This window comes from Homalodisca vitripennis, chromosome 2, assembly GCF_021130785.1.
Source record: "Homalodisca vitripennis isolate AUS2020 chromosome 2, UT_GWSS_2.1, whole genome shotgun sequence".
NCBI classification, from domain to species: domain Eukaryota; kingdom Metazoa; phylum Arthropoda; class Insecta; order Hemiptera; family Cicadellidae; genus Homalodisca; species Homalodisca vitripennis.
In genome coordinates this window covers 28,410,271-28,933,554 of record NC_060208.1, presented here as the reverse complement: position 1 = coordinate 28,933,554, position 523,284 = coordinate 28,410,271, and the positions used below count along the sequence as shown (strand labels likewise).

The 523,284-nt window shown below is 35.6% G+C and overlaps 4 protein-coding genes across 11 annotated transcripts; 1 reads left to right on the top strand and 3 right to left on the bottom strand.

The window, feature by feature from the left end:
• Positions 1 to 18,960: 18,960 nt before the first annotated feature.
• On the bottom strand, positions 18,961 to 34,305 carry LOC124353735. Of its 2 annotated transcripts, none has more exons than XM_046803723.1 (6): positions 34,183 to 34,305; positions 31,180 to 31,348; positions 26,587 to 26,699; positions 23,828 to 23,905; positions 23,621 to 23,689; positions 18,961 to 20,354 (listed from the first exon to the last, which is right to left on the bottom strand). In XM_046803723.1, the coding sequence occupies exons 2-6, from the start codon at positions 31,328 to 31,330 to the stop codon at positions 19,272 to 19,274; spliced, it is 1,494 nt and encodes a 497-aa protein (XP_046659679.1). In that variant the 5' UTR covers positions 31,331 to 31,348; positions 34,183 to 34,305; the 3' UTR covers positions 18,961 to 19,271. The 2 variants fall into 2 exon arrangements, with proteins under 2 accessions (XP_046659679.1, XP_046659678.1); XM_046803722.1 differs by having other exon boundaries at positions 33,906 to 34,222.
• A 7,044-nt stretch (positions 34,306 to 41,349) lies between these two features.
• LOC124353732 (histone deacetylase complex subunit SAP18) lies at positions 41,350 to 48,401 on the top strand. Its single transcript, XM_046803715.1, has 2 exons — positions 41,350 to 41,627; positions 47,758 to 48,401. Exon 2 carries the CDS (start codon positions 47,805 to 47,807, stop codon positions 48,264 to 48,266), a length of 462 nt encoding a protein of 153 aa, XP_046659671.1. The 5' UTR covers positions 41,350 to 41,627; positions 47,758 to 47,804; the 3' UTR covers positions 48,267 to 48,401.
• Positions 48,402 to 50,546: 2,145 nt separating this feature from the next.
• Positions 50,547 to 91,286, bottom strand: LOC124353731 (cyclin-dependent kinase 14). Of its 3 annotated transcripts, none has more exons than XM_046803713.1 (8): positions 91,179 to 91,286; positions 79,398 to 79,489; positions 79,082 to 79,256; positions 76,786 to 76,972; positions 75,503 to 75,717; positions 74,466 to 74,627; positions 72,370 to 72,460; positions 50,547 to 56,014 (listed from the first exon to the last, which is right to left on the bottom strand). In XM_046803713.1, exons 1-8 carry the CDS (start codon positions 91,269 to 91,271, stop codon positions 55,944 to 55,946), a joined length of 1,086 nt encoding a protein of 361 aa, XP_046659669.1. In that variant the 5' UTR covers positions 91,272 to 91,286; the 3' UTR covers positions 50,547 to 55,943. The 3 variants fall into 3 exon arrangements, with proteins under 3 accessions (XP_046659669.1, XP_046659670.1, XP_046659668.1); XM_046803714.1 differs by lacking the exon at positions 91,179 to 91,286 and adding an exon at positions 88,306 to 88,425; XM_046803712.1 differs by lacking the exon at positions 91,179 to 91,286 and adding an exon at positions 87,542 to 87,745.
• A 42,820-nt stretch (positions 91,287 to 134,106) lies between these two features.
• LOC124353734 lies at positions 134,107 to 523,056 on the bottom strand. Of its 5 annotated transcripts, none has more exons than XM_046803716.1 (4): positions 522,648 to 522,905; positions 475,592 to 475,654; positions 338,224 to 338,310; positions 134,107 to 139,439 (listed from the first exon to the last, which is right to left on the bottom strand). In XM_046803716.1, exons 1-4 carry the CDS (start codon positions 522,706 to 522,708, stop codon positions 139,216 to 139,218), a joined length of 435 nt encoding a protein of 144 aa, XP_046659672.1. In that variant the 5' UTR covers positions 522,709 to 522,905; the 3' UTR covers positions 134,107 to 139,215. The 5 variants fall into 5 exon arrangements, with proteins under 5 accessions (XP_046659672.1, XP_046659674.1, XP_046659673.1 ...); XM_046803720.1 differs by lacking the exon at positions 134,107 to 139,439 and adding an exon at positions 166,546 to 169,769 and having other exon boundaries at positions 522,648 to 523,056; XM_046803719.1 differs by lacking the exon at positions 134,107 to 139,439 and adding an exon at positions 335,675 to 337,358 and having other exon boundaries at positions 522,648 to 523,056.
• Between the last annotated feature and the right edge of the window lie 228 nt (positions 523,057 to 523,284).

The window sequence follows — 523,284 nt, the reverse complement described above, 5'->3', positions numbered from 1 at the left end:
TAGCTGAAAGCACAATTTTCACACATGCTATTAACACCAGGACACAAATCACCCGTACCTTTAACACTGAAACTACACTTTACTGGCTAAGTTGAACAGATGTACTGATATAATAGAAACAAGTGCCTCTGATGAACAGCAAGGAACTCGCTCAGCCCATGTGACCTTGCCTGGACTCTCACCCCAATTGGTCACAACTCCATCCTCTCAACATTTGATGAATGGACTGTACATCATTTTTAAAGTTTCATGTCTAAAAGAGGTAACACATGACCCTGTGTATAGCAGCTACTGTCTATCAAGACCAAAAAAAGCTGAAACTTACTCGTATCGTAACAGTAAATATTTTCTGAAAGGCTTTTTAATTGATTGGTTAAAGTGACCGTGTTAGCAAATATCTTTACAAAATGCATTCAGACTAGTTCGATTACAGATTCATTTTACAGTACAACAACCTGCAAGGAATCATATTGTTTCTCATGGAGAAAATTATGGTACAGGAAATGGTCATACAATCATCATACTCCTTCACAGAGTTACAAATTTGTTTTAAAAACAGAAATAAATCAAATTTGAAGGACATGATTTGTCCTCTTTTTATAGACGAACTATTTTTTTAGTCCAGTATTTTCACCTCTGTCCAGATGACAGCTCTATCACCTAATGGCGTTGATTGCAAAAGCTCTCTGTCTTGAATTTTATATGCTATTCCAAAAACATTTTGTCAGTGACAAAAACAGGTGCTACTGGTCAAAAGTTAACAATCAGGCTAATAACATCTTATTGTAGTAACATGCTTTTGCCCCAAGTAATTTTTCAAAAACTGGTCTAGTTATAACTGAATTTCTTTTCCAGGCAAACATATGGTACATACAATTATGCTTGGCTTGTTATACAAATTTATACATTTACCATCTACATCAGGAGTGGTCTGGCACCATCAAAAGCTGTCAGCTAGAAACAAATGTAGGACGCTTATTTTTTTGTAATTGCTACTGGCTTCTTGTTTTCCACAGAATATGGAATCTCCCCTCCCCCCTGGCAAAAGGGGTCTGAGTTCTATTTATTAAAAAAATATTAACTATTGAAGATTACTTCTCAAAAGAAACTTGTCAATACTAGCTAGCAAGTTCCAATTACCAGATGTATTCTAGATTAAGTGATCTTTAATCTGTAGTTACCTGATTCTTTGCCATGTGGACTCTGTCCGACTCCTAGGAATGTTGCGGAAAAAGGTGGGTCTTAACTTTTGGATTAGGCATGGCTCATGGACCCAGATGAAATATTAATCCATTCAGTAGTATTTTAGACACCGGCCAAAATGTTCAACATAAATAATTAATTTTGGATGTAAGCACCAGTTCATACCACTAAGCAGGAGTATTTTAATAAGTGTGGTCGATGAAACTTAAGCAAAATCAGACCAAAACTGCCCAGTATGTATACGCTATATTGAACTCCAATCTCACAAAAAAAAAATTGAAAATTGCCCATAAATTTAATATGTGGATTTTAAATGAACAAAAACGTGGTGTTAACTTATTATTCTAATCCCTGATGAATTTGAATAATTCTGTCTCACTAGAAAATTAGTTTTTAAAAACAAGAAATTTTTGCATCGGTGTGTGAAATTTCACCCTAGTAAGACATTGGGAGGTTGGAAAACAAAAATATAGTTCTTCTAGGGGCTGCAGTCCTCTATCAGCCTCTATGGTAATTGATCATGAAAATTCTTTCATTTTCTATTCAAGTCATGAGGCATGGTGTGACAAATTTCAGTTCCCTAGGACATTGCCAAGTTGGAAAAAAAAAAATTGTAGTTCTAAGTTTTTGTGTTTGTGTAACAAGGCCTACACATACCAAATTTCAACTTTCGGAGATATTGGGAAGTTGCATAATTAGTTATGAGTGTGTGAGGGGTTTGCCTTTTATACATATGCAATACTTGAAATGCTAAATGTTTTAAACTAAAAAGTTTCAATGATACAATTTATCTGAACATTTTAAAACAGAAAACTAAAAAAACCGATACATTTATAAAATTAGAAGAATATCAAGTATGAAGATTTTGTAATTTTTTGAAAAAAATTGTTTGAATTATTCCAAAAATATTTAATCAGATCCCTAAGAAATTGCTAAACTATTTACAGTGTTAAGCCTTACATAATTAACTAACTGCTTATAATAAAAAACCATTAAGATTCTGCGTACGAACAAATAAATTACACAGTAATAAGTTGTGATAAAACTAGTTTACTATAGTTTTCGTCATCATATAAATTAGTATTGTAGTATATACTGTAAGTGTGTGTAGCATGTAAATGTATACCCTGTTGTAGACTACTGTGGATATTGCAAATCGTATCCACGAATTCTACATCACCGTAATTCATAACAATCTTTGTAATTGATTTATATGTAGTCTGGTTTTGTTTTTCCTCTATTAATTCATTTTTACAAGCACCCACAACAAAAGCGCGTTTCTAAAAGGACATTTGTGCTGCTTCTGGAGTGAAAGGATATTCTGGATGGGTAAGGTAGGGGTAGGAGACGCCTCCTGTCAAGATCCACGAGGAAGGATTTTGGGGATTCATCTCCCACAGTAAACTAGAGCTATCGATCTACCCTTGCACCTCAATATCTCAACAATTGCGGTTAGTGATATGCCGCTCCTAGACATCCATAAGATTGCTCAGATTTAAGTGACAACGGTTTTTGCAGTGCCCATTGAAGGTTCAACTGGAAATTATAAACCAGCGAGAAGTGAACCCCTGAGGAGTTTTGTAAGAATAGGAACCAAACGATAAATTATATACAATGTGTTGGAAACGCAGACCATAAAAAATGTGCATTGCTCATATTGTTCTTTATTTTTTAAATGTCTGGGAGAGTGGCCTATATAGCTTATATTGTTATAACTGAACTCATTTACTTTATATGTAAGACACCTTTGTAACTAATCACATTATTTGATATGTGAATTTAGGGTACTTCTTAAGAAATATTTCCACTATTTATGTTTCTTAAAATTTGTAGTATTACAGGTTTCCTGGTTTAATTTTAATACCAATATGTATATGAAATAACTTAACAAATCATAATTTATGATTTGACTTTGAGAACGTTGTAATAAGCTATTTAAACAAAAGTGTCATGATATTGACTTCCCCTTTGCCTGGTACAGGGACGGAAAGCTCTTTGCCAAAATGATCAAAGGTAACCCATAAAGAGAGAAGATCAGCTGTATCGAGGATATTGAAAACTCTTAAAAATGTAGTAATATAAGCTTTCTGTTTGAGTTGATAAAGAATATGATTTGGTTAGTTCTTGAGTAATTGTTTCGATTTTATTTTGTTCACAATATATTCTAAATAAGTTGCAAAGAGTGTTTATTTTTAACACTTTTAGCCCCAGGCATCTTATCTTACTCAACAGTAGTGCTAATATCACTAATATGAATCTTCACATGGGGTTTAGAGTGTTATCACTGTGTACTTTAGATAGTCCATTATTGCTTGATAACACTTTCAACCCTAGGCATCCATTACTCAACAGTAAGTGGTTTCATTAATACAAACCTCTACTTGGGGCTTACACTGTTAATGGCATATTATTCAAATTGTAAAGTAGTTTTTTGACAATCAGGAAAATACAAATTGTTATAACATCAGGGTTGCTACAGGAGTCCAATAATGAAATTCCCTGACTTTTCCCTGATTTCCAGACCAAATTTTTCACTTTTCCCTGACTTTTTTCGACGCAATCCCCAGGGTTTTTGGCAATTAATGGGTGGAAAAAAGCGGTGTTGAGGCTAACAGGGTGGTAAATATAAAAAAGCAAAAAATAAAGTGAACACAGTTTAATACGTACAAAAAGATTGACTTAAATGATCTTTTACAACACAGAAGTAAAATACTTTAGAACACTGCACCATAAGTAATTAGTAGCACATAGAAATTACAGAGTTTATTTGTGTAAAGGGATTTTATATTTTTCCCTGACCAATGTCGAAATTCCCTGACTTTTCCCTGATTTCCAGTCCTGTTTTTTTTTCCTGATTTCCAGTCCTGTTTTTTTTCCCTGACCTGTAGCATCTCTGAACATTGTTTATTCAAACATAAGGAGTATAAGGATGAATTTTGATAGTTTCATTATATAAATTAGCCAAATTAGAAAACCGATTAACATTATTGTTCTATGTGAAATCTGGATTAGTAGTGAAGTTGAATTTTATGAATTTCTAGGATACACTTAATTTCAACCGCTGTAATGATACATAGTTCTGGAGGATTTGTTATAATAGTTGTTGATAAATAACAATGATTATGACCATAACAAAATACCTAATGACCTAAACAAAATAATAATGATTATGACCTTGATATTCTTATAGACAATTCAGAGATTGAAAATGCATCAAAAATTAAATTTCTCGGATTGATCATTGATTGTAACTTGACCTGGGATGAGCACATTAAATTTGTGATTGGTAAAAATTAGTTCTGGCTTATATGCAATTAGGCAAATGTCTTGTTTATGTACTACTGAAGTGCTAAAACAGATTTATTACGCTCATATACATTCACACATTGCTTATGGCATAGCCATATTTGGTGCCACAACTAAGAAAAACCTAACTGACATTTTAAAGGTGCAAAAACAAGCCATTAGAAGTATACTTAAGCTTAAATTCTCAGAATCTGTTAGAAATTGCTTTAAAGAATTAAAAATAATAACAGTTTTTGGGACTTTATATATATGAAACCATCCTATATTTTAAATTCAATCATGGCCAACAAATTAACTTAGAAAATAATGTGCACAAATATAACACACGCCATAAGAATGAAATCATCAATGATCATCATAGACTTGAAATGTACACGAAAAAAACTATGTATATCGGGAAAAGATTTCTGAAAAATATTCCTCAAAGCATAAAGATGGAAAATAATATTAACAAATTTAAAAGAAAACTAAAAAACTATTTGATTGATTTAGTTTTGTATTCAATAGAGGAACTTGAGTATGTTTAGTACTTTTATATATATAAGTAATGTATGACACTATTCGATGTACCGTATTGTACAACTAATGAATAAAGAATTATTGATTGATTGGTTGGTTGAGAAGTCTGTTTAGCACCAATTTTTATATTAATTATAAATAGGTTAAGATAAGTATGAAATTGGTATATTGTTTAGTGCTTTTGTGTTGTGCAAGTTTGCTTAAATTTAGCGTGCTTTAAGGACAATGGAAAAGTTCCAGAGTGAAGATTTGTTAGTAATATCAACTAGGGGTAGTATTAGTTCATTATCACATAACTTCAACATATTTGATGACATTTCATCATACCAGTTAAAGATTTTTTTTTCAACTTACTGTACTTAATTATTATTGGTTGTTTATTGGTAAAAGCTAAGGAATGTTTTAGTTTTCTTTTAAAATTTTAAGTGTGTTGTGTTGGTTACCACTGTTTATTTATCAATCTTATGAAGTATTTTAATAGTTTGTCATTATGATTGTATTTGATGTCAATTACCCTCCAATGTATAGTATATTAATTAAATAAATAATATTATGTGGTGTAACAAGACAGTTGGTACCCTGTATGTCAGTACAATAATTTAGTTTTATGTTGTTTCACGTGTGGCAATATGTTTTGCAAGTTGTATGACGTAGAGGGTGAGCTGATTCTAATAAATGGCTCTGGTTGGTCGGCTGGCATCATACCACCTCACCTGATGCTCGTGTCCAATCCCACGCCTCAGCCCCTGCTACCTTTGTATCGCCCCAGTCCTCCCCAGACCATGAAAAGATGCGGTCGGTTCGGCCAGTGCGTTAACTTACAAACATGTGTTTAATTTACCAGCCCGGTTACCTCTAGGCTATGTTCCGACTACCACCGTAATGTCGAATCACGACATTACAAACTGGCGACGAGGCAGTTTAAAGAAACGCGCAGCAAGAAGACATTGATCATTCGGGAGTGCAAAGATGTCGGTGTAGACAGGTGCACGGACGCTTCAGTGTAGTAAGGTACACAAGTGCGGTGTAGGAAGGTACACACAACAATTGATTCGCATCAATTTCAGTGCAAACATTAATGTCGGATTGTGTTAGTGAAATCGCGCCTCTTTTCATAGACAGTTTATTTAACGAAGATCCTGAGTTCAACATGGCGACCGGAATAATAGGCTCGTTGGGACCCTATGACAGTGCGGAGGAATCTTGGTCATCTTATGTCGAAAGGTTCGAACTTTTCATAGATTGCAATGACATTAAAGCTGAAAAGAAAGTGAGTACCTTGTTAACAGTCATAGGTGTTAAAACGTATAATTTGTTAAAGGATTTGTGTACGCCGAACAAGCCCAGTTCTAAGACATTCAAGGACATTGTGCAAATTCTACAAGATCATGTCAGTCCTAAACCGTCGTTCATTGCGGAACGGTACAAATTTAGTTTACGCAACCAACATGAACATGAAACAGTTGGTGAATACGTTGTGCAACTAAAAAAACTATCAACATACTGTGAATTTCAAGACAAGTTGCCGGACTATTTGCGAGATCGCCTGGTAAGCGGTCTGCGGAGTGATACTATCAAGAAACGCCTGATTGGAGAAGTAGACTTAACCTTCGACAAAGCGATGCAGCTGGCCCTGTCCCTGGAGGCGGCGGAGCGGCAGACGACGTCCATGGCTTATACCAGCAACATGGCGGCAGGGATGAAGATGCAGCAGTTCAGACCATCTCCACATCAACATCAACATCAGAGGAAACGTTTCCAGCCTAGGAGGGAGGAGAATGTGTCAAGTGATAAAATGTGTTGGTGTTGTGGCAAAGGTGGCCACGTCACAAATGTGTGCAGGTATAGAAATTACAAATGTAATTTTTGTAGTAAGATGGGTCATCTGGAGAAAGTGTGTAAATCAAAATTAGGCCTAAATTCAGGTAAATCAACCACTTCAAATTTTAATAGTAATAAGAAGTTTCCCCAGCACAAAGGCAAAGGCAAAAAGCAGAATTTTCAATATAAGCAACATTATGTATCAGAAAGTACACCTAACCCTAGTCAAATTACTGCAAATGTAAACTATGCACAATGTAGGCCTAATGTAAATGATGAAGTTTATGATTTAAGTAACTTGTTTTCTATACAAGATAGGCATAACGAGTTTGTAAGCCTAGGAAGATTAAATCATGTGAGAGTTGATCCGATCAAGGTTAACCTCAAATTGGAACATAGGTTAGTAGTTTTCGAGGTTGATAGCGGAGCTTGTGTCAGTGTTGTCTCTGAGAATTTTTATAAGGCTAATCTTAATCACATTCCGCTAAAGAGTACCAGTCTAATTTTAAGTTCTTACACGAGTGAGCAAATTCAACCCTTGGGTAAGTTATTAGTAAATGTTGAGTACAACAATGTTAATAAAGCTCTAGAACTCTATGTAATTGCAAAAGGTGCAAACCTGCTTATGGGGAGAGATTGGATCAGGGATTTACAAGTATCAGTAACCATACCTCTTAATGTAAACAGTCTAGTAGGACAGTACAAGGAAAACAATGTACATGTAAACAAACCACCTATCGATAGGCCCAGTTCCGACAATGATATTGTCATGAGTTTGTATCAAGAATTTCCAAATGTGTTTACTGAAAGCTTAGGTTGTTATACAGGAGACCCAGTTAAGCTTAATCTTAACCCTTTGCACTCGAATGGCCACTGTCAGTGGCCGTGCCCTACACTTACATAAACTTGCATTATTTCTCGCTTGCACAGATCTCTCAGGTCGCATGGCCACCGTGAAGTGGCCGCTCACTCGTTCTGTCGCAACTCGGGCCGCCATATTGGCTGGCTGGTGTCATCAGCTCGCAATTATTTATCAACATTCACCTGAAATGGACGTACAAGGCATTTCAAGACAAGCAAAACACATTTGTTTGAAAACTTTGTTTTACTTATATCAATGAAGTTTATTTAAAATAAAGATGTTTTTTCTGGCTTAATAATAATTGTTATTTATAAAATTAAAATATACATGTTAATAATTAATTAAATGAAATTGATTAGAGCTTACATGAAATCTTTGTTGTATTGAAAACACTAAAAACTACAAACAACAAAGTATTGTTTTAGTTATATCAATGAAGTTTATTTAAAATAAAGATGTTTTTCTGGCTTAATAATAATTGTTATTTATAAAATTAAAATATACATGTTAATAATTAATTAAATGAAATTGATTAGAGCTTACATGAAATCTTTGTTGTATTGAAAACACTAAAACTACAAACAACAAAGTATTGTTTTAGTTATATCAATGAAGTTTATTTAAAATAAGATGTTTTTCTGGCTTAATAATAATTGTTATTTATAAAATTAAAATATACAGTTAATAATAATTAATTAAATGAAATTGATTAGAGCTTACATGAAATCTTTTGTTGTATAAAACACTAAAACAATAATAAACTATCTGGTGTATTTTTTTAAAACTTTGAGTTTTTTTTAGCTGTGTGGTATTGCTCAAAACATGGTCCAATGCACAAACCAGGCTGTACAGTGCACGTTTTGCATATGTACTTGGTACGCTTCCTTGATCCACCAGCACTTCGGTCACTGCACACAAAACAGTCCTTAGATTTACCAGGCCCCCATGGGCCAAATTATGTGCAACTTTCCGTTTAATCTCTCTTCATCCTGTATGTCCTGATGGTCTTCCACGTTTCTTGACATTTCTGACATCAGAAACAAGTCCTTTAATGAGCTCCTTTCGAAACTTTCTCTGTCTGACTTTTTTGTCTTGGTTCATGTTGAACAAACAAATACGCGTTTACGATGGCTGTTTCGACCAACCAGAAAAAAATTTTCCTCCACCACTTTAGTGATTTTCTGGTGAAACTGTATGACGAAATATATTGGTCGGCAATGTCTACACCTCCCATTGATTTCGTTGTATTTACATACAACAGTAGGCTTGTTCACCTCTTCTATTACCCCTCTTTTAACAACACGCCTCACAGTTTGTGTGCTACTATCATACAAAGTGCTCAACATTGTTACTTCATTTGAATCCTTCCATAGCAAAAGATTGTACTTGTCGTCTTTTCTGAAGGCTTTAATTTCGCCCTTCTTCAACTTTACTTGGGTTAACTTCTCTTCTATTACTCCCCTTCTTACTTCTTTTTGGTCTAACTTGCTCAGGTAAGCCTTTTCTATTTCTCATAATAGTGCCAGTTAAATGGATTTTCATTTCATAGAGTGCCTGAGCCAAATCCAAATTAGTGTAATACCTGTCGGTAAACACATGTAGGCCTTCAATGTTACCATAGGTTTCTTTAATCTTATTAACAAGATGTAAAACAACTCGACTGGTGACACCTAAGTCTTGCCGAATCATTTTGTCTGTAGTGCATTTTCCAAAGTATGGTTCCAGGGCACAAATGTAACCAGACTTGGATTCAGATAGAACAAACACCTTTATCCCCCATTTTGGTGGGTTTGTCTTTGTTTATAGACCTTGAAAGAAATTTTCCCCTTAAATCCAACAGTACTTTCGTCAAATGCTGACTTATTTTTTCTGGCACATAGTATTCCCTGTACTTTTTTTGTCTAAGTACAGCACCACATTGCGTACTTTCCCAAATCTTGTCAAGGTCCCGTGGATTGGGCCAGTTGGAGGAGGACTTATGTGGAGATTCCAAAATATTTGTAAAAATCTCTCTTTTGATAATACGTCTTTAAAAAAAGGCTGGTAGTCAATCCAATCCGTGGAGAAATAGTCACCGAGTTCTGGCTTAGGGTTCATTGCCATGTTTATTAGGACTCCTAGGAAAGCTTTCATTTCTATCAGATCTACATCTTTCCATGACCACCACATGGATCGTTTCTGCAATGGAGTGTTTTTTTTTTATTTTTTCATTCGCGTATCTAATAGTTTCTTTAACTATTTCAGATATGAGATTATCTGTAAAGAAAAGCTGGAAAATATTCAAGGGGCGAAGTTGGATTTTGCCCTAGTGGTGGTTTGTAACCTGAGTCATTTGACCACTGAAATTTAACAAAGTTTTGTATCACCTTCAGTCCATTCCCTCCACACCTCCTCTTCTTCTCTGATTTCGTTCTCCTCCTCTTCTCTAATTTCGTCCAACTGTTCTTCTTCAACTCTGTATCTTCTTGAGTTCCGTTTCCAACATAACCTAGTCCATCACTCAGTTCACTGTTAATCAATGCCTCGTACTCTTCACCTAAGTTTGAGTCAACATCACTTTCGTGATCTGAATCAACGTTTCCACAATCTGAATCTGATTCAAACACATGTCTGATGATTTCATCGGAATTTAAATTAAAGTCTTTATCCATATTGCTGCACTTATCAAACTTTACACACAGCGATTAGCACACGATAATTGAAACAGAAAGTCTCCTATTTCAATCACAAGGATCAGATGTTTAAATAAAAACAGCTGGTATAGAGTCAAAGTTGGCCCGCCAATAGAACAGAGATTATATAATAGGCAGAAAGTACCGCGCTTTTTTCTACCTAGTTCAAGAGATTCCCTATAGGTCGCAGCACAATTTAGTGTAACTAGTATAATTTAAAAACATCCAAAAAAATAGTTTTCCATGGATACAAAGTGCAATGGCCATTCCCAGTGGCCATGCGAGCGTTCAGCGGATTATGTATTGGGCCACTCACAGTGGCCGTACGAGCTAGGAAGAACAAGACTGTAATATGAAAGCGGAGCCGGTATAAACAGTAGCGCGGGCCATTCCCAGTGGACATACGACTTGTAAGGAATATTTCTAAAAACTCTATTCGAGTGCAAAGGGTTAAACCAGAGGTAAAACCAAAGTATTTTAAACCAAGACCAATGCCGTTTTCACTAAAATGTAAAGTGGACAAGGAACTAGATAGGCTAGTTGAGAATGAAATTTTGACACCTGTAGACAGTAGTGAATGGGGTACACCTATTGTCCCTATCTTAAAGAAAAATGGACAGTTACGCATATGTGGTGATTTTAAGGTATCTCTTAACCAATACTTGGAAATAGACAGATATCCAGTACCTAGAATAGAAGAGTTGTTCACCTCTTTACAGAAAGGAGTAACCTTTTCTAAATTAGATTTATCTAATGCTTATCAACAAGTCAGACTGGATGACAGTTCTAAGAGGTTATGTACCATCAGTACACACCGAGGTTTGTTTGTTTACAATCGTATTCCGTATGGAATATCTTCTGCACCTGGTATTTTTCAACGTATCATGGAACAGCTATTGGCAGGTATTGAAGGAATATCATGTTTTTTGGATGACATTCTGATAACTGGTAAAAATCAAGCTGAACACTTAGCCAGGTTAAAGGCTGTTTGTCAAAGGTTAAGTGAAAATGGTTTGACAGTGAGCAAAGATAAATGTCAATTTTTTTGTCCATCCATTGAATATCTTGGTCATGTGTTGAGCAAGGAAGGTCTTAGCACCTCTCCAGCTAAAGTTGAAGCAGTCTCAAAGGCACCTGTGCCTACTAATGTCACTCAGCTCAAGGGATTTTTAGGATTAGTTAGCTATTACTCCAAGTTTGTGCCTAACCTGGCAACCCTGGCAACTCCAATGTATCAGTTACTAAGGAAAGACACACCCTTTGCATGGAACGCAGCCTGTAAAAAATCTTTTGATGTAATTAAGCAAAAATTAATTTCAGCTCCTATATTAGCTCATTACAATCCTGATTTACCTTTAAAGTTGTACACAGACAGTAGTTCATATGGGTTGGGCTGTGTCCTAACTCAAATCCAAAGTGATAACAGTGAAAAACCTATTTGTTTTGCATCAAAGTCGTTAAACTCAGCAGAGCTCAAGTATTCTGTCATTGATAAGGAAGCACTCGCAATAGTGTTTGGAATTAAGAAGTTCAACCAATACTTGTTTTGCAGAAGGTTTACTCTCGTCACAGATCATAAGCCTTTGATATCAGTGTTTGGTCCCAAGAAAGGATTACCAGCGTATGCAGCTAGTAGGCTACAACGCTATGCCTTGTTTTTATCTGCTTATGACTTTGATATTGAATACATCCGTTCCAAAGCTAACGGACATGCGGACGGTTTGTCAAGGTTACCTTTAAATGTAAATGACTTAAGACAAAACCTAGAGGAACCAGATCAAGTAAGCTACATAGGTACTTATTTACAATATATTGAGGAAAGTGAAATACCCCTTAACTTTAAAGATGTTAAGCGAGAAACCCGTTTAGATCCTGAATTAAGTAAGGTTTTAAATTATGTTTGTCATGGTTGGCCAGAGAAGGTAATTAGTGAACTTAGTGCTTATGCGCAAAGACAAAATGAGTTAACTATAGAACAAGAAATATTGATGTATGGTCATAGAGTTATAGTACCGAAAGTGTTAAGAAAACAAATGTTGAATGAATTGCACACAGGTCATCTTGGTATTGTAAAGATGAAGTCCATAGCTCGTGGTTATATGTATTGGCCAGGAATAGATAAGGATATTGAGTGTCTAGCAAGCAGTTGTAAACCATGTCAAAGTGAAAGGCAAAATCCATCAAAAAGTGTATTGCATGTGTGGGAGTATCCCGAACATCCATGGCAACGGATCCATTTGGATTTTCTTGGTCCATTCAATTCTAAATTATATTTAGTAATAATTGATGCACACAGTAAATGGCTCGAAGTCGAGGAAGTCACTTCTACTTCCGCTAAACAAACAATAAACAAGTTGAGACCTATGTTTGCGAGGTACGGTTTACCTCAACATATTGTATCAGATAATGGCCCACCTTTCATTTCATTTGAATTTAGCCAATTTCTGAAGTCAAATGGAATTCGGCATACTTTCACACCACCTTACCACCCAGCCAGTAATGGTCAAGCGGAAAATTCAGTTAAGACAGTAAAGAAAAGATTGAAATGTGCTTTACTTAGCAACGACAATTCTGAATTAGCTTTATGTAAATTTTTACTAGCTTACAGAAATTGTGTACATAGTACAACCAATGAGTCACCAGCAAAACTTATGTTTAATCGTAATTTACGAACAAGACTAGATTTAATCAAACCTAATTTACTTGAAATTGTACACCGTAACCAAGAAAAACAAATTGTAAATTTTGGTGGAAGCAAAACTCGTGAATTATTGGTAGGACAGCCAGTACTAATCAGAGATTTTAGAAGTAAGGGTAAATGGACGGAAGGTAGAATTCATAAAAAACTAAGTCCTGTATCTTATTTAGTCATACTAGATAATGGTATTATCTGGAAACGTCATATCAATCAATTGCTAGGAATGCAGACACAGTTAGATTTAAATGACAATGAATTAAATCCTAGAGATATATATTTGCCAAGTACAGTGACTAGTAAGAATCATCTTGAAGCTGGTAGTCGACAGTCTATGTCACCCCCTGCGTTATTTTCGCCCAGACCAGGTAGTAGTTCCGAAATAGCTGGCACCCCTCCATCGAGTCGGAGTGTGACCTTGTCACCCCCGCACCGCCTGACCTTGTCTCCAGCTGAGGTACTACCAGCTGATCGGTCACAACAAACCACACCTGTCATACGCCGCTATCCGGCTAGGCAGAGAAAACCCGTAAGCAAACTAAACTTATAATTATTCAAAAATGATTTTTATGATATTATGTGAGTGTATATCTATTCTGATTTCTATGTATTCTTATCTTGATTAATTGATTGAAATGGGGTTTATTGAGGATACAATAATTATCCATGTTTTGATATTTTATTAGGTGTGCTATTATTACGTTATGTACTTGATTTCATTATCCGTATTCATTTCTACTTGTGTGTAAATTGTGTTTCATGACTTATCATATTTCTTTTATTACTTGTATTCATGTTGTATTATCTTTCAACTAGGGGGGAAGAGTTATAGTATATTAATTAAATAAATAATATTATGTGGTGTAACAAGACAGTTGGTACCCTGTATGTCAGTACAATAATTTAGTTTTATGTTGTTTCACGTGTGGCAATATGTTTTGCAAGTTGTATGACGTAGAGGGTGAGCTGATTCTAATAAATGGCTCTGGTTGGTCGGCTGGCATCATACCACCTCACCTGATGCTCGTGTCCAATCCCACGCCTCAGCCCCTGCTACCTTTGTATCGCCCCAGTCCTCCCCAGACCATGAAAAGATGCGGTCGGTTCGGCCAGTGCGTTAACTTACAAACATGTGTTTAATTTACCAGCCCGGTTACCTCTAGGCTATGTTCCGACTACCACCGTAATGTCGAATCACGACATTACACAATGTTCAGCCTTGAAGGCAATCTCTTCTCACTTGATATTTATTCAGAGTTTATACAAATCATGTTCTAGAGCGCCTTTGCTTTATAGTCAGTTTCAGCAAAGGCTTCATTTTCTTTTTCTGTATCTTGATTTGAACACCAGGCAAGTTAGATTAATAGTTTACTTTAGTATATTGTTAAAACTTGTAAACTTTGTTAATATTATCAGAGTAATGGACCCATTCCCATTCTTGTTTAAGTAAAAGTTGAGTAGATTCCTGTTGCTCATGTACCTTCTATCTGTAGTAATTTGGGGCAAAAGTGGGTTCGTTACTTTAGTATTGTACAAGTCGCCGCCCTTTATGGTCTGATAAACCAGTATTTATGGTTTAATGATCTCCGTTTTAATTTCAAGTTCATCTTTAACACAATGTCAGCAATGAATATCCTGAGTCTTGTGTTATTCATGATCTCTGTATTCTGTCCATGCTCTGTTAGGATTACAATGTCTGTTTTCAATGAGTCCAGAAGTGTGTTTTTAGTATTTGTCAGTATTTTCATAGAATATTGTCAGAGGAGATCGTGTAGGTCAGTTTTACCTAGATTCCAGTCTGGTTTTTGCTGTATAAACTTGGGTGTAGGTCTTTTGTCTCTTAATGATCTCTAAAAACCAGGTGTTTGTCTCGGGAGTTGATGTGCTGTTTGAAAGATGTTCGGCGCAATTGTTTTAAAGTAATAAAGTTTTGGCTGGGCTCTTAAATTAGTGACAGTCTTCATTTTCGTAACAAATTGTTGCAATAAGTGGTTTACAGTTTTGGCTACAGCTTTGACCAATTCATATTCATAATTTGGTTGATATTTCTTTCAGGGTTAGTCCACAAGCAGTTTAGTTTATGGTGAAGGCTGGGATCAAGTTTGAGGTAATACACTAGGATATTGGTGGTGTATTTTGATGAATAGTTCTGCAGAGTTTGGTGCTATATGCTATTTTATTTAGAAAGGATGAATCAATCTAAAACATGGGTTTTTCTTAATGTTTTGCAAATTTATGTGTGAATGATTCTAGTTCATATTGCATATTGAAAGTTACGATGTGTGCAATTTCAAGTCCTGTATCCACTGTATAAATGTTTTAGTATAGAAAAAATATTCTCTTCTAGCAGCTTTTTTAAGTAACAGGAATAGTTTTCGTCTATTTTTTTCTTTTACCGTATTTATTATTACTTGTGTGCAAAAAATTAGTAAAGTATATACATTGTCCAAAGAATAAAACAGATTGTGGGGCTAGCAACAGCATTTAATTTATCAGCAAAAATTTAATTTTGTGATAATTTTTTTACAGAGAACGAAATTTATTTATTCTAAAACTTAATTATTATCTCTTAAACCTTCAGGTTATAACACTAAAACACTTTGTTTTTACAATCACAACCTATGTGATGCAGTTTGGTTGAAAAGCACCAAAAACCAGTAACTTTTTTGGTTGCTATAGACATAAAAACTGGAATTTATTGTTTGTAAATCGTTTGCTTTATTCTACACTCAGAAATAGACAAGCTAAATTTTAATGTAATTCCCGTTATAACAGTCTACTAGTTAGTTTTGTGGTTAACTTTCACAAACTCGGATATCTAAACTTTTCGATCTGAGAGTAAGTTCCTTTAGATCCATAGAGTAATTCTATTGATTTTGGGGATCAACATGTCAAAGGGCAAAAAAATTTCAGTCCAGGAAGTCGCTAATCCATGAAAAATTTTAATCACATTATTAGAGACTTTGATTACGTTCTGCTGAGTCCTTCAATATTGTGCTGGGGGTTTTTTTACATAATTTTGAAAGAACCTTTTCATGTTTTCAACGGTAATATGCATTTTATAGATAACTAGCAGTTGCCCGCAGCTTCGCACGCAATTTCCCATTGAAAACAGTACACTATATTCACTATTCTTTTTCTATCACATTCTAAACATTGCTGAGATAATTAATAGTTGTTCCTTCGTGAGCCTCTTGGGTGCATTATGAAGGTATGTACCATATTACTGCCTCTATCTTTCGTGGTTTTTGCTAGGTGTTGATAAGTTATTCAGAACAATTAATGTATATGGACGAATCTCGGTAAACTAATTAGGTTATAAAGAATCAAATTCGGTCTGTTAAAATTAATTTTCTGTCCAAGATATTTCCAGTATTATTTAAGAGTGTGCCTTCAAGAAAATGTATCAAAGAAACCCAATTTCGATCATAAAGAGTGTCTTCTTTCGGCTCTTTTCATTTACCTTCGATGTAACCAAATTTGATTATCTTAAGTGCAAACATTCACGGATTTGTACAATGAGGTTTTTTCATAATAGCGTTTAATAGTATTTTCATTGCATTAGATAGTTTATTGATCATTGGTGCAATCTGAATTTAAAATTAGGCAATGACGTCTTCTATGCAACCTGCATTACACTACTGATGAAGCACTTTACAATAAAAATTTTCTAAATTTTAAATGTAAACAAATGTTTTTGCCTCTTTGATGAACTTCAGCTGAAAGTATTAACAGCTGTTAAGTATCAGTTCGCTTTGTATATTACGTGTCGTAGTGCAGTCTGTCGGATCCAATATAAAACACTCCAACATCAACAATAATTTATAACTAAAAAATTAATTAAATAAACTATTTAAATTAGACCAAATTGTGAATCTAAACCATTCTCGAATTCCACTGAAAACACACAAAAAATTTCATCAAAATCGGTCCAATAGTTTCTGAGTCTATAAAGGACATACACACAAACATTCATTTTTATATAGAGATATTATATCTCTATACATTTTAATCATATGTGGAAACATATAAAATATAGTTACATTATATCAAACAGTGGGTTAAAACTACTGTCCCATTCACTATTATATATAATAATTGGTAAATCACTACCATAAAAATAATTTTCAAAAACTCGTTATATTTTAATTTAAGGTTGATTCCAGATTTATCATCATGAAAAACCCACAATGTATTAAATTTTACAAAAAATCACTTAAATAAAAACAAGCTCATGATGGATATGTCTCAAACAGCTGACCCCATCATTGGTGAGTACATGACCGATCAGATGGTGGTTTAACCCTGGAAGAAATTCTAAAGTGTGTCTTTGTAAATTTCTAAACAAAATCTTATGTGTTATATATGTATAAAGTGTTATAAATCATTTTTATTGTTTTTACATAGTTTTTAAGTAAATATACAAATATATTTATTTTTACAGGAAATAATGTATTTAATATTTGACATGTAAAAAGAAATATATTAAATAAAATTATCTCGGTTATAATAAAGTACATGAAGTTTCAACAGTCCAAAATAGCCGAATTATAGGAAATTTAGTTGTGAACACAAAAATATAAAATGTTATGGGATTCAAGAATAAAAAAAGGAAATAATTATTTTGTTTACAGAAAAAGAGCAAATTAGCAAATTTTCAGTTGCCAAGGCAACACAATGCCGTAATTACAGTATAATAAAATTTACTTTCATGCAAATTAATGTGTTTTTTATACCTTCTTATGAAGTTAGTTGATATAGAACGGTGTGCAACTCAGATTTTTATTTCAAAATTAACAAAAAAGAAAACAAGATACAAAACTTTTATTTCAAACCCAACAATGTCGTCATTTCAGATTCCATTTTAATATAATATCACTTGATCTACAAGGATCACCCATTCTGAAGTATCAAACAGGGCGTAAAAGATGTCCTGCACGGGCTTGATAATCCCCAAACGATTACAGGTAAAACAATAGAACTTGGTACATAATTACTGTACCAATAAATCTACTTTTTGAAGTAACTACCATTTCTTTGTCATGTCAAGGGATGGCCCGCAAGGAGTCAGAGAGGTATCTTAAGTGAGGGTATCGGTCGATTAGTACATCAAATTTATTAAAGGTCTTTATTAGTAGAGTACAATGCCCCAAATCCAACCTTAAAAAATTACGCTGGTTTAAAGTTTGAAACATTTACAATGTAGGTCCTGTTCTAGATGGTTTTATATTCTTGTCTTGGCTCAAGTTGTGTAAGTTAAACTTAGTAAATGAATAGCCTACTGGACTTAATACTCCCTCCTCCCCCTTCTCTCTTTCTCTGTATATACATACATACATACATATATATATATATATATATATATAATTTCAATAAACGAATCACAAAAGTACTTGCTCCGCCGGGACTCGAACCCGGATCTCTCACTTGCCGGGTGAATGTGCTACCATTACACCACAGAGCCCTATTTTTTACTATTCAATTATTTTGTATTTTGCTGTATCAGTCACATATGCTTTAAATAAATAATATATGTTGGAAGACCAAATACCTGTCAATCGACTTTTATTTACATTAACAAACTTTGTATAAATGGCAATAGCCGAATTTAAGTTCAATAAACACTGAATCACAAAAAGTATACATACATATATATGTATATATACAAAGCTAGATAGTATATAGTAGCCAAACAGTAGGTCTTATTAACTTACAAAGATCCCCAAATTTTTATTTCAATTGGTCAAACTGTCTATTGAGGGTGGCTACCGACTTTTGGATGACCATATATAATAATGCATAAATTGTTTGACTTCCTGCCAAACCTCATCAATCCTCACTATATGCTAAATGAACTGTAGGAAGAGGTATTGAAAACAGGGTAGTATAAAATCTTTGTTTGATAATAAGTTAAACTGCTGAAACATTATAAAAATAGAGAAAATAAATTCATATACATATGTGAAAAATAACTATTTGCCTTTGAACTAAACAATTGACTACACAACAGAATTTATCATAACTAATATTTATACACTTAGAACAACAATACCATACGTTAAAGTAATGGATATATACATATCAAATTAAATGCCACCATTTTATGGATGATTCATATCCGCTATCAGTGGACATACGTTTAATTGTCACTATTATAAACACATGATGGATTCAAACCACCCGACTGAAACTTTTAGTGAAACAAATCGTCCACTTGCTCATGTAGAACTGTGGACAGAGAGTGAGGAGTCCAAATAGATGACTGGTCTGCAAAACTAAGTCTAGACTTATTTGGTTTTGGAGTTTTTAAAAGACCAGGATTTTCTGTTTTCAAATTATCTATCCATTTATTGTTTTGGTCCTTTGTAATATTCATAGAAATGTTTTCTTTATTTTCAACAACAGTATCGTTTTTAGACTGATGTCGATTTTTAAGAAAGCACTGAAGCTTCGTTTTAAGGGACCTCATCCGCCGTTCCATCCTGTTCATGTCTTCTAAACCTTGTTCAATTTCTTCAAGGATTTTCTCCAATTCTTCATCAGTTTCTGATGCATTTTTGCTGTCTGAAGAAAAAGAGCTGCTGTGATTACCATTTGCAATGAAAGTTGACAACTTGTTAGCATCAGTAGAACATTCTAAAGTCTGACACTGATCAAAAACCGTCTTTTCTGCCATTTCAAAGGAATCTGTGGAATCATCTTCCACGATAACACCGAGCTTTTTGTTTGACTTTGCTTTAATTGCGCTCATTACTCTTCTGTCTATTTTTTTGGCACTGTTGGAAACTCCATCATTGGTTGTACAAGTGAATAACGCCGCCTCTGTTGTTGATACATCGTCATTCTTTGCTGATGATTGTTTGATGCTAGTTGATGTGGCCAGACCCACAGCTGGTGGTGAAGCAGACAAATCGTCCTTGTCTTCCAGAGACAGAACGCTCAGCTGAAGATCCTCCTGCCTATCCACCGGGGGCTTGATGTCAGCCAATTCCTTCATGATCAATTGATGATATTGGGACGGTCCAGGAGACTTTGGCGGTTCCACTTTACTAAAGACGGAATACCTCTCTGCTGCTGACACCCTTGGAGAAGCCATGATGTAATCACGAGGGTTAAAAGAGAAAAGGTTTTGACCAGTTCGTTTTAAACTGCTTACTTGTTTAACTTCACTTTTACTGCTATGTTGAGTGTTATTAACAGTTCTCATACTTGAAGCATTTGATCCAGCAGACTTTACAGGACTGGGGGTTTTGATAATCTTGATTCCAGTCATATTCTGAAAAAAAGAAACCTGATTACTTATATGATGCCAAAAGAAATGACGGGATGCAACAAAATTGGATCTTTTCTTTTGTTCTATTACAGGATGAACAAAAAATTATATCTCGAAAAGATTAATCAAAATTATTAAAACAAATTTTTTTTTATTTGAAAATAGATTAATTCCAAGAATCCATTCTTCAAAGACATCTAGGAACTCACGATTCAAGAAGAACCATCAAAACTCTACCAGCTTCAATCTGGCTGAATTGGCTCATATGACAAAGACAAGACTGAAAATTTTCCTAAAAATACCAATAATTCTAGAGATTTCGCAGCTCAAGAAATGTATACACACATACCTGGTCCGAAAATAAATTAAACAAAACAGTTAGGCACATAGCGGAACAAACATATAGGTTCTGAGGAGAAAAAAACTTACTATAGTATCTCATTCTGAGCAGTTAAATACAAATATAAAATCAACATAGGTGGTTAGTTAAACCTAAATACAAATATAAAATCAACATAGGTGGTTAGTTAAACCATCAGATAAATTAAATTGTTCAACACCCCTTCCAGAACAACAATCTGATTTCTACTAAAATTAACATAATTGGACCAGAAAAACCACTATTACAAACTTATTCCTCAACGCCATTTTTGGAAAAACACCCAGACAGTTCTACTGAAATTGACATAGTTGGGAGTCAGAAAAAAATTGCTAGAAAGGATAAATTAGGATAAATACCTCATCCACTAGAGTAGGGGTTTCAAACCGGTGGTCTATGAAAATCTTGGAATGGTTAGCGGAGTACATATGGGTATAGAAAAATATCTGTTTAAAAAAAAATGCATTGACTTTATCCATAATTTTTTCCTTGTAGCATTTTATCATTCTATGCACTGACGTGAGTTGTAACAGGCAGTGCCCCATCACTTCCCTATGCCATAATAATTTTCTACTTGCAGCCTAGTTCCACAATTCACGCTGTACAGTCAGTACTTTTTGATAGTATAAGAAAAATTAATGCAGTACGATACATTTTGGTAGCTTATACTTAGTCTATAATCTATATTTATAACTTTTATGAATATTGTATGATGTTATGGTGCTGTATTGTGTTTTGGGCTGTAAAATACTAAAACATAAATATCACTGTCATTATATCAAGTTAAGATTTCCAGCTATTGAAATAAATATGATTAGACTCCAGTGCATACCTTCTGTTGCTGCTCTCAGTATTGCAATATTAAAATCTGCTAAATTAAATATCTTTTTAGTCCTTAAACTGGAATGCAACAAATATTCATTTTCAAACACCCATATGAATTTGTAAAAATGTCTCTTTTAAAAAAATGTATCTTTTTTAAATGTCTTAACAAATATAGTATGAAAGTGACCATGAAATGTAGTTATTTTTTGCCTCTTATTTTTGCTGTAAACACTTTGTTCTTTATGGAAACTATGACAATTCGGGATGAAAGACGGGTCGGCTATGTTTGTTGTTGTGCAATGTAAACAAACAAATGTATGTAACAAATGAGCTAGTTTTTGTGCATTACTGTATTGTACAATGTTTTCGACTTAGTTTTTATACTTTTTTAGTGAATAATTATAAGAATGAAAATATAAGAGACAACTCTAAAGCTGTTTGCATGTTTAACGGAAAAGTAACTGTGCAATTTTATAAAAATCCCTGTAAAAAAAAAACACAGAATTTTTCTATAAATGTTGTAATTTTTATATATTTTTGTAATCAGCATAAAATATATAACAAGTTATAAATTTATATATTTGGTGTACACCACTGGTAAGTTACGCAATATAATATTTACAATATACAGTCTACACTGGAAGGATGAAAAACATTTACTATCAATAGAGTGAGTGAACACAATAGAAGTATTGAGTTACAGAAAAATACATCATAGCAGAATACAGTTTCAAAACCAACATGCGTACTAGCAAAAAATCTCTGTTATCACAGATAATAAGAGAAACCTTATAAATAATCAAGAATAAAATAACTTTAACAAAGATAGCGTGAAGTTGTAGAAAACATGGCATCCTGATACAAAAGCCACATTGATCACAGTTGGTCTTTAGTTGGTTAAACTTCAACCAATCATGAAGCTCCACATTTTGGCAGTTTTGGTTTAACATTTATTAGCTGAAAATGACCCTAAACTACAAAAATGTAATTGTGTAAACCATGTTTCCACATAGAATGAACCAGAAACTTAGATTAGTCACGTGAGCCTTAAGACATAAGATTATACCTCTAATAGATAAATGTACGAGTAGTTTGAATGTGTATTTTATCAAAATGCCAAATTTGGCTGTTTACTCATATAAGTAATAAAAATTAACAAAATGTTGATCTCTTTCCACGAAGAACATTTTTGTACATACTTTTAATATTAAAATTTTATTTAATAACTTTTTCAGACTTTTTTTATTTGAAATATAAAAATTTATTCAACTATACACAAATGTCTCCTGAAATGTAATAAACAAGGAAAATTGTAACAGTGTATACTTTTCAATACTTGATGATTTACACAAATTTAAAAAGATTTACTCTTCAGATGAACATGACTCCAGATTCCAGGAGTCAAGTCTGTGACAGTACCAGATTCCAGATGCTTCGCTAATCACTAACGAGTCAAGCTGGCTGTTCCCAAAAGCATATTATTGTTATTGTTTACTATGACGCTAATACTCTTCTCAATGACAATGTTAATAAAGAATTTTGTCTATTGTCATACAGGGGGCCCAAATGATTTAAAAGTTAATTTCACAATGATACTCCTCCAAGATTATGACAGAACTTGTTAACCAGAAGAATAAGGGGTCAACTGATATAATATACATAAAAAAATGCTAATAATAACTTTCAAACAAAAGCAGGATTATTTTCTAAGTCTAACCTTTGAGCCTCTAAGTCAACTACTAAAGGTAGCTTACATGTTTTTCTACCACCCTCAAAAATTACTAACCTATTTTGGAATAATAAGCAGTGTGTGATTTTATTCATAAGGTAACATTTCATTTGATTTAATTTGTTATTTCTCATTGTCACAGGTTAAGTGTAAGAAAGTGCCATGTGGTCCTAACTTTGCCTGTTTAAATATAGCATTTTTTTTTAACTGTCAATACTTTAAATTCCACATAATGAATGTAAATAGCAGGTTTATAAACATCACATTAAAATAAACAAAAACAAACCAAATAAAAATAATAGGAGATACAGATATTGTGTCTTAGAACTTACGTACCAGTAAACCTGACATGTCTAGTAGGCTCGGGTCTTCATCAGGATTCTTGGAGTGGTTCTCAGGAGGTTCCTGAAGGCGAGAAAAAGTTTAATCGTTTAAAAAACAATTTAATAATCTACCTATTTATATACAATTGACAAACACATAGGAAGTAACAAGAATGTGGAGGAGGAAATTATACAATCAGATACTAAAGTAAAAACTTACCGAGAAATCGTTATGAGAGTGTGAAAATGGATCAGTTGGACTTCTGTCAAAAGCCAATCTTGTGCCCAAGTTTTGTTCCTGAAACAAGACTGGTGTTATAAGTGCAGTCAACAGCTTTAAAAAAAAAAATTATAATCTCCACTCTTGTATAGGTGAAGAAGGCATTACAATGGCTAAAGAATTACATTTTAGTATTGAGTGAAAATAAATGTTTTGAGACCCAACAAATTAGAATATTTTTGTGTAATTTCTGTGTTTTTTGTTAATAAAAGCATATTGTTCTTAAAATCAATCAACAATGTAAACTAAACAAATTAGATACTTAAAAAGTTAAAAATGCACACTTCTAAAACTTTTCATTCTATTGGACATTCTTCATTCTTATTCTTATTCTTACACCATGCAATTGAACCTGTGACAGAGTGTACAATATGATCATAAAATTCAGTATAATATGAATTTAATTTATGAATACTTTTAGAAAACTTTTTAACTTGTAACACTTAATTTTTAATACCTTACATAGAATAAATCATTATTCACTTTTGCTAAGTCTTGAATAGATAGGATGTTTTTTCCCAGTATTCTTGCTGACTGCATAACCTAATCGGATCACAAGTTTCCGAGTTATGAATTCTCAAAGTTACAGTTTGGTTGAAAAGCACCAAAAACCAGTACTCTTGTCATAATCAACATAAAAACTAGAAGGTGTTTATAAATTATTTGCTTTATAGTGAATGTCTAAAAACGGAAATAAACATGCTACACTGTAATGTAACTGTGGTTATTGTAGCTCTACTAATTATTTTGTGATCAACTTTCAAACTCAGATATTTAAACATTTTTTATCTGAGTACAAAATATGGGAGCACTTCCTCATCTGTGTTCACCATCTTGAATTTTTATCATATACCTAATATGTAAATAAGAAAATAAATTATTTCCCCAATAACCCCTAAAGTGGTTCAAACATTATTTCTCATAAAATAACATAGCCTACTGATGACTATTGAAAGTTTGTTAAAAAATATATAATAGCAATGTTTCTTCAAAATAACTTAAACCTGGCTGTACTGAGTACATTACTCTGGGTACACTTCTCCGTCTATTCCACCTATTGTTATTAATTAGAATATAATTCGTTTTTCTAAAAATAATACACAAGAAGAGTGAATCAATTGTGGAATGGTAAAATAAGATAGAAGTTAACTGCTGATAACTGATTGGTGATAAACATCAACATATTGACCCATGATGTTAAATGACCGCCATAACAATTTGATCTCCAACTCATTTTTGCCTGTGAGTGTAATTAATAGAAAAACAAAAAGAACTGTTTGTTTTTTTTCTTCCAGCAACCAGAACCATAACCAGAAAGAGGCAGAACAAGGAAAAAAATTAAAATATTATGTATTGTAAAGCCCCTGGATGTGAACATTTTAAAATTTATTTAAATAAATAAGGAAGTAACATAATAACAAGAAGGATACTGTTACCGACAATACTGATTCCTTTTAATTAATTCACCCACAGAATGAAGGGATGAACTATCTCATACACTCAGTGCTTTTGACTCTCAGTATCATCCTGTTGCACTTATTTGAACAAAATATACAAACAAACAAGGGAACAGGATTATATATTAAGTGCTGACCTACTTTATGTACCCTTTTTAACTTATGCAAATTCCACTCTGACCGTATAAACAGACTAACTGATCCCATAAAACTGTTGCTGTTATGGTAGTCATCTTAATCTTCCAATTACAATTTATAATACGGAACATACTACATCTACAGTGATGTGGTGGAAGGGAAATGCTTGATTGTTAGGACTAGTTATTTAAGAAAGATGTAAGATGAAGAGAGTGTGACTCAAGTGTCAAAATCAAAACCTATTAGTGAAAGAACACTGAATGTGGGCTGACCTGGAATGATCACATTGACACCATCTTTCTTCGAGTTGCCTCAGGAATTTGTGCTTTATGTAATCTACCAAAGAACTGTTCTTTGTTCTTAAAATGGTCAATTTAAATCTGGTATGTCCTTATTTTTCATCCAGTGTAAGAGTTTAGAAATGATGTTGTCACATAAAAATTCAATTTGAATCATATTCATACTAAATTTCAGAGAGTGATGCAGGGAAATTAAACTGTTCAAGTCTTTGAGGTAATTATGTACTGCTGGCTGACCAAAGTTTCCTTTGTACCACCTAGATAACCACATATGTGGACTGAGAGGCAGAAACAACCAGGGAAGACATTTCCTCATGTTTAAACTAGCAACAGCATTTAACACTGAGGTAGCTCCACTTACGCCAACAGACATTCTCTGCAGTAGACTAGACATATTGATCTACTCTTTTAAAACAATATCTTGATGTGCCCCTCCTGGACATCGATGAGGTTGCCCAGATGTATCTGACACATCAATTTTTGTTGTACCCAGTATAGATATGCAACTGGAAGGTATGAACCAACCAGAAGTGAACCACCCTGGAGATTTCACAACCAATATTTTTCTGTACTTATGACTAAGTTGTATTGGTCTACAGCTACTCAGATTTTACATTATTCTGAAATTTCAGCCAGTTATTGTACATTTTGTCGGTTCATTTTGTCATGAACCATGCTGATGTTTACTCCTAAAACAATTTGCTAACTACAATAAAGGTAGTTTTTATTAGCCTCGTAAAACTTGTAATGTTTTTATCATTTAGTTAAAAAAAGTTACATAGTTCAAATACTTATATTACAGTACCTGTAGGCCATTGCTAAGAATCACTTCAGTTTGTGGACTTCTTTGGAAGAGTTTTTTTTTAATGCCAGTAATATATTCTTTAGAAGCCTTGTCCATGAAGCAATTCTTTTTAGCTGCAAAAATGATAGGCATTCAACTGTTGTAAAACCAGCAATGATGCTGATAATTTGTAAAATGCTTCACTAAATAATATGGTATTACAAAGCCTTGATGTATTTTAAAACCCTTTAACATGTTTAGATATAACGGGAATAACTATCTTTTCTACTTTGTATGTGATGATCTACTAACTTTTGATCAAAAAGATTGAATTCTACTTAATGGTTTTCAAATAAAATTATTTTATACACAAATCATACAATGGTACTATTATAAGTAAATATTGCTTATTATTATTTCACTATCGCACAAAAAGATTACATTGCATAAAAAGTCTTGAATTGTGTAGTAGTTGATATTAAAATATCATTACAGTAATTTAGTTTTCATATTTGTAATCTATTTATATTGAAGGTATGTCAAATGTAATTTGTTTCGAGGGCTCTGCAATATTGTTATTAATGAAATAAAGACAAGTAATTTATACAAAGCATTTTTTACCTCCATTTCCATGTATGATACAATCTATTTGTTTTGTTAAATTTTCTCTTTTAATTCCATAAATAAATTGAAGCCCTAGCCCAGAACCGTTTATGAAATATTTGCTATAGCTCAGATAATTATTTGTTAGTATGCAAAAATGTTGTGTCCAGAGTAGGACTCAAACCTGAGTCACTGAGGTAACTAGCTGAGTTCCTAACCATCTGGCTAACAAGGGTAGTAAAGTTTATTCTTATGTTTGTTATGAATGTATGATTTAAAATATTAATTGATGTTGTTTTAGATCATATATAAGCTGTTGTATGAAGTGAGTTGAAGACCTACTTTAAGTGCAAATTAAACCAGGTGTCAGTACACCCTAACGCATGTGTACTCTATGTACATACCATATTTTATGTCTGTTATTAGTCAATGCTTCAGAAATGTTTCAAAATACAGTAATCTCTCAGTAATCCAGTAAATATCAGACCAGAATACCGGTAAAATACCATTTACATACAAAAACTTGATATTGTATGTATGATGTATAATTTAATATAGTACACAAAAATAAATAGACAAATACACAAAATAACTGGCATTCACGTTCTTCTTACAATTCTTCCACCCTGTAATCACTGATAAGCACAGAGGTTATCCACATAATAAAATAGTAAGTTTTAGTAAAATTATACTTTTAACTATATATTTTAGCATGTATTAAATATGCAGTGCTTGATCATTAAATATATTAATAATATATATATATATATATATATATATATATATATATATATATAATGATTTATTATATAACATATTAATACATGCAGATATTAAATACAACATTACTATCTAGCTTTTGTCACAGATTTAAAAACTAAATTAAATACCTCTTATTTGTTATTTGACTGAAGTACGATTTTAAGACAGACTCAACTACGAGAAATATCTTAGAACAAAATAAATTAGAATAGACATAGGTATACACTTTTTGACCGAAATAGGCTTTTCAGACCCACGTATATAAATATTCTTGATCAGGGCTTCAACGTAAAATCAACTCCATTTCAAAATTACAAAGAGCTCCATTATTCATTACATCATGAGTGTCTTAACTGAAAGCTAAGAACTTCGACTTTAGGTTCCCTCCACACTGGCCTCAAATAGTTTAATTGTTACTGAAATCATTTATAATGAAATATTTTAGAGAAATTCAAGTTATTTACGGTACTTATAACAAAACTGTTACTCTACGACTTGAGGGCCCCAAAACAACATTTTAGATTTAAACTTAAATCTAAAATGTATCACGGCCAGGATGTGAAGGAAGCAAAGCAGCCAGCTTTTTCAACATGCTAAGAATCCCCTTCCACACTGTTCAATAATAGACAACCTATCTTCACAAGCAACAAAAGCCAAGAGAGAATAGCTAAAATGACTGATGCTAATCTTAAGAGAAAAAGTAAATCAGGAAATATTAACTAACAAAATTAGAAGCTTTTCAAACAGAAATTAGCTTCGAGAACCAGCAGATGACCAGGAAGATGACTGAGTATAGTAATGCTGACCACCGGCAAAAAAGTGGTAGATGCCAAAACTAGTTGTTACCTTATTTGAAGCCCCTTAAAGGGTTCCAATTTGAAACTAACCATGACATAATGCAAAACATGAAAACTCAACTGAATTTCATTCCAAAAGAGGCCTTCTCAACTTGTTTTCCAATTTGGCAGGGGTACATGTTTAAATTTTTGAGCCTCAAGGAGACTATTTTGAGGAAGATCACTTGTAAAAATATATTGATAAATAAATAAGGTCAGAAGGTTGTTGAGTACACTTAGTATTTAGAATTCATGGTTGTTAATGGACCCTTTCTTTCCATTTCAATGTAATGTGTATTTGGACAGATGTAGTTCCTTTATTGGTCACTACAGCTGTCTTTGACATATACTGCTAACTGTAAATTGTTTCAGAACCATTTGAACACAGTATAATATATACTGGTATATAAATCTAAGAAACTTAAATGTTTATTGTATTGTTTCTTGGGAGAGACCTTTCCATTCTCATTAACTCCTCAATTAGTGCCTAGTTTTATGCTTAAATAGTAATGGTGTCTTCAGACACTTGCATATAATGTACCGTAAAGGAGTAATCATGTCTTGAGCATTGCGAGAAAAGGATTACTGCAGTGTGTTATGTATGCAGCAACACAAAACTCAAAGAAAAAACAGAAAAGATGCTGTCTATAAGAGCACAAAGTGTGTAGTGGCTTTATGTCTTCACCCATGTTTTGGAAACTCACATGAAAAAAGTGTTCTAGAAAGTGACTAAAATCAAGTCACGATTATCACTAATGTGTTTTTTTTTGCAATATTTTTGGTTTTGCATGTCATAAACACCACATTCAATAAATAAGGTTCTATTACACAATAGATTCTATTACACTCAGAGGCTTTTATTTACTTTGCTAAACCCACCTTAATTAACATTAATTTATGCTATAATGACATATAATGCAATGACAACTCAAACTTAACTGTTAACGACTTTTTTAACTTTTGAAGGTAAAATATGTATTTTAATGGTCCAATAAATATATAAAAGTGAATTTATAAAAATGGCATTTTTATAAATTCTCAATTTTCAGACTTATTTTAGTGTAGAATTAATTACTCCTACTAGTTAAACATAAAACTTCTTAACCCTTGATTACGCCTCAAAAGGTTAATGTTTGGCTTACTTCACAGTGGTTTATATATAGAGCTATTATTTATTCTATATAAAATATTCAGCAGCAAAATAGATTAAGATTCCAAAGAGGCAGTATAGAATTATATTGAGATCCTTAGAAGGGTGCAATACTAATTCATACTGAGACCCTTAGAATCTGTAAGGAAGTTTCTCCGTCTCTGTCAACTTTTCTCATATTGAAAACTGTTTCAGCAGACAGGATAACAGATTTCAGCAGCAGAATGGATTACAGTCCATAGGTAATTCCATATCAAATCACCTAATATTTTAATAAAATATTACCCACCATCTCTGATTTTCATGAAACTTTGCATGTTTGCTTATGCTTATACCCTTAGAAGACCTGTAAAGTTTTATTGTTCTAGGATTTATATTTTTTTAATAGAATTTTTAAAATATCAATATTATGGTAATTTGCTTCCACAGAATTGCTTGCAGGAAATGAGTAATATATACAAAAGTTATCATATTTCAGGTATTAATAAAGATTTTGATCTGACACTTGCCCCCCCCCCCAGTTTATTGGAAATGTTTACAGTTTACAAAAACGCATTCATTTAAGTATCCAAAGTTTAAAAAAAAATCTAAAAATCATATTGCATGACTTTATTATGATTTCTGTAACTAAAACCTTGTTTTAGAAAAACACTTGTAGCTTTTTTCTCCAAACAGCTGGGAAGCTGTTAAAGGTATTAAATCAAATCTAAGAGAATGTGCTTTTTATTGATATAAGAAACAAAGTGGCTTTTTTGTGTTCTATCTGAAGTAATGCCATTTGTAACAAAATTATAAAACTAGCTGTACCCGTCCGCTTCGATGGCCACAAATAAATTTTACTATTATGAATTTGAATATTATTTAAGTTTACTTTTTTTGCTGGTATACAGCAAGTATATATGTAAGTTAAACAAGTATCTTAAGACCTAATATTTAACTTTAATTAAGCTGTATTAATGATAACATTATTTAAAACTGAACACACAAAAAACCCATTTTGTTTTTTTGTATCAATAAAAAGCACACACTCTTATGTTTTATTTGATACCATTACCGGAATAGTGATTTGTATTGAGAGTATTATGAATTGTTAAGTTTTTGTTGACAAAGCAGCTGAAATATTTGATTAGATATTACTCGTACAATGTAATTGATATGCTAAGGGTCTAAGATGTTTTGTGTTTTGGACGCTCTTAGTATTACAGTTTAGTTAAGTTTTGGCCATTGTTTGTCGTAACAATAAGTCTGTGGTTTTAATCCTACCTGATCTTGAACGGCCCAAGCTTGTTAAAACTGTTTTAGGGATAACAGGCGCTACAAAATTCAGTTGTGGAGGTTTCTCCCCATTCCTGAACCTTTTACCAAGGTTACTTCTTCTGCGCTGTCTCATGTTGGGATTTACATTAAAATTCATTCTTCACAGTTGGTTTACCTGCAACAAATTTAAACTTTAAAAAAATGTTTATATCCTTATCAGTCTTATTCTTCCAGTCAAAGAACTATGAGCATTGTCATTTCATAATATCAAAAATACAGTTTAACTACATCTAAAACAATGCCTGATTTTAATTTTTAACTCATGATTAAGACATTGAATGTGTTCAAACGAAAGTGTGTTTGTCTACTGTCTAAAAGTCCTTATTTTCACCAAAAAAAATTATTTATTAGTAATGTATTCCCCAAACACTAAGGTATCTAGACATTAATTAAGTTATTCACTGATGTTACAATCTATTAGTTCAGTGGATGCTAATAACTAATTAAGATTAAAAGTGGAGCTACTTTACTAGATCAGGCATTTCAATAACAATTTATGAATATGCCAAGGCTCATGTTATCTGTATTTCATCTGAAGCCATTTGTTACCTGAGCATTCCGTCAGTTCTGCATAAAAAAGTACTTGATGTGATATTGTGGGTAACCGTAAACAAACTACTGTTTACTAATTACTCGGATGATAATCCAAATGATTTAAATGTGGTTGTATATATCTTATAGGATAAGTAACTATAAGATTTTCGAGAAATTAAACGAATGAGTTTCTAATACATAAATATTGTGTTTGAAGCCAATATGTCTAGGCACTTAAAGACACAATGACTGGTGACACCCAATATTACTACGAGGGTGACACACAAGGCAGCAATTTAAAACAATATTATTAAAATACATTTAAAACCACTAGCTTTAATTGTAAACAACTATAAGAATGAATTGTATTCTATAGTATCTACGTATTTCTAATTGATGATTTGGTTCACTGATTCGATTGTCATGGTGACCACTTATTTTACTGCAGCCAGTAGTGTTACTAATTCTTTTTATCACGGAGTTACGATTTTTTTTTCTTCTTACAGACACCTGTAACCATCTCAAATGATATTTAAAAACTTTCACTTTCTAAAATATTAAAAAAGACCATAACAAATGATATAGATGAAAATTACAGAAAACGTCTTGTTTTCTAAATGTGGCTGATATTTTTTTTTAATTTTTATTATAATTGTAACTGGAATTGTTATTGACATACATAAACATACAGGTTATTCTTTACAAATATTGTATCAACATAAATCATTCTTATACTGCAATATACTGGAAAATTTGATTGTAAAAAGAGGAAATCTTACTTTTTTGCTTTTCCCTTATTTTACATCACTGTCTTTTCTACTTAGGCCTACCTGTAAAAAGACCCACTAAAATGATTAAATTAAATTTTGGTTCCCTTATACACAAGGTTCACATTAAGTGAGAAATGTTCAACGTAACAATTTCTAAATCAACATAGTTAGATTCAAACCGTAGCAATGAAACTTTTGTATTCATTAATGACGGTAACAACAAGTTTATTCAAATATGAAGTATTTTCGTGTAGGGTATAATAAGTGGACCCGGTTTTTTACATCGAAGAATGTAATCATCGATACCTAATATTCGCATCTCAAATCCTAGACTATCAATCAATATAAAAGTATCTATAGTCCCCAATATAAAACATATGTTTTTAATTAAAATGTGAATTTAATATTAACAGTGATCAAACAAATTATTATAACCGAAATTAGGAAAACCGAAGACGACCATTTTTGCTCCTCTCACAGTTACATTTGTTTCTTTCCCACAAATTTCACATAAGGGGTTTTTCGGTACGAGTCCAACATGTTGAAGCCATGGAAAACATGTCATCTTTCAAAGCAATGTTGTGTAGTTTTCTAAAATTGACTGCCATTCTTAATAATCAAATGTTACTTATGTCAAATTGAAATATTACCTTACGTGTATTATTTAAAAGTGTTTACAGCTGTTGATATAGATCATTTAAGTTTATTGATAAAAATAATTAATTAGTATCGATTGATTATATCAATGGTTATGATGAAGTAATATCGGTTGCCAATTTCGATATAAAAATCCGGATCCGCTAATTGTTCAAAATAATTAATTTAGTATCGATGGTTATGATTAAGTAATATCGGTTGCCAATTTCGATATAAAAAACCGGGTCCGCTTATCGTACCCTACCCATATTTTCAGGTTATGCATCAAATTAAGCTGGGCAAGTTATAAATAAATATCGTAAGGTTTCTTTGATATCTAAGTCTACGCCATAGGGTTACGTTGGTTATGTTGTTTTATAATGTTAGTGTTAAATTTATGTTTTTAAAATTGTAATGTACGAGGTTCTCATTGTGTACAATTTTTAAATATCGAAGTTGAATAATATATTGAACAATTCGAGAAAAAAACCAAAGGTTGTTGGGTTGTCTTCCCAAGTAAAGAGCCATGTAATAAATGACAATACCTTCCTATAGGCCTATCAATATCAATTATACACTTATAAGATATCACAGCTACGAGGTGGCCTATATTTAATACTTTACACAGGCCTAGGCTATGTCAAAAAAATGCATAACTCTAACAACCAGATCATAAATGTACTACAATCCATGGAACTTATTTTGTAGTATTAACGCAAAATGATAACTTACCCGTTACAAGCAACAACTCTAAGCTTGTTTGACGAATATTTAGTATGTACTAATTTATTTAACGGTATTCTTATCAAATACAGTACATTAATTGCTTCCACAATGGGAAATAGATTTGCCAACTATTAACTTCAAAATATATATATGTCTTTTCATCTAAGTATTACTTAAACGCATTAAAAACTCAAGGAAAGTCACTGAATGTAACAAACGAATAAATCATCAATATTAATGTTGAATGAATAACGTTGTCTTAAACAAATTTTGTAATACATACTTTGCTTTGATACTTCTTCCCACCAAACTAAAATCAAAATTTACAACAGACAAACAGAGCAGCTGGTTAGCAGTGTGACCATCCACGGTCGACATGAAAACATCCCGTGAAACACCACAGTACCACAAATCATCTAATATATCAAACGGCCACATCAAGTAAAGAATAAAAATGAAATATCATACATAGGAAACTTCCATACAACACCAAATAAGTGAGTTAACTCCCTATGTATAGGGAAATCTCTACTCCCTTTGTGAAAACATGTATTTAAAAATAAATATGTATCTTAATTAACAACATCAACTAATTAGTTTAATTGGTTAATATATCAATTTTCACTTCAGTTTCAAATATTCTTTTTTGATGGATTCTAAGAACAATTTTAAGAGAGGAATTTTTTGTTTCGAAGACAAAACATGTACCGTACTATTCACTGTTGTTTCGTCGTTTAAATATGTGAAGAATTATCGTCCAAAATCCAGATGGCTATTTTAATGTTAATACTTTTCAAATTACAGTTCTCATTCAGTGCATTATTTTTGGCATACATTAAGTAAATAAAGCCATCGTAAGCACCTAAGAACTGACTGTGTTGTTTCGTATCAGGAGGTTGTGTCTAAGATGGTGTGTAGTCAGTGTCCTGATGCAGAAGATTCACGCGGCATTGAAGGGAATCAATGTGTTTCTCCTTGTGTTTTTCTATTCACACACAGTATGATAGTACCATGATAAAGTTGAGCAAACCGCACTCTGAATTTTAAGTCGTTTATACAACATGTTTTGTAATCTTCAACAATTAACTTTTTGAGTTAATTAATTTAATTACATTTGACTTAAAACGCTATTGGAATATCTTATAACATAAACACCTTGTTTTAATTTCATCTCGTATTATTAAAAAATAAATTCTTAATGATATTGTAGCAAATAGAAATATTAATCTAAAAATATTGGATTCTTGCCTTAAAAGATTAGTTTAAAAATATTACTAATTGTTATTATTTAATTACCTTGTAAGTGTACTGTTGGCGCCAAATCCTGACTCACTGTACTTAATAAAAGTCGAAGGGTAAAATTCCCGTGAAGTCATCATCGCACTGTCACAGATGTCAACAATAGATTCCTTGTCTTCATCACTGCCAAACACGCTGTTTAAACTTATTTTTTTATTTTTAGGTGTGTTTGTTTCCTCTTCCCTTTTCACAAAGAACATTACACATTGCTACACGTGTTTAACTGTGTATAACCTTTTTTTTCTCCCCTTGGGGCGGCCTACTGCCATGCACTTAAGCCTCAAGGGATTTTTGCCACCCCGGAAACACCATGAGGCCTACCAGTCTACAACTTCAGCAGTTCAACAAACCGCCGAAAACAACCTATCAAGTCCTCCTGGGAAAACTCACCACCCCTGTCCAAGCTACCAAAGATGGCATACCGCTCTCTTGCTATTGCAGGGCAATCAAAGAGCAGGTGCTCAGCAGTCTTCTCCTGCTCATTACACCTTCCACAGAGCGGATCCTCCTGAAGGATGCCAACTCTGTGTAGATGCTTCTTCAGGTGACCATGCCCCGTAATGAGACCAAATGACCTTAGAAGACATTGATCTGTTTAATGAGAGAAGGTCCGAAGCCACCTTGGAGGAAGGTGACTGTAATACCATTCTACTCACTCTCAAACCCGGATGCAACCTCCACCTTCTCCCATGCTCCGCGCGAATCCATTTCGAGACAACCCTAGAGGATTCACACCTTGGAACACCGCAGAACGGTTGAGGGCCCGTCATAATTGTTGCTGAGCCCTGGTTGGCCAGGGCATCAGCTCTTTCGTTCCCAAGAATCCCCTCATGACCAGGAACCCAACAAACGGTTACATTGTCGATTCTGGCAAGGGAGGAAACGGTCTGATAGCAATCCCAAACCAGTTTGGATTTGATTGCGCAAAAATCCAGCGCCATCAGCGCTGCCTGACTGTTTGTGAAAATGTTAATCGTCTTGCCCCTATATCGCAGACGAAGATTCTCACGAGGACATTCCATAATGGCTGCGACCTCCGCTTGAAAGACTGTCGGATACGGACCCATAGGAACCACCAGCTCCCTACATGGTCTCACTCCCAGAATTCCAGCGCCTGTGCCGCTTTTTGTTTTGGAGCCGTCTGTGTACCATTCGAGCTCCGCTGGTGGAAGAGGTTTCTTCCTCTCTGACCAATCATCCCTTGAGGGTAAAATAATCCTAAAGGGTTTGTCAAAGGAAAACTTTTGTGGCATCTGATCAGAGATCATGTGCAAAACATCCTCCTGTATCAGAGTGCTAATTCTGCAGTGCCCACCGCTGCAGCCCGACCGGAGTCCCATCTGCTGAAGACAGTAGGCACTCCTCCTGGCCATAGCTCAAATGACAATGTCCAGGGGGGCGAGATTAAGACAACAGTCCAGAGCCGCGCCTGGCGCACTAGGAAAAGCCACAGTGATAGCAAGGCAGGCCATCCCTTGGATACCCGCCAGACGTGCTACCACCGTCTTGGCTTCCGTTTTTGGCCATCATACGACAGCTCCGTACATTAGTGCAGGTCTGACCACGGAAACATAAAGCCAGTACAAGAGCCTCGGCTTCAGTCCCCAGGGCCCACCTATCACACGTCTGCATTGCATTAGAGACCACTTACCCCTGGCAATGACCCTTTCTAGATGAGGTCCCCAGTTGAGAACCCTATCTAGGATCACGCCCAGGTACTTGGCCTCAGGCTTCAGCTCGACGGGTGAGCCTTTAAATAGAAAGGGACCAATGCCCTCCATCTGTCGCCTCCTGGTAAAGGCAACCACGGCAGCCTTGGTGGGGTTGACGATGAGGCCAACCTTATCACACCGGTTTCCCACCATGTTCAGAGCAGCATTGGTCAGTTCCGTGATTGTTGTGTTGAACTTGCCACTCACAAGAATCACAATATCATCTGCGTACCCTTGTGCAAAGACACCGCTGCTATTCAAAGAATTTAGCAGGTCATTCACAACCAAGTTCCACAGAAGAGGAGAGAGGACGCCGCCTTGCGGACAGCCCCTCGTAGCCTTCGCACTAACACTTGCTCCCACGAGGGTTGTAACAACAACCCCGTCCGTGAGCAAGGCCCCTATCCAGTCACACACCTGACCATCAACGCCACGTCTTGAGACCGCATTGATAATCGCCTGAGTGGCTGTATTATCAAAGGCCCCTTCAATGTCTAAAAAGACTCATATGGCTACCTCTTTTGCCGCCAGAGTCTTCTCAATCCTGCATACCAATTGATGCAGGGCCGAGTCGCATGACTTTCCTGGAGTGTAGGCATGCTGGTTAGGATGCAAAGGTTGCTCCAGAAGAGCTCCCTCCCAAACAAACCTGGCAACCATTTTCTCCATGGTTTTGAGAAGGAAGGAGGACAGGCATATCGGCCTGAAAGACTTCGGCCGATCCATGCCCGCCCTCCCCTGGTTCGGTATGAACACCACTCTGGACACTCTCCAGGATAGTGGGATGTACCTGAGAGCCACGGAGGCTCTGAACAGTCTGCACAGTTGGGGAAGGAGAATGTCCAATCCCCGCTGCAAGCAAACCGGTCTCACCCCGTCGCCCCCAGGAGCCTTGTAAGGACTGAATGGGTTAATAGCCCACTCAATCCTACTGAAGGTAACAATACGGTGCGCCAGACTCCACTGCAAATGGGTGGCACGACCCGCATGTCTCCCCTCACTTTCGGGTGGTTGTTCACCCTCATGAACAATACAGTCTGGGAAGTGTGTTCTCATCATAACTTTCAGAACTCCTTCCGGCTCAGTAATGTAAACACCTTGATCGTCCTTGAGACTACCAAGCGGCGAGATGGGATTCTTTGCCAATAGCTTTTGCAGCCTTGCACAGCCTTGCACAGTGTCAATATCGGTGCAGAGCTTCTTCCAGGATAACCTCTTAGCCGTACGAACCTTGCGGTTGTACAGTGCAAGAGCCTCATGGTAGGTGTCCCAAGTGCCCCAAGTTTTGGCTGTCCTGAATAGAGCCCTGACCCTCTTCCTCAAAGAGGCCAGTTCAGAGCTCCACCAGGCTACCTTTGATCTATTTTTGTTGATAACCGGGCAGCTGAGATCGAAGGAGCCGACAATCGCAGAAGTTAGACCGTCGGCAGATTCGTCAAGCAGCGCCGCGCTGTGAATCCGTTTCCCATTAGTGGAATCAGAATCCAGCCGTGCCCTGAGGTTTTCCTTGTATGATACCCAGTTTGTGTTCCTCGGATTCCTATACTGAACTTTTTCCATCATCTGTTCACCGATCTTAAAACAGATGTGAGCATGATCAGAGAGGGAAGGCTCGTCAGACACATGCCAGCCATGCATCCGACCAGCCAAACCCTCCGACATCATGGTCACATCTAGCACCTCCCTTCTTGTCCTCGTGCGAAACGTGGGCACATTTCCCATATTTGCAATCATTAGACTACGGGACATTATATATTCTAGAAGTAACTTACCTCTGTTATTGGTGTTGGTGCTGCCCCACGCCTCGTTGTGCGAGTTGGCGTCGCATCCCACCACCAGTTCCGCTCCACTCCTCCCAACATGGTCCACCAAGGCAGCCAGTTCCCTGGAGGGCGTGGACTCCGCATCACCATACGGTAGATATGATGATGCAACTAGCAGGGCTCGTCCAGTACCAGCCACCATCAGCCTGACTGTGGCGAGATCCCTGCAACAAAATTCCAGAACAGGAATGCTGTCCACCTTGTTGCTTACAACAATACATGTCCTGGCATTTTCAACCTGGGCACTAACAATTTTCACCCCTGTCATTGAAAGCCCTGATATTTTTCCCTTGCTGATCCAAGGTTCCTGTATCAGAGCCACATGAAAAACTTCCGACAGGAAGCGTCTGCAGAATACAGCCGAGGCAGCCTTATTGTGCTGCAGGTTGATCTGAAGAACCTTGATCCCCATGATCAGCCGCCCCATCCCGCGCCCTCAGCTGGACCTGCTCCACACCAATGAACACCCTCCAGCCCCTCCCCTTAAGTGTGGCTGAAGATTGTTCATCTATTAAAATTACGAGTGTTCTGGAATCTCCCTAGTGGACATCTCCAACAACCCTCCAGTCCGACACAGAGATCCCAGCATTCTGTTTATTTATGGCCTTAAGAATGGTCGCAGAGTCCTTCTCGGCCATGGGACCATCAACCCTTAGGAAGACCTTGGTAGATCTTATGAGGTCTTTGTAGTCCCCACAGATCACCCCTATTCCCCCAGGGCCACCGATCCCCAGCCCCGGAGCCAGACCCCGCAGCCAATCCCTGGTCTCGTCACTGCCAAACAGCATGACGAGAGCCCCCCTATCCGGGAAACACCTCTTGAACTGCAGGCACACACCCTCTGCTGAGAGTACCTCGTCGAGAATGCGCCCCCGAAGCTCCATAGCCTCCTCCTTTGAGAGGCGCCTCTCAGGAAAGTTCGCAGGGACCAAGACTAGCTTATGTCCCGTCAGAATCTCCCCGAATGTTTCTCCCAATCCCTCCTCCGTTGAGGGATTGGTACTCCTCGCACGCTCTGCTTGCTCAGGAGGTGCGGTCGGGCGCCTCTTCGGCAGGGATTTTCCGCCGAAGAACCGCCCGAGCGCCCTCTCTTCCCACTAGGAGTAGAGACCGCACCTGCAGTTGCCTCCGGTGCTGCCTCCCTCTGTTTCCTCATCTTCCTTCTTTCGTTGGCCGACATCTTGCCCGTTTGCCTCCTCCATTGACTGTCCGGAAGCCAGGTGCCGTCGGCCTTCTTCTGCTCCATCGCCAACGCTTGCGCAGTTTAAAGGGGAGCTTAAGGTTGTAGTCCATTACACATGCTCCAGTGTCTGTGTCCATGGACTCAACCCTTCCGCTTGCATCATCGAGTACTACATCGTCGTCGATGGTGGTAGCGCTAGAGGAACAGGCAGATACATCCAAGGCCTGGGTGCCGGATGCAACTGCCCGTTGCAGTTCTTCCAGATCTAAATCTGTTGGTGTTTTTTTGTTTTTATTGAAAGAATCCATATAAGGTCCCACGAGTACCGAGGAAATAACGATCCACCCAGCCAGAGCCCCGCATGACCAGGTAAGGCTATTTACGCTTGGGGGGGCGCCCAACTCCCAAGGGCTCCGTTTACGACGCACAACTCTACCTCCTATTTTGCTCTTTATACTACCTTCCAATATAAACATTTTACATAACAACGTTATACGCACAAAACAACGAAAACGATTAACACACAATTTAGTATATTTGCACAAGCCAATGTTTTTAGGGCGGCTTGTACAAGGTTACATGCCGATGATCGATGTACACCAGACACAGTAGTAGGGCAACAGACTAAACAGTGAGCCTGAGCCGCTCCACTTTATTCCACCCCTTGCCTTGGGCGCATCTCTAAGTCACCGGTCATGCTACATCTGATGCACAGTACTACCAGCATAAATGCATTGATAAATTACAAAATCATCAAAAGCTGCAATAAACAATGGCAACGAGGTAACAAACATGTATAATTCGCATGCAGGTTTCAAGGCCTACCAACGCAACGAATATGCCGTTGTAAATAAAAAGTAGAACAACTGTTACAAAAAGCAAATTGGTATAAAAAATAAACACTCGAAACATAATCATATAATGTCCATCCAATTAATTCCCATGAGATCCATGTTTCAAGATAATAAAAAGTACATTTTCATCACATAACATAATTGAAAAACGTCCATTAAAACGCAAATATATACAGGTATAGAAGGAATCAATTACATTTGTATTAAAATTAAACACAATGAAAAAATCATTGCCGCTGAACAATAATAAATAATAACAATAATAAATGACTCTGGTGTCGAGTTCTAGATCCATGGCAAATATTTTTGATTAGGAAATTCCTGAAGAGCCCGTAGCTATAAGACATTCCATCTCGACACCTACTGCAGTCGCAGTATACCACAACTACCGTTACAGTTCTAAAAACCCCACTACACACAGACAGTGTAGGTATTTAAACCATCTACCAACATTTATACATATAATATTATTAACACTCATCTCAACATAAGTTTTACTTTACAGAGAACTGCGAGGTTGCATGATACTGCTCCTAAGCCAATAATAAAGAAAGGAAAAACATCAGAGGGTTGTGGTAGAGAATTTTATTGAATTGTGTCGTGTGGTAGTGTTCACGATTGACGCCGTAGGTAAATGTTTTGATTATAATCTGAAGAAAGGTTTTGGTTAAAGAAAAATTTTGTATTGTAGTTTTTGACATGTGCAATATAATTTGTTAGATTAATGTGTGTTTACACGATTCAAACTTTCGATTTTAGAGTATCTAGAATAAGTCCACTGTGGTGTGAGTTGTGAATGGTTTTAACCCAACTTTGAAGAACGTTACTGGATATACCAAATAGGCTATACAAATTTGGTGAGTTCTGACCTTTATTTTAGTTTGGTTTTTAAATATTAGAGTATATATTATGTAGTACAGGTATCTACTGTTGTAGCTATTTTTTACATGTCAGTTACTTTTATTCTACTATTGGGAATTAACCTATTAAAATTTCAGGGTACGGTCCAATAAGCGGACCCGGTTTTTTATATCGAAATTGGCAAACGATATTACTTAATCATAACCATCGATATAATCAATCGATACTGATGAATTATTTTTAACAACTTAAATAATCTATATGAACAGCTGTAAACACTTTCAAATAATACAAAGTAATATTTTAAATTTCATTTAACATTGTGTATTAAAATGGCCGTCAATCTTAGGAAGCTTCACGAAATTGCTTTAAAAGACGATAAAATATGTTTTTTATGGCTTCAGGATGTTGGGTTAGTACCTAAGAATCCATTATGTGATATTTATGGAAAGGTAACAAATGTAACTGTCAGAGGAGCTAACATGGTCGTCTTCAGATGCAAAAAAAGAAGGTAATGGTGGACACAACTTTAGTAAAAACGTTTTCATTCTGTTTCATTTAGTTAAAGTTATGAGTTTCCCTGATTTTGGTTATGTTCATTTATTATTTGTTATCATTAAATTCACATTTTAATTTAAACATAATTATGATTGTTATTACTTTTATATCGATTGATAGTCTATGATTCGATATGCGAATATTAGGTATCGATGATTATATTCTTCGATATAAAAAAACCGGGTCCGCTTATTGGACCCTACCCAAATTTCACTCATCTAGAGGGAAAAATGTTTACATTAGCCACTTAATAAGCGGCATACACTCCGTTATTCAAGTGCTATTATTGAACAATTCTATTTATTATCTAACTTTGTAAAAATCATATAGGCTACAATAAGAGTTATAATGAATTACCGTAACAAAAAGAATCTTTTACATTACAGTTTTTAAAACATAAATTTTTAAATAACATTACACAACAATAAAACCAACTATGGCCTCACAAGAAACTTCACAATATTTATAATTTGCCCAGCTTGATATCAATAAGTAACCACTTTTGTGAATCGGAGGAAAGAATTCTCCCCATGTGTTATCAGAAGCCAAACCCACATGTGAAGCCACTTAAACTAATCTCGTCACTTGTGAGAAATATCTTACAGATTTTCCTCATATTCATTGCCAATTACTATTACTAATACCTTGAAATCATATGCTAAGTTAAATAAATTGTTGCTAAGGTAAATAATTAGTTTTGAAAGTTATTTGTGTGTTTTATTGCGGATTATGTGAGCAGTCAAATATTAGGAAATTTATTCCTTTTTAATTGGTCACCGTGTTTTCTCAGAGTGAAAGTATAAGTTCATTGTGTAATCATGTGTTATTTTTAAATCAAGAAAAGCCATTTTTATGTGATAGGAAGTTAGTGGTATATAAGTACATACTACATACATACAAAGTTATGGTTACATTAATTTGATTTATTTATTAATTCCATATTATTTCTTTTTTACATGTTTTTTGGTTTGGTGAACGTTTAATTCCATTTGTATGCATTATTTTCAAATTTATGTTTGTCCGGGAAACAAGATTCACGTTATTAATCTATTGCTATCGTTGTAATAAACAAAAGAATATAGGGTTTTAGGGTATGAAAATGACAAATAATGAATTTTAGGCCATAAAAGTGGAACTACTTTTCTTGCACGGTTAGGTAGTAGGAAGTTATGTTTAGGTGAATTTACAATATTTTTTTGTTTTTTCAAGTAATCGCCAGATGGCATTCGTGATCAGACTATTTCGAATTTTATTTTTATTGGTAGGTACGGTACTACCTCGATGGGGTAGGGTACGATAAGCGGACTCGGCTTTTTATATCGAAGAATGTAGTCATTGATATCTAATATTCGCATCTCAAATCCTAGACTATCAATCAATATAAAAGTACCTATAGTCCTCAATAACAATCATATGTTTTAAATTACAATATAACTTTAGTATTTACAGTGATCAAACAAATTATTATAACCAAACTTAGGAAAACTGAAGACGACCATATTTGCTCCTCTCACAGTTACATTTGTTTCTTTCCCTCAAATTTCACATAATGGTTTTTCGGAACGAGTCCAACATGAAGCCACGAAGAACATGTCTTATTATCTTTCAAAGCAATGTCGTGTAGTTTTCTAAAATTTACTGCCATTTTTAATAATCAAAATTACTTGTGTAAAACTGAAATATTACCCTATGTGTATTATTTTAAAATTGTTTACAGCTGTTGATATAGATTATTTAAGTTAATAGTTCAAAATAATTAATCAGTATCGATTGGTTATGATTAAGTAATAAAAACTTAGACAGCATGACATCTTTGGAAGAAACAAGGATCAAGTAACAATCCCAGCTGACACACAAATCTCTCATTCAACAAAACACCTTGGCCTTGATGATTGTCTCTCCTGGAATATCCATATGGACAGTTTGTGTGGTCAGCTCTGTACTGCACTGTTTGCATTGAGAAGAATCAAACTCATCAGTACCCCAGAAGCCACAAAAGTTGCCTACCATACACTCTTTGAAAGCAGAATTAGGTATAGGATCATACTTTGGGAAGCGTCCTCAAACAACAACCTTCAACTTGTTATGGTCGTTCAGAAGCGGGCGATAAGAGTAATGACTGGCATTGCACCATGGGACAGCTGTAGAGAAACCTACAAAGACCTAAAGATACTCACTGTGACAGCTCTCTACATTCTTGAGGTCATCCTACATGCTCATAGTCAACTTGACTTGAAACAACCGCCATGGAAGGGAAACCAGACATGGGCATAACTTCAATTTACCAGCTCACAGAACTGCGCTATTTGCCAAAAAACCATCTTATGCTGGAGCTAAGCTGTTCAACGCTCTCCCAACCCAGCTCAAGCAACTGGAGGAAAGCGATTTTTGTTCAGGAAGACGATGGAAATAGGTTAATAACGGGAAATTCATATTTTGCTGTTCTGGCCATTAACTTCACAACAAATATGTTTTCATTAACAGAAAGAATTTTCAAATTAATATTGACTTGACCCGTACTTTAGATTATTTGTTGTCTTTATGAAAGGGAAATGCTTATAAGTTAATTAAATAAAACATAGAAAACAATCTTTTTAATTTCAGCAATTTTTTCTACAGGCTAGGTCTATGTGAACTGCCAAGGCCTTTTTTAAAAATAAATTAGGTCTTATCCAGGGTTCCAAACGTCCCAGTGAACTTCAGTAAGGAATGACAATAAGTCCCATATTTAGCTTAAATAATACATAATGACTGATAATCCCCAATTTTTTTATGAGTCATTATCTGCCCATCAAGATCTATCCCGGCAGAAGACAGCTGTTGAGCCATTGTAGTCTCCCCAGTTGTCTTATGAGCATCTGTAAGTGTTCATAATTAAGTGGTGAAAACTCAGAACTCTTATAATGTAACCATCACAGTTTACATAACCTCTTTGATCTCCCCGCAGTGTAATCATGAATAGAAATTTAAATAATAATGAATAAAAAATGTGTTTATTTTTCTCATTGAAATACAGTATACAACAACAATATACAGCCTAAAGAAAAATGTATACCAACCCAAAAAGAAAATCGGTACTTTGGTATTATCCTGAGACTACTAACTTATTTTTGGAAGAGTTTTTCTTACCAGGGACCTAAAAGAACAACATTGTTAGGAAATATATATTTTATTTTACTGACTATGAAAATTGCATATCGTTATGACGATTGTTTGTTTTCTACCTGTCAAAAGGAATCAATCTCGGTGAGAAGGCCACTTTGTCCCCATCTATTATTTGGTTTCAACCTATATAAAAGGGTTTAGATTAGGTTATCATAAATATGTTACTAGTAGTGCTAAAGTTACAAGCCTCTGAAGAATGATCTACGCTTGAATTTGGTTACTATCTCGAGGGATGTTTCTCTTTTTTCGTTGGACGATCTGAGGATGGTAAAGTACTGATCGGAAATGCCCTTGGCCATCAGTGTGGGCTTTCGTTGCCACCCTGCACTTCTTGTGAAAAAAAAAAAAACACCCATTTAGATGAATAGTACCTAAATTCAAGCTCGGAATGTGAGTGCTCATTAACTTTTTATATTTATTTTATGTACATATGTATTTAACTATTTATTTAGTCTAATAATAAGTAGTTAATGGGGACAGTGGCCTCCTGGCTGACCTTTCTAACTTTTGGGAGGAACTTTTTTAACTGACACTTTTTGTCCCCATTTAGTAATGTTTTCTAGTCACCAATATTTTATTTAATAACTTGTAACAGATACATTACTTGTAGCAAATATATACTGACATTATTTCTAATATCTTTACTATTTATTTCTAATTATCTATCTCTAACCAAGAACATTAAGCAGTGTGCGACCACTGTGTTGGGGCATCAGATCCTGAATCAGTGACAAAAACAGAACAGTCTTAGTGTACCTGAGTACATTGATGATACACTCGTTAGCAATATATTTTTGAATTGACAACGGAAGAATTAAAAAAGATTTTTTAGAAACAGAACGAAACAATATGTCTGAGTTAGGAGCTGGAGCCGTGTATGGCTCACAAGGGCTAAAGAGTTGCACTCAACCATAGGAGTATTGCGCAGATGGAACAACAAAATATGATTTTGAGTTGTATAATATAATGTAAGAAGTATTCATAACAAACTTTCAGAGTTTACTGTATTTATAAATTCACTCGCCAATACTCTTGATGTCATATGCTTACAAGAAACTTGGATACATAGATGAAGTACGTGAAGCATTACTTCATACTATTCACAGATTATACCGTCGATGCATGAGAAATAATAGAGTGGGAGATTACTGTACTTGTAAAAAGTAATCCTTTAAAATCGGTGTACTATCTCCTACACAACTCTGGTGATTTTTTAATGTTCTGTTAGTGGAGTACAAAAAGAGCATGTAACTTTTTTTGTAATCTGTTTATAGAAAACCAGGCGATTAATTTTCAATGTGATCATCACAAACTTGTTAAGCCGGCCGTGTAAAAAGGGAAAGTTTATTAAACAAAATATAGCTGGGTATTTAATTCATTTTAGAAAGGCAGGAATAAGCTCTGATGAATTTTTTACAAATTCCAGGTACTAACAACTATAATAATTTATAGTGCTTTTTAAATTCATTTTTACTCAATTTGTTTTAATAATTCCTGTTTTCTTCATTAGAGCAAGGTCCCAATCTGTTCTTACATCTTAGATGACATCTGACATTAGGAACCCTTGTAAATGCAAGTGATCTCCTTTAAGACACATGCTTATGCATCTTTAATTACTTTCCTATAGTTTATTGTAATTTTTGGAAAAAAGATAAACTCTTCATTCAGAGAAAAAAATTAAGTTTTTCTCTTGACACTATGATTCTTTTAATAATTTGTTTTTCACCTTGATGGTTTACATTTTATCGTTTTGACTGGGCAGCAAAAGTTCAAGTGAAAGTTAAGTAATAATTAAATTTGTGAAATTGCTGCTGAATTGAAAGTCCATAATTATAAAACTCCAGTTTTCTCTGTCTAAATGAGAGTTTAGGAGATATATTTGGGAGAGATATTTTGGAGGGTTTTGTGTCTGATCTTATTTTTGTGTATCCTTTTGACATTGCTGACCACTAATAATAACCTCTTGGCCATAGTGATCCACTGGTGTGTTGACTGCAGTTTTAGATGTTGAGATCACTCCTGTGAGACTTTTTAACCAATGATTCCAGGTCGAAGGACTGTAGCAGATCGACGAAATGATTCGTTTTCCAAAACGTTGATGTTAAATACCAACTTACAAAAGAAATATATATATAGAAACAAACATTTTTAGAGCGAGTGAAGTTGTGGATAATAGCTTGATGCAAAGTAATTGTCCCTAAACATTAAATTGCTATCGCCAAGTGATCAAAATCCTCTTTATCCCCAATATAAGAAAAATACTAAAATCTTAACATTTTTTACATTGGTCACTTACTAGTGTTGATAGTTATTTAAATGTACTAATATACTATACAGCTCAAATGTTTTTCTGTAAATGATTGGTTCTGTTATTGTGACTTTGAATCATTGTTTTGATTTCAGGTTGTGATCTCATCAGATTGTGTACAAGTACTTCACTAGTTACAAAAATGGCATCTACCCTGGAATCCATGGTTAGAATTGAAGAGCCAGAGAAACCTGTTGACAGGGAGAAGACATGTCCTCTTCTGCTGAGGGTGTTCTGTTGTACTGGACGGCACAACAACATCATGGAATATAGGAACGGAAGTGTGCCAGCTAATGAATTGCAAATATATACATGGATGGATGCGACTCTCAGAGAGATCACCAGTTTAGTGAAAGAAGTAAACCCAGAAGCCCGCAGGAAAGGGACTATGTTTGAGTTCTCCCTGGTTTATCCTAACCCTGCAACTCCAGGCTACAGGTTCCGTGATGTCGGCAGCACGATTTCCGGCCAGAAAGGACCGGATGACTCGAAAACATTGTCTCAGTTGAGATTCAATATTGGGGATTTCATGGATGTTTGCATTACACCACCCACCCGTATGAATCCACCCATGATGAGACGTGGGGGTTTAAGACCATACTGAGTAGGAATCAATATATGAATTCCAAATACATTTTGTGTTCAAAAACCTTTTGTAACCATTTATGAAACATGTTTATCAATAATTTTAAGGTGATATTAAGGTACCATTTTGAATAAAGAGTAAGTAAGTGTTCCAGACTTGTAACTTTATTTCAGTTTTTAACCCATATCTTTATCTCAAAAGTAGTAGCTAAACACGTAATTGATTTTGCATTATTTATACATCTCAGAAAAGTTACAAACTCCTGAATGCGTAACTCGCAACGATGCATCTGGACAAGTCTAAAAAGGAACTTACCATCCATTACAAATAATTCCTGCCACACTGACTGAACCGCAACCAAATAAAAAATTACATTAGCACCTTCAAAAACACAGTTTATAAAAACTAGAAAACGTTTTATTTCTCTCGTTCAGGTATAACTTCACCATGTACTTTCGTGATTTGTTTCGATTGTGGAAATGAGTGAGATTGACCTCTAGTTCTCTATCATTGTACTTGAGCCCTTTTTATATTCATTGTAAATTTTGCAAGCCCCATTGTGTGATAATGCTTCACAAACGCTCAACCAAAATAAACAAATGTTTTTCAAAACACTCAAATTTCAGTATGTTTCTACAACTGGAATTGTCACTGACACTGTTTTATCAGAATCCAAATGCAACAATCTTCTTAATGTCATTTGAAAACACTCAAACAGATTTTAAGTCCCAGTCATGTTCACTAACACTTGAATAGTAAATATTTGTTTACAGTCGGAATTGCATACTGTGCAAGGTAGGAGTATACCACACCACAAGCCATGTAACAGGTTTTGTTAAGGTTGCACTTAAAAATTTCAAGCCTATAGCTCATTCCATTTTTGAGATATCCAGCAATTAAATAGACAGATAAACATGATACAGAAAAGAAATGTTTACATCCCTCTGGGCAGAAAAAATATATTGTGACAAATGATGGGTTTCAATAACTGATACCAAACTAATATTTTTTTAGTTATTTTAATTAAACATGTGTGATTTTTTATTTGCGAATATTTGTTTTATACATTAATTTTTTATTATTACTTTTTTGTTAGTTAAAAATACTACTGTGATTTATTTACGAACAAAGTATTGTTTAAGCCTTTATATTTCAATTACAAACATTTTTTTAGATTTAAATATAATACTGTTGTGATACTCGATTTCTACTACTAGAGGTGATGGAACTATAATCTATTGGAGATAAGAGTAACTCCTAGATGAAAGGGGAATCCGGGAACATTATATAAATATCTGGTCTTAAAACTATGATTTTATGCATTTCTGAGTTGCAGGAGATGGTGCAAACCAAAAATACTAATTTTTTCAAAGAGATACTGAATGCTGGCTATAAGCATGTCGGTGATTTTTAATATTGTGAACTTGGTTTGGTTGCAATCAGTTGAAGACTGAACGGTTTCCTCTGGTGGTACGCCGGGTCTATTACACAGATGTGATTTGCGGCTGACAGTTGCAGATGAACTTGTTGAGTGCTGTAGGCGTATATCTATGTCTACGGCCGAGAATGGTGTAAGTGCTGACAATGTATTGATATATTCCTCTTGTTTTCCTAGTAAAATAAAGATCGTATCACCGTGCTTGATGTATTAAGTGATTCTGACATCTTTGTCTATTAGCTTCCCTCCAACTAGCCCTTTGTTATTGGTCAGGGTAGAGGTGCAGAGGAAGAGACGAGTCCGCTGTCAACCTCCCTGTGGTGGGTCACTTGTTCTGTTACTGCATTGTGAACAAGTGTTGTCATTAGCCCTTGAATTTATTATCTGCTGTTTTCATAGTTAGCTGTTTCTGTGTGTTACCATTTTCATTATATTATTACATTGTTGGCCAGCTAGTGTTAGAATACCTTCCTCACTACACTTTATCAAAGAAATTTGTGCAAATATAGAAGTTTAAGTTAAAAAATTATATTGTACATGAGGATATTTGGAACAAAAAACAGCCAGACCAGAGTGCAGGGTCTGAAATAAGCCAGCACTTAAATGGTAAAATAATTAATTTTTTTTTATTTTTCACCTTTAAGAAAAAATAACTTACCAAAATTTAATGCACGTTAACTGTGTACAACAGCGTTTCAGAGGTTAATATAATTGACTTGAATTTCACCATGCCGCCCATTTTGCTGTGAAAAATGTTTGAATAAATCTCAGCTGGTGGTGTGAAACTACTCCCAGTACATGTGATTCTCTAGCATATATAAAATTGTCTGAGGAAAAAAGGAAATTAAGTAAATACCAACTACAAACTCACATTAAAATTTAATATCATTTCTAATCTGGTTTCATGTAATATAAATTACCACAGAATATATACATTTACATCACAAACCTATGTTAAACTTCAGTGTGCATTTTGAAAGTAAAAAATTATATATTACAAAAGAACGAGTAATTATGTATGATTACTACAGACTAATTCAAAATGATGGAAAGGTTTCCATGTATACAAACTCGACAATGATATTGAGTTTCATATAATAAATCAAGCACAATAAAAATCTACATAAATTATGCCATCTATACAAACTACATTATTGTATGAAAACGATAACAGGGTATAATGTAAAAAAGTGATGGTCCTCCATACTATAACATGTTATGTAAACAATAGGCAACTTTGTTCAGTGCCATGTTTTAACTAGTAATTGCATCTAAAAATACATACAGTTGAGTTTCTAAACTTCACTAATCAATTCGTCTTCATTTAGAAAATGTCGCAAATAAGTTAATGTTCATGAATTAAATAAATGTAAATAAAAAAATATACTATACTTGAGATATTAATTTTGATTAATTGTTATACAAAATTAGATGAATAGAACTGACTAAATGAATGACAGTTACACAAAAAGTGATTAATGCTTCAATCATGGGATGGTGAAGTCAGCCATTCCGTAAAGTACAACAAAAATGTTTCTGCATCTCTTCTCGGATTCTAAATTTTAATTCAATCAATTTAGTTATCCCGATAGATTTAGATTTATTTGAATTATTACTCCCGTCACAACATTCCAATTTGTGGCTTTCTACTTTCTTGTTTCTGCTATTTAACCCATTGGCTTGGTGCGGCAGAATGTGTTATTCACACCTATATCATGCAACTCCATTCCTGGACAGTCCATTATACATCATTGCTAATTATTTTGTTTTTCCATTAAATTGTAGTACTTCCTGGTATTCTTGTGTTATATACATGCAAGAAACTGCCAAATGAACACTTGTGTCATCAGTATTGATGAAGCTCAATAATGATTATGATTATACTGATACTGATACAGACATGACTCTTAACCTAGTAGTCTCTAGCCCTTGTCAATTTCACTACTATCAACGTTTTTGAATTTTTTTCCTACATGTAGCTCCTTAGTACCATTTGACTTCTCATAAACTTTGCTATTAAGTCACGTATATGCGAGGATGCTCTGTTGTCCTCTTCACCCTGGAAATACATCATTCTAAATTTTTCCGTACAAATACTGAATTGTTTTCAGATGATTGATACAAGTATCATATTTATGAATGTACTGTTTCATGTGTATGTATGTGTACATGATTTTTATAATCACAAAATTGCAATCCATCCACAATATTCATGGAAGCAAATTGAGCCCACTATGAACTGTTTTGTAAATAAATTAAACTTATTCAAAACAAATTAAAATTGTTAAAATTATTGCGTACGCCATTATTTAATTAGATTAATTGTAAACTATATATTGTACAAACTGAATTTATAGCAAAATTTTATATTTCTTATTTTGCAATATTTTATTTTTATGATACTGTGCACATGTAAATAATTTTGAAACAAATTGTGGTTCAGTTAAAATCTTGACAATGTACATTATCGTTTCCTATTTTATTCTATAAGATATGAATTATGGCAAGTGGTTCCACTTTAAAGCAGATCAGTCTAAAACTACTAGAGATCGCACAATCTCATGTTTGCTTTGATTATGTTGGCACTTCTGTTGTCCAATGTGCCAGGAGTAATGGAGTCTGTGCAAAATACTATAAAGAGGCTTAATGTTAGATAAATGGATGGAGGAGTTGTCCAAGATGTGTGAAAACCAGAAGCAAGGATGCCAGGCTTTATGCATTCATGAGCATGAGCAGTTCTGTGAGTTTAGATACACAAAATGCAGAGTTAATGTTGAGTGCAAGGGAGAAGGCTCTCTTAACCAACTAGTTTCCCATTTAGAGACTCATCACCACAAAATACTTGACAGAAATAAAGGTGACAACAATGAGTTTGAAAAATTGAGCTATATACAATTTGTTTTATTACGGTTTGCACTTGAGTGAAATATGTGATTCTTTTCATGACTGGATGATAAAATATCATCTTGTGAGTCAGAAATTGAGACCATTTAGTGTATTGAGTAATATGAATAACGATGTAAAGATAAAAAATTAGGCTCAGAGAAAGTTGGAACTACAAGAAGTGCACATGGTTATTAGGCCTAGACCGGAAAATAACTGACCAGCAAGTCACATTTATCTGTTCAGTAAATTAAGGTGGATTGTAGGTGTATGACAATCTAGCACTATGACTTAATATTTGTATATAATGTATTAGTGTATATCATTTGTGGCGATTATGTAATATACATGATCGTAAGTACATATTTTATCTTTATTAAGAAATATCTATTAATATATATTTTAATTGATTTGGTAAATACATGTTATGAAAAAACCCATAAGTTTAAAAGTTGTTTTTCAAAGTTTACAAAATAATACAAATTTCTGATGACATTTGGGCATTAGAGAACTTTAGGCCAATGGATTAAATAAATAAGAAATGTACCTTGTAAATTTAAATGTAGACATGGTTAACAAATTGCTTTCCTATATTACAGAAATAAAAATAAGTTTGGGTTAAAATTTATTGTAGCCTGGTTTAAAACAAATGTAATAAAACCATCAGTCACTCATAGTGTCTTTAATGAATATAAATCTAATGAGGTCATTAATAAGTCTTTACGATTTAATAACATATTTATGAGCTCTTGTTGCCTAAAAATTTCCACATGATTTCTCGAATCTATAGTTTTTACAATCTTTGCTGTAACTAACTTTTCACAGAATAAGATATCATATTGAACAATTCCTACGGATTCGTTACATCTAACATTATGATTAATTATATTTAATTAGCAATAATAAAAGTACGAAAACTATAAAAATCATTGACAATTAAGATTTGCATTTTAAATGGTTAAAACTTTAATTACAGTTAAATACATGATATCTAATATTAATCAAAACTATTATCTTCACTGTTGTATCAGTTATAACACAAAATGCTCAATCACTACCAGCACACAGTTAAAACACTCATTCGCCAGATTCTTCTGCTTCACCATGAAGACTTAGGTTTCACTTAAATATCAAATTAAGCTCAAATTAAATCCACAGTTCAGTTTCATAGTCTGTAAGTTTGATTTTTATTTCAACTATACTACACTTAATTATAGTTGTAAAAATACTAGAATACAATTTCCGCTACACTAACGTATAAATTAAGCTTTTGATTTTTAATGAGTATAACGATGTTCAATATAAATTAAGATATGATTTAGTTCTCTAATTAAAATTTGTATGATAAGAAATACATGAAAATGGGAGAAAAATAACGAAGACATTGCACAATTTATACATTTTACAAGTATTTACAAAAGGAATGACGTAGTGGAAGACTGTTCAAAATGCACACTCAACGCAAGGCGGAACTAAACAGCCAATGAGAAGGTCGAGGGCTTGGCGTGACGTTTGCGCGGAGCAGGGACGGTGCAGAGAAGCATGTGTCAGTCACGTTACCACCTCCTTACCAAAGATAACATTCGATTGTCATCGACTAGCCGTATTCAGTATGTGATAACTACAGTACTATAGCACTAATACATAATTTGGCAATACTAAAACTTTAATCAATTTTGACAACAATCACTATTAATTCATTTACCATACAATTTCTGTTGAAATAAGATCCAGGAATATTTTGGTTTCAAAGTTAAAATTATTTAATTTTTTTATCGAGTCCTTCCAAAGAATTTGTAAATAATTCATCCAAACTACATAAAACATTGAGCATATAGGCTAATTTTTATTGTGACAGCAATAAAACAGTAAATTATATTATTACATACAAATATTGATGTTTTATCATAAACTGGTATTCACAGCTAAAACATTTAAAGACATATAAATTGAGGTGAACAGTATATTTATTTTAAAACCTGGTTCATTACACATATTACTCTCTTATAGTAGTGCCAAAAAAAATAAGATTTTAAAATCTAATTAACCTATGCAATTTTTAATACTTAGTTGAAAAACACAATCTCAATAATGACTATAATTGGGCCAATTTTGTCTATGCTTTAATAATAATTTAGCTGTTGACTCCATAAACAATCCTGTTATCTCTTTGTTTCTATTTAAACACTTTGATGCAGTTATTTCTATTACTCCAATTCGAAATTAAAATAAACATACTAATTAAAATACATTCTAGAGAGTTTTAATCAATGGTTCTGTTTTGGGTCGCACGAAAAGGAGAAAAACCACTATCAAAGTAAACAAACGTTTTATTTGTTACTAAATATTAAATGTTACTTTTGTCAAGAAATGTGATCCGATACTTATCCGAACCTTATCCTAGTAGATAAACTACAAAGCCCTTGACTTTTCTCTCAATTCCCTGTGAAATCAAAATAATTTTAGTGCATATATGGACAAACATGTTTTATAATTTTGTTACAATACTTAATGCTATCTCTGCGGTTTTCAACCTAAAATTAATACATCACAGGCAAATTTGTTTGGAAAAAATACTTTACAAACTCGTAAACCTGATCAACATACTTGTTTGTAAGAAGGCTGGTAAACTTCTTTTGGTGTACAATTAGGAATCCACAAAACAATTAAAACATAGTGGATAAAAAATTATAAAAATCAAGTAATTAACTAAGCAAAGATAAGTTTGGCACATTGTTACAAGGCAAGCCGTACGAGGTACTTAGAAATGCAACATTGAAACTTTACAGAATGCACGCAAACAAAATCAGACTATTCTGATGTGGTAAACATAGAAAACCATACAACAATGCGTTGTCCAATTAATATTGAGCACCATCAGAGGAATGATGTCTTCAAACGGAGCCTAACCTACACTCCGTCACTAGTACACACCCTACTCTATCTCTACTCGGCTAAACAGTTGGCAAGTCATTCCTCGTCGGATGGTTCGTCTGGGTACCATCCGACACTCAAATGCATACTCAGTCACGTATTATACAAGTTACATCGTAGACTCCCAACTAATAACGGAACGGCTAAGATACATCCCTAACAATTTAAAAATATAGATCGCCTTAATGTTTCTTTTAACTCTATTAGGATTGTTCCAACAGTGTTTTAATACTTAGAGACTGTAGTGACTAACTATCGTAAATATATTATAGAAAAATCCTTTTATTAGTCTTTGTTTTGGTGGGAACTATTCCCGTAATTGTCATGTTCATCTGCAGCTCGTAACCCTGTTTACAGTCCGACACTTACAGTAGAAAACACAGTTATAAAAGACAACGTAGAGCTATGTAACAGTTTGAGCTAGTGTCGAGTCGTGCGGCTCAGGTCTTCAGGCCGGGAGCTCTGCCCTCTTGCAGTAAGTAGACACCGTCCACGCTGAAGATGGAGACCTCTGCAACAGTAACATATGACGTGAATCACACTCCAAATCCGTTATAAGTTATAATTCTTCTTTGGTATATCAATAAAATTGAGCAATTAATTTGATACAAACAGTGGTTTCTTTGTAATGTTGAAGATGTTCAGCAGATAATTATAAACTTCCTGTATCATAAACTAAACCAATGCAGAGAGTAACCATTCAAATTGATCTGGAGGCATGTTAACATGATTACTGTGATTGATCTGGAGACATGTTAACATGGTTTTGATGGCAAAAAAATCAAAAATGGCTGACTGACTACAGTCTTAGTGAAAGTGACTCCAGATATATGTGTATTTTAGGTGGTAATTATCCAACTAATATTATTAACCTTGTGCACAAACTTACCTGGAATAACCGTAAGTCTACTCACTAATTAATTTTTACCAAGAAACAATACTGCACCACTATATTTTGACAACCTATATATGTGACACTCCATAAGCACTTTTAGTGGTAAAGGAAGGTCAAAGTTAAAACACCAAAGATTCAACAAAACTAAAAGAAAAGAAGATTTCAACATCATAACTTTGACATTATATAGAGAACAAAAACTTTATACTAAACTCTATAACTACTATTATATTAGAAGCAATAAATTCCAATCATATGACGTCACAGTCAAGAGCCAACTCAACCTATCAGTGACGTAGATATATTCACCACTCATTAATCAAGCTGTGTAAGAGCAACAACTTGTGTCAACACATCAAGACCGCTGACCTGCTGCTGCTGACAGTGCAACCAGACACCTGCCTTACATCAGCCTCTTGTATTAACAACATTGAATACTTGGTCTAGAGCAACCATCACATTTTCCCACCACTGACTACAAATTGATTTCTTTGCAAATTTAAAATGTTTACTTTACACTTGGTTACACTTATATCAAACATATTTTAACCAAGCACACATATATTTTTTCTGCTTTTTCAAATTCTAAACCATCTGACCTCAAGAGTTTTTTGACAGACAACCAGCCAAAGTCGTTTTTTAAAACTGATTTCATTTTGATTTTAAGCCTCTGACTTGAAGAATTTTGACAGACAACCAGCCAAAGTCATTAAAACTGATTTCATTTTTATTCTAAGCTATCTGACTACAAGAATTTTTGACAGACAACCAGCCAAAGTCATTAAAACTGATTTCATTTTTATTCTAAAGCTATCTGACTACAAGAATTTTGACAGACAACCAGCCAAAGTCATTAAAACTGATTTCATTTTTATTTAAGCCATCTGACTTCAAGAATTTTGACAGACAACCAGCCAAAGTCATTAAAACTGATTTCATTTTTATTTTAAGCCATCTGACTTGAAGAATTTTGACAGACAACCAGCCAAAGTCATTAAAACTGATTTTCATTTCTATTTTAAGCCATCTAACTTCAAGAATTTTGACAGACAACCAGCCAAAGTCATTAAAACTTATTTAATTTTCATTACCAGATAATGCCAAACACCAAAACAAAGGTACGAAATTACCCCTGTGGGGAATGTGGTATTGGGTAAAATACTCCAGCATTCTATGCACAGGCACCTGCAACCGCTGGTACCATGGTGGTTGTGTGAATCTGACAGAAAAAAAAAATTACAAAACTTACAAAAGAAGAGATATCAAACTGGAAATTGCAGAAACTGCGATATCTCTCCTCCATCTCTAACCAAAACCCTCCTCTCGGACTCTAATCAAGGTATGAATAATCTCCCAATACTAAAACAACCCTAAATCAACCATTATACTTCACCATAGACTGTGTACCACCATCAGGAGCAGAGGAAGTCTTCCAAGGCACCGGTGAAGAACTTTTCCAACCTACTACTGATATAAATGAAAAACTTCGCTGCTCCACCCCAAAACACAAAAGCTAATGTGAGCAGTACTGGTCTAGTAAATAATTCATTAAAAGAAAAATTAGAGCACAGTCTCACTCAAAACAACTTGTTTGCAAACACAGGACATGCTCACACTTGCTGCAGAAGCTGGAAATGCTTTACTGTTAGAAAATGATAAATTAAAGCAAGAACTACATGATATGAAAGCAACAATTCTCTTCCTTAAAATGCCAAGATTTCAGAGACAATAATTTTGCTGAGGTGAACCTTGCTGAAGCAAAAATTGAAGAACTTGAAAATGACAAGGAAATCTTGCTCTCCCCGAAATGCTTCACTGGTTGAAAACACTAAATGAAGTAGAACTCCAATTAGAGAAGGAAAGACAGTTAAGAATTGAAATGATGCGAACTTTTGAAGAACAAGATAATGAAAGAGAAAAACTATTACGTGACTCAGCAAATAAAATCAAAGCAATTAGGTGGAATGATAAATAAGCTGAAACTAAACCAAGATGACAAAACGGACCTAGCTCAGACACCAAAACCTACTAGCACTTCAGAAACACAAAAACAAATGACTCCGAATTTTACGTTCCCAACTACTGTGCCTCTCTAATTACTGAGCTGGCTCAGCTTAAAACTCGACAAGACCAACTAGAACGCTCTGTGGAAACTTTGCAAGAAGAACTGCACAAACAAGGTGAACAAACAAACCCTGCTACACCACCACCCAGTCACACAAAGTACACCCGTTGCAGAGAGTTTTCCTCGTTCTAAGAACTACAACCTAAGCAAGAAAAAAAAAACCAACTGGGAAGGAAAGGAACCATTTCAGTGTATCTCTCCAAGTAACCAAAAACAAAGCTCGGCTTGCAGAACCCCCAATGTAGAAATAGGCTTACAGGTAGATGATGTAAAAACAGAAATGTGATGCTGACATCTTGACACAAGAAACTACAAGGAGAGACAGCCAAACTCCTTTTAAAAAAATGACTCAAAAAGCGAGACTTCCACCTATGACAGCAAGAATACGAGGCGACCAGGAATACCTTGGATGACTTTTTCATGAAGCATATAGATTACTTCAAAGATATAAATATCCAACACAAGGAAAGATTATCAGCCTCGATTAGTCACTCTGAAACCCCAAACCTTTAAAAGTACCTTGATCTCACCCCAAGCAGATATACCACCAACCCAAGTACAGATACCAGCAACACCCAAACTCTTTTTTTAGGACCCTCAACCAAACCACTGGCAAAAACATAACAAAATCTAAGAAAAAGCCCTTAACTCTGCCAGCCAAGATCACAATTTTCCACCAAAATATCAATGGCCTTGGGAGTAAAATTGATAGGCTAAACCCACGAACTCAAACTCACTGATCCCACCATAGTTGTACTAACAGAAACATGGTCTTTCTAAGGAAAAACTTATAAACAACCCGACTTGATAATTATGACTATATTGGGGGATTCTCAAGACTTGAGCATAGAAAAGGTGGAGTTGCTATCTATGCCAATAAAAACCTAGGCAATGAAATTTCCTGCATCGACATCACAGGAAAACAAATAGAACTTGTTTGTGAAACGCAACTCATAAAAATCAAAACCAAACACTCAGAACTATATATCCTAGGTATATACAGACCTCCTATTTACCATAATCTCGAGACGGCCCTTGATAACCTGTACAATATACTTGACGACATCCCTACCTGGAAAAGTCCAATTATCATAACTGGGGACATAAATGTGGACTGCCTGGTTGACGGAGACGACAATAAACTCCTGAATGAAGTTCTCATGAGCCATGGTATCGTCAGGATTCCTTTACCACCCAACAAGGATCACCTCTCACTCAGAAACATCAATAGATATAATCGCAACAAACCTGATGCCAACAGAGGAGATTGACACTGCAGTTCTTCACACAAGCCTATCAGACCACACGGGGCAGATATGCAAAATAAACCTGGAACCTAATAAAGCTGTAATACCAAGAAACATCTCGAAGGTACTTCAATGCTCGAAACCTACAAAAAACTAAAAAGAATTCTAGCACGTGAAACTTGGGAAGCTGTCTTAAACAAGCAGGATGCAGACCAGGCATATACAGAAATTTAACAAGGACCATAAGTGAAGCACTCGATACAGCTTGTCCCATTGTAAACTCAAGAAGATCAAAGAGAAAAAAATATCAATACAAACCAAGAACAAGAGCTTGAGCTGATGAGGTTAAAAGGAGCATATACTGCAGCTCTAAATAAATCAATCCTGATGAGCACAGTGGAAAATAAAAAACAAGCCAACGACAGGAAAAAGGAATATGATCTCCTACTGAAGAACCTTAAAAAGGAAAACTGCAATCCACTACATTGCCAATGCAGAGAACCAAACCAGAGCAGTCTGGCAAATAATAAACCAATAACCGCTACAGCAATAAATCTCAAAAAAATTATATAAAATCTATTGACATAGAAGGCTCAACAATAACAGACCCCCAAAAAATAGCTGAACACATGAATCACTTCTTTGCTAATGCTGCAGAACAAGTTCTATCAAACTCCCAACAAGCACCTTTGAAAATACCCCCCACAATCCATGAGAGTGAGTTTGTGTCTCTTGAAGAGGGCTTTAGACCAACAAATAGAATGGAGATAGACAAAACAATATCATTTTTAAAATCAAAACCATCTTCTGGGATAGATGAGGGGTCTCGTCAACGATCCTGAAACACTGCAAAACTGAAGTGATAACCCCGATAATTGACGTAATAAACAAATCTTTCCAACAAGGCATTTTTCCCTCTCAGCTTAAACACTCTTTAGTTTATCCAAAGTACAAGAAAGGACCCACCTCTCTGGCCAGCAACTACAGACCTATATCTCTCATATGTTACCCTATCCAAAATTTTTGAAAAAATAGTACTCAGTAGGTTGCTCACTCATCTAGAAAACAACAGTCTTCTAAACCAAACCGCCAACATGGCTTTAGGAAGAGGCAAAGTCTGTGGCGTTTGCCACTTTATTTTTGTTGGTCTTTGGACGGACCGGGGAGCTGTTTCCTTACAGCTGGTCGAGCCATCTGTTTTTACCAGATGGTTGTTCTCTTTCTAGTTGTTTCTGTGGCTTTCTGGCTTTTTGATTGGTTCTAGTATTTTCAGGTTTTCTAGATATCTGGAATTAGGTTTCTTGTCCTCTTCTCTTCTGACTTCGAAAGGGCAAGGACATCTTGGAGTTTTCTGTGGTCGGAGTTACAAAATCAAAGCTGGCTGCCCGCTCCCTCTACGAACCGGCACGGTGTTTTTTGGTGTTAATATCGTATGCCTACCTTCCAATCAACGTTTTCACGACCTCGTTTAATATTTAGGACCCAGTCTTTCCAAATTCAGTTTTTCGAATATCGTCGCATATTGGTTAGCAGATCGTGGTTTGAAATGGAAGGCTAGGCTTGCCGGTGGGAGCGGAGGAATTCTACACAGCTATGAGAGCTAAGTCCTAGTTTTAAGTTTTTTAAAGGGGTAGACGTTTTTCTAAATTTTTTTTAGTTTTCTAAATTTTCCTTACACTGCCTTTTTTACTCAAAATGTTAAACTTTTTCGAAGTTGCTTGTTTTTAATGTGCAAGTCTGAGCCAAGCAGTTCTTGCAACCAACTGCTACCTAAGCCTAGTTGTGTAATAATTGAACATGTGAGTGGCAGTATTTCTTAAACTTAGTAACTTATTCTCACTATTTATTTAGGCATAGGTATTTGGTTGATTTTTTCTAGCTTAAAATTTTTACTGTTAAACCAATTTTAATAAATTTTTTTTTCTCTCACCAAGTTAACTCTTAACCTAACTTTTACTTTCACCTACAGTGTAGCCTGTTGCCTTAAAACATTACCTGGTACTTAATTACTTGTGCTTTCTAAACTTTAATTAGCACCTTTTAGTAATTTAATTTAAACTTTGGCTCAGATCTGTGCAAGTAAAGTCGAAGGATTTCATAGATGCTGTTGGTGACTGCGTATTGTACTGCCGCCTATGTATAGCCTACCTTTTGTTTTTAAAGTTCTTAGCTTTCTGGTTAATATTTGAAACCCCCATTCAGTTTCACCAGATTATTTACTTTGGGTTGGCTTATAATTAAAAGTGTTCTTTTTTATATAACTTGCTTTCCTTCTGATATTTCATCTCTACTTCTGATTAATTAAAATTTTTTTAACCTTTCCACACCTACCCTTAGTTGCAAATGCAATTAATTGTTTTTATTCTAGGATTTAATTAATTATTTAGTTATTTATTTATTCTTCCAGCGATTTACTCCACTTGTACTTGTTTTAAGTTGATAAGAGTTTAAATTTTTAATAGCACTAATTTGATGATTTTGTCTACTGCGTTGAATTTATTCGAGTCTTACACAATTTTGTTAATTAATCTTAGTCTATACACAAGGTAAGTGAAGTGTTACTGTTAAATTTATCTGATAATTTTTCTACTTAGAAAACATGGTCAAAAAACTTTTATGTAGGCCTATGCTATTTGATTGTTCGGGGCTCAGTTCAAGCTTAAGGGGTTGATTTAGTCTAACAGTTTGCAATTTTTTTTCTAAAACCTTCTTCAAAACTTTAATGTTATTGTAAAAAATAATAATTCTTTCATAGTCTATTATTAAAAGCCCTTTGATTCTTTTGACTAGTGCCTGTTTAAATTAAAACAGTTAAAGTTAATATGGAGTACACCTTTAGTTTCAACTAGTTTTGAAAGTAACATAGGCCTAGGCTTGTTTTGTAATTTTTATGAAGTTGCAGCTTGGGGTTGGATTTGACGTGCTGACATACATATAAGTGATTTAATTACTTACAAAACTAAACTTTCTTTCCAAAATGTTGAAACATCCTTTCTTTTTACAAACTTTTAAAAACTATAGTTTGCCACCTTGAGGGTTCACTATTTTTATAATATACCAAACCCTAGTGGACTCTTTGGATTGATTGATATGTCAGCTTGCTTGATTCAGCTTCGGGTGTTTAACTTACCTAAATTTCAGTTTAGCCTAATTTAAGCCTTAAGTGGTTAAATATTTTTTTTCCCTTTGGTCTTTAATTTCTTAATTTTTAATTTTTCACTGGGTTTTTTTTTTTTTGGATTCTTGGCCTCAAAAGAATTTTTTTTTGGGGGTGTTCTAAATTATTTACAGTTTAAAGGGAGAGTTTACTATTTGGGCTTGTGTCTTATTCACTTGGGACTTGTTGAACTTTATGTAGTAGTTACCTGTAGCGCTACTTTACGACTTGCTCCACATATTTTTTGCTCTTCTACGGTACAGTTGCTCTTGCTTTTGATTAATTCTTTTGTTTACTTTGTTTCCCTCTCTTATTCTTTTTAGGTTTTGAAAGGTTTTGTTAGTTTTTTTTGAATACTTTGAACTTTCTCAACCTTTTGAGAGGAAACAATTTGAGTCTACCCCCGACTGATGGCAGCCGACATTTTTTGCTCTGAAAGCCAAACTTTTGATTTTTTTTTTCTGCCTACACCTGTTAGTGATACTGGAAGTTGGTTTCATTGGTAATAATAAGGCAATGTACTTTATGCTTTTATTTATTTGTAATACTATAAATTTATAATAGTTTTTTTTACAACTTGTACTTTTTCACACACCACAGTAAAATTGCCCTAATGTTTTTCTGAATTTTTTTTTACTGCTCTCTAGTTTGTGTGGAATATCTGTCCACGCTCTCATGTGTCTTTGATTAATTTATTGTTTAACTTGTTTGTTGTGATTTGTGTTTATTTATTGTTGATTTATTGAACCTTTTACGAGATGAAGTTCTTCGATTTTAAATAATGTTCCAAAGACTGTGTCTTGGATTAAAAGGTTGACTATTGAGGAAGCCCGCGAACAATGCAAGCTATGGGGAATTAAACCCAAGGATAAGCTTGAGGCCATGCGTGTGCAGCTAAGTGAATTTGTGGCTCGGTCTAGCGAAGGGGTCGTGAGTGACTTGGAGGAATCTGCGGATGAACCAAGGGTACCCGTAACGGATGATTTAGTGGATAATCCCAGTTTAAAAAACAGGACGAAGTAGGAACTTGTACTGTGCTGCCCCCTGTAGTGCCGGTGGATCTTGGTGGTTTAGTGAAGAGTCTGCATACAATGACCTTAAATGCTATTGAAGCGACTGCTAAGACGGTAGCCCAAAGAAATTGCAACCCAAAATAGGCCATATAACAGGGACGATGTCTCATTCCCTAACATTTTGCGGGATATGCTTAGAGAGGTTACCCATTACTTCTGGTACAGATTTATTTCAGCTAACAGAATTTCTCGTAAAAATCCAAAAAATATAGTAGAGTTAAATTTAGGTTCAGATAAAAACTATTCTATTAAACGCTGTGGCACGCACTGAAGGCAGACTTCGTGATGTGTGGATGGGTCTCGTGAGTGCTGACTCTACCTGGCCGAATGCTCTGCAGACAATTAGGTTTACCTTTTTCTCATCTAGGGCCATTAAGAGACATTCAGTCTAAACTCATGTATAGACAACAACGACTGTCAGAACCTTATGCTGATTATCTTACTGACATTGTTAGCATTTTCCAAATTCTTGGACCAGAAATAAGTGATGGCGAGATTTTTACAACTATTTTTACCGGTCTCAACCCTCATACTAGGGCAGCTTTTGCAGGTCTTCAACCCCCTACCACAGTACAACAACTGAAAAACATGGTTTCCATGATTGAGAGTTTTGACGGTCAACACTGTTCAAGCTCCGTTAGGGTATGGCAATTCTGAATCTCAGGAAGCTGCAATAGATTCTAATAAAAATGTCACTTATGATAATACTAATTTACAATACGCTGGACATCTTATCCAAAATAATCGTTATAATAACAGAACATTTTTTACCGTGGTTCGGGTACAAAACTTCGACCGAGACGCCGCTAAGAGAACCCCCTATAGCACATTTTATCCAAATCCATTCATTTGGAGGTAACCAAAGGCAAGGAGGAAGCGGGCCTTACAATAATAGTAGACCTTACCAGAACTTTCATTCTCAACCCAATAATTCTAGGCAGGGCCAAGTAAGGGCAAATAGCTATGATAATGCTTTCAATCAGCGGCTGAACCCCCAAGTTTGTAATTCTAATCAATTGCAAGATAATATGCTACCAGGGAACAATAGTAGGCCAAACCAGGAACGGAGGTTTTCCTATAATAGGAAATAATCAAAACCATAATTATAGTTCCGCTAATCCTGCGGTTAATTTAAACTCCAAAAGGGGAATTCGCTGAAAGGGCCGGCATTCCCCAAGAAGACTAGGCCCATTAATCCTTTAGCTCTGGCTTTGCCCAAGGTCAAACCCCTAGAAAATTCCTATTGCTTTTTCTAACATTAAGTCCTTCTGCTGTGATTGATACTGGTTCTACCAGATCTATCGTAGCTAAAAGCGTATTTGATACTCTCTCTAAACTCAAGGGTGTCGTGAAGAAAGTTGAAGAAGAAACTTCATTGACGGCTACAGCTGCAAATGGTTCAGATGTCTCCTTTCAATTTTTGGCCCATATTCATTTCAAATTAGCTTGTTTCTCTTGGACTTTCCCATTTCTTGTTACTAACAAACTTACCGGTTCCTGTTTTGATTGGACTCGACTTCATTCAGGCCTCTGAATGATGAGCATTAATGCGGCTCAACGCCAGGTGTCTTTTCCCTTTGACACTTCACTAGTTGTAGCCGAAAAAACCAAGAGGATGAACAGGCAGAGGATGTTAGTTTGGGACCTATCTTTGGAGAGAGGCTTTGATAATTCCCAAGTTCAGACATTTAAAAATATTCTGCGGTGTTTTTTCCCGAAACTGTGACCAAACAGCTGGGTAAAAACTAACCTTTTTGGACTTATTCTATCACTGTCAAGTCAGACAAGCCGTTCAGGTGCCGTCCGTATCATTATGCTCCCCCGAAAATGGCTTTAATTCGTGAGCATATCGAAGGCCTTCTGGAGAAAGGCGTTATTAGACCTTCAACTTCCCCTTACTCCAGTCCAGCATTTTTTAGTACCTAAAAAGGGAGGTTTCTTCACGCCTGGTGGTTGACTTCCGCGCCTTAAACAATGTCTTGGAGCTCGATTCAACTCCGATGCCTACGGTAGATAGGAGTCTTCTTTTCAATTTCTAGGCAAGGCTAAGATCTTTTCTATGTTAGACTTGGTGTCCGCTTACAACCAGATACCACTTGATGAGGCTTCCAAGAAGTACACTTCATTTGTCACAAGCACTGGCCAATGGGAATACAATTACCTCCCTTTTGGTCTAGCTAGTGGTAGCATGATACTGACTCAGTTGATAAATAAAATCTTTGGTGATGTGAAATTTGATTTCTTGTTCTGCTATTTCGACGACCTTGTTATTTTTTCTGAAAATCTGGAAGATCACCAAAGACATCTCGATTTAGTCCTTGACCGACTTAGTAGGGCAGGGTTAACAGTTAACCCAGAAAAGATGGTCATTGCCTCTCATAAAATAGAATTTCTAGGCCACGTCTTCGAAGATGGGAAAGGAAAGTTACCATCAACCCCAAATAGAACTCGCCCCTATCGACAACTACCCTCAACCCAAAAATACTAAGCAGCTTAGCAGGTTTCTTGGAATGTGTGCCTTTTATTCTAAATTTATTCCCAATTTCGCTTCAATCTGTGAGCCGTTTGAATAGGTTAAAGAGAAAGGATGTAAATTTTCATATGGGGTGAGGAGCAACAGAATGCTTTTCACAAACTTAAACGGTCTTTAGTCTCTGCTCCGGTCCTACGCTTACCAAATTTTGATGCCCCATTTATTCTGTCAACTGATGCTTCAGGTTACTGCTGTAGGTGCAGTGCTGTCTCAGGAAATCCAGGGCCAAATATACCCTATAGCTTTTGCGAGCCGTCCTTTAAATGTACACGAGAGGAACTATTCAACTTTTCCATTTAGAAGCTTTGGCAGTAGTCTATGCCTTTACAAAAATTTAGGCAATATTTAGAGCATCGTTCCTTCACGCTTGAGACTGACAATTCCTCACTCTCATGGTTACTTAACAATCCTCGCCAGGTAGGAAAAATAGCACGTTGGACCACTCTCATCAATGCCTTTCAATTTACTGTCAAGCATGTTAGGGGCAAAGACAATGTTGTGGCCGACTGCCTCTCGCGCGTTTATTTGAGCCCCAAACCGAATCATCACAGAGTTCTACTATTCAAAAATAAAACCGACCACACACAGGCTTTTATTCTTTTTTCTGTACCGGAAGCCTTCAAAGACATCAAAGGCCACCAAGAGCAAGATGCTCAAATTCGCAATATTGTGGAAATCTTTGAAGGGTTCTAATCCCAATCAAAAATTATTCTGTAATTCAAGGCATTTTAGTTCACCAATTGCCTAATCAATCCAAACCTAGAGTAGTGGTACCTAACAAAACTCTACGACCTATTGTTTAAAGTTTACCATGAGTCACCTCTCGGAGCTCATCTGGGATTCAAGAAAACTTGGGATCGGATTAGTCAAATTTTCTTTTCTACCGACCTGAAGCAGGCTATCCAAGAGAGGGTAAAGGCTTGTCCTTTCTGTCAGAGATTGCAAACAGGCTCAAAATACTAAGGTAGGCCCTTTGGCTTCTCAATTAGCAACCAGGCCTTTTTCAACGGGGTGTTTGTTGATTACGTGGGACCTCTTCCTAGAACAAAAAAAGGCACAAATGGCTTCTTACAATCGTTGACGCCTTTTCAAAATATACAGTGATTTTGCCTGCTAAAAATGCTACCGCTCCTACTACGGTGAATCTTTTGCATAAGGGCTTGTTCGCGTATTTTGGCTTCCCCTCACAACTCGTCACCGACCGTGGTGGTTGTTTCAAATCCAGACAGTTCGATAACATGTGTCTGGAACTTGGTATCAAACACGTTATGACCTCGCCATATTATCCGAAGCCGTCAATTGCTGAAAGAGTTAATAAAAACCTCGGCGTTGCCTTGAGAATTTTCCATTCTCAAAATCATACTGACTGGGACACTAATCTCCATTTATTCCAAGTCGCTTTTAATTCGGCCTAAGCATGAGTCAATTGGCACCTCTCCTGCTGAAATTTTCCTTGGCTACAAAATTACTTTCTCCCCTGGAAAACAATTGGAATTTGGATGATCTCCTCCAAACACAAGATTCCAGAGACATGCAGAGGAGATGGTCTCAGGCCTTGGATCGGTTGGAGGTTGCACACCGAAAAGTTGCTCGGCAGTACAACCAAGGTCGTTTACCAGTTAATTTTCGTATCGGTGATTTGGCAATGTTTCGACGAGTAAATTTTGAGTAATGCGGCTAATCAAATTTCAGCCAAACTGCAACCTCTGTGGTCACGCCCTCTGGTTATTCATGATTTTACATCTCCAGTCACCGTGACACCGTGACTTGAGGTGTCCCAAGTCAGGGAAACTTATTAGGTCGCCCATGTTTCCCATGTTTCCTAAAGAAATATATTTTGGGCCTATCTAAGACCAAAGCACCGCTGCCGGGACGTTTATAGGGATGGTTTAGGGCATAGTGATGTTAGTTTAGTTTTTTCCCTCCTCCTTCTTCTTCTTCTTCTCTTCCTTACACCACATTAACACTCTGATACTTTTTACTCCTCTTCTTTTACAGTACATATACACGGGGGGATCAGGATTAGCATTGGCTGTTTAGAGAATTTTTTTTGCTTCGGCAATTTTTCTAGGCTGTACATTGGGAGCGAATTTTATGTTATTTATTTTTAACATTCCCTAATGCAGTCGCGCAGCCTGCTATCCTTGGTTCGGCCAACCCATTACATTTTACAACACAAGCTTACATTTTCTTTCCCTTTTCCTTTTCTTTGTCTTTTCTCTTGCTTAGTAGGGTCAGTCTTTTGGCAGTAGGTGGAATTCGTCTTTGTTATTCAGCTAAGTTAAGCAGCGATGGATAGGTTTAGTTTTTATTGTTGAAAAATTTTGTTGAAGATTGTAGTTTGTAGTTTGTCTATATATTTTTTGTAGTAAGTTGTTGTTGTTATCTCTTTGTGTCTTTAAGACTTTATAATTTTGTCTCTGAAGCTGCTAAATGTTTTCCAGCAGCTATCTTATTTATTTGCTGTTTAGTGTTTTATATTGGAAGTGTTTTTTTTTTACTGTTGTTACTGTTATTCCTTTGAAGGCTTTTTATTTTATTGTTTTAGAGGTTATTGTTTTTTTGTTGGGTTTATTGAGTTTTAACCTAATTTTTTGGGTTTTTGGCCCGTTATTTTTTTGGGTCTCTTTTCCGTAGGTTTCAGGGTTTTTTTTGCCTTTCCTGGCCAACACTTAGAAACTAGTTGTTTTTTTTTGTTTTTAAAGTTCCTAATTTAAACCACTTTACCACGACCAAATGATTTCCTTACTCCGTTAAGCTCTTCCCGTAGCTCTACAGTTTTTCTTTCACGCCTTTTTAGAGCCTGAATTTAAAAAACTAGTATGGAAAAATAAAAACTTTATTTTGTCTTTTCCCACTGGCCACCAATTTTTTTTTTTCTCAGCCGTCCCGTAGGGGGAGGAGAGTACTGGCCCACTTTTGCTAAATTTTTGCCAGTACCAGGTTTTTTACCTAATTAGCCTTTACAACACGAACTTGGGTCTGTTGATATTATGATGGGTGTAATTTTCTCATATTTTTAATTTTCGCTTTGGAATGGTCTCTTCATCCCTTCTGTTTCCTCCCATCTTTGAAGAAAAAAAATACAGACCTTATGTCTGGAGTAATACTCTCCCGGCGGTCCAAGGAGTTCCGCCAGCCGTTCGGGGTTTCCATTCGGGTGCTTAAGTGGCCCTTGGGTTCCGGGGTGGAGATACCCGGAGGGTGGAGACTTTAGGAAGTGCTTTGGCTAATAAGCTTTGGCTAATAAGTGTACACTTATTTAATTTCCTTCCCAACCTTACTGGAACACCCTCTTGTAGCCTTTTGACCACCAAGCGTATTAGTGATGTAGAAACAAACGAAAAAACCCATCCTTGTGTCAACACTTCAGACCTTTATTTATTGGTAGCTACCACAGAAAGTAGTTAATTTTGTTCAAGTTTTTTTTACTACTACTAGGCTTTTCCTCAAGCCTCTTTAAACTAAAAAGATTTAATCTTGAGTAGTGTGGTCAGTCGGAATGGATTTCTAGCCGTTACGCTTTTGGAGCGCCTCGCGAGCGTGCAGGATATCCAATACTAGAGCTATTTCTAGCTGTTTGCTAACGACAGTTGTAGTCTCTAATCTTTCCGTCCTTGTCTTCCTACCTTATCCTTTTGAGTTTTTTTCTTTTCTCTCCTGGGGTAGAGGGGAGGATGTGGCGTTTGCCACTTTATTTTTGTTGGTCTTTGGACGGACCGGAGCTGTTTCCTTACAGCTGGTCGTCGAGCCATCTGTTTTACCAGATGGTTGTTCTCTTTCTAGTTGTTTCTGTGGCTTTCTGGCTTTTTGATTGGTTCTAGTATTTTCAGGTTTTCTAGATATCTGGAATTAGGTTTCTTGTCCTCTTCTCTTCTGACTTCGAAAGGGCAAGGACATCTTGGGAGTTTTCTGTGGTCGGAAGTTACAAAATCAAAGCTGGCTGCCCGCTCCCTCTACGAACCGGCACGGTGTTTTTTGGTGTTAATATCGTATGCCTACCTTCCAATCAACGTTTCACGACCTCGTTTAATATTTAGGACCCAGTCTTTCCAAATTCAGTTTTCGAATATCGTCGCAAGTCCACCATTACAGCCATAATTGATTTAGTGGAAACTATCATTGATGCATCTGAAGAAGGGGCCACAACAACTGGTATCTTACTTGACTTTAGTAAAGCTTTTGACAGCCTGAGCCACAAACATCTCCTAGAAAAACTGAAAGCTCTAGGAATAGAGGAGTAGCACATCAGTGGTTCCAGAGCTACCTCAGTGGAAGAACACAAATGACTGAAATAACTCAAGTAGTCAACAATAGGTGTCAAAAATTTAGATCCACACAAGCACAGATAACAAGAGGAGTCCCACAGGGATCTGTGCTTGGCCCTGTACTATTTATTTTATACACTAATGACATCGTATCCACGCTACAGGACAAACTGTGAAATATTCCTCTATGCTGACGACACTGCCCTCATTGTGTCGCACAAGAATGTTAAAGAGCTGGAAATTAAAGCCTACATTGCTGCCTGTATAGCCAAACATATAGTCAGGAAAATGACCTTGTTCTGAACGAAGAGAAGACACAGCAGCTTTTCTTTGGCCCACAAAGAAGAGTGCCCTCGAGCTACCCAATGTCTCAACATATAAAGAGGCTAAATACCTTGGGATAACCCTAGACGGTGACCTCAATTGGAAACCCCACGTAGACCAACTGTGCAAAAAACTTAGCACTGCCCTATATGTAATTAAGCGACTCAAACAAATCAGCAAACACAGAAACCTCAAGAACAGCTTACTTTGCACTATTTGAGTCCCAAAATGCGCTATGGGCTGACTGTATGGGGGTTTTCATCTCTGCAAAATCTACACAGGGTACTGCTCCTTCAGAAAAAGGCAATAAGAATAATGGCTGAATTGGGTTTTCGGGACTCTTGTAGAGGGATGTTTAAGAGACTGAAACTGCAGACAGTTGCCAACCTGTACATTGGTGAGGTAATAACCTATGCAGTTAACAAAGGACTCGTCCAATTCTTGGATACACATCCTTATAACACTAGGAACAGAGCTAACTACCAGACTCCCAGCACATCACCTGACTGCCTATGAAAAAAAAACCGTCCTATATCGGGGCTAGACTCTTCAACATCCTTCCACCAACGCTGAAAGAACAAAAAAGCAACAGGAACTTTGAAGAAGCTCTTCTTGACTGGCTGTTGGACAAGGAGTTCTACTCTGTTGAAGAATGCCTGCAGATAGGAAGACCTTCTCACTGATGACCACACAACTCAAATTTAAAAACTCTTGACGCCATGACTGTACTCCATGTTTATGTCAATAAAGATCATTTGTATTGTATTGTATTGTATTGTATTGTATTGTTACTATGATTGATCTGGAGACATGTTAACATGGTTACTATGATTGATCTGGAGACATGTTAACATGGTTACTATGATTGATTCTTCTGCCAATTGCATATTACAAAAGTGATATACAGTTCTCTAAAGCAGAAGAGCTTAGCACAGCAGAAATTCATCAAAGAATGACAATTATGCAGTGAAAGTTTCATGATTGATGGTGTAGGAAATTAAAGTCGGAGAGATTGATAATTATGATAAAGAGGCCGCAACTGTCTGTCATCAACATTATACACCTGTTGCAATCAGACGATTGTTGGATAAATTGATTGGTATGATAAATTCTAAGCTCACCTTTTACATATTGTAATGGAATACCTAGAGTAAAAAAAACACTTATATACTATGAAAGATTTAAGTTAGAAAATGTTTGTAACAAAGTTTCCTCTGATTAACATATTTGTTTGTTCCACTAACCATCAGGCAACTCGTAGAGTTTCTTGGGGAGGTTGGAGAAGTATCGATGTCTGAGAGCTGTCTCAGCTTCTATCCTCTTGTCTGGATTCAGCTGAAACACAATTTATCACCTTCAGTATCTCTCCCAGAATTGAGTAAAACCACCTATTCTACTGGTCTGAACTATCTTATAATTTTATATTGTGAATGGATAAACATAGTTTATAATATTTATATGTACCTACTCATAAAGAAATCTTTGACCAGGCCTTGTCAGGTTTGTTCAAGATTTGGTGAAAAGTATCAAACTTGATAAAGTGGCTAGGTTGATGGAGTTTCATAATTTTATTGTATAATTGAACACGTAGGCATGGCCAAGGAAATTCCTATAACTGTTATCAAAATGGAATCAAACTTAACCATACATGATTGAAATTACGATTGTTTCTTGCGAACGGAGAGAATTAAGAGATATGCGATCGAGGAGGCCTGCAATGGTCAGAAATCAAACAATCGAAAATCATCAATTGACTGTACGTATGTTACAAGGAGATCTTGGTGTCTCTAAATCTCCAGCTCCAAAAAGTCACGACAGTCAACAAGAATATTATCTTTATGTCATAAGGCAGCTGCAACATATAGTGCGAAGGAAACGGTCTGATCTGTTTTGATCAGAACCTGTCACGTTGTGATAGGATGCAGTAGCACGACAACGTGCCAGCTTATTTTAAAAATCTTATTCAACACTTTTCAGTAAAATAAAATATCAAAGGCTTTAAAAGCCTTCCTACAGTCCTGACATAGTTCCTTTCTGGCCATTCCTAAAATTGAATTCTGTAAGAGAAATGATTTGAAGACATAGAATATATATGAGAAAATGCAATGAGAGGTCTTCCATTCCAAAAAATGACTTCAAGGAATGTTTCTGGAAGGGGGAAGACCGTTGAATAAGAATAGTGGCTTGTGGAGGGGAGAATGGGTTACCGCTGTTGCAGAGTGACTCATACTCTTGCCAAAAGTCAAGGTCGGATATTCTAGGGACTGAATTATATAAGATATTCATCCTTTCCATGTACATGGTTCATCATTGTTGTCTGTAACATGGCCCTAACTGCTCAATCTCGTTCATCCCCCCCCGATCCTTTATTTCAAAGAAATAACAAGAAATTCAATGTCAACTATAAGGAAAAAGGAGGGTATCTTAGTTGCTTTCATACAAATCTACTTTCAGGACATCTGATCTGAAAGGTGTTATTAACTAACTGGGACATATTTTTCTGGCTGGTTTATACCTTCCAGTTGAACCCACCACTGGGCACAGCAAAAATCGATGTGTCACTTTGGGCGTAAACCTGGGCAACCTTATGGATGTCCAGGAGCGGCACATCACTAACCGCAGATGTTGAGATTCTGGGGTTCACGGGCAATTTGAGAGGTCTAGTCTACTATGGGAGATGACTTTTGGAGTTTGCGGGGTTTGTTCCCTAACTATCAGAGGTTTTTGCTAACCTCAACAAGGGTATGCCACCCCCGCCTGCTTTGACTGGAGAGGCTGGTTCAGAGCTCGCCTCTTCTTCTTCTGGGAAGACATGACTTTGAGATGTAGTGCCCTAATTCATCCTCATGGATCTCGATAGAAGGCGGCCCCTACTCCTTAACCTTACCCATCCTGAATATCCTGTCACTCCGGAAGCAGCGCAAAGGTTCTTACTAAGTGCAATTTATAAGCTTATTGTCCTAAGAGAAAAAAAAAAACTAGGTAATTTACTTCGGTCTTAAATGAGTCACAGTCCTCTCTGGGAAAACCTCCAAATCAGGTTGATTAAAAATGTTGAATCCCTAAGTAATACTAGTTTTATATATGCCAAGCAGTGGTTAAAAGGACAGTTTTTCTTATTGTAAAATTATATTCCAATATTTATTTTGATTTAAGTTTATAAAACGGATAATTCGTGAAAAATACAATTTGCGTCTACAATAAAGTTATTAGTTCCACAGTAACAAAAATATCTACAATTAAAATACATACAGGATATACTAACCAAGAAGACAATGGATTAAAATAAAATTTTTTATCCAGACAGCCTGAGAGTTATACAATGCTGGTGATGACTGACCTGAAGTAGCGCAGTGGCCATGCTCTCTCCCTCCAGGATGTCATACAGTCGGGGGAAGGAGAGGCCTAGCTTCTGTCCTCGGTAGAAACCCAGCTTGTGAGGTTTATATCCTGGCAATTGGCTGACACCTTCCCAGTCCTCCTCGCAGGGCGTACCCAGGATCTGTAGAGCAAAGGTACTTTTAATCAGGATAAAACAAATTGTTTATTTATAAATTGCACAATGTGTGTATTTTGAAACAAAGCATCCATTACTGGATAACATTAGGAAGTTCTCATCAAGAAATAATCTACAGCGTCATAATATTGCAAGCATGCTTGCAAATTATGGTTGATTTTCTGCCTTGTGACAGCTGCAGGTGACATTAAAGAATTCAGGGATTCTCATGGTTGTGTCCATACTTACTGCTGACGTTGAGAAGGTCAGTACCCTGCCAAGAATTGGGGGACTGCCTCATGAACTTTACATGAGGTATGGCAATAAACTAATCTAACAGTGCACTCACCATATTGGTATATTTTCTTTTACTCTATGAATAATAACCACATGTTAAAATATCTTATAAGTACCTGAGTTTGTTTAAAAATGTATTTATTGTACTATTTTCTCGTTGCCACCATAGTTATCCATATGACTCATGAAAAAATGTTCCCTAATACTCAGTGAAATTTTATGGAATTATTTCATAAAACTATCATCAAACTCAGTGAATTGCAAAACGAAAGTTCATGTAAAATTAAAATAGGTCAAATTGGTCTCGAGATAATGTGTAAATAAACAGAAATAAAATTTTTCCAGCCCCTCAAATGATGGGTTTTACTAATACCCAGCCAATTATTTTCTTCACAAGTTTCTGTTTATCATATTAGCATTCAAGTGCCTCACTAATATCTCCCACAGCACATCATAATCAAGGTGTACACCATTAAATGACAGGATACAGATGATTTGGTTTTAGGTAAAAAAATGTAGTGTACAACCTAAAATCAAGAAAGGTGTAGTAAATGTGAAAACCGAAATCATTTGTAGGAACTCACCTTAAATATTTTGTCGAGCTGGTCATAAGTTTCACGCACGCCAGGGAATGTGGGAACACCAGTGATCATTTCCACGAAGATGCAGCCAACACCCCACATGTCGAGGGAGCAGGAGTAGTGGGTGGAGCCTAGCAACACGTCTGGTGGCCGATACCAAAGTGTCACCACCTCGTGGCTGTATGTGTGGGACGGCACAGACTTGGCACGGGCTAGCCCTACACACCAACATAACAACATGAGAAGGTACAAGTTCAAAGATACCAAAGTGTCACCACCTCGTGGCTGTATGTGTGGGACGGCACAGACTTGGCACGGGCTAGCCCTACACACCAACATAACAACATGAGAAGGTACAAGTTCAAAGATACCAAAGTGTCACCACCTCGTGGCTGTATGTGTGGGACGGCACAGACTTGGCACGGGCTAGCCCTACACACCAACATAACAACATGAGAAGGTACAAGTTCAAAGATACCAAAGCGTGTACCACCTCATGATTGTACCAGTGAGTACTAATAAAATGTACAAATTTCTCAATAAAATATACAACATTCCATAATATTTGAATAAATAGCTCCGACTTGAACTATTTTAGGCCAGAGTGGAGGAATACTAAGTCTGTAATAATCTTAGTCAAAGCAGAATTTAATATTATTGATGCCTGTAATAATTTTGAATTGGAAGTAGAAATGTTTAAAGAAAATATTACTTCAATGTACATTGTTAAAAGGTTAAATGTTAAAAAAATTACCACTGTCTCTTATTATTTGAAGAGTGCATGAAGAAGCATTTCTGGTTTTGAATAAATTATATTTCACATGCCAAGTAGAGTTTAACGTGTTGCATCAATAATGCACATGCGTGTCAAAATTTATTTTTCTAAGACAGCTGAAAGTTGAAGAACGAAATATAATTCTTCATGAGTTGCAACCCCATTTAAATCCCTATGGATGGCTGACCTGAAAAATGTTTAATTTGTCTGCTGAGAGCATAAGACACATGTGTCAAATTTAATTGTAGTAGGACATCAGGAAGTTAGGGAAAAATATAGTTCTTCTAGGGGTTGCAACTCCATTTCAATCCACTACGGGTGGTTAATCTTCATGAAAATGCTTGTTTTCTATTAAAGTCATGTGGTATGCGTGTTCCAAATTTCAACTTTCTGAGATATCAGGAAGAGTTAGTGATGAATGAGTGAGTGAAGTCTTCGCCTTTGATATATAACGATTATTTTCTCCAATTATGTCTTATGTAGTTAATAAATGATTGTGCACACAACTCACCAAAGTCGGCCAACTTAAGCTCGCCCATCTCACTGATAAGCAGGTTCTGCGGCTTGACATCGCGGTGGAGCACTCGCCGTCGGTGGCAGTATGCCAGTCCGCGCAGTAGCTGGAACAGGAACAGTCGTACGTTGGCGTAGTGGAGGCCGCCTGGGTGTCGCTCCATGTACTGTGACAGATCTGTGTGCTACAACATAAAAACACAAGAGTGCACTTAGAGTGGAGTTTTGTGATTTTAATTGATTTACTACAGATGTTACTATATTTACTACATCTTAACTTATAAATAAAGAAAAAAAGATTTAGGGGGATGTTCAACAGATTCCTTGACACCGATTTTAAGAAGTTGTAATTTTGCAAGCTTTCCCACAAGATGGTGAGGGATATATATTTTTAGTCAACAGCTTTTTGGAAACTAGATGGAATATTTATGTAAGTGACGTTTGATTTAGTTTGAACTTTTCTTTAATCTAATGTAATAGATCATAAAAAAAGAATAAAATAGAAAAATAATACAAAATATAGGTACTTAAAGTTAAGTAGTAGACATATTTCAAATCTAAATAGTTTTGTTGTATTTTCACTGATATAATAGTTAAAATAAAGAAGAAATATTTTTCTATTTACAAATGTCCATCTTGCAAAAATGTGTATTATATGGTGGAGTCAGCTCTGCCTACATACTACAGAAATGAATTAATTATTGATGTTGAGATTAGTTTCCATTGTGAATCATGCTGAAAAGTCTAGTTTATCGTGCATGGGTGGTGAGTGTACATAATATTTACAATTAAGAAGGAGTAGTCTTGTGACTATTCCAAAAATATACAGCTGGAATTTCTTTTACCTTTATTCCTGTCTTTTAAACATACAAGATAGTGAAATCAGCACAGAAGCATTCTCGACAAATAGAATAAAAAGTATAGGACAGTAAGATGACATAATGAGACCATAACAAAACCCATGGTAACATATGCAGCTTTTATGTGGTGGCCAAAATCATTACACTGCACAAAAGTAAAGAAGCTTCAGAAATTTATGATGTTAGTATATGTAAGTATCAGTGAAGTAGTTCCTGTCGAACAGTGGTACAAGAAGATTACCTTGTACGTTTATCTCTGGGAAAGAAAGTGAAAACAACAGTTGTGCTAAGTACAATAAATCTATTAAGCAGAAAGGTAATAAAGCCTAGAATCCATGAAGAACACATGTCAATTATAAAGGAATTTCCTGACGATGAAATGATATAAAACATATCATAGTGCATGGTAATAAAATACTCCTTATATAAACCATACAGGGTCCTCTTATATAGGGGAATATAAATTACATGAATATGCATGACAATGAAAGGCAACCCAACAAGTATGTCTTGAAGTTTTATGAGAGCCATACTCAAGTTAGATGTTATTCTAAAAATGCTACTAATGACACCGGCCGGTCGGCTACATAAGCCTAGGAGCACAAATGCTGTAATGTCCTGCTTTATGTGCAACACAAGAAAGATGTCTATGGATACTGAGTACAAAGATCAGAGACCAGAAACCCACAAATTTGTTGGGTAAAAAGAAGGGAGGCTCAGAAGAGTTGTTAGGATTAAGTTTAAAGTTTTTACTTTATATCTCTCAGAAGAAATAAAAACCGTCACATCACTATGGCAAGAAAAACAAGGAAACTATTTAGACCTACATTTCTGCCTTTCCTCCACTTAGATAAAGGATTCCAATATAAAATATTCCCTGATCTGTCAATCCCATTGTTCTTTTTTCTTTCAACGCGAATATATTAAACAAACAGCCTTTAAATACCCCAATGATCATCTCTTAAACCTTTAAATTTTATTTTAATTGTTAAAAAGTTAATTCAGGAAGGCTTTAATGTAGTTACATGACTGCATCTTGCAAATACTATAATAAAAGGTGTTTCTTAAATTCCTCACAATAATGACTATAAACAAAAAAAGACAAACAACAATGTATGTCTCCAAAACTTATAATATAACTTACATATTATGTAAGTTCACTTTCTGCAGAGTACCAACTCATTTTATTCATTAAAAATTGTATGGTACTGTACATCACCATGTTAGTAATGTAAGCTGAAAAACTTAACGAGCATAAACTGGCATTATGTGTACATTAATACAGGATTTCTAGAAGTAGTTATTGCTTAACTGGAATTTTACTTTCTTTTAACATAAAAAAACTTTAGTTTGTTTGATAATTTAATATACACAGGTACTTCTATTAGAAGAAGGTACTTCTATAGCTATTAGAAGATTTGGTCGGATACTCACAACATACTCGAACACAAATGTGAGCGTTTCCCTGGTGTGTACAATGTCGTGCAGTGTGACTATGTTGCAGTGTTTCAGCTCCTTGAGCAGGGACGCCTCCCGTATGGCGGTGAACGGAGCACCCTCCTCCTCCTGTAGTCTTATCTCCTTTAAGGCCACCACTTGGTTTGTCAGGCTGCACAGAGAATCGTCATCAGTGACATGAGAGGACACTATGCTGCAAGTTTCAATCTCTAGGACCTTTCTATCAAGAGTTGTGATTTTAAGAATGCACTATCGGATCCTTAACATAGTAAAGCAGATTCCCATCACTTACTTGCTGTATCCTTTGAAAACAGTCGCATAGGAACCCTCACCCAGTTGCTCCAACTTAATATAGGCTTCTGACTTGCCGAACGGGGAGTCACCCTGGAACATAATAAGAAGTTTGTGAAAAACCTGATATGGAACAGAGATAAACACTGGAAAGATGCAATATGAATAAACAAAGACTTTAACGTATAGTGACAAAAATCTTTTCATATATAAACAACAGCGATTCTTAGAAGAATTTTTTCATTTGATACACTTACATCCTCCAGAAGGAAAAAACCTGGTCTTATGTTTATTTACAACATTATTCATGGTTCAATAAACAGTTAGGTTCTTTGAAGTAAGATTCCGTTGTTTGTTCCTAGAAGCAACTTGTGTCCACCAATAGTTTATTCTTGTCCCCAGATATAACAGTCCAAACCTATAATTTTTCATTTTTTAAAGCCTTAAGACTTTTAAATTTATTTAAGCAGGAGGTAGATGTGTTCAATGACATTGGTCAAATCTGAAGTTGACAAAGTTTGTTGAATTATTATAAAGCAAACCATCAATTAATCAAATGAATTTATTTTAAAAATTTATTATCATTAATTAATTATTATAGCAATTTTTATAATAGTACTACAGCTTTTTGTACTGCTTATTGTAAATAAAAGCTTAATACGAGCTCGTAATTCTAAAACACGTTATTTGTACTCTAAAATGATTGATCAATACATAAGTATCATTATAAATTGTTTACTAGAATGTCCTAATTTTTAAGCCCACGATTAGAAAAATATTTACAAATATCATAATAGAAAAAGATATCATAAATATTTTATAAAAAAGAAAGAGGTCACAAGATTGACTCAGTGCAGTTTTGCCGAAACTTTGGTTAAACTTGATTAAGGCCCTGGAAAGTGTGTTTCTGAAAATCCAATCTCAAGTTAAGAAATTATTGGCTATCTCCCGACATGGGAGTTACAAGCTACTGTATAGCCTCTCAGGGTTCCAGAATAATTGACCTGTTTTGAGCTGGAAGTTGTCGGAATGGGCAAAGTTTGGGAACACCACTCTGGGTTCCATCATTTTATATCTGTGGGTAGCAGTGCCCTACTTTCAGCTGACAGAAACAAACAATATTTAGGAGAATAGTTACAAAAGAGATACAGAACAATTTTGTATACAACACTATGGTACTTTTCCCAATTTAACTCTAACAAACTCTTAGTGTTTCATACAGAAGCATTGAACCTACGAGAAATTACATAACAAAGAAAAAGATATACTAGTACAAAATTCTAATACTGTAAGTTGCTGATATTAATTTGTAACCTCAAACCTGAGATGTTAAAAAAATGTATAAAAGGAAAGGACTTAAAGTACAACACTAATACAATACTAATATGAATATACAAATAATACTTAATATTTTGCATTCAAGCACAACCAAAAATGGAGTTATGGAATCCATAATTTATTGTTGTAATTTGAGATTTATATAGATGTCTCAATCACATAATACAGACAGTTAAAATTTGTAAATCAACAAATAATGCTAAAACAAAACACTGAACTTAAAACATTTTATGCTGACTTTTTATTTTTTTTGCATTAAAAATAAAGCTCCCCAAACAATACATTAATATTAACATTTTACATATTGGAATCTGAATTGATATAGAATCATAGTTTATATAAAAAAGTATCAAATTTAGTATCATAATAGTACATTTGAATTAAGAAAAAAAGGTAATGTCTTAAATGGTTTCTCCATTATTTGTATCACAAAAATTACTATGTGACTAAATGTAACAGTGGTAATTAATAGGCCTATAGTAATTTATTTATATCTATTATCTATTTTGTTTCAAAGTAAATTTTGATTTCAACTGGTTGTTGTGTTATTATTAATAAATGATATTGGAAAGAAACTTTCTAGATTACCACAAGCGAGGCTACTACACCTTAATCACTCATCATAGTGTTCATTCATAGTTACCTCTTCAAAATTTATATGTATTTCTCATGTTAAATGATAATGTTGGCTAATATAGGATGTAGCATGTTAATACTTACATGTTTTATGAACCAAGATGATCCTATTTCAAAACTTACTAAACCAAACTAACTCTGTGGAATTCTACTCTGTGAGTGGTTATTAATTTATGTTCAAAACCATTTAAGTTAAGGCGTTAGGAATTAATGCTTATTTTGGCTGTTTATTGTACTTATACTGACAATTGTCATGCAATGTTTTATATTGTTACTTGACAAATAAACACTTTGATTTGATTTGACTCCATTTAAGGCTTACTAAACCCACACAAACCCCATTCTTGGAGATTACTAAATCATGGTAAACCTATTGAAAGCTTACTAAACCATGCAAACCCCGGTTTGAAGCTTACTAAATAAAGCTAACCACATTTTGTTGCTTCCTTACTCAATGTAACCCCATTGAAGGCTTACTGAACCACTCAAATCCCATTTTGAGACGTACCTTATTTAATTAACCCCATTCTAGGCTCACTTAACCAAACTAACATAATTTAGGACACTAAACCAAGCAAACTCCATTTTTGAGTTTACTAAATAAAACTAACAGGTTTAGGGCTTACTAAATCCAGATAACCCCATTGAAGGATTACTACACAACACAAACCCTATTTTGAGACATACTTAACTCAATTAACCCCATTCTAGGCCCACTCAATCAAGCTGAGCTAATTCAGTTTTCAAGCTTTAGTACTACAAAACAATACAATGTTTCAAGTAAAGTGCAAGAGTTAGTAGCATTATGTGTTTGAAGCTGAAGAGTGAGAAAATGTGCTTGTGTACTAAGCTGATTGTCTGGCAAAGTGAGCAGGCATTATTTTACTTGTCACAGAATTTCACTTCAAGTCTTTTCTCAATAAGCACTAAGTAAATATACTGGATAAGTTCAAGGAAAGTGTTATTCAACTCATTCATTCCAAGTGATATGCCTACTCCCCAGTCCACCAGTCTACTGTTATCTCCAGTGGAGGACAGTGAGTAAAGAGCCCATCATCAGCTTATCAGATAAAAGCAATGAGTATGTGGCCATTCACACTGGAGTGGGGTTCTTAATATTTCTGACAAAAGAGCTCTCTTTATCTCACCAGTTTGCTTTAGTGATAAAAATATTTGTTATAAATGACATAGGCAACATGAATGGAGAATGAATGTAACTAGCTAACATTGACTCATTCATAGTAAGTGTCATTCATTAACAGTCTAATAACCAACTGCAACAAAGATATTTTTTCAGTTTTACATGGATTCCGATACATACAGAGTTTGGTCTTCCTTATATATCAGTGGGATGCTGGAATCAAGCTTATAACACCAAAACCTATCGTTTGTGCCTATGTGACTGAACTCCTAAACGACTGGACCGATTTTGATAAAATTTTGTCTGTGTGTTGAAGGGGATTCGAGAATGGTTTAGATTCATGATTTGGTCCAATTTAAATAGTTTATTTAATTAATTTTTTATTTATAAACTTTTGTTGATGTTAGAGTGTTTTATATTGGATCCGGCAGATTGCGCTACGACACGTAATACAAAGTGAACTGATACTTTCAGCTGTTAACACTTTCAGCTGAAGTTCATCAAAGAGGCAGAAACATTAGTTTACATTGAAATTTTAGTAACTATTAAATTACTGTAAACTGCTTGATCAGTAGTATAATGCAGATTGCAAAGACGAAGTTATTATCTAATTTTAAATTTTAATTGTGCCAATGATCAATAATCCGTCTAATGCCATGGAAATGCTATTTATATGCTGTTATAAAAACTACATTAAATAAAGCTTGAATGTTTGCACATAAAGTAATCGAATCTGGTTAGCTCTTTTAACATTGTGTCTGGCATTTTTACTGTAGTTATTGAAAAGCAAATGGGGATAACACACTCTTGTCCTTATACTAGAAGCACATACCCCTTATACATATTTATTGATCGGTAAAAATATCAAAATCACTTAATCACCAAAATTTAATCTAAGTTGAATTCCGAAACCAACATATGAGACCATTGTTTTGGTTAGTGCAACAGTATAAATCAATTATGGAACTGTAAATAGATTAGACCGGAGGTGAATTTAAACGACCAGAACAGACTCATATTGACCGCAGCAACTTTTTAGTTGGACGATACACTTTCGTCATTGGGATAAAAAGGCTAACTCTTACTGTTACTGAAATCGTCGGAGCACTTCAATAAATTATCATGGAATGTTGGAGGGAATACGAATCTTATAAAAACTGTTTCACTTTACGACTTCAGGACCCTAAAACACTGTTCTTTAAACTTAAATCTAAAATGGATCAGGAGATTGGAATAGCTTTGAGTGACTATCAATTATCTCAGGAGTGTTTATTATGTCATAGACAATACATGTCATAGACATACTCGGACAATACATGAATATATTGTCCGAGTTTTCAACAGGTAAATGCGTACGAAGCCGCGGGTAACTGCTAGAATATATATATATTATTTGTCTAATTTAAAATTATTTTATAAACATAAACAGAGTGCTGCTCTCGATTGTTTTTATTTTCTTTGTAATGGTTCAGGATAGATGAAAACTAATAAATATATTTAGAAAACAGATGAAATACCTTGCTCATTTGACACACTGTTATACCATATATTGCACATGTGAACTGAAATATTGTGTATATTTTCAACTGTGTAAGTGTAAAAGTTACGATGTGGTTGCAGGGTAGTGTTTTATTACAATGCTGGAAGGTTTTATTAGAATGTTTTGTTACGGTTGTTGGATGGATATTTTAGAATTCAAAGTCATGAAAAAATACATAAATATAACGTTTAAAGTACTTAGTTTTTAATGTGATTTATCAGTTTTTGTTATAAACCCTTTACACATCATAAAAGGTTTAATATCGTATGTTCACTGACTTTTGCCTTGACTATTAGCTACTAATTACTAATATTTCATTTAGTTTAAAAAAAACGACTGTTTACAAACATAACAGAGAATTTAAAAAAAAGTGACATAACAACAAAAAATATAACAAGATAAATAGTCCAAGACAAAAGTTTGCTACTTAACTTGATCAAATGCAAAATAAGTAAAAAGAGAATTCTGACTAACCACATAGATACAAAGAACTTTACACAGATGAAGTAAACAGTTTAATCTAATAGTAAAATGTCACCTTCTCAATTATTTTATATCAAATTTTATCCATTTAAGTACCAAAGGCAGTTTTTCTGTTGCTATTAACAGATTCTCTACCGGTTTTTTGGCAGACATGGGCTATTGTGTTATCGCGGCAATTACAGAAACCTAAAGAAATAAGCTTCCTTATACGAAATTACTATACTGTCGAATATATTGTTTTCAATCAATATAGGCTATTCTTTATGAATTTAAAAACCAAACAATTATAAACAAAATGTAAATAATTAGTTGTTTGTTGAATACTGTATAATAAACAAATAAACATTCTTCAATTTAAAAAATGTTATATTATTATTTAATTTATTATCATCACTGGTAAATGAATAAAAAATGTCCAATATTAATTTTATTATAGCGCAAGGCCTTTCGGGATGAATGATTCAGTCTTCAGGCACTTCACAAATGAAAAAAAAAAAAATTACCAGTGATATTAAATTAAAACCGTTTTTCCAATGCTCCAAGATTCTTCATATTTTTTATTTAATTTTATAAATGTATTCTCCCAATCCCTGACGGAACGGCACTTCCTGAATTCCTCTCAAATAGTATGTAGACAGGTACAAGAACAAGACAAATAAGGGTTTCCTGTAGTCTGAACCAAATACAGCAACGCAGTTCTGAATTCCGCCGACATGAGTCAACAACGGCCAGAAAAGATAAGACAATCAGCATAACTACGAGATTATGAGATGGCACAAACTAAACAATGCTCTGTCTGAGATTACTCACAATGAGAGCGGGGAACTAGATGAGCGCGTTTTCTACAAACCGACACAAACAATCAACACGGAAATGTTTACACTCAAAGTCCTAACTGGTACGTGATCTTCTGTTGTTGCCCACAAGTTTGTACACGTTACGCCGTCACTTACGCCGTCACCACCTAGTCGCTAGTCTATCGTCGCTTCTAATTAAAAAAAAAATTGCATATCCGTTAACAATTAAAAAAAAGTAATGGATCTATTCTATTCAACTTCTATAACAATATTGCTTGCGAATAAACTAGAAAAACAAAACTTGACGAACTTGTGTTATTAGGAGAACAATAGTAACAAATAACACAATATTTTCTTCAGATTCAATCAGAGAGTAAACATTTTACTTTAAATACTTGAAATCTGAATACAACGTTAGGCCCACACATAAGGGCCTGTACAAGTGTTCATTTTCGGTTTATATAAGTTTGACTCATGATCTGTAGGGTTGTATTTAATTATAAAATTTCATAACTGAATTTTGTCATTACAAGGTAGGATGTCACACACAAAATTTCAAATCTAGCTGATTTCATTCTCGAGATGTAGTGGAGACAAATTTACAGAAAGACAATCATACGAAACAGAAATTGACACGAAAATGAAAATGACGCCTCATAGAACTCATTCTTGTAGAAATAAAATTCTAAGAATTGTGGAAAATTTTAAGTCTATGTTTGAAATCTTTCTCGGCATACCTTGCCACTTAATAATACATTCCGATTTTGTTCATTAAATTGGGTTTCACATCAGGGTTCAAATAATAAACTTCTACACATCAAGTCACTGTACAATGATGTTGTACGTATTGGAATTGGTAGGCTATATGTCTTAGTTACTGTCACAAGTTTGAATCTCTTATATGTGTATTGAGTTTTCTCGTTGCCATCATGGTCAGCCATAAGGGCAATGTAACAAAAATTCGCTAACGCTCAGCCAAATCCCATGTAATGACATGCATCATCATAGTTATCAGTGTTCCTCATACAGAACGATAAAGGTCAGTTCGTTTTCGAGATATCATATGGACAGACAGACAGATAGACAGATATAAATGGAATTTTTCCAGCCCCACGAAGATTAGGCTCCGCTAAAGTTTAACAATAAGTTTTACAACGCAAACGTAAATCTTATTTTTCTTCTTTTCCAATTTCGTGATGAATGTTTTTACTGCCATCAGATGAACACAGACAGCACATATAAAATGACAACATAATATTTTATAACAGGATGTCGGTGTATAATGATCCCCGGTTTGTTATACAAAGCTGATTATAACAGGATTTAGAGGCGTATTCACTGTAAGCCTATAAACGTATACTAAACATGTAGTGCAGTATTAAGCTACTGCAATGGGGAATCGATCCCACAGGTAATCCGCGAGGTTAAAACGTCATCACCTTACGTAGACTTTGGGCATGCGTTAGAGGGATGTTTGATAGGCAAGGGAAGTAAGACCACAGCAAGGAATAATTATTAGGTTGGTTGGAAGAGAAAGAGAATAAAAGTTGCGTAATTTAAATTAAATTTTAACTAAAAAGCTAACGTTCCTATTTCAACATGTACAGCTAACGTATAGAAAATGTAAACAAACATACACACACCTAACAGTACCGTGCAATCTTTAAATTAACACGACAGTTAGGAAAATACATTATCCACAGTTTAGAGTTTTGAAGGATACCGCAATGTAAAATAAATTTCACATTATACTACATTCTATCCAGTGGTTTAGCAGTATTAATTAGTAGGCTACGGTCCAGAGACAAGGGACGATAAGCTCGTTTCCGGCATTTTTCGAAGAATTGTTTCCCGCGATCGTAATTTATTAATAAACATCGATCTTTTTTAAATGGCAAACAATGTTGAGCAGTTATTACTAACTTCACATTTGTTTGTTTTCTGTGGTTTTGATAACATTGACGAAAACTAATTATCACTCCTTTTGATAATTAACATTTTAGACGGAGCGTACAAGTCATATTGTTATTTTAACTGCGCTATAATGAACCATTACTCGCTTGGTGACACGTATTTCGTGCCCCCTGGGTTTCGTGTGCCAATGGTCTTGCTTATCCAGACCACCGTGCTGAGTCGTAACGTTAACTCACTAATAAACCGTCTCAGCACGAGCCTTATCGGTTATGTATTCCTAACAAGAACGTGCCTACCTTCATGTTTCGACCCGCTCTGGCCTTGAAAGACTGGCGACGCGTACATGCTCCGCTCCACGCCACACACATGCACAGCCACACCATGTCTTGTCCCGCGGCCTGCCTAATGTAGACTGATAACACCCGCACTGCGCTGATAACAGCTAATTCGTCCGGCTCGAGACTTAGGGAATAGCCCTGTGCCATTGCACGATGAGATTATTTATTGCAGCATTCTTCCTGAGCGGGCAATTTTCCATTACATGTTCGCAAATTTTGGAATTTTTTCGTTTCTAATTTACTATTTCTAATTTTGTTTTACAAGCTTACACAAAAATTAAATTTGTTTTGATATTTGACTTTTTAAATAATTTATTATTCCGCATACAGCTCACCAACTCTGTATTAATGTTACGTTAGGCACTTAGAGAAAACAATATAGAATTTGGCCTAATAGTTTTGGGGAAAGTGTACCAAAAGTCGAGAAAGTGCATTTTCCATTTACCCTATAATTCTTTACATTTGCAGGACATTCTCATAAAAATATTTAAACAGTAGGAAAAATTTCTTAACGTACTAATGTATTTAATATCGTTTTCTAAAAAAAGACTAAAGAATCAAAAGAAATTAAATCAACCTATATTAGTTTATGACATTGATGTCCCCTACACAACCTCGATATACTAGCCTCTTATTCAGCTTACATTGGGTGGGACAGGCATTTTGCTAAATTTCCATGTGTTTTGTAATACATTGCTGATATAATAACACGCTGTACTTACGTGGCTTATTTTTCTGACGGGGAAAGAACGCATACTGCAAAATAAACTGAAAATTTAAAGATGTTTGAATCGTAACATGAAAACACGTTTTCTTGAAAATATTATCGCTCGTCGCTGAGAAACAAAAAATATTAACAATTTTATGAAAAGGCCAGCCTAACATTTTTTTGATAGTAGTTTTTAAGGCGGTATAAATGTGGTTGGTTAATGGTTTTCCATTGTTTGTTCATTGACATTAGCAGTATTAAAGCAAAGTCATACAATATTTAAAAATTTGAATTTTTTAGCAAACAATAATATATCTTGACTCTATACACGTGATTCCTAATAATGGTAAACCGCTCACTAGGCAACAATTTACCTAGTGCATTATAAGCGTGCTCATAATTAATTTACAAGCTTGAACGAATATACTTTAGTTATCGTTTGGAGTGGAAAGCAAAACAATCTGTTCAATCTCGACAAGGAATATCGTCTATGAGAAATTACAACTACTTTGGTTATCGTTTTACAGGCCGAGAGATTCCATGTGGTCTTGAAGATGCGCGAGAGGGGAACCACGGCTGGCAAGGGGGGGGAGCGATGGTGGGGAGGCTCACAGACTGAGCTCGCGACTCCCCTCCACTCCACATGACCAGTAGGCTACTGCGCATCGGTGGGCCGAGGACCACATCAAATTTTTCGGTCTGTAACTGCCTACAAAACTTGGCCTATAAGTTAGTAGAGAAGTTGAAAGTTGAATTTCAAAGGCGAGCTTCTGTCATAACTACTTCATGACAGGATATCAGCAGGACTGAACTCACATCCCATACCTGCAAGATCAGACGCCTAAAAGTGTACGATTCCACTAACATACACAAAACTCTAATGTAACACTTATTTATTCAACTGATTCATTTTCTAACTTATAATTGCTGAACCATAACCCAAAATATTGCAGGGTAAAACACTACATAAAAAGATAAATTAGCAGTTTTATTTATATTACGGGTATATAAACTACGCCCTTTCTCATTGCTGAATAAAATATTCAACATATTTCCACACGTTTGAATGTGACAAGATGATTAAAAAGGTTCAAATTACAATGTTCACTACGCTTAGTTGGAATAACAGTGTTAGCAGAAACCATGCAATAACTCGATTATTGTACAAATTGAATACTAAATTAGTAATTTATTAATGATAACATAAATCGGACACATACACAATTAATTGCCAGTCTCCAATTTGATTCAATACCCTGACCTGGCAATTCTGGGAATGCAATATGGTCTGATAATTTAAATCCGTTATCCAATAATCATATTGAGCTGCAAAACCACCGTGTGGGCATCAAAGGGCAGTGTGCACTTAGGTACTGATCACGTTAGGACACATAGTGCATGTGCATTGTTCGTAATCTAATAATGTTATGACTAACACTACTGTCAGCGTGTGTCACAATACAACTGGTGCGCCGTGGGAAGTCCGTTTTTAAACGACGTTTCCAGTACTCATAAGACAACTGGTGATCACCACATCATGAACCACTTCCGAACTTAGCATGCCTACGTTAATTTTAATGCGTTGGGAGCTCAGAAGGTCAAGAGTGTAATCTTATAAATAGTGAACACCTATGACGCAACATCAATGTATTTTTAAAATTGTTTGGCTTATATTGAAATATTTAAAAAAAATCATGATACCTTCATAGAATTAACGTATAAAATATTTTAATTCACCACTGCCACGGTCTATCGTAGCAAAACACTGTATAAACGCAATGTTTGATTCTATACTTCCCAATCTTCAGCACTATTATTTTTTCAAAAACATTAAAACATGACTAAAGTCTCACGAAGTGAATTCTTTTTAATGTGAGAAAAAAAAAACATCCGATCAATCATGAAATTAATAGCAATAAATGGCAGTAATTCCTTAAAATTAAGTAAATACACATCGTAAAATAATATTCACAAATTATTTGAGCAAATCCCGGTATTTTCAGAATTTTAAAACTTTTATTGAGTTTTTTTAAGGCCAGAAGGGTGAAATCTGATGATAGATAGCAAAGCATCATGAAATATATTTACTTGCGGAATTTTATGTTTACTGGTGATTTAATAATTTGCTCTGTAGGCAAATTTTTCATTTTCGAAAGGCATTTTAAAATAACGTGAGTTAATAATTAAGAAATGAAATTTTAAGAAATTAGTAAATTAATTTATGTGCTAAAATTTGGACGGTTTTCATTCAAAATATTTAAGAATTTAATATTTGACATAGTCGTGTTTTCACAAAAATCAACTAACGCACCCCACAGAGATAGACTTTTCTTTCGTATTCGTGGCGTATTTTTTGTAAATTGCGTTGGCCGAGTGTGACTAAATGATTCAGAACACAATCGTAGAACGCGGGCTTGTTTCCCCAGGGCCCGACAAGCTTTCCATCACTCCAGCGATACCAGACGTCTTCCGGCCCCTGCAGGAGGTTACGGTACATGGCATGGAACAAATCGACAAGGGGTGGGTTTAAATAGTTCATCTCAATAACAGAAGAAGGAACGTGTGTGTATATTTACATGAAAGGGAACGTTGAATGCCCGTTTTACGGCATAAAATATTTACTTAGGAGGTGAGAACAATGCTAATGAGTTCTTAATTTTAAAAGTACGCTAGCATATAATCCTCAATACAAAATCCTTTACAGGCTTCTATAATTATATAGGTACTTGAAGTTATACAACCTTTACTAGGTCTAACATATTTTATTTATTCAGTTTTAAGTGAACATACATTCATATTCTGAATTAAAACAAAAACACAGGTGAAAAGTGCTGACGGAGAATAACATCGAGCCCAAGAGTGTACCCTGAGGAACTTCCGAGTTACCTGGTGTTGTGGGGGATCAGGGTTCGGTGCACGCCGAGGCCCGGGGGTGAGGCAGCGGTGGAAGCACGAAGGCACAGCGGTCGCCAGGTCCATGGGACTCGGTCGGACTAGGACTGAAGCCAAGGTGTAGGCGCCACACAGATCGATCCTGGGTCGCGTGTAGACTGTCGACCTGGGCTAGCAACAAGTCTGTGCCACACGCCACCGAGCCATTGTATCATAATCGCGGTAAACTCGGCATTGTTAGGCCGGCAGTTATAGAAAAAATCTGTAATGTTCGCGTTTTTGTAGGATTAAAAAAATGTTTAAATCAAGGAAATTACAAAGTTGATATTATCAATTGATAAACTAGGTTACTTTTTTATGTTAGTTAAAAATCCATTCGTATGAGGCGCTCTCTCAGGATCCTTTGTTCCAGTAAATGCACTAAAATCTAACCTCTTCCCCGCGGTTTATACAACTAGGACGTGTGGTATTGCTTGGGTCAAATTCCCAGGGATTTCTACCACCGTGGGAAATACGGCATTATAAGGGTGAATACTTGGGAGAAGCGGTCGGGTACATTTTCACTGAAACAGTATCGCTGTCGAAACCACCACAGTGTAAACAATACTTAGTTTCCAGGGATCTAAAATCTGATCGGATCTAAAAATGCACTGTGCAAAGGGATATAATATTGCTACTTATCTTCCAACACTAAATGGAATTCACAATTCAAGTTTAAAATTTTATTTTTATTATGTTTCAAGCCACCATTGAACAATACTCAACTTAAAATAGTAGTCACTCTAGAATACACATATAATGAAATTTATATTTATTCAAGATTATTAAAAACTAACCTTAGTAAACATAATTGTTTTGTTCCTGGTTTAAAGTTTGTTGTTGACGATGGAAGGTTCAACAGAATAACTGGATTTCGTACATTCGCCATCGTAATGGTTACAAATGATATAACACAACGTTTGGGGTGGGGGGGGGGGGGGGTGGGGGGGGGGGGGGGTGGGGGGGGGGGGGGGTGGGGGGGGGGGGGGGTGGGGGGGGGGGGGGGTGGGGGGGGGGGGGGGTTTTTAGTTTACGAAGTAGGTATGGATTATAATAAAAATGTGATTTTTAACAATATTTCCAGTGAATGGCAGATTTGGTGATGATTCATAGATTCAGATTTTAAAATTAAATGTAGTTTAAGAAAATTACATGTATTTTAATAAAATATTGCTTAATAAAATTGAAATCTTGGGAAATGAAATATATGTTGACATATGTGACACCTCAGTCATACAGTATGTCACAAATAATTAAGGTGTTTCCAGGCATTTTACAAACCCAGTATAACAAGGTGGTTCGCCACACAGTACATGTCGCGTAAACCGACTTCACGGAAGTAGCATGAAAATTTTGAAGTTTACAATTAATTTAATTCTCGAATGTCCTACAGACACTCCGTACAATCATACAAAAAGGACTTTTTCCGGCTCAGCAGACACAAGAGCAATTTGTCCAGCCTACTAAGTGATAGGTTTCAATGACATTCACCTATCATTGATCTCATTCTTATCACAAATGAGCCTACGGTTAGTTAATCTGCGTAAACCTCATTTCACACGGTGATATATTACATGTTTAAAACGTCATATTGCTGTTCTGTTTGTTTAAAAATGTATTTATTTTGCGAATTTCCTATGATGATGTTTCTATCATCAGTACACACAAGACCATTTAAAAAATACTCACTAACGCTCAGCCAAATCCCATAGAGTGACACGCATCATGGAACTCGGATGTTGCCTAAATAGGAATGACCTTCATGTAAATTGTGACGTCTATAGGTAAAGCTCTTCGAGTGATAGGCTATACTAACTCTCAGCCAATAATTTATCTGAAGTTAGGAGATCAATTAAAATGTACCGAAAATTAGCTCAGCTCCTGTTTAGAAAATTGTTATTGTCTTACATGATAGAAAAGAAAAAGAGTAAACAAATTGGAAACTGTCGTAAATATTGAACTCATAACCGCTCAGTAATATCTTTGTAAAATGTCAATGTCCGCAAAATATTTCAACTTAAAAATATTTTTTTTAGTTTTAGTAGGTACACTAACATAATTGCCCATCTTTATGTAGATGTCGTATAAAGTATGAAATGGTTTACGTTAAAAGCTGGCTGTACCGGATTATAGCCCAAAAAAGGCAATGTTAAATTCAAATATGTTTACAGCCTTATTTTTTATAATCGTAGGTTAATTTTAAAGATATGGATACACAATCTCATTTTAGTTTTTGTTTTATTTTTCTAAAATGTGATATGTTTTAGAAAATACTAAAATGTCCAAATGTTTAGTGCTTTGTCCTTTATATGCAAAAAAGTATAGCCTACATTTTTAAAGAAAATGTGTGTATAGCGTTTGGATGCATATTGATTATATCTTTAAAATGATACATCCAATAATTCTAAAAAATAAAACCGTATAAGTGTTTTAATGGGGTCAAACCAAAGGTCGTTTTTATAAAGCCGTTTTTAAATATTCAAATTAGACTGTTGGTGAGCAAATATATCACCGATTGTATGCAAGAAATACTTTCATGTTCACTTGAAATGTAAACAGTGTGTTGTATTACAATGTAGAAGGATATCACTTGTTCAAAGTTCACGAGTATTAGTTTGTGACGTCAAGCTGCCGTAATTACAGTAATTAATTACCGATAGTTTTGCTGAGTCGTGTGCTGAACAGCTGGCATGGCGTGATGACGTTTCATTTAAAAACTTCTCTCAGTTTCAGTTTTAGCAATCACAGTTTTAATCGTGTCCTTTCCTCAAGGGCAACAACAGTTGTGATTTGTCCGCTTACCCATCTCTGTTATTCTTCTCTTATTGTTTTCTTTTTATTAAAAAAATAATACTGAGTTTGCTCATCTGAATTTTTAAGATGGATTAACGTTGAGTAGGAAAATTATCATCCTCATTGATATGTGTGATACTTGTATAATTGTGCAATTATTTCATAATTATATGATCAAAAATGAGGGCGTAAAATTGAGGTTGAAAATCGTTCTTAGGGGTAAACATCAAGGTCGTTTCTCTACAGCTGACCTTTAAGTGAAGTGCTATACGGTTTGTCTCTACCATATTGAGATGCCAAAGTGTCTGAAGACTATCCCCTTGCCGACTCTCCGGTGTCTCCGCCACCCTCCTGCAGCCATCCCTGAGTTATTGCCTTCGTATTGGCGACTCTTATAGGTCACAATTGGTAATCAAGTCATCTTTCAGAAGAGGGCACAGACCAGTATTCCTTTTAATATTGTTCAGGAGAGAGCCACCTGGGCAACTCCAGAAAAATATGCAAGAATGCAAGTTGCTCAGTTCTATTAATTATTCAATTCTATTTTACAAGGAGTACGCCACACTCCGCCACGTGCCGCGTAACACGTTTCGCTAAGGTTTCATGCACAACGTCAAGTCTACAGCTCATTTCTTGTGTTAGTATGTTATATGATTGTATTCAGTTTGTTTATCGCGCAATTTATCGTTCTCATCAGGTTACGTATAATACCAATGTTCGCTAATGCATATCCAAATCGCATGTTGTGACATGTCATTTTCTGATATCTATATGAAGCTTTATGTAGAGTTTTATATTTATAGGTTAATTCGTTCTCGGGATGTCGCGCGGACAGATTATAAATCAAGAAATATCACATGGTATTCTTTAGTCGCTGGGACAGACAGACAGACAGTTTGAAATCATTTTTTCCAGCCCTTCGACTGACAGGTTTCTCCAACACAGCAAATAGGTCAAAACATCACTGAAACTTACTTCATTACATGTTTTTGCTCTCAGCATGAAAATTGTTTATATTTAAATATTAAATAAGGCTAAACATGGTACAAAAACAAAATGTATCTGCTGAATGGTTTTTGATACGAAATTTACGTTTCTGTTTTTGTTTCTAATTTGTAACAGTTTTAGTTTTGAAAATTTATTTGTAAACTATATATACTCATATATAAATAGTTCATACTCATTGTGAAAGTAGAACACTTGTTTTATTATTTATAAGAAAACTATGGTAGGTACAAGATGTATATTTTAAATTTGAAAATGAAAATTTGCAGGTAGTCATTTTGAGGGCGATACATTCTTATGAATTTTGTACTGTTTGCTTTTAAAATAGGTTGAATAGTTTGATCAGAACTTTTTTCGTTATTTCTGGAATCTATCATTCCAAGTATGCGTCAAGTCATTCACTTTGGTTCTTACGATCTCTCTCCTCCCCCTCCCTCAACAACCAACAACCCTTGCCAGGTAGGATATTAAAGCGCTTTAGGCGTTACAACCTTATACAATATTCATTTCATCTTGTCATATTATTTCAATTATTCCAGTTAGATGTTTATTGTATATAATCATGTAAATTAATGAACATGGAAAATGTGCATCGTACATGGATAAAAAAGTACTCAGATTAACTTGACAACAAATATATTTATTAATTGCACCAACTTTATAGTTAGTTTGTATTGTGGCTGTGACAGTGAGATGACTGTCTCTCTAATAAGCATACTATGGCATATTCTAGGATCGCCAGTTCTGGTAAAAGAGCGTAATAATTTTAAAAATTACAGCTTCTTTTCCATTCTTTCTGGCCAAAACTAATCATCTTTTTCAATCTGTTCTACATGCAGGTATTTTTTCACATATTCTTTTCTAATTCACGTTGTAAACTTTATGTGTAGTTTAAGTATAAATTAGCCGTATTCTTCTATTTTTACAAATTTCTTTAATCCTTAAAAATTAATTCAGTGAGACTAATGAGAAAAGTGAGATTATAGTAAATTACTTTATTTATTTATAAACCCAACTGATTATTTGTTATTGTAAATACCGGAAATAATGAAAAAATAATTCTGACTGTTTCTGTTTCAAAATTCATAAACAAATATTTTCCACTAAACGACTACCTGCAAATTAGTATTTTAAAATCGTAAATAAACCTTTAATTCATTAGTTTTTGTCATTACAAATAAAATTATTGTTCTGCTTGTACACATAACATTCTATTATTATCTAGTTTACAAATCAGTTTTCAAAATGAAATAAATCAGTTGAAAATTAAAGGTGAAAGAGAAAACTAAATTTGTTTCATTTTGGTGCTGCTCCGTGGTGGCTCAGTTTGGAACTAATTCCGGCACAAATAACGCTGTAAGCATGCCATCCTCACTGGTGGCAAAAGGCCCGGCTTGACTATAATTATTTCACTTCCGGTCAACGGAAGGAAAGGTCCATTTCCGGGCGAACAAGGGGACACAACTTTGTGCCGAAGTTCTGATAAATAAAACCACTATACAGGACCCTTTGCTTCACTGCAGGAAGCACAGCATAATTATTTTTCTTTTGTGTATTTAAACATTGTCAAAATTATTATTGGATTAGTATTAGTTTTTTTTTTTTTTTTTTTTTTTTTTTTTTTTTTTTTTTTTTTTTTTTTTTTTTTTTTTTTTTGTAACGTCCTTCGACTTGGACATATAACATAAAACAATAGGCTGCTTTGTTCTTCCCCTCCTGGCTGAGGCATTCCATAAGAATTTGGTGGAAGGAAACCCTTGTTACGAAGTTCAAGTCAAGTTGCGTATTGCTTTAAAAATCTTTTGGATCCGAGTATAAAGGTAAATTTCTTTTACTTTTGCTCAAAATTGTAACCAGTTGATGTTTTGGAATACTGATTTTTTTATGATACTAAATAGGCCATAATACACTATGTTTGTCAGGAAATTATCTCCAAAAGAAGTTTGAGATACTCACAAAGAATATTGCCTTAAATAGTAGTACCTATTTACCTAGAGCTCCCATCAAAATTGTGAAAATATGTTTCTAGTCAATCGCCGCAAAAAGCATCATGAATGATAATGTCTGTATACATTATTCAAACACTTCAGAGATGTCCAAATTTCAGATTTCTTAAATGGTTGTACTAGACGCTGCCAGAGCCTTAAAGTGATACATTACTTGACCTGAGATTTCACTAAAACTACCTTCGATTAATGAATACTAAATATATAGGTTTTGTTTTAGTATTTATTGATGGGATACAGATGAAAGGGGTAGCGACGATTAAAACGATGTAGTTAATAAAATTCCATATATTGATATTGATGTCTAAAATTCCAATTTCTATCTTGTGCCAAAAGTATAAACCTGTTATTCTAATTTTAACATCCGCTAAATTTATAACAGTTTAAAGTGATAATGTTTCGTCTTTTAGGTTTTATAAAGAACAGACGTATGCTTTATTTAGCCTTGTATAATGCGTAGTTCATATAAGTTAATTTGAAAATATTATAACGTTATTGTTTTGTTCCGGAAGTCCGACCATTATACTGAAGTACAAAAATATGTTTTTTATGTTCATTAAATAGAGGAATACCCATTTAAAGTGGTTCGATTGTACTTAAAAAGTTAATGGATTCTTACGGAAACTGCTATTCTTTTATTTAATCATTGGTACACCTATTTACATGGACTCATCTTTTCATTAGTGTGTTGTGTAAAAAACACGATGAAGCCATTTAACATACGCTATGTTCAAGCCATATTTTCAGGTTAATTTATTACATGTAAGTTGTTAGGAACCGACGTTAATTCTTCCTAATATATTATACTAATATTCTCAAACACCATACATTTCTAGATCTCTAATTCATCATTAAAAAATTATATGAAATGAAAGATTTTATTGCAGACTGAGTGAAACTGTCAAAGTTCAAACCATTGTTAACCAAACAGTGAAGATCAAAGTATGAAACGGGAGCAGTTCGGCAAAAGAGAAGTTTTTCTTTGCGAAGACAGGCAGCGATCTTCCTTTGATTTATTAAAGTACATTGTGTTACCGAATATTGTCTTTAGAGTTTAAATTCATTTAATTGGTAACAGTTTAAAATTGCAATTGTCATATTCTACAGCAGAAGATGGCCCATTACCACATAGAAAGTTACAAACGTTCCCAAAATCCTTTACTGATACCAAATGTGTAAGTAATATACAGACCGCGAGATTCCATGTGATTTGGAGAGGAGCGGGAAGTCACGAGCCAGTCTCCTCCATCTCCGCTGGCACGGTTCCCTTCTCGCCGCCCTTCTCCATCTGTATCCATCAAACACTGAACAGTGTATCCTTACTTTTCACTCACACTGTATAGAAGAAACTGCGACCTACATAGATTATTCATTTTTTTCATTATTTGTCTTTAGTTATTTTTTACATTTTTTTTATTTTCATTTATTTATTTGTTTACAATATTAAAAATCCCAGAAATCTATTTGGTGTGGAGGAGGAGGTGCTGAGCATAAAAAACTACGTAATGTCTTACCAGCAGAAAGTACTTCATACAGTGTCGGTGTTTATCATGAAACTACAAGACAGTTCAATGTTATTGTGCGCAGGACAAACTAGGATGATTGAAGAGCCCTTCGGCCAGTGTCAGCAAGGGAAGTCCCCTAGAGAACAGCAAGTATGAAATCATGTCGTAATAATTAGAGACGGGATTAATATCAAGAGGGAGAAACAACGGGCAGGACAATGTTGGCATGTCCTCGGCTACAGATAATGATCACTTGTCCGTAAATAAGGATGTAATCGTCTATATTCGTGAATCTACAAGACAGTTCAATGTTATTGTGCGCCGGACAAACTGGATGATTGAAGAGCCCTTCGGCCAGTTTCAGGGAGGGAAGTCCCCTCGAGAACAGCAAGTATTAAATCATGTCGTAATAATTGGAGGCGGGATTAATATCAAGAGGGAGTAACTACGGGCAAGACAATGTTGGCATGTCCTCGGCTACAGATAATGATCACTTGCCCGTAAATAAGGATGTAATCGTCTATATTCGTGAATTTACAAGACAGTTCAATGTTATTGTGCGCCGGACAAACTGGATGATTGAAGAGCCCCTTCGGCCAGTTTCAGGGAGGGAAGTCCCCTCAAGAACAGCAAGTATTAAATCATGTCGTAATAATTAGAGGCGGGATTAAATATCAAGAGGGAGTAACTACGGGCAGACAATGTTGGCATGTCCTCTGAAACAGATAATGATCACTCGGCCGTAATTACGTAAGGATGAAATCGTCTATATTCATACAGTGTCGGTGTTTATCATGAATCTTCAAGGCAGTTCAATGTTATTGTGCGCCGGACAAACTGGGATGATTGAAGAGCCCTTCGGCCAGTGTCAGCAAGGGAAGTCCCCTAGAGAACAGCAAGTATTAAATCATGTCGTAATAATTGGAGGCGGGATTAATATCAAGAGGGAGTAACAACGGGCAGACAATGTTGGCATGTCCTCGGCTACAGATAATGATCACTTGTCCGTAAATAAGGATGTAATCGTCTATATTCGTGAATCTACAAGACAGTTCAATGTTATTGTGCGCCGGACAAACTGAGGATGATTGAAGAGCCCTTCGGCCAGTTTCAGGGAGGGAAGTCCCCTCGAGAACAGCAAGTATTAAATCATGTCGTAATAATTGGAGGCGGGATTAATATCAAGAGGGAGTAACTACGGGCAGACAATGTTGGCATGTCCTCGGCTACAGATAATGATCACTTGCCCGTAAATAAGGATGTAATCGTCCTATATTCGTGAATTTACAAGACAGTTCAATGTTATTGTGCGCCGAACAAACTGGATGATTGAAGAGCCCTTCGGCCAGTGTCAGCGAGGGAAGTCCCCTCGAGAACAGCAAGTATTAAATCATGTCGTAATAATTTTAGGCGGGATTAATATCAAGAGGGTTGTAATAATAACAACTGGCTGACAACGTTGGCATATCCTCGGCTATAGATAGTGATCACTCGCCTGTAATTACATAAGGATGAAATCGTCTATATTCGTGAATCTACAAGACAGTTCAATGTTATTGTGCGCCGGACAAAACTAGGATGATTGAAGAGCCCTTCGGCCAGTGTCAGCGAGGGAAGTCCCCTCGAGAACAGCAAGTATTAAATCATGCCGTAATAATTGGAGGCGGGATTAATATCAAGAGGGAGTAACTACGGGCAGACACTGTTGGCATGTCCTCGGCTACAGATAATGATCACTTGTTACTCAAACTAATAGAAAGTATATAGAACTCCAGGGCCGCCCACTTTTAGAGAATAAGGGATGAAATTTATTGGTGTATCAACAAAGATGTCAGTATTTGGACTTCCAAGAATTAAAATGTATTGGGAAAAATCCACTAAAATTGAGTCAGTTGCTTCCATAATGACAAAAAACAAATATTTTTCTATTAGACACAACCTAAAGCTGGTTTACGATAATGAGGTTTCAAATGAAGAGAAGACCTCATCTAAGTTTTGGAAAGTTAATCCATATAGTTAAATCAGTGAGAACAGGTTGCCTTCTCAATTCCCGACCTAAGAACGTAGCCATAGACGAGCAGATGGTTCCCTTTTGGGGCAATGTGCCAGCTAGGCAGGTAATTAAATCAAAAACCCTTGTGGTCTGAAAATATTTGTAGCTGCTGCTCCTGATGGTCTTCCCCTAAACTTCTTCTTATACAATGGAAAGGGTGATTTGATAGTTGATAGAGAAGAGATGTTCCAGGGTTTAGATATAGGTGGCAAGGCTGTTGTAAAGTTGATTAGCACTTTTCCCCCCCCAGGAGTTTCTGTTTATATGGACAGATTTTTTTAACTCACAGCTTCTTCTTGATATTCTTCACTCTGAACGAGAAGCAACAGGAACAGGAACAATTCAGAATCAGAGAATTCCAAAAAATTCAAAACTAAAAGAAGATTTAGAGCTAAAAAGGATTGGCAGAGGGTCTGTTGATCAAAGTGTACGTTCGGATGGCCAAATATGTATTGTTAAATGGTTCGACAACAAGGGTGTTGTTCTGATGTCTAACAAAGAAGGCATTGCACCAATAGAGAAATTTAGAAGATGGTGTAGGGTTCAAAAGCAGTACATTGACATTGACAGGCCTTTTCATTGTAAAAATGTATAACCAAAATATGGGAGGCGTCGATTTTCTAGACCGCCTAATTACTTATTACAGAACGTCAGCTAGAACACGTAAATGGACCATAAGGGTTATTATGCATTTTATTGATTTTTCAATTGCAGCTAGCTGGATTGAATACAGAAGAGACCAGAATGCCCTTGGAACTACAAAGAGGGATATTATGGATTTGATGACGTTTAAATTGTCTTACAGTGACTTTTTAGTACATGGTTCAAATCATGCTGAAGCAGAAGATAGTGACAATGACTTCGAATGTTCAATTCCCCCACCACGAAAACAGCCTAGAGTTGCTCACCCACCTGACGTATTGAGGACGAAACATGTTTTACACCTTCCAGAAATACCATCTCCATCAACAAAAAACCGTTGGCAGATTTCCAGGATGTACGTCCAAATGGAGCTCGTGTGAAGTGTACGACATGTGGTGTATTCTTGTGTATTCAAGAAAAAAGAAACTGCTTCAGTTTGTATCATCAGTTATAAATTCTTAAAACATTTAGTAATGGCTTTGAGTTAATCGGAACTCCCAATAATTTCTAAATTTTGTTGGTATTAATTTCCCTTGTAACAGAAATATTTTGTAAGTATATTTTTCATATGCTGTAATAAAAAAAAAATGCTTTTTATGGCAAATCTTACTTGAGAATGTTTTATTTTAACCTCAATCTGTGGTTTTGGTTTGAATTTAGTGAAAGATATTCAATTGTAAAAGACTTTGGTAAACTTGTAAAAACATATTTTGTTCACATTTATAGTCCCAATGTCTACAATAGTCGACATCAGCGTACAGGGTAAAATATAGGGGATTGATTTTTTTTAAATATTTTTTTTAAGTTAATCTAACAATATTTAATTGTAAACAAGCAAAGTTTTGATATTAAATACAATTTTTTTTTCCTAGGACTGAGGAGGTTAATTGGAGGCGGGATTAAATATCAAGAGGGTTGTAATAATAACAACTGGCTGACAACGTTGGCATATCCTCGGCTATAGATAGTGATCACTCGCTTGTTATTAAATAAGGATGAAATCGTCTATATTCGTGAATCTACAAGACAGTTCAATGTTATTGTGCGCCGGACAAACTGGGTGATTGAAGAGCCCTTCGGCCAGTGTCAGCGAGGGAAGTCCCCTCGAGAACAGCAAGTATTAAATCATGACGTAATAATTGGAGGCGGGATTAATATCAAGAGGGTTGTAATAATAACAACTGGCTGACAACGTTGGCATATCCTCGGCTATAGATAATGATCACTCGCTTGTTATTACATAAGGATGAAATCGTCTATATTCGTGAATCTACAAGACAGTTCAATGTTATTGTGCGCCGGACAAACTGGGTGATTGAAGAGCCCTTCGGCCTAGTGTCAGGGAGGGAAGTCCCCTCGAGAACAGCAAGTATTAAATCATGACGTAATAATTGGAGGCGGGATTAATATCAAGAGGGTTGTAATAATAACAACTGGCTGACAACGTTGGCATATTCTCGGCTATAGATAGTGATCACTCGCCTGTAATTACATAAGGATGAAATCGTCTATATTCGTGAATCTACAAGGCAGTCCAATGTTATTGTGCGCCGGACAAACTAGGATGATTGAAGAGCCCTTCGGCCAGTGTTCAGCGAGGGAAGTCCCCTCGAGAACAGCAAGTATTAAATCATGACGTAATAATTGGAGGCGGGATTAATATCAAGAGGGTTGTAATAATAACAACTGGCTGACAACGTTGGCATATCCTCGGCTATAGATAATGATCACTCGCTTGTTATTACATAAGGATGAAATCGTCTATATTCGTGAATCTACAAGACAGTTCAATGTTATTGTGCGCCGGACAAACTGGGTGATTGAAGAGCCCTTCGGCCAGTGTCAGGGAGGGAAGTCCCCTCGAGAACAGCAAGTATTAAATCATGACGTAATAATTGGAGGCGGGATTAATATCAAGAGGGTTGTAATAATAACAACTGGCTGACAACGTTGGCATATCCTCGGCTATAGATAATGATCACTCGCTTGTTATTACATAAGGATGAAATCGTCTATATTCGTGAATCTACAAGACAGTTCAATGTTATTGTGCGCCGGACAAACTGGGTGATTGAAGAGCCCTTCGGCCAGTGTCAGGGAGGGAAGTCCCCTCGAGAACAGCAAGTATTAAATCATGTCGTAATAATAGGAGGCGGGATTAATATCAAGAGGGTTGTAATAATAACAACTGGCTGACAACGTTGGCATATTCTCGGCTATAGATAGTGATCACTCGCTTGTAATTACATAAGGATGAAATCGTCTATATTCGTGAATCTACAAGGCAGTTCAATGTTATTGTGCGCCGGACAAACTGGATGATTGAAGAGCCCTTCGGCCAGTGTCAGCGAGGGAAGTCCCCTCGAGAACAGCAAGTATTAAATCATGACGTAATAATTGGAGGCGGGATTAATATCAAGAGGGTTGTAATAATAACAACTGGCTGACAACGTTGGCATATCCTCGGCTATAGATAGTGATCACTCGCTTGTTATTACATAAGGATGAAATCGTCTATATTCGTGAATCTACAAGACAGTTCAATGTTATTGTGCGCCGGACAAACTGGGTGATTGAAGAGCCCTTCGGCCAGTGTCAGGGAGGGAAGTCCCCTCGAGAACAGCAAGTATTAAATCATGTCGTAATAACTGGAGGCGGGATTAATATCAAGAGGGTTGTAATAATAACAACTGGCTGACAACGTTGGCATGTCCTCGGCTATAGATAGTGATCACTCGCTTGTTATTACATAAGGATGAAATCGTCTATATTCGTGAATCTACAAGACAGTTCAATGTTATTGTGCGCCGGACAAACTGGGTGATTGAAGAGCCCTTCGGCCAGTGTCAGGGAGGGAAGTCCCCTCGAGAACAGCAAGTATTAAATCATGTCGTAATAATAGGAGGCGGGATTAATATCAAGAGGGTTGTAATAATAACAACTGGCTGACAACGTTGGCATATTCTCGGCTATAGATAGTGATCACTCGCTTGTAATTACATAAGGATGAAATCGTCTATATTCGTGAATCTACAAGGCAGTTCAATGTTATTGTGCGCCGGACAAACTAGGATGATTGAAGAGCCCTTCGGCCAGTGTCAGCGAGGGAAGTCCCCTCGAGAACAGCAAGTATTAAATCATGTCGTAATAATCGGAGGCGGGATTAATATCAAGAGGGAGTAACAACGGGCAGACATTGTTGGCATGTCCTCGGCTACAGATAATGATCACTTGTCCGTAAATAAGGATGTAATCGTCTATATTCGTGAATCTACAAGGCAGTTCAATGTTATTGTGCGCCGGACAAACTGGGTGATTGAAGAGCCCTTCGGCCAGTGTCAGGGAGGGAAGTCCCCTCGAGAACAGCAAGTATTAAATCATGACGTAATAATTGGAGGCGGGATTAATATCAAGAGGGTTGTAATAATAACAACTGGCTGACAACGTTGGCATATCCTCGGCTATAGATAGTGATCACTCGCTTGTTATTACATAAGGATGAAATCGTCTATATTCGTGAATCTACAAGACAGTTCAATGTTATTGTGCGCCGGACAAACTGGATGATTGAAGAGCCCTTCGGCCAGTGTCAGGGAGGGAAGTCCCCTCGAGAACAGCAAGTATTAAATCATGACGTAATAATTGGAGGCGGGATTAATATCAAGAGGGTTGTAATAATAACAACTGGCTGACAACGTTGGCATATCCTCGGCTATAGATAGTGATCACTCGCCTGTAATTACATAAGGATGAAATCGTCTATATTCGTGAATCTACAAGACAGTTCAATGTTATTGTGCGCCGGACAAACTGGGATGATTGAAGAGCCCTTCGGCCAGTGTCAGGGAGGGAAGTCCCCTCGAGAACAGCAAGTATTAAATCATGTCGTAATAATTGGAGGCGGGATTAATATCAAGAGGGTTGTAATAATAACAACTGGCTGAAAACGTTGGCATATCCTCGGCTATAGATAGTGATCACTCGCCTGAAATTACATAAGGATGAAATCGTCTCTATATTCGTTAAACTACAAGACAGTTCAATGTTATTGTGCGCCGGACAAACTGGATGATTGAAGAGCCCTTCGGCCAGTGTCAGGGAGGGAAGTCCCCTCGAGAACAGCAAGTATTAAATCATGTCGTAATAATTGGAGGCGGGATTAATATCAAGAGGGAGTAACAACGGGCAGACATTGTTGGCATGTCCTCGGCTACAGATAATTATCACTCGCCCGTAAATAAGGATGTAATCGTCTGTGTTCGTGAACGTTTCATGTTGTACGTGACAATTCCAGATTTCAAAATTTGTTTGAATGTCATTTATGAGGAACTCATATATTTGATTATAAACTAGAATTCTATCCATTGGAATTAGAAATCAGCATCCTGCCAGTCCAATTACAGTTGTACAACTAGCCGTGGCTACATCCTTGAAACAACAGTTGTAATTTGTATTGCTGCCCCACTCAGCGCTCCCATACAAACTCATGTATTCAGCTCTGTTTTATTTTTCAGAAAGCTTTTAATTTTATTTCCATTCTCATGTATAGTTTTTAAACTTGTATTTTCTTTGTTATTCAGTAAATTTAAGAAGAAAAATATTTATTAGCAACCGCAGTGTACTTAAAAGAATAACTTAACATTGAAATAACCTTGACAGTTGTTTCTAATTTCCTTATCTTCAAGTTTAGCTTTTTTTTATTTTCAAGCCTATTTACTAAGAACCTGTTAGGTTATTCAGCTACTTTATCTATGGTTGGCCTTCATTAGTGAAGTTAGCAATGTTCTTGAAAATATTGTATTACTACCTAATAAACACGTGTAAATTTCAAGAACAATATTCTTTACGTGACTAGTTTTTGACTCAGTTGCTGAATCGTTGGTTATCTGTGTTAGCCGTAAAGGCTTTGTACCCGCCTGGTCACGTCAGTGTCGTAAGAAAATAATATCGTTCTGCCAACCACGTGAGTAAGAAGAACGAGGTCTTTACCCTACTATACGATATTTACTCGCATAAACCATGTCACGGTTACGAACAGAGTACATAATTTATTTATAACCCTAATATTCTTTTCTTAAGATAAGTGTATTAATTAGCATTGACATTTGCATTTCACTGACAACTACATTTTTAAATTGTACTCCTCTTTCCGTCATGGTCTTGACAATATTGTTAGTGGCTGAGCGTTAGCGAAGCTTTTTACTAGTGGGGCTGAAAAAATTTCATTTGTGTCTGTCCGCACGATATCTTTAAACCAAAACGACTCATATACTTGACATTTTGCTTGAAGCCGCATTCTATATGGGGAACTCTTGAGTTTTGAGAACAACTGTAGTATCGACATCGTCTAACGGGACACAACCGTAGTAGATAGTTGTATGAACACCCTGTGTATGTAATCGTGGACACATTTATCATTTGGCACATCGTAACACAACCGTAGTAGATAGTTGTATGAACACCCCGTGTATGTAATCGTGGACACATTTATCATTTGGCACATCGTAACACAACCGTAGTAGATAGTTGTATGAACACCCCGTGTATGTAATCGTGGACACATTTATCATTTGGCACATCGTAACACAACCGTAGTAGATAGTTGTATGAACACCCCGTGTATGTAATCGTGGACACATTTATCATTTGGCACATCGTAACACAACCGTAGTAGATAGTTGTATGAACACCCTGTGTATGTAATCGTGGACACATTTATCATTTGGCACATCGTAACACAACCGTAGTAGATAGTTGTATGAACACCCCGTGTATGTAATCGTGGACACATTTATCATTTGGCACATCGTAACACAACCGTAGTAGATAGTTGTATGAACACCCCGTGTATGTAATCGTGGACACATTTATCATTTGGCACATCGTAACACAACCGTAGTAGATAGTTGTATGAACACCCCGTGTATGTAATCGTGGACACATTTATCATTTGGCACATCGTAACACAACCGTAGTAGATAGTTGTATGAGCACCCCGTGTATGTAATCGTGGACACATTTATCATATGGCACATCGTAACACAACCGTAGTAGATAGTTGTATGAACACCCCGTGTATGTAATCGTGGACACATTTATCATATGGCACATCGTAACACAACCGTAGTAGATAGTTGTATGAACACCCTGTGTATGTAATCGTGGACACATTTATCATATGGCACATCGTAACACAACCGTAGTAGATAGTTGTATGAACACCCCGTGTATGTATGTAATCGTGGACACATTTATCATATGGCACATCGTAACACAACCGTAGTAGATAGTTGTATGAACACCCCGTGTATGTATGTAATCGTGGACACATTTATCATATGGCACATCGTAACACAACCGTAGTAGATAGTTGTATGAACACCCTGTGTATGTAATCGTGGACACATTTATCATATGGCACATCGTAACACAACCGTAGTAGATAGTTGTATGAACACCCCGTGTATGTAATCGTGGACACATTTATCATATGGCACATCGTAACACAACCGTAGTAGATAGTTGTATGAACACCCCGTGTATGTAATCGTGGACACATTTATCATATGGCACATCGTAACACAACCGTAGTAGATAGTTGTATGAACACCCCGTGTATGTAATCGTGGACACATTTATCATATGGCACATCGTAACACAACCGTAGTAGATAGTTGTATGAACACCCTGTGTATGTAATCGTGGACACATTTATCATTTGGCACATCGTAACACAACTGGATCAAAGTGTTTATTTCTCGTCAAAGCTTGTACCGTAATTCACTTTAACGTGTGCGACAAATAATAATTAGTATTATTTTAAATTATGCAACTGAATACCTTTTAAAGGCAACGATTACTTTCCTTGATTAGGTTTAAATGCCGCCAGTTAAAGAATGAGTTGTTCTTGTACATGTTGTTTTTCTGACAGAACAAAGATTAAACAAGTGATGTTACAAAAAAATGCAAAACCAATTAAATTTTGTTAAAATTGTAGGTGACTGGTATTCATTTTAGTTTAACAAGAATTCTTTATTTAATTTCCAAAAAAAGATAATCTATAACAGGCATTACAGTGTGACATGGTTACACGATAAAATGATTAACGCATATAGCTAGGTGTTGTAGGAATTAATGGGGTTTCAATGCAGAATATGAATATGTATTATTGTAAATTTAAATGAATCTAAATATGCAACCGTGTTTATTTAAGTATAACGTGTAAATACTTTGAACCAACAATACTCGTTTGTAATTAATTGGGCGTAGTGGTTCTACGAATTCTCGGGATTTGTTTTGTTTGATTGAGATGAAAACTAAACCACTAGTCAGACTATCTGGCTTGAATTAGAAGGATTAGTCGATATTCAATCGACTAATATAACCGATTAATGAGAGATATGAACTGATTGGTTGGACGGTTATAAAAACTACAGTGTCATCATTATCCCATCTACCTATAACATTCCGCAATAAATTGCAGTTATCTACCATGTCATCCTTTCCCCTAATATCCCAACATTTGCGGGTAGTGTATAAAAACTACAGTGTCATCATTATCCTACCTATCTATAACATTCCGCAATAAATTGCAGTTATCTACCATGTTATCCTTTCCCTTAATATCATAGGCGGTGCCACTCATGGACACTCATATGGTTGCCCAGCTGTAAGTATTAACATTGGCTTTTGATATACATAACAAAACGGGTTCTATCGGTAGGTTCCCGAGGGCGATGTTTACTCAGTAAATACAACATTATTTTACTTAACCAAAATCCCCCAAAAAATCTAGGTTTCTCTTGAACTGTGCACCAATCTTGGTAAATTGCCACTCCTATATAGTTAGTTACATTCCACAGACAATCGTACAGAAAAGACATTGTCATAGCCCCTTCCTCTCCCTCCGCCGGCAGACAAAAGAGAAATTGCGGCAACCTATTGAGTTGTAGGTTTTAGTAACGTTCAGCCAAATCCTATGGATACACCATTATAGAACTTATTCTGTTATATGTAGCATACAAAAGTTAAAGTCTAACGGTTAAATCTTTCTCGACCTATCTTGCTACACTTATATAATCACAGTTTTATTTATTGGGTAACGTTTTATAGGAAATTTATTTAATAATAAAGGTATACACACCAAGTTACAATGTGATGATGTTTGTGTGTGTGTGTGTTGAGGAAGTTGGGTTGCATAAAAACGCTGATCCTATTTTCTCCCCGTGACATTCATGATGCAGAACAACTGATTTTATTTTAAATTTAGAACCGAAAATGCATGAAAAGTACAGTGGGATTTAGAATTAAAGTCAATAATAGACCCTTTTTAAATATAACGTTATTATTATTTTATTTCAACATCTTGAGGAGGTTATCACCACTGCCAAGTGCTAAAAAACAAATCCTACGTTGTTGCCGTTGTTTGTTACCACAGCTCCACTGTTTACTACGCCTCGCAGGATTTTAAAGTCCTAGATGCTTGCGCAACATCACTGAGATACCTGAATGTTCATAAATCTATACTAGAATAATTGTGATATCATTGCCTCAAATGTGCATATATTTTTTGTCAATCATCACCATGTCCTATGTAAAATTACATGTAAAATAGGTACCTGTATAGGGATCCGCAAACCCTTTCTTGAGAAAATACATTATTTATTTCACCTATATTTGGACATCACTAAATAAGTTCTAAAATATTTACGTATATAATTTCTCCCATAAATATTTAATAAATAAATTTTAAATTGACCATGTAGCGATTGCTACAGTAATGATAACAATTATCATCTACCCACCAATTGAGTCGTTTTCCCTCCAGTCTGTCGGGTAATTCAAAGAAATTACCGTCCCACGGGTAAGGTCACAGGGGAAGCCACTTTATATGCAAGTCGACCCCGTCAACTTTAACCTGACTTTTACTTACAGGGAAGTTCTCTCTGTAGCGAAACGGCGTGGTATTACTTCAGTGTTATTTTAAAACTTCTAGAAAACTCCTTAATTTGCTTTGTTTACTTATAGTCTAAGAATTCACGTTGAAGTTTTATTTTTGAACCCAGTGCCAACAGTACTTTGGGTTCTGTTGTACCGAATGGGTCGGTACTTTGGTATCACTCGGAGGTCATTCTGTCCCTATCTACTACTTGTTATTACGCGATAAAAGTAGGTTTAGATTGGGTTATCTTATATATGTTACTAGCAGTACAAAATTTTAAATTAGCCTTTACGAATGCTCACGTGATCTGGGCTTGATACCCGTAGTTGATATTGCAGTGTAGGTGTTTCCGATACAGAAACCGTAAACTTTGTTATGCTGTAATTTCACATCTCAAATATTCGTCACAGTAAAATGAATACCAGTTACCTATAATATTAACAAAATTTAATTGGTCCTGCATATTTTAATTATCACTTGTTTGGTATTTGTTCTGTCAGACAACTATGTGCACAAGAATAAATAATTCTTTAATTATCGACATTGAAACCTAATCAAGGAAGGTAATCGGTTCCTTTAAAAGGTCTTCAACTGTAGAAATTAAAATAATACTCATTGTGATTTGTAGCATAGGTTAAAGTGAATCACGGTACAAGCTTTGGCGAGAGAAAAAAACTGTCATCCAGTTGTGGTACGATGTGCAAAGTGATAGAAGTATCCACGATTGTATATACAGGATGTTCCCAAAACTATGTTGATGTCGATATTATAGTTGGGTAAAACGGCCAACCAATTCCAACGGTGTTGGTGCTATTAGTATCGTCCTCAGGACACACAATTGGGAAATCCTTAAATCTCCAACTCAGTTGCAATGAGCATTAAAAGTAAATTTAGGTCCATCCTCATAAGAACAATGTAAACATAATACTTCAGCCAAATCCCATGGAGTAACATGCACCATCATCGAACTCAGAATTCCTCATATAGAACAAGGTTTCATGCAAAATTTCAAGACTATGAGTCATTTTTGTTTTAAGACATCGTGCGGACAGACACAAACGAAATGTTTCATCCCTACTAGTAATAAGCTTCGCTGACGCTCAGCCACTGAAAACATTGTCAAGACCATGACGGAAGGAGGAGATAAATGTTAAGAGTTAAAATTAATTGTGTACTCTGTTCTTAACCGTAAATTCAGAGGCTGGGTTTGTGCGAGTAAATATAGTAGGGTAAAAGACTCGTTCTTCTTGCTCACGTGATTGGCAGAACGCTACTATTTTTTTAAGATACTAACGTTACTAGGCGGGTACAAAGCCTTTACGGCTAACGGACATAACCAACGATTCAGTAATTGAGTCAAAACCTAAACACGAAAAGAATACTTCTATTCTTGAAATTCTCATTCGTTTATCAGGTAGTGAATCAATATATTCAACAATGAAATTTTCCATCCCCACTAGTAATGAGCTTCGCTAACGCTCAGCCACTGAAAACATTGTCAAGGCCATGAAGGAAGTAGAAGTACACATTTGAAACTGTAGTTGAGAGTGAAATTCAAATTTTGTACACATCCCGTTGGTGCAATGAGAAATTGCAGCTAATAATACTATTCTACTACTTCCACCTCACCCGACCAATGTCTAGTACAAGAAGCCCATGGGCATGTCTGATAATCCTTCCAATACCTTCCTATCCCATGTTCTAACTGTTCACAGATTACAATTCCAACTAACCTGCCAAAGGCGACTGAAGCCCAGTTCTCTATTACTCTGAAACTACTGCAGTGAACACATTTGGCAAAGTCTATGAATAATTACGAAGGTCAGACAGTCTTAGCTGTCACTGTCAGATAATGTACAACACATAACTTCTACACTAACTGCTATTTATTTAACAAGCAACTTCTTACTTAACTCGGTTGAACAAACACCAGTGTTGTATTAATTACGCACGGTGTAAAATGCGCTTGAATATAACGCACTATCTGACGTACATAACTTACATAATATTGGAAACTTTAAAAGATGAATACAAGATTTATCTTCTTTTCGTTTAGCGAATAAATATGCTAAACCAAATTCATACATTTAGTAATCTATGTAAACCTTTATGGGGTTTTAATTTTTCCACATTTTGGTTTTCAATGTTACACAAATTTACAGCATTACTAATATTACAATGTCTTTATATTTAATGTCATACTGATTTTAAAATAAGAAATAAGAAAATTTCATAACCGTATATTAAATGTATCTTTATATGACTTATCTTTATTTCCAATTATTATTTGTCAATATTTATGTAGGTCCTTAATTAAAATGATAATTTATCAAACCTATTATTAATTCCTTTCGTTCATAAACTTTGAAGATTCCGAAGAATATAGGCCATTCTCTAATATTAAGAACAATCTTTATAAGAGCATTTATGACCTTCCATAAAACGTTGTACTAAAGTATCGGCATCTTAGGTCAAAATTTCCCATTTATATTAGAAGAACTTAAACTGGGTTGGTCGGACAATAGAAAGTAGTACTAAATATATAGTATAACTGTACCCTGTGGAAGGATTTTGTTATTTCTGTCATACTCTTGAGGAAAGGTGGAGGCAGCCTTTGTTTATTACCCCGCTTTATAAAACTAATTTCGCTAGGATTGCTTTTATAAACATTTAGATGAATTGGTTCTGCAACGGAACATGTGAGAATGCTGGCCTGATTCGACTTTTTTTATTCGAGTAGATTTTCATTTTATACAAACCGCCAACGTCTCAAGGATTAGTATGATGATAAGTGGGTAGAGAATAAACAGTCGCCAACTTCGCAACTCGCTTCCTTTTCTCAGTAACTTAGTTGCGGTTTGTAATCTTGCAGAGTTTTACACGGTCGCGACTGAGATGGAATCAACTTTACACTATTGTTGAAATTACAGACTGTGAGATGTTTGGATATTATGGATTAGTATGATGATAAGTGGATAAAGAATAAACAGTCGCCAACTTCGCAACTCGCTTCCGTTCTCAGTAACTTAGTTACGGTTTGTAATCTTGCAGAGTTTTACACGGTCGCGACTGAGATGGAGTCAACTTTTACACTATTGTTGAAATTACAGACCTTGTGAGATGTTTGGATATTATGGATTAGTATGATGATAAGTGGGTAGAGAATAAACAGTCGCCAACTTCGCAACTCGCTTCCGTTCTCAGTAACTTAGTTGCGGTTTGTAATCTTGCAGAGTTTTACACGGTCGCGACTGAGATGGAGTCAACTTTACACTATTGTTGAAATTACAGACTGTGAGATGTTTGGATATTATGGATTAGTATGATGATAAGTGGGTAGAGAATAAACAGTCGCCAACTTCGCAACTCGCTTCCGTTCTCAGTAACTTAGTTGCGGTTTGTAATCTTGCAGAGTTTTACACGGTCGCGACTGAGATGGAGTCAACTTTACACTATTGTTGAAATTACAGACTGTGAGATGTTTGGATATTATGGATTAGTATGATGATAAGTGGGTAGAGAATAAACAGTCGCCAACTTCGCAACTCGCTTCCGTTCTCAGTAACTTAGTTGCGGTTTGTAATCTTGCAGAGTTTTACACGGTCGCGACTGAGATGGAGTCAACTTTACACTATTGTTGAAATTACAACCTGTGAGATGTTTGGATATTATGGATTAGTATGATGATAAGTGGGTAGAGAATAAACAGTCGCCAACTTCGCAACTCGCTTCCGTTCTCAGTAACTTAGTTGCGGTTTGTAATCTTGCAGAGTTTTACACGGTCGCGACTGAGATGGAGTCAACTTTACACTATTGTTGAAATTACAGACTGTGAGATGTTTGGATATTATGGATTAGTATGATGATAAGTGGATAAAGAATAAACAGTCGCCAACTTCGCAACTCGCTTCCGTTCTCAGTAACTTAGTTGCGGTTTGTTATCTTGCAGACTTTTACACGGTCGCGACTGAGATGGAGTCAACTTTACACTATTGTTGAAATTATAGACCTTGTGAGATGTTTGGATATTGTAGCCTACCTGGAGATGAAATAATTGTGTTATTTTATGCTGTACTTGTATTAGCGCACATCAGTCCATCGCGTGGCAAATTGTATACTCTTAGATATGCTAGGTTTTATTCCAATATTCCTACTCATAATATCTGCATTATGAGTAGGAATATTGGAATAAAAACCTGCATCTGCATTAAATGATGGTTAACAACCTCATTTAACGATTATTTTTACGCAAATTTATAGATTTATCATCACACTTGTATTTCAATTTACATATTATTATAGAACTAGAATTTCAAGCAATAACACCACTGAATTGTAAAATTAATTATTTAATTAATAATTAATTATTTTTTTTAGGGTAACCGCTGTTGTTTAAACTGTCAGCCGTTCACTTGCCTCGACTATGGAACTATTTCCATAATTTGTTAGAAGTATTCTTCAAAGATTTTAAGTTATGAAAGTTGCCATAAACATTGGTTAAACTGCTGGTATAATGCAAAAAAAACTTTTTTACTTCAATTGTTTTATTTTTATCAAGAAAATATATAAAAAAATACATATTTATGGCCATTGTAATTTACTCTGGTTTTTGTACTTTTTATTCCTTAGTCCAATTTTCCTTGTTTCCCCAATCAAGAAAAAGATACACACAAGTGTGTGTGGAAAGGCTATTTTGTCAAATAATATGGGTTTAATTAATTTAAGACGCGTCTATAAATTTATAGTAAAATTTAGATGGTAACTATGTCTTTGATATCTGCATTACAGTACACACCAAGCACTGCAACCTAATATTAAAACCTAATGGTAAATAGTTAAAAGTATATTTTAAATACAACTTTTAATTTTATATCTGGATCGGATATTTTCTGGCTGTGTGCTCAACAGTGGTTGCAGAGAAGGTAGAAATAAGAAGTGTTGGTACAATAAAACTTTCAATGTTTTAGTGACTATAAATGTAAAAAAATTGAAAATTGCTGTTAATTCAATTAAGCATGGCTATTCTGTCATAAAGCAATGTTTATACAGAACAGTTGATTACATTTAACAGACTCTTTCAATTAAGAATTAATTAATTGTTTGTTGTAATGCAATTTTAGAGACCAAGATGGGGGATTTTCTATATATATATATATATATATATATATATATATATATATATATATATATATATATAGAAAATCCCCCATCTTGGTCTCTAAAATTGCATTACAACAAAGATGGGGGATTTTCTATATGTATTATAATATATATATATATATATATATATATATATATATATATATATATAATCCCCCATCTTGGTTTTAAGTTATATAATTGCGTTCATACATAAAACAGGACAAAATCGCATGACACAATGTTATATATTGTCAATGGTATAATTTATATAAAATTTATTTTATTTTCTGTTACCACCATACACAACACATATTCCATGTTTACATTTGACTTAAATAAAAAGCTCAAATATAAAACAGTTGTTGTAGAAGTAATTTTTAACGAATCTCTCACATTATGGGATATTAAAAAAGAACTATTTGTTATGGTGAATATTTAATACATCCTAGAGGTGTCTGTTTGTGCCAGTGAACACTTTTGCGGAAACAACGACACGGGCATACTAGCTCATTTTAATTAACGCTCCACCCTGGCTTTGTCGTGCTGTGTTAATTTTGAGACTCAGATACAAATATGCGGTTGGATTATGGAATATGAAAGATGATAATTTATATGGAGGTTTTAAAAAACTAATTTTGAACAAAAGCTGATACAATGTCCCTATAAAGACACCTGGTAGAAGAAGGCTAACTCCGTTGTTAGAATTCTGGGAACGTTTTATAAATCAGCGTTGATTTTAAATAATTTTCTATAATTCTTCAAATTGCAAAAATCAAATTTGTTTACTAAGTACTTTTTCCAGTGGCAAAGATTAAAGACGTTCTTTAATCATATTTTGTCAGTTACGAAAACTAATAATTAGTTAAACTTTAATTGTATTTCGTTACAATGTATTATTCAAATAGAATATTACGTGTACGTTACGGAGACTATCCGTAATAAACTCTGATAGCTACAATATTATATTGCTAACACCTTCACTGCGGCACTAGATGCGTCCGCCACAGTGTGCTTGTCTTTCAGTTCAGAAGACAAAAGTTTGCTTCTGATGTCGGGAATTTGGTATTTTAGCAGACATTTTATGGTAACATAAGAGAAGCATTGTGTTTACAATCTCGGGGGTAGTGAAAGACATTTTAAGAAATAAACCAAGTAAGGAGAAGGTGGGAATTGTACGATCAGGGGGAGTTTGTGGTTCCATCTTCAGAGAGGAAGTTCACACTTATACAGTGGATACCCTTGTTTTTCTTATTCATAAGACGGTTGTTAGGGCGTATATTCCATTCACATAATTCATAAAAATCTCGCTATTGTGACCTCCTGACAATCGTAATCAAAATAAAAAAATATGAATATGCGTTTCGTACTTATATAGATGACAATTTTACACACTTATACTTATGTGATTTATATACGATAAAAATTTATAAAAAAAGTTATATTTTAAGCAATTTCCTAAAACTGTAATTAATAGGAGGGAAATAATGTTTCTTCAGGAAAAGAATTTTATATTCTTTGTAAAACCTGTTGTTATGAATCTAAAAATATAATACATATTGTTTTGTCTTTAGGTGAGAAATCCTCTTGTATAATTAATTGTGAACCATCTTAAACTGTGACCCGCGTGTCTGGTGTAAGCGCACACTAGATACTCACAAGTCGTATAGTCACAGATCAATACATAGATATTTGTTAACATAGCTTCGTATTGACACGACGCTAGGCTATGTTAGTTTGGAGCAACAACACACCACGCTGAGCAGATAGTGCACAAATATACTCGTACATACTCGCGCCCCCTCCCACTGTACCTGCACACAACTGGGAGAGTTGGGGTGGGTGGGTTTTAGGAGTGGGTGGAGGTTGTCACTGACGTCAACCCGCCACCCCGCCATTAATTTAAATGGTAATGGAGCCAATGGTACCATTAACATGACTACTCTAGATTCCACCTCGTACCGCTCATTTTGTCTGCGATTCACTTTTAAACACCGTGACAAACTAGTGTCTCTTTATCAATGGCTCTATTGGTGATTCTGATTATTTAGTGTATTGAATAGTTACTTTATTAGTGGTTTCTCCTTTTAACGGATAGTGAAATAAATTCTTGACGATTATAGCCATTACTGTCATGAGTTCGATGAAGTTTTGTGATTAATAATAATCAATGGAAGTACGTAAAGGTGACCAACTCACCATCTGTTACCCTACCTAATCACAACGAAGCCTAATATATTTTTAGTCTAATTTGAATATTCAAGAACAGAACGAAAATTGAATCGTCTCTCGTAGATGTACCTGCCTCGCTTTGATGACGTCACACCACTGATAGGAGTTCTCCGTTTTATTCCATCTTGTATCTCGTACGTAGGTCTCGTGCATTCGTGCCCTTCATGGTCTGTTGGTTTTAAACACAAATTATGTAGTCCCCTAGTTCAAAAAGTAAATTGTCTGTGTAAATTAGATGACACTATTGTACGAGACATATCATGGCAAGCCTGGTCATTGTACTTTATTATTTATTAATCATTTAAATGGACCTCAATTAATAATTTATTTCAATACTAGTCTTATCGCCAGAACATAATCTTCTATACTCGTGGAAAGATTAAAAAAATATATCTCAGCCCTAAGTACATTAAACAACAGTTTATTTGCCACAACCCAGGCTTGCAACTCCTACTATAGTAAAATTGTCCGTTAAGAATGGAAACTGTTATAAATTATATGACTGTTCACATCTAAAGTTATTGTTATGCTAATTTTAACTGAACGGTGTAGCGGTTACATCGATGTTACGGCAAGGCTACAGTAGGCTATATATGATCAGACACCGCATCAGCACTAACAAATTCGGTCAGTGCCAAGTGCTTTCCGAGGTTTCCTGAATGTCTAAAGTGCATTAAACAAGTATTGTAATTCAAACTCGAATGAAAGGTAATTTGGATGGCAGGATGAATGTTCTCAGTGGGATATTTCCAACGTAACAATAGGTGATGTACGTGTTAATGATTTTAGTATAGAAATGTGTCTATTGTGTGTAATCTGTCTTGTCCGGAATTTCCTAAAGATTGTTTGTATTTTTAACGATCATCACCCCAGAATCCAAAACCACAATAGTAAAGAGAATGTACTCGTATATGGATTTTGGCAATAAAACATGTCCTTGTGAGTATGACAACTACCGTAATTTTTAATCCGATTAAACTACATTTTTGGTATATAGATAAAGGCCGGTATCGACAGTGCGAGGCTGCTCGCTGCAAATGCCTCGTGGCGAATGCTCGGCTTTGCCTCGGACTGTGGATACCGGGGTCGCTCGCTATGAGGCATTCGCGTCGCACAATGTGAGGTGAGCCGGGTGCTTGTCGGTTTTAGAGCAGTGCTCAAAGGTGCCTCGCTCCGAGCTGTGCGTCAAGTGGATACCTGCGCTGTCTGCCTCGTACAAGACACAATTCTGCACTGCAAAACAAACAAACCTCCACAACGAAACTGTCATCATGGATAACCATTAAATGATCAGACAATTAGTGAAGTGTTATGAAACCAAACGTTTACTATCGGACTCGAAACATGTTCAAATGTTCAAAATCTTGCTTGGCATGGCAAGAAATCTTTTACGTCTTCTAGGAGTCTGTTCCCATATTCGAACCGATTTCGATAATTTTTTTGACCCACCAACGGGGTTTACGTCGCTTTTTCTGTTGTTTTTTCCAAATAATCGTCGCCATCACAATAAAAGCAGTGGCAGCAACTTGCGCATTTCCAGAAAGAAAAAAATCATTGTCCCGACTATCTAAACTACGAATGCGGGTGGTTCGCGTGCTCGCAGTGAGCATTCGTGGTTACAAACTAGCTGCTAGCTGAAGAGCTCACCCTGAGGCAGATGGCACGAGGCGTTCGCAACGAGCAGCCTCGCACTGTCGATACCGGCCTTAATAATTCACAGTACGATACAACAACAAGATTAAATATGGTGACCGTTCATGTTTTTTCTGCTAAATTTCATGTCGACTGTAGAAAAATGTGTAGATTTTAAGAAATTTGGAATAATTTCCAACTCTAATAATTATACTAATGCGATTTAAATAGTGCATACGGTTTCAAGATGTCTGTCAGTAAATATTATGAAAAAGTGTTGTTATATATCAGCCATTGTAAGTACGAGACCTATAATGGCAAGCCTGGCCGTGTGGCTTTATCATTTATTATTAACTTAAAGAGTGCTATAGCCAGAAACTAAACTTCTATACTTATGCGGAGATACCTGTATAATATACCTCAGGCCTAAGTGCATTAAACAACAGTATATTTGGCACAAGTCTTGCAGTGATGTTTCATACAATAGGCAAAACCAAAAAAACACTGTTAATGTCTTCGATCATTTTCAAAAATGATTGTTGTTTAATATAGTTTTGTATAATGTTTCACATTATCGACCACATGCAATTTTGAGAAGTATAAAATACATACTTGAGGGAAATATGAGTAAACACATTAATTAACGTGAATTTAAAATGGATTAATACAACCTGTTATACACATGCACTAGTTAACATGTTATGAACAAATTAGTTTGCCAGTATCAATAACAAACACTGTATTACGGTATTTTGCTCTATTGCGGTATTCTTTATTTTACTGATTGATCATTACAAATTACATCGGTTGTTGTTACAAAAATCGATATTTATCAAGAATTGTAACTGTATTATCGATGGTTTCGGTTGTCTTAGGACGGTTCATAATTATGTTGGAAACTAGTGCTCTTATAAACTATACTACTTTCATTATACGAAATGTTATCATTAAAAATATTTCTTTCGATTTGACACCAAAGGGAAGACCTTTTTCGGAAGTGCCTGTCGCTTTGGTAAAAAGTGATTTTTCTCGGAAAACCCGGTACGAAAGTGGTTAAAACTTTGGTGAGTTTCAGTATGCATTCCTATCGGTTTTGAAAGAAATGTCAAGAGATAGTCGTTGGATTACGGTAAAAGTTTACCTATCGCAAAGACCCTCAATGCTTATTGGGCCTTACTGTTTTTCGGGTTTCCATTCATTTATTTAAAGTGCTGATCTTATCGAATATAGAAAAACACAAAATTTCAGGTTCATCTCTGAGATTATTTTATCAGCTGATGCTGTGAGGCCGGTGACTTGCTTGTTTCTATTTATTCGTTGTTGCATAAAGTGTTTATCAATCGATTAGACGAAGTTGAGAAAATTTTCCAACTGAAGTAGACGTATAAGCAAGGTTCCACCAATTGTTTGGTGCACTATCGTGTGAAATTCCTTCGCAAAATATGACTAGCCCTGATCTGGTTGATTCTTATCGTGAGAATTGGACTTTGAAGTTAGGTTAGTTTAAACATTAGTCAGGCTCCATTGTGAGTGCCTTGTTGTCGCAGTGGACTTCAGTTGCCGCGGGCGCAAGCTGTATGGAAAACGTGTTCTCGTCCGGTTCTCCGGTTTTCGGGGTGGAAATTGGTGTTGAAGTTGTACCTGACGACGGCTACCGTAAGACTGAAAAGGGCGTCCATGTCCACACTTTTGGAATCTAGTATCCGTCATACGTGTGAAGGTCTGTAAATTCTTTTGTGGTGAAATACATTCATCACTGCAGTTATTCTCAATTCCGTAGTTTGGATAGCATATCTATATTTGCGTAAATTGCATTAGTGTTTATTTCCAACTGCGACTGGTGGTGTTTACGTTGCTCTACAAATCTCCCTGGTAGAAATATCTATAATATCCTCAGAGTGTACAGTTTATGTAGCGCTTATTCTTGTACGATTTTGAATTTTAAATAGACATTTTATGGACACAGTTAATTTCTCTCCAAAAGCCACGTCTATTGGACAGTTCGCACTGACCTCTCGAAAAAGCATTAGTATTTTTTAATGATTCGCTAAGACAAATTGCAAATTATTTCTCTCTCAGACATACAAATTAAAAAGATCAAATAACGGTATCTGTGACTCGCTTATTATCCAGCCACATATTGCCACTTACAACGTTTTCAATTTGGGTTTGCCTACTTCGATTATTCAAATGCACCTTTCTCAATCTCCCTCTCTCTCTAATCCGCTTTGAGTTCTTTCAGCTGGATAGAATAGTCATGCGTATTTTGTGACCTAATTATTAATTTTCTGAAAAATGCCTTTTCAAATGCCTTATTTACAAAATTTACTTTAAATATCGAAACAAAATAGTAGGTTCCAGATAAGTAAATAATTTTTAAAATGGGAAACTTCGATTGCTTTCTTGTGATTTCTGATAAAACGTTGAACTAGTGAAAGCTCTGATAGTGAGTGGAAAAAGCCAACGAAGTGTTCAAATAGGCACAGAGAGAAGCATTCTCGTTGCTATGTTACAATTTTTGTTAAATTTTCAGTTTTATTTTATAATTTTTTTACTGAAAAGTTGTATTAAATGATATTTAATTAGTTATTCGTTGGTTTTTAAATATTTAGTTATCAAATAAATACACAGAAGGAACATGAATAGAATTTTCATATGCCTTACACAACTACTTATTTGTTTACATATAGGAAATGAAAACATAGATTTGACACTTCACAAATTAAACATTCAAACACACCTGATTATCAAACTTGAAAGATAGTACACACCCACACTAATTTATCAGTTTCAAATTATGATCCAATTAGTTACTTCTTATTACTAGATATTATATTACTTGATTTAAAATGTTGGACTGTAAGAATTGTAACAAGGAACCACTTTCTTTAAGTTGATCAAAATGTACCTTCTACAAACATTAAATGTATTATATATCGTTCTGAAGAACAATATCCTACATTCATAACATGTATATTCCGTGGAATCTTTCAAGTGAAATATTCCACTGAAGATCTATAACAGCGAAACGAATTATTAATATTTTACTTTACTTTTCCCCTGACACAATTTTAAGCCTAAGGTTTATAAATATCAAACCACAAATTCAATAGTAAAAATCAATAACTACAAACATACAATAATCATAATTTCATCTGGTTTGAGAATATCAGTCAGGAGGGAAAAATAAATTATGGAATCCTTATTTAATATCCAACTTTATTTTATACAAGGGAGTGTCAACTCAGACCATCTAAAGACAGATATCGCAGAAGCTTCTAATCGAAAGGACATCGCCCAAAATAATTTCCTAAAACCAAATTGAAAAGAAAGCCACATGTTATATTGCATGTTAACTTGTTAATATATACAAAAATATTATCAATATAAACCAAATTATTGTGCGTATAGATATTTAGATATTTTTGATGCTACGCAGTAATTGAAGTGTGTCAGATTATCTATCGGCAATGGACAACAACAGGCGAACTTCCATTGTTTCAGAGTTAAACATAATAAAATGTAAGGGCAAAGACAAATAAATATTGTTGCTGTTAGATTCAGTTTAGAATAAAATACTCCAAACAGTTATTAGATATAATGAATACCGGTTTTGGATGTCATAAACTCTGTTTCAAAGCAGCAACGCGGGGCGGCAAAATCATCGCGTGTGTTTCTCGCACATTTCTTTGGTGGCGATAAAATTTTCGTTTGGGGCTTAAAATTTTTTTAAATTAATTGAAGAAAATCGCTTCCTGACACACTTGCAAACTTACTCCCCCCTAGTTAATATGATTGGAAAAAATTCAAAGTAATTTATAGAGTGAAAATAGTGACCAGTGAAGGAATTATCAGCGATCATTGAAAGCCAATTTAATACACAGTTATGAGAAACATCTCTGCTATAAACTGTAGGTCAGTAAGGGACAGTGTGGGTGAAAGAAAGGCTACAAATTCGATATCTATAGGGTGACAGGATAGTAGGGAATAGTAGGGCTGGCCTAGTGGGTTAATTAGTACTAGAGTAATTGGCGCCAATCGACGACTATTTCAACTTTAAATTAAACTAGTGATTGTGACCAGGTCCATTCAATCTCCCATCATTAGTCTGATCCTGCTTTAAATTTTTACTGCACCGGTGTAGTTATCGGTGACATAATAGTAGGGAGTAAGGAAGCTAGCTAGCCTAGTCGGTTAATTAGTACTAGAGTAATTGGCGCCAATCGACGACTATTTCCGAACTCAATTAAACTGTGATTGTGACCAGATCCATTCAATCTCCCATCATTATGCTCAGTCATTGAGAGGGCACGTGGATGATATCAGTACTATATTTCGGCAGCAAACTTTTGACATTATTTTAATATCAGAGTCGTGGCTAAAGCCGAGTATTCCCAGTAGTGAGGTATCAATAAGTGGATACGTTCTCCACAGAAACGACAGAATCAATAAAGGGGGTGGAGGTGTTGCGGTATACACCAAACAAACTTTAAGGGTTAAATTACTGGATGCTTCACCTCAGGAGTACTCGGCTAGACCTGAATATCTGTTCTTAGAAATTGGATTGTCTGGTTCAGATGCCCTACTTCTGGGAGTTTGTTTACCGCCCTCCTAAGATTGGACATCTGACTGACTTTGAGGATGTTCTATTGCGCCTGATGCCGTGCTACAGTCGTGTCCTAATCATGGGTGACATGAACACTGATTTACTCATGAAAACACAGAACAATGATTACAAACAACTGACTACTATGTTTAATTGTTGCAACATGACTATTGTACCACTGGACGCTACACACCACACTGCTGAATCCCACACCCTATTAGACATTATAGCAGTTAGCGATCTTAATGATATTGTTCACAAAGGGCAACTTCCAATCCCTGCAGTTTCAAAACACGATCTTATTTTCTGTGTGCTTTCCTATAAAACGCCTAAGCCTTTTGAAAGATTCTTGAAATATAGGGATTTTAGGCATTTGAATGAGGATGTCTTCCTAGAAGATGTACTTCAAGCACCATGGCACTCTGTAGAAACTCAGTCGACCGTTAATGAAATGGTTGCCACATTAAACTCATTGATTATGTCACTCTTCAACAAGCATGCTCCAATTGTTAAAAAACGAGTGAATAAAAGGCGCCCAGTGCCTTGGTTCACTCAAGACATTTTAAATTTAATGGCTCAACGAGACGCAGTCTATCGGAAAGCCAGGAGGACTGGTGATGCGGTGGCCATGGATCAGTATCGCCGACTCCGAAACAGGGTTAAGCAGAGCCTTCGAAATTCTAGATTGAGATACATCAACACGTTATTTGCTAATAAGAAACAGTCTTCAACGATCATGTGGCGTAATGTGAAAAAGCTGGGCTTTGGCAAGCAGCCCTCTTCAGTCCCAGTCCAAGTTCCCTTAAATGATTTAAAATGATTACTTTCTATTAATTTCTCGACCAAATAATAATGTTGCTCTGCAAAATTACATCAACCAATTACAAAGTCTGCCCCCCACGGAGCATGCATATCCTCTATTCAAATTTAAGCCAGTGATGCAGTTGGATGTCCTGCATGTAATCAACAGAATCAGTACCAATGCAACTGGTGCTGATGACATATCAATTCGACTGGTGAAACGTGTCTTGTTCGCTATACTTCCATCTCTTACTTTAATTTTTAATGAATCTTTGCGAACTGGTATTTTCCCTGATATATGGAAGATTGCCCAAATCCGTCCACTAAACAAGATCCCATCACCTGCTTTTCCGCAAGACTACAGGCCTATCAGCATCTTGCCTGCTTTAATCTAAAGGTCTTGAACGAATAGTGCATTGTCAAATTACTCAATTTCTACAATCGCAAAATATTCTTAACATTTATCAGTCTGGATTTCGACAGTATCACAGTACTGAAACTGCGTTATTGAGAATTACAGATGACATCCGGTTTGCCATGGATCAAAGGCAGTGCACTGTATTAGTACAGTTTGACTATTCTAAAGCTTTCGATACTGTTAATCACACTTTATTAGTAGAAAAATTGAGACATATAGGATTTTCCACCGAGGTTCTTACATGGATGGGATCTTATCTAGGTGGAAGACAGCAGTGTGTTATGGTTGATGATATTAGATCTGACTGGAAGCCTGTTACGTGTGGTGTTCCACAAGGATCCATTCTTGGCCCTTTACTTTTTTCACTATATGTTAAACGATATAAGCAAGGTACTGACACATACGAAGTTTCACTCTTATGCTGATGACTTACAGATATATGCTCACTGCAGTGTTAGTAACATTAACCAAACTATTGAAAACATTAACTTGGACATTCAACAGATTGTACTTTGGACTGAAAAGCACGGACTGAAACTCAACTCGGACAAAACTAAACCCATAATAATTGGGCATTTTAGACTTTTGAATACAATTTACTTTAACAATGTACGTGAAATATTGGTAAACGGAGAGGCTGTAGCATACTGTAGTATTGTCAGAAGTTTGGGATTGACAATTACGAAAACGCTGGACTGGACCGACTACGTTGTAGATACCTGTAAAAAGGTATTTGCAGCAGTGCATACGCTGAAAAGAATGCAACGATTTCTACCGCACCACATAAAGCTTTTACTAATTAAATCACTCGTATTTCCCCACTTCCTTTACTGTTGTGCCGTGGTTAATGACATGTCTGTGGTTTTGAATAATAGATTGCAGAAAATCCAAAATTATTGTTTAAGATTTTTGTTTAATTTAAAGCGAGATGAGCATATCTCACCTTATTATTTACTAATGTCAACGTTAAAATTGCAAGATCTAAGAGCTTTCCGAATCCTAATTTTACTTTTTTTTATCCTTAAAACCGGGTTTCCAAAATACTTTACAAACGATTTTAAGTTCATTGCTATTGAAGAAGGCGTAAGGAACACCCGCACTGGCTCGTCGACGTTGCGAATCCCCCACCACAGAACGACTGTCTTTAATAAATCATTTGTAGTGTCTGCTTGCCGTTTGTGGAATTCTCTTCCAGATCCTTTAAAATCCTTGGAGAGCCGGGATCGGTTTGCTTCGGCTGTTAAGTTGTATTTTTTGCAGCGGATGTCCGCGGCCGTGGTGCCCGAGGATTGCTAGTCATGATTTGTTGCAGACCAGAATGAATGAATGTGTGAGTGTAAGTAAATAATTTTAATAAAAATATAATGTTTTAATATTGTAATGTTGTATATTTTGACTAAATTTTTGTTTAAAAGTATCATGGGGGGGTGGGGGGGGGGGGGGGTGGGGGGGGGGGGGGGTGGGGGGGGGGGGGGGTGGGGGGGGGGGGGGGTGGGGGGGGGGGGGGGTGGGGGGGGGGGGCCCCATATTGGAAGTCCATAAGCAAGATGTGGGTAAATGCAACCCATAATAGCCAGCCAGAAGAATTTCAGTACTAGAAAAACTGGAGAGTCTACGTAATAAAAAATATGCCGCTGCATAATTTTCCCCACACACCTTGTCCCATGTGAAGGTGAAAGTTCAGGCTTGAGTCCAAAAATCACACCCAAGAAGTTTGTAAATTGTGACGAGTTAATAACGGAATCGCCTAAAATAATGGATGAACTTCCACTATCACCATTCATGGGTGCTCTAATATTAAAATCCAGGAATGTCGTCCTTTGCAGTGTTCACAGTAAGGTGATTTTCTTCCATCCATTGAAGAAGACAGCTGCCTTGTACAAAAATTATCATATTTCCAGGTTTTTTCCCTATTTTTATGTGACATATTGAAAGATGTGTCGTCAGCAAATAAGCACAGATTTCCTCCGCCCACACTAGATGAGATGTTCATTAACAAATAATAGGAATAAGACTGGGCCAAGGACAGAGCCTTGGGGTACCCCTGACTTCACTGTTTTTCACAGAGGATACTCGGATGACCTCAAGCAAACCAGAGTGGTCAAACAAAGGGAATTTCAACCACCTGGCTACGCCCCATCAAATATGAAGACACCCAGTCCAAATGCGGCACCCCTAATTCCAAGGTTTTGTAGTTTGCATAACAAGAGCCCATGATTGACAACATCGAACGCTTTTCGGAGATCCAAGAAAACACCAAACGAATGCTGACGTTCCATCCAAGGCAATAGAAAACATGATTGATGAAGTCAAAGACGGCATCAAGTGTCGAGAAGCCACGTCTGAAGCCAAATTGCTTTTCAAAAATGACAATTATTATGCGATAAAAAAACGACAGTAAAACGAACAAGATACAGCTTTCCCAAGACTTTTGAAAACGTTGATAGGATAGATATGGGCCTATAGTTTTCCGATGTCATATGGGCTTCCCTCCCTTTTTCAGTAGTGGTTTAACTATTGCTTGCTTTTAGAATACATGGAAATACACCACTTTCGAAGGTAGCATTCGCAATGTGGGCCAAAGGCCAAGCCAGCTGCTCGTCAGCAACATCCTTCAGAAGGCTAGAAGACATCCCATCAGCCCCTGAGGTGTGGCCGGGCTTTAAGGATTTTACTACTGCGATTACTTTCCCGAACATCTGTTGGCCACAGGAAAAGTGAAGGTACAACTTGTCCGCATCGCATGACACACTCGTTGTGGGTCGTCAACATTCCAAGAATCGCCTCCAAGACGTTCGCCCCCCATCTGGGTGACAGAAAGAATTAAAACTGACATGAGATAAACAGTCGGATCGACCACTAAGGAACCACTTTCATTCTTAATGGAGTAACAGGTAAAAATCCTTAGACTTTTTGTTGGGCTGAATGTCCTTAATGATGTTCCAAACGGCCCTGTTTTTTGTTCTTGGCCTTTGTGATGTGTTTATAAACCAACCCAGCAGCCTTAGCAGAGCGAACTCTAGTCCCGAAACTGTTTCTTAAGATCACGGTAAAGATTTTCGCAAGGGATGTTCCAGAACCAAGGTGTTTCGTCAGAGAAAACATAGTGATCACCCTTCTCTTGGAGCTGAAGCAAATCTTTATTGAAAACCACCTTCGTAAAAGATTTGGTTTTCTGGTATTTTACCTTCTTTATATAGGAGCAATTAAATTAAAATAATATGAAAAAGTAGATAGGAAATAGTGAGAACTTGGAGTTCACATCTTGTGCACCAAGAACATTAGCCCACATTTCATTTGCCAACAAGTGGTCTTAAAACATGGATGCTGTTATCTGAAATTTGACGTTTGAGTTTGAACTTAGGAGTATTTATCATAGGAGACACATTAACCTTGAGATCAACCAACCTGAGCATGGTGGTCCGATACTGCCGTTATGGACAACTTGAGTGACCCAGCTCACTTGGATTGATGTTCGTAAAGATGTTTGTCAATTAGTGACGTAGACCCATTAAACTCCCCGGTATACGATTTTACTGTATCTCTAAGCCCAAAAGAAGTAATGAGATGAGACAGTTTGTCCTGGGCAGTTTCATTATCAGAACACATGTCAATATTAAAATCACCAGCAATAAGAACCCTTACGCCAGATTTCAAAATAGAACTAAGACAATCAGTTTAAAGAATTAAAGAACAATTCAATGTTACTGAAATCTGAATGTGGAGGTCTGTAAACGGAGATAACTAAATATTGAGAACCGCTTAAATCCCACTGAAACACTGGCCAGCTCATAAGAACCCTCCTTGCAAAATCTCGAAACGTCAACAGCAAGCATGACAATGCCTCAGACCCTCGTGAACCAAGATGCAACACGCCACCTCGCCCCTTAACGGACCGACAATAAACTGGACACGAACCCCTAAACCCAGACAAAACAAAAATATTCATCTCTGATTCTCTCAGAAAGTGTTCTGAGAAACATAGGATTTGAGGCGAGAGCAGATCCAACCATAAACCTCAATCTGGGCCCAGTTTAGGCATAATACCCTGGACATTTTGATGTACCAGCCTAAGAGTGTCTAGGTGATCGCCTTCATCACCCCGTACGACCCCGTTTCCCGAAGAAGCTATAGAACGCACAGGAGAGGGCTCACGGGAAATCTCTGGTGAAGGATCACGGGGAAACCCAGTAGTGGGCCCACAGGAAGGCACAAAACAAAAGGATTAGGAGCGACAGGGAAGGGCTGCAGGGCATTGCTAGAGAGGATGGGAGCCACCGAATCGGAAAGTGAGGCGTTTAGAAGTAGATTTTAGTAACGTTGGAGAGCATAATGTGGCCCAATTCAAAGTTGCCACTCCTATTTAGGTGCCTTCCGTCTATAGCAAGGTGGTGCCTACGAATACAATTGTACAGATCAATAAATTCAACATTAAAGTTGTTACACATCAAAAACAACTGCTCGTTAAGATAATCTAGAGCTATGTAATTGATATCCCGACGCCTTAAGATGCTATTTAAAATTATCTTAGCATTAGGAAATTCAGTCTTACAAGTATACAACAGCTCAGCCATCATGTTGCAAAACCTCTTTCTTGCCACAACCACCATCATATCCAGCCCCACCATTATAACCCATAGCCACATCATTTGTGCCGACATGAATATAAATAACCGGTTGGCTGGACTTGAACATAATCTTTAAGTTTTTCTCTTTTATGTTTAAAATTTTTGCACCAGGATTTACATCAACAGTAGCTCCCCTATATACAACATTGTTTACTTGAAAATCTTAGTAACGAATCCCCAATAACCAGGCAACTTTTCAAGGTGGACGTATACATATTATTATTATTTACAACATTGGGACTACTCTTTTTATGTATAGAATCTCTATTACTATTTAAACTATTTACATTTTTTTTCTTAGGCTAAGGTGGCTGTCCGTGAGTTCAGGGTCCTTACTTGACTTACAATTACGACACCGTTGTCGTTTTGCTACTATTAGATTCCCTAATGACAGACATCCGTTTCACGTTTCACGCTCGCTCTCCACATTCCCTGACTTTCTTTACACCTCTTAGACTTAATACATTGAGTCATGGCATCCTCTCGCTGGCTCGTCCTCCACACTCCAGAGACACTTTTCACACGCCCAGTGTCATGGACATCCTCCGACTCAAACGACGCTAGTTCTCCGTATTTGTTCTTTGTCTCAACGATGGGGACGGCTGACACCCTGTTAAGTTTATTTTTTTGCCTTCCTTGTCCGATTGTGTTTTACAATTGACCATTTTTATCGCCATCATCAATGGCTTTGAGGAATTTCCTTAATGTTAGACTCGATCACAACCGGTTCAGTTGTTTCTCCGATTGACAGATTACTTTGTGTTCTCCGTAAACAGCTTGTACCACTCATGGAAACGAAATGCCACCTGTCGTAGTTTTTTTTGCAGAAACCATCATTAATGAACTTTGTGTTTACTAGTACACTCAAGCCACACTCAAAAGAGTTATTTTGTTGTTGACAGCAGTTCAATTCACACAAGTTACTCTCACTGAACCCAAGATTGCCTGTTACTAAGTTTTTGCGGCAGGCATGTTACTGCCGTGGAGTGAGTCCAAGTGATACAGCTTTTCTGGCCAGTAATGTCGACAAACAACAGGGTCCAATGCGAACCAGTATCCGACTTGAAAAACTAGAGGATTGTCACTAATGCATAGAAATGCATAATCCGAATTAAAGAAATTTAACTCTCCTTTAGGTGGGCATTCACATCAGCAGAGCTGGCCATGCTTTATTAGTTGAGTCAGTGTTGGACCCAAAAAAACAACTTTAGATAAGCTGTCCCTTGTTGTTTTGCTCAAAAGACAGAAAGTAGGAATCAAGAATTGAGTCATCAATCCATCTACAATTCAGCCAGGATTTTTGTTCTAACTCAGCAATAGAAGATCTCAGCTCCGTCACAATACCTGTCAGCTCTGAGTTTTGCAGATTGGAAGCAATTAGATCTGATTTTAGCTTATCAAGAACACTATTCCTGTCAGTGACCAAAGATTTCAATGACAAGCAGTCATGTGTCAGATTCTCTAACTTGGTTTTAGCATTAGTTAAGCTGGAAGACAAGGTGCTATTTTTCTCTTAAAATACGGTCCTTTTCTTCTCGGATAACGTCCTAGCTCATTAAATGATTCATTTAAGTCAGATCGCCTCCGTTGTTTTTCTTTTTCAAGTCTGGACTCAAGAGTTTAAAAATATTACCTTGAAGTTCCTTAATTACAACTTCAGAATGTGATGTAGTACTCAGTGATTCATCCAATCGCTTAAGTAAGTTGGATATATTTAGCACAAGATCAGATAAAGTAATGTGAGGATGATTCGCTTCTAACTTTTTTAAATTCGTATACAGGCTCCGTGACAAGGGACTCGGTATCATCGTTAAGATTGTTTGAATCTGTAAATATTTCTTTCTATTACAGGCATTGCGACATTTGACATGCCACGAGTAATCACCATTTTAAAGAATATGGTACAAGAATAAATGGCAAATGAAATTTAGTAAGTTATGAAATGATAATACATGCTTAATTGGTAAAATAATAATTTACAAAGATAAAAACAAACATGCAACAATAAAACTTAGAACAAGAAACATAAAAGGCACTCCAATTTTTGTGGACAGACAGTTCAAGTCCAAACTGATGGAACAGCAACAGTCACAGAACTTCTCAGCCGGCGTTTGAAGAACAGCAAACCGCAGTACAGGTGAGCAGCAATGTAGTGGTGAGGGAATTGAAGGCGCAATCAGCAACACTCACAGCGGGTAGGTAGGCCAGGACCCTCGTGACAGTGATTAGTGACAGAGCAGGGATATTTCGGCGGCGGGCAGCGACTGGCTGTGTTGGCAGCGGCGCACGGTGGCAGCGTTCGAGACTCGAAACTGCTCACGGTCGTGTAGTCCCGCTGCTGCACGTGTCCTTGAGTTTGGTTAGCCACTACAACCACATTCAGCTACTTACAATTGTCCGTCAAACCACAGCATGCAAATGTTGTTCTAACCGAAGCACAATTAAGCCTTCCGACATATTAAAAACTATGTAACATGCAAATAATTATGTAATTTGAATAAAAATAACAGAGCTTTAAAACACCCGTCAATCTTCTGCAGACCAGGTCTGCCAAGGTCTGCAAAACGTCGTATACTTGTATTCCTACAGCTTGGGACAAAAGGGTGTAGAGCTAGACCGCAACCCTCTTCTGATTTATGAACGATAACTGGAAAAATGTCTAGGTCAACTGTTCTATAATGTAAGAGTGATTCCTTGAATGGGAGGGGGTTTGAAACGAACTTGAAACTGTTATTTTGCAATTTCCTCTTACATTTCATTGAGTAGAAACAATTAATCAAAATACTAAAATAAAATAAAATAAATTAGCACTAACACAGTTATATTTTTTATAATTAAAATGAAATAAATATAAAATATAATTAATCATAGTCTAAAACAAAAATAAATAATAATAAGTTTATTTAAATATTTTTCCACTTTATTATTATATGCTTTCTTTAATCTTGTATACAAAAAAATTAAGGTCCACACTCTAAAGTCGCATCCGCTACACCCCCAAACACCCCCCCCCCAAACTCGAAATCCCTGACCTTCTATTGGGGAGAAAGCAGAAACCACAGCTTTTTAGAGCAACCCAGACGTTTTTCTAGATATTCGTCCAACACTGAAATTAGAGACAAATGTGAAATAAAATCGGAAGTTGCAAACATTCGGAAAAGTTAACTATAACTGAAAAACATTTAGCGTTGTTAGCGTAAGGAATATAAATACAGAACGAACCGTCCCTGTGAACGATAGTATTGTTTCTTTGGCAAAAATATCCAGTTGAGAAGTTTTATATATCAATAAATGTTTACAGCAATCAATAATGTTCCAATACAATTAAACGCGCTTATCTTGTTTGAGTAGGACACCGAACTAAGACACCGACACTCGAAGGAAACGTTATTCCACTCGCAATAAAATTGGGAAAAGTGTTAAACATGTTCATACTATTAAGAAGTTGAAACAATTATTTGAGTCGTGTTTTAAAATAATTTAAATTTTTACATGAATATGTTCTCGATTTAAAGCTTTTGGTACACAAAAATCAAATTATCTTAAAAATTTTAACAGTTTCTTTAGATATATTTTGGAGATATTCTTTATTTACATATGTTTGTTCTTAATAAGTAGGCTTTGGAGTTTTTTTTATATGACATTCTGACCCACATTAATTTATACAATTAAAGTCATAGTATAAGTAGGTTTCTTTTTTTAATATAAATCTAATTCATTCTCAAAATACCTAAAATGAAGTAACTTAATTGTAATAAAAAAACATACTGATGTCTTATTTCAGAAAAGTTTTCCATGGTTAAATCAGAATTTTTCATCCATCTTTCAAACAAATAGTGTAACAACAATCAGACCGAAAACTATCATTGTCGTTCAAAAAGTCATTCATATAATACATTGCTCATTCTTGTTGTTATTATACAGCGTGTATCAAAATGAATGACCTGATTATAAAACTCAATATCTATTGCTATAAATGTAGGTACTACAAAAATAATATTTATTGCAAAATACTCACAAAATCTTAGAGTTTTAGGTTCATTTTCCAACAGGATGGAGCTCCGCCTCACTGGCACAACAATGTTCGGCAGCTTCTCAACAACACTCTGCCCCACCGCTGGATAGGGCGCACGGGACCTCGAGACAATGCCCTTCATTCTTGGCCTCCAAGATCACCAGACTTGACCCCATGCGACTTTTTCTTGTGGGGATATGTGAAGGAAAAAGTGTTTGTTCCCCCTCTAACTCATGACATCGAAGAACTAAAGAATAGAATAACTGTCGCAATAAGGTCTGTGAACGCAGATACGTTGTGTAAGGTTTATGCGGAATTTAGCTATCGTCTGGATGTTGTTCGTGCTGCTGCTGGTGGACATATAGAACATTTGTAATAACATACCTAAAACTTTAAGATTTTGTGAGTATTTTGCAATAAATATTATTTTTGTAGTACATTTTTAGCAATAGATATTGAGTTTTAAAATCAGGTCATTCATTTTGATACACGCTGTATTACAAACATCTAGTTCTATCTTCAACAGATTCGTATTGTACTCGGCACAGAAATAAAGAAGTAACTTAACGTATACAGACATAATATATCTTTCGTAAACAGCCAGTTCCCAGCCTGTGGCACAACATCCAATTACCAGTAATAGTAAATCATTTCAATTTTAAAAGCTAGAAATTCGGATATTCCATCTGCGCAAATGGTTTATTTCCTCCCTTTGAGCAGCTTAAGTAAGAGCAAAATTATTAATAACTCAATAAAATTATTTGACTTGTACAGGAAAACTGTACAGATAAAAATACAATAATAATTGGTTTATTAATGACCAGTGTGTTGCAAGGAAGCGGCATTGACTGTTGTGAACGTTAACTAGTGACTCAACACGACATTTGTCCCAACAAACTGTGGACGAGCAGAAGCGACAGGATGAGTGTCAACAAACATTTACCCAACATTTGCCCCTAATGTTCCTTTAAACTATGTAAACATTCCGCAAACCCTTCCTTTACTCCTGCTGTCTCTCGACTTTCCACATTCCATCTCTTTACATAATAGGCGTGGGAAGAGTTTATAGGCGCGACCTGAACGCTGCGTTCAGCACATTGCCTTCTGCGTAAGCGCAAATTTCAGAGCAATCCCAAGTGGTTTTGCCGAGGTAAATCCGTATGTTTCATCAACATTTATTTGATTACAGTCGAAATACAGCAAGTAGGATTGATTCTCAGGAAAGGAATAGGGCACTAAGCGCCTGCGGGATATACGTTGCATTTGTTGGTGTAGGAGAGGACCTAGGGGTTGCGCAAGGGGAACTGCTAGGTGTGGTGTATGACACAGTGTGGTGCCCCCACAGGATCCTGGTAGAGAGGGCAAGCGTTTGACCGCGTGTGGAAGAGGAAAAAAGACATTTCAGAAATGAGGAAACGTCATATCAGTCAGAAGGAGTGACAGAATAAATGGAGAAGCTCAAAACAAAAGGACAGAAACGTTTCACTGTGAGGAGAAATGGTGATATGAAAGTAGTATATGAGCTTTTCTATTAATAAAACATAAAATTACTAATTTTTAATTTATTCCCTCTTATTATTCTTATCTAGTTCCCCCTAACACAGATTAATCCATAAAATACTCCGTTTACCATATCCCTAGGCAAGTTTATGTTCCTTTGTACCAGTGGCGTAACTACGACTGAGCATTGGGGGGAGCATGAATCTGACTGAAGATCACTACACTTTTCGGATGAATCTAAAGAAAACATTCCTAATAAGGCAAATTCAAAGGAAACAATTAACTGCTAAATTTTAAGCAAGTTAGATTGCTGTCATGCAAGTATTCTTTTAAAACTATCATTTCCAGGGCTCTGTGGGAGATAAGTTTTTATATTCTGATTCTCACCGTCCATAGGGGGGGGGGCACTATTTAAGAATAGTTAAAAATTCATATTTAAGACTATTAAGAACTGTAACTTGAAAAATTAACAATAAAATTAAGAAAATTGCAAAATATTACTAAATGCAAGAAAGAAGTGACTTCCTGGCTTTAAAGAGAAGCATAGCATTGGTAACGCCTACATGTATCAAACATACACGGGACAGTGTACGTACGCCTACAAGCATTACAGGTACCGACACGCCTGCCAATACTCGCAATATCCCCACACCCCTCCCCAAACCCATGTACAAGTGCAAGACTATGTACACGCCATGCCCATGTTGGATTATCGTGCACGCGACACTGTAGCAAATAATCCATCATGGTAGACCCTACCCTTTAGTTCCTTCCGTTAAAAAGGAAAACTCAAAACTCATCTTTGTTAGATCAGTATCGCAGTAAGACTTTTAATGTCTGGACAACTCTCTCTCCTGTAGCACCAGAATTAATTCCTCCCTCAAAATACAAACGGGCCACAAATTACTTGTTATTTTATCATACAGCTTCATTTAATTAAACCCAGAAATTTGTGGGGTCGAGTACAATAATAAAATTGGTAGTAAACAAACGTGAACATGCATATGTTCAATGATCACCTATAAGTATACAACATTTTCACTCAGAATACAATAATAAAATTAGTACTGAACAAACTTGAACATGTATATATGTTCAATGATCACATATCAGTATACAACAACAATATTTTCACTCAGAATACAATAATAAAATTGGTACTGAACAAACTTGAACATGCATATGTTCAATGATCACCTATCAGGATACAACAATATTTTCACTCAGAATACTTGGAACGCAAATTAGTTATTAAAAGTACATATATCGCCAAAGAAATTCTGAATGTGTGTTATCTGATTTTACCATGCAAAAAATCGAAACAAATTAGGCTTATCCGTAAAGTTTTTATCCTAAAAATAAATAGGTATCTCTTAAAAAATAAAATCTAAATGTGGATTGTAGTTCAATAAAAACTGACTACACAGTGAATAAATAAAACAATAATATAATTATTTATTATTAATTTTTATAATTTATGAACAAGATTTTTATACCCTCTTTATGTTACGTTTTGGGAACTGATGCATTAATAGATATAACATGATTTTAGATAAATAGATTTCACCTATTCATACTAACAGTAGAAACTACGAATAAAAAGAAAGTAACATAAGTAAAAGGATGGATCAAGAATAGTGACAATTTAATCGCGTACCTACTTTATACCTTACTTTATCATTATACTTGTAAAACACGATTACAAAATTAAAACAAAACAAACAACAGTTACAACAGCTATTGTAATTTTAAACGATAAAAAACGCAATAAAAACTGTTATTAGAAGAATGTGTCGAATGAAACGTCAGTAGGCCTAATATTTACAGTGATGGTTAAAGCTCCAAAGCTCGCGCGGCCATTACCCTTGGTCATGTTGACGTTACGCCTCCACCCGGTAATAACCGGTGACAACCTTGTCCAATTATAACGGCAAATGTGTTGTCATCCGATACATGGAATATAACACGGCAATACACTATATGTGTGAACACAACACAAAGTTGTTTCTGGCTGTTGATGTTATAATGCTAAATGAAAATTCCAGACGCCAAATGGTCACATTAAACAGCATGTTATATGGTATTTAGCAGAAGTGATTGTTATAAAAAATTCTCTTCTCAGTGTAAATTTCTAAATTTATTGCGTCAAGGGCTAAGTGATTGCTCCACAAGTGCACCACCCTCCTGACTTGGATCACACCAAACACAGCCCCATATCCCAAGAGGGTTCACTTCTGGCTGGTTTATACCTTCCAATTGAATCCAAACTGGGCACAGCAAAATTCTATGTGTCAAAACCTTATGGATGTCCACGAGCGGCACATTACTAACAGCAAATGTTGAGATTTTGGGGTCCAAGGGCTGTTATAGGTCTAGCCTACTGCGGGAGATGACTGTTGGAGTCGGTGGGGTTCCCTAAGAGTCAAAGGTTCTTGCTAGCCTAGACATAAGGGTGTGCCACCCCGTGCCTGTTTTGACTAGATAGTCTGGTTCAGAGCTGGCCCCTACTTCCTAGGAGACGGCACCTACCCCTAACCTTACCCATCCAAAATATCCTGTCACTCCGGAAGAAGGGCAACAGTCGTTTTAGGACTAGGTGCAATGTCTAAGCATTTTTAAGAAAGAGAAAAAAACAGCCCCAAGCCATTCTTTCTTGAACTTTAAGGCCCATAATATCCGGAATTCTAAAACTGCAAAGACGTTATTGTTCAGGGACGATCAAATTTGATTTTGTCATATAGGTTTTGGTCTAATCAATAAAAATATTTAAAATTAATGACACACTCATTCTTTGTGTAAAATGATGAACGTTGTCTCCAGCAACTCCCTTGGGATTAACCAAGCGGTCTAAATGTTGACCTTGATGTTCGGACGCTGGATTGAAGTTAGAGATAGCTCAGCATCAAATCCTGTCTGTAACAGTTGCATTTTTATCCTTACCATCTACCTTATAGTGTATTGACTGATACCCTTATTCTGTTTGATAAGATCCTCGCATAGGCCAGTGGCCGATAAGGATGGACAGAATAAGGCTTAAAAGGGGACCAACATCCTAACATCCTAAAAAACAAAAACAAAACCCAAGAGAGATAGTGAAATTCAATGACTCTAAATCGATAACACTTTTGTTAAAGAATAAACAATTTTTTACATGTCATTGTATTTTTTTTCTTTAAGACAGAAATAATATCTTTTGGATATCCCAGTTTCACCTTTTCCATATGAAAGTTATCATATAATTAAACATTGTGAGTGAATATAGTGAAGTTGTATTTCACGGTTGCCAATTTTATAATTTACGTACATACGATACAAGGTCCGTGGTCAGAAGGTCCATAAAATACGAGGCTATGGTCATGTGCATTTAGCCCAATAGTATTCTCCCGTACAGTGAAACACATTAAAATGTAACTGTTGCATGTCACACATTAAATGTACGTCCTTTTACGTGCGGTACAGTATTTCTACTGCCGTTGGCTATTGAAGTGAGCAATAATTTCATACATGTCATGCTAAGGGCAATACTAATAGTTTCAGATCTAGTTAATGTGATTCATATAAACATAGCAACTAAAAAACCAACAGTTCATTATCCTTTTCATACAATGTTTTCAATAGTAACAGATTCAGTATAATAATCTAAATGCAATTACAAACTGGACACATATCCCACAATTCTAAAATTTAAAGGTAAGAAATCTCAAGGTGATGCGGATCATTGCTCTATGACGTATACAAGATGAGGAGTTGACTCGGGGTACATAAGACGCGAGGGTTGACGCGACACGAAAAAAAACCTGTGGAAATTGACACATTCGAGCAACGTTTGACCGGTAGATATTTCATTGCAACAGTGGAGTCCTGTCGATAATATATCGTCATCGTTTAACGTCATAACTCAAGAGTAGATTCTGAAGAATGGATTCTCCTCACAGAACACAAAAGACCAACAGCTTCTACGTTTAAAGGAATCAGCATATATCATTTTAGGTTAATGAATGATTTGTCACTGTAGCAAGACATTCAATGTTTTCCAGCATGTAAACTGTCACATATGCAAATCACGTTGATGTAGACTAAACTGTAACTATGGACCGCTGGAGAAGAAAACCTACAGAGGTATTACAGTTTCCCCACCCAACCAAAAAGACTAGAACAAGCGACTCACCGTATCGGAGATCCTTGTCGGCCGGGATGTTGCCATTGGGCTCCAAGCGATCCAGGAATTCGTCCGAGTACCCGTTGAACGGCAGCTTCGTCACTCTGTTCCGCGCGTCCTCGGGCTCGTCCTTGGAGATCGCTGGAACATCACAACAAGGTTGATCAGTATCACAAACCTAATGTACAGTGTGCTCTGGTGCTAGCCATACCAACAGATTGTATTTGTTCATCACAACAAGGTTGATCAGTATCACAAACCTAATGTACAGTGCTCTGGTGCTAGCCATACCAACAGATTGTATTTGTTCATCACAACAAGGTTGATCAGTATCACAAACCTAATGTACAGTGCTCTGGTGCTAGCCATACCAACAGATTGTATTTGTTCATCACAACAAGGTTGATCAGTATCACAAACCTAATGTACAGTGCTCTGGTGCTAGCCATACCAACAGATTGTATTTGTTCATCACAACAAGGTTGATCAGTATCACAAACCTAATGTACAGTGCTCTGGTGCTAGCCATACCAACAGATTGTATTTGTTCATCACAACAAGGTTGATCAGTATCACAAACCTAATGTACAGTGCTCTGGTGCTAGCCATACCAACAGATTGTATTTGTTCATCACAACAAGGTTGATCAGTATCACAAACCTAATGTACAGTGCTCTGGTGCTAGCCATACCAACAGATTGTATTTGTTCATCACAACAAGGTTGAACAGGATCACAAACCTAATGTACAGTGCTCTGGTGCTAGCCATACCAACAGATTGTATTTGTTCATCACAACAAGGTTGATCAGTATCACAAACCTAATGTACAGTGCTCTGGTGCTAGCCATACCAACAGATTGTATTTGTTCATCACAACAAGGTTGATCAGTATCACAAACCTAATGTACAGTGCTCTGGTGCTAGCCATACCAACAGATTGTATTTGTTCATCACAACAAGGTTGATCAGTATCACAAACCTAATGTACAGTGCTCTGGTGCTAGCCATAACAACAGATTGTATTTGTTCATCACATCAAAATCGCCAGATGAAACATCCGGTTACGGTACTGCATTGACCCATTGTGTAGTATATTTATAACTTGATTTTTAAGAGAATACCATAATACTTAAAGTTATATATGTATTTACTAATTTAATACATATTTCGAATATCAAAGCACAGACATTTTTGACATTTTTTAAACATTTCTATTTATAGCGACACGTCATGTGACTAATGAAACACCACTGCAGTGACACAGACGGGGCAGAGCTTACGTACAAGAGCACCACCAAGCGCTGCCGGGCTGGCTCATGGGCAAGTTGGAGCGTGCTGAACAGTCTTTTGAGCTAATGAGATCCTTTGAATTATATACTGGTACACTTCGGCTAATGGAGGTAACTCAACAAACCGCTTTGTGTTGGTTTCTAACACAGAGAGTTGATATTTTAACTAATCTGAAACTCATACAGCTCCTTGAAGAGAATGAAAAATTGCAATTTATTTCAGTTGAAGTTTTCAAGAATTGTTCGTACTTCACTCAATCCATGAGGTTTTTCCTAAAACAAAGAGATTATCCTCGTGTTCGAAACAACTAAATGTACGACTCCGAAATTGTGCACTCTCCGCGATAATTAAAGCAGTAATTCGTAATCTCTGTTCTAACAGAGTTTAGGAGATTCGGATTCACGAAGTTTCAAAGGCACTTTGACAACAGAGGGCTTACAAGTACAATAAATTTGGGATAAACGGATTATCTGTGGGAGACTTGACAGTACAGCAACCACTCAAATTGTGCACTCTCCGCGATAATTAAAGCAGTAATTCGTAATCTCTGTTCTAACAGAGTTTAGGAGATTCGGATTCACGAAGTTCAAAGGCACTTTGACAACAGAGGCTTACAAGTACAATAAATTTGGGATAAACGGATTATCTGTGGGAGACTTGACAGTACAGCAACCACTCAAATTGTGCACTCTCCGCGATAATTAAAGCAGTAATTCGTAATCTCTGTTCTAACAGAGTTTAGGAGATTCGGATTCACGAAGTTCAAAGGCACTTTGACAACAGAGGCTTACAAGTACAATAAATTTGGGATAAACGGATTATCTGTGGGAGACTTGACAGTACAGCAACCACTCAAATTGCTCGAGGGTGCTCAACCCTTGATTTGCTAAACGAGCACTTTTTATCATTTAACAACTGAGTGTTCGGTGTAGTTTAACAGACATTTGTAACAACACAGTACAACAACACATTTGTAACAACACAGTAACGCTCGTGTCAGAAGTTAGATAAAATGTCCTATATACTCATATTCGCCGATCATGAGTTATCATTTTTTTAACTACATTAACAAACAATGTAGATACCGATAAGTGTACTTAATCAATCACCCGACAGTCATTGGGGACGAATGATTGTCTAGCATGTGTTAATTAAATGTTTACTCGACATTATCATTATAAACAACTAAAGTCTATTTTTGTAAAAGATCTTGATGTTAGAAACTCTGAAGTGATAAGTTGAGTGCAAGTAGAATGCCTTCTGGAATGTTCATACTAAAAGTACCAACTTTTGAAATTAAAATTTTCGTAAAAACGGTGCCCATTCCACGTTCCTACAAAACATGCTTTTAACTGTTATCAAATGTACGTGGAAAATATTGTAAGTGAATAAGAAACTATTCTGTTAATAAATATACGATTTTATATGGTTATTAGGATTTAAAAACCTTTAAATAAAATTATTTTAAGGCCAAAACGGGCAAGAACCTCAAAGAGTTGTACAAAAAGTATGGTGTTTTACATTGTGATGTGTGCCCTTTCGTGTAAAAATATACTCATACAAATAATGCTTTGTAGACGACCTTTGGATTTTCGTATACAAACTTTTCAATACACGCCTAATTGAGCCCCGTATAAACAGTTGTTTGATCCTATTCGAGCCCGAGGTCTTTGATTAGCCCTCTCAAAGGGGTTGACACAAAGTCAGAAAAAAGGCGCAGGGGATGAAGAGTTTAACCTTCTAATTAAAGTACTGTACAGCGGTAATACAAGGGGGATTAGTTTTCCTCCACAAAGAGGACATTTCCCTCTGTAGCGAAGAAGAATGTAAATTTAAAGTTTTAATTAGACTTGACCTTCTTAGCCAGCTTCGCGTTCTCGTACCAAGAGACGAAGATCGTGGATTCGGATTCACTGGAAATTAGGTCTGAAATATCGGCACAAATACTTTGTTTGTTGAATATTGTTTACTGAAAAATAGCATAACATACAATGTTTTGCTAACCATAGGAAAATATAGGTTGTGAGTTAATCAATGTAGATTTCAAACTCTGAAAACCTACACGAAACCAAATATTGTTACATTCTATAAATATTATATTAATTCACACGGAATATTGGTATTCTCTAATATCAAGTACCACATTAGTAGACTATGTAAACAAACTGCCTTAGGAGATTATAAAGACAAATGTGTTAAAACTACAGAATTCCAACTTAAGAAATTATGAATCGGCAATAAAATATTGATTGTAAATTATCAATAAATGGATATAAACTAGTATACTGTAAAAACTGTCGCACAATCTTTTAATTATTCATAAACGAATATAAGTATTAAAATATAAACGGTTGTAGGAGGATTAGTTTTAAATGGAGCCGACAAAATATGTAAATTTTAATCCGATTTTAATAGCAATAAATACATTGATTACACTTAAAATGGGAAATATATTTAAAGTGTAATGTATGTATGAATTATTGTATGATACATTGATACTTGATCATAAATGCGTTTAAAGCTGCTTAACATATGATATTTTATCCTTAAATAACAGTGACAAATTAAACAATAATTTATTTTTGAATATTTCCTGATGTAAAAAATAGGTACTAAAACGATTATAAAAACATGTGTTCTTCTTTTACTGTAGTTAATACAATCTAATAACATACAATTTTAGCGGTAATTGTATTACTTTACTTGTATATAATAATTCGTTGAAATTTATTCTAATCCAGAATATACTTCATACAAAAATGCAAACATAGATGGAAAAATTAAAAATTGAGGTAAAAATGAGCGGTTGTTTACGACTGTGGCCATACCGGCAGGCGGGTGCGGAAGGGTTGTATTGGGAGACTTTACTGTTGTCATCGGTGTAAAAACGCGCAGTAAACTGTGTTGGTACTGTCGGTGCCAGTAGCGGTAGCGGTAGCGATAGCCTGCAGTTCTGGCACCGCTATAACAGCTCTGGCATCTTGGTCGGACAATTATGTTTTTTTTTTAAGAATCTCTCCAGTTTTTACCACAAATGTACCATACCTATAGAGGGTCGGTCAATAATTCGTAGATCGCGTATCAAATCGAAGGTTTTCATAATTAATATTTTTTTGTAATAACTTTACTACTAGGGAGTATACAATCCGAATTACTATACAACCTGGAAAACTAAGTATACAATCTGAAAAATCTATTTTGTTTAAAATTATCGAAGTTGTTCGGCTCAAAACATGTAAGTCGAAACAATATACTGGGTGTCTTAAAAGTCCTCCCCTCCTCTATTAACTTTCTTAAGAATAGAGATGGAGTTATTTACTTTGGGGAATGTTTATATAACCAACTGAGGAGATTTTCACGTATGAAAATGTTTGATTCCCCCCAAATTTGACTTTAATTGCCCAGCAAATTTGATAGAGTAATATTAGAGTTAATAGACCTCTGGTTTGTGCCAGATCTTCTAATAATGATTTTAAAATGAGGCGTCACTTGCTAGCGGTTTCTACTTAAGATTTTTAACTTACCCTCAAAATACAAAATTTGAGAGACGGGAGGTGTCAAAAATTTGCATACATCCAAAAATCCCTCAGTTGGTCATATAAACATCCCCTAAAGTAAATTACTCCATCTATATTCATAAGAAAGTTAATAGACAGGGAACTTTTAAGACACTCGGTAGTAAACTCATCATATAATACTAGGTTGGGAGTTTCATTAATTTGTTAATTTGAAAAACAAGTCAGTCCAAAGTACCAACAAGTTCAAACATTTATGATAACAATGTAATTTTAATATCTAAAATAAGGTGTAACAGTTGACATTCCCTTGGTTTGCCGAGAATCAGCACTAAAAATGATATCCAAAACAGCTATTTTCAGTAGGAACGCACATATTTTCTCCGATTTTGCATAGGCTACCTTAATGAAGATGGAACAATAAGAATTACAAGAAATGAAAATGAATTCGCACAAACCGTACCTGGCTAGCAATACTTCAACAGACAATACGTTACCGTACATTATCATCTTTACCGAAGTCGTTGAAGGAAATATTAACTCAACTATGACTAAAGCCGACACAAGACTTTCATTTCATTCCGGTCTAAAAGAACATTTCAAAAAGGTATTAGAGAAACCAGTTTTGTAAATAGAAACTCAGTACATTGACAAAGCTGCTGTTGAACAAACTATGTTGCTGTACCAGAAGCAGTAACAATCAGCATGACTTACTAGAGGCATGTGTCAGCCCCTCACAGAGTAAACACGCATTAAAACCGAAACCTAAATGCAAACTATAATTTATATTTAAACGAAAATAGATTAAAAAGCATTGGTAAAGTTTGGCACAAGTTTGCATCTATTAACATAAATAACAAGCATAACGTTACCAGTTGGTAATGTTTCATATACCGTACAGTTAAAATGCTCGTTAGCTCTTAACCGACAAGTACTTCAAGGTTACAAAAGTAACGAAAAGAAGATGTTATACTTTCAAAACAGCTTGTTAAAAACATCAAGTTCGCTATTCCATGTTACTTTGACGATCGTTAAAATGTCCAAGACATCACAAATACCGCAAAATACAACTTTATTCACTTGAAGGCACAAACAAACCAGTGCAGCATTAGTACAGAGAAACTTCCCACAATGTAATGCACAGTTACGCCAGCACAGCCGTTCTCCAACAGTTCCTTACCTTCGCCAAGGAAACTGTAATTCACGTTCTATGAAAAAATAAAACACAAATACTTATTTCTTATACGATTTGTTTCTAGAGCAAAAATCTTATTATTGCATTATTGGCCTTTAGCAAATTGGACTGCTCGAGGGTAGTAAACATGTATTTATTCAGTTATTTATCGTCCGTTTCTAACAAACAAGGTCGAACAATCTTTTATTTATACGTGATATTTTTATTCAACTTGTGAAAATTTTTCTGTTTTTATCAGTTCTCATAAATATTTCCTTTTAAATTTGTAAAACGGCGCCATTTTGAAACTATGAACTATAGAATTATTTAATTTCAGTAAAAGTAATATACTAATAAAAAATTACAGACATGCAAAATTACAATGCCGTATCTAAATCAGTTTATGGGTTTATGATTGCTTTTATCAAAAATACAGACAGACCGGCTCTGAACGAAACGAAACAGAACTGAGGTGGCTATTATAGGAAATGTTTAGTTTACTTCCACACACTCAATCGTATGCGAAAATATTACACCACTTTTTTGGAAACCTGCAATGATTGTATAAAACCATAAATATTTATCAAAGTGGAAGTATTATACGGAAGTTATAGAGGACCGGATTTACGTTGGCTAAAATAATCTGAAAAACATTTCAAAATTAGGTTCGGCAATAAGGACACATTGTATTGGCGTTTTGCGCAAGTACTGATTCAAACATACATTTCAATCCGTCACTTACATTACACTCGCGAACGAATGAAGGATATATACTAAAAAGTGATGTCACACTCAAAATCATACAGAAAACACGATTAAAATGTAGGTATCTAAATAAACTGATATCAAAAAACACAGCTGAGCTTCCGTTTTGTGAGCACAAGAAAGGTTATGCTATTATGAAATTCTAGCATGTGTATATTACCCCTCGACACAGCGTTACTGTACTTTTGTTCTTAACCTCTCGCTGCTTAATTAATCAATCTTCTCAGCCCAAGTGTTCCATGACGTTAATAAAGTACAATAGACTTTATGTATCAAAGGTTTACATATTTTGAGGAGCATTGATTACTGGCTAGAACCAATACACAGTCCAAACCATCTCTCAGACCTCTGAATCCTTGATACATACAATGTAAAACTACCGCCGGGTGTATTTACAGGTACGGGTGACAGTTACGAGACCACCGCCCACATGTGCACAGTTTACCTCCGTTCTACCCCTGGGAAGGAAAGGGTTGCGTCTTTGCATTCATAGATCCCACAAAGGCGATGAAAAACAAGTATTATTTAACGCCGTATTTAACCTTCTTTTACCGTCATTACACGGTTACTTAGGAAGAGAGAAGTGAATCTTCACCACATCCACGTGACATGAAGGCGGAGATTACATGTGAAGTGCACTTTTCACAAAATCCCTTATGAAAAAGATGTGCTTTTGTAACCCTGTTAGTTCGCTACTGTATACAGGCCGGTCTCTATGAGCGCTCTAGACTCTTGCGCTTTTAGTCCGTTCTTTATGGCAGTAATGAAAGAGCTTTTGACTGTTCAACCCCTCTCTCGTCGCCACTCCGACCATAAATTACACTCGATTATAAACGTTGCCTTCCCCATGTGAACTGACTCGTATCCGTCGCTCGCTCGGTGACGCAAACAAGTGCTAATTCGCTTACAAACCTTTCAACAAACGGCCATAATACTGTTGGAACATGTCGAGTAAAATGTGAAACTCGAATTACACTAGTCGAAATAAAAATAATATCGCTCGATGATAACATAACATCATTAGATCCACAAACATTGTAATTAAATATTATCTACGGTCTACCGCATTATAGATACATTTGGACTTAAAATTTAAGTTTATGTAATTCTGTAAATTTGAAGTGTTAGCACGGATTAACACTTTTTGGAACTCTCTAAATATGTAACTACTACTTTTTGGGAGGATGAGGAAATGTATTATAATGTTTACAAGTGTAAAAGTGAAATAATGATAAATAATAATTTTGACTTAAAACAATGATTTTTGACTCCTAGCATTTGGACACCACTATGCATTTTATCTTTGTTAGTAGTACACTGCAGGAAATAATTTAACAAAAAACCAGTAAAGTGGACCTTTTTATTTTATTAATTGCAATTAAATTGCATTAATAAATAACTATGGAAGAAAATATACAACACAAAACACATTTTAGAATATAATTAGAGTTATTAAAGCGGAGATAAATTAAAAATGTGATTTTTAAAGAAAGGATACGTGAAGGTATAATGGGACAGACAGACAGACAGACAGCTGATTCCCTGCACGTCGACTACAATAACTGACTACAGTAGAATAATCAGATGACAATTAATTTCTTCATCTTTGTTATTGGATCGTCTGAGACCATTCAGAAGGATCGGTGATGATGTAATATAAGATAGGGAAGGGGGGATTTAGGGCTACTACTCGCGGCATTGCGTCATTTTTCATTCCTGGCGTATTATTATGTTGTGTCCAAAAACCTTTCTACGTGGGATTTAGCATGTCGAAATTTTATATTCGAATTAAGATTGTCGTAGGTGAAATTACCGTGATCTTATAAGTTTTCTTATACGCATTACGTATGCGTAATACAATTTGGATAGAAAACGTTTGGAAATTAACAGAATTATTAAAGGAAGATTTATATTTTAGAAAAAAAGTAAAAATTTAATTAGATTATTAATTTAGAGTCAAGGAGTTCTGAATTTAATTTTAATTTATTTGAAGATCTTTCTTAAAAAAGCTTTTTGAAGACAAGTGGTCCTGTAATCAATTGGTGGATTTTATATCTAAATATTTGGAATATTGGATAAAGATTATTTTATTGAATATCAATTTTGAATTTTTCACTTTAAATGAATTGTGGTTTCAAATAATATGAGAAAGTATTCACCTGTCTATCTTCACAAATAGTCAATACAAAACAATTTTGAAACTAGTAACAGAAGTGCAGAAAAAAAATTTGAATTGATAGAAGGTGTTGGTTGGATTACTGCTTAAATGCGGCCAGTTGCATTTTATACGAAGTATCGGAACTTGAACTGTTTATTTGGTAATTAAAATTAACTGAATATAAATTTGGCGTGATGAAAGGAGTGTTTTAACTTAGCTTATTTCAAAATCTTTCTCTAGAAAAATATAAAACTGCGGACCGTTTGAATTTTACTGGTACAACTTATGTGCAAATGTTAAATTTAAGTAGAAACAAGCAAAATTGGTGTATTTTTTTTAAACTTTATTCTCTTTTAGAATAAAATTAAAATTAAATATAGGTACATATATTCGTGGCATACAAAACAGAGGCACCCAAGTGAATAATGTTATAAGGAGGTTATATAACATGTTTAGGAATTAATAAAAGTAGAACTACATAAAACGTTATATTTAAAACAGGATCAAAGGAACATTGCCGAAGCTATTTGAAGTAAAAGCTGTAATTTACTACCTGTCAAGAATGGTAACTCTAGTCATCTTTTGGTTTGATCAAATAATTTAAAGTTAGTTTTTATCTACCTTTAATTATATGAATAAATAAAAATGTCAACGACCTGGACACATTGAGATATATAATATTGATTATATACGTCCTAAATCAGAGTTGACAGTGTTGATTCATTTTTTGTCAGAGATTGTGTGATCCTATTACTATTTGCAACGTGAATTGCGATCAGCATGCTACTTTACTTTTTTTTGCAAATATTGAGTTTGAATTTTTGTGACAGTTTTACAAAGCTGTTTTGTAACAATTAACCACACAAATATACTATGAACCAAGTGTTGGAGTGTGGCAATGTTAAAGCCAATCCTTATTACAAATAATTACGTACAAAGAATTACAAATAATTTAATTTGAAATGGACCTTATCAGATACACCAATTTGGAGTTTAAGATATAAAAAAAATAAGGATTCATGACACGTTTGTTATTGTAAAATCCCTATCTCCACATTTCATCCTATCTGTTGAATTCTACCTGATCCCCTCAGGAATGCCAAAGAGATCCCTTACCTGGACGTCAAATAGTCTCCAGGCATCAGTGAGGCGATGTTGGTCTTTAAGCAATCTCCACGTTCCATCCTGCCTTCCAGGCAGAAATGTATTTTATGTTATTTATGATTTGTCTTTATGGCCTGTCGCGTGTCTTGGAACAAGTACTTTTTTGGAACAAGCCCCATTACTTGAATTTGGGCCTGTATTTTGGACCACTTTCTCTTGAATTATTATTGGTCACGGTCGGTATAACGTATTATTCAATCAATTCTGGTAATAGTGATGTTACTTTAATGCTATACGGAGGCTACTCAGTCCCTATCTACTACTTGTTACTATGCGATATAAATAGGTTTATATTAGGTTATCATAAATATGTTACTAGTAGCACCAAAGTTAAACCTTTCCTAGCGTTTACGTGATCTGAGCTTGAATTGGGGTACTATCTCGAGGGACGTTTCTCTTAATTTCGACAGAAGTAAGGGGTGGCGTCGTGATGTATTATGATTGCTTCATCCCTATTCATACGATGGTCTTAGGAACAACAATGATGTTCAAGTTTGACGTAGTCAAATCCAATTTTAATCTCTCAAACGAGTTTTATGCACTACACACAATGTATAATAACAACAATATATTAGAAGTACCAAACCCAGGAAAATCTGGTATTGTTTTCCTGTATTTTACTAAAGCCAATAGCAGACCAATATATTACAGCAATCGGGAACACACCCAGCTGACAAATTGCTGCTTGTGTTCTACTGTTTGTATTAGGTAATAAACCAGGTATTAATTACCCTTTAGAAAGCAACTGAACTGAAAACATAACTATCCAACCCGAATAAGCAATTATTGTTAGTTAATTTTACATAAGAAATTTAAATGTTAACAAAAAAATTGTATTTAAAGTTAATTGATATGGTTTTTCTACTAGCACAAATTAATGTATTTTGTTTTTAATTTATCTCTAGGTGAAACTGGTACCCGACATGGTGTACTTGTTGTCTTTAGACGTGACAGTTTCAATACAATACAGACAGATGTGGCTTGTAATAGTGCATGTTGCATCATTTATATGAAAACAATGATAAATCATTATTTTATAAAAATGTTCGATATCACCGACAGTAAGAATATGGCAGCCACTCAAAACCAAAAATCACTGTGTCAGCACATAAAACGGCCACCGAATGCGCTGTATATTCAGTACCTAATGCACGTACATGTATTGTAAAACCGGCAAAACTGGCGAGTACAGAAAGTTTGTATTTGATATCTAAGGCGTAAACATGCAATACGAATACACGAATGCTAAGCAGGTTGCATATAGTCTTGAAGTGACAATACCGTTATACACCCACTGTGTAGCTATTCGGATAGATCTCTATTAGTTCTTAAATGTGTTACTGAAATTAAGGTTTACAAATAAATTATATCTTTACGTGATATTATCATCTGTCCAGATTAGACAGCCCTATTTCAAATCAAATCCAAAGAATCATTTCCTCAGAACTATGATCCATCAGTTTACTTTTTTCGTGTTTAAACTAAACTTTTAGTATTTGATTATTGAAGACGACATACAGCCCAGTCCTCGCTGCAATAATGAACTTTAAATAAAACGATGGACCGTGTAAGTCATCAGTTTATACAAAATGTGAAGTTTATTAGTTATTTGTTTACAGCTGGTTAATCTTTATTTACAGATAATATACTTGTTACTCCACGACAATTCAGTAGTTACCTAATTAATTGCGGTCAACATATTTAGTTAAAAACCCACATTTTATAGAATACAAATGTTGAAGACAATCTTGTTATAACATTATGACAAGTGTGCCCTAGAAAACATCTAGTATGCCTTACATCTGATAGTTTTAAGTTGACTTTCATTAACCTTGTACCATACTTCTTTTTGTTGTTCTGTTAATTTCTGCTTATTGTTATTATATTGTTTCTGTTGCTTTGTATTATTATCAATCTGTTTAATAACGATTTATTTATTTTTCTAAAGCAATTATTAATATATGTATTATTGATATTGTTATTTATTGTTTTCATGTATTTACAAGTATCTAAAACTCTTAACTAATCCATCTATTTAAGTGCATGCAGTTTAAAATTAAGCTGTTATGTTATCATAGTTTGCAAGCCGTATTGCTATTATGAATAATGGCTGTGTTGTAAATTGGTTCTTTGTCATTGGAATAAAACTAAATAAATAAGCGACTGTATGAATCACTTAAATGTTATAACAGCAAGATCAGTGTGCCCTGAGTAACGTATTTCTGTTATATGTCTAGTTAAGTATCATGGTCATACGCTATTGTATGAAGCACCTAAATGTTATAACAGCAAGATCAGTGTGCCCTGAGTAACGTATTTCTGTTATATGTCTAGTTAAGTATCATGGTCATACGCTATTGTATGAAGCACCTAAATGTTATAACAGCAAGATCAGTGTGCCCTGAGTAACGTATTTCTGTTATATGTCTAGTTAAGTATCATGGTCATACGCTATTGTATGAAGCACCTAAATGTTATAACAGCAAGATCAGTGTGCCCTGAGTAACGTATTTCTGTTATATGTCTAGTTAAGTATCATGGTCATACGCTATTGTATGAAGCACCTAAATGTTATAACAGCAAGATCAGTGTACCCTGAGTAACGTATTTCTGATATATGTCTAGTTAGGTATCATGGTCATACGCTATTGTATGAAGCACCTAAATGTTATAACAACAAGATCAGTGTGCCCTGAGTAACGTATTTCTGTTATATGTCTAGTTAAGTATCATGGTCATACGCTATTGTATGAAGCACCTAAATGTTATAACAGCAAGATCAGTGTGCTCTGACTTGGTTACAGAATTAATTTTTTCATAAGCAATTTTCTGATAATGAGGACGAAGAAAGTCCCAGAAGGATTGTAAAAACTAAAGCACTAATAGTCTCGTAACAATAAAACCCACTTTCTGAATAACACAAATGTAATATGGAGAAACAGTTAAAATTCAGTTTCTGTACGTCAAAGACAGAACACTTCAACAAGCATCATTTCGTAAAGTAGTACAAAAGTAGACGTTATCTGACTTGTAATAAAGCAACGAGAGCAAAACAGTACATTAGTTTCCTTAAAAAAAGATTAAAATGACATTGAAACCCTCCCCCAACACACTTCTTCACTGAGACCAGAGTTGAACACAGCATCAGTTTCCTGTAGTGTCCATGTATATGGATGTAGTAACGTAACGTCATTGTTTCTGTCGACTAGTATGTAGGCATATAGCTCTCCAACTACGGTGATTACACTGAACCTGATGTGAAATTTGTGCAACAAAGATCTTGTTATTTAGAAAAAAAAAAAAAACACTTGTGAACTTTTTTAGAGACTATTTTTATATTTTAATACTTAACAAAGCTACAAAGAACACCATATGACTCCATTCAATGTAATAATACAGGGTACTATTACGACACAACCAACCCTAATATAACGAACCACTGACTGACACGCTAAATTTAGAAACCGCGGTGTGGGCGTTGCAAGGGAAGCGGAAAGCACACAAATTAATTAAGTTGTGTTGTTTGGGTGCGACTTGTACACATCAAAGGTGAGTTTATTTTCAGATACAGGAATGTTCACTAAATAGTTATCAAGTGTCAGTACTTGTTACATCACTAATCAAATAATTTAAACCAATCCTATTTTATGATAACTAATCCGAATTCGCTAGTTTCATTAGTTTTCCTGTTAGAGCGCAGGAAACCTGTAGCTCTGGGTTCTCAAAAGGTATCTATCTACATAAGCTTTCCTTTCCTTGGCACGGTAATTATTAAGTAAGCATTAAGTGAACTCACTAAACGTTTTACTTTTTATTACGTTTACTTACTTAGTTAAACTTACGTATTAGTTACCACTTTACGTATTGAATGTTTAGTAAATAAAGGTACAAACATTAATACATATTGACACATTAATTACACATTTATCTCAACGGTAACAAGAAGTTTGATTTGTTGAAAGTTAGAGTGTTTCGTCACATCAAAACAGTTTTTATTCCACTATAAGCAGAAGAAACTAATAAATATTTCGCAGTTCCGGAGCGTATCCCCGTACGGAAAGAGCTAGCAACTGTTCTCTTCCCACTCCATGCTAGAGCAGGTGGCATGTGGTATAGTCCGTGCAACACAAACAGTTCTTTTTTTTTTCACTCGTGATACAAAAAAATACCCAACTGTTTATCAAAACTTAACGGGCCACCATTTCTTATAGAGAGAGACCTGCTATAGAGTTTCGATGACAGGACAGGAAGAAATACTACGGAACTTGCTTGACTGTACGTCATTGCACGTCGAGAGGAGCGTTGGTAGGTGTAGGGGGACGGTGCTGCAGACACGAATACTCCCCTCTCCACGGTTCACGCTAGATGGCTCGCTCAGTACTCCAAATTCCCAATTTGCGAAATTAATTGAAAAATGCACAACTCTCCAGAGCTTTCTTACAAAATTATAAAATCGAAGTTTAATGTTTTTTTAGTAGTTATAAGTCCTTAATGGAGATCGACTTTCACTTTTAGTCTTGAAATTGATTACAACCATCAGCAAGCAATTATTTATAATAAATGAATGTGTTGTGTCAAATTAAAGTTTTAATTTTGAAATGTCCAGAAAGTGCGTAATGATTAACAATTCCAGCTAGAATTATAGACTAATAGAAACCCCTTCTTAATAGTTAAACGCAAAAAAGTTGTAATTTTAATTTTTTGAGTTTGGAAAACGTGCACTTTGCAGTGCACACCATCAAAGTGTTTAATACTATGAAAAATCGTCTGATTGCTCGGAGAGTAATTTGGACCATACGTACATGCCCAAATTTTAGAACGCTATCATCACAACAAATAAAATACGTCTAAACTACCTGATCGAAGGTACTGTTAACTATTAACTTATCTCCTAACCATATTGTTTTACTCGAGCCGGTACACCCATCCGTAGATTTGCCTCCTCTGTACGTGTCTCCCCCCCCCTGCACCCACCCGCGACACGCACCATCCAGACGGCGGGCGTCGCGACGCCTCGGCACCCCGTGTTATTCACAGTTCCCCAGCACCAAAAGCAAATTAGCCCAGTGTTGTTGGGGCGCAGTCTACCGCTAGCACAAAACAGGGGAGAATAACCCGACTTTGGCTTTTAAGAGCAAACAAGACTAATATGTTAATGGCAGCATAAATTAATATTGTCATTACCGTACAATTGGTAGAGAAGTAAGACAATATATAAACTATTTTAATGGATAATAAATTTATGAAACCATACAGTACTATTGAAGCTAGATGAAAATAATCAAACATCGTAGGATTCAGGTAAAATTAGAATTAAATTAAAACGTAAAATTAAATTTGTTGTTTTTATAACACGGAAAACAAATATTTTATAATAAAACTAACACGACAAGGAATTAAGAATTGATAATATAACTTCATATGCGTAACTCTGTCACCGTTTTTAAGTTCCAAATTTTTCAATTCACAACTAAAACAAAACATTAATATTTTCTCCTTAAAGTGCAAAAAGACGAGATTCTGATAACAAAAAACGGATATAATAATAACAATGTTTAATTATCGGTGCTTACAATGTCTTCTGTCATAAACCAGATTGTTTTATAAACCATAATTTTATGTACGTGCGTCCTGTAAAATGGTTTAAACACAGTCACAGTAGAATAAGTTAAAACCGTTTCAACTTTAGGTCTGACTTCAACTACCGAGTATTTAATTACATCTAGATTGGGATTTTATAGCAAAATTACGTACACAAACTTAGTTTTTTTTATGATCAACATTTATTTAATACGATTTAGTAATAGGGCAGGTAAATACTTTCCGAACACATAAAAAAATACAAGTATTATAAATGTTACGTTACAGAAAATCCATGACATTGGAATTTTTAGAAAATATTATTTAAGTCTTAATATAAACTAATACTAATAAAATTCCTAGTTATAATAAGAAATACTGGCGTATTTAATTGTTCATCGAGGAGGTCCTGCATAAAATCCCCTTGGTCTATCAAACGCATCTATACTCAATCATATAGTAGCAAGGTAATTAAGTTCATATGGTCACTAATTGAGCAGTCTTGGACCGTAACAACATACACTGCTTAAATTTAAAAAGTATGAGTTCGTCAACACTACTGTTTATAATTTTCAAAAGTGTGACTTACAACACTATACCATATTTCATGTCGTGGAAATGCCTTCCCTAAGAAACAGAAGGCCCTATACTACTATAAGCACTCAACTTTAAGCAAACTTTTCAAATATAAAGGATCACGGGATCGTGTGAAAATAATACAGTAACCCCAGTAGGGACACAATCGACCCTAGTGGGCCTCAACACACCCTGAAAGGTAGCACACTATCGTCCTTTGTATTTCTAACACTCAGATAAGTGTGTGGCAGTTACCCCAGGAGGATTCACTTCTGGCTGGTTTATACCTTCCAGTTGAACCCACACTGGGCACAACAAAAACCGATGTGTCACTTAAATGTAGGCCACCTTATGAATTTCCAGGAGCGGTACATCACAAAAAGCAAATGTCGAGATTCTGGGTGCAAGGGTAGATCGATAGGTCTAGTCTACTGCGGGAGATGACTGTTGGAGTTGGTGGGGTTCCCTAAGAGTCAAAGGTTCTTTCTAGCCCATACATAAGGGGCATGGCACTCCATACATACAGTTGGAGGAATTTAGCTGTGCTCGTAAGGCCCAAATACTACCCTTTCAACAAATAAACGCTATCTGTGTGGCGGGTTGCGTTTACGTGCTAGGCGCTGAGATGAAGGCGCAAAAAAATCTCTTTAACGACTTTAAACTCACGATTTCGATTTGCAGATTAGTATTGACAAATACGTTATTTTCAAAAACACGTTAAAAAAACACAATAACAACTAAAAAAACCAGGATAAGTCGTATTATTGCTATTATTTGGTATTCTCTTATTATTTCATTCCACCACAATCAGAACTGTCAAAAACAGACTGATTGTAGCGTGTGTGATGAGTTATTTGGGCCAATACGATTCCTGAAAGGAGGTTTTACCCATGACTTACAGGAAATGTTTTCGGGACGCAGCGCATAATGCTACCCCGCCACCCCTCCCGCCAATCACCACACACCCAAGGTCACGCGCTCAGCTAAAGTCCTCAAACTGTACTTCGAGTGGAAAGGCTGGTTCAGAACTGGCTTCCCAATCTTTCAAGGGGACATGAGTAGAGATTAATAACCAAAACACTTCCTCGTGGATCTCGACAGGAGGCGGCCCCTACCTCCAACCTTATCCACTCAGAGTATTCCGCCATTCCTGAATCAGCGCAAAGGTCCTTTTAGGACGAGGTGCTAACCTCGGTTTATTCTTAAGCTCTTGTCCTAAGAGAAACAAGTGAACGTGTGTAGTTACTCCGTTAAGTAGTTTTTACGCCACGAAAGATAATTACATCACTTGTTATCGTGAACGATGATCACTAGGAAATAATTTGGTATTACAACTGAGTTCGAATGTTGATTGTCTGGTGAATCGCGACAAGAATTCTCCCAGGCATCACCACAGCTACGGGAGCTGCGCGAGATTATATCGTTGTGTGGGTGTGAGAATCGTCGCTCGTAAGACAACTAGCTATCTAACGATAATATTTTTCTTAGTTTGATCTCATTTCTGTTCGCTGCAACGAGTAAACAGGTTCGAAGTACGTAATACTGTAGGAGTAATGTCTGCCGGATACCTTTCAGATAAGGATAGTGGAGAGGGGGGGGGGGAGGTAGGGCCGGCTCCCATAACTGTACATTACCATCACTGTCTGTGGATGCCGTATAAAGTCTCCAAGTTGCCTCGTAACTCTGTATTAGCACATTGGTCTCTATTACTTACATTTTGTACGGTCTGCAAGCGCTTAACGATTCAGAACTAATATATTCTAAAATTAATAAACCTACGTTTACGTGTAAGGTACAGTACACTATTTAGTAGAGAGGTAATTAGTTTGTTTCGTGTTCGTTAATAGAAGCACGACCTAAACATCTCTCTTACTGAAAACAAATCTAAAACGTTGAAGAAATATCTTCTAAAACAGCGAAGAGTTCAAAACCGAATCCAAGCAGTTTTCCCCAATTACATCAGTGCCAGCAAGTATTCTCAGCTGGCTAACTCAATATCAAAATATACAAAATACTTCTTTATCCAAAACTGTTTTCAGTAGAACTATTTTCAGACCAGATAGCATCTCTTAATTATCAAAGTAGGACCTTATCCAACACTAGACCACATGTCGCGTTAATTCGTTCGTTGAAGTCTACACCACTCCATTCTCGAGATGTTCTGCGGACAAAAGAGGCAGACGGACAATAAACATAAGGGAAATCTTATCAGCTACCAAGAGACAAGCTTGAACGACGCCTATCGTTCGCAGTCACAAACGACGTTGCCAATGCAGAAATAAAGATACACGTAACATTTCAGGTTGATAGCTCAAATATATCTTGAAATATCCAGCAGAAAAAAGACACAAAGGGTAGAGGAAGATGATTTTGCCCAACACCTTAGTATAAGCCATGCAAAATATATGAAATATTTAAAGTTTGATTCCATTTAGAGATGTCACACGAGTTATAAGATTTCCAAACGCTCAGCCAAATCCCACTGAGGGACATGCACCATTATCAAACTTTATATTGTTTAAGGTACATACTAATAAACCGATACAATGGAGTAACAAAGGATCCGGGAGAATATTGCGAAAGTCTCAGCGTCCAACTCAACAAAGTAACCTCATTACGTGTGTTACTATATATTGACTGTAGTCACATTGTTCACAATTTGTTTATTCTACAATTTTCTTGTTGCAATCAAGGTTACCCTTACGACCAGTGTAAAAAGTTTCGCTAACGCTCAGCCAAATCCCATAAAGTAACATGCATCATCATAAAGTATAAGAAAAATTATCACGGAAGTAAAGTTTATACAACTTTAAATTAAAACACAAATTAACTTGACTTCTCTACTTTACAACATAATTTATCTTATTTTCAAAGGTTACTGTCATCAAACCCGTTTTAATATTACACGGATATCGCTATACAATTTTTGACCAATATAAGCGAAATTCCTCTTACCGACATCCAGCTACTCTGGGTAATTGATGACGTATGTCCTGTGCTAGGAATTTCTCTGACGTGTAGGTCTCTCGCACAGTACTCTGAACCACATGGATTTTGTACACAGATTACATTGAAGCTCGATAGGAAGACAAACGATAATTTTTTATCAAGTTCAAAAATCATTTCTGTGAGTATTGAACGCCCTTCAATTCCTAGTGTGTTTTATTCGAGATGGGCCGTGTAATATGGTAGTGAAAAACCATAAAAACTAGAAACTGATCAATTGCGGTCTATCGGACTCCTTTAATAAGCTTTTAAATTTGTACAAACCTCCTCATAAAGCAAGGTGAGTAGGCGTTGGTAACATGATGCCGAGAATCTTTCCCTGGAACTTTCACGGCCAAGCAGGCTCTACACTACCTGTGCGCATCACAGGGTGCTGGAACTGGATTTTGCAGCGCAAAGTCAGCTTTTGCTGCGCAATGTGAGGATTTGTAGCGCAAGGTGAGGTTTTGTAGCGCAAGGATAATAGTAGTGTCAGATGTTACCATTAAAGTGAATGCTGGCCCGATACTGGTATTCTTCAGGTATCTTCAGCTTTCTTGTTCACTCATGACTGAAGATAGTTTAAAGTATAAATAAATAATTGTCTATATCAGGTTTCCAAGAAAAATGCATCGTATACAAATTTTATCAAATAAATATTGAGGATAGATCATACATTGGTTTTCTGTTATAATTATTTTCAAAATACAAAACAACTACTATTTAAAAAACCACTTCATTATTTTGTTTTGAAGGCCTTTTCGATACCAAGGCTATCTTCGTAACAGGGATGTGTCAATATCCAATTTTTGTAACCTCTTCCAATATCCCAGACATAGTTCTACCATATAATTTTCTACCAATATAAATGAATTTATGTCAAACCTTAGTAATGCATTCTATCACGCAACATTTTATCACTTATCAAGTCATTTACTTGTATAATTGAATGTTTTGCTTTGTGTTAACAAAACGTTAATCCAAACTCATATTACTGAAATAATATCATAAACAACTGGTTAATTCCAAGACATCAGAGCATATTTTAGCATATCCGAATACTTATTGTTAAAATTTTACTACATTACTGACTACATGTAGGATGAATTCACTGCTACTCGACAACAAGTGAGGTAGAGGACTGAATCTCATACATATTACAAAAGGTATACATCAGAAAACTCCATTGTACGTTGAAGAATACATGCTTACTTTGCTAGTCAATTTGTATCACATTGGATATCAATAAACGTCTATTCTATATACAGTGCATTTGTTTTCTATAACATTCAATTTATATTACCGGTACATAAATGATTGTCTACTTCCAATAAAAACATATGCATTACGTAAAGATTCAATTTTAAGATCTGGGATAAATATAATTCAAAAGGATATGGATTATATCCTGGCAATATATAGCATATTCAGAATCCTAGCTTAATATTTGTTTTTATTCTTCCCGTACAAGGCTGAGCGTCCTTTCCTGTACTTGCGTTGTATTGCCGTTACACCGTAATAAAACTAATGAGTCCAGATGGCATATTCAAGTGGTGCAGGATGCATAAAAATCCTGCATGTCGCGATTATAAAGACAACGTATAATTTAATCGAATATTCGAGAAGCCCAAAATTTCATCAAAGGGAAGGTAAAACCAGGATCCCATTAAAACAACTTTAAATGAGCGTAGCTTTTAAAACAAAATGTACCCTTCCTCTTATCTCATCAAGTTTCTTCTCATTGAAAAGTGTTAAGTTCCGTGTCAAAAATCTTTTAAACAATTCGTATTTGTGCAATAATTTGATTAGTAAATACATTATAAATATTTTTCAGTAAAGAAAATTGGTTTGAGTACTCTTTGCAAATATTAAATTTATATTAAAATCACTAGAAATTTAGGATACAAGAGAAGACAATAATTTCAGTCGTAATAGATGACATTGAGGTGTAGTTGACATTAGAATCCAAGAAAACGAAAGGAGATCTCTTAAATTTAGTTTTATACGAGATTACCGTAATGTTTATGATAGCAATTTTCAGCCAAAACGTTGCTTGAATAAAAGTACTGATAACGATTCCGCCAATTCTAAATCCAAAATACGTATTTCACATAGGAAATTCCTTAGTTGGTAATTTTGTCAGTCATTAATATTAAGACTTGATTACGTGTAGATGAGTGGTCTAATTCTCTATACCTTGTATTATTTACAGTGAGGGCTCCAAGCAGCGTTGTGATGACTCGTTAAAACAACTCCAAAATACAGCACTATATGTAGTAAGTTATATGTGTGTTATTCATCAAACTTTGAATAATTTAAGTTATTATTTATAATATAGAGGCAGCGTTCTCAGATGCTCACATCGTAGTACATATAATTAGCGGAGGATGCCTTCTACATAGGGTTTTGGCAAAAGGACGAATCGCAGTGACATGATCAGCAGATACGTACTTTACTAATATTCGAAGGGTAACAATATCAAGATGTCTAGATTATGAACAAACACCGTTTGAAAATCTGATCAATTGTTTTTCAATAAAGTGTTTAGTAAAATAAATCTAATGTTTATTCATATAAAAAATGTTTCTTGAATTGTTTCTTTAGTGGTTTTTCCAAGTTCAAACAATAAAGTCGTAGCAGAAAATGTATTGTTGTCCAGATACATATTAACGCAACCAAGACTAAAAATAAGTATCATATTATTGTGTGGACCAGATTTTAAAATTCGCATTGTATTTTTAAGAATAAAAGCATCGGATAGTGTACTTTTGTTTCTAAATGAGCCTTTTGGCAGCATTACAATTTCGATATTTTCCAGTACAGAGTTTGGAACATAAAATACCTCCTACTTGTTCTCTTTGCGCTGCGATACAACGCCTTTACTTACCTTTTTTTTTTTTTTTTTTTAATGCACATTTAAATGTATTGTTCACAAAGTCCAAAACCAGGGAAACAGTAAAGACAGCTAGGTTGTTAATTTTATTGCAATGACTATGTGGAGTGTGCAATAACCCTGAAATACATTGCAAACATATAATTGAAGACGAATTTGAGCATAGAAATTATTTTTCTATATTATATATGGTAATAGGTTACTTTCCAATACAGTTGAGATATGCGAAAGTAATAGTTTTCCTTGTGACTAAGTCAGCTGATTTTCCTCTTACAAACATTACTTTCCCTATTTAAACATCTCTTTCCCTGACAAAACCATTGTAATTACCGGTTTGGCAGTCCTATGTTCAAACAGCTGATTTTAACAACAAAATGAATTATAAAATAGTGTTGCGTGCGTTTCCTTATCAAAGAACAATATTACTAGGCTATGAAAAATTAAATAATTTATTAAAAGATTTCGTGTGCTTTTTTTGTATCGTGGTTAAAATTATCGTTCATACTAGTCTCCAAACTTTTGACGATGCAAAGCAGACTTGCACTTGATGCAGCACTGCGGCACGGCGCTACGCGGCAATATACATGCATCCGTGTACAGCGGGTATTGCAGGCGAGCGTCACGTACACTTGTTGAGGCACATACTACTGTAGGTAGCCAAAGCAGTCTCACGAGGAATAAGTCAAGGCACATTTCAAGTTCCACTAAAGGGAAACAAATTAATGTGATCACAAATCCTCGCCTTAAATGTGTAGTATTTGAAACAGTATAAGAAATAAAATTAGATAGCTCTGAATCTGAAAGTGTTTGAATTATTGCGCGAAAACACAAATACATTTTACTAGGCAGCATAATTCTAATCAAAATAATTCGTTAGTAAGGTTTTTTGCGATTTATTATCAGCTGTATTCATAACAATACGAAACTTACACACAATAGTTTATGATGACGTATATACTTAACACAATATAGTATGATATTTTGTGATTGAGGGCGTTTCTTTGCGTAGTAGTAAAAAGGTTAAATTTTAAAACCATGCAACTTTCACATATTAGAATGTTTTTAGTAAAAATACTTGACGCGCGACCGACCACAACCATCTCAAACGGCCTTTTCTGATTGTACATATCAGAGCAGCTATTTAAAACACCACTTAGTTTGACAGACAGTGGGTGAACTCTGGTTAACATGGAATTCCGAATCAGTTCGTTAACGTGTGATCAACAACCTACTAACACGGCTACAAATGACCAGAGTTCGTCACATTTGGGTGTGGAGTGCTGAGCCATATAATATAGAGAGCTTGCAGCTCACTTGACACTAAGTTCCCAATATCGTGCTATCGTGCACGATTTTTTGTCACGGAATACAACTCTCTCAGATTGCAAAGTTAACTTCATCAGTTTGGATCTAATTTCTGCACTTCAGCTGAGAAATATCTTAGCCTAGATATTTTGAAACAGCCATGTGAACTTAAATCGGCAACAACACTATATGTAGGCAGTTAGAGGCTACTTTGAGTCCGTAAATCTCACACATGTGGGATACAAGCGAATTGAACAGGAGTCGGGATTATTGGTACCAGTACGCATTCAAAATAAGAAAAACGGGAGTTAGTAATGCAAATTTATCTATCAATTCTAATTTACAATGAAACCTAAAAATACGAAAAAATACTTAAAAGTATAATTTATTTTCATAGTGAAATTAGTATTTTAAATTACTCTTAATTATTTTTGTCTATGGTTATGGATAAGGTACCCGAATATACGGATTGGCTGAGTAATAGCGCAGCAATGCAACATTGGAGAAGTACTGTCTTCTGAAAGTGCTACGGAATATGACATGATTAAAAAGTAAATGATATATTTTAAATTGTTGAGAAACGATGCAACCAAAGGCCTAATTTATTGCAAAAGTATTACTTTAAAACCTTCTACACGTTTGGTCTCAATTCAGACAGACTCGGTAAATGGTTTGTTTAATAACCTTAAAATATTAGTCAGAAAAAAAGCACCGATGATTAATACCTAGCAAGATTTGAAGAAACAGACAAAATAACGTTAAAATGAATAAACTGTGTAAAATCCTCGACGGATTTGTGTATAAATTATAAAATAGTACACTTCACAAACAAAAGTCTAATACAATCCTGTTTCTTGCTCGTGAAAGCGGGGCCCACGGAGAGGAAAGTTGGCGACAATAAATCCAAGTTCGGCACCTGTGGAGAATTGGACCGGCGTAATTTACAGGCGACTAATGCCCGCACTTTATCCAACCTTTTGTTCGGCGTCGAGAATTACCAGCCGGGTTATCTGAACCGGGGAAAATGCGCTTCTTTCTTCGGAGAAAACGGCGCGGTGGTTGTTTTCGTTGTAAATATTGAAATACTGGTTCCTTTTACTTGTAATTACTGAAACCATCCATTTTAAAAACATCACGGTGTGTAAATGTCAACTGTTCTTTATCGTTAAACTGACAGAGCTACGGTTAGGTGCTGTGAATAAAAGAGTTTCAGACAAAATGTTCAAATCCAATACCTATTTATGTGCTATACCTATGGCTTAGATATGCATAAGGTAAAGGTTCAGAGTTCTTAGAGGAGTATGTAAAGGGAGTATAAAAATAATAACTTTTGAGAACAAATCAAAGTAAGATCTACATTTATTTTTTTCACTGATGTCTTTTTAGTTGCTAAAGTCGGCTGTAACAGGGTCACTGGACAAGTTCAAATGTAAGCATGAATCAACATGTCTAATACAATAAAAAAGGATCTGATGAGACATAGTATGGGTTCAAAATACATCAAAAGAAAAAAAATCTGTATTAATTTGAATATGAAACTTATTTAATTAATTAAATACGGACAAAAAAAGTAAAACTCAATAGTTTTATGCCCGATTCTTGTAGAATTGTGCGCTAGTTTAAATTTTCAAGAAGTGCAAATTGACTCCATAACGACATACAAGGTTATTTTTGTCTTACTCAACAAATGCCTCCAGTGAGTAAAAATATTTCGTTCTAGCAGGTTGTAAATTGGCACCTGGAAATTACTCTTTGCATCTCAATGGAAACTGTTTTAGAAAACAAAGCTAAATATTATATATATTTTTTATATGTAGCGAGGTATAATACTACCAGCCGCACTTAGAAATATTTACAACCAAGAAATACAAATCAGACATATAATTTTTATATCACCAGAATTATTCCAATAGAAATTTAAATTCACACAGAGACACATATACATATATATATATATATATATATACACACAGTCATTTAAAATTTTTTAAACTACTTAGTAAATTATAAATTTGGAAACTCTCCTTAAATATTGAGTGTTCAACTCAAGTCCAAATAATAAAAAAAAAAATATTTGTCGATTTGAAAATGTACATATATGATTATAATTGAAATCTTGAAGAAGTATATGGATTATAAATTTTGCTTTACGTAATATGGACAATTAGAAACAGCTCATCGTTTATTTAGACCAAAAGGTCATATTTTTATATCCTTGTCAAAAACGAATTTAATTAACCAACAAAACGACAATATAAAAGAGCGTAAAGAAGCTTTTTCTTTTAAAAACATATTATGCCCACTTAAGAAAACACACATGCCTAAAAACTGCCTAAAAATAATGACCAACATTACATAAATAGGTTAACTCTGAGTCTTTGAATTTTATACGATAACATTAAGTCTATGGCTATACCATGTATACGTCTTGTTCACTCAATTTTCCTTTCTGAGAGGGAAAAATAATAATGATAATATTTGGTGAACAATGTTAAATATTTATTGCAGCTTATAGAAGTGTGCTCTAAAAGATAAGAGAACCGTGGTGGTATCAATAAACCGTAAACTTTTTATCTTCTTCGTCAAGTGTTCTTGGTTATTAATTAAAAAGTACAGTACACCATTTTGAGCAGAGAAAAGTAACTAAGAGCGCCTTTGAGTTTAAGATGCCTTTGATCTAAATATTAACAGAAGTGCTTTCTACGGCCTCTTTGAGATCTCCCGGAGTCGAGTCATGAAACTGACCCCTACCTTCCACTTGTCGGCGGGGAGGAAGTTCACAGTGATTAGCACTCGCGCAATCTCTACCTGGACAGGTTATATTTAGCATAGCGCGTCTGTGTGTAGGGAAAAGTGAAAAGACCACTACTGGAGTGCTAGTAAGAAATGTGAGGCCCGGTGCCAGAATCACTATCATCAAACATCCGCAAATCACAGAGGCCGAGACACTACAGACTTCGAGAGATTCCAGTGCCCAAAACGGGCTAAGGGAAGTTTTAGAGACTACAATCTTTTTTTAGGAGTTACGGAGCTTCTAGATACTAGGAACTCCTATTGATTGTTTATCAGCAATTCGTGCTAACACTGGTTCCAGCATCACACGAGCCTCATACCTGTACCATACACAATAGCAAAAAAATACAGTTTAAACAATAAGTGTTAAAACCGACGATTGACGTATAGAAATGATTGGCTGAGCGTTAGCGAAGCCTATTACTTGAGCGGCTGAAAACATTTCATTTCTGTCTCTCTGTGTATCTGTCTGTCTGTCTGCACGTTTTTTCGAAAACGAAATGACTGGGAGGTTTGCTTAAAGGTTTATTTTTATATGAGCAGCACCGAGTTCGATGATTACCCAGTGGGATTTGGCTGAGCGTTAGCGAATATTTTCACAATGGTCTTATGGGTAACCACGATGGCTGCGATACAATAGCAGAGGAAATCATTTTGTAAACAAACTGAGTACAATTATATCGGAATTCAACATGTAACAGTCTTATTCATACAGCCTAAATAAAAAACGAATAGTGGAAGTCAATGTTCTGTCTGACGGAGGAAAGAAACAAAATTGTATCCAGTATGTTTATCTGTCTTTCTACTAGACAGGATATCACGGGAATAAAATGAGCTAGACTTGAAATTCTGAAAGCAACATCAGCGAAGTCTGATACGCGCGACACGTGGTGTGACAGTATCCCACTTCCATCCGTGCCGGTGTGATGTGTGATTGTGTTTCTCGTACTCGTGACTTGTGCTCGGGACTTGTATTCTCTGCAGTGACAACGACAGGACTAGACTCCAAGCAGCTTTTGGGTATGTTTGAACCCTTTTCTTTCCCTTTTATTCTTTCTGTTCTTTATTTTTGTATGTACCTTCCCACCTGATGAAGAGGATATATACCAATCTTCGAAACGTTCTGTTATAACTTTTGTAACAACACATAACGATGGCTTCGTCAACAGCAAACTAAACAAAAAATTACGCCTCTGTTTTAAGAGTATTGGCTTGAATGAATCTACCTACAGTTTATGATTTTGCTCTAATGAGATTAAAGATAAAAAGACAGAAATATGGGGCAATACTGTCACACTCGTGGAGGCCGTTAATTTGAGTTATATTAATTACTAGCATCAATTTGAATATTTTCCACGTATGGTGCTTGAAATCTAAACAGTGTTCTCTGTTCCGTCGCTCGCGGCGTACGCTTACACTAGTTACTAAACCATACCATGAATAATAGCGGACATCTCAGCTCGGTTTTCGCAATGTCAGCTCTTGCATTTCTTGGTTTTCAATTAGCTCCATAATTGTAAGAAACAAAAAGAATACAAGTTCAATAAATTCAACTACTGCATTCCTAAATCGACGAAAAACTACAACAATCCATGTTGAACAGTTATCATCACTTATGTATATAAATATATTAATAAAATTCCCCACTGTATGTATACTTTATTAATAAAATAATCTAATTATACGTAATAAGTAATCAAACCAAGCAAGTAATCAACGTACAAATACGTGTGAAGGTGTGTATTCGTGTTGAGGATTTCAAATTTAAATAATTTAGATACATAAACGTTTGTCTTTAACTCTAAATATTACTAAATGTGACAAACAATATAGTGAGATCCAATGCTGTATTTGGTACTTGTAAAAAGTTCTCTTGAGCCTATTAGTCAGCAAAGCCGTGTGAACCTACACCTGCAGCTACTACCCCACACCCATAACACATATCGACGTCGCTTGACATAAAACGTTCGCAAAAAACTATGTAATCAGTTCAATCAGATTGGAATTAGTATCGAAATTAAAGCAGAAATAGTGTTTTGTCATTGGCCACCTAGGTCTGGTATTGGAATGCAAGGTAACAAGTTTAGAATGCTACAACCAGCCTCTGGCTACGTTATAACAGCACCAGTTAGCGTCATGTTTAACGTTCGGTATGGATGCATCTGACACACATTTCAGCTTATACCCTACTGTGCATGGCTACTGGACTGTTCTCTCTACTGCAATAATAACTGGATACAATTTTTACCTTAGTGATAGTTTTCGTATACTGAGCATCCCAAAAGTTTTCCCCTCACACAGTAATATTTTAACAGTTAAGAGTGTTCAAACTTGCTTTGAAGATACGCAATACAATCTCCTTAAGACGTTATTTAAGTCCAAAACCACTCCGGTATGCTCCATAATGAGGCGTGGGAGAATCAGGAGATAGAACTTTAAGGTGATATTTCTGCAATAAATGTGATCTACTCTTAAAGCTCTCCCCCTCCCTATTTTTGAATAAAGGGTGAACATTAACTGAATAAATTTCTATATGATCTTACTCTCTAGTTCTGGAAATGGAACAAATACAGTATTTATACTTTATACCTGCTATAGCAATTATGCTACCAGTCGGAAACGTTAAAATCTACTTAGAAAATGGAACAAATACAGTATTTATACTTTATACCTGCTATAGCAATTATGCTACCATTCGGAAACGTTAAAATCTACTTAGAAAATGGAACAAATACAGTATTTATACTTTATACCTGCTATAGCAATTATGCTACCATTCGGAAACGTTAAAATCTACTTAGAAAATGGAACAAATGCAGTATTTATACTTTATACTTGCTATAGCAATTATGCTACCATTCGGAAACGTTAAAATCTACTTAGAAAATGGAACAAATACAGTATTTATACTTTATACCTGCTACAGCAATTATGCTACCATTCGGAAACGGTAAAATCTACAGCATATCTATTGCAATGCTGTGAATGTGTTTTGTTAACATAATTTATCACATATAATATTTAATGCAGCCGGAACAGTGACTAAGTTTTAGTACGAACTTGCTAACTGATATACCCTTGAAACTTACTCAAATGTTAAAGTAATTTGTGTGAGCCAATAATATAGCAAGGAGTAGAGCAAAGATGTACTGCTACACCGCGATAACCTGTTTTATGTGACACCGACTGTCTAGAATGTGACATCATCTAAAACAAGAAACGTGACGCAGTGTAGCATTAGGTGTGAAAATGAACAGAATTCATTCCCTCTCCTGCTGAATTATTTTCGCAACATTTAACATGAGTTATGGTCTCGTAATATTGAGTAATATACCGCTTGCTTCGTGTAACGTTCTAGTTTTTGCCACTTCTTTTATAAAAAAAAATCAGTCTTTTGATCCATTCCAGTATTGTTGTTACTGTTATCGCCAATCAATAATTTACTAACACTTTATTAATAAAAAACCCTTAGTGACAACATTCATAAAAATAATAAATGAATTATATCTGAGTTTGATTTAACCTATACATGTCTTATATATAAATACTTAAATTTCATTTTGTAACTCTAAGCGGGAAATTTTGTAACTCACGGATATGTATAATTATATGATTTACGAGTTATAAAACTACTACCATTCTCTCGGTTTTGTATAAAACACGCATACTACAGTAAATCTTCTTATATTGGAATCTAAGAACAGCGCCGCGCCGCCTCCGCCAGACTAAACTACACACAAGCACGTGAACAAAATCAGGAATTGCATTCATAAATATTGAAGGCACCGTTAAACTGGCAGTTTCTTTAGGTGTCGACGAAAAACATATCGACTAGCTACGTCATATTTATCCGATACACTGAACATTCGTAACAGCGATATAATGCCACATAACAAGGAGTGATTGTGAACGAAAGGTGGTTTAAGTTGAGGATTACATACGCCACATACATGGAACCCGGCCATTACGTGACACCTCACGTGGTATCGCAAACCGGAGGCAACCCGGATCGTAAGGGTCGATAACATAAACCGGGAGGGGGGGGGGTGAGGTGAGGGGAAGCGTTGACCTCATTACACAATGACCTCATTATACCCCTGCCGCGGCCATCCCGTCAAAAACGTGATCGGCGATCCAACACCGGATTATAATTTATTAAGTGTAAAATCTCGCATCAGAAGACGGGTAGGTTCCAAACAGCATATGTGACATAATAATCGTGCCATACATAAATCACTCACCCGAAAGCTGTAACAAGAGCCTGATACATACCTGAAACAATATAAGACAAAAATTAGCACAGCAGAAGATAAAACAAAATACTAGCGACACAATACAAGCCTCGTATTTTATACTCTTTGAATCAGCAACAACAAGGTATATAAATCACTGGAAGAGTTGTAGAAATCCCAACCAAATTTGATTCGATGCTTTACCAATAACCTTAAAATTTGCTAATATATTTAGTATATTGCTTTTAGTACTACTAAATTAACACATTTACACTTTTAAAATGCTCTTTGAATCAAGTTAGTGTCAAAAAATACATAAAAGCGTACGTTCGGGGTATAATGTTAAAAAAACAACCCAACTTTTCTGCAGTATGTAGGCTTCACTTAAACAATGCTAATGGTCCTACAGAAGTACATAAAGTTCAAATTGAGGCGTTATATTTCTGTTTGTTCTACATTTCATTTTATATTAATATTTTATTTTATTTCATTTATGTGAGACTCAGTCTTCAGGTATGAAAGGTATACATGTGTGTGATTATGCACCCTCAAATGTCGCCTCGTGCTAAGTTAAAACTTCCACATGAAAAGAGAAACTACAATATATTTTGTTCCTGAAGTGAAGGAAACAGGATTTCTCCGGACATTTGCCATCGGTCAATGATACGGTACAATTAGTAACACTACGTTTCGAGATCTGTAATTCCGATCTCTTCTTCAGGTAAATGACTAAACTGATACATGACTAAAATCTAGGTTAAAGTAAACAAAACATACCATAGCGTTGTGACACGCATAAGTCAGGAATAACAACAGCAATTTTGTGTATCTAACCATGCACACAAACTCTAAAACATGCACTTATATAAAAACTAAACGCTACTTATTAAAACTGTACTACAAACTACAGGTCACAATAGGTCTGCACTCTCCAGCCAACCAAATAGCTCAGTAGTGTTACTGATTGTATTGTATCACTGAACGATGACAAATGCCCAGAAAAATCCTGTTTTCTTCACAATCCTTCTATCGTCAAAAACAAACTTCAAACAAAGAGTTCCTGAAGGATTTCTAAATGCTCCAAGTAAATTCTGTAATGGCCATTTTCAAGTATTTTACAAAAATCAGTCTATAAACATCGTAAATAACATAAGTTTTTTTATAGTATCTACTTTCAATCCGAATGTTCGCTTTTTAGAAATAAATAAACTATTTTGCGTAAACTTCCTTGTCTATTAATTTATTTTATAGTTTTGATTTCAAAATGGCATGTAGTTCATTAAAGTTCCATATGTAATTTGGTTTTAAAACACTTCTTACAAAATATAGACTGTACATTACAAATAACTGACACTAAAAGGAAAATATAAAATACTCAATTTTGAAATCTACTCTATTGACTTAAACAAATTCTGGATAAAAACGAACAAGTTTGTATATTATGACATTTAAAACAGAGAAAATGGGGAAGAGTTTTCAACGTTACTATCAAGTAAAATTTATACAAGTAATATTATAATATGTGTAGAACTTTTATACTCTCATAAAACAACTTACAAGCTTAACTAGTGGAATTAGTAAACATCCCATACCTAACACACAGCTACATGAATGACTAGAGGATCCGACAAGAATAGATCCCCAAGGCGTTGTTAACGCGCAAATCAATTAACAATCACAAGGAGCCATTACCGGACTACGATACAAGGCAGATAATTACATCAGCAAAGTTGGGAGCCGATTGTGCAAACCGTTACCGCTTCCAACTTACTTTGTAGTTATCTAAAACACAGATCCTTTTCGGCTTTCATGCTAGATTTGAGATTCAGACAACAATAGATGCCCAAGCGTTGTTAATGCGCAAATCAATTAACAATCACAAGGAGCCATTACCGGACTACGATACAGGTAGCTAATTATATCAGCAAAGTTGAGAGCCGATTGTGCAAACCGTTACCGATTCACACTTAATTTTGTAGATCCTCTAAAACACAAATCCACTTCGGCTTTCATGCTAGATTTGAGATTCAGACAACAATAGATGCCCAAGCGTTGTTAACGCGCAAATCAATTAACAATCACAAGGAGCCATTACCGGACTACGATACAAGGCAGCTAATTACATCAGCAAAGTTGGGAGCCGATTGTGCAAACCGTTACCGCTTCAACTTACTTTGTAGATCCTCTAAAACACAAATCCACTTTTCGGCTTTCATGCTAGATTTGAGGGTCAGACAACAATAGATGCCCAAGGCGTTGTTAATGCGCAAATCAATTAACAATCACAAGGAGCCATTACCGGACTACGATACAGGCAGCTAATTACATCAGCAAAGTTGAGAGCCGATTGTGCAAACCGTTACCGATTCACACTTAGTTTGTAGATCCTCTAAAACACAAATCCACTTCGGCTTTCATGCTAGATTTGAGATTCAGAAACAATAGATGCCCAAGCGTTGTTAATGCGCAAATCAATTAACAATCACAAGGAGCCATTTACCGGACTACGATACAGGCAGCTAATTACATCAGCAAAGTTGGGAGCCGATTGTGCAAACCGTTACCGATTCACACTTAGTTTGTAGATCCTCTAAAACACAGCTCCACTTCGGCTTTCATGCTAGATTTGAGATTCAGACAACAATAGATGCCCAAGGCGTTGTTAACGCGCAAATCAATTAACAATCACAAGGAGCCATTACCGGACTACGATACAGGCAGCTAATTACATCAGCAAAGTTGGGAGCCGATTGTGCAAACCGTTACCGATTCACACTTAGTTTGTAGATCCTCTAAAACACAAATCCACTTCGGCTTTCATGCTAGATTTGAGATTCAGACAACAATAGATGCCCAAGGCGTTGTTAACGCGCAAATCAATTAACAATCACAAGGAGCCATTACCGGACTACGATACAGGCAGCTAATTACATCAGCAAAGTTGGGAGCCAATTGTGCAAACCGTTACCGATTCACACTTAGTTTGTAGATCCTCTAAAACACAAATCCACTTCGGCTTTCATGCTAGATTTGAGATTCAGACAACAATAGATGCCCAAGGCGTTGTTAACGCGCAAATCAATTAACAATCACAAGGAGCCATTACCGGACTACGATACAGGCAGCTAATTACATCAGCAAAGTTGGGAGCCGATTGTGCAAACCGTTACCGATTCACACTTAGTTTGTAGATCCTCTAAAACACAAATCCACTTCGGCTTTCATGCTAGATTTGAGGGTCAGACAACAATAGATGCCCAAGGCGTTGTTAACGCGCAAATCAATTAACAATCACAAGGAGCCATTACCGGACTACGATACAGGCAGCTAATTACATCAGCAAAGTTGGGAGCCGATTGTGCAAACCGTTACCGATTCACACTTAGTTTGTAGATCCTCTAAAACACAAATCCACTTCGGCTTTCATGCTAGATTTGAGGGTCAGACAACAATAGATGCCCAAGGCGTTGTTAACGCGCAAATCAATTAACAATCACAAGGAGCCATTACCGGACTACGATACAGGCAGCTAATTACATCAGCAAAGTTGGGAGCCAATTGTGCAAACCGTTACCGATTCACACTTAGTTTGTAGATCCTCTAAAACACAAATCCACTTCGGCTTTCATGCTAGATTTGAGGGTCAGACAACAATAGATGCCCAAGGCGTTGTTAACGCGCAAATCAATTAACAATCACAAGGAGCCATTACCGGACTACGATACAGGCAGCTAATTACATCAGCAAAGTTGGGAGCCGATTGTGCAAACCGTTACCGCTTCAAACTTAGTTTGTAGTTCTATCTCGCCGCGCCAACTTTCCACTCGGTTTTCATTTGTCTTTTCGCTAACGAAGGTTTGCGTTTCACCTTGTTTGCGTTTTACTAACTCGGAATCCTTACTCCCAACTTACACTAACCACACTACGCGCTCACTGTCAGTGTTCATGTTTGTCAGCGTTGTGTTTGTTGGTGATAAACTCCACGATAATAGATTTACATACAGAACTCTCTCTCTCTTGATATCCTGTAGTTAATACTCTAAGATTCACCTTCAGACGTATGTTGACTCCAAATTCCAGGAGTTAAGTCTGGGACAGTGTCAGATTTCAGACGCTAAACTAAGCGGAAAGTAAAATGGAGTTCGAGAAATTCGTATCAAATCTACGCTTCCCATCATACCTACATTATATGTAAATTAGACGGATTTCACTCGAAGAAGAGTTAACCTCCCTTGGCGTTGAGTTCAAGTACTTTAAAGTAATAAATACCACTAAATACTAGCCTTAATTGTGTACACGAGCTTCTTAATACTAAAAGCTCAAGCAACAATAAGTTTACAAGCTGTGTTCATGGTTAAGTAAAAAGAAAGGTAAATAACAACATCGGTTGGGGGTAGTTGGCGTATTCTTGCCCAACATTTAACACCAACTTTGACACACGCAAAACACTGCAGTGACAATGACTTGTAGGTTTTGGAATGCCCTTCCCAAAACAATTACTTCTATCGAAAGCCGTTCCCGGTTTGTGGCGAAACTGAAAGATATGTATCTTAAGAGGTTAACCGAGGCAGGTTCGGTCTGAAATGCTGTGGGCGTGACACTCGCAGAGGGATGAATGTGAGATTGTGTGTAATAAAAGTTAAAACTTATTAGCAATAACTAGTTATAATAATTAATTTAGTTTTATTTGCATATTAAAAGTATAATTTTATTTAATACGTTTTTAAGAATTATAGAAGTAGTCAATTCATTACTTTGTTAAATTTTCATTTTCATGTTAAAAATATATTATTAATTTCTCCTCGTTGTTTTAATGCAATTATTTCTTTAATCATTATTCTTAAGGTAATATTTAATTAATTTTAATTTAATTTTACGTTGTCGCAGGTTAAGTGTAAGAAAGGGCCATGCGGCCCTAACTTTGCCTGTATAAAGAATTTTTATTTAATTTTAGCTTTAAAGGTCACCAAATCTTTCAAATCTCTAGCCTGTATTACGAGCGCCACTTACTAAAATTGTTCACATTATTTACGAGTATCTACTTAATTATGAAAGTTGTGTCTGTGAAGGACAACCGTCTCGTCCAGTCCTGTCCTCCCCGCCCTCCTTGGCCATCAACCTGAAGCAGCAGCTAATCACCCTCGACTGACCGCCCCTGATCAACTTGTCCTCCTTGTTTACTCTGCTCGCAATCAGTGTCCACGTGGACTTGATTAAAAGGGGCAGCGACGTCTACGGAAACTGTACGACAGACCTTGTCACTTCCACTCCGCCAGGAGGACCTCGTGGCCGGTTATAAACACGTTAAATTAAACTTCACGTAGATCTGAGGCACTTACAACTTTACACTGGAAATACAATATTGATGCTTCAGTTGACTGTTATCAAACCTAATCAATTTTCAGACAATGATAAAAAATCCTATTACTCAATTGAAACTCATACAAAAATCTATCCCTTAAGTTTCAATAGAAAATGTTCGTATCTATAGAAAAACTATTCAGTTGAAAATACTGATATAATACTGCACGAAGTAATAAGGATTTTCACATACACATACACGTTCAATCAGATTTAGAAGAAAGAAAGAAAGAAAAAGAAGAAAGAAAATATTTATTTCCCAAAAATAAAACATAGTTAATACATAATAAACAATAACAGATATGTATACAATAAAGTCCTTGACCTGCCAGGGTGTCGACCAGAAAAATATGCTATAAGATTTACACTAAGATAATTGAAGCTCACAAAATTAAAATATTAATATTTACATAGACATCAATATAATCTAAAAGTTTAAACTTAACTGTTTTCCTAGAATGTACTAAAATTAAAATAAAAAATAAAAAACACGTTTTGGTTAACTAACATACTTAAAATACTCTCCCTCAGCTCTAAATAATTCATCTTTTTTTTATATTTTGGGAAATATAATATACCTCTAAAGGCAAGCCTGTGCAGAGGTACATCTTCTACATTGACAAAATATTATAAGTCGAGCATAATAATTAAATAAATAATATAGTAGCTTACTCATTACGTTTGGTGATTAATAATATTCGTTATACTTTGCAAGTAGCTGGCAAACGAAAACATATAATTAATTATCTGTATTAATGATGAACCCTAGCTTACAATATGGCTCAAGCGGATTTGAAAAAACTACTTTAGTTACTGTTTAGTGCATCACAAGTAACTAATGCACTACAAAGAAAAATTGAACCAATAAGGTATTGAAATAATACTGCATTCGAAAAATTATTGCATCACAAGTAACTAATGCACTAAAAAGAAAAATTGAACCAATAAGGTAATGAAATAATATTGTATTCGAAAAAATATTATTTAATTCAAAAACATATTGGATTTAAAAGATTTTATACTCGGCATGAAAACTGGCAAAAATACTAAACTAAAATAAATGGAGAAATCCATATTGGACCAAAAAGTAAGTAAGAAATATTTAAAAAACTAACTGTCGTACATTATTTTCGTTACAAAAAAATACTGATTTAAAAAATAAATTATTTTTGACTTGATCCTGCATGACCAATGTTTTATATTGAATGGTGTTGTACCACCGCATAGGTGTAACTTAATAATTATTTAAGTGCAACACTAAGAACATGTGATTGTACAGAACTGATCAGCCTACAACCACTTCTAAGGATCAGCTCGAAAGGTGAAGAGTGCGTGGTGGGTGGAGGAGAATCAACATCCGCTCCGCTAATTGGTACAAACAGTTGAAAGGTGAAAGTTCCGTGCAAGGTTTGCCTTTCCCAGGCCGCTTATCATCCCTCTCGACCTGTCCTCACACTGTATTTATGGCCTATTATAGTCTAGCTAACAACGCAACAAGCAGCCCGGTGATTCATGCAAGGTAGCCAACTTGTTGACTTTTGAGGCAAGTCTCAAACAATTATAATTCAATGTATTACCTAATTAGTTGATACTTCATTCATATAAACATATCTATTACAAAACAAACTTTATAACACAAACTGACAGTGTACAAGCATACCTAATCCATATAAACCTAAGATATACAGATATTTACGACGTAAGCTGACAGTGCAATTATGAATTCATATAAACATAACAACAAAAGGAATAAACTAACCCACACAAACCAGATATCTAGAGAACTTTTCGATATACACTGAACCAGTACACATCCAAGATATACAGAATTTTAAGATATAAAACAGACACAATTAATCCAAACTAACCTAACAATAAGAATGTATCAAAATATGTGATTGTGATTCTCGTACTCGTGATTTGTGCTCGGGACTTGCATTGTGTTCAGTGGCAACGCCTGGACTGGACTCCAAGCAGCTTTCGGGTATTTTTGAACACATTTCTTTCCCTTCTTTTCTTTTTTTTTTTTATTGTTGTATGTATTAATACCTCCCCTCACCTGACAAAGAGGATAGATTCCAATCCTAGAAACGTTGTGTTATACCTTTTATAACGTATAACGATAGCAAATGTCCTGAAATCCTGTAATCTTAACAGCTACAGTACATTGCGACACAACCTGACAGTGTACTGACACAGTTAAGAAGGACGTATTAATTTTCATCTATAAAAGTGAGAATTTTAAACGCAAATAAAAGGACAAATTAAATGAATTAAAGAGTACAGAGAGTGTGGGGAAAAGTGTGTCTGAGAATAAAATTCTTATGGGCTCTAACACAAAATATCGAAGAAAACAACAGAAGTACGCAGTTGTTTGCTTATAACAGATATATTCCCATGCGTTGGAGAACACCTAATGTGGGTAGCACGAGGCATCGCCTCATTTTTTCACCATATCGGTCTTATAGTATAATTTAGCCTCTACTTTAGCCTTTAGTATAAGCTCACCGTGTAGCAGACACCAGGGCTCCCGCCAAAGCAATCGAGGCTAGGAAATACCCATATATACTGTATGTAAGAATTCCCGTTAAATCGAGAATACCCAAATTCTGCTATCCTTTTGTCGTTGTGGGTGCGAAAGAGAATCACAATATCTTGAATGAAGATTCATGCAGAAACAGAGTCTACAGATAGTATTGAGAAGTATCTTTATATATTGGCGTGTCCTCTAGCCGAAGCTGTTCACCATAAACAATATACTACAGTACACGTAGTTTCTGAATGACAGGCTAAGGATGCCGTCTCCAACCTACGATGCAATCGACTCAAGATTTTAATTAATGAATAGTAATCATTACGAAGTGAAAAGATTATATACATTTTATGTTTTTCGCTAAAGGGTTGAAGTTACAAGAGAGAGTAAGGGAGAAGGGCTAAATAAATTACTGAACTGAAGTTCACCAAGAATAGATTATACAAACGACCTGCTTAACAGATTAACTTATAATATATTGGACTTCTTTTACGTGCGGTAAAAGTTCTTTAAAAGACACTCTAGAAAAATTATGACCCGTTCGTTAATGTGCTCATGTATAAACTTTTGATTTGTCATTTTATACTCTACTGTAGAGTTATAATTTACAAATAGTTACTACGTTTTGTAATTTGATGTAATTCTGAACATAATAATTTTACATATACCGATAATGGAGTAATGTGAACACGGAGTGTAATTAATGTGTGTACAGGACCGTGACAAGCCGCCGTCGATGATTTATTACTGCGAGTTTGGCAGCAATGGTCCATTCACGAATAGAATAGCTGGGACTGAATTCCGGCTGATTGTCCTCGTCAGCCAATGTTTTGTCTCATTCACCGGATTACGGGGTTGTCCAACTTATCGTAATACTACAGCTTACATTTAATCGCCTTTATGTAGTAATTAAAAGTGATATGGCAATCACTGGAGCTTAAATCCGACTGATTGTCAACGTCAGCCAATGGCTTGTTTCATTCGCCAGATTACGGAGTTGTCCAACTGATCGTAATACTGCAGCTTACAGTTAATCACATTTATACAGATATTAATGCGATATGGCAACCATTGGAACTGAGATCCGACTGATTGCCAACATCAGCCAATGGCTTGTTTCATTCGCCAGATTACGGGGTTGTCCAACTGATCGTAATACAACTGATCGTAATAACTTGACTGATTGTTAACATCAGCCAATGGCTTGTTTCATTCGCCAGATTACTGCATCTTGCAGTCCAACTGATCGTAATTGCCAACATCTAGCCAATGGCTTGTTTAATTCGCCAGATTACGGGGTTGGTCCAACTGATCGTAATACTGCATAGAGTTATTATATAGATATTAATGCGATATGGCAACCATTGGAACTGAGATCCGACTGATTGTCAACGTCAGCCAATGGCTTGTTTCATTCGCCAGATTACGGGGTTGTCCAACTGATCGTAATACTGCATCTTGCAGTTAATCTTCATTTATATAGATATTAATGCGATATGGCAACCATTGGAACTGAGATCCGACTGATTGCCAACATCAGCCAATGGCTTGTTTCATTCGCCAGATTACGGGGTTGTCCAACTGATCGTAATTACTGCAGCTTGCAGTTAATCTCCTTTATATAGATATTAATGCGATATGGCAACCATTGGAACTGAGATCCGACTGATTGCCAACATCAGCCAATGGCTTGTTTAATTCGCCAGATTACGGGGTTGTCCAACTGATCGTAATACTGCAGCTTACAGTTAATCTTCATTTATATAGATATTAATGCGATATGGCAACCATTGGAACTGAGATCCGACTGATTGCCAACATCAGCCAATGGCTTGTTTCATTCGCCAGATTACGGGGTTGTCCAACTGATCGTAATACTGCATCTTGCAGTTAATCTTCATTATATAGATATTAATGCGATATGGCAACCATTGGAACTGAGATCTGACTGATTGCCAACGTCAGCCAATGGCTTGTTTAATTCGCCAGATTACGGGGTTGTCCAACTGATCGTAATACTGCATCTTACAGTTAATCTTCATTATATAGATATTAATGCGATATGGCAACCATTGGAACTGAGATCCGACTGATTGCCAACATCAGCCAATGGCTTGTTTAATTCGCCAGATTACGGGGTTGTCCAACTGATCGTAATACTGCATCTTGCAGTTAATCTTCATTATATAGATATTAATGCGATATGGCAACCATTGGAACTGAGATCCGACTGATTGCCAACATCAGCCAATGGCTTGTTTCATTCGCCAGATTACGGGGTTGTCCAACTGATCGTAATACTGCATCTTGCAGTTAATCTTCATTATATAGATATTAATGCGATATGGCAACCATTGGAACTGAGATCCGACTGATTGCCAACATCAGCCAATGGCTTGTTTCATTCGCCAGATTACGGGGTTGTCCAACTGATCGTAATACTGCATCTTGCAGTTAATCTTCATTATATAGATATTAATGCGATATGGCAACCATTGGAACTGAGATCCGACTGATTGCCAACATCAGCCAATGGCTTGTTTCATTCGCCAGATTACGGGGTTGTCCAACTGATCGTAATACTGCAGCTTACAGTTAATCTCCTTATATAGATATTAATGCGATATGGCAACCATTGGAACTGAGATCTGACTGATTGCCAACATCAGCCAATGGCTTGTTTCATTCGCCAGATTACGGGGTTGTCCAACTGATCGTAAATACTGCAGCTTACAGTTATATATATATAAGATTAATGTGAAATGGCAACCATTGGTCCAATCTAAATATATCTCTAATCAATGTGCACTTTAAGTATGTCAAGACTAAAAATAAATACGAAATTAATAATCTTGCATGCAACGTTTAAAACACCAAGTTTTAATATTATAAAAATTATTATATTCATATAAACATAACAAATGAAGAAATACATATAAAATGACAGTATACAGATAGGCCAACCAATATAAACCCATCAAATAGTACGCAACGTTGCAACAAAAATAATATACCACGCGAAACTAACCCAAATAAACCCGATATATAAAAAAAGGTTAATGATATGAACTTAACCAATATACTATCAACAAATACGGACAATTTAAATTTCTATGGGTTCTCTAGGCTGAATTCTAACAGTCTCAAATTTATGTTTTAAATTATACGACACTTGGTCCAAAATTGTCACGATGTAACAACTATTGATTTTTCTTGAAAATAATGTTATTAATATTCATAAAATTAAACATTACAGTTTTACATTTTAGAACCTTCTATCTTATTGGACTTTATTAATTAATTTAAAAACACAAATAAAATGTAATTATCATTTGAATATTTTGTTTTTAGACTAATCTGAATATATTCAAATAATAATGAATTTAACATTATTACAGAATCATTTCCCTCCAGTAAAGTGTATTACCTTACAACTACAACAAGATATATGCAACTATACAAATCACCAAGGGCTAAAAATTGCGCTTAAAACTGCGTGATAAATTCCACTTAATCACATAAAATCAAATAACTCGACAGCAAACCTAATAGAGCTGGGGTAGGTACAGCCGGGAGGTACGTACGCACAGCAATGTCAAGGGAAAGATTAAAATGAGTGGGGATGGAAGGTGGTGTTGACGCTCCGCCTCCTGTTTGGCGCTTCTAATTTCAATTAATTACTGTAAGTGGCAGGTCTGATGAGTTTATAATTGATGACAAACTCTCGGGAGAAAACAGTTCTCGAGAGGGAAGTGGGAGAGGTGTTAAGGGTCGCTCCAAACAGGGTGGACGGGTGGGTATAATATAAGGAAGGTAGAGCAACGAGTGCGGCTGATGGCATTCTATTTGGCGCTTGAGTTCTTCTTAAGATATTAATAACGATTGCCCACTTTTAATATGAAGATATTTTTAGGAGCTAAACTAATTTTATAGCAGAGGTTATCTTGACCTTCCTCGATACAAAAGTAGCATACATAAAACTCAGCATACGTGCAGAGAAGAACAGACATTACACAATCGAATTTAGATTTTCCAACTTAAAATTTTTCAAACCACCAGTAAAAACAAAATATTTTGGGAAATGTAAATTATAATAATAATAAAGTATATTACTTAAAGGAATATTAATTAACTAAAGAAAGACATGTAAAATTCATGATGCTAAACAGAAACTTGCCAAATGTGTTTTGTAGAACAAAGGGAAAACTTAAAAAATAAAGTTTTAACCAACATAAAAGAATACTCTTAATCAAAATGAAATTATGTTATCTTAGTTTGAACATTGATTATGAAATATTAGAAGGTTCCGCAATCCAGGTTTTGGGTTGCAAAATAATTGTTTTGAAATTATTTAAAACGTTTTTCTGTACTCCTATGGTAAAGCGAAATTAATCATACGCCAAGTTCAAATCAGATCCAATAAAGTAGGGTGTTAACTGGAAGCTTACGTCGACACTAAGGGTACGTTATGTTGGCAATATAAGGGCCTTGTGGAAGCCCCAAAATTGGAGAAGGCTTAGAAAGACCTTTTATTAACCGCAGTACAAATTGGAATCCACCTTCGAATTCTTTAATACAAACTTGTTAGTGAAAACTGACTGAAACACAACAAGATATTATAAAAATCTATACAAATACAAGACGATATAAAATATTTAACTAGTGAATGTATATATCAATATTCCGGGTAAGACATTCCAAAAACATTTCAAAAAGTAAGTTCCCGCACAATTCAGCTACAAGGTTAAAAGAAAAATGCTTAGCATTGTTAACAATCATAACCTACACCGCTATACATATGCATTTACAATGTGGATCAAAAATATGCAAGTTCTGGTTCAAAATAAAAAGTAATTCTCTGTACAAAATACAATTAGTTTGTACAACAATTTTAAAATAAAAATGTAACTTTATAAAGTAATATAATGCCTTCGCGATTTGAAAATAAATTCAAACCAAAAACACAACGACGGCACCAAAAAAACTAGTATGCGTTATTTCCTTTTAAGCCTATAAAGCTACTAGCCTATTTTATTAGAATTCTAAACTATAAAGGATTCGAACAAACCGTTTACTATATTTGATGTAATATTAATATTCTCAGTTGTCAGAAATAATACAAGGCATAGCAGAGTTACTATTAGAACAATTTTATACGCACATGATCACTGAATGTAACAACTCCTTCACTGTACAAAATGTGAATATTTATGGATTTTCAATTACAGAAATAATTCTTACCACCTTGAATACTTCAAGTGACTCGTAAGTATTTGAAAACTCTGAATATACAAAAAAACCCAGGAATTCTATTTAAGAAGTATAATATTATTATAATGTAATACTTATCATTTGGGACTTTGGACATTATAATTTTACAACAAATCAAAACGCCTCGTCACAAATAAATACATATAGTATTGGATTTTTTATTTCTTATTTATGAACAATACATATAGCAATTAGAAGAAACACGTCATCGTAATATTGATAAAGAGTATTTATTTATAAATCAACAGTTGCCTATGATTTTCAGCAACGTCAATAAAACGTTACATTCATTAGGTGATGAGTTTTCAATACCACGCTAGAAACACGGCAATATACCAGAACGGAATTGAATAAAATACCTAACCAAGCTACAATTGCTTAGTAGCAATACTAGTTTACATCATAGGAACAAAAAAGGCATTCACGAGTCCCTGCATTATAACAAGAAGGATGTCTCAGTGATCTTTGCAACCCCTAAAAACGTACACGGAAATCTCATTTCCGGCGGTGGAGAGTTAAAATACTCGAGCAGTCTCTACAAAGTAAAATATTCTGTGGCCCCGGCCGAGTTAATCCCTTAAGTACCGTGTCTTGGCGTCCTGCACTCACTCGTACACCACTGTGAGTGCGCATTCTTATTGAACACATCCATCCCTAATTGTTCCTGGTCGTTATATTAATTCTATTGTCATATATGATCTCGGCAATAAATCTGCTAGTTGTAATATACATTTTGGCTCTTTAAAACCTGATTGATACCTTCTCCATGAACCAACATCGTACTGGCGTTCCACACTGAGACTGACAAACTAATATCCGGAACAATTGTTGTTGATTAAGTAATCGATAATGATTGATTAGATCCATGGTTTTTCTAATTGTACAATTAACGATATTAACCATTTAAATGGCAGGTGGGAACATGTGCAGTCTAATTTCTCATCTTAACGTTTAGAGCGTCATATAGTTGCTGCTTAAATTTGAATTAGAACTCATTAATTATCAAAAACTAGCAGTTACCCACGGCTCCACACGAAATTTTCAAAATCGAAGGCCATAGCTTACTTAGTGATGCATTTATTATGTAATATGATGGAGCCCAACGAGTTTTTAAGTATACATATGAGGTAAATAATATTTCAGTATCCATGATTAAAAAGTCGGACTGATTTTTTATGTTTTATTGTATACATAAATATGTACATAAACGTCTAATTTGGGAATCTTTTAAACCTTCCATGGGCTTCCACAAATATTTCAAATCCAAAATTAGCTAAATCAGTCCAGCTGTTCTCGAGTTTTAGTGAGACTAACAAACGTAAACTTTATTTATATACATATACAGATGGAAACTATATTTTCTAAACTCTTATTTCCTTTTCTTTTTCTATGTTTCTAAGAAACTGCACTTCTTTTCAGAAGTAATCACTATTTTCTGTTTAGCTTAGTCTATTTATACTATTTTTACTTACCGCTTAAGAAATTCTATTAGTGCTAATGACCGTGATTAGTGTTAATGATGTATGCAAATTATGGGAAAATATATGTGTATGTAATAGGAAAACAAGAAAATCAGTATACTATATATATATATATATATATATATATATATATATATATATATATATATATCTTTGAAAACAAACAGTTTTAGCTCAAACAGAATGTTATTTTTTATGTTTATAAAGTAGTATTGGGAGTTATAAAATATATTATGAAAGAATGTAACATGTATTGAAATATATTCACACCGGTCCTAAAGGTTTATGGAGCAAAACACAACGGCTGCTCGGCACGGCAGTAGGGTACGAATATACGCGCTTGAGGCGTTGAACAGTACAACCAAACTGCCGCCCCAAAGACCAGCCTAGCATAGATGGATAAGTCCAGAAGCAGTTACGTGGTATGCAGTACATTTATAAACTGCTGAAACATATTTCCGGCACCCTCTATAGGACTAACTCAGAATTACAAACCCAAAAACAAGACAAAAAAATCGATTTCCGTGTATACGCGTTTACGGCGCTGCAAGGAGTAAAGATTTGCGAAGTCGCTACCTGATACTCGCAAGGAGTCGGTACCTGATACTCGCAAGGAGTCGGTACCTGATGCTCGCAAGGAGTCGGTACTTGATACTCTCAAGGAATCGGTACCTGATGCTCGCAAGGAGTCGGTACCTGATACTCGCAAGGAGTCGGTACCTGATGCTCGCAAGGAGTCGGTACTTGATACTCTCAAGGAATCGGTACCTGATACTCGCAAGGAGTCGGTACCTGATACTCGCAAGGAGTCGGTATCTGATGCTCGCAAGGAGTCGGTACCTGATACTCGCAAGGAGTCGGTATTTGATACTCGCAAGGAATCGGTATTTGATACTCGCAAGGAGTCGGTACCTGATGCTCACAAGGAGTCGGTATTTGATACTCGCAAGGAGTCGGTACCTGATGCTCGCAAAGAGGTGGTAACTAATGCTCACAAGGAGCCGGTATCTGATACTCGCAAGGAGTAGGCACCTGATGATACTCGCAAAACTTAGCAAGAGATATTACAGCAATACTAGAGAAAAAGAAGCACGGGTATAATTTATTTACCAATAAAGTGGTGGTTAAAACACATTCCACGTACAGCGATACGAGTGGTGAAATATCTGGCCCAAAGTTATAGACGCTCCACCGCTCCCACACGGGCGGTTCCCAACTTATAATGAGAGAAGTCTCGGAATCCACCGATCTTGGCGACACAATTAACGGATTTGACTTGCTAATTGGACGTTGAATTCAAACCTGTCCGTTGTCATGATTAATTAATTGGCCGTGTTTTAGAGCTTCTTAAGACAAACAGTTTGTACAACCAAGGGCGTAATGGTTATTGTTAGAACAGGTCTCACTATTATTTTATTTATTATATAAATAATTTTTTCTGCCAGTCTCCGTTAAAATTTACTCGACACTCTAGGACCAAATATGTTTCAACCTATCAGATGGATTGAAAATAAAGTTGAAACAACTTAAACCGAGAAGTATTTGGAAATGGAAAAAAATGTTTTTTAAGTAGAGGCCGTTCTCATTGGCCACTGGCCTGTGCCAGAATCTCATCAAAGAGATAAAGGAAGAGAGTCGATATTATATAGAGTGAATGGTACTGATAGGTTGTTCACAGACTGTTCGCGACCGATGTCGGACAGTGTTGTTTGCGACAATTGAGGAGTAGCGCCGAACATTAAAATTTCAATTTGTAAACCATTGCCGAGATACTTTTGTCACTACACATCTATGTCAGGAAGGACTGATTTAATGTGGGTGTTGAATTTAGCTCCATTTCATACACCGCTTAGTACAAAGTCTGAAATCTGGCTCCATAACAGACTTCACACTTTGAATCTGAAAAATCCAAATTTGATGACTGTCTAAAGAGGTCCAGTAACGCCGGTACAACAAAGTACCCAAGCAATACTACTTAGCCTTGATATCGGTACCTTTGAATGCACAAGCTTTACCAAGGTACTGCAACTAAAACCTCAGTCGGCGACAAAGACGGTCAAAACGCAGTTGATTGTGCATCTGATGAGACACAGAACACTTCTTCATCAGACCACACTGGATAGACGTTGGGTAATGAGACTAAGCTCCTTTTCAGCCTGGGTGTATCTCAAGTAGAAACGATGGAACACAAAAACAACTACAAAGTCATTGCTTTGAGGAGATAACTTTTTGAAGGTATAGCTTGTACTTAACCAAATCTCTTGTAGCGTTTCTTATATTAAAGGTAAACCAACAAAAACACAGTTATCCATAACACAATTAATTATTAAAAGTGGTTAAAGAATACGTATAGTGACTTAAAAAAGCTATAAGAACAATAAATAAGGAAATTTTTTAACTAGTTTTTTTTTGTGTCACTGAACGATCTGAAAAAAATCCTCTTCCTTTGCAATCCTTCCATCGTCAGAAATAATCTTCAAACAAATGATATATCTAGGTTGTATTGAATCAAATAAAAGACAAAATCTATATTATTTTACAAAATACTTCCGATTGTCGTGTTTGTGAAATGACAGAGACAGGAACTAAAGTCATTAAAACTGAAGCCACGTGCTTTGTGATTACACAGTTATCCATAACACAATTAATTATTAAAAGTGGTTAAAGAACACGTATAGTGACTTAAAAAAGCTATAAGAACAATAAATAAAGGAAATTTTTTAACTATTTTTTTTTGTCACTGAACGATCTGAAAAAATCCTCTTCCTTTGCAATCCTTCCATCGTCAGAAATAATCTTCAAACAAATGATATATCTAGGTTGTATTGAATCAAATAAAAGACAAAATCTATATTATTTTACAAAATACTTTTACGATTGTCGTGTTTGTGAAATGACAGAGACAGGAATTAAAATCATTAAAACTGAAGCCACGTGCTTTGTGATTTTCCTGTCAAAGCACTTCCACTTGGAGTACGCCTAATGAGTCAGAGCGAAGCGAATAAAATACAGACAACAGCTCTCAAATCGTGCTTGACTTTGGCTCCAACTTGGGGTTGTGAGATTGTTTTTGCCACTTCCCGCCAACAGAGTCTGCCCCTGAACGCTGTCGAAGTTCGTCCTTAATTACAACCCAGTTGGGAGTGAACACAAGGGAGCGACAATGAGGAGGGTCCAGCTTAAGAGGACTTCACAGCGACATTTACAGGATTGACAATAGACTTTCCTCAAGAAGGTATTACTGAAGATTATTAATATGAGGCCCAATTATTACTTTGAAACAATGGCAACGGTTTTTTGATTAGTAATAACGGCCACATAATCAAGATCATATATTGTACATTTATGTTTATTGAATGGAGACTATACCTAGAGTGTACATAATTATTGTGCAGTGCGCCTATATCGCGCTTTGGTAAGCCTATGAACTGTTTCTGTTCTCATGATGGACTTTGTCGAGTTTATTACTATTACTAGATTTGTTTTATCATTCTGTACTCACTATACCTTCCATATTAAGTTTTTTTTTTCATCTGAAGGATATATTCGAGTTCTCAAAATTTTGTGTTACATTTTGTAACACGTAACGACTACAAATGTACTAAATCATATTCTCCTTTCGAATTACGCATCGTCAATAATGTAAAATAAACAACATTTTTTCGAAGCCCACATTTATATGCCATTCGTCACCTTCCTACTAATTTCCATATGACTTTGAAACTATAGAGTGTGCCTATTGGTTCCTTGAAAACGTACTAATGATGTAGGGAAAATTCGGGAGGAAATTATTCAACCAGTTATTTTATTTACACTAACAATACAATGTAAACCATATTTTGCTCCCGAACAATGAATGTTCTTTGTATACTAAATTGCATTATACGACATTCAGTATACACGGTGAGTGTTGTACAAAAGCTGTAGTGTACAAGGTTGCACAACTAAAGCTGCAGTATGCCGTATAACAATGCCCGCATTACAACAATGCCAGGTAACCCGGCGGCACAGCGGCAGCGCGGCGCACTCTTGAGTTCGTCATCAATGTTGCAGCAAGCGCGGTCGATACTTATGCTGCTCCATGCAGCGCTCCCTCACCATCATGGTCTGACTGTACAATCCTGGCAGAAGAATTATAACAGTTATATATAACTTAAAATAAATAACGTAGTTGAGATAAATATTCATCTCAGCGCAAGGAGTGTTACGGACTGACAGGAGTGGAATCTTGTCGATCCCAACAAGGTGCCTTTGCCTTGATAAAGATATGGTCCTAGATACAAATGAAGTCAATAGTAGTTATTGGAATAAATAAATAAATCTCACGTCCAACTCCACCTCAAATACTCGGCTCGGAATTTTGGGACATCCAACAGCAATATCATCTGTCAGCCTTACAAGGTCTTCGAAGTGGTTCTAAGTACCACTGAGATTGGCTATGAAGACACAGGAGAACCACCACATCTGCAAACCATCATGTTTCGTTCCACTTAGCTTGTAAATTTCGGACGTCCAACACGAATTTCTTCTATTACCCTCATATGCTCTGCGAGATGATTCTAAGAATCACTGAGGTTGGTTCAGACCACCATATCTGCAACTCATCATATCTCGTTCCACTTAGCCTGTAAATTTCGGACGTCCAACACGAATTTGTTCTATTACCCTCATATGCACTGCGAGATGATTCTAAGAATCACTGAGGTTGCTTCAGGCAATCATATCTGCAACTCATAGTATCTTGTTCCATTTGGCCCGTAAGTTCCTGACGTCTAACAGTAACGTTATCTGGCACTCTCAATTCTATGCATCACTGAGGTTGGTTATAACAATAAGAAGACCACCTTATCTGCAACTTATTATGTTTCGCTACACTTGGCTCGTAAGTTCCGGAGTCAGCCGCACCAGATCCGAAATCTTTTACAGAAAAAGATTGCCTTTTGATAAACAACAAAAAACATCATTATTATATTAAGAGCATTCATCAAATTAAAGTTCCCTGATATAAGGTTAAATTCTGTTAATGTACAATAAAAGCTTATTTTTTATCAATCTTAGTTGTCTTGTCTCAATAGCCAGAAAATACTGAGAGAGTCACAGGTTTAGGTGGTATCCGAACCATGGTAATTCTGGCAGTATTGGTAAGTGGAGACATTTAATCCATTGCCGTTCTCAACCGAACATTGATTAGTGGAGAAATGAGGTCGTACAAGTACCCCCAGATCTGTCGGTGTCACGAATAGCTACGCCGCCGCCGCCTGACCAACACAAACGGGACATACCTTTGTTTCATGATTGTAGTAATCTGTCATTGTAATAATCTGGCAACCCTTAGATCAACGTTAGAACTTTTTAATAAACGCTCCAATTCGCAATAAAAAACACATTCCACAGCTAAAGCCCAGTTAATCCTTTAAGACACCGCCTTGGCATATTGCCTCACATAAACTCCACTTCCGGCCCCTCTCTCCTTCTACATCACATTTTTCATTACTCCTCTCATTTTCTTGCACGGATCAAATCCCGTAGTAAATGTAGAGTAGTTTTTCATTCCTTCATTGTAATAGATTGAAATGATACTATATTTTATACAAACATCAATGCACATTAGAAATGATTTTAAAATGCGGCTATATCACATTCTAAGTACATTAATGAATCAGTAACACTTTAATTATATCATAACGAGAGCAAATTACCTCACGGTCCGCATCAAGCAAACAGTTCCCCCTTCGCAAGTTTAGCTGTAGTTTTTCCCTGTCAATCATATATAAATTTGCACTAGACTTGTCACACTTTCTATGGTAACGTTTTTTCTTGATGCTGGTGATAAGCCATAGAGAGGATCGTCTTCAATTTCTGTTCGACACCCAGGAAACATTTGTGCCACGCACAAACTTCCACGTGCGAGGTAGGAATGCCTCGTTAAACATCAGAGAAGCATCTTCTCCAAGTTTTAGGGAAAATTAATTTAATGGCGTTTATCAATATTTTTTATTCTATTATCCAGACATACCCTAGTAACCTCACTGAACGCACAACTATGGTGTTTTCGTCCTAATCGTTTCACAAGGTCGTGCTGTAAGGTGGTGGAAGGGGAGGGATAAAGGTCAAACTTATGAGTTTGGTAACTTTAAAAACTAACAATAGTTAGCGTTGAAAACATGTTTTATTAAATTATTTTCAATGCTCCAATCTCAGAATACGTAGTTAATGGACTGAAACATTGGACGGGATGTAGAATTAAATTGATATTTAAATAAGAACAAACTTTTACAATCTAAAAACATAATTTTCAGAGAAAAAAATGGCTGAAAGTTCTACATAAACTTCTTGTGTAGCCATCATACTGTACGTGAATTGTAATAAAAAGATGCATTAAGTAACAAGACATAATAGTTGAATTTCTTTCCAATACTATCATAGAAATACATACCGTAACATTAACTTATAATTCATAAACCAATAGAAATACAGAATGGGCCTTTACTTGTTTCATAAGAAAAATTAAAGCATTCTAATTTCTTTGAATTAAAGTATGCGGACGAGTAATTCTATCCATTTGTTGGTTGTTGTAATAATATTATTGACAATATTGTTGACAAAGCGAGCCTACTATTAGCTGTACTAAGTATTATTAGTAGTAACCGATCCCGAGGGATAACAACGTCCCTGCCCGAGGCCCTAAGTGATTGGCCAGGTTCCAATACCGCATCGAGGTCCTTAGTTACAAAACCACTGTGCCACCCTTGCAATGGCGTGAACAAATCTACATTTTCTTATTCTGTACTATAGAAACCTGAAGCCAGTACTGAACAATTTATAGTTGTATAACAGTGTAAGTAATAGTGAAATTAACATCTGAAACATCATTTTCATTATTCTGTACTATAGAAACCTGAAGCTAGTACTGAACAATTTATGTTCTATAACAGTGTAAGTAATATACATCTGTGAAACATCATTTTTTTATTCTGTACTTAGAAACCTGAAGCCAGTACTGAACAATTTTATGTTGTATAAGTAATAGTGAAATTAACATCTGAAACATCATTTTCTTATTCTGTACTAATAGAAACCTGAAGCCAGTACTGAACAATTTATGTTGTATAACAGTCTAAGTAATAGTGAAATTAACATCTGAAACATCATTTTCTTATTCTGTACTATAGAAACCTGAAGCCAGTACTGAACAATTTATGTTTGTATAACAGTCTAAGTAATAGTGAAATTAACATCTGAAACATCATTTTCTTATTCTGTACTATAGAAACCTGAAGCCAGTACTGAACAATTTATGTTGTATAACAGTCTAAGTAATAGTGAAATTAACATCTGAAACATCATTTTCTTATTCTGTAATATAGAAACCTGAAGCCAGTACTGAACAATTTAGGTTGTATAACAGTGTAAATAATAGTGAAATTAAACATCTGAAACTCGGTTTACATCATACATTCCGATTATTATCGTTCTCGACACATCGTTCTTCCCGGACGAATTGGTAATCAATGACTGAGGCAAGACAAGGGCGAGAAACTCACATTAGAAAATGCTTACTGTACTATTTTATTTTATAAAAACCACGAAATAACAAGTATTATTTAAGAATTCAATGCACCCAACTAATAATAATCACATATTTCCCTACATATATTGTAGCCATACACAATGTTTAAATTGTGCTAACTATAAAATGGAATATTTCATGTAAAATGAATAACATTTTAATATCAAGTTTATTACTACTAAAAATAATAATTGAAACGTAAAGGTTCACCTTTAATGAGCAGCACCACTTTACTTAAATTGCACTATCGAGTCATTAGTATTATTTAAATTATTGATAATCAGCTGTTAGTACCATTCAACAAATGAGATTACCAGTACATTGTTGTCATTTCGTACACTTATGAAAGATTTTGGATGTAGTGCAACATTAAACTTGGTCTATTTGTTTTTGCACTGTAACCAAACACCAGTTACTAAATATGGAATTAATTTGCTTACACAATTACTTACACTACAAAAATGATCTAGTAATTTCAGTACTTAAATACAATAATCAGCTAAACTTTCATTAATACAAGTTTAACTTAATCGATTTTCTTAGGTAAATTCAGTAAATTAACTCATTTAAAGTAGTAAAAATAGTGTAACTGAACTATTGTATATTTAAAAAGTTATTATTGGTTATAATAAACAGTTAAAACAAAATTTAAAGCTGATTTCGGTAAAATAACATGTATATTAAATCCAAACAAATTCCTTACAAAGTGTTCAAAATGACAAAAATGAGCTAATAATTTTATATGTTGAATGCAACAATCAGCGAATTGTTAATTAGCATTTAAATATCACTAATAACTCGATTGAAACATTTTAAGTAAGTGATAGCGCTTTTTAAATGCTTTACTATTCAGTTATTATTTTTCGCAGCGAAACAAATGTTCAAGTAATCCATATTTCACTATTCTCATACAATTTGCCTAACATCCCATTTTTCTGTTATCAATGTTTCAAACTTCTGTATGGCAATTTGAAACCTGATATAACTGTTTCTGCGCCATTTTCTTAAACAAGGCATAATTAAACTTAACATTATGGTACGTTTTAAACTTATTCTATTTAAATATATAATTTTTTCAATAAGAGAAAAACAAAGATAAACAGAGAACTAAGCAAGATGCGACTATACTTTATATAACATTTCTTATTCAAACGTTTATAAATATCCGTTTCAAATCTTCAACCATATCACTTGACGAGAAAAATATAAAGAGCGGGATACGTCTAAAATACGGGACAAATGAGAGGTGTGCATCTTATACTTGCACTGAAAATCACTGTAACAAGAAGTTCTTGCTAACACAAAGTAGGGTATCTGCATACCAGCAGTTTAACGATACCAGCAGATAACGATACCTAGCCTGCTAACGAAAGTGAGCAGCTGACGTGAACGAGTCAAAAGTCTGGAGCAGTTTAAAAGTTCCAGGCATCTCATTCCGCGCCGCTGGAATAATTGAAGTGCTTTACTCATAATGAACCGAGTCCCGTCTATTCACCGGTGCCGCAAATCGAGGTTACAGACTGAGGCTTGGAAGTTAATGAACGGGTTGTGCGCGTCACAGAACAATACCAAATATAATGGCCTCCACTCACTCACACAGCAAAACATCTTTATATGTTTATAATTCATGTCTGGTATAATCTAAAACTGTCATTACCGCATTACATATGCATTCATTGCTTAATAATGTACTTCATGCAATGTTTAGCCACCTAAATAGAACCTAAACTAAAACTGTATATCAACGACCACTAGTGTCTCCACAACACGCAGAGTTGTTAATATTGTACGTTTTACTAAACTACCAACTATTCTCAACTACACTAAAACTGTATATCAACGACCACTAGTGTCTCCACAACACGCAGAGTTGTTAATATTGTACGTTTTACTAAACTACCAACTATTCTCAACTACACTAAAACTGTATATCAACGACCACTAGTGTCTCCACAACACGCAGAGTTGTTAATATTGTACGTTTTACTAAACTACCAACTATTCTCAACTACACTAAAACTGTATATCAACGACCACTAGTGTCTCCACAACACGCAGAGTTGTTAATATTGTACGTTTTACTAAACTACCAACTATTCTCAACTACACTAAAACTGTATATCAACGACCACTAGTGTCTCCACAACACGCAGAGTTGTTAATATTGTACGTTTTACTAAACTACCAACTATTCTCAACTACACTAAAACTGTATATCAACGACCACTAGTGTCTCCACAACACGCAGAGTTGTTAATATTGTACGTTTTACTAAACTACCAACTATTCTCAACTACACTAAAACTGTATATCAACGACCACTAGTGTCTCCACAACACGCAGAGTTGTTAATATTGTACGTTTTACTAAACTACCAACTATTCTCAACTACACTAAAACTGTATATCAACGACCACTAGTGTCTCCACAACACGCAGAATTGTTAATATTGTACGTTTTACTAAACTACCAACTATTCTCAACTACACTAAAACTGTATATCACGACCACTAGTGCCTCCACAACACGCAGAATTGTTAATATTGTACGTTTTATTAAACTACCAACTATTCTCAACTACACTAAAACTGTATATCACGACCACTAGTGTCTCCACAACACGCAGAATTTTTAATATTGTACGTTTTACTAAACTACCAACTATTCTCAACTACACTAAAACTGTATATCAACGACCACTAGTGTCTCCACAACACGCAGAATTGTTAATATTGTACGTTTTACTATAACTACCAACTATTCTCAACTACACTAAAACTGTATATCACGACCACTAGTGTCTCCACAACACGCAGAATTGTTAATATTGTACGTTTTACTAAACTACCAACTATTCTCAACTACACTAAAACTGTATATCACGACCACTAGTGTCTCCACAACACGCAGAATTGTTAATATTGTACGTTTTACTAAACTACCAACTATTCTCAACTACACTAAAACTGTATATCAACGACCACTAGTGTCTCCACAACACGCAGAATTGTTAATATTGTACGTTTTACTAAACTACCAACTATTCTCAACTACACTAAAACTGTATATCAACGACCACTAGTGTCTCCACAACACGCAGAGTTGTTAATATTGTACGTTTTACTAAACTACCAACTATTCTCAACTACACTAAAACTGTATATCAACGACCACTAGTGTCTCCACAACACGCAGAGTTGTTAATATTGTACGTTTTACTAAACTACCAACTATTCTCAACTACACTAAAACTGTATATCAACGACCACTAGTGTCTCCACAACACGCAGAATTGTTAATATTGTACGTTTTACTAAACTACCAAGTATTCTCAACTACACTAAAACTGTATATCACGACCACTAGTGTCTCCACAACACGCAGAATTGTTAATATTGTACGTTTTACTAAACTACCAACTATTCTCAACTACACTAAAACTGTATATCACGACCACTAGTGTCTCCACAACACGCAGAATTGTTAATATTGTACGTTTTACTAAACTACCAACTATTCTCAACTACACTAAAACTGTATATCAACGACCACTAGTGTCTCCACAACACGCAGAATTGTTAATATTGTACGTTTTACTAAACTACCAACTATTCTCAACTACACTAAAACTGTATATCAACGACCACTAGTGTCTCCACAACACGCAGAATTGTTAATATTGTACGTTTTACTAAACTACCAACTATTCTCAACTACACTAAAACTGTATATCAACGACCACTAGTGTCTCCACAACACGCAGAATTGTTAATATTGTACGTTTTACTAAACTACCAACTATTCTCAACTACACTAAAACTGTATATCAACGACCACTAGTGTCTCCACAACACGCAGAGTTGTTAATATTGTACGTTTTACTAAACTACCAACTATTCTCAACTACACTAAAACTGTATATCAACGACCACTAGTGTCTCCACAACACGCAGAGTTGTTAATATTGTACGTTTTACTAAACTACCAACTATTCTCAACTACACTAAAACTGTATATCAACGACCACTAGTGTCTCCACAACACGCAGAGTTGTTAATATTGTACGTTTTACTAAACTACCAACTATTCTCAACTACACTAAAACTGTATATCAACGACCACTAGTGTCTCCACAACACGCAGAATTGTTAATATTGTACGTTTTACTTAACTACCAACTATTCTCAACTACACTAAAACTGTATATCACGACTAGTATGCCTCCACAACACGCAAATATTGTTTGTACGTTTACTAAACTACCAACTATTCTCAACTACACTAAAACTGTATATCAACGACCACTAGTGTCTCCACAACACGCAGAATTGTTAATATTGTACGTTTTACTTAACTACCAACTATTCTCAACTACACTAAAACTGTATATCAACGACCACTAGTGTCTCCACAACACGCAGAATTGTTAATATTGTACGTTTTACTAAACTACCAACTATTCTCAACTACACTAAAAACTGTATATCACGACCACTAGTGCCTCCACAACACGCAGAATTGTTAATATTGTACGTTTTACTAAACTACCAACTATTCTCAATTTACTCTAAAACTGTATATCAACGACCACTAGTGTTTCTCCCAACACGCAGAGTTGTTAATATTGTACGTTTTACTAAACTACCAACTATTCTCAACTACACTAAAACTGTATATCAACGACCACTAGTGTCTCCACAACGCGAAGTTGCAAATATTGTTTGTTTTACTAATCTAAGAACTATTCTCAATTACACTAAATATGTATATCGACGACCACTAGTGTCTCCCCAACACGCAGAGTTTGTTAATATTGTATGTTTCTATATTTCTTTAATTGTAATTGTGTTTAGATGAAAATTACAAAGAAACCTCGCTTGTTGTGAAATGAACCATTCTAGTCACAAGCCTTGTTGTTGAAAGAAATTGCAATAAATGATACAAAGGATTTCTGCAACTACTTCAGAATGGGCAAAACATCCTTTGATCTATTATTCACTCCTGTACGTGAGGGTAATCCAAAACCATTTTTATAAATTTTATTTTTATCGGAATAAATTAATAATGTCGTCTGGGAATTACATTTCTCATTATGAACTACCGCTACACACTCATTTTTTATATTAGTAGAATTCTCGTTTCTGCGCACATCCCTTGAAGAAATGATTCAGCTCTTTAATTCGTGTTTCTAGATCTGGACAATCGCCTTCCTACTTTGCAATTACAAAAATAATGAAACACGGATGTGGCCATAAAACCATAAAAAGTCTTTGTAATGTAAATTATATTTTCTTCATTTTCCCTCTGCAAATTTCAGCATTTAAGGTGGTAAGTGTCAACTCTACAAGCCACGTTTTTTACACATTTTTCAAAAAATAAAACCCTTTAAAAGTTTTCACAGATCAGTTTGTTAAATTGTGAAACAAAGTGTTATTATTATTTATATATAAGTTCCAATATCGGAATAGGTTTTTAGGTAATATATTTAAATTCTCTTACATTACACAAGTACATTAAGGTGCATTGTTTTAAAACTAAACCATCTTCCTAGTTTAAATATTTCTAAAAAGATATATGGCCTTTAATTTCAAAAGTAGGTAAGAGTACACCACATCACGTGATGCGGAACAGGATTCGCTGAGGTTGCATTAAAAATGTTAAGTCTGTAACTAATTTCATTATCGAGACGACCTGCAAGCAGATGGACACACAGACAATCATACAAAAAAGAAATTTATACAAAAATTTACGCTGTGCTAAAATTCTTAATTGGACATGGACCACCATAGAACATATTCATTTCTATGTAGAAATAGAGGTTTGATGGCAAGAAATTTTCTCAAGATATCTTGCTTAACGAAGCATTCAAATTTTTGTTAATTAAGTGAGGCTCATAGCAGTGTTCAAATACAAGAATTTCCGTCCAGCTATGGAGGTTACTACTACAGGTATGCAAGAGTGCGCTGAAATAAATCTTGTCAATGAATTTTAACATTGTCTTTCCACCGTATTTTTTTCTGTCTAAAACGTGGATAAAGATGTTATATGATCAAATCTTATATAATTGTGCACTGTTTGTTTAAAAATTGATTTATTCTATTACTTTTTGGTTGTCAACATGGTTAACCATATGTAAAACTAGTCGCTGACGCTCAGCCAAAGGGTGACATGCACCATTATCGAATTTAGCGTTACTTACGTAGAAATGAAGTTTCATGCAAAATTTAAAACCGAAAAGTAATTTAGTTTTTGAGATATTGTGCAGAACAGACGGGCAGAAATTACATTCTTTTCCAACCTCCCGACGAGTGATAGGCTTCACTAAAGTTCAGCCAATAACGTAAATGCTGGAATTTATTAGTGAATACGAAGCTATACATCTATATCGCAGTCAGTAAAGCACCCGCAAGCATTTACAACATTTAGTGCTTTTACTGCAGAACAATTATTTTATTTTATCCTTATTAGTATGCACTCAGCGTTAATTAAATTACCAATTGACACAGTAAAAAAGTGCATTTTAACATTTGTTCCATAATAAACATACACAAATCTAAGCACTATAATTTCAAATTTATTGTAATATTTTGCACAATTTATAAACTCTTGAGTGAACTTTTTTCAGAAATCACAACAACTTAAACAATAAATTAAGTGCTAACTTTAAATTTATACATAGATTTATAATCGAATGAGCAATCAGAATCTTTTAAATTAATTAGCACTGTAACGACAATATTTGCCATAGAACTTTTTTCATTTGTTACTATGAAACCGTTTTCTAATATCTTAATATTAAACGTTAAACGTATAAAATGAATTAGTTTCTATTACAGATTCCTCCACAATTACACAAGTATTCAACGGCTGTATAACGTTCTCCTTTTTTAACATAATTAATTTCAAAGATTTCAAAGAGGTCAAATGAGTGGAAAATTAGTTCATCAAATATTTAGAAGGAAATATACTCCAGAAGAGGCGTTCAGGTTTAGACAGTTGGCAGCCTGTGTAACAACATAAACAAACACAACCTGAGACAGTTCCGCTCATAACACTTGACTTCTCAAAGCTTGTTTACTTACCCAGCATCCTTGTCCCAATATCATTCTAAATTACCGACAGCTTTCGTCCTTTTGTTTTACATTTAGTTTCTCAACGTCTTTATTGTGTAAATGGAAGCGTTTCGATTTATTTTATAACGCAGGTTTAAATCCTATCTGTGACCGTAGAATTTTTATCAGCACTATAAACCTCGTACTGTATCGACTCTCACCGTTAATATGTTTGATAAGATCCTCAGGGGCCGGTGGCCCATGTGCTTAAAAGTGGATCGGTCTCTTCTTAAAATAGTACTAGATTATGATAATGTTAATTTTTAATATCTTATAATTAATAACAAGACTAAATATTATTTTAACTAAAAGAGATATTCTTATTTAGTATAATTCTACGATTTTGATGGAGTCCTGCTAATAAACTGTCACTTCATTTCCTGCTCATTCCATTCGTATTACAACATAAACTATCATATATATATATATATATATATATATATATATTTATTCATTTATTAGTTATATATATATAACTAATAAAACCTAATTGTCAGTGGCCTTGAAATCTGTACAATAACAAAAATTCAAGCAGAGTAAATACCTGAAGTTAGAGGTAGAAAGATGAAACAGAAACTTACCTAAAACAGAATAAATACACTTATTATTGTACGCTGTAAAATTTGCAAATTAAATCCTACAGTTTGCCTAAAATGTAAATGAGTGAAATATTGAGATAGGACATTAAACACTGATATTCACACAAATCACGATAATATCGCCTGCAGAAACAGGCAAGGTAGGTTGTTAAGTACCACCCATTATTTCGTAATAAGGGAATTCCCAATGAACGAAAATACGAAGAGGCTGATTAAAATATTATTGGAATAAATTGAACATTATTTATCAATATCAATAATTTGTACATAGGTTTTAGAACAACTTTTAAATATCAAAAGGACAAAATAACAAAACTGAAGAATCCGAGTTTTAGGATGTCCAGGAATAACAACCAGTCAGCATATCGAAGAAAACATCGAGTTTACTCCTCTCGAGGAAAACTGATACCAAGAAATCGGAGAGTCTGTATCCTTAGAGGGATTTAAGTATTGGGTTGATGTAGTTTCAATCCCGATTCATGCGAGTAAAGTGATATTGATATTGATTAAGTACAGAAGATCGGTGAGGTCAGGTGGAGAAGTTGGATTCGGCAAGTTGAGAATGGGATATCGAGAGTCGATGATAATAATCGATTTATACTTGTGACCTACAAGACGTGGCTGCGAAGTGAGAGTTATAAAACAGATGAGGGAAAAGAGGACAACATTATTAAGTGTAGTGACACAAGCAAATGTCGGAAATCCATGCGTTCACACGATAAAACAAGGGTCATGGCCGGATACGATATCGGAGGGTGAGCAACAAGGGAGAGATGACAGAGTACAGTAGACATGAGAGGCTGAAGGAGTATTAGCAGATGTGGAGCACATGACCAAAGGAAGGTAAAATTGGTGTACCGGATGTAAAGGATACATTGGGGAAAGAATCGAGAATGTACCACTACGTGACAAAGTATTTCACTGACCAAGCGGACTTCGCTACGAAGTCGGCGGCAATTTAGACTTAGACAATAAGCAGGATATCAGGAATGAGAGGAATAGATTTTTGCTGGCCGTGGTGATAGAAAGCACAAAATATCACCCAGAAGACAGCTAAGAGAGATTTGAGAAGAACGACACGGAATGGAAAAAGAGAGAACGATGTAGCATGTGAATCATCTTATCACTAGAATTAAGGTGGCAGACAAAAGCAGGTAGCCATTTGGTGAGAGGTTACATCATCGTAACAAATTAGAGACCATCGTTCTATCTGCTGCGGAGGACGCTTTAAAGCTGCCAAAAATCAGGAATGGTCGATGGGTCCTCTGGTATACCCTCTAGCTTTGTATTGAATGAAGTTGTGAGTGGCTGATCTGTAAACTGAGTACCTGTGGGCTTCATATGGGCGCCTTTTCTTCGGTGTTGGGAATGGCATGGTCGGGCATTATTATCCTCATCAATGAACCCAAGGTGTTTTCTGGTTGGTCTCAACCTTCACTTGTTAGTGATTCAGGTCAGTAGGCTTGGACACAAAATGCTAGCGATTAGAAACCTCATTTGTACTTCAGAATCAGTTCTCATTGTAAAAACCTTGCAAAGTCTGATACCACTTTTCATGAAAGTAATGAAAAACAGAACGGCCACCCATCTCCCTACGAGAAGAATGAAAGCACTAATAGCAAATAGTATTATATAGCTTATAACATTGCATATAGTTCTTGTAAATAGGAAAATGAAAAACTATCGCAGTTAATATGATACTCGCAGTAACAAGGCACGAGTGGAGCTCAATTACGTATCATCACAGACAACTATCGTTTACAACAAGTGTATAATTGTGACAAAGTTATGTGGCAAATGTACTAATGAGGATCGCCTCATTACTGACGGGCCCAATTACAATTGGAATTGATGTAAGCCATGTAATAATGTAACCTGATAATATGACACATCAAAACACAGAGATTGTAAAATTAGCTGTTTATTAAATTTATGATGCAAAATATATACAAAAGTAAGCATACTACAGTACAAAATGAGGATTAAAAAATGATTTCTGCAAGTATAAGAAAAAAGGTTTGATGACTTTTTATTCATAATGTAAATATTAAAAATACCAATACACAAATACCAATAAAATGTTTGTGTTATTAATAAATGGATACTAAAAACATATTTAAAAAGAAACACCAATAATTAAAAAAATGCAAAATAGGAAAAAATAAAAAATGTGATCGATAGAAAACACAGAACAATTTTTATGTTTATGTTACGTATTTGTAGCTATTTTAAACCGAATCCGGATTCACCTAGAGTTTATTCGGAGAAAAAAGTCATTTTTACTATCTCAATATTATTACTCAATCTTAACATACAAACAGAAAAAAATTATTTTCTTTACTTGAAATTCTGTTAAAAAGTACCGTATCTTAAAGTTTTATAAGCTTTATAGACCATTATTTTAAAATCAACATTAATATGTTGAGAAGTAATCTTATAGTTTTGACAGTACCGTGTTTGACAAGGCAATATTGTTCGCAAATAGTTCGACTGTCTTAGTGAGAAAAAAGAGATTTACATTATTAGCCTTAATACGCATAACCAGAAAATAAACAGCGTGCCAGTCAGATATTTTTTACTGCTCGCCATTTGCAAGTGTGATTGACTTATGCAGAGTAGGATTGGATGAATCAATTTTGGTGTAATTCCAGTTGACAAATGGGCCACAGCAGAGTTGGCGCCTTGCCAGCGTATCTGCAGTACGTAGGTCTCTTTACTATCTTTTATCTGACCGTACTGCAGTGGCCAGCAGAGTTGAAGGCCGTACTCGATACGTGTTCAAGTCTCGTTCAGAAACTGCAGTAGTTAGTTATGTTATCTACAAATTAATCATCCTTCGTCGACTTTTCAAACTTAGTAAATTTTTTATCAGTCACCTCTTTAAATGTAATAAACGGCATTTCAAATTAGAGATTTTGTAACTTTTTAAATACAATCTTATTCTGAAAATCCGGATCGGACTTTTAATTTGAATTTATTTATAAAATGTACATTATCTGGAGTCCATGTGTTTCTGATACGCATATAATTTCGCAGTAAACGGAACTGCAATGTTTTACCATTCGTTTTCTTTTTAATAAAGATATAATGTTAAGTAATTGCAATGCCAATGTTGCTAGTTCCTGGTCTGGTCCAGTGATGTTTTAATGTGTGAAGAGAGTTGCTTTTATCCTGATATTGTCAATCGACTTTGCTAAAGGATTGCAATGAGCTCAACTGGAAGCTACTAAGATGGAAAGAGAAGGAAAGTAGTTTAAATGTAGTAATACCTGTCAATCCCCTACTACAACTGACCTCACGTTTACTACTAAACAGTATGATGAACCCAACTGGAGACCACTTAGGTAGGAAGAGAAGGAAAGTAGTTTAAATGTAGTAATACCTGTCAATCCCCTACTACAACTGACCTCACGTTTACTACTAAAATAGTGTGATGAACCCAACTGGAGACCACTTAGGTAGGAAGAGAAGGAAAGTAGTTTAAATGTAGTAATACCTGTCAATCCCCTACTACAACTGACCTCACGTTTACTACTAAAATAGTGTGATGAACCCAACTGGAGACCACTTAGGTGGGAAGAGAAGGAAAGTAGTTTAAATGTAGTAATACCTGTCAATCCCCTACTACAACTGACCTCACATTTACTACTAAAATAGTGTGATGAACCCAACTGGAGACCACTTAGGTGGGAAGAGAAGGAAAGTAGTTTAAATGTAGTAATACCTGTCAATCCCCTACTACAACTGACCTCACGTTTACTACTAAAATAGTGTGATGAACCCAACTGGAGACCACTTAGGTGGGAAGAGAAGGAAAGTAGTTTAAATGTAGTAATACCTGTCAATCCCCTACTACAACTGACCTCACGTTTTACTACTAAAATAGTATGATGAACCCAACTGGAGACCACTTAGGTGGGAAGAGAAGGAAAGTAGTTTAACTGGATGTAGTAAATACCTGTTCAATCTCCTACTACAACTTGACCTCACGTTTACTACTAAAATAGTATGATGAACCCAACTGGAGACCACTTAGGTAGGAAGAGAAGGAAAGTAGACTGGAAATGTAGTAATACCTGTCAATCCCCTACTACAATTGACCTCACGTTTACTACTAAAATAGTATGATGAACCCAACTGGAGACCACTTAGGTGGGAAGAGAAGGAAAGTAGACTGGATGTAGTAAAATATGCTCAATCTCCTACTACAATTGACCTCACGTAAGCGTAAGATACAATATTGTATACCCGATTAGGTTGACTTCAAATGTTAATGTTATTAACTTTCATGTAACGAAGTAATCCTAATTACCGCTACTGATCAATATATGTGTTTTATATATATATATATATATATATATATATATATATATATATACACATCTCAACACCTTAAAAATGGTTCCAGTGCACTTAAACCTCTGTCACAAGCCACATAGTTCCCAAAACTGGTGCAACTAAACGGGGTTCCGTCACCAGGAGGGCTTACTTCTGGCTGGCTTATACCTTTCAATTGAACCTACACTGGGCACAGCAAAGACCGCCGTGTCACTTAAATCTGGGCATCTGCACTGGCCAAGACTTTCAGCACGTATCCTTGTACAGTTCAGTTGGTAATTACAATGAGTAACGTCCATGCCTGGAATACATCGTGGATATCGCTAGGGTCGCTTCACCATGAATTCCGTAGCTACCATGATTTGTGTTTTCGGTTTTACTCCACCTGGAAGTCACGATATGTAATAAGATTAACAATTATATTTCAAGGAGGAGTTACTTCATGAAGCCTCGGAAAATTAAAACAAAACAAGCAACTTTATATTCGGTATGAATGAATATCTATCGAAGACACTTGCCAATATCTCACGATTCATGAGTGCTTAAACGTCTCGTGCGTTCACTCAAGAAAAGAATCGTGAAAATATTCTCTTAGTTACCGAAATAAACTAAGATATAAACAATTTATTACAAAGAACGAATTTCAATTAATTAAAAGCAAACAAGATAAATATTTATTTGAAGCAAAACGTCAACGGTTTGATTACAAATCCGGCGTTATACTTGTAATTAATGTTCGAACAATGTTACCTGGAAACACGAGAAGCACGAATAATACAGGTCGTCGCTGAATAAATAAACGGGGATTTGTTGATTGAAATACTTCGCAAACAAAACAGGGCGTTGATGAGTCCCGTGGTGTTTACAGATTCGATATCTGTTAATTTCCCCGAGGATATCTTTGAGACATTAAATAAACAAAAGCTCACCTTCCGCTGTACCTTGGTCCCGCCAATATTTCTGCAGTACGCAAAGACGTAAAGAAAAATTCATACGGTATAGTTTTTTATTATGTAAAAGGTATGTATCCAATGATAATAGTTGTTTTATACTCACAATTAATCTTGATTAAGCACTAAAACAAATTATTAATTAAAAGGTTGAATTAATATTAAAAATATCGATTGGTACGTAACGACACATAACCCTGGAATATAAAGAATTTTGCAACGCATATACACTATAATGTACACATTTATTAGAAATTGTTCAGTGAACTGGTATTCTTTGGAACAGCCAAGAATTAAAATACAATTGAGTAATCTTTTACTGTTGTTCTACTCAGTGATAGTGAAAAATAAATATGATAACTATGAAAAGGAAAGTTTATTTGTGGCTCGTTACAAGTAAAAGTTTCACTTAGTGTCTTTGATTAAACTAAAGTTTTCGCGAACATTTCCCAAAGACCTTTGTCGAGAATTCCCCATTAGTCAATAAAACAAATCGTTGAAAAATTATGAATCAATTGTTCTTTGTAAACAATGTTTTATGACAGCACAAACATATGTTTAATTAATTAAACCACTGTTTTTAAATTCGTTTACATTTATTTATGTAAATGTTCTAAGGAGTAACCATTAGTTTTCACTCAGTTTTTTTTATTTCAATGATTAGGTAAGTATCTACCTTAGAAAACGTCTTAAAATGAAGACCGGTAGGAATTTGACTAATCAAACATGTAAATAGTGTCCTTGTTAATGTACTTTTAACAGTACATGTTAAGGAAATATTAAGTGTTAGACATAAAAGACAAAGTTACTATGAAATCGAAGACTTTTATAAAACCCATCTTGGTTATCTTTTGAAAGAAGTAGTCTTTTCAGATCTGTGATATATATTTTCTTGATCGGGAAAACGGAACAATCAACTATGAAACAAAAATACTAAAAAAGAAGTAAATATAAATATACTGGCGTCAGAGGCATAATTCACTCGAACCACAAGTGCTCATACAGGTGCAGAACCTACGAAATTTCGAGCGAAACCGCGGGTAACTGCTAGTATGTTAATATTTTCGATATGTAGAGAACTCAAAAATGGGTTTCATAAACCGGTCAGAAAATAATACCACGTGCTCCATTGGTACTAAAATGCACTATTCGAACTTTGGTCAACTCCGGACTGTAACTCTGCAAAAATACCAGAATCCCTTGAATCTGAAGATCGCGTCTTTTGTTTTCCATCGCAATCGGGTAAAACATATAAAAACGGGCTGTATACAATTTAAGAGTTTTATTTGCAAATGCCTGTCAAATATTCCAAGACTTCTCAGGTTAACTCGGAAATTATAGTCTAAGAACATTTTTATTTTGACCAGGTAAAGCATGATATTGAATTTACTAAAATTATTTATTATGTTATTAAAATAATCTGTCATGTTAATGTGAAATATTACTAGAGCGACATGTACTCACCATACAGTTAAAAAAAAACTGTCTTTTAATACACATAATTTTGCATATTTACACATTCTCACACACGACGACCACACTAGCCAAGTCCAATCGACTCTGAACGTCAAGATCAACATTCTCAACCTGGGACCCACCTGCAAACATCTTTGGGGGATGCTAAAACCGACGTTCAAATACAGGGGGGCATAGCGAAATTCAGTCCGTTACTTCGTGTTTCCGGTGCCCTTAAGCATTGTCGTGTGACAAAATGATTAGTACAACATTAATTACTTGTTGTTGCATTATTAAAATTATGGACAGTATTTATTAATCAAAGCTACTAAACAATAATCGGTTTGGTTGAAATGCGTCAACACTAATTTGTACCTAAGAGTCTTATTTTAAATCCCTAATGCAGTACTAATAAACATACATATGCTTCTAAATACCACGCAATTATAAACTTAAGTGTCCTTCAAATACCCATACATAATATAAAAGACATCCTACCACTCTTGATATAAACACCATATAATGAATATAGGGCAGCTCGATTTAAAAAACTCACTACGAACAAAAGACCGCGAACAAAACAAGTACTGATAACAAAGAGGTATTCCTGAGTGCGAAGAGCTAAAACATAATTTCCATGTAGAACAAGCACGACTCGTGTAGAGATATTCTATTACAACGCCGCAGACGGCGGGTGTTGGCTCAAAATTATCATATGAATAGCCAACTCCCCGACCGGCGAATTTGTTACCCTTTGTTGTCGACTTACCTGTCGTGAATTGACGGGGAAAAGAGTAATATTATTAAGCATAGAGCGAACACACGTCTACAACAATGGCAGGTCTTTTCTTCCCATGTTAGCACCTATCAGTCTCAACTTTATCCTTGATTCGTTCAATGAATTTATTTTTCTAATCTCAGTAAGAGAGTCCGGCGACTTCTTTTGAGAGTTTGATTCTGTACATTTTCATATTCTCATTGACAAAATAAGGTTATATAGAGTATCGGAAAGAAATCAGAGTTGGATTATGTATTTTTTTAACCAACAGCAACAAAAAATTATGTTGGATGGCGTTGAAAGTAGCTGTTTGGAGTCCCACAAGGCTCGATGAAGGCCCACTTCTCTTTATCGCGTATCTTAACGACCCTCCTTCCTTTGTCTCTGATGTAAATTTATTAATGTACACAGATGACACCACAGTCTTTGCTTCACAATATAAACCCTGATCAACTATCCACTTCCCCTGTACAACATTTGGATTTTATAAACAAACGGTGTAGTGTCAATGGGCTCAAAATTAATCCTGAAAAGTCGAGTTTCAGAAACTTTCATGAAAATTATCACAATTCCCCACAAAACATTGTACATATCCCCAGTCTGATTTGAATACCATTCCCTCAACTAGTATATAATATAAAAGTTACCTATAACTTATATTTTCAATATTAGTAAATTGTTCAAGTAATTTAACCGTGACATAAATTACTGCCGGTAATTTAAAGCCTCCTTGATGTATGTTTACACCGATTACTTAAATTACGATTATGGGGTTGAGGTTCCAACGTCGAGGATACAGTGATGGGATTTAAAATAATATTGCTATTTTAGCCAATGTATTAATGGAGTTTTGTCCAATTATTAATTTGTAAAATGTTATCAAATCTGCTCCGTTCTGGCAAAAGATTTAAGTAAATTTAATTTTCTTGGTCGCGCCACGAACTACATATTGTCAATACTAAAAACATTAATTATTAAGTAATTAATTATTTTTTGTTATTTTGTGTATTTAAGGTCAGGGCTGGCAAGGACTATTTATTTATCTAAATATTAATGTATTTAACGAAGGTTCTAAAGAATTTTGCAAATTCAGAAAATAAAGAATTTATTTAGTTATTACGAACTTCTTATTCTGAAGATTAGTAATTTATAAAAATTACTATTACATAGAACCCTGTTTGTGATTCAATTAATTTGGATGTTTCCTTCACATGAGCTAAAATTAGTAAACGAGTTTGTCAGAAGATGAGATACATAGAAAACTACAACTCTCCTTGGGGGACGGACAAAAATTATGTCCTAAAACATATTTAGGGCTAAAGAATAATGGCAAAATTATTAAACGAGTAACTAATAAGACACAAAGTATTAAATTACGTTATACATGTGTATGTCTTTACATATATATTACATATTACTGATAACTTCGGTGCTCAATAAACATATTTAGCACGATAAAACAACTGGCGTAAAAATATGTTTTGCACCCTTTGCGATATTCAGAGAAACAATCACAAAGCAAAGGGGGGAATTCTCGTTAATGGTACATACACAATCACCGCCAAGTCTACAGAGGGTATTGAGAATCAACCCTCTAACGCCTTTGTGTCCCAATGCGTGGCGAACTTTGTTGTTCAAAGTTCAGCGACAGGCTCACATCCTGCTTTATCTGTCACAATGGTACAACATGTAGTATTAGTAATAGTATACAGCACGTGCTCATATCCTGCTTTATCTGTACAAGTAGTATTAGTAATAGTATACAGCACGTGCTCATAATCTGTCACAATGGTATACAGCACGTGCTCATATCCTGCTTTATCTGTCACAATGGTACAACATGTAGTATTAGTAATAGTATACAGCACGTGCTCATATCCTGCTTTATCTGTCACAATGGTACAACATGTAGTATTAGTAATAGTATACAGCACGTGCTCATATCCTGCTTTATCTGTCACAATGGTACAACATGTAGTATTAGTAATAGTATACAGCACGTGCTCATATCCTGCTTTATCTGTCACAATGGTACAACATGTAGTATTAGTAATAGTATACAGCACGTGCTCATATCCTGCTTTATCTGTCACAATGGTACAACATGTAGTATTAGTAATAGTATACAGCACGTGCTCATATCCTGCTTTATCTGTCACAATGGTACAACAACATGTAGTATTAGTAATAGTAGTATACAGCACGTGCTCATATCCTGCTTTATCTGTCACAATGGTACAACATGTAGTATTAGTAATAGTATACAGCACGTGCTCATATCCTGCTTTATCTGTCACAATGGTACAACATGTAGTATTAGTAATAGTATACAGCACGTGCTCATATCCTGCTTTATCTGTCACAATGGTACAACATGTAGTATTAGTAATAGTATACAGCACGTGCTCATATCCTGCTTTATCTGTCACAATGGTACAACATGTAGTATTAGTAATAGTATACAGCACGTGCTCATATCCTGCTTTATCTGTCACAATGGTACAACATGTAGTATTAGTAATAGTATACAGCACGTGCTCATATCCTGCTTTATCTGTCACAATGGTACAACATGTAGTATTAGTAATAGTATACAGCACGTGCTCATATCCTGCTTTATCTGTCACAATGGTACAACATGTAGTATTAGTAATAGTATACAGCACGTGCTCATATCCTGCTTTATCTGTCACAATGGTACAACATGTAGTATTAGTAATAGTATACAGCACGTGCTCACATCCTGCTTTAAGTACAGCACGTGCTCATATCATCTGTAGTATTAGTAATAGTATACAGCACGTGCTCACATCCTGCGTTATCTGTCACAATGGTACAACATGTAGTATTAGTAATAGTATACAGCACGTGCTCATATCCTGCTTTATCTGTCACAATGGTACAACATGTAGTATTAGTAATAGTATACAGCACGTGCTCATATCCTGCTTTATCTGTCACAATGGTACAACATGTAGTATTAGTAATAGTATACAGCACGTGCTCATATCCTGCTTTATCTGTCACAATGGTACAACATGTAGTATTAGTAATAGTATACAGTAAGTGCTCATATCCTGCTTTATCTGTCACAATGGTACAACATGAGGTATTAGTAATAGTATACAGTAAGTGCTCATATCCTGCTTTATCTGTCACAATGGTACAACATGTAGTATTAGTAATAGTACACAGGACGATTTTTGTTAGAAAAGTACAGTTGGAATTGTAATGAAATTTCTCAAATAGTTGATGTCTAGTGTATTTTTATAACCATATACGGATTTTTTTGGTTTTATTTGACTTAAAATATCTTTCTCTGATCTATTCAACTCTATGAGCCAAATTTGGTTTCCTTAGCTTGAATAGTTTTAAAGATAATAATTTGTATTAAAAATACAAAATGGCAGCTAGCGTCTAAAAGAAACATTTCTCTACCCATATTTATGTTACATTTTTTCCTTGAAATAATGAATGCTACCTCCTACAGAAGTTGGTGATACCCTTTTGTGAATACTCTGTATATAAAGATTATACGTTTGTTGTTTTCAGATTACATAGGCTACATACTTTAATAGGAATATTTATTCTTGAGTAAGTTTAAGTGTACCTGCTACAAAAAAATTTTAATATTACATCCATATCCATATCCCTTGCAATGAACTCAGTCTTTCTGATTTTAATAGCAAACACTATTAATACCTGAGCATAAAGTGATTACTATAAGTGACATTAAACCTCGTTAGTATAGTCAACCGGATTTGAAAGCCAACAATAATTTAATTACTTACAATTGAAGATAATAAAATTGGAGTGTATCTAAAAACCTCAAACCTTACACTATAAATGTCGATGACAATGATAATGATGATGGTTAGAACGGCAACGAAAAGAGGTGTTGACATTATAGATACAGACGTAATACAACAATCGCATACATTTTGTTCACATACTAAGAGTTTTTAAATACATTTCAATTTACGAAATGATAAAAAAGGACTACTTAACTAAATTCCGAAAATTGTAAACTTTACTTCTAAGGCTATTATAGCGATAACGAGTTAGTTTAATACTAACCCATATGTCTTCCTTTCCTTTCATTTCCAATACACCGCTCACTTTATTCTTATTCTATTGTCTTTTAAACGATTAAATAAAATGTAATTATAGCAAAATTGAGGCAAGCCCCTATTGTACATCTATTAAGTGTGCAAAAATGAATGAAACAATAGTGGTTTAAATTCTGTGTGTGGCGGTCTAAAAAACCCCAAATCCATATAGGCTACAATTGAGATTCAAAATATTTTCAAAGGTTTTCAATGAGTAAAATCTTAAAAATTTCATTTCAAAAAGATTTTATTTCACAGTATTTACAAACTTTACAATATATTTATACAAAACAAAAACAACAAAGAATATAAAACCATTGATCTTGAAATATTTACAAACTTAAAAATAATCACATAATAACATAATCTTCAAACAAACTAAAAGTAAACTTAACAATCAAAAGAACTTAAAAAAAAACAAACTCGATAATTGTGAAATAAAATAGAGCATCCAATAGCCAAAAGCCCGATGAAGGATGCACATCAGATTAAAATAACATAATAAAACTAAACTCAAAGAAGGAATGAATAAAATACCTTAGCTTATGTCACTGAGAGAATTAACGGAATGTATTCAGTAAATAATCTAGCAGAACACGGTTATCCTAACATAACATTCAACAGTAACGAGAAAACAGAATTTATTACATTGTAAACAAAACTCGTGTCCTGAGAAAACCAGCCGGGTTAACCAAAGCAATGTTTTGTGATTTGGCAATGTCAACACGTGCGCCACGTGTACTCATCAATGGTCACTAAACGTGGTTCCCGATAATTAACCTGGATTCAATCCACCGCTGGACGATTGAATCGACTAATTAAAGTCGTGAAAGTACCCGGGGAAACAGCCAATTAAATCCGTTACAGGAATAGTACTACTTGTGTAAGACGAGGCTTACGTACAAGTGAGGCCAAACTAAAGTTTGCACGCGGGGCTAAAGCACGATATCCGGTGAGCCGAGCACTCGAGTTAATTGAAGCTAATGCAATTACCTAATGGCCCTTTCTTTCTTCGACTTTTAAAGAGTCCGTTAAAAAAAGGCGACTTTCAAAATAGAAACCAAATTAATCATGGAATTTAATTCAAGCAAACTAGCTTTGAAGAGAACGTCAGTCAATGAAACTCTGTAATCAAAGTCTTTGTAATATTTGAAAAATTCTGCATACTAACCAATTAAATTATGTACGGTATCGATAATTAAAACGTTTGGTAATACCTTTGTAATTCAATCCCTATTGACGATTTAACTTTATGAAAATGCTTTTATTTTTCTATGTAAGCCACGCTATATAATAAGAGTCTATCATCATGCCAATACACTTTTGTACAAGAGTACAATTCAGAATTTTATTGTAACTGTAAGTATGTTTTACGGCAGTGTTAATGGCGCACGATGAATTAAAACTGAGTTTCAGTTTGGACATTGGTTACATAGTTTTACCAATAAGTTACATTCATTCGGCATTACCTACTGAGTGGCCTTTATGAAATTACCTAGTCTACTCATAACGCACTCAATTGTGTACCTCATAAAACAATGAGAAAAACTATTCACCTAGATTGTACTACATTTTGTAATCAAGGTGTCCCTGATGTCGAAGCGATGAAAATAGTTCATTTTTGAGCTTCTTCATCGCCGATTATTTTTGGAAACCTTCAGATGAATATGTCTCCAGATTTCAGGAGTCAGGTCTGCGATATCATCTGATTTCAGATGCTGCACGTAAGAGGAACGTGGACTGGAGCTAAACTCGACATTTGCATACCTAGTCTATTACTCTTTTGGTCTATAATTTTATTCAGGGAATGATAGCCGATTTAACTTGTCAGATTAGACATAAAGATATTGAAGACGAATCGAAACGTCCAGCTCTGACCTCGCTGAGACTGCTAAGAAGGAAGAAAACTCTTGTAGCGAGGCCCGTAAGTGTCCACTCGATCCCACAGTCACTGTCTTGAAGAGAGCGAAACGATTTAGCACACATGTAACGTCAACCAATAAATCCTATCGGGTATTTATGCAGCAACTCCGTATTAAAAATTTCGGCCTTTCCTTCAGGTAAGTAGGTGATACTTAGTTTCTTGCAGAACAAGAGTTTTATACAAATATAAGAAGGAAGAAAACTCTTGTAGTGAGGCCCGTAAGTGTCCACTCGATCCCACAGTCACTGTCTTGAAGAGAGCGAAACGATTTAGCACACATGTAACGTCAACCAATAAATCCTATCGGGTATTTATGCGGCAACTCCGTATTAAAAATTTCGGCCTTTCCTTCAGGTAAGTAGGTGATACTTAGTTTCTTGCAGAACAAGAGTTTTATACAAATATAAGAAGGAAGAAAACTCTTGTAGTGAGGCCCGTAAGTGTCCACTCGATCCCACAGTCACTGTCTTGAAGAGAGCGAAACGATTTAGCACACATGTAACGTCAACCAATAAATCCTATCGGGTATTTATGCGGCAACTCCGTATTAAAAATTTCGGCCTTTCCTTCAGGTAAGTAGGTGATACTTAGTTTCTTGCAGAACAAGAGTTTTATACAAATATAAGAAGGAAGAAAACTCTTGTAGTGAGGCCCGTAAGTGTCCACTCGATCCCACAGTCACTGTCTTGAAGAGAGCGAAACGATTTAGCACACATGTAACGTCAACCAATAAATCCTATCGGGTATTTATGCGGCAACTCCGTATTAAAAATTTCGGCCTTTCCTTCAGGTAAGTAGGTGATACTTAGTTTCTTGCAGAACAAGAGTTTTATACAAATATAAGAAGGAAGAAAACTCTTGTAGTGAGGCCCGTAAGTGTCCCACTCGATCCCACAGTCACTGTCTTGAAGAGAGCGAAACGATTTAGCACACATGTAACGTCAACCAATAAATCCTATCGGGTATTTATGCGGCAACTCCGTATTAAAAATTTCGGCCTTTCCTTCAGGTAAGTAGGTGATACTTAGTTTCTTGCAGAACAAGAGTTTTATACAAATATAAGAAGGAAGAAAACTCTTGTAGTGAGGCCCGTAAGTGTCCACTCGATCCCACAGTCACTGTCTTGAAGAGAGAGCGAAACGATTTAGCACACATGTAACGTCAACCAATAAATCCTATCGGGTATTTATGCGGCAACTCCGTATTAAAAATTTCGGCCTTTCCTTCAGGTAAGTAGGTGATACTTAGTTTCTTGCAGAACAAGAGTTTTATACAAATATAAGAAGGAAGAAAACTCTTGTAGTGAGGCCCGTAAGTGTCCACTCGATCCCACAGTCACTGTCTTGAAGAGAGCGAAACGATTTAGCACACATTTAACGTCAACCAATAAATTCTATCGGGTATTTATGCGGCAACTCCGTATTAAAAATGTCGGCCTTTCCTTCAGGTAAGTAGGTGATACTTAGTTTCTTGCAGAACAAGAGTTTTATCCAAAGGTAAGAAGAGTTGAAGTGCCTCATTTTAATCCATCGTGGAAGATTTACAGAACCCTCTCACACAAAACCAGTCCAATTCTTAGGGCAAACTATTCACGACTCCATACAACTTTTATGTTCCCGTACAATTACCAATATTTATCTTCTTGATGAATCATCACAACTGAATTGAATAGTAAAACAACCTCTATTATTGGTTACAACAAGGGAGCGTTGACTAATGCACTACTAACATGTAACAGACTGCACGATCCATCAAGAGAGGGGGAGGGGGAGGCGATAAAAATTACAGCTCCGACAAAGGTGCGGCGCCGCGCGACAGACATGGAAATGAAGAACAATATTACAAATTGCCGGGAACAAAAATGTAACAAATGACTTGTCATTGTCGCCCACTCCCTGTCACGACACGTCTAAATATGACAGGTATTGTCTCCCTCATTACACGTGCACTTGGCGCGGTATTTCTAGATCTGGAGTTCTATTTCAGAACAGTGGAGATTAAGCAGTTGTGTTATAACATCAACGTTTTAAAGCAATGAACGAAGCAACAAACGTTTTATATAAGTGATGTGCATTTAATTCCGCTTTATATCTGGAGGGAACACATTTTACACTCTTATTTGCGAGGTGGGTTTGATTCAATAGCAATAAAAAAGTTAAGTTAAGTTATCTTATTTTACCAGCCAAAGTTAGGGCTAAGAAGCCCTCTCCAACACTTAAACTGGGGACCAACGGCTTGAAGGTAACTTTCGAATCACCACCAACGGCCGGGAAGGCGGGCTGCTTGCTTGCAAGGACAGGATCGCTCAGCGGTCACCCATCCAAACAGCAGCCACGATCAACTTACGATAACCACTGTACCCGCTACACTGCGCCATTGGCGCAATAGGAACATTGTATATTTCACTATTTGAATTTTAATTGTTTCCGTTATTAGTCTGAGTTACAAGTTTCATTCACGAAAATACTTCCTGAGAGTATTTAACCCTAGAATATCGTGCAAGTTATAGTTTTATCTAACAAAATAATTATGTCCTTTAAATTCATCTAAATATATTATATTTGGGGTAAATAAATATAAAAACTATTATAACGCAACGATAATGCTAAAATACCGACTGTTATTTAGTTCTTCAGATCGCCGATAATACGCAATCATATGCTAAAACCAGAGTGAAGGGTATGCAAATTATTTTCTTTCAACACTTCAATTAAGTCACTTAAGGCCTCAGAAATCAAGACAAAATTGGATGGAATAAATTTTGGTAAAATTGTGTTTCAATATTCCCAGATATAACACGTATTTGACGTTTAATGAAAACTGTAATTTAAGTAAATGCTGAGTCTTAAACTCAAAGATAAATTATAATTATCAGTAACAAAGCAGTAAAGTTTGTTTCACAGAGATATTTCTTAGCGAAATACTGCTACGGCAGAGAGAACCTTTCGCAAAGGTTTTTGATTAAAACAATTTGTATTCAATGTTTACTCCAAAGAAACTTCGGCTCATCCGAAGCTGCATAATTAGTATTTCAAAAACAAGTTCTGACAGAAAACGTTCCGTTACCGATTTCAAACAATTGTTTTTCTCCGCTTTACTTAACAACTTCAAAATAAGTTTAACTTTGTACAAACAAAATAGGCAGATTTCTATTAAATATACATAAAAAGACTTTATTCAAGTTTTCTAAATGGATCAGCATTTGATAAGGTTTTACTGAAACTAACACCTTTAATGGACATTACGATATAAACCATTTTTATGTATTGTAACGAATTCAAGTGGTTAATATAAATTTATAATAACTCTAAGAGGTAAACATGATTTATAATTTCACATACAATATTTATGAGCATTATAAAAAATATGACAAAATTAAGAAACCATCTGGAAATGGTTTTCAAAACTCTTACAATTATAAAAAATACTTTTTTGTGTTCAATTTTTACAGTTTTTGATCTATAAATGTTTAATGTTGATTCTAAAAAACATCATCTTTTTACTACTTGAAATAATGTGATTGGTGAAATAGTAAATGTTCACAGAAAAATATTACGTCAGAGAATTGTTTATTATTTGCTTTAGAGGTTAGTGTATACGAAAGATGTCAAGTAACATGTTTGAAACAAGGGTTTTAGTTGCTTATACTTGATATTAAGTCAGAGAAAAATGATACAGAGAAATTAATATTTACCGTACCACTAAACAAATGTTCTGATTTTAATTCTAATTACTTATTTTTTTAACAGCAAAGTAAAGTTACACATAGAACAATAAAAGAATAGCACTGTGGTTCTTGGAGGTTAGCCATAAAAAACGTATACAAAAAAACAGTTACACTTTCCGTTCATTCCACTCCCACATACTGAATATATGGGCCGGGTACCGAACTACAAAAAAGAGCCATGGTCTTTTTCAGCCCCATACTGTTTGTCAACATGGATTAGAGTGCAGTACAAGGCAACAGTAGGTTACTGTGCAACCGACTTCATCTAGATTACAGTGGATGGATGCTGGGTAAATCAAACAAGCCTCCCTTTACTGTAGGCGTCTCTACTCTAGTATTGAAACTATGCAGAGAGTTCGTTTTGAACTTCTTCGTCACCGACTCTTTTGGGTCTCTTCAGACGGAGGTGGATTCAAGATTTGTCTCAGATTTGTGACGTTGCAGTCTGAGGAATTTGACATGGAGCAAAACGCAACATTCACAATAGAATGCTAATAAAACACCCACAACCAGGTAAGAAATGAACTTGCTGTATCTCTTATCTTAAATTCAAAATTTGACGTCGTCCACACAATTTTGTTCACGCCGTATTGTTCGTGGACGTTTAAATTCCGTGACCAACCTGTTATTTTCGGACATTGAATACTCAAACATATACAACTTAAATGCCATGCAAGTCTATAATCAAATTCCAACCAAAGAAAAACTACCTGTAGGAATGGTATTCAAACCAGATTGGAGATATGTAAAATTTTTTATGGGAAATTGTGATAATTGGTATAAAAGTAGCTGAGTTGACTTTAGCCTACTGATACTAAACCGCTTGTTTATAAAATCCAAATGTTCTACAAGGGAAGTGGATAATCGATCTGAGTGTAGTGTGAAGCAAAGACTGTGCTGTCATCTGTGTACATTAATAAATTTACATCAGAGACAACGGAAGGGGGATCGTTAACAAACACAACAAAGAGAAGTGGGCCTTCATTGAGCCTTGTAGGACGCCAAACAACTACTTTCAACACCATCCGGTATAACTTTCTTTGCCTTTAGTAAAAAGGGCATTGTCCAACTCTGAGTTCTTCGCGATACTCTATATATACTCATGTTGACAATAAGAATGTTAACACCTATGCCCAAAAAATTTGGGTTAACTCGCCCGTTTAACAATATGCCGACCTTAGATGTAACTATAGTATGGTAGCCGCCAATACAGATTTTTTTATTATCTCCCTCTTCGTATGATTACAGCCAAAAATGCGATTTATAAATTGGAATACCGTAATATTCTATTTTTTTACAGACGCAACCACCACTTTTCTGACAAAATAATACAACCATCACATTGGAACAGAGACTAAATATCAGTGGCAGTAGCAGTTTATAATAGATATCACGGCGGTATGAGAGATGGATGGCAGTGGTAGTGTGTGGTATACATCAATTTAACTTAGTTGAAGTGACAGTGATAGGATAGAGGGTGGAACCAGAGCAAGCGAGCGGGAACGAGAGAGGGGAGGCAGGGTACGTCACAAGAAAGATAGATACAACTGATTCCCAGGCGAGAAAGCACAAAGATGTGAATAAAGGTCATGTCCTCCTCCATTATTGGCCTCCATGAAAGTTTTCATTAAACCAATTTAAAGAGATGAACTAAAGAACTTGATCATTTTATACGTACATGAATTTACGTAGAAACAACAATTCAACAACTCCGTCCAACGTGCTACCCTTACCATAGAGGTCATTCTCGTCTTCTGAGAATTGGGAGTGGCTCATGTTGACTTCTTCAACGAAAATTAAAAGTATTTAAAATATACGATTAAATCGCATATTAAATTTCCAGTATTATTGAGGAGTGTGCCTTCAAGAAAATGTATCAACGAAAACCAATTTCGATCATAAAGCGTCTTCTTTCGGCTCTTTTCATTTACCTTCGATCTAACCAAATTCGATTACCTTATGTGCAAACATTCAAGGATTTGTACAATGAGGTTTTTTCATAATGGCGTTTAATAGTATTTTCATTGCATTAGATAGTTTATTGATCATTGGTGCAATCTAAATTTAAAATTAAGCAATGACGTCTTCTATGCAACCTGCATTACTAACACTACTGATCAAGCACTTTACAATAACAATTTTCTAAATTTTAAATGTAAACAAATGTTTCTGCCTCTTTGATAAACTTCAGCTGGAAGTATTAACAGCTGTTAAGTATCAGTTCACTTTGTATTGTTTCGTAGCGCAGTCTGCCGGATCCAATATAAAACACACTAACATCAACAACAATCTATAAATAAAAAAATAATTAAAAAAAAACTATTTAAATCGGACCAAATCATGAATCTAAACCATTTCGAATCCCCTTCAACACACTCACAAAATTTCATCAAAATCGGTCCAGTCGTTTAGGAGGAGTTCAGTCACAAACACACGATTTATATTTAATATTTAATTTAAATATTTATCATCAGTTTTGTTATATTTGAGTTATTATACTTATTATCTATATTGTTATGTTATATCACTACATTTATATTTGATATTGCTCATTAATTAGTTCCAGTCTTCAGTTTGTTATTGTTATATATATCATTTAGCTTTTCCATTCACTGCCTTATTAAACTGAGTTTGCTTTGTGCTGTGACATCTTGAACTTAATTGGTGTAATTTGTTGGTAGTAATAATAATAATTAATAAATAAAAAAACTATTCCAGCCAAGTACAGGGGCATGTACTTGTTGGTTGTCTTGCAAAGAGAAATTTTGCAAAATAATATATAATTTTTCCTCTTAAAATTGTATTTACTTACAAATTAATGAATTATATATATATATATAATATATATATATATATATATATACAGGGTGTCAATTAAGTCTGGAACCTCTTTTTTAATTTTTGAACCAAAATAGAAAGAAATACCAAAGTTCACACGTTCTTACTGGTGATAGTAACGCACACATCTGCCTAATTACCGACCGGATAATCCCTTTGGGGGATGGTCCACAAGGAGTCGGACAAATTTCTTAAATAGCAAGCATAGGTCAAGTTTGGTATCAAATTAAAGGTCTTACCTAGCAGAGTACAATGCCGCAAACCGGACTTCAAAAGGTGGATTCATTCAGTAGTTATAGCTATTTGAATTTTAAAACAATTGAAAAATGTAAATTATTAAGTATTACAAGTAAACACCAATTTTTAAGTACCTGTGATCAAAGTAAGTGTTCAAAATGTTCCCCTCCCATCATCTGACAATGTAGTAATCGAAGCCAGGAATCAATAGTTATTACCAATAACACAACTACTGTTAGAATGTGAAAGTGGCAGATTGAGTCATACACAGCATCCACAGAAACTTAACGTTTGGGCAGGTATTATAGGAAATCAAATTATGGGCCCATTTTTTATCAATGGTAATTTAAATGCTGACTCGTATCTAGCAATGATCCAAAATGAGATAATTCCTGCACTACAAGCTGCTCTTGGTCGATAATTTCAAAGAATTTATTTCCAACAAGATGGCGCGCCACCAAACTTTGCTCTCCTTGTTAGAGAATACTTGGATACAATATTCCTTCACAGATGGATTGGAAGACGTGGTGCAGTAGAGTGGCCTGCTCGTTCCCCTGATTTATCTCCGCTGGATTTTTTTCTTTGGGGATACCTCAAAGATAAAGTTTATCGTACTAAGCCTCGAGATTTGGTGCACATAAGAAATCTCATAGTCCAAGAAGCTCAAGATATTCCTCGTGACTACCTTCAAAATGCAGTGGATGGCTTTTACAACCGCCTAGGACATTGCCAGACGATGGTAGGGGAATATTTTGAACACTTACTTTGATCACAGGTACTTAAAAATTGGTGTTTACTTGTAATACTTAATAATTTACATTTTTCAATTGTTTTAAAATTCAAATAGCTATAACTACTGAATGAATCCACCTTTTGAAGTCCGGTTTGCGGCATTGTACTCTGCTAAGTAAGACCTTTAATTTGATACCAAACTTGACCTATGCTGCTATTTAAGAATTTTGTCCGACTCCTTGTGGACCGTCCCCCAAAGGGATTATCTGGTCGGTAATTGGGCAGATATGTGCGTTACTATCACCAGTAAGCACGTGTGAACTTTGGTATTTTTTGATATTGTGGTTTAAAAATTAAAAAAGAGGTTTCAGACTTAATTGACACCCTGTATATATATATATATATATATATATATATATATATATATATATATATATATATATAAAAGCATATTTTTTTTTCAATAAGATTAACCACAAAAAGTACATGCTCCTAGCTCCGTCGGGACTCGAACCCCGATCTCTCACTTGCCAGGCGAGCATGCTACCACTACACTAAGGAGCCCTTACTTTTAGAATTACATTTTTTGTATTTAACCGTATCTTTCGTATTTGGATCCGAAATTTGGTCCGATGATATGTTAGCTTGGTTATTCGAACACATATGTGACAGAAACGGTAAAATACAAAACAATTGAATAGCAAAAAGTAAGGGCATTGTGGTGTAGTGGTAGCACACTCGCCGGGCAAACGAGAGATCCGAGTTCGAGTGTGATTCATTCTTTATTATTTCAACTGGAAGATTTTACTATAAGATGAATATAATTTGATTCCTATAACTCAAATGAACAAATTCTGTTAAATTTGCTTTACTCTCATGTTTAAAGATTCGTTTAGAGGCACGTAATGAAGAATGTTTGCCGATACAAAATTCCAACACGTCAAATGCACAAGGTAAACTGTACAGATAGTGGTGCTTACTAACTACAATATTGTAAAATACAATGACTGAAAACACGAAGTCGTTCTGAACAGAACTGAACAAACTTAGTTATGCTGAAACACTTGATACTTGAGCGGTTGATTCCAGTTTAACTCGGTGTTCTGACTCGGTAATCAAACTACTTCAGCTGAAGCGATTGAAACTGGTTAAAACTACAATTCAACCACAATCTACAACTTTCAACAGTTATAGATGTAACAAACCACCAAGTATCAAACACTCTTTACAAGTACTAAGAGAGATTATATTATCACTATAACGAAGATTACTGGAAGAGAGTTTTTGCAAATCGTACGTCATAACCATTATGTACATCTCAAAAGAAACTTTGGTATCCATTGAGAAAGACTTATCTGGGGTGCGAGTAGAATCACAGTTTTAAAAGCAAGAAAGTTTTCACTCTAAGAAATTGGTGAACTGGGATCTGCCTTTACTCAGGTTTAATACCAAAACTTCCAATACAGTTCAAAGATAAGATGATCAAAATATACGTCAGAGGTTTATTCTGTGGCAGTTGATGTTACAAATGATCTGTGTACAGAAATTCGAATAGTATTTTTCGAAACTTTGTACCCTGTTTAGGTATACTACTATCCTGCCCTTGTTGAAATGTAATGTCCTACACTGTTACTTTCGTTACGCATACACATATGTGTCATAGTTTACATAGCCTACCTAGAGATTAGCCAATACGAACATACTTTTTATAAATAAAAATTAAGTTCAACATCAGTTTCCTTGATATTCTTCAGCATTATTGAAGTGTAAAATCAACGCTTTTAACAATGCACACACTTGAACGAACATAGCATGTTTACTTTTAAGATACCCGAATTCCAAAGACTGAAAGCAATAACTCTGATAATTTTCTAATTTTAATGTACTTTTATAACAACTTTCATAATTATGCGTGATACACATACAGTAAATATTTTATTTTTAATTAGTAACCTGATTAGTTATAATATAATTAGATAACAGACCGATACAACATTGTATCAAAGGACCCAATGGAACGTAACGACAGTTTTGCCAACCAATCCACTAAAGTAACTTCATGAAATGAGTTATATGTCATACTATAAAATGTAATATGATCATACTCAGTTTCTTTTTTTTACATATTTGATTATTCAGCAATTTTTGACGTGACAACGTCTTAAATTAGGTTGCGGCTCGGAGTCACTCATGAAAAAGTGTAACGCCCGGTAACGTTACGATGCCCGTCCAGTGGGTCCGCCGCACGGGATCCGCACGGGATAAAGCAGATAACTGTGGGTCCGCCGCACGGGATAAAGCAGATAACTATGTTTATTCGTGAAAATGTGGAGTGCTTAGATTCGTCATTTACAACAACTACAACAATAAAGGTAAATAATTGTACACTGATATTTCATTATCGTAAACTATGATTGATTGATTAATTGTTAGATTGACACAAAAGTTGAGAAACTGAGTTTATAGGTTATGTCATACTATTGACAAATGGTGATAGTGTTAAGTAAATTATTAGTTTAAATCACTCTGCAATCAATCGTAATTCAGTCGATTGAGAAGAAACAGCGCGTATTGCTAGTCAAACATTTAAAATAACAAATTATAACCTCTAACCTGTCATAACAGTGCGACCAAACAAACGAACTAAACCGACCAATCACCACGCGCGGAGTTAGAATTTAACTGTGTTTAGCAAGAATTTCAAATTCCAATTTTAGTAAATGTTTTATTCAACTTTACCATTTACAATAACAAATTTTAATTAATTTCAAATTATGTACAATGTTTTAGTAAACAAAATATATTTCTATAGTTAAAATTTGTGCAATTCTTATTTTCATTCAATTCCTTGTTCCTATTGTGCAATTTAATAATATTCATATCAATAAATATTCTACCGAGAAAAAGACGTTGTCACGTAAAATCTTCGCCCGTAAAACCGACTTTACAGGCAACCATAATTTTTTTCGTTGCAATTTCTGTTACCCATATTAAGACCACTGTAAACCAGTATAATTCAATTAGTTAATTTGACCTTTTGACCCAAATATCAATAGAGTTCTTTATAGACACACGATACCCCTATTCAAGTACCTTATACGTTATATCAAGGGTTATCGCTCCAAAAGATGGACAACGACAAGCAATTACGGCTCTGTCTGGCTCTTGATTGGTTCCGTGCAGCTGATTGTCATTATTTGAGAAATTTTTGAATTTTACCGTTAAAGGTTCAATACTACATTTTTCATGTAAAGAATTGTTAATTTTTAAATACTAAGTTAAGAAGTTTGAAAAATGTAACGTTTGAACGATCGTGGGATCGTTGGGATGTACGTTATTTAGATCTTGGGAACTAGTATAGATAAAGGAGGTCAATTATTAATTATTTCAGACAAAATCAAGTGATATAAAATTGGATAACAGAGAATTAAACACCAAATTTGAATATTTTTGTTAAGGTATAGTGTACAATATAAAGCATATAGATCGACATACAGACGTATGAATATGGCCAATCATTTTGTACAATCAACTCAAAAGTTAACATACGGTATTTTATGTTAGTTAGTTAAAAACTTATACCAAATTAAAAACAAAAACGACATAAAAAGCCTTACGGACATTTAGTTTCTTACTCTACAAAATAATATGTTGGTTGATTAATTTTTTTATTTAATAAATTGTAAATAATATGCTTTATTACCAATAAAAACTTATTGTGGAAAATAAAATTTTCAATATGAAATATCAGAATAGCCCAAATGGTTTGTAAGTTAGTTTTATGAATTTCCGTTCTGACCTACAAGAGGAATTGTTTGTATGTAGTTGGGTGTATTTGATCTCTTAATAGTGTTATATAGTGACCCAGAATACAACAATAAGGAAGCGCCACTCAAACCAGATCACGTGACCGGAGAGTTAACCCTGGGAGCGTGTAGCGGTGGTCACGTGTGAATATTTATACACACCAGATACCGTACCACCATGGTGTGTGCTGTGAGCAGGGTGAAGGGGGGAGGGGGGTTGGTACACCGAGCCGAACACGGTGACGGTGATATATCTCCCGTCCTCCGGAAATGTTTGAACAGCGGTCTGTATTATTTGCAACATCACCGTAAATCCAGTGTTCTCTCCGGTCTGTTTTATTACCTTTCTTGTACGATTGGTCTGTATTTCAAATACGCCAATGCCTGACTAAGTGTGATATGGTTCGATTTGCTAGTCTGGAATCATTACGTATCGGTCCAGTAATTTTTGCAGAGCTAGGGATCAAGCAATATCTGGCCGTATCTAGGTGTTGTTTGCGAGGCGAATAGTTTTAATGAATTTACCAGTACGCGCTTCTGTAAAATTTTGTTCTACATACCTGTACAACTGACACTACCTTCTTTCGTAGATGTCCAATACAAAGCATTAGAGATACCTTCTTTTCTTAAGACCTAATACCGGATGGGTTAACTTCCTTCCTTTTACCTTAAATTATTTGTAACACCGGTTAACTCATTAGGGTTACCGCGTAAAGGCTCTATTGTAAGCGCTACTTAGGTACAATACAGAAAGGAGCGTTGCAGATCACGGTTTCTAGATTTTTACCGATCTCAATGAATCTTTTACTCGTATATCTAAATCGATAGGATTATTCTTTAGCTATATACTCACAGATTTTGTTTCCAGAGTCCTATGATACATTTACTGAAATACTACTTAAAATATTCAATCATTTATCCTTCGAGTATACAATATTTATTGTTCCAAAGAAACAATATAGTGAAACCAACTCTTATTAAGAATTGAGTAGATTTGGAATGTGCTTGAACTACATGACGCCAATAGAAAGGTCCAGTACGTCTGTGTTATTTACATTTGAGAACATGTTAAACAAAGTGGTCCAGTAAAATCATTTTCGTAAGACTACGTAAAAAATCGCTGTTTAAATTAATATTTTGTTTAAACACAATATATATAGCCTAACCAATGGTGCCGTTTCTAAAACGTTGTTTCGTTACTTAACATTTGAGAATAACAAGGAAAAAATATATTTAAAACAATATTTACCAACAAGAAATTACACTAAGTTGTAAGAAATGTATGTTACTAAAAACCAACAAAATTCAGAATTTTTTAAATCAACCGTCGACTAATGTAGGCATGTTTTTGTAGGGGTTTAAAATTCTACGACAAATTTAATTAAAACTGTAGATATTTTAATGAATATAAATATAAGGTATTGTTTATGTCTTTTTGAATGTCGGGGTATACATTTTATACACAAGGTAAACATACGAAGAAATTTTAAAAATACATATATTTTTAATTGTATTTTGTCAATTTTGTATATTATTGAAAATCAATGAGATTTCCACATAAAACCGATAAAATAAAAAATGGATCGGGACAGACATTTTAATAATGTAAAGTCGACAATAAGGTACAGTATATCATTCATAATATTTCACACATCAAACTGGCCCTTGCAAAATTTACATAAGTATAAAAAATACATTTACCTCGTGAACGCAAATGAAATGAAACACTCTTTAACTTATGTAATTTAAACTCAAGTTCTCAAACCGTCATTTAATTTCACGCTCGAACGCCAACGCAGTCTCTAATCTATCAGCATTATAATTCTATAATCGACCAAGAGAGTAAGTCGGCTTACAGTTAAAAGGAAATGGGTCCACAATAATTGGTTCTCAGACTGAGCTTCTTGCTAGTAACTGTAGATCTTAATTGGTTGGAGATGGAATTATTGACGGCGGTGAACGATTCAAGAATTAAAACTTTCTACAGGACTTCCCGTGTGAAATAAAGACATCTTAAACGTTTAAAGATTAAAAAATACATGTTTAGATGTGGACTACAAAAATAAATTTGTATACTTGTGTAAACCTCCCGCATTTAATAAAACACCTTATCTGGTTGCATAAGGTGGGAAGGGAAAAGAAGAGCATTGTCCAACTCGCAACGGACAATGGAAGGTGACAGGCTCGGTTTTTCTGAGCATGATGCACCCAGAAAGAGAACGGTAATGAGACAACGGTGTCCAGGTATATAGCAAAATGCAGTGGAAGTTTTGTTGCCACCTGCTTGAAGTATTGCGGAAAGCGGTCCCAAGAATTAATGATGCCTAGGTCGTTGGTTTTCAAAGAGGAACTATATATACACTAACAGTTAACCGCGGCTTCGCACACAATTTCCAATTGAAAACAGGACACATTATATTAACGTATGATTTTTCTCTGACATTTCTAACGCTCCTGAGGTAATTGATAGTCACTCAAACCTATTCCAATCTCCTGATCTATTTTAGATTTTAGAGATTTAGACTCTAGTCCCTGAAGTCGTAGAGTGAAACAGTTTTTATTTGAATTTCCCTCCAACATTCCATGATAATTTATTAAATTGCTCCGACGATTTGAGTAACAATTAAACTATTTTAGGCCAGTGTGGAGGAATCCATAAATAGAAGACAATAGCAATTAAGGGTATAATACATTGTAATGGTGATATAGTGCATAATGGCACACAACATTCTGTGCAGTTTATATATATATATATATATATATATATATATATATATATATATATATATATATATATATATATATATAATATACATAATATATTATGTAGATCTATTATAAAAGTCATGAAACTGACTCAGAACTAAAACTCGGAGTCTCAGCAAAATGATGATGAGGGAGGAGCACGCCACACCACGTGTCGCGTGACAGGCTCTGCTGAGGTTGATTGCAAAATGTCAAATTTATAGCTCATTTTATTCTTGAAATGTCCTGGGGCAGATAAAAAGATATACGGCAATTCAACAGAAACGATCTTTTACATTTCCCGACAGACAAAAGAGAAATTGTGTCAGCCTCCTAAGTACTAGGATTTAGCTCAGACAAAGCCCATGCTTAGACATGCACCATAATAGAACTCTTCTTACCTATGCCTAAACAATGTTTCGAGCAAAATTAAAAGATTACAGATTTTCGATATACCTTGCCACATAATAGATTCACATGATTTTTCAAGTTCGGATTCATAACAGTGTTCCTGTCATTAATTTATAACATTAACTTTCCGCTCTATTATTATTTTCTTTTACCTCTATGAACAAACATCTCAAATGTTAAAACATCATATGATTGTACCAGTTTGTTTACAAATTATTTATTCTGACGTTTTCTCGTTGCCACCATGGTTACCCATACGATCATTGTAAAGCTATTTGCTATGTCTCAACCATATCCCATGGAACTCGTTGCCACCATGGTTACCCATACGATCATTGTAAAGCTATTCGCATGTCTCAACCAAATCCCATGGAACTCGTTGCCACCATGGTTACCCATACAATCATTGTAAAGCTATTCGCTATGTCTCAACTAAATCCCATGGAACTCGTAGCCACCATGGTTACTCATACAATCATTGTAAAGCTATTCGCTATGTCTCAACCAAATCCCATGGAACTCGTTGCCACCATGGTTACCCATACAATCATTGTAAAGCTATTCGCTATGTCTCAACTAAATCCCATGGAACTCGTAGCCACCATGGTTACCCATACAATCATTGTAAAGCTATTCGCTATGTCTCAACCAAATCCCATGGAACTCGTAGCCACCATGGTTACCCATACAATCATTGTAAAGCTATTCGCTATGTCTCAACCAAATCCCATGGAACTCGTTGCCACCATGGTTACCCATACAATCATTGTAAAGCTATTCGCTATGTCTCAACTAAATCCCATGGAACTCGTAGCCACCATGGTTACCCATACAATCATTGTAAAGCTATTCGCTATGTCTCAACTAAATCCCATGGAACTCGTAGCCACCATGGTTACTCATACAATCATTGTAAAGCTATTCGCTATGTCTCAACCAAATCCCATGGAACTCGTTGCCACCATGGTTACCCATACGATCATTGTAAAGCTATTTGCTATGTCTCAACCAAATCCCATGGAACTCGTTGCCACCATGGTTACCCATACGATCATTGTAAAGCTATTCGCATGTCGCAACCAAATCCCATGGAACTCGTTGCCACCATGGTTACCCATACAATCATTGTAAAGCTATTCGCTATGTCTCAACTAAATCCCATGGAACTCGTAGCCACCATGGTTACTCATACAATCATTGTAAAGCTATTCGCTATGTCTCAACTAAATCCCATGGAACTCGTAGCCACCATGGTTACTCATACAATCATTGTAAAGCTATTCGCTATGTCTCAACCAAATCCCATGGAACTCGTTGCCACCATGGTTTACCCATACAATCATTGTAAAGCTATTCGCTATGTCTCAACTAAATCCCATGGAACTCGTAGCCACCATGGTTACTCATACAATCATTGTAAAGCTATTCGCTATGTCTCAACCAAATCACATGGAACTCGTTGCCACCATGGTTACCCATACAATCATTGTAAAGCTATTCGCTATGTCTCAACTAAATCCCATGGAACTCGTAGCCACCATACCCATACAATCATTGTAAAGCTATTCGCTATGTCTCAACCAAATCCCATGGAACTCGTTGCCACCATGGTTACCCATACGATCATTGTAAAGCTATTTGCTATGTCTCAACCAAATCCCATGGAACTCGTTGCCACCATGGTTACCCATACAATCATTGTAAAGCTATTCGCTATGTCTCAACTAAATCCCATGGAACTCGTAGCCACCATGGTTACTCATACAATCATTGTAAAGCTATTCGCTATGTCTCAACCAAATCCCATGGAACTCGTTGCCACCATGGTTACCCATACAATCATTGTAAAGCTATTCGCTTTGTCTCTACCAAATCCCATGGAACTCGTTGCCACCATGGTTACCCATACAATCATTGTAAAGCTATTCGCTATGTCTCAACCAATCCCATGAAATGAATGAAATACACCATGAACTAATTCAGTGTTGCTCATATAAAAATGAAGATTCATGCAAACTTTCAGGCCTATAAGTCAGTTCGTTTCCGAGATATCGTTTGGACAGACGGACAAAAATGAAAATTGTTCAGTCTCTCGACGTATAGGCTTTACTAACGCTCCTAGAACGCTTTAGAAACGTAAGTATTCCTTGAGTACATAAAATATTCCGAAACCTTTATGTGATTCTAAACACTTTCAGTTAAGGAAAATTAAATATAACATACCTTACGTTAACTTAGTTTTATTTTAATACTCATGGTTTTTCAAGCAACCATGTTTGCTTTGCCTTTTATCGCATCGCCAAGGCGTGTTATGTACATCACCATTTCTATGGCCAAACCCCTCCTCCACCGAAAAATGCTGTGTCCAAATATGTAATACTAAATAGGACAGGCTAACTTGCAACTGTGAAAAGAGAACATTGAAAAACCATAACTAATCAATATATTTTTCCATTTATTGCAGAAATGATTTATTGTGTGTATTAGGAATTAATTCCAAAAGCAAAACTATGAAATCATTTTAATGCTCTTACGTTTGAAATAAAAACAATAATAATAAAAAAAGTTAAGAATTAGGTTCAGTAAAACGGATGAATTATTTTTTTTAATCTGGATATTTTAAGGCATTCAAACAATTAAAAACGATTTTCTATTATTTTATAAAAGAAAACTCACAATTCACCAATAATTTCTATATTTTAACACGAGACCTTTCGACATCGAAGATGCCATCATCAGGTGTGAATCAACCATTTAAAACAATTATCAGCTGAGTAAAACTTAATACAAAATTTATATGGTTAAAAGTAAAATAAAATAAATATTAGTATATGTATAAAAGTTTTGGTCAAAAAAGAATTTAGTTATATTTTAAAGGAATGGTGAATTTTTAAAATATTAATGATATTTCCAATAAGAAGAACTCCTCCTCCTTCAATAATTAAAAACGATCTTAATTAGAAAAAAGTAATTTCCCTTTTGATAAAATGGGACTAATACTTAATTTGATGTTAAAAAATGCTGTACGTTCGTTTTATCTTCTTATTTCAAAATATAAATGTGTTATATTAAAAATATAATAAATTTCGAAACAAAAGCAAAGAAAGGGAGAACAATTGTTAGGTATGATGAAAATGTGATTGAAAGAAATCTGATTGTATTTTAATTGGTAAGAAACTTTTAACATTTAAAGTTTTAATTGCAATCTAAACAAAGGATTGTAAAGATCAAGGTATAAAGGATAACTGCTATTGTTGGACACACTCTTTTGTTGGGATACAGAAATTCGTTCAGTTTTACTTCTGGCAATGTCTGCACTATTTCCTATAATCTTAAGTCCTTTGAATACTGGTCATAAATATATACATTTGAGAATATTTCTATACTCGTTACTATATTTGAACCTCTGTTATATTTGAACAGGTTTGTTATACGAGTTCATGGAAAAAAAAAAAAAAAAATAAATGTTTTTATTTTAACAATTTTTATTTATTTTTAGTGACTTTTATTTTATAAACATTTCGTGATTAATAATAGCAGTTACCAGCGGTTTCGCACGTATTTCGTAGGTTTTACACATTAATGAGTTAGTTTTACACACTTCTAGTTGGTGTGAATTATATTTCCGAAGCCAATGTTCAGTTTGCCTCGTTTCCCGATCAAGAAAAAACGTTCAAAAAGTGCATATATATGGCCATTGTAATTTACTTTGTTCTTAGTGATTTTTGTTCCATAGTTGATTTCGCGCTATTTTCTATCAGGAAAAGATATCACAGCTGAAACAAGCCTACTTCTGTAAAAAGACAACTAAGATAAGTTTTATTAACAGTCTTAAAAATGTACCTATATTAAAAGTTAGATAGTAACTTTGCCTTTTATATATAATAAATATTTGCTAAAATTTACAGTTAAAAGTACACTAACAAAGTTACGGGTTTGTTTCTTTATACAGTAAAAAATAATTTTAATTATTTTAGAACATTTAGTGCTAGAATTGGTACATTAGTCCTAAAGCAAGGTCCGACGTTTTTCATGTAGGATAGTTCTTGTCGACTTCTTGAAAGGAGTCTTTGGAGTTAGATTCTCATCATCTTACGTTTTGGGACATTGTCTACTGTAGATGAGTACTCACCTAATCGCTGAAATCTAAAAACGGCGTGAAAACTAAATGCTTACTCCTTAGAGAATTTGCAGACTATAAATAATGTAACCAAATTGAACATAGAGGTTAAATTAATTAAACATATGGTTATGCTACCATAAATCAAAGATTACCCAAAACAGTTGATTACATCTGACAGGCTTTGTCAATTAATATTTCGCAACTTTTGAGACCAATATCCGGGTTTTTTCTAAATTAAAGACCAGTGGGCCGTAGCCCGGAGGGATGTTCGAAATGAGAATAGTGCTATATATTCATACCAAGGACCGTAAGTATATCCAGATACAATTTCAGCACAATCGATCGAATAGTTTACGCGTGAAAGGAAATCAAACAAACAAAAGCACTTTTGCATTTACAATAATATTAGGATGATGTTCATATTATCTCAGAAATTCACTGTTTGATGTAATGTTACCTTAAAACTTACTCATTACTTTAAAATGCAATGGTTACTCAGATGATGCGAAATGGAACCAAACTGGTGAAACATCGATTATCACTTCTATATCCAGTATTCATCAAGTCTTGCCTCTACGTTTTGAATGGATGAACACTCAGAATCGCCTTTGGGGGGATATATGATAACATAATCTGAGAGTTACTTTGATTTAGATTCCAATATGAAATCTCCTCGACTCAAAACGAAGGGTGGAAGATTCGGCGCTATTCAAACCCTTTTATTGGGATTACTATACATTTTATGAGAAACATCTTATACAATCGAGTAACCTTACTTTAATCGCTTCTCTTCAATATTTCAGTTTTTTTTTTTTTTTTTTTAAATTGACATTGCATATTAATGTAAGAAATATTACAGTAATTTCATTTACGGAGGCAAATTAGATATTTACAATATTTACATGTATGTATGCTCTAAAAGTGTTATAAAAACAGTTGTTAAAAACAGACAACAATAATTCATTTACGGAATGTGACAGGCTCTCTCCTTATTTGGTATGTACAGCATATGGCTGTGCAGTGCGGTTGTTTTGTGCAATTACATGGTTTGAGCTTATACTGGCCACTTTAAACTTATAACCTTATAAACTTTTGACTCCTGAAGAAGAGACTAGATTTGAATCCTCGAAACGTAGGTTTATTTCTTGAAACTTATGATGATGACTGGATGGGTAATGTCCGAAATACTCATTTCCTTTCATACCATCCACCGCCAATAACGAACTTCAAACTAAAAACATTACAAATGTTAGCAGGTCTCAACTGAAAAACAAGCGCCTCAATGCAATTTGTTTTTCATCTTTTAGAACTACGTAATTGTCGTAAGCCAAGTTGTCTGGAGTACAACCACCTAGCTCGTAAGCAGTTACATTTTAGTTCCTTTCCGCTCGTAAGCAAGCAGCTTTAAAGTCTCAGCATTGCCTTTGAACACAACGAAGTTTAGTATTCTCAGCAAAAAGGTTTCAGTTACTTTTTGTTTCCTCAGAGGTGCATATAAATTGTTGGCATTTTCCTGCAAGGAGTAGCAAAAATTAAAATGTGTGCTGCTCTGCTGACAAATTTGACCGATTTTTCCCTTTCAACTACGATCACTATAATGCGTTACAATATTTTGCACCTTTGATGTTTTCCTACATTACATGCATAAATCTATTTTGTGTGTGTGATATTAATACACTACGGATCATTTCTATGTAATACTATACTGTACATAATACTAGTTCTTCAGGTAAATTAAATTGTATTTCCATAGTGTTCTACTATAATTTATTATATACCGATATCTCTTTTCTTCTACTGCTAAAATGGAATTTTTAATGTCCAGGATATTTGAATTAGCAACTTTCAGGTCCTAAGCAAAAAAATGTTTATTTCAATGTTCAAAAATCTAAGGCACGGCACATTTAAATTTAATTTCCTAATTGTTAATAGTCTCGCTATATTGAAAAACTAAAAGATAAAAACGCTGATACACTAAAAAGTGTTTCTATTAAAATGATACTTAAAATATACATATATCTTTTAAATTAGAAACGAAAAAACCAATTTTGGAACATAATGACGTTGGAGAAACACATTAGAGTTCACCATTTTAAGTACGATAATTGTAATAACCAATTACAGAGTTTTTAAACTTTTAATAAACAGGCATTCGATAGAAAGTTACAGATAAACTGGATGTACTGATTATTAATAATGATCTCAACAAGAAAGCTGGATATAATGTCGACATGAAACTAATAATGACGGGATAAATTAAATAAATAAATAACTCTTCTCAATGCGACACAATACAGTTATGACGAATTTAGAAGTCAGGCAAGAATTGGCTTCATTAAAACTTCGATTCTCAGGAGTTGTTTATTGGCGTTTATAGGAACTTTTCAGGGATTACCAATTATAAAGCAATTCTTGTAGCATAAATAATTTTTGAATTGTATTTCCCGTATTGTTATCTAAAGTATTAATTGCAAGTGTTATAAATGATCAGTTCATGACATTTCGACCTTTTGCGAGAAGGAAATATTGTCGTTTTATAAAAAACTAAGAGCAAAAGTTTTTAACCAATTAAAATAGAAGTTTACTCCGAATATTTCGTAATTAGATAGGATGATATTACAATTCACAACAATTTGCCAAAACATAAGTTCGTTGTAGACGAGAATTATCAAGAGTAGTAATGGAATTCTAAGAATGCATTGTTTACTTAACTTACATTTTGTTTCATACATATGATTAAAATCAAATTTCTCAAAAAGAAAGGTTAGTTGTACAAAAACACTATTTCATTTATAGTATATAAGAATACAACAAGAAGGGGTGCTGTGTTACTAATAGTAGCAATTTACTATACGTCTTTTTGCTTACACCACCCCTCAGTATAACGGGGTATTCATAGCTACTTTTATTATTTTAAAATGGCATCCTTCAAGTCAATTACGGTCCTTCTATTCCGTGTTGCTATACAGCCTCGAACTCATCCGCTGTATTGGTGTCCATCTTACTTACACATGGTGGGGACCAAAAGACGTAAGTCTACAAATTGAATAATTTATGATTACATTTATGATAAATACATAACAATTTTAAAATTATATTTTGTATCAATTCAAATTTATATTTTCCATTAAATAATTCAGCAATAGCAATTTACAAATTAAAATTATTAACTGCTGTTCCCTTATTGTCTTTCCTAAATAAAAAATGGTACATGTAAAATGCATATGGTGTATTTAATTATTTTTTAGATAATTTAAAATTGTTCATGAAAATGTCCAGCAACAGTCAGTCAAAAATATTACGTTAGATGAACTTTTTACGAAAAAGGCTTTTCCAATGTTTGAAACACATTTCAACAAGTTAATATAAACAAACTGAAAGAAACTTTATCAAAATAATTTCTTTTCTAATAGTAACGAAAGCTCGTTAATTTGAGATGAGCGATATCTCCTTAAACACAAGAACACGTAAAAATCACAAAATGAAAAACAAAACATCAATGCTACGTGTCACTGGAAGTATGTTATTTATGTGCATGAGAGCGTCAAAAATGTGTTGTGTATAAATGAGTGTATGTTATAAATGTGTTATGAGAGCGTTGTACATTGTCATTGGAAGTATGTTGCGTTTGTAAAACGTACTGCGGAAGTAAACAAATAATTTATGTGTTGTGTATAAATGAATTTATGTTATAAATGTGTTATGAAAGCGTTGTACATTGTCATTGGAAGTGTGTTGCGTTTGTAAAACGTACTGCGGAAGTAAACACTTAAATGTGGGTGAAGAAGTTTGGAGAGAGAAGTATGGGTAGTGATAAGTAAGAGTGGAGAGGTGTAAAATGGTGGTGGGGAGATGAAGGGCAAAACAAAAGTACAATTGATTCCGAGAGCTAGGGGGTGACAAAGTGGTCAGATTTAGATAAGGGGGCGAAATGTGCAGACATCGCTCCCCCGCCTGCTCGAGGCCTGAGGCTGAACACTTTCTGGGGTGTCCGTCCGACGCCACGTCGACTGTAGCGCCCGGTGTTGTTTGTACCTTCACATACCCTGCAAAACTGCAATTTATTGAGGTTGCAGAATGTACAAATGCGAACCAAATGTTCCACTGGTGAAACGACGTAATGAACAAACAATTTCTTCTTCTAAACAAAAACTTCACGGCTACTTCACCCAGCAACATAACTAATCGAACAGGGAAATAGCTTAATTAACTTCAAATAAAAATATGAGAAAAAAACGAAGGGAAGTTTCTATCAAATTTCTTACAGCAATTTAACACCATTTAGCAATTGTGTACTAATTAATTTAGTAAAATACTAGATGTGTAAATTATTTAAAAAAATCTATCACGATTGGTGAAACGCACGTAACAAATACTTTTAGCAGTGAAACAATATTTGCTGGTATTAGTAAAACTTATGTGTTACTAATTGGCAGTAATTGGACTCCTAATAAGTAACTATCGCTTTTAGTGACGAAGTATGTGTAAGTTCCACAAACATGTGTTTACTTACGACATTGTTTGAAGAATAATACACGAACACGTACCTGTAACAGACGCAAGAAACGTATTAAAGTTCTTTACATAATGAGAAACGAAATCGTACCAATAACTTGAATGAGAATCTAAGAAACAGTATTACTTGAGGATGAAAAGTAATAAAATATTAGTGAATTTCTCGAGTAGAGAAATTGTACCATTACCATTATGCAGAGAACCATTGTGTTCATACTCAAAGACAAATACCAAGTGGCTTTTAATGTAATCCTTCCAACAGAACAATCCAACTGTAATATTAGGAGACAAAGAGTGTCAAGACACTGAAAACAATGCTGGATATGCGACTTTTATTTCGGAAACTTCTGGGTGTCGTCTTTTACGTTTCTTACCCCTCGTAAAACATTTTCTCTGCGCGTTTATTGATAAGTTTCCATAGGAGATACTAGCAGCTAACGTAACTTTCTAACTGGTAACATACAATAAATGTACTGTTGTGCATGGTAATTCCAATGTACTAGACAATATCTTTACTTCAGTTGACAATAATATCCATTGCATTACAAAGTCAGGGATAAGCAAAAGTCATTTTAACATGCTCCTTCAGTTTTCTCCATGCAAACATAAAAAATTTGCATTCACTCGTCAATATTATTTATTTGCACATTCACACTGGAAACTGGGAAATGAAACCTGGCCAACAAATTGAAACTGACTGACACGTTTGGACCTATTACGTTATTACTACTAATTCGGAAAAGAACAAAAAAAGGTATTGTGTGCTTAATGCCGGACAAAAATAACGTGTGTGTTGCTATCGGATGTCTTAACACAGGTATAAATACATGCCATATCGGATATTCACAAATATTGATATCCAGGGTTGGGAAATGGTAAAAACCAAAAACTATCCACACATTATTGACATTATAAACATAACTGACACGCTTAATCGGATAAATAATGCTATGGGTCAACCAAGTGGGTCCTTAATGAAAAAGTTATTAAATAGTGCCATTATAAATTGTCTACTGGATAATTATAGTACAACTTATGGAATCACTTTTGACGCAACATTTTTAGAGTTAAAAAATGAATGGAACTGAGATAGTTTCCCCACTATCAAGTAGTACTATAATTAGCAAATTAAATTACACTCTGTAAGTAAACATCTTCTAATACTTGTAATCCCGAGGTATAGTACTAGTTTTAATCGCAAAAACGTTCCCAAGATAATACAAACAGAAATTACGTTTAGAGATACAATATCTGTACACTTTTGGCACAGAGCGTAGCTGTTTTTAATCTCCAATAATCAATACCAAAAAGGATATAAATCAAGCAATAGTAAACTATTTGAATAAATTACACACTTTACTAAAACTAAAGAAGTACATTTGAAGCTATCTTTAAAATATCGGAGTGTGGACTTAAGGTTATTTATTGCACCACAAGAATTTAAATATCAAAGAAACGAAAATGAGAAGGAATTATGCGGCACCCGTAGGGTACTGAGGATCCCTAGTACACTGTAGGGAATGGATCCGATTGTGGATAATCCCGCATCAAAAGGGCTCGGAGCGGAGTTCCCTTCCGAGGGAGCCGGGCCCTCCAAGGCTTGCAATTTAGAGATAATAATACAACAGTAAGACCATCCACAGGAGTGACTGGATGAATTTGCTGGCTTCACACCTTTTATGTCATAAAATATAATTGTTACCTGCTTCGATATAACAGCGTATAAGCAAAATGTTGTAGGCAAAGTCAGTAGTTTGGTTTGGTGCGCCATCCTAAAAATGAATGAACTAGACGAAAGGTAAAAATAAGATACTTATTTATTAAAACAAAAGAAAAATTTGACGATAACCGGTATCTATTGTCAATACTATTAGCAATACTTCAAATACGACTTCCGTATAGTATAATTAAAAATAAAGCAGCTATCGGATGCAGTAAAGTAGGGTACAATACTCTATATTGTCTGGTACGAAGGAATTGAACGAACAAGCCTACATGTGTGACATTACATAAATCATTCATCTCTCATTTACCATAAATATACAAAACACAAAGAAATATAATAATATAAACAACACTTAGATCATTTCTTGTGTTCAGGTCATTTTATTGTTAGTTAATTTTCTTTATGTTCATTTACTTTTGTGCTCATCAACCACATCATCACATTCTTAATTTTATTCAGCTTAATTTAAAATGCAATATTTATTTAAACCTGAATTTATATCCCTCCCTGCAGTTTTAAAAGTTGTTCAAACAAAACTAATTGTTTATTTTCAATATTTCACTATCAAAATTCTCTTCAACCAATATAGTGATGGGTGTTAAGAAAACAAGAAGACTACAGGCAAGAAGGCTGTGAACAACATTGTTGAGAACTATTACTTGTGTTGCCTGCCATCTCATCCTTTTCCAATCGACTGAACTAGTGGAGAGACTTAAATTTGGGCACTGGTCCAAAATTTGTTTTATCCTCCTTAAAACTAGTATTTGGGCACCAAAAGTCAAACTTTTATTATGCTGCAAGATATACAGAGTCAGTATTTTTCTATTTTTAAAGCCCTTTTGTAAAATCTCAGCTGAAATTCATTTCTGGTGCAGAATTTCACACCTATACGATTTAAACTTTTATAATTATAATTCTTAAAGAAGCTTACCAGAATAAAAAATTGACTTTTGAATTACACATATCCTCCTATGAACATAGTAGAAATACGATATACCAAACATTAAAAAAAAAAACCATCGTATGCGTTCCTCAGAGAAACGTTGATTCTGATTTCAAAAATTAGGAGCTAGTTCATTAAACACTATGAAGCCGGTACATTATTGTTGTTAAATTTATTTTTTGTTATGCTGGCAATGAGAAAACAGTACAACAAAAAAGTGATGGTAATACATGTAGTGGTTAATACATTTTGTGTTTATAACTACAGCTTGGTAGATTGATTTAAATTTAGAAAAAACACAGGTAAAGATTCAATTTTAGATAATTTAAAATATTTAGATACATCTGAAACCACTGATATTCCGAAACTCCAGACCCTAAGATAAGAGTAGATCTAAGCTTAATAGACAAGGTTTAATAATCCGTTATCTTCCTAAATTTTGTAGGCGGACGAAAACTGTTGCCATAACCTTCTCGTGTTTGTTTTAGACAGACATCAATATAGCACTTCCAGCGATGGGAATACACTGGCGGGAAAATTCTTACTTTACAGTTAAAGAGGTTTAAAAAAAAACCATCATGAGTCATTCCAGTCACTCACTGGGCTTATGTATGTATAAAAATAAGTGGTCTGCCACTTGTTCTATTGAAACTGCAGAATATCTAAATTTACCATAACTTGTATTTAGAAGGAGAAACGAACTTCCTAATTTGTATACTTTAGTATAGTTTAATAATCAAAGAAACTTTGTCACCTGGTGCGAGGTAGTATAGCGTTGCAGAGAACTTCACAACCTGGTATTTCAATAAAACATGGTATTTCCCAATAATTTACAGTAAAATCCCACAATACCGGTCCTTGACTTAGCGATCGATGGAATTAATTTGGTGCCGGCACAAAACAATGCCAAATTAACAAAGATGAAACGTTTAACTAAAACAATGAGAATAAACAGGCGACCGGTGGAACAAAGGCGGCGATAGACAATAACCTTGATCGCTTTGTCTGTTTACCGACCCTTCTGCCACTCGTCCAGGTGAATAATACAGCAACTGGACTACGGCAAAAATTGAAAATCCTCGTTGTGCATTGTTAAAACGTGACGACAAAGGTTACATAACACGATGATTAGTACGTAAAATGAATTTTATACAATCTGAGATATGCTTCAAAAACGTAATACACATACGTACACGTATGCTGTGTATCTATTTATGTATAACTCTATTTAGTACTACGTAAAATATGACTCAAATCTAAACATGACTAAAAGTTTAGGTGGATTTTTATTCTTTGTGACACCCTGGATTTACAAATCAGTTAATTTAAAAATAAAAATAAATGATAACAGGATTTTAATCAGCGAAATATAGTTACACACGTCATACTATCATTGACTAACTGAATATCAAACTCATGTTTTGCCATTCATCAACCCAAACAATTGTATATAGCATTGTAATTACGGAAATACAGCGGATGTATTGACTGACGTGTAACAATATCGTGTTTGTAATAACCTAAATACAGCCGATGTATTGACTGACGTGTAACAATCTCGTGTTCTATAACCTAAATACAGCCTATGTATTGACTGACGTGTAACAATCTCGTGTTTGTTATAACCTAAATACAGACGATGTATTGACTGACGTGTAACAATCTCGTGTTTGTAATAAGCGAAATACAGCCGATGTATTGACTGACGTGTAACAAGCTCGTGTTTGTAATAACCTAAATACAGACGATGTATTGACTGACGTGTAACAAGCTCGTGTTTGTAATAACCTAAATACAGACGATGTATTGACTGACGTGTAACAATCTCGTGTTTGTAATAAGCGAAATACAGCCGATGTATTGACTGACGTGTAACAAGCTCGTGTTTGTAATAACCTAAATACAGACGATGTATTGACTGACATGTAACAATCTCGTGTTTGTAATAAGCGAAATACAGCCTATGTATTGACTGACGTGTAACAATCTCGTGTTTGTAATAAGCTAAATACAGCCGATGTATTGACTGACGTTTAACAATCTCGTGTTCGTAATATCCGAAATACAGACGATGTATTGACTGACGTGTAACAATCTCGTGTTTGTAATAACCTAAATACAGACGATTTATTGACTGACGTGTAACAATCTCGTGTTTGTAATAAGCGAAATACAGCCGATGTATTGACTGACGTGTAACAATCTCGTGTGTGTAATAACCGAAATACAGACGATGTATTGACTGACGTGTAACAATCTCGTGTTTTTAATAACCTAAATACAGACGATGTATTTATTGACGTGTAACAATATCGTGTTTGTAATAACCGAAATACAGACGATGTATTGACTGACGTGTGATAAATCTCGTGTTTTACCATTCATCACACCAAAATATTGTATATAGGATTGGAATCACTGAACTAGAGCCGATGTATTGACGGATTGTGTGGCGTCCTCACGTATTACATTATAATCAACAAGTTCAAATCTAGGACGTTTCCATACGATATTTTTATTAACATGATGTTAAAAATAATGTTTTAGTACCTTAGAGTCAAATATTTAAAAAATATTAAGTTTATAATGGTCATCATTTTACATTTTGTTGTAAAAATATTATATGGTAAAAATTCTGGAATTTTCAACTTCAACAGGTCTATTGTTTATAACCTTCGTTTTTGACACAATTACGTCTTCTTGAAATAACCATTTATTTGCTATTTTAACCTACGTCTCGTGTTGTGGGGAATTTACTCTTTTTCCAGCTAACACTTTTTCAATTCCTTTTCATTTTCTTTTAATAGTTACAGGTCTTTACAACACACGTGACTAGATATGTCTTTGAAATTCGCGGTACTCTTTGTATTCGCATGATAAACACACTTCGGAAAACATTTGTTATAGTTTTGTAATCAGTAAAAATAACACGATGAACATCATTAGCATAAACCCAATTTGCGCTCTCTAACTCATGATGGAATGCTGAATATTTTACTCCAACTGAACCAGATTTTAAGTAAATAGCAATAAATTTGTGTATCTGTGCTTCTATTTGCCACATTAACAATAGCATTTAAATTTCGGGACACGTTGAAATCCGTTTATCGTGCGTAATTTCATTTCCAAGTACAAAACTGCGGAAAAGGCAAGAATACACGCCTGAGCCGCTGTTCAATCATATTATAAGGACTGCCAGTGAATGGTTGACGTGGACGGTTGACATGCAAAGTCTGTGAGATGGATGGATCCCGGTTTAAAGCCGGGAGTGCTCTTGAAACGTCAGAGTCACGTGGTATATCGGGGATTTATGATGTCTTGCGACGTATTCAGTCCACATTCTATTTGTCAATACTGTCTTACTAGCAAATTTTAAAACACGCACTTCTAGTATGTGTTCTTTCCCTCCACTATTTCATATTTTCAGACATACGTGTTAAATTTATAAAAGTGGCTTTTATTTCAAAACTCAATCCTTGTTTAGACCTCTTAAGGTAATTTGATTTCACTCATGAAACTTCTATGAGTTATGATTACAACAAATTCGCTTTTTTTCTTAGAAAATTTCATAAAATTGATCCAGCCAATTATTTAGTTCGAAATATGATTATTTATTTTTAGAAATATTTTATACAACCACCAGTAGGTTATATGTAAAAATATTTGGCCATGTACCGATATACTTTAACATATACTACATAAGCAATCATAGTTTTGTAAATAGCTTACATCTCTAAGAAGAAAACCAAAAGTATCAAACGGATCAGATATTTGTAATAGACCAATACATACAGTGATTGATATAGTGTGCGGAGTCACAATGGTTTTAAGAAGTTCATCTAGCATGAACCAATAATAATAATAATTCCATATCATTCCTGTCCACGTTCCTTTTTATTTCTGCCGTGACGATTGCCATTTGCTATTGGCCTCTGGTCAGTCGTAGGTGGTAGGTAGACGAATGCAGACGTATGACCTGTATTCTGTAGTTCAGTTTTAATGGTTAGTGTTGTGTATAGTTTTTATTAAGGGCATGTTTTAGAGTTAGTGAAGTTGACACACAACATGGTGGTTGTGAGTCCTGACTTAGCCGTGCCACAACGCTTTGGTATGATTTGTTTATTTTAACCTAGTTTGTAAATTATGTATTAGGTTAGTTATTTACCTGAAGAAGAGATCAGATTGCAGATCTCGAAACGTAGTGTTACTGATTTTTTCAATGAACGATAGCAAATGTCCGGAAAAATCCTGTTTCCTTTTATCATCACTAGATCCTAAAACCTCTTGCCTAAATAGTAAAAAAAGAGATAATTGCAAACAAGCCAATAGCGAAATGTCGTGGAGGGTATTATTTAGAATACTCAGAGTATTTACTGAGAGTATTAAAAAGTCCTGGGGTCGATTAGAGACAATAACTGTGAACACGCAATACGCACTGTGCCATAAATAACACACAGGATCTTCGCCACTATAAATGTATTACTCACAGCATCAATCACAAGTATGTGTAAACATGAACAGATGACAATAATTACAGTCTAAACCCCCAGCCTGATCCCCTCCCCCATTACGCCCACTTTGTCATGTTGTCAATAACGGATTTGTCACTCCGGGTGAGCGATGGTCTACAGGTAATAGATGGTACTTATTAACATGGATATTGTCACGAGTGTCGATTGAGGAATGGGGTTTTAGTAGAAACTGCTGCTACATCTGTGCCTCTAGTAAATTGAAAGGTTTACAAGATTTCCCCTTGCGTTTTTCACTCCATGAAAGTAAAAGTCCTTTTTTACTCCACGCAAAAGCTTGACGTCCGATGTTATTAAAAATATTTCTTGATTTATCTTACATATTTCAATCCGGAAAAATAAACAAGGCCTTTTTTACTCAACCAAAAATCATGGCATGTATATTTTAAAAGTATTTCTTGATTTCCCTTGCAATTTTCACTCCGGGAAAGTAAAAACATTTTTTTACTCTGCATAAAATCTATATTATTAAAAGGATTTCTTGATTACCTTTAAGGGTTTAACTCCAAGGAAGTAAAAAACGCCCATTTTTACTACATGCAAAAGCATGAAATCTATATTACTAAAAGGATATCTTGGTGTCGCTCTTCTTTTTCAATACAGGCAAGTAATAACGTCCTTACTATACTCCATGCAAGAGCATGACATCAATATTATTAAAAGGATTTCTTGATTTCCCTTGCGTTTTTCACTCTAGGGAAATAAAAACGTACTGTTTAACTCTACGCAGTAACATGAAATTAATATAATTTAAAAAAATATTAACAATTGTATGGGGATTTTCGGTTAAATTATAACCCTAAACTATTATTTATAGAAATATATTTAGTACCAATCATAAGCTCTTACACTCTAGGTGTACCTTTGTGGATTTGAATTACATCTAAGTATTAATAGTTCTAATATAGTACTGACAATAGAAATGTGGAATAATGCGGGAGAGGGTCAGTGAATTTTTAAACGGAGACGTCACACAGGAAACAAGTGACACAGCTTGTTTGTAAGTAATTATGCTCCATCGTTATGACTGTAGATTACACATTACCTGGCGTAATGGAATTGCTGAACGGTCGAGGCAGCACGATGTTGTTACCAGTCGAGTAAACTTGACTACTGTGTTACTAATGTTGCGTAACTCTCTATCTTGTTAGGTCTGGGATATATGCGGGAGAGAGTCAGTGAATTTTAAACGGTGACGTCACACAGGAGACAAGTGACACAGCTTGTTTGTATGTAATTATGCTCCAACGTTATGACTTTAGATTACACATCACCTGACGTAATGGAATTGCTGAACGGTCGAGGCAGCACGATGTTGTTACCAGTCGAGGCAACTTGACTACTGTGTCACTAATGTTGCGTACTCGTCTATCGTTGTTTAGTCTGGGATATATGCGGGAGAGGGTCAGTGAATGTTTAAACGGTGACGTCACACAGGAGACACTTGACACAGCTTGTTGTGTAATTATTATGCTCTATCTTTATGACTGTAGATTACGCATTACCTGGCGTAATGGAATTGCTGACGGTCGAGGCAGCACGATCTTGTTACCAGTCGAGTCAACTTGACTATGTCACTAATGTTGCGTACTCGTCTATCGTGTTTAGTCTGGGATATATGCGGGAGAGGGTCAGTGAATGTTTAAACGGTGACGTCACACAGGAGACACGTGACACAGCTTGTTGTGTAAGTAATTATTACATTCAGAGTAATGATGATACTCTTTCTGTTATATTTATTTTTTTCTTCCTTCCTCCGCACACTATTTCTTGTTCAATGTTAATGTCTTGGCTATGTGAATAAAACAGTTGCGATTTAATTTAAATATTGACATGCAAAAAATTCCAATTCCGTGGTACCATAACGAATTTCCCCGGCTAAGCTAATGGGAACTTCTCTACACTCTCCAAAAATGAGCCATATCTCGAGGTGACTATAATGCCACTGTAACGCGAAGAAATGATGTTAAGGATGTGTTTGCCGGCAACAGTATCCACGCGTACACTACTTGACAAGCCCCACACGCGGTTCCAAACTAACGAACCGTGTGTGGACAATCTTCCGCGACTTTAGATTCTGTTCCGTGTGGGGGATCCTGAAAATCAAGCTATCGCCCACGTCCGCCCCCTCCCTGCAGCCAGAGTGTCGGTCATAGCTCTACCGTACTGTTCATGTTATCTTCGATTACAAACGATGAAAACAATCTACCTACAAAATAAACTAAATATCTGGCTCAATATCTCTATTTACCTATGTTGATACTGTTGACGGTAAAATACCATAGAGACATTTCGCATGTTGTGTTGACTTACATTTTCGCAATATTATTGTGTACCGTACTTCTCGAACTTTTGTACGCCACCTATTTATAACCTTTCGATAAATGGAAAAAAAAAAAAAAAAAAAAAAAAAAAAAAAAAAAAAACATGAACAGGCTTTGCTGTAAATGATGATCGTAAAACACTTTTGTTTTGCTCGTTTAATTTCTTCTTTCCAAACTATGAACGACCAGCATATTGAAACCTCAAGAGATATTAAAATATGAGTTAAGAATAGAATTTGCTTCATCGTTTTACGAACACGTCTTGTTGCTTGTTTACGAGAAATATGCGAGATACAAAATTTTTCACAAATAGCAACAGGCGCCATTTTGACTCTTCATATTGAATTATGAATAAAAAACTTTCTAGTAAGTACTACCGCTGTAACAAGTTTATTTTGAATTGAATCACTATAATCTTGCCAGAACATTAATATCGAGTGTAAACCAAAAGAAGGAAAACAATGCAAGAGCAACACGCTGTGATTTATCAATCAGCCGTTTTAAATAAAATAAAAATAGTGCCATACAGTTAATACTGGAACTTCGGAAGTCCATGGGCCCAAGCCCAATGGTCGGATGTATTTCAAATCTACAAAAGGTATCTCTAGAGCTCTCAATAACCAAATATGTATATAATCAGCGTAAAAAAATCAAGAAATTCTTTTAAGAATATAACTAGGTATTCCAGTATGGAATCGTCTACTTAACAATTCAATATACCGCCATTCTGAACAAGGGGTGGGAGAGGTCAGTCGAGTTATAAGATGTAGATTCACTTCCCCTCGCCGCCTACTCCCCCATAGCCAGACGTTGTCTGTAGTGGAGGGGGTGTGGAGGGGTCCACCTGAGGGCAGCTAGAGTCCACTCAAGTGGCTAAGTACATTGTGCTGTAACAACCCGAGCACAATGACCCGTCACTCATGCAATTACTAGTGTACTAAGCCACTAGTTAGACACTGATGACGCCTACGGTGTCCAAGCGAATAATGTTAGCACGCGACTTCTGCACTGAGCTGTACACACATAAGGTTTACTGTACGTACAGGGTGATTAGTAAAAGTATTCCAATACTTTAAGATTTTGTTCTACACATCAAAATTAGAAAAAAAGTTCATATAAAGGTATGTCCTAAAACCTTTAGTTTTCCCGTCTATCTGCCTTTATGTGTTGTTTATCAAAAACATATGTTTTGAACCAGTTAAGATGAAGTTATGAAACTTGTGAATTGCATTAAACCTTTGGTAGAACTGTTTGAAACTTAAACATTAAGAAAATCTTATTACCTGTTTCAAAATAGCGGACGTTTAAATTATTCCATATAAATAATTCAAAACCGACTAACGTCCGCCATTTTGAAACGGGTAAAAGTATTTAGTTAATATTTTATTTTCAAAAAGGCCTACATAAGGTTGATAGATATCTCAAGTTTCATAACTTTATCTGACTGGTTCAATAGACATAATTTTGTTGATATACAAATATATACAGACAGAAAGATAAGAAAGTAAAGGTTTTAGAACATACCTTAATATAAACTTCTTTGATGAGTTGAAAAGAAGTAATGAAACACTTTTACTGAACACCCTGATTATTATCAGGCAACAGCATTTATTTTTTTTAAACTCTCCACTCTAGCTAATAACTTTACATCGACATTTTTACTTAAAGCGTTAATTGGAAATCTCAGAAATTTTATTTTACTACCTTTTTACTTTGTAATACACGTAAAGAATTATGGAAAATTAAGTTCTCACTACCGAATAATGTGATTCCACGAGTGTACATATTTACACATATCAGAACAAACTACGACTTCTGTAGTGTAATAGTTACAATTCTCACCTGAAAAGCAGTGGTCTTGACAGAAAGAGTACATTATTTGTGTATAAATACAAATAATAATTAATACACTGTGTATAAATTATTTGTGTACCAGTGTAATGTGTCACTTACATGTAAAGTCACTATCATTTAGAGTGCATCTCATTAGTTCTTCCCTTCGTTCATGCAAACCTCTATAAAAAAGACCTAAGAAATTGTACAGCAAAATATAAAATTAAAATAAACTACTTCTGGATTTTATAAACCGTTACAGCGGAGTGTCGATGGAACAAACCAAACGTAACGAAAGAGCTGTCTTTTGGAACGATAGACAGTCGGACAGACTTTTTACTTTCTGACCCAAAGTCGATAGGGGTTTTCTTGGACCTAGAGGAATCTATTTACTACTAAGTTTCAAGACTCTTTCAGGGCATTTGTAACAAGAGTGTCTTATCTATGCAGAGTAATATTGGTCGTAAACAAATCTAAGGTAAGAGTTGAAGAGTAGTGGAAAGGAACGGCGCTGACACACTCCTTGGCCCACTTTAAGGTGGGAATTCCACCATTTGGTGTGGTGCAGCACCTGCGGTTCTGCTAGATAACTTATCGCATCTGCGATGCTGAAGCGACTGTGTATAACTGAAAAAAACAGAGTTATGAATAACAACCAACACCAACGTGCCAAAATAAATCTCAGAGCCTGATCAGCGACGTGGGTGGTTCCTATGTTAGCAACTGTTTACCAGTACGGTAACAAACAACCGGGCATTGGAACGTTAAATTCAACAACCACTGCCTATTTGATCCCTCTAATGTTTGTGCACAAACAATAGTAATACGTCTTAGTACTAATTGATTTTACATCTTAGTAGAACATTTTTACACTTTTAATGTATGTAATATACTTATAATTTTATTCTACATTTATAATAATATTTCACATTACAAGTGTTGGGATCGACATGTTTTCAAACCCACTTTACAAAGGCTACTTCAGAAAAATATTTGGGAGACTTTCAGCTTCTCAGTATTGTGTTGCACAATACTTGTGTAAGTTCCGGTTGTTTGATGAAAAATAATAGTAATTAAACTCGTGAGTTCAGCATAGTAAAGAAGCCTTCATATACGTTTCTGTAGTATAGAATTCTATTCCTTAATGAGTTTTAAGTCGACAACACTTAACTCGCTACGTAGTAATGAATTGTCATTCAATAAGTAGGATATCTGAGTGTCATGCAGTACTATTATAAATCAACAAATTTCTAAGTTTTCCATTGTTATATATCCATTAATCATAGTCTCGTATAATTATCCATTGTAAGTAATTTTTTATAATTATAAATTCGTAATATACTGTACATGAATCAAACGGGCTTTGAATTTTATACAGTCGGTTTCATAAAACCATAAATAATTCGCAACAATTGACGTGTACAGTCCTGGTGCATGGGAGTATTGGAATCAAACAGGAGGTTACTTTGTAGTCTAACTGTACTACGAATATTATTTAAAAATGTATACGTTCCTCTTAACAAACTGCATAAACTAATATTGACTTACTATTTTAAAAGAGTTAATGTATACGAAATCATTCACTAGTATGATGCTTCATTACTCAGATAACAATATACTGTTGTTTTCAGTTTGTTTAAAAAATTAATAATAATTAATTAATACGGCAAAATCGAGGAATCATGCTTTTACGTCAAATACTTTTTTTCCATTTTGCTATTTTTTGCCAAGTACACAACCTTTTATAGGAGCTCGAGAAACTGTTAAATTTTCCGTTCCTGAGTTTCCTAAAAAGACAAATCTTGGCGCTTTAACGAATATTAGGACATCTAGCGTAAAATAAAATTCAATAATTCCAATTTCAATACAAATAGAAAATAATGTATTAAATCATAATTAGTACAAGTGTTATAACATACATCCATACACTGATCATTCTATACCTATTATTTTTGTTGTTCGAAATATATATGCTTTAATACAATATTTCTCGTTCATGAAGTTTTCACCGAATGAAATATTATTTTGATCAAACTACGAAGCTAGATTCTTGGATTTGAATAAAATAAAATATAAATACAATAATTTATAAATATACATTTCAATCATTTCAACTAGGTTTCAAGGGAATTAAACATGATTTTTTTTACGAATAATACAATAATCTTGTAAACACTAAAATATACAGCTACGTTATCGTGTCAATATTTGTTTTTAATAACAGTTTTCCAATACAGTTCTTGTTCACTGAACTACGCATCAAATCCAAGCGTTACTGAAATTGTCTATTTCTTGAAATTTTCCAGAGTCATGCAATTAGTATGCAGCAAGATTGCAGTACCTTTTCACTTCTCTAAATATCACTAGCTTACATCCCTGCCTATGCATTTTTATTTTCCGTTGTATAAGACGTTTTCACAGAAGATATTTGGTGATATTTTATGTTTGACAGAACATTTAGGTTGAAGTGAATTGTTGTTGATATTTACAACCTTAACAAGAGTGAAGTGAAAGCATCACTAAGAGTAAGGAGTGTTTAGGTAGAAACACTAGAGCCCAGCCAGGTCAGCCTTGGAAAGTAGGATCTGCAGTCCACGTGTGTCGACATGGACTCACTGTTCCACCATGGGGAAACGTGAAGTCAAACACCATTGTCAAAATTAGGCGTGGATCTAGGGCGAGCATAGAACAAATGAGTAGTGGTCGTTGTGTAGGTCGCGGTCAAGGTCGACATCCATGTACATTGTTATCTACGAAGATGGAAAAGACGCGTAAGTCGCCGTGGAGGTTCATCACGAAGCCCTCCTGGATGTTTACAGCGATGCTTTTAAAATGGAACTCGTCTGAGTTTACATGGATGCTTACCACGCAACTAATTCGCTGTGATTGGTCCGTTCAAAGCCATCCCATCCAACCCTTACGAGGGAAAACATCCACTGCACTGACAAATGTCAACTACAGTACTATCGTTGTCATTCCAGTTTCGTTGTAATGTGACAGTTATAATGGAGGCTTTCTGCCGTTCGGAGCGCACCAGTCATGGGGGATAAGAACCACAACCGACTCGATAAAAAGCTGATGGTAATCACCTATAAAACGGATTTTTTTATATACATTTTTTTAGTGGATGCACTTAAAATCGTCTAATATAACTGTATACCTTTGATATAGCGTCACTATCTTCACTCAAAAACAGCCTCAGCTTGACGAACCAGACCAGGTAACATCCTCACTACGTGCTGTCGATATTGACCTCGACCTCAATTTGTTCATTCCCCTGCAGGCTTATAAAAAAATCAATCCCATTTTATTTCCTCATGTATCGTTAGTCATAATCACTTGATGGCATAAGAAATAATTATTTATTGATGATTACTGATTTGAAATTTAAATATTTATTGATTTTAAAATAAACTAACTAAGACTTATTGGTTATTGAAGTCACAGAGATATAAGGACGCGATGTCGCTGAGCCAAGCAGCTATGACGCAGGTACACGGTGAAGCTAGTTACTGCCTAATCCGTGCACAATAGATCACACTGGAGACAATACAGCGCATAATTGCATACAGACGTGCGGTTAACCTCGTACGTTACACAGCACCGCCTCTCTACTCGGGCAACAAACCCTACTGATTGACTTGCAGAGAGATGCTCGCAGGCTTCTACGTCAGAATACCGTCACACACTGGGCGTCTCTTGCTTGGGTATTCCTATTTAGTTTAATTAATAAAAAATCTGAGTACATAATTTCAATTCTGAATTACACTACTTACTTTTAAATCTTTCACGCACCCATGACCTAAAGTTCAAAACCATAAAAATCAAATCCTAACAAGATTTGTGACTGTTGAGTTTTGCTCCAGTTCTCCTTCCCCATAGTGCAGTGTCTGGAATCTGACTAGCGTCACTAGAAGAAAATTAAGCGTCCACCTACTCAACTAAAGCAAAGACCGACATTTTTAACACGGGTTTGCCACATATACACCATATAGAATTTGGGCTTGTGTGTTAAATCGTTACTCTCTATTCAAGACAGTGAAGGCGACTGGAAGTGACTTGGAATACATTGGAACTGTGGGATCGAGTGGACACTTATGTTCCTCACTACTTATTTCCTTCTTAACAGTCTCACCAAGGTCAGAGCCGGATGTTCCGATTCTACTTCAATATCTTTACGTCCAATCGGACATGTTAAATAAATTGGCTTCCACTCTGTAAAAGAATATAAACCACGGACCAAAAATAGTAATAGACTAGGTATGCGAATCTCTAGATTAGTTCCAGTTCACCTTCCTCTTACGTGAAGCATCTGAAATCCGACGCTGTCACCAACTTAACTCTTGGAATCTGGAGTCATGTTCAACTGAAGTTGGCGACGAAGAAGCTCAAACTCTTTACATCGTTTCAAAATCAGACTACAAAATATAGTATTATGTAGATAAAGATGTTAGAATACCTCACCAGGTGTACAATTTAGTGGACTACGAAAACCTTAATCACGTTAGAGCAACAAAGATTACACATAACGTAGAAAAAGGTTACTACCTCAAGAATAACAACAACTCTTTCAATTACCAGTGTGCGACTACACTAAACTACCACGACCAATCAAACAGTGCGATTTGAAATTTCAATATTACAGCATAATCTAAAATGATGAACACTACAACCATAACAATTAATCAAATTGTGACTTGAGTAATCATCATCACAAACGCAGAGCTGGAGTAATAGCCGGATACAGGACGTGCAACACGTTAAGGTTATAGTCTACGTGTATAGAGCTACCATACAGTTTCACACTACCATGCAGTGTATTCGCGTTACTACCAGCCGGTCTTTGTGCTCACAGCACAAGTGGCCAGTGCAATAATAGTCACAACGGCGCGGCGGAAACACAAAGCTCACCAAAAAGCATGCAAGCTGCAGAGAGTAATGACATCGTATTGTCTTCAGTGTCGCGGCGCGACTTGATGGATATCATTTGTCTTAACACCCCTTACCCTCCCTCCCCCGCAACCCCCTCCCGCACAACATTCACGGCACAACCGCACGTTCCGCGCCCTCTGCCACCGGCAAACCGCCGCCTGTCGGGCCCACGTGAAATATGATGCCTGTCTCTGATTTACAACTTCGTCAGGCTCGTTTCACCCAGAGAACTTCCCGAGCTCCCTGGCACAACACACTGGGACATTTACGTTCCTAAAAACGTCGTTTTGCGGGTAACATGGTAACATTTGTACATAGACATCCAGGATAAGTGAATATCGGAGGTTTTATATCACGCTATTTAGAAGAAAAAACGGAAATTTTTCATTCCTCTAAGAATAACTGTTTAACATGTATTATATAAGCTAGACAGTTATTGTACAATAGTTTACCACGTTGACTGCGACAGCTGCCTTACGGCGCACAGAGGAGTCAATTAATGTTTATTGCGAAGGCACGATTTACATGAATAAATAAAGTCAATTCAAGTTCAGAACTAAAAGTTTGTACATTCTTACCACATGAGGACCACACTCAAACGTACAATTCAACAGTCATGCATCCTTCATCCATTTGCCAATTTTCCACCTACAGCACCGAAGTCACTCCTGATTGGGTGATCTCCCAGTCAAATGCCAAAAACTTGGTAACATTATAAAATGCTTGTGACGCTAAAAAGAGTTTCTAAAGAGCTTTTTTAGGACATTGGTTGTCGCGGCATTCTTTATCAAATTGGGCACCCTGTTGATGAAAGGGAGTTAGAGAGTATCCTGTCTCACTCAGTATAAACCAGCAGCGAAGGAGTCTTCGTGTTAATAAAGAATAGTCTCTACAAACAAATACAATCCTTATACAAACCATATTACCAATTATGCGTCAGAAGTTAAATGAACAAGATGAGATGCCTATTGTTACACAATTATAAAATAATAAAAATATTGGCTGAAAATAACAACAAAAAACCAAAATAGGACAAAAATATCAAAAATGTATAACTGAGTTGTTTTGAATGTCACTGGTTAGCAAATATAATTTAAATTTGTACTAATTCAAGTAATCTAAATAAAATTACATATTAATGGTCTAAAATAATTAATTATCAAATAAAAAATGTATCGTTCGTTAGTTTAAATAATCCACACAATCCGGAAAAAAATATATGGATCATGTAATATATTTCATAATGTTACATTAATATAGACTATTACATAGCCCATAAGCAATTGTTTGGAGTCATTTTTGATTATTTATTACACGAATGAAGATTGTATTTCAATGATAATGATTTCCATTCCGTGAAAGAAATAACCGTGCAAAAATAATCCAATAATATCACTCAAAAACATCTACGCACTGTGGGATAAAACAATTTTATGTGGGACAATGACATGAGATATGTAATGGTCAAGCAGTAGTATATTTCCAGTAAGATTTTTATTTGGCTAATTATAACCGCAAATGAGGTAAGCATATGCCAACAATAATATTCTGAAAAGTGTAATACAAGAATTAAAGGTCCTATAATAGAATAAATATGTACACAAAACGGCAATAACTTGTGTAATTGTGTGAGAAAAAATAAATAAAAAGCCATTTAACCCGCTAACCCATTCGGACTATAAGCAGAACATAATATTCATGTAGTTGACGGACCAATATTGAGATATTTACAAATTCTTTCTTTAAGTGTTCTTTTGGCAAAACTTGGATTTGAATTGACGCATCTCGCGTATGACATAACATAACATAATAAGACATAATTTAATTAAACTTCCGACATTTTCCACTAACTTTTAGCAAACATGACTTATTACACAAACGATAAGGTTGGAAATGCTTACTAAATGAAGACTCACAACAAGTTTCCTATCCCGTAATGTACCCAGTTTCATACGTGATTGACTAAAACAAAGAAACAGACATGCGATCTCGAACGTACGCAAACGATGGAAACCTAAGTTAGTCGTGGGAGGGGGAGAGCGCATGGGCCGGATTTCTGGGGGTGAATTAATTAACTGTTAAATACGACAGTTTAATCCTGTTAATAGTGATGAGCCGGCGGTGGATGGGGGAGGGGGGATGAAGACACCACAATCTTAGTTCATACCGTACCGAGTTGTTCTTCGTCCTTAATTGGATATGCAATAAGGACACGCATATTCTTATTTCCGGCAGTTAAAATTTAGTCTAATACAAAAAAATAAAAATAAATGCAGCTTTCTCATGCACATATTGTCTTGTCAGATTTATTTAGCATTGTAATAAAAATTCTTATAAAATGGAGTTATTTTTTATATGCAACGAATTTACAGTAATTTGATTTCTTATGAATGTAAAAATAAACATACTTTTTCAACTATAAAATAATTATCAAACTGTGCGTTTAAAATATATTGATTTTTCCCTAACAATACACTAAGTCCTATGATCATTTGACACCTTAAAATCAAGTGGTATAATTTTTAAATTGAACCTCCAATTTTTGATGCAACCTTTTCTGAAAGTACTATTACTCTTTTATGAATAATTTACATCCCATTAGCATACTTCACAGATTATTGATGTTACAAATAGTATTTTTTTAACATACAGCCCAGTCATAGGCGGTTTTTATTTTGATAAAATTTAACTTAAAATAAACTGTAGATCTTTTGATTTTTACGAAAAAACAAACGCAAACACATATTTTTTTAAATTATATCCAACGACCCCCACAACTTCATCTTCGCTACCAACAGCGTAATCTAAATTAAAATCACAATAAATACAAGACGGTCATAAATAAATAAAAGCGGCGAAACAAAGCGAAGTATAAACCCGCGATAAGGAGGAATAACTCTCCCTTAAGGACGTCTGTCTGCGTAATTCTCCCGCTGGAGGACGGCTCGGCGCGGGGACACGTCCAATGATTTATACGTTTCCAAAGCCAGACGTTATCTCTGGATCTGTTAAATATTCTCTTCAGGAAGTACTCGCATTAATACTGCACAATTCCGAGCGCTGTATTATGTATTAGTTAATTATTTTCCAGTAAAATAATAAAATTATACGTACTGTTTGTTATTCCAATTGAATATTGATGATAATGTTAATGGAATTTTTTGTTTTATATTACATATTTTAAGAATTTTGACACGAGTTATTGTGTAAAGCAGACCATGTACTGAGAAGCGCTCGTAAATAAAGTAATTTTCATTTATTTATTAGACTTTCTAAAGTAATAGTTTTTACCTATAGGCAGACAAACAAAGATGCAGACATAGTCCACTTCTTAACCTTAACACCCTGTCATAAATTAAATAATCAGCCAATGTAAAAATAAAACTGAATCGAATAACTGTTTTTAAACTTCACTTTGAGGTTTCTTAAAATTATCAGACTAATCAAATTAGCATATCAACACTGTTTTCTATTTTTTTTTAACAGACCAAATTAATTAAAATTCTTATTTTAGTTTTCAAAAATCTACAAAAAGCCAAGTTTTACATAGTTTATACAAACATGTCCCCAACCCCATCACGAAGTCCTTGTTTGTCTTTCTTATGATTCATCTTTCCATTATTTTGTTACACTGATTTTGTGTCATGAAACTCTTACTCAATAAGATACATAGAAATTTAAGTATTAATGATTTTCCTAGAATTACGACTACACAACCATAAATCAAAGCTAGACTGTTAACAGAGTTTTAATAAACGTTACATTAACTCGTATTTTACAAATACGAATGATTAACTAAAAGGGCGAAGAAATAAATACACGTGTATTGGGTTGATTTAAAGCATGATATCTGATAAAACTTATACATTTTATATCATTATACATTATGTAAAATATAACTTTTACAACGGATAAACAATAATTATTATGGTTCTTGTTTCCCTCCTCCAAGATAGAACGTTTCGTACACGAGGAACAGTATTTTACTGCACCTAATAATAGTGTGTTTCCGCCATCACTGTTATGTGAATACGGAAAAAAAATGCATATTATTGAGACGAAGTAATCTGTTTTCCGTAAGGAAAATTCGTTTTAAATTTCTGGGCTGCAGAATATAAAAGATAACTTACTCGAAGAAAACAAAAACATTTTTATTAATCCAAAAATTATACACATTTAAATTAGGAATTCTCACAATGTTTAACCAGTTCCCGATAAAAACGGCTGAAGAACATGTGAAAGTTTTACAGCGCGTGTATGGAATACACCTTCACGGATTAACTTTATTTAGTGTTGAAGATGGTTCTCATGAAATAACTAAATTTAAATATCACAATACCAATATTTAAGACTTCATTTAATGAGGTCTACGTGTCACTCGCACACGAACCGATCTCGAACAACAAACACCCCCAATTTTATTTCCGTGTCCACAATAGACAGGGCGGTGACGTCACGCCACAGGTACAGTCCGGTCAACAGTTGTAATATGCCGAGAGTGTACACACAGGCTGACGTCATTCCTACCGCCTCTGTTATACATCAACTGATCCCAACCTCCACAGCTTTTGTGTTGGAAATGTATTTACTACTATAGTGCAGTCATTGAAGCAAAAAATACGGTCTTACCTCCGAATTTTTTTACTGTGAACCGATTTGCATGAAATTTTGGAATTAGGCTCATCTTACCCTTAACTTCAAAAGTGAAAAATGATCTGAACTCCGCCTATTATTTTTTAAGGGGTGGAAACAACCCCTTAATGGAAAAATCGACATTGAGGCCCATTTTATCGCTAGAAAAACATGTTTAATAGTAAGTGGTGGAAATTTTTAAAGTGTTTTCTAACACAATTTACCTCATATTAAAATCATTTTCAACCCCTTGAAAATCTTACAAACGCCTTGCAAACAACACCTAAATTGAAAAAAATCACAAAAAAATACTTTGGTATGATATAAAAAGATGTAAGTATAGAGTTAATAATATTTTATATTTTATATAATAATTATCAAATTTTAACCCCCTTTCAACCCTAGAAAACTACCCCTTCATGAAAAAATTGTTAAAATTTGTTTTGATAAAATGAAAAGGATTTAAATATTATTCCACAATCTCGAAAATGATTATCATATTCTTAAGCTTTTCTACCCTTAAAACTACCCCTAAATTAAAACAGTAAATATATATGATTACATATTATTTAAAATTAATTTAATTTAGAGTAAAAAATTGCCATTTATTGGATAAAATATTTACAAATTATACAAAATTCACTCAAATGTGTTATATATACATATAAGAAAGTTGGTATGTATTCATGGCCTATGTTTCCAAAATATATGAGCCATATTATGTATATATATACACATTACAATAGTTTTGGGTCACTATTATACTGTGTACTTTCACATTGCTCCAAATATTCACAGTCCGAAATTTTCAGTTACTAAGTAGAAAAAAATATGATAAGTTTTTTGACCATAACTCCTTCAATTTTCATGCTATCACAATTTATAAAAAAACCATTGAAAAGGTACTTAAGAGAGCTACAACATCCTTCATTGCAATATATATTAAAAAACCTTTTTCTCAAACGGTGAAGGGTTAAAGGGCTTAAAAGAGGCTGTGATTGCGCTGCCACGCGCTCTTTAAACAATCATATTTTCCGTCAATTTTTGTTTTACAGAACAATAAAAAAAAACCAAATTGTTTGTCAGAAAAATATCTACATCTTTTTATCCCTACACTTTTATATTATCTGTCGTCATTTTTGAGTTATTATGAAAAAAGGGGGTTTTTCAAAAAAATTGAAATTATTTTTAATCATGACTTTTTTGAAAAATATGTGTCCTGAAGCAGCCAAACTGATACAATCTATCAAAAATCTTCATAATAAAGTTAATTCTAGGCGGAATACGATTAATTTAATTTTTGTGGAAATGGCACTTAAGAAACCCATTGATTTTAAAAGAAAAAAAATTAGATGCTCCTCTTATTTGCAATACAGCTCACTTATTTTACGTGCAAATGACTTTTAATAGTGCTCCATTTTAAAGCTTATTTCAAGCCCTATAAAACTCTTTTTTTATTAGAATGCCTAAAATGCATCTGCTCGCCGCTAGATGGCATTGACCACATCGATTAAAATTTCAGACAAAATAAAAAACTGCTTTGATTTTTAATATCTAGCTTAAATTGGCACTTAGAATATTTTATAAAAACAAAATTGTTCATTGTTTTACCTGCTACAATTGTGTTCTTTATAAAATTTTCGATAAAACGTATATTTTTGGAGATATTTGCAAAAAAACCGATGAAAAAACGTGAAACAATTGCGAATTTTCAATTGCAAATAACTTGAAAAGTATTGGGATTTTTCGAAAAACGTAATAGATGGTTTTGTGCTTAAAATTAGGCCTTCTATCGATATCCGAGGTTATTTTTGAAAAAAATAAATTCACTCCCGAGAAGGGGTGGCAACCACCCCCTGGGTGGTTGCGGAGTTCAAATCATTTTCACTTTTGAAGTTAAGGGTAAGATGAATACCTAATTCCAAAATTTTATGCAATTCGGTTCACAGTAAAAAAATTCGGACCAACAATGCTTCAATGACTGCACTACTAAAGAATCAGCTAACGGCGTATCGCATTAATGTTAATCCGTCAACTGACTACCTCTGACTGTCATTGATAAAACATAGAAAACTACAATTTTAGTAATTTACTAATTTTTTTAGATACAATTTAAAATAATTAATACGAAAAACGCGTAAGGGTACCTACAACGTAATATTTCTGCTTTTACTACATCCTACGCCCTTTACAAAGCAATGCAATCTTTGCCCTCAGAAACAATGCACGATGAATTAGAACCGCTTCTCTGAATACTTATTTAACGTGGACTTTCAGTCCCGTTATTTGAATATTTAAATAATGATAATTGGATAGATTTATGCATCTTCAAAAATGTAGTTTTGAAGGTGTAGTAGGTGTAGTTAGGTGTAGTTACTCAAATATTCGGATTGATGGAGTTGGACACTAACGAAGTAAATTGTTATACATTTCCTGTTTTGATTTAAAAAATGTCATACATTCAAGCTTATTTAAATAAACCCATACAATGAATTATCACCGAAGGACCCAACAAATGTAACGAAATATGCAGCGCACACACAGATGGACGTATTGTATGTACTGTACCTAGTTTCAAGCCTTTAAGTACATTCTGTCAAGTTAACGCAGAGTGGACAGACATAAAGACGGACTGTCTTTGACCTTACGACCTGCCGGGTCCTTAATAGAAGAGAACCCCATAGTATGACCCACTTTTACACTGTTAATCAAAGACATGTTAGGAGATAATGCTTTAATGCTGTTCAAATGTTTACAACGGATACCAAAAATATAGAACATATAAAAATAAAATTTATGAATTTACGAAACGTGTGAAATATAAGTTAGTGAAAGAATTGTACTTTTAAGTTAACTGTAGGTACGTTATTATTAGGATAACATTCAAAACTTAGCATTTTGTTGTGTAATCAGTAACCCATGTTCTAGAACGAATTGAGATAGATTTATAAACAGCTGATTATTGTTGGACAACTGAGCGTATATGGGCAGAACTTGCGATTTCAATCTTTTGTAATGTGTGTCAAGAAGTGTTGTTTTTCGAAGTTATATTAATAAATATCATTACAAATTGATATTTTGGTTTATTGAAGTCTTTGATTTAGGTACGACGATAAAAAAGATATTAATTACATTATATAAATGTGGTTTTGTAAAACAAGTAATTTTTTGTTTCATTATAATGTGACATGATTTTTTATTGATTGTACATTATAGTTGTACAGAGTTTTGTCTTGAAAATGTTTATTTTAGTGAAAATCTATATATTTTTACATTTTATTATTATTATTTTAGTATTACATTTTTTTATCCCACGATTGATATAATATTAATTTTTAATTGATGTCTCATCGGAGATAGATATTTGTATCATTATCATTTTGCTGCTATATAATATAACTTCAGCAGGATCAGCTGAAGAGTTACTTTGTCATGTACGTTTAAAGGGATCCAAAAAAAGTCAGCGACGAAGAACAAAGAAGCTGAAAACGAACTCCTTGCATCTGAGAGGCCTAGACTACAAAACGTAGTGCAATCTAGGTGAAGAGGTATTCTCATTGTCTCATCAGGGGCATAAATGAGTGCACTACGATGGTAACTGATAACGATTCCAAAGCACGGTGGAGCAACTGGCCCTTTTACACATAATGCGGCTACGGTAGGAAGGGTTGATTCAATGCGAATGTTGAGTTTAGCTACAGTTTGTAAGAGGAAGGTGAAATGGAGCTAAACTCAACATTCGGATTGATGGAGTTGGACAATAACGGAGTAAAGGTTTGGTAAATTTCATTATAGAAAAGAATCAACTAACGAGCATTTCAAAATTATTGCTGATCAGTATAACTGTATATACTTGCATCACTAGTATCACTGAAGTGAAAGAAATAAAACAATTGCTTTTCTTAAATACCAATTTAATTTTCAATTTTGCAGAGGAATACCACTATCTTTATGTCTAACAAATAAATCCACAACGAGAGCTAAACCCGTGTTCAGTGAAAGGCACGGGATCGGCAATAAATCACAATACAGTGTTGCCAGATATCGTGAAGCGCTGCTGCCACATCTCCATATACGATTAATGGTTCCGCGATAGACGACATCTTGCCCGTATAATGCAGCCCTCTGTTGTAGCGCCGACATTGACAGACGCCTTAATGACGAGTTCCGTTCTTCCGTATCGTTAAAATGCGGCTGTTGTTTCCCCATTGATCGACTATTCTTTATCAATATTTTTAATTTTTCTTTTTTATTTCTAATTGCAAAGGCCTCGGAATTTTTTGTACTTTAAATATCATCACTATTCTAGATACAGTATAAAATGTTAATACTTTGACTACCGAGCGACGTAACGTAGAATACATGGTTATGTCTTTTAAACCCTATGTAAGCATTTACATTAACAAAAAGGACACTTTTTCAGGAATTACAGTTGTTGATTTTTCATTCTGGTCTCATCTTGCCAATGCCTTTAAAATAAACGAAGAATTTTACGTAATTTGTTTTTATGTAGATAAAGTGTCACGCTTGTTTTTAGACTTTCACTACACGCATATTATTTTATAACTTTAGTATACATTTGTGTTAAAATTTTTAATTTTAGAAATATTGTTCATACCATTCAATATTCATCATAACTCCTAATTATTTCTTTTTTAGGACACCTCGAGACCTTGTGCTGGTGGTTATAATATTATATACGCAGGTACCACTAAAGTTGTCTCGAAGCGTAGAGCACATGTGCATTCTATACTGTAAGCAAAAAACCTTTTTTCCTTGAATTCGATAGAGAAATTTTCACTTTTGGTGAAATTGGACGATTGTATTCTTGAGCTTAACACACCCCTAAATTTCTGTCATATACATAAATAATAATAATCGTATCACCATCATACAACTAAATAAAGAGACTGAAATTCGTAATTCCAAAATATAGTCGGTAGGCTATCGCTTACTTAGTTTTTATTTACCTGCCAAACGATTGGTTTTAAATGTGTTAAACTAAAAAAATTACGATTTGAGAAAAATTTTCTTTCAATGTTTTAACCCTTTTGTAACCTTCCGTAACGACTTCCACCAAAATCATCGCTGCTGACGATACTTACTATCATAGGAAAGAACCTTGAATCGATATCGTAGAACCAGAAACCAAGAAAGCCAAGAAACGCATAACCAAGAAAAGCCAGGTTATGTGTCAAATTACAAATTGTCAAATTGTCTCCCAGTTCCTGGATTGTATCGTGGCAAGTAGTAGCGGCAGTTGTCCTGTTCGTTAATATTCCAGACCAACCTATATTTTTGGTCTGTCGCAACAATAAACAATGGAGGAAGAAAATTCGCTATTTAAGTTTTACGTCACATCCTTTCAGTCTGTAAGTCGTAATCGACACGAAGGTCGAATAAAAACCAATCAAGGCAGGTAACGAATCTTGCCGCCTGCTGACCTCACACAGAACAGAGAGTCTCGTCACGCGTCTAGAGACCAGAGACAATCAGAGACCGTCACAAAGCGGCCGACCCGAGACAAAGATTCCCTTCTTATCAACTACTATTGTTTTCCCTCCTCCCTTTTAGCACCACTTCAGGTATTAAGCGGCACAGGAAACTAATGACTACATTTTCTTTATATGAGATTACAAAAATATTCTTATCAATATAATTGGTACATTTGAATTCCATGAAGATAAATTTAGTAAATTATGTAGAAATAAAATGTCACTTACGAAAAACTTCCATTTAAAATTTAATAAAGTGAATAGTAAAGACCCTCTCTATGTTTGTGATTTCCACGCTGATTAGTTAGCTCATGGGAGTCTCCTCCTGTCGAGATTCCGTAACTGGGGTAGCGGTCTTTACACCTATCATGTCAAATGGAAAGAAGGGAAAGCTAACTCTGTTTCAGCCTATTCCAGTCAAAACGGGAAGGGAAAGTTTATCACTCATGTTTCGGCTAGCCTTTAACTCTCAGGAATTTCCACCCAATCCAACAGTCATCTTCCGTAGCAGAATTGACTTATCGATCCACCCTTTCAATCCAATATCTCATTTCCCATATCTGCTTCCCAAATCTCACTTCCCAATCTAACCCATATCTGCAGTTAGTGATGTCCTGGATATCCGCGCTGTTGCCCAGATGTAAGTGACACATCGGTTTCTCTTGCTTGACATTTGGGGTTAGGTGATGTTCTAGATATCCACGCTGTTGCCCAGATGTAAGTAACTCATCGGTTTCTCCTGCCTGAAATTTGGGGTTAGTGATATTCTAGATATCCACGCTGTTGCCCAGATGTAAGTGACACATCGGTTACTCTGCTCGACATTTAGGGGTTAGTAATGTTCTAGATATCCACGCTGTTGCCCAGATGTAAGTGACACATCGGTTTCTCCTGCTCGACATTTGGGGTTAGTGATGTTCTAGATATCCACGCTGTTGCCCAGATGTAAGTGGACATCGGTTTCTCCTGCTCGACATTTGGGGTTAGTGATGTTCTAGATATCCACGCTGTTGCCCAGATGTAAGTGGACTCATCGGTTTCTCCTGCTCGACATTTGGGGTTAGTGATGTTCTAGATATCCACGCTGTTTCCCAGATGTAAGTGGACATCGGTTTCCCCTGCTCGACATTTGGGGTTAGTGATGTTCTAGATATCCACGCTGTTGCCCAGATGTAAGTGACACAACATCGGTTTCTCCTGCTCGACATTTGGGGTTAGTGATATTCTAGATATCCACGCTGTTGCCCAGATGTAAGTGACACATCGGTTACTCTTGCTTGACATTTGGGGTTAGGTGATGTTCTAGATATCCACGCTGTTGCCCAGATGTAAGTGACACATCGGTTTCTCCTGCTCGACATTTGGGGTTAGTGATGTTCAAGATATCCACGCTGTTGACCAGATGGTAAGTGGACATCGGTTTTCCCTGCTCGACATTTGGGGTTAGTGATGTTCTAGATATCCACGCTGTTGCCCAGATGTAAGTGACACATCGGTTTCTCCTGCTCGACATTTGGGGTTAGTGATGTTCTAGATATCCACGCTGTTGCCCAGATGTAAGTGACACATCGGTTACTCTTGCTCGACATTTGGGGTTAGTGATGTTCTAGATATCCACGCTGTTGCCCAGATGTAAGTGGACACATCGGTTTCTCCTGCTCGACATTTGGGGTTAGTGATGTTCTAAGATATCCACGCTGTTGACCAGTGGTAAGTGGACATCGGTTTCTCCTGCTCGACATTTGGGGTTAGTGATATTCTAGATATCCACGCTGTTGCCCAGATGTAAGTGACACATCGGTTTCTCCTGCTCGACATTTGGGGTTAGTGATGTTCAAGATATCCACGCTGTTGACCAGATGTAAGTGGACATCGGTTTCTCCTGCTCGACATTTGGGGTTAGTGATGTTCTAGATATCCACGCTGTTGACCAGATGTAAGTGACACATCGGTTTCTCCTGCTCGACATTTGGGGTTAGTGATGTTCTAGATATCCACGCTGTTGACCAGATGTAAGTGGACATCGGTTTCTCCTGCTCGACATTTGGGGTTAGTGATGTTCTAGATATCCACGCTGTTGCCCAAATGTAAGTGACACAACGGTTTCTCCTGCTCGACATTTGGGGTTAGTGATATTCTAGATATCCACGCTGTTGCCCAGATGTAAGTGACACATCGGTTTCTCCTGCTCGACATTTGGGGTTAGTGATGTTCAAGATATCCACGCTGTTGCCCAGATGTAAGTGGACATCGGTTTCTCCTGCTCGACATTTGGGGTTAGTGATATTCTAGATATCCACGCTGTTGACCAGTGTAAGTGGACATCGGTTTCTCCTGCTCGACATTTGGGGTTAGTGATGTTCTAGATATCCACGCTGTTGCCCAGATGTAAGTGGACACATCGGTTTCTCCTGCTCGACATTTGGGGTTAGTGATGTTCTAGATATCCACGCTGTTGACCAGATGTAAGTGGACATCGGTTTCTCCTGCTCGACATTTGGGGTTAGTGATATTCTAGATATCCACGCTGTTGCCCAGATGTAAGTGAAACATCGGTTTCTCCTGCTCGACATTTGGGGTTAGTGATGTTCAAGATATCCACGCTGTTGACCAGATGTAAGTGGACATCGGTTTCTCCTGCTCGACATTTGGGGTTAGTGATATTCTAGATATCCACGCTGTTGCCAGATGTAAGTGACACATCGGTTTCTCCTGCTCGACATTTGGGGTTAGTGATGTTCAAGATATCCACGCTGTTGACCAGTGGTAAGTGGACATCGGTTTCTCCTGTACCCTGTGCGTAGTTTGAACTGAAAGGCATAACTCAGCTAAAACTGCACTCTCCTCGTGTAGTAGGATACACAGTATGGAATAAAAACTAAAAAGCGCTTCGATGAGTATCTTTAAAATAAGGCATATAATTCGTTTTCTACAACTAAATTAAAGGCTTAAAAGTTGTCTAGTCCCGGATTTGGAGATACTTGGTATACTTTGGATTTAATTGAATTTAAAACAATCGTTTATCGAGGAAGCGTTACAGGACCGGAATGTCCTGCAGGTGAGTAATAAATGCGAGTCGTAAAGCAGTTGAATGTCGTACAACTAGACATAGGGATTGACCTCACAAAGGCGGAATATTGCCGTCATATTAGAATATGAAGCCGAGCATCCAAGCCCAGATGGAATATTAAATCAGTCGGCACGGCACAATACGGCACAGGGGCGCGGAGGGTCAAAGGCTGGAGGCCGGGCACAATACTATTCTTTGACTACAAAGAGCACAGAGTTTAGGTTGTCTGTGACAAACAGAGCTGCTCTGTAAGTGAGGTCACTGGCTTGACTTATTGTTAACATTGTATTTAAATATATTAGAAAACAATGAGTCTATTTTGATTTTAAACCATGAAAACTTTAGATATCTAACATTCAATGATTAGGACATAATATATGAATATACAGAACACACCAAAGTCAAAAGGATTTTCCGGATCGACTTTTACGGGTAAATTCAGAATGTCCCTATCATGAAAATGTCCTAAAATAAACTCTGTTTCAGTTACAACAGCCTAAATGTTATTAGCATCCTCCGATTTTGTCGGCCTTCCATCCGTTTCGACTCCCAACACTTATAATTAGCAAAATTTTTCAATTTTATTAAAACATGTGTAGAGTGGCAATTTTTTATAGTTCATAAATTTATATTTATACTTAAACTAATTAAATTATTTTCAGGAACAAACTACTAAAGGTTTAAACATAAAATTCAATGCATGTAGTTAATATCATACTGCATGAGAATACAACTAACTTAGTTGATCACAGGAAAATGATCAAGTTTATAATTTACCAATTACCAAGTAAACTCGCATATAGACAGCTCAATGATGGGAGTAACTATCAGTTAATTTGCCCGCATATAATACTTAGACCTCTTCTACAGAACCTTCGATACACTTTCCGCTTATAGAAGACAAAAATAAATCTCGATTTGGTTCTAATCACCCAAATGATTATGATGGCAGAACGATATTGTAATTTATAATCGTAAACGACTTATTATGATTTCTTAACAAATTTTAATTTTTACAACACCTATTCGTTTATTCATAACGTACAGCGAAATATGCTACAGTTTTGATTATGAATCAGTAATTTTCAGAATGTTGAGTAAAATTTTGTACACTATGATTGCCATATTTTGGGGAAGAATTCTACTGTACAAGAATCAATACTTTTTTTGGAATAAGCAAAAACAAGGAAAAACCAGATAAATATTCAAATGACACGTAAGTATTTACATTATTTTACCTATAGCTGTTAAGTATCGGCCAAAATTGAACATTTTTTTAAAGACTTACCTGCTACATTTCCCTTATTTTACTCATTGCCATGACCACCAGAGAACGATATGTCAGTATTACGCGTCAACATTAATTTTTCTGAACTTTGTAAGTCTATAAGTTAATTACGTTTTACATAAGTGTATACTCACTAATGTTCTTGGGCCACTATGTAAGCCACATACCTGAAACATAAAAAGAAATAACTTAGTGAGGTAATAATTAATCATATCGTTAAACAATAGATTTATTGATATAGGAATACTGAAATAAATAGTTGATGCTAAATAATGTTTTTCAGTTTTATTTTAAGAAACATATAGTATTAATTGCATTTAAGGTTTTAATTACGACATGTTTTCTATTAATAAAGGCCATGCACGTAAAGTATTATCAAGAGGAGAAAAATATAATTACAATAACACAGTTTCTTTAGAACTTTTAACTTGGTACTTACTATACACCTTTAATCAATTAGAAGGGAAAGGTTTAATTGCCGTATGGAGGTGTGAACACTAGATTTTAATTTACAAGAAATCATAGATAAGACAAGACTGATTCTGTGCTAGATAAAAAACAATGAATTATACAACTGCAAGATTGTATAATATGCCGTGAATGTTTCTTAAAATATACACTTTGTTTAAAGTTATTCAATTGTACCCGAAATTTATATATTATATTGATGCACTATAAACAATCGTTGACTATACATAAAGAAAACATTTCGATACACTGAACCACAAAAAAAGATCATCTCTAAGAGAAGAGAGAGACGTTTTTCCAACTGACATGTTGAAGGCAACGCCTTCAATGTACATGACGTGATCTGACAACACAACTGTATTGTGGCAATAGTATTCGGAGGTTGTCAGGCAATTTGAGATGTCGTATAGAGCAATTGGTTGGAAAGTGACATGTATGTATTTCTGGTTGAATTATTTTACCCTCTTAATATGTAATGATTTAACATATTTTATTAAGATAAAAAATACTATTTAAAAAAATTGAAAACTCACTTCTAGTTTATGATTTTTAAATTAAAAGAATAAAAACTAATAATACTTTACTACAAATACTTTATAATAATAAAGAATACGTAATAATTTATAATGAAATTAAATGTGAGAACTTTAGTAGTTGCCACTAAAGCATAATTTTTAACGGCGATTGAACAGCATTTCATTAACTGATTATTAGTTTTCAATTAATATTTGCACTGCAATGGCACGTATTTTTCATAATCATTCATTCCAAAAATGCTATTGTGATACTCATTGGATTTGGAAAGCTGTATTCTATTTACCAGTTAACACTCACGACGCATGTCTTTTTGCAATGTTATCAGTGAATGTGTACCATTGTTTTATTTTAAAATTCTCATATTTTTGTTATACAAAACTTGTAAGTACTGTGGTGAATAAATAAATAAATTCATTCATATGCTGGCAGACCACCATGACTTTGGTGAGATCTTGTAGTTACATACAGCGAGATATAGATGATAACTAAGGGTTAAATACAAAATTGCTAAGGTCTGAAAGGTTAACCTTCACTAACCTAAAATTAGTACAGTATCTTTAACGCTGATGCATTACATTTACGCTATTAGCCAATACACGCTAATGATTATCTGGAGATCTACATGAAAAAATTAATTAGAGATGAATTTAAACATAAAGGTCGTATTAAAGCGTTTCGCTACAAAGAGAACACGCTTCTATAAATACTTTGCTCAAGACGAGTCTGTTTTACATTAAACTCTGCAGTTTCACTCGAACAATGGACATCTTCAAAGAGGTCAGCACTCTGTCTGAAAGCTAATATTAAACTGGAGAGCCTCGTGATCACCAATCCTTTATAAAAACGTAATTTCGTCATCAAGTTGGGGAATGTCCCCGTGTACTCGCTTTTATTGATTTCCAGAAGTGTTACACCCTGTAACGACTGCCATTGTAACACCAGCGTAATTCGCCTAATATAAAAGTGTTTCCCGAGAATGTGTAATTTGCACATCTTTCTTTTTGAAAACACTATTAACAGATTGACCTATTCTGACAGACTATAACTGTATGCTTTTCCACCAATTAAAAGTGGAAATGTGATTTATCAACACAATAGAGCACTTCTCCACCACGACAAACATTATTAGTGATTTTTTAAACAAACAATTTCCTGGAAGGTGGATAGGTGGAAGGCTTGCTTCTATCAAAAGTTACGTTGTAGTCGAAACATTGACACTTAAAGCGACGAATCAGAGCTGCGATTGAATCAGTTACCCTAGAAATCCTGATTAAGCTATGAGAGGAGATCAAAGTTTCCTTGGACGTCTCCAGGGCAATTCATGGTACTCTTTCAAGCTCAGATAACTGACATAAAACTGTTTAATCCTAAGTAAAAGATTTTCTTGCGCTGCATATACTTTTGTAAATTAAATTATGGAAAAAGTGTATCATAAGTTTGTGGACACGAGCAATTGTTTAATTTATATAACTATATAGTCCCTTTATGTAGTTTTCTTCAATCCCTTTATGCCATTTTTTATCAAAAGCATACATTTCATTGGTCAAACGAAGGTATTCGACAAAACAAAGTTCTCAACCAATGAAAATCGACATGAAGGAAGGTCTTGGCTGTCCCAATGAATACCTTAGTTGTGTAATGATCTGATTGCCAAATTCATTTTCCCCCCAGTTCTGGGAGTGTTACCGGATATAGCCTTGGATTTACCGGACCGCGTCCCTTACTACAGTAGTAGAGACCTTCCTCAGTTCCAGTGTTGTATACACAAGTGTACCGCAATATTATATACAAGAGTTTTAGACAACTAACAGTTTAAAGACGTCATTCACTTTTTGAAATTCTATTACAACTTTTCAGATACATGAATACTACACTATTTATACTCGTACATAATGAAACGAGTTACCCGTGCGACAATAACAAGTGTTTTCACTGATTCCTGTAACGCTGTAACACTGTATAACAATGCCACGGACCGTATTATATCACAGCCTGGAGTCTGGAGAACACCTGTACTAGGTGTCGGTTATTATTAGCGACGCCGCGGTGTGGTACACCCGCCCGCCTTCCTGTAACGCCGTAACACTCTGTATAACAATGCCACGGACCGTATTATATCACAGCCAGTCTGGAGAACACCTGTACTAAGTGTCGGTTATTATTAGCGACGCCGCGGTGTGGTACACCCGCCCGCCTTCCTGTAACGCTGTAACACTCTGTATAACAATGCCACGGACCGTATTATATCACAGCCAGTCTGGAGAACACCTGTACTAGGTGTCGGTTATTATTAGCGACGCCGCGGTGTGGTACACCCGCCCGCCTTCCTGTAACGCCGTAACACTCTGTATAACAATGCCACGGACCGTATTATATCACAGCCAGTCTGGAGAACACCTGTACTAGGTGTCAGTTATTATTAGCGACGCCGCGGTGTGGTACACCCGCCCGCCTTCCTGTAACGCTGTAACACTCTGTATAACAATGCCACGGACCGTATTATATCACAGCCTGGAGTCTGGAGAACACCTGTACTAGGTGTCGGTTATTATTAGCGACGCCGCGGTGTGGTACACCCGCCCGCCTTCCTGTAACGCTGTAACACTCTGTATAACAATGCCACGGACCGTATTATATCACAGCCTGGAGTCTGGAGAACACCTGTACTAGGTGTCAGTTATTATTAGCGACGCCGCGGTGTGGTACACCCGCCCGCCTTCCTGTAACGCTGTAACACTCTGTATAACAATGCCACGGACCGTATTATATCACAGCCAGTCTGGAGAACACCTGTACTAGGTGTCAGTTATTATTAGCGATGCCGCGGTGTGGTACACCCGCCCGCCTTCCTGTAACGCTGTAACACTCTGTATAACAATGCCACGGACCGTATTATATCACAGCCAGTCTGGAGAACACCTGTACTAGGTGTCAGTTATTATTAGCGACGCCGCGGTGTGGTACACCCGCCCGCCTTCCTGTAACGCTGTAACACTCTGTATAACAATGCCACGGACCGTATTATATCACAGCCAGTCTGGAGAACACCTGTACTAGGTGTCAGTTATTATTAGCGACGCCGCGGTGTGGTACACCCGCCCGCCTTCCTGTAACGCTGTAACACTCTGTATAACAATGCCACGGACCGTATTATATCACAGCCTGGAGTCTGGAGAACACCTGTACTAGGTGTCGGTTATTATTAGCGACGCCGCGGTGTGGTACACCCGCCCGCCTTCCTGTAACGCTGTAACACTCTGTATAACAATGCCACGGACCGTATTATATCACAGCCAGTCTGGAGAACACCTGTACTAAGTGTCAGTTATTATTAGCGACGCCGCGGTGTGGTACACCCGCCCGCCTTCCTGTAACGCCGTAACACTCTGTATAACAATGCCACGGACCGTATTATATCACAGCCTGGAGTCTGGAGAACACCTGTACTAGGTGTCGGTTATTATTAGCGACGCCGCGGTGTGGTACACCCGCCCGCCTTTCCTGTAACGCTGTAACACTCTGTATAACAATGCCACGGACCGTATTATATCACAGCCTGGAGTCTGGAGAACACCTGTACTAGGTGTCGGTTATTATTAGCGACGCCGCGGTGTGGTACACCCGCCCGCCTTCCTGTAACGCTGTAACACTCTGTATAACAATGCCACGGACCGTATTATATCACAGCCAGTCTGGAGAACACCTGTACTAGGTGTCGGTTATTATTAGCGACGCCGCGGTGTGGTACACCCGCCCGCCTTCCTGTAACGCTGTAACACTCTGTATAACAATGCCACGGACCGTATTATATCACAGCCAGTCTGGAGAACACCTGTACTAGGTGTCGGTTATTATTAGCGACGCCGCGGTGTGGTACACCCGCCCGCCTTCCTGTAACGCCGTAACACACTGTATAACAATGCCACGGACCGTATTATATCACAGCCAGTCTGGAGAACACCTGTACTAGGTGTCAGTTATTATTAGCGACGCCGCGGTGTGGTACACCCGCCCGCCTTCCTGTAACGCTGTAACACTCTGTATAACAATGCCACGGACCGTATTATATCACAGCCTGGAGTCTGGAGAACACCTGTACTAGGTGTCGGTTATTATTAGCGACGCCGCGGTGTGGTACACCCGCCCGCCTTCCTGTAACGCTGTAACACTCTGTATAACAATGCCACGGACCGTATTATATCACAGCCTGGAGTCTGGAGAACACCTGTACTAGGTGTCGGTTATTATTAGCGACGCCGCGGTGTGGTACACCCGCCCGCCTTCCTGTAACGCTGTAACACTCTGTATAACAATGCCACGGACCGTATTATATCACAGCCTGGAGTCTGGAGAACACCTGTACTAGGTGTCGGTTATTATTAGCGACGCCGCGGTGTGGTACACCCGCCCGCCTTCCTGTAACGCTGTAACACTCTGTATAACAATGCCACGGACCGTATTATATCACAGCCAGTCTGGAGAACACCTGTACTAGGTGTCGGTTATTATTAGCGATGCCGCGGTGTGGTACACCCGCCCGCCTTCCTGTAACGCTGTAACACTCTGTATAACAATGCCACGGACCGTATTATATCACAGCCAGTCTGGAGAACACCTGTACTAGGTGTCGGTTATTATTAGCGACGCCGCGGTGTGGTACACCCGCCCGCCTTCCTGTAACGCTGTAACACTCTGTATAACAATGCCACGGACCGTATTATATCACAGCCAGTCTGGAGAACACCTGTACTAGGTGTCGGTTATTATTAGCGACGCCGCGGTGTGGTACACCCGCCCGCCTTCCTGTAACGCTGTAACACTCTGTATAACAATGCCACGGACCGTATTATATCACAGCCAGTCTGGAGAACACCTGTACTAGGTGTCGGTTATTATTAGCGATGCCGCGGTGTGGTACACCCGCCCGCCTTCCTGTAACGCTGTAACACTCTGTATAACAATGCCACGGACCGTATTATATCACAGCCTGGAGTCTGGAGAACACCTGTACTAGGTGTCGGTTATTATTAGCGACGCCGCGGTGTGGTACACCCGCCCGCCTTCCTGTAACGCTGTAACACTCTGTATAACAATGCCACGGACCGTATTATATCACAGCCTGGAGTCTGGAGAACACCTGTACTAGGTGTCGGTTATTATTAGCGACGCCGCGGTGTGGTACACCCGCCCGCCTTCCTGTAACGCTGTAACACTCTGTATAACAATGCCACGGACCGTATTATATCACAGCCAGTCTGGAGAACACCTGTACTAGGTGTCGGTTATTATTAGCGACGCCGCGGTGTGGTACACCCGCCCGCCTTCCTGTAACGCTGTAACACTCTGTATAACAATGCCACGGACCGTATTATATCACAGCCAGTCTGGAGAACACCTGTACTAGGTGTCGGTTATTATTAGCGATGCCGCGGTGTGGTACACCCGCCCGCCTTCCTGTAACGCTGTAACACTCTGTATAACAATGCCACGGACCGTATTATATCACAGCCAGTCTGGAGAACACCTGTACTAAGTGTCGGTTATTATTAGCGATGCCGCGGTGTGGTACACCCGCCCGCCTTCCTGTAACGCTGTAACACTCTGTATAACAATGCCACGGACCGTATTATATCACAGCCTGGAGTCTGGAGAACACCTGTACTAGGTGTCGGTTATTATTAGCGACGCCGCGGTGTGGTACACCCGCCCGCCTTCCTGTAACGCTGTAACACTCTGTATAACAATGCCACGGACCGTATTATATCACAGCCTGGAGTCTGGAGAACACCTGTACTAGGTGTCGGTTATTATTAGCGACGCCGCGGTGTGGTACACCCGCCCGCCTTCCTGTAACGCTGTAACACTCTGTATAACAATGCCACGGACCGTATTATATCACAGCCTGGAGTCTGGAGAACACCTGTACTAGGTGTCGGTTATAATTAGCGACGCCGCGGTGTGGTACACCCGCCCGCCTTCCTGTTCACGCCTTCACTACTTCCCGCTCTCACTTTCTATCCTCTCGTAGAGTCGATTATGGGAGGATGCGGCGCCAACACAATTGTCAGTAATAGAAAACAGTTAGTTATGTAAATTAAATACTCGGAAAAGCGTATAACAAAAATGATTATAATAGTTTATTGTTCATAGACACATTACAATGTTTCAAACACAAGCATAACTTATAATAAATACTATTTCTTAAACTACTGTTAACAAAACTACTAATACTACGTGAGACTATGAACACCATTTAAAAAAAAAATCAGATAAGTTGTAAAAGTCCCCATTCATTAGAAAGGATCCAAACATGAGTTGAAAAGGACGAATGTCAGGCCAGTTCTTTTGTGTCAGACAAAAAATTAATACTTATGGTCCCAAACGTGGTAATTGTTTTTGGAATTATGTTTAAGTATTATGTTTTTTCTTGTAGCCTATTAGAATGGTGGGAATATTGAAGAAATGTGTTATTATTATTATATAAACCAAAAATAGAAAAAATAATAAATAGATTACACAAAAATAAAGGTAAAAAGTTAAGATTCCCTCTCGATGAAAATATCCTCTACAACTTTCTCTTTGTCTTTGTCTGAGGTCGCAGATAATCCTAAGCGCCCTTTTAAGCACAACAACTCTCGCCAGAGAATTCAGAACCCCTCCCCCCCACAACGTGACTCCATGAATGAGAACAGGGTAAATTTGTCCGATATATAAAATTTTTAACGTTTCTTTGTTTAAGAAAATTAGACAGATACCGCAGGCAATACAGCGCTCTGGCAAGCCGAATGCAAACTTTATCAATTTGAAGTGTTCCACTTAAGGTCAGAATAAACTTTAATACCCAAGAACGAGACATGATCTAAAATGGTCATAGGAACCTTCCTTTCCTCTTATACAAATGTTCTAATGAAGAAATAATTTTACCATAGAATAAAATTCCATAATCACTTATATTACAAAATATTACGTTATGAGTAATAAATTTGCATTCGTTATTTCCATCACTCTACGGATAAAAGAGCATCGCCACTCAGAAGTTTAAAAAAATAAAAGCTATTTATCGCGAAAGTAGATAGAGGTATAGGCTACTTCACGTGAATTATTGAATAAAGCAGATGACGAGGAAGTCTTACGCTATGCGGATAGAAGAAACGTATTTGAATGGTAATTAAATTACATCAAGTTACCTAAAAGTATTAAAATACGATAACACACTAAGATATATGAATGCAGGGAATCCTATTCCATTAATCATACAAACACAGAAGATTTCATTAAATCAAGATCAATGCGAAATGCTATATTACTTTTACGAAGATTAGAAAAATTACTTCCGCAATGTACATAGTATAATTCAAAGTAATGGTTTTTGTTTATTTTACACACTAAGCCACACAGGACTTATTAAAATCACATATGTCTAACTGTTATAAACAAACAAACTTAACTTTTTGTGATTATTTTTTTGATGTGCCTGAAGAAGATAACCTTGCTATCAAAAAATCTCACAGAATAAAAGTCATACATATTGATTCTTGTAAATTTCAATACAAGCTCCATCTTTAACATGAATACGCAATTTACAACATAAATGAGGTCATGTAAAGAATAGCTACAAACACCGACAACCTGTGGCACACATTGAAAATGGCATTTTAAAGTGAAATAAGTTCTATATAGGATATTTAATGCGTACACGAGGAATTTTACATTCACCTTTCAAGCCGTAATTTGATATGCAAAAACATTCTTTGTTGGTAAAATGAAATAAAAAATTGCTACAGTGACAAGTACACAAAAGGTGATATACTGAATAGAACTAATCTATATTAAGTAAACAATCACAAATTAGAACCACCAAAGTGATAGTTCTACGAAACAAATCATTTTCCGATCTACATAATGTCATTCCTATTAAGTAACATTTTAGCCCTTCAAGGGCGCTAAGAAAGTAAGACGATCGGTGTAAATACGTGTACTAGAGGGATAAACTAGAGAAGGGGACCGGTAGGCTGCCGTTACTTGCCCTAGTGGACTGGAAGGATGCACGGGTACTCTCATCCATCACCTGCATACAAACATGCAGAGTAACAGGCGCGCCACATCTATCAATAGCGTCGAGTGCGACTGTGCCAAGGTCACCTGAGTACCGGACATGCAGTCGGGGCTTCTAGCCTCGCGCAGGAGGAACTTACAGTGATAGCTACAGGTAACACTAGTTACTTGACACAGTGGACTGGAATGATGCACGGGTACTCTCATCCATCACCTGCATACAAACATGCAGAGTAACAGGCGCGCCACATCTATCAATAGCGTCGAGTGCGACTGTGCCAAGGTCACCTGAGTACCGGACATGCAGTCGGGGCTTCTAGCCTCGCGCAGGAGGAACTTACAGTGATAGCTACAGGTAACACTAGTTACTTGCCCCAGTGGACTGGAAGGATGCACGGGCACTCTCATCCATCACCTGCATACAAACATGCAGAGTAACAGGCGCGCCACATCTATCAATAGCGTCGAGTGCGACTGTGCCAAGGTCACCTGAGTACCGGACATGCAGTCGGGGCTTCTAGCGTCGCGCAGGAGGAACTTACAGTGATAGCTACAGGTAACACTAGTTACTTGACACAGTGGACTGGAAGGATGCACGGGTACTCTCATCCATCACCTGCATACAAACATGCAGAGTAACAGGCGCGCCACATCTATCAATAGCGTCGAGTGCGACTGTGCCAAGGTCACCTGAGTACCGGACATGCAGTCGGGGCTTCTAGCCTCGCGCAGGAGGAACTTACAGTGATAGCTACAGGTAACACTAGTTACTTGCCCCAGTGGGCTGGAAGGATGCACGGGCACTCTCATCCATCACCTGCATACAAACATGCAGAGTAACAGGCGCGCCACATCTATCAATAGCGTCGAGTGCGACTGTGCCAAGGTCACCTGAGTACCGGACATGCAGTCGGGGCTTCTAGCCTCGCGCAGGAGGAACTTACAGTGATAGCTACAGGTAACACTAGTTACTTGCCCCAGTGGGCTGGAAGGATGCACGGGCACTCTCATCCATCACCTGCATACAAACATGCAGAGTAACAGGCGCGCCACATCTATCAATAGCGTCGAGTGCGCCTGTGCCAAGGTCACCTGAGTACCGGACATGCAGTCGGGGCTTCTAGCATTACAAAGGGGACACATTCCTTGATAGTAATGCTGGTAATACAAGTAATAAAAAATGTATAAAAATTCTTTTTAGGGAAGATATTGAAAATTTCACCAAATATAAATTGGAAAATCCCTTTATCCATATGGAAATATATATATATATATATATATATATATATATATATATATAATAATATTATATATATATACCGGGTGATTCATGAAGTTCTCCCCCAACTTCTACAGCACATTGTACTAGTAAAAATAATGAAAAAATGTTATATAAACATAGGTCCGAAAACGCTTCGTTAGCGAGTTACAGCTAGCGAAAGATTTCGCCTGAATTCCTGGGTAAAGAGTAAAATAAAGCCATACTGAACTTTTGGAAAGGTTAATTTAGTAAGAAAATATCGTGGATTATTATGTATTTTTACCTGATAAAGCTAATAAAATAGAACTGTGTATTAGTGGTGTTTTGCAAGCTACAGCAGGAGATCGGGTTCTGTGAATCGTGTCGTGTTATTAAATGCAATTTTTTCTGTGAGTTATAATTCGATTGTTTATTCAGCGAAAAAATTCCTTACTTATTTACATCAGAGGAATACGCTGATATGGGTTTTTATTTTGGGTTACTGTAATGGTAATGCTAGAGCTGCTGTAGAAGAATATGAACTACGTTACCCTAATAGGAGGATTCCAGATACCAAAACAATTTCAGGAACTTTTCGTACTCTTCGGGAACAGGATCACTACCAAGTACTAGAACCAATTATGAACGAGCTGTCCAACTTGATAATGATATTGTATATTAATGCTGTTCATCGCAGTCCAGGTGTAAGTACACGACGTATTTCTAGGCGGATAGGAGTTTCGCAGTCAACGGTGTGGAGGTCACTTAATTGAAACAAATTGTATCCGTTTCATAAACAAAAGGTTCAACATCTACAGCTAGGGGATGGTCCGCTTCGCTTGGAGTTTTGCAAACTTTTTGAATATTAATAATCAACTCTACAAGCGTATTTTGTTTACGGATGAGGCACAATTCACTCGGGATGGTGTCAATAACTTGCACAATGAACACTCATGGCAGAAGAAAATCCATATGAGGTAGTGGAACAGAACTTTCAACACCGATTTAGCGTCAATGTCTGGTGTGGCCTTTTGCACAATCGGCTGATTGGACCTTTCATATTACCTGGACGCCTAAATGCTGAGTTTCTATTTTGCATTTCCTTCAAGAAGAGTTGCCGCAGCTGTTAGAGAATGTTCCTTTACATCTCAGACAAAATTTGTACTTCCAGCATGACGGAGGCACCTCCCCACTTTTCACGTGCCGTTTCTGCTTACTTAAATCATCAATTTCCTGGACACTGGATTGGTCGTGGAGGGCCTCACCCTTGGCCACCAAGATCACCATGATCTGTCTCCATTGGATTATTGCATCTGGGGATGGATGAAAGACATTGTATACAAGACAAAAGTGAATTCTCGTGATGAATTAAATTGCCCGTATTATGGATTCGGCCTGTGCAGATACAGGGAAGTCCTGAAAAATTAAGAAACGCAACAAAAGCAATACACAAACGTGCTGCAAAATGTATTGATAATGATGGCCTAATTTTTCGAACATCTATTATAAAAAGGTGCGTACGGTTGGCCCAACCTGATTAATTTGCTTAAAACTAGTAATGTATTATACTGAATAAAATCGATTTTTTTGGGTACTTATTTCTGTTTAATTTTAGACTTTGATTATATAAATTTTCTCAGAATTAAATTCTCTACAATTAATGTTTGTTGATTTTTATGTATTTATTACCAATTTAACAAGTTATTGTACATCAAATTTAAAAAAACATTGCTTCGTGCCCCAATTTTTTGCATTTAACCCTGAATCCCTCAAAAAACTACTACATGTACAGTTCTGAAACCTATTTTATTAGCTTTATCAGGTAAAAATACATAAGAATCCACGATATTTCTTACTAAATTAACCTTTCCAAAAGTTCATTATGGCTTTATTTTACTCGTTACCCAGGAATTCAGGCGAAATCTTTCGCTAGCTGTAACTCGCTAACGAAGCGTTTTCGGACCTATGTTTATATAACATTTTTTCATTATTTTTACTAGTACAATGTGCTGTAGAAGTGGGGGGAGAACTTCATGAATCACCCTGTATATATATATAAATATATATATATATTTATATATATATATATATATATATATATATATATATATATATATATATATATATATAATATATCTGGAGTTGACAATTTTTCGGTTTAAGAGCTCGACGTTCACCTTGAGACAAACGTCGAAATAACAGAATCCGTAAGAAAAACCAGAAGGTATGGTATTGGATTCAATCCTGAACAATGAGGTGGTATTCTTACTGGGTCTTCACGTTTTGGGTACAAATGAACCACCCTCCCGTTCCCACTGTCTCTCCATAAATGGAGGTTGGAACCAAAAAGTGAGAGATTGCAAGTTAAAATAAAAATAAAACTCCTTCCCCAAGAAGACTGTCAGAGGAGCTTAAACAGTTAGCAGGAGAAAAATGGGACTAGCCACTGCACAAATACATGATTGCAATCAGGACAACAGTCATCAGCTTTACATTAAACAATTTCTCTATCGTTAAATTGTAACGTCTTATGTCTTTGCTTTAGTTGGAATAAATAACCACTCAGACATTCTAAGAATGTTTGGTTTCATTTCACGTTTTGTGACATTCTAACTAATGTCAATGGTTTTATATTGTTTGTTGTTTTTGTTTTGTATAAATATATTGTAAAGTTTGTAAATACTGTGAAATAAAATCTTTTTGAAATGAAATGTTTAGGTTTTCTATACTACCAGACAGATCCGCAGTTCTAAACTTAAGCGTATTGGCATTAATATGCTCTATTAGCAGCACATTAGTCTTTCTTTTCTGGACAACGGATTTGTATTGTCTCGTTTGTGCTTTGTGTCCTTCAGAACCATAAAAATCCAAAATTGAAAACCGATTTACAAAACTACGGATTGGTGCAGTCTTCTGACACCTCAATCGTTAAAATCTGTTGGTAAAAAACGGAGGAGTTGTGGTTACGAAAATCACCTTATCGATTTACATACATGGATGGAAGAACGTATAGGCTACTTGACGGTTTGCCGTCTATTTGTACTCTGTCGCACATACAAGAACATGAAGAATCAAATATTTAAGAAAGTTGTGCGTGTGTTGGGCATAAAACCATCAAGCCATACGTAAATTATCGTGTTTTATTTACAAATTGTATAGAATAATGAGTTGAGCTTACTATTGATTATCAAAACTAATTAAAAACGACGTAAAAAAATACGTAAATACAGATCATACAATAAAAATAAACAGGATTTTAGGATAACACATTTTTAGTAAATATGATGATCGGATGGAACTATTCATTCTCGGCTTGGGTAAGAATCCCGTTTTTTGAAGTGGAATTTTTTAGTTACACTGAGAAACGGCAAGATTATATTATAAACTGTAAAATATTATCTCTGTACTTTTTTTGAGTCTGTTTAAACCTTGCCACCCCGTGGCTCCAAGAACGTTTATTTTAATTAAAATGTCTGCAAAGGGAATTGCCAATCTAAGCGATTAGTAAGAGCAATAAATTTCAATGAAATTAACACTTCACTTACACGTCTCATTTACAACGGTCAAGTAGCGCCGCGATAAGCTATATTATGCAAGTAGGCCGGCTTACGTATTCACAAATTTGCATAGATATTGCTTACAGCCCTTATACAACGAGGACGCCGAGTCTTGGCCTGGAATGATATAGCCTACACGTAAGGACCGGCTTACATCTTGTAGGCCGACCCCTCAATAAGTGGATGACGCCGCGCCGCGCCGGTAGGATGAACACCGCCTGAGCGATTGTCTGAGACATGATAAGGCGACCGCGGATAACTAATTATATAGCGTTTATTAATCTGTTTTATAAATACATGCGTTTCAAAGGAATACAAATGCTAATAGGTAACATAAATTTGTACCAGAGTTCTATTGAATACGAGTATAAGGAAATTTATTGATCGTAATTATCCAACAACCTTAGAAAAAGTGTTTTTCTAGAGTATACGAAGGGGGTGTATTATTCTAATACATTGAAACGTCGTTGTCCGAACCGGATGTGCAATGAAACAAGTCGAGAAGAACATAGAGGATCCTTGTCCAATCTTAACAGTCTGTTACAGTAAATGCACCAAGCTAGGTATTTAAAACATCAACAGTTAAAAAAAAAGAAAATGTGTAATAATCTCAATATTAAGGTACAGTAAACTAAAGATTTCTTATTTTACCAGGCAAAGTTAGAGCTAAGAAGCCCTCTCTGACACTCAACCTGGGAACCAACGGCTTAAAGGTGACTTCCAAACCTTCGGCAATGGCCGGACAGGCGGGCTGCTTGCAAGGACAGGATCGCTCAGCGGTCACCCATCCAAGAAGCAGCCACGCTCCACGTTGCTTTATCCGGTTATCTTGCGACAACTGTTGTACCCGCTACACTGCGCCATTGACCAATATTGAAATGTTCTATTTCTAACTTAACTTAAAGTGATAAAATTCAACAAATGTGAAGTCTAACTAACTCATTTGTTGTATAATTGTTCAGTTATATAATACTATTTAAGTAGATTTCATAGAAATCTGTCTATTGCTATCGCCCTTATAACGGAATTTCCGGGAGATATTTTGCATTTTCTCCGATCACGAATCCCAGGATCCAAAACTAACATAATCAGAGTATATACATAAAGCAACTTTTCCTCAAACCCGTTTGTTATTCATCATCACTGTCTGTAAATCTTCAAGAATTTAGGGATGTACAGGCGGTAGTCGCCATGTACACTAGTGCTCGTAAAGTAAAGGTCCAGACGAGAGTGTAAATTATACTTGACTCAAGGATCTCAAGTCCTCTCTGAGATTGTCAATAGTTCTGATTCATTTACACCCCAACCCACTTGAATAAATGTTAAACCACTTAAATGGGTTTTGGATGATAATTCATAGCAAAGTGGCTGACTCCAGATGGCCTACTCAAATGGATAACAACAGAAATTCCATAAATTAATGTAAAGAAATTTAGAGAAACGGGTTTACGGATTAATCACCATTATGCCCTTTCGAGATTACAAGCAGGTGAATCAACGAAAAAACCAGTGAGTCACGCGTACATGCGAGACGCTCCCCTCGGTGAACCAATCACGCATTGCAGGTAGCAGTGACCAAGTAACAGTGACTCAGCGGTAGCGGTGACAGGTCACGTGACCAAGATAAGTCCAATCCAAGTGCAAATAATTCCAACTTGGCACGTGTATTTACCCCCTATTCTTGGATCTTTTTAATTTCACAAACTCAAAAACCACTGTTATTGTTGGTACTGTTAAACATTTAATTCTCGAGATGTCCTGCTGACAGGAGATAGACAGACGATACACATATACAAAAAGATTTTACATCCCCCGGCAGAAAAACTCATGTCAGCGCCTACGGAGTGAACCCAAATTCCAGCGTTTAACATACAATATAATAAAACTATTGTCTATGTAGAAATGTAGGTTCGTGCAAAATTTGAAATCTACAGATTACATCTTTCTAGATATTCCTTATAGTTCTTAAGTTGGGTTTCATAGCAGCACTTAAGGATTAAAGGACTATACACTTAATCGCTAAAAGATGATCTTTTTATCTGTTGGGTTAGTTACGATATGTGTTAATGTGTAACATCTTAAAATCTCATCATGGTTACCCATAAAAGATCAGTGTAAAAATATACGCTAACGCTCGGAAAAATCCCATGGATTGATATGCAGCATATTAGATGGACAAAAATGAAAATTTTCCAACTCCTCTAGTTATAGGATTCGATGACGGACTTGATTTAAACACTCCGAGTCAGAAGTACAAATTTAATAAGAAATGCCAATGTGCACTTAAGTCTGCTTGCCATGACTCTCATCTGCCGGTAGGGCTCAACTTATACAAGCATTTATTTCCAAGTTTATACAGAAAGGAAAAAGAGAAGGATATAAAGGATTAGGGCTGGAGAACAAATAAGACTCAATCCCAAGATGTATAATGTAGTTGAATGAATCCCCCTTCCCAAAATAAAACTAGATTCAAGGCCTAACTCTGTAAACCTTCTCTCGTACCACCCTTTTTGTTGTCTCGCATATTTTCCTATATATGAATATACAAGCTGATCCTGAAATTAATATTCCACGGCACTGCTACACGGCGCGCTCACGTTTCTGGTCATATGTGTACAGTTATTATTAAACGGATCACCATTTGCGAGGCTTCCAACTAGTGTAGTTGACAAAATCGTGTTCATATGTTTGCAATAACGATATCTGATCACGCGTTCATCAGTTTTAGATCGGTATTAAACACAGGCTGCCTGCCTGTATGGCGCAACCAAAAAATACTTCCAAACGAGCAGCTAGCGATTCTGCTACACCTCACGGGTAAGAATACTAGAATTATGTAATTAAATGGAAAAGGACTTACATATTTGTCTACAGTTGTGTACCATTGTTTATGAGGTTATACCAATTTCAAGTGGCTAATTTAAAAAATTGAATTCTCGAAAGTTGTATGAGCCGAAAGGTGTTTCGGATATTTTACAAAGTTAGCTCTCAGAGTTTTCGGGTAGAATGGGCGAATTCCTACCATACATAACTACAATCACACTAATAGGATATGCAAGTCCTGGAATGTATGTGGTGCCCCAATGATACGAAACAATACGCGTGAGAGCGACACAGACTTAAAGCCCGTGTGCCAGCGTTCCGCTGTCCAGAGACTGCTGGAACTGGAACTTGTAACTGGACAGGAACCGGTCCTGGAGGACTGCAGATTTCTTCCTGTGCCACGTGACTTACAACCTTATTTCGACCCAGATGCTGCCACCCCCTCCTTCTAGCTCTCAAACTCAGGGCCATATCAGCTCTCAAGCAGTTTCAGTTGCGCCTTGATTTATAAGTGTCCACGACTTACATAATCGCATAATAGATGCTGAACAAATTACGATAGGGGTCAAAATATACAATTCTCGAAGGAATAACTATATATAATAATAATAATAATATGTATCTATATAATAATATTATATATATATATAATTATAATATAATATATTTTTATAATATAATTATGTAAATATTATAGCTTTTATTAATAAATTATCTTACAAAATACTATTGACAAAATGAGTTTTAGAATAATCAAGAAAATAAAAAGAAGTTAGAACATGATTGATGCTGAAAAGTAAGGGTATATTAATTAATACTATAACACACGAAATTAGATTCTTCCAAAAGCTGAAAAATACCTAAATCATATACGTAAGTGTACTCAATTACTCATTTGATTATTAAATGATTTTTACATTTTGTGTATAATATTTTGAATTGAGTGGATGGGAAACACTAGGAAACCCCATAATTTATAATTTCCGACACTCTGCAATAATAAAACAAACCGATTAACCAATTAAAATTAGCTCTTAAGCTTAAAACCGTTTTCGATACACTGTTTCTTTTATGTCGTTTCAAGTATCCAGTTTCTGAAAAATGGTCTTATTATAACTGAATATGTTGAACGTTATTTTCGATGTTTGTGTAAACAATGCCCATCTTGTAATACGGTGCTGGAGCTAACCGTGCCACTAAGCGATGCCGCGGAGTACAACAGTTTCTGATTGGACGCAGAAAAGGGAAAGGTAGGGAGCGAACAACGTTTTTGCTTAATTGGCGACATCCTCTGAATTTATGATAATTAAAACTGAGGCCAGTCGAGAGGGATTCAGCGACCCACTGCTCGCCGCACAACCTCATTGTACACAACCTACCTCTCATTGATGGTCGGTCGTCTACCATTGTGATGATTGAATCACTCTAATTTGTTCTTTCACTTCTCTTCTGACACAATCGAAGGAAAGGTAGATCATTATGCAATTTTTCATTTCAGATTGAACATTAATCTATAACACTTAGTACCACTTTTTAAGCTCCAAACTTGAAAAATTCATATAAATTGTTTAAGAATTTCTAAATACATCTATGATTTACTCCATATCTCAAATATAATCACACAATTGTTGACAGTGCCAATTAAAAATCTCGTTAGATATAGAAAATCTATAAGAAGAAACGGTTGCAAGTGCCACTTAGGTTTAATTTCAATATTAGACAGACCTGAAATAAGAGAATTTGACCGATTTCATGAATCCATTCTTTTTATTATACTTTCCCCAAGCTATACCACAAAGACAAATTGTAACATACATTTTACACTATGTATATCTACAGAAATAAAAAAAAAATGACTAACATGTAATTCACACAAATCTTGAAACTGGATCTACACTTAATTAAATTGTGATTTCATAGTTAAAGCTCCTCTTTACGTGTTTTTAAAGACAAACATGAATGATTTTCAGAAAGAACCCTTCAATTATGCCAATACATAAAATGTACAATTATCAAACCCATGGTTGCTTTGATGAGGAAAGATAAATTGTAACATAAATGTTATATTATGCACAAAAATAAAAAAATAATTGGACTTCCATAAAATTCAGGAAACCAGAGCTACAAATTTTAGTTAATTTGTGATTTCATAGTTAAAGTTCCTCAATGCTTTTACGTGTTTTTGAAAGACAACACATGAATTATTTCCAGAAAGAACACTTCAATTATGCCAACACAATAAAATGTACAATTATCAAACCGCGATGGTTGCTTTTATGAGGAACTCATATAGTTGGAATATAACTTTTGACAAGGTCAAAGTCATGTCATATAGCTGGCTTATGAAAGGACTCCATTACATGGCCACATTTCATTGGCTGAGGTATTGTCTCTTACAAAAGGCTTTTGTTACAGAACAAAGAACTTGATGTGAAATGTGATAGCATAATGGAGGTCCAACACCGGCGTTTACTCGAAATCTTCTCTTGTTCAAACTGTTATCAGTGAAGAAGATACGATTCTCAACGTGATCCCCTTTCTGTTACTGTCGCCATTAAAATACAAGCCGCGATGCAATTAATTACGGTGTACTCAATTTACGCCGATGGTCAGAATTTCGTCTACAACATGATAAGATTGCACCGATGGCTACTTTCGGGGATGGTCGACATACTCAGATCATCACTTTTCGAAGATGACCACGTACGCCGGTCTTCAATTATTCTCAGTCCCATTTTTGTTTTTTCTTTCTAATCGGTCCACAATTTGTAAAAATTCATATATTTATTTGAACAGACTATTACATTTTATTTTAAGCCTAATGATACTAACTGCTCTAAATTTTAGAAGTTTAAAGAAAGTTTAAATCCATGCACGAAAAATGTTTGTCCTATATTTAAAATTCTGTATTTAGTTACTTTTATACTTTGACTTTCTAGTAAAAATAAACAAATTGTGTGCAATATTTATTTTTTAAACTACTAAAATTCTGGATCAAATTTATACTGTCCATAACCTCATAGATTTCATTAAATTAACTATATTCCTTATTTATTTCCTGTTTTTTGTAAGGCCAGAAAATGCGACCGATCGTTAATATTATGCTCAACAGCGCTGCAGCATTAACAAAGTCTGTACCCGTGATCCAAGCAACTTCAGTGATCAGACCTGCTCGCAGCTGAGTCAAGGACTCGGTCGGGAAAAGCAAGTGGTCTCAACAACACTCAGCCTGTTGCAACAACAAAACTGACCATCGGCACAGATTGCCCTTTCGGATGGGTTAGCCATAAACCTATGTAATTATAATTCTGACCGCTGGCGCAGACAGTAATCACGGCCGTGTTTCGTCGTGAAACAAAGGAACATTGCGCTACTAGAGATAACTGAAAGTACGGCGTCCACCAAACACCAGCTGTACGGTAACGAAACTTTGTGGATATTCTAACCATAATAATTTTAGATTATACAATTACTTAATTGTTTAGCCGAGTTATACAAATCAAGTCGTATCAAGTGGTACAACTCACTTTTTTTCGGGCTTACACCAAAGTGGAATGCTTCCTATAAATTTGATTTTCGAATTAAAAAAGTATCACTCGATCCTGAATCCCAACTAACATAATATGATAAATGCGAATAAACGTATGTTTGTTACGATTTCAAGTGAAAATTACTTAACCGATTGTACTGAAGTTTTACGTGGACATTCTTGCGGTTCCTGGAATGAATATAGGCCTACTCTTATTTCAAGAATACCTCCGGGCTATGCCCCACTGGTCTTTAAAAAAATTAAAAATCCAATCCTAATTTCTACAGTTGTGTAATATTAACTGAATTAGCCTGTAAAATGAATCAACTGTTCTGTGTAAGTATTATTTATTATTTTCAAGTTTTGCACCATATGTTATAACGCCGATTTAGATTTCAGCAATTATGTAAGTACTAATCTACCTTAGAAACTGTCCTATCAAATAAGAAAGTCAAGCTTTGACTCCCTTTGAAGCAGTTTACAAAATGAAATTCTGCTGGACTATTCTTTTGAACTAATGCACCAATGCCAGCTTTAAATGTTCTATAATATGTAATAACTTTTACTATAAATTTGAAGACTGATATAAAACCCTTCTTAGTTCTGTTTTGATAGAAGTAAGCTTCTCTGATCTGTGTTATATATTTTCTTGATCAGGAATCAAAACAAAACCAACTATGGAACAAAACATAGGACGAAGGAGAAAATTACAATGGCCATAACTATACAATTTTAGACGTACCTTATTTATTGTGGCAACAAAGCAAACTCAAAATTGGTGAAATATAATTCACTTGAACTAGCAGTACGTGCAACACCTACTAAATTGCGCGCAAAACAGCGGATAACTGCTAGCAGTGGAGATATAAGAGACAGTGTAGTCTGACTTTTACTATACACAATTAAAGACTGTTATAAAACCTATCTAAGTTGTCTTTTGACAAAAATAGGCTTCTCAGAGCTGGTATGTACGTATATTTTGTTTGACGTGAAAGGGTAAAATCAGCTTTAGAACAAAAAATAATTGGACTAGCGTAAATTAAAATGACCATAAATATACACGTGTCACCTTATTTTCTTGATTAAACTCAACATTGTCGTCGGAAATAAAGTTCACTTGAACCAGAAGTGCTCATGCAGGTGCATAACCTGTGAAATTGCGTGCGAGGCCGCGGGTAACTGCTAGTATGGTATATTGTAAGCTACATATTCCGCTCCACTTCTAATCGTTCAGCACAAAATCAACGGAAACTTTAACTATTAAATTTAAATTTACATTTTGATCTGTAGCATTCTAATTGACAAACTCCGACCTCCATTATAAGCATTTGTTGTTTTTAAACTAAGATTCAACAAAGGAAAACTGTTTTCCCTTTAGAACGTGTTTGAAATGAACCGGAGTTTATAAACAAAACCCGCCTCTCGCTGCTACTCTATTAAGCCATATCGCGAATCATAAGGATACATTAAGGTATCGCGGGCTTACTTACCTTACTAACTCCCCGCTCCCCACAACCTTCCCCCCCCCACCATTACACAATTCAATTGTCTCCCTTCACAGAAGGATATGTCGGGGCCACTTCTCCCCTCCCCCATTTTCTCAGACGTCCGCCGTGATTCCACGTGGGAATCAATTGGATAAAAACTTCCGCCGTTCTGAGCGGGTTCCAGATTGGAGTGCACCTCAATCGCTATTTTCTGACCTTCCTTTCAGTCAGGTTAGCACAAAGTTGGATCGTTGGAAATGAATAATTTATCAGCTTTTAGCAATTTTTCATCTGTTCGTAGATGGAACTTAATTCGTTAATTAAAATACTTCGGTCGCATATGAAAGGGGTTACTGTTTGTGTATTTCAACACGTACAGGTGAATTCCATAACTGACTTTGATTACGTAAGTGGGAAAATGTAATTAACATAATTATGTAGATCGTTGTTTTAAAAACAACGATAAATTATCTTTAAGTATCTTACAACACCATCAGCGTTTAAAGAACAGTACTTTGAGGGGATAAAAATAATGTATACTGTAGTATATCCCAAACTCTCGTTCTTGACAAATTTGAGCATAAACACAAAGGACAGGTGTATGGCATACTCGCAACCCCTCGTTCTTGACAGATTTGAGCACAACTAGAAAGGCGTGGTACATGGTATATTGGAAACCTCTCATTCTTGACAAATTTTAGCACAACGAGAAAGGCGTGGTGTATAGCATATTCTAACCTCTCGTTCTTGATAAATTTGAAAAGGACTGGTGTATGACAAAATTCACAATCTCTCACTCTTGACAAATTTGAGCATATCAACAAAGGACTGGTGTATGGCATATTCGCAACCCCTCGTTCTTGACAAATTTGAGCACAACTAGAAAGGCGTGGTGTATAGAATATTCATAACCTCTCGTTCTTGATAAATTTGAAAAGGACTAGTGTATGGCAAAATTCAAAATCTCTCACTCTTGACAAATTTGAGCATATCTACAAAGGACTGGTGTATGCGCATATTCGCAACCTGTCGTGTTCTTCACTAATTTGAGCACGACTGGAAAGGCGTGGTGTATGGTATATTGCCAAACTCTCGTTCTTGACAAATTTGAGCACATCCACAAAGGCCAGGTATATGGTACATATGCAATCTTTCATTCTAGAAAAACATGAGCGCAACTTGAAAGACCTTATATATGGTATATTCAAATCAAATCGGTTTTATTGCAGCGACAATAGTACATTGTATAGCAAACGTCACAGATTTTAGTCTGAAATTTCTTACATTCATACCACAAAATTTTTATTCACACATACAATTTTACAACTACTCAACTTTCATTCTTCGCCAATATAACACACTTTAAAAAGCAGAATCAGTCGTGTAATTGGGCGGTCTCCCTCTCGTTCATGACAAATTTGAGCGCAACTTGAAAGGCCTGGCGTATGTATATTCACAATTTCTCAGTCTTGAAAAGTCTGAGGATAAACAGTAAAGCCTGGGTTATGGTATATACACAACCCCTGAATCATGAAGTTATTTTATGTTTACTCACAACCGATCTTAAGGCAGTCCTCACAATACCATACAACTATCTAGTACGAAGAATGAGAATCATATTCATTCAAGAAATTATAAAAATTATAAAGAAACAATGAGTTTGAAACTGGGACAAAATTTGGTTCACCTTTCATAATAGCAACAACTTGGAGGTTGGATGATTGTGAAGTAGCTTTAATCACTTTATCTGCAAATAAGTCCATAACTAAATGTGTTTAATCCACCGACAGAGAGGTTGCCATCACTAACAACTCGCCGCTACAGCCAATTATTGCCAACGATACCGCCCAGCTTTAACAGTGTTTATGTTGGTACTCACCGCTCTTCATAGTGTCTAATTTTAAAATTTCTATTTTCAAACAGAAAATCTGCAGCTAGTTCATCACCGGTGAATGAGTTGAGTGCCGTGTGGTACACAGCTAGGTGTGAGGTAGGGGAGTGGCGGCAGGAAACGCTTAATGAACCTACATTTATGAGCTAATTTGTGACATTGTTTCTAGTGAGTGACACATACCGACAATGGGGAGAGGAGGGGGGGGGAAGATGAGGTGTGGGAAGCGACTGATACACACATAGTGATTGATACTTTTATATTGACAATAAGTGAAACACTTAAAAAATTAAAACTAGTTATTCAAAAGTATGAGGCAACTTTAAATAGATAGGCATTTTTCGAGTTTATGAAAGTTATGAAGAGAAACATTTTCTTCTTATAATCTTAGCTAGCGATAAGGCTTTTTCAGAGAATTTTTGATTTCGGGTTTTTTATCAAATTAAACAATACTACATAAAGTCTTCTTTTTTATTATATATCTAACACTGATTACAACAAAGACTAGCAACAGAATTTGTTACAAAGGTTGTAATATTATTCTATTACACTTTTCTCATAGTTTAAATTGATAGAATTATTTATTTACAGGAAGATAATGTTTCTTTTCTTACTACGGTGAACCAAAATAAACGAACTTCATCAACCCAAACTACAAAAGATTATATTGTCTGGAAAAACATGAACCTGCAATACTTTCAATTAAACGTTGCATTACAACCATCAATATACATAAAAATTCTAAAACTAATGTAAAAAGAGAACGATTAACAAAAACAGAAGATAACAAACAAACTTTAAGAAATAACACAATAAATATAACTTAACAAAGAAAAATTGTCATTAAAAAAACACAATTGACAAACGCAGCTATTATCAATTCGGTCGGCAAAAACATCTCCACCGAGTAAAAGCAGTCACCAATCAGGCGCTCTCTCAGCTTTAATTAAGGTCCTGTGGCAACTTCCACTTTCGACTAATGTGGGGTATGTCGCGGGTCAAGTCTAAAGCTTGTGTTGTGGTCGTATGGAATCCTTTCATCAAGAACAGTTGTAATATAAAACAGACCAAAAATCACTATTTCGAACATGTACGATGATGGTAGTAAAAGAATATTGTTGTCCTTTGAAAGCACGTCTACAGGACTAAGTCCCACAAGGACACGAACTGCGCGCTGTTTAAGGACGAGAATCCTTTTGAAAAACTGTCGAAGTTGTCGAAATCCGTAGCAAAAACCCATATATCAGCCGAGATTCGAACATGGGAAAATAAACAGTTTTTAATATTTACATGTTGAGAAACCTTTGCAAACTGGCATATAAAAAAATTACTGAAACAAAGATTGACAAATCATATGATAACCAGCTAAGATAACATTCGAAGGTATGTTCTATTATATTTGTTTTATATTGTCATTACCAGTCACAATGGTGGGACGGTCATTATGGTTCATTTTTGTAAAATAAATACATGTAAACGAAGTTGTTTTTATTATTTAGGTTGTAAATTGAAATTTTTTCAATATTGAAAACTTTGAGTAAGAATAACAAAAGAGTTTAATTCAAGATTATTCAGGAATCTTTAGTAATTATTAATAATAATCATATTTTTTCATTTATATAATTCAGACAGACAAGAATCCTCAAAATGAGTACTTTTCATCCAAGTAACTAAAGCAAGGTGACGACAGAATTTGTTAAGTAAGACAACTAATCTTTCCGTCCGATTAAATAACAACCGGATTAGACAACTAATCTAAACACGCTTGCGCGCTCTGAGACGCACAAATACAATAGAAGTACAATGAGGCGTACAAATACAGAATACTCCATTGTTCAAGGCATGGTTTGCGTGTATAAGAGCAGTCAATCGCTATACGAACATCGCACTCACATGTATTCAACACTTCAAACATAATACTCCCTTGTTACTGTGATTTTCACACAAGCACTTGCCAGATAGGGAAGAAAATAACAATAAGAAGCAAATAGTTTAAGTGGACACCACTTGAAAATGAGGGCGTAATCTAAGACCGGAGTAACGAGGACAAACTCTGCGTTACAACGAGCGCACCGCCATGCAAGGTTAGAGAAGAGAACCTCTAAAGCTGACCAATGCGGCCCAGGTCAGCCGGTGACCCGCGCAGGAAGACATAAAGATGACACCGACACAAAAGACAATTAAAAGGCAAGCGCCAAAACATTACACAGAACAACAGATGGCACCAACACAATGAACCATTGACCGCGTGGGAAGCGGAAACCCCTGCCCACTGCACGTTATGTTCTCGGTCAGAACTGATAGGAGACTTGCTAGCTAAGATAATTATTTGGTAATATAATTCATGATACAGGCGAGATACCATTCGTCTGACATCTCAATCATCCTGTTAAAAAAGTTATGGAACACATAAAGAGGTATGGAATTAGAGATGAGTTACTTTTACAATAGATTAACATTCATAAAAAGTACATAATTAGGTCCTATAGCGTACTCTAAAACTGTTTAACAGGTAACCCGCCAAGCCAAATGTATCATGTTGCACTTATATATGAGTCTTGCGTTATTTATTGTACAGAATCTATTTTATATATAATCATTATTGAAGTACTATATACTCACACTAATCAAACTACGGGTGCTTAGTATACTGCTAGTTCTTAAAATCTGATAATGTTTAGCAACTCAAAATTGGTCCTTCATCGAGCCTTGGTAGCTCATTGCGTTTGTGAGAAATCAATTGAGGCCCATTGAAAGCTCAATAACACTGGTTTTATTTATGAGAGTCTATCGAAAACTAGGTTCGAGAATCTTTGTCACATTTATCATACCTTGTTCTCAGCATTTATGTCCAGTTTAGGTATATACACATACAAACACACACAGCTTGAATCTTCAAAATAAGAAATAAGAAGATATTAATAAACAATTCCTATATTTGGGTTTAAACCGTATTCAAGAAATTAAACAAAATATTAGAAGTAGTGCTAATTTTTTAGGGCTTTTGTGTTTCAATATTTATTTAAAATAAATTAATATATTACCAATTATACAAATTTAATAAATGTTAAAGATCCTTTGACAGGTATTTGGTATTCCGATACTATATTAGTTTGGTTATTTAAACATATACCGCATGTGATAGAGACAATCAAATACAAATGACTGAATTGTAAGAAGAAGGGCACTGTGGTGTAATGGTGGCATGCTCGTCGGGCAAGTGAGAGATCCTGGTTCGAGTCCCGGCGGAGTAAGAACTTTTTTGTGATTCAATGTTTATCGTAGAACAAAGCGTTTTTGAAACGTTTTTGTTTTGTTTAAGTAGTTATTGACATGTTTAGGGAAAACATAACAAAATATAAAGAGTTCAGTACACATCTTACATTAAACTATTTAGTTTTTCCGTGTGTATAATATTGCTAAAATTTACACAAACTTTGCACTTTGCTTTTAAATAATTTTTTTAAATAAAATTACTGTTTTTATTTGTACATTACGTAAAAAATGTTAGTATTTTAAAAACTAGAACTTTCTAAGAATTCTGTTTTATTAAACATTAATATATAATGTTTCCTGTTACTCCATATTTTACAAATGAACAGAAAGACTAACTAAATACTGGCTAACATCAATTACTCTGCTATCGATTACATTTTTAAATAAAATCCTTGATTTTTATGGGATTTTGAAACAGCAGTTTTCCGTAAAAAAACTAAATACTCCAATGAAATGGGATTGTACATCACACAGACACATTTAAAACGTGACAGATAAAACGCACCTAAGCAACTAACTGTTAATTGTCAGTTCTAAGAGTTCTAAGAGGAAGAGTTACTGTTTGTCAACAAACCGTGTTGCACAACACTGTTACTTCTGCTTGGGAAGGAAACAACACCGACATTCTGTAAAACTCACTTTGGACAAACGAAAGCAACGACACACAACAACAACGGAAAACAGGTTGATGACGAATTTACCGGAATACAGAAGGAGACGAGACACCGTGAAACTGATATGTAGCATTCTAGAGAAGACAGACGCCACGAGAGAGACAGAGACAGAGAACTTGTGTGGCGGGGGCGGGTGGGTAGGAAGGGGTATGTTAACGAGAGCTGCTTGCCAACTACTGCCACCAGCACCGTGATGGACAACGGCTGCCATCTTGAGTTGGCCGACTGTGTTCGGTGCTCCCACGCGTCAGGCGCGGTCCCACGTGCCTCCGTGGACATGAGCAGGGAGGTTTACAGACGTATTAAACTATGACGTAGTACTAAACCATTACGATTGCAGTACCTTTGGAGAAGCATCTAAGAGAAGTTCTAAAAAGAGAATGGGTTCTGACACGACGAGAGAAAGCAACGCTGCAGCATAACCCTGTTTGGCTTTACACGTCTGTTTACGAATCCTTTGGGCTTTCAAGTAATACGATGTACATAAAAGTTGAAAAGGATTATTGGAAGTACGCAGCTACTATCAACAAACTCAATTGAATATACCCATGTGAATACACGTGGGATGGGAGTAGGGAATATCATCTGACCATGCATCCCACTTACAGGTCTGGTTGTCATCTTCTTCGACTTGGTGAAGTTGATATGGTTACCTCCAGGAATGGCTGCTAACAGATCCGCACCAAACGATGGTGCCAGTAAAACAGAAAATCTGACTCCGCGAATCATCAGCTCTGGTGGTTATCTTCTTTGGCCTGGTGAAGATGATATGGGCGTTTCGGTGAATTCTTCTACAACCAAATTCCGCACCACGTGACCGTGCAGGAAGAACAGAATATCCGCTTCCGCGTAGCAATAGCTCTGGCCTGGTGAAGAGTATATGTGTGTCTCAGTGAATTCTGATACAACCAAATCCCACACAATATGATCGTGCAGGGAGAACTGATATATGATCCCGAGTAGAATCAGCTAAGGTGGTCATCTTGTTTGAACTGGTGAAGTTAAAAAGGCTGTCTCGGAAAATTCTACTACAATCTGATTCCGCACCACACGATCGTGCAAGGAGAACTGATATCTGATCCCGAGTATCGTCAGCTCTGGTGGTCATCTTGTTTGAACTGGTGAAGTTAAAAAGGCTGCCTCGGAAAATTCTACTACAATCAGATTCCGCATTACACGATCGTGCAAGGAGAACGGAATATCTGATCCCGAGTAGAATCAGCTATGGTGGTCATCTTGTTTGAACTGGTGAAGTTAAGAAGGCTGCCTCGGAGAACAGAATATCTGATCCCGAGTATCGTCAGCTCTGATGGTCATCTTGTTCGAACTGGTGAAGTTAAAAAGGCTGTCTCGGAAAATTCTACTACAATCTGATTCCGCACCACACGATCGTGCAAGGAGAACTGATATCTGATCCCGAGTATCGTCAGCTCTGGTGGTCATCTTGTTTGAACTGGTGAAGTTAAAAAGGCTGCCTCGGAAAATTCTACTACAATCAGATTCCGCATTACACGATCGTGCAAGGAGAACGGAATATCTGATCCCGAGTAGAATCAGCTATGGTGGTCATCTTGTTTGAACTGGTGAAGTTAAAAAGGCTGCCTCGGAGAACAGAATATCTGATCCCGAGTATCGTCAGCTCTGATGGTCATCTTGTTCGAACTGGTGAAGTTAAAAAGGCTGCCTCGGAGAATTCTACTACAATCAGATTCAGCACCACACGATCGTGCAAGGAGAACTGATATCTGATCCCGAGTATCGTCAGCTCTGGTGGTCATCTTGTTTGAACTGGTGAAGTTAAAAAGGCTGCCTCGGAAAATTCTACTACAATCAGATTCCGCATTACACGATCGTGCAAGGAGAACGGAATATCTGATCCCGAGTAGAATCAGCTATGGTGGTCATCTTGTTTGAACTGGTGAAGTTAAAAAGGCTGCCTCGGAGAACAGAATATCTGATCCCGAGTATCGTCAGCTCTGATGGTCATCTTGTTCGAACTGGTGAAGTTAAAAAGGCTGCCTCGGAGAATTCTACTACAATCAGATTCAGCACCACACGATCGTGCAGGGAGAACAGAATATCTGACCCCGCATAGCATCATCTGGTGCTCATCTGGTTACATGCTCTGGTGATCAGCATGTGATCCGGGGAAGGGTATATGAGGGAATTCTGCTACAAACAGACTCGGCAAAACATGATTGTGCACGTCGACTGGACAGATTATTAGCGTTAATATTCTGCTTGTGAACAAAGTCATATTACATGCTTTTGCCATTCCCATAGCATGATTACGGTAATCCCACTCACTAGCACTAACTCTATGACAATAACACATAAACTACTTCGCCTTTGCTGATCCCGTCGGATTTTCGACGTTCATTATCAACATAAAGGACTACTACTAAATCATATCATAAGTAGCATAGGTATACATGAAATATCGAGGAAACAGGAGATTAAACTAAAACTAATATTATATAACGGTGACTTTTAAAACATAACGTGAGCCAAAGATAAATACGTGCTATTTACTATAAAGTTTTCATGATATTCCAGGGGTATCTTAACTTGAGACACTAGGCTTTAAACAATATAATTCGTTTAACACCCACAGAATTAATGTTAAAGACTAACTTCTTCAGAAGGAATTACATCTCACTGTAGACTTGGTGCAATCAGTCCAGCTACTTTTACAATTTGCCATGTGCGGGGTTTTACCAAAGTTGTTACGATGTGCAGACAATCCCTAAAGGTCGTTTTCTAGCTGTAATGCATGGACTTGTAAATGGTCTTGTAAACACAAGACGGTCACATGTTTTATAGTGTGCATAGACAAACGAGTGAGAAAGCTAGAGGGTCATCCAGTAATAACGATACAATATATGGTAATTGCAAAAAATACGATGACATCAGCACGTTACACGTCATTCACAGGGTTGAGTCTTGGGGCCACTTTTATTTTCACTGTACATCAATGACATTACTACTCAAATTACTCATTCCAATTTTCACTTATATGCAGATGACTTACAAATATACCGCCACTTTTCAATAAGGGATATACATACAAACTTGTGTGACTCTCATGAATTCCGATATTGACGCTGTTACTCACTGGACTTGGAAACATGGACTAAAATTAAAGGTAGACAAAACTAAGTGTATTATGATATGTCATTCAAAGCTTGTTCGTAAAATTGACTTTACTACGGCTCCCAAATTAATAACTAAATGACCAAGAGCTAGAATACTCTGAGAAAGTAAAAAATCTAGGACTTATTATTGACAAACCCTTAAGATGGACTGAACAGGCTTCTTTGATATGTAATAGGATCTTTGCCGGTGTTCACAGCCTCAAGCGGCTGGCTTCATATCTACCACAGCAAGTTAAAGTAATGCTGATAAAGACTCTTGTACTGCCTCACTTCAACTACTGTGACATAGTCATTAATGGCATGGACTGTGGAGCTTTCAAATAGACTCCAGCGTGCTCAGAACTTTTGCATTAGGTTCATTTTCAATCTCACGGAGTGATGATCACGTAACGCCCTTCTTCAAACAATTATCTATATTAAAATTACAAGATCTTCGAGACTACCACTCACTCAATCTGTTGCACGCTCTTTTAAATACAAATTGTCCCAGTTATCTTTCAAACAAGTTTCAATTTATGTCTGAAATAAGCGAACGAAGTACAAGGAGGGGTAAATCCTTATTATCTATACCAATTCATCGAACAACTACCTTTAGTAAGTCGTTTACAGTTTCTGCCTGCCGATTATGGAATGCCTTACCTATAAACATCAGAGCCATTAATAAGCGCGCTCGCTTTGGGGCGGAGGTCAGGGCCTTGATGCTGGGGGCTCAGGGGGTATAGCGGTTGGCGGCTTTGGAATGTGTTACTTAGGGCAACTGAATGCAAGTTGAATGAATGCGGTATGTCTTATTATAGTTTTGTAAATATTTATAAAGTTACATTAATTATAGATGTTGTTTTTATTATTTTAAAGCTAAGATTCTTTTAACGTAAAAGGTAAATAAATATATTTATTTTTAGTAATACATGTGTTTAGTAATTTCATTCATTTCATTTCATTCATTTCATTTCATTCATTTCATTTCATTCATTTCATTTCATTCATTTCATTCATTTCATTCATTTCATTCATTTCATTTCATTTCATTTCATTTCATTCATTTCATTTCATTCATTTCATTCATTTCATTCATTTCATTTCATTCATTTCATTTCATTCATTTCATTTCATTCATTTCATTTCATTCATTTCATTTCATTCATTTCATTTCATTCATTTCATTTCATTCATTTCATTTCATTCATTTCATTTCATTCATTTCATTTCATTCATTTCATTTCATTCATTTCATTCATTTCATTCATTTCATTCATTTCATTTCATTTCATTCATTTCATTCATTTCATTTCATTTCATTCATTTCATTCATTTCATTCATTTCATTCATTTCATTCATTTCATTCATTTCATTCATTTCATTCATTTCATTCATTTCATTCATTTCATTCATTTCATTCATTTCATTCATTTCATTCATTTCATTCATTTCATTCATTTCATTCATTTCATTCATTTCATTCATTTCATTCATTTCATTCATTTCATTCATTTCATTCATTTCATTCATTTCATTCATTTCATTCATTTCATTCATTTCATTCATTTCATTCATTTCATTCATTTCATTCATTTCATTCATTTCATTCATTTCATTCATTTCATTCATTTCATTCATTTCATTCATTTCATTCATTTCATTCATTTCATTCATTTCATTCATTTCATTCATTTCATTCATTTCATTCATTTCATTCATTTCATTCATTTCATTCATTTCATTCATTTCATTCATTTCATTCATTTCATTCATTTCATTCATTTCATTCATTTCATTCATTTCATTCATTTCATTCATTTCATTCATTTCATTCATTTCATTCATTTCATTCATTTCATTCATTTCATTCATTTCATTCATTTCATTTCATTCACACGGTGTGCACTGTGCTTATCAAGTTTTGAGGAAAGTCACACCTTAACCACAAGTATAGTTGTTCATTCACGATTCACGCTGATAGAAGAAAATACAGTGATAATAACTAGCTGTGCGAACTTCTCCATTTAAAATTACACATTGTATATTAGTTGTTTAAGAGTTTTTTTTTGTGTGAAAAAATTCATCAGAACTTCAAAACTTATCCAAAAGCTCTCCAATTCCGGTAACAGGAATCTTGGAATCTTCAATTGTATCTAAGTACAAGAGGTCTATGATGAAAGTTCATAGTGTTAGTTCTTGAACTCCAATTGGCTAGACATGATCTCTTTGAGAGTATGCAGTGCACTTTCGCAGAGAGTTTTCTTGAGCAAGAGTTGGTGCTGCATGTGTTATTTCTTTTTTGGACATTCCTAAAGCCATACAAAAAGCGATAAAAACCAAACATACTTCAACACTTGAACCTCAACTTATAATGACTTTTACGAAATGTGGGCGAAACGTAACACAAGAACAAAATTTCATACAACAACTAATTTATAAGGAAAGTTGAATCGCCTGGTTGTAGAAGAAATTCCGAGAAGAAAAATCGTCTTTTTGAAAATCTTTAATAGTATATGAAGCTTACCATTATGTGCAGACGTTTTTTAAGTAGTATCTTGACAATTTCAATCGGAATACATTTTTTATTTTGGAGAGCGGTTGACGAAACTCAGCAATATTAAAAGAAACCTTTCCAAGATTGCTTCTCCTTTGATTGTATTGTAATGCTAAAATATACAAACGTTTGACAATATAGTGGAATTGTTTTAATTTCAACATAATGGTTCAAACGTCGAGGTACGAGATGTGAAATTTAATTAACACATGGACTGGAGCAATAATAAGAACACGCTAAGATATGAATGAGCCTTGACAAATAGCACTATTTATAGTTAGCATCGGCATGTCGCCGGCTGCAACACATCCATCATCAGCAGACGTCCACCACAACAAGCAAGACACCTTATTTTTTGATTAGGTTAGTGCTAATGTATAAACACTTATATTCTTAATGTAGACCCGTGTTCACATCGGTGCGATTTTATAGGTGTAGAGCATTACTATAACAATTTTTGTTTTCTGTTTGACAAAAATTAAGATCTGTATGATCTCATTGGTCTGAGATATTATTTGAATATAGTAAAGCGACTTATATTACATTAAGATTTTTTCAAGACACTCGTGCAAAAATTCAGCAAATTGTAATATTAAATACCCCAAATTGACTTTGACAAACTTTGACACGTAATTTGCAATGACAAGTAGAATTTGCAGAACCATCTTCGTGGCAAAAGCATTTTTTTTTTGATAAAGAGAAAATGAATTACTGGAAATGAGCGTTGTGCGTGGCCACGTACAAAATTTCATAAAGTTTTATATAAATTGGAGCAACGAAAAAGGCATACAGTTTTTTTACGAACAACAAATATTCACTACAAACAGAATATGGACCAGTTTGCAAAAGCAATCGCGTTTGGTGTTTACACAATGGAAATCTTATCAAAGGAAGTAAAGTTATAATACTTAAAAAATACTGTGTATAAGTGTAATACAGTATCCGAGAAGAAGTTTCAAGATAACGCAGATTCGATTATAATCATTTGGAAAGTGGTATGTTTAAAAAGCACGCCCGCAACATAAAATTTCCAAAACCACAAAGTGTAATGATAGTGATTTCCACGCAAGTCCTATGTTGATTATATTATATTAGATCCGGAACTATCCTCTAACATACAAACAATAATTCAGCGGTTAATATGTCTATGCTCTATGCTGAATATGCACAGTGTATCAACACTTTGCGAGTACCGTATATAGGAAATTCGAATTATTGTTGTCTAAGTTTTCGTAACTAAGTCATAATCAAGTAATGATATTCATTACTACAATGATGATCACGCTTCAAACAACACAATGTTTTATCACTATAAATAGGGTATTGTTACTTCTGATCAAAATATCACGTAATTTGAATATTGCGTTGACGCTCCAGTTCACCTTCCTCTTAGTGCAGCGTCTGGAATCTGACACTGTCACAGATATGACTCCTGGAGCCTAGAGTCATGTTCGTCTGAAGAGATGTCTGATTTCGAAACGATATAAAGAGGACCTAAGACGCTGTACTAAGAGGAAGGTGAACTGGAGCTAAACTTTACAATCTCATTGATTTATCATCCCTTCCAACCATAGCTACGTTATGTTTAGAAACGTAATATTCTTCATTATCACATCAATATCAATGGCACCAAATTGTACGATTACACAACGCTTCAAACAGCGTAAAAGTATTTTATCACTGTAAAAAGGTTTTGAGATTATTGCTATAAACATTAATTTAACTAAACCCGCAATTACATAATGATCTGCATTAGTACTGTATTGCGGTAATGAGATCATAAAGAACGAGTACACAACGTTTCGAACATCTGGCTCGATTAGATAATTATCAATTGAAGAAAGTTGAGTACCTTTAATGTAAATTCCTTTGTAATTAAATTAAATGTTATTAAAACTATTGGAAGGTGAAATCTCGTTCTTCTCGTAATAATCTGAGTGAATATATTAAAAATCACAAAATAATAATCTATAATATTACATTATAAGCTGTCATGTCACTGTGCCGTTACTTAAACCATATAGAAATGTATTATGTAAGTGAATTAGGATGTCATGAATCCGAATGAAGAATACAGCCATAAAAAAAGATTTTAAATTAACTTTTATTCCCGTTCGGGTCGTAGAACTGGAAAATTTCAATGTTTGATTTTATTTAATTTTAATAATATGGTGGAAGAAAATAATTTTAAGGCGAAGAACATATTATCAAAATTTAATCTCAAAACTTCTATTATTCATCTACGTTATTTAAGTGAATACATCCTATTAAATTATTAACTCAATATTACTTATGTTAGAAAATGACCTAATATTTTCATGTGTAAATCTGCACTTCATATCAACTGTTTGGTCAAGGTGTCTTCTTGTATCACTAAGGTAAATCGTAGTCATTTGCAGAATTGTCATTTTACAATTATACCAAGTCACAAACCTCCTGAACCGGCTAAAGATTTTCCTTCAATCACTATCGAACTATATCCTTTGGAAGAAATTATTACCAAATTAACCATCCTGTGTGTGTGTTTTTTTCTTTTTTGCTTTGAAAAATTATAAGAACGTATCATAAACTTTAAGAACTGAGTTGCAATGTGGAACGTTCTTTGGCATCCGCGGGATAAATGACGTAGATTGGAAGAAACATTATCTCAGCACTCCAGATAAACCCAGTGCTCCAGAAACTACTACAATAGCCGACCTCCAAATGGAGGTCACCCAGAACCAAAACATAAACAGTGAACCATTCTTTACTATTCCGGAGCTAATTTAGGAACTTCTAACCCCACTCCAGTATTCTGTCCCATGTCGGATAACACTTTGCCTCCAAGAGAGAGGTCTGCTGGAATCGTAACAGAGATTGAGAATTGTTCTCTATTAAACCTAAGGCAAGTGTATAAGGATTTTGAGGATCTCTATGCCAAGATCTAATATTCAAATTTAAAAAATTTAGCTTTTTGTTACACATTGTTATTTCTCTTAAATGTTCACATACAAAAAAAAAATACATATACACCCGATTTACTCACCTGATGATTTGATTATTTTACTACGTTACTCAACATGTAATAATTATCTACCAGTTAATTATAAATGTATATGTATTCCTTGTAACATTATTTAATATATTTTAAAGCTCATTTCACTACTCTTTGATTTATCGAAAGAACATTAAAATTATAATAAACAATAACCCGCTTAACTGTTTAATACGTGAATGCTCTATAGACTTCACTGCACACAACATACGTCAAAAAAGGGTTGACATCAATATTTCCTCGTATACTCACAAAGATGAAAGAATCGTATGACGGATGAATGAGAAATCAGTGGATTTATTGAATCTCTCTCCCCGACATATGTATCATGGGAGGAGTGATATTTCACTGGCTTTCAATGGAAAAAAGATAATACCGGGTTTTTAAAAAAATACTCATTTAACTGTTTGGATGTTTATCACAAAAACCGTCTAAATGTAGCTTACTCAATATAGTTTGGCACAAAAGTTAATACTTTTATTTACTATGTGTCACATTTACTCGCTAGATTTAACTGTATTTACCACATTCACGTTGGTACCGATGGTTTGTTTAGTTGACAATAATATTGTATACTAGATGTAAGAGTCCATATAGGCTACGTCAATAACGCTGATGGTTATAATACTATAAGAAATACTACGGTCTTATTGCTATGGTATTAATAGCGCACAAATTACGTGTGTGACGCTGTTGGACAAAGATACAGATTAACAAAACCTCCTAGTAAACATATTTTTGTTCGAAACTCAGGCTGCAACGTTGCCGATTGCAACCTTGACGGCTCTACCCAGCGGCTGATCAGTCTGATGAGTGCGACCATATCAAGAAGTAGGTTCCCTGGAGGATGCCCCACCCCGGAAACTGCAGAGACAAGGGCAATTTTGGACGACGCAAGAGCTCGGATAGAGTCAAGGGGTAAAAAAGTCTGTTCTCTCGAACCACAACGTGTGAAGATGGTTGCTTCAATGACGTTTCTGAGTACCTGCAGACGCATGACATTACAGTGTCGTAGGAAAACTGTTTGGATCCTTGACAACTGTACATAAAGTTTTTGCGATGTTTACTTTATCATTTTCGCCGCAAACGCTCCCATCTCCTATTTGAAGAAGTAAAACTCTGCCTCAAGGCGGCCTTGTGTTGACTCGCAAAGATCAGACTTGGACAGGCATGATGACATAAATTTTAAACCCAGCAAAATAGGACGACCAACAAATAGTAAACCAAACATCCACTTTGAAATCAATGTAACACAATGAAATTAAACAGTGTTGCATAATAGGATTTGGAACAATTTGCCATCATTATATGTCATAAAATGCATAACACTACATTTGGAGGATTGAAATCCACTCTCATCCTCTGATGTAAAAATATGCAATACACTTTTGAGTGGCAGTCTACTGCCGCGCTTTTCAGATTTAAAGAGCATGTTTATGTATAAATCTTTCTTTAGAGCTGAGGAAAAAGGTAGATTCCAATCCTGAAAACGTATTGTGATACATGTATACATCTAAAAGGGCAGGCCTTCATAGATATGCCCTTTAGGCTTGAAACTTCGTACACGGATTTCACTTGGTCAAGGCAAAATCATAATGATTTTAGGATCTAAAAGGACAGTCCGTCGTACTAAAGTCCTAGAGACTTCATCTTCGTACATGGATTTCTTTTGGTCTAGGCAAAACTTTATTGATTTGAAGGTCTAAAAAGGCAGTCCGTCTATATGTCTGTCCGTCTGTGCATTTCCTCTTTTGTTACGTTCTGTTTGGTCCTTCGACTTTCTGGTGTTTCGATTTTTTAATATAATGTTTTTTTATTACTTAGGAGTTTTAAATGAAACCTTTAGTACGATTAGGAAATAAATAAATCGTGTTTAGATTGGTTAGGCTTAAAATCCATGTAGAAATCACCGATAATAGAAAATAGAATTGGAAGCATGACAACATCATAAGAAGAGCATTGCAGTTTGCCATCATGTTTATATTTAATTTGAACTTTTGTGGACCGAATTTTAATTTGAATTTAACCCATTTATATACTTATATCATTAGCTTCCATTTAACAGAAGAAATTATAATATAAACACTTTCAAGTTTTCTGTTAGCATCATAGAAAAAAATGTAAGCATTTTTGTGCTTTATTATCGAGTATAATTTCTTTTCAAAGTCCAACATTTTTACTAGTTCTTTCAATATTTTTGCAATGCCTTGCCTTATAAAAGTCAGGATTATGCTTCTGACTGAATACAGATAAGGGTAAGGTGGATATTGTAAGCCGTCGGCATAGAAAGAGTCGATGAAAGAGACCAAGATGTAGGTCAAATCCTTTATACGTCAGCCGAAGCACGTCAAGCAACGTGCCCGAAAGGGCTGTGACAGACTGGAGGGAGAGGTTCTTACCGCCCTACCCAAATCCTAATCCTTGCTTAGGTACAGTGCGAAGTTTGACAGGTACGTAATAATATCCCTGACTTTTCCGCAGAGAATTGCCATTACTCAAGGTAACAGCAGTGAATTAGCTTCAGAAAGTACAAATTATTTGAGAAATTCGTTTCACCTAACTATATATTGAATATCTCAATTGTTGTACTCAGATCATTTATGTCAAAATAATACAACGATCACGTATGTACTTCAGTGTGAATTTATTAATAATGATTGTATGAACTATAAATAATTCTTACATTAGTATGTTAATATTAATTAATATTACCGATACCTGGATTGCTTCCACTCGTTTATAAAGTAACTATAATTATTTTATATGCATAATCATTTCAAGAACGCGTCTTAAAGAAACTATTAAACATGATATTCCTGTTCGAAAATGATTACTATTCGTTTTACTTATTTTTTTAAAATACAAGTAAGTGCTTCTTAGGGAACAATATGTGGTGAAAGTATAAGACAATTTTGGAACTGTTAGTTCCCGATAAGTGCACCTCAGACAGTACAGTCAATAGAAAATGGATATGAAAAAAATTGACAACCTTAAAACAATGAATGTTTAAAAATAGTATACACTTGAAATTAAATATAATTATTATTTCCAATAACAATATATTTATATGATTCTGACTTTTGCATGTCAGGTACGGGTACACCACAGCACGTGTCGCGAAACAGGCATCTATGAGGCACAGCATTTTACATCTTTCTAGCAGATAAAAGAGGCAATTTGCCAGCATACTGAGTAATAGGCTTCTGTGGCGCTCAGCCAAATCACATGGAAGAACTTGTACCATCATATAACAGATTCTGGCCTGTGTGGAAATGAAGCATGCAGCATGTAATGCACATATAGTAATATTATTCCTATTAATAATATTTTAAAATATCTACTTTTTGATAATGGTCATTAAATTTCGGTAGATTATTAGTGGACATAATACCAAATACTCTAGGTACACAACATTGTCATTAAGAAGAAAAATTAGAAAACATTCCCTGTTTCTATATAAACATTAACGGCATAATTGGGAACACATTTTTTGATATTGTAAAAGGGACGATACTTGTTTGAAAGATTTATTGATACTAATGAATGCGTCTACCGCATTACGTCCGCTACTTCAGATGTTAGTGATTCTATCTGCAGGAGAGGAGACCCGGCACGCCGGCACGTCGTAGTGTAACGCACAGGTGTCAAGGCTGCCGCACACGTGTCGGTCTCACATTAACATTCAATACAACACCCGTGTCACTGCCTGTCGGACCAACGCCTACGGGGTTCAAAACACCATCGTACAAACACAGGTGTCAAGGCTGCCGCACACGTGTCGGTATCACATTAACATTCAATACAACACCCGTGTCACTGCCTGTCGGACCAACGCCTACGGGGTTCAAAACACCATCGTACAAACACAGGTGTCAAGGTTGCCGCACACGTGTCTGTCTCACATTAACATTCAATACAACACCCGTGTCACTGCCTGTCGGACCAACGCCTACGGGGTTCAAAACACCATCGTACAAACACAGGTGTCAAGGTTGCCGCACACGTGTCGGTCTCACATTAACATTCAATACAACACCCGTGTCACTGCCTGTCGGACCAACGCCTACGGGGTTCAAAACACCATCGTACAAACACAGGTGTCAAGGTTGCCGCACACGTGTCTGTATCACATTAACATTTAACACGACACCCGTGTCACTGCCTGTCGGACCAACGCCTACGGGGTTCAAAACACCATCGTACAAACACAGGTGTCAAGGTTGCCGCACACGTGTCTGTATCACATTAACATTTAACACGACACCCGTGTCACTGCCTGTCGGACCAACGCCTACGGGGTTCAAAACACCATCGTACAAACACAGGTGTCAAGGTTGCCGCACACGTGTCTGTATCACATTAACATTTAACACGACACCCGTGTCACTGCCTGTCGGACCAACGCCTACGGGGTTCAAAACACCATCGTACAAACACAGGTGTCAAGGTTGCCGCACACGTGTCTGTATCACATTAACATTTAACACGACACCCGTGTCACTGCCTGTCGGACCAACGCCTACGGGGTTCAAAACACCATCGTACAAACACAGGTGTCAAGGCTGCCGCACACGTGTCTGTATCACATTAAACATTCAACACGACACCCGTGTCACTGCCTGTCGGACCAACGCCTACGGGGTTCGCAAAACACATCGTACAACACAGGTGTCAAGGGCGGCCGCACACGTGTCGGTCTCACATTAACATTCAATAGAACACCCGTGTCACTGCCTGTCGAACCAACGCTTACGGGGTTGATAAACACGATCGTACAAACACAGGTGTCAAGGCTGCCGCACACGGGTCGATATCACATTAACATTTAACACGACACCCGTGTCACTGCCTGTCGGACCAACGCCTACGGGGTTCAAAACACCATCGTACAAACACAGGTGTCAAGGCGGCCGCACACGTGTCGGTCTCACATTAACATTCAATACAACACCCGTGTCACTGCCTGTCGGACCAACGCCTACGGGGTTCAAAACACCATCGTACAAACACAGGTGTCAAGGCGGCCGCACACGTGTCGGTCTCACATTAACATTCAATACAACACCCGTGTCACTGCCTGTCGGACCAACGCCTACGGGGTTCAAAACACCATCGTACAAACACAGGTGTCAAGGCTGCCGCACACGTGTAGGCTTCACTTTAATATTCAATTACAAGAAAACATATTTTATGATTTTTAATGAATTATTTATGAAGCAGTAAAACATTACCAATACTATGATTAAAGTAAATCATGCACAGCGCGGAACCGTAAAAAGCTTTTACAGTAAAAGTATTGATAAATATGGTAAAAAACGACAGCCGAGATGGAATGGCATGATGGATAGAAGATATATCGGGGGATTTATTAAATCCTTTCCTGGCGAAGCCGAATGTCACCGTTACCTTATTTTACACAACGAGGTCCACCGTTTTTAACATTAACATTTATATCTTACCCTTGTTTTATTTAACCGTTTTTTAACATTAACATTTATATGCTACCATTGTTTTATTTAATCTATGCGAATAATTTTGTAATATAATTCCATTGTTTTATTACATGATTCATTATGTGTGCACACACTTGCTAAGAAACTAAAATAAATAAGGACCGTCATTTAACTTTGTATATGCAAAGTTTTCTTTGAATTAAAGTATTGATACAAATGATGAAAGAATTGATTAGAACAAATTATTTAAACAAAATATGATGAAAACGAAGCTTAGAAAAAATAAGTTTAGAAGTTAATAATAAAAAGTAATTTGTTATTTCCTATTGTCTTACTGTGTTAGGAAGATCCACTCCATGATCTACAGGATAAAAACAACAATCAACTATTATTTTCCTAATAATTTTTAGGAAGTGTAATTCTTTTGTAAAATACCTTAAGAAACAAGTAGACCAACACTACAACTTTCTAAAATCACCTTAATTATGTACCATTATAACTTTAAACAATTTTCATCCTTATTATACGTTCCTAGACGTCTGGTTTTAATGCTGTTTAACGTTAATATTTTTCAACTAAAACCCTCAATTATAATAATCTATAAAACCGCAAAAACTAGCAAAATCAGTTGAACGGGTACGTGTACGTATTACGTTGTAGGAAACGTGTTTAAAAGCTGTTTAAAGATTCAAAGTTTTTTACTGTTTTAAGAGGCAAAACTCGATGTTCTTTTCAGTACTGAAAAGTTTAACTTTGTTCTGGCTGTATAGTTTGAAAAAATATGGTTGCGTTTCTGTCATATCTACCCTATATAGTGTATTAATTAAATATTTGCACAATATATTAAATTTAAGATTTTATGTGTAAATTGATGATTGTAGTGCAGTAATACGTTTAACCGAAAAGGGTTAACTATTTCGTCTACATGTATACAAAAATACGTTTTTCTGAAATAGTAAACATAGCAACTTCAGACGTTCAATATTTATCAATAACTCAAGGCGTGGTTAAAGTACACAAGAAAAACTAGTAAATAATTCCAATAAGGCTTACTATATTTAAAATAAAATGAGTGATATTTTCACACTCAGTGTTCCTTACTACAACATTTAATTGATTGAAGTAGTCTAAAATGTGTACTGGAAATGAGTGATATTATCACACTCACTCGTTTTAAACTTACTGGTACTGATAAATGAGTGATATTATCACACTCAGTGTTTCCTTACTGTACCAATATGATTGAAGTAGTCTTTAAAAATGTACTATTGATATTAACACAACTCAGTGTTCCTTAACTCGTTTTTACTATTTTTAAATTGATTTGAGTCTTTAAAATGTACTGAAATGTACTTGAGTTATATTATCACACTCAGTACCCCGACAAACATTTAATTGATTGAATATAAAAATGTAACTGAAACATGAGTGCATATTTATCACACTCAGTGTTCCTTACTCGTTTTAAAACAATAATAAATTGATTGAAGTAGTCTTTAAAAATGTACTGAAAATGAGTAACACTCAAGTGTTTCCTTACTCGTTTTAACAACATTTAATTGATTGATAAAAATTAAAAGTACTGAAACTATGAATAGATTATTATCACACTCAGTGTTCCTTATCGTTTTAAAATCAAATTGATTGAAGTATATTTAAAATGTAATGAAGAGTGATATTATCACACTCCAGTTTTCCTTACTCAACAATATTCAAATTATCACACACTCAGTATACAGATGAACATACCATGAGTGACTGAAATATCACACACAGTGTTCCTATACCCTTACACAATAGTTAATGTATTTGATACCCGAAAATGACACTCTCGTTTTACAACTTTACTCGAAATCATTTAATTGATCGAAGTATACTTAATATGATTGGCGAGTTTCACTTACTACGTTCATCATGTTCTATTCACAATATTTAAATTGATTGAAGTAGTCTTTAATGTACTGATTGAGTGATAATTATCATGACAGTGTTCCTTAGAACACATATTTTAAATTGATTGAAGTAGTCTAGAATGTACTGAAAATGAGTGATATATCACACTCCTTATCGTTAACAAGATTGAAGGTAGTCTATTAAAATGTACTGAAATGAGTGATTATCACAATCAGTGTTCCTTATACCCCCCACTACACGTTTTAAAACCTATTTGTGATATTATCACTCAGTTTGTCCTATTTTAACAATATTTTAATAGATTGAGTTCATTAAATATGTCTTGTTACAGTTTAAATATAAGAATATATTTGAAAATATGGCCGTCGTTGTAGCACTGTAATCTTTGGATAAAATATATTAAGTTTATATTTTTTTAAATTTGTCCGAATGGATGGTAACATACACAAAAATCACGCAGTTTTACCACTTTAAGTGGGCGGCAAACCGGTACTTAATCATTCTGTTTTCGGCATCGCATGATGTTGAAAACTACTCTTCGATAACAATATCCGGTAACAAGTTGTTTGTCCGGGGGATCACTACTACGTTAGTATTAGGAAAAATGTTAGGGGTCAGTTGTTTTATCTCTACTGTAATATAAATTATTATAAAAAGGATACCAAATCGATATCCCAAGTTTCCGCTTGTATAACTTCTAGTCGTTTATCTGACTTCAAGCTATGTATATCTTACGGTACAATATTATGTTTCAATTATCGGATTAAGTCCAGCACGACCGATATTACTTACTATACTAAAATGCAAAAATCTTAAAAAATAGAAATATTGTTGAGCAACAATTTGCAGTGCTTCAGAACTAGTACGGTACAGTGGCTTGACAGCCAACGACTATCCCGTCTTTTGGTCAGCAAACCAGTCAATCAGCCCTTTGTGCTACCAATGAATGTAACGTGACACAGTTTGATTGCTAACGAACATCAAACATCAAATTTACACAGTGGCTGGATGAGTCACCCGTCGTCCACGACTTCACTACTCTTTTCACGTGTTTTCACTAGGTCAGCAAACCAGTCAATCAGCCTTTGTGCTAACTGTGCAGCCACTGAATGTAACGTGACACAGTTTGATTGCTAAACGAACATCAAATTACAGAGATCCACTAACAATGACCGGCCTTGTACGCCACCCTGTCCAGCGGACTGTTCGACGTATAAGGAAGGAAGAGCTCTATGAGTCACGGTCACTTGTCCCGTGTTTTGGGCACCAAACAAGTCAATCAGCCTTTGTGCTATCACTGTGCAGCCACTGTGAATGTAACGTGACACAGTTTGATTGCTGCTACCGACATCAAATTACAGAGATCCACTAAACAATGACCCGGCCTTGAACGCCACCCTGTTCACAGCGACTGTCGACGTATAAGGAAGGAGCTCTATGAGTCACGGGCCTCACTTGTCCGTGTTTGGGCACCAAACAAGTCAATCAGCCTTTGTGCTAACTGTGCAGCCACTGAATGTAACGTGACACAGTTTGATTGCTAACGAACATCAAAGTACAGAGATCCACTAACAATGAACCGGCCTTGTACGCCACCCTGTCCAGCGACTGTCGCGACGTACGAGGAAGGAGCTCTATGAGTTCACGGTCACTTGTCCCGTGTTTGGGCACCAAACAAGTCAATCAGCCTTTGTGCTAAACTGTGCAGCCACTGAATTGTAACGTGACACAGTTTGATTGCTAACGACATCAAATTACAGAGATCCACTAACAATGACCGGCCTTGTACGCCACCCTGTCCAGCGACTGTCGACGTATTAAGGAAGGAGCTCTTATGAGTCATCGGTCACTTGTCCCGTGTTTGGGCACCAAACAAGTCAATCAGCCTTTGTGCTAACTGTGCAGCTACTGAATTTAACGTGAATGACACAGTTTGATTGCTAACGAACATCAAATTACAGAGATCCACTAACAATGACCGGCCTTGTACGCCACCCTGTCCAGCGATCTGTCGACGTATTAAGGAAGGAGCTCTATGAGTCACGGGTCACTTGTCCGTGTTTGGGCACCAAACAAGTCAATCAGCCTTTGTGCTAACTGTGCAGCCACTGAATGTAACGTGACACAGTTTGATTGCTATAACGAACTTCAAATTTACAGAGATCCACTAACAATGACCAGCCTTGTACGCCACCTCTGATCCAGCGACTGTCGACGTACGAGGAAGGAGCTCTATGAGTCACGGACCACTTCATCCGTGTTTGGGCACCAAACAAGTCAATCAGCCTTTGTGCTAACTGTGCAAGCCACTGAATGTAAACGTGACACAGTTTTGATTGCTAACGAACATCAAAATTACAGAGATCCACTAACAATGACCGGCCTTGTACGCCACCCTGTCCAGCGACTGTCGACGTATAAGGAAGGAGCTCTATGAGTCACGGGCCACTTATCGTTAAATGGGAAAAGCAAAATTTTTAAGTCTTTTAAGTGTCTTTCTGATTATAAAATATCTAGAGAAAATTGAAGCTCTTTATATACTAATATAGCTTATTGCTTGCTGTATTTATGCACGTAATAAAACTAAAACTTGCAATATAAAACTTTCGTTGTATTTTAAATGAGGTTGCTGCTTTTGTTCTATGTTAGGATATTTCAGAAATAGGTCACCTATTATAGAACGCAAATAAAGAAATAAGAACGAGCTAATTAATTACAATAAACAGAAAAATTGCAATGTAAACTCTTATTAAAGGACTGATGAGTAAAAGTTTTTTGATATTTTTCGTTTGTATAAAAGATATCCTTTGCCGATATTTTTGTTCTAAACAAATCATTGTGTTATTATAATTACGAATTACAGGTTCAATTCGTTAAAAATCTGGGTTCTAATTTCCTCAGGGACTTGGCTGAAACACTAAGAAATTCCTATTGTGAAAGTCTACTCATAAAAACTAATTGATTGATCTACATTTTCAAGTTGCTATAAAGTAACAATGAACTCGGATCAATCTCCACATTACACGCAAATTCACCTCATATTATTGACAAAGTAGAAGTGTACGCCATAAACACATAATATAACAGGCTTCGTTGAAAGTAGCATGGAAAGTGTCAAATCTATAGCTTATTTCATTCTCGAGGTGTTATAGCGGACAATCAAACAGATAGGCGATCACACAAAAAAGGAGTTGACACCAAAAATGAAGCATCGTGTAACTCCACTCAAAATGTTAAAGTCTGCAAATGAAATCTTTCCAACGTATCTTGCCACATGATAGATTCAAATTTTTGTTAATTAAACCGTGTTTCCTATCGGTTACACACACACCATGCCACTATAAAATGATGCTGTACTGTAATTTTATTGAGATAGTTAGGCTACATGTCACATCTTTGAGTCGCTCAATAGTGTATGAGCTTGTTTAAAAATGTATTTATTTATTCACTATAGATAGCGACACTATGCCATCATGGTTACCCATAAGGCCAATGTAAAACTATCCCCTCGGCCAAATCCCATGGAGTGCAATATACCATCATCGAATTTAGTGATTAGTGTTGCTCGTGGTACAAAGAAAGCAGTACCAGACCGAAAACCCAGTCAGTACCGGGAAGGGGTTAACCTACCATTAATGAACGACCAATCTACATCGCACGTAAATTCACCAGAAATGATATAATCGGGCACTCTAACAAGGGCCGTAGGTAGATATCATTGAAAACAACCAACTTCAATGATATATAAACCGGATTCAATGATACTTCCCGGAGCTTAGGTCTAACCGGATCCTCCCTCCGCTCCGTTATGGAACCAAGTTGTGGGTTGTATTGTAACAAGTACCGAGTCTATTCTTGTCTTAGCTCGAGTCGGGCTGTGCCATTTTCTCATAACTCGAGTCGCAGTAAATGAGTTTTCTTGGAATTTCAGCTCGATTCCAGGCGCTTTTATCTTTTCAATTACACTCCTCCAACACTCGAGCGGTCTCTACTGTGTCTTTTATTGATTATCCAACGGTTTTGCGTCATGCCTCATCAAAATGCATAATTTTATATTTCATGTTAATCTTATGTAACGCCAGAAAATTGCACGAAAACACCTACGGTTCATTGTAAATTACGTATAACAAGTTTTAAAATAAGTTTCCTCGACATATAAAGCAAAATGATTTGAAACTGTAAAACACTTTATTAGATTAGTCCTACCACGTTACAAACGTCGTTCAAAAATTCATTATAAAAACTAAATGTGGTTGAAACACAAGATTATCGATACAATTGAAAGATAAATTTAAATTTATTCAGTAAAGTAATAATTTATTTTTATTCCTAATCAGCCATTATCCTCGTGGACTTACAAACAGTGACGTTTATGCTTACTGCTTTCTCCATACATCAGTGTAGTAATGGCAAAATAACAAAATAACAACATTATAATTCAGAAATAATACATTTCAATGGCACACGTTAGCACCATGTTAGCGCATAAAGCAAAGGTGTAATAATTTTTTACACAACTTGTTAAACTAGCTTGAAATAACAATTACCGTACGGTCAAGACTGTGAATTATGACGGTGACAATAACAAATAACACTAAACCACAGTAGTATCGGAAAGTTGAGTGTATGCAGGACTGAGCTGTGTCATCTGTTTCCCGGCAAACAGGTGCGCCACACATGCCACAAACTTTGTCATTTGTTTTTGTACCACCATATTCAATACACCGGTACAACCTGTTGTGTCTTTCTCGCTGTGAAACTGCATGCGTTTTTCCGGGCGAATGTAAAAACTTATAAACATGATTGCAGAAACACATTTCAAATGTTTTTGAAAATTACAGCAGTAAATTATATTTTCCAATTACAAATAAAAACGGATTTGTTAGAATTAAGAAATTTTATAAAGAAAATTAAGTTCTACAGTTTTTTGTGAGTAACAAATTAACTGAAAAGGGGTTTTCACTACATTACGGATTAATTTAGGAGTAATTAATTGTTATAGAATTATTACTCAATTTTATTAACCTTGTTAAAAGTACAGCTGATTCAAATTATATACTTACATACACATGTATCTGATATTTTGTTCCCCTTTACCTGAAAAAAATTAATTAAATAATTAATTTTACAAAAAAGTTCAAATCATATATACAATGTAAATTTTTTTAAATTTATTGTTGAGAGCAGCTTCACATTTATGATTTTCAACATAGCTAAAGAATAAACGTGTATGTAAGTTGTTAATATTTGAAACTAATAGCTTAATAACCAAATAACCAATATCTACATAATAAAACTAATAACCACTAGAATTTGTTATTTTCAACGTGTGAGGTGTACATATAGTTAGGTTTTTAGTTTTTTTTTATATATATATTATAATATATATATATAAAATTTCAATACATACTGCATAAAAAGAAGAATAAATACGCTTAAAATTGTAATATCAGACACAACGGTCTCAAACACTATTTAGACTAAGTTCTCAACCCTCAGTCGGAGAGAAAGTTTGGAGTCATCAATTACGGAGTGTAAACTCGTGAAAGACAATGCTAGAGTGTGCTCTTAAACCCTCGAACACCTTGGATAACTTACAGTATACTATATACTCTGGTTTTATACAATTTATACTGTATGTATATCGAATTATATAACACTATATCGGTTAAATAACAGGTTTTGAAGATCACTTAGCATAACACTTGAGAATAAAATACTTGAGATGTGCTCTTAACCCTCGACCACCTCACTTAACTTACAGTTACTCAAAACTCGGGTTTTCCAATTTACACTAGTTAGGCGCTAGTTTCTCAACATTGAACCCACAGTCGGGAGAAAGTGACAGGTTGAAGATCAATTAGAGCCTGTAAACTCGAGAAAGACAATACTTGAGATGTGCTTCTTAACCTCTCGACACCTCACTAATTACAGTTACTAAACTCTGGTTTCAATTTACTACTGTGTGAATCTGAATCTCAAACATTAAACCTCGGTCAAGAGACAGTTGAAGATCAAATTAGGCCTGTTACACTTGAGAATTAAAATACTTGAGATGTGCTCTTAAACCTCGACACCTCACTAACTTACAGTTACTAAACTCTGGTTTTACAATTTAATCTACTGTGGTGAATCTGAATCTCAACACTAAACCTCGGTCAAGAGACAGTTGAAGATCAATTAGGCCTGTACACTTGAGAATAAAATACTTGAGATGTGCCTCTTAACCTCGAACCTCACTAACTTACAGTTACTAAACTCTGGGTTTTACAATTTATCTACTGTGTGAATCTGAATCTCAACACTAAACCTCTCGGTCAAGAGACAGTTGAAGATCAATTAGGCCTGTACACTTGAGAATAAAAATACTTGAGATGTGCTTTAACCCTCGAAACCTCACTAACTTACAGTTACTAAACTCTGGTTTTCCAATTTAATGTACTACTGTTGTGAAACTGAATCTCAACACTAAAACCTCGGTCAAGCGAGACAGTTGAAGATCAATTAGGCCTGTACACTTGAGAATAATAAAAATACTTGAGATGTGCTCTTAAAAACCCTCGACACCTCACTAACTTTCAGTTACTAAACTCCTGGTTTTACAATTTACTACTGTGTGAATCTGAAATCTCAACACTAAAACCTCGGTCAAGAGACAGTTGAAGATCAATTAGGCCTGTACACTTGAGAATAAAATACTTGAGATGTGCCTCTTAACCCTCGAAACCTCACTAACTTACAGTTACTAAACTCTGGTTTTACAATTTACTACTGTGTGAATCTGAATCTCAACACTAAACCTCGGTCAAGAGACAGTTTGAAGATCAATTAGGCCTGTTACACTTTGAGAATAAAATACTTGAGATGTGCTCTTAACCCTCGACAGACCTCACTAACTTACAGTTACTAACTCTGGTTTTAACAATTTAGTAACAGTGTGAATCTGAATCTCAACACTAAACCCTCGGTTCAAGAGACAGTTGAAGATCAATTAGGCCTGTACCCACTTTAGAATAAAATACTTGAGATGTGCTCTTAACCTCGACACCTCACTAACTTACAGTTACTAAACTCTGGTTTTACAATTTACTACTGCGTATGAATCTGAATCTCAACACTAAAAGCCTCGGTCAAGAGACAGTTGAAGATCAATTAGGCCTGTACACTTGAGAATAAAATACTTGAGATGTGCTCTTAACACCTAGACACCTCACTAACTTACAGTTTACTAAACTCTTGTTTTCCAATTTATTCCTTACCGAGTCTCATACACTAAACTTAGGTCAAGAGATATTTGAGGATCAATTAAGGACTGTACACTCGGGAAGACAATGCTCGAGATGTCCTCTTTAATTCACCTCCCTGACCTCGCCTGTTTTCCCTTTTTATTTCTGTCTTGGGTACGAAGACGAAAAAAAAGATATTGCGAGATATCAGCATTCTTTAGCTTACACACAGGCAACGACAGAATCCTCTTCTGATACGATAAACATGTAAAATGTTGGTACGCAGCGCCATAAAAGAAATGCCACGAGGTGTAATTTGATGATGTTTAATAATATATAGCAAAGAAAATTGGTTCCAAAATGTCGTACAAGACCGATTAGTTCAGCAAATAAATTTTCTTAAGTGTTGTGAACGTGACGTATATAACATACAAACAATTTAGTTCGCCATAGTACTTGGTCACTCTAAATGTAACTACATTTTCCACTAAAATGCCATACAAAAAACTGCTCAACAAAACCACAAAAGTGACCGTGGCCGAACTTTTTTAGTCTGCGGTTTATCACTTATACTCACATCAGGGTTAGGATAATGCGCCACGTGACAAGGTTGTCAGTGGGGAGATAAACCTCAAACCACTTGAGAGATCCTTCAGCATGGCTTTAGTAGTTTTGCTTCTAATATAGTAGTGATGGAGCAAAAATTAAGGTATGATCGATGGGTTTATTCACCGCTCTTTTTTTTTGCCAGCACCGAATATAAATTTCTTACGGAGCTAGCCTTACGGTTAATTTACCCAATAATATGACCATAGTGTCCCAATTTTTAGGTTTTTTCGTCAAATGGAATTGCGTGCGAAGCCGCGGGTAACTGCTAGTAATACACAAGTATGTTACTAATGTATGGGGAATACAAAGCGAATATTACATAGCGTCAATACAGCGACGCAGTAAGTTCCGGGGTGTCTAGGGTCGACTGTATTCAAAACCCACGTCACGTGGTGTCCACAAGTAATTAAGCGCTCTTTCAGCTTATTGCAATTACTTTTTTTTTACCATGGTTTATTTATAATTTTAAATTATTTAATGATTTTTAAAGTGGTTTAGAGTGATCAATTTATTATACTATTCCAGTGATCTCACTTCTTTAATTTGAGTAAAGTTAATTAACAATACTATTATAAGGTACTATTGATTACGTTTAGATTTTTCTTATATTAATAGTAGAAAATGAAACTAAATTACTATCGTAAACGATATGTCTGAACATGTCCATTTACTAGACAAAAATTATAACTGATAGTTTATTTTTTTTAACGTAAAACGTTTCTTCACAGTCAATTAAGACCTGAATAGTACTGAATGTAGTGTTAATCTCTTTTAACATACACAGTTCATAAAGTCAACACATAAGTTTTCCGTGTTGAAAAGTCGCTTAAAAAAAAATAAATTCTGCGAATAGTTCGGTTTTCGCTTTGGGCAACCACATTCCAAATAAAACTGAACTTACACAAAAAATTGTAATATTTTCTGATGTTCAGGTGAGATGAAAGAAGGTAGAGCTATGTTGTTTGTTAAATTTAAGTTTGACTAACCAACAACCAAGTCGAAATAAAAACAAGAGAAAAATCAAGTAACAATAAAGAAATTTAAGTATAACTTTTAAAGTCAATCCAATAAAAAAAACTTTAAATGTTTCTAATTTTGTTTAAAAAAGTGTCTTTTCATGAATAGTGTACAATATGGCTTCTTTATCATACAAATATGGTTACTAACTAATTCGATAATTTGATACTATCTTCTATGACGATTTTATTTATTTTCAAGATCTTTTTGGGCAGTACCAGTTTAAACATCTGATAAATGGTTCTTCAAAGGTAGGGCCGAAATATTTCTAGAATTTTTATTGTGTTTTAAGCAATGTTTTTTCGACGCGGTATGAACAAGAAAATTTAGAATTCAGTTAAGACACTGCATGCTTAAGTACCAATAAGATAATACAAATATTATTTATAATAATAATAAAGCTACTTTAAAACTTCTTAAAACAAATCTTTCATGACATTTTCAAATATTACAATACATATTTACCTGCTAGGTTCTGTTCTTTGAATTTGACCCGTAAAGTTTCAAAAAAAATAAAGACAAAAACATTTGACTTACATCAGAATGGCACAACATAACTTTGTGGAAGTTGGCTAAAAGTCTGATTAGTTTTACGGGTAGAACGGGATGATAACAGAGATGGAAGAGATGTTTCCATCAAACAACAAGAATTGACGTCTGACGTGAGTTGACTGATAGGGCCGGTTCCGTGGAATTACTTTCTAACAGATAAAAACATTTTCAGGCACGTCGGCATCGCTCGTTCATCCCCATCAGTTGTGATATATTGCTTCACATTGCGATAAAATTTGGACACCGCATTACTTAGACAAAATGGAAACCTTATATAAACATGGGTGAACTTTCCTGACGGTATAAAAGCTGCAATACGCCATTGTTAAGACGGGGGAATGAATGTGTTTACCCCTCCATCCACCAAATTTACTGATGGGCAGGATTCACTCAAAAAACCTCCATAATTTTATAAGTTTTGTAATTTGTCACATTTTAAAGGGTAACTTTAGTAATACATACTACTTGTTATTACGCGATGTTAAGTATGTAAATACATACGTAACGTATTTATAACAAAATATAGAAAAATAAAGTTTAACTTTAACGAACGCTTACGTGATCTTAGCTTGAGGAATTTAGGTAGGAAGATCTGGGCACGTGATCTGAGGTCGGGAGAGTACCTGATCGGAAATGGCCCTGGCCATCAGTGCGGACTCCAGTGGGCGCCTTCGGCGTCAAGCTCAGATCACGTGAGCGCTCAGTAAAAGTTAACTTTAAACTTTGCCACTACTAGTAACATTTTTTAACTAATCTACACCTACTTATATGACGTAATATAACAAATAGTAGATAGAGAACAAAGTGGCATCCGTATCAAAGAACCCTTTACAGATATTTTTAACTTTGTCTTTAGTAAATTATACCTACAAACCAAATGGAGATATGTACGCTTGTACAAGTGTACAGGAACCTCCCAGGGAGACGTTAGAGAGTAACGAACATACCCGGCGCTTAAAAATGGTATTCACGCCACCTAGTTGTGAACCAAGGAGGGACGCCTCAACTAAATGGACAATTAGTAGACTCACAGCAACAAACAGTTAAGTACGTAAGAGATTACAAATTTTGTAGAACAGAGGAGGGCCCGAGTGGGAATGCTCAATAGAAGTGGTTCCCAGACGATTGGGTGATGACGTCATGACTGCAGTACTGATCTCGGCCTGATGCTGTCGTTCACAATTACATCCCACTGCCCGGCGGTTATTTATACACTGTGAGAAAACGGCTAATTAACGAGCTGCTCCCCCGCAACCAACCGTTACGTTGCTGGTTACGCATTTCACTGTTTAGTAATCGTCCAATCTAGATTCATAAGTTAGCTACGATTGAAGTTTTCTTCTGCGGTCCAGGAATTTGGTGTACGGGTTCAGTGGATTTGAATGTTCATTTATGTTTTTTACAGTAAGTCTGGGGTCTTCCACTACTGCAGTGATTGTTTCGGAATTAAGAATGCACATTTTGTTGCGGTTCAATATTATTTTTGCATTTCCACGTTGCAACTAAGGGAACATTAAAGGAACACTGTGCAAACTGTACGATCGTTATTCCGGCCAAGCCGTAGGCCCCAGGGTCACTGTAATTCTCATTATTGGTTAGTAGGATCGCTAAATTCATATACTGCGCAATCGTTTCCCAGCCTAGCCAATGCGTAGCGGCAAGCCCCCGGGTCGCCTACATTGTTATTGTTTGGCGCCTAAATGATGGTACATAAAACATTTTCATGAACTATATATCGATTAGTTTCCTGTAGTGCGAATCGTTAATCTAGCCAAGGTTCAATGCAGTAGTCTAGCCCCGCAGGGTCACTGCATTGTATTGTTGGTGTAGACAGCAAAACGCGGGAATCAACAACAGTTTTCATGAGCTATAATCCGATTGTTCCTGTAACAAAATGTGCAATCGTTAATCTAGCCAAGTCACTGCAGTAGTAGCCCCCTGGGTCACTGCATTGTATTGTTGGTGTAGACAGCAAAACGCAGGGGTGGGATCAACAAACATTTTCATGAGCTATAATCCGATTATTCCTGTACAAAATGTGCAATCGTTAATCTAGCCAAGTCACTGCAGTAGTAACCCCACCTCCCAGGGTCACTGCATTGTATTGTTGGTGTAGACAGCAAAACGCGGGATCAACAACATTTTCATGAGCTATAATCCGATTATTCCTGTACAAAATGTGCAATCGTTAATCTAGCCAAGTCCAAGTCACTGCAGTAGTAGCCCCCAGGGTCACTGCTATTGTATTGTTGGTGTAGACAGCAAAAAAACGCGGGATCAACAACATTTTCATGAGCTATAATCCGATTGTCCCTGTACTCAAAATGTGCAATCGTTAATTTCTAGCCAAGTCACTTTGCAGTAGTAACCCCCAAGGGTCACTGCATTGTATTGTTGGTGTTGTAGACAGCATTAAAATGCGCGGTACAAAAAAACATTTTCATGAGCTATAATCCGATTGTTCCCCACCCACGGGTGTTCCTGTACAAAATGTGCAATCGTTATTCTAGCCAAGTCACTGCAGTAGTAACCCCCAGGTTTCACTGCATTGTATTGTTGGTGTACTGTAGACGTCTAATGCTGGTACCAAAAAACATTTTCATGACCTATAATCCAGATTGTTCCTGTACAAAATGTTGCAATCGTTATTCTAGCCAAGTCACAGCAGTAGTAAACCCCCAGGGTCTGACTGCATTGTTATTGTTGGTGTAGACGGCTAAATGCTTCACTGCCCTTTGTAGCGACAAAACATTTCATGAGCTTGTGAAACAAATAGAAAAACCGAAGAATTGTTGTGTACAAAACTGTTTTTGGAGTTGACACTTCAAGTCACTGCTTTTTAGTAGTACAGTCATGTATGTTTCATGCATTGTTATATTTAAAATGGTGTAGAAGGCCAAATGCATCACTGCCTATATTTATGGCGACAAATCCAAGTTTCTATACATTGCTTGTGAAATGAAATAGAAAAAAACAAATAATTTTGTATAAATAAAACTATTTTTTGGGAGTTGAACTTTCAGAACTATTAATAGAAAAGCTTTTTGCCAGAACGTAAGACTGTCATGTATGTTTATACTTAATGCGTGTACTATATTAAATTAATGCAGTGAATATAGAACTCTACTATATCTGTGATTCATATACTATAATTATAACAACACGTTTTCTTTCACGAATAACTAGAAATCAACTAGAAAGAAAATAACTCACAGTTTGGTGGAATTCACTAGATGAAAACTATTGATCCCTTCCTCTGTTTTGTGAGGTAAGTGATTAATTTCTATCTATGAACTCATAGAATTCAATGCGCAACAAACAAGCACCATTAAATAGTCAGTTTTTCCATTTTCGAAAGTTTAAAAAACATAAGTGATATACTACTTGTGTCCCAACCATACTAACAGCCAGTTATTTTTTTCTAGTTGCTAACAGCATATATTTCCCCATAACGCAGTGAAAACGAAGTATTTTGGTGTGACTTTCAATTACTTTAAGATGATCAAACACATTTATCTTTCGAAGTTATACTTTTTTTGTGATATTAACAGGGTGTTTGGAGGAAACACCTGTTTCCAAAATTTGAAACATTAAAAGGTTCCTATTTTTGAAACAGATGATTTTAATACAAAAGTAATGTCCAATCATCTTAATAATTTGTTTTCACTGATGTTTTAACAATAAGATATGAGAAGTTAAATCTGCTGTTAGTATAGGCGACACTTTAGAAAACTTTCTAAATAAACCGATAACATAATTTATGATCCTCAATTTGTTGATGAAACTAAGATGCGTGCGCATCAATTAGTTCCCTTCCTGCTGTTTTGTGAGGAACATAGCTGGTGTGCGTGGCAAATTGCCTACCACCTCTCATAGTTCCGCTGACAAACTTAAAAAGCCATACACCAAAATTGTCCAGTTTTTATATTGAGGTCCGAAAAAAATAATAAAAATAATGATGTAGAACTTTGGGATGCGATCACCAAACTGATGAGTCGTATACTTTTTCTTTGTAAGTGTAACTGTCGGTGTTCCTACACAATTATCATTCTTGTTGGGAGGCGGCTCATTGAAAAATGCCTACGTTAGAACAAAAACTAATCTGACAAGTGATGGCTGACCGCGATGGTTGTGTGTGCCAGTGTAACTGTGGTGTGTTCCTACACAATTACCATTCTTGTTGGGAGGCGGCTCATTGACCTCCCGATTAGACAACAAACTATTGTAAGTGATGGCTGACCGCGATGGTTGTGTGTCAGTGTAACTGTGGTGTTTCCTACACAATTGCCATTCTTGTTGGGAGCGGCTCATTGACCGTCTCTGATTAGACAACAAACTATTGTAAGTGATGGCTGACCGCGATGGTTGTGTGTCAGTGTAACTGTGGTGTTCCTACACAATTACCATTCTTGTTGGGAGGCGGCCTCATTGACCTCCGATTAGACAACAAACTATTGTAAGTGATGGCTGACCGAGATGGTTGTGTGTCAGTGTCAGTGTAAACTGTGGTGTTTCCTAAACAATTACCATTCTTGTTGGAGGCGGCTCATTGACCTCCGATTAGACAACAAACTATTGTAAGTGATGGCTGACCGAGAAATAGTTGTGTGTCAGTGTAAATTAAAAAACAAAAAAAAATGTGGTGTGTTCCTACACAATTGCCATTCTTGTTGGGAGGCGGCTCATTGACCTCCGATTAGACAAATGCAAACTATTGTAAGTGATAGCTGACCGCGATGGTTGTGTGTCAGTGTAACTGTGGTGTTCCTACAACAATTGCCCATTCTTGTTGGGAGGCGGCTCATTGACCTCACGATTAGACAACAATACTATTGTAAGTGATGGCTGACCGCGATGGTTGTGTGTCAGTGTAACTGTGGTGTTCCTACACAATTGCCATTCTTGTTGGGAGGCGGCTCATTGACCTCCGATTAGACAACAAACTATTGTAAGTGATAGCTGACCGAGATGGTTGTGTGTCAGTGTAACTGTGGTGTTCCTACACAATTACCATTCTTGTTGGGAGGCGGCTCATTGACCATCCGATTAGACAACAAACTATTGTAAGTGATGGCTGACCGCGATGGTTGTGTGTCAGTGTAACTGTGGTGTTCCTACACAATTACATTCTTGTTGGGAGGCGGCTCATTGACCTCCGATTAGACAACAAAACTATTGTAAGTGATGGCTGACCGCGATGGTTGTGTGTCCAGTGTAACTGTGGTGTTCCTACACAATTACCATTCTTGTTGGAGGTGGCGGCTCATTGACCTCCGATTTAGACAACAAACTATTGGTAAGTGATGGCTGACCGCGATGGTTGTGTTGTCAGTGTAACTGTGGTGTTCCTACACAATTACCATTTTTGTTAGGAGGCGGCTCATTGACCTCCGATTAGAATAAAAAACAACTATTGTATGTGATGGATGAACCGCGATAGGTTGTGTGTCAGTGTAACTGTGGTGTTTCCTACACAATTGCCCATTCTTGGTAGGGAGGCGGCTCATTGACCTCCGATTAGACCAAAAAAACTATTGTATGTGATGGCTGACCGCGATGGTTGTGTGTCAGTGTAACTGTGGTGTTCCTACACAATTACCATTCTTGTTGGGAGGCGGCTCATTGACCTCCGAATTAGACAACAAACTATTGTAAGTGATGGTTGACCGGAGATGGTTGTGTGTCAGTGGTAACTGTGGTGTTCCTACACAATTACCATTCTTGTTGGGAGGCGTCATTGACCTCGATTAGACAACAAACTATTGTAAGTGATGGCTGACCGCGATGGTTGTGTGTCAGTGTAACTGTGTGTTCCTACACAATTACCATTCTTGTTGGGGAGGCGGCTCATTGACCTCCGATTAGACAACAAACTATTGTAAGTGATGGCTGACCGCGATGGTTGTGTGTCAGTGTAAACTGTGGTGTTTCCTACAACAATTACCATTCTGTTGGGAGGCGGCTCATTGACCTCCCGATTAGACAACAAACTATTGTAAGTGATGGCTGACCGCGTGATGGTTGTGTGTCAGTGTAACTGTGGTGTTCCTACACAATTGCCATTTTTCTTGTTAGGAGGCGGCTCATTGACCTCCGATTAGGATAAAAAACTATTGTATGTGATGGCTGACCGCGATGGTTGTGTGTCAGTGTAACTGTGGTGTTCCTACACAATTGCCATTCTTGTTGGGAAGCGGCTTATTGACCTCCGATTAGACAACAAAGACTATTGTAAGTGATGGCTGACCGCGATGGTTGTGTGTCAGTGTAACTGTGGTGTTCCTACACAATTTACCATTTCTTGTTGGGAGGCGGCTCATTGACCTCCGATTAAGACAACCAAATATTGTATAATGATGGTTGACCAAGATGGTTGTGTGTCAGTGGTAACTGTGGTTTTCCTACACAATTACCATTCTTGTTGGGAGGCGGCTCATTGACCTCCGATTAGACAAAAAAACTATTGTATATGATAGCTGACCAAGATGGTTGTGTGTCAGTGTAACTGTGGGTGTTCCTACACAATTACCATTCTTGTTGGGAGGCGGCCATTACATAACGCCGCACGAGGCCGTAAAAGGCGCGAGCCGCTGTGACTCATGAATGGCTCCGGTTATTCAATCAACACTTCCCAGTTCATAGAGGTAGAGCCAGCTGTCCATTTTAGTGTTCAACGAGAAATTAGCACTTTTCATTCCTGAGGTCGGATTGCAATGCAAAACAACATGCGTGCAACAACATTACAATGTGTAGTTACAGATAAGAAACAAGAAATCACTTCCAGGACTTCAAATTAAGACAAAGATATTATAAGGCAGTCATCTTGAAAAATCAGCATTGAAGATGCATTTTTAGTTTTGAAGGTTGACTTATCACAAAAATAAAAAAAGTACTATTTTCAATCAAAAATAATTTGATTGTATCTTTCACACTGTAATAAGTCTACATAAAAATTTGATGTGAAAAACATATTACTATTTTCAAATATAAATTTTATTATGATTATTGTGAAGTAATTTGAGAAACGATTAAAAATATACGACTCGCAATCTGCATAAAGTACAGGGTGTTGATGTTTAGCTGCGTGTTAATTTTATAACTCTTAAAGCTATTACGTTGGGTCCTTCTAATGATAGTTTAATAAAATTTTAAAAGACAACAATTGATTACAATTGTGAAGTCCCCCACCCCCAAAGAATTGAGAACAAAACGTAAAAATATGGCGACGAATATGTTTGATAGTATATAAGCCTTAAAATGTCTTTAATAGGCAAGACAGTGTGCTGGTTTAAACACTTTTATAGTGCTTTTGTTATTGAAGAGGTTGGAAACTAACTCTGAAAACCTACAGCTTTTAGCTGAATACTGTCTTCATTGATATTTAAATAGCTATAAAAGTATTAAGGGACAATATCTTACTTCTGAATGATTTATTTATTTGTAAATGAAAACCAATATGGACAATTTTCACAAAATGCAAACCACTCATCGCCTAAAAATATTATAATTTCCCAGAGGAAGTCTTAAAGTACTAAATCCATAACTAGCAGTATAAGTGGAAAAGCGAATTTATAGTAATACGACTGAAAGAAATTGATATTATATTATATGAAGGGAAAAATCTATTTCATTCTCATCATCATATATACTACTAAAATACTGTATTTCCAGTCTTCCGACGTTTTCAATGACTCCTATATACGAAATGGTCAAAATTGGTCTACTTGAAATGTAAAAAAGCATTATATTTAAGGCAAAATATCTGTATCCACTTATCCTATCTAACAAGAGGGGAAGAGAGGGATGAATGAACCGTGATAGTGAAGTGCAGAAATTCAATGATTGCCATAGTTATAACGATAAAACAAATCGAGTTGCTCACTGCTAAGTACACTGCTAAGTAGATGTAAAGTTCGAATGTATTATAAAATGGAAACATTCTAGTTGGAGGAGAACAGATTGCTCAGGAAACCAAAAGGTAATCCAAGCTTACACTCCCAATACTGTTGCAAAATAGTTCTGTGACGGATATCTGACTGTAGGAGCGTCATTTGTACATCAGTCGACAGTTGTTTGTTACAGCATCCGTGTCAGATTGTTAACGCCTACACACTATCAATCTTCCGCTGGATTGATAGCTCTTATCCTGTGATAAATACTCGTGGCCGCCTTCGCAGTGTTTGGATCGTGTTGATTGTTAACGCGTTTTCAAACTCATCAAAAGCAATTGTTTAGAAAAGTATTCCCGGAAACGGTAATACAATCCTTCAGGCTAGACTCAGGGATCGTTAGTTGAAAATTCTTGCCCTAACAGGAATTCGAAACTGTAATCTGGAGCAATCAGCAGAAGTGCATAGTACTCAGTTATCGAAAACAAATAGTATCTGAACCAGGATACACAAAAAATAAAAGAAAAGGAATCACCTGCGTTGAGAGACATCATCATCTGTGCAACTCTGGTGAGGAAATGTACGACAACTGTGTATACTTGTAAGGAAGGCTTACACAGCCAAATATCGGGATAACCTTGTCTATGAACCATAGAACATCGGCTTGTATCGTCGAGACACACGAAAACATAATGCGATGTCTTGCTTGGGAACTTAATCAGGTCGCTTCAGAGAGCAGAGTCTAATTTTAATACCAATTAAGACACTAGAGACATTCAAGGTAGAAACACAGCAGAAATTCTCAAGGAGGAACCTTATAGCCCATAGAGTTGCGTTTAGCTTTAGTGGGTAGTTAGTTTAATCAAGTAGGAGTACCTCTTCATCGTCAAAAATTCATTTCTCTCCCATTTCCAAGGTAGCACAAAATTCCATTCGCTATAAAGATAAACGCGGCATTTGCAGTGTTTGGTTTGGTATTTGTACGAAAAAAGGTTTCTTACTTTTCCAATTTTGTTCAATGTTTTAAATTTACTCAGATCGGCAAATCCGCGTATTTCAATTGTACTAAATAGTCTTTTAACGTACATGGTACCAATCGTGTCGTTCTTGAGAGTAATAATTAACTAATAAAAAAATATTAGTTTTTATGCAATTTTACAAGCTGGAAAGACATGTTTTTATTTAATTACAATCTAATTAAACAAATATTTGTCCAAATTACTGTGCTTGGGCGCATAGTCTTTTATCATAATTTGTGTTTACGAGTTCTAAAATGACAACAAAGCTAAACACCAAACGAAGCCAAATAATCATCTTTATTTGAACTTTTATGTTTCCAAAGAACAGTCTCAGAAAGTTTCTGTGGAGAGTTCGCAAACACAAAGTAGAAAAACACTGGAAACTTCTTGAGGAGTTCAATAGCCTCACAGTCACACGAAAAACAATTTCACTACATCAGTGTATGACGTTATCGTAGTGGATCAACCATCTACATGGGATTACGGTGATGACGTCACCCACCCCCTCTTTCCCCCACACTACCCACTTGCCCTGACAGTTGCCAGACGTGTCTGTTGTCACAGGCTCCAGGAGCACAGATGATGCGGGCTTCAGTCCATTTTGTTACAGCTTAACTGTACTGTTAATAACTAAATTAATGACAGAAGTTTCATTAATATAAAACATATTCACAGTTTGAAAAACGTCAGGTATTTTATCATGTATTAAATTAATACACAATGTGAATATGATTATCTCTCTTTAAATTTTAGAGAAATTATGGAATAAATGAATGACATTTTTTATTAGTCACAAACAATACATATGACGTAACATACATAACTAGGGGTGTTAAGACCAATAAAGTCCGCGCCCCGAGGTTATAAACCTGTGCGGAATGGTACACATGAAACTTAAAACAAACAAAAAAGAAACTCATGGGGCTAAGGGAAACTTACTATTTTATTCTTTTAGTAAATTTTTTTAATAATGTGTTAAACATGTTTATGAACTTAATTATTTTCAGATTTTAGTTTTGCGTTGTCATTTTTAGGTACATATTTTATACCTACCAACAAATAATATGTGAATTAATAGTTATACTGACATTTAAGATAAGTGCAAAACATCATAAGTTGTATACATCGTTATCGTTAACGAGTTCTTCATTATGGTTAAAAATGGTACGAGCAATCTAAAAATGTTACATTTTTGTATTCTTATTTCATTATAAATACTTTTAAATATATGTAGTCTACTATTATTATTGATTGTATTAATAGCCTGTAGTAGTAAAATTTCAAGTCTATGTTTTCGTGAAGATTAAAATCGATCAAATGTATTGTACTCATCAGAGAAATACACGAAGAACAAACATATGTTTGCTGGAAAAAATATTAATAATGGCATCGACAAATCTTTGATTATAATAATACAAAATTGATGTACTTATTCCACAATTTATCTATTGCAAAAACGTTTACTAAAGAAATACTCATATTATAATAAAATATGTAGCAATTGCTGTTTTTATAAGCGTAAATCTTAAAATTTGAAATGCTCTCCTATAAGAATAAGGGTGCTTTTAAAACTGTATTGAAATTTTAGGTGCAATCAAAAAAACTAGGTGTAATCGGTTTTTGGTTGGGTTAGTTTTTGTAATTTTGATTAAAAATTGTAAGTAATCTAAAAGGTATTATGACACTGAAGAAATTGCACGATTTATATATAAACAATGGATTTCCTTCAATAATCTTTAGTAAACATACGTGTAATAACAGTTACCGCCAAACATTCAAACTTCTAGGTTAACCTAGAAATCTAGGTTACTTCAAATTGTTATCCTAAAATAAAAAGTTTTCCTGTCTTTAGGGCTGTGACTAATAAAGGGTTAGTAATTTGGAGGTTAATAAATTACCCGAAAACCCAGATTTTACAATTGTAATCTACCAAAATAATAATAATAATCTCTTAATTGCATTATTTTAACAACTTTTGCATCGTATAACAATCGTCAATAATTTTAGTCAATTTAGAGGGATTTATTTACACATTCACACACCTTCATGCTCACAATTCATACAATTTTTCAAGACACAAACGCATTGACCTTAGACACAGCACCCTCAAATATCCCAGCGGCTTTTCATGTATTCATCAACAGAGTAGGGAGCCTTGGATACCAAAAGGAGTTTGTGATGCGTTTAAATTCATTTTGATTTTTGGAAATTTTGATTTCTTCAGAGAGCCTATTGATTAAAAATGTGAGAAGACCTAAGAAGGACAAATACCCATAAAAAACATCAGTGCACAAGTTTTCAGTGGACTATTTATTGTATTTTCGTGATCCCTAATTCGTGATCCATGATTGTCATAATGCCCGATACACACGAGCATTTTGCAGACTCATTTTGCCATCAAACGGAGCTGCGCACACGTGCGGTGTCGAGCAGCTGCAGCTGTCGGGGTCCCCATTTATGCCTCATCACAGACGCAACACTACTTTATGGCGTTGAGGCATTGTTACCGTACATACGAGCGGTTGGCGTACACACCGCGTCCCAGCAAGTGGAAGTTTGTTTTTATTTATTAGGAGGGAGAACGTACATCCTTCATTTCTAATCTTACCTCCTGGGTTCATTACTGATCTGATTTGATGATATAGAGATTATAAATTTAGAAACTTACGCGTTATTACATTCATTTCAATTAGAGGCACTGAAGATCGTAGCACTGTCTCCATGACTTTGAACAAATCCACTAGTCTCTGACGTAGCACTCGTACAAAAATAGTTGTAAAACTTTTTCCAGCGTTTCTCAAGTCTGTAAATGGAGTAACAAACGTTCCCTTTAAAGTTTTGCACTAACCAAAGGGTAAGTCTAATACTTTCTTTATCGATGTTTCAGCAATGAGTTCATAAACAAAAAAGGCAAAATCGCGCGCTTAAAGAAAAATTTCTATTGACTTTCATTGCCATCTGAGAGCTGAGTGAAAGTACACGTATAACGCTGCATCGACGCTGGAATTACCGCTACTAGTCCAGTTAATGACCATTTCCCGCGTGTTTATCCCATACAGCACCGATTTTCATATACATATATGGGGTGGAACAGAGGGTGAGGTTTTCACTATTGTGTTCCAACAAAAGAATAGGAATCATCAATACCATCTTCATAACTAGCTTAGTTTTGATGTTAGAATTTTTTATATAAATAAAGGGTTAATATAGGACTTTAAAAAAGATATCTAGAGTTTTGTTCCGAAAAATGCCGTGGTTTTTTTGTTATTGCACGTCAAAACTTTCCATTTTGGCGTTTGAAAATATTAATCAACTTTCAAAAACCAGTAGGCTAATTCCGTTTGTTTACGGTCTGTATAAATAATACATATACGATTTTTTTACAAGCTATAATTTTGCTCTCTACAGATATTTCGACTAAATGCATATTTCTCCAGTTATTCGCGAAAATCCGTCTAAAAACGTAACTTTTTTGCCTGAAAACCGACAATTTCGCTCGCGAATAAGTCGAAATGTATTGACTTTCAAAACAAACTTCATAAAACAAAAGTTGCTTAGAATTTGCCAGTTTAGCAATTTCCGCCTTGATTTTCAATGAAAAACTGCTTAGCCTCAAGAATCCAATCCCAGGGAAAAAGCAACCCCCGGCACAGGGTAACTTTAAACTAGAGGTAAAGTAGAATCTAAATGGAAATTTTTATAAAAAATCAGGTACTGTACGCGATAAATACACAGTTTACACTTTTTTTTACCGTCAATGTAGTATAAAACGGTAACCGAAAGGGATAGATACAAAGAAAATGTTCTAATTAGCAATTAAAAAAACACAAATGTAGTTGACGTGGAGTTTGAAACAAACAGATAGCCCCAACTTTGCGTGCAACTAACTTTTAATTACAGTTTCCCATCAGACTCGGTTTCATCTGCGTGTATCGCTCGCCAAATGGACGGAGCGAAATAATGAAAAACTCCAATTCAATTAATGAAACCAAGCCCTGTCGACGCCCAACCCGTGTCTTGGTGATCGTGGGCGCAAATAACCGACCCTGTGTGGCAAGTCGTACTCCCTGTACCCGACGATCGAGTTCTATTGTTCTCAACCCCGTCCCTAGATATGCGTTTGTTCGTAAGGTGAGTGTATTAACAGTTTTAAAAAAGACTGAAAAACAGATCTTTATAGTGTATACATAAATAAATGAGAATGGTTTTATCAATAGTAACTCAATAATATATTTACATTTACTTTTTTTGTATTAACTATTACTTTCAACTTGAAATAAACAGCCATTTCATAGGTTCTATATTTTAAGACTCTAAAACCCCCTACAATTTATTTTGGGAAATTTAAATACATAAGCTTACACATTCTAGAAGCTCTTTTCTTATTGGAATTATTTATAAATTAAAACAAACACTCCAATAATATACTTTTTTATTTCCGTCCAGAGTACCAAGAAAAATATGGTCAGGTAATAAAAGCTAGGCACGAAATTGACGAAAGAACACAGGTCACACTACAACAACTAGACACAACAAGATCCAACCGACTGGCCTAGTATTACAATTGATGGGAACTACCGCATCACTAATAAATACTGTTAATCGGTCTAAAAGTAATAGCTTAGTTTAACTGCAACCGAAATTTTTAACGTCCACCAAACGGTTTGTGTATTATATCGCTCTTACAGAGACTTTGCTGCTTTGTATTTCAACAAACATTTAACAGAGAAAATACGTGTTATAAAATATCTCAGACATATTAAAAACTTTTACAAAATACGTAAACGGTGGTAATGTTTAATACAACAGTTGGGCCTAGTGTGATTGGCTCGATCTGTTTAACCATGCCCAATTACGTTTACAGATCACCGCGCCGGATTGGCAACTGATTGTTTGATTGAAATGATCACGTTTGCACCAAACAGAGCATGATTGCAATCTATGTTTGTGATCTGAGCAAACACTGATCAAAGCGATCAAACTTGTTACAAACAGCACGCCGTCTCAGAGACACGACACGCATTTATTTTTATCTTCATTACAAATTTATATAAAAGTCGTCACTAATTAAAATAAATATAATACACAAATTATATATTAATTGGTCTACACGAAAACAAAAATAACTACACACTTTATAATATCATTATAGATCTTAGTACATCAATTAAAATAAGTTTTTAAAAAATATATAAAAATAGATATTTTTACGTGTATAAATAAACGTCAGCAATAACAATGAACTTAAACTATGGTTGAAAAACTAACATTATCACATTGTCTGCCATGCATTTATATGTTCTAATTCGGATTCACAATCCATTGATTATGGACCCACATCATCGTCCCAGAGTCAATAGAGATTAAATATTCGTGACCCTATTAAAAACCCAATTGAAATGCATGCTGCCACACACAGTACTTATATTGACATAAACTTATATTGACATATAGATGTATTCATATCTAAGCACTGCGTTCGAGTCGAGTTGAACCTCAGACGGACGTGTGCTTGTAAAAAAGTTTGTATTTGTAATGTTCTACTTGTAAAAACAAGAGCACCTTTTGGTCTCAGTATATGTTAAGAAATTCTACTATAAAAAATTACTAACCGTAAGCTTTGTAACATTATTATTGATATTTATTCTTAGTTCCCTAGCTCGATAGTTTGATGAGATACGGGAGTGTCCTCATTGTTGAAGACGACATGATAATCTTTTTCAATATCACGATATTTATATGAATATTATTATAAAAGAAATATTATATTATTACGCGTCACAACTGGTAATCTGATGTTAAGTTTAGTTTTCAAACACTCAGTATTCTGTGATTCCGTTAGAACCTTCATTCTATAAATACTCGTAGAAAACATGAAGCAAAGTGTCATTAATATATTTACCAGCTGCTTGTATGAATTTTATTTTTATTTCTTTACAATTAAAAAGTACTGTATACGAGCATTACTAAGTCACAAGAATTTATTTCCCACATTTTATTTGGCAATTTTATAAACTTGGTGAAATGTATATTTGTAAATTTTACAAGCTTTCATTACTGAAGACAGCAATTAAAGTATGTCATATCCTGTATTTTCCTTAATAATTACTCCAAGAATTTGTAAGATCTTGCGAAAAACATACAAGGACAAAAAATAAAAGGACAAGTTCTAAAATTCGTGTGCTGGTGATTTATTTAATACAAAACTGTAATAAGTAACTCATTTATATGTGTGATTTGAAATTACGTAATACTTTATTTTTTGGATCTCATCTATTTTAATACGATGCGAAAATAATAATTTAATCAAGAAAACATGATACTGTGTAATGTAAAACATTTTTCGGTGTTGATTCCTTCTGAAATAGATCAAACAATTAGTTCATCTTTGTTAAAATAGCGCTTTATAACAATACATTTTAACAAAAGTGTAAAAACTTGATTTAACATAATGTAATTCAAAATAAATAAATATGTGTGTGAATAGACAATTCAACAGGAATTTAATAACATAGGATTAAAATCTAAGAGTTATGATTAATATAGAATACAGAAAGAAATACTAATACATTATCTTAATACAGTGCTTTACATATTACACTGTTTGAATGATTGTGTAGTCAATATAGATAGTATAAGTTTTTACAAAACGGTTTCAGGCACAAACATAATTTTAAAATAAAATATAATGCTAAAACATAATTCAAAACTAATACATTTGAAATTTTGTGCCAGTTTTATCATACACGTGAGCATGATTTCTTAAGATCCCAGTACTTACTGAACGGTGTTGGAAGTGTCAGGAAAAAAGTCCTAGACGTGTTGAAACACTTCCAAATCTTTGTTATGATTCACTTTCATATTATAAAATACAATGCCATGCTGTGTAAGACAAGGTGCAATAAGATCTAGATTTAGTTGCTAAGTTGGCAGCGGGAAACAACATTGATCAAAAGACAATAATTAACTGCAAAAAGACTGCCTAATAGCCTTCCTCTGTGATCAACAACGATGATTAATAAGCATTTTGTGACTTTTTATATAAAATTTAATCTAAAGGATTTTAGACTTTCGGTGCTAAAAGTTATATTCGATACCGAGCCGTTTTTTGCTAACACCAGTTTTTCTACAGAGTGATAAAAGTGCTCACATTTGTAGAATAAATACAATAATGAGTGGAACAGTTATTGTTGATATAGCATGCTTGTTATCTTCAATTAATCTTTATCGAGAGAATAATATCGATTGGCTGGCATAAACTCGTGTCTATGCATCATGTTTTGTATGTTACGTTTTTGCCTGATTCTCTGTTCTGTTTTGTTTCTACAAAATTCTGGTTCCATATTTTCCTATCCCACTTCCCGTGTTTAAATACTGATGTGTCTATGCATACAAATGCGATACGACAATTTCCTCGATCCAAGACGATGGATTGGGAGACATCCCTGATCCTACCCTGCATGGAGTACGAGACTCAGTAGACAGTGTATAAACACCCAAAGCGTGTATTGCCACAGCTGGAACAGCAGTGGAGGATAGCCCCAAATGTAAATGCTGGATAATCAATGTTACAATGTTTAAGGGCTCTGCTTTAAACGGAAGGAATTGTACGAGGGAAACTCTGCAGCTGTGTAGTGGTATTGCCAAGACGGGAGTAGACCACAGAAAGACCGAAGGAGTAACAACTGTTCCGGGTAAATTTTGTTGTAGCGAGACTAATCTTCGTCAGTGCGCACGGAACACGCGTTAACTCAGTCTGGAGCGGATGTGAGTGCTCGTGTTAACGTGGGAACTGTACCAGAGAGCACGTGGCGAGCCTGCGCTGTTAGTCTTTTCTGTCGCATTTGACCACGCAATACTACTATACAACATTCACCAAGGTAAAAAATGACTCAATAACAATCCAGAGTAAATGTCAGAAAAAACCAGTTACTTTATTTTGGGTTAGTTATTATTCTGATTCTACTTTAGTTTCCATGAAAATTTTAATATTCATCTTGTTCCTCACACAGAAAAGGTGCGCCTGTGCCTGATTACTCCTTATACAGCCATAGGATAATGAATGGTTACAGTGATACTTTTTTATTAACAAGTTATTGTTATAAAACACAAAGTTAGCGGAGTTTCTTCGGTGCTAAACAACTGAATTTTCGCCTATAACTGAATAAAGTCGTCGTCACCGTGTTGTTCTTGCAGCGGCGTCAGTATAACGCACACAGCAGTGCTGGTACAGCACATGGCAACTAGTACCACTGCACAAGTGGCACAGACACCGTTGTCAGCTCGACCCCAATCCGCCTCCCCTGCGCCAGTTTAAAATCAGTTCATTTTATAAGTCTAACAAAACATTTAAAGTTAAATTTTTTAGCTTTATGAATATCTGAGATAGAAATATTAATGTTTTAAGATAGTGAATTCCGTTTCAGATGTTCAAATAAATGCTTTTTTGACAGCAGTTTGAACAAATATAACCCCATAATTCGAAATACAAACTTATTTAGTGAGCCATTAGACACTTTACCACATAACATTTGCGTATATATCGATAGGCTTTAATATGTATAGTATTCTTCAGTGCTACATTCTCAAAGCACAACTCCCTCACATTTTTAAACATTTATTCGAGAAATGTATCAACAACATTATATATTAAATTCGTACAAAAAAAATAATAATAATAATATCACAAATAATAATATAACAACGAATAAAGATTGAATCACGAAAAGTATTTTCTCCACCGGGGCTCGAACCCGTATTGTATCGTAAAATGTAACGGCTCTGTGCTGTAGTGGTAGCATACTCGCCCGACAAGTGAGAGATCCAGGTACGATTCCCGGCGGAGCAAATATTTTTTGTAGTTCATTCTTTATGAAGGGAATAATTGTAATCTGCCAATAAGACTACCAGAAAGAGAGTTAAATGTATTATTTAATACTACTTAAAGTTGCTATAATGTTATTAAATTGTTTTCAAGACATCTAAAGGTGGCAACAATTATACAATGTTACTACAAATATCACAGTTATTATATTGGTGTTATGGAGTTCCCTATTGTTTACATATATCCCAAGGTTGAATCACAACATACTTCTGTGGAGTCTTATAACGTGACTTCGGATAAATTATTAACACATTTTATAGCCCTCTAAAGCGAACTTTACTCACCTAATCTGCCGAAACTGTGGCTAAGTCTCTTCTTGATCTTCTGCACCCTGCTCAATGCCCCGCTCTTCTTCTCCCGCATGTTAACTCCTGGAACAAGGACACTAACATTAGTACAGGCTAGTGACTCCTTTTCTCAGAATGTTCACATCAACCTTCTCGAATCGTGGATTTCTGAAAACAGTGCTGGAAGTTCAATGGAAAAGTAGATCTAAATTGCATATTTTTAGAGTGAAAATGTATTAAAGACGCCTAAGGAAAATTTAACGCGCTCTGTACCATACGAGGAATCGTACACAAGTAGAATATTTAGTGTAGCTACGTTTCTGTTGCATCAGAACGTGTTGATGAACTGTATTAGAATATATTATGTGGCACTTACTGTGTAATTTTACAACCTTGTAATGTGTCAAAGACCACCACTATATTAAAATTATGCCTCTAGATTAATAATGTATGAAATAAGAACTAAGCTAAAATGATAAAGTCTAGCATTCACAAAAGGCGAAAAGTAATTGATATGACTGTACAAAATTACTACATTTTCATATGCGCCCGGAATGATGTATACATAGTTAAAGGTTCTTTTCTGCCGGAGACATTATGTACAGAAATCGTCACCACCAGTAAATGGTGTTATATCCCAGACATTCCTGCCAATACTTCCACTTTCAGCGTCTGTTTTCAGTCTACCATTGTGCGTTCACACATTCGTATGCCATAAACACGTCGTCAGCACCATAAAATGCTTGGGACACTAAAAAGCATTTCAAACGTGTTTTTAACGCCTCAGTCGTCAGAACATTCCTTATTGATTTGGCGACTTGTTGATAAAACGAACCCCTGCCTGTGAGAGTAAGGGTTTGTAAGCCCCCGTCCTGGTTCTCCCAGTTCGGTCTCCTCTTGTCTCATATCAATGTATGTCTCAGCACCTTGTCAGGGTATACAAAATACCGCTGTCTCCAAAATGTATAGACTAGGCAGAGTCAACGGTTATAAATTCTAGAAGGCTTCCTTGCAAGATTATATGAACCGACTCGCTGCCTTTTGCATTTAAAAAACTCTTTTAGGGACTGGCCATTTGCGTTGGCTCCCCACAATACCAAACTGTACGTAAGGTGAGGATAAATCAAGCCGTAACGATCGTCATCAGAACCTGAATGGGCAGTATTTGGCCAAAGACCTCAAAACATAAATTTCTGTGGACACTCTGGAGCGAGATAGTCAATATAAGCATGACAAGTCAATGTCGAAAACGTTTTGATGTACCAAATTTTTTTATTTATTGGTGAAAAAGAGGGGCATGCTATCAGCATACTGTACCAGCCTTCCCTTCAGTAATGATGACCCTATGCCATTGACATAAATAAGAAAAATAATAGGGCGGAGTATCGATCACTGGGGAATTCCAAAGCTCAGATGAAACGGTTCAGAGAATGAATTTGAGCCTTATATATATTTTAAACTTGGGTTATATATATTGCATTGGAATATATATATATATATATATATATATATATATGAGAAATTTTAATTCAACTGTCGTTGAAAAATGTCAAAAGATAATCAACTGAGAAATAACCACAGAGAAGCCTCCGATAGGTATAAACACATTTTTAAAATTTATTAATTAAGTAGTATCATAGTTACCAATTCTTCTATTTTTACTCCGAATCCAATACTGCTTTAATTTAATTAATAAGTGTAGGTGAACATTTTATACGTATCATTTTAATACACCATTATGGAATCGTTGGTTGCTTTGTACCAATAGCGTTGTTGAAATGTATGTAGCAATACAACTTCTAAGCCAACGACGGTTTGATATTACATATAAGTTAAACTTTATAAATTAGTACCCACATGCGTACTATAAATGTATAAATACAATTAAATGTAATTAAACATGGCTTTAATAAGAGAGACATTCAGATAACGAAGTTCTCTCTTCCACTTAATCTCGACAACGTGCATACAGTGCAAATCACCGTATAAACCTAAATACTAACTTATTATAATTAAGTTTATAAACTACAAAATGGAATTGGGATATATTAGATACCAACTCCTAGTAAACCTCTACTCCTCCAATGAGTGATTCTTTAAAAACTCCCTAGAAGATTGAAAGTGCAAAATTGTTTAGTACTTAGTTTCTATAAATGTAATAATCAATTAGGTATTAAAGTTGTCGATTTACACTGCCCACAAAGAAGAAACAACTAGGCCACCAAGCAGGTCTGGAAAATTCCTCTGAGCAAAATGAACCGTAGTTGCAATCTGGAACTGCAATCTCGCGTTTCCCGTGAGCTAGGGAGATGCCCATATGCGAGAATGCCTGGCGGCTAATGCTTCCAACATTGAGTTAACTTTCTAAACTCAATTCCACGATGTTCCTTGTACATGCACAACCGCGACGTTACAGGTTTATCCAACAAAGTAAAAACCGTTGTTGCCTGTCAGGGTTTGAAAAGTGTTTTGTCTGGGTAAAATAAAGCTCGTTCAATACTGTAACGGAGACACATTGTTCGCCTTTCCGAGGAAGGGGAAAAATACAAGACTGTTTATTCAGAAACCCATACAAATATAACTCAATTTCACGCTCTTTTAGCAATTATCACCTTTTCGCAGAATACAAAATTAGTATTACTCCTTCATGACCTTTCTCCTCATTAAAGAATCAGTTAAAATACTAATTCCTTCACAATTAGATGACGTATTCACTGAATTTGATCATGTGTATTTTTACTGAACCGATTCGAGATTCACTTCCTAATCTACATTAGACACGGAGTGACAAATTGAGTATTTTAATTCAAAGTTCAAACCTCAAAACATGGCCTGTGCCGTTTCAAGCAGTTCTTTGTTTGGAAACAACCTCATCAGTATTCTCAGTACACAGAGAATAATATTCTGTTGGTCCAACTTGAGCATTTAATTAAGTTCGCTCTAACCGCAAACGTAATTAAATGCGGTCCTAGATTGCTCAGTCTATCTCAAACAATTGTAGAAAAATTGCACCATTATAAATGAAAGGTAAACAACTATTTTACGCTGAACCAAATTGAAAGTCTAGTTACAAACTATTAATAAATTGTTTTTTTACGGTTCCTTTCATTTGCAACTCTTATTGATAATTATAAAAGAGTGATTGCATTTAAGTTGTTTTAAGTTACATTAATACGATAAAAATTTGTCAGTTTTCAGAGGATTTCCCGAAGTTATCTCTTCTTCTTTTGATTTCACAAAGATATACTACCTTTAAGAATTCGTGATGAATCCCAGAAACGATTAAAAGATTGGATCGAACATACATATAAGAAAAATTGGTTTCAAATTCTTTTTTTCTGTTTTTTTTTTTTTTTTTTATTTAGGAAAGTGTACAATCAGTTTTAGAAGCATGGAACGTGCTGTTTATGCTGTAGTAAATAAAATTTCAATGCTCTCGATAAAAACTTATGCTAGGAATGTATATTAAATATCCATCGAAAGGTTTAAAACTATGTTTTTAAGTAGCCAGAAATATAGGAAACGTGAGGAAATGCAAAGCTGGAATTTTCAAAAATTTTCCCTTCCGTAGCCCGTATACACGCAAGGGTACGTTACTACAACGATCACAATAGCTTATTTGTCTTGTAACAAGTCGAACTGTTTTAATCATTACTTTAGTTCTGATGATTGTATCACACGATGACTTGCTCATGAAGCGGTGATATACGGGATTGAATAGGATAGGGATAGAGGAGCCAAGTAGCCTTGACGGAAGCGCGGACGGGTACGGTGGCAATGGCCGAGGTCAAGAGGTTAACTGGCAGAGGCTGGTCGGCACTGACACTGTAACTACAATGGCAGGGTCACCGGTCACGTGACAGACGGGACTACAAAGCCAACTTCCAACTTTAGACCTATCGTATTGTTCCACTGTTTCGATAATAGTATGAAAACAGGATAAAAATAGAATCTTCTCAATCCGTTCCTATCAATATGAGTTATAATTTACATAAAAACTGCTGTATTGATTGTAACAATAATGGGAAATCACAAATGTTTTTAAATTGATTTATTTAATCTATTGTCTCATCCCTTCTACATGCAGTACAGCCCTTATAATAATTAAAGTAAGATCTACTGCATGTTTAGTAAAATATGAATACGTTGATACAATATGTGACTGACTTAAGATAGTCAGTTGATACCATCAGTGTCACTTAGAAAGTTGGCGATTTAAGCAACACCATTCATTGCTTCCGATTTTTCTTACAATTTCCACAAATTCAATTAGTTTTTTTTTTTAATTTTTTGCCAATTTTTCTATCCGTGTACGATTTACTGTGTCACAAAACATTGTACAGCTCTATGACTACGTACAATGTATGTGGAAAACTTATAGCAGAAATATCATTTGTTTAATTTATAATCACACAATACAGATTATAATGTCAATTATAACAAGTAGCATTTCTTTATAACCTCTCATGGCCTTCTACAGAAGTGTTTATATAATATGTAGCTCCAAAAGCTTTTAGATAAAAGAAAAAAATCAAAAGAATTAATAATACCTGTATCATATCTTGAGTAAATATCTACACACCATTATGAAGTAATATGACACTAATCTTCTGATAGATTTATAAAAGAGCATATTGACAAACACATTAAGGCAGTGGCGATGAAATGCTGCTTCCATAAACATGGAACAGTTAAACACCAAATAGCGGAGGGAGAGCAACCGCGGAACGTCATAGTCTATTTATAGTCACGCACTTATTATTGGCCACATCTGCATAATGGCGTAATAGATATTCAACGGTCTTCCAGAGCTTCCGGTACGGTTAGGCCGGGCGTGCTCCAACTGCTTGCTAGGTCGGGCCTTTCTCTTCCTGACCCGCTCAACAGACTGCCCGTCTTGTCGGACGAGGGTTTGCTTTCAGGGATCTGTCATCCGGTGGTCAAAACACACAGAGAAAGATTCTAAACTTGCTGTTCACAGGTTTTCTTTCTCAATTTTATTGAGGTCTACCGGACAAAATTAATCTTCCCTATGAGAAAAAGGAGTAAGCTAGTGAAATCAGTTCTTAGTTGAGGGTTTTTGTAAACTTCCGAGTCTAACCCCATTAAATTAAGCGAGACATGAGAAATAGTAATGTTTCGATTTCACTATTAGTTATTTTAAGTTCGGGCAATTTTGTAACCAGATCTGTAAAAAACTAAAAATAAGTTTGATAATATTCAGGTGTTCACATCTTTTTCAATAGTTTATAACTAAGGGAAATTTTAAACAAAATATTACTAACGTAAATATGTATAACGAAAACAAAATTTTCGCTCTCTTTAATAATTTTTCTTTCATAATATATCTAATGTAAAAACATTTCATTGAGTGATCGAACTGTTGAACATCCTGTCTTTTCAGAATAGAAACGTTAAAGGGCTGTGACTAAAAAATCAAAAAAACAAATCAACACAAGAATCACATACAGACATCACCGGAACGACTTATCCGTAATACACAGACGACACATTGCAAAATGTTACCTACACCTCACAGTTAAGCCACACACGCATTCTTAATTTTTAAAACTATTATTTCATTGTAATTGCCTTATTGTAGATAATTTTCTTCAGTATTAAATTTTGTAAAAGTTTATCTGCAAAAATGTATGTTTTTATTACCTATTTAACAAATTAATTGTACATTAAAATCGTTTTTTCGAATGCTCTTTTTTGTTTTACACAGTACCGTACCGTACATCTTAAACAATAAGACAGGTATAGTTATGAAACAAACTTTATTCAATTTATCATGTCAAAAACCAATAGAAAAAATTGCATTCGTCTCTAAACCCCTCTCCCCAAACTCCCAGCAAATGATTATTTAACCTCGGGTACTAAATTGTGGGCGCAATCTTTTCTTGGCCGTTATTTAGTAACAAAGCCTTTCCGGACCTATGTTTATATGAACTTTTGCATGATTTATTACGGTAAAATAAGCTCAGAAAGTGTCGGCAACAATACCCAAATCACCCTGTATAGGGATAGGGATATACTTTTAGCCGCCCATACCCTCGCCGATGTAATCGCATCAACGACATCAGGACGCGTGCAGCCCGTGGCAACTCCCTGTTTGTCGGTGAAAGTTCGTTTCTAGACGGCCGCTCGCTATTCTCGCCAATAGTCACTCACTGCCGCTGTTAAAATACGATTCTGTATTGGCATCAACCCATTTGGCCGCATGTTTCGCCGTATTACGAATTGTGTCACAAACCTGGTGACACGTTTCATTGTATTGACGTCAAATCGAACGAGAGCTGAAGTGACGCAAAGGAGTCTGCATTAAGCAGGTCGTATATTTCATTTAACAACGCGGAAATAAGCAGTTCATGAGCGTGCCAACTATATTCCTGTTATAGGTGGACTGACAGTTGCATACTAGATTTCGTTTTGAATAACAGGCATGTCCTTTACAAATACTATAATAAACACTCTTGAAAATAAGTAGTCACTGGAAGATATTTCATTCTCCTGATCCATTTCAGAACAATTGGACTTTAAGTTAAAGAGCAAAAGTCTGGGAGTAAAACAGTTTTTATGAGGACCAATGAAATACCCAGATTTTTCTGCAACATTCTATAATAGTTGAATAGCTACAACAAATTCAGTACCACTTGAACTATTTAAGGCTACAATGGATAAGTACTAAGTCCGTAGTAATCTTAGCCAAAGTACTTATTATGTAATAGGATTAATCCTAAGATAATTTTAAAACGAAAATATGCATGCTTCAAGCTGGTATTTGTCGCCAAAACTCTTCACTTTGTTTCTTGAGCACATGAAGACCGAATATTTCAAATTTCATCTTTCTAGGCCATTGGGACGTTGAAAAACAAAAATGCTAATCTTTTTGGAATTACACGCCATTTAAACCCCTCTATGTGTGGTCGATATCCATGAAAATGCTTTCGTCTTTATACTAAAATGATGGGATTTATGTATGTGAAATTTCAATTTTCAGACATATTGGAAAGTCGGAGAATCAGTGAAGAGTGAGTGAGTGAGTGAGGTTTTACAGTCTAGTTTTATATGCAATTACGTTTTTGGTTTGGAAAACTTCGTTAGTAAATTACTTTTAAAAACACAAAAATACACTTTAAACCGTAACTTAAAAATTAAAAACATTGTCATCAATGAATTATATAATTAGTTTTCTATGATAACTAATATGGCATTACTTGGTAGCATTGTATGATATCAGTTACTGAAGTGAATCACCTGAACGTTAACCACTTGGGCCAGCCGTGACGGAGGAACTTGGTCGAATTCCTATTCCGTTCACCCCACCTACCTCTATAACTTTTAATTTTACGGCTTCTTTGGGCATTTCTTTCATTCTCGTCAGTCAGGATTTGTAACGTTCCTATTTTGGATTCCGATCAACGGGGGCTATGGACAATAATTGAGAACAACTCTAATTTTCAAAGATCGACCTCACAAGATTGTGCAGGCGTTAAAACACAGCTCGAACATAATCCACAGCATGGTTGGTTTTAATTCGTGGTATTCCAAAATAACCACACCCGCATATGATTCGTGTACGTTAAATGTATCACAGTTCCACCGCTCGTATGGGGAAAAATTAATCATTTTTTCATCCTTTAAAATGTTAAAATTTTTAAGGACAATTTAATAATTCATAAAATTATACTGTTGATGGTATACATAACCAAGCTTATCCTTACACAACAATGCCACTTTCTCAGTAGATCTAAATAAATGAAATTTGATGAAAATTTCATAAATGAACATTTTGAACACGTAAGATACTCAGTTATACATGCACATACATCACGTATTATTCAGACGCATTTTGAAATATCGCTGATCTAAATTCGTGTAGATGATATATCAATGGGAACAAACACAATAAATCCTGGCCAACAGTAAACAGTATTGTCATTCCACGGCGTAAAATCCCCATTACACCGAAACCGATGGAGGTTAAGTTACACAAAACTTAACTATTTTGCAAATAAATCTATATTCGTATTATTTATTTGTTTTATTTGTAAATAATTTCTATGTTTCTATTGAAGCAAACCAAACATAGAAAATATTTTTATTAAATACCTTACCGATTCAAAGTTTAACTCTCGTTGCAAGGAAACGTACATTCTACGTCCAAAACAAACGCCATTCATAAAACTTTCAGCGGTTTCTCCTAAAAACTTAATAAAGTATTCTGTGACTTTCTTCACTTTACACCGTCATTTTTTTCTCTCGGCACGACATGTCCACAATGTTGATTAAAGTCTCATTAAAAATATGATTTTTAGCTATTTATATGCTTTTCGGGGTTTTGTATCATAATCACAATAAGGTAAAAGAGAAGAATGTATTAGGCATGTAATTGGTGACGTCACGCGGACTAAAGTTGGTATTTATGCGATACAGTGTTCTGTAGCGTAAACTGAACAGCCGTATGTTAGCTGCCAGTATGGCAGCAACAGCTGTTTACACTTCCACGACCGGAGAGCGACAAACACCTGCTGTTGTCTCGCAGTCGTAATACGGTTTACCTTTGCTCCACCTCACGTCTCAATAACCGTTGAGCAACAACTCGACAGTTACAGCTGTTTACACTTCCACGACCGGAGAGCGACAATCACCTGCTGTTGTCTCGCACTCGTAATACGGTTTACAACTGCTCCACCTCACGTCTCAATAACCGTTGAGCAACAACTCGACAGTTACAGCTGTTTACACTTCCACGACCGGAGAGCGACAATCACCTGCTGTTGTCTCGCACTCGTAATACGGTTTACAACTGCTCCACCTCACGTCTCAATAACCGTTGAGCAACAACTCGACAGTTACAGCTGTTTACACTTCCACGACCGGAGAGCTACAAACACCTGCTCGTTCTCGTATCCGTAATTACGGTTTACCTCCACCTCACGTCTCAATAACCGTTGAGCATCAACTCGACAGTTACAGCTGTTTACACTTCCACGACCGGAGAGCTACAATCACCTGCTGTTGTCTCGCACTCGTAATACGGTTTACAACTGCTCCACCTCACGTCTCAATAACCGTTGAGCAACAACTCGACAGTTACAGTTGTTTACACTTCCACGACCGGAGAGCGACAAACATCTGCTGTTGTCTCGCACTCGTAATACGGTTTACAACTGCTCCACCTCACGTCTCAATAACCGTTGAGCAACAACTCGACAGTTACAGCTGTTTACACTTCCACGACCGGAGAGCGACAAACACCTGCTGTTGTCCCGCACTCGTAATACGGTTTACAACTGCTCCACCTCACGTCTCAATAAACCGTTGAGCAACAACTCGACAGTTACAGCTGTTTACACTTCCACGACCGGAGAGCTACAAACACCTGCTGTTGTCTCGTACCCGTAATACGGTTTACCTTTGCTCCACCTCACGTCTCAATAACCGTTGAGCAACAACTCGACAGTTACAGCTGTTTACACTTCCACGACCGGAGAGCGACAAACACCTGCTGTTGTCTCGCACTCGTAATACGGTTTACAACTGCTCCACCTCACGTCTCAATAACCGTTGAGCAACAACTCGACAGTTACAGCTGTTTACACTTCCACGACCTGAGAGCGACAAACACCTGCTGTTGTCTCGCACTCGTAATACGGTTTACCTTTGCTCCACCTCACGTCTCAATAACCGTTGAGCAACAACTCGATAGTTACAGCTGTTTACACTTCCACGACCGGAGAGCTACAAACACCTGCTGTTGTCTCGCACTCGTAATACGGTTTACCTTTGCTCCACCTCACGTCTCAATAACCGTTGAGCAACAACTCGACAGTTACAGCTGTTTACACTTCCACGACCGGAGAGCTACAAACACCTGCTGTTGTCTCGTACCCGTAATACGGTTTACCTTTGCTCCACCTCACGTCTCAATAACCGTTGAGCAACAACTCGACAGTTACAGCTGTTTACACTTCCACGACCGGAGAGCGACAAACACCTGCTGTTGTCTCGCACTCGTAATACGGTTTACAACTGCTCCACCTCACGTCTCAATAACCGTTGAGCAACAACTCGACAGTTACAGCTGTTTACACTTCCACGACCGGAGAGCGACAAACACCTGCTGTTGTCTCGCACTCGTAATACGGTTTACCTTTGCTCCACCTCACGTCTCAATAACCGTTGAGCAACAACTCGATAGTTACAGCTTTTTACACTTCCACGACCCAAGAGCGACAAACACCTGCTGATGTCTCGCACCCGTAGGCACGTAGGTGGCACACCCTTATGTCTAGGCTAGCAACAGCCCTTAACTTTAAGGAAGCCCCTCCAACTCCAACAGTCTCCCGCAGTAGACTAGAGCTATTGATCGATCTACCCTTCCATCCCAATATCTCGACATTTGCGGTTAGTGATGTGCCGCTCCTGGACATCCGTAAGGTTGCCCAGATGTAAGGGACATATCGGTTTTTGCTGTACCCATTGTAGGTTCAACTGGAAGGTATAAACCAGCCAGTAGTGAGCCCTTCTGGGGAAGGTGTTTTATCAGGATATATATATAGGTTTGATTGTCCTCCTCTAATTAATTAAAATTATTAATTATATCTTCACTTCTGAAACGTTGTTTCATTTTAATTTCTTATATTTAGTCTTTAAATTGAAGTGCCATTCATCTAATTTTCTGTTGAAATAGCTATTAGAAGCATTACATATTTTATAGAACAATTTAATAGTTGGAAAGGCTTATTGCCAACGAACCTGGATAACCTATCAGCAATACAAAGGAAATTCCATACTGAAATGTCTAGTGTTAGATGCGAGGAACGTAGTGTTGGTTATATTGTATTTTGTATCTGTGTAATATTGATCAAAGAACCACCCCGGAATGGTTCTGTTAGGTTATGTCGTGCCAAGCATAACGGCCAGGAAGTTGTTAACCAACCAGAGACTGCATTAATGGAGTTTCAATATGGACTCACCGGAGGAGTTTGATTATATAGAGATTAGTATAACAAGGAAGGCGACATCTACCGTTCAGGGTCTATAATAGTGATGACCTCTAGCAGCAACCGCTGAACGCTATAATTTACCGCTATTACCGTGAATCACCCCCGGAAAATATTATGGTCTAATAGAGCCCCTGAGAAGTCCCCCACTCAGTTCCAATCAACGACGTTTTAAGCACAGCTGAACTCATGCAATGGAGGATAAAGTCTTGTAGACATAAGAAAGCAGGTTAACCCGTTTTATCTGTGACGCTTTTTGTACGGCTGTGGCTTTTACAACACAGCAAAGGCAACAAACAGCTGCCATGAACTTTGCAATAACCTAGGTTTTATTGAGATCGTTATTTGTGTCGTTACCAAACTAATGTGTCGTGTTATAATCGTTCGCCAAGTTCCGTGCTATTAAAAGAGAGTTGAATCTATTGCGTTATGTCAACCATAACAAGGGAGTTAAATAACATACCTGAACATCGTACTTTTTGGATATCAGTTCTACAGTCACAGTTGTATGAATACACTCAGTATAGTTTTTGCTGGATAATGGAAGGATGGAACTCGGGACACCTTTCTAGGAAATAAGTGAACTTTTTGGGCACTTACAATTTTGCCCATTTCCCCAGAATGGGATTTGGGGGGCGGCGGCTCAAGAGTTTTAAAATTAAAGAACCGTAAAATGTAGGTGAAAGGTCTCATTTGAAATTTCTTGATAAAAGAAGAAAACAATGAAAATTAGAGCTTTCTATCTCAACCCAGTACAAAATGGTAGCTCATTGAAATAAATTGAAGCAACACATGAACAAAGACAACTACTTTCTTACAAACTCAAACCTGCTTTACAGTTAATACATCCCTTATCTTATCAGTTTTTAGGAAGTTTAGCATCATGTAAGGTTTTTGGTTGGATTTAACAAAGGTGTTTTTTGATACTTTACGTTGAAAATGGAGCGAACAAGAGCGTATTATAATCCTAATATACTCAAAAATCCCATTTTAGGGAAACGTGCAAATTTCTACCAGTAGTAACTAAAAAGTTTACTTCTAGTTCCTAGAAAGGTGTCCCGAGTTCCATCCTTCCATCTTTGTCCATCAACAACTAAACAGGGTGTTTGCATACTTTTAACTCACACTGTATATAACTTGCAACAATCGAGTAATAAAAGTAAGCATTTGATTTTGCGTGAGTTTTGCAATAATGGATACTTACAAAAAAGACTTGCATGTAGGACTGGCTATATACACTTGCAGAGGAGCGACACAAAAACAATTACAGATTTTACAAATGTTTGTTCACTGCCTTTTTTGTCTCTCCATATCATCGTTAACCGACGTTGGTTATAGACCGAGCATCAGAAAAACCTATCACTCGAGATGCAGGAAATGTTCCTTTGTGTCTGTCCGAACGATATCTCGAAAACACACACATACGCAATATCTACAAAAGGGCAATGTACCTTGGTCTGATAGGTACCCAGCTGGTAGGTCCTTTATCTATAGACGTGAATTTAAATGCAGCATTATACCATCATTTGTTCCAAAATGATATTATGCCAGCACTTCATGTGGACATGTTTGGAGATACTTTTCAGAATATACTAGTATTTCAACAGGACGAAATGACACCTCACTATAGCGTACAAGTAAGAGAATATTTAAACACTGTTATTCTACAAGGGTGGATCTTTAGGCGGATGGGTGTAGAGTGTCTACCGCCTTCTTTGACTAGATTAGACTACTTTGCTTGAGGATACCTCAAAGACAAAGTCTATAAAACAAAGTCTAAACACGATTTAAGAAGAACTGAAACAAAAAATATTTTAAAAATTTCAATTGATTCCTCCAGTTATCTTTAAAAATTCTGTAAATAGTTTTTAAGTTACCTTTCCAACTGTCAATAAACCAGAAACCAGAAGTAAACAATTCGAAAATTCAAACATGTGGTATGTAAACATAACTTTTTCAGTAAAGTTTTGAACATATGCGATATTCGTACTAAATTAACCTTTCCAAGTGTTGTCCATAGTAATTGTCTCTCCTGACGAACCCTTGAAAATTATGTAAATCTTGACCTATGCTAAATTTAAAATTATTGTATATAAGACGGATATAATAAAACCATAAAATCTAACAACTATTTGATTCAAAATAATAACAACTAAACTGAAACAGAACGTAAACGTTAGGAATCCACTTTTACATGTACATTAAATATTAGTTGTTACACTTACGCTACCGATGTGATAACTGCAGTACGGGACATATACCACTGCAAGTCTGGGCTGTGGCAAATAAACTGTCATTTAATGTACTTATGTCTAAGATATATTGTGTAACTCTGTATGAGTATAGAAGATTACTTACTTGTGATAATACTAGTATTAAGATAATTAATAGAGAACCCTTTACATCATCAATACATAGTAAATATTATAGTTGCTTTTTGTGTTGGTCTGTTTGGGCATCGATATTTTCTAAATTACTCAACGGATTTTAATACGGTCTTCACTGTTGGGTTCGTCATGAACTAGGGCAAGTTCCTAGGATTAATAAATTAATATTATAATCATAAAAAATTGAAAAAATTAATGCGAAAAGTGACATTTTTCAGCGCTTTTATTGTTAATACTGACTAAATCTTATGAACGGGTGGACCGATTTGGTTAAATAAGCGTTGGAAATATTTGTAAAAGTCCAAGGAAGGTTTAAAAGATGAGAAACATTGGATAAGTTTCTCAGAATATTTAATAATTCTGGGAAATAATTATAATACTTACGACACGTAGTTCAAAGGTAACTGACCTTAAAAGCTGTTGACAATTTTTAGCCTAAGTTCACTAAAGTAGCAAAAATTTAAAGTTTAGAAAATATTCAATAATTATACAGTGCTTGATCAGTAGTGGTAGGCAGGTTGCAAAGACAAAGTTACTATCAAATTTTTAGTTTAGATTGCACCAATGACAAATAAACCATGTAATACATTAAAAATAATATTTAAACGGTGTTTTAAAACCCACCTTGATGAATGATTGCACATAGCGTTATCGAAACAGGTTGTCTCCCTTTAAAATTGTACTGACGTTAAAGAAAAAAACAAAGGGATAGCATACTCTTCCCCGTATATCAGAAGTGGAATAAAAGCGACTGAAGTAGATGTATTTTGATTAAAGTAGTCTTTTTGAGCTTACGTATGAACATATTTTCTTGATCGGGGTGTAAATAAATATTACTTATAACACCAGAAACATCGAAGACCGTGCATAAACGCATTAAAATCTAAGTTGGATTCCAAAACCCACATATGTGTTTATTTTATTGGTCAGTGCAACAACATAAAACTCAAGTGAGTAACCGTAACTAAATTAGAGCGGAAGTGAATTTAATCGATCCTATTCAATCTTTTTGACTGCAGTAACCTTTAAGTTAAAAATTATATATTTATTTATCAGGGTAAAAAGTAAATTATCACCATGGCACTTGAAAAAGCTTAGACAGTTAGTAAAATTAAAAGAGTACTTTCGGTTCTTTTCGACGGTTTTTAATCGAACTTTGTATTTGTTGATAACGTATTTTCTTGATCGGGGTACAATTTAAACTCAACTATGGCACTTGAAATGCCTTGGAAACAAAACTAATCTAAACAGACGGAAGTTGACACTGTTTGACAAAATTAGGGATATTTATAATATATTTATTCATACAACGAAACCTAAAATAGAAGTAAAATTTTTATTTATGTTTTGAATCTCCTAACCATGTATAATAAAATCATATTATGTACCTGATAAGTCTACTTATCTTTAAAGGAAAAGTAGGGATCCATCGTATTAGATTATAAAGGATTTCACTAGGAAATTTATGGTCTTCGATTTTGGAAATTGCATGTGAAGCCGCGCGTAACTACTAGTCATTAATAAACAATCAAACCAAACAGTCAGGCTTTCAATTATATAAATTGCACTCTAACATTTTAGCGGATCACGCCGCGTTACAACACTGCTTACTTACTCAATTACATTCTCAGCCCAAAGACATTCACAAGAAATTATGGGTAATAATTACTTTTTGCAGTGACACTTTAATACTGTTTCCTTCTTGAGAAAATATCTTGAATGGATGTGGTTCAAGATTTTTTAAATAAAAAAATTGACAACCGAAAACCGAATGCACCACCTTAAAATTAGTACTATAACATAAAATACGAAGTCTTAAGTAAGTTACTGGAATATTTGGTGTCCACAGATACACCACACAGCCTTGCACCAAGAGTAAGGTCAGTGCTTGAAGACTTCCTTGACTCCACGGTCTGGAGGACGCCTCTCAGTCACCGTGACCGCAGTGAAAGTCGCGAGGAGCCAGTCATGGTCCAGGATCAAGCTGAATATCATCAGCTTGCGTGCTTCCTGTCGTCTGCAACTGGTCTTCCTCACAATATTTGGTGTCCACAGATACACCACACAGCCTTGCACCAAGAGTAAGATCAGTGCTTGAAGACTTCCTTGACTCCCACGGTCTGGAGGACAGCCTCTCAGTCATCAGCTTGCGTGACCGCAGTGAAAGTCGCGAGGAGCCAGTCACGGTCCAGGATCAAGCTGAAATATCATCAGCTTGCGTGCTTCCTGTCGTCTACTGGTCTTCCTCACAATATTTGGTGTTCGGTCACAAATATTTAAAGGTACAAAACTGTTGTCAGTCACGGTCCAGGATCAAGTGAATATCATCAGCTTGCGTGCTTCCTGTCGTCTGCAACTGGTTCTTCCTCACAATATTTGGTGTTCGGTCACAAATATTTAAGGTACAAAAACTGTTGTCAGTCACGGTCCAGGATCAAGCTGAATATCATCAGCTTGCGTGCTTCCTGTCGTCTGCAACTGGTCTTCCTCACAATATTTGGTGTTCGGTCACAAATATTTAAGGTACAAAACTGTTGTCAGTCCACGGTCCAGGATCAAGCTGAATATCATCAGCTTGCGTGCTTCCTGTCGTCTGCAACTGGTCTTCCTCACAATATTTGGTGTTCGGTCACAAATATTTAAGGTACAAAACTGTTGTCAGTCACGGTCCAGGATCAAGCTGAATATCATCAGCTTGCGTGCTTCCTGTCGTCTGCTACTGGTCTTCCTCACAATATTTGGTGTTCGGTCACAAATATTTAAGGTACAAAACTGTAGTCAGTTCACGGTCCAGGATCAAGCTGAATATCATCAGCTTGCGTGCTTCCTGTCGTCTGCTACTGGTCTTCCTCACAATATTTGTGTTCGGTCACAAATATTTTAAGGTACAAAACTGTTGTCAGTTCACGGTCCAGGATCAAGCTGAATATCATCAGCTTGCGTGCTTCCTGTCGTCTGCAACTGGTCTTCCTCACAATATTTGTGTTCGGTCACAAATATTTAAGGTACAAAACTGTTGTCAGTCACGGTCCAGGGATCAAGCTGAATATCATCAGCTTGCTTGCATGCTTCCTGTCGTCTGCACTGGTCTTCCTCACAATATTTGGTGTTCGGTCACAAATATTTAAGGTACAAAAACTGTTGTCAGTTCACGGTCCAGGATCAAGCTGAATATCATCAGCTTGCGTGTCTTCCTGTCGTCTGCAACTGGTCTTCCTCACAATATTTGGTGTTCGGTCACAAATATATAAGGTACACTGTTTGTCAGTCACGGTCCAGGATCAAGATGAATATCATCAGCTTGCGTGCTTCCTGTCGTCTGCTACTGGTCTTCCTCACAATATTTCGTGTTTGGTCACAAATATATAAGGTGCACCACAGATTTATTCACTGTCCAGGTTCAAGCCGAATATCATCAGCTTTGCGTTCTTCCTGTCATCTGCTACTGGTCTTCCTCACAATATTTCGTGTTTGGTCACAAATATATAAGGTGCACCACAGATTTTATTCACTGTCCAGGTTCAAGCCGAATATCATCAGATTGCGTGCTTCCTGTCGTCTGCTGCTGGTCTTCCTCACAATATTTCGTGTTTGGTCACAAATATATAAGGTGCACCACAGATTTATTCACTGTCCAGGTTCAAGCCGAATATCATCAGCTTGCGTCTTCCTGTCGTCTGCTACTGGTCTTCCTCACAATACTTCGTGTTTGGTCACAAATATATAAGGTGCACCACAGATTTATTCGCTGTCCAGGTTCAAGCCGAATATCATCAGCTTGTGTGCTTCCTGTCGTTTGCTACTGGTCTTCCTCACAATATTTCGTGTTTGGTCACAAATATATAAGGTGCACCACAGATTTATTCACTGTCCAGGTTCAAGCCGAATATCATCAGCTTGCGTGCTTCCTGTCGTCTGCTACTGGTCTTCCTCACAATATTTCGGTGTTTGGTCACAAATATATAAGGTGGCACCACAGATTTATTCCACTGTCCAGGTTCAAGCGAATATCATCAGATTGCGTGCTTCCTGTCGTCTGCTACTGGTCTTCCTCACAATATTTCGTGTTTGGTCACAAATATATATAGGTACACCACAGATTTATTCACTGTCCAGGTTCAAGCCGAATATCATCAGCTTGCGTGCTTCCTGTCGTCTGCTACTGGTCTTCCTCACATATACTTTCGTGTTTGGTCACAAATATATAAGGTGCACCACAGATTTATTCGCTGTCCAGGTTCAAGCCGAATATCATCAGCTTGTGTGCTTCCTGTCGTTTGCTACTGGTCTTCCTCACAATATTTCGTGTTTGGTCACAAGTATATAAGGTTCACCACAGATTTATTCACTGTCCAGGTTCAAGCCGAATATCATCAGCTTGCGTTCTTCCTGTCATCTGCTACTGGTCTTCCTCACAATATTCGTGTTTGGTCACAAATATATAAGGTGCACCCACAGATTTATTTCACTGTCCAGGTTCAAGCCGAATATCATCAGCTTGTGTGCTTCCTGTCGTTTGCTACTGGTCTTCCTCACAATATTTCGTGTTTGGTCACAAATATATAAGGTGCACCACAGATTTATTCACTGTCCAGGATTCAAGCCGAATATCATCAGCTTGCGTTCTTCCTGTCGTCTGTACTGGTCTTCCTCACAATATTTCGTGTTTGGTCACAAATATATAAGGTACAAAACTGTTGTCAGTCACGGTCCAGGATCAAGCTGAATATCATCAGCTTGCGTGCTTTCCTGTCGTCTGCAACTGGTCTTCCTCACAATATTTGGTTGTTCGGTCACAAATATTTAAGGTACAACCACTGTTGTCAGTCACGGTCCAGGATCAAGCTGAATATCATCAGCTTGCGTGCTTCCTGTCGTCTGCAACTGGTCTTCCTCACAATATTTGGTGTTTGGTCACAAATATTTAAGGTACTGCACCAACTGTTGTCAGTCACGTCCAGGATTCAAGGTGAATATCATCAGCTTGCGTTCTTCCTGTCATCTGCTACTGGTCTTCCTCACAATATTTCGTGTTTGGTCACAAATATATAAGGTGCACCACAGATTTATTCACTGTCCAGGTTTCAAGCCGAATATCATCAGCTTGCGTGCTTCCTGTCGTCCTGCTACTGGTCTTCCTCACAATATTCGTGTTTGGTCACAAGTATATAAGTTCACCACAGATTTATTCACTGTCCAGGTTCAAGCCGAATATCATCAGATTGCGTTCTTCCCTGTCATCTGCTACTGGTCTTCCTCACAATATTTCGTGTTTGGTCACAAATATATAAGGTGCACCACAGATTTATTCACTGTCCAGTTCAAGCCGAATATCATCAGCTTGTGTGCTTCCTGTCGTTTGCTACTGGTCTTCCTCACAATATTTCGTGTTTGGTTACAAATATATAAGGTGCACCACAGATTTATTCACTGTCCAGCTTCAAGCCGAATATCATCAGCTTGCGTTCTTCCTGTCGTCTGCTAACTGGTCTTCCTCACAATATTTCGTGTTTGGTCACAAATATATAAGGTACAAAACTGTTGTCAGTCACGGTCCAGGATCAAGCTGAATATCATCAGCTTGCGTGCTTCCTGTCGTCTGCAACTGGTCTTCCTCCACAATATTTGGTGTTCGGTCACAAATATTTAAGGTACAAAAACTGTTGGTCAGTCACGGTCCAGGATCAAGCTGAATATCATCAGCTTGCGTGCTTCCTGTCGTCTACTGGTCTTCCTCACAATATTTGGTGTTCGGTCACAAATAATTAAGGTACAAAACTGTTGTCAGTCACGGTCCAGGATCAAGCTGAATATCATCAGCTTGCGTGCTTCCTGTCGTCTGCAACTGGTCTTCCTCACAATATTTGGTGTTCGGTCACAAATATTTAAGGTACAAAAACTGTTGTCAGTCACGGTCCAGGATCAAGCTGAATATCATCAGCTTGCGTGCTTCCTGTCGTCTGCAACTGGTCTTCCTCACAATATTTGGTGTTCGGTCACAAATATTTAAGGTACAAAACTGTTGTTCAGTCACGGTCCAGGATCAAGCTGAATATCATCAGCTTGCGTGCTTCCTGTCGTCTGCAACTGGTCTTCCTCACAATATTTGGTGTTCGGTCACAAATTTTTAAGGTACAAAACTTGTTGTCAGTCACGGTCCAGGATCAAGCTGAATATCATCAGCTTGCGTGCTTCCTGTAGTCTGCTACTGGTCTTCCTTACAATATTTGTGTTCGGTCACAAATATTTAAGGTACAAAACTGTTGTCAGTCACGGTCCAGGATCAAGCTGAATATCATCAGCTTGCGTGCTTCCTGTCGTCTGCAACTGGTCTTCCTCACAATATTTGTGTTCGGTCACAAATATTTAAGGTACAAAACTGTTGTCAGTCACGGTCCAGGATCAAGCTGAATATCACAGCTTGCGTGCTTCCTGTCGTCTGCAACTGGTCTTCCTCACAATATTTGGTGTTCGGTCACAAATATTTAAGGTACAAAAACTGTTGTCAGTCACGGTCCAGGATCAAGCCGAATATCATCAGATTGCGTTCTTCCTGTCATCTGCTACTGGTCTTCCTCACAATATTTCGTGTTTGGTCACAAATATATAAGGTGCACACAGATTTATTCACTGTCCAGGTTCAAGCCGAATATCATCAGCTTGTGTGCTTCCTGTCGTTTGCTACTGGTCTTCCTCACAATATTTCGTGTTTGGTCACAAGTATATAAGGTTCACCACAGATTTATTCACTGTCCAGGTTCAAGCCGAATATCATCAGATTGCGTTCTTCCCTGTCATCTGCTACTGGTCTTCCTCACAATATTTCGTGTTTGGTCACAAATATATAAGGTGCACCACAGATTTATTCACTGTCCAGGTTTCAAGCCGAATATCATCAGCTTGTGTGCTTCCTGTCGTTTGCTACTGGTCTTCCTCACAATATTTCGTGTTTGGTTACAAATATATAAGGTGCACCACAGATTTTATTCACTGTCCAGCTTCAAGCCGAATATCATCAGCTTGCGTTCTTCCTGTCGTCTGCTACTGGTCTTCCTCACAATATTTCGTGTTTGGTCACAAATAATATAAGGTACAAAACTGTTGTCAGTCACGGTCCAGGATCAAGCTGAATATCATCAGCTTGCGTGCTTCCTGTCGTCTGCAACTGGTCTTCCTCACAATATTTGGTGTTCGGTCACAAATATTTAAGGTACCAAAACTGTTGTCAGTCACGGTCCAGGATCAAGCTGAATATCATCAGCTTGCGTGCTTCCTGTCGTCTGCAACTGGTCTTCCCTCACAATATTTGGTGTTCGGTCACAAATATATAAGGTGCACCACAGATTTATATTCGCTGTCCAGGTTCAAGCCGAATATCATCAGCTTGTGTGCTTCCTGTCGTTTGCTACTGGTCTTTCCTCACAATATTTCGTGTTTGGTCACAAGTATATAAGGTTCACCACAGATTTATTCACTGTCCAGGGTTCAAGCCGAATATCATCAGATTGCGTTCTTCCTGTCATCTGCTACTGGTCTTCCTCACAATATTTCGTGTTTGGTCACAAAATATATAAGGTGCACCACAGATTTATTCACTGTCCAGGTTCAAGCCGAATATCATCAGCTTGTGTGCTTCCTGTCGTTTGCTACTGGTCTTCCTCACAATATTTCGTGTTTGGTTACAAATATATAAGGTGCACCACAGATTTATTCACTGTCCAGCTTCAAGCCGAATATCATCAGCTTGCGTTCTTCCTGTCGTCTGCTACTGGTCTTCCTCACAATATTTCGTGTTTGGTCACAAATATATTAAGGTACAAAACTGTTTGTCAGTCACGGTCCAGGATCAAGCTGAATATCATCAGCTTGCGTGCTTCCTGTCGTCTGCAACTGGTCTTCCTCACAATATTTGGTGTTCGGTCACAAATATTTAAGGTACAAAACTGTTGTCAGTCACGGTCCAGGATCAAGCTGAATATCATCAGCTTGCGTGCTTCCTGTCGTCTACTGGTCTTCCTCACAATATTTGGTGTTCGGTCACAAATATTTAAGGTACAAAAACTGTTGTCAGTCACGGTCCAGGATCAAGCTGAATATCATCAGCTTGCGTGCTTCCTGTCGTCTGCAACTGGTTTTCCTCACAATATTTGGTGTTCGGTCACAAATATTTAAGGTACAAAACTGTTGTCAGTCACGGTCCAGGATCAAGCTGAATATCATCAGCATGCGTGCTTCCTGTCGTCTGCAACTGGTCTTCCTCACAATATTTGGTGTTCGGTCACAAAATATTTAAGGTACAAAACTGTTGTCAGTCACGGTCCAGGATCAAGCTGAATATCATCAGCTTGCGTGCTTCCTGTCGTCTGCAACTGGTCTTCCTCACAATATTTGGTGTTCGGTCACAAATATTTAAGGTACAAAACTGTTGTCAGTCACGGTCCAGGATCAAGCTGAATATCATCAGCTTGCGTGCTTCCTGTAGTCTGCTACTGGTCTTCCTCACAATATTTGTGTTCGGTCACAAATATTTAAGGTACAAAAACTGTTGTCAGTCACGGTCCAGGATCAAGCTGAATATCATCAGCTTGCGTGCTTCCTGTCGTCTGCAACTGGTCTTCCTCACAATATTTGTGTTCGGTCACAAATATTTAAGGTACAAAACTGTTGTCAGTCACGGTCCAGGATCAAGCTGAATATCATCAGCTTGCGTGCTTCCTGTCGTCTGCATCTGGTCTTCCTCACAATATTTGGTGTTCGGTCACAAATATTTAAGGTACAAAACTGTTGTCAGTCACGGTCCAGGATCAAGCCGAATATCATCAGATTGCGTTCTTCCTGTCATCTGCTACTGGTCTTCCTCACAATATTTCGTGTTTGGTCACAAATATATAAGGTGCACCACAGATTTATTCACTGTCCAGGTTCAAGCCGAATATCATCAGCTTGCGTTCTTCCTGTCGTCTGCTACTGGTCTTCCTCACAATATTTCGTGTTTGGTCACAAATATATAAGGTGCACCACAGATTTATTCACTGTCCAGGTTCAAGCCGAATATCATCAGCTTGCGTTCTTCCTGTCGTCTGCTATTGGTCATTTAAAGTACACCACAAAGTCTTGCTCCCAATCTTGCCTGAGTGAAAACTTTTAATCTACATGAAATTTATCTACTCTAATCAAACTTTTCTTTTTATGATAACAATTGTTTTATTTGGTTTTAAATAAAACTCTGTCCGTATATTTTGAGAGTGATCAATCAGCGTTATCACAGAACAGTGTCTATGTCCTTACACGTCATTTTTGGGAATATCACTCTTGAATACAACCTCGCAAATTTACTTTTCTTCCAGATAAAATATTTCATTATAGGCTAATTATTTCTGTTAGCGTAAACTTCTGCACTATCTTTGTATCTACTTCACTTCAGATTGAGATATTGAAGAATGTGTTCAGATTGGCTAATTTCTGCTAAGATAACAAAGATAAGGAACAAAAATATTCAGGGTGAGGAAATAGTTTCATACACTTATTAGCTGCGAGTTTCTTAGTTCTCATGAAATTAAACTTCACTTGATGCACAGAGTAAATCGAAGATTATTGAACCACTCACTTTGCACAATGTTGTGACTGCAGAGAGAGCACAAATAAATGTTACAATCCAGAAAACTGAGTTTCTAAAAGGCAACAATAAAGTTAAATGTACAGACCTTCATAAATAACGCAGTGAGCAGCGTGTCACGCGAGCTAATCCAATTACCTTTGCATTCCCATTAATCTCTGAGCACGCTTTCGTGACGTCATTCAATAATTAATCCTTGTTTCGTTGTTTGATGATCATAACATCCTTCAGCTTCTACACAGTTTGGTAGTTACTGCTCCCAACGAAAATGTGTAATACGATCTACCGCTAATAAGTATGTCTCCGGTAGAAGGACGAGAAAAAAATAGCTTCAAGTTCCGAGTTCACTTTTATAAAACAGTTTTTCATTTTACTATTTATAGTAACAAACTTATTTGATCTAATCTCAATTCCACGGTCACGCAGCTGTCAAACATATAATTTGTACCCAGAAGTAAATTTTTTTTAAACTAATGCGAGGAAAAGGATATAGACAGGACGTAAGATACAAAGGGTATTGCTGGTATTCAGAATTTTTAATTCGGACACCTTCCATAAGGTAAGAGATAACGAATAATCCGTCGCAAAGCAAATCCCTTAGGTATGGTAGTACTTCTAAATGTCTATTTCCTCTGAATAAACCGTAGCTGTAATTATTTTTCCAAGGCGACCGAGAGTAATTAATACGCTGAAATCTTCGGGTTCAAGATGTGATTACTAACTCCTACATTTTCCGCTTCACACCGCATCATCATTATGTTACAATTACATGAGAGTTATGCCCTCAATAGCTCTCAACATCTCCAGTCAAAGAGATGTGGAACTGAAATTGGCTGAGCCAGTGATGCATATCTGCTTGTAAAGATAGTGGTTGATTCAATGTGAATGTTGTGTATAGCTCCAGTTCACCTTCATCTCACAGTGGAGTGTCTGGAATGTGACGCTATCACAGACTTGACTCCTGAATCCCCGAGTCATGTTCGTCTGAAGAAATCCAAATAAAAGTCAGCAGCTAAGAAGCTCAAGATTAAATCTGTACATCGTTCCGACATCAGAAATGCCTAGACTAGAAATCCTTCATGGTGACACTGTCATTGTCACTCAAACGTGCACCTGATGGGAATAAGAATACCTCTTCACCTAGGTTACACTATATTGTTTTGTCTGGGTGTCTCTGGTGTCGAAACGATGAAAAGTCAATTTGTAGCTTATTCATAACTAACTGTTTATAGATCTCCTCAGAGGAACATGACTCCAGATTCCAGGAGTCTTAGCCTGTGACAGCGTCAGATAATACGATAATTAGATTGTCAAAAAGTTGGCAGTCTGTGCTAATGGAGTAATACTGATCGCTGATTGGTTCAGTTTCACCCAATCATGAGCTCTTCCCACTCCGCCTTTAGAAACGGGCACGGCTAAATGGCTCAGCCATTTTCAGTTCAATATCTCTTGATCGGATATGACTCTCTAGACGACCTGAAAATTACTCAAGATGCTCTGTAAGCAGAAAAAGAACATTGTCTCACATCGGCTAACACGCTTAGAAACTAAAATGTTATTAGTTTTGACACTTTCCTCATTTATAGCACATAACTATATTTAATAATCTTCTGATATAAAGGATAACAGAAAATATTTCCCACAATAAGAATAAATCGGATTATCTTAAAACTATGCTAACGCAACCTATAATATATGTAGTTACATACGCTTTTTCTCATGTAGATAGGGTAGTTGTAATCTGAGTTATACAGGGTGACTGCAGGGAACCGGACGTATTTTAAATGAATAGTACAACCTTATTTTATATAGTAAAATTATTTAATTGTGGAATATATATTGGTGAAAACATACCATTTCAAAAAACATATGTTTTATGGAACCTTTTATCCTAGTTTGGGTTTATTTCTTAAAGATGATATCATGCATGTGATGGCCGTTAACCTGGATACAGGTTTCCAACCTCTGGAGAAAATCATTACGCACTCTCATCAACATGTCTTGTCCAATCAAATTCACCTCTTCGGTGATTGCATCTTTTAGCTGCAATAATGTTCGTGGTTTTTGAACATAGACACGAGCTTTCAAATAACCCCATAAGAAATAGTCACAGGGCGACAAATCTGGTGACCTCGGCGGCCACGGCACGTCACCAAAACGTGAAATCAACTTGCCAGGGAACATCTTCACAACTCGCATCGATGCAGCGGCAGTATGCGCTGTAGCCCCATCTTGTTGGAAGTAAACAATTTTCACGTTTATTCCTCGCCTCCGAAGTTGTAGCTTGAGATATGTTTCCAACATGTGAACATAGCGTGCAGAATTCACTGTCACTGTGACTCCATTTTCCTCAAAAAAATACGGACCAATTATCCCAAAGTGGCCTACAGCACACCAAACCGTTACTTTTGGAGAGTGGAGTGGTTTTTCATGAAAGTTACATGGATTTTCAGGAACCCAATATCGTAAGTTTTGTTTGTTCACTGAACCGTTTAAGTGGAAGTGAGCTTCGTCGCTCATTAACATCATTACATCAGGATTATCAGTAAACAACACCTGCATACGTACTGCGAAATCTTCTCTTTGTCCATAGTCCCTCTCTTTCAGTTGCTGTACCACCTGTATTTTATAGGGATGAAATTTCAAATCTGATTTTAAAATTATTTTGACAGAATCGCGCTTTATGCGTAGCTCTTGTGCGTGTCTTCGTGCAGAGCGACCCGGGCTCCTCATCAAAGCAGTTCTCACTCTAGCGATGTTGTCTGGTGTTCTCACTGTTCTTGCTGGACCGGGTGGCTTTTTCTTTGATACTGTTCCTGTTGTTCTGAACTTGTGCACCCATCTTAGCAATGTATTCCGGCTTGGAACCGTGTCATTTCGCGCAATATTAAAGTGGCGTCGGAAGATACGCTGTGTTTTGATAACGGATTCGCCATTTTTAATAAATGTGTCATATGCAAAAACACGATGCTGAACTGACCACTGATCCATCGTGACTAAAATGGTAAAGCTCACTCAAAACAATGACATAACCTCAATCTCCCTAGAACGTGTAACAACAATGTAACAGCTGTTGCAAATTCGTCCGGTTCCCGGTAGTCACCCTGTACAAATGTCACATAACAGCGAAAAGATGATAACACAATCGTACTCGCAGGCGTTGGTGAACCGCAATGACGTCAGTTAGGCAAAACGCGCACTCGTTTTCTGCGAAGTGAGAACTCTTTCTCATTGTTGATATCTCGACTTCCTTCTCATAACTTAACACCTACTGAATCTCCGATTCCGTTTGAAGGAATGGAATTCAAACAATCCGAATTAAGGATTTCGACAAATTGTTATTATGAGTTGAGATAAATTTTAGTACGAGCCACACACAAAATGTATTAAAAACTCAAAACTCGGTAATCTACAAAAAACTTAACTAGAAGTTATTCTTGTTCAACTAAATTGTTACCGGAAGGTATGTGTTCCTTGTTACAACTTTTACTTCTACAAGAACATGTTCCAACCATCTCGTACTGACCAATTATATACTAAATTTTACCTAAATAGACAAATCTGTGTTACGTTTTATACAAAATTCAGAGCAATTTAAAGTTCAAGGTGTACATACACATTTTGAAGAAAGTAGAATTTCTTTAGAAAGGAATAAATTAATATTTTAAGAATAAAACAGATCATTAATACAAACTTATTAAAAAAAAAAAAACGCTCGGTATTGCAAAGATTATATTTTAAAGAACAACACAATGTTTACTTTCATATTAATTCAAAAGTTGTAAGAATCATGAAAAATGTGAATCCAAGAGGGTCCTTCATAGAGCTTCATTGAGCTTATTGAAATATCTATGAAATAATCATATTATGCAGGTTTAAAGGCGCTTTAGACCAGGACAAACCTGCACAATGTGCACAGAAGTGGAGGACTAGCTATTTAAGATTTAGAGCACAAAATTTCAACAATCGAATTAACAAAAAAGGTGCTGGTTTGTATAGTTAAAAGTTTGTATATAAGCTAGCTCGAAACATATTTTAGTTTAAAATTTTCTGTTGAAGAATGTGAATGACAACTGGAATGGACCATTAGGCAAAACATTCTTGAAACTAAAAAACCCTCCCTTGAGAATGTGGATAAGTTAATTGTACGAATTCATGAGCGATTAAATGTTTGTGTGTGCTAAGTTTTTTTTTGTTCTCTTAGGACAAGATGCTTATAAATTGCACTTAGTCCTGTAAGAACAGCGCTGCTTCCGGAATGACAGGATATTCTGGATGGGTAAGGTTAGGGGGTAGGGGCCGCCTCCTATCGAGATCTAGAGAAAGAATTAGAGCAATAATCTCAAAGTCATGTCCCCCCGGAAGAAGGGTAGGCCAGCTCTGAACCAGCCTCTCCAGTCAAGGCAGGCAGGGGTGGCATACCCTTGTTGAAGCTAGCAAGAATCTCTGATACTTAGGGAACGAACCCTACAAACTCCAATAGCCATCTCCCGCAGTAGACTAGACCTATCGAACCATCCTTGGACCCCAGAATATCGAAATTTGCGGTTAGTGATGTGCTGCTCCTGGACATCCATAAGGTTGCCAAGATTTAAATGACACATAAGTTTTTGCAGTGCCCAGTGGTAGATTCAACTGGAAGGTATAAACCAGCCAGAAGTGATCCCTGCTGAGTAGAGTGTGCTAAGTTAGTATTTGTATTAGCTTGCATTGACCTTTGCAGTACTGAACATCTAAAAATCTAATAACAAAATTTAACAATGAACTAATCGTCTATTAGTCTTGTTTCTTTGTCGTGATGTAGTGCTGAGGCGGATCACTTTGCTCTGTCCTCCACAACGGTTCACAGGTGCAGCACCGCAGATTGCGGCAAGTTCTATGCGCTATTGCTCAACAGTGCGGTATGAAGCCTGAAGCCACTTTCTCCCAATCCCAGTGCCGGTTGTTGCTCCGGCACAGTACTGCGTCCACGGCCTGCACTACCATGCCGTACCGCGTCATATCGTTTCTGCACGGTTACTATATTAACAAATATAATTATAATTATTTTTGCTCAAATGAGAATGGTATAGTAACCTTAACATTTTTTAAACATGTTCCCCAACAATGATCAACACTTGTTTTAAATCTACGTGGTAAATAGGAGTAAAGTCGATACCTTCGAACATCGGATATCTTTACTTTAAATTAGCTAATTTTAAACGCTTTCCCACAAAATAGGAAACAGGATATGGATTTATATGGAAGGCGTACATAAAACCAGAACCATAATTTACTTCATCCGACAGCTTCAAGCTTAGAATTGTTCCACGGAGTACAATTATTGTAAGTTAATATCAGTTAGAATATGTGGATTATTCCTTGCATTCCTCCAGGCTATAGACTGGATCTTTCAGTAGCCCTCTCTTCACTTCTGCCGGAAGAATGTTGGCTCTGCACCGGCAAAGGATTAGTTGTCGATATTTCTCACTGAGGGCAGCTTGGTGGCGTGCAAAAACTGACCGAATACGAAAGATTTTAAATCAATGAACGATTACAGGAATTTAGGTGAAAGTCGCGGAGACCAATCAAAGATTGTTCCTATAGCTTGCCTCTTCTTTGATTTCGCACACTCAGTTGTTGAATATTAATCCAAGCCTTTGACCCGTTACTTAATTTCTCTGTATACTTATTGTAGAGTGCTTCTTACGTTTTCTATAATTAATACTGAAATGTCTACCCCACATCAATCCCAGTAGGGGTGTAACTGACAAAATGATTTCCAGTTCACAAGGCCTTGAAACATTGCTTACACAACTAATTACATTCTTCAAGTATTTTGATCTCGCTAAGGAAAACAATCTTCAGTCGACATAAGTTAAACAGCAACAACTCTAATCATAATAATCTCTTTATTGCATTTAAATATTTCTGACATTGTATCACAATCGTCAACTTTAATAAATTTTGTAAAAAAAAACAAGCTCACCTTTTTTTAGCAGTCAGACATACATTTTATAAATTCATACAGATACATCCATTCCGACATCAGTCTTGGTTTCTAAATTTTCCAGCGGCTCATCATGAATTCTTCAACAGAGTAAAATGTTTAGATACCAACAGGCGCTTGAGACGAGTTTTAAATTGATTTCTGTTTGAATTTTCTACACTTTCAGGGAGCCTGTTGATTAGTCAAACACTAATTTTGTTACGGGAAATTTGTTGAGAGAACGTCAGCCTGTGTTACAGTACTGTCTTCTAAGTTGTCTCTGCCTCTGGTTAAATGGCGAACTTCCCTGCCAAAAGCCAAGACACACTTGGACAAGCAGTATATAATCACCTCAGAAATATAAAAGCAGGGTTTTCAGTTTCAACGCCACGTGTGGAGTCCGCACCTAACCCAAGGCTACTGCAGACTCGAGTCTGGATGCACCCACGCACTGGTTGACACGGCACGTATAAGGGCTTCCTACTCCAGACCTGTTATACAGGCTCCCCGCAGTCTGTTCTCCGTATTACTGAATGGAAAAATCACCATCGTCATATGGATCAAACTCCTGCAGTGTACATACTGATCGGCTAACGTATATTCTGTAATTAAATAAGAAATTAATTGTGATGATACCCCAGTTGTTTATTAAGACATTGTCGGCTATCAACTGTTGGATAGATATGATATGAGTTATGGGTGGAATGAGAGAGATAAGTGTAGTCTTGTTACTATCCACGCTCGACTGCTACTTTAGAGAAGCTATTATACAGAGTGAGGCAGACCAAACGTCCGCTATGAACTATAAAAAAAATGGAAACGCACAGAAAAGTGACAACTTTAATATATTTTTAGAAATAGCACTTCTTTGGCAACCTTGAATAAGGATTCAGATTTATAGTAAAAAAAAAAAAAAAAAAAAAAAACATTTTTTTTCAACATGATCAGTGAATAAAAGAGACCTTTTTAAATGAGGTGGCTCAACCTGCCTTATATTTGAATATCTTACAAAAGTGGCTCCTACCCAAGTGTCATTTTGGTTTATTTTTGGGTGTTAAAAATTATTATCCGAATTCTTTGGGATCGAAATATTGGGATTTTCAGTTCAGCCGCTATAAATATAAGTCAACTCTGAACCAGTTAAGTAAAGAATCTGATTGTACACTTTGATTGACACGGTCGACTTTCTATGTACACCGATGTTGTACTGGACATAATGGACAACCGACCTATCATCGTCCTAAATCTCCCGAAAACCTGGCAAATTGGCAACCATATGTAACTGGATGACAGGAGTAGACCATTAGCCCAAACTAACCTCTGATACAAGTAAAACCTTTATATATTCTAGTATTAGCTGTAACACATATGTAAGGATTCATCGTACACTACAAAGTAGCTTCACAAGACCAAGTGTCTCAAACTACATAACACAAAATCCGAGATTTCTTCAAATTTATTACTATAAGCCTGTGTACGAAGTATTACAAATAAAGATTGACCATAAAAATTACAGTTGGTATCTGGAACCTTCTTTAGACTTTACTATGCCATTAAATTAAGTGAATAAGAATTCATAAACACTCGAAATTGTGAAAAAAGTTTCATTTATTGACGGTACTAGGAAATTGAAACAAACAATTTCATTCCCTTGTACGAAAGATCTTAACCAATAAGCTGTTCTTAAGTGTATATCTGTACATGGGCCAAAGAACAGAGTCGTATATGTACATTTGTAATGTACACAAATACATTCGTACATTACATATTACATAAAATACTAACTGTTTTACCAACACTGTATTTAACTGTGGTAACATGTGTATATTTCTTCAAATTCCACAACAATATTTACATATTTTAGTGACATGTATTGTTATTACAGCCAGTTTCATATTACTACTGACATTAACTAAATGTACTGTATTCACCCAAAATTATGACTCCTTACCTAAAAAAGTTGGTTATTCAAAATAACTTTATGTATAAACAACAGGACTTATGACAATACAATGTTGTACTAGCGCATATTTTGATTACTCTAATGGTTAGTACTTGTTGACAGCGTACATCTTGTATGTACAATGTATATCTTGAAAATTATCTGACCTAAAGACTGTTTGATGCCGGGCATTTGGCTGAGCCTCTGCATAACCTAACTTTTTTCTTATCTCTTTAAAGCCTCAGCTCTCGACTGTGCTGACTTGTTTAATTCACTATGGCTGCTATTCCTGTATGATAGGACCTCCCCGGGATTTGAACCCGTGATCTCTCAGTTATAGAGCCGTGACTATATCCACTAGTCTACGTACGAGGACCTGCATAACCTAAATACCCGCAGGACATTTCGAGAACGAAATCACCTTTAGTAAGTATATAACATGAATACATGTGATATAGCGTCACGTGTAATAAGGTTACTTTATTGGATCGGTTGGTAGGACTTTCGTTCCGTTTAGTCACGCTTCACAACAAACAGTTGTATCGATTTATTTGTACAAAGACCAGATACAGTTTGATTACAGTGATGTGCCTTAATGAGATTTGGTTAAGGGTTTCCAAAGCCAATAAGGTAGAGTTATATCTCGAAAATGGGCTCACCGTGAACTTGAAATTTTGTATAATATGTTCAGATATCACTGAGAATTCAAATAAATTCCTCTCCTAACTGCCTGTGGTTGTACATTTATTTTTATCTGATTATTCATCTGTTAACGGGACATCTCGAGAATAAAATGAGCCAAATACTTGAAATTATGCATAGTTTCAGCGAAACCTGTTACGCGACTTGTGATCTGGCGTAATATACCTTGTAGACTTAACCTTAATGTACTCAAATTATGCAATGCATTTCCATTTCTCCATCTTAGTTTCCACGAAAATATTCAGAGATTAAAGATTAAATACTAGTACTTAACTTGCACCCATGATGAATTTTACCGCTTATGTATTTACTAACGGCATAACATAGTTTGAAATTAATCGGTCAGAAAAAAATGTGAGAGGGGAGAGAGAGAAAGATTAAATAAACACAAGAAAATGAGAATAATACGGAATTGGCACTTGTCCCAAACCATTCAGCTAGAACAAACCACTCCTGAAGTCAAGCTGAAGGCGATGCGGGCTTAGACAACATTGTGACACTTATCGATGCCGATCCGGTAAAATCCCTCGATGTTGCCGAGGTCTCTCCCTTCTCCCATACTCTTGTTCGGATCCCAATTAGAAGTCAACAGATTGCAACTTGTGTAAATCCATTACAGCCTAATCTCCAAATCCCCCCACCCCAACCACCCACTTCTACCCCTCCCACCCCAATAATCTCTCATACAGAAACGCGGCGATCTACTTTGCACCACGTCCACATTTTCCTCATCAAACGCGAATCAACGAGCGCCATTATTGTATTATAGAAATCCCTACCTTTAACAGATCACTCGTTCCGTGCTTAATGAATGCTTACAGACACCCTTCCTTCCGCCTTACTTAACGGTATTATTTTTCTAATCATCCCCAATTCAAAAACGCCAATTATCTAGTGTCCTATTTACATAGTTCAGGTGAACAAGAACACTGTGTGATTAAGCCTTTACTTTTGTTAGATAAAGCCGTAATATACTAAATTCGCCCATCAAGAAATTAAAGATTTACAGCTTTTACTGATTTAAAACCAAAAAGATACATGCTACATGTTTGTAGGATGGTTTCGCTCTTGGCTGAGTGATTCTGGCTGACTACAGAAGTGCAGATTTAACCCTGAACGCGATTCCCTCATCAGCCAACAGTGACACGGTCTCCTGTGAGGTCTGAAGATATGAGTACGTATATGTCAGATGACACATTATGACGTAATCAACCCAACAGGGCAAACCTATCTATTTCTAAATACTGACAGTGTTCCGGGAAGTGACAGTTCGCCCGACATCAGTCCCACAATGTTGGGAAAGACCTGAGTCAGAGTGGCCGATAATAGTTATTACATGAGATGTTTAGTTCAAACTTTAATGCGGCAGAAAATGTGAATTATAACATTGTAAACGTGGAACGAATCTAAAGGAAAGTTGTACTAAATTTTTAGAAACTGGCCTTAAAATCGAAACAGCGTACGTCTTACGGCCTGTTTAAAAGGTGCATAAATAATAAATTACCAAAAACCTATCTAGAGGAAATAATACTGGTTGTGTACGAAATACAAGGTAGAGTTGTCTGTTAAACTGAGATTATCAGTACAGGGCATTCCTAACTTCATACTGATCCGCTCTAAGACGTCTCCATTGACCACAATCTTGAGATCTGTTCCATAACAAGAGCACTACACGTAACTTTCCTATAGTAGTTTTGAGTTGTGTGTATCATTTTAAAAATACAACGTAAGCGTCCAAACGTTTATATTTTAGTTTTCTTAAATAATAAACGGTAAGAAATATAATATTTCCTCCTTACGATATCACTGTACACTACACAAAACACCAGTTAATTACGGTTATAGTTTTACATAAGTCTATTAAATTGCATTATTAGGCATCTCACAAAATAGATTGGAAATTTTATTGGGCTAACCTTTAATTGGTTTTAGTATAGCAGCAGAATCCTTTACTCAAAATATTGCTATATCAAAAATTTACTAAAATACTATACCGAGTAGAAACATAAATTAAAATATGTAACTTAACTAACAACAGAATATTTGGTGCACTACCAAAATTTAAAGATTACGAAAAAAGGAAAATAATCAAACGAAGCCTATATACAACTGAACGGTTCATACACATACATATTATATTGTACTAGCTGCTGTGCATATGCGTTATACAACTTAATTTAGGGATACTTTGGAAACTAAATAGATATTCTGTATTTTTAGAAATATCTGCGTATTTTATACTCCTTATATTCAAAATGACAGAAAAATAGAAATGATTATAAGTTTTAGCTGTCACTAAAATTTAGATTTTGTAAATAACTTTAAATAGCTTGCTCAAACTCAGTTTAAATGATTTATTTGTCAATTACACGAAATGTTTTTACAAGTTATTGGAAGGTACATTTAGAATTAAGTAAATATGGAAAATATATTGCACATCACTGCATATTACCTACAATGGCTGAACTGTATCGTTTGTTTCGTAATATCCGTTAACAAAATATTAAAAAGTGACATATGCTAATAATTGTGACATAGATTATGAGTTATCGATGACAAACCTCGACTCGAGCTATAGTTTCCAATCCTCATTGGACATCGTTTCCTCTGGGCCCAAATCACCCAATTGAGTTTGGTGCCAAAAGATCAAATGGCAGACTGTCCGCCTGTGAGATAACGCTTTCGTTACATTTTGCCGGGTCCTTCGATACTCCGCTGTATCGGTGTAGTATATTCATTATTCTACTCTTTTCGTAATTTAAGATTATTTTCAGACTTTTACGTAATTCGTGTTGATCTTTAAAAGATTTAACTTAAAAAAAAAACCGAGAAGAAACCTAGATTTGAGGACCACGCCAACATTTAGAACGCGAATTTAAGGAATTCGTTTCGTTAAGACGAACAGGGTTGATCCAGAAAAAAATTTAGGTGATGCAGAAGACAAACAAGATGATCCAGAAAACGAAAAAGGTGATGCAGAAAACAAACAAGGTGATTCAGGAAACGAACAGGGTGATGAAGAAGACGAACAATGTGATTCAGAAAACGAACTGGGTGATGAAGAAGACGAACAATGTGATTCAGGAAAACGAACTGGGTGATGAAGAAGACGAACAATGTGATTCAGAAAACGAACTGGGTGATGAAGAAGACGAACAGGGTGATGGAAGAGATGGGACAAGGTGAAACAGTGGACGATCCGGGTGAAGCAGAAGACGAACAGTATGAAGCAGAGGACGATCAGGGTGAAGCAGAAGACGAACAGTATGAATCTAGTTTATCCTACTGTTATCTTAGATTCTTTACTGATGTTAGTCCTTCTTATATAGTTTATTTACTGTTTTTCCTTTATAGTATTTAATTAATTGTTGTTATTTCTTATTTAAATAGCCCTCATTAGGCTCTATGTTCTATGTCCTATTGCTATACAGTGTTTACTAGCCTTACAATTTCCAGTCTTGTACAGTTGTTACCTGTGTTGTTTGCTGGTCATGCCTCCTTGTTGTATGTTACTATTTACTCTCTGTCTTATTAGCTCCTAAGTAAACTTTAGTACATCTTGTCCGTAATTATTTTTTTGTTACTTTGTATAAAATTGGCGATTGCCGTTGAAATAAATAAATAAATATAAATATAAATCAGAGGACGATCAGGGTGAAGCAGAAGACGAACAGTATGAAGCAGATGACGATCAGGGTAAAGCAGAAGATGAACAGTATGAAGCAGAAGACGATCAGGGTGAAGCAAAAGACGATCAGGGTGAAGCAAAAGATGAACAGTATGAAGCAGAAGACGATCAGGGTGAAGCAGAAGATGAACAGTATGAAGCAGAAGACGATCAGGGTGAAGCAGAAGATGAACAGTATGAAGCAGAAGACGATCAGGGTGAAGCAGAAGATGAACAGTATGAAGCAGAAGACGAACCGAATAAGTATAACAGAGTTTTAGAAAACAGAATATTGTACAAGAAAATGAATATGTCTATGAACTCACTTTAAATGTGTTATTACTGTCATGAATTTCAAGATATCGTAAAAGATTTATTGGCAGTAAAATTCCACTTTTTACTGCACCACCAACCGTAAATTTAAACATAACAAGCTATAAAAACTCATCATTAAAACATCAGTGTTGCCTTCAAACCATTACTACGAGTATTGAAGGTGTATTGACGCCAATAGAGAAGCTTTTATGAAAGGCGGCCATTAATCGAGAAGCAAAGATCAAATGAAAAACTGTAAGCCATCGATCCACCAATAAATGTTGGACGAAAGGATCTGAAAAGAATAAAAGGGCAAACAGAGCGCCAATAAGAGGACCAAGTCGCCATCGTCTCCGCACTTTATAGCCGCTTATTTCCTTCTGGCAACCTTTTTCTTCGGTTATTTTAGGAACGTCACCTTCAAAGTCGTATTCGATATTTTGCACCAGCCCCTTAGAATTTAAAGAATTCAACCTTGTCTTTAAACATTACATATCGTTGTAAAAACAACCTACTACTGGCACGCTTAGTATTACGGTGAACATCTTTAACTCTGCCTCATTTTTGTTGTGTGTTCGTTTATGATTAAAGAGGCAACTTTAAATTGTGATAGTTTATTAAATTATACACAACAGAGTTTTATTATTATTATTATTATTTGTCGCATGACTGGGAAGATAAGATTGTAAGCCGCCCAGTTAAATATTGAGCATGCTTGGTTTTCCTGTTGGGACCGTCTATAAAAACGTTAATTGCCTCATTTCAAGTACCTTTCAGTTATCAGTAAAGTTCCTCGTGTCAGCTAATACCATGTGAGCCGATAACGAAATTCACAATAATTGACTGAGCATTAGCAAAGTCCAACTCAAGGAGCTGGCAAAATGTATTTTCTGTCTGACCGTCCTCAGGATACCGTAAGAACAAAGTGAGCTAAAGACTTGAAAACTGTCAAGCGGTTTTATTCCTGTATAGGCTAGGAAACAGGATTTTTTCGTGCAGTAGGCTATATTATAAAAATTCAGTAACACCTACGTGTTGTTCATATTTTGTAAACTGAACGATGGGGAAATGTCCGAAAAACTCTGTTTCCTTCACCAAAAATAAACTTCAAACAATTTATTATATAGGCTATATTTGATGGTGGTGCATGTAACCTATGAAATTTGGCTGAGCGTTAGCGAAGCTTAGTTGTCCGCAGGATATCTTGAGAACGAGTTGAAGACTCTTGAATCTCAATCTACATTAATCTACATCTCTACTAATTGTTGCAACATTGTTGGAGTACACTTCACGCGTTTACTGGGCGAGACCCTCCCTCTATGAACATGAGAGTTGACGAATTATTGCGCGTTACTTCAACATGTAAAGGCGATGTATGATCAGGGAGTCAGTCTGTTACAAACCTTACCGGGACTAGTAATAGTGTGTTTCGAGTGCGGCGACTAAATACCTACGAGTAGAACGGTTTAATGATGAGTCTTGTTCTTACGGGACAGAATACAAGGTTGTCACCGTACATCCGGCTTTTAAGTAAATTGATTCCTAACAACAAAACCATGTACACGCCATCAGGTACACGCCGAGTGGGACAGATTGCAACGTTTTATGACCAACCGTGAGGACGCAAGTTGACATTTTATAATTCTAAATTAAACTCGCAAATACATCCAGACTTTTCCATTGAATGTGATAAGACTGAGGGTATTATTAGGCCCCGGCTGAACCTCCTGTGGAAGTCTAAATTTTCTCCGCCTATGGAGGCATAACATCCTATGACTAAATCCTTCATAGTGTACATATCAACCAAGACGTGGAGTCTGGGCAACCCCCACCTGGGTCGCAGTAATAGAAGCTAGTGCTGGGTCTCGTAAAAACTCTAGGGCCAAACGTTCTCCTGTTTTATTTGTTTTCATTATCCACTCGAAATAAAAGGATATGATACATTGATCTGAATCCGACTGTAATATACCCTTTTCTGGACCATATATTTAATTTCCCGATATTCCAGATTTGTGAAATTTGGGCACTGTATTCAGGTACAAACAGAATAAAAATACGTAAATATATAATATTATATATACAGTATGTTCACTCAATTAGGTTACAAATTTTAAACCGAGTAACTATTCCTTTTCCTAAATTAGAAGTTTACAAACGTTTTTATACATTCATAGCTCCGAAGCTCTATAACAAATTACCTTTCGATGTGTCCTCGTCGAAAACATTGGGTACATTCATACGAAGTTTGAAATGCTGGCTTTTTACAATTGTTGATGTAGAGCGACTCATAAATTAGATATTTTGTTGAAGACTTGTTTTATTGTATGAGTGTGTAATGGTTACATCTTTATCTATTGTGTCTAAGTATCTTTGTAGTGTGTTTGAATGTGTGTTATATGTTTCAGTAATGTATGTGTTTGTAAATTTATGTTTATGTGTGTGTATTTTTATGTATGTGTGAATGTGTATAAATGTATATGTATGTGTGTATGTGTATGTGTGTGGATTTATGTATATGTATGTATGTGTATGTGAATTTATGTAGTAATTTAATTATTTTTTATATGTTGTGGTAATGTAATGTATTGCATTTCATTATGAAGTACAACTTAATTGTGTGCTTTGTTTTAAATATTGGTATGGTTTATTCATTACTCTAATTATGTATATTTTACTCTGAAAGAGGAGCTGCCAGGCCCATCTGCCTTAAATTAATTAGTGATGGCAAACTCAACTCAGCAATAGTTCAGAGGTGCCTATCCATTGTACTTTTATATACTTTTTGATGTAATTTTTGTGTGAACAAATTATTGTAATGTACTTTGGAAATAAAGATTCTTGATTCTTTTATATATAATTCGCGGATTGTAAAAACGACAACTGTTCAAAAGAAACTCAAACAAGTTGGAATTTGGCTCAAATGTTGATCTCGGTTGCATTCGTTAGCTTGGTACACCATTTCGTTTCAATACGGCGCCGTTAAAAGTTTAAAAAATGCAAAGCTTAGTTATTTATTAATCTAGAGAAAAAACAAAAAGTGCTCTGAATTCCTTGTAACATTTACTAAAAATTTTGTAGTTAACAACTTTTTTGTATGTCTACAAATTTTTCGATTTTCGAATAAGTGCAAATCCCATAATAATTTTTCTACTGGCAAGACCTAGCGATAAGTACGGTGAAGTTTTTTTGTTTATTTCTTTAGGTCATATGAGAATAAATCATTAATATTTCAGTTTGAAGTTAATGAATCAAAACCAAATAATTACCCTTTCATACTGATAAATCATTCATTCTATGTCATTTAACAATGCTTTTTTCAATTAAACTCTTGATAATGAAAAACAACATTAGTCAAATCAAATTCACCCCATACAAAACCTGAATTCAATCCATAAACACCTCACCCTATCCACAATTTAAATCACCGTTATTACACGTGAAAGTAGTCGGATTACTGCAAATATATACCTTTAAAATAATAAATCCCTAAAAAGTCGACTAGTGAGATGGTTTTCTATTCAGCACATATATTTTAAGACAGAACTCTATGTTGTTCCAAAATAGCCTGCACTCAGTGGTGTAGTAGGTTATACAGTATTGGAAATGCATAACACTTCCATCTTATTGTTATCTCTGGCCGGCTCACATGAATAACAAAGAGATGGTCGGCCTTGAAAACATAAGAATCAATCCATACTAAGTCTGAGTGGTTCAAATTATAAAGTAAATTTAATCAAAATACATTTAAAAAGACATCTGCGCATTTAATAAGCATTAATTATTTGACTATGTACAATTTTTAATAATTTGAGAAAATTTTAAAAACATTGCTAAATGTTAGATTTTATTCCAACCAATATCGTCAGCACATCTAATCCAATGGTTACGTTAAAAGTTCATAATCTAAATCACTATGCGAATTATTTTGCCACGAGAGCTGCCTATTCATAACCTAAACAGGGTAAAAAGTGTTATTGATAACAAAAATTACTCGTCATTTATAAGCGAGCGATAACTAGAGGGGTTATTGATTGCATTATTACTTACATCGTTATAAGAGACAGCACGGGCTGAGGTTATCCGCGAATACAAACAGCTCAGATAGCTATTTTGATACCAACAAAAGCCGACTTGCTCAACAAAGATAGTAAATTGCAAAGAAAGCAAGAGGCCAAACACTGCGGCAGCAGACGTTCCACCTTGTTATCTATTTTCTTAGAGATAAGTGAACCATAACAGAGATCAGCTGGTGCACTGACCTCCCGACGCCACCGCGCTCCTCGCAGCGCCCTGTCACCTTGCCATACAACATCACGGTTTAACAATATACAAATATTAAACATTCTTCACAAACTCTTAATTTAGAGTATTTGATAAACTTCAATAAATAATCATTCAACGACTAGATCTATACATAACGTAGCTATCTACGGTAGGCATAGTTGATTCAATGAGAATATTCAGTTTAGCTCTTCACAAACTCTTAATTTAGAGTATTTGATAAACTTCAATAAATAATCATTCAACGACTAGATCTATACATAACGTAGCTATCTATGGTAGGCATAGTTGATTCAATGAGAATATTCAGTTTAGCTCTTCACAAACTCTTAATTTAGAGTATTTGATAAACTTCAATAAATAATCATTCAACGACTAGATCTATACATAACGTAGCTATCTATGGTAGGCATAGTTGATTCAATGAGAATATTCAGTTTAGCTCTTCACAAACTCTTAATTTAGAGTATTTGATAAACTTCAATAAATAATCATTCAACGACTAGATCTATACATAACGTAGCTATCTATGGTAGGCATAGTTGATTCAATGAGAATATTCAGTTTAGCTCTTCACAAACTCTTAATTTAGAGTATTTGATAAACTTCAATAAATAATCATTCAACGACTAGATCTATACATAACGCAGCTATCTATGGTAGGCATAGTTGATTCAATGAGAATATTCAGTTTAGCTCTTCACAAACTCTTAATTTAGAGTATTTGATAAACTTCAATAAATAATCATTCAACGACTAGATCTATACATAACGTAGCTATCTATGGTAGGCATAGTTGATTCAATGAGAATATTCAGTTTAGCTCTTCACAAACTCTTAATTTAGAGTATTTGATAAACTTCAATAAATAATCATTCAACGACTAGATCTATACATAACGTAGCTATCTATGGTAGGCATAGTTGATTCAATGAGAATATTCAGTTTAGCTCTTCACAAACTCTTAATTTAGAATATTTGATAAACTTCAATAAATAATCATTCAACGACTAGATCTATACATAACGTAGCTATCTATGGTAGGCATAGTTGATTCAATGAGAATATTCAGTTTAGCTCTTCACAAACTCTTAATTTAGAGTATTTGATAAACTTCAATAAATAATCATTCAACGACTAGATCTATACATAACGTAGCTATCTATGGTAGGCATAGTTGATTCAATGAGAATATTCAGTTTAGCTCTTCACAAACTCTTAATTTAGAGTATTTGATAAACTTCAATAAATAATCATTCAACGACTAGATCTATACATAACGTAGCTATCTATGGTAGGCATAGTTGATTCAATGAGAATATTCAGTTTAGCTCTTCACAAACTCTTAATTTAGAGTATTTGATAAACTTCAATAAATAATCATTCAACGACTAGATCTATACATAACGTAGCTATCTATGGTAGGCATAGTTGATTCAATGAGAATATTCAGTTTAGCTCTTCACAAACTCTTAATTTAGAGTATTTGATAAACTTCAATAAATAATCATTCAACGACTAGATCTATACATAACGTAGCTATCTATGGTAGGCATAGTTGATTCAATGAGAATATTCAGTTTAGCTCTTCACAAACTCTTAATTTAGAGTATTTGATAAACTTCAATAAATAATCATTCAACGACTAGATCTATACATAACGTAGCTATCTATGGTAGGCATAGTTGATTCAATGAGAATATTCAGTTTAGCTCTTCACAAACTCTTAATTTAGAGTATTTGATAAACTTCAATAAATAATCATTCAACGACTAGATCTATACATAACGTAGCTATCTATGGTAGGCATAGTTGATTCAATGAGAATATTCAGTTTAGCTCTTCACAAACTCTTAATTTAGAGTATTTGATAAACTTCAATAAATAATCATTCAACGACTAGATCTATACATAACGTAGCTATCTATGGTAGGCATAGTTGATTCAATGAGAATATTCAGTTTAGCTCTTCACAAACTCTTAATTTAGAGTATTTGATAAACTTCAATAAATAATCATTCAACGACTAGATCTATACATAACGTAGCTATCTATGGTAGGCATAGTTGATTCAATGAGAATATTCAGTTTAGCTCTTCACAAACTCTTAATTTAGAGTATTTGATAAACTTCAATAAATAATCATTCAACGACTAGATCTATACATAACGTAGCTATCTATGGTAGGCATAGTTGATTCAATGAGAATATTCAGTTTAGCTCTTCACAAACTCTTAATTTAGAGTATTTGATAAACTTCAATAAATAATCATTCAACGACTAGATCTATACATAACGTAGCTATCTATGGTAGGCATAGTTGATTCAATGAGAATATTCAGTTTAGCTCTTCACAAACTCTTAATTTAGAGTATTTGATAAACTTCAATAAATAATCATTCAACGACTAGATCTATACATAACGTAGCTATCTATGGTAGGCATAGTTGATTCAATGAGAATATTCAGTTTAGCTCTTCACAAACTCTTAATTTAGAGTATTTGATAAACTTCAATAAATAATCATTCAACGACTAGATCTATACATAACGTAGCTATCTATGGTAGGCATAGTTGATTCAATGAGAATATTCAGTTTAGCTCTTCACAAACTCTTAATTTAGAGTATTTGATAAACTTCAATAAATAATCATTCAACGACTAGATCTATACATAACGTAGCTATCTATGGTAGGCATAGTTGATTCAATGAGAATATTCAGTTTAGCTCCAGTTCATCTTTTTCTTAGAAAATCGCGATTCGATATAAAAAATGTTAACGTTCCTAGCAAAGAGCTTAATGTGATATAAAAAAAGTAAAATATGTTAGGTTATACAGGAAAGGGAGGGAAGTAATGTAAATGGAGTCATATGCTACCAATAATGCCGATTCTTCACGTTCGCTAAATTGGTCCTGCTCCTTATGGATTCCATTTTTCCCTCGCTGCTCGGAACGTGTTTTTCTTACGCGTAAACACTCAATAACTCACCTTTGCCTACTAATAAATTTATCAATTATTTACTCGCAAAATATAAATTTGATAATTTTTCATTCACGTTAAACACATTAAATCCTATAACCTGAAAATGAAACTGAAACAATAAATCCTATCTGAACCTTTTATGATAGTGAATTGATAATGAGTTGGTTAGATCCTAAATATAATCTAAAGAGACGTATTGATCCTCTTTTATTACCTCAACAAGTGCCACCATAAAACGTACTTTAAGCCAAGTATTCCCTCAACTTAAATTTAAACGCATTGAAAGTATATATTTCTTACGTGCTCTGAAAGTATGTTAGAAAATTTAGTATCATAATAAAAAACTAAATTTCTGTACAGCTAAAGTTTTTAAATTTTTCAGGAAAATTTGTTTATTTTGTTTCTGGCACTATTAGTTTAATTCAAAACAGGAAAGTAATATCGAATTTTAAACATAAAATAAACGTGTGACAACAAATTAAAAGGTTAGTTAACGTAAAGAAAACACTGGTCCAGTATAGCTATCTACAACTGTCTTACCATTTTATACCCCAGACTCAAGGCTTTCTTTTGCAGAAGAAAAAGTCTTTGAAAGTGTATAGTAATACAATAAACCCCGAAAATCAATCTACACATTGTGAAAACCCTGTTAACTATCTTAAGAACATCATGATCAGCGGAAGAAGACAAATCTCAAAGCATATATAGATGAATAGTTTTTAATGAAAGCTTTCAATTAAGTCCATAAAATGTAAAGGGTTTTTAAAAGTGATAAGTTAGTTTATATTAAAATCCCAAATAGTACATACGTCTACTGAACACTGGGACTTGCACATTACACACATATTTCAACTGGGTGAGAAAAGAGAACGAAAACACAAATTTGATTTGGTTTTAAGACTATAAATTAAAGCTTTTTAGTTGATTTCATCTGTTTTTTTTTAACAAAATTTTATCCAGTGCCAAATAGCTAACATACGACAGACACAGCCAATAACTTGACCTCTCCAAGGCGCCTTGTAAACACTGTTGTGGGCCTTGCCAACTTCACAATGCTGCCAACTTGAAATGGAGATCACGAATAGAAATCGATAAGGCGATAGCTCAGTCTGCACAAACAAACAAAAAATTTTGGCTAACATCTAGTCCTAGTGTATTGACAACCAATTGATGAATTCACGATCAAGATAACCATTGAAACTAAATGGTTTTAATTTTAAAATATTAATTAAGTGACAAACTCGCCAACAAAAGGACACGGTCCACTTGCATAGCAGTCGTGTTAATTCTGACGAACATGACCTAAAAGTGAAACAGTGTTGGCGTCGAATCACTCCATCAGCTGATTACTACCACACTGCCAACTGTGCAATGGTGCCAACCACGCGGCCCGTATTACAGCAGAAGCCGAGAATAGACGTTATAAATGGATTGGGACATAAACAAACAAGAAAACGCTTTTATGTAGCAAAGAGTTCGACGGCCCATTAACTTCTCTATCGACCTTCCCCATTGTCTCGGTGGGATCCAGGATAATACAACATTATGATGGAAAGAACAAAATGCACTTTGCGCTAGTTGGTAAGAGGTTGCAGTGAATTATAGATCCCTACTAACCCATAGCTCAACGTCAATTTACTTATATATCTTCATTCAAATTCGTTACGAACTGTATACCAAAATACCTTGAATGAAAAAAATGAAATAAATACATCTTTGAGTTCAGTGCCGACACGGCCTGGAAGTTTCATATAAATAATGGTTTACACATCATATAATTTCCCATTTGATTAATTAATACTTTCCCATACATTGGTACTTTCTCTTCCTGTTTGGATACCCTTAGATAAATACTGATTCATCGTATCAGCATGTGTTCAGTAAAGTAGTTGAATCGCATACAGGTATTTCCACTTGTTATATTCACAATCTTATCACACACACTTCTTAGTATTAAATTAACATATATTCGTTATGTAAAACTGCACATTTAATTAATAACCCCTGAGAAACTCTTAGATTGTTATTAAAATTGTTATGATAAATAAATATTTTTTCACTCAAAGTGTTCACACCTGCATGATTATTGTTTGTAAAAGTGTCAGACTACGCAAGATTTTATTTTCTCCAAAAATCTGCAACGATGGAGGTCAATTCGCGTCACAGGTGCCTTATTGGGGAAATGAAGTTTTAAAACAACCTGCCTCTTTGAAGTTCTTTAAGGAAACGTTGGTCAAAAGGATTTAGAAAGAAACAGTGAAGAAAGCGCCAATAAGCCGCCTAAGTCGTAGCTTTTCGCACCCCAGTTATTTTGACTCGTCTACTTTTTGCGTATCTGACAGTAAAATCAATCGCCTCTTCCTCTTTTGTTCATTTTAATACACGATTTAACAGTGAGAATGTAAATTACTAACAAGAAAAACATTGTTGTAATTGCTTAACTCTAGTTTTCTTAAATGTGCTATAAAGAAGTGTGCGAGGTTTACTTTAAAATTTATGTACAATTAAAAACACAAAAAACTAATTGATCATGATTTAAATGATATCAATTAGAATATACTGATATCCTGATTTTTATCCTGACCTGAATAAATACTATAAAATAAATACCTACAAGAATTTTGTCATTAAAAAGTTTCAGCGCTATAACACAACGAAAATGCGAATTAGCTTCATATTCTTGGATGATCAACTTCACGACACAAGTGAATAAGACGTGTACTTTTTACCAAGAATACGAACCTTACAGATCAAAAAACTAATCGACAGTGGTATCCAGCATTTACAGCTCATCTTTCTATCGCCTTGTACAGCGAGTGTTTCTAACATGTATTTATAAATTCTAATAAATGTTCAAATTCAAATGTTCTTTATTGGTATCGCGTCAATACAAGTAAATATAAATACAATCAATAATACAGCATAATTAGTACTACAATATTGCGATTCGCTCCCCCTTTCATTCCACAGGATTTTATCCACACAACTACCTTGCGGTCAACCCAGTACTACAATTCCTCAGCAACAGAGTCAGAGTTCAATTTACTGGTCCCAACGGTTAGCTACCAACTCATCGATAGAATAAAAGGATCTCAACACTAGAATATCTCTTAGTCGAGCCTTCAAATTATTTTTACTTGTCAATTCTTTAATGCATACCGGGAGTTTATTTACTAACTTGACACCAACATAAGTTGGCCGAAAGCAGAAGTTCTGTGAGATTGATTTCTCAGGTTTTCCCAGCCCCTAATATTGTATAAGTGGATACCACACCCCTGAGTCAACGCATATTTGTATCGACAATACAGGGCCACTTCTAGAATATAGAGGCAGGGTAAAGTCAACAATCCCAAAATCATAAAGGCATTTCTACACGACTCTCTGAAAATTAGTTTGGCAACGATTCTGACTGCCTTTTTTTTGGAGCCCAAAATCCTTATTTCAATCAAACCTTATTCTATAAGAAATATTGACGCCCACCATTTTTAAGTCGATTTTCATTCCTCGGTCTGTGGGTAGAACTAGCGGTGTTACGGCCGAGTGGGCACGGCGAGGCTAGGCCGTGACGTCACGATGACCAGGAAGTGAACTCAGTGAGACAGGCACACCTGAGCTGAGTGGACAGATAGCAACGCGGCTGTGTCTTGCCAGCTATGACACAGTGAGTCATGTGACCGTATACCGACAACTCGGATGTGCCAAGGTCAGGACAGTCCATCTAGCTGACGCGAAGGACATGTGGAATCCAGGAACATTAAAGTGGGCCAGTATATCATTCCTTACCTCAACTGTTCAATCCTATAATGGGATGTAGGTTTCGTTTATAATATAATACCTCTTTATAGTGCATAAACTACATAAACGTGATGGAATTTCATACTTCAACAAAGAACATACGAAAATCACCCATATGCATTCCATTCGTATAGGCAGCAGTGACATAGCCAATGGCGTAGTGTAGCGGGTGTGGCGGTTATCGCGAAATAACCGAATCAAGCAATGTCGAGCGTGGCCGCTGCTTGCATGGGTGATCGTTGGGCGATTCTGTCCTTGCAAGCAGCCCGCCTGACTGGCCATTTGGGGTGGTTCGGAAGTCACCTTTAAACCGTTAGTTCCCAGTTTGTGTTAGAGAGGGCTTCTTAGCTCTAACTTTGCCTGTTAAAATAAGTAATTCTTCACTTTACTTTTTTAAATTCACATAAAAACAGAGCTGAGTGAATGCATCTTTGCACGACTCTGAAGTTATATTCTTTATGTCACCCTCTTGTTTTAACAGCTTTTTTTTGAAGCGTATCGAGTGTACCGTGTTTATTATTTGACGTAACCACACCAAAGCCATTATACACAATCGCACACGTGACAACACATACTGCCAAAATATGCCAGACTTAACGGAAAATAATGCCTGGTAAGATTACGCGTTGCACAATTACCTGCGGCAACACTAGAACAGACACTCAAGAAACGGCGGTGCGGCAGTTTACTACTCCACTAAAACTGTGTTGTTCCAACTGTACACACAACACGGCTCGAAGACAGTTCGTAAACTTGTTTACGACACAATGGTGCGAGAACTGAAACTATTTGTACGATCTCCCAAGGTTCCTCGGCATTCCTAGCAGCTGAACTAATGTTTACCGTACTACAAACGTACGTACATACGTACGCTGCAGCGCATCGTATTTCTAGCGTTCGCCAGCGTGTGTCACTGTGTCAGCTGCTTGCCACGAATCCTCCGTGTTTTACGATTATTTGTTTCTTAACAAACCTTGGGAAAGTAGGATTTGGAATCATAGAATTTCGATTCAATCCACAACCACGTACAGTTTTGCTCACAATATTATAAGCACCTCCTAATTCAATGCCACTGATGAAATAAATGACATATTTTATAATATGTATCCATTGCCAGAAAGAAACCACTTATGGTAAGAATAGTTTAATAGGTAAGCAAATCCGTATCTGTGCCTTAGTAAGCACAGGAACAAGCCAGTGGGGCGAAGGCCTGTATTCAGTATGAAGGGCTCTTTTGTAGGTGATGATTGACGTTTTTACTATGAACTAAGCCTAAATATGCTTACAAGAGATTGGGTACACCTTGAATAAACTACCAGGAGGTCACCGTAATGGCGGACAATGTTCCCATGTGCGGTCACGGTCGGATGGCCGCCTTGTCCGGCAGTTGAATGTCCGGGCCCCGGGTTTACGTGCAGGACCGTGTGCTGAAAAAAGAGGAGACCGGGTCGACCATTGGTCCTACGAGGTAGTAGATCCAAGTTAATACGAGTTTTAACTTGTTTCCAATGAGAAAATTCTCTAGGTTCTATCAGTTCCCATCCTCATGATAATACTAGTATCTCTACACGCAAAGCAACTATGGTACGAAGGGCTGATTCGAGGGCGAATGTTGAGTTTAGCTCCAGTTTACCTTCCTCTTACTTGCAACATCTGAAAGCTGTTTCAGACTACTAATTTTTGCATCACTTCAAACGAACATGACTCCAGATTTCAGGAGTCACGTATGAAACAGTATCAGATTTCAGATGCTGCACGTAAGAGGTAGGTGAACTGGAGCTAAACTCAACGAGTACCTCTGTGTCGCTATATTTAAAAGATTAGAATAATTGAACATTCTCAATGCTCAGTTGAGTCGAGACTTCAGTTTGTACTTAAAATCCGTCCACCAGGCAGGATTGAAATTCCGACGAAGATTATACAAAATTAAGTCCTGGATTTTGGTTTGGTTTGATTACGATGCAAAGTTTTGTACATACACGAGTCACAAACACACAACGATACAACAATAGTTCGCAGTTTTGCACATTTGAGAGTTAATAATAAATCCTAAACGTCATTAAAACTCTGAACATTGAATCTATTTTTGATGTTTAGAACTTAACACATGTGTCACTCTTGAGTCAGTAAATCCCTGACTTGTAGAATAATTGAATAATTATAATAAAAGAATGTAATGGTGTAAACACCAGAATTGGTACTAAACCAATCTAGAAGTTCCCTGTTTTCTCACTTTGTACAAAAAGCAATTATAGTTTGTTTAAATAATTCTTATTGAATTTCTACTGTGATTTATGAAAATTACCATCAAAGCCCTTTCTACGTAAGAGGTTCTCAATGCAAAATCACTTATTCGAATAATCCTGACATCGAAAACTAATGTAGTTTCACAGCAAGTACATCTATAGTATATTATCTAAACATGAATCGCTGCGTAAGATTGTTTACTACAAGTTTTAATATCAAGACCAGTGAGGAAAAACCTCAAGGGAATTCTGTAAACAGAACAGTTTCTTCAGGAACGCTCTGAAAATATAAGTACACAATTTTCTTATACATTCGGTTCAGTAATTTTGTTTTTTTTTAATTCTTAATCAGCACGTTGGTACGGTTTTTGTAATGCAATCGTATTTGGAAAAAGGTAATAAATTTCCACATAAGAGGCAGGTAAAACTAGTCGACATAGTATAAAAGTTAGCGCTTGGATTCCTGACCTACCTTACTTAAGACGAAACTATTCACATGGGAACTTCCAACTATTCCATCTAAGTTGAAAACAGTTCTCTCTCTCGGTAGGTCTATGTTCTAGCACTGGCATCGCTCACCTCATTTTTTTGTCACAACCGTTTCCTATTCTTATCTACGCAAACAACGGGCGACGACCCACTTTTCACTGGTTAGAGTGTCGATGTGTGCAGTACACCTTATACCGCTCCGTCAACAGCTACTCACGTGTCGTTTTCCCCTTCATTAGTTGTTAGTATTCACAAAACAGAATACTAAAACTGAACAGATTTTAAACATTGAGATATTACAAATTATAAATTCGTTCCAGTCCGATATTGCGAACACAGTGGCAAAGAATTCAGAATAAACTAATTTTAATCTCTGCAAAAAACAGATTTTCCAATATTTTCTTTATTTAAGACATAACAACCATAGTCGATAGTAAAAAAACGTTTATACCAGACTATACCCTATTTTGCTCCGAATTGTGCTGTAATAACTAGTGATAATTGGAGAACCTCCCAACGTTCACAGCAACTAATTGTATCAAAATATATAACAGTTCAAAAAATCTTTATTTGGTTATAATTTTACATACATTTACAATTTTAATTCCCATGTGCCTCAAATAGCGGGTTCAAACAGTTACGATGGTATATAAATAAACAAAGCTTTTGCACATATCCATGAGTCATGCCATACACAAGATATACATTACTTTATCATTCTACGAGTATTCTTTACAATATCTCGTTGATTATCCTCTTTGATTCAATAATTCAATACTAGCCAAACGAAAGTCTTAGGCACTCGCACTACTAGAATTCTACTTGATGTTTAAGAATACTAAACCTTATTAAAAATAAAATTTTCTAAGCAGAACTGTTGACATTACATAAAGCATTTTCGAAACTAAGATTCCTTATTTACTAGAAATATTAAAAATACCCATACTGGAATTATTTGACAAGTACCGTACACTAAACCATGTTATGTGAGGGAAAAAGGCAGTTGTTGACCAAAGCCATTGGGGAACTGCCAACGGTTGAAGACAAGAAATATGGGATATTAATGACCACACCTCTATTAATCGATTCAATCTTGAATTATAAATGAATTATAAACTTCTCACAGTTCAATATAGATTTCTGTTTTTAGTTTGTTCGTCCACAAGAAAACGTACATATACGTCTGAAATGTTTCTTTCGTGTTGAATTATCACATCATAATTAATGGTGAACCAGCACTAAATCTCCGAGGGCCTAGAGCGCACTCTTAGCAATTCCTCTAAGAGTGTTGAGCCGCAGAAATTTCTCTCACACTCTGCAAGGTTAGGTCAGAGCAGTGTAGATTGTTGATGCGCCTGCGCCGTGTACTCTTCAGACGTCACTCGGAGACCGGTACAGACTAGAGCGCTGGCGCAATGCAGCTAGCTACACACATCACTGGAGCTTGCGTCATCTGGACCAAGGGTTATCTGGAGATATGACAACTGTATCCCGCCCAGACTATTTATTCTACACTGATCAATAAATTCCGCTCAGCGAACACTCAATTGACAATCTCAATTGATACTAGAGGGCCAATGACCTCAGGGGAAGGTACTTATAAATAACGAATTGCAAAATGCAACTTGCAATAAAATGTCAAGGGCTTTCCTTGCCGTTGACTAACCTGCAGGCAATAATGCTCAATGCACTAACGACGGGTCTTACGCAACACAGCCAGCGACTGAAGGTCGCAATGCCTTCCTATGCCCTCGATTACTCGGGAAATGGATTGGCAATGCTGTATTTCCTTTGAGTTGAGTTTCGTACTGTGCAATACATAGCTACCAGAATGTATGTGTGAGAATCAAATCGAAAAAAAAATGCTCGTAGGAAAGTTGCATAAAATAATTGTCAACGAACAATATTCCGAATGATTTTGAGTATTATCATACCGTATTACCTCAACATCTTGTTCCTTATTGGTCCACGAAAATAAAAGTGACAGAATTAAGTGACAGTTTGTTATTCGTAAGGAAAATGTCGCATCAAACGTAGAGATGAATTTTATGTTCAGCAATGAAAGATCTTTCGCAGTTTAAAGGCAACTCGAATAAAATCACAATATTCTTAATATATAAATATTATGAAGGTATTACATTCCATATACAGAATTTCCATTCTGAAAGAGTAATAATATTAACTCGAACGAGGAAAATTAATTGTATTTATTTTGTGACATTATAACCGGTGAAATATAATTTTTGATGACAGCATCAATTGAAATGACTATATAATTATGAACATCGGTCATATATGACTGTACGTATTTGATACTAAATACAGATGAACGATATTTAATATTAAAGGGATGATGTCGAATTTAAATAGCACATTAAAAAAATAGATAAAGGGAAACTACAGGGGTAAAACAAAAAAATATATATATACATAAAACTAGGTAGAAATAATATATTTTACGAAATAACTTTCAGTTACTGTTATTTATATTAATAGGATAAACTTGCAAACCCAATAGGAAAAATTTGAACAAATACATATTTACCCTACAACTACAAAAATAACGATACAGTCACAAAAATACATATTGTTACCAATTGTCCGTGAATATGAACAAGCCTCTTAGTTCTAAAGTTATATATATATATATATATATATATATATATATATATATATATATATATATATATATATATATATAATTTACATGATGGGAGCTGGGAAAACCTTACTGCATGCCTAAGATAAATGTACAAATATTAAATATTTATTTTTTTATATATATTTATTCCTATCTAATGTATGTATTTTTTTAAATAATTGTATTTCAAACATGTAGCAATTACGTCTAATTTTTTAAAGCCTAATGTTTGTTTATTTTTAAAAGACATACATTTCTGTACTTTTATATGATATAATACGAGTACATATATAGTACATACAATTTTCGGTACTTTGGTATATTATACGGAGGCCACTATGTCCCTATAGTATATAATACTTGTTGTTACGCGATTCAAGTACGTAAATAAATATTTTCGTATATATTATAACTAGAAAAATGTAAAATTAAAATTTACGAGCGCCGACGTGATCTGAAGTTGAATTTGGGTTCTATCTCGAGGGATGCTTTTTCTGTCACCGAAGTACGCACTGAAGGCCAGGTGCATTTCGGATCAGTACTTTTCCGACGTCAGATCACGTTGGACGACCTGGCACGTGATCTGAGGTCGGGAAAGTACCGATCGGAAATGCCCCTGGCCTCCAATGCGAGCCTAGGTGGCCCACACATCTAGCTAAAAAAGAAAATCATCCCTCAAGATACTGCCCCAATTCAAGCTGGTATAACTTGAGCGCTCAACTTTAACTTTGGTACTACTAGTAACATATTTATGGTAACCTATTTTAACCTACTTATATTGCGCGACAACGAGTAGTAAATCAGGACAGAATGGCGTCCGTATAATACCAAAATACCACATGTTCCGTAAAGATAAATTAAAACCCCTTTCTTGTTTTTAGTACATAATCACAGTATTCAAATAATCGTTACGTAGCAAAGCGCACATAAATGATTCGCTAAACATCGACTACAAGTTGTATGTGCTAGGTTTCCAGTGCAGGCAGGCAGGGTGAGAGTTGTCAGTCACGAAGATGACTACGGTTCGGTATCTCAGTAAAACTGTGAGTCGACAATACACACCCGTGTGCGCGGACACCCATCGCGGTGACTAACGCGGGAACACGCGCCTCTGACACCCAAGGCTGGGAAAGCTAGGGCCGAGTAAGTATTCCACCATTGGAAAGCCAAGGAGACAACAGTGACGTAGCTAGCCTGGGCGCTGAGAGGAGTTTGAAACTCCTCTTAAAAAACCTGCTTAAACATATGAAATCCAGGATCCATAAGTTACAGACATGCTGATTTACTAAGGAACAAATACATTTTTTTGTATCTAGGTCAGAAGCAGTTTATTTATTACTTTTCAAGAAAACAGTTCAAAATCTCTGCAGAACAAAGTTAACGTGTTTGATCTTTTATAGCTAAACTATAACATAGTATAGAATCACTACAATTGAATAATATCCAATAGTGACATAAAAAACCTCGTTCGGTACAGACATTAGTGGCAAAACATTTACAACACATTTTTTAATAGATCATACACAGTAGGAACACCTCAGCAGCTGAAACAGCATACTGCTCAGACCAACTGTGCACATCCCTAGCATTCTTGTGTACAATTAATAAACACGGCATTGAACGCGCTGGAGTTAATACAATCAAGGGCGTAGAATGGAATAATTTTTAGGGGGTCAATGCGAAATTGGGGGGCTTCCCCCCGTTAAAATTCAAGCAAAACAATGAATTTTTACAAAACACAAAATTTTTACGCCTCTGAATAGGTTTTATTGACGATTGATATTCATAATTAATTGTGGAGGTATTGCTTTAGTAAGCTCTGTGGGATTAATAGACCTAGTTGAAATTGATTAAACTTATGTAGAAGTGTAATTACAAAAACATGTTTTTATTGAATACACAACACAGTACAAAGAATACAAATTCACATTAAGAAATGATAATATGTAAAAGAGTGTTTACAAAAGTAAAATTCTTCTTGACTCTGGAGAAACTGATATGTTCCCGTAGTGGACAGAAAGTAAGGCAAGTGCAGTCAACCGCTCATTCCCCATTTTGTTTCTTAAAAAGTTCTTGACCCGTTTCAATATTGAAAACGATATTTCATCAGTACGTCAGTATTACTGAACATCGAATATTTTTCAGTAATACTGAACAATTTATAACTTACTGGGTCCGGATCCCTTAAACCATCTCGCTGGCTACGTCATTGAATACAATCGTTTACGTGTTCCTCGAGATGCAACATTCCGTTGCTGGCGAATATTCCAAACTCTGACTGCTTTCGCGGAACAGTTACCCACGAGACTGCCGCCGGCACAGCCATGAGTCACCGCCAATCGACCAAGGTCGTCCTGCAAGGAACTTGATAACCTTCGCGCTAAAAAACCTACCAATTATTAAACGATTTCATGTGAGTACACGAAAGTCTTTCTCGAGTTTTAACGGATAAAAATCACTGTTTTAAAAGTATTTCTCGACATCAGATTATTTTACACCAACACTCTTGAACATATATGTGGGAGATTTCTAAACGAGAGATTTTGGATTTTCATTGAAACAGTAACAATACAGGTGCATCAGAAGATTTTAATACACATCTCAATAACCATATCTAACGCAGACTATAGTTTACTAATTCTCTCTGTGAGATGAACCAAATAGCAAATATTTACAATGATTTTAAATCACACAGAAGGCATTATAGTCAGTTGCAGCTAAGTAAATTGTTAAGTAAGATAATGTTGTAAACGTACTGAACATTGTCTGTGCGGTAGGTAAAATATTTTTATTGCATTTTCTCACAATTTCACATTGTGCCGAAATTATCAAACCATACTAAACTTTAAAAAGAGCCAAAATCTACATACACCTAAATACATATACACACATGATCAAATTTTAATTGAAAAGTTAAAATGTTACAGTAGATAGTGCAGTTTTTGGAACAGTAAGACCTATATATACTGTTCGTGGAATACCTAGAAGCATTTGATAGCACATTTTAGAGAACTACAAAATATTAAGTTACTCGTCTTAACTAGATTAGTAATCATAATAATGTTAAATTTACAGTAAATAAATAATAATCTCCGTTACTGTACACTGTTGTGTACAGACGTAAACAAAACCGCGTATTACAATTTGTTGAAAAGTTAATTAACACGGTTATATTATCTATCACTACATCTTAGACATGGCCTAATTCATTGTAAACAATGATTTACTCTTAAGTAAACAAAGCTTACTACCACTCAGTTTTGACATCGCTTAGAATGTCCAAGGGTAAATATAAACAATGTGGAAATAATGCTACATACCTTGGGCCAAAATGGTAACGGCTGACCAGAACTACACTGAGATAAACACAACACTGAGCATGTGGTACACAACAACACAGAAATGTGCGCGACGCGGACACCACAGACTGACTGACGCACACAATGTGCGCGACGAAACGCGGCTCCCGTCTGACAGAGGTGCTAAGCAGACGCTGACTGACTAGACTGGTGTCAGGAGAGACTGGGTCACGTGGGCGCTACAGTCTGCCCCCTAGAGGATGGTCCTGACACCAGTCAGCTGGACGCTCCAGGCACTGTTTGCGCTCTTCCACCACAATATCTCTTTCCACAAAGACAGAGTATTCCTCCAGCACAGTTAAAATTTCTAACTAAAATATTTTTATTTCAAAAATAAATTTAACCCCTTACTTTAAGCATCCCAAACAGAAATTATTCTCATCTGAGTTTTTGAAACTTCAAAGACCACAATTAAAAATTCTTGTGAAAGTAGGATTTTTTTTAGAAAAATCACCAAGGACAAAAGTAGCTAATGAACGAATGTAAACCAGTGCTTTGTAGTTGAAAATCGCTAAGATGAATTTATGATCAATAGGGATCATTATTTTTTTATTTAAAAATGTTTAGTTATAGCGTTTTAATTACAGAAGGAGTACACTTTTGTTAAGGTTCCATGAGTAATTGCAGGAATTTCTGTGGCAGCCTAAAGGCTGTATTTTGTAATCAAATCTATAAAGATAAGGATATGAAATTTATACAGTGGCCTATGTACGAGTGGCCTCGTATATTTAAAATTAAAAATGTATCTTTCTCAAGCTGTATATCATTAACAACAACACCTAATTCTTTGAAGTTATTATTCATATACATTCAGTAAAAACTTCGATTTTCACCTTTAGATGCATTGCCTTGAGATTCCTGTGGAGTTTTCATAACGACAATTTCTATATAATAGGCATCGTCTTTCGTATCTAAAAGCTATGAGTTTTAATAATAAAAAAGGAAAACCCTAATTGTATTAGTTTCATGTGTGCGGAACGTTTCCATGATATTTTTGTTTCAGCATTTTCTGATTATATGATTATATGAAAATTCACTCTTCTATTAAATAACATGAACGGAACAGAAACGTTTCTAGGTGAGGACTGTAAGGTACCATGAACGTCTACGTAAAAGTTTTAGGTGTAGTGATTTCTTATGTTTTTGTAGTTTTGGAAGACCAGTGAGATGAAACAGTGAGATACAATAACTTCAGTGTTGAGGGTTCACTGGGTTCAGTAGGCTGAGGAGATATATTTAGCTAGTGAGATTTTCACATAAAACCTTTTACAATTCCCGTCATTTAAGTAATTGGAATCAATCGAAGAACGTCGTCCTGTAAACATGTAGTCAATGTAGACCAATCCATATCCAACGTTAATAATAGTGGTTAGTGCTTATGATGCTACTAGGGCTAATCTTTATGTTACAAAACACGCCAATGTGACGAAATAGCTGTTATGAAAATTTTAATTTTAGAATTTATCACTCACAGCTGCTTATCTGCCCCGGGAACAGTTGAATACGATGAACTGCTGAATCCTATAAAATTTTAGTTTACACTATGCAGCTTGTGATTATATTTTTCTGTTGAACATGTTTTTTAATAAACTTTGGTTCACTGAACATTACACAACATTTGTTGTGAAACTAAGGCCTAAAATGCCCTTTTTGACATTTGCATCATGGTTAAAGTCTTCACGCTCGCCGCTATGATGCGTTTTGGTACTAAGGTATGTTATGGTCACATGTTGAGCGAGAATATATTAGCTAAAAAGCGGTTTTGGGTGTGTCCTTCGTTAAGTTAGCAAGAAATGTGGTGTTAGTGATGTAATGCTACATTTACAAAGAGATGACAAAGACGTGTTAGTAAGGCAACTGAGACATAATGGTACGTTTAAGAGATAAAAAAGAAGTACGTACTTTGAGTTCTTGTTCTGCGTACTAGGAGAATAATTAAAAGAATATTACTGATTTAGGGATGCAATTCCAATAAAGACAATCCGAAACCCTAAACTCTTCTATATGTTTAAAACTCTAGTGCTAAAACAATTGTACGCTCTAGTCAGAACGAGTTGAAAGAATAAAAAATACGAGCAGCAATATTTAGGCACGAAACTATGGCATTTAGGCACCTTATTGAAAAACCAACAATTATTAAACTTTTCAATGGAGTAAATACATAATATTCAACTAAATCAGGCTCTTACAACACGTCAGGAGCTATAGTTTTATTTTATTTTGCACTGTTTCCTGTGGCTTCAATCGGCAATATTGAACCAACATTAAACCTTCTCTATTGAAAAATACATACACAAACATACACAAACATATATATACCCATATAAGCTTGTTTTATATATGTTTGTGTATGTATTTTTCAATAGAGAAGGTTTAATGTTGGTTCAATATTGCCGATTGAAGCCACAGGAAACAGTGCAAAATAAAATCAAGTATACGTTAATGTACGGTATGCCTTTATGCATATTGTTCCTGTATTACATAACCTTGTTTCTCTGTTAGTTTTCTTTAAGTAATTACTTACTAAAGTGTACAGCAGCTGTTACAGTTATTGAACATAAATATAGATTCTCCAGTAACATTAAATTAGTATTTTGCTATTATGTGTTTACATAAACAATACTCTGTTTTACATAGATCCAACATATCTTCTGTCAAATAAAAATGTTACTGAAACTGGTTTCAAAAACGTTTTCAAAAAAAAAGTAATTTTTTTAATTTGCTAATTTGTTAATTATGAATAATTTGTTAATCCTATTTCCAACAATACCAAACGAATATGCTTATGAACGATACTTCCCACATAACTACTTGGTGAACAAAGGTTACTTTCACTAAAGTTATGTGGTAGCAGGCCGGCGTGGTAGCCACATGTTGCAAAGTATTTACTGACTTTGAACAACTGACGTGTTCATATACGGTGTATCTAAGACTGTAAACATTATAGAACCTGTATTTTAAACTATTACCGACGCATTGGTGTGCGATTATAACTTTTTACACTGTTGTACCACATTAAATTTGATTTGAAAATAAATTAATGTTCGGTTACTGACATTTCAGATAGGCTATTTCCAGTATTGCCACTCGGAGGGTAAGAGATAGAAAAGACCCTGCCAGAATAAAAACGGTTTATAATCACTTATTCAATGTTTATAGACTATATTGGAAAATAGTCAAGTAAAATGCGAATAGCCACCATCTTTAATTTCTTTATTGATTAACAGTAGTACATTATTTACGTGTATTTAAAGTGTAGGGCTAAACAGATGAGAAGTATTAATATATAAAGTCAAAATATGACATGTGTACAAATTGTTACGTTAAACAACGTTCCAATGATTAACTGCTTACGGTTTCGCTCGGGATGAGCAAAGCTCATATTTCAAATCAATTTTACATTATAACACTTATCCAATAAATCGTCTCAAATTTTTCCAAATCTAATGAAAATATCTCCCAACGCCTTAAAATAGACATGTCTGCACTATATAGTCTGCTATAGAATGTCCAAAAGCAAAGCCGAGCCCTTCATTTCCATACAGGTATATTATAGAAGTCAATGCTACTACTACTACTATTATTAAATCCTAACTACTAAATACTTATTACAAAAATAATGTTATTTTGTACTGTGTAATTTGGGACACCTACCTTATTCTCAAAATAGAAGTAAATGATGACCGATTTGTTGAATTGCTAATGCGATTAGACAGAAACAATTTCATAAAAGATTTATTCCTCCAGAATTGTTTGATGATAGGATACCCAGAAACATGGTGATTAGAGATTTCCACACATTTTGGAAGCCATCCGGGATAAAAAGGAAAAAACAGGAAAGAAAAAGGGAGACCAATGTAAGGTCATAAGAAAAAATATCGTTTTTCAAGGGTTTCAATACTATTTCAACCCCTATGGGTGCTTGACCTCCATGAAAATGCTAATTTTCCATTTCAATCGTGAGGCACACGTACCTATGTAAAATGTTTGTTTTACGTCGGAAAGTCGGAAATACAAAAAAATATACTTCTTTTAGAAACTGGACCCCATTTAAACTGATATAGGTGGTTTATCAATATGAAATAGCCTTTATTTCTCTGTTGAGAGCATACAATTCGTGTGTGTCAAATTGCATTTCTTTAAGACATCGAAAAGGTGAAAAACAGAACATAATTCATTTAAGAGTTGTAACCCCATTTAAACCCGTATGGAGATTTGATTTTTAAGAAAATGATTTAGTTTTACTATCAGTATTTAAGTCATGAGACATACTTAGTGTGCAAAATTTCAACTTTCTGGGGTATCTGGATGTTCCTGAATTCGTGAAATGTGATTGAATGAGTGCTTTTATATGTAGAGACACATACCTACAATACAACCTACCAAAACAAGTTATCGATAAACTTGCTCTGCTCATATCACAAACTAATAAATGTATCACATCGGAATTATCTCGCCAAAAGCCGAATACTTCACCTGAACCATGTACGAGCCTTAAAACTTAAAGCATGAGTAGTGCAAGGCTTTCTAATGACAAAAGCCGCTCAATTTGGTGGAATAATGGTCTATGGGAACTCATCAAAGGCGCATATTCAGCTCGGACGATGCAGCAATTAACCTTCAATTACAATTACAATTGGATTGGACTCAAAATGGAAGCTTTTGTCGCTTGTCGCTTGATGACGTCAAGACCCCTCCCCACACTTTTCATCGATCACCGCTCTCCATCAGTCATTGTGTCGTCGTCGATTTAAATCACTGTTTAAACATTTTCAAACTGATCGATGGGTAATGAATTTATCAGAGAACGAGAATAGTAATGGAAAATAGCCAACATGATATATAGTGTATACAAAATGTGCCCGAGATATTTTGTCAACCTCATTAAACATAGGAAAGTACTATTGCAAGTATATGAGGGATAACAATTGTCAAAATATACTTGAGATATATAACAGCAATACTGAAAGTCACAAAATATGAATGTGAGCGAGCGCCACGCATATTACATAGCAACTACATCATACACCAAGTACGAGAATATTACGGGTGAAAATAGCCAACACGTATAGAAAATGTGACCGAGATATTTTGTTAACTTTACTGAATATAGGAAAATGCGAATGTAAGTATATAGTGGAGAAAAATTGTCCATGTATGTGAACATGTTGAGGTATTTTGCATTACTAAAGTTCATAAAATACGAATTTAAGTTTTTTGGTCTTTGCGCTCTACTTATAAATGGCGATCAGTATTATGATATTAGTGTGATAATTGTTCTGTTTGTAGCTTAATTAATAGTCGCAAACAGGTTATGATTATAACTTGTTGAAAAGTAGCATGTGTATATAGTGTTAGTCCGTGGTCGGACGAAAGACTTGAGGCTAATAAAAGATAGTCTGAACTCCAATTTTAAAGTAACAAGACAAAGGTGACCTCAAAATTATCGCATAACTTACAGAACCTTTTAAACACTGTAAGCTAACTAAGTGCAGAAAGAAAATGTCCTTTAATGCATTGAACATTGCGGTTTTCAATACTACTGTTTTTTTATATACGTAGTTTTAAAATCGTATCAGTGTTTTTAATTCGTTATCTTGGCTCACTTGGAAAACACAATTTGGCCCTGTTTCAATTAAGTCAGGTATTTTGGAGCGATACTTTGATATTCATTACAAAATATGACTTAAGACGTTGACACACATCGCTCTGAAACGGTAAGTTTTGACATACGTAGTCTGACACACGTGGGTTTCATTCAACAAACGGGGTACAATGACCTGTTAATTGCCTTCTACACAACGTGCCTTTGTGCAACATGGCTTTCTGAGCAGAAACCATCCGAATCCACAAGTCAACCAACAGAGTTCGCTAGTGTTGACCTAGGTTCCGTTAATGATAGTACTGTGCTTCGCCGTACGACTGCGCTGTGATCAGTTGTTCCAACGAGACTTGTGTTCTCTCTTTTCTGCTACTCTCTCCTTTGATGGATACATAAACTGTGTTTAACTTTAAAACGGCTCCAGTTAATTTATAAACTCAACTTCATGATGTATCCAACACAAGTTTGCATTATTCTATACTTAAGCTAGCATTATATTAAACATTATGCACCTTTAACATACATCACTCACACAGGTACTTTACTCTCATTTTCCTTATTGCTATTATGAGTTGCGTAAATGTGTATAATATTGAGGTCAATATTTATATAGGTTATTCCTGCAACTAAATGCTTAATATATTTGGAATATTCTAAAAATAACCAAACCAAAGAAAGAAACGGTTTTTAACTTAGAATTCGGTATTTATTTTGATATTCCCTATGGCTGATTTGTTAAGTAGGCCCAAATTAACACTTAAAACATACCTCTTTGTGATGGAAGGAAATTAAATTCTGACTCGCACCTTGAAATCACAGAAAAATACTTAACTCATGAAATGTTCTTAATATTATGAAACTTTTTATAAGGCAGTTTAAAAATGCTGTTAAACGTACTTTTATGTTGCTTTATTTAACGATTCCAACATAATTATTAATTTTAAAATGTACTTATCGTTTGTCAGTTTTAACATGTTATAGAAGCCAGTGTTAGAGTGAATCCTCCCATATCATATTACGTACATTGTATGTGAGTGCCTCGCACAGTTCACAGCCACAACACCGTGTTACATTGTTGACAACATGTGGTTGCAACACGGATTTGTAACATTTCGTTGCTAGCTACACAACACGATTCTTGAGAATATGTATAACTTATAACAAAGATATTATTGTTATTATTATATATGGTGTATGGTGTAGTTGCTATGCAGGATTCGAGGCGTTCACTTACATTCGTATTTTGTGATCTTCAGTATTTTTGGTAACATACCTACTGTTATCTATCTATCTATCTGTTATCTATCTATCTATATAGCTACCTTATTTGTACTTTCCTATTTTCAGTGAGGTTGACAAAATATTTCGGGAAAATGTATTATAAATAATGACAATTTTTCTCCCTTATATATTTATACTCGTCCTTTCCTATGTTTAATAAAGTTGACGAAATATCTCAGGCACATTTATTATACATGTTGGCATGTCCCCGCGTACTTTGAGATGTTTAGTAATGTTGGTGAATTCTCAAACACCGTTTAGGTACATGGTGATAAACTCATATAACCCATCGATCAGTTTGAAAATGTTTAAACAGTGATTTAAATCGACGATGACACAATGACTGATGGAGAGCGGTGATCGATAAAAAGTGCGGGGAGGGGTCTTGACGTCATCAAGCGACAAGCGACAAAAGCTTCCATTTTGAGTCCAATCCAATTGTAATTGTAATTGAAGGTTAATTGCTGCATCGTCCGAGCTGAATATGCGCCTTTGATGAGTTCCCATAGACCATTATTCCACCAAATTGAGCGGCTTTTGTCATTATAAAGCTTCCCCATTACTCATGCTTTAAGTCGGAAGGCTCGTACACGATTTGGTGAGAACATTTTTTGTGATACATTAATTTTTTATGATAGGAGCATACCAACTTTATTAATAACTTGTAATAGTAGTTTGTATGTTAGGTACATTAAATTAGGTAATTATTTTTACATTTATTTTATGCATTTTACTAACAAATAATTTTAAGATTTTTAATGACTTCCTGCTGATTTATTGTTTTACTCGGGGAAATAGCCGAGATAAAACTGCAAAAGTGTGATCATCTTGAAACTTTAAATTAGTTTATACAGGCCAAGATAATCACTCAAGCCAGTAAAACAAGCGTTCTCCACGTTTAGTCTAAATATATTAATACTTTTACACAATTCACGTTTTCAAGCCTTTTTTCATCTGTGTTCATCTGTATTGCATGATTTTGTAGAGCTGTAAATGGCGTAAGAATTGTAACTTCAGTTTTGCTCTACGATGCCTAATATCTAAGAAATAACAATTCCGTTTCCTAACTTGGAACGGCTTCCAATTTATGTAAGTCGAAAAATGTGTAAGTGTAATAGTCGCTTGTAATTGTTTAAAATTTCTAAAATAATGTAAATTTTTATCTATGTCTAGTCGACACACAAATTTTAGAACAACGCAAACATTCAACATTTATAAAACGTTTGTTTATCAAGACTAGCTATCAAATTTATCTACTTATCTCTAATTTTCGGTTAACGGTTGTTTGTTTTTCTATCTAGAATCTACCCTAAATTTCGTCACGAAGAAGACTGCAAAGCAGTTATATATTAAAACTACGTAATAACGATGTAATATTATGACTGACAGGCTTCCAATTTATTCTAATAGGACAAAATCTAAAACCACACATAATCCATGAACATAAATAACATAATAACATTATAAAATGGATAAACATTATCCATATGTACCGCGTTAAATAACAAATCATGTTTAACATACTCATAACTATATAACTGAAAGTTCACTACTACGCTAATTTCCAGACTTGCACGTTCAGTGGGGTTTTAAACTATTGGGTGCTTATTTAAAATTAAATTTATCATCAATTTACATTCTCAAGACTGTAAACGTTATAAAGGTAAGTAGAGTCCAAAATTTTCGGAATTAGCTAGTAAACTCTAGGAACATATAATCCAAAGCTTGTTTACTGCTTGATTTACTTAGAACTTGTTTGTGTGTTTTCCACGAGCTGCGTCGCAACTTTCGTAGTATCGCCTAAGCTAAAACCATGCCAAATCTCATAAAATTCCAATGGACATAATAATTGCTCCAAAAATAGTAGTACTGAAGACGTTTGTATTACTGCCCTGTTGACGCCCTAACAGGCGAAAGCGCTTTCAAAATAAAAGTTTGTGGAATAGTAAAAACATCTTTAATAATAAAACTATACCACTTCATAGAGTATACAAAGCAGAAAACCAAAAATACTAGTTTGGTTCCCCGTTTATGAAAAACAAAAACACTCGTTACAACTAAAGCGTAATGTAATTTTTTTGTTTAGTTAAAACCATCTGGAAACGTGGTGCTTGTATATTTTAATTACGGGTTACCCTGTAACACTATTTGCATAGATCGATCATTTATTGCCCTATGGTATTAGCCGTAGAAATGCGATCCGTCGGACAGACCTAGTATTATAACTTATATGGAAGCGCGACACTAACGAATGCTGTTGGGTAATCTTAGTTGTAACCTTTCTCAGACGTTTAGGTTTTTTAATAGTTTTTACTACTAATTGTTAATTACAAAACATTAACTGATAAAACACGAATAATAACATTGTATGACAAGAGCGCCGTGTATTTGCGCCACGTAGTGCAATCATCATAATTAATTGTCCTCTGTGTATCCCATGATGATGACAAGTGCCGCATGTCATTGATGACGACCCGAGCGGACAAGTACCCACTGGCTACGGTTACTGCCGTCCGTACCACTGCCTAATTGCCCAGATATTATCTCTCATCTCTCTTCCCTGAGCTGTCAATCAACCTCGGTCACTGGTCGCACTGGACGTGTATGGTAATATTTGTGGTGGGAATTCTGATCAACAAACACACTTGACTGTCCGATTATATTCAAACCAATTCCCAATTACCAGTCCCGCACTGGCTTGGTAACTCCCGAACGATTACAAGTAAAAAAATAAAAATTGGTACATCATTACTGCACCTATAAATCTACTTTTTGAAGTAACTACAATTTTTATGTCAAAGGGATGGCCCGCAAGGAGTTTAGAAGAAAATCTTAAATGAGAGTGTAGGTCTAGTAGTACATAAAATTAAAGGTCTTTATTAGTAGAGTAAAGTAAAATGCCGTAAATTCGACCTCAAAGGGTTCACTCTTTAAAAAATGAGTTTAAAGTTTGAAACATTTACAATATAGGTCCTGTTCCATATGGTTTAATATTTTTGTCTTGGCTCAAGTTGTGACAGTTAAACTTAATAAATGAATACTGGACTTATGAAATAGTTTTAAGTTAGTTAGTGAGGTAGATTTATCGCTTTACCTTTAATCATTCGGGAATTCTGAAGCCAGTGCGGGACTTTTTACACTATATATATTCTATAACGAAACATCTTTAAAATTGATTAATCAAATTAAAATTCAGGCTACATAAAAACCACAAAGCTTTTGTTCATTCATTAGAACAAAATACCACAAAACACTGGTCTTAGATAATTCGAAATTTAAATAAATAAATGTTCTTGACACTTCAATCTTCTATAAGCCAATGAGATCGGTGAACGGGATCAGTTAAAAAACAAATGATCAAGTGCGAGGAATGTTTTGAGTAATAATTATACAATGGAAATGACAGACATTGCTACTAACACATACTAATAATTTGGATCGCAATTGAAGTTTTCACTTTTTTTATCGGATCACAATTTTTTATCGATGTAAATAATTCCCCCCCCCCAAAAAAAAAAAGAACACAGTTTGACCTACTCCTCAGAGGGTAATGCAGGTACAAGAAACCGTGTCTTAACAGGTTACGATGAGCATGCATGCAAATTTCAAATCTGTATCTCATTCCATCAAGATGATTGGTTCATGCAAAATTTAAAATCTACATACGTAATCTTTCTCAACCCTTGTGAGATAGTAAATTCACATTTTTGTTCATGAAATTGGGTTTCATATATGTGTTTAAACTATACTCGTAAAAATGTACACGCCAAGTCACTATAAAATTTTGTGTTTTGGATAGTTAGGCTACATGTGTTAATTAATAATAATATGTCACATGTTTGAATCTCTTATATGTATATTGGGTATGTTTACAAACTTACATATTATTCTGATATTTTCTCGCTGCCATCGTGTGGGCGATTTTAACTTTAAACTACTGCCTAAATTAGAAAAGATATGGTTGTTGGTACAACACTCTACATAGTGGAACGACTAATAAGAGTAAAGTATTTGTTTTCCCTGTTGGATTTTTTGTATCAAGTTTTAGTTCCCCGAAACTGTTGGGGTAGGTTTCACCTCCTGTGAAATCTTGGAAAAATTAGGCAATAGATTTAAGTTGATACTTTATTGCAAATAAAGGAACGAGAATTAGTTAGTTTTGTCTATTAATGACTGTTTGTAAAGAGTGGCGTTCTGTTTTGGTTGGCAAATAAGTTCTATCGGGGTTGTGATGGCAAGAAAACCTTGCAGTTCTTCAGTGAAGGTATTAATTGCAATCTATCGGGATAGTAAGACATTTTCAAAACAAAGGGTTTCTAATCACTAGTCTACGAAGGATAGTTGAAGTATGTACATATCTGTATTTATGTATTGTTTTATTTCTGCTTGTATTCTACAGTAATTACTCACAGGAGAGATATACAACAAAAGCTGTCGAATAATCTGTTGTCTTTTGACCTGTTGATGTTCCTTATACTATACGAATAGTCAAACTCCATCGGAATAAAAGAAATTACACCAATCTAGGAATGATCTGTTCCAACTACAGGTCACGACGACCAATACGGATCTCATCTGATAAATGGTTTAATTGCGAGACTTGAATGGTTTAGGCGTTTTAAGAACTGTACAGTATTACCACAGCGTTGGAAATGGTGAGGAATTAAATAATTTCCTTTGTCCCAGTAAGATCATGTGTGTTTTAGCTAAAAGGTTGGTGTACGCCATAACACGTGTCACGTAACAGGCTTCACGTTGCTTACAGAATTTCAAATCTAGAGCTCATTTCAATCTTAAGATGTCCCACGGGTATATAATCAATCACACAGAAAACAACTGTGTTAGCCTCCTCAGTTATAGGTTTGTAATGACGCTCAGCCAGAGTCGATGGTTGCTCGTGCACCATCATAGAACTCATTCTTGTTAATATAGGAATGAAGTTCGTGCAAAATTTGTCTACAGATCAAATGTTTTACGAGATTTCTTGCCATATGATACATTCGTATTTTTTTTCATGTTGTTAGGTTTCAAAACAGAATGTTAAAATAATAAATATCCAGTGAGCTGGGGAAGGTATTACAACGAACTAATACGACTAAACCAAATCTCGTAACGGAATTAGAACGTTGAATTTCGATTCTATTATTTATTTATTATTACTCTACGAATAAAAGTTACGTGTTGAAATATCATATGGTTGTACTCTGCATGTTTACAAATGTATTTATTGTGCTGGTTTCTCGTTGTCATCATGGTTGCCCGTAAGACCAATGTAAAAATGTCCACTAACGCTCAGAAAAATCCCATGGAATAACATGTACCATCACATAACTCAGTATTCCTCAAATATAAAAGAAGCGTCATGTACAATTTCAAGTCTATAGGTCAGTTCTTTTTCGAGATATCGTCTAGACAAAAATACAGAACTGAAATATTTTCAAACTCACTTCGCTAACGCTGAGCTTAATCAATAGGGCGATCTAAATATCAGACTGAGATCGATGGAATAAAGAGAAGAGGACAATATAAAAGTACTACACAAATAAATGTGGCATTAAAAAAACAAGTTACGAAAGTTACATGTTAACAGGTACCACATTTAGGTCAAAGTATCAAAGTCAAAGTGGAGAACGGCCAAAACTAGCAAATATCCCATACAAAAAACGACCGATAATATAGGGGTGATACTAAAGAGATAATATCCAGCCGAAAAGCTGAGACCAGTACAGGACAAGATTCTACTCTGTACGTTGGTAGTCCACGAAATACCATGTAGCTTTAGATCGGTCTACACTGGAGAGACACAACGTATAATATCTACTCTAGTGCATGAACACGATACGATAGTCACACGAAACGTCAAAATATGGAAAAAAATGGTCTACATCAGCAGATAGGTTTCAAGACCAAACATGCAATAGAGTTCGACGAAACAAAAGTACTTGCAAAAATTCCCTACTGTTATCCAAGGGTAATAGAAATAATGAGGAACGAAAATGATTACAATAAAGAAGATAGCGCGAAATTGTCTTAAAGTTGGATATTGATCGTGACTGTTCGATGGTTGGTTAAGCTTAAGCTAACACCAAGTAAGGTGCGCATTTTCAACTCACCTGTGCAGAAGAACAGTCGTTTATTGGCAGTTCATAACATCTGTTGACTGCAGATTGATCTCCACAGTGAGACCGGAATATCTCAAGAAGTTAATAGCGTACCCCAGTGGGAACCGGAATACTTTAATATGAGTTACGATGCTCACAGCGTAAGCATAACAAAGAAAACTTTCTTAATTTAACACGAAGCGACGACCCGCTGCTTACGTGCCTGTTACACGTATCTAAACGCAAACGTGCCTTTTAAATCTATACGTGCAAAATACAAAGAAATGGTCCGACCTTGACTGCCCAAACAAGACTCGCCACTTCGATAAGCATTACTGTCAAGTGTCACGTCTATCTCAACACATTCAGCAGGTTGGTACATGGTCTGTAAGTCAGCAACGTGCAACTGCGAGAAGTTTTAAAACTCGATATTTATGGGATTTCTAAGGAGTGTTCAACTTCAATCAGCTGTTTTGCACAAATATCTATATTTATAAAAATAAGTGTTTGTCTGTGTGTCCTTTATAGAATCGTAAACTATTTGACCGATCATCATGAAGATTTGTACGTAAATGTACTTTTCCACGGAGAAGATTTTTACGCTATGTCCATTGATGTAACTAGCCACCAGGCGGCGCTGCAGAAGATACTTTTTCAAAGCGCCTGCACATTATAAACTGTAATTACGAGACAGTTACGTATATTAAATAGCCAAACACTGTTTGAAGGCACTAAGTTATTATGTATATTTGCCTTTAAAATACTGTAAATTTCTAGTTGAACTTAAGCCTACAGTGTTAGCTTGAGTATTAGACAACTTTAGAACAAAGTACATGGACGTGCATAGTGGCTATAAACATACTTTTGACAAATTTTCTTGATCGTGGCAACAAGGCAAACTCTACATCGGCGTTAGAAATATAATTAACTTGAACCAGAAGTGCTCATGCACGGGCAAAGCTTACGAAAAGCGTGCGAAGCCGCGGGAAACAGCTAGTACACTATATCAATGATCGCGAAGAATTAAGTTTATTCGTTTGAGCATGGCCAATACAAATAAAGAACATAATTTAATCCTCCTAAAAATAGAAAAATTTCGACTGTAAAATTTCGCAGTCGCACTTCACTACGGAGCAAACTTATCTCATATGGCATATCGGCAATATCTGACTACTCACTGAACTCAAGAGACCTTGCCTTTTTCCATACGCTCCGCAACAGTTTTGTTTCAAAACAATAACAATTTAGTAAAACTTAAATGCACCAGAAGATTGTAATTTTCTTCATTCGGCTACCTTTTGCTGAAATTAACAGAGTTTGTTCTGTGGTTTTCAAAAATTATTTTTATATCCTTGATATTAACTATAATAATATGCGGAATACTGAGTTTTGTGTTGTGTTTGGCTGATTATAGTCTCAGCAAGTCCGACAGTATTTACTATTCACATAGTCAAAACTGATTACAATAAATTGTGTAGTTACGTGATGATATGCACGTTCGCAGATACAGGTGTAGACATAATAACAATTAATTATATTGTACTATTAAAGATAATTACGGGATAATTAGGGTATTATAGCTCCGGGGAAAATATTTTTAAACGTATTGGATCGTTCTACGCTGATGTGTGGCCATTGTTTTGAATTCGGTCGTGTCAACTCCCTTCTGTAAGAGGAGACGAGATATTTTGACAACATGTGATGTAGGTAAAGCGAACAATATAGTTTATACATACTAAATCGATCTTTGCTGACGTGTGATCACTGTTTTGAATTCGGTAGCGTCGATTCCCTTTTAACAAGCGGAGACGATAAATGTCGACAACGTGTGATGTAGGTAAAGCGAACAATATAGTTTATACATACTAAATCGATCTTTGCTGACGTGTGATCACTGTTTTGAATTCGGTAGCGTCGATTCCCTTTTAACAAGCGGAGACGATAAATGTCGACAACGTGTGATGTAGGTAAAGCGAACAATATAGTTTATACATACTAAATCGATCTTTGCTGACGTGTGATCACTGTTTTGAATTCGGTAGCGTCGATTCCCTTTTAACAAGCGGAGACGATAAATGTCGACAACGTGTGATGTAGGTAAAGCGAACAATATAGTTTATACATACTAAATCGATCTTTGCTGACGTGTGATCACTGTTTTGAATTCGGTAGCGTCGATTCCCTTTTAACAAGCGGAGACGATAAATGTCGACAACGTGTGATGTAGGTAAAGCGAACAATATAGTTTATACATACTAAATCGATCTTTGCTGACGTGTGATCACTGTTTTGAATTCGGTAGCGTCGATTCCCTTTTAACAAGCGGAGACGATAAATGTCGACAACGTGTGATGTAGGTAAAGCGAACAATATAGTTTATACATACTAAATCGATCTTTGCTGACGTGTGATCACTGTTTTGAATTCGGTAGCGTCGATTCCCTTTTAACAAGCGGAGACGATAAATGTCGACAACGTGTGATGTAGGTAAAGCGAACAATATAGTTTATACATACTAAATCGATCTTTGCTGACGTGTGATCACTGTTTTGAATTCGGTAGCGTCGATTCCCTTTTAACAAGCGGAGACGATAAATGTCGACAACGTGTGATGTAGGTAAAGCGAACAATATAGTTTATACATACTAAATCGATCTTTGCTGACGTGTGATCACTGTTTTTAATTCGGTAGCGTCGATTCCCTTTTAACAAGCGGAGACGATAAATGTCGACAACGTGTGATGTAGGTAAAGCGAACAATATAGTTTATACATACTAAATCGATCTTTGCTGACGTGTGATCACTGTTTTGAATTCGCTAGCGTCGATTCCCTTTTAACAAGCGGAGACGATAAATGTCGACAACGTGTGATGTAGGTAAAGCGAACAATATAGTTTATACATACTAAATCGATCTTTGCTGACGTGTGACCACTGTTTTGAATTCGGTAGCGTCGATTCCCTTTTAACAAGCGGAGACGATAAATGTCGACAACGTGTGATGTAGGTAAAGCGAACAATATAGTTTATACATACTAAATCGATCTTTGCTGACGTGTGATCACTGTTTTGAATTCGGTCGTGTCAACTCCCTTCTGTAAGAGGAGACGAGATATTTTGACAACATGTGATGTAGGTAAAGCGAACAATATAGTTTATACATACTACTAAATCGATCTTTGCTGACGTGTGATCACTGTTTTGAATTCGGTAGCGTCGATTCCCTTTTAACAAGCGGAGACGATAAATGTCGACAACGTGTGATGTAGGTAAAGCGAACAATATAGTTTATACATACTAAATCGATCTTTGCTGACGTGTGATCACTGTTTTGAATTCGGTAGCGTCGATTCCCTTTTAACAAGCGGAGGCGATAAATGTCGACAACGGGTGATGTAGTTTTTTTTTAATCTGTACAATTATTTACAGAATATTTCAGGATACACGCACACGCATACTAATATATACCAAAATTACACAAAAACACTTGTGTGCTCGAAGAAGTGGTCGTAAGGCGAGTAGAGAAACGGAAGTATAATTAATCTATGTCCGGACGTGGTTCTGGTAATAGAAATTGATGCGCCGCTACCCACAGATTGTATTTCAGTTCGTATTACACGATTATACGCTCTCAACATACATCAGTTTAGTGTTTGTGCCTGTTGCAGAGCGGTCGTAGAAACAATGTCGGAAGTATTGGCCATCATACGTATCAAAAATAAATAATCAAATATATCAACTGTGTGAAAAGTTACTAGGATTTTTCTAGGTCGATTAAGAGAGTTTATTTCAACTTAATGGTTTGGTAATTCCTACACATTGCGACACAGTAGCGTTCCGCTGTTTGGCTTTCTTGTTTATTAATAATGAAAAGATATCGCAGTTAATAATATTAAAAGTAGTGATATCGCAAGAAAGAAATTATATAAATACATACGAAGTTTAAACAATATAACTCAGGCCTAAGTGAATTCGTTAAACAACAGTGTATTTCATTTACTATCACTGGCAAATGAATAAAAAAATTTCCAATATAAATTGTATTATTGCGCAAGGCTTTTCGGAATCAATGATTCCACCATCAAACACTTCAAAAATGATGATGGAATCATTGATTCTGAAAGGCCTTGCGCACTAAATAAAATTTATATTGGAACATTTTGTATTCATTTACTAGTGGTAGTAAATTAAACATTTTTGGAAATGCTCCAAGATACTTCAATCAACAGTGCATTTGCCACATCCCAAGCATTGATATGTACTTTAACTTTTTGAAAGTGTCGCTAAAAGGGAAAGTCTCTTTCATAACCAAAAACTACCATGCCTCTTTTAGCGTTTTTCAATGATACCACATCAGTTTCATCCGTAATAATGACTATCGAGTCCTTTTTTCACTTCAACAATGAAATCTGTAGTACATACTAAAAATAAAAATTGACATTTCTTAAGAAGTCACATATATCTTTACGAATACGGAACAAAAAATTAAATTATGCCAAATTTAATGAAAAGATAAACAGATGTGAAATTAACATGTATGATTTAGAAAGAATTTTTGTATATTCATAAAATACTGCAAACATTATTTTATTAGCTCTTTCAAATACAATGGCGATGACACGAATCGTTTCCCAACGAATTCTGGTGCGACAGCTGACTGACAGGTTAGCCAACACAGAACAAACACATTTCCCGCCGCCGACAAAGCTTTTACCGCACTTTTACAGCGGTGTATTATTTTCCAGTTACTGACAAGTTTTGACACGGCATCGGCGGTATTACCCCCTCGTGCATCTACTGGCACTCGTGTTGTGGTTGAGTTAATATCTTTCCAGAGTTGCAACCTTTTAAGAAGTTTTTTGAATTCTTGAAAATATTTAATAAAGATACCGCTCCACGAGGGAATAAAGGGCATTAAAAATAAGAAATTAGGGCCCAAGCTCCATAAAAAGTAACTGAAAATAAGGATGTTAATTTTATACAATATGCACAATAATTATAATATTTCAGGAATTGATAGCCTATGTACTCAAGTATAAGTTTTTCAAAGAAACATGATCTGCGAATTTGTACTTTTTTTACAAATACTCTATAACATAAGGAAACTTAATTTTTATATATAAAATATACTACATTCTCTTTAGTAATTTATTATATATTACTAAAAACATCTTTATATTATTATCATCGGTCATGTTCTGTGAGCGTAATGTCAAGATTTCCTTGAATTAATAGCTTGTTGTTCACAGTGCCTCGTGGAAAGATCGAAAAAGGATTCTATTTTTCATATCTTGAGGTAAAACAATTCAAAGGGTTGTGATTAAATTTAAAGCATTCAAAACTATAAAAAGAGAAGACTAAAATGCCACCTAAATGGTATTGTGATTTACATATTTTCCAACAACAGTGAACTTATTTTTTTATTTATTTATTTTTTTTTTAAGGAGAAGCCGATCCCCTTTTAAGTCCTTATTCTGCCCCGTCCTCATGGGCCACTGGCCTGTGCGAGGATCTTATCAAACAGAATAAAGGGGAGAGTCGATACAGTAAAAGGTCAATGGTACTGATAAAAAGTGCAAGGGTCACAGACAGGATTCGAACCTGCGCTATCTCTAACTCAGACTCAAAGTCCGACGTCTTAGACCGCTCGGCCATCGGCACTCCCAACTATACTTTTTAACTCATAGACTATTAATTCTGTAGTTCTCCACAAATTGATTCGAAGTTCCATGATTATTTCAAACACATCGTTGTGTAAAAAATTAAGAGTAGGGTGATTTTAAAAAACGTAGAAACACCCCCAAAAATTTTAATGAATTATGTTGGAAAACTTAACTTAAAAACCTTATGAATAATTATTATTAGAATTTGCATTTGCTAATTACAAGTTACACTGCGTTTGTTAAATATATGATAGATATTTTAATTTCGTAATAAAAGTAACGATGATATACCTTAATATATAAATTATTCACATATAACAGTACTTACGATACAGTTAAAAATGACACCACACAGAGTTCACCACGTACCTGAAAAATAATACGTCATGAATGAATGTGAAAACATGAACTAAAAATAAGAAAATACGAACTGAATATTAAAGATACTTTGAGTTTCAACAGATGCAGGAGAAAATAGGTTAATTCCTGATACAGCATTTTCAAAGATCAAAAGAACGTTATACAAACTTTAACTTTCATAAATGAAACAAAGAACTGTTTACCGAGACGATAAGACGATGTTATCAGTTGCCCCAACAAGCAAATATCCACCTGTCTGTCAGTGAGTCGGAGAAGAGGGTCACGTACCCATCCACTGCCAATTTACCCGCGAGAGTGAAGCTTTCAATTTTAAGTGCCGGTACAATACGCTTTTGTCGGGAAAGTTCGCGGCTTTAAAATTGCACTCGACCCAGTGTTCCGCGCTCGCTCGTCATCCACCACAATGTGGTTTTGTGACGCAGCCTCCGACTCGATATTCCTTCGTTACCTTATACATTTTCTGAATTACAATTTCTTAAACTTATCAGTAAACTATCTGGTGGACACCACATGAAAATATAGTTTGAAGCAGGTCAAAGCATTTAAGAAGAAACAAATGATAATTAATATTTTCTTCAGATTTCGATATATGATTACAGCAAACATCACTATGATATATGCTCGAAAGGTTTTGTATTTCTTCACTGATCAGAACCCACATATTCAAAAATCAATCCAAATTTTAAAAATACACACACATGTAAACATTTCAAATTATATAAAGACGATTTTTGTATGTATGAAATTGATAGACTCAGAAACTAGTTGTCCGATCATTATTAGAACTTCTATATATACGTATTTTACCACGGAGAAGGTCTATATGCTATGATCATTGATTTAACTCGCCACCAACCGGCTCTACAAAATATAAAAAATATCAAAGCACCTGCAAATCATAAACTGTAATTACGAGACAGTTACGTATATTAAATAGTCAAACACTATTTGAGGGCGCTAAGTTATGATGTATATTTGTCTTAAAAATACATTTCTGGTTGAACTTAAAGCTTGAGGGTTAGACCATTTTATAACAAAGTACGTGTACAAAGGTTAAAAACATACAATTTTGACAGATTTTCTTGATCGTGGCAACTCAAACTCAAATTCAAACTCTACATCGGTGTAAAATAATTCACTTGAACAAGAAGTGCTCATATACGGGTAAAGCATACAAAACACGTGTGAAGCCGTAGGAAACAGCTAGTACCGTATACATATATAAAATTTACATCCAGGATGTTGGATTTAAGGTGTCACAAATCGATTGTGATAGAACGGAATATTGTACGATAGCAAACTAAACTGTGTGTTTTTATAACTTAATACTCCTGAAATTAGGTGTCGATGCGACCAATGGTTACGCAGTACCTTCACGTTATCAATGGCACGAATTAGAGAAGATGACAAAAACGGTCGCACATGAATGTGTTTGGTACGACTGTGATACTCCGATCTCTCGATGCGACCAATGGTTACTATGTAGTAGCTTCACGTATCAATGGCACGAATTAGAGAAGATGACAAAAACGGTCGCACATGAATGTGTTTGGTACGACTGTGATACTCCGATCTCTCGATGCGACCAATGGTTACTATGTAGTAGCTTCACGTATCAATAGCAAGAAGATGACAAGAACGGTCGCACATGAATGTGTTTGGTACGACTGTGATACTCCGATCTCTCAATGCGACCGATGGTTACTATGCAGTAGCTTCACGTATCAATAGCACGAATAAGAGAAGATGACAAGAACGTCGCACATGAATGTGTTTGGTACGACTGTGATACTCCGATCTCTCAATGCGACCAATGGTTACTATGTAGTAGCTTCACGTATCAATAGCACGAATAAGAGAAGATGACAAGAACGGTCGCACATGAAAGTGTTTGGTACGACTGTGATACTCCGATCTCTCGATGCGACCAATGGTTACTATGTAGTAGCTTCACGTATCAATGGCACGAATTAGAGAAGATGACAAAAACGGTCGCACATGAATGTGTTTGGTACGACTGTGATACTCCGATCTCTCGATGCGACCAATGGTTACTATGTAGTAGCTTCACGTATCAATAGCACGAATTAGAGAAGATGACAAGAACGGTCGCACATGAATGTGTTTGGTACGACTGTGATACTCCGATCTCTCGATGCGACCAATGGTTACTATGTAGTAGCTTCACGTATCAATAGCACGAATTAGAGAAGATGACAAGAACGGTCGCACATGAATGTGTTTGGTACGACTGTGATACTCCGATCTCTCGATGCGACCAATGGTTTACTATGCAGTAGCTTCACGTATCAATAGCACGAATTAGAGAAGATGACAAGAACGGTCGCACATGAATGTGTTTGGTACGACTGTGATACTCCGATCTCTCGATGCGACCAATGGTTACTATGCAGTAGCTTCACGTATCAATGGCACGAATTAGAGAAGATGACAAAATCGGTCGCACATGAATGTGTTTGGTACGACTGTGATACTCCGATCTCTCGATGCGACCAATGGTTACTATGCAGTAGCTTCACGTATCAATAGCACGAATTAGAGAAGATGACAAGAACGGTCGCACATGAATGTGTTTGGTACGACTGTAATACTCCGATCTCTCGATGCGACCAATGGTTGGTTGGCAATGGCATTGCGCAGTAGCTTCACGTATCACTGTCATTTTCCAATGAGCGTTTGTTCTCCAATTGCTTCTTCTGGAATTGCACTTGTGTTAACTGAATAATGTACATATTACATATAAGCCTTGCATAGTAGTAATTCTTCGTAATGGCTAATGCAGTAGAGGCAACAACGTGTAAAAAATGGTCATTGGAATATGATTTTATATCTTGGACACGAACCGTGGGAAGACCGCCATTACAATTGTAAATAATAATAATTATAACATGTTTTACATTTTCTCTGCAACTCGAAGAAAACTTGATTTTTTCTGCAGGTAGCAATAAAAAAATAAATAATGTGTCTTACAGATCTAAAATACATCAAAATACCACAAAATATGTAAAAAATATTGCATTATTTAAAAATCGGACCTCCATCGAACAGAAACACTTTCCTGAATTTTTAGGTGGGCTAAAAAAGGTTTAAAGGGGTTTTGAAGTAGTGGGAACAGGTAATTAATTCTTTACAACAGGGATTTAAAACTGTATTTAAAGCTATGACGTTACTTATGGCTTTTATTTTGGGTTTTCACAATTGTATTTTACATATAGGTGTTGAATAATAAAATATATACTACGCAGATTCACAAATCGGTAACTAACGTAATTAATTTTATATGGTTATTTAAAACTCCTTGTGTTATTACCCTACAGAGAATGTTATCTTTAATAATTCATACTTCCGGTTATTATAGCCTCTGTGAATAAATAATTACAACTTTTTTAAACCTGTTAATTACTACTCTAGTAAAACTAGTATTTACTTTATAGTATTATAATCAGATATTACAACTTTTTCAGTTTTAAAATTATGAGAGGACAAAATATTACTCTTTCCAATTAAAATACATTACTACGATTATGAAATCGAATTTTATTCAAAACTCATTATTCTTATCGTATACCTTAAACATTACTTTTTAAAAGCTAAATATGGAGGAACTAAAAATATTTCTAAATAATATGGCATTAATTCAAATATTTTTCTTAATTCTACCGCAAAATTGAACTAAAATGACCTAATTTATAATTATAACTGCAAAATGTTTCCTGCTAAAAGCAGTAAAAACATTCATCGTTGCTAAAAAATTAGAATTTGTTACAAGATCTGTCAAATGAAATAAATTGAGTAAGTTTTGTTCTTATGAAATCAACATTATGAAACAATGTGCAAATTAGTATAATAATAAAACTAACCATGATTAAAAACTAACATGAATTAACGATAAGTAGCAACACCCTATCTTTTACTTAATACTGGAAATTCTAAAATACTGTTATAAAAACTACAGTTTGTTAGTAATACCTATAATAAAAGAAAACAGTCCCAAACAGATAATATAGAAACCATTCATTGGTACAGGCCGTCCAGCCAGGAATATTATTACTTTATGAAACTAACAGTGAAAGTTGTGTGCAAGTGAAGTACGCTGCAGAGAAATTGGTTTCTCCAGTGTTGGCTATCCTGCGAGTCAGCTGTCCCAACATAATGGGGCAAGGAATGGTCTGTGTCATCAGTTTTGGTTTACATTATTTGTTTAAACGTTGTAGTAAGCAGAATCTTAATATGAGCTTTTGATAAAAATGTTAACTCTTGTTTGGTTTATACTATGAGTTTATATATACAGGTATATATTGATCTTCAATAAGAATTCTTCAAATATATTAAACAGTTTCTATATTTCGGCTTAAGCCGTCTACATTTATATATATATTGTTACGGTAATATATTATTCCTTTATATAGCAATTGATAAACTCCCGATTCGCCTGATAGATTATATCAGGGGGGATGATTATTGTCCGTCGCGAGTTTAGTAGTGAAGGCAGGCTTGGTAAAGCCTAACCCAATAGTACGGTATACCATGTTGATAATTGTATTTTAAAAGTATAAACATTTAACGACCCGTTCTTCCTGTGTTTGAATGACCATTCTTCCCTTCTTCGACGTAAAAACAAAAAGATAAAATAAGTTTCAGCTTAAGCACATAAAAACAAATGTAACTGCTACAATAGAATAAATAGAAAAAGAACGTTTTAAATAAAAGTAGTAGATAAAGCCAATATTTACTTAATAAGTTAATCAGCATAAAAAGTGTTATTATTATTATACACCGTATATTTAAACCAAAGGAATAACAAAAATACATTGAAAATATGTATGGTTTTCTAAATGTATATGCAATACAAAACTTAATAGTTGTAATTATAAAATATAACACTGAACATTTATATCCCTACTTAACGACAATGCAACAATAAATATTAGAGTGAAATTTGAAATTATACTTTAGCTAAGGTTTCACTTATAACACTTGCAAAGTAGAGGGAATGGTGAAACAGACATATTTGGAACTTTCCCGGAAGTTTTCCAAGTGTCGAACTCGGGAGTCGTGAGAAAAGCGCGTCGCGTCATGTCGTGGAGGCCTGGACAGGGAATTGCTTTTAAATTGAGACTCGATTGGAAACTGTAAACACGTTACCGATTGAATAAAACATGCACTTTGATACAACCGCTCACAGCGAGTCTCCCAATCGGCGGAGGACGGCGCGGCGCGGTGGTTCTGATTGATACAAAACTGTATCGCCTCGCACCGGTGAATAATGAGAAACTGTAAACACGTTACCGATTGAATAAAACATGCACTTTGATACAACCGCTCACAGCGAGTCTCCCAATCGGCGGAGGACGGCGCGGCGCGGTGGTTCTGATTGATACAAAAACTGTATCGCCTCGCACCGGTGAATAATGAGAAACTGTAAACACGTTACCGATTGAATAAAACATGCACTTTGATACAACCGCTCACAGCGAGTCTCCCAATCGGCGGAGGACGGCGCGGCGCGGTGGTTCTGATTGATACAAAACTGTATCGCCTCGCACCGGTGAATAATGAGAAACTGTAAACACGTTACCGATTGAATAAAACATGCACTTTGATACAACCGCTCACAGCGAGTCTCCCAATCGGCGGAGGACGGCGCGGCGCGGTGGTTCTGATTGATACAAAAACTGTATCGCCTCGCACCGGTGAATAATGAGAAACTGTAAACACGTTACCGATTGAATAAAACATGCACTTTGATACAACCGCTCACAGCGAGTCTCCCAATCGGCGGAGGACGGCGCGGCGCGGTGGTTCTGATTGATACAAAACTGTATCGCCTCGCACCGGTGAATAATGAGAAACTGTAAACACGTTACCGATTGAATAAAACATGCACTTTGATACAACCGCTCACAGCGAGTCTCCCAATCGGCGGAGGACGGCGCGGCGCGGTGGTTCTGATTGATACAAAACTGTATCGCCTCGCACCGGTGAATAATGAGAAACTGTAAACACGTTACCGATTGAATAAAACATGCACTTTGATACAACCGCTCACAGCGAGTCTCCCAATCGGCGGAGGACGGCGCGGCGCGGTGGTTCTGATTGATACAAAACTGTATCACCTCGCACCGGTGAATAATGAGAAAACTGTAAACACGTTACCGATTGAATAAAACATGCACTTTGATACAACCACTCACAGCGAGTCTCCCAATCGGCGGAGGACGGCGCGGCGCGGCGGTTCTGATTGATACAAAACTGTATCACCTCGCACCGGTGAATAATGAGAAACTGTAAACACGTTACCGATTGAATAAAACATGCACTTTGATACAACCGCTCACAGCGAGTCTCCCAATCGGCGGAGGACGGCGCGGCGCGGCGGTTCTGACTGATACAAAACTGTATCACCTCGCACCGGTGAATAATGAGAAACTGTAAACACGTTACCGATTGAATAAAACATGCACTTTGATACAACCGCTCACAGCGAGTCTCCCAATCGGCGGAGGACGGCGCGGCGCGGTGGTTCTGATTGATACAAAACTGTATCGCCACGCACCGGTGAATAATGAAACTCGATTGAAAACTGTAAACACGTTACCGATTGAATAAAACATGCACTTTGATACAACCGCTCACAGCGAGTCTCCCAATCGGCGGAGGACGGCGCGGCGCGGTGGTTCTGATTGATACAAAAACTGTATCGCCACGCACCGGTGAATAATGAAACTCGATTGAAAACTGTAAACACGTTACCGATTGAATAAAACATGAACTTTGATACAACCGCTCACAGCGAGTCTCCCAATCGGCGGAGGACGGCGCGGCGCGGTGGTTCTGATTGATACAAAACTGTATCGCCTCACACCGGTGAATAATGAGAAACTGTAAACACGTTACCGATTGAATAAAACAAGCACTTTGATACAATCGCTCACAGCGAGTCTCCCTATCGGCAGAGTACGACGCGGCGCGGTGGTTCTAATTGATATAAAATAGTACGCCTAGCGATACACAATGCAATGTGATTACGTTTTGTTCCTGTCGCTTTACTTACGAGCAATAGTAGTTATCTACATACATTCACACGTATATCCTACAATGCCACTTTATCACCTAGTGTTCGCATCGTGATCACTAGGTATGCGTGGTGTGTGCCACTGAACACACCACGCTAACCTGTTTTCTCGCGAAAGAAAGCAAAGAGGTGAACCAACCCAACAACCCTCTTACAGAAGAATGCGGCGCGTAACAAAAGACTCCGGTTCTCTTCAGTCGCGAAAGCAAAACCTGTACGGTATCATATTGTCTCCCGCCAATTTGCCCCTGACAGGTGACAGACAGGTCGGCCAACACAATAACATCACATTTCCCTTTCACTCACCTGATGTCTCGTTTAACATCAAACCCAGGTTTGGCAAATAATGTCATCCGGTGAGAATATTTTGTACGTCAACACAATTTTCCACATTTATGAAACACTATTTATCAATTTTAGTAAAATTTCCCTTTTCAATAAAAAATAGAATTGATCGATACATTTTTACGAAATGTGATTAAATAATTCATGAAATAATATATTAATACTGCATGCAAACTATTCATTATAATACCTGTGATCCTCGTATTTACAACAATTTACAACACACTTTTCTTACAAATTATACAGACTATTGTCTCAAATCATTTTCACTTTGAAGCGATAAAACTATTTTGTCATTTTATCGAAGTTTTCGTTTAGTTTCAAACCAGAAATATACAAATAAATAATATAATTAAATTTTCTTTGCGCGTACCAAATATATTGAGAGGTCCCTAAGCGGGAAGTGACTGGCGCCTTCAAACAACACCATGCACCACGCTGAACACTCCAGTGTCACAAATAGCAACTACGATTGTACAGGAGTATTGTAATCGGCTAAGTGTAATTTGTTAATTGTTTGTAGGTCTGTTTTATTAAATTTTATTTTATATTAACGTTCTTCTTCCCGTTCCGTTTACATTACGTTGCTTACGACAACTTCCTTTGTGAGACAAACTGTACTCTATCCTAAAGGAGCAGGGATAAAATGGTACGCAGGATGGAGGTTTGTTCATTACAATTGTTTTCACTTACCTTAGGGATAAAGGGAATAAATCGATATGATTACGATTCGGAGTCCATAATTGAACCCTTCGGGTTTTGAGATAGAGGCAGATTGCACTTTCTACTCGAACAAAGCGACCAATAAAATTCTAAAGTAAGAGTCTACGGAACTACTCTTTAGCCCAAATTTGTTTAAAGCAATTCTATGCCATTTTGAGCAATAATCGATTAAAAACACTCAATACGTGTCGTGTTAACATTATCTAAAAACACACACAAATATTTAATGACACAATCAAATATAATGCATGCGTTGTGTGTGATTAACAGATTGCTGATGGCTCACAAGCTGGCCATCAAATAAAGCATAGAGGAAACAAGGTGAAATGAATGGATTAACTGCAGATTAGTTGACAGTGGCCTGTGACGGCGCGGTGTGGAGCACGGGAGTTATGAATATAATATACCGCTGTATAACTGGCAAAGTGCAGGGACTGCTGGAATATTCTGTGTTGCTATAATATTCTTCCCAGCCTTTACACTACTTTACAACTTTCGTTTCACTCACACTGCAGAATTTTTAATACATTTCGGGGCTGGTAATCAGAAATTCTGACTTAACCCACACAAATTTTTTAATACTTTCATACATAAATTATATATACAGACTTTTTACTACGTACAAACCTTTGATTTGAGGGTTAATATGTTAAATATAGTAACCATTAAAAAATGGGTGCGAATTATTTAAAACGTAGCATGATAAATGGCTTCTTCGGACTCAGGTTAAAAAGATAAGGTCGTTAGAATCGCTAATAGAATTAATAAAAACGCTAAATATCTTGATATACAATAATATTAATTATACATACATAAGACGCCAATGGCTCCTGAGAATGAAAAATAGTTGTAAGTGGAAAACCTATTTTGGCAAGTAATAATATCTCTAAATGTCTCTAATAAATAACAATTTTTGTACACCTTTGGGTAATCCGCAAGAAGGAAATGATTAGTTTAAAGAAACTATCGTAAAAAATAAATTTAAACAGCAGGATCATCCAATTTTTATTTATCTCGTAACATACTTTCTATTTCGTAATTAACTTGAAACTTTTATGAAACCTGGCGTTTTTATGACTTTCCACCAATTCTGCAAATGACACTCCCTGAAGACATGGCATGTCACTGATGGTATAAAACTATCAAACACTGACCTATATCGGTTTGGAGAGATTCGTTATCCTGAAGAGGCACGAGACGCAACGCCAATGGCGCAGTGTAGCGGGTACAGTGGTTATCACGAGATAACTTAATCAAGCAACGTCGAGCGTGGCTGCTGCTTGGATGGGTAGACCTATACTCGCCTGGTAAAATAAGTAATTTCTTACTTTACGTTTAGGCACAGAAAACTATAAAAAAGACGAAATTTAATCAAAACTAGTACCGTATGTAGGTCTACATGTTTACACCAGAGTTAGCAACAACTGTACAAAAGTTGGTCGGTAAGCCTCCCTAGAGCAACACGGTATATGCAAACTCAGCCCTCTTCTTTATGACGCTGCAACGTGTTTGTTCAACTACCTCTTTATTTCATCCTATGAATATTCTACTGGACGCGGCGGGTGTTCGCCGGTGCGTTTTCAACTCGGTGAATTAAGAATTCTCTCTTTAATCAAGGTATCATAAAACAGCCGCCTGCGTCGAGTGTTACTCACTTCCAAAGCCAATGGCAACCTTCTGAGTTTCACCAGTTAATTTTACTGTTGAAATTAAATTTCCACTTTATTTCACGAATACTAACAATATATTTGCAATTTAATTAAAAAACAAACACAAATAAACATTGTATTTTTGGAGTGTTTAAAATCAATTAAAGAATGCCAATACAAAAGGAGCTTCTATAATGTACACATTTTATTTAAAATATTTTAGATACAGTGCTTAACCAAATTCCACGTGAAATTTTTAACATATGATTCTTTGGTAGAACAAAAAACCCATTTGTACAAATAGAGCTCTATTTATTTTGTTTCTCTGAAATTACCTTACTCACTTACCACGTGACAGAACACTTATAAATAAGATTTTAAGAGGGAAGGGCTTCTTTAGAGTTGGACGCGTGATATATTTATTCATGTGTATTATAAGCCTTTTAATATTTGTTGGGATCATTGCGTATGTTTATGCCTCCACATGATTATCCAAAGTTGTATGTATATTGTATCATCTAACACATATTTGTACAACTGTTTTATAGGTTGATCTTCAGAATTAGAGATAGGCTGTGCTTTTTTAATGATCGAATTACAAAAAATGTAACAATAAATAGTAATTAAGTCATCATCAATTATAACAAATGGTTTAATGTTTGAAAATAAAATCCTTTAAGAATTGACTATGTAAAATTTCACAACAATTTAAAACGGCTTTTGCATTTGTTGAAAGGAAGCTGATAATCTCCCCGATATCGCAGCTCCCTACAACTAAACGCTGCCCTTCGCGCGTATCAAATATCAAATTTACTCACTGCATTAAAATTTAGAAATAACTTTTTTTTAATACCACTGATTCTTTTCAAAAGGTAATATCTTCATATTAGTACTACTTTTCTTAGAAAGAACATCACTGGGGTAAGCAATATTCTTCTCTTGCTCAGGTTTTTTTCTAATTATGTTTCATTTTTGATTGCATAAAGTTAATTTATTTTTGTTTTCACTCTCAAAAAACATACAAAACAACGGAATAAGCCACACGCATAGCCAATACAAATTATATTCAAGCAACAATCACATTGGCTGGTGCGAAAACATTAAATACTAGCGATGAACGGTGTGATAAAGTACCTACTTGAAAGTCAATTGTATTTGGTTAAAAGTTATTTGACAGTGAGGCTATTAAAAATATATTTTCTACATCCTTATTTTCAGGGACCTTACTGACCTTAAGGAGAAAGCAAGACACTTAAGTCTATATATTGGGATATGTCTTTTTATTTGGGACATGATTACAAAATTGTACAAGTTTTCTAATTGAAATGTCTGCCATTCCATGTCGAGTGATAAAAATATTCCTCTTTTTTTGTATTTATAGAGAGTATTTTCAAAGGCTAAAAATTTAACGTGTGCACTCCACTAACCATATGGCTTGAGATACGTATTCTTTCCAATGTAACGTCTCAAAAAACATTGAATTAGTGAGACATACAAAGATTAAGCTTATTAAAACTTCCGAAACTTATAAAAGTATATTATTTATTAAAACACTTCATTTTTTTAAACAAGCAAACATTTTTGAAGTAATTAATTTTGAACTCATAACAGGATTTTTCCGGACATTTGTCATCGTTTAGAAAACACAACCCAAGCGCCATCGTTTTTTCCTGTTTCCTTCACAATCCTTCCATCATCAAAAATAACCTTCAAACAAAGAATTGATTCTCGGAGCATAATTTGTTATTTCTCATACAGATTAATAAGAAACAAAACAAAACATTTAATATTGAAATAAAACAGCAACACGTATATTTGTTGATTTTGTTTGTCTGTGTTGTTTTAGAGTGAAAACAGAAAGAAATTAACTTGATCAATCAAAAAAGAACCTAATCAATCACTGATGGTTTTCAGATAGCGAGCGTACAAAGCTTCATTCAACGTTGCGAGAGTAATTGTGAACACGATAACTACCGTATTTCTTAATAGAAACAGACCAAATTTGGTAACTATACGGTATTAGTACATAGCTTCGATGATTTCGTGATCCTGTCTTAACCTATAAAGAATTCCAAGATGGCGGTCATTCAATTTCACTGATCATAAATCCAGATTGATATTTTTTCCAAATAGTACGTAATAATAAAAAACTATAATTCTAAAACTTTTTCGACATATTTTCAGGTTTCAAGATGGCAGCTATTCCAAATTTGAAAGAGGAATGGTTTGAAAACAGTCAGTATGAATTATAGCGCAAAACAAAATAACAGTTTTAGAATTCTAAGGTCATTTAAAATAATGTTTTATCGCAGTTTTTAATAGTTAACAAACTAAACTTCGTACAGATGCCGTATTTGTTTACATTTTAAATAAGTTCGTTAGTCAGTTGTAAACCATAAAATCTTTCCGGATGGTAATCATTCACATTTAGGCCAAATTATTATTAATATTATTATTATTTAAAAAAAATTGAAATTGACACTTTTCATGAAATTGTCAATCGACACTTTTTATAAATTTGTCAAGCAACATTTATTGCTACTTATATTTCGATAACTTTTCAGGTTTCAGGATGGCGACCATTTAAAGTAATAGAAGTATACAACTGAACCGTTATAAATGAATATGTTTACAAGTATAATTTCGGATTAATTGTAAATAAATCACTCCACGTTTCTACAAAGAAATTGATTTCTTTGCAACAATGTTTGTCTAGTAATGTTTCAAGATTATGAACTTTCCAAAATAAAAACAGTTTATATTAACATGTCAACGGTTATTGTTCCATTATTATTGTGCGAATAAAACATCTAGACTAATGCAAAACATCTAGACTAATGCAAAACATCTAGAGTAATGCATCTTCAGTTTCACATTTCGAGATTACAGACACATGTGAAATCTACCTTTCTTTCCACTGAGCATGTACAATAGATATGCGCTGAAAAAAGGTTGCAAAAGTGTTTGAAGTTTAACATTATCTTATTCAAGGTCGTTTCACTACAGATCCAAGGCACAAAACAAGAAGGTGGGTGTGAGTTACCAATACTACAACTGACGGTTGATTCTATACAGGACATGACGGAAAGCGTGAAATCCGACAACAAACGCTGGACCGGAGTGAAAGGTGCGAGATAGGAGGTGTGATGTCCGGATATAGCACAGCATCCATCCCGGTCCAGGACAGGAGGAATCCCACAATAATAGCCGCACTGTCTCACTTCCCCATTACAAAGCTGCAGTAGAAACACAAGGAACGCCTTTCACTCTATTCCACCTTTACCGTTATATTCAGTGATAACTCGTCTATCTTGCTTGAATTCGAGTAGTAATCGTTCACGATTTATTTTATTGTATGTTGATGGCAGTTTTTAAAATAGAGTACGCATTTGAAAGTACGCCTATTTTAGAATGCATTTTCAAATACCAATTAATTTTTAATTTTTTAATTTACAATCCAACCAATGATTAGAAAATCCAAAGAGCATCTTAAGCCAAAAAACGACACAGATTTAAGCCGACTATCCATCATATATCTTTCTCTTCCCGATCGCGTTGAGTTGTTTTCCTAACAAACGGACGTCATTTTCTCAAACCCCCATTTATTTTTATAGAATTACGGATAATCTCAATACACTGTATGTCCTCATCACAACCCTGTGAGCCAGCATGCACGAGGCGCGGTCCTTTGTGTGCGAACGTTTGATGTCTGCAGGTTATGACGTCATCAACGTGAGCTTCTCCGTCTTAAATCTCTGTAATCCTCACAAGATGGCGTCTCGTCTCTGGATATTGACTGAAATCCGCCAATCTTCCCAGGACTTTCAGTCAAAGGTTTAAGGAGAGCGCTTTGTGCAGTTTTGATGATAATTATGAGATATTTAGGTTCTCATTCAAAGAAAGATTACGATATTAATTGTGTACGCACTTTCGTGCTGTTAACATTGTTTCGTACTTTTATGCCCGAAATTCAGGTTTCAGTGTTCAGTTTGCTAACCCTATCCTGGCTCTGTATACTCGATATTGTTCCTGTACTATCTATTCAAGTGTGAGTCTATTCGCATACTATGAGAATAAAGACACGGAATACAGGAACAGAAATAACAGTAGCAAGTTTACAATAAATTATGAATTGCGTCATAAATAATAACCTCCCGGAGGAATTCAGACTAATCAATGAATCAAAACAGTTTAAATCTTAACTAAGACAAATAGTATCATAGGTGATTAACTGCAATGACGAGTATACGAAGGGTGAACTTTCAAATATTCACAATTAAAATATACAAAGTGATACACTAATGAACTAAAGACTTTTTTGGTTTATATTATAACTACCTACAATGTTATTACATAATTTATCACTAATGAGTACGGTACATAATATCGCCAGAAATATTTATATTTTTATGCCTTATTCTGTCCGTCCTCATGGGCCACTGGCCTGTGCGAGGATCTTATCAAACAGAATAAGGGGGAGAGTCGATACAGTACAAGGTCGATGGTACTGATAAAAAGTGCAACGGTCACAGATTGGATTCGAACCTGCGCTATCTCTAACTCTGACTCAAAGTCCAACGTCTTAGACCACTCGGACATCGGCACTCCAATATGTGATTGCAGTGGACGAGTGAGACATGCATACAGGAGACCAGTTATAACTGCACCCGAGTTAATCATTAATTATATTTTAGACACAAACAATACAAGTTCCTTTTTAATCTACTGATACGAACCAAATTTTTTTATAAATACATTTTTTTACATTGCTGACTTCAAAATGTGTTACAAGAAAAGGGAATTCTTCGACCCTCCGCAATCAGGAACAATAGGACAAGATAGTTAATTTATTATTAACTGCGAATACGACGTAGAAGGTTTTTGGAACTTTAATACGAACTCTCCCACAATCTTATAATGTTAAAAGTCGAGAAAACGTTTAGTACAGCACGATATAGGGATTCATAATTTCAACCAAAATATAATGTTCGAAACATGTTGAGATTGAGCACACAAAGTAACACTTTATATTGATCTTTTGATTTATGAGCGTACCATAAGACCTTTTACTGTGCAATAACTGAAAATTACTTACAAAGATAAAAATCATAGTTTCAATTGTCTACAGTTATAGTCTAAAGTTATTTACTTATTTGTCTTTGGCAGTTTTATATATTTTACTATCGTTTACCCAATTCATTGAAAATCACCCCTGAGATTAAATTTACAATGAATTCATGGTTGTTTGGTCATGCCATAATTAATTAATTGTTACTATCACGATTCCCATTTGTTGTGAGTGTGGCTGACTGCCATACGCGAGTTTTTGAAACGCAGCAAGTTTTTCAGTGAAAAGGGTTGGATAAGATGAGCTATGTGTGTTGTGCGGTTTTTCACTACAAGAACAAAATTATTCGGCCGATTATATTTTATCCTGCAGTCCGATGGTGGTGTGTTATCCGAAACATGTAACTTTTCACGTCACTTCACGGGCGTTTTTGGATTTGACGGAGGTAAGAGTACCTAATTAATTAGGTGAAATGTTGCCCTCGATGCTCTAGACTGCTCATATGCTTAGCTCACATAGTTTTACCCTCCAGTACAACATCAGTGTTCAGCCTAGCATCTCGGTCGCACCGTGGCTGTAGAAATGAGCGCGGAATGCCGTTACCATCTTCTCGATTATAACAGAACAAAGTCGCCAGATTCGAGTCGAGAACCAGTGCTCTGCGAGACAAAGTTAGGGTTACCGACCGCCAAGACTTTCACATGTAAACTTTAGCACTTTACATGCAAATGTGGGAGTTCCTGGAACCGTGCGTTAAAGCGACCCTGATAGGAAAACACACAAAGAATATCGGGTTCCTCAGAAAAGAAATAAAACTCTAATCAAACGTCAGTGTTGACTTTGTGACACGGCAGAACTTTGTTGTCACTCGATTAAATAAGATCGACTTCAAACGCACAAGCCTACATTAACTTTATACCCCAGTTGTATTACAACCGGAAAAGACAATATACTTTCCGGCTTAGGCAGAAGAGAGGTAGATTTCGCATGAGGCCCTCATCTCCATATTATGTCGTATGAAGAGGCATTATTAGTTTAGATGTTTAATTTGAACAAAACTTATGGGACGATAATTCTCAAAGGTTTCCATGTTTATATACTCGTAAAGATTTAAAATATTTAGAACAAATTGAAATTATCGAAACTGAAACTTTATTCAAGTTCGAATGACTACCTTCTTCATCATTGTTTTAATCCAAGGAACTTATCCAAGCAATGTTTAATTGATTTCTTAGTACTTCGTTTAGTTTGGTAAGAAATTACGGCAATTATGGTGTTCACCGTATTTCCTCATTGTTACTGTGAACTACTCATAACTTTATATAATCACCATTTTCATACATCGTGTTACAAAATATACGTATAATAAACATTATTGTGTATGATCTGAGAATTATAAACTTTTTTTATCAAATGAATAACTAAGATAAATGCATATTTTTTCCAAAATTTGATAGGACGCCATCTTGAAACCATAAAAGATATCGAAAAATGCAAGAATAAAAATTATTTAAAGTTAGATACACTCGGGCATCATACAACAAAAAAATGTTCAGCTCACCCAGTAGACAAAAGAGAAATGGTGTCAGCTTACTTAGCGATTCTGGCCCCCCTCATTCAAATTCCATGTTTGGACATACACCACCATATGACTTATTATGGTCTATATATATATATATATATATATATATATATAGAAGCGGAGTTTAATGCAAAATATAAAGTCTGCAGATGATCTTTCTCGAGATATCTTGCCACATAATACAAGGTTTAACAGCAGTGTTTAAATAAAAAGGTCTAGTGTGGTAGGGAGGTATTCAATTTCTTTTTGCTATATGAATAAACTGAATGTGTTAATATGTCACGTAATACAATCTCGTTTGATTTTATTATATGGATTTAAAAATCGATGTATTCTATTATTTTATCGTTGCCATTATGGTTATTCATAAGACCAATGCAACAATATTAGCTAATGTTCAGCCAAATCCCATGGATGCACATGCACTTCAGTGTTGCCTATAGAGAATAAAGCTTCTTTCAAAAATGTTATGTCTATATGTCACTACGTTTACGACATGCCTAGAAGTTTTTCTGTAAAGTTTTTCTTGTATATATATATATATATATATATATTATATATATATATATATATATATATATATATATATAAAGAGGAGGTTAGGTGCCAAATGGCTCACACATTTACAGAAACAGGTTATTCTCTTCTTAACAAATAAACCACGGTATATTGGTTTGAAACATTTATAAATTTTCGTGTATCTAGGTACACTTCTTCAGATAAATACACGTGTATAAATATTTACATAAATTGTGACAAAAAAATACGTAAGAACTCAAACAAGAATATATATATTGACCCCAACCTTACCCCCATCTAGAATATCCTGTGACTTCGAAAGCAGCGCAATGGTCCTTATAGGACTAGATGCATTTTATAAGCTACTACAAAAAAGATTGTGTAAGATATATTGGTTTTATTATTTTGGAAATCTTTTCTATTTGGCACGATCTCATACGTAAATAAGACCCAAACTTATTAAAAACTGAGTGTTCCGAGATCACCAAATTCCGTGTAAAGTGATCGTGCACGATGAGAAGACGATGTTGCTGGAATGTTATTAAAAACACATTCCTATCACCCGACCCCTCCTGTACTGCAAGGAAATGTAAGCAGAACTCATGTTACAGCTGATAATATACACAAATATTCTAATATAGATATCAGTTTTGTTCTATAAATATGCAATGAGATGAAATCGTCTCGATACAGTCAAGCGATGGCCCAAAATGTAAGTCATATAACACTACGGAAACTACCGACTACATCTCACATCACTTATTGGATTCCTTTGTCTCTTTATTTGTGCTTCGGCACTTCCAAAAACTTATATCTACGGAAAAGCTATATCTTATAACTTATATGTCAGCATAAAAGCGTTAAATTTTGAAGATTCCATCGATATGTTACGCACCAATTTACACGCCATTTTACAGTAATCTAAATGTACTGCCTGAGGTGTAATTGTACCGTCAAACATAACGTACTGCCTGAGTAGACATGTCCAGTCAAACACAATTTACAGCGTGAGGTGTAATTGTCCCGCCAAACACGGCCTGAGGTGTAATTATACAGCCAAACAAACAAAATTATTGCCTGAGGTGTAATTAGTCAGCCAACACAACTTACGGCCTGAGGTTAATTATCCAGCCAAACAAACAAACTTACTGCCTGAGTTGTAATTATCCAGCCCAACGCAACGTACTGCCTAAGGTGTAATTGTCCAGACCAACATAATGTACTGCCTAAGGTGTAATTGTCCAGCCCAACACAACGTAATGCCTGAGGGGTAATTCTACCAGCCAAACACAACGTAATGCCTGAGGGTAACTGTCCAGCACAAACACAACGTAATGCCTGAGGGGTAATTCTACCGCCAAAACACAACGTAATGCCTGAGGGTAACTGTCCAGCCAAACACAACGTAATGCCTAAGGAGTAATTGTCCAGCCCAACACAACGTACTGTTTGAGGGGTAATTGTCCAGCCCAACACAACGTACTACCTAAGGTGTAATTGTCCAGCCCAACACAATGTACTGCCTAAGGTGTAATTGTCCAGCCCAACACAACGTACTGCCTAAGGTGTAACCAGCCAAACACAACGTACTGTTTGAGGGGTAATTGTCCAGCCCAACAGAACGTACTACCTAAGGTGTAATTGTCCAGCCAAACACAATGTACTGCCTAAGGGGTAATTGTCCAGCCCAACACAACGTACTGCCTGAGGGGTAATTGTCCAGCCCAACACAATGTACTGCCTGAGGTGTAATTGTCCAGCCCAACACATTGTACTGTCTAAGGTGTAATTGTCCAGGTGTTGTTGATTTATAATACAATTTAAACTTGTTTTGCGACATATTTCAGTATTTCGTTGTAGTTTTTCGTTCCAGATCATCTAAGGTGTAATATTTAAAATACCAATTGTTATGGAACGTACGTGAGTTATGTATATAATTATATCGTTCAGTTCACAGACGGGTTATCTCATGAGATGTCAGTGCTAAACTAAAATAATTCTAAATTCGTGTGAAAAATATGTTGCTCTCGAAATTTAATATCCGTGTGTTTCTATATGAGTATTAATATATTTTTTATATTTCGGGAGACATTTTGGATTATTTATCATTTTGTTATTTATAAAAAAGGCCTCAGGGTGCTAATATCCCAAAGGAGCAAATACATGCTTGTAGTGTGTGTTACGTTTTTCACTAGGCATTCTTGTGAGTTGTGATACACAGAATGACTAAGGTTGATTACTCAACTCGGAAAGTTTACCATATCTCGATTCAGAAATATACATCTCGGAGCTAATGAATGCTGAAATCATAGATTTCAGTACGAGTAACTGCTGCTTTCCAAGACGTAATGACTGCCCTAATCATTGACACTAACAGCTCCTTTCAGAGATATTTATTGACCAGATCACAGATAGTAACCGCTCCACTCAAAGGTAGTGAGAGAGTGGTTGTTCTAATCGTAGTCATCATCTCACCCTTAGGCCGACCAGCGTGGTAAAGTCAAAGGTAACGGCTTACGGGCACACAACCACATGAAGGAAACAGGATTTTTCTTGACGTTTGCCATCGTTCAGTGAAACAAAAAGTCAGTAACACTACGTTTCGAGATCTGCAATCTGGTCTCTTCTTCAGGTAAATAACCAAACTAATACATAATAATTATGTATTAAACCTAGTTTTTAATTATTAAAAACTATGTTAAAAATAAACAAATCATACCAAAGCGTTGTGACACGCCTGTCAGGAATCACAATCACCATGTTGTTAATAAAAACAAAGTACCATAACTTCACTAACTCTAAAACATGCACTTAATAAAAAACTATACTCAACCCTAATAATTGAAACTGAACTACAGAATACAGGTCACAATACGTCTGCATTCGTCTACGAATCATCTACGACTGACCAAAGGCCAATAGCAAATGGCAATCGTCACGGCAGAAACAAGATGGCGGAAATAAAAAGGAAGGGGGACAGGAATGGACCTTTTGTGTATTATTTATTAAAAAACCACGTAATGGTTATAACGCAATTATGTACAAACATCATTGATTTTGTTACTTTAAAATAAAATGTAAATATTTTACAAATATTCTTACGTTTGAATAATAAAAGGGAATCAATTTATTGGGGCCCTTAAAAATGTGTAACAAATATAGGGAGTATGGGAACATACCAAACTACATAAGATTCCATGTTAATACTGTTACGCAGCGTTTCTTCTAGTTGCATTGTATACTCTACTAGACTGATGTATAAACAATGTTTAGCATGTGAAATTCAATAATTACGGACATACCAAACTACGTAAGATAATCCAGTCATCACGTTAACACTTTTGCAAAGCGTTTCTTATATTTACATCTCATTATCTACCTGACTGATGTGTAAACAATATTTTGCACATGAATTTCAATAGTTATCGACTTTCGTCATTTGAGTGTAAAACTGAAAGAAATCGAACATTTTCTTTTTTACAATGCAGCACGATTGTTTTTTTTAATGAGGCCAAAAGCAGCTAAGAATAACCGAACACTGTCCATGTTGTTTTTCAACAGATTGGATGAAAACTACCGATCTTATTAGAGAGTGAAAATGACGACAACGAAAAGCGCTTAACTTTGTTTAAACAAGTAGCGGGCGCCCTGTTGAGATCCGTAGCGCACAAAATTAACATTCTGTGGAAGATAAAACCGGGCCCCTTCAGTCTAGAGGAGGGTCTAATTTAGCTGTTAATTTATGCTGGGATTTCGCGGAACGTTTCTGCACACAGGCCGTCAGTTCGCAGTTTTAGACACTTCTCTTTTAAAACTCATCTTAAATTGTGGCAGGCAAAGTCGGCTGATAGATAAAAGAATGTTATCTTTAGTGCTCACTCGATACACAATGAACTGCATTTAACATTTAGCGTATATTTACTGTCTTGTCCTATGTGTGAATGAATACATATATCGTAAGTTTTAATATTCATTTAATCAACTATGTCCAGATACAAACTTGTTTTAAATGATGCGATTCTAACTGTTATTGGATCCCAACGTAACTTTATTATACAGTTGAGCAAAGAGGAAAAAATTATACCCATTAAAAAAAAAATTTAATTTTTATTTTACATACAAAAGGCTCGTACATTTCATCGTCGTTGTTCCTTATGCAATTACTACTGAAGAAACTTACAACGTCGGAACTTAGTAAAGTTACAAAAACTAGGAAAGTAAAAAAAGGTTATTTTTCTGAAGTAATTTCAATACCTAACGTATTAAATTATTGCAGGCCCAAACACGTAAGTTAATCATACAATACTTTTACACTACTTATTAATCGAAAAACGTACACAACTCCAGTAATATATTATTTTTCTCAGATATCGCACTATTCAATCTGTAAAACGTTTTTTACTACCTACCATACGCGTAAAATATATTATAGGCCTATAGATAAATACGACGGTAGCCATACATATTTTTCTGGCAACTCACTTAAGACATATGTATAAAAAACTAACTCTGTGTAAAAAACAACCACAGCTATGTTAGTTTATGAATTAGTTGTACTATAGTCCAATCTTAAATGGCTTTGAGAGTACTGGCGCTGGTGAAGAGAAACGTATTCAAATCAGATAAATCGAGACGACAAGTCACCGGAAATGTGTGGCGACAGAATGAAATCATAGGAGTCAGAGTGATATTATTCAATAACACAGCGCGGAAACGTGAGAGATTGAGGATTTTGTATAACACTAATATGAATGGGGATAAATCTTTTCTTGAAGTATCCAAATGTACCATGCTTTCCTAACCATCTTTTTTTTCCTAATAGACCATTATATATAATAATGCACGGCTAATAATACAAGATTTTACTCGATTTCTATTTCTTGAACATCCCTGTTTGAACTGGTCAGGTGTTCCTTACGTACTGACAAACAAAATGATAATGTAAGATTTAAAATTTAAACTTGTCTTTTAAGAAAACTGAAACCGTATAAAACAACTCGTTCCAAAAAGTAATGTATACAAACAGTTAAACGCAATAATGTTTTTAAACATCCCATTAGTTCATATATTTCACCTTTCATGTCATGCTTGTATATATACAACAGACATACTATTTATAAATAAAGCAAACATAACCAGTGTACTTAAGTTAAAGTGTTATGGTGTCTCGGAACATCTGCTAAATTGGATAAGCATCTTCATAAGTGATCTCATTGTCAAGTGTGATGGTGACAAATATCAGACATTCTTTACACCGTTAGGCGTACCACATAGGTCATACTTGCACCCGTTGATTTTTATCACTTGTGGAGCTGGAAAATTTCATTTCTGTCTGTCTGTCCGTACAATATCTCGAAACATACTAACTTACAGACTTGAAATTTGTCGCACGAAGATCATTTTTATACGGAGAACACTGAGTTCTATTATGGTGCTTATCACTGAATTAGATTTGGCTGAGCGTTACCGAAAATAAATACATACAGAAAACAGCAGAATAAATACATTCTTAAACATTATACTCAACCGTGATTTGAATATGTGACGTATTACAATATGTAGCCTTAATTATCCTAACAAATACAACGTCATTTTATGCCGACTTGGTGTGTAGACTTTTATTATTTAAACACTGATACGAAACCCAATGTAATTAAAAATATGTGAATGTTAATATTTCAAGAAACACTTTATGCGCAGATTATAAATTTGCATGAAACTTCATACCTACATAGACAGAAATGAGTGTTATGAAGTTAAATGTCCAACAACAGAATTTGGCTGAGCGTTGTTGAAGCCTACCACTCAGTACGCTGACACAATTTCTCTGTTGTTTACTGGGGTATATGTGCCATATGATTGTCTTCTGACAGTAATGAAATAAGATGTGACTTGAAAATTTCCACTGAAACATAGTAAAGCCGTTTCAATGTTGCGTTACGACGTGGTGTTGCGTACACCTATTTTGTAACCTATTCCTATCCCCCAGGAGGGTCGACTTCTGTCTGGTTCACTCTTCCAGTTGAACCTACACTGATGTCCAGGAGCGGCACAACACTAACCGGAAATGTCGAAATGTGTCGGACTGATGGAATTGGTGGCGCTCCTAAAGTGTTAAGGGCTGTTACTAGCCTAGTCATTAGGGCATACCATCCATCCCCAACCTGTTTTGACTGCAGAGGCTGGTACAGAGATGGCTTCTTCTTCTCCCAATGAGACACGACTGATATTAATGACCAATATCACTCCTCATGGATCTGGACAAGAGGCGGCCTCTACCATAACCTTACCGATCCAGAATATCCTGTAATTCCAGAAGCATCCGTGAAACTCAAACATAATACTACTTATCCATAGCGAAAAAATTTAAAAACCATGTACAAAGTATAACAATCATTTGGAAAGTAAAGCAATGACGGTCGGCTACAAGTAGTCCCATAACTATTTGCCCAAAACTATCACCAAGTTTTTTTCACTTGACGAAATTTTTGCACTGATTTAGTAACCGGACAGTTAGATTCAGCCGAAACTGAAATCCTCCACTGGAGACTCGGAGAAAGCTGCAAACGACGATAAGGAGCCGAGCTCCACTCTGTATAAACAAGCACAGCGTCTCATTAAGCCCCGGGGCGCATAAAATTAACATTCTGCGAGGAGCAAAACCGGAACACTACAGTCTGAAGGAGCTTCTAATTTGGCTGTTAATTTATGCTGAGATCTGACACCATTACGCTAGTACGGGACATATACTATACCGGTGCATTGTGCGGCAGGCAATATCACGTCTATTAGTGGTTATCAAAAAAGAATAAAATAAACACAACATTCATCCTCGTAGTCAAATATACCCCAGGTACGTGGAATTTGTAACAATATTAACACCCACATCAAGCTTCCGTCGTTTTTCGAAATATTGTTGGTGGCAGATAAGGCGTCGTAATGTGTAGAGCGTGAGATCGATTTAAAGCTCCGATAAAGAGCCTAAATACAATATCCCAGCCTAATTTAATCTTATTCAGCAAATCCATTGCAAATCCATCAGCAAATATTCTTATTGATTTTTATGCAAAGCGCGTGGTAAAACTAAATTTTGATTTTAAAATTTCAAAATAAATATAAATTCTTGTACAACCATTTATATATAACGTACCACAACATAAAAAGTTGGGAGTTTTCAAATTATTTAGTGTTTCTTACAATTTGAAATATAAAAACATGAACATGGAACATTATTAATCTGCAGTCAATTAAATTCAAACTGATGTGCGGGTCCATTCAATGTTAAAATCAGGACACCATTTTTGATTTCGCTACAGTTTATTATACTCATAGCGAGTGCTTATACTAGAATAGCTCGGAAATTTACAATTTTTAACTACATCCTTTTACGAAATATAGCTTTGTTAAGTTTCCAAGAACTCACTAAAAAGGCATAAAAGACGTTTATAAAACTGGTCAGAATATCTATTAATTGTCTTAGGGAGCTGGATGTTGCAGCGAGTTTTATGCTATTTTCAGTGATAAAAGTGTGCTTTTTTACATGGTTAGTAGTGAAAAGAAATTTATCAATATAAATAGGAAGATTTTTATTGAATTTCATTCAAAATGCACATATTCTAAAATTTTCCCAATAACATTTAGTACAGTTATAAATCACCTCGAAAATATGGGATCAAAATAGGTTAAAATTTTCAAAACCACAGAATTCGAAGTACAAAATTCAAACTATTTTAATAAATGGTAATTCCTGAAGGAAATTGACTGGCTAAATATATGCAAGGGACGATAACTGGTTCATTGTTGACAAATTTTAAAAAGGTTATATGAAACTTTTATTAAAATTAGTTCTGACATAGATAATGTAACAACACAATGGGTACTAAAGATAAAAACCGCTGTATTATATGAAATATAATTTCTCAAGAGACTGATATAGGATTAAGCATTAAACTGAAGTATATTTCATATACAATATTTTTTTAGAGATTAAATTCTTTTCGGTTAGACTGACATCACTTTCAGCGACAGCGTATGTTCTGGCAGTTACAGTACCTAGATTTACTTTTGTGATAATATCCACAAATTACGACCACAGTATATCTACATATCTAGATACAAGAATATGGGAGTTTTATTAACCCGTGCCATAGATTGTGGATATTATCATAAAAGTGAATCTGGTTACTCTGATCTTGACGGAAAAATGTAATCCAACACCAAATAACATTTCTTTATAGTTTATTTTGTATGTTAACAATAATTTTTTATGTGAAAGACCCATTTCAACTGGATACTTATTTTTTCAGATTATTGCAAAAGTATGTATAAGTGATATAATATAGCTTTTAATCGGTAGTATCTACTGTGTTTTTGCTTTTAACTATATACAAAATAATATTATGTCAATCTAGCGGAGAAAAAGAGGGTGCTGCACCAACCACGTTAGAATTAAATTAGCCTTTGTTTTTTTTATCTATTAGCATATAAAGCAGGAATGTATGAAAGTTTTGCTGTCTACGGTAAAATAAATTAGGATATTATTGAAATTGTATAGAAAACTTAAAGTTACTTTGTTTACATAATTTATGTAAGCATTAAATTAAAACCAGAACAACAAACATATTGGCTAACATCGAAGCGACAGACATGTCGATATTTTAATGGCCATCAGGGAGAGCCCGGACACCGCTTCTTCGTCCCCCCCCCGCAAGCATCGTAATGGGCGGAAGGGAGAGGGAGATACATGATGAAAGGGGGATTATCGGTTCCCCCCTCCCCCCCCCCCAGTGTTTGCTACGCTATCACGTAGTAATATTGATGACTTTACCATTTTCATTCAAATTGAATGTTCAGTTCCAAAATTGTTTTACTACTGTCCGTTCCCATAAAATACGTTAAATACAATCAATCAACGCCTACTAGGAATTAATTCAGAAACTATTAGGTGGGTCTAATAAGTATTGCGTAAGAACGTTAAATATGTTTTATACTACTGAAAGAGTGTTCTGTACTAACGTTAATGAATTGGAGTCCGTTAAATCCTGGACTGTTCAGACTCGTATGTCTAGTTAGTCGATATAGATACAACAATTCCTATAGTTTTTGTTACAACCGAAGTTCTCTTCGGTTGAAAGTGTAGTGCATTCACTTACACAAACAGGTGTATGGTATCTTTTCATATCGTTAAAATAGATACTAGGTAATTGAAATTTGGTCATCCAAATTTCATTTTTTTCTCTTGAAGCAAAGTACAATTTAATGCATGCACTGAGAGGAGACTTTATATAATAAACGGCTTACACTTGTTATTCGGTTGTTTTTCTCGAATGGTTCGATATATTATCCAATTTCGATATTTGAAAATCGTACACAATAAGAGTTATAATAAATCACTGTAACGATAAGAATATTGTACATTACAATTTAAAAAACGTAAATTTAACACTAACATTATAAATCAAATAAACCAACTATGGCCTAGACATAGATATCAAAAGAAACCGTACAATATTCATAACTTGCGCCCAGCTTGATGTCAATGAGTAACCTCTTTTATGAAATGGAGGAAAAAATTCTCCCCATAGGTTGGCAGGAGCCATACCCACATGTTGAAGCCACTTAAACAAATCTCGTCACTTGTCAGAAAATATCTCACGTATTTTCCTCATATTCATCGTCATTTTCGAAGTCTCAAAATATTAGTTACTTCTTACTGTTTATTGTTTAGCCTACATTAAATTTACTATACTAATAAGTTGAAATCTAGTCCTCCTCCGTAGACTAATGGTTATAGTCTCGGCTCTCTAACCGAGAGATTACGGGTTCAAATCCCGGGGCGGTCCAATCATGTACTTTGACAATAAAAACCAGTGAACATCAAAGCAGGCATAGTTAAGGCGTTGAGGCTTAAATGAGAAAAACAAGTTTCATATCATATGCTAAGTTAAATAAATTGTAATATCGAATTAAAAAGTGTCGATAAAAACGTCGAAACATTCGAGAAAAACAACCGAATAACGAGTTTAGGCCGCTTATTAAAGTCTACCCTGCACTGAGATGCGAGAATCAATGGCGTTCTTCTTTCCGAAAAGAGTAATAATACTACAAGTAAACCAGATAAAATAACAAAATTGAACGCGCACCTAAATTACGTTAGTTCATTCACTAAGCAAATGACGTTAAAAGATTATGTCACACATATACGTCTATTACAAGTGATTGAAACACGTAAAACACTAGAAAATACAACTATTTCCAATCTACTCCTCTAATAGTAATACTCTCCTCTCACCGGGGGCCTCGTCACAGTACAGTCTCCAGGACCTGAAGAGCTGTCGGTCATGTGCTCCCCCGGCCTGTGTACTACTAATTACTACGTCACGTTATATCAGTGCTAAAAGGGAGCGTGACGTGTAAGAGGGGAGAGGGTGATGTATTAACACCACAACATGGGGTCCTGCGTTGACGGGGTACTATCATAATCATAATAGCTCGCTATTAATACCGTTACAGCGGTAACCTGAGTACCCTAGAAATGTTAATGCTGAATAGGAGCGTGGCGGTCAGACCTATATGTGCACACTCGTAATTTTCCTGATCGCCCAATAAAGTAAACTGAAATGCGGTAGATACATTAATCTTGAAGTGAATTTAAACGGCTGGTATAAGAGGATTGACCGAAGTAGGCTCCTCAGTCCTACGTATTTAGGTCAAACTCGACAAAGATGCTGAAAATATTTTAGACCTAATATCAGAAGGGCCGGAATTGGATGCTTTTTGACCGAGTTTAAGTTTTCGAGACACTGTGGGCGAGAGGGCAAATTCATTTGTAGCATTATTTCGAACCAGAAAGGCTCAGACAAGGGCAAAAACCCTAAGAACTAATCCTCCAAACCACGAACACGGAAATAATCCGTTTGTACAGTGTCCTATTGTAGTATATGCTAGTGTGATCTGTGATTGTGATCCTCGTACTTGTGATTTGTGCTCGGGACTTGCATCCTGTGTAGTGACAACACCTTGACTGGATTCAAAACAGCTTTTGGGTATGTTTTAATCCTTTTCTTTCCCCTCTTTACTTCTTTCTGTTCTTTATTTTTGCATGCATTAATACCTACCCCCCTGACGAAGAGGATAGATTCCAATCCTCGAAACGTTGTGTTTTACCTTTTATAACATATAAAGATGGCAAATGCCCGAAATCCTGTTATCCTTTCAAACTTTCAATCGTCAATATTCAAACTAAAAAAAGCATCTAATGTATGTCTACTTACGTTTGAAAAATATCATACGACTCGCATCATATTATATCATAAATGATTTTACTGAGTAGCCAACAGACTTTGATTTTGAAAATTGCGTAGTAGCTCACGATAACAACTAGTTATTAAAATTCTCGAAGTGGTTTCCTAGTATCGAGCACCCAATTGCGCACACGCTACTGGAACCACGGAATCAGGCAGTTCTCAGAAATCAAGCCTCATCTTATCCCTTCTAGCACGATTTAACTAGCCATACGTTCCATCGTTCGATGATTTCCTCCGAGTGGGCACCAAAATAATAAAACTGTTGATATCGCTTATTCCTTTTTTTATCCACTACATTTTAACATTGGGTATGTTACAAAGCTGTAAAACTCTACAATCGATATCCAAGTTTTCTGAGTCATCAACCGGTTATCATCGAAATGGCAGCCAACTGATCTTCCACACGACTAACGTTGGTAAACATAGGACTATATACTTAAAGAGCGTTTCTTAAGAGCGAATGCTAAACCTCCTAAACTATTTATCTGTAAATATGCTCTGCTCGTTATTTCCATACCACACACAAATAGATTGTAAGTAGGACAAAATTGGAAAGATTAAAACTAAACAGAAGCTCCTTATTCTCAAAACCCCCACCGACGGAGTTACAACTCCAGCTGTATCACTGTCGGTTAATATTTAAACGGTTCTGCTTAACTAACAAGTTCACCTAGTTAGCGCAAACTTGCCGTCGGCAATAACAAGGGTAAACTACACGGCTGGTAACTCGGTGATCTGGTTACCTTCCTACGCCATCATTAGTCGGGCTATTCCAAGAACGCTTACATGCGACTTAAACTGCTAATTTTGTTTGTTATACTGTACTTACCGATATTATCCTACCCTAAGTCTATTTTGTACGTAATACACCCTAAAACAACGTGTGTTATAATTTGTATGATGTTTGTACATAATACTGGGTGTGTCTGATACAATTCGCATTTTTTCCAGGTTGATAGAGGATGTGAATACAACAGTTTTTGTCCAATTCACATGGATTCGCAAAAATACGATTCCCGAGAAAACTTGTGAAATGCCTCCTTCGTTGTTCCCTTCGAGATTCGCCAAGAAAAAAGCAAAGGTACTGAAACTAAATGTATTTTTCTTCTTACTAACAAATAAAAGTATGACTTCATGCAAACATGCAAACAAAAATGTACAAAACTATTATTAAGCAGCAGAATTGGGAGATAAACCCCGACTCTTTCGAAATGTAAGACAGTTGATGTTACGAAGAGCCCAGCTTTTCATCGACACAAACGAGAAAACTTTGAACATTTTCTGTAATAATATATTTTTTTTAATCCTTGCTAACATTATGTGGTTATTTTATGTGTTATTACGAAGGAAATAAAGTGTTGCCTATTAGGAGGTGTTTAAAAAATTCTCAATATTGCCGGATAACGAAACATTTGCGACCCCACGTGTATTGACAAAAGATTTTTGTATTCACATATTCTACCAATCCTGAAAAATGCGCACTTTTATTGGTATCACCGTTTATATTCCAAAGTAGATAAAGAAGGTTTTTCTTGTAACATTCCTATCTGAAAAAAGTAAGCACCAGTAAGGTATTCCGCAATTCAATTTTCATTGAAAAAAGTTTTAGTGGTGTAATCAAGTGTTTCGCACTTTATTATTTTCTGAGTTATAATTCTATCATATAAAACGTTCTTTCCGACAAGTGTGATATAAAGATGAGCAAGTGTTAGGTATAATATAAGATTGAAAATGTATACACAGTTTTTAAGGTTAAATTATACACTAATAATATTTTATTGTTATGAAACTATAGAAGAGATACTTAAAAGCTCTATGTGGAGTTACTTACAGTGTTCTAACTAAATAAAACTATTGTAAAAGCCACACACCAAACATTCCCCGAAAAAATAACTAATAAACAACGTGGCTTCCAACAGCTAACTAAACGTGTCGGTAGTAACATTTTTTGGAGAGCCGGTGGCAGCGAAAGGTAAGGCATTGGAACTTTGGTTTTGAGTAAGTGACAGCGCTGGTTTAAATTGTCTCTTGCTGTAGCACTTTTTGTTCACAATTTCGGCCTTCACTGTAGTGACTCTTTCCTGTGTTAAGCTTAAAAGAAGCTTCGCCATTTCTTAAAATTAAATGATTCTAGATACGACTTCACATATATTGTTCTTGTATCAATAACACATCAGGTGCACAAACCTAAAAATTAAAAAAAATTAGCGCAGAACGAAAAAAGTTAGAAAACTAAAAAAATATTTTTTTAGCACAACGATAATTTTGGTATTCCCAAAAATAACAAAGTTGTTTCCACTATGGTACCTATAGCGGCAGCGGCAGTGGCGGTGGCGGTCGGGGGCGCCCTGGTGGGGGTACACAGGTGGCAAATCATGGCTCCCTCGCCGCACTACACTCACACTGAGGGGTTTCTGAGCACACAGAAACCCGACATCGGCCGTGAAGCCACAAGATCGGCGGTCTCACCCCTTCTACCTAATCCCCGCCAGTTTGACCCGAGCTTCGGCCCTGATAATAGAATCTAGCCTCGCAGTTAGCGTTATACAGATGGTTTATACAATCGAAAAGGCAAAATTAAACACAATGCACATAAAATTAACCCTTAATTAAAAAGATGTCATTGTGATATACCATCCTATATCCAGCTGTCGTTCATTTCTGATTTTGTGTCAGACACTACTTCTCGCGTTGTTGCTTTCTTATAAAAAAAATTAAAATCCCGTAAAAAAGGAGCCAAGTATAATTAGATAGTAGGTGTGAAATTCACTGTCTACTACTAAAAGAAAGTGCTTACGAAACAATCATTTATATGAAGTAACCTTTTTATGACTAAGCAGAAGGTTCTAAAAAATTATAAAGTTCTAAACACACAATTAATGTCGAAATCCTCAAACTCGGCCAATTTACAATTGTCTTTGAATATAAATATTTATTGAAATATACTAATTGAGAGTATGCCACGCCACGTGTCGAGTAACAGGCTTCGCTGAAGTTGGCGAAATTTAAAATCCATAGCTTCTTTCATACTGGAGAAGTGTTGAGGACAGATGGACAGGAGTAGTGGGCTTCAACGACGCTCAGCCAAATTCCATTTTTGGACAAACACCCCATAGAACTAATTTCTTTCTCCTTGAAAATGAAGTTTCATCCAAAATTTAACGTCTACAGATGAAACTTTATCGAGGTATCTTGCCAAATTATAAATTCAAATTTCTGTCCATTAGGTTAGGTATCATAACAGTGTTCAAATAATAAGTTCCGGTGAGCTATGAAGGATACCACAACGCAAGAGTGCGCTGAAATAGAATCTTATCTTTTAATATTGATTTTACACTATATTATTTTTTAATCTATGAATAAAAAATTCACATGTTACAATCTCGTACGATTGTACACAGTTTGTTTCCAAATTTATTTATTCTGCTACTTTCTAGTAATTGTCATGAATACCCATAAGACTAATGTAAAAATATTCACTACAGTTTAGCGAAATCCCACCAGATCAGATGAATTGCACCATAAACGAACTCAGTACCTATGGCTTATATAGAAATGAAACTTCAAACATTCTTTCGAGTCTTCCTTAGGAAAAGACATCGGCGATGAAGACCTCTATCGATAAGACATTACAAAGACATCCAAACTTCCAAAGAAGGAAAGAGCGACAGCGACTCATCATTATTTTCAGCACACAGCTGCTCTGCTATTCGTGACCCGTGTGGATAGACTACGATGACGGAGGACATACTCTGTTAAAGTTGCACTGAATTTGGGAGTTCAGGATCACGTCGTCCTATAGGAGACAGTTTTTGTGCTAAGCAACACGCCTTCTTTCTTTACCTCTTGGCACAGGAGAGGGTTGATAACCTACGGGGAGTAGGAAAAACAACGGAGATGAGGGAATGGTTTTCCAAGGCTTGGCAGCCGGAATCGAACGTTGATAATCCCGCAGGTTCAAATATGGCTAGAAACAATTTGGGGAGGTCAACCCGGATTCTAAAAACACTTACCATCCTGGATGTTCATCTGGGTCTGGCGGTTCAAATTGTAAAGTATAAGAAAGGATTATTTAGTCCTAACTCAACATCCTGACAGGACACATATGTCCCCCCTCTTAGTTGCTTATAATTGGACGGACAATCTTCAGCATGTGGTGCCGCCCAGACCAAGATACATCAATGAGTGTTTTTACATCAGAACAGGAAGGTAGATTAAAATTTTCGAAACTTAGTATATCCAAAAATACACTTTTCACAACTATGACAGATTTCTTCATCGCCATCACAATTTCTTATGTGGATTTCAATATTTGATATTTCTTAATAAGAAATTACAGTAAAGCTCCCAAACCCAAATAATAGTAAATCTATTATAGTAATCTGGTATAGTAACAAGTGATAATGGTAAATAACTAAACTCAAGAAACCTAACACAGAAATTTTACAACATTATATCCAAAAAGCAATTCTCAAGAATAAAAAGATATTAGGGTCTTTTTCGTTTAAGGGCCAGCACAAAAGACCCTAGCTTGCCTATTCAAAACTCAGATCACGCGATGCTTGCCCGCTGCGCAGCGCTTTGCGCTGCTTGCTCTTTTAGAAAAAAAAATTAACTCGAGCTTGCAAAGTCCAAGCCCAGATCAACTCACCACGCTTTATTGAACAAGAAAAACTAAGTATAACTCACAGAACTAACGCAGGTTTCATTACAGGCAAAAGATAAGCGGCGCGTGTTTATCACTGATAAGATAAGACGAGTTTATACTAGAAGTAGTACCTGGACTACTGCCCTACGTACTAATAACACCAAAAAAAAAAGGATTTAATGCACTGTCAGTCAGGTATAGAATGTTTGTAAGGTGCTGGCCCTTAAACGAAAAAGACCCAAATATTAAAGTTTTATAAATTTTACAGTTAAAACTGTGATGTACAAAAATGGTTGAAGCCACGTTAAATTGGTGGAAACGTAGGTAGGATGTTTACTCAGAATACCAAGCCCATGAGGCCTACGGCACTGCAACAACAACACGACCTACTAGGAACACAATACAACACTAGTACATGTGTATGTGTTTCATCTATTCGCTGCCTGTTTACGTCACAATATGCGTCTACTTTTTCAAACGACGTTATTCACCAAATAGTATTGTTTATCACACTCTAATCTACGAATCAAAAGGATGGAGATTTCTGATTAACCATCTATTACCATAATTTATGTAATGAAGATTAGACAGTTTATGGTTAACAAAGCTTTAATGAAACAATATGTTTCGTGAAATGATATCTACCCTCTTCTTGAGGTGTGAATCAAATCTAAGACAAGTTTTTAAGCCTCATATATTTTAATTTGTTCGTATATTCATGTTGTGTTAAAATTGATATAATACATTACGACAGGTTAATTAATAAACCACGTTCATCATAATTAGATAATACATAGTACATATTCACAAAAAAACATTGAAAGAACGCCCAGGACCAGGACATGTTTTAGAGCTAAACTCAGTCCCCAATTTATCCTTGCGGACTTGGGTGGAACTACAAAAGTAATTGGAATTGCTCCTTCCTATATAGGAATTCGCTAACAAGGTACAATAATTAGGTTGGCTGAGGTTAATACTTGAACACGAGTAGTAATTTAAAAAATATTACTATCCATAAAAAGTGTAATTCTTTAGGCAAGCTATCCGAAAGTTTACGTTCTGATCTCCTGAAATACACCTTGAACTGTAATTCTATTAATACCAATAGCTTACGTTTTTGATTTCGATAGGTAAAAAAAAACTATTTAAAAAACTGTTAGTAAATTAATCTTAAATTTGTAAATTTTAAAATTTGCTCATTCCCGTAGCTTTCTTTCCCACATAAAACATTCCTTTTCTAAATTTATTATGGCTTACTTTTTTAAATGTTATGTTTTCAGTACATTTTCGGAAAACCCCTAAAAAAACACACACACACACACACACACGCGCGCGCGCGCGCGCACGCACGCACGCATAATTCATAATCTCTTTATTGCGTGTTTGACAATATATAACATTGTATTGCAATAGTCAAATGCATCATAAAATATTTCCTAACTACACATTCACTGACAGTCATACTTACATCTCAGCATTCTCACGACACAATCACACCGACTTCGGATCCATGATTTTCAATCATCCCAACGGCTCGTCATGAATTCATCAACCGAGTAAAACGCTTTAGACACCAACAGGCGTCTGAGACGAGTTTTGAATTGATTGAGGTTGTTGGAGTTTTTGATATCCTCAGGGAGCTTGTTGATTAGTCTGACACCCACCTGCTGAGGGAGGTGTTGCGATAATGTCAGTCTGCGTTGATGAGTTCGCCAGTTGTCCCTGCCTCTAGTTTCATATTGGTGAACGTCCCTGCCACTTATCAAGGCACATCTCGATCTGCAGTACATGCTCAAAAACGTAAAGGCAGGGCAATGTCATCAATCCCAGCTTCCCGAAAGATGCCCTGCACGACTCTCTATAATTCAGTTTTAAAATTATCCTGACTGCTTTTTTTGGAGCCTGAAAACCCGTTCCATTTTGTTTTTGGCACATCCTCCCCAGAGTCTTAATCCATACACAAGATGTGGATGGATTAGGCCGTAATAGGCCGTTTTTAGAACCTCTAGGGTACAGAACTTTGCTAGGTGCCGTAGGGCAAATATGCCTGTGGTAACTCTAGCACAGATGCTATCAACATGATTATTCCAGGTCAGTCCTCTGTCAAGGAACATCCCCAGAAACTTTGTGGAATCTGTATCCTCTAAAAGGGCATCATCCGCAAAGACAGAAGGTCGCATCGCATGATCATTCTGACGAAGACAAAAATTGATGACGCTTGATTTTGACTGGTTTGTTGTCAAGTTCAATTCTGTGAAATATTGAATGCATGCGTTCAATCCCACAAAAGATTTGATTTCCAGGTCTTGTTTTGAATTGCTTTTGAAACAGAGAGTCGTGTCGTCAGCATATTGAACCAGTGCCCCAAGTTGGATTACTGAGTTCAATCTACAGACATAAATCAGGAAAAGGAGAGGTCCAAGGATAGATCCCTGAGGGACACCATGAGCAATTTTTATTTTGCTGGAAACGACGCTCGAGATCATCACACGCTGATCTCGATCTTTTAGATAAGACGTGAGCCATAAGTGTGGGAGACCCCGGACGCCACATTTTTCTAACTGTTGCAACAGTGTCCCGTGATGCACACAGTCAAAGGCTTTGGAAAGATCGAGGTATTTGCTTATCACATGTTCACGACCAGTCCATCGACAACATTGCCCAGAAGGCTGTTCACCGCGTCAATAGTGGATTTGTTTCTTCAGAATCCAAATTGTTCTGGATTCAGAATTTTGTTTTTTTTTTTCTAGAAAGCTTTCCAGTCTTTCATAGAATAATTTTTCAAAAATTTTGATGAACGCACGCACGCACGCACGCACGCACACACACACACACACACACACACACACACACACACACACACACACACACACACAAAAAAAACATAATTTCAGTGTAAAATAAATGTTCGCTTATTGGAGTTGTTCTTAATGTAAAACAAAAAAAAACATTTACACTTACTCAAACTGCACATAATGTGAAATCTCACTCACCTGCAAACAAATACAAACAATGTAACAAAAAAATATTTATTTAAATTTCTTAAAACAAAGACTTTTATATGCATATCCATGAATATATTCTATATATTATATTCTACTAGCGGGCCCGGCGCGCTTTGCTGCGCATTTCAATAATTTTTTGCAAAAGTTGCCCGCGGCTTCGCACGCAATTTCCCGTTGAAAACAGTACACTATATTCACTTATTCTTTTTCTATCACATTCTAAACATTGCTGAGATAATTGATAGTCGTTCCATCGTGAGCCTCTTGGGCGTATTATGAAGGTATGTACCATATTCCTGCCTCTATCTAGCTGTTACCCACGGCTTCGCACGCAAATCTTAAGAACCGAAGTCCTTATATTACTTAGTAAATTTTTTTTTTACTATAATAAATTTTAGATTAAATTAGTTATATCTCCGATGCCACGATTGAGCTTGCTTTGTTGTCTCGATCGAGAGAATATGTACACACGGAGTTTTGAGAACCATACTTCTGTCAAAAAAAACAACTAAGGTTGATTTTATAACATTCTTTATATTTGTAGCCAACGTAAGATAGTAATTATGATATCTGCATTACTCTTCTGATCAAGCATGAGCATGGTTTATATTAAATAAATATTGCAGTTAAAGGTGAATTTTTACGTCAAATTTGAATTGTATTATCTGGATAGTAAAGTCTATGTTTAACAGTGATTGCAAAAACAGTTTAAACAAAATTTGTCGTTTCTCTTAAGCTTACTCTATGCTTTAAAACTATAAGTGTAATATATGTTTACAAAGAACAGCTGATTAAAAATTTGAAAAGACGTTAACATATGTTTGCTGCAATGCATTTCTTATGGGTATTTCTGTAACCAGTGGGGCGGAATCCTGAATCGGGAAAGGGATGGGCATAGCTTATAAACCTTCTCCGTGGAAAAATACATATACGTACAAATTTTCATCATGATCGGTCCAATAGTTCACGATTCCATAAAGGACAAACATACAAACATTCATTTTTTATATATATAGATTGAGTAAGTTATTGTAAAACAAATATAGTTTATAATTTTACTACTCTTAATATTATTTAGAGATCTACGTCTTTCACTATTGCATTTATTATTTCAATCTCTTAAAAAAACTAATTTAATTAAAACTAATATAACTTTCTAATAATGTTATTTTACTAACTTTATTGTTTTATTGGGACTTCACATTATATTCACAGAAAAAGTGTAAGACAGAGCACCGCACATTATATGCCGTCATTATTAGTAGAAGTGGTACTAAAATTATCCAAGGATTTTAGGGTATAATGTGGTTTTGAGTATTTTTAACATGACGAACCCTTACAAAATTTCTTCGTTCAATTTATTAATAATGTGAGTTTTCACGTTTATGTAAGTTATTTATAATTTGAGTTACCAAAAGAGACGAGGGAACATTTTAATGTTTGGTTTTTTTTCATTTCTACTACACTTCAACGCGTTTTAGTTAATAATTGACGAGGTCTGAATTTTGACACTGTTCTGTTTTGTTCAATGACTGCCGCTGATCTCTATGGTAGGACAATATTGTGTTGTATTTTTACGACATTACGTATGTCCATCCGGATTTAGTGATAACGTTTGTGTAAATGTTTTATAATATGATACGTCTCGAAATATACAAAGTTATCGGTTGCTTGCTTAGGGTATAAAGAAATTATATTTAAAAAATCATACTTAACGAAGCTAGTAAAACTGCTATGAAGAACAGCAATGTGGTGATTATTCATACTAACATATTTTAATTTTATTTAAGCCTCAGCATTAGCTATTCTGGCTTAGAAGTACCCTGTTTTGTCATGTCTATACATGGATTGGCCCTCCCCGTGATTTAACCCTGTGATCTCTCAGTTAGAGCGGCGAGACTATATCCATTAGTCTACGGAGGAGGACTCCTGCTGACATGACAGTTATGTTTACAAGAGGATTCGGTCCCAAACATTACCGCAGATTGAGAGCTGCGCAGACAACCGGATGAATGAGCTGTGCGGATAATGCTATAGGGGACGGATAATGTGGATAGGGTGGGAGAGAGGATAGGGTTCACAGCGCATGTAGCACGAGCTGGACTGGTCCAATTAATGCAGCGACAGTTTAAAATGTTAGTGTTTTCAACAAATATTGTATTATTTTTCTTCAATACTACAGTATAACCGCTTTTATAATTGAGAATCACGAAGGATTCCAGACTAGTTCAAGTACGCTTTCAACGCGCTCCTTTGGCTTCCATTAGAAAAGAATAGTCATTTATAATGGAAAAGTCATAATGAAGATCTAAATCCGTTTTAGATGTTAAGGATGTACTTATGTAGTATTACTGCTAAACTAGTAGCATCAGTTGTATTGAAAATAAAAAAGAGATATAGCGTGACTTGGAAAGTCTCAAAAAAGTACAAAGCGATTATTTTTAGTAAGCTTTATATCTATAATAAAAAGATGGATTAGATGACATACAATTAAATAAAACAAAGGCAAAAATAGGAATTTAACTATACAACACTCAATTTTCACCAGGTAATGACTAAGAAATCACGTCAAAGCTCTTCACCGCCCACTCTATTATGAAGAGTTCGTTAACGAACCGGTATCGTGTACCGCTAGGCACTACAACCAGAAGGAACTAGTCAGTATTAATGACTGATTAGCCGATGTTAGCTTTCAAAGTTAGCCACTGAAACCTAAAACATCACAGCTGGTCATCACTCAATCTCTTGTTATGAAGAGTTCGATAACGAACCAATGCCCTGCACCAGCACTTACCAAAACCAGTATGAACTAGTCAGTATTAGTGACTGATTAGCTGATGTTAGCTTTCGATGCACGCAACTGTAACCTAAATCACGAAATAATGTAACACCCGTTTGGAAGGAATATATCTTAAATACTGAAAAGGTAATTTAATTTAAATTGGTGAGATTACAACTGGTATGCATAAAAAACTGAGAAGTTATATAAATGGTCACACAACGTAAAGAAACATACAGATAACGCCAGTTTTCTTGCAACAATAATATATGCTCCCTGACTGAAAGTCCATTGTATTGTAGTCTCTGAGCAGAACAATGGTCATTACTTCCCTGACTGGTCCCTAAGGAATACGGTGCGTACAAGGTAGTTTACTAAGTACCCAGCGGTCCATCTACCGTCGCGCTGAGGTATACCGCAAGCGCACGTGAAGACAATTTGTCGTAACTTAAGTGAAAAATGTTATCACATATAAATTGTATTTTTGTATTTTACCTTTAGATACCTACTCGAAAGGGAATAACTCTTATTTACTTTTTATAAAATAATTAGTTTTATAGTGAGACATATTTTAGCGTAACACAAAAAAGTCTTTGGTATTGTAAAATTTAAAATAACGGTAATACATCAATATTTCCCGAACACTCGTACTTAAATAATTAAAACGTCTGTAAGCTAGCTGTCGCTGTCCAAACAGCACCAAACCAACACAAGTATAAAGGGAACTGCATACAAGAATTAAGTTTGGTTTAATTCGTTTTCACGGAGGTAAAACAAAATTGATACAAAATTTAAAGTTTATTTAGTAGCAAAACAATAATTGACAGTGGGAAATGTCAAAGTACCTATTGGAATCCCAAATTATACTAAATCGTTACATGTTTCAAAAGATGTTCCCAACTTAAGTTCTATATGGACATATTTTTAACCTACATCAAGCAGAAGCAATCGACCTGTTTCTATGTTAGTATTTTAACTACATACTTTCACAAATTTTTGAGAAACGGAAGAAGGCTGTCCCCGGGGTAGCCCACTTGAAACTTTCAGGGATTGGACAAGTGCGAGTAACTGTCCAGGAAATCATTTTACGTATAACCATATAAAGAAGCCAGGAAAGGCGAATTGCGTGGATGCCGTTTTTACAAAATTACGAGAACGTACTTCAGAAATTCCCAGCAACATCAATTTCCGTGTTTGGCTCTGGAATAACGTATCTATTACAGCAAGTTGTTAGTGTAAAAAGTTCATACTCTCCACCAGGGTTTCAGAAAACGCTCCAGTGGGAGTAATTTGAAACACGACATGGAGCAACGAGATGCAATAAGATGCCGATATATACGTAACTTCCAACGAACATTACTTACCTCATAGATGCTAGGAAACATATATATGATCATGGTAATGTCCTTATTGAAGGCAATACAAAATCCACAAAGGAACAGAATTGAGTGCGGAGGTTGCAATTTTCCAAATCACTATAAATCACCATATAGTTACTATGGGAAGTTTCCAAGTATACATCAGGGTACCATAAACCGTGTGAATGTTTTCTTATGTTGGTTTTTAAACATTCACGTTATATTTAGAAGGACCAAAATAAGGCGGAAACCTTTACGTATTGTGTAACTTTGAAATTAATTGTATAACAAATGTGATTCCTTAAATTTGGTGTAATGACCTTCTGTCTTATCTAATAGACATTGCATTACATGCTATTGTCTCAAGGACAACCTGTGTGCAGCCTCTTCGTTAGGTATACTGTGATGAAAGTATTGTGCCCTCGCATTTTCTGCAAGCCCATAGAAAGTATCTGTACTGCAACCGTAGTTAACATTATAAAGACTAATATAATTATTTGTCAGACAATGGCTTGCCATCACTCATAATAAAAGTAATAGAGGCACGCTTTTTTACCAAACTAATAAGGCATTGCACGTGCCCAATACATTGCACCTCATGAAGTGTTGCACTCTATAAATATATACGCCTGTTCTGGTGTAAGAGTGGACCGTTGGCCTAAACCAGGGCAGGTTAAATAAATAATTTATCAATTTATCTATCGAAGATTTTATATAGTGTGCAATGAAGAGAAAACGATAATAGCGAGTGTTAGGCATAATCCTATAGAAAAACAATATTCTGATACAGGAAAGTTATCGTGTGCGAGGAACAGATGATTTCAGCATTCTCAACTGGAGCGTGTACTTACCACATAAAGTCAATCAATATCTCAAAACGTTATCACCTCTTGTGCAGACCTGACAATGGTCACTTGTCAAGCGACATTACTACAGTGTTAGTTACAGTAACAGTGAGTTAGTTACGGTAACACATTGGGGCGAAACTAGACAGGGTGAATTCCGATACTCACATAAGTACAATACTGGAACAGCCTGGGCATGTTTTAACCGGTTTGGAATAATTGGTCGCGTCAGTGGCAGAGTGCAGGGGGCAGTAGCGGCAGTACGGCACGTGATACGGAGTACACAATTACGATAATGGGCCAAAAACACACACGTCCGATCGGAGGGGTGAGAGAGTTCAGAGTCAGAGGGTTAGCCTGTAATAAACTAAATTGCTAGATACACACGCTAATGCATTACGCACATGTAGCTACCAGAAACATTAATTCTTGTACTCTAATGATCATACAACCTTCATACATAAATATTAAAGTACACTTCTTTTTGTGTAAATAATCCGATAATACTTCGACATCAAAAAGGAATATACATGTTTGTCATATATAAAACGTGTTCTCTATCATACATTTTTAACATTCTATGCAGCACTAGTTGTTTCCCGCGGCTTCGCACGCTTTTTGTAAGCTTTGCCTCTGTATGAGCACTTTTGGATCAAGTGAATTATTTTCCCAACGCCGATGTACAGTTTTATTGTTCCCACCATCACGAAACTCTGTCAAAAGTGTATGTTTATAGCCAATGTACACGTACATGTGCTTTATTATAGAGTGATCTAACACACAAGTATATATGTATAAACTTAGCGCCTTTAATAGAGTGTGGCTATTTAATATACGTAACTGTCTCGTAATTGCAGTTTATAGTGTGCAGGCGCTTTGATAACTTTTATATTTAGCAGCGCCGCCTGGTGGTGAGTTACATCAATGGGCATAGCATATAAACCTTCTACGGGGAAAAAATACATATACATGCAAATTTTCATGATGATCGGTCAAATAGTTTCTGAGTCTATAAAGGCCATACAGACAAACATCCATTTATATAGACTGTTATATTATGTTCTTTAAATATCCAATTAGATAAAATATTACTCAATACTATAGACATAAATTTGGGTTAAACCTCGCTCACTTGGCGGAAATTATACCAAAATAAACAGCTTTCCTTTGAGTCGTGCTGGGTTTTTGAGGACGCCACAAAACCTTAAGGTGCTTGAAGATACCACGTGAGTAATGGTCGCAAAGTCACATATGCTGCAGCAAGGAGACTGGACTTATATCCTAGCTGAGAACGTGGGAAGTTATTGTTGTGTACGTAAAGCACCTTGCCTATCCTACACACTGTACGTGTCCAACTTGACTATATTAATCTCGTTATCTGAGTAGAGGGATAAAAAGTGAGTAACATTGAGAAAGCACATTTGCATACATGTGTCGATTGACACCGTATTCGGTACATGCACCTGGTTGTTTAGACATATGTGTATTACGTAATCAACTTAGTCATCAAATACACACATACTTAAAAACTACAATGGCCAGAAATAGGACTCTTCTATGAAGTATACAACAATACATCATATTGTATCATACCACTATTTGTACTTATGTATTAAAAATTATTTAATAACCAAATCGGATACAAGATACTTAAAGTTCGGGTAGAAACGATAGGGATCACCACGTAGAAACTGCGCCTATAAACGGCACCATCAGTTGGCCAAGCACGTCCCGGCCGTTTATCGCGGGAAATCTATAACGGAATTGGTGGGAAACGGGCCGAAAACCGCAGTTGTGATATACGGGATCACCGGTGTGGTCAATAGCGCTAATGCTGTTTACAGCGGCTGTCATACGTATTTGGCCGCCGCGCCGGAGCGTCGAGGCTCTATGCACTCCCAACACCAGCGTCCTCTGTGTAAATACTCGTACATTCCAAAGAAGGATTAGATATTATTTCGGAACTCGCTACCTTTCAAAATGGCGTTCCAAAAGTTTTAGGAGCATTATAAGAGATACATAAATTTTTAATCGTTAAACAAACTGGTGAACTAACTTTGTCAAACGATTCTCCTAACGACTTTACCGGCTAAGAAAATCTGAGGAGAAGGCTGACGAGAAATCAACAGCATACTGTCAAGTATATGATGCTTTGTATTAATACGATAAGCTTTACCATTTAAAATCTACGAATATTCTTCCATATAACGTTAATGGTCCAGCAGGTTAACGGTATGAAAGAACTCCCAAACAGATTCAGAAATATCAATAGTTTTCAACAAAATTCACAGGATAGCCATAAATTCAATTTAAAAAAATCGATTAACAAAGAGAAAGCGAGCCATACTCATGACTTCTTGTAATACTAAATATAGTAGAATCCTAAAGGAATTAAAAAGTACTATATTTTTTATACAGGTAGTCCCAAAAAATAGCGTCAAGCATAAGCTCAGAGATAGAACACTCCTAAAGGTACTCTGAAAACATGTTATCAGATTTTTTTTAGATTTCAAATTAATATTTTTTGTGTGCTTTTTTACTAAACTCTTAACTGTTATAACCTTTTTGGCTATAGCTACGTAAATCGTTAAGCGTAAGAAAACATCTTGAATGTTTCTTCAAAACTACCTGACTGATAAATGTATCCGACGGATATAAATTTGTCATCATACACATCTATCCATGGTAATTTGAAAAATCATTGAATGTTAGGAAACGTGAAATATTCAAAGATTTTAAAATCTTTGAAAGCAAATTAAAAATAAAAATCTTATTATTTGTCCCATTCATAAAAAACGTGAACATTTTGTTAGCTATTTAGCCTTAAAATATCGGCAGTTCTCCTATCCTAATCACGCCATTCCTCAAAGTCCACTCAAAAAGCATAGACCCAAAAATTACAATTTTATTGGTAGATTGGAAAATCGGTTAAAACGTATGATGATATCCATGAGGGGTTATCAGACTACAACAAACTTATATTTCCCAAAGATCAGGTTTCAATTTATGAGTGCTTTATATTAATACTTTACAATGTTGAACACAACAAAATAATAACAATTAATGTTACACTATTACTGTATACAGTATTACACATGTATTAAGTATACAGGGTGTCCAAAAAGTCCCGGGTCGGATTAAATATTTTTCAAAATATTTAAAATAGAGCTACAAAACCTTACACAAAGTTACTGGACATAAAAATCTATTTTATCACATATTCAGTGACAGCCGTTCAAAGATGGCTTGAGTTTGCAACTTAGGTTAATGTAAAAAATAAATTGATGAGCTTTTTGATTTTAACTTAACTAACCTAAAACTGTTTACAATTAATTGTTGTTGTAGGATAATAAGTTTCGTTATTTCTGAGAGGGATCGGAGTTTTGGGTTAGTAAAGTTAAAATCAAAAAGCTCATCAGTTTATTTTTTACATTAACCTAAGTTGTAAACTCAAGCCATCTTTGAACGGCTGTCATTTTTGACTCGGTTATCCGTTTGAGATTGGGTTTGCGGCTCTGTACTCTACTAATAAAGACCTTTTATTTGATATGCATATCAACCTAAGCTTACATTTAAGATTTTCTTCTGACTCCTGGCGGGCCGCCCCCCTGAGGAAGTAGCGGATCACTGAATATGTGATAAAATAGATTTTTATGTCCAGTAACTTTGTGTAAGTTTTTGTAGCTCTATTTTAAATATTTTGAAAAATATTTAACCGACCCGGGACATTTTGGACACCCTGTATATAAATTTAAATGTTGCTTTTCTCCTCCAACAAAATGTCAGGCTCAAATTCTAAAAAAGATTTCCCGAATTTCTTGATTTCTAAGGTAACAAGACAACTATACTGCACCTACTGAAATCTTTCTGTGCTTAAATTAAAAGTAAATAACGGCACTAGAACACCTCTTGTTATTTTCCTAGTATTATAGTCTTAATGTTGCTACAACAGTGTTTGAAATCTTTTTTTTTTTTTTTTTTTTTTTTGAAAATGATGAACGTTGATACAGTTCCTTTATATTATTAGTATATCAAACTGAGGTTGTGCTCAATATGTGGCAAATTAAAATTACTTACGAAGTATGAGAATGACGTTCTCAGTGGAATATATCCTTTAGGAGTGATTAGCCCAAAACTGAAAAGCCCCGAAAATCGAGGATTGTGGAGCGTACGCTGCGATGCGCATAGGTATTTCGAAGCTGCAAACCTGGTTTCAATTGTACATACAACAATAACAAAAAAAGAACATGTTATTTCACAAATTAAAATGGATTAAAAACAGATTATCAGACTGTTGTGAAAATGCAATTAAATAATATTAAACTCCTCAATTATAACTGATGGTGTCTTAATTTACAAAACAATACAGTCGTTAATTATGTTTCATTAAAGGTTTTATAGCGTGGAGTTGACTGTACACTCATTCCAGCAGCTCTTAAACTTTCATATGAAGTGTATTGTGCACGGACTTTGAATTGTACATACTGGTTTCTGAATGGGAAATTACCTGCAAGTAGTGTAGTGTTACACAATGTACACAGCACCGATGTTGTGTCTACTTGTCACTACTGGACTAGACGCAATACCGATACCGATTATTTACATCGAATAAAAGTATCGATCGGTACTCACTAATATTGGCACGTTCGATTGGTACTAGTACCGGAAGTATTACTTTTTTAATGGATCGATTTCATACTATTATAGGATCAATTATAACTCATACGATACTATCTGGGTATTATGACCCGTACCGAATGAAACAATTGATATCCTACTTGAACATATCCAACCAACTCTACTTAATTCGATAACAACACTATCAAACATATACTATCGATACCTCGAATCGACCGCACCCAAATAGATCGATGAACAAAACGGTAGAAACATCGTTGACAGTTGCAGAGCAACAGCGAGGTGTCGAGACATTTCTCACACCCTGGAGCGAGTCCTGTCACCAACCAAACCTCATTTCTCCCCTCGTATGTTTTCCTGTGGCTGCTCAGGGGAGAAATGCTCAATAAAACCCTGTGCGGGTTTTGACATTTGAATCAACATATTCATTTTGATATGACCTACAAACTGAGGTAAATTTTGATTTATCGCTTTCTTGGTATTTATTTAGGAGTTACTTGTCTATAAGAATATCTAAAAGTTATGTGTAAATCCTTGGTTACAGAGACCCAAACGTTATAAATCTTTTTATCGCTGATTCATATTACACACAAAGTTAAAGTTAAACCGGGTTTAACCGGGTGTGTTTTATATTTAAACGGATAAAACGTTTACGGCTCTGCGTACGTTTTTACTATTGCATTAGTAAGTTTGAATCTAATTGTAAAACAAACCTGTATACTAACAATACTTTAAAATTACAACTATTATAGGAAAACATAGTTTGACCTACGTACTCGTAAGTTAAGTCAAGGTCTATTTTTATACTTTAATATTACTTTAAAATTTCGAAAACTTATGGATTCTGGATTTATATTTTATTGTATGAGAAACTAAGTACTGTAAGTAATTTTCATATTCACGATACAAACAAATTAACCAAATTACTCAGAGGATTATTGTTAGCAGTGAAAAAAACCTACTATGCAATACTTATAGCCAGTGGCCAATGTCAATTCCTTAGTGTAGCCAGTATAACGGTTATCGCAAGATTAACCAGATCAAGCAACGTCGAGCGTGGCTGTTGCTTGGATGGGTGATCGCTAAGCGATCCTGTCCTTGCGAACAGTCCGCCTGCCCGGCCATTGGTGGTGGTCCGGAAGTCACTTTTCAGCCGTTTGCCCCTAGGTTAAGTGTTTAGGGCTTCTCAGCTCTAACTTCGCCTGGTAAAATAAGACATCTTTACTTTACTGTTTTTACTTAACTTCTAAAGTGTATGGCTGAAACCGTAGACAAATGAGGAAGGGAACATGTGTACGTGTTTCATCACAGGTAAAATACCAGCAGTGAGTGGTGGGTGGTGCAGTGATAAAGAAGTAATCAGTATAAAACGCCGAAGGATAATAATATCTTTTACTAACAAACAGGCAAACACATACATATAACATATTAATAGTGCAGACAGTTAGAATATAAAGTAAAAGAAAATAAAAAAGCTTTTTGTGCTTTTAGATGTCTAGGATGGAAAAGTAGAATAAATGACTTATAAACATGTCTTACACAACTATTTACACTATGTACACAAGTGTACAGAACCACGTATATTTACTATCGATTTACTATAGATGTTTGACGTCGGGAACATGAATGCCAACAAAGACGACACATCATTAGCTTTGTTTTAGATATCCAGCGGAAAACAGACACACGGGCAGATCATAAAGACTGATAGAAGATAACTTTTACGAGAACCCCTACAGATAGCTAAGTAAAACACACAACATTTTAAATTAATTGATCAATTCATACTCGAGTACACAATAGGCCGATACAACACGGCATTAAAGGACTCGCGAAACCGTTAAGAGAGTCTTACCGGCCAAAGTAACCTCATCACATGTGGCACTGTGTAACATACTAATATACCAAATAACTGGACAAATTTATTTATTCTACGATGTTCTTGTTACCACATTGCCATCATGGTTACCTATAAGACTATTGTAAAAATATTCTCGAACTCTCAGTCAAATTCCATGGAGTAACAAACAAACTCATTAAACTCGAAATTACTTATGTAGAAATGAAAAATTCATGTAAAATTTCAAGTCTATCAGTTTGTGATCGAGATATCGTGTAAACTTATATATATATATATATATATATATATATATATATATATATAAGTATATATATATAATTATATATATATATTATATATACATATATATTATATATATTATATATATAATATATATATATATATATATAATTACACTTTTCAAGCCTCTCGAGCAATAGACTTTTCTAACGCTCATACAATCAATAAAAACAAAATTATAATTTGTAAGCTATTTTTCTATATCAACGATAAAATATTTCAGGTTTTGAATTCTCCCTGTATAAAAGTAAAGGAAGTTGAGACTGCGGTTGGTTCTGTCGTCTCAGCTGTCACAGGATATGAAAGATACCTTATCCAGGACGAAAGCGTAGCAAACAAGCCTCGGGAGCCCGGACATCGCTATCTGTTTGCCTTCCATCCCTCTAGACCAGACAGACCTCTAGGCCCAATATTCGATTAGTCACACCCACCTTTATATTTATTTTTCACTCTCTTTCGAGTCCACGCTTTTATTTCCGCTTCCGTAGTGACAGGTCAATTTCATTTTACCAGTGAAGATTTCTAACACTAAAGCAACATTATGATAAATAAGTTTTATGTTAACTTAGCGATATCTTAAATTTATTTGTGGCTCGCTGGAATTTCATTTGGGAAAAAACACAGTGAAGATGAATTTTTCACAAGTCTATCATATATGAACTTAACAAGAGGCATATACAAATTGAAATTAAGTAATATAAAAATAAATTGACCACGCCAACCTAATCAATATTTAGTATTACTGTATTTGAAAGAAATGAGTAATGAAAAAAGATTGGTTTCACACAAAATTGAGGTAATGTTCAGAATATCAATGAAAACTTGCACTGTTGACACAAAAGATTGCCATTCCGGAAAAAACACACTAAAGATGAATTTTTCACGCGTCTATCATATATGACTTGACAAGAGACATATACAAATTTAAATTAAACAATACAAAAATATATTGACCACGAAACCTAATCAATATTTAATAGTATTTGAAAGAAATGAGTAATACAAAAAGCTTCATTCACTACAGAATTGAGGTTATGTTCAGAATATCGATGATGACTTGCACTGTTGACACAAAAGATCGCCAATCCGGAAAAAAACACACTAAAGATGAATTTTTTCACGCGTCTATTATATATGACTTGACAAGAGACATATACAAATTTAAATTAAACAATACAAAAATATATTGACCACGAAACCTAATCAATATTTAATAGTATTTGAAAGAAATGAGTAATACAAAAAGCTTCATTCACTACAGAATTGAGGTTATGTTCAGAATATCAATGAGGACTTGCACTGTTGACACAAAAGATCGCCAATCCGGAAAAAAACACACTAAAGATGAATTTTTCACGCGTCTATTATATATGACTTGACAAGAGACATATACAAATTTAAATTAAACAATACAAAAATATATTGACCACGAAACCTAATCAATATTTAATAGTATTTGAAAGAAATGAGTAATACAAAAAGCTTCATTCACTACAGAATTGAGGTTATGCTCAGAATATCAATGAGGACTTGCACTGTTGACACAACAGATCGCCATTCCGCACGAGTTGTCAACAGCGGCCGGTAATTACTACAACAGACCCAATTACTTAACAGCCTCCTGCCGTTATCCCATTACATAGTAACACTCGTGACTCCTGAAACCCTCCCAATTTGTAACAATGAATATTAAACAACAGAGGGAAATTAAATTGATAATGTCTCTCCCCTAAATGTTAATTTTATATTATTAATATCACCTAGCGAAGGTGAAATACTTAGGAACAATAATAAGATCAATAATTTTAGGTTACTTTCGAAAATCTATATTTTATATTGAACGTACTTTAAACAAATTTTGAGATAAAAAATGCAATTCACTCAAAAGCAGTTTTTAAACACTAGTTTGTTGTGAAATTACTATTTTTAGTCTCTTTATATCAATGATTGTTGCAACAATAAGTATTATTTACGTGTCTCAAGATTAGCTTAAGTGTGTTAAGCCAAAAACAAATATATGAATATATGCCAACATTTTCCAATAGTTCTTTCTAAATCGTAGGTGCATCAATGAGTTAGTTGTCTGTCAAATTTAAAAAAATGCAAAATATTGGTAGATAGATTACTTGGGATTGAAGTTAATGTCTGAGACCCGGACCCGGTGTCAACACCCTAATCCATAGCATTTTTACCGAACTGTTTTAACTAAATACAACTTAAATCAAGCCATTACGCTTGCAAATACTAAGAAACGAACTAAATAGGAAATGAAAAGAATAACAAAAGTAAAGAGTTAATATAAATCAAGGCTCAGAGACAGAATGGTTAGGAAGTTCATCTAGAATGAATCAATAATAAAAAGCCCCACCCTTGTTCCGTAACAATAGCCAATTCCTATTGGCCACTGGTCTGTTCATAATAATTAGTATGCAGGGAGTTGGCATACGATGTTTGTTGTGATTACTGACTTATATACGTGTTATGTTGTTACATCGCTTGTTCCAAAACGATTTGTTTATTTTAACCTTTGGTTGCGGTCATTTGTCGGTTATTGAAGAAGATATTACGATAGATTACAGGTCTCGAAACTTAGTGTTACAGTCGTCTGCCGGAAGTTAAGTTTTATTACCATGTTTTTGTATTTATCCAAACATTTGATTTGGTACTTTGAAGTGTTGCTAGTTTGATAGTATGAATGCACGAAGAAAAAGGAAAAGGTACTTTTGCATTATACGGGGGCTACTATTATACTCTATCATATTATCTACTAGTTGTTATTACACGATATAAGTATGTAAATACATAAGTACGTATTATAAATATAACAAATTCAAGTAAGTCTTTAGGACCAATAATACAATCAGAGCTTGAATTTAGGTAGTATCTAGAAAAATTATATTTTTCTTTGGCTAGAAGTGCGGGCGTGCACCTCTTATTATTCTTTCTCGCTGCAAGCATGATTACCCGTAAGACCCAAGTAACCGGAATCAATTTTAGAAAAACATCAAGACTTTCAATAGACCGAAGCGATATGTACAGTTTTCAATACCGATGTAGAGGTAGAGTTTCACCCAAGATTCAACCCTCTCGGTTAACTCCTTCGAAAATACTTATAGTGCGTACAAACAAAGAGAAATCGAAATTTATTCACCAGCAATTCGCTGTTGAGACGCCGAATCGCGACTGCAAATCATAATTTTTAAGACACATTGTATTTTATTTCCATATTGTTTCTACTAAAGCTAGTGAATTATAAATTACAGTTATACGTACTATTAGAATGATACCATCTGTTATACCTCGAATGTTTAATGTCGATCCTGAGTCAATTATGTATCAGATCATTGTAATTTGCCTCAAGTGACGACCTCATTTTGGATTACCTATTAATCTTTGTCTGGAAATCATGAAAATGTACATACAATTACTAAATATTAAATATGATTTCGAAATTTGTGATTACGATTTAATTAATGTACAACGTGGTGACTAGATATTAAAATATACTTACTGTATTTTTCAGCCGTTATTTAGAAATTAGTGACAGTTTCCTAGAACCCGACTGTACTCTTTACGCGTCTCGACGCCCGGGTGGGGGCCTCTCGACGCCTCATAAACCTGTCCACTCCCCCGCTCTCTCGCACCGCTATTTATCGCCGCCGTCAAGCGTCCACTTACAGAATTCACACCTGGGTACATAATTCAGTCTAATCGAGTCGTCTCCGAGTTCCAGAATCAATTTTCACTAATTATCACGCGAGTTTGCTTCTATCTATATTTGTATAAATATGGATACGGCAATTAAAAAGTAACTAATAAAATTCAAAAGGGCCTCGTAGTCTCAAATGCATTTATGTCTGCATTAATTCACAAAACTTCGTTCCGCTCTTTCAACCTCGTATTAGTTTTTATTTGCTGGGGAAATAAAGGAGGATAATTTCTTTCCCAGCTGTTATGCATTTCTACACATAGCGTAGCAATGCTGAAAGAGTTGATTTAGTGCGAAGGTTTAGTTTAGCTCCAGTGCATCACCGTCTTAGTGCAGCTACTGTAATCTGATGCCGTTACAGATTTGAATCCTAGAATCTGGAACTACGTTCCTCTTAAGAAATCCAAAAAAGCGACTAAGAAGCTCAAAATGAACTTTGTACAACGTTTCGACATCACAAAATATAGTGGCATCTACCTGACCAGACAATGAGAATAACTCTTCACCTAGATTACACTAAATTTGCAGTCTAGGTGTCTCTGATGTCGAAACCGTGTAAAGATTTCATGTTGAGCTTTTTCGTCGCACACTTTATTTGGGTCTTTTCAGACGAACCTGATTCCAGATTCAAGGAGTCAAGTCCGGGACAGCGTCACATTTCATACACTGCAGTAAGAGGAAGGTGAACAGGAGCTAAACTCAACATTCATGACATATACATTTGTTAACCTTACCTACAATATAGCTTCAACTGAGAATATTATTTAGCTATGACCATACATTTAAAGGGTTCGTAGTAGTTAAAGTTCAATATAAGTAGGTCAAACTAAGTGTTTTATATATATATATATATATATATATATATATATATATATATATATTTAACTTTTAAAATAAACATTAAATCACGAAAAATACTTGCTCCCTCGGGACTCGAACCCAGAACTTTCATTTGATGGGTAGGTGTGCTACAACTACACCAAATAGCGCTTACTTAAATTAGGCTATTGCTATTTATACAAATTTAATGAATGTAAATAAAAGTCGTTTGACAGATATTTGATCTTCCGACCATACAGTGTTGCCAGAAAGTTTAGGGACACCCCACATAAAGTGATATACTACTTGTGTCCCTATACTAACAGCAGATTGGCTAACTCTATATATTTCCCCATTAACACAGTAAAAGCGAAGTATTTTGGTGTGACTTTCATTACTTTATGTATAAAATCTTTCAAAATATGAAAAAATAACTCACTGTTTGGTGATCGCTCAAAGTTCCTTTATTTTTTTTACAAACACGGAAATGGCGATGTTTGTATCTGACGGCAACAAAGCAAAATGAATTGGTGATCGCTCAAATGATGAAAAAGGAGTGCGTGCGCATCAATATCCCTTCCTCTGTTTTGTGAGGAACAAGCTGGTGTGCGTGGATTGCCTACCACTCTCATAGTTCGAGCGCTACAACGCACCAAAGTTATCAGTTTTTCATTTCCGAAAAAAATAAAAATAAAGGAACTTTGAGCGATCACCAAACTGTGAGTTATTTTTTTCTAGTTGCCACAATAGCATTTATTTACTCCACATCTTATGTTAAAACAACGTACCAATTATTAAGATGATTGGACATTTATTTTAGAAGTTATACATTTTAATGTTTCAAAAAACAGGTGTTTCCTCTAAAGTTTTAAAATCACAAAAAAGTTCATATTTTGAAAGATTTTATACATAATGTAATGAAAGTCACACCAAAATACTTCGTTTTCACTGCGTTAATGGGGAAATATATAGAGTTAGCCAATCTGCTGTTAGTATAGGGGCACAAATAGTATATCACTTTATGTTGGGTGTCCCTAAACTTTCTGGCAACACTGTACGTTAGTTTGGTTATTTAAACGCATATGTGACAGATACGGCCAAATACAAAATAATTGATTCGTGACAAGTAGGGGCTCTGTGGTGTAGCATATTCACCCGGCAAGTCAGAGATTCCCGAGTCCCGGCGGAGCAAGTATATTTTGTGATTCAATGTTTACTGAAATTTTATATATATACATAATAAGTGAATAGTTTAGTTTGCCAACCTCAATGCCGTCGTCGAGGAAAGTAAAACGCTATATCGTTCTGATACTTAACCATTGTAATCTGCAGTTCTTGGTTGTTGTGGGGCAGAACGGGGCTCTAGAATGTAATTTTGTGGGACGAGACTTACGTTGGCCGGGGCATGAAATTAACATTTTGTAAGGGCGGACAGTGTAACTTCAAGTCTTAAGTGATCTCCGGCTCGGCAAGGGGTTTCTAGTTAGTTCCAAACGGTAACGTTCTTTCACTGAGGAGTATCGTAACTTCGGTTAAGCTTGGCTAGCTTTCTCGTGTTCACAGTGGGAAACAAGTGTTGAACTGTGTGTTGTGTTGGGCGAATATAGATTCGTGTGAAGGATGTCATTTTAAAGGATATTCAATGCAGATTTGGAATTTACTATTTTATTAATTTATCATGTGAAACTCCAGTTTTTATATGTTTCGGTGCTTTGAAAAGGTTTTCTATTAAAACAAATCGCTATATTCAAATTGAGGAAAATTCTAAAACTTTGCACCATAGGCCCTTTCAAAAAATTAGACTTGAACGTGAGACTGCCGGTTTTAGCATATTCTGAGTATAAAATGTGATGAAACTATTTGTAGTGGATTCTCTGTCTTCCCACACTATGTTTTGATATTCATCCTGTATATACATGCGTAGAAAGAGCTCATCACATATTCAACTAAAAGTGTGAATCTTTGTAAATCAATAATAATTTGAAAGTGTATTTTGGTTTTTTTACACACTATACTATTTTAATGAAAAAACCATATTCTAACTAAAATATATAATTTATTGGAGCATCAAAATGCGTAGGTAAAACTCACAAAAAAATGCTTATGATCTTTTTCAAACCAGCTTTATTTCTCTCAACACGACCAATTATGACCCATGAATCAGAATGTGTTTCTTATGGGACTCAATATAAACGCCTTTAAAAATCACGCTCTGTATATCCTAAGCTTGTTATTTTCTCATATCCAATTTCCAGAGATTTACATATATTATATCTTATTAGATAGTTAAGTACAAAATCCGATATTTACATTAATTTATTTTACAATATACACATTTATAAAAAATGTACTTTTCATAAGTAAATGTATTTTCGTACAAAAATCTCCTTTTATTGGACGGGGGAGTTAGTGTGCATTATAAGTTTAAATTTGGACAAGACAGTAGGTACCATTACAGCAAATATGATAAATTTGTTGATCCGAATTATATAAATTTATTAGTAAAACTAAAAGATTTTTTAGATATTCGTAATGCCCAATGATAAATGCTGACTCAACGAAGTATGTCCGTTACTAGTCCAAATTTCACCTCAGCTTAACTTTCTCCTTGCTTATCACCGTTGATTGATCATAATGGCTCATTAATTAGAATTCTCATGGCATTGGTCCTGATAGTCTTGCAGTTCTAAAAGTTCCAGACTTGTTTTTAAAGTTTTCTGTTTAAGAAATTTGGAAATTTCTTTAAAAATCCTAATCATTCTGGTAGAATATAATAAATTTCAAGTACAAATTGGTGTCATATTTGAATTAATGCTTGTTTTTTTTTCATTTCACCTGATAATTTTTATTGTAAGATAACTTTAAAAATTTATTACAAAAACATACTTAATGTTGGTACTATGTATTGTGTAAAGCAAAGTTTTCCAACTGAGAGTAAAACAACGTGAAAGAAATTTTTTAGTTGGCTAATTAACTTAGACACACAACGAGTTACAATTACACTACTGAGTTTTTCTGGAGAAAAGGACGATAGCTGCTCTGAATCCTTAAATCTCGTGTTAAGCTGTTAAAACAATGACGGCCATGGACAGAGAGAACGGACAGAAATATTTCACCGCAGACATTTCTCGGCGTCAGGTGGTGATCGATAGACCTGCTGTGTTTGTCTGGAGACTGATATAGACCTCTGGATCGCGCCACTGACCTAGATGCTACTACGCTTGTGACTTCATAACAAAGCGTAGGTGCTGAGAAAATGTATGTACTGTCGTGTGCAGCGACCCATCCGGCCGGGAGAGAAAAAACTGATTCCTACAGAAATGGGGTGTTGTATTGTCTATGACTTCAAATATATACAGTACTAGCAGTATTACCAGTGGCTTCGCACGCGCATGTATGCCTCTGGTTCTAATGAATTATATTTTAGACGCCGATGTGGAGTTCACGTTGTTGCCACAATTAAGAAAATATGCCAAAAAACCGTACATTTATTATTATGTCCATTGTAATTTACTCCGATCTTAGAATTTGTTGTGCCGTAGTCGATTTTTCATTGTTTCCCCGATCTATAAAATATATACGAGGCGCGGCTATTTGAAACAGAGACAATCGCCAGCTCGCCAAGCTGTGAGCTGATAAACAGGTAAATAGGGCAATGATTATCTTATCAGGGTACTGATAAGTCCGTGAATATCTAAATAAAAATCGCTCACAAAGTCCAGTAGTCTAGCCACAACTGCTCAAAGTGCATCGAGTGAAAATCGGGATCCGAAAAAGTTGCCATTGCAAAGAAACGCCGCTCAGTTTTGTGATTAAGTTTCGGGTTAAACTTCAAAAATTAGCTACTAAGTGTTTTAATATGTTAAATGAAGTTTTCGCTATCTAAACTGTGTGGCGGGCGCGTGTTTTTGAATGGCAGACACAGTTTTGTAACGGCCGATAAAAGTTGGAATATGACAAGAGAATCTCGTCATCCTCTTTGTTGGATAGTCATTTTTTAGATATTCAGTACGTAGAAATTTTCAGTACGTTTCGGAAACGAAAAGACAGTCCATACAGTCAATATCACAATTACCAACAAAACTCAAGAAAGCGCGACAAAGCAAGAAAAAAATGAAAGCCATGTTCATAGTTTTCTTTGATGTTAATGGCATTGTGAGGACTGAATGGGTTACTGCGAGTCATAGAGTGAATTAAGTGCACTACCTAGTAGTTCTTGCAAAGCTTAGAGTTAGAAAAAAAACGTTCGGAACTATGGGAAATCAACTTGTGGATTGTTCACCAAAACAATGCACCATCCTATTATAGCGCCTTACCTGTTCAGCAGTTTTTAACTAATAAGAAGGTTGCATTGTAGCAACATCCGGCCTATTCTCTTGATTTAGCACCATGGCTGTTCCCCAAGAACCAAGGTCGACAGAAGTGATCTCATTTTCAGACCTTGAGGAGTGAAACAGAATTCGGCATAAGTTTTGAAGGCGCTCTCAAAAGATGACAACCGGGCACTACTTCAACTAGTGCAAAATACGAATACAGCGGTGGATTGAGAGGGGAGTAAAGTACGTTGAAGAGGATCAATACAAGGTAAAGTAAAACTTCATCAATTTCACTTTTTACAAAAAGTCTTAATTTTAAATAGCCTCGTGATACAAGGGTCTGAGAAGCCCACTTCTTTCAAAAGACAACTAAGGTGAGATTTATAACAGTTTTAAAATGTACAGTAAAAGTCTTACAGTACTGGCCAAGCACTGAATTCTTAATATCTACTAAAACGTACAGTTAAAAGTATATTTTTACTTAACATTTTAAATTTTTTATCGGGTTATTATCTTACTCTGTGTCCAAACAGCGTTTGCAGAAAAGGTTGATATAAGAAGTGTTGTTACTATCAAACTTACTCTATGCTTTCAATATAAATGTAAACAAATAGAAAATAGCGGTTAAATTAATTAAACCTATGACTGTGCCGCCATTAATGTTTACACAGCACACTTGAGTACATTTAGCAGGGTCTTTCAATTAATAACATTTGTCTGCTGTAATGCAACTTTACAGACCAGTAGGTCATAGTCCGGAGGGGTTCTATACTAAATTATAGAATAAATCTACACTTTAACCTGGGCCCTAAGAATGTCCATGAAACATTTAAGTACAATAGGTCCAGTAGTAGCCTACACGCACAAACGAACACACAGACAGAAAACATTAGTTTTTTTATATAACAGTACAGATAGTTAGTTCATCCGAACACGTTAAAATAAACACTATCAAACTAGAAAACTTTTAAAACAATTGTACTGGACAGTTGAAGTAAGAATAGTACCCCTTGGTACTAATCCGTTTTCTACAGGTACTAAAACGATTTATTTTCTGTATAAATAATCCTAATATCTGTAACAACGTATGTTAAGAATAATACATATACGTTGCGTGACATTTACACGCTCAGTAGATTTTAAAGCTGGTTAACTCAAACGTGCCATACACATTAGTAACTCGCTACTTCACGCAATAGTCGAACTCGCTCCACGAATGGTCGTCAATCATACTTTAATGGATATCACAATAGTAGCATATTTCTCAAATTTGACTTCTACGGCTTAGCATAACCGAGTAATATGTAATCAAGTATACAACATATGCATGTGCAACAACCCAATTTCGCGGACTCAGGCACCACACATTCATAACCAAGCATTCAAAATACTTGAAAGTTGGGGAGTGACTCATATTTCTGTTATACTAGGTTTAATATTTACTAGATTAAAATATTGGCGTGACATGTAATCTAAAAGAATAACTAACTTTACTAAAATTATCCATATGTATATACATAATAGGAATATCAAAATCCAAGTTCTAAAATCTTTTAACTTAACACAGTAGTTCATGGCACATGAAAAAGGAAAAATTGACACACTTAAACAAAAGCTAAAGATTAGGTTTGAATGCCCGGTAAAAAGCATTGGTACCTTCGCCTTAAAATCTGTTGAAAAAGAAATTATAACAATGATGGGATTGTATAAAATCAAATATACTTGAATTAAAATGATATTAAAACGATTAGTTAGAAAAACGTAAGCCACACCATTAATATTTATAACATACATATTACAAAGAGTTGCTCCTCTCCGACCAAGAGAACAAGGAACAAGAAGGGATTATTTAAAACAGACCCCAACTCGATTCCGGCCTTTGAACGTTTAAAAGCCGGTTAAAAGCAAGCAAATATATTCAGCGAGTGGAGAAGATGCAACGCTATAAAAACGGCGTTGTTTTCACTGAACACGGATATAAAGTAGCGACCTCGCCGTTTGGCAGAATTTCATTTGCCCCGCGGCGTAAAGTTCAAGAGGTTTGCTTTATTTTTTTACGAAAGCCGCCGCCTCTGAAGTTTTCCCATCGCATTCGACACCGGTGTTACCTTGCCGTTGTGAGCATTTTACTGCAGTACGTTAATAGCCAACAGTTATTTAATCCAATAACGTTTACAAATACGCAGTGGTACAACACCAAATAAGCATTTATTATTTTATGAATATATTATATCCAAATTTCACCAGTATCTAGCTGAGGGCAATTTTATTTTCGGAGTAAAATCCTACCTTCTATTTTCTCAATAACTTGATTTCCTGGATCCTGGAGTTTCCGGTTTACCTTTTCCGAATGTTTAATCAAGTGAAATTAGAAATGAGACACGGACTTTAGGAATTTACGGGAACGAGGTTTCTCTTGATTTCTCTGAGGTGTCTCTTATGGATTTTGTCATTCATAACAATATTTCATTTCAAAATCAAGCGTTGAAAGCAGAAAAAACCTAATAACTGTATTTACTTAGTTTCATTTTCAAGGTAAACAATTGCTCACGTGACCTAGTTTGTCAATGGGAGAAAGTTACGTTCTTCTCACACATCGTTTCGACAATGAATTTCTATTTAAACGTTAACAGAATGTCCCTGCTTTATTTTATGATTGCTTATGACTCATTTATTATCAGCTACTTACGCCGCTTTCACCATGCGCAATTGAAAACTTATCACACATTATATGTCAAACATAACGTGCATTCCACTACATCCATTTTAGAGGAAATCAGCCAAGTTTAATTAAGCTTTATTTCCACTCCATATTTCGTTAGTTATGAGATTACAGTACATTATGTGTACAGTGAGTGCTTCGAACAAATGATTCTTATGAATATTAATTTGTTAACACTGATCACAAAACACATACAAATACATGCCCAAATAGAATGCTCCGGACCCAAATGATTAAAAACAATAAAAACACCAACAACCGCATACCACACCTTACAGGAAACTAACGAAAATGCACAGCAAGAACGGTCCATCTGACATTATATTCTCTTCTATTACATGTAATTATAACACATATTACACATTTACTATGCCGACACTACTTTTTGTGGTATGTTTCAAACATTAAAACTACGCGACTCAAAGAATGTAAATACAAATAATTCAAATTATGAAACCACAAATATCGTCCACGATTTATGGAAATTAACAACAGTAAATCTAATTTTCAAATTACGTACCTACAAAATATACATATCGCTGTTCTTGGGATATTGGGATATAAAATATTGAATATATAGTATGGAACATTAAAATAAAAATTTAATAGAATGGAATTTTAATTATAGTTTGTATTTACTCATTAAAAAATTAAAATAAAGTATAGTACATGTTTCATTACAAAATATACATTAAATACTGAAAGAATAAATGGGTTACGATTTGCAATTGTTATGTGTTTATAATAAGAGAAACAACACGGTTCAAGTATTGGCAACTACTCACTATGGTATATAAAACCTGAAGAAGACAACAGATGCTAATTGTGGAAACGTCATGTTTGTTACAAACGTTGAAATACAAACGGATGGCATATTTCCATAACCATGTTACACTTTAAACCATCAAACTCTTTAAAATGTATAAAATACTACAAAGAAAATAAATACGATAAAATTATCGTATGTACCGTTAATATCATCTTCTAACGAATCTGCAAGAGAGTACTAAGTCGGTATCAACTTGTCTAATCTCGGATCAAAAGTATAAATGCCACGAGTTTGAAAGTTACCCTCAAGCTAACCAGTGGAGCTACAATAATAACAGATTTATTCACAGTTTTTTAATTCTACGTTTCGAAATACAAGTCACATTACTTACAAACAGTAACTTGTAGCCTTTTGTCGATAAGAACGAAACAGGTAACGGTTTATGGCGCTTTAAAACCTAAATGCATCTTTTAAAATTCATAACTCGGAGACTTTGGATCAGATACAGACCATATTTGTATACAAGATGGATACAAATGTACTATTTTTAAATATGAAATGGTTAGAGTTATATGAAGAAAGGTTGTTATAATATTCTCAACTTTTATTCTTGACCGAGCTTTTGTTCATTTACAAAAAGTACGGCATTGATCACGTCATGGAGCTCATAAAATTATTGTCTCAGTTGTGTGATTTTGAAAACCACTATTTTAAAAGTTTAAATTTTAACACGGATTTCATTGAGCAAGTTTTGATAATATACTGCGGGCGGTGAGGGCTCATTAAAACTCACAAACCACCAGACCGCCGAGGCAACAACGGCCGGAGCGAATATGATACCAGCAACTTTATGCTTGTTCGATTCAAGCACAAGCTTATCGCATGAAACTTCACGAAACCGTTCTAAATCTAAATGTGGTTCCTGAGATGGAATTTTTGAGAACATTACTAATGTTTCATGCGTATATATATATACGTTCTCAGAGGACTACGACACGCTAAATAAGGTGTAATGAAGCATATTGGAGCGAAAATTTGTTTAAAACTCTCCGTAAGTCCAGCAGATGTAACAATCTTAACGTTTATTCTGAGCGGCGAAAATTGTTTGTACTGTAAGGCTGTGCACAATCCGACAGGAAATGAGTGCTTAATACATAGTTACTATGATCTTTCACAGAGTATGCAGAGCATAAGAATGTATGCGTATGTGTGTACCTTTATGTTGTACTAAGAACTACTACATATATGGACGGTAGATATACAGTACACGATGTATAACCTCGCTACATGAAGGATCCCATGCGCCCACAATATCACACTGTACAGAAGCACCATTCTAAAATCAAGATTATAACAAAACAAGAAGAGCGTAGGACCCAGTACGCAACCTTGATGCACACCATGAATCACCCGTAATGTATCCCATATTGCACCTTATATATAAACATGTAAAATAAGAGTAGGTAGGAATGAAGGTAAGAACTCTACCTATGAGGTAACTAGAAAACTTTAAGATCAGGATTTCAAAGTAACATTACAGAAGACGGTACTGTATCACGAAAAACTTAAACCAATTGAATCACGTGCAGCCAATTTGAGTAACCTGTATACCTGAATCATATTATATTAATGTACTCTAAGCACGAATAACTGCTACCAATCACCATCAGCCAGAGAGAGCAAGAATAGGCTAGTAAAAAGAGATGTCAATCGAAAAACAGTGACAGGAACACAAACAATTTCAAACTTAAAAAAAGTTACAGCTAAACGCACGTAATTATATATGCACAACGGGCAGAATATCTAAACCCACTATTATCTAACATTCAGCGTGATGGCGACCTGCCTAATAAGATGGTGATAGGAAAGTTCTCAATTTGTTGTTTTGCTTGATTAAATAGCACTGATACGCTGTGAAAGGACGAACGAAAGGTTGTACATAACATTGTTTACAGCGAGCACTGCTTATAGATCAGAAATGGACATAAGTTATTATATCTGTTGAGGATGCGCATGTAAATGTTTTAAAATACTAAGGCACCCCTCTAGAAAGGTTTATTAGGAAAAACACAAGATGTAACAACCTATTCCGACCAACACCAAAGGCCGTATTATTTTAATCGTAATATGACTGCTCATAAGCGCATCAAAAGAAATGGTTGTGTAGAGTATAGGAATCAAACGTTTAAATTGAACGCAACTCTCCGTCTAACTCTACTCCAACGCATCCACTTTAATAAGATACTCCTTCTTGGCATCAAAATTAGACAGTGGCATATATCGGTGGGAATCGATATTTTATAGGATTTTAGAGCACACTGTGTCTCTCAGATATTCATAACAGTAACATTGTTCGATGATTTTTAATATTTTGAGCTATTATTTGTAATTGGAAATTTGGAAAGAAAACAAAAAATCTAGTTTTATTGTATTTTTAAAAACAATTTGTAAATTATTTAATGAAATAAAATTGATATAATTGTATAACTTGTATGTTACCACAAATCTATTGTTTTAAGGACTGAAAATAAAGTTTTTACTTACCGAATGGTAAACAATAATAAGCAATGACAATAATGTATGGTTCATTCGTAAGTAAACAACATTAAGAAAAAACTATGACATTTTGACTTTCGAATTTGACGATGTCTGGTATTATATATCTAAATAATAAACGTTTTCAAGGGCGATTACTGTAAACTTGGAAAAAAATGATATAGTCACACGTAAATGTGATAATATGGTTTAGAACAAAATGGGTGTTGTTGACAAGTCTATTTTTTTTTAAATGTGATGAAATATTTGTACTCGAGAAGGGGTTTTTTACACTGAACCCGGCAGTATGTATGGCGCATGCGCATGCCACACGAATGAGACACACACATAGGGGACGGTACCTTGTTTCTTGAACTGCAGGGCGTCAGCCGACGCTGACGATACCAGGTTGATGGTCGTCTTACCTGGAACACAACACAAGGTGGTTAACGTCAGCAGGAAAAGGTCCAAACTAGTGAACTAAGAACAGATTAAAATGTTATACATTACCATGAGCGTAACAAATCAATATGAGTTTCACTTATAGTTTACAAAACACAAAGCGATTAAGTTACCGGTCTATCCTTAAAACTATATGTTGAGAGTCGTCACAAACTAACGCTCAGCCAAGTCCTATGGCAATCCTCTAGCTCAATATTGCCTAAACAAAAATGCTCTATAACAATGCTTAATGCAGAATTTCGAATTGATATACCATGAGAAAGACGAACAGACAAACGTTAGAAACGGAAATTCCCAGTTCCTCAAACTCTAACTGTATATTGCACAACAACAAATGTTATTTATAGCTAAAATTGTCGTATATTTTCAAAACTATCTAATTTATAGCTCCAACTGCCTTTAGTTTCCAAAGAGATAATAAAACAACATAGTAATAATACAATCCATACATTAAAATAATATTTTCAATTTTACGCTTTTATCAAGAAGTTATAAACTCTTATTTGTAGCATTCGAAGTCCATAAACTTACTATGAGGTGAAACTGTTAACAAATATTTATTGTATGTTACTAAAAGGGCGCAATAAGCCATCCCCAAAAGTGACGAAAGCGGCCGATAGGCACTTAAGCACCGGAGTGATGGAACTAGGGGTGGAGGAGGGAGGGGGAGATGTGGAAACAGTAAATATTGAAAACACATTGACTATTGGGATCTCCCTCTGTTTATACGGGTAGAATAAAAAGACTGCCTGATTAAGTGGTCTAACGTTTTATATTTTTCACGAATACCAATTCGATTAAAGAATCGATTTTTAAAAAGCAAACAAAAGGGCGCTTAACGTGAATGGTGCTTAAGTTGAATTATAGCATCAGACAGGATGTATACACTGAGGAAACGGAGACAGTTGTCGAGCAGTTTTAGCAGAACAATAGACAGTTGGCAGTTTGTCTAGTTATAAATTCATTACACTTCTCTTTGGTCCAAACTTTCCTAATACAATCATCCCCTATTAAAGACGACTAGTGTAGTAACGAAATCTCTTCAGGTACCCTTAAATAATTCGGACTGCTTTGTCATGAAAACTTGTTATACATTGAGTTAACGCAAGAGGAAAGAATAAACACCAGACTTAGGCTTCTATCTCACATTTTAGGTATATTTTGTATATAAAACCTGCTTATTGCAATTGTTCCCATTGTAACAATATAGCGCGGAGTGTAAACGATTGCTCCAATCAAAGCCGAACAAGTTGAAACTTGGTACAAATATTGATCTTATAAATATCTCGGCTGAGTTCGTTGGCCAGTTCAGTACACAAATTCCTTCCAATATAGAGCCTGATTGAACGTTTTAAATGTACAACTGTTATTTATGGACATATAAAGCTGAAATGGTTATTACATTTCATAAATATTTTTGCAATTAGCAATTTGTTTAACTCGAACGGTTTTCGAGATGTCGAAGACATGTAAATCTCAAGAGAATGTTTCGCTGACCAAGAAATTACGAATAAAATGGTGCATTAAGTACAAACGTAATACAAAAATTGATCGTACATACATATCAGTTACATTCATTTTCTATTTTGGTAATCCATTTAATTTTAATAGTGTGGTCGTTTAAACTTCACAGCTATGCTATGCTATATTACGGATCTACATAAAATAAAAGTTTTTCTGGAAAGCTAATGGTATTTCCTAAACGATTTTTCGAATGATTATCGATATATCGATTACATTCAAACCCCTCAAAAAAGAAATTGTTATAATTACAAATGTAGAATTAAATTACATTAATGTATTAAAGTAAATCAATATATTAAATTAAATTAATATATCAACTTAATTATTTAGATTGAGCCGGAAGGGCTATTTATGAATATACCGAAATAATTCATATTTCCTTATTAGTTTACATATTTTGGGTCTTTTTCGTTTAAGGGCCAGCACAAAAGACCCTAGCTTGCCTATTCAAAACTCAGATCACGCGATGCTTGCCCGCTGCGCAGCGCTTTGCGCTGCTTGCTCTTGTAGAAAAAAATTAACTCGAGCTTGCAAAGTCCAAGCCCAGATCAACTCACCACGCTTTATTGAACAAGAAAAACTAAGTATAACTCACAGAACTAACGCAGGTTTCATTACAGGCAAAAGATAAGCGGCGCGCGTTACCACTGATAAGATAAGACGAGTTTATACTAAAAGTAGTACCTGGACTACTGCCCTACGAACTAATAACACCAAAAAAACCGATTAAATGCACTGTCAGTCAGGTATAGTATGTTTTTAAGGTGCTGGCCCTTAAACGAAAAAGACCCCATATTTTACAACCACAAATGCCATCTACAGGTATAAACGTTTAGAATAAATACGAGTATAATTAATTCATAACATAATTTTCAAAAATATGTCACAAAATGAAAATAAAGAGAAGGCTAAACTTTAACTAATTGTACTTCTAAAACAATCATACATTTATTTTTGTACTTAATTTAAATACCTTAGTACTAACTTGTGGTTTGTCCTGTATTATCAAATAGAATTGTCGAATCTTACAAATCCCTTTAAGGAATAACAATTATTAAAACTAAAATATTCATCGTACATCAATGCGAATTGAGAAACTGATTTACAAGTTTGCTGTACGGATGAATGCCAACTCATAGATGTAAGAAATTACTACTCACTTTTTTAAAAGAGGCCCAGGTTTTTCCCAGGCTGCATTTAATGAAGGCTTTTGATCTCTCTGACTATATAGTTATATTTACGGAATAAAATTAAAACATAACATTCCAAGACAATCCGCGTTACCACTAGTAAAACTGTCAAGTACGAAATGTAAACCTCAACCGGCAAGTAGAGAGAGGCAAGGTGGGTTTAACAAGCTATTAGTAACCTTTAAAACATAACATTCCAAGACAATCCGCGTTACCACTAGTAAAACTGTCAAGTACGAAATGTAAACCTCAACCGGCAAGTAGAGAGAGGCAAGGTGGGTTTAACAAGCTATTAGTAACCTTTAAAACATAACATTCCAAGACAATCCGCGTTACCACTAGTAAAACTGTCAAGTACGAAATGTAAACCTCAACCGGCAAGTAGAGAGAGGCAAGGTGGGGTTAACAAGCTATTAGTAACCTTTAAAACATAACATTCCAAGACAATCCGCGTTACCACTAGTAAAACTGTCAAGTACGAAATGTAAACCTCAACCGGCAGGTAGAGAGAGGCAAGGTGGGTTTAACAAGCTATTAGTAACCTTTAAAACATAACATTCCAAGACAATCCGCGTTACCACTAGTAAAACTGTCAAGTACGAAATGTAAACCTCAACCGGCAAGTAGAGAGAGGCAAGGTGGGTTTAACAAGCTATTAGTAACCTTTAAAACATAACATTCCAAGACAATCCGCGTTACCACTAGTAAAACTGTCAAGTACGAAATGTAAACCTCAACCGGCAAGTAGAGAGAGGCAAGGTGGGTTTAACAAGCTATTAGTAACCTTTAAAACATAACATTCCAAGACAATCCGCGTTACCACTAGTAAAACTGTCAAGTACGAAATGTAAACCTCAACCGGCAAGTAGAGAGAGGCAAGGTGGGTTTAACAAGCTATTAGTAACCTTTAAAACATAACATTCCAAGACAATCCGCGTTACCACTAGTAAAACTGTCAAGTACGAAATGTAAACCTCAACCGGCAAGTAGAGAGAGGCAAGGTGGGTTTAACAAGCTATTAGTAACCTTTAAAACATAACATTCCAAGACAATCCGCGTTACCACTAGTAAAACTGTCAAGTACGAAATGTAAACCTCAACCGGCAAGTAGAGAGAGGCAAGGTGGGTTTAACAAGCTATTAGTAACCTGCGCTGCCGGTCCGCCACATTCAATTAGTAGAACAAACACAATTAGTAGCTGAGTTGTCAGTGTCTTCCCTCACTTGTCTCTCCATCTTCATTCTCGTTAAATTTTAAATAGTATTTTACTGGTCTTGAAAGTCTGAAATATTTAAACAAATGAATATATTTTGAGGCAGCATTTTTCTTGCCTTCATAGGTATCTTTTACTTTTAAATACACTAAATTAATAGAGTAAAGTAACTAAATGAAAAAAAATATACGTACACCAGATTAGCTGTGTCTCTATATCATTCTTAAAAATATAAGTTAAATAATTAATCAAATACGGCGTGTCAAGGAAAGTGGTACAAAAAGTTACAAACATAAAGTAAAACAATCGTACTTGATATGATTAAGAATCTACAAAGTTAAACAACCGTACTGCGCCAATCGGTGTAGCGGGTACAACGGTTATCGCAAGATAACAGGATCAAGCAACAACGAGCGTGGCTGCTGCTTGGATGGGTGACCGCTGACCGATCCTGTCCTTGCGAGCAGCCCGCCTGCCCGGCCATGGGTGGTGATTCAGAAGTTACCTTTAAGCCGATGGTCCCAAGGTTAAGAGTTAGAAAGGGCTTCTTAGCCTTAACTTCTCTTGGTAAAGTAAGACATCTTTACTTTACTTTTTTTACTTTATATGATAAAGAATCTATCATATAAATGGAAGTTTTGTTTATTTATAGTTCATTATCCAAATGCGAGAAGAAAAAGGACATAACTACTATCCTTATTCTGCATGGTCTTATGGGACTGAGCGAGAATCTTGTAAATAGAAGGAGTGATGACGGTACTGATATAAAGTACTTCGGTCATACAGGAATTGAACCCCATCATACACTGCGCGACCACCAGTTCTTCGGTCACACAGGAATTGAAGTCTATCAAACAGTGTGCGACCACCAGTTCTTCAAAGATAATGCAGTGAACTAGGAGACACATTGTTGTTGTACCATTCGAAACACAATCCAAATAGCGTTAATAAATCTACGAACGAATCCAATTTGAAATTAAATTGTACGTACACACTTGGGAAAAGAATACACTCTAATATAAACAAATTGTAGAGTTCCATTCAGCACAACTAATCACTCTGGCCTGAAAGGACGCGCTGAAAGGGCTCAGGAGTAATTCATTTCCGCAAAGGCTGTGTGTCGCCCGCCGATAAACTGGTACCCCGACTGTTCAAAGGGTAGAAAATTAATCGAGAGGAACGTTTCCTGCGTGTCAGGGGGAATATTTGTACTCGCGGGGGACGGTGGGTGGAGAGGAGGGGGAGGGGTGCAAGAGGAGATTGGTGTTGATTTGCAAAGCTTAAATTACATTTCTGATTGCTGCATTCGTTACAACCAGCAATACACAATATTTCTCTTTCATGTTGTATTGTATAGAGACTGTTGAAACTCAACCTTCCTTTGTGAACGTACATCATTACGTACATTTCTTCGAATATGAGTTCCAACGAATTTCCAATTCTTTGATTTACAAAATATTGCAGAATTCGCAATTGTAAATAAAATGAAATAATTCGGAGTAGTGGCATTTTAACAATTTAAAAAAAAACCCTAAAGATTTAAACCATGCATAGTGATTCAATTTCAGTTCACGCATGTGTCTAGCTAATTAAAAATATATAATTTAGTTTTACCTACGAATAAAGAAACTAAGTAACCGAAGAAAATATAAAAGTACACGGCGTTGATATTAATTAAAGTTGATTAAAAGTCAGCGTTTTCTTTTATTTTCCTCCAAAACAAAAAATGTAGAAGAAACAGCATAAGTTGCGAGCAAACTACTGTGATCATTTAAAACTGAAAAGTGGTACTTCCTACAGGAAACGAATTTATGTTTCCTGGATATGTGCATACATCTGTATAAACATATGTCAGTAAACAATAAGGTAATTCACCGGCCCGATTATGTTCAGATTTGGTATATAAATGAAGCGAAGTAATACATAACAATTTGTTATTATTATTTTTCACTTTTTACTTTCACATTTTTACCTTAATTAAAACCAATAAGTTTTGAAAACTATAAAATTTGTTACGATATATAGACGGATGTGGTTACAAAATATTGCAATCAAACAATCACTTAAATGGCTTATAAAATATTAATAACCTCATCCCTCTAAAAATGCAGGTTCATATAACATAAACGACCGAACTTTTTGGGATAAAATAGCAGTGCTATTTACGAATAAGTTTGTACACGTACAGAAGTTAAGTATATCTTCGTTGTTAATACATTCCCAATAATAATAGTAACAACCCATGTGATTTATTCTAAAATGTCTACCGTATGTATCGACCAAAACGAAGAAGAGATTGAATTCCGATTTGAGAATGATAAGCCAAACCACGCCTTCAGACAACCTAGCTGCTACTCTGAATACCATACAGTGGTTTTATACTATAGTTTTACATTAATAGTTAACTAATACATAAGTATCTCTTAAAAACAGATGACCCTAAGGTTATGTGTATCATCTGATAATTTATTGATAGATGTTTACACAATCTACGGGAGGGGTTTTATTGGATAGCAAGTTTCAAAATGTGTCAAACGTAACTATTAACTTTTTAATAAAAAAAAATTGATTTAGGAAACATTGATTTTGACTACCGCAAGTATGCATTTAGATAATTTATGATTTTTAACGCGATTGTAGGTCTTATAATTATTTAAATTTAAAATTAAAATTGGGGTTATGAATCAAAGTTCTGAAAGCAAATTTCCTTTTTATGATCTGTCCAATGAAAATTGCAAAATAACAAAATCCAAAATGTTAAAAACACATTTTATACAAATGTAGTTCACTTTCATTTCACTTTCCGCTTAGTGGATCGTCTGTAATCTGACGCTGTCACACACATGACTCCTGGAATCTGGAGTCAACGTCCGTCTGAAGAGATAAAAAGTCTTCGTCAAATAAGGTAAAACGAAGCCTTTCTATTGTTTCGACATCAGAGATACCAAGACTACAAAAAATCTAGATCAAGAGGTGGTCTAATTGTCTCATCAGGTGTACAACTGAGTGCACTACGATTGTTTAGATACGTTCCCTAAATCTTCGAAACGGAGCTGAACTTAACATTCGTATTAAATCAACCCTTCCCCCATAGCTACGTTACAAACACATATTACAAAATGACTATAAAAAATTTGAGTTTTGCCCATTTTGTACAGTTCTTCATAAATATGTCAAACACAGTCCTGTGGAAAGTCTACTGTATAATGCTTCAGCACACACAGAAAGTTGAAACTGAGAGTAGATCGCTCCGTCATGGAGTCATTGCAGTAACAATCGCGGCTTGTATTATTTAAAACTCAATTAGCCCCGTTAAGGTGGCTGTAAACTTTATGCTACTATCACTCGATGACACTGTACAAGCTGATTACGGGTTTCCGTTCTGTTCAAATCGGTCATAAAGTGATTGTACCCCTGTAGTGTACATTTCCCAGATGTTTATGTCGTGTTAAATACCACTTTAGTTTCTATTGTCGTTTCGAAGTTAATGACAAAGTTCATTATCGGTGCAGAATTGTCTTCAGTGCAGTGACTCACTCTCACAAGTTCAGTATTTCAACGTTTCTACATGGATTCCGTGCTCTTTTTCGTACAGAGAGTTAACTCAATTTCGGTATCGACGATCTCTGTGAGGAAAGAATTCAAAGGACCGCCTAAACTGTTTAAAACCAACCACATGACTTGATTTCCCATAAAACTGGAAAGGAGTCGGGACTGCTGATGTATGTCCAATATTTAATGCCTCCAAACCCTCTTATTTTATCTCTCTGATGGATATTCGATTCCAGGCTGCCAGAATTTTTTCGTTGCAAAAACACTGAAATCCCGTTAAACCACACACACCTTCAGTCTGATATTTCCAGATAACAGAAAAACATGAAACCTTTCTTCCGGTTCTTTCTTGGTCCTTTCTTCTGGTATTTTTTTTTTTTTTTACTTTTTACATGGAATGAATGAAAAAATATTCAATGTATTAGTGTTCGCCCACAGTTAGAATTTGTACTCCAAATTCTACTAAATATTCTAACAGACAAAAAATATTTTCTATTTGTAAAAATTGAGTATAATATTTTATTTCTTTTTAAATTTTAGTTTCAGTGATAGGAGAATCGTGTGTTATTATCTGACTACAGCTCTAGAGTACAATGTACGCAACGCAGTAGAGACAGAATAATACATTATATCATTCAGTCCTTCTTGGGTAGACGATGGAGATATCACATCCAACAATAGGTTAAGAAATTCGATTCATGTCTTATTTCTGACGAATTGCGATTCTCACAATGTCGGGAGAATGTATCGGTTACCAATAATTCTGCCATTTATACGAGTTTTATGAAGATGTTACGTTGAATTCTATAATATTTCCGTAGCTTTTCCACTACATCAATGATATGGTGTTCATGTGAATACAATGCGTTGCGTGACAGTTAGAAAAATTTCTTAATTTGCTATTCGATTTTATTAACTGAGTCCTCAACCAAGAATTTACTAGCTTCTGAGAGTAATAATCATATCCCGTGATTTAATAGCCTACCAGTACGTAGGTAAAGTTCTATTGGAAATGAGAATGACTTATTAAGTAATTTTAAATACATTATGAATTGTAATAATTTCCACATCGTTGTATCGGGGAATGAATACGATCCCTAAATCTTCTGAATGGAGCTGAACTCAACATTCGCATTAAATCAACCCTTCCCACCATAGCTACGTTACACACACATTACAAAATGCTACACTGTTGATAAATGATTCTTCATAAATATCTCAAACAAAGTCCTGTGGAGTGTCTACTGCATAATCAATGCAGTAGCATACACAGAAAGTTGCTTACTTATTCCTTGTTTAACGTTTGTTATTAACGATAGAAGGTTTAACAGAATAACAGAACTTCAGACATTTTTGTATGTACTAATACCTCCCCCACCGAACGAAGACGGTGGATTCCAATCCTCGAAACGTTGTGTTATACCTTTTGTAACAATACGTATAACATACGTATAACGATGGCAAATGTCCGGAGTCCTGTTATCCTGGCATTGCCTTATTAATCAACGACATTATAACACAAGGTTTATGATTGTGAATTAACAAACAGTTTGAAAAAAATACATTTAACGCGGACAAAAGCAAGTGGACCACTCCCCGTAAAAAGTAAATAGGTCACAAGGTCAAACGTGCGTCCACCAAAGAGGGAAAGGAAGGAGAAGGAAAGACTGGGAGAGAGAGGGAGAGAGAGAGAGAGACAGGTGATTCACGTTGCAGCCCAACACTTACACGCTAGGGACGGTAGTAAAACGTCCTGGGCTTAGATGACCGACCGCCTTTGGAAAATTTATATTCCTACCTGGATGTATATGTATCCACTCACAAGTGAAAAACGGTAATTGTGTACAAGTGTGGAAATAGTGTGTAAAATTTAACAGGAACGGGATTTTCAAAGATTATTACTAATATTATCTAATGGAACTAAAAAAATTCAACATGTATAATTTTTTTTAATAATACATAAAAAAATATAGTCCAACTTTACCTATTCAGCGGTGATGTAATACTTTAACGTACACGTTGAATTTGAATTGTAAAACATTTTATAATTTAGGCTTAAATAGTTTAATTTGGTAACTATCACTCAAGTCAAAAATGTACCAATAACAAAATCAGTAAGTCCGGAAAAATATAATAAGAAATCACTGTATTTTACAGTGCAGTTGTGTTAAGGATGGAGGGCTGAACAATTAGTTATACTCAAAAGGGAATTGTTCATCTAAGATTGTACGCGTTTTGACGTGACAACGTCTTAAATTAGGTTGCGGCTCGGAGTCACTCATGAAAAAGTGTAACGCCCGGTAACGTTACGATGCCCGTCCAGTGAGTCCGCCGAACGGGATCTGCACGGGATAAAGCAGATAACTGTGGGTCCGCCGCACGGGATAAAGCAGATAACTATGTTTATTCGTGAAAATGTGGAGTGCTTAGATTCGTCATTTACAACAACTACAACAATAAAGGTAAATAATTGTACACTGATATTTCATTATCGTAAACTATGATTGATTGATTAATTGTTAGATTGACACAAAAGTTGAGAAACTGAGTTTATAGGTTATGTCATACTGTTGACAAATGTTGATAGTGTTAAGTAAATTATTAGTTTAAATCACTCTGCAATCAATCGTAATTCAGTCGATTGAGAAGAAACAGCGCGTATTGCTAGTCAAACACGCGCGGAGTTAGAATTTAATTGTGTTTAGCAAGAATTTCAAATTCCAATTTTAGTAAATGTTTTATTCAACTTTACCATTTACAATAACAAATTTTAATTAATTTCAAATTATGTACAATGTTTTAGTAAACAAAATATATTTCTATAGTTAAAATTTGTGCAATTCTTATTTTCATTCAATTCCTTGTTCCTATTGTGCAATTTAATAATATTCATATCAATAAATATTCTACCGAGAAAAAGACGTTGTCACGTAAAATCTTCGCCCGTAAAACCGACTTTACAGGCAACCATAATTTTTTTTCGTACCAGTAACCACCACACACGTTATAACGTTTATCGTACAGACAACACCTACACAGTGCGTGACAGAAAGTCGGATGCCCATCGTACAGGACGCGTCTCTTTTAATATTTCGTAGAACGACTTAACTTTAATTTGAAACAATATTTATAATTAATATTGGAACTAGTACAACGATAAATATAGGTTATACGGTATACTAAACTTCCCGGTAGATGTTATGCTAGCGGTGTACATGTACAGACTTATGTGTCCTACAGCGAGGGAGGGGGGGGGCGCAATGCCGGGGATTGGTTGTCTCAAAGGTCTGGAACTTCACCCCCTCTGGGGATGTAATTTCAAGCCACGTTCTGACCACACGCTGGTACTGAGGCAGTGCACACGGACAAAATCAATGTTACACTCTTGGTGAGGAGGGGAGGGGGAGAGACTTTCAATCCTATACTCGCTTCTGGGAAGAGTGAAGTACCTATGACAAGTATGGCACACATTAGTACCAAAATAGCACTTCTTATTCCATAGTCCGTCGTCCTAAATCCCTTAGTACATCATTACCCTCTCATTCGATGTCCCTGTAAAATTACCACCTCGATGAACTTTATGTACAACACCAAACACTAAGTAATCTTTAAACCCCTTTCCTTTTCCTGCAGCTGTTCTAAATAAAAATTTAAAAGAGTATTTAGAAGTCAAAAGAAAGTGGTCCGAAAAATTTCAAAATTGAAATTCAGAGATTCGTGTAAAATTACTTCAGGTAGCTTGAACTGCTGACTTTGCCCTGTCTCTATATCCTTGTGGTTTTCATTTTCTGCTTTGTTAAATCCCTTGAGGTTGCTCTGTACTGCCGATTGTGTGAGTTGGTCCAAGACAGGTACGTTTACCAAATATGGGACTAGTGGCCGAGACAACTTCCGTATTGAACAGCACATAACTGCCACGTTCGAACGTTTACCATCCGAGGTTGGCGTTAGGTTGATAAATAAGCTCCCTGAAGAGATAAAAAATTTAAATTATAAAAAAAAATTCAAAACTCGATTGATAAAACTAATGGTGTTGAGGGTGTTCTACACTGCTGAAGAGTTTATAATGGTAAACCGCTGGGATAAAATTTGAAATTGATTGGTTCAGTTCTTTAGTTCTGTTCTAAATAATTGTAAACAGCTGTTCATAATTGTAAAACTGTTCAATAGGTGAAATGACATATGTTTAAAATGATTTATACCGTTCAATTGTATTTTAATACATGTATACTAATGATTGTATACATTTTTCCTAAAATGTGACCGCAATAAAGATGTATTACTATTATTACCTCCTGAATACTAATCCCCAAATTAATTTAACCGCCAACTTAGAATTTTCCCCATCATTGCTTACTTCCTAGGACTTTCCAAAGGACTTACTCCTATAAATAACATATATGTCTCAATGCCGCTCTCATACTCGTAAATGTAAGTAACATGGTTCGTATGCGGAGTAGTTCAATAACACACAAAGCGTCAGCACCACTATAGCCAGCTAATACGGGAGATACCGGCAGAAGAGCAGGTCGGAGGAAGCGGGAAACGCCAGATTAGTGGAGGGTGTGGCCGGCACATCCAGTTCGAACCAGTGTAGAACTTGCGTGATCTCTCCACTTACTACACTGGCACTGTGTTCAATCAATACGTTTTTTTTCGAAGAAGAAGCAGATTTGGCACCTCTGCCTTGATTTTAATAAGAACAATTAATTAATGAAATGACTTTTGCCGAGGTCACACGTGCCAAGAAGTGCCTAGGGTTTGCCCTAGTGTTAGCCCTTACTCGAGATTTTTTAAGCCACTTACACAGATGAAAATATTACTAATCACATCTGAATATAAATGGAGAGTAACTAAGGTGTATAGGTAAAGGTAAATCATACTATTTCTTAACAGGTCATCAACATTGCCCATGAGCAATGACCAAAATCAACCGAAACGTTTGTGATGTTTCATAGAGATTTTGTCTTAGGTATAGCGATAAGTTGCGGACATTCATCAAATAAAGTTAACCACAGTTACCAGACTCCGTTTACGCTAACCAGAAGTTAAAAGCGTACCGTACGTAACAGAAACATTACGATTTCAGTGCTCTCTTGACTCAAACTATACTCGAAATCCGATCCTCAATTATCAGGTTCCAATCTTTAAATTAAAAGAAACAAAACCAATGCAGCAAACAAAATTGTAAAAAAAAAACACTAAAGCAAGTACTGGATTTCACTCGAAAAATACACAGAAATACATAAATTATTTGAAGTTTGTTTTTGACGATGGGAGTATTGTGAAGGAAACAGGAACTTGCCGGATATTTGCCGTTGTTTAGTGATACAATATCAAATAGTTCAGTTGTATTTGGTTGGCCGGTGAGTGCAGACGTATTATGAGCACTATTTTGTAGCTTAGTTTCAATAATTAATGTTTTGCTTTTATTACTTGCATGTTTTACAGTTAGAGTGCTTGGAATAGACACACAGCATGGCTGTTGTGGTTCCTGACTAATGCGTGTCACATCGCTCTGGTATGTTTTGCTTACTTTAACTTGTAGATTTTAGTTATGCATTGGTTTAGTCATTTACCTAAAGAAGAGATAAGACTGCAGATCTTGAAACGCAGAGTTACTGCTTGTATAGTATCACTAAACGATGGAAAATGTCCAGACAAACCATAAAACATCGGGAACTAAAAGGATAAATACGCACGCCCTAAACTAATATTGGTAAAGCATCCAATAATTATTTTAATTAATTTGTAAAAACGATATTACCATTTGCACGAAAAGCTCAGCAGTTACGCCAGCTACCCTTTTGATCTCAAGAATTTATTGAAGGAATGTCCTTTAGGGCTTATACATATTTCGAGCGTTTTCAAGCTGAATATTCTGTACATTATAATGAATGAATTCCTCTTATTTTCTAAATTTAAAAACTTGATACCTATTTCTTAGATGAAATATGCAATAGAAGTCTTCAGAATTCGTTTCTATCCGAGTTTCTTCAAATAAGGAACAATTTAAAAACTAATTTATGTAAAGTAGACTGCAACGTTTCAAACTAGAAGGGGTTAGTTATGTATCTTATTAAAACATACACATTTCAACTAATAACAATGCTGAACAAATGAACAATAATCACAGCAGACAATGCAAATATCTATACTGTATATGTATAGGTTTTTTTTGTTAAACACAACAATAGTAAATGTACAAAATTATGTTATTCTTTCTGTAATATCTTTTTCTACTTTCTAGCGACGGAGTCTTAATGACCCATACTTCAGGAGGGACACCGAGAAGGAGAAGACAACAGAGAGAAGATGGAACGGAAACACCTGTTAGCCTTGACGGCCATATCTTCGAGAGTATTAAAGATATTATTGTTCGTTACGTTGTTCTGGAGAGACACCAGGAAGGAGAAGACAACAGAGAGGGAAACGACTATTAGTCTTGTCGGCCGTATCTTCGAGAGTATTAAAGATATTATTGTTCGTTACGTTGTTCTGGAGAGACACCAGGAAGGAGAAGACAACAGAGAGTAGATGGACGGAAACGACTATTAGTCTTGTCGGCCGTATCTTCGAGAGTATTAAAGATATTATTGTTCGTTACGTTGTTCTGGATGGACACCAGGAAGGAGAAGACAACAGAGAGTAGATGGACGGAAACGACTATTAGTCTTGTCGGCCGTATCTTCGAGAGTATTAAAGATATTATTGTTCGTTACGTTGTTCTGGATGGACACCAGGAAGGAGAAGACAACAGAGAGTAGATGGACGGAAACGACTATTAGTCTTGTCGGCCGTATCTTCGAGAGTATTAAAGATATTATTGTTCGTTACGTTGTTCTGGAGGGACACCAGGAAGGAGAAGACAACAGAGAGTAGATGGACGGAAACGACTATTAGTCTTGTTGGCCGTATCTTCGAGAGTATTAAAGATATTATTGTTCGTTATGTTGTTCTGGATGGACACCAGGAAGGAGAAGACAACAGAGAGTAGATGGACGGAAACGACTATTAGTCTTGTCGGCCGTATCTTCGAGAGTATTAAAGATATTATTGTTCGTTATGTTGTTCTGGATGGACACCAGGAAGGAGAAGATAACAGAGAGTATATGTGACGGAAACGACTATTAGCCTTGTCGGCCATATCTTCAAGAGGAATAAAGAAATTGATTGTTCGTTACGTTGTTCTGGAAGGACACCAGGAAGGAGAACACAACAGAGTACATGGACGGAAATGACTATTAGTCTTGTCGGCCGTATCTTCGAGAGTATTAAAGATATTATTGTTCGTTACGTTGTTCTGGAGGGACACCAGGAAGGAGAAGACAACAGAGAGTAGATCGACGGAAACGACTATTAGTCTTGTCGGCCGTATCTTCGAGAGTATTAAAGATATTATTGTTCGTTATGTTGTTCTGGATGGACACCAGGAAGGAGAAGACAACAGAGAGTAGATGGACGGAAACGACTATTAGTCTTGTCGGCCGTATCTTCGAGAGCATTAAAGATATTATTGTTCGTTACGTTGTTCTGGAGGGACACCAGGAAGGAGAAGACAACAGAGAGTAGATGGACGGAAACGACTATTAGTCTTGTCGGCCGTATCTTCAAGAGGATTACAGAAATTGATTGTTCGTTACGTTGTTCTGGAAGGACACCAGGAAGGAGAACACAACAGAGTACATGGACGGAAACGACTATTAGTCTTGTCGGCCGTATCTTCAAGAGGATTACAGAAATTGATTGTTCGTTACGTTGTTCTGGAAGGACACCAGGAAGGAGAACACAACAGAGTACATGGACGGAAATGACTATTAGTCTTGTCGGCCGTATCTTCGAGAGTATTAAAGATATTATTGTTCGTTACGTTGTTCTGGAGGGACACCAGGAAGGAGAAGACAACAGAGAGTAGATCGACGGAAACGACTATTAGTCTTGTCGGCCGTATCTTCGAGAGTATTAAAGATATTATTGTTCGTTATGTTGTTCTGGATGGACACAAGGAAGGAGAAGACAACAGAGAATAGATGGACGGAAACGACTATTAGTCTTGTCGGCCGTATCTTTGAGAGCATTAAAGATATTATTGTTCGTTACGTTGTTCTGGAGGGACACCAGGAAGGAGAACACAACAGAGTACATGGACGGAAACGACTATTAGTCTTGTAGGCCGTATCTTCGAGAGTATTAAAGATATTATTGTTCGTTACGTTGTTCTGGAGGGACACCAGGAAGGAGAAGACAACAGAGAATAGATGGGAGGGAACCGAATGTCTTGTCGGCCATATCTTCGAGAGTAATACAAATATTGATAGTTCGTTACGTTGACTGAGGTGTCTATCCTCTGACACTAGGCAGACGGCCGAGACCTGGCGGTGGATTCTCACAGACAGGAGTATGGATTATCTGGAATTATTGTTAAATTTGTGGAATTTCATAGTTAGTTTTGTTTGTTCTAATACACAATTTACAAATAATTTTCAATTGCGAATTAAATTAGTTTCAAGTGCCACCATTATGGCCATGAAAAATGCAGGGGATTTTCAAGATTAAAATTAAACACTAAATGGAGCGATTTTATTAATCTTCGGTCGTTTTAATTTGCTTTGGGTAAAAAATTGTTTTAAAATTTACTAAGTAAATATGTTCAAAAGTAAGAGTTGTTTCCGAGATAAAGAATTACAACATTTAATTTCCGAAATAAAAATTATAATTATAATTATTATTTTAAGCAATATGTTTTATATTTATATGGAATAGCCAGATCTACACGGTGATATTTTTGTTTCAATTCCGTAAGAGGTTAAAATAAACATCGAGTTTAAGCTAAACATCTTAAAGAGTTTTATTAATCCACCCAATCACGGAATAACTCATCATAAAAGTCGGTAAATTACTTTAAAATGTGTATATATATATATATATACATATAAAGAATATGCCTCAGCATGATTTTTATTTTACTATTCCTTATTCCTCGGGTTACTTGTTGTCAACATGATCATTGTAAAAAGATTTAAATTTTCTAATTTATTGTTTCTCATAAATAAGACTTAACGTAAAGGATAGTGCCAACAAATTTCTGGGACTCAAGAGCTCATTGTAAAAGTTAAACAGACTGGACATTCAAAAACATTTTGCTCATATGATATTAAAGGAAAAATAAATACTCAAGTACGATGAATTATGTTGAACTTTTTACACTTTTATGTCCTTGATTTTAGTCGTACATAGAAAATATCTAATTTTACAGATACGGTCAATCCAACACACTTTTTAGTTTCCTCGATATTTTCATAAGCTAATCACACATGTATATGCTTTATCGTTTAAATATTAAAAAATATATGTATGCACTTTATAAGGAATGTTTACATTTATTTCTCTCAGCCGGCTCATGCACAACACTGTTTTCTCTCAATAGTCAATACTGCACGAAAACATTTACTGCAAAAAAAACACGATACCGTACAGTGTATAGTAGATTCGATATTTCAATAGTAATGACACTTTATAAGGTCAGTGGAGCGGAGGTCGACGTCAGGCAAGCGAATTGTTTATTAGTGCGCACATCTTAGATAATACTATGTCAGTGCAAAATTCCAATTTTTCCGGGGTAAAGTACACTTATTTCTGAGATGTCTTAATCTGTGAGTCAATGGTTTCGTTTCTTATTTATATGTTGGGGCAGATAAGTATTTATGCGTATTACAATTATGTTAAGATGATTTCAGTTCCGGAATAGTTGCAGTTTCAGACTTCTTTCAAAGTGGCTGCTTTAAAATTTCAAACAGATTTTTCTCTCATTCTGCATGATTTATTTTTCCCTGTAAACAAAGACCTTTCTATGTGATTTCCACACACAAAGTAGAAATCAGGTTCAATACATTTTCATGATAACAATGACAATTAACAGCTTTATCTTTGTTAAAAAACTAATAAGTATTTGTCGATTTTCTCTTTTCCAAAATGTAGGCAGCAACTGTAAATCTTTACATGACAAACCCCTTCTTGATAACTATTAAATTTATATATATATATATATATATATATATATATATATATATATATATATATATATATATTTAATACATTTCAGAATAAAAAAATCCAACATTGCAACATTTATAACAACGAAATTGTCCGTCTATATAAATGAAGGCCGATACATAAATTGTAATTTCACAAGTCAAATACTCCTATTATTTTATCAACCCAAGGGCCTCATATTTTTAAAAGTATTGAAATAATACAAAACATATTCTTTAACATAATAATTGTTTTCAATTAGTGTAATATAAAATAACACATTTCACATCTATAAATATTTTTAAATGTCATAGAACATTGTTTGTAACTTAAAAATGTTAGCAGAGAGGGGATTAATAGCTGTCTATATCGAGGGTACCTTGAGGTTCCTCCCTTAAGCATAACCTCATGCACTTTACACCCTTATTACTGCACGTAGTGGTGGCTTATTTTAAAGATACAATTAATACGTGCCCAGAAGTACATTACCTATTTGGTTTTTTATGTAAAGAGTGTTATATTTTTAACATTTAAACACTACAGTACCAAACATTTGAGATTTTTCTCCTTATTAACCTTGAAAAATATTTAAAAACCCCAAAAAAGGTTTGAATGCGCATTAATTGTATCTTTAAAAAGAGGGACCTGCAATAATTCTACTATTAAAATAAAGTCCTTAATAGTCCTTGATGTTTAAAAACGTTCTTGATGGGCTGAAATCAAGATTACACCTAATACAATCGGGTATTAACCGTTCCACCAGGTATGAATATAAATATAATCTTTGTTTACAGTAAATATTATATTCTATTATAGATTAATAATTTTTAATGTGATACACCTGCATTATGTGCAAGAAATCACAACATATGATAGCTGATATCATATTGCACAGCCAACAGTTTTGGTTTATGGTAGGAGGACTAAGCACCATATTATATATTTCAAATATCGGAAAGCTATGTCTGAACGGTAACGATTGGTTGTCTGGGCCACTCGTATGGCTTAGTATCTATGTCATACACACTTGTCTCCCTTTGTCATAAGAAAAGGCAACGTAAGCATCTTAGAAACGTGAATAAATTAATCTCCACAGAATGATTAATTTACGATAAATATGAAAACATACTACACTATCATTCCTTAAAACGTAATACGAAGATGTGAGGGCTTCAATGGAAATATAAAAAATAACTCATCTAAATTTACCAAATTTATATCGTTATAGTCTTGCTTAATATTAGAGTTCGTAACGATTTATAACTTTTGTTTTATTAGTTCCTATACATTCTATTCTTATTGTCTCGAAATATTAAATTATAAAATAATGATCAAACTTGTTCTCATAGATTTGTATATTTCGTTTTACATTTCAGTACCTAATGTTTTGTATTTAGCAGTTTAATTAGGAATCCAGATGATGGAGTTCATGTATTAGCACCGGAAGTTTAGTAACGTCAATTAGTAGAAATGCTATTTTACAAGAGGAATTGTCAATTTTACGTGGGCGATTCATTTGGCCAAGCTGGTGACCTTTACCTATTCCGTATTGTTGCTCCTCTGTCATTTTCAAAGGCCCTCTAGCAGACCGTCAACTAAAATTCTGACACAAAGTTAAAACTTCCCTTGCCATACGTGAGCTTCGTCACGGTCGTTCAGAGAAATCCCCAAATCTGCACTCTACTCTTTCTCACTGCTCATGACAGACTACCGAAGGACCCGTGATGTTACTCTGAACGTTACAACAGAAACTGCATGTTCTTTATTTAGTACCGTACGAGAAAACCCCTTTAATTAAACATCTTGGTCCGCCTTCTTGCTCCTAGAGGAACGTAATTTGGAAACCCGACATAAACACTTAAGATTTCCCATAGTACCTCAGAGATAACTTATTTTCTTTGAAAAATCTCAATCTTTGCACATTGCCTTATCACGCTGCTCTAGGACTGATTCTACTTTATATCTTAAAGGTATGTCACCCAGAAAACTAGTACGAAGAACGAAATGTTCCTTATCAGTTAAATAATGGTTATCGGAAAAAAAAACATTACACCTCGGCAACGTATTGCATCTCGTTGCTCCATGTTGTGTGTCAAAGATCTCAGAGGACCGTCATCTGGAACGTAAACGGAAACAGGGACGTTTCACATAGTACATCTAAGGCAACTTATGGTTATTTGGCAACTTTAAACCTCCGCACTCTTTCTTATAGAATTGCTGCAGACCGGGTTCTAAATCGCCTTTAACATGCTTACCGTAATAAATGTAAACATGAAAAGTGTTATTTTCGTTGCATTACTGAAGTTATTTGTAGCTACTGGAGGAGAACCGCATCTCCACGACTTTACTGCCTGTTTTCTGTACCTTAAATGTGCAATATTTAAAACTTTTTACTGATCATATACTGATCCCAGCCTTAATAATTTGGGTCCAGCCGCTAATATAGGTGGCAAAAAAAACCAAAAACCAAAAAAACAAGAGACTTAATACAATTTCGTCAAATTCTATTATTTCCTCCTTTTGTGAAATCGGTCAATGAAACAAAACCACAATTGCTACGTGAACATATACCATAATGCAGACAGTAACATGAACTATCATTTTCGCACATGGTATAATACAATCCAAGTATACTATAGACATAATAAACGTTGGGGAAAAAGTTACATTCTGTTGGAATAAACAACAGTAACCGAATCAAGCAACGTCGAACGTGGCTGCTGCTCAGATGGGTGACCGCTGAGTGATCCTGTCCTTGCAAATAGCCCGCCTGCCCAGCTATTGGTGGTGGTTCGGAAGTCATTTTAAGCCGTTGGTCCCCAGGTTAAGTGTTAGAGAGGGCTTCTTAGCCCTAACTTCGCCTTTTAAATAAGTCTTTTTGCCTTTTTTAAGTGGCATTAACTATGCAATATGCAAATATGCAATATCTTTTAACTGAAATCATCTCAACTGAAAAGTTTCATTACTAGAATAATGGGGACGTAAGAACAAAAAATCCGTAATAATCCGTCGTAACAATAATTCCCACTATTGCACAACAGGTGCTTGTTTGTATTCATACCAGACATCAGTTTTGTTTCGAACACGTGTTGAATAGTATCAGAAAGACTACTTTGTTTGGTTATGTAACACCTGATACCTGTACTCGAAACAACAGCTCATTCACATTAATACCACCCACTTGTCTATTCTTTTGGGTGTCGCCATCTTGGAAAGTTGTTACATCGCCAACTACTATTATTAATATTTATAATCGTGTATTAATCAATGACAGTACGGTTATATGCATGACATCCGTATGTTTATGTTGTGAGTAGCGAAATATTATACGTTGGAGGGGTAAAACACATATACCGCGAAAATTGTTATTATTTTAATCCTTCATTACAGATTTACACCTATATCATTCTCGATATAAATGTTTGTACTTACTGTTAAAATATTAATATCTTTATCTATCAAAAAATGTATTTGCGGTATTCATTCTTTGTGTGAAAGTAGGTATTATGCTCAAAATGTTGATCTCCCTTGTTGATAGTTATTATTACTAGACCAAAATGAATTTAATTTGTGTACTCTGATTTTAATTTTGTGTTTCCTATATTTCTCTTTCATGTTTTTTTTCACATTAATATAGTTGACCAGCAAACTAAATAAAAAATTGATAAATTTACCTGAACAAACCGTTATATTGGCAGAAAAAATCCGAAGAATAGGAAAAGTGCCTATATAAAAATTCTAGGAGCCTAATTACATAAAACTTTCTTCAATTAATTGCTATATAATTATTATGAAAAATTCCACACGTAACGATAACAAACCGAGATATTTTCATGAACTACAATTTCTTACCAATGAAATGTGTGTCTTTCTAGAGCTTAGGGTTTTAATTCTTGATTTGAAATAAATCGCAAATGCCCACTTTACCAATGGAACATGCAAAACAATAGCTTCTTAAGTGATACATTGTGACGAATATACATATTCTAAACCATTTTTGCCAGACAGGGCGGAAACAGTTACTGGGCAAAATATAAAAATGCCTTTATTATTCTCAAATAAAAAAAGCCTAACACAAGTGTTAAATAACATTTATATACTTTTTTATAACGATCAACAGTTTCTTAAAAACATGAATATGGCTATGATAAATGAATTATAATGTATTATGTGTTCTATTCAGTTCAGCTATGTATGAACAGTCTGACAGTGATTAGTATATCAGCTTTTGAGTAGTAGAGAATCTTCGTTTAAACCCATTTTTAAGTTTCAAAAAGTTTGATCGTTATCCGTGCGAATAAGTGAATACATTGTGTACCGGACAATAGTATAGAAAAAAACTAGTTAAAAAATACTTCAACAGCCCACAAAACATAAAAAAATAAGACGAATTTAAACAACAATTGAGTTTTATTGTGAAATAGTTAAATAACCCATATCACTACTGAGATAAAGATAATGCCGGTACATTACACGCGAATGGAGTGGCATCAGCAAGGTCTGAGTCGTCTGTTTACACAAGAGACTGCAAATATTGGGCAGGGTATTGTCATTCATTCGGGTCTTTATTTGATAGATTCCTCGAGATATTGGAATACTATCAATAACTAATCTAATATTATACATTATTAACTTCAATCGATACATTTCCAATGACAATATTTTAAAACTTTTTCTATTGGAAATAAATGTTAATACTTCAAACACAGCGTTTTTTCAATGAAAGAGGACAATAAATAAAGTATTTGCCTTTTTAAATTCATCAACATATTTATTAACCCTGTACAGTTTACATTTTGTAAGTGATGGTCTAACACACTTTTGATTTTCTTGCTCTAAAGTTAATTAGATCAGCTCCTTCTTCTTTACTGACTAGTTTTAAATTTACTAATATTTTGGGCACGGGAGTTACAGAAAGAGCTGTTTGGAGAGTTACATCACTTTTGATGTAAGTTCAATAAAATATTTGTAAAGAGATAGTTATTTAAATTTAAGTATTACAATTAAAATCAGCTACTAACGTTGATAGTGTGCAAAAAAGCTTCAAAATTGTGTGGTAGATTCTGTACCCAGAGCAGTTCAACGTAAAAATGTGCTTTGAGGGAGGCTTTAGCCACATCTCACCATATGGTTAATCCTCCCTTAATACATGCTCATGGTTCATTGATTCCTTTAGCATTATATATATTAACTAAATTTCCGTTTAATAATTCCTTTCATACTTATTAATGCACTAGCAGTTACCCGCGTCTTCGCACGCAATTTTCTGTTGAAAAACTGGACAATATATCTATGTATTCTTTTTCTATGACATAATAAACAGTCTAGAGATAATCGATAGTCACTCAAAGCTATTCCAATCTCCTGATCCAATTTTGATTTAAGTTTAAAGAACAGGTTTGGGATCCTGAAGTCGTAAAGTGAAACAGTTTTTATAAGATTAGTATTTCCCTCCCACATTCCATGATAATTTATTGAAGTTCTTCGATGGCTTCAGTAACAATAAGAGTTAGCCTTTTTATCCCAATGACGAAAGTGTATCGTACAACTAAAAAGTTGCTGCGGTCAATTGGGTCTGTTCTGGTCGTTTAAATTCACCCCCGGTGTTTTGGCATAATAAGTCGCCCGCCATTATCTTTTTATTTTCATTAGTTAAAAAGATGTTTTAGAAATTTTGTCGAATTATAGCTGTCAAGAGCTGTTTAGTGCCAGTTTAATTTGAATTATGAAACGTTATTACGTTTCGTTCTTATCGTAACATTCGAAAGTAAACAAACTAATTTTTCAATTTGAATTCGACTTTATTTGGCGAAATGAATGTGTTATGGGTGATACAAAGCACTCTAAATGTTAGTTCAGACCAAAAGTTATACCTGTTCCAAATTTCAGCGCAATCAGTATAGCAGTTTCATCGTGATTCGAGGACAAACCTCCAAACATCAAAACATGCAAATATCCAAACATTCAAACTTTCGAATTTATAATTTAGTGGGATGGGATATAAGAAGTGGAATAAACATACGCCTGCCCACAAGCGAACAGCTGTTCTTAGTTTTGTGGAGAGAGGTCAAAGTAACCTAACAGTAGAGGTAATGATCTACTGCTGCATACCAAAATTAGCAAAAAAAAAAAAAAAAAAAAAAAAAAAAAAAAAAAAAAAAAAAACACCCGAACGGTATTTAAAAAAATTATAGAACGACCAAAAACAAGGATTAGATTTCCAATGTTCCAAAATGAGATAGAGATTCTGCTGGATAAATATTTATAAATGGCAACTAAATTGTACTACGCAATGAGCCAGAAAACAATAATAACTTTTATGTTTCAGTTTGTTACGAGTAATAATATAAAAATGCCTTTCATACACCACCACCAAAGTTTATATCTAAGCATTCCAAGACCAACAAGCCTGAGAAGAGCAACTGCTTTCAACAGAGTAAATGTGGTAGACTTTTTATGACTCAATACAAGTTCCAGTCCCAATCTATTTATAACATAGATGAGATTGGCATTACTACGGTGCATATACCTAATAAAGTAATAACAGAAAAGGTTCAAAGGAAGTTTCGAACGTCAGGTAAGAGGGCCACCTTAGTTTCTTGTCAGCTGTGCTGTTTACACAGTTGTACTTCAAACAGACATAACAGCTAAGTTTCCTAATAAAATATCAAGTGTGAGTACAGAGCGACTCGCTTTGAAGATTATTTTTTATTTTTTTTATTTTCCTGAGTTTGATAATTACAGTATTAAATGTAGAAACTACCTAATTGTCCGAGTTTCATGTATTGTTTTATTTTCTAACCAAATACAAACAGTAGAGTTCAAGTTCGTGTGGAACATTACATACTATGAGTAAAGCCGCCCATATACTGAGAGGTTTTACAATACATGTAAAGTTGTTTAGTTCTTTATCTGGAGGGAGTAATATACAAATTTTAGTTCCTAATGAGGAATAAAAAAAAACCAAACAAACAGTTCTAGATAAAAAAATAGGAAAATTAACAATGTAAAAATATGGTCCAGCCCCCCTACCTCTCACCATGTAACATTAGAATTTACTTTACAGGATTGTACTTTGTGTCAAATTTTCGCTTAATTTGGGACAAACTTTTCAATTATACATAGGCAAAAATTTTATTCGCCCAATTTGCACTCAAGGGAGGAGAACCCATGGTAATATTAAGTAACAACATTGCTGGGAATCTTGTTTAGAAGGAACTGGAATAACGTGCCATGATTTTATAGATTGATCGGTCAGGGGTCGATTGCGATTAAATATGAACAGAAGGCGAGTGAACTCCAAGGATGGAAGACGTAAATAAAACGACTCGCCTGGGAATCTTACACAAAATTCAAACCATACGGATTTCACAAAAAATGTACACTATGACTTGTGCAGTTACTCATGCTTAATACTGTAGGAGGTTTAAACCAAACAGCACAAAGCCAGTGGAAAAATATATTATAAATATATTATATAATATATTATATAAATATATTATAAATATCCTATTAAAAATATTTGATCTTACGAATGAAAGGACTGTAACCGAACATGTTATATCACTTCCACTAAGGCACCTGTATCCAAGTATTTATCGAACTATAACTAAACTAAACGTTAATTATGTAAAAACTAGGCCATCACAATGAAAGCCACAGTGATCGATTCATATCTATATTAACGTTAAAAACTAATGTATTTCTTCTGAGTGTTCTCACATTTCAGAGTGAATGGAAGCGAGAGAATGTTTACTCCAGTAAAATTTTGCCTCAGGAAGACTACTTTCGAATTACGACCCTTGCTCTAAACTATATTTCTTCCTCACAGAATTTGGATGTTACATTGACGGATAGGAAGACTAGCAAAGCTGCAAAGGACGTCTCCCTTCTTGGGTACAGTATTGTATACTAACAACCAATGTCATCCTCACCTATACCACCTATTACTTTTGCCAAATGACACGGCTTTGCAGCCTCCAACGTAACAATATTAATACGATTTACTAACCAAACAGTAATGAGACTTTGAAAATATTTTAAAATTGAGATAGTAGAATATCTCTCTAGTCTCTATGTCACCAGTTAGGAAGATTTACATGGCTTCCCTGCTAGTTAAGGAGTTCCATCCATAGCACTACACTTTGAAGGATTGTTAAAAAAACTAGGACGGAATGGAAGTTATTAAACAAACAAGCACGTTGCTTCAGCAAAATTCCTGCCAAGTCCGAGAAAATCCAACCTACCACAGCCGGTCAATATTGAGCTCTTATCGATGCAGACCCCTGTATACTAAGTATCCTGCTCAACCTGGGAGACAATGCCCTTGAATTATAAATACTATTATCCTTTTAGATAATACACCTTTTTGAGAATAGTATGCAGGAAAGGTTTTCCATAGCTACTCTGGAGAAGTTATCGAGGAACCAAGGACAAAAACGGATGTTGATAACTCTGGATAAAGCTGCCCAGCACAGGTTCAGCTACATATCTTCACAGTATTCAGTGGTTTAATTCTGATAAGTAAAAGCAAGTCAGGATACCTTCAGAATCCACAGATTTTACCACACTGTTTTGTGGCGTGTCTTTTCTCTACAAATTGCAAATTAACAGTTCGTACTCGCCACTGACAAATCGAAGGTCAGACACTGCTGTTTTTATTTCTTCCAACACATCCATGTCACATGTGGAGTGTTACCATATGAAAATTTTGGGTTGGAGTGCGCCCCAGGAGGTCCACCGCTCAAAATTGTATGATTCGTCAAAAAGCAGGTCTCATTAACATACAAAGATCCACACATTTTTAGTTCAATTGGCGACACCGTCTAGAAATGAAAGAATGAAGGTGGTCACTGACCCTGGTTATGCATGACCGTGTACGTATTATAGTATGCCGCAATAATGATTTATTTAATAACGGTTAATCTGTAAAGAACAATGAGCCGAGAAGGGGAGTGTAAACAAACTGAGTAATATAATTTGTTTTGTTAATTGAAACCGACTCGTGGAATCTAATTTGCGTCATTAGTTGCCTTTGTCGGGCTACTTTGTTGAACCCTTCTCCTCCCTTTAATACTCCCGTTACATCACCTTACAACCCCTTCTCCCTAAATGTTCACTGGCCGATAATTAGTTTCGCGCGGAAGTTTTACAACTCCAAATAAACAACAAATATGTTTCTATCGTCAAGGCGCCAAGTTCACTGTTACAATGGGTAGCGTGGCAAAATGCCGATGCACCTTCCCTTCTTCCAGCACCTGAAGTCATCACCTGAGCGGGGAATCGTTTTGTGTATAGATTGTGTATGTAGAAAATACACATACCAAAGGTCCACTCGATACACCCGCAATCTGTCGCAATATACTTTAAACATACCGTTCATAAAGACTCATCACGGACTATACAGATACATGCGCCTTTCCTAAGATTATCCAAAAGGTGGCAAAAAACTTAAAGCACCCGTAAATGGCAAAATGGCGTACTGTGTTAGAAGACACCCAGTGCACCTATGTGAAATCCATGCAATTACATTTTCACTTTCAAGATCATTGTTTAAATCTATAGCGTTCTGACACATATAGCAAAACTATCGTTACAACAAAGTTGGCGTCGGTTAATTACATCCACCTCTTGATCGTGCTGACACATTGGCAAAACTATCGTTACAACAAAGTTGGCGTCGGTTAATTACATCCGCCTCTTGATCGTGCTGACACATTGGCAAAACTATCGTTACAACAAAGTTGGCGTCGGTTAATTACATCCACCTCTTGATCGTGCTGACACATTGGCAAAACCATCGTTACAACAAAGTTGGCGTCGGTTAATTACATCCACCTCTTGATCGTGCTGACACATTGGCAAAACTATCGTTACAACAAAGTTGGCGTCGGTTAATTACATCCGCCTCTTGATCGTGCTGACATATTAGCAAAGCTGTCGTTACAACAAAGTTGGCGTCAGTTAATTACATCCACCTCTTGATCGTGCTGACACATTGGCAAAACTATCGTTACAACAAAGTTGGCGTCGGTTAATTACATGCGTCTCTTGATCGTGCTGACACATTGGTAAAACTATCGTTACAACAAAGTTGGCGTCGGTTAATTACATCCACCTCTTGATCGTGCTGACACATTGGCAAAACTATCGTTACAAAAAGTTGGCGTCGGTTAATTACATCCGCCTCTTTATCGCCCTGAAATATTGGCAAAGCTGTCGTTAAAACAAAGTTGTCGTCGGTTAATTACATCCGCCTCTTTATCGCCCTGAAATATTGGTAAAGCTGTCGTTACAACAAAGTTGGCGTCGGTTAATTACATCCGCCTCCTGATCGCGGTGACATATTGGTAAAGCTGTCTTTAAAAAATCAGGCGTTAGTTAATAACTGTTATGAAAATATTGGCAAAGCGGTTGTTAAAACAAAGCTGGTATATGTTAACTACATCCGCCTCCTAATCGCGCTGACATAATGTCAATGATTCTAAAGTCGGCTTTTTGAAAAGAGTGGGGCATTAAAATAAATTTAACTACTAGCAAAAATACGAGAAACCACAAGAACAGAGAAGGAAGTTGAACAAGTGAGCTACGATCAACACTGAAACCGCATTCCACTAACTGGGAACAATTGCCGTACGTCCAGATACAGAGGGATAGTGATGACCAGAACCTCATTACGGGTTTTCTGATCCCACCATAGGATCCGGAAGAATAAATAAAATATACGAAGAACGGGTAAAACTGCTGGCCACAAACTAGAATCAGGGATGAATCGCGACCGACGATAAAAGGATGGTAAATCATGAAGACCCACTCCGTGAAAGATTTTCCGACAGCCACGTAAGACTCTACGATGCGGGCCTGGTACGATAACGATAACGACAGCGACTAACGAGTCCCGGGCGACCAATCAGCGTCCATCTTGATGAATGGATGGGCCAGCAAGCGCAGAAAGACCGAGGGGATTGTTACAAGCGGTACACGTTTATGCAATATTTACTGACAAACTACGATTATGAATCAATTAATAATTGTAAATAGTAGTTAATCAGTAAGTCAATACTTTTACGATGTTCAAGCATTTAAATTTATTTTTGTGAAGTTGTAACTAACTATATGAGTGGCATAAACAATCTTTTCGGATCCTGAAAACCGGTTTAAAAGTTTGTAATCAAAATTTTGTTACAAGTTAACACAACTCTGTCTTTTAAAATCATAAATTAGGTCGTTCGGTATAAAAGCAAACGAATAAATAATAAACTTGGAAAAGTAAGCAATTAATTTTGTGGCGTGTTAATTTTGAACAAATTTTTAATCCCGGCTAAAGAGATTGCTATCAACTGATGGTCTGGAAGAAAAATTATATCAGAGAGTACGAAATGCAAGATTCATAATAAGGTCAAATACACAACGAAACTTCACGACCTCAATATCGTCCTGAATATCCATTATTATAACAAGTTTCATTGTTATGCTTTCAATTAGTTTAATAAGGCTGCCCAGATATCATAATTAGCAGCGAATGTATAATCAGTTAATTAAGGCGGTGCGGGCGGTTACCCAATTAAACTCTGTCATGTACCTACTACATAAATTATGGCCACATGGCAAAAAGTGGTCATCACGCACGAGTAACAAGATACCCTTTACAGCTTCATTATTTTCTTATGTTATCGGTCCTTTACTGACATGCATTAATTATGTATAAAATAATTTATATGATAATGTCATTAAAGATTCTTGGAACAGTTGGAAAATTCTTTAAAGATTACTAAATGTTGAGGAAAACAATACTTTTCCAAATTGTTTATTTTTTTGACGAGGCCTGTTTACTTTTTTATTTCTTTATTTATGAAGTTGCCTGAAGATGAAACCTTTGGTTTTGAAAGGCCTCGTCAAAAAAAAAAACAATTTGGAAAAGTAGTGTTTTTATTAACATTTAGTAATATTTATGATAATGTCAGATACTAATTTGTAAGGGAGTGAAAAAGTAGTTTAATACAACGTTAGTTTATATACATGTTACATTACCCATGTTAAATATTTAGTTTATGTGAAAGGATGTCAATAAGGACTGGCAGGACAGCGTGCATACAGAGGGTAGCAGGGAGCACTCAGAGAAAAATAAATAAAGTGAAAGAAAAAATATAAATAATATAAAAAGAGCGTTTCGTTTGGTAAGTTCAATGCTGTTGAACCCATTGCATTCTTGACAATAATCATGTTGTCGACGAGTACTATAAACGCAATTCTCTCATGTATAACCTACAGTTTATGAGGTTTCTAGTAGAGGATACACTTTAGTAGTCGGATGATACATACTGTATGTATCTAAACAACACTGTTGGTATGTGCGTCCATCACTGGACGAGCAGGGTCAGATTTAATACATGAACTTTGAATAGCCCACAACTGAAAAAAATCAGCAATTGAAAAATTCGAACAAATTTTATTTAATGCTAGATACAGAACATTCAGGAATTTAATATTGACCAGTTTCCTTTATAAACGTAAATCCTGTATTGAATTGAAATCCAGCTCAAAATGTTCCTCAAAGGTCAAGTGTGAAAATAAAGAAAATAAGAAGGGACCACTTTTTGAATCCTACAACCTACGAATTATAAAGCAATATTATATAAATAAATATCGCGTCCTTGCTATTTGAGACGCAAATTTAAAACACCTTCAACTTATAATTACTACATAATTGGTAATTTCTGGCCTAACAAAAACTATATTAATTTGTGTATAACAGATAGCCTTGTTCTGTTTCTGCCAGTATAACTTAACATAGTATGTATATTTGAATTAAAATCTTTCAAACGCTTACTTTGAGGACATGGTTTGATGGCCAACACAGTACTGACACAGTTCGTTTTATCAATAAACATTAACCAACATCAACAAAATGTTTCGGTTAAACATCTGTTGACTGGAGATGGCTCTCCACAGGGAGGCCGAAATATCTCAAGATGTTAATTGTTAAGTTAATTGTGTGAGCAATGTTTCCATGCACTATGAACCGGAAGTCTTTGGTGTTAGTTATGGTACCGGCCGCGTAGGCCTAAGAACTTAAGTTAATTTATTTCCTACTCTTCCTTACCTTGGAGGCAACGTGAATACTTTCCATCCAGAATGGCTTCTCGAAAATTATTGTCTGTTATAAATCAATTTCCAGTCATAAATTAAAACAGCCCAACTGTGGTAGTTGGACATCCAATTCTGCTTGATAAATGTGTAGGCCTACTAGACGTTCATTATAATTTTCTGAACTTTTCCCACGCACTCCCTTGTTGAACCGTTCCGCCGTTGCATTTCTGCTACATACTTTGTATAACGGTTTAGGACCAACAAGGACTGCTATATAGATGTTGCGTAACCAAGTGAATCTGCTACCTGTTGAGTTTAGTTGAAATTTTAGGGTGTAGAAATGCTGCGAAACATCGCTGTACTAATCTTGACACCACTTTGTTTTTCAATTAAGAGTTTTTACGCAAATGTTTGTCATCTTGTCCCAAGATCAAAGTTACATTCTTCCTCGCCTTCATGCGATAATAGCTGCTAAGAGTTAGATAGAAAAGTATACGGGGTGCAGAAAACTACTTAGCCGAATGGTTCTGTTTCTCTTTTCGGAACCATTGTGAATTACTCAATTTCACAGCTGCAGGTCTTCGAGCGCTTGTCAAACACGTATTTTCTTAAAAACGTTAATTTGGCATCAATTTATAATATCTTAGAAAAGATACCTTTGTGTAGCATTAAATACTACCAGAGTAATTTGATTACCAGAGTTCGACGTAAAAAATATCATTATTATAGACGAAACGATTTTTTACAAAACATGAAGCCACAACGTCGGATTGTTTCCCAATCACGGACCATAAATCCACCAACTAGCGGCTACGTCGTAGCAACCATTGTTCACTTTCATTGAAGCGTAACTTGCTTTGTTTGCGGAATTTACAATCGCCATTCATTACTGCAAAGAAACTACGTTAGTGCCGGTTCTGACATCTTCTTCCTGTTGCAAGAAAATCGATTTCAAAATTTACTTTTCAAATAGAAGACATACTGTTACAAGTAGTGTTAACAATAAAATAAAACGTCTATTATTTTTATTTATGTATTGATTCAATGACTACTGCGTGTCCCAAATTTTATGCGTACTAAAGGGATCTTGTAAACTATAAGAGATACAGCAAAGATGGACAGATGGTCCGTAATAACAAGACAAACAAATCAATGTGGTTAACTTAACTATTGGTTCGTCGTTCACTCGCTACGCTCAAAAAACAGGTTTTGCTAAACATCTTCACACTGTCACAGTTTTCTTATTAGTACGTATATTTTAACGATTTTCACTTGAAATCTGCATGAAATTTCTTCTAGTCTTTAAATATTATATTGTTCACGTTCAGAAAGCATAGGGTGTAGGGTTAAGGTATTTTTCATGCAATGATTTAATATTTATTTGATAAAAACCACACGGAAAATATTAAGTTATAGTAATTTAGAAATCAGTAACAATAGTTTTTTTTTTTAATTAAGTAATTAAAGGGTCGTAAAAAATTTTACTTAAAGCCTACACTCCCGTGCTTTCAGGACTTAATAAATTTTAATTATAATATTTAAAACTAGAAGAAATTTCATGCAGATTCCATGTAAAAGAACTTTACTATATAGGTACTAATAAAAGAACTGTGTCAGTTTGAATATTTATCCCAAAAAACAGTTTTTGATCGCAGTGAGTGAACGAACCAATAATTGATTTGTTGGTCTTATTATTACGTACAACTTTGTTCATTTAATCTTTGCTGTATCTCTTGTAGTTTCCAAGATCCCTTCAGTGTCCAAACAATTTTGAACACACGCTATAATCAGTTATGACTGACTATAGTTATTGGACCTGGTAATCTCTCACTTAAAACTGCGTAATATCGTATAGACTCATCAGAATTTGGATCTTCTCTTGTTTGTGACATGAAACAACTGTAAATGAGAAGAGATCCACAAGTTCCTCCTGAAGACAGTAATTTTAGTAATAAGTTGTCAGTAGTGAGTGATTGCATGTTCACTACTCACGCCCAACCGCCCATAGCTCAAACGCGAAATGCATTCATAATGAAGAAAAGTTGCCACTGTCATATTCTGTAAAGTTTTTGTTAATTATGTATTTTATTACGCTAAGCACAGTTAGTGTTTGAATTACAACATTTACAAAAGGGATTTTAATCACGTACAACATTAGTAAAAAAACCAAAAAAAAACCGTTTTAATCTTTAATCATCTTCAACATCCAAATTTAATTTTGAAATATATGATAAAATATTTTGGTTTAGAAATAAATGTGAATCCCAAAAAATTACAGGTCTTCGCTGCAAGGCCATCGTCACTTAGAATTTCCTGATGAGCAAACTCTATGTCTATACATAACGTAGCTATGGTGAAAATGGTTAATTCAATGTGAATGTTGGGTTTAACTCCAGTCCATCACCGACTTTTTTGGATCTCTTCAGAAGAACATGACTCCATTCAAGGTGTCAAGTGTGTGACAGCGTCAGATTTCAGACGCTGTACTTACATGAAGATGAACTGGAGCTAAAATCAACTGTAAAAAAATACTTGGAGATAAAATCAACGTCTGTGTTAAATACAATCGGCGGTGTTAATAAAAAGTAGTTGATGTTAATGCTTAACTTCTTTAAGTTATAACTGGGTTTGGCATGAACAAAAAGGTAGCAGTAACTAATCCCTGGTTGTAGCTCATATTTCTCCGGACGAGCTAGATACGACTTAACTTTGAAGTAAATAAAGAGTTGTAGCTTGTTCTTGTTTTCTTTCTTTGTTTTTTTTTTTATTTATTTTCACATTTTCATATGAAAATAACGAATTTGTTCTACATTATTACACAGAAAGCTATTAATTTGAAATTTGTATGAATTATTTATAACGTAATTATAGTTAATATAGTTTGGCGATTGTTGTTTCTCATTTTGCAACTGCCACCCAAGAACTTTAATAAATTATGTTTAGAATTAAAATACTGAAAATTCTCCAAAAATGCAACATTTCCACAATAAACATAAATAAGGTTTAGTATACAGCAGAACATATTACAGAAACAACTATGACGTCTATGCCTGGCGTTCTTGGAAAATGGCGAAGTTTTATTCTTAAAAACACTTTACAAACTAGAAGAGTTACCTTACTCCGAGGGTGTATTACAGTTTCGAGGAAACACTGTAATGCAAAACTCAGAGAAAAGCTTCTGAGATAGTCTTTTTTAAATATTTATTGTACTTATTTATTTAATATAACGAATTTTAACATGCTACAGAGTTTGAAGAACATTTCCTTATGACACTTCCGAGATAGTCTTTTTTAAATATTTATTGTACTTATTTATTTAATATAACGAATTTTAACATGCTACAGAGTTTGAAGAACATTTCCTTATGACACTTCTGAGATAGTTTTTTTAAAAATATTTATTGTACTTATTTATTTAATATAACGAATTTTAACATGCTACAGAGTTTGAAGAACATTTCCTTATGACACTTCTGAGATAGGTTTTTTTTAAATATTTATTGTACTTATTTATTTAATATAACGAATTTTAACATGCTACAGAGTTTGAAGAACATTTCCTTGTGACACTTCTGAGATAGTTTTTTTTAAAATATTTATTGTACTTATTTATTTCATATAACGAATTTTAACATGCTACAGAGTTTGAAGAACATTTCCTTATGACACTTCTGAGATAGTCTTTTTTAAATATTTATTGTACTTATTTATTTCATATAACGAATTTTAACATGCTACACAGTTTGAAGAACATTTCCTTATGACACTTCTGAGATAGTCTTTTTTAAATATTTATTGTACTTATTTATTTAATATAACGAATTTTAACATGCTACACAGTTTGAAGAACATTTCCTTATGACACTTCTGAGATAGTCTTTTTTAAATATTTATTGTACTTATCTATTTAATATAACGAATTTTAACATGCTACACAGTTTGAAGAACATTTCCTTATGACACTTCTGAGATAGTCTTTTTTAAATATTTATTGTACTTATTTATTTAATATAACGAATTTTAACATGCTACAGAGTTTGAAGAACATTTCCTTATGACACTTCTGAGATAGTCTTTTTTAAATATTTATTGTACTTATTTATTTAATATAACGAATTTTAACATGCTACACAGTTTGAAGAACATTTCCTTATGACACTTCTGAGATAGTCTTTTTTAAATATTTATTGTACTTATCTATTTAATATAACGAATTTTAACATGCTACAGAGTTTGAAGAACATTTCCTTATGACACTTCTGAGATAGTCTAACTTAGCACATTTCCTTATGACACTTCCGAGATAGTCTTTTTTAAATATTTATTGTACTTATCTATTTAATATAACGAATTTTAACATGCTACACAGTTTGAAAAACATTTCCTTATGACACTTCTGAGATAGTCTTTTTTAAATATTTATTGTACTTATTTATTTAATATAACGAATTTTAACATGCTACACAGTTTGAAGAACATTTCCTTATGACACTTCTGAGATAGTCTTTTTTAAATATTTATTGTACTTATTTATTTAATATAACGTTTTTTAACATGCTACAGAGTTTGAAGAACATTTCCTTATGACACTTCTGAGATAGTCTTTTTTAAATATTTATTGTACTTATTTATTTAATAATATAACGAATTTTAACATGCTACACACAGTTTGAAGAACATTTCCTTATGACACTTCTGAGATAGTCTTTTTTAAATATTTATTGTACTTATTTATTTAATATAACGAATTTTAACATGCTACACAGTTTGAAGAACATTTCCTTATGACACTTCTGAGATAGTCTTTTTTAAATATTTATTGTACTTATTTATTTAATATAACGAATTTTAACATGCTACAGAGTTTGAAGAACATTTCCTTATGACACTTCCGAGATAGTCTTTTTTAAATATTTATATTGTACTTATTTATTTAATATAACGAATTTTAACATGCTACAGAGTTTGAAGAACATTTCCTTATGACACTTCTGAGATAGTCTTTTTTAAATATTTATTGTACTTATTTATTTAATATAACGAATTTTAACATGCTACAGAGTTTGAAGAACATTTCCTTATGACACATCTTTCTAACATTTTTAATGATTGAGAGGAATAGCTAATTATGAATAAAACTTTATAACCAACAAATAAAACTGTAATATTTAATACATGACATTAATTTTTGTTTTTTGAACTGTTAAGTAACGGTTTTTTACTAATTAACTGTTACTTAATACAAACCGATATTTTCTTTTAATTTTAAATCTGCTAGAGGTTTAAAAATAATTTTAGTGACATTTTTATTTACACTTTAAAAAAATATTTTATCTCGAAAAGCAGATATAAAAGTAATTGAATACTGAGTAGCATTATAAGTATCACATTTCGTCCTCCAACAAGGGAAAACTATTTGTAACTGAAAATAAAAATTATTCTAGTACTGGCTTGTGTTATTTGTTGATCTGATATTTTATAAATCAAAAGTTAGTTGCATCTTGACCTTAGGAAGTAACTTCTACGTAGATTCTACAGTGGTAGTATTAGCTACCTAGTAGATTTTACTAATGTGACAGACTGGATAAATTACTACTTCTTACAAATAGCTCGTACTTGTTAACCTCAAAATAGTTATTGTTAAGCCAAGCTAGTAGGTTCTACTTTTTATTCACTTCGTCCATTGTCTGATGCCACATACATCAAACGTAAAAAATAACTTCTAAAACTTGAACTTTTATATTTTATATAATAGTTTGTATTACTTCCTTATCTATATCAACTCAACCAATCCACGGTTTACGTTATAAGTTAAAAAACCTCGAAAAATTTAAGATAATTATTAACATATACGTGTTCCTGTTCACAATGAGCCGAAATTTTACCAATATTCTTAAATTATTTCGAGCCTGCTGTAGAGAGCCATAATCAGTTAACAAATTGTATACCGAAACTGCCAATAATACGTATACGCCAGTACAGGTAAAATGACGGGTGCAGGACTGTATCGTGATTGGCTGAAACTTACATAATCAACGACCAAATCGACTCATTGATGATGAATTTGTAGCGAATCACGCTACAGCTTCTTCCTTCCCGCGTCAACTCACTTGGAAAAGCGGATATGTATTATATGCAGTTTCGGTTAAACACGTATTGACTAAAGGTGGCTTTCCACAGCGAGGTCGAAATATTCCGAATTCAATTGCAATAGTAAGGTTTTGGAGGCAATGTGAAGCAAATTATAACACTAACCGTATAAGCCTGAGGGCCAAGATCATGTTTTATTAAGTTACATCATTATATATTCTGCCTTTTTATCAATTCATAGTACACACCCAGACATCCCTAGTTTGAGACTTCGGATGGGGGATTTAAGTACTTTTAGAATGTTTCAGTCAACACACACCGATTTCTTATCTTCAAACAAATTAATTTAATGAGTTACCATCGTCTAGTACAAATTAGGTACAGTTTTTTTGTATTATTTCCACGACACAGGCTATTTTCTGAGGCGTTCTATAACTGAGAGGATTGTATGATGGCCCAAGAAATTACAAGTTTGGCACCGCTCAGGTTTGGCACAATCAACGACATTATGGTAGTTTCCGGCGTCCCCAATAATATTTAAAACGATGTCCTTGCGGTTAGAAACGAGTCTTGGAAATGCGAACAGTTCTCTATGGCTCCCCAAGGGCATACGATACTAGTAAGTGACAACGTCAAGGAAATGTTCCCTAGGGGGTCGTCGCTGACAGAGTTATGCTTGTGATAACAACTCTTATCTGGACTGTGGTCCGTCCTTAAGTGGACCTCGTAAACTTCCTTTCCCTTTCCCACTGTAATGTATACATCCACTGATTCACCAATATTATTTATTGGTTTTTAAGAGGATCACTGTGGTCATACCAATACGGCTTAAATGTTCCATCAAGTTACTATGGGAAGTCATTATGTTCTATAAAATAATATTTACAAGATTTCTAAAAACTGGGTACATGCCTACATAAAAAACAGTTCAAACTTTTGCCAGTTACTTACTCTAATTGTATTTTGTAATTAAAAATTAAAAGTTCTCAACAGCTATAACGATAATAAATTTGCGGATTATGTATTTGAGAATTTAATAAAAAGGGGTCACTACCCTAGTTATCTGTTATGTTAACACGATATTCTCTGTTCTCATAGGCATTTTTAAACTTTATCTTCACTATAAACTTTGAATGTAAAATAAAACGTTAAAGCAAAAAAAGAATAAATTTAAAGTTATAAAAACTAACCAAAACCATAAAATAAAAATAAAAGTTAACCGCAATATAATAATTGCATATAGAACTGCAACGACTCACTTGCTGTATACGTCACAGTGAAAGTGCCGAAGAGCCTGACTACCAGTTTTACTCACCTGAAACAAGAGCATCACTTGAAATTACAATATAAACTACGTAGTAAAAAATAAATTATACATATATTCAATTGACTAACTCCTTACACAACGAAGATAAGCATTAATGAAAATATGTGAATGAAAATTAAGATGTTTGAACAATCTAAACAGAAATCCAAGTTTCCACACAGAACAGGTCTTACATGTTACATAACGTAAGTTGAAGTTTTCATCCCCCAGAGACACGAGACATAAAATTACAGATACGAGTTGCTTTGTGCCAATTTCCTTATAGATACGAGATTATTACCACAAAAAAAAATTACCATTGCAAATTTGAATTATATTTATGTATATAAATTGAACGAGCAACACCGTGCGGCTAGAGGCTACATACGATAGCCCACATTATTTACGACTGGACTATATGCAGGTAGTCCGCCCGACCAGTATTGCAGGTAACCGAGCGGTACTGCAGATAGCAGCAGTATTGCAGGTAGCCGAACTGTATTGCAGGTAGCCGAACAGTATTGATGGTAGCCAAGCGGTACTGCAGATAGCCGAGCGGTACTGCAGATAGCCGAGCAGTATTGCAGGCAGACGGGCGGAGTGCAGCGGCAGCGGCTAGAGGCTACATACGATAGTAGCCTACAATATTTACGGCTGGACTGTATTGCAGTATTAAAGGTGGTCCGCCCGAGCAGTATTGCAGGTAGCCGAGCGGTACTGCAGATAGCCGAGCAGTATTGCAGATAGCCGAACTGTATTGCAGGTAGCCGAGCAGTATTGATGGTAGCCAAGCGGTACTGCAGATAGCCGAGCGGTACTGCTGATAGCCGAGCAGTATTGCAGGTAGACGGGCGGAGTGCAGCGGCAGCGGCTAGAGGCTACATACGATAGTAGCTTACAATATTTACGGCTGGACTGTATTGCAGTATTAAAGGTGGTCCGCCCGAGCAGTATTGCAGGTAGCCGAGCGGTACTGCAGATAGCCGAGCAGTATTGCAGATAGCCGAACTGTATTGCAGGTAGCCGAGCAGTATTGATGGTAGCCGAGCGGTACTGCAGATAGCCGAGCAGTATTGCAGGTAGCCGAGCAGTATTGATGGTAGCCGAGCGGTACTGCAGATAGCCGAGCAGTATTTCAGGTAGCCGAACATTTATTGCAGGTAGCCGAACTGTATTGCAGGTAGCCGAGCAGTATTGATGGTAGCCGAACTGTATTGCAGGTAGCCGAGCAGTATTGATGGTAGCCGAGCAGTATTGATGGTAGTCGATCAGTATTGCAGATAGCCGAGCAGTATTGATGGTAGAGGGCGGAGTGCAGCGGCAGCGGCTAGACTGGGGACCGTTACTTATTAAACAAACGTAGCGGAGCAACACCGCACCGCCACACCCGAGCAGTATTGCAGGTAGCCGAGCAGTATTGCAGGTAGCCGGGTGGAGTGCAGCGGCAGCGGCTAGAGGCTACATACGATAGCCCACAATATTTACGACTAGACTGGGGACCGTTACTTATTCAACAAACGTAGCGGAGCAACACCGCACCGCCACACCCGAGCCCTGTACAACATACAAATACACGTACAATATCATGGTTACTTAACAAAACAATTAATTGTAATGTACGAGTAATTAAACCTACTACATTATTCATTACCTAATTTCCAAAATTTAATTATTAATTAATTACACTGTTAAAAACTCGATAATACTTAAAAGTTTTACAGATAGCTTAGCCACACAACTCTACTGTATTACACTACTTGATAAAAGTTTACTGTAATCCATAGAAAAACTAATGATCCGGAGTTGGAAAATCAGAGTTCCATTACAGCTAAGAGAGCGCTTGCAGATCATCGGGAAATTACAGCTGTCCTAGCAGTGTTATCACGTTACATTTATTCAAAGAGAATTAATCGCATACAATAGATACAATTTTATTTGCATCATATACATTTGCATCATATATAAGAAGTTTTAAGGGTAAAAACTGCCTAAATGATCTATTTAAAATGCCTATAATTTAACATGGAGTGATGAAAATTTATTTTACCCTTCCTGTACTCTGAAATATAATCTTAACGTAGACAAATATTTTTCAAACCCAAACTCGACTAGATAATCTTAAAGCTCGGGGAATAGGAGAGTTCAAAGGAAGATGTACTGGGGGTATAAGCAGAATAAATGTGCGCATCATTACTCCAAGAATGAACCGGGTCATTACACAGTATTGAGTGCTGGGTAGTAGCGGATAATATATCTTCGTTTCTAAGAGTAATAATACTATTTCATTATTTAACCTATGTTACACTGCAACGCATTCGTAAGATTCATTACAGCTAATCTACATGCAGACGTCGTTAGTCTACTTATATTTCGAACATTCACCCAAATTATGTCAGTATTTTTCCTGATATCTCAGAAGCTCACTATGAATTTACCATAACAGTAGGATGCTTTCTACAACAAAAGGCGGATACTTCTTGATTGTTTCTGTATTTTTGGAATGCTTATACTGCCCTAGAGCTTTATGATTTTGGCACTCATACATTGCGGTAGATGTTGAGATCATGTCAGTCCATGACAACAGAAATTTCTCTACCAATAATTTCATACTCCTACCACGAATAAAAACACAAATTTTACCACAATACACTATAATCAAGAGAAGCAGGGCAAAGCCAGCAACTCAGAAATATCCAAATGCAAATTAAATTTGTAACGAGCCTAGCGGTTTTTCAATTCTGTTCGTTTTTTCTTTAGCTCAACATAAGGTCTCCCTTTAATCTGATTTAACATTTAAAATATTGAGGAATTAGACCATAGTATGCCAATTTAAATGTTATGGAGTAATATTTAGAACTATATTTGGAACTAATATTTATAATTACAGTAGAGCGTCGATTATCCGAAAGTCGGTCATCCGAAACGCCGATTAACCGAAAACCAAAGCACGCCGAAATTTTACGATTGGTCAGCCCTATCCGTCTTAAGTCGTGTATTATGATTATGAAGGCTCTTATTGTTGCCGAATACAGAAGGCGCTGTGCTCTTTTGTGCATGCCTTGTTGGCATCGGTTATATTGTTGAAAATCATTGAAAAGTTCATATTCATTGATAAATATATTGTATCAATAAAAATCGCATGATAATCAGCAGATTGATGTATGATTTATAGGAAACTATTACCATGCGACTGAACACGCAGCGTCGCTCATGGATTAGATCCTCTGGCGATATTAAAAACCAGCAAAAGCACAATTACAAGAGCCTAAAGATGACATTGATGAACATAACGTCTTGGTTGAAAAAGTACCAATGAAGACGCCTTCCAGTACTTTGAGACTGGCATAAATTGGTTGGAACAACAAGATAAATATGATGCTGTGCAGCTGCTGTATTTAAAACACCACTAGGCTCAGTGGCAAAAAACTTGGTGTCAATGCTTAAGCAAACAAACACGTTCAACTTTTTTCTTTTACGTTAATTTTGTACTGTTTTATCATAAGTAATTTAATTTGGGAAGGATTTTGTACTGTTCTTTTTTATCATATTTAAGTAAATTTTGTACTGTTTTCTTCGATATCTAAGTCACTGAGACAAACTTTTATTTACTTTAATGTCCAATCCCTATTTAATGTGTTACCTTTCACATAATACGTATTTTTATACTTTCGTGTGTGATGTTAAAAGGTGCTATTGTGCGTCCTAGTCCCAAAACGTGTTTTTAGCTGTCCTACCCATTCCCCTATAAAAACCCAGACAGAAGTTTTTTACAGTAATGTTCGATTATCCGAAAAATCGGTTATCCGAAAACCCCCCCTGCACTATGTTTCGGATAGTCGACGCTCTACTGTAATTTGGAGAACTATGCGTGTAAGCCATCCACGTTATCCACAGGATCGTTTCAAATCAGTATTCTTATCGAAATTATTCAAAGACACTTTGTAGACTTAGTTTCTTCTAACAGAACATACTTTACACAAATACAGAGGTCCGCACCGTAAGGTGTTGCAATACGGTTTTGGTTGTGTTATTTAATATTTAAGTTCAGGACCATTTCTTGTTTCCGAAAACTCCTCTGAAGACAGAAAATACATATAAAATATTTTGATTACTCAACGAGGCATGTAAATTAGGAATATTTGCTAATTATGTAATCGGCGTAAAATATTAAAATAACGACTTGATACTATACAGTATAGTTTATAGTATAGTTATAGTTTAATGTTGATTTTGGAAATAGTAATAAAGAAACACATACCACTCTTTTACACCGCCTTTCCCATTCATACTTTAAACATTTTAAATTCTTATCTCCAACCGATTTCTTTGGCGTGATTACAAGATACCCCAAATGTTACATTACCATAATGATATCATTTAACCTAAATGTTACTTTCCTATAATCAATTCATTTACCCCAAATGTTACCTTACCATAATGATATTACTTACCCCAAATGTTACCTTACCATAATGATATTATTTACCCCAAATGTTACTTTACCATAATTATATCATTTACCCTGAGTGTTACTTTACTATAATGATATCATACACCCTAAATATTACATTCCCATAATGATATCATTTAGCCCAAATGTAACTTTAAAATAATGATATAATTTACCGCAAATGTTACTTTAACATGCTGATATCATTTACCCCAAATATTACTTTACCATAATTATATTATTTGTTTCCTATTTTTGGTGCCTTCAGGAAAAATATCTTAAAGAGCTGTAACTAAAGGAAACAGGATTTTCCGGACATTTGCCATCATTCAGTGAAACAAAAAATCAGTAACACTACGTTTCGAGATCTGCAATCAGTCCTTCACAATCCTTCATAGTCAAAAATAAACTTCAAATAAAGAGCTGTAACTATAAAGATTTTTTTAATTTAACCCAACAAAACACCTGAACTATCCTAAAAATACACCATTCCTTGAGTAAAAGCTTAAACATACTGTAAAACATTCACATTCAACATCCTTATCTTTAGCAGTTTTCTATTGACCCTTGTTACAAAACTGCTAAATCGTACTAGTACTGTGAATTACTATAATTATTTTTGGGATTGTACGAACTATTCTATATATTCTCTAACTCAGAAGAATTATGTACTTGAGTCGCGACTATGATATTACAAAAATTACTCATTACCAAACGGATCATATACATTTGTCATTAATAAATGGAATATGTTTTAAGATGCCAAGTCATTTGTTTTTTCTTTCTTCTTTTCTATTGGCAGCTTTATCAATCTGTGTACTACGATAGGGGCGTTGACTGACCAGTTCTGACGTTGATTTCTCAGTAATTGATTTGATAAACATTAACTCTATTGACGTTATCGTAGTAGTCCAAAAATATAAGTGTTGTCTGTTTGCAAGATAATCATATTATTGGTCTAATTGCTTCGATTGGCTCAATACATTTAGGTGAAATAGATATACGTCTCTCTCAATTAGAATATTCCTAACATACTATTTTACTCCATTTCAAATTATCTTCGGTTAAAATATACCTTCGGATCTTTAAAAATGTATGGTCCGTAAAAGCGAGAAATAACTTCACAGTTTGCATGAGATAATCTAGTGGCGTTGTATGAGATAATCTTGAACATTGCTTTTCCTGTAATCATACAAGCCAATCTTTCATATAGACAGTACCGGTTCTTATTCAAAATAAAAAATACAATGTCCATATCACTATATTGTGTGTAATTGGTTCAGCATTGTGAAAGAAAGTTTTAGCTTATCATGCCTCGAGTACGCTTGTAAACTCTCGGAACAACTCATTGGTAGCGGTTTCATTGTAAAAGAACAGCTACATCGGTAATAAATATCACATCACTTTTATCCACGAAATTGATGTACACAATTGAATGTGAGAGTGCTAACAATGTGAATGTTGAGTTTAGCTCCAGCTCTCCTTCCTCTTAGTGTAGCGTCTGGAATCTGACTCTGTCACAGACTTGACTCCTGGAAGTTAGTTAGAAGAGATAAAAAAAAAAACATTTTGAGCTTCATCGTTGCCGACTTTTTATCCTCTTCAGACGAATAAGACTCCAGATTCCAAGAGTCAAGGCTGTGACGCTTAGATTCCAGACGCTACACTAAGAGGAAGGTGAACTGTAACTAAACTCCAGATGAACAATGAATCATCCCTTCCCACCATGTGAATCACTCCTACGTCCTGTGAGAGTACTAGTATGCCGGTTGAACGGTACGATCTATGGAGTCGGTGGTACAACTAGAAGAAACTTCATAATAAGACATTCCCCATTAACTTGTAACTAAACAGTAAAATCAATAAATCCCGGAAAAGTACATAACACAAAAAGGTAAACTGTAAAGAATTCGAAGATGGATATTACAAAAAAATGGAATGGAAGTTACCACAAATTGCGGGTAAATGAAACAACCACTGAGAGAGCAAGAGAGCACTGCGGGACAACGATGCTGTCTATGGGTGCTGTCTACAATAGACACTATCTGACCTAGATCGGCCCTGGAACAACTGCAGAGTAGACAGTAGTGGTCGGCCGCATGTTCCTCTTGCTAATCGCAGTCTCCAGTCTTATCGACTACTTCCCCATTCCAGTAGTGGTTTTGACATTCAGTAGCGGTGTAACACAATTCTGAAGATGAACTATTGGTACCGACTTAATCTCTGTGTTGTTTCGTTCTTTCTTATCCACTCACCAACATTCTTTAACGCTTTAATAAATAATGGTCATTTAATAGATCGGTCAATTTCAGTTGCCAAAGTATAGAATCTTGGTATAAAAGGATACACAATGTTCTACTGAGCTAATTCTAGATGATATGATTTGCACTAAGTATACTAGCAAATTAGTCAATGGTTTATTAACACGATCTCAGCCACTGTTCAGAAACAAAATTGTGACTTTTGGGTAGATTACAAAAAGTCAGCTTATTGCAATCGTCCTCAAGGTAGCATTTGCCAAAATGTTCTGCATGACTTCTCCGAACATGACTCCCAGACCCTAAAATCAACCTTCTTTCAAAAGTTAATATATGGTTTATGGAAACGATAACTATTTTAGAAAAAAACCCCAAATAAGTTGAAACAGCAAACAAATTTAACTTATAATATCTCGACAAAATTGTTGGCCACCTTGTAAAGCCATTTCGTTCTATTACGACGGCCGTTCAAATTCATAAGAAAATAAAGTGTTCAGGAATGTTTATAAGTGTCCTGGACTTTTTGTTATAGAAGTTTTTTTGTTTTTGTTTTTTTTTTTTTGAACGGTTTCGAGATAACTAGTAGACACAAACGCTATCGTAATAAAATAGAGTGATAATATTTCAGCTGACACAAAATCTACACACTTCTCCCGACTGAGTCGGAAGGGCCTTTTTTTAAAACTTGAAAATAGAGTTTTGAAAAATTAATAAATTGTATACTACTCTATAAAAATACTTTAAATTACACAATTTAACATAAAATTAATAAATTATTTATCCGTAACATATTGATGTAGTATAGCACTATCGAGGCGATGTTAGAGGATTTTCTCTTTTTTGTGGTACTAAACACATGCACAATAAATTTGAAGATTGGATTTCTCTGTCCCCAAACATTAAATCGCTCTATTCTATCAGTCACATACAGTAATAACCGTTATCAACGTAAGGTAGGCTGAAATATCTGTCAGTAGAACAATTCTGATAAGAGCAAAAACTGAAGTTGAAGAGGAAAGAAGTCTAGTAATTTGATGTGGTATTAAATCTAATTCAGTTTTTATACATCTCTTGTGGAAGACACGAGAAGAACTACTTACACTGTTTTATTCTACCCTATCACCGTTGCGAAAATTTCTGAGCGTAGAAAACATAAAATAGAATTTCACAGTCTCACATCTCACAGCGCAATGCTACATCAGGACAGACTTTGGCACCGGATCGCGTAACACTAGTGATGTCTATATTATCATCTAAATCCATATCGTGCCAAATATTTTAAAATTTATAAAAATTAATTATTATAAACAATAAAATTATAGCAAACTTGTAATTCAATTGATGGATGCCAAATACCTTTAGTACATCCCATGAAAACGATTTTAAAATAAAATACGAAATTGGTGTCACTGGTTTAATTCAAAATTCCAGCATTTTTAGTTGCCAAACAACTTTTGGTAAGTTTTATTCCAACGAGGAAGACGAAAATAAAATGAGAGAGAGAGAAAAAGAAGTTAATACTGTAAACTACTTTATTGGAGACCGTCATATTTGAATAATTAAATTACAAATAGAATAAAAGTATTTGGGGGTTAAAGGCGGGTTTAAAATAAAATACTTTTATATAAATAATTACATTTGTTAATATTTTTCATTGAAAAAGGAGGGCTCACATGGTATTATCTGGAATTGATACCGTTAATTATTTAAAAGAATTAAAAAAGAATACTCAATTGGCTATGACTTTTGTGTTTCTTCTAAAGTGTTTAAACAATGAGTAACGCAAGTTTTATATGATTCTTAATCTTATGCAGCAGAGTAAGCAATTAGTAGTAGAGTTTAGTCTTCTTACACTGGCTGGGATTGTACTCGAAGAGGAAGCCAGTGAGGCATCAGTATGTGTTCTCCAGGTGAGCTTAGAATCAAGATAAAGACCTAGTAACTTCACAGACTTATTCTCAGAGTTGGCACCTCTGAGTTGGCATACTCTTCGACTGAGTACGCTGTAGGAGACTTGAATCTACTACTAAAACTTTCCTGGCTAAGACGATCTGATGGACTATAACTCGCTTATATTTTCATAGAAGAATAATCAATTTTACTTGACAATTAATATACTGTTATTGTATACACTGACAATATTTAACAAGACACAAATGCAAGAGCTGCGTAGGATGCGATCACACTCATATCATTATTACAATGATTCGGCATCAATGAATCAGAAATTCGTCATTAGAATGTACACAAACCTGTGTATGTGACATTGTGCAGGTAGGCGATCCTGAGGGGCCACAAAAACTTGAGCACCATTCTCACTGGCAGCGGTGGCGACTATTATTACACAGCACTGAACAAAACGCCTTGCACAGCAACTGACGACTGGCTGAAGTCGGATCTATGAGCTGATCTAATGAACTTTTTGCTAACACTGATAAGCGGGGCACTGAATGCTTTATTGCTCAGTTCATTGTCCAGATAAAAAACTGCTAAAGACGTAATAGATCCTAATTAATTGGTAATCAACGCGATACTGCGCTGGTGTACTGGGCGTTGTGAAAACATTAGCCACCAATAAATCGTTTACATGTATTGCGACTTTTCACGACATTTGTTTGGAAACAAAGAGATTTTTCGCTTTTAACGTAATTGGTTTGATTTATTTACCGCTTAAACCATAAATAATATATTGGAATAAGAGTTAATGTTTTAGAATCAATCCTGTCGATTTCTGTCGTTCTGGACAAATAATGAATTGACAACGGTAAATAATAGTATTTGAGTGCACGTGTCCACGTTGAATTTATGACCTTTTATTGCTATTCCAAACGTTTAATTACATTCAACATGATGGTGTACTTATTATACAAATATTAAAAATATAAAAAT

What these genes read in the sequence shown, in the direction of transcription:
- LOC124353735 (XM_046803723.1), bottom strand. Translation starts at nt 31,330, where the DNA reads ATGAATTTTAATGTAAATCCCAACATGAGACAGCGCAGAAGAAGTAAC. An exon ending in CTTGGGCCGTTCAAGATCAG is followed by an intron (nt 26,700 to 31,179) that starts GTAGGATTAAAA and finishes TCATTTTTGCAG; the next exon opens with CTAAAAAGAATTGCTTCATG. An exon ending in TTCTTAGCAATGGCCTACAG is followed by an intron (nt 23,906 to 26,586) that starts GTACTGTAATAT and finishes GTCTTGTTTCAG; the next exon opens with GAACAAAACTTGGGCACAAG.
- LOC124353732 (XM_046803715.1), top strand. Translation starts at nt 47,805, where the DNA reads ATGGCATCTACCCTGGAATCCATGGTTAGAATTGAAGAGCCAGAGAAA.
- LOC124353731 (XM_046803712.1), bottom strand. Translation starts at nt 87,730, where the DNA reads ATGGCACAGGGCTATTCCCTAAGTCTCGAGCCGGACGAATTAGCTGTT. An exon ending in TGGCCACTGCGCTACTTCAG is followed by an intron (nt 72,461 to 74,465) that starts GTCAGTCATCAC and finishes ATTGTGTTTCAG; the next exon opens with CTGAATCCAGACAAGAGGAT. An exon ending in ACTCTACGAGTTGCCTGATG is followed by an intron (nt 56,015 to 72,369) that starts GTTAGTGGAACA and finishes TTACTGTTGCAG; the next exon opens with AGGTCTCCATCTTCAGCGTG.
- LOC124353734 (XM_046803716.1), bottom strand. Translation starts at nt 522,708, where the DNA reads ATGGTGCTCAAGTTTTTGTGGCCCCTCAGGATCGCCTACCTGCACAAT. An exon ending in CCTGCAGTTCAAGAAACAAG is followed by an intron (nt 338,311 to 475,591) that starts GTACCGTCCCCT and finishes TCCTTGTTCCAG; the next exon opens with GAGTTAACATGCGGGAGAAG. An exon ending in CCACAGTTTCGGCAGATTAG is followed by an intron (nt 139,440 to 338,223) that starts GTGAGTAAAGTT and finishes GTGATGTTCCAG; the next exon opens with CGATCTCCAAGGACGAGCCC.